Below are 564,293 nucleotides of genomic sequence, written 5' to 3'. Positions count from 1 at the left end.
AGTAGCCATCATTGGCAAAGCATGTACTCTGCTCCTGGCACTGTCCTCGGCAAACTCATACATGATCTCTATTCTTGACAGCAGTGCAACAAGATTCTACCCTCATTTTATGGATGAGTAGAAATTAGTATTCTTCAGTCTCTTTTGTATCTGTCAAAATACAAATATATGAAAGTAAAGAGAAATTTCAGTTACTAACAATGATAGGATCCCACCCCGGGCGCTGTCACTTATTCCCCATGAGACCAGGAAGGAATCACTTGAGTCCCTAATCCTCAACTTCACACTTGAAAACAAAGGGAAAGGTGGTCCTTGGTAATATTCCTACCCTGCCTACATCACAGAGTTGTTTGAAATAATACACATGTGAAAATATTTGACTAAGCACTACTCAAATATACAGTACCAACATTTGGATGGAGATTGTCTTTGGGAATTTGTGAGGATAATCATAGCTGATGGTGATTACATAATAGTTCAAAATACAACAGGTAAAGAAAAACATCAAATTATTCGATTGTTGCCAGACGAATTATTCTTTCCTAATTTGAATGTCCTACCATTGTAGTTTTAAAAGTACAAAAACGTTCTCTAAAAACTTATTATGGGACATGGGCCAAAATCAGATTTTGTTAAATATCATGTACACACACACATTACTCAAATGATCAACACATAAAATCAAAGGAAAGTTTGTGCACAGAGGAGAATTTGCTTGTCTACAAATTACGGCCAGCATGGACACACAGATTGCTAATATTGATGGACACCCTACAGATACACATTTTAAAGTAAGGTATATGGGCAATCAGTACAAGCCTTTCCAGTTTCTTTTATACACTTGGACCCTAAGCCAAGATTGGCAAACTCGCTCTGTAAAAGCCAACATAGCAAATATTTTATGTTCTCCGGACCGTATGATCCCTGTAGGAACTGTATGACTCTGCCCTTGTAGCTGAAAGGAACTAAAAATAATATGGAAACAAATGGGCGCAGTTGTGTCCTAATAAACTATAAAAACAGGAGGCAGCTGGGCAGTCCAGGTGGCTCAGCAGTTTAGCACCACCTTCGGCCCAGGGCGTGATCCTGGAGACCCAGGATCGAGTCTCACGTCAGGTTCCCTTCATGGAGCCTGCTTCTCCCTCTGCCTGTGTCTCTGCCTCTCTCTCTCTCTCTCTCTCTCATGAATAAATAAAATCTTAAAAAAAAAAAAAAAAAAAAAAAAACGGAGGTGGCTTAGACTGGGCCTGCATGACACTTGCCCTAAGACCCTCAGATAAGGTCTGTGGATAAGACCATACCCCCAGATTCTCCAGGACCACCATGTTTTCATCCTTTTCCATATTACATGTCAAAGCTCACATCCCAAATCCTCAATGTATTTTGCAGGCAACACAGAAGTTTGTAAAAGCAAATCATATGTCAAGTTCTACAAAACACTGTGAATTACTCTGTCCTGGAAATCTACTGGGCTTCAATATTGCACAATTATTTTTTTTAAGATTGTATTTATTTATTATTGAGAGGCAGAGACACAGGCAGAGGGAGGAGCAGGTTCCATGCAGAGAGCCCTATGTTGGACTTGATCCCAGGTCTCCAGGATCATGCCCTGGGCCGAAGGCAGGCACTAAACCGCTGAGCCACTCAGGCGTCCCTGCACAATTATTTCTAGCAATAAAAACTGAATACCCATAACTTTTGCTTTCACAGAAACAGCTGAGAAAATTAACCTAGTTCACCATTTTGACTATAATCAGACTTTTACAAGCCATTTGGCAAGGGGACTCTGTCCTCCCTTTCCCTATTTTAAGGGGGAAAATGCATTTAAGAGGTTCTGGGTGGCACAGTTAAGCATTCAACTTTTTTTTTTTTTTAAGATTTTATTTATTCATGAGAGACACAGAGAGAGAGAGAGGTGGAGACACAAGCAGAGGGAGAAGCAGGCTCCATGCAGGGAGCCCAACATGGGACTTGATCCCAGGTCCCCAGGATCACGCCCTGGTCTGAAGGCGGCACTAAACCACTGAGCCACAGGGGCTGCCCAAGCATCCAACTTTTGATTTCAAGTCAGGTCATGATCTCAGGGTCCTAGGATGAAGCCTCGCCTCAGGATCTGGGCTTAGCACGGAGCCTGCTTGAGATTCTCCTCCCTCTGCCCCTCTTGCTCATTCTCTCTTTCTAAAATAAATAAATCGTTTAAAAGAGAGAGAGAAAAAAGAGAGAGAAGAAAAAATCCATTTAACATAGCTTCACTAGAAAATACTACAGACAAACTGCATGGTTCAGTGGTTGGTTCAAAATCTTTGAGTCACAGATCTCTGAAAATCTATTGAACTGCTAACCCTCTAACTGGGAGGTGGGAGAGGAAGCACAAAAAATTGCAGTGAATTTTAAAGGGCTTCTAGACCTCCTTAGGGCCTGTTCATAGACCACCCAAGTATCCAAGGACTACAGGGCTTTCCTCATTCTCTTCCATTTTCTCCTTTTCCTTCTTCCTTCCCAGCCTTGGTTCTCTTTCTACCCCTCATCCTATTTCCCTTCTCAGCTTCTTCCCACAGTAGTGTGGGAAGAAGTCAAAGAGACCTGGGCTTCAATCCAGCTTAATCACTTACTAGTTTTGGTTCCCCTGTTTGCGGGTAGGAGGGAAGATGAACCTCAAAAAAGTTAAGTGTCAGAGAGGAAAGCAGGCCAAGTTCCTGGGTCTTGCTGCCTGAAAGAAAACTAGACTACTTGGGCCTGAGACTATCCCTGGGGTTTATCACTAGGTTGCTGTGAGGGCTCCTAACTGTTTATAGTTACAATAGTTTAGTCATATTAATGATGCATCCCATACTTGCCAGGAATAACCACCATTCCAAAAGTCTGTCCTGTGGTTCCCATAAATACTGCAAAATATACAAGATCATATCTGAGCGTTGGGCGGAAAACACACACACACACTTCAGTGTAAACAGAGTCTATCTTACTGAATATTTTTCTCTTCAGCCTTAATTTCTTTAGGACCAGGGAACAGATTTTTTTTTTCTATTTTATTTTGTCTGTATTCTTCCTTTCTTAATTTTACAAATCTCTGGGAGTGGAAAAAGAGCCAAGCAGAGAAAATGAGATAACCATGTATTCATTCTGCAAATATTGAGCACATGGATGTACCATATACTGTTCTGATGTGAAATATCCCCACTTTCAAGAAGCCTTCATTCTGAGGGGAAGAAAAAAGACAACAAAATAAATACATAACAAATAGAGTATATTAGGTGGTGATAAGAGTTATATAAAAAAAAAAAAAAAAAGATGAAGCACAGACCATGGAGAGAGTGGAGACTGGGAATTTTAAATAGGTCTGACATTTAAGTAAAGACCAGGAGGTAGGAAAGTGTATTAATGTTACTGCTCCACTCAGATCCCCCTCCTTTCTTTTTCCACCATTCCTGTTCCACCCCTTTCTCACTACAGTGTAACATCCAGCACCTGCGGAGGACTGCCTAAGTGATGCAAGGATAGAGCATTTGCCTCAGCAACGTACTTGCCCCACCATAAGCCCAAGTGCAGGGAAGAAACCAGGCTGAAGGAGTGAGACAAGATCAGAGCAAGACAGTACTGGGATCCTTGCTGAAGCTTTCATGTATCTTCGTTAATCTTTTACATGTCTCAGACCCTTTTATATTAAAAAGGCAATTTCAAGTACAGTTGACCCTTGAACAACATGGGTTTGAACTGTGCCGATCCACTTACACGTGGATTTTTTTCAATAAATACACGGGAAAAATTTTTTTGAGATTTGCAACGACTTGAAACAACTTGCAGAGGAACAGCATGGCCTAGAAATGCCCCCTCCCCCCCCCAAAAAAAACGAAAAAAAACCCGTTAAGACAAAGTTAGGTTTACTGTAAGAGTACAATATATAATACATATAAGGCACAAAATACGAGTTAACCATTGCCCATTTATATTATCCGTAAGGCTTCCAATGAAAAGTAGACGGTTAGTAGGTAAGTTATAGCTGGATTATATTTATATTATATTTGTATTATATTATAGTTAATAAAATCAAAAGTTGTAGCTGGATTTTCAACTAGGGAGCATTCCTAACCCACCCCTCTATCCCCCCCACCACTGTCCAGGGTCAACTGTACATTCTCTCAAGTATCACTCAGGCCTATTATCCTTTGACAACCTCTCTTTCAACCTTTCCCTTTAGTTTCACTGACCGCTATTTATGAGTATGAAAATATTGGGAGCAGAAGAATTAGACAAGATGTCTCTCTTGTGGCTGGCTTTGCAGACTTCTGGGGATGCCCTGGTCCCTGCTGGCACACCTAAAAGCCCCCAAGAGCAGCCCAAGAATTCAATCAGTCCCTCTAAATGTCAACAGCGTTTTCAAGCAATTACAGATCCTTGTCCCTCCACAGCGGCCCACGGCATGGGCCAGGTGTTGACATATCCCAGGAAAGGCGCACTAACTGGTAAACCAGCGTAGGTAGGGAAAAGGGCACAGAGTGCAATAAAGTCACCGAAGAACCGTGCGAGTTCAGGGGAAGGACTATTGGGGGGGGGGGGGTTCCAAGAGGGCACCACAGTGAGAGTCAGAGCAGGACCCGGAAGGTCAGGTGAGTTTGAGCCGAAGGTGGGGATGAGCCCAGGCAGCGCCGGGCAGAGAGCCGCGGCAGCCCCCGCGCCGCAGGGGCGCACAGCCTTGGCCGAGGGGGTTGGCATCTCTGCGCCCCGGCGCAGAAACCTGGCGATCACAGCGCCCGCGCGCTGGGGAAAACCGAAAAGGTCCCCGCGCTGCATTCTTGGTCAAGGTTTATCGCCCGGCCGTGGAGGCGGGAAGCCCCGCGGGGCGCGCGTGGGAACGGAAACTCCAGGAACCCGGTGGTCCTCGCCTCCATCCTCGGCTCGCCCGAGTTCGTGCTCTGGCTCCGAAAGCGCGAGCAAGGAAGAACCCGGAAAACACCACCACCACCACCACCACCACCACCACCACCACCTGCGGGAGCGGCCGCGGCGGCTCCGGCGGCGGCCCCGGAGCAACCCCGTTCGTGGAAGCCGAGGCCCGCGACTCCCGCCAAGCCACCTGCAGCCGCTCCGGCCCCGCGCGGCGGCCGCCCAGGCCGCTCCCGCCGCCGGGCCCCTCCGCCCACTTCGCCGTGACGAATCGGCGCCCAGCCCGAAAATGCCCACATTCCGCCGGTTTGGAGGAACGTATGGGGCCTGAAAAAAATCCCTGACTGACGAAGCTTCACCGCATCCTCAACTGGAGGGTGTTTTTGTTTTTTAAAGAGTCGGGTGAGGCCTGGAAGACAATTAAGAAGAGTGTGGAAAGTGCGAGTGGGGACGCTCCGGACGCGAGGGGCGGGGCGTGCGCGGGACAAAGAGAAACGAGGCCGGAGCTGCGGGCGCTTTTTCTGCCCGCGGGTGAGTGTTTCCGACTGGGCCCGAGCGGGTCGGGAGGGTGGCGAGTTGCGGTGTCCCGGCTTGGCTGGACCTCGAGTTCCCGGGGGTTGCTGGGGTTCAGGCGGGGCCGCGGGCCCAGAGCTGGGGGCCGGTTGCGGCCTCCGTGAGGCCTAGCGGAGCGGGGGCCGGGAGGGAGTCCCATCTGGGGCCCCTCCCCGGAGGCAAGATGTGCCTCTTCCACGCACTCCGCGGAATGGGTCACGCCACCCACGCAGTCCCCTCTTCAGTGGAGTTCCTGGTCAAGCGCGTTCTCCACGGCAACCTAGAGGAAACGACCTCCGGGGAAGCCCTAGGGGCGAGCCAAGCCCGTGGTCCAGCCCCCTCCCCTCCCCTCCCCTCCCCTCCCCTCCCCTCCCCCCCCAGGAAGGTGGTTCCCCCCGGTTGGGCAGCGACCCACGGGGTGGCTTCGAGTGGAGTGCGAAAGCTCTGAAACCGTTTGGCCTGGGTTTGAAACCCAGCTCTGGCACTTCCTGCCTGTGCGGCTTGAGACAAGTTACTTAAACTCGCCGAGACTCCCTTTTTTTTTTTTTTTTTCCCACGTGCAAAGTAGGGATGTCCAAACATATCTCACGGTAGGCTGGTTGTGACCATGAACCAAGATAAGCGGTGAGCCTTCCTCGTATATAAGGTGTCCCAACAAGCAGCTAGTATTTATGGCAGGCGCCAGGGACGGGTCCCTGTGGCAGACGAATGTACAAGCCCACTCTTACTTAGAATTTACCGTAGCAGGCGAGGGCAAGGATTGTAAAGTGTTGACAGTAAAGTGTGATGATGTACCAGGGAGCTTTGGCAGTTATTGTCAGGGCTCCCCACAGCAAGGCCTACCGGTTGTTGACAGCACGCTGCCCACCACCCCACCCCACCCCACCCCCAGCCCCCAAACGATAGCAGGAAGGAAATCTGCACCGAAATCCATGGTTTCTGCCCTTTCCTTGAGGAAAGAGGAAGAGACCCAGGTCGGGCCGTTGAAAAAATATTTCTTTCCACACAGTCCTCTTACTCCTCATGCTCCAGGGAGTCCCCTTAAAGTGTAGGAAAGAAGCAAAAGCATCGTGCTTGTTGACATAACGTTCGAAGAAAGTACTCCAGCAGTCATGGAAGTTACTTGCTCTTTTCCTAAAATGAATGTTTGTCTCTTTGTACACATTGTGTGTGATGTATATTGACGTAAGGAGCAATCTCACAAGCTCACACGTGTATGTTATTGTTCTGAGCTGGTAATACTAGGACAAAATGTAAGAATTGAGCTAGGTGCTGGGACTGCAAGAATGAATGAGAGGCCTCTGTTCTACAATCTAGCCGTACTCGCAGGTATAATGCAATATAATGAACAATGTTATAGATTTATGTAAATTGGATAGGAGTACAGAGAAGGAAGCAGTTTGTTCTCCCCAGGTAATTTATCAGGAAAAGTCCCATTGGAGGAGATATATTTTTGAAATGGGCTTTGAGGGGTTAATAAGTTTTTCAGGTAGTTGCTCAAAAGTTATTCCCAGGAAATACAAAGCTGTTTACCACTATAAGAGAATGTAAAGCTCATTATCAACCAGTTACCTTTTGCACTGCTTCCAGGAATAAAATGCTGCCTTGTTTTAATAGAAGTAGAGCTGGGGGAAAAAAAAAAAAAATAGAAGTAGAGCTGCTGTTGATCAGTGAGCTGTTAGTATAGTATCTGGTAGGCCTTGTTGGGGTGGGCCCTGATAATAAATCACATTCTATTGTCATTATATTTTTATCAGTTTGATTAAATGTTTACATGGCATTAGCAAAATGTTTTCCATGCAAGAGGTGGCCTGATATACAAAAAAACTTGGAAGTACATGTCTAATACCACCTTTAGTATCCCGAGTAATTTGTTTTAGTTGTTTAATTCTGATGAACCACATGACTTATAAGAACTAGTAAAATATGCAAAAGATTTGATTACTAGAAGATAGTGTAATTTTACTAAGAAATACCAATTAAACTACCCTATTCTTTAGGAGAACATCTCTTATGCTTGCTGAGTTTTGATTCTCTTTTTTTTTCTTTTTTTTTTCTTTTTTTTATTTTAGTGTCTCAGATTCATTCTTAAGGAACTGAGAACTTAATCTTCCAAAATGTCAAGTAAGTTTCATTTTTTATATTTATCTATTAATAAGAGACTAATGCCCTAGCAAATGGGAATTCCAAAATACTCTCATTTTTTTTCTTCAAAACAGGACCATTGGTAGTTTTGTTGCATAGTATTATATCTCAGTTGTTTACAAGAAGTTATTTATTTTCTTTCAAACAGAAAGACCATCTTATGCCCCACCTCCCACCCCAGCTCCTGCAACAGTAAGTTTTAATTTTCTTGTTAATGTAATAGCCAAGTCTGGCCTTGATACAAAAACCCAGATGTCTTCCAGTGACAGTCACTCAATCATCACAGCAACAGGATGAAAAATTCAGCCAAAAAACAGCACTTCCTACTAAATAAAATAACTCTTTGCATCTTACCTTGAACCAACCCCAACATCTTAAGAAACATATTGCTGAAATTCCAACCTCCTATGCTCAGTTCTTTTTTTAATGGGAAATAAATGATAAGTTTAACACCTCTTTCTAGTTAATCTCTATCAAGAGTTGATACTGAGTGAATGCTCATTCTGGCATTTGTTATTATTTTTAAACCTAACCTTCAACTGGTTATATTTTCTCTCCTTGTTTATATATAATTTTCATATTAAACAATAAAGCTTCCAGTTCTATAATAACACTCATTATAAATTTTTATTTTTCAAGCTGTTTAAGTAAGGATTTCATTATCTGTGGGTCAGATCCTGCCTATTGAGTATGTTTCCAAATTTCTAAATCATACTTGTGAACTAGGTTTATCACCGAGCAAGTTCTGGCCCAGCTTGGACAGCGTGTAAAATAATCGTCCAATCCACAAAACAGATATAACAAACTGTTCAGGCCTTGCTGAAAAGGATTCCTTGTTGTTTTTTGTTTTTTGTCTTTAAGAAAAAAAAAAAAAACACTTAACATTGACCATAGCCTACAAAAGCAGTTCTTTAACAGCTGTTAGCCCTCCTTCCTTACCCCTTATCCCCCAAATTGCAGGCTCGCCTACTAATTAGGTCCTTGTGTAATTTTTTTCTCCACTAGATGACTCTCTTACTAACCCTCAGATGTATGCTTTAGTTTTATTTATCAACAATTTATTTTTCCTTAGTAAAATACTTCTTAAAAGAGATACTGTATCTCAGGTTCTCATTTCAATTTATGTAACATACAGTTTCTAAAGTTACTTCCAGTAGATCTTAAAGTCCTGTGTTTGGTTTGTTTTCTTTCTTAAATCAAAGAACATTTCTTATGACCATCTCCTTGGCACTCTGCTAGTGGCTATACAGGTGGAGTTGAACATTTGAGATTCTGACCTCAAAGAGCTAACCATGTACTTCAATTTTGGAAATGGTATAATTGTAATGTTTTAGTTTTGATTTTTTTTAATTCCCTTACCTAATTTTCTTACATTATTGCCTCATAATGTTGAACAGTGATTCTCATTCTTTATGCAAACTTTGAAGATGTCATTTTGACGTACATACTGCCTCTGACAGTGTATAATCTCTGGAAGACAAACTTGATTTTTGGGGATAATAAAAATAGCTCAAAAACCGAATGTCCCCTTATGACTTCTCGAATGTAGAGAGGGATTTTTTTTTTTTTTTTGGCCTTTCTTTAGTCCTATTTCTGTACCATTGTAATTTCACATTTACACATAAAATAAAGAAGACTAGGGATTAGCACATCCAACAGAATGGATTTTGAATGAATTATCCTCCTTCCTCTTTTTTTTCCATACTTCTGCCATCACCACCACCACCACCACCACCACTACCACCACCACCACCACCACCACCACCACCACCACCACCACCACCACCACCCAAATGTACCACTCTAAGTAATATACACTTCTTTTGTGCCTTTGATACTTCATCTGTGTTTTGCCTACTTAAATATGCTTAATTTGCGTCTTTTATAACTATACAGACTAGAATTGATCAGTTCTCTTCTTCTAAAGAGTTTCAAATGTAGTATCTGCTTGAATATCTTTCTTTGGGACACTAAGGATATGTGCAGCGGCATGTTTTAGAAAATTGTGTTTATAACAGCCACAGCTTAGTTGGGATGTGTTGTGTATTTTACATTCCACAATTGAGGACTAATATTGTTAATTGCATGTTTAAATTAGCTGTTTTGATTGAGTTTCACTAGGTAAAATACCCTACTTTTGGTTTCTCTTTGCTACATCCTTTTTATGCATTATACCTTGATTCTTATGAACATTGGATGTCATTGTATTAACCATGAAGGCACTGCTATATAAGAGCCCATTTGTGATTACATCAACACATAATTCACGAAACCCAAAAATTCCATTGGAGCAATTGTGTTTTGAAAGAGTCAGAGCTATCAAGAAAGTAGATGAAAAAAGAAAGTTCAAGTCTGTCAACTAGAAAAGTAGTTCACATTAAAACTAAGGCAGAAAGTGTTCATGATTGACTATGGAAGATGGATCAAAGAAGAGATGGAAGAGAAAGCCTAAAAAAAAGAATGACTGGGTTTAAAAGATGAGATAGTACCCCCAAATGAAATCCATGCATTTCTTATAAGTCTTTGTTTTGAAATCATGTATGTGACACCCATTGAATTCCACATATGTTCTTTTCTATGGACAACTCTGGCTTCCTGATTTGAGTATCTTTTCATCTCTCACATTATATAGAATGATTTAAAATTGTCTCTGAAAACGATCCATTTCTTGTTTTTGTTTTTAGTAGTTAAATACATTGGCGGCATCTACATAACTGTCAAGTAAATCACGTTTTGTTTTGCATGTAAAGTGTTTTCAGACTTCTAGTTTATCACATTGCAGGCCTTCCTATCTCAGACATATATTGCTAAGTTGCTATATTATTGATCATAAAGTAATCCGGAATGTTTGAGACACTTCAGTGTATTGCTTATTCCAAAAAAACAAGCACACACGTTCACACTAACAAACATGACTGGCCCCCTGCAAAGAGAAAGAAAGGGAAGAAAGAAAAAAAAAACAAAAACACTTGCAGACTGGTTTCTCAATGAAAGAAAAAGAACAATTACAACACATCATTGCTTGTTTAAATTCAGGTTGCTTTTGCATGCCATATGCAGATCATTTTTCATTTCTGTGTTTTCCTCGTTTGAGCTCATTTCTCATTCGTGTTTTTGTCTCATTTGTTTCCATCAGCAAATGCCCAGCACACCAGGGTTTGTGGGATACAATCCATACAGTCATCTCGCCTACAACAACTACAGGCTGGGAGGGAACCCGGGCACCAACAGCCGGGTCACGGTAGGAGAATCAACTATTACAGCATCCGGCAAACAACTGGATTTGACCAGAAATGCCTCCAGAGTTAGGTCCTTTTGAATCATCAGCACAGCCATTTAAAAAAAATTTTTTTTTTTAACCTGGCTTTTTGACTATTTTAAACATTCGTTGTACGATCTTACACTGGAGGAAAAAAAATAGCGAAATCTGGATATGTATATAGAAGAAAAGAAGAATCCATTCTGTTTGGTGGTTGGTAGAGCTAAAGCCCTGGGCACTTAACTGCTTATACTATATGTAGACAAACCTAGAATTTCTTATGGTTAAAATACCCTTTTTGAGATAGAGTATCTTCCATTTAAGGTAATTGGCATGAGTCTCAAGAACTCAGTTTCTTAATAAAAGCCAGGCTTATGGGCCTGAGCTTATTGCCGCTGGCCTACCAGTTTGAACCACTGCACATAATTATTTGTCTTTTGGATTTAATAGTTGATTTTCTGAGATTCATTTCTCTCCAGTTATAAAAAGATTTTTATGTAACTTCAAAGAATTTCAGAATGCATGTTGAATGAAATTAATTTGACATGCCAAACTAGATACCTACAACTAAAAGTGCATTTATCTATAGGACAGGCGGTATAATTTCCAAAACTGAGGATGTTTCATTTAAATGATCAACCTAAAACACCCAAACTGGGTGATAATACTTCAGATTTTTAATTTAGAATCATCTTAAACTATGTTCAAGGAAGCTTAATTAGCAAAGAAATAAATGTAAAAATTATTTGCCAAAGTAAATAAAAATAAATCCAAAAGCCAAATACCTACATATATGTGGCATTGGTGAGAATTTACACAACCCAGAATGGCTGTAAACTTTTTAATACTTGGTTTTTGTTTGCTGTATTCATAAATAATTCAATTAATGTGACTTCAAAAGAGCCCTCTCACCCTGTAGTCAAGCTAGAGCAGAAAACTTGTAACTATCAAACTGTATGTCTATCTTGGTAAGCATACTGCTTAGCTTGATAGGTTTTGTTTGTCTAAATTTTTCATTGTTTCTGCATAATTTGTACTTCATAAGCATATCAAGTTTTATGTGCCATGCATATTTCATGGTATCTGAAAAGAATTTTGACAAAGTGTGTGTATGTATGCATTTCACAATGCATACAATTTTTATGTGCATTGGTACGTGTTTTTCCCTGGCCTAAATGTGTTTCACAAGTATAACAGGTGGCAAGGTTATCCAATGATAAAGAGCATTTTAATTTAAACAAGGAGCAAAATCAATTTTGGATCATTCATGTTAATGCAGAAAATTATTCATGAGGAGGGAAAAGAGAATGATTACATTTTAATAGCTCTATACAGTCAGCTCTTGATTATCTATGTTAATGGAATAGAAATGGTGATAACTATTATAAGCATCATTTGTATTTCAGTTTGTATAAGCGTTTTGTTCCTAACTTGGATATATCTGTGGGAATTCTCTGTTAATAAAGAGAGATCATTCAGTAGGAAAAGGAAAAGTCACCCACTGTCTCAGGACCTGAGTCAGTTATATTTCTCCTCATTTCCTCTGGGAGATGTTAGAACCCAATATTTGGAGTGGGCACTAGCTTTGGGGTAGATTAATACAGGAGGGTTATTGGATGTGGAAGATTTGGTGTTTTAGTTTTTTGTGGTGGTTTTCTTGGTATTATTGTCCTCATAGTACCAAAAAGTGTATGCAACCTAGACTCAACCTGAAGGGGCCTAGAAACTGAAGGCTTTCAGCCTGTTAATCTCAGCCCCTTCAACTTTTAAGGTCACTGAATCACAGTATGAGAAAATTAGTTATGCCTAAAGTTTTACACAACTTTTTTTTATATATCTAACTTAAACTTTGTTAGGACTTAATGGATCTGATTTTGACTATTATCAAAGTGTTTTATTTTAAGATGACCCCCAAGGATGTGTTACCTTTTTTTTCTCGGTTCCTATTTGATATTATCGTTTGCTAATAGCCTTAAGTCACTAATTTGAAGAAATGAGTCTGTGAAGCCCTATCAAGTAAGTAGCTTCCTGTAGGTCTACAGAAATCTGGTTTCCCTCATGATTCTAGTACACTTGAATAGTTTCGAGACTTTTTACAGCCTGCAGAAATTTTTTGGAGTACCTGCAATAGCGATGAGATGGAATTCATTCCTAGTTAGTCCTTTCCAATGTTGGTTAACATTCTCTTTAAGTACAGGTGTGAAAAGTTTGAGACAAAATTTTAAAAATGGCTTATTTCTGTACTGTAATGGAAATTTCATTCTAGAAGAAAACCCTACCAGAGAAAGTGGAGAATTAGAAGAAACAAAATCTCTTGAGTGATCAAAATAAATTTCACAAAATCATGGTTTTTATTCATAGGCAATTCCCAATAATTACTTTTTTTTTAAGATTGTATTTATTCCTGAGAGACACAAAGAGGCAGAGACATGGGCAGAGGGAGAAGCAGGCTCTCTGTGGGGACTTGATCCCAAGACCCCGGGAAGGACCTGAGCTAAAGGCAGATGCTCAACCGCTGAGCCACCCAGGTGTCCTCCAGTAATTACTCTTATATTAGCACAGTTTTAACAAGCATGTTACTTACATTCCCCCAACTCATTTCCAGTTAGAAGCAAAAAATTATAGAGAGGGACATTTCCTACTAGAGGTACCTTTCCTGATAGAAACAAGGAAGGAAACCGCTAAGAAGGGAAACATTCCCTCAAAAGTAAAGGGACCAGCAGCTTTTACTCCTCAAGCCAGAGGAGTACAGGCAGGAAAGCAGGGGTTGTTTCTGATGGACTCTTATCAAAATAAGGTTAAAATGTCTTCAGTTCAAACTGCTTTTTTTTTTTTTAAGGGTAATGTTTAAGACATTGTAGGAAGATGTCTGCTGAGATGGTAAATAAATTAGAGATGTTTAGTGATATACATCTTTAGTGTCCTGAAAACCAGCTAGAATTTAAGTTTGGTTATTGTTTTTGGTTTTGTTTTGCTTTGTTTGTATTTATAAATTGACTAGTCAAATATAGATCATTTCATTCAAATGATGAAAATGTAGCCTTAGTATGTAGACAATTTGGGTACCCCTTCCTTTGGAAGAAAAGAGGAAGAGTAAGCAAATCCATTAATGTTATCAATTGTGGTTCTTTGAAAAGTAATCAGAGCATATATTACTATAATTTGTTTTTAAAGTGTTTTAATTCAATACATTTAAATATAGACATTTTAGAGTTCTTTATCTCTTTAAAGGAAATTTGTTAGGAGTGGTCTACAACTTCAATTATTGGACAATTCCAACTTTATTTGTAACCCACCTTATGGAATTTTGAAAATTTGTGTTGGATACAAATTGGAAATGCTTTCTAATAACTGCATGTATGAAAATTCAGACCTTTGTGAATCTTGCTCTGAACCAGTGATGTAAGGTTAGCCTCATAGGAGTTCCTTTACCCCTCCTTAACAGAGCTACAGACCTTGAAACAGATCTTCTCTTATGGCCTGTTCATACCATTGCTGTTGACAGTGTCTATCCCTGTGGCTCGCTTCACTCCATTGCCCAATACTGACTGAAAAAAAAAAAAGAAAGAAAGAAAGAAACAAGGTCTGTTTGCATGGGCACTGGCATGAGGTGTGGTGTGAATGTATGGGAGAAGTGGAAAGAAAAGAGGAAATACTGCTTCAAAGGTGATATCCTTGCTAACAAGTTCACGTATGAAGAAGCAGAGTTACCGCAAGTAAATAGGGTTGGAGGAAGACCCTCGTCGGAGGAGGAGGAAGCATTGTTTGAAAACAGTGGAATGGGACACACTAATCTCTGAGCCCTCGGATAAAAAATAATCATAATTGGTGTCCCAACTCAAAAAATGAGGAGTTTGTCCAGGTTTTTATCACAGTAGCAGCTGAAGAGCAAGGGAACAAAATGTCACTCATTTAGACTCCTTACAGGGATTCACCAGTCCCTGTCTTTTGATAATGAAGCCAGCACCTCTTCACCCTCGCCCGGCAAGGAGCATCAATATCCATTGTCTCCTAGAAATTGAGAGAAAATAAATGTGATTCAGTCATTATTAATTTATTCTGGGTCCTTAACCAAATGTAGTCATGTATGCTAAGATGAAACTAAGCTCAGAAATAAGTACTTTTGGATTGGAGTTATCTGGGTCACCCACTAGACAGTACCTGGTATCTCTTAGATATTAGCCCATAGAAAGAACCAATTTCTCATCTTTTTCTTGGCCTTTTTCCCCCCCTCTATCCTACCTTTATCTTAACCTTTTTAAGAAATATTTTTCGTCTCCCCTCCGCCTTTTGTTTTTCTTTCTCTCCACAAAGCCAAAAATTTGTAATCAGTATAAGGCCTCAAAAATAATTGGGCCCTGTGTTTGCCATTTCTCTGTTCTTGGTACATTCCTATGTTGTTATTAGGACTAAGGACAAGAAAAGGCATGACTTTATACTTTTGATCCACTTTGTAGAAAGCCACTAGATATGGTCCTAGAACCTTAAGAAAAAATAAAATCTCTAGTCTTGATAAAGGAAAGTTTTTTTGTTTTCCGTCTTGAACCAGAAGGTAGTTTTTGCAGGGGTATTCTTTATGTAGGGGTGCAGTGCATTTCTGAAATAGTACAGGTAGATACAAAGTCCCCCACAGACAGTGTGAGAGTGGTAAGTTCTGAAGGAGCCTAGACTTGGGCAGATAATCAAGTGTTGACTGTATGTAATGGTAAATTAAGCACAGTAAAAGGGTGTTAGGTTATGTCCTAAATGTGGGACATGTGATATGTAAACATATATATTTTTTCGATGTATGGATTATTATGTAATATGTTATTTGTTCACAGCCAGGTTGTCAAACCAGTAGCAAAAAACTGCTAAGTAAAATATTTTAAAATTATGTGCCTAAAGTCATTTTCTTTATTTTCTTTTGATGTGAACATTTCTGAATTTGCAGAGATAGCTATTTTCAGTGGAGAAAATATAAGAATCTTGTATCCATGGACCAGTAGAAGAAAGGCGCATTAGAATTTTTTAAGGGCTCTCTTTTCATTTTGCTGGTTAACTACTTGCAAGTGAATAATGAATGTATTTAACTCTTTTGTAGGCATCCTCTGGTATTACGATTCCAAAACCCCCAAAGCCACCAGATAAGCCGCTGATGCCCTACATGAGGTACAGCAGAAAGGTAGGTGCTAGGTGCCAAAAGGGAATGAGGACTGCTCTTTGCTGCTTTGCTCTATATCAGATTTCATAATGGCTTAGCCAGTGTTTCTGTGCATAGTTAGAGAGAAAGGATAAGGAATTGCAGTTTTTAAAGAACTTAATTCTGATTTCAGAATTCCAGAAGTAAAATCCAGCAAGAAGAACATCATTGAATAAATAGTTTAAATCCATAAGACAATGTTATATAGCCTCTTGGAGAAGTTCAGTGAAATGAGAAAAATCTGAAGTGAAAAAAGGCATACATATGTACCACATGTATTAGACTCTTTATTTTTTATAAAAAGAATAGCAACTCTATGTTTGAATTTTAAAAAAGGCCTAGAATGCAGGGGTTATATCTATACAATAAGCTTATGGTAATTTTCATTTTCTTTACTCTTCTTGAATTTTCCCTTGTGGTTTGGTTTGGCTTGGTTATGAACCTGTGTTCTCTTAAAGTAACAAATAGAGCCAGTATCTTTATTAATAGCAAGAGCATTTAGCTATTTTCACCACTATTTAGAAATTTGTGGTCACAATTGTTACACATATATTTAAAGATATGGTCTGTTGTATTATACAGATTAACCACTTTCCTTCTAAATTCTGTGAACTTTTAGAGAGAGACTATGTTACTGGGTTAGCTCATCTTAACTGTCAACAGTGATTGGAGATATCTTGAGATCTGCCATGGATTAATCCAGCAGAGGAAATGAGATTGGTCAACTATTGAATTTTGTTACAGCAGGCCGATGAGAACATAAGGATTCAATACTATTCCTTCTGTTTTTGTTTATGTTTAAAAGTTTCTATGTTAAAAAATATTTTTAAAGGTCTGTATTGTTAGGCATCCTAAAAATTTCATGTTTCCTTTTTAAGGTCTGGGACCAAGTAAAAGCTTCCAACCCTGACCTAAAGTTGTGGGAGATTGGCAAGATTATTGGTGGCATGTGGCGAGATCTCACTGATGAAGAAAAACAAGAATATTTAAACGAATACGAAGCAGAAAAGGTAGAATGGGGATCACAGTGGGATGGAGACAATATATAAAATGCATAAACATTTGCTTGTTTATAAAAAACAAAAGCTGTAATCAGTTGAGGCTCTACTGTCTCTGCCTTGGTCAAGTCAAATTTCTCTAGGCTTCAGATTCCTTGTCTGTAAAAAGGAGATAATTATGTCTTTTGATAGTCAAATGAGATAAAGTATTTGTATAACCTGCAATATGTTAATTATAAAACTGAAAAACATTTGAATTTCAGATAGAGTACAATGAATCTATGAAGGCCTATCATAATTCCCCCGCATACCTTGCTTACATAAATGCGAAAAGTCGTGCAGAAGCTGCTTTAGAGGAAGAAAGTCGACAGAGACAGTCTCGCATGGAGAAAGGAGAACCTTACATGAGCATTCAGCCTGCTGAAGATCCAGATGGTAAAAAAAAAAAAAAAAAAAGCAATCTCTTACGTTTTTATTTTATTTCCTATCCTAAATGGGAAACAAAGCATATCTAAGTGCCATTTTAATATTTTGAGTAATTATTTTAAGATATATTAATTTCCCACAAGAAAAAGGTATATCCTTGTTAGTGTAGAAGACAGCAAAAACTATTTATAGTTTACCAGATTCTTTATACAGGGAAGGTTTTGGAGTCATAATCAGAATTTTGCCGCAACTGCTTTTAAAAAGCTAAATGTCTTCTATTTATATCTTGTTTTCCTGTTGGTTCCTTAAACTTGCTGAATTAAAGGCACTTAAGGGAGAAAGTTAATGAGTGGATAGAAGTATTTGGAATTTTTCTTTCTATTTAATTCAGAAATCAACATAGCTCATGATAAACATGAGGAAGTGCACACATACAAACTTTATACACACATACAAATAGCAGAGCATCTTGATTGGCATCCCATGACAAGTTTGCAGGTGTACAGATTCTACCCCTGGTCTCTGCAGCCAAGCAGGATCTGAAGCTGCAAGGAACCTCAGAGCTAGCCACCTGCATCTGGGAGCATACTCCTCCATGAATCACACCTGCTGTACAAATAACATTTTCTCATGTGCTGCTATGAGGTAGAAAAGGCCAGAAGCTCTAGCTACAAGCAAAAAAAAAAGAAAAAATCAAGAAAATAAGATCCCATTTCAGAGTAGGGGTAACAGAGGAGGCTTGTAAGAACTTTAAAGATACTGCAGAGAGAGGAAACAGTAATGCCACCTAAAAACATGGATAAACGTATACCTAAAAGGAGAAGGAAAACAATGTTTTTAAAAAGAATGGACTGGGATACTGACAAATATTCTCATAAATAGAATAGAATAGAATAATAATAATAATAAATAATAGAGTAAAATATGGAATAGAAACAGTACCGAGTGTTAAATGGAATCAGCAGTGGTAAGGACACACTAGCAAACACAGAGCAAAATAACTCAAATTGGGACACCTGGGTGGCTCAGTGGTTGAGTATCTGCCTTCAGCTCATGTCATGATTCCCAGAGTCTTGGGATTGAATCCTGCATCGGGCTCCCTATGGGGAGCCTGCTTCTCCCTCTGCCTGTGTCTCTGCCTCTCTCTCTCTATGTCTCTCATGAGTAAATAAAATATTTTTTAAAAAATTACTCAAATTGGATGATTAAGCAAGAAAAACCTGCAGAACTAAAAAGATGATCCAGTCTATGAATAATTAGAAGGATGAGGAATCAGTAGAAGAGTATAAACCAAGACTAGCCACATGGGAGCCACAAGTAGAAGCAATTAACATTTTTTTTTAGGTGAAAGGAGACCGTGTAAGCATTGAGCAGGACTTTAGAGACTCATTCAGGAACAGTCTTTAAAAGATCCTCTTCTCTGTTCCTTCGATTTCAGCCCATTATGTTTTACAAGTTTAAGATAGGAACTTAAAGCTGCTGGTAAGAAAGGACAGGTGGAAATGAAGATGCCAGGAGAAGAGTGACTTTAGACCTTGGATTTTTCACCCCAGAACTGAGCAGAAAAAGGAAGATTTGCAAGGTGGGGATGAGCACCGATCCAAGAGAAGGACAGCCCCCTATGAGCAGCACAGCAGCTGCCAGCTGCTCTTACGGAGAAGGCATATGCACTCCACTCCAAACAGTGAAGGGTTTTTTAAATGGCATTTTAGAGACTGAGGTAAAATAAATAGCTAGTGAATTAGAAAACAACTAGAAAATATAAGCCCACCGCTGCCCCAAGTCAGACAACTCTTAAGTGCAAGGAAAGACAAGCCCAGATTGCTAAGACTTGATTTCCCCTACCAGTGGTCAACACTAGAGCCCTATAAATGAAAGAAGGAAGCATATAATTTAGATAGAGGTAGCATGAATATACCATGTATAATCCAAAGTGCAAATATGAAAGACTTCCCCCAAAAAACCCAGGAAAGTCGTGGATTTTTTGTTTAATTCCTTGAGAGACACAGAGGCAAAGACATAGGCAGAGGGAAAAGCAGGCTCCCCCATGAGGAGCCCAATGCAGGACTCCGTCCTCGGATTCCAGGATCATGCCCTGGAATCTGGATCATGCCCAGGATCTGCCTTTGGCAGAAGCCCAACCACTGAGCCACCCAGGTGTCCCAGTCATGGAATTTTTTTTAATGGTATCCTATATTCCAGTAATTTTCATTTCAGAAGTATGTTTCCTAAAGAAATTACTTGAAAGGAGACAAAATAATTTGCAAAACAGTCTGTGGCCATGGTGTTTATGATGATGAGATTTTGGGAACTACCTAATTACCAAATAATAAAGGAGGTGCTAAACTGTGACAAAGCAGTACAATTTGGACCGCTGGCAAAGGTTCCTAAAGCGTGGTCCCTCCACCTCTGGTGGGAGGCTGAGATAATTAGATAGTCCAGAAAGGAACTTTTATAATAATGTGTATTGCTTAAGAGGAAGCTTTTTTTTTAAAGTGAGTTAATTTAAGTAAGTTAAATGATAGTATGGATTATTAGCAGATATGCCCCAAACCACAATGGTGATAGACAAGGGTTGAGATGAAGGAAACACTGTTGCATAGCCATTGAAAATAAGCATACAAATCAGATCCATGTTGTAAGTATATGAGTTTGAGGGAACGAAACAGTATAATGTCTTTACATGCTGACAACTCTATACATGTGTAGATTGATAAAAATTAAAGGTAAAATTTGGTAGTGAACATTCTTTTCCTATAAAATTACTTTAGGGCTTTAATGGTTTTTTAATTGCATAAGATGTATATGGCAGTCTGAGACACAGTGTTGCTGGAGTTCATGTTTTCTCTGCAAGTGGGCATTTTTCATTTCATTTTTAATACTTCAGTATTAAAGTCATATGGTGACAAAGACGCTGTCCAGCTCCTGTGTTGTCATCACATATAAATGCCCTAAATTACTACTGAAAGAGGAAACCATTCAGCAGCACTGCAGTCCTGCTGTAACACGCAAGCCCTCCCATTGTTGGATTTTCATGCCAGAAGATACATGGTTTTATATCATTTGTGTTTCAGCCAAGTCCTTCTCAGAGACTCATCATCACTTAAAGATTTCAGGAGAATAACCAGTACCCTGACCAATGAACATTATGTAATCCTCCCTATGGTTTTTAATCAAATGACTGCCCCGTTGCTCCTACGATGCCCGTAAGGCCCCGTTGGGTTTGTTTCTGTTTTTTAAAGATTTTTATTTATTTATTTGAGAGAGAGCGAGCAAGCATGAGCAGGGGGAAGGGAGAGGGAGAAGCAGACTCCCTGCTGAGCAAGGAAGCTTCTCCCCTTGTTAGGCCAGTGAGGGCCATGGCTCCTTGGTGATTAGGTGTTCACATTGTTACTCTCTCCTGTTTATGGTTACTAGTGACCTCATTTCCAGACATCTTATTTATTCCAGATTATGATGATGGCTTTTCAATGAAGCATACAGCCACTGCCCGTTTCCAGAGAAACCACCGCCTCATCAGTGAAATCCTTAGTGAGAGTGTGGTGCCAGACGTTCGGTCAGTTGTCACAACAGCTAGAATGCAGGTCCTCAAACGACAGGTCCAGTCCTTAATGGTTCATCAGGTAAAGTCACAAAGCATTTGTTACAATAAACTGGGTGTATGTCACAGAGCCCCAGTGGCATGATTGTATGCCATGCATCAGTGTACAGGCTAAATATTTCTGTGTTCCATCTTACCTGGTCCTCATTCAGGGAAGAGGCTTGAGGAGGTAGAGGTTTCCCAGAGATTTTAATGTTTGTCATCAAAACTGTAACACAGACCCTTGTGATGGAAAGTATGTGTATGGAGAATTTTAAGACATCTTCTCAGATGTTACTGCTTAACTAAATATTTTTTTGAAGACATTGCTCAGGCCTGAAACAATATTCTTTAACATATACTTGTTAATTGTAGTCACTCCTCTGTGCCACATTTTATGTTTTTTAAATCTTAGCTAGACATATTGTACAATAGATGATTTAATTTCAAAATTCAAAACCTTTGCCATGCTGTGAAAAAGCATGGGCCATTGAGAAATATGTTTTATGTTTGCCATTTGCTTTTGAGAAAATAATTCAATAATAATAAAGGCTGATCATGTCTTTCAGCGAAAACTAGAAGCTGAACTTCTTCAGATAGAGGAGCGACACCAGGAAAAGAAGAGGAAGTTCCTAGAAAGCACAGATTCATTTAACAATGAACTTAAAAGGGTATCAATTTAATGTGTTCACTGTACTTTTTATCACTGTGTCTGGTACTTTTTTCTTTTTCTTTTCTCCACAATAGTATTTTTATTAAATGTTATTCACTTTGAAACAGGGTTAACTTTGCTCTAACTGGTAACGTGTTTGCTTTTATGAAGTTATTCCCATTTTCTGGCAAAATTTCAATAGGTTTAAAATATCATATAGTATACACATATGTACTAGGCCTATAGACCCTAGACCCCCGGTGTCTAATTTAAACTCATGCTGTCATGAGTTGTTTCCATTTTATTGAGATTTATTCATTTAATGTAGTTTATGGTGTACATTTTGTACACAAGTAAACCTAGTGTTTGGTATCTTGAAATAGGAAATGGAAGCCTTATATATATATAAGTCCAGTGCTTTCAGCATTGCCTCACCAACTGTCCCATAATACTTGATGTTAAGTGGCCGATAGAGCAACTTTTTTTTCCTATAGACACAAGAGCTTCAAACCACGTCCGTTCCCACCCCCCTCCCAAAATGTATATAGTTCATAGCCAGGAAAACCCACTTTTTGAAATAATTCCTCTGGTTCAGAGGTTATAAGAAAAGAACATTACTAAGAAAGTTGTATTTCTTTCTGACTACTAGTTGTGCGGTTTGAAAGTAGAAGTGGATATGGAAAAGATTGCCGCTGAAATTGCACAGGCAGAAGAACAGGCTCGCAAAAGGCAAGAGGAGAGGGAGAAAGAAGCAGCAGAGCAAGCTGAACGTAGTCAGAGCAGCATGGTTCCCGAGGAAGAGCCAGCTGCTAGTAAGACCCAGGAGAAGAAGGACGACGAAAGCATCCCTATGGAGACAGGTAACCTGCCAGCTGACTGCAAAGTCATGGTCAAGGGCTATTCTCTATATGATCTACACATTTCCTTTCCAAATCCTAATCTCTGTGGTAGATTCACATAAAATCTTGGTGTCAATACAAAAGAGCAGTGGGGCATTGGTCCGTAGTCTGGCTGTTTGAGGTCTTGGCTGTTTGTCTGGATTGAGTCATGCCATTTTCCAGCTCGGGCATATAAAGTAGAATGATACGAATGGTTAAGGTTACTAGCCCTGGAGTCAGACAGATCTGGGTCTAATACTCTTTCACCACTTGCTAGCCTATGACTAGATAAATTATTTAATCTGTTTCCTCACCTGTAAGTACTTTAGTACTGGCCTCTGACAGTGAGTTCTAGAGGACAAATAAGGAAATGTATGTAAAATCACTTAGTATAGGATTTGACACAGTAATGACACTCCATGTTTTAACCTTTATTGCTAAAACATAGTGTGTGGTTGTTACTTTTAAGATCAAGCATCTACCTAAGACAGGGCTGGGCAAGTAAAACCTGCAGGCCAGATCCTGTCCTGCCACCTGTTTTCGTAAAGTTTTGTTGGAACATAGCCTTACCTGTGTGTTAACGTATTATCTGTGGCTGCTTTGGGGCTACCACAGTATAGTTGAGTAGTTGCAGAGGCTGCCTGGCCCACAAAACCCAAAATATTTACTATCTAGTCTTTACGGAAACGGTCTATTGACTTGATCCAAGAGAAGTTCTTACTTCCAGGCATTCTGATTTTCCTGATTAAAAGCATTCCTCAAGGCACAAAATAAGATGTAAAACTCACATAAAATATCAATTAAATTGATTACTAGAAATTTTGAGATCACTTTACCTTCTGGCACTGTTATGACCCTGCCCAGTGCCCTATGTAAACAGGACTAAGTTAAAAGTATGATGGGAGGGGCTCCTGGGTGGCTCAGTCAGTTAAGTGTCTGCCATAAGCTCAGGTCATGATCCCAGGGTCCTGGGATAGAGCCCCACATAGCAGTCTCCTTCTCCCTCTGCCCTTCCCCCTATTCATGATCTCTCTCTCTCTCTCTGTCTCTCTCTCTCAAATAAATAAATAATATCTTTAAAAAGAAGTATTATGGGAGGGACACCTGGATGGCACAGCAGTTGAGTGTCTGCCTCTGTCTCAGGGCATAATCATGGAGTTCTGGGATCGAGTCCCGTATCAGGCTCCCTTCAGTGAGCCTGCTTCTCCCTCTGCCTATGTCTCTGCCTCTCTTTGTGTCTCTCATGAATAAATAAATAAAATCTTAGAAAAAAAAAAAGTATTATGGGAAATACAGCCAAAGGTTCCCTGGACCATCACTGCAATAAGGGGGAGAGACAGTAGTCATACTTGGCATTCAACTGACAATTTCCAATTTGACATCAGGAAAACTATTCTATATAATGGAATATAGATCTCTTTACCAGATGTTATTAAAAATTTAATTCAGATTAGCATTTCAGATAGATTTTAAGTTTAATTATCTGAGCCTTTCTGTTTTTTTGTGAACATATTTTTATCTTAACAAGTTTGGAGCATAAGTACATGTCCGTGATTAAAGCAGGAGCTTGAGAATTAGGGTATGGAGTATGATTCTTTGCTCATTTTGCAACTAGACAAAACACTCTGTGTTTGGCCTCTGTTCTGTCATCTGTGAGTAGAGCATGCCTATGGGGCTTTACTCAGATTTTATCCTTTTAGAGGCTGAAGGAAAAAACAAAATTGAGACTATTTGAGCAAAAACCTCATGCTCTTAATTGCTTACAGAAAACAGCCCAGCATGACATTTTAACAAAGTACCTGAAATACTGCCCTTATGTCATTTCCCACTAATTAAACCCAAAGCAGAGAACAGCATTGTCCAATAGAAATAAAATGTAAGTCGCTGTGTGATTATTAATTTTATAACACTTTTTAAAGTAAAGCAGAACAAATGAATTAATATTGATAATATATTTATTTAACCCAGGATATCTTAATATTTCAAGCAGTTATCAACATTTTTAAGTATCAGTTTTTTTACATTCTTTTTCATAGTAAGTTTTCAAAACCTCGTGTATTTTATACCTGTAGCACATCTAATTTAGAAGCTAAGTTTTCATCAGAAATAATTGTGATCTGTATTTAGCTTTTGTAAATTTACAGCTGAAAAGTAGATTTTTCAAATCCAAATTGTTTTCAAAGGTGCTAACAGTTCCTCAGTCACACTAGTTCATTCAAATGCTTAACATCACCTGTGGTGAGTGGCTACCACGTTGGACAGCATAGCATAATTAGAAGAGTAAATTTTTATCTTGGAACTGACAGTGACAAATGTGTGATTACAGAGGAGACACACCTTGAAGAAGCAACGGAAAGCCAACAGAACGGTGAAGAAGGCACATCTACTCCTGAGGACAAGGAGAGCGGGCAGGAGGGGGTGGACAGTATGGCCGAGGAAGGGACCAGTGATAGTAACACTGGCTCAGAGAGCAACAGTGCAACAGTGGAGGAGCCACCGACAGACCCCACACCAGAAGATGAGAAGAAAGAATAAATGTTGCCTTGTTTTATGTGTTCTAAATACTTTTTTAAATGAAAAAAAAAAAATGTTTTTTGAGTTTTAATGGTGTTATGTGGTTTGTGTATTAATATTTTTCTTGTCCATATCATACCACCAAAGGCTTTTGGACCATTTAGCATCACGAGCCAAATGGCACAGTCACCTTTCTTAAGCCGTTATGAAGTTAGTTCTTTTCTTTGGGTCTTATTTTTAGCCCTCAACTACTGAAAGCCTCAGAATTTAAATTAACTGAGAAAACGCCCACCTCTTTTAGAGAGTTATCCTTTGATGCTGCACAATCTACTCTTAAAAATGCCTTCCTACAGCTCACTGGGGTGCTTACCAAAGCCATAGCTTTAAACCTCCCAGTCCCCATCAACAGCCTCCCTGTATTCTTCCACAAAGAGTAGCTTCTTGAAAAGGTAATCATGTATGAATATGTATTTGTTCACTTACCCTTTTTTATTTTTAATCAATGTGGAGTACCAAGAGTTGTGTTAGGGTGTTGACTACAACTGAGTTTGGGTCTTACTGATCCAGAAATAGCCTCCATAGTTTGAGTAGTTACCAGCTTATGAAGTAGTCATTAAAACGAACATGGAGCATACACATTATGTATACTGCTTTTTGTTATAATTCATACCGGGTGTGTTCTGATAAATTCATCCTTACTGTACAGAAAAAAAAATTACTTTTTTACCAAGTTTTCCAAAGACAGAATAGATCACAAAGCTTAAGGAATTGAATATTGCAGTGGACTAGACAACTTCAAAATGCTTAGACCATTCCAGGAGGAAAACAGCTGGGAATTCAGTTCATTCATTTGAAATTGTTCTACAAGAATCAAAACTCAAAACCTCAAGGCTCAGGATCCCATAGATCAGAGTCTACCTTTTTGATAAACTCTTAGTAAAGTCTTGGAGACTAGAAACAAGATAGTTTGTGACACGTATGCTTCCCAAAAACTAGAATAGATTTTTACTGAATAGTGGTATATCTAATGGTATATGTTTCTTAAAGGTCCAAATGTAATAAATAAGTGGAAAAAATGTCTCTGTGTTTTTATCACTATTTTTATGCAAAGCAAGTGTATCATTTTGTTACTGTGATGCAGTGACAGCAGGGAGTGGGCTCACACAGCCATTATAAATTTGCATCCTCAGGGCCTTGGTCTCCCCTAACGTCTGTAAACTGCAGTATTACGTTCATTTATACAGGACATTTGTGGAGATCTGTTTCCTCACGGTCATATCACATATAAAGGTTGGTCTTTGACTCCAAAGTAAAAGGAAATCTGTTTCTACATTTAAATTATCTTTGAAAAAGTGGGTAAATGAACACAAGCCCTCAGCTTACATGCAGAAAACTTCATACATGCATGACTTCACTTATAGTGACATTTTTTATAAATCACTGCTGTTGAACTTGAGCTGACCGCACTCATCAGCCTCCTGAGAAAGAAGAAGAAAGGAAGCTTGGGTACTGGGTGGAAACAACCCTTAGTCTCTGTTTCTCTAAATAGCACGTGGGATCTTTGTCCTGTTTGTAAATTGAAGAACTAACGGGTCAAATAGATCAGTTTTTGGGTGTCAGACATTGTAGGGCTGAGAACCTGAGCCATCTACCCAACAACTTGGATAAACTTTGTGGGTGCAGGCCATCTCTGTCAAAACTGGGCAAAGAATTTGTTAAATACGTGTGTGGAAAGGAGTGACAGAGCAAAATCGGGTCATTTACCACGTTATTGAAGTCTCCAAGATGATGGAAGTGGGGCCTTTGCCCAGCTGGAAATGGCACTGAAAAACGAGCAGCTCTCCGCCAAGCCTGCCCACACCATACTAGGCAATTGGCTGGAGAATGAATTTAATCAGATGCGATTTGACCGCTTTTTAACCGCCAGGCAGGGAAAATTGAATTAAAATTCCCCTAGTCAGAGTGATCTGATTGGAGAAATCAACAGTGTTGGAGATGTTTCTTAGTTTCTTTGAGAATGTGGGATATAATTGAGGTCTTTGATTTTTTTTTTCCATATCCCCGTAGGCGTTGGGCAAATCAGTTAAACTCAGAGCCTGTTTCAACTGTAAAATAGATTGAACTACTTTGTCTCAGTGCCCTTACTACTCCAAGAAGCCATGACTTTTAGTGGATTTATTTTGAGTATGAATGCGTAGAATTTAAGGGCTTATATTTTGATCAATTTTTAACAAAAAACGGGGAAGGAAATGCCCCATAGTCCCCTAGATTTCTTAGAAGAGTTTCAAATTTCCTATCTTTCCCTGTCAAGCATGTATTTTTAAATGGTTCTCCTGCAGTACATGAATATTATTCTGTAAAACAGAACTTTGGGGGAAAGTCACTAGGAACTATCTCATTTTAACATAATACAAATGTCCTATGGAAAAGATAAAACAGTTTAGTGTGTTTGAAAAGAGAATCTGCCATTTAACTAAGATGCTCTAAATTTTCAGTCTTGGTCCTTCACATTTAGATACCAGTTTGGGGTTTCAGACAGTTGGTGCTGACAGTGTGAAACTCCCACTGCCTGCAGTTAAATTGAAGCTTTGGTTTCTCATGTGAATGGCAAGGAAGCTGGGATTATGCTTTGTTAAATCCTCATTTCCTGAATAGTTGTCCTTTACCCTCAAGCACTACCACACATGGTCTCCCCACTTGGTCTTAGCGTGTGCAGGAGTTTTACCTTGTTTCTCAGCACTGGGCAAACCTTGCTGGAACAACCATTGGCTTCTTAATGATTTGCACATTAGAGGGCTTAACATCTTTGCAAATGAAAAATTCACTGTGCAGTAACAAGTCAAAAGGAACTCAGAGCCTTTTGAGAAGAAATCGTGCTGAACTATAATTTGGCTTACTGTGATAATGTTTCTTTGATCAGTATGCTAAGGAAAATTCTGAGTTTAGTAGAAAATGATATCCAAATGTATTAGAAATTATAAGATTATTTATAAATGTCTTTAGTATTATTAGGTTGAACTATATGAAATTGCCTATGTAATTTTTTGCCTACAAAATGACGAGTTCACCTGGTTCAACGTATTAACTCTACATTTTATAGTCCAAGTAGAAGTTTTCTGAGTGCAAAATGATGGAACTTTCGATTTACCAGACCGGTCTACATACCTCTCTAATAATTACTGCATATTGTTAAACAAAACCCTAATTAAAATGCAAATCCCAAACTATCAAGTATTTAACCACCAGATTTTGAAAATACACTGCAGGAAATAGTTAAACCAGCGGGCTTATGTTCACATTTTCTCATTTAGCACAAAAAAAGTTCATATAATTTTTTGCATAATTTTTTAATCAAAAAAAATGTAATGTGGGGAGGGGACTTTTTTTTAAGATTTTATTTATTTATTCACGAGAAACACAGAGAGGCAGAGACACAGGCAAAGGGAGAAGCAGGCTCCATGCAAGGAGCCCGATGCAGGACCTGATCCCAGGACCCGGCAGACACTCAACCACTGAGCCACCCAGGCGTCCTGATTTAACTGCTTTTTACATAAAACTGAGACAGTTACAGACAATAGTTTCCTATGATAAGCCATTTAAAAGAAAGGAAAGGGGATCCCTGGGTGGCGCAGCGGTTTAGCGCCTGCCTTTGGCCCAGGGCGCGATCCTGGAGACCCAGGATCGAATCCCACGTCGGGCTCCCGGTGCATGGAGCCTGCTTCTCCCTCTGCCTGTGTCTCTGCCTCTCTCTCTCTCACTGTGTGCCTATCATAAATAAAAATTTAGAAAAAAAAATAAAATAAAAGAAAGGAAAGGCTACCCTCAGACTCCTTGACATTCAAGAGTGGCAACGACCTCAGGTCCCATCTGGTCTTTGGACAGAGAGCATCCCCTTCCCCGTGTCCTTGAGGGTTGTCACACAATGCTAACATAAGCACCTCTAGCCTTGGGGAGCCCATCATCTCTGAAGACAGCTAATTCCTTGTTTAGCTAACTCAAAGTCCTGCTTCTACACCTTGAAATCAAATAGAATAAATGTAATCCTCTCCCAAATAAAAGACCTTCAAATATTTCAAGACAAGTGCACTCCGAGATCCTGCCATGGGACACGATTTCTCTCTTCCAGTGTCTCTTAATGAACTGGGGGTAAATGACTATGCCTTTTCTACTCCTCACGTCTGGGCTACTAGAAAGCACTAATGTTTTCTCTGATGGGGAAAGTCATAGTTCCTCCAGCAGGTACTGCACTTAATCAAAGCACATCTCGAGATCTCAGAAACCACCTGTCTAAAATAAGGAGTGTTGTTCTTTGATGACCTTCAGGTCCTGTCCAGCACAAGATTTTTATAACTATAGTATAGATGCAAACTCCACCAAATGAGCGTTAATAGTTTCACATGGAGCAAACTGGGGAGCAGGTGGGTTCAATGCACGAACACAGTACTTCTCAAAACTCAGTCATTTGCATGCACTGCCATGATTTCTACCATTTCTGGGTACCACCTGTACTATTATTACTTAACAGCTTTCTCTGAATCAACTTATTCCACTTACATCATTTATTTTAAAAGGAAACTTTATATCAGCATAAATGTGAAACCATTTTTTTGTCATAAAAAGAAAATACTCTTAAATACAGATATTTTACTGGTGATCTTTATACTTAAGTACTATTTTAAAGAACATTATTTAGAAGATCTGCACATCATCCAAAATCATCTGAAGGATCCTACAGAGTAGTCTGGATAAAGATCTTTGGGGAAAGCTGCAATAAAAGGAAAGTATATTTCCTGCTACGTGGAGATCTAGGAACCTTGTCTTCTCAGAAATGATCCCTGGGCCAAAAGCAGTTTGTAACTCAAGGACAAATTCGTGAAAGCTGATCCTGTGATCACCTAATATTAAAAGCCAACATGTTTTTGAGCAGTTAATATATGCCCAAGTGCTTTTCATACATTTGAGTCTGATTTTCTAATTTCCTGAAGGTCATATTAGAGTAGATCACTTTACCAATGGAATCTATATTTATTATCTTGAGCCAAAGTTAATCAACCCCCACACACCATTTGCCGGGGGGGACATGGAGATAGCCTTAGGCTGTAGCCCAAGATACTAAAATGATATGGAGATTGAAGATGTGTCCTAGGATTTCATCGCTATGGGTTAATAATCTGAAAGACTTAAAGACAAAAGAATCTCCTTGGAGATCAGAGTTCTTCTACTGGGAGATATACGCATAAAAATTATTCCCTTTTGAAGCCTCCTTTTCTTCAGAGTTCTCCATGCCACCAAAACAAGAAAAATGCACAGATTTAAAGCAAATGACATAAGCTTTGAGGATACGAGTTATCATGCTGCGTGGAAAACTGCCCCCACATCTGATAGGGTGTATTATGTTTGCATTTTACCCTTGTCGTGGTTTCCTGTCAGTCTGTGAGCTCTGGGGAAGCTTCTAAAAGAGTTGAGTCTCAGAAATTTCAGGAAGTACCAATATCAGATGGCTGTTGTGCACAGTTACTCTCTAAACTTGACCCACCTCTTCCTGTGTGTGTGCTTTGGATGAGTCTTCCTCCTCCTCAAAAAACACATATCCTGGGACATTAGCTTTCAAATCAAATGTCAGCCACGGTCCAGGTGGACAATTCTCAAATTAATGGGCTCAGCCTTTCCCCCAGGGAGGCTGCCTAGGCTCCACCCAACCGTACTGAATTAGAGCATACCAAGTGGGAGTCTGGGAATCTAGCACATCAAAGCTTTGAGAACCACCAATTTGGTTTAACCATTTCATTTTCCAAAAGGGGGAATCAAAGCCCAAAGAAGAGAACTGAGTGACTCATCTAAGACCCAATGATAGGTGCCAGGCCTAGAATTGTTCTTTACAGCATCTTCTTCAGAGAGCAGGTCCTCGGGACACTTCATACATTCAAGGAACACCTGGATGGCTCAGTCGTTTGAGCCTCTGCTCTTGATCTGGGCTCAGGTCTTGATCTCAGGGTCATGAATTCAAGTTTCGCATCAGGATCCACACTGGCCTGGAACCTACTTAAAAAAAACAAACAAATCCTGCTCAAGTCTAGCTGACCTGAACTTTGCCAAATGTTTGACATCCCTCACTTTTTAGTGTTTCCCATCATGCCAGTTTAGACGAGGATCACTTTTCTTGCAATGAAATCCTGCTTCTCCCCCACTAAACAACAGGGAATAGATAGCACCTTGAGTTGTCGCCAGAAACCCAAAACCATTTGTGACCAGCATCCAGGAACCTAGAATCTGATGTGCTCTCCAAAAGCAAAACTAGCGAAATCCAACCTGTCAAGGGGCAAGATCTGCCACATGAAAAGAGGCGGTGAATAGTGGTGTCAAGAACACAGGCGTTAGTGCAGTTCCGGGTTCAAGTCCAGTGACACCATTTCAGTTCTGTCATCTGCACCATGGGGACACAGTTACTGCAGTATCAATTTCTCGGGGTGCTTGGGAGAAGAGAATGAGAGGTGGATGAAAGGACCTCGACTGATGCCTAGTACATGGTAGACACTCAATAAATGTTAGCTACCAGTGGTGGCAGGGACAGGGCTTGGGGGGAGAGGGGCGGTAAGGATGATGATGATGGCTCAAGACACAGCACCCAGGATGCTTGGGTGGCAGAGTGGTTGAGTGTCTGCTGCCTTTGGCTCAGGTCTTGGTCCCGGAGTCCTGGGATTGAGTCCCACATCAGGCTCCCTGTGGGGAGCCTGCTTCTCCCTCTGCCTGTGTCTCTGCCTCTCTCTGTGTGTCTCTCATAAATAAATAAAAAATAAAATCTTTAGGGACATGTGGGTGGCTCTGTGGTTGAGTATCGGCCTTCAGCCCAGGGCATGATCCTGGAGTCCCGGGATTGAGTCCCGCATCAGGCTCCCTGCATGGAGTCTGCTTCTCCCTCTGCCTATGTCTCTGCCTCTCTGTCTCTCATGAATAAATAAATAAAATCTTAAAAAAAAAAAAAAAAGAGCACCTGGGAAAGCGTGGGAAACAGCCAAACCCACTTAATGAGTATATCGAAATACAAAGAAAGCCTTATTTAACTGGAATACAGTTCAAGCTGATGTGGTATAGGCTTAACTGAATAGGCAGTCGGCTTGGAGGGAAGGTAAAGGGAGACACTTGATTCTTCAACAAAGCACTGTTGAACCCCTGCCAGTCTGTTGGGGTTAAGGGCTCAGGGCACGATGCACATCATCTCATTTAACCCTTACAATAACCTAACGAGGGGATACTCTGAATATCATCTTGGATTTAAAGATGGACACACTGATGTTCAGAGAAGTTAATAACTCATTCAAGGTCACAGGAACCCCCGCCACAGGCATGTCCCTGCCCCAGATTCCTCTGAGTCCAGCACCAAGGGGAATAGATACTGCACCGGTGAAATATGAACTCAGGCTGCCAACTGGCGCTGGCCCGCTCTCTTCTCCAACTCTTTGCAAAAAAGGACCAATGTTTTGTCATAACCCCTCCCGTTCTTGAAATGATTTTTTTAAGAGGGAGGAAGGCTTATAAACAAATACCTTCTCTTTAGCGAGCACTATCAACGACTGGTATCCTCATTGGCATGTCCCAGGTATTTGTGCAGACGGAAACACCCACACTGATGACATGTCAAGTCATAAATGGCAGCTCTGGGTTTTTAAATCATTGTGTTGGTGTTTTCTGCCAGGCCCTCCTTACAAAACAGTTCTCACAGAATACCTGTTGAACTGTAATTATCAGCAAAGTACAAAGCTTAATAACAAAGAGTGAGCAAATACAAGAATTGGTAAAAAGATCCCACCACGATAGCAATTGTTTCTAAACACTTGGTCAGCCAGTTGAGCACATCTACACTTCAATGGTCAGGGTCATGCACCAAAGCAGGGGGCTGATGCATGAAGCACCAGGAAATCTGTGTTCATCAGAACAGCTGACTCGCTGTTGGCCGCAGCCAGGCTAATGCCCAAAGCAGGATCTGCATGGGTCTCTTCTCTTGTAGCAAGATTACCTTACCATTATCACCGCCCCCCCACTGACTTTGAGAGTAAATTTTATGACTTCCCACTTCCCAAGGTAGGTCTATAAACCAGGGACAGGTGAATAGTCGATAGACACACTTTAAAAGAAGCAAGCCAGTTTGTTCTGCTGTGGCTCGAATTGTTCTAGGTCGCACAGCTGGAGGGTCCTGCTGTTGGGGTAGGCAGAGCTGCCGTCAGCTAGAACACACTGGGTAGTTTGATAGCCCGAGACAAAGAGCAATATATTTATACACATGATTTGCTTTCATGGGGCCAAGAAACAGAGGGCTCTGGGCACCAGGATTGTCTGCAAGGTAACACCCTCTTCTGCAACAGGTGTCAGCTCCCTGACGCGGGGTTGGGGGGTGGGGGGAGATGGGCTCTTTTCTGACTCGCTCTGGCGGAGCAGAATCCCTAGTCTGATGGTGTCCAGGTGGTAGGGCCTCACATCTGGGAAGCCAAACAAATGCTCCCTCCACTTGGGCACCTGCCTCCCAGGCTGTGCCTCTAGCGCCCCCTACAGGACACTGTTAAAACTGGGTGCAGGGAGCTGGGACAAAACCCTCGGGTTTACATGTCTCTAACTGGGACTGAATGAGGACCTGCAGAGCTAAAACTCGCAAAGTCCTGGGCAAGCTGAGACAAGTTGGTCCCCCATTGACTAAAAGGGGATCTAAAGCTGGACGTATGGGGGGAGTGGGGACCCTACATTATTAAACCATCATTACTTTATGGTTGAAATCAGGAAACAGGGAGTGGAGAGCATGGACCACAATTCTGAGAAAGGGGCAGGAGCTACCTAAGAGTCAGAAGTAAGCTATTCAGTAAAGAGCCCTTTGCCCTGAGCCAAAGCCCCTTGGCCCTGTAGCAGAGCATTGTGTCAGATTCTACAGCAGACTGGGGAAAGAGCTGGAGTTGGTGACACAGGTTTCCTTGCGGGCTGTGAATCATTCTTTCACCTTTCATCCCCTCAACCACCCCTTGAGCATCTATTATATGCCAAGAACACTCTAAGGCATCAGTAATAAAGATCCAGTATGACCTGGCCCCTGCCTTTCATCTGGTAAGGAGAGGTCTATACACATGGTCAGAGTCCAGTGGGTGAATGCCAGCATGGATGAAAAACTGCACAAATGTGCCCTGGAAATGCCCTTACCCTACTGAGCAGTGAGGAGCTGCTTGTGGACACCTGGGCACAGCAAGAACCGCTTGGCAGGACTCAGGCTCAGGACCTGGGCTGAAGGGAGCACGTGAGGGAGAGCTGGAGTCACATGAACCCTGCCAGACTCCCAAATCTAGACCACCTTCTCTGCCTGGCCCCCAGGGATTGACAGAGCCCAGAAAAGACAAACAGATCTTGTGGTTGGGAGTGTGAAAGAAGAAGTAATCAAATTTCCAACGACAGGAGGTTGATTAAATAAATTATGAAGCTAGAGGTATTTTTTGGGTAATGATGATGAGAAAGGTGATGTAGCCACATGGGACCATGCATGTGCTCCCAGATTAGGTTCTTTCAAAAGGTAAATGTATATTGGGATCATATTATGTATAATTAAATACACATTTGGATGAGGACTGGAAGTGAAACTGGATCGAGTGTGTTTGTGGTAAGATTAGAGGTGATGGCTAATTCTTCCATTTTTCAAAACTCAGTTTATATTTATATAAAGTTCACATGTACTACACGCTAATGAAAAATAAAGCTTAAAAAACCCACACGACTGCTATGAATGAGACCTGTTACGAAGCCAAAGACAGTCCTAGATTAACACATTTGAAGTTACCCAGGAAGAGAAGAAACAAAAGTTTCCACAGAGGAATTAATTGTCCTTTCAACTCATGAGCTTAATAATTTTGTTCATCTTCCCACCCTGCTGGTGCCAGAGCTGGCGTCGGAACACGCAGGCCTGAAGCGAAGACACTGGCTTTGCAGAGCTGCCCCCAGGCAGGCTGGGAGATGTATCAAGAGGCGGGTGTCCTTCCAACAGATGATCTTTGAAGGATAAAAAATTCAAGTTGCCATCAAAATGAAGTGATGGAGGCTCTTTCAACAGCGGGGTTGGGCTGATCAGCATCCTATGGCCTTGGCGTGTGCCCAGATCACAAGGGAGGCCCAGAGGCCACCAGGACAGGTTCTGAGCTGCAGAGGGTCCCGCTCTGGGGATCAGGGGTGGGTCCAGTGCCCACAAGAGGCAGCCATCTATGACCACTCCCTTCTTCAACCCTCACATGCACCCCAGGCTCCCCCCACCCACTCTCAGAAAAGGCTTAGGATTGTTTACGTAAGTTTTAAACAGGAGGCTTCCTGCTCAGCCAGTTTCAAGGCTCCAGGGAAACCAGTAAGGCCCCATTACATTATGGTCTCCACCCAGTGCTCATCCCAGACCCAAGGCCTCCCCCACCCCCAAGGGTGGATCGCGGACAAGGAACTTGGTATTAGCTTGTAGGAAATTTGAGTAGTTGTTGAATAGCAGTTGAGTCAACTCTGTACCAGAGCTTTATTCATTTGCAAACATGGTTCTGGGGTCCAAAGTGGCCACCCTGAGACGTTGCCCAGCATCTTTGCTCCTTATCATTCACCCCACTTGCTGTACCCTAGAAAGACAGAAGAAGCTGGAATCTCCCTGGATAGAATCTTCCCAGACTCACCTGAAAACCAACTGACCTGGCCCTAGCGCAGAGGCCAGGCAAATTCCTGCAATGCCAGGGCCCGGTTTGCAAACATTTCTCCTCTTCCTCCTGTCTCAGACCAGCAAACTGCTCTGTTATCCCCAGTGGTCCTGGCTGGGTGTCCCCTGAGCCTGGATCCTGATCTGGACAGGATTTCAGCTCTCCCAGATCCAGGTGTAAATTTGCTGTGCAATTTTCTTCCCAGCTCTGTCCTTAATCTTTTCCTCAGACATAGACAAAAACAAGCTGCTTCTTCTCCAGAAAAGAATATGGTAAGCAGAGACCCCTCAAGGAGTCAGTGATGAATCTTTTTCACATGTTCATCCAATATTTACTGACAGCTTACTAGACAGCCAGGAGATGGGGTATATTCTGAGAGGACGGGAACCTAAGTACAGGCCAAGGAGATGGAAGCTTGGAGACAGAGGAGAGAGATGGGCTGAATGCCTCCAGCACGGGTCACTTACTTGCCCCCCCACCCCCCCACCAAGTGAGCTCAGAAGAGGGAGACAGCAAACCTTGGAGTGTGGAGCAGAGGGAGGGCCCCTTGTGCAATGATCCTAATGCTTCTCTGTTGAGCACTTTGGTCTGCAGTCCAGTGGAGATGCCCAGTGGCCCTACATTTGATATCTGTCAAACAAAGGAAGGAATAACCCATTCCTTCCCAGCAACCCTGATCCCTCGCCTCTCTTCCACTGCCAAGCTCCCAAACTCCGAACAAGCCAAAACCCTCAGGAGGCAGGAGGCAGGAGGCAGGAGGCAGGAGAGGGCCACCTTAATGTGCCCTCCCCAGCAAATCGCCTGTCCATCCTCCATGTCCCAGGCCCTTACTCTAGGCTCAATGAGCCACACTATGGAGTCTTCCCAAGGAGCCATGGAAATGGAACCATCCAAACTGCAAACACCCTGGCCACCTTGGAGCTTGACACTTGCCCTATTGTGCATTATTGATCCTCAGCACAGAGTACATGGTGCCCAGAACAGGGGCCACTGAGCCGGGATACTCTGCCCTGGGACTTGGCACTGGGATTCCCACACGAGGCTACCTCAAGCACCTCTAGCACTCCATCTCCTTCCCCGCTCCCAACCCTCTATTTAGCCCTTGTATTGAGTTTGTGTCCATCTGTCTGCATTGGAGAACAGGGCCTCATCCATTGGCCTCCATACCCTTCCCATCTTCCCACCGGCCTGTGCTGTATGCCAAGTTGTCAACAAAGTCTCCTAAAGCAGCAAGAGAGTTGGGACATATGCCTACCAGACTCTGGAGAAGTCACCCTTTTATTGGAGGCAGATACTACAGTTAGGAGCTCTCAAAGTCCCTGGGCTTTGGGGTGGGGGATCCCCAGCCTCCAGGAGAGTCCCACAGCTGAGAGCAAGCAGCAGATGGTGCCGGAGTGCTGGGGACCACAGCTCCTCTGTCTTCTGTGGCCAAAGGGCTCCACCCAGAGGATACTCAGCTGGGATCCCTGTTCACACAGACCTTTCTTTGCCAGGTATGGAGGAGCTTTCCGGAAAAGGCTCAGAAACCCCCAGTGCCTTTCTAGAATAGCTCTGAAGAATTACCTCCTTTTTCCCAAATAGCCAGCGCCCAGCCCATGCCTACAGCTCCAGGAGTGCCTCCTGTCTGCAAATAAGAGGAAAAGTGGGGCAGCTCAGAATTCTGCCTCCCGCCTCGGGGAGCTCTGAGAACCAAAGTCTGGATGGGCACAATTTACTAAAAAGTACAAGGCTCTGCCCAAACCTAAAGGGGTTTTCGGTTGTTATCTGTAGGGCAAGAGGTGCTATAAGAAAATTCTCCCCTCCTGTTTTCACTTCCTCTTCTCTCTCTTTACCCTGGGAAGGGGAAAATCCTATAAAGATTTGCAGCTGATGTGTAAAAAGTACCAAAACAAAATTCTAGTTGCATTTTAATGGTCTCTCTCGGTGGCAGCCACGTGACTGGGTTCTGACGTTCCATATTCAAAGCCTGAAAGAATCATGAGATCAGAACAAATGTGTGGGTGGTAATGCCTGCTGATCTAAGGTACCACAATATTGCCCCGTGAAAGCCCCTCCAGCCTGGACCTGGATAACTCCAAATGATCCCATCCTCAGGTGGCCCTGTGAAGGGCACTGTTTCTGTGCTATGCCAGAGTCCATGGGCCTACCACCCAGTAGTCTCCCATGGGGGCCAGGTGGTATTTCAATGACATAGAGATCCCAGGAATGTCCAATCCTAGCCAGCTTGCTCCCCCTCCCACAAGAAGTTCCCAAGAAAGTCAGACCAAGGAACAGCAGCCAAACGAGGGTCACAGTCCCCTAGCCATACCAGCACCAATAACGTCACAAAGCTCTGAGAACTGTTCTTACATTTTACTGGGATTAATAGTAACACATATCTGTGCTGTACATTGACTATGGGGCTGGGCCCTGGGGTGGAAAAGAGCTGGGAAGAGCAACAAAGGACTAGCCAGAGGGAAGGTCATGTTTAGTGGGTTCTGTAGTGGAGAAGTACAAAGTGGGAGGTGTGGCTGGTAGGTGACCCCAACATGCCTTTGAGGAACGGTAGGCCTTGACATGAACTCCCTGAATCCTCTCTTCAGCCCCACCCCAGCCCCATGAATGCTTATCAAACACTGTGGTCCCCCCCGCCCACCGCCCTGAGTCACCATGGTAACCTCAGAGCCCGGCTTGTGATGGGTAGTATATTACAGAAGAGGGGCTGAGGAAATGTTCCTTGAATGAATGAATGAATGAATGAATGAACCAATAAATGCCAAGTGGTTATCAGGCTAGCATCTGGCCAGACCTTATGACAGGCACCCTGCCTTACACCACTTTTGTCCCCATCAGACTTCACAGAGAAGCCTTCATTGGAAGGACTCCCTCACTCAGCATTTCAGAAGCACTCATTGAATAAATATTTACTGGGCTCCTACGATGCCCCAGACTTGGGGATGCTGGGGATTCATCAAGGAATAAAACACAAAACCTTCTGCCCCCAGGAGTTTATATTCAGTGAGGAATGAGACAAACTCTGTTTTTTAGGGCACCTAGGGCTAACTCTTGATTTTGGCTCAGGTCATGATCTCAGAGTCATGAGATCAAGCCCTGGGTCAGGCTCTGAGCTTGCAAGGAGTCTGCTTGAGATTCTCTCTCTCTCTCTCTCTCTCTCTCTCTCTCTCTCTCTCTCTGCCCTATACTTGTGTGTGCCCCCTCTCTCTCTAAAACAAAAAAACAAAACCCCTGTGTCTTCTGTGTCACATACACACTTATCATTTCCCTTTATGCCTTCTCCTTACTCATCTGAGGCCCTAGACTTTAGCCCTTCAAGGCACTAGCGATGCCCTGCTTCCTTCCAGGAGAATATGCACTCCTCGGACAGGATAACAGTCCAGTGACTCATGAAGGGTGACTACAAGAGTAAAATGGGGCCATGTCAATCATCCAGGACAGAGCCAGGGAGGAGACACTATTGCTTCCTAGACCCCAATCTCACTTTGCATCCACTGACAGCGTCTTCTGCCTTGGGGTGGAACTGGCTCTTCTATTTTACTGAAAGTGAATTAGAGTCTGCTTTCATAATTGAGTGATGCAGAACTGTCCCAATGACCACCCTCGCCCTGGGCACCTTGCCGGCATGGGGCCTTTGGAGCATCATTGTCCCTCTTTCCTCCTTAGGCTACCTGGCTTTGGGCAGGAGGTGTGTTAGCCCTGGCACACATTGCCTTGCAGGCATTTGGAGAGGGGTGGCCAGCCCCCGCATGACTGCTGGAATGTGGGCGCTGTTCCTCAGCAGCATTTCCCACTTTCCTGGGTACCACGACTATCTCACCAGGCACTGGACGTGGGTGCGCAGAGACACCAAGAGAACTCGCTTGCACAGAATTGGGGAGCATAGTCTGCCTTAGAGATCTGGCCTATGTGGTTTTCCTCCAGAGCTAGGCACACAGTGCAGTCTCAAAAAAAAAAAAAAAATGACATGGGGGGAGGATATAAAATGCAGAACAACTGTCTATGTGAATTGTTGCAAAGTGGTAAATCCTTTTTTAAACCAAGTCATCTTAATTGAGTTTTCATGATGTGGATTTATTAAAGGTTTGACGTAAACTCCAACCTTCCAGATTTACTTTTCCTATGTGGTCCCCATAGTCGAGGGGCTAATAGCACCTAAAGGTGGAAATCGTCTACATACCCTTTATCATACTCACAGCACTGGAGATGGGTGTAAATCTAATCCCCTGACTTAAAGAAAATCAGAATTCTCATCATTAAAGGGGACCCAAAGGATGGTGCCAGCAAACGAAAACAATCCATGCTCTGCTTCACAGTAAATCAATTCTCTTCATTCTTTCCCATTTCTGCTAGTAAAATTGAGTTTAGCAGGTCTGCTTCTTTCCTTATCATGCCAACTGATGAAATTGCCTCCAAAATGCAAGCCATCAGCATGAACATAAGTCCCTAAGAAGGAACTACGAAAGATGGACTCTCCCCTCCCTCTGCCCTGCACCCTAGTCCCGCCCTGTAGCTAGGGAGAGAGAAGTGCCACTCTTCATCAGAAAACCAATTCAAGGAATCAAGTCTGATAAGGGGTGAGGATGAAGATTTCTACAAGAATATAAATCTTGTTCTCCAGGGCAGTGTGTGGACTGGTGTGAGTATCCATCATTGTTCTTAGCTGGACTTGGTTAGAATAAAGCTGTCCCTGGATGCATTCACTCAACAAAGGTCTGGTAAGGGGGCACCTGGGTGGCTCAGTGGGTTTAGTGTCTGATTCAGCTCAGGTCATGATCTCGTGGGTGGTGGGATACAGTCTCGCACTTAGTGAGGAGTCTGCTTGAGGATTCTCTCTCTGGCCCTCCCCGCATGAGCATGCACACACGCTCACTCGCTCTCTCTCAAATAAACAAATATATTGTTTTTTTTTAAGGGTCTAGTAAGATTCCTAAGACTATAGACGTGGTTCCCATGCCCTGTAAAAAAAAAGAAAGAAAGAAAAGAAAGAAAGAAGCCTCCCAAAATGTCTGTAATTCTGACAGATTTGCTTACTTAAGAATGGGCTGTTATGGGGTGCCTGGGTGGCTCAGAGGTTAAGCGTCCGCCTTCAGCTCAGGGCGTAATTCTGGAGACCCGGGATCAAGTCCCACATTGGGTTCCCTGCATGGAGCCTGCTTCTCCTTCTGCCTGTGACTCTGTCTCTCTCTGTCTCTCTGTCTCTCTCTCTCTCTCATGAATAAATAAATAAAATATTTAAAAAAAAAAAAGAATGGGCTATTATCTAGAAACTGACACCTCTGGGTTTCTATGCTATCCTGTGGGTTTTTCTAGCAAATCACATAAAGAGCCATTCCCATTTCCTCTTCTTCCACTTGCATGACAGAACAAGTGAAACCTAAGATTCTGTGGGCTTTATCACATAATTTGAAAGTCTGAGTTATTGAAATTAACAGGGTTAAGCATTGTCTCTCTTTTGAATGGTCTGTTGGGTTGTTTAAAAACCACCGTGGGTGGGCATCCTGAAGATATGCTCCCTGCCTCCTTTCTCCCCAAGAAGCCCTCCTGGACCAACCTGCACGTCCCTTTTGGATCCTTCAGGGTTTTCAGTGTGAAACAAGACAAACCAATCTTTATTACTAAATCTCTGTCACTTTGCTTTGTGTTACCAGAGACTTCTCTTCATCAGGGATAAACAGTTGGGAGAGGAAGAGGGGAATGAGAGAGAGGGGGAAATAATCATCACCAATCACTAAAAGTTACTCATTGTTTAAAAAAGCAGCATCGCAATTAAAACTAGTAAGTCTTTAAGTTCCATGTCACCCTGTAGAGTCAAATATTGAATTTCAGTTGCCCTGTGGGGTGTCACTGAGATTCTGATGAGTCAGATATAAATTGTACAGCTGGCTCAATTCTCAGGACCACCTCAGGACTTCTTAGAAGAAATAGCACTGTCACATCCACGTCTATCCCCACCAAAAAAAAAAAAAATTACGCATACATGTAAGTGTAATCAACTTGATTCTGGGAACTCTTCTGGCTGGTTCCACTTTGCTAAAGTGTCACCAACACAGTGCTCTTGAAGCTTGTATTATTCCATCCCATAGGGCTACTTCTTGGCTATCAATCTTGGCTAATCAAAATTCTGCCACCCACTGAGTGAACACAGTTAATACATCCTTAGAATGAACCAATATGCAGCCTTTTAAGGGGATGTTGTGGAAGGAGAGTTAATTATAAGGAGGAAAGTTCATGATGTATTTGTCAAGTGAAAATAGGTACAAAACAGCAGGTGCTGTATACCCATTTTGAAAGCCATATATTCTTTTCTTTAAAAAAAAAAAAAAGATTGGGCAGATATGGTCATCTCTTCGTGGTTTATTTCCTTTCCATGCTTCTCAAAATTTCACCACATTTTGTTTTTGTAATTGAGCTAATGTAAGAAGAAAACATCTTACTTGTTAGAGGCTAAATTTTCCCCAGCGCCAAATTAATATGTGGAAGTCCTAAACCAGAGGACCTCAGAATGAATTTGGAGATGGGACCTTTAAAGAGGTAATTAAAGTCAAATTCTGTCACATGGGTCATGCAGGCCCTAACCCAGTGTGACTAGCATCCTTACATGATGAGGAGGTTAGAACATGGGCAACAGACAGAAGGGTGAACGTGTGAGGACACCACGGGAAGACAGCCTTCTGCAAGCCAAAGAGGGAGATCTTAGAAGAAACCAATCCTGCCAACAGCTTGTTCTCAGACTTCAAGCCTTCAGCGCTGTGAGGAAACAAAATTCTGCTGTGTACCCCACCCGGTCTGTGGTGTTTTGTTAGGGCAGCCCGAGCAAACTAACATGCTACTCCTCTTTCAGAGACCAGCTCTGATGCCAGTCCGCCCTTGAAACTTCACTCCCAATCTTCCCCCTCCTTCTGCCCCTCTGCTGCCACCACTTTTGTGTCACCTGGCCTCGTTGAGAATAAGGCTTGTTCACACTTCTCTCTGTAAGCTTCTTGAGGGGGAGGCCCATGCCTTGCACGGGACCTGAGCACTTGCTCAGATGACCTGGAAGAAAGAGCAACTTCCCTAGGACACCAGTAGGGGTCAGGCCGCCCAGAGGTTTCCAGGTGGGGAACTGCCCCTGCTGGTGTGTGTGTGTGTGTGTGTGTGTGTGTGTGTGTGTGTGCCAGTGGGGGGGAGGGTGTGGTGGTTCCACAAGGGTGCCACTTCGTACTAGCTGTGTAATCTTGGGGGCAGTCACACTTCACACCCAAACCTAAAAAGGTTCACAAAGCATTTTCCTATGTAGCTTCTCATTTTGTTGTCATGACAATCCACTTCGATTGCATATTATTTCCTCTGCTTCGCAGGTGAGGTAACCATCCTCAAAGAGGTGGAGAAACAAAACATTTCGTTGTGAAAACTTACAACAATAATAGCTAGAATGTCTTGTGTGCCTGGCAACGCACTAAACACTCCGCACAACCTGTCCCACTTAATCCTCATGACAAGCCTATGAGGGAGGAATTATTACTCAACCTACTTTACAGATAAGGAAACTGAGGCTCAGAGGAATGACTGGAGAGCACACGGCTAGAAAATGGTGGAGCTGGAGTTTAAACACGAGGTTCATGTCCACAGCCCACACTTGCAAGCCATGTGCCACACTGCCCCCTCCCACATAAATTAGCATATGGAGGGGGTGCTAAATGAGGGGAACAGACAGGAGTTGCTCCAAATATCAGAAACTGCGTTCATCTGGAAAGTCTTCTTAAAAATGGTGAGATTTGGGCAGCCCCGGTGGCTCAGTGGTTTAGCGCAGCCTTCACCCCGGGGCCGGATCCTGGAGACCCCGGATCGAGTCCCACGTCGGGCTCCCTGCATGGAGCCTGCTTCCTCCTCTGCCTGTGTCTCTGCCTCTCTCTCCCTCTCTGTCTGTCATAAATAAATAAAATCTTAAAAAAAAATAATGGTGAGATTTGAGGGGCACCTGGGTGGCTCAGCGGCTGAGCGTCTGCCTTTGGCTCAGGTCATGATCCCGGGGTCCTGGATCGAGTCCCACAGGGAGCCTGTTTCTCCCTCTGCCTATGTCTCTGCCTCTCTCTGTGTCTCTCATGAATAGATAAATAAAATCTTTTTTTAAAAATGGTGAGATTTGGGCCAAGCCTTTCGGACACAGTTGAGTGGAGAGGATGGGAGGGGCCAGGTGCCCTCACTTAATGCTGTTTACAACCAAGAGTTTCACAAGTCAGCTTTAACCACCAGATTCAACCCCCCACATCCCTGTTGAGCCCCTGGTCTTGCCACCCACTGGGCTGGAAGGTGCAGGGGAGAGGAAGGTGAAGGAGAGCTCACTCCCTTGGGGAAGGCAGACTGTGTCTAACTAGAAGGACCCAAGAGGACAGGCATCAATTCCATTGCCATAGGTTTTTTTTTTTTTTTTTAAGATTTTATTCATTTATTCATGAGAGACACAGAGAGAGGCAGAGACACAGGCAGAGGGAGAAGCAGGCTCCAAGAAGGGAGCCAACGTGGGACTCGATCCCGGGTCTCCAGGATCGTGCCCTGGGCTGAAGGGCGGCGCTAAACCGCTGAGCCACCCGGGCGGCCCTGCCATAGTTTTAAGGCTCTCTTCGCAGCTTTGAGCGGGGAAGCCCTCGATCCAATTCTAATTCTGATATGAATTTTCTTGTCCTTTCCTTTTTTTTTTTTTTCCTTTGGAGTACCTGGTTTATGTCTGATGCGAGTGATCTCAGGACGGTGTCACTGCCACAGATTTTCTATTGAGATTTTAGGCAAATCTAGCCTGTCTGGTGGCTTCAGCTTCTGCACCTGGAAATAGAGTCACTGAATATGTATTGCAGAACAACTTCCGTAAGCTAACAGCAATCATTTACATGCAATATCCATTCTTTCTCTCTTTTTTTCTTTTGTTAGAAATGTGGGCTTAGAAAAGAAAATCTCAAAAAAGATGAAGTGTGAGCTTAATGTGAAGGAGAGAGGTCAAAACAAAGAAATAGGTTTAAAAGTCAGCAGCATATAGATAAAAGTCATGGGAGCAGATGGATACTCCAGGAGAGATGTTTGTTAAATGAAAGATTAATTAATCCACTCCCCGGGGCCCACCTCATGGTTCCACACAATCAAAAGCTCTAACCCCAGCAATTAAAATACAGAAAAGCAGCTATTGATGGAAGGAGGAGATAGAAATACCTCCAATCACCAGTTTTCATCCCCCTGGACTGGATAATGCTTTCAGAGGAGATGGTGTAAGTGGATTAACCTCACAGCCCACCCACCTCCCAGGAAAGCCAGAGGAAGAGAGTTGGGTCTACAGCAATAATGTGACCCCAAGTGATGCCTGGGTGGCTCAGCAGTTGAGCATCTGCCTTCAGCTCAGGGCATGATCCCGAGAGCCAGGATCGAGTCCCACATCAGGCTCCTTGCAGGGAGCCTGCTTTTTCCTCTGCCTGTGTCTCTGCCTCTTTCTCTCTCCGTGTCTCTCATGAATAAGTAGACAAAATCTTAAAAAATAATAATAATAATGTGACCCCAGCAGGAACATCCACCTGAATCACAGAGGGTCTTGTTTTGGGGCCTCTCCTAACTAATGCCCTTCTTGCTGGACCCACTCCCACCAGAACAGGCACCTTAGCCGTGGGGCCATACCTCTCATTGGCTTATTTCTTGTAAGACTCAAGACATAAGACAGTCTTAACGAGTTAACGCAAGAACATTTTCTTACACAAATTGAATACATGGAGAAGAAACGGGTAGGAAATATCAGAAAGGGAGACAGAACATAAAGACTCCTAACTCTGGGAAACGAACTAGGGGTGGTGGAAGGGGAGGAGGGCGGGGGGTGGGGGTGAATGGGTGACAGGCACTGAGGGGGGCACTTGATGGGATGAGCACTGGGTGTTATTCTGTATGTTGGCAAATTGAACACCAATAAAAAATAAATTTATTATTAAAAAAAATTTGAATACATGGGAACATTTCCCTGACTGGGGTCCAAATGACCAGTGCAAAATCACTTTAGATTCTTGAGCACATTCAATACTTGGGCGTATTTGATTTCTCTCTCTCTCTCTCTCTCTCTTTCTTAATGATGAGAGAAAAGCTATCTGCAGAAGAAAACTCTTCCATGTGGATTAAACCCTCTACCTTTTCATCCCAGATATCCAAACCCAATTTTGTGAATAGGATGACCCCTTCCCCCTTGCCTCCTCTTTGGAAGGTAAAGAAGAGAGGGATCTCGTCACTCCCACAGTCTATAACCCCAGGGCTGCCTAACTAGTGCCAGGCCAGGCATCTCCTGATCGCTCTCAATGTGAGCACTCTACCACATACCCAGCATGTCAAGGAAAACCTCACCTTCCTGATCTGCTGCAGAACCTGAGAAGATGTGGTGAAAGAGAAATATTTCCCAGTAACTGTGCCCACAGGGTTCCGGGGACCTCACAAACTCAATCTGTGCCAGGTGACTATGTTGCCAAGCTGGACGAGCTATCAGTGCTGTTAGTCATTCAGTGCAAGAAGAAAATGTGCCCGAGTCACCTTCCTTCGGGCATAACAAGCATTATGCATCTGTCTGCCCAGCACCATATTCTATGGAATAACAATCATCTCGTATTGGGAATATGAAAGTGAAAAGACAAAGTCCTCATCTCCAGGATCTCAAGCTCTAGTAGGAGAATGAAAACATCTTCATTCTTTCTTTCTCACCTCCTTATCCCACTCTAAGCCCATATCCCTAATATCAGGAAGTAAGAAGCTGGGTTGGGTCAAGTTATGAAAACTATTGGGCTGGGCTGTTGACTACCATATTGGCTAAGAACCCAGTAGAATCTGAGACGTTTAGAGTCTGTAGCAATCTTGGTAGCCTCAGACAAGCTTCTTTGTGGCACTGTTTGGGAGGTGGGGTGGGGGTAAGCCTTGCTCTAGGCTCCTAGACACGCCTACAAAAGGAAGATTAAGATAGTCACAAACCTGGACACACTGCGTGTTCCCCTGGAAAAAAAGAAAATGATACAAGTAGAAAAAAGATGCAGGAAGCAGAGATTGATGCAGGGACAGGCAGCCAAGTGGGGAAAAGTATGAATCCAGGTGCCAAACTCTATGCAAGAACCCGGAAGCCTGGCCCCAGAAGGTAGGGATGGAAAGCTATTACCACTCTTCCTTTTCTGTTTAAGGAGATATGAAAGGTGAGTGGAGAAAGTTGTTTGACTAAACTAAACTCATGCAAACCCCATCCCACCCCTCTTCCTGCCAACAACTTGGTGCCAAGAGGCTTGGTCTGGTTGAGTCTGGTCAGGTCTGATTGGGTCTGGTCAGGTCTGATTGGGTCTGGTCAGGTCCGATTGGGTCTGGTCAGGTCTGGTTAGGTCTGGTTGGGTCTGGTTGGATCTGGTCAGGTCTGGTCAAGTCTGGTTGACTCTGATAGATTCTGGCTGGTCTGGTTAGATCTGGTCAGGTCTGGTCAGGTCTGGTCAGGTCTGGTCAGGTCTGGCCAGGTCTGGTTGAGTCTGGTAGAGTCTGGTTGGTCTGGTTGGATCTGATCAGGTCTGGTTGGATCTGGTCAGGTCTGGCCAGGTCTGGTCAGGTCTGGTTGAGTCTTGTGGAATCTGGTTGGGTCTAGTTGGATCTCATTGGGTCTGGTTAGGTCTGGCCAGGCATGTAGCTCAAATACTAATCCTGCCCTACATGGTCTAGTCAACACAGACACCAGAGTTCAAGTCCCAAACTGCTCCTTGCTTGGAAAAATTTCTGATTCTCTTTAAGCTGGAGCTTTCTCATGTGTAAACATGGGGCATTATTAGTAGTTATCATGAAGTTGTTGTGAGGAGTAAATGAGACAACTTATATAAAGCACTTGAACAGTACCTCACAGAAGTGGGAGCTAAATATCTATTATTATCAGCAATGTGGAGTCTTTCCCACCAGTAAAATGGCCCCTGCCCCACCTGGAACTCACATCATAGTCTGGCTTTATCTTTCATTTTCTACTCTGAAGGGAAATTTGACTCAAACCTATTGAGAAGTCAAGTGACAAGTGAGAATTTAAGTGATTCTTGTGAGGGAGGGAGGGAAAAGAAAGAATTTAGAAGTGATGGTATCTATTGGCAGAAATACACAACCCATGCCAGTTCCAAAAAATAAAACCCAGATTGAGTTGCTGCTAGAGAGAAGTGAATATTAAAGATAGACTTGCTACTACTCCAACTGTGGCCCATGGGCATTCCTTGTGAGCTTATTAGAAATGCAGACCCTCAGGGCACCTGGGTGGCTCAGGTCATGATCCCAGAGTCCCAGGATTGAGCCTTGAATTGGGTTCCCTACTCAGCAGAGAGTCTGCTTCTCCCTCTGCCCTTCACCCAGCTCCTGTTTCTCTCTCGCTCTAACTCTCTCTTGCTCTCTCTCTCTCAAATAAATAAGTAAAATCTCAAAAAAAAAAAAAACAAACAAACAAAAAAACAAAGAAATGCAGACTCTCATACCCTATGCCAGGCCTATAGAATTAGGATCTGAATTTTAGCAAGATGGCTCAAGTATGCTATACCTGAGACATGCTGGATAGACCAAGGGTTCTCAATTGTGGCTACACACTGGGATCATCCAAGGAGCCTTGAAAATCCCCGAGGCCAGGCTGTATCCCAGAACAGTTAGAATCTCATTCCTTTTTACAACTCATCAGGTTATTCCAATATGCAGCCCGGCTTGAGAACCATTGGTGTATGCCAACACTACAATTTACGAGTCAAGAAACTAAAGTCCAAGAAGTAAACCGACCTGCCCAAGGTCACACAGCAAGTGAATGACAGTGCTTGGGACTTAAACCCAAGTCCACCGACTCCAGGCTCCCTTCCCTACACTTCACTGCCCTATAGCAGTTTGGGAAATGGGGGCAGGGAAGGGAGCACCAGGCTTGGTGTCTCTGTGGTTGGCTCCTCATGTCAGATCCTGAAGGAGGGGCTTCCTGGATGTGGGTGGCCTTAGGCCTTGAATTCCACGGTGAACCAGGTCCATGCAGGCCTCTCCCTCCCAGGCAGTAGGCCCCCAAAGCTCAGGGCTAGGGCGGATTCTGCTTCCTAACAGGTGGCCAGTCTCAGGGCTAACATGCTCTTTTACCCAGCCAGCCTGGCCCTGCCATGCCGACACACCTCTGTCTTCCCAGAGCCTTGAGCACTCAGGGACTGTCCCACCTCCCTGGCTGCAAGGTTCTCAGAACTCAGGTAAAGTTTCTGAGCCCCCAAGGCCTCAGCTCCCGGCCCCTCACGGAACCACTGGGACAGGCCCGTTCTCAAGTCAGCAACCGCGACAGTCTCGAAACCATCAGGGCTGCAGGCTCCTCTGTGACTTGTTTTTGCTCTTTTGTCAGGGTTTGGGGGGGGGTGTCTCTCAAACCTCTGATTGCCTCTGCTTTCTGACTTTTTCTGATGTGTTTTGAAGTGGCTTTTTGTTATTCTATCAGCCTCACTTACCTTTCTCAGCAGCCGTGGAAAACACAGCCCTATTCTACTCTCCCCTGAGCCCTTGGATTCCATGTCAACAGCGTGCCTGCTGGCCTGACCAGGCTGAACAGATCAGAAGGTCCTGGGCCTGTCAAGCCCTTGAAAATAAACATGTGGCATAAAGTTTCCCCAAGCTCAAGGTGGAGGATGGGGTAACACACAAGAAAGCAGAAGGAACTTTCTAGGCACAAGATTATTGACGGCCCAGGCAGATCTGTTCTGTAGCCCTGGAGCAGCAAGAAGAGGGACCTTCTCCTTCCACAAGCATCAACCCTGCTACAAGGAGGACTTTCTGGTCTCCCATCCTGCAAATTAAGGGGTAGCTCTACAGTTGTGCTGTCCAGTATAGTAGCCACTAACCACATGTGGCTATTGAGCACTTAAAATGTGGCCAGTGACTAAGGAACTAATTTTTAACTTTTATTTAGTTTTATTTAATTGTAATTAAATTGAAATCACTACACGTGGCTAGTGGCGGCTGTGTTGAGCAATGTGACTCAACAGCAGTTCTCAGAGCTGGCTGCACATCAGAGTCACCTGGGCAGATGTAATACACTCATGCCTGGATCCACCCCAGTGATTCTGATTTATTGGCATAGGATGTAGACTGAGCAACAGAATATTGAAGCATCCATGGGTAACTCAAAACATGCAACCAAGTCTGAGAACCTGGGACGCCTGGGTGGCTCAGTCAGTTAAGCATCTGCCTTTGGCTCAGGTCATGATCTCAAGGTCCTGGGATCAAATCCCATGTCAGGATCCTGGCTCTGAGGGGATCTTGCTTCTCCTTCTCCCTCTGCTGCTCCCCCTGCTTATACTCTCATGTGCTTGTGCTCTGTCTCTGTCAAATAAACAAAATCTTTTTTTAAAAAATGTCTGAGAACTTCTTGGCCCAGAGAACTTCCAACAGTGCCTCTGACCCTAACTGTCTACTTTTAAATTTTGTTTCTGCAGTTTTCAGAATTTGAGAACCAAGGATTTAGAGGATCAATTCAAGACACTTGAAGATGTTTTGCCATGTTCTGAAGGTAATACATGTTCATTGTAGGAAATTGAGAAAATTCAGAAGAATAAAAAGAAGAAAATTAAAATCCCCTAAAATCCCACCACCCATAAAAAGGTAGTGTGATGGATGAAATATTTGGATGTAAACCCTCCCAGACACTTCCCCATGGGTATATCCTTATGTTTTCCTCAAAATTGGGACCATACCATGCTTCCTATTTTGTAATGGGGTTTTGTCACTTTGCTTACTTGATTGATACACACTTATATATCATTGATTGTCATAGCTATCTGGTATTCTCTGATATAAACCACAATTTATTTATCCAGACCCATATTAATACTGGTTCTGTTTTTGCTGTTGTTTAAAACACAGCTAGGAATATAACAACAGCAATATCTTTATGAAAAGCGGTTCACTAATCCCTTAGGAAGGCAGGAGAGGGGGTGGGGAGGGAAGGGAAGAGAAAATAAAAGAAAATGATATGGTCAAAAGGCATACAAATTCTTTTTTTTTAAGGATTTTTCATTTATTTACTCATGTGAGACACAGAGACAGAGACATAGGCAGAGGGAGAAACAGGCTCCCTGCAGAGAGCCCGATGCAGGACTCGATCCTGGAACCCTGGGATAACGCCCTGAGCCAAAGGCAGATGCTCAACCACTGAGCCAATCAGGCATCCCAAAAGGCATACAAATTTAAAGTAATTCAAATTACTGTCCAGAAAAGTTGAACCTGTTTACACTCCTACCAACGGAGCATGAGAGTCCTTATTTTTATATGCATGCTGGCACTGGGGATTGAGTTTTCAAGATTTTTTTTTTTGAGTTTTCAAATTTAATAAAGTTTAAAGAAAAAAACACCAACAGGCAACTCATGGTGAAGTGCAGCATTTCTTTAGTGGGTACTATGTGCCAGGTGCTGCCTTAGATATCGGTAACAAGGATGAATGAGACCCATCCCTGCCCTCTGAGCACTCAGGACAGGGAGGAATTCAGGGGTTTGGCTTAAGGTCAGGGGGAACAAAATGGGTGCTGAATAGAAGTACCAGAGTCACCCTCTGAAGCAGGGAAGAAAAGCTCACCGTCATTCTTCATGGGAATGCTGGGAAGTCCAGTTGGGGGAGTGGGAGGGCATTTGAGCTGGCTCAAGGACGATGAATATAGGCACCAGCAAGTGGTGAGAGGTGCTGGTATTCGGCAAACACCAAAAGGTGCTGGAAGCTCAGGGACTGGAAAGGTGTCACTTCCATCCTGCAGTAGCTCTTACAACCCCCTACAATCAGGAAGCTCCCCCTTGGTTCTATCCCATAAACTCTTACTGACATTTAAATTCCTTCCCTCTGGTTATGTGCAATGGGAACAGGAGGTAATGTGGTTGTCCATTGTCACCTCAGAGAGTTCTAGATCAATGCCATGTCGAGCATGGTATGGCATGTTTTTATTAGGTTACTGACTCCTTTACCAAAAACAAAACAAAACAAAACACTGACAGACAATGTCATTATATCCATTTTTTTTTTAAAAGAGCTGCAAAAAAAAAATAATAAAATAAAAAAAAAAATAAAAAGAGCTGCAGAAGTCAAGGTCACAGGGCAGAAGTCTGGGTAACTTGGATTCCCCAGGTCTCAGGTCCTGAGCCCAACTTGCATACTATTCTTGGGATGGCCAGTGCCAGTCCTGTATAAAGAAGGAGGCAGTCAGTACAAGTCCTGGCTCTCTTAGGACCATGGAGAAATTCACTTCTCTCTGAGACTATAAAACATGGATTGTAGGAAGAGCGAACATTAGATTTGACAGGTAGGAAAGTGTTTTGTTAAAAATAACAATTAGACAAAAAACTGTGACTCCCATCAGTGTGGGCCATGGTCAGCCTCTCACTTTCCCTTTTCATGAGTTTCTGTGACCCACAAGCACACACTTCCACCCAGTTTATTTTTTTTAAGATTTATTTATTTATCTTAGAGAGAAAAAGCATGACGTGTGAGTGGGGGTAAGGGGCAGAGAGAGAAAGAGAGAAGCAGACCCCTCTCTGAGTGCAGAGCCCAATGCCAGGCTTGATCTCACAACTCTGAGATCATTACCTGAGCCAAAACCAAGAGTCAGACACTCAACCCACTGAGCCACACAGGTGCCCCGACACCTACCCACTTTAAGTTTCAGAAATACTGGCATTTCAGGAATAAGGCAAGTCCCCAAAGATTGCCTTTCTTCAGAATCTCACTGAAAAAGAATTAAGGAACTTGCTCAATCGTGACCTGAAGCCAGATGTATGAAGGGCATTATAGCCACAGGACCTTTGAGTGTGAGATCCCCTTTTCCACTCGTTGACCTACACTCCCCCTTCCCCCAAGTCTGTCCTATAACGTCAGGGACAGAATCAAATTTCCCACCTGCTGCACCTTCACCTCCCCCTTCTCCTTAGAGCCCTGTGACACATGTCCCTGGAGAGTCCCACACATCATCACAGAACAAAAACAAAAACAACAAAGAAAAAATACCAAATCTGTGCCCTTACCACCCCCACCTCTCCTCTATGAGTTGCCCACATGATGACAGTTCTTTAACTTGGGTTTCAAATACTAGAAATGGCCTTTTTTTTTCACTTCTGCTATTTACACAGAAGTACTTGTCAGAGACCTCAAGGCTAAACCCACCATAATTCAAGTTTATTTTTAGATTTCTCAGCTGTAGAGATCTACAGAATGCCAAAATGCGCTAGCTGATTCAGTCAACAAGAAGGAGAAGGGTGGACGGAGTGTCAGGGAGGTTCTGCTCCAGGCCAGGTGCCTCACTGATTCTGTCTCGGGTCATCTTCCCAGAGACTCAGAGAAAACTCTGTGAGTGATCGTATTGAAACTGAGGTTCCAAAGTAGTTAACAACTCTGTCAAGATCAGGTCAAACGATCAGCTCATAGTGGGACCTGGATTTGAAATCGGGAATGATGGGGCACCTGGGTGGCTCAGTGGCTGAGCGTCTGCCTTTGGCTCAGGGCGTGAACCCAGGGTCCCAGGATCAAGTCCTGCATTGGGCTGTCCACAAGGAGCCTGTTTCTCCCTCTGCCTATGTCTCTGCCTCTCTCTGTGTGTCTGTCATGAAGAAATAAATAAAATCTTTAAAAACAAATCAGGAATGACTTAAAGCCAAAGGTTTTGTGCAGAAACCTCCACTCCTCCCTTTCTCCACAGCCAGTTCCCATGTACCTCCTTTACCTGTTTGCACTCTCCCTGCCCTAGCAACCTATACCCTGCCCTTTTATGCTTGGGGAAAAAAACAGGGTAAACTCAGTGAAGGTCCTGGAAACATAAGGATTCCCACTACCCTCCCTTGCAAAGCCATGGCGCAGGCCTCTTTCCAATGCATCTAAGTGACTGACTCCTTGCCCTATACAATTCCTGGTGAGAGGGAGGGCAGAAGCAAGTTGCAACTCCCTAGTAGCAACATGGGGCACCTCTTGGTCTGCAGCTCCATAGATCTGGGCTGGAATCCCAGCTTGGACACAGAGGCACTTACACGTCCCTAAGCCTCCCTTTCCTTATCTTAAATTGATGATGATAAACCCACCAGTCAGGGGAGTTGGGCCCCAGTCAAATTCAAGCACATGGTTAACATCTAAAAATGTTTGCTCATTCTCTTCCTCTCTCACCTCCCCAGGAGAAGAGCACCAGGCTACCACCAGGGAGCCTGGCCTGCAGGAAGCTTTAGTAACTATCTCTGAGGAAGCTCAATGCGTTCATTTAGGCCTGCCTCGAACACTTGCGGGGGCCTGGGCAAGAGTACCAACCAATGGAGGCCTACATAGCACATGCCCAGATATTTATGCTATAAATCAAGCTAATAAACTGTTAAATAAGAGAGGTTCTATCCTTTTTGAGGATCTATGTTCCCATAATGAAAAGCATATTTTGTAATAACCTAAAAGGCCATATTCAAAATTAGACTTCTTAAACTCCATGGAGAGCTTCCCTCCAGCCCCCAGCCCAGGCCTGCAGTGCACTCCCCTCCTCCTCCTCCTCCTCTGCCTGCACACCCAAGCCAAGTCCACACCACCACGCCTGCACAATGTTAGTCTTTGGCCACTTCGTAAACTCAGGGGTTTCCAGATCCTGTGACCTGGAGCATGATGCAGAAGTGGGGACACAGACCCACCATGTGCCCTTCATTTGCTTGACAAGGAGTGTGGTCAGAAGGTCAGAGACCTTGTTCTACCTGAATCTGTGGGAAGCTATGCATTTGTTCGAGGTACAGCTTGCCTGTCCAACTAAGCAGGAATTCATGCAATGAGCTAGAACCACAATACTTAACCTCATCCTTCTTCTAGTGTTAAGCCCTAAATCTGACATTTGAAAGATTATACTTTTGACCATTTCAATCTATTTCTAGCAATCTTTGTCTTTCTCTACCCCTAGGACGGGAGCCAAGGCTCTGCATGCATATGTTGATATTTACACAGAGGATCTCTTCAGCTCCATTTTTGTTCTTTGCTTAAAAGGTCTTTGCTTCAGAAACTATAGGGAGCGATGAAACTGTTATATACTGTGTCTTGCTTGGTGGTACTAGTTACACAATTATGTGCATTTATAAAAACCCCTAGATGTGTACACTAAACTAGGTGAACTTTACTATATGTAAATTATATCCCCAAAAATTGTGTAATAAAACTTCTTCCTTCAAACCACATTTTAAGAAAGGAGCAGGATTTGAAAGCAAAATGTATTCGGCATCTAAAGTAACTTCCTTTGGTGTGACATTTAAGGTAAGTCAGTGTCGTGAACATCTGTCAAATTTGTAGATGCCCATCATCTTATAATTGGCCTTTCTGGAGGAAATTCCCTTGTTATGGTCCTGCCTCCCCAAGACGTCAAGAACTCTGACTCCCAGGCTCCCTTGAAGTTAGGACACAAGCATGTGACCTACTCTTCACCAATCAGAAATGGACGTGAAGACTTGGCTTCAGAACTGAGTCATATGGATACCCAGTCTGTAAGGGGCTTCCACTTTTGCTGGTGTATTGGCTTCAGAAACATTCAATTTTGGGACTTTCAGTAGTTGTAAAGTTGGGTTCTGGTTACCAGTTAGTGCTACTTAGGGGAAAGAGGATGGATGGGGGAGTTCCATTCCTTGCTCTCTGCTACTAACTATCCATCCCCTTTGGGAAAGTCCTTAACTTCTCTCAGTTTCTATTTCTTCATCTGTAGAATGGGCATCAGAGTATTTACCTCATAGGATTGTTGGGAAATTAAATGAGGTGATTCCAGGTCTGGCGATATAGCAGAGTCTGAATAAGTATCAGCTTCCTTCCTTTCTCAAACAGTAGGATAAGATCCTTGAAATTGCTGACCAGCCTTATCAGTCTGGAAGCCTTCCCAGAGTACAGACCCCATGAGTTTTACTCAGAAGCCAAAGCTGACATTAAACTTTGAGGAGGGGGAGCAGGTGGCCATGCAGTTAGGTATGGATAGGCCCATTAAGCTTCTCTCCTCTGCCCATCTCCTCCCTAGCTGTACCAAAGAATGGCCACTATTTCATGAGCTCTGGGTGAATCCTGTTTGAGGTCAAATCAACAGAAAATTGCTTTAGTTGATTTAATATCCACTGGTTTGAGCATCAGGAATATGCCAGGTGCTGTGTTAAGCATCTAAGAAATAAATAAGCTGCCACTTAGTTGTAACCTGGTGGAGATGAAAGATGCATACGTGCCTAGGATAAATATTAGATTGAGAGGTGCTATGATAGCACTGTGAACACATGGTGTGGGCATCGGGTGTGAATGGCATACTCTGGGCTTGAGGCACCAGAAATTCTAAAGGAACTGAGGGCTACTAGAGCTGGTTCCTAAATGATGAGCTGGACTCTAACTGAGGAAGAAAGACCCTTCTCTCCTTGAGAGAAGAGCATGTGGAAGAGCTCAGAAGAATGAATATGAACAGTGCTTTGGGAGAACTCAAAGTTGGCCCAGAATGGCATACTCTGGGGACAGGTGGGAGTCAGAGATTGAGGCCAGAGGTGGTGAATGAGCCATGTTGAAAAGGGCTTTGCATGCCATGGAGAAGGTATAAGAGGAGGAGGAAGAAGCAGACATGGTCTCCTTAAACAAATGAGTGGAAAGGATGGTTTCAAGACTCCTCCTGTGTTTTCTTTCTGTCCAAAGCTCTACTAGGGTTTCCTAAATGTGCATAAACTAAGCTTCTCTGAATCTCTCCACCCCTCTTGGAGATGGTCACTGAAATCCCCCAACTCTGAGGCCAGAGAGGGCATCCAAGATCATCTGGTTCAATCCCCAGTGGAGGAAATAAGAGAGGGGCTCCTGGAAACTTGGCTGGCCAAGCTGAGGCTGGAAACCCTACTCTTCCACCACAACAGATGGTCTCAAGCTAAACAAGCATAAAGACTGGGCTTTCTAATAACCAAAGTGTACAAACTCTAAACACTCAACCAGCAGCCCTTGAGTGGGAGATCATGGGCAGCCTCTTGGAAGGCATCACGGAACCTGGGCTGCTGAGTGGCTCTCAGCTCCAAGCCTGAGCCTGCTCACATGCTCCAACTCAGGAGGGTCCTCTTGGATCCAGGTCCTCTTGGATCCAGGACCTGGTTGCATTGAAGACAAATGGGGTGAAGCAGTGGCTTAATGGAGATGTAATTTGGTGCTTAGATAGGAGGGACTTCAGGCTGGTGGAGATGAAGATGCTGCAGGCACCAGAGTCCTTGCCAAGCACTACTGTGACCTGCAAAGAAAGCCCTTATACTCAGCCCTTATCATCTACATGAGCTCTGGTCAATGGCATCCATGGTCTAGGAAGGCCCCAGTGTGGTCTGCTTTTCAAGGGCCATGATAGGATGGACACAGCCTCAGCTGAGGCTGCCCTCACACCATCAAGGAAGATTTCAGCAGGAACATCATCAATGCCAGTGATTCCGGGGGCAGGGGCAGAAGGAGATCCCCTCCTCTGTTTTCAGAGCAGTGAACAGGTGTGTTGGGTAGACAAAGGCCACCAGGGCAACATCCACCCAGCCTGAGCACTCAGGCTACCCTCAGCCACCCCAGCAGCCACTCAGGATCAACTACCTCTGTCAACAAGAACTTGAGCCCACACACCCAGGGACTGCCCCTCTGTCCCAGATCACCTCCCTATATCCACCTTCTGCCCCACCCCAGTCCAGAGGGGATGAGCAACCAAACTTTATGTGCCTTTTAGTATCTTAAGCCAGCAAGAAATTGAACCAAATCCTTTCTGTACCAGAGTGCCAGACAACTGTTGGGGAGTCTCTCAAAATGTATGCTGTGACCTCCCTTCCCCCAAAGCAGTGGGGGACATAAAATTCACTGTGTTATGCATAGGGGTGCATCGCTTATTATAGTACCTGCCATCTCTGAAGTAGAGACACAATTTTATGCAAAGTTGTAAGAGTGTGAGTAGAAATAAAGCTTACCCTCCTACACACATTAATTGATTAAGATTAATTGAGTAAACTTAATTAAACTTAATTAATTAGACTTATTTAAAATTGATTGATTAAACCTAATTAAAATTGATTGATTGATTAAACTTAATTAAAATAAAATGTACAAATTCCATTGTGAATTATGTAGGACTGACCCAGTGGTGAGCTCGGTCTGAGCGGTGGGGCGCAGGCACTCTGGACTTCTCATTCATCACTTGCCCTGAGATCAGCATCACTATTTCCGGCCTTTGCTTTTACCACAGAGGCTATTTCAGTCCAAGTTTCCAGATGCCCTCGCCACCTCACCAAGATAAAGGTCACTGCAAAAGTCATCATGGTGACTCTCACTAAGGAACAAAAAAAGCCAAGGGAATTCTGGGCAACCCTTATGTACACTCAGGGGCTCTGACATGGAGCTGTTGGGACAGCAGGACAACGTGGCCATCTCTTTCCCTGAACTGGCTGAGACTAGAATAGCATGAGCTTTTTCTGAGCAATTCTAGAACAAACTGTTCCCCTGCTTTCTTTTTTTTTTTTTTTTTTTTAATTTATTTATTTATTCAGACTGAGAGAGAGAGGCAGAGACACAGGCAGAGGGAGAAGCAGGCTCCTCGCAGGGAGCCTGATGCGGGACTCGACCCCAGATCCCAGAATCAGGACCTGAGCCAAAAGCAGGTGTCCCACCACTGAGCCACCCAGGCATCCCTCCCCTGCTTTCTTTCTCACCTTTTCCCAGACCCCCATCGTCACCTGCCCCCTCTTGTTCCCTCTCAGAGCTTGGCGACGTGAGAAACACAGACCCATAAACTCTTCCTCTCCGCACTGAACCCAGGTGGCAAAACAGGAAGCATCTTCTTGTTAAGGCAAACCCATCGTGTACTCTGTGCACGCGTGTCCCGACAAGCGGCAGGAAACCACCACCAGGCCGTGGCAACAGGTGTCAGGGTGACCTGAGGCCTCATGCTAGTCTGTGCCTGTCCTTTCTTCCCTTTTCTTCCTCCTAGAGAGCTGCCTCCTTCCCCCTGCAGGCCCACAGCTCCTCACTTCATTCTGTTGCCTTATCCTTTCCTTCATGGTGGCCCAGAGCCTGCTAAAGACCTAAAAGGGGCCCTACGCCCTAAAAAGATTATAGCCTCTCTCCAGATATAATTCTTAATACTGACCAACCGACAAAAAATATACACATACGCTGGAATTAAGAGAGCTTCTTCTTTGGATTTGAAGATTACAAACTTCCAGGGTAAGTTCAAAGCAGAACCTTTCTCAACTTTGGGGTGTCCCTTGCTGGCTGGAACCCTAAATCTATACAAGTTACCCAGCACTGAGGGAGGCCCACTCTCCTTGGCTTCACATGGGAATAGATTGTTCCCAAGTAAAAAAAAACAGGGGTTGGAGATGGAGGGAGGAATAAGAGGTTCCATCCTGGACTGATGGTGTGCTCGGGGTGTGCTTCCTTCTGTTAGATCTTTCCAGATCACACCTTCTCAAGAAGATCTCCATTCTTTCTTGCCCTGCTCAAGATTCACCCTGTTCTTTCTTATGGTAACAGGGTCATGAGTTTATGGTCAGCTAAGTTATTCCTTTTTTTTTTTTTTACAATTTTTCCAGTTTTACTGAGATATAATAGACATCCAGTACTGTATTAAGTTCAAGGTACATAGCATAGTGACTTGATGTAATACATATTAGAAATATGAAATGATTACCACAATTTGTTAACATCTACCGTCTCATAGATACAAAAAATTTTTTTCTGGTGATAAGAACTGTTATGATTTACTCTTAGGAACTTTCAAATATACTATCCATCAGGGTCACATGCAGCGACCATGTCTCCTAGCACACTCCTGCTCAGTGTCCACTGCTCCTGCACTCTGCTCACCTTATTTTGTGATCTGATGTTTCAGTTCATGCGTAAGCTTGACAAAGATAAATGCGCTTTTATTAACGTTTTTGAGAGATTTCAGCCATGAGAGAGGGGAATGTAGACTTTTTTAAAAGATTTTATTTATTTATTTGGCAGAGAAAGAGAGCATGAGCAGAGGGAGAGGGAGAAGCAGGCTCCCCACAGGCTTGACCCCAGGACCCCAGGATCATGACGTGAGCCAAAGGGAGTTGCTTCACTAACTGAGCCACCCAGGAGCCCCAAATTCAGACTTTTTTAAAGATTTTTTTATTTTATTTATTCATGATAGACAGACAGAGAGAGAGAGAGAGAGGGAGAGGTAGAAACACAGGCAGAGGGAGAAGCAGGCTCCATGCCAGGAGCCCGACGCAGGACTCGATCCTGGGACTCCAGGATCGCACCCTGGGCCAAAGGCAGGCGCCAAACCGCTGAGCCATCCAGGGATCCCCCAAATCCAGACTTTTTAATACTGTTTTCTGACATGCCTTTGGTATTTTTTAATTTCTTCTAGATTCTGGATTCAGTCAATATCATACATATATTCTGCATATCTCATTTAATATACACGATAAGACGGGTTCATCTAACCTAGGCCCCTAGAATCTTATCTTGAAGAATCAGTATTGTTCCAGTTTGTTGACAGAATTTGCATATGGGCCCCATTTCACTTGAGAAGACTGGGTGGGTCACATCAGTAAATAGTCCATCGCTCTTTACAAATTCTAGCAGCCTAGGTTCTTAATTGGAAAATGCAACCTAAGCTAATTGATTCAGAAAAAGGAGTTCATTAAAAGGATACAAGGTGGGTCCAAAAATTGGTAAGAAACAGTAAGGCCATGGTCAGGGCTTTACAGACAGAAACAGCTTAACTATGTTATTCTTTACCCTCTAGGCCACCAAGTCGTCACTGTGTGGTTGAACTGAGTAACTAGGAAGGTTTCTTCCAGATCCTCTTCCCTGCTCCTTCTTAGAAACTTTTGTTCATGGGTAGGACTTCCCCAAAAGCAGAGCACACATTCTCAGAGATGAGGTGCGGAAAGCCTTGTCTGAGAGCCTTGTCCCCTTCCAAGCAAGGAGGGGACAACCATGGCCTGAGTCCTTCAGGTCATGCCTGGTGTCAGCCTGGCATGATGCAAAAAGCCCTTTAGCTTGGAGTCAAAGGTCAAGTCACTTCTCTTTGAGATCTCAGTTTCCTCAATCAGAAAATTGAAACCTAGCAAATAGAGAAACCATGAAGGTTACGTGGATAAGATATAAGAATGCACTTAGAAATATGGAAGCCCCATGCAAATGTGGTCACTTCTTATTTCCCACTAGTTGGCATGCTCTGTGATCTGTAGTTGACCATGGCTTATTAGATCTTTAAGTCCTAGCACTTGACCAAATACCTGGCAGAGCAGGAGCTCAGTAAGTGGATGTTGGATGAATGGATGAATAGACAAATAGACAAATAGACTAGTGGGGAACAGTCAACTCTAGGAAATGCTTTGCACACCATCTGTTGACACATCACAACGGCAAAGAGAGATTTGCTCTGAAGACACAGCAAAAGCAAAAGATGTGTGCCAAACACAACCTCCCATTGCTCAGGTAACAAAGGCCAAAAATCTGGCCCACAGGCTACATCTCCCCTGCAAGAAGGCCAGGTTAAACAGTGGGGCTCTCCCAGGGTCCTGAACTCCCAAACTGAGCAATTCTGAGAACATAAGCAGCCTGTTCAAGGTCTGCTGAGCAAAACTTCTGGCCTTGGCACTTGCTACTGACCACTCGTCACGATCCTCCTTTCTTCCCCTGGGTTACTCCTACTGCTCTTAGATGGCACTTTTCTCCCTATGTGCTCCTGTGGCATCTTGGGCTTGCCTCACCCCCACCCATTAGTTCTTACTAAATATTATGAAATATTTAATACATCAAGGTATACAGAATAATACCATGATATTCCTGGATACCTCTGTATTTGTGTCCTCTTCCCTTCTCATATTGAGTTGAATGCATACCTTTTCATGCATGTTTTTATGCTTTTAGTGCTTGTACTTTTAAATTGCCTCTTCATTTTTCCATCTTCCCCACTGCTATGGAACAAATGTTTGTGTCCCTCCGAAATCCATATATGGAAGCCCTAACCCCTAAGATGACAACATTTTGGTGTTGGAGCCTCTAAGGAAGTAATTAAGGTTAAATAAGATCATAAGAGTGGAGCCCTGATCCAATAGGATTAATGTCCTTATAAGAAGAGAGATCAGAGGCCTGACTTTCTCTCTCTCTAACCCCTCCCCTTCCCCCTTTTGCACACTGAGAAAAGGCCATGTGAGGACATAGTGAGAAGGTAGCCATCTTGCAAGCTGAGAAAAGAGGCTGACTCTGTTGGCCCCTGATCTGCAACTCCCAGCCTCCAGAAGTGTGATAAAATAAGTTTCAATTGTTTGAGCCACCCAATGTATGGTATTTTGTCAGCCTGAGCTGACTAATACACCCAATATGCCCTGAGAGAGCTAGGTAATGCTAGGGACCATGGGTGTTCATTGCTGTATAGAGTCCAGAGCCATTCCTGACACATAAGTGCTTGTCAAATATATTTGTAAAGTGAATAAATGAAGTCACTGTAGAACCAAAATAGATGTCCTGGCGCCTATTCCCTGTGACCAAGGTGTTCTCTGCTCTGCCATAATACAGGTCCTATTCAAGCTGCTGCTGAGACCAGCGTCTGTAGTCAACTCAAGAAAGTCAATTTAAAAGGAAAAAAAGACTTCCCAAGAAAGGTGGAGAGAGTGCTTTCATTTTAGGAAAGTCACTTTATTAATCAATTAAATGCTTATTAGGCACCTGCTGATCAGGCATTCAGTGTTGAATGGCCTCCATTTCTGTGAGGCAATCAGTCTCTAAAGGACCAAAGACCTAGAATGGTCGAAAGATATTCTGGATATAAGCAAGCACACTGCTTCTCTTATGGACATATCTTTTGTACGGACACTTTGGAGTATTCATTGCACTCCAAATGGAGAACATAAACTCAAAGAGCTCACCCTCATTTATAAGACTAAGCATCCTTGGCATAGCTTGAACACAATGGAGCCCAATCCCACAAAACCCTAAGTAAGCATCAGTAAGGGACTTCACTTCTGGAAGCAAAGTCCTTGCTTTGACTTTTAAGATTCTCCAGAAGGAAAAAAATCTGGAGAGTGAGCACCTGGGTAACTCAGTCAGTTAAACATCCAACTCTTGATTTCAGCTTAAGTCATGAGCTCAGGGTGGTGAGATCAAGCCCCATGTTGGGCTCTGTGCTCGGCAGGGAGTCTGCTGGAGATTCTCTCTCTCCTTCTGCCCCTCTTCCTGCTCATGTTCTCTCCTTCTCACCTCTCTCTCTCTCTCTCTCAAATATATCTTAAGAAAAAAAAAAGATTCTCATAAGGAAAGAAGCAGCAGTCTCGAGAAGCTGGCTTCTGGTCTCTTGCTAGACATGCAACACATGCTCCATAACAAGTGGGATGATACAGAACATTCCATGATAGAGGACATCAACCACGGGACCCATTATTGAACTATTATTGAACTATACCAAGCTACATTTTAAAATTGATTTTTAAAATCATAGCACTGTTTGAAGCAATGCAAAGATGACCCAGAAAAGTACACAGCACAATTTTGGTTTCAAGAAGCATAAAGTTACTCCAGAATAGAAAATAGTTCACATGCCGTTGCTGCATATGCCAATTTGGGTGTCCCCAGAGTAAACTGCAATGGAAGTTCAGAGAAGAAAGGGCGGTGGAGGTGGGCCATCCTGGGCCTCCATGGATGGGATGGGACCTGGAGCCCAGTTTAGTCAAACTGGACTCCTCCTATACTGTACCATCCATAAAGAAAGTGTTCACAGTGAATAGTCACTAATCACATGCTATCATAAAGAAGGAAAGCTCACAATTAGTGTTGAAAAATACTGGGGAATCCCCATGGTCTTGCTCAGAGACCAGAAACTGAAACCGGAGTCTTCCAGACCACAACATGCAATGTCCACATAGCCAGAGTCAAAGGGGCTGGGCAGGACAGGGATAGGAGTAAAAGTGTTTGGAATGAGCACCACCACTTAGGATCAGGCAGAGGCTGCTAAGGAGACCAGAATGAGCAGCCCCTTATCCCTCTACCCCAACAATGTGCTGCATCTGCCACAAAATTCTCCAGTCCTTCCCAGTATACTTTTGGACCTTCTATGAGGGCCTACATCAGCTAGAGAATCCTTGGGAATAATAAGAAATATCCTGAAAAGAGAGCCTGGACCTTAAGTGGTCCAATCCCATGATTTTCAGTTGGGTGGCCAAGAACTAGAAAGAGAAGTTGACTTGCCCAAAGTTACAGCAGAGGCAAGGCTGGAACACAGGTCTTATGCCTCTCAGTTTTTCTTAGAAGCGTCTGGCACATGGAAAAGGGCTGCAGGAGGAACCTTCTGGAATAATTCCAAATCGAAGTTGCCTGCTCTTCCTTACCAACACCCTGCCCAGATATAACCCCTAAGAGTCCTTTCCACCTAATTCAAGAGATTTCCTATATCCCTGAAAGCAAATGGGCTCCAAATGCCAATGATGAGAGTAGTCAAAACCTTTGGCCTGGAGGGAAGGTTCAATGAGGGCTTCTCATGCTTCCATTTGGGAGATTTGGGATAATGGGAGTGGTTAAGCAATAAGCAGGATGCCACAAGATAAGTCCTGCACTTCAGTCTCAGATGCCAAAGCATAGGTGTCTGCTAGGCAGCCCAATCTCCCCACTTTACACTTGAGAAAAATAAGGCCCAGAGAAGGGAAGCAACTTGCCCACGATCATCCAGGGGACTAAGCTCATGGCACTACACACCAACAGAATGTTCATCAATTTGGGAAGAAGAAATTCCATTCTATGTACATGTCCATCTGCCTTCCTGCGCTATGCAATCTTGGATTTCTTTCCCTTATTTTAGGTAAAGCATCATGTTATGCTTGGTCTTGGTCATAATTGTAAGGAACAGGGGTATAATCTCACCTTAATTTCTTCTGTACCTTAAACTTTTTGGGGAAAAAAACTTTTTGGGGACAGGAAGCATTTTGTATCAGTCAAGGCTGAAGCAAACAAGACTCACTCTAGGTATTCAAAACAAAGCAATTTAATAGAGGGAGCCAGGGCACCTGCGTATTTCAGTGACTATCTGCCTTTGGCTCAGGTCGTGATCTCAGGGTCCTGGGATCGAGTCCCACATTAGGCTCCCCAGAGGGAGCCTGCTTCTCCCTCTGCATATGTCTCTGCCTCTCTCTCTGTGTCTCTCATGAATAAATAAATAAAAGATTTATAAAAAATAATATAGGGAGCCAGTTATGCAGGTGATGGAAAAGCTGAGAAGTCTAACAAAGCATTGTGAAGCCACCAAGAGATTAATAACAGCAGGAAGTTGCCAGTATTCCCTGGAGCTGAAGGGACACAGGGGGAAGATAGTATTACAAGAGCTCAGAAACTAGGGCAGGAGCTGGGGCCAAGGTGGGGATACTTATCTGGTGCTGGTACCACAGAGGTAGGGGCTGGCTGATGGTCTCTAGGATCACAGACAGGTAGCTACCACTGGGGATGCTACCAGGAGCAGAGAAGGAAACATCCCTGTGATGGAAAAAGCTATACCGCCCAAACAACACCCAAAGAGGAGTTTGAAAAACTATACTGATATCAGACAAAATAGACCTTGAGACAAAAATTGATTATAGAGACAAAGAAGAACATTTTATAATGATAAAAAGGTCAATCTGCTATCATAAATAAATAAAACTTTAAAAAAAAAAAAAAGGGATCCCTGGGTGGCGCAGCGGTTTGGCGCCTGCCTTTGGCCCAGGGCGCGATCCTGGAGACCCGGGATCGAATCCCACATCGGGCTTCCGGTGCATGGAGCCTGCTTCTCCCTCTGCCTATGTCTCTGCCTCTCTCTCTCTCTCTCTGTGACTATCATAAATAAATTTTAAAAAAATTTAAACTACAATTATCCCTTATAAATATAGATGCAAAAATATCCTCAACAAAATATTAAGACCCCAATCCAGCAACATATTAAAAAAAAAAAAATCACCATGACCCAGTGATTCATCCCAGGAATTCAAGGTTGGTTCAACATACAAAAATCAATCTACATAATACACCATATTTAATCGAACAAAAGACAAAAAAAAAAAAAGGTAAACTCAAAAGAAACATTTAACAAATTCTAACATACTGAGAATACAAAGGAAAAGATCTAGAAATTAACTTAAAATGGATCAGAGCTAAATGTTAAAGCTGAAAGTACAAAACTCTCAGAAGAAAACAGGAATAAATTAAATCTTCTTGGACTTGAATTAGGTAATGGTTTTGTAGATAGAATGCCAAGAGCACAAGTGATGAAAGAAAATAAGTGAATTGGGCCCTAAAACTTTAAAGTTGTATGCTTCAAAGGACACCATCAAGAAGGTGAAAAGATATTTCACAGAATGAAAGAAAATATTTACAAGTCATATATTCAATAAAGGACTTGTATCTAGAATACATAAGAAATTCTTACAACTGCCAATAAAAAAAAAAAGTTTAAAAGTGGGCAAATGATTTAAACAGACATATCTCCAAAGAAAATACAGAGATGGTCAATAAGGACATGAAAAGCTGCTCAACATAATTAGGATAATGCAAATCAAAACCACAATGAGATACCATCTCATAACCACTAGAAAACTAGAATCAAAAAGACAATAACAGGTTTTGCAAAAGATCCTCTATATATTCAACCCTATATGAAACCTTCATATATTACATACAGGAATGTAAAATCATGAGGCCACTTTGGGAAATAGTTTGTTCTTCAAAATGTTAAACATGAGGGGCACCTGGGTGGCTCAGTTAAGCAACTCTTCACTTCAGTTCAACTCATGATCTCGAGGTCATGAGATAAAGCCTCGTGTCAGGCTCTGCGCTTAGTGTGAAATCTGCTTGAGATCTCTCCCTCTGTCTCTATCCCTCCCTCCTTTGCGCACACACACACACGCACACACACACACTCTTCCTCTGTCAAATAAATAAACAAATCCTTTTTTTTTAAATAAACAAATCCTTAAAAAAAGGGGGGGGACCCCCGAGTGGCTCAGGGTTGAGCATCTGCTTTTGACCTGGGGTCTGATTTGGGGTCTAGGGATTGAGTCCCGTGTCAGGCTCCCTGCAAGGAGCCTGCTTCTCCCTCTGCCTCTGCCTTTCTTTGTGTCTCTCATGAATAAATAAATAAATTCTTTTAAAAACAAACAAACCGTTAAACATGGAATTGCCATATGACCCAGCAATTCCACTCCTAGGTATGTACCCAAGAGAAAATATAAACAAACATTTGTCCACACAAAAACTTATACATGAATGTTCATAGCATTATTTATAAGAGCCAAAAAGTCAAAACAATCCAAATGTTGAACTGGATAAACAAAATGTGGTATATCCATATGATGGAATATTACTGAGCCATAAAAAAGCAAGGAGGATATGAGACATGGATGAACCTTTAAAATACTATGCTAAGTGCAAGAAGCCAGGCATAAAGGCCACATATTATATAAATCTATTTATGTGAAGTGTTTACAAGAGTCAAATCTACAGAGATAGAAAGATTGGTGGCTACTGGAGGCTGGGGGCAAGGTTAGGGTTGGAGGGGAGATAGGGCATCATTGTTGATGAATAGAGGCAAGTAATAAAACAAATGTTCTAAAATTGATGGTGACAATGGTCGCACAACTCTGTGACTATACAGAACTAGTGATTGGTACACTTTAAAAGGGTGAATTTTAAATTTATATGTGAGCTATATCTCAATAAGGCTGCCAGAAACATTCCGACATACCTTCGTCTGCAGTATCTCCCATTGGCCAAACATACCCAAGAGGCTGGAAGGCAGAATAGTTTGAGAAATGTAGTTTTCTGTGACATTGAGCAGGACCAAGGAGGGATGGGGATAATTCCTCACTCACCTCTGAGTCCCTGGCCCATTGTATTCAGGCTATAAACATGCATCAAACCAATAACTGGCCCTTATTCTCTCACCTTGGGCTGGGATCCTTGTCTGCTGGGCTACACAGGGGGCTTTTTGAATATAAATAACCTGATGATTCATGATCCTATGACCAGTGAGTGGGCTGTCACTGTCACCTTCTCATCTTGGTTCTAGAAAGCACTGTAGGCACCCTGGTTTTAAGTTCGGATTGGAGGGAAGAGATGGGGTAGGAGGGGCAGAGAAAAGGGTGGCTCCTCTCACAACTTAAAAGCACTTCCTCCCCAGACAGTGGGAGCTCAAGACTCGGCACAGCCTTCCTGTGTGGTTTCAGCTGCCCAAAGAGTGTCATGGACCTGGGTGAGTGAACCTCCCTATGCGAGAAAGAGCAGTTCTAGGTCATTCTGACATCCAACTGGACTTTGAGGTGGAAGAGGGGGATGGAAGGCATGGGGGAGCTTCCTAGAGAAATTGGGTTCTGCCTTGGTGGGAATCTGTCTGCTTCCAGAGAATGCCACTCTGTTCTCCCAGACACAATGGATGCACCTTTCAGACCTGGGGAAAAGGGTAACCACTGGTACCAGGAAAGAATGGGAGGAGAGTGGCGAGGTTGTGTCTTTCTAGAATAGTAGGGACTGGAGAAGGTTGCAGGGCTGGGGTTGGTGGTGATATGGAGGGTATCTGTTTTCCTTTTTTTTTTTTTTAAGATTTTATTTATTTATTCTTGAGAGACACACAGAGAGAGGCAGAGACATAGGCAGAGGGAGAAACAGGCTCCCGGTGGGGAACCCGATGCCGGACTCAATCCCAGGACTCCGGGATCATGACCTGAGCTGAAGGCAGATGCTCAATCACTGAGCCACCCAGGTGGCCCAAGAGGGTGCCTGTTTTCATCTCAGGTTGGGGTGACGGGTGAGGCTCCCTGGGACCTGTTTCATCAGGGACAAAGTCCTCAGAGGGTTCCAAACCCTCCATTCCTCTTCCTTCCTCTGCTTTCTACCTTTCTCACCTGCTAAGCAGGGATCAGAAGTTCTGTTCCCTTAGGAGCAAATGAAAGGTGACACTTTGTGCCAGCAGGACTAGGTAAGCAGGCCATACATCCCCCTGGCTTTGCTGACGCCTCTCACCAGTTAAAGGGTAGGTGGGCAACAGGAAACAGGACAGCAGTAGGGCATTCACCTCAGAGAAGTCACAGCCCAAGCCTCCAGCATGGTCCCTGCCTCACTTCTTTAGTTTTTCTGCCCTGGCAGATGGCTCTTCCCTTTAAAAAGCCCATCCTCAGTTCTAACCCTTTTAACAAGAGGGATTACAAAAGAAGTTCTGAGAAGGTTCTGAGGTGTACGTCCACCTCTGGACACCCCATTTATAAATCTCAGCTGTGAAATCAGACCCGACTGAGGCTACAAAGGGCCAAGTTCCTGGATGGTTCGTTCTCACCAGCAAGCAAAGCACCACGGCGGCCTCAAAGCCGCAAGAGGTTGGCTTTAAAAAGTGAAGGTTCACTGGTGCGCCCTGTGCTGTCCTCATACTCCTCCCACCACACCACAGCCTCTTGCCTTGATTCTGTCTACCCTCGACCTACCCAGAACTCCGGGTGGGCCCAGCGATCACCTGGAAAGGGGTTAAGGTAGCCACCCAACCTGGGAGGTGGAGACTGATCCTTGCATCTCCATCTCAGATGCTTGGGGGAGGAGGGGGTGGGGTGAGCAGAAAGTTTGTGGAGTGAATGAATGAATGAATAAATGGCATCAAGAACTCAGAGTTGATTTTAGTTTTTAAAAATCGCTCCCAACTGCCTGTCTTCCCAGCGGCCCACTCCCTAATCTCACTCCCCAGACCCCCATCCCACTTAACCACAATCACAGAATGCAGACATCACCCACTGAGGACTGGTTCCTGACCCTCTGTGAGATCTCCATGAAGGAAACCAAGCAGTGTCCCAGTGGTATGCTGGGAAATGTTGGAAAACCTGCTCTCCTAGAAAAGGAGGAAGAGCCCCAATTGCTAGTTCTTGCCAATTTCTATAGTGTAAATTCTTCCCTGCCGTCCTCCCCATACCCCCTCCCCCGGTTGATTTTAAGCTCAGACTATTTCAAGGCATGAAATGACTGAACACGGAGTCAGGGAGGGATGTACACACCAACTGGCTCATGGGCTTCTGAAAACCAGCTCCAGTCTACCCTTGAGGGTCTACCCCCAGACCTGAGTTTGGGGTGCTAGCCTCACAGGCTTTGATGCGGGGAGGGAGGATAACCTCTGGTTTAGGAGAAAGGGATGTTGTCGCCTGCCTCACTCAACCCGAGAGAGAACCCCAACGGCTAAGTCTAAACTACTGGTAGGAAGGGAAGCCACTGAGAGACGCTTTGCTCAGAACGGACTCTGGGCCGTTGGGAGGGCAGGTGGGTCATGAACGATCTGTTTTTCTCTCTTTGTCTGCCCAGCAGGGAGCAAGAGGTGGATGAGGAGGCAGAGTTTCTGTTACACAAAATGAAAACACCAAAGCGGGGCTGAGTTGGTCTCTTTCATGATTTGAATGAGCAGCCCGGAGGCGCCCTCCCCACCTTTGAGAGAGGAGCCTTAAGACCTCAGAATTCTCCAAAATAGAGAAAAGAAAAAGATGAGCCTGTGAGAGACTTACTCTCTCCTAACTTGGCCTGAAATGGTGGCAGAGGGAAGTTAAAGGAACACAGGGCCAAAGCCCCCTGGCCTGGGAGCATGGCTGGGGACGAGAGGAGTCCTGCAGCCTCAGGGAGCTGCTGGGAAAATCTCTGCTCTGAGGTACCTTCTTCCGGTCAACTATCGTTGAGTGCGAAGTTTGGGCATGACCAGTCTTGCAAGAGGAGAGATGCACATGTCAAAAAGCCATTGGATAGAGGGAGATTCAGTGCTGATGGGCTGAGGGGGAGCCACGTGGGAAGCTCAAAGTAAAGTAGTGAACATGGGTCAGAGGGGCATTGAATTTGGGTTTTCAAAGGCGTATAAAAGTTACCCAACCAGACAAGGACGAACGAGGGATGCAGGATGCAGCAGGGATCACAGACTTGATTTCCATCAGAGGCCAACCAGACAAACGAGGGAAGGGGCGTGAGGTGTAGTAAGTGGAGGGGAGCAGAGCAAGCCAGAGGGTGCAAGCCACACCTAAAGTCATTCAAATCCAATGTTTTGAAAATCCAAGGTAGCTGGGGAGCCTGGGTGGCTCAGTGGTTGAGCACCTGCCCTCGGCTCAGGTCGTGATCCCAGGGTACTGGGATCGAGTCCCCAATCGGGCTCCCCGCATAGAGCCTACTTCTCCCTCTGCCAATGTCTCTGCCTCTCTCTGTGTCTCTCATGAATAGATATATAAAATCTTTAAAAGGAAAGAAAGAAAGAAAGAAAGAAAGAAAGAAAGAAAGAAAGAAAGAAAGAAAGAAAGAAAGAAAGAAAAGAAAGATCCAAGGTAGTCAAGCAGAATAGCCTGGGGACTCAGCCTGTGGCCTCCCAGCCAGCCAGCTCTGACCAAAGCTAACAGAAGCAAGGAAGAAGCAAGTTGAGGGGGGTTTGACAACGTGGCCAGGCCAAGGAGAAAGGTAAGAAGGAAGGCTAGAGGGACAGGCAGGACCAGCCTTTAAGATGATGTGTGGTATTGCTGAGGGGTGTGTGCTTCATCCTGAAAGTGATGGGGAGCCAGCAAAGCTTTTTCTTTTTCAGTCAGGTGAGTTAAAGGACACGAGTTGCCTTTCAGAAGGAGCTCTGTGGCAGCAATGGCTGATGTCAGGGCAGAGGTGGGGCCGGCTCTGGGATATTAGGGGTTAGAAGCAACAGAGTTGGATGACCCTCCAGATGTGGGAAAATGAGGATTCCCCATCACACTCACTCCTCGGAGGCCCCTCTACACTGAGGACTCCTCAGAGACGTAATGTGACAGTAGTGAGAGTTCCAGTCAAATCTCAGATTCATCTCTTAGCAGCTGTGTGACCCCAGGCAAGTGCCTTAATCCCTCTGGGCCTCTATTTTCTGGAACATAGCATGAGAATCACAAGGCATCGCTCACAGGACGTTATGAGGGAGAGATACACAAAGATCACGAGGCAGCACAAAAGGCAGGTTAGGAGTATGGTTTCTGGAGACCAAAGGATTTAAAGCCCAGCTCCACTACTGGCCAACTGTGAGACTCTGGGAGACGTGCTAATCTCACTAGGCTTCAGTTTTCTCAGTACTTAGATGGAGATTACAGTCATGCCTACCTCAGGGCTTTTGTGATGATGAAATGATCATACATGGGACAATTTGGTGCAAAGTGAGGGAGAGCTCACTGGATTTGCATTATATCACTGGGTAAGGGAGTTGATATCATAGTGACTACAAGGCTCAACCAGCTGTCCTCCATCTCTGCCTATTATCTGAAAGGGGAGTCCCCCAGGCTTCTCACCTCCAAATCTCCTACAGCTTCCCTGCTTCTTCCCCACTTTCCATTACACTCACCCACCCACCCACCCACCCCCACACACACAAAAAAAGTTGTGACAGGTGAGGAATTCCAGAAAGAAAAAGTCTGGGGTGGCTTTGGGGGCCAGCTAATGTAATGGGCAGCCATGATCCCCTAGAGGCACTGGAAAATGTGGGGATGAATGTTTGAAATTTGGGAGAGCAAATCCACCTGGCAATCCCCTCCTCCCAGATGAGAAGGCAGCTTCCCTTGCTGAGAGCTCAAATTGGAGTTCTAGGGAATTTTTTTTTGTTATGATTATTACTCGAAACTCAAGAACTCAGAAAATACCCAACATATAAGTCATCTACTTCTCAACCCCAAGATTCCCAACTACAGTGGCCTTACCCAAGCTGCTGCCCAAGACCCGTCACTTTATGACTTTGCAACAGACAGGAATGATCTGACTCATGGCTGCTGACCAGGCTCCTGCCACACACCAGAGTTCCCCTAAACTCCCATTTGGTTACCTTTCTTGAAAACGCCCTATTTTGGACTACAAATCCTAATTCATCCTCCACTTCCAACACACCTGGAATAAGAAGTCATCTACACACACACACACACACACACACACACACACAGCACAGGTTGCACCTCCTTTCCCCTCCCCTCCACCAGTGGCAAAGAAATGGGACAGGGCCCAAGAGAAGAGGTTGATAGAGTGAAACAGAAACAGTTCTTACTCCTTGTATCTTACCCGTTGTGACTTATCAAAACTTTGAGGTTTCTCAGTTCTCACTGACAGTCAAAGTAGGCTTTCTCTAGAGTAACGAAAGACTTGTACATGTTTAAAGAGCACTTCACACCAGGATGAATCAGTGGAGGATGAGTGGTGTGTTGAACTCTAACATAGTTAAGGTAGAGATGTGGGACTAAGCAGGGTCTCCCTGGGGTAATTCAGCAAGGAAGGAGGATGGGAGAAGGAAGCTAGAATGTTGCACAACCATTTATTCTAGGACTGCAGATACTCAGGGCCAATAGGACAGTGGGTACCTGTCCTCAGAAAGAGAAGACACAACTAAGAAGGCAGGTGCAAGAGGCAGTGAGGGGCTTGACTGTCATACTGAGCTTCGGGGGCTTCCTCCTTAGGGCTGCAGAGAGAAGTCCTCAGGATTTAGGAGGAGGACTGGTGAGGGTTGGCATCAGAGCTCTGCCTTAGAAAGACGTATCTAGCAGTAGTGTGCAGTATAACTTGATTGCAGTGAAAGAAATGCCTTTTTATTTATGTGGCTTGAAGCCCTTCCTCCTTTGCCCAGGAACCCCTAAGCCCAGAATTCCCCACCTTAGGGGCTCCACCTGGAGCATACTGTGAATTGGGTGTCATGCAGAGAGACTTCCAGCAGGTGGTGCTGTGGCCAAGGACAGAATCACTGGCCACGCTGCTGTTTCCACTGGGGAAGCAGAACACCCTGCTTGCTGAAAGAGGGCTCCCAGCTTCCAGAAGGTGCTTGAAACAGAGTTCCAAACATTACTCTGTCCCTGTTAAGACTGAAGGTGCGACCAGCCTGCAAACTCTACCTTGGCATTCATTTGTGGCATCCCCCGGTTACTGACATGTGGGCCAGGCCCTGGCTGGGAGCTTGAGGGTTAGGTTATACAAAGGTAAGAAAGCACAACTCCTGCCCTCTGGGTACTCCCAAATAGTTAGGTGAGATAAGACTCCTACATAAATTATCTTGTGCACAGTCTTCCCTGCTCAGTCCTCAGAGGAGATAAATTCCCACTCCAGCCCTCAGCTCAGCCTCAAAGGAGAACTGTGAGCAGCCAGGTGCCCGTCCTCTGTCCACAGCACACCAGGCCTCTGCAAACCCAGAGTCTCAACCTGTTGCCTGCTGCTCAGACTCAAGAGAGCCTCCTGACTTCCAGAATGTAGGCCGGGCTGGGTCCCTTTCCGTAGCGGAGTATCTTCCCACATCTCACAAGGCCCTAGATTAGAAACAAGTTGAAGAAAAGGGGATCCCTGGGTGGCTCAGCAGTTTAGCGCCTGCCTTCCACGCAGAGCAGGATCCTGGAGTCCCGGAGTCCAGGGATTGAGTCCCGTATAGGGCTCCCTGTAGGGAGCCTGCTTCTCCCTCTGCCTGTGTCTCTGCCTCTCCATCTCTCTCTCTGTCTCTCACTCTCTGTCTCTCATGAATAAATAAATAAAATCTTAAAAAAAAAAAAACAAGTTAAAGAACAAACATACATACACACTTCAGTGAAGCAAAAAGGGTAGTTACCTCAGAGAACAGTCTCTATTGTATCACACTGTCATAGGACAGCATCCCCTCAGGCCACCCTGATGCTCTCTCTCCTGGAAGAAGGGGAAGCAGGCATTCATTCACTTATTCATTCATTCATTCATTCATCAAGACATAATTCCTGGGTGCCTTTTTTATTCTGGGCCTGCATTGGATAAAAGGGAAGAGGTCCCTGCTCCACAGGCAGGCTGAGGATTAGACCAAGTAAACCACCAGGTGGCCTTAATGAATGTCAGTTGAATGAGGGGTTATGGGGAGCAGATGGGTCCCCAAAGCACTTTCCCATCCTTGAGATGCCAGGAAATAACCACACTCCTCCACCTAGTCCTGTGACATCAGCCTATTTCCTTAGCTGGCCTCCCCTAGAAGACATTCAGGGCAGCAGATGGGGCTGGATGCAGGAAAAATGTTCCTCGATGGCTCCTGGCACAGGAGCAGTGCAGGACACACACATGCACACACACACGCACCCATGCACGCAGGCACACCCTTACCACCACCACCTCAGGGCCTTGCTTCCCACATAACCCAAAGTGGGAGGGGCCCCTCAGACTCAGGAGTCAGGGTCATTTGAAAACTCAGCCTTGAGGAGTGGTGTGGACCAGGGTGGACTTTCTAACTCCAGAGACGCCCTGAAGAGCCAAGAAGGGGGTGGGGAGCGGGGGCTGCCCTGCATTCCAATCCCACTCCTTTGTGGGACCTCAGAGTGGAGGAAGAGGAGGTGAGGGCGGCAAGACTGGGCAGCCAGCCAGGCGCTTCAAGGCACAATCTGGTTCTGATGCCCCAGGCAAGCGTGGTGCCTGGGGCTTGTGATGAAAGTTCCCAACAGTGTTCCTACCCCTCCCTAAGGCTTTCTTTCATAACAAAGAGCTGTCCGCTCCAAGCATTAACTTTCTCCCCTTGTCTCCTGCAGGGAAACCAATGAAAAGCCTGCTGGTGGTGGCTCTCCTTGTCATTTTCCAGGTGAGATCTGTGGCCAAGAAAATCTCTGTTCCCTTCTCCACACACTCCCCCTCCCACCCTCCCCAAGCCCACCCCTCCCCAGCTCCAGGGTCCTGAGGAGGAGGTGGGCACTTGCTGGAAGAAAATAGATCCAGACACAAACACTCTCCACTCCTTAAGCTGATGGCTGCCCATCTCCATCTGCTGAGTGACCCTACAAAGCCATACATGGTCTCTGAATGTCCTCACCTCCATTTAAATGAAAACACAGAGGAAAGTAAGATACCACCACACTTCCACTATCCCCATCCAGGATACAGAAATGCGGGCCCCATCTGAGTTTATGGAGAGAAACTGCACAAAGCAAAGGCTGTGAGGTCACTGGAGTCTGTGCAGACATGTGCACAGCCATGCGTGCAAAACTTCATACATGAGCTGAGGGAAGAAACTTTCATCTGGTGGATGGGTTACTATCCTATCATCCCAAAGCCGTCTCCCTCCTCCAGTGTCCAGCCAAAGCCTCCCCTGGAAGCTCCAGTCCTTTCTGTGAAATAAAGAGGCCCATTTGAGCCCCATTTAGTGGGGAAGGAAGGAAGGATGGGGCCCCAGACCTGGGGGTGGGGGTAGTGCACATACTTTATAAGGGCCCAAACTCTGCAGGAGCAAAGTCCCCCAATTTACAATGTTCTGCTTCTCAATCCCAGGAATGGAGACAGGAAATCTGGCCCCACCAAGTGCCAGAGTTAGAAGAAACTGTAACTCATAGTCTCCTCTCTGCCATTTGTTGGGGGTGGGAGCTCTCTTGGAGGGGGAGGGGGAGGCCAAGGCCAGAGCTGGAGGCAGTCCTTCAGAATTTGGCTCTTCCCCAAGTCTGGAGGCCAGAGGGGCAGCTTTCCAGGAGCTCTGGCCAGAGGCAGGCCCCAAGCTGGGCACTGTTCCCAAAACCCCATCCCAGAGGCCCCCTGGAGCTTGGGCTACAGCCTACAGCCTGGCCCCCTTCCCCATCACCACTCCCTCCCCTCTTTCTTCCCATTTCCAGGACCTGGGAGGGGCTGTATTGCTAGAAGTGGAGGCTGGAAGGTTGGGGAGGTGATGAGGGACAGCTGGGGCTCATTCTTCTCTTTACTTGGGGGGATGGGGTAGCTCAGATGGGGCAGGATGTGGTGCAGCTGTGGGCTGCAGAGGCATCAAGGAGTCCGGAAGTAGTAAAGGGTGGAAAAAGAAGGCAGGACAGGGTGGTACGGAGCACACTTCACAGAGACTGGGTGTACCCCTTTATGTCCAGGGACCCCGGACTTAAAACTGTGAGACTGACCATGGGTGCCAAGAACAGCCAGTGTCTTCAGGACTCCCAGGCTGCGGTCATTCCCAGATGAGGGAAAGAGGGTTACCGCTGACTTTTCTCAAGATAGCAGTGCCCAAAGAAAAGGCTTCTGGATATCATTTTGTCCTCATTCTGTGACTGATAAATTCAGCATTTGGAAGTGGTAAAGACAGAGACAGGATGGGAGGAAGAGACTGGGTTCCACTCTGGCTGTGTGACCTTGAGTGAGGTTCTCCAAAAACCTCCTGTCCTCATCTCTGATGTCCCTCCAGCTCCCCAGTCTTGCATGCAAACCCATCAGGTTGAGCTGCCCAGAGCCCAATTCCCAGAGGAGGGCTCGTGAGCCGTCTTGCAGCCCAGCTGCCAGCCTGCACAGGCTCAGCCTCCACGGTGCACCAGAGGCACAAGGGCCTGTGCCCTCCTTCATTGATAAAATCACAGCAGGCTGCCTGAACCTTCACCTTGCCCTGCAGATGGGCTAAAAAAAGCCCTGAGCAGCTGAGCCCGGCTGATTGGGATCTGCCGGAAGAGACTGCGAGGAAGAAAGAGACAGAGAGGTAGAGGAAGAGGGTGGGAGCAGTGCAGCGGGAGAGTGGGAGACAGCCACACGCTCTTCCTGGGGTGCAGGGAGGACTCCATCACTGCTGAGGAGGCAGTGGCCCAGCGGTGCCTTATCCCCTCCTGTCACAGCTGTGCAGTTCTGTGAGCTTGGGCCCACATTGCCTGAGCCCCTGCTGTGTGCGGGGCATAGTGCCTCGGGCCCCAGGGATCTGTAGAATTCTGCAAGTCACTCACCACCCAATGTCACAGCAGCTCACCCCAAACCAGGGTTTCCAGGCTTCTTAACAGAGCATGTGCCTTCCTCTCTACTGGCTCCAGGCCCTCCTCAACCTTAACTCCGATGTGGATTTTCCCTCAAAAGCTAAAGTATTTTGTAGGCTCCCTGGAAAACTCTTTCTAGCTGATTCTAAAGGAGGCTCAAGATGAATGACACACATTCCTACTCTCCTGGAGTTTCCAGGTGCCAGAACCGAGGTTCCACACCTCACCACAGCCATGGGAGGGAGACAGTAGTCATCTCCATTTCACAGATGAGGCCACTTGAGGCTCAGAGACGAAGTCTGTTTATCTGACCCGAGGCTCATGTGACCCCAAAGCACAGACGCTTTCCAGTCCACCATCGGGGCACGTCATGTCAAGCCTCTCTGAGTTGGCAAGAACAGACCTTGGCTACTTACGAGAAGTGCAGAATCTCAGGTCCCAGCCTATTAAATCAGGACATGCACTTTGACAAGATCTCCAGGTAATTCATGTGAAAATTTGGGAAGCACTGGTTTCAAACCAAAGAACCACCTGGAGAGTTTAGAAAAATAGATTCCAGGGCCCCACCCGTACCCCCAAGATTCTGATTCTGCAGGTCTCAGGTGGGGTCTGAGAATTTGCAGGTGATGGTATGATGCCTATGATAGGTACCACATTTGAAACCAGTGCTCTGGACAATCCCAGGGCAGCAAGATGAGCTGAGCTGAGCTGAGCTAGATCCCACTTAGCTAAGCTGGATCCTGTCGCCCTGTCCCCTCCCCCGCAGGTGTGCTTGTGCCAAGATGAGGTCACGGATGACTACATTGGAGAAAATACCACGGTGGACTATACACTGTATGAGTCTGTATGCTTCAAGAAAGACGTGCGGAACTTCAAAGCCTGGTTCCTGCCAATCATGTACTCCATCATTTGCTTCATGGGCCTGCTGGGCAATGGGCTGGTCGTGCTGACCTACATCTATTTCAAGAGGCTCAAGACCATGACAGATACGTACCTGCTCAACCTGGCCATGGCGGACATCCTCTTCCTCCTGACCCTTCCCTTCTGGGCATACAGCGCGGCCAAGTCCTGGACGTTCGGCGTCCACGTTTGCAAGATCATCTTTGGCATCTACAAGATAAGCTTCTTCAGCGGCATGCTGCTGCTTCTTTGCATCAGCATCGACCGCTACGTGGCCATCGTCCAGGCCGTCTCGGCCCACCGCCACCGTGCCCGCGTCCTTTTCATCAGCAAGCTCTCCTGTGTGGGCATCTGGATGCTGGCCATGGTGCTCTCCACCCCGGAGCTGCTGTACAGCGGCCTCCAGAAGAGCAGCAGTGAGCAAGCACTGCGGTGCTCCCTCAACACCAATCAGGTGGAAGCCTTGATCACCATCCAGGTGGCGCAGATGGTGGTGGGCTTCCTGATCCCCCTGGGGGCCATGAGCTTCTGCTACCTTGTCATCATCCGCACCCTGCTCCAGGCACGCAACTTTGAGCGCAACAAGGCCATCAAGGTCATCATTGCCGTGGTCGTGGTCTTCATAGCCTTCCAGCTGCCCTACAACGGGGTGATCCTGGCCCAGACAGTGGCCAACTTCAACATCACTGGCAGCGGTAGCTGCGAGCTCAGCAAGCAGCTCAACATCGCTTATGACATCACCTACAGCCTGGCGTGCGTCCGCTGCTGCGTCAACCCTTTCTTATACGCCTTCATTGGTGTCAAGTTCAGAAGCGACCTCTTCAAGCTCTTCAAGGACCTCGGCTGCCTGAGCCAGGAGCAGCTCCGGCAGTGGTCTTCCTGCCGCCACACCCGGCGCTCCTCCATGAGCGTGGAGGCCGAGACCACCACCACCTTCTCCCCGTAGGAGGCTCCTCCGCCGGGACTAGTGGGACCTCTCCCAGGGCCCCTGGGCCGGATCCAGGCAGCCCATGACTCAGGCACCAAGAGCTGCAGAGGGAAGAAAGGCCGTCCCGGCTGTGAAGTTTTTAATCTCGTGGGGAAAGCTGGTGCCGCGGCCCAGGCTTCACCCCGGTCCCTAGCTACCTCCACCCGGGTTGCAAAGCATTGTGACCGATGAGCTATACCAAATCCTGCAACACTCTGAAACCACGTGTCTGTTGTCCCCCAGACCAAAAACCAAAAGTGGAAGTCAGGAGACAGTCCACGCTTAGAGTGAAGGGGAGAGAGCTGGTAACGGGTAGACTGATGGAGGGGGCCTGGAGCTTCTGAATGAAGCTCCTTCTAACCTAGAAAGACATCCTCCCTGAGATTCAAGGGCTGGAGCAAGGTCTTCCAGAAAACAGGGCTTTGTTTCGGAGACCAGAGATGCTGGGGAGACTTCCCAACTTGGCTTGGCAGGGGAGAGGGATGCCAATGGGTCAAACTCTCTGAATTCCTCCCTCCATCTCTTTTTCCACTGTCATCTGAGCCAGCAAGAAATGGCAGCCTCCAGGCCTCCCTGAAAGCACACCAGCCCCTCGCCTGCCACCTCTCATCAGGCTGCTGCCCTCCGAGGCCCTCCTCAGGGAGGGGTGGTGTTTCCTGCGGGCCCGGCCAGCCGCCTCTGCCTGGCCAAAGCCACACTCCCAGCCAGGACTCTGGGGCGAGGATGACGTGTGGCCAGCCCTTCTCAGCTCTCAACTCTGCTCGGATGGAGGAGAGGGCAGGGAGGAAGGTTAGGGGCCAGGGGGTGGTGACAGCCCTGGCTGCCTAAGACCAATGAGCTGCTTTTTGTTCTTAGTCGTGAGGATAAAAAAAAAAAACTCTCATCCTGTCCTGCTTTCAGTTCATTAAGACAGCACAGCTTACTCACACACAAATACAAGTTTTCCCTTGAGGGAGCAACAGTTTTAAAAGAAAGGGGGAAATTTTTTGGTAAACGGCCAATGGGTGCGTTCTTGTTTTGCAAACCCCAACTTCCCACCTGACCGCCCCCACTTCTCTCCTTTCCCTGCTCTTCATTTCTCAGAGGTGATCAGAGCTGTGAGGTCTTTCAAGCTGTGTTCTCCAAGCCTGTCCAACAACACAGGCCCAAGAGGCTCGAAAGAGGCAGCGGGAGGGGAAGCCCAGGGTGCCCATCTTGCAAATGCCCTTCCAGAATTTGTGGGAGAGGCCCCAAGCCTGTGCCAGCAGCAGTGACCCAGAGACATGGGTCTGAGCTGAGCTTTGGAAAGAACCAAGTTTTCCCCATAACCTCGATGGCTAGGAGCTCTCCCTGACCTTTAGCAACATACACTCACTGGTCTACTCGTCTGTCCCTGCTCGGTCTGAAACCAGAGCCCCTGATGCTTTGTCATTTCCTTCAAGTTCCCTGGTTGTTTAGAGGGAAGGCCTCCCCCTGGGCACGCAGACCACAGCGTGCTGGATGAAGGAGGCTTGAGATGGCACCCATGTGATAGGCTGCACCTTTTGCTGGAAGCTTGAAAGCCAGGGTCATCCACGACCCACCCTCCTGATCCCTATTGCAGCAGCAGCCCATGTACCCATGGGGATCAAGGAGTGGGGATCAAGGGACAGCCACTACCCCCTGCCCATATCCATGTGCACCCATGTGATAGGCTGCACCTTTTGCTGGAAGCTTGAAAGCCAGGGTCATCCACGACCCACCCTCCTGATCCCTATTGCAGCAGCAGCCCATGTACCCATGGGGATCAAGGAGTGGGGATCAAGGGACAGCCACTACCCCCTGCCCATATCCATGTCCTATCAGGGTGCTCTGATGCCCCCAAGCTAGAGAGGAGGTTAGCCCAGGCTGTGATGCATGAGGAGCTGTCTGAAGGGCCCAGCACAGCAAGAGCTGGGGGCCTGGCAGGGGGAGGTGGGTGGGGACACTCATGCAAAGGTGATTCCATCAATTTTCCAAAGTGAAGAGAGCTTGCCTGGTGATGAAGCCCATTCTCTAATTTCACAATAAGCACATGACACTGCCCTCCTCCACAGGATGCACTGGGCATTATTTGTTAGCCAAGACACCCCGGGGGAAGCGAAGCCAGCACAGGCGCAGCCAGCGTGGAGCAGTGCCTGTTGCAATAGCATCGAATGTTAAAAGGTGCAGTGGTGATTGTGTGTGCACATATGTGGGGTGAGAGGGGTCCCCGAGAGGAGCACAGAAGCACTGGGCCCACTGGTGTACACATCCTAATGCGGTACAGGCAGGAAACCGATCCTCAGCTCCTGAATGGAGGAATTCAAAGGAATGCTCATGAACAGGAAGCCAGGCCAACCGCACAAACACGCCATCTCGGCTTCAAATACATTTTTCTAAAGTAATTGGACATCTCTGAATATTTACAAAGACAGCAAAACCCCAGCAATGTTAATTCCCCAAACTGCTCTATCTCGGCTCCTTGCTGGCCTGGCCACTGCTCCCTTGCCCAGTGCTCTCATGTGTCTCCCCTGAACTTAGGGAGGACCCCTAGGAGGAAGGAACAGACTCACTGGGGAGCCCCCTCACCCAGGGCTTCTCTCTCTCTCTCTCTCTCTCTCTCTCTCTCTGTCTCATCTGTTTCATACAACTGCCCCATCTTCCTGGGCTCATGGCCCCAAAGCTACTCCTCCCCTCTTGCAGCTCCCCCTGTTTCCCATCCCCAGCCTCCCTGGATGCAGCCCCAAGACAAGTCTGTCCTTCCATCCAGAAGCACTGAACCTCAAGAATCGTGGATTCACAGAGCTGCGAGGGACCTCAAAGATTAGCTGGTCCAACCCAATCATTCTCTAGATGGGGAAACTGAGGCCCAGAAGAAGGAACTGACTTGCTTGAAGAGATATTGCAATATAAGGATACTGAATAAACTTGCCTTGGGGGGCCTAAGGATCTGGCAGGATGGATGAGAGGTGGATGAGGGAGAGCAGATGCTCGGAAGCCTGGCTGACTGTGAACCTCATCTCTATTGCTTCCCAGCTGTGTGACCTTCAGCTGTTGCTCAACTGCTCTGAGTCTCAGATTTCTCAACTGCAAAATGGAGAGGATTTGGCAAACGTCTAGCCCGGTGCCTGGAATATTGAATGTGGTGATGAGGAGCACGGGCTCTGCGGCCAGACTGCCTGGTTTGAATTTCAGCTGCGCTACTTGGGCTCCTTACTTAGTCTCTCTGTGTTTCAGTTTCCTAATCTGTGTGATGGGGAAAATCATAGCACCTACCTCCTAGGACTGTTGTGAGGAGCAAATAAATACATATATGTAAAATGCTTAGAAATCCTTATGGAAGTGTTGTGTTGTGGATAATCATTAAGAAATGTTTAATACATGATAGCTAAAAAAAAAAGTTGCTAACCACAAGGAAACCAAATTCAATTACCTAGCCCCTTCCAGCTGAAGGACAGCTGGAAGATTAGTCAGGTCACATTCCACCAGTTGTACAGGTAAGTCAACTGAGGCTCAGAGAGGTAAATTACTCACCTGAGGTCTCTTAGGAGTTCTTGGCCATGATAGAACTTGAACCCAGGTTCCCGAGCTCCATTCAGAGCTCTTCCTAGAGACCTCCTGCACTCTTCTGTATTCCCCTACACGCCCACCCTGGCATATGCTACCCCCATCCCAGACCATCTAGCTCTGCTATGGCAAGCACCATCCCTCCTGTCCTGTGACCAGGTCCTTAAGGAGCATCTCCCCTTGCCCCCATAAATAGTCCCTGTTCTTGCTATTGAGTCCAGGAAAATGAGATACAAAGAAAAGAAATATGGTGGGGTGTCCGGGTGGCTCAGTTGGTTAAGCATCTGCCTTTGGCTCAGGTTGAGCCCCGGGTCCTGGGATCAAGCCCCTCATTAGACTCTCTGCTCAGGGGAGAGTCTGCTCCCTTTCCCTCTGCTATTCCCCTAACTCATGCTTTCTCTCTCTCTCTCTCTCAAATAAAATATTTTTTAAAAAATAAAAGAAATATGGCAGTAGGCCCAAAGGAATTCAGGCAACTGAACTTTTTAAGAAAGAATTCTCTGAGAGTTAGTTTTATTTCTGTTATTGAAGGTAAATAGTTGGAGGGAGAAGAAACAGTCCTACAGGAGCAGGGGTGGGAGTTGAGGCAAATGAGATGGGGAGCCAAGGGGGGCAATTCTGAGTAGGGAGTAGAAGTAGGGGTAGGTGGGGCAGGGATGCATTCTAGGGACTACCCAGCTAGGGGCCGGACCTGGAGAGTATTGTCAGTGGGTGGAAAGGACTCCCCACATACACAACTTTCCTGGGCCTCCCAATCACAGGTGGGGAAAGGGGGCTATATTAGTCTTAGAGACAGGTGGACTTGTGGCCTTCTTTGCCAGGAGGGGGTTGGAAATGTCCCAGTTTCCCTGGTCTGAACCCCTAGAAAAACTGCAGGGAGTAAAAGAGGGGGTGCTTCTCCCTGAAATCAAAACAGCAACCCTGACAGCCCTCCCAGCCTCCACCCTATGAGAGCAGATGTTTGAGAGGCACTGCAGGGAGTAGAAGCCTCATTACACAAACACACGTGCGCACACACACACACACACACACATGTGCATGCATATACACCACCCCCCAGCTCAGTCATTTGTCTTGTTGGGGGCCTAGAAAGAGACACACAGACAAGGGGTCTGCTGCAGAAAATGCTACACAGCCCCTTGCTCTGCCAAAGTAGCTCAAGACTAACGAATCTCAGCTGTTCTCCGAAATCAGAAATGAGCGCCGGTGAATGCTCCCACAGACTCGTGTATGTGTGTGTGTGTGTGTGTGTGTCCCAATTCAGACTGCTCTTCCTCCCCATTCACTGTGAGGATGGATATAATCTTATTTTTGTCTCTTGCTCCCCTAACACCAGGGAATTCACTTGCTGAGTTGTCTCGTGTGTTGTAGGAACCACCGCACTGTGTGGCCTCTGGGTTCTCATCTCTGTGTAAACAAACACGGGCTCGCACGAGCAGAGCAGGATCTCCACTCCCTCCTGCCGCAGTAGGTCCCGAGGTCGGCCGACTGTCCGCTTAGCAAGAGGGCAGGTGAGGACACACGTCTGGCCCCCGAGCCCTCTTGTGCCCATGTCAGAGCCTGCTGAAGGCAGCAGAGTTTATGTTTGCTCCAAGTAAATATCTGACATCGTGAAGTTCAAAGGATGCCACAGATGAAATGCCCCAAATCCTTTCCCGGCGTGTAAAGGAGGCCTGGAAAATGCATGCACATTTATCGTTTACGGTTTATGCAAACTGTACTCGAGTAGCTGAAAACAGGAACATGGTCACATGTGAAGGCGAGTGATGCATTCCTCCCAGGCCCAGGAGATGTTTTCTGTGGCCGAGGCAGGGGCCAGGAGTCGCCCACGGTGGCACCAGCTCTGTCTCTTGCCTGCAAGCTGGGGCTTCCTTCCTCCCCCATAGCTAACTCCCTGGCTGGACACTGGCGTCCTGCCTGCGCTAACACCTCTTCCCACCTGCCTTCTCTGTCCCCCATTTCAGGGACACTCAGCTGCCAAGGGGTGCTGCTGGCAACCTCGGCCTTGGCAGTCCGGGAGAAGGGGAGTAAGAAGAACAACGGGAAGCTCTGAGCCTTGGGGGGTTCAGGGAGAACTCCCCCACCTTCATCTCCATCTTCAGATCAGGACACAGGCCTGGACACCTGGAATCCTTCAGCCCCTGTTAAAGGTAGAACTTGGATTTTTGTCCAGGAATGACACCTACTCTGCCTCCTTCTCAGTTACCCCTCCACCCCCGCCAAGTCTCCCTACCCCCTAACTCGGGGAGACTGTGGGCTGCCTAGAGCTTATGAGATTTCATCGCCAAGAGAGTCAGAGGCTAGGTGACAGCAGGGTGGGGGGCTGTCTCACATTCACCGAGTGCCCATGACGTGCCAGGGACTGGGCTGGGCATACCACCTTCCACTGAATTCTTGGGACAGCAGGTGAAGAACTTGAGGTTTAGGAAGTTTGTGTGACTTCCCTGGGGTGACACAGCTAGAGAGAATAACTATGCCCTTACCACAGTATTATGTACTTTACACTGTATGGAGCAACAAATTTTAACTCATTTCATCCTCACACCAACCCTGCTGGAGTCCCATTTTACAGATGGGAAACTGAGACTCAGAGAGAATAAATAACTATGCCAAAATACACAGCTCCAACATGATACATCTACTAAGTGATTTGGACCAGTTCTAGCTGGCCTCTGAAGCCCGTACTCTTGCCACTCTACTACATGAGCCAACTAAATAGCTGTTCATTCATTACCAAATACACATGGAGCCCCTACTTTGTGCCAGGCAGGCATTGTGCCAACATTCTCAAAATGTACCAGACAACATTTTGCAAAACCTACTAGACACAAAGCTCTGACCTGGGAGGAGGGAAAATCAAATAACAAAGATCCAGCCCCCACCCACCAGAGAGATGAGACCCCAGAGCCCCATAGCAACCAGGTCTTGCTGCTCCTCAAAAGCTTGGTCTTCCCTTCTCTCTTCCAGGCTCTGCATCCCAACCAGCATTCCTCCAGAGGTCAGCCCTACAGAGCTGGAGGCCCCGGGAGGCAAGTGTCTTGGCTGCCACAGACATACTGGGCAAGACGGGTGCCCAACTTTCCCTCTCCAGGCTGCCATTTCCCTAACTGCAAGGTGGGGGAGCTGGACCCAGTGATTTCTACCATTGCTTCCAGCTCTGCTGTACTGCAGACACCTCATCTGGGTGGGGTCAGCCAGGCAGGGCTCCGGGCATGCTGATGCCTGGAAGGGGTACAGAGTGAGTGGGTGAGGGGCTGAGGAAGCCACCCCACCCCCAGCTGTGGTTTCTGGTGGGGCCACCCTGGCAGCAGGTGGAGGGAAGTGTTTGTCACCCTTCCAACAAAGCAGTAAAACAAAAGCCTCCCAAGGCACTATGGGAGCAGGCGGCAAAGGCGCCAAAAAGGCCAAAAATAAAACACACCTTTCCTTTGATAGACACCAGCAGCTGCCGAGGGGCCTGGCCTGGGGGTGGTGAGGAAAAGCTTAGATTTCGTGCCTGAGAGCGCGCCCCAACACACTGACATATACAAGTACACACATATACACATATACAAGTTGCACATACTCATATCCACAACCAGCTTCACCAGCCTGAGACCTGTGCCGTCCCATGGAGCCTGCATTCAGAAAGGACCCACGCTTGATTCAATACTCAGTTGTCTCCATCTTGAACTTCTTAATAACTTTTGAACAAGAGGTTCAACATTTTCATTTTGCACTGGACCCTACAAATTCTGCACCAGCCCCCACCAGTGTACATTCATAAGTACGTACATTCACAATATGCCTAAGACATACACAGCATCTACATGCAAGAGTGTGTATACTGCACACACACACGAAAGTGTACAAAAGTACAAATATGTGCACACACCCCCATCCATGTACAGCAATAGTCCCTTCATCCCACTGCACACTCACTGCACACACACATGACCCAAAGGACCATGAATGCTCACTAGTAGCACTCAGACACCTGCAGTTCACCCACAGTCTGAGGGGTATAGTTTGATTACCTCAACATTGGAAGGCAGCAGAACAAAGCTCTGGGGAAGGAGCATGACAATTTCCTCTGTTCCCTAGAATCCCCAACAGCTAGAGCTGGCTTCTCTCATCAGACTGAGACCAGCAGCTGGGACCAGAAGAAAGGTAGAGCTTGGGAAGTGGAAGGATCAGCAGGAAGAGAGCAGAGCATGGGGTGGAGAAGGAGAGAAACAGCAAGAAAGAATAAGAACAGTAATGAAATCTCCAGACAAGTTAGCCAGAGCAGTGAGTGGTCCCATAAGAATATAAAAGGTCTGGGACACCTGGGTAGCTCAGTGGTTGGGGGCCTGCCTTCAGCTGAGGGCGTGATCCCAGGATCTGGGATCGAGTCCTGCATTGGGCTCCCTGCGAGGAGCCTGCTTCTCCCTCTGTCTATGTCTCTGCCTCTCTCTCTCTCTCTCTCTCTCTCTCTCTTTCTCTGTGTGTGTGTGTCTCTCTCATGAATAAATAAATAAATCTTTTTTAAAAAAAGAATATAAAAGGTCTTGGACTCCAAAAAAGTAATAGCCCTGTCCTCCCCCTTAAAGTACCCCTCACCCCATCCTGGAGAGGCCGTCATGGGAACCCCACTCCCTCTTCTCACTAGCTATGTGGCCTCGGGCAATCCGCTCAACTTTCCCAGCTTTGTCTTCCTTCTCAATACAGGGAAAACAATTGTCCACATTGGAGGGCTATGAAGTTCGTGTGGATACTGCGGCCACGCCTCCTGGATTCTCCCCAGCATTCAACATCTTGTCTTCTTGTCAGGCCTTGCAATCTGATCCGTGGTTCAGAAACTCCAGACCCCTCATCAAAGGCAGATGTTCAGACGTGCTTGTTTCCTGGCTTCTCCTCCCCTCCTTCCCTGGCCAGACACAGACGTGACAGGTAGGCACCGTCCATCGCCCACCATCCCTTCTAGGACTCTCAGCGTCCTGAGGCCCCTTTCAATCCCACTATCCACATGCCCCCAAACCAGGCAGGACCTCAAGGCCTCGAACCTTTTCTTCCTCCTAGCTCCTGCCCCCATTCCTCACCTTCCCTATTAAAAATTGCTCCAGGCTCTGCCACTTTCATAAGGGCCCCACAATCTGTTAGGCGGTACCAGACATTAAGGAGTTAGCCAGGGAACAAATCAGTTCCGTGCAGTGTCTCTTTCTACCTAAGAGATGTAGGAGCAAGCTCCCTTGACACAGGAAAACAGAAATCACTTGCTTTGGTTGCCGAGGGAGGGCAGTGGCCCTATCCCCATTACATGCACCCACATGGAGGAAGGAACAGGCACCTGAGTGGCAACTAACAAGAACCTTGATTTCATTAGAATTCTTATATGGGCGTAGGTCACTCAGATGGCCACAGACACTTCCTTGATTCATGGATAAGGAAACTGAGGCACTGATGAGTAAAATGATGGGGGAGAGGGGCCTGTGGTCTTTCTGCCACGCAGCCCCCATGAGGCGAAATACAAACCATCATTCCCCACCCACTCCAGCTCTCCTGCACACAGCTGGTTCCCATTCCTCAGGCAGGTTGGAGGCCAGCCAGGGGTAGGAGGGGGGGGCCGGGGATGTGGTCTGGTAACCAGGTGCCTCTTGACAGGGAGGAGGCAGCAAAGCAAGGGATCTGGTACCCAATTCCCATTCTGGTTTCACCATGTACCATCTGTGTAATCTTGACAAATGCCTGACCCTCCACAGCCTTGGGTTCTCCCTCTGACGGTGGGCATGGTGTTGTTCCAACAACTTTCCTAGAGCTGTTAGAAGAATTACATTCAATGAGATGGGGGATACAGGAGCCTTTTGTACCAGCACAGTGATGTGAAAATAAAAACTTCTTTATTGGCTTGCTTATTGATCTCTAACTGGGAAATTAATGTAGAACAAGGGCCTCAACCTGGTGGTGATAGACACAAAGCCTCCCTGCCGGGACAACCCCTTTGGGGAAAGCTAACAAAGATGCCCTTCCCATCACAATGACTGGTCCTCTCTCCTGTGGGTACAATGCCTTGACCATTTAGGGGTAATTTTACCCCAAGAGATGTGGGAACCAGCTCCCTTGACCCGTGAGAACAGAAGTCACTTGCTTTGGTTGCAGAACAAGGGCAGTGACATCGGTGAACCTCTGGTGTTCCTGTGTCATGTGGTCCTCAGCGTGCCCCTTTATGACCATAGCTCCTTCCAGAAAGGGAAGCTTTAGCCACCTAACCTAGCAGGTACCAACCAATTCCTAATTGGCTGGCCTAGCTCAGTATCTGGCACAGAATAGGTCAAAAACATTTGTGGAAGAAATGTATGAATGGTGAATTCGGGGTCTTCCCACACCCTTGACTCATAAGGTTAAAATCTGCCCAAAATCCCCTGCACTGCAGAGAGATGCCCAGCTGTTGGGCCCCATCTGTGGGAAAAGCCATTAGTCAAGGCTAAAGGTAAGGGGGCCCTTTCAGACATGCCACACTGGCAGAGTTCCCGCCAGTAAACAGATGACCTTGCCGGCCAGTGCCTGCCCCCTCCCCCACCCCAAGCATAGGGTCCAGGCTCTGACGCAGGCTTCTCTGCAAATAGATGCCGTTTCCATAGGAACTGAAACCCCAGTTTGTTTTTCCCTCCAAGGCACTCTGTAATTTCCAGCACATTTCTGTGCAGCGTCAGCATCGTAAGCTCATAGCAAGCTGCTCTCTTGAGTGTGAGTCCAGAGCAGGGCAGCTGAGCTGACCCAGAGAGATTACAGCGAGGCTCCTCTGCCAGAGGGGTCTCTAGGGGCAGCAGGCGCCTCCAATTGGAGGCCAGGGCCTTCCTCCTCACTGCTCAGCAGTGCCCTGCAGAGGGGTAGAGCCAGAGATGAGTCCTCGGACCTCCCTCTGGGAGGCCGGGGGGCAGTGGGAGGTGGTGGTTGGGGGGCTCATTTCCAGTACGAAGTAGGAGGGATGCACAAGGTCTCCGTCCAGCTGCCTGGGCCCCAGTGATGGGTAACAGATGATTTCTGGCTGTGGGGGATGGGGAGGTTGCGCTCTCAGCGGTTGGATCATCAACCTCTATTGTCTGAGCCTCTGAGGAAATTACCACAAAGCAAAAGCAAAGTGGAGGACCTGGGAGCTGGAGGGGTTGTGATTGGTGGACCAGGCAGTGGTGATCTTAAAGGCCAGGATGAGAAGTGCATGCAGTGGAGGGGTTGCTTGCTGGAAGATGTTCTGCTCTCTGTCCCTTGTCCATTTGGGCTGAGAGCCTGGGTGGCAGGTCCTTCCCAAGTCAAGCCCTGAGATGACCAGAGCCTGGAAAAGACCCAGAGCCAAAGGACTCAGCTAAACCTTCCTGGGTTCCTGGCCCAGGGTGGCTGCGCCTCTGCCTCCTACCCCAGGCCCCTCCCCTGACACTGCAAGGGCAACAGGTGCATGGCCCAAGCACTCTCAGGGGCCCCAGAAAGGGAGTGTGAGGACAGGATGGGAGTTTAGATGCCTTTGAACTAGGTCCTTGACCTCACTCTCTCTCTGCGCACCCTCAGCAACAACCCAGGACATAACAATTGACACCCACTCCTGCCCCTTCCAAAGACATAGTCGTGGGCAAGGTGACGAAGAAGTGTGAAAGTGCTCCGGCCTGGAGCCCTCGTTGCTGCTGTTTTTATTACCTACTGGGGGAGCTCCACGCCACCCTGTTTCAACCCCAGAGCTCTCTACACTGCCCACCCCTCCTGCGGATCCCTGGCCACAAGACAGGGTGACTGACTGCCTCTCTGCCAGCCCAGTTCCCCGATTACTCAGCAACGTCTACCAGGAAGGCTGCAGCCCCGGGCAGGGAGCCCAGGCCCCAAGGAAAGGGGGAGAGATGCTGAAAGGGAATCAGGACGTGGCCAGCCTATCCTCTCCCCAGATTGGCAGCCAGGCCGCTGCTTTCTGGAGACCCTGTGGCCTGGAGAGCCAAGCAGTGGAGGCCTGGTGGCCCCAGACCCCGGCCTCACCCTCCTGCCCTCACATGTCAGCAGTTGGAGGCCAGGGCCGCTCATGCCACCTCCCCACTGCACCGTGTGGTTAACGACAACAGTCAAACCACTGACCTGATTTTCTGTAAAAAGGAAAAGATAATAAGGCACTTCCACGTGGGTGGTGGCACACACGCGTGCACACACACACACATACACTCACTCGCTCAATGGAAACTTTCTCTGTCTCTTTGACAGGAACCCAGCCCTGAGAGAGAAAGGGAGAGACTGAAGACTCTGTACCCAAAGCTTCCTGGAGTACAAAGCTCGGTGTTTACCTGCGGTGAGAGGCCTGAGTTCCCAGAGCCCTCTTGCAGGAGCATGGCCAGTCTGATGTGCCTCCCCTGCAGGAGATAGCACCTCCAACATGATCTGAGTCTCTGTGAGGTGTCCGGACACTAAGCCCAGGCAGGGTGGGGCCATGTGCCATGCCCCCCCTTTGGGTCCCCAGCTCTGGCACTGTGCTAGGGCCTGACAAAGGAACTAATAAGATCCCCAACCCCTAAAAGGGAGTGTAGGGTCCCAGAGGGTCCTCATGGGCAGAGGTCCCAGAGATGCCAGCCCCCCTCACCCATCCCAGAGAGGTCCTGGATGGAAATACTTGTGAAAGAAAAACATGTTTCTGCCCCTGCTCTTTCTCTAAACCCAGAGCCCCAAGGACCCAAACAAAAATGTCTTGGGGCCAGATTTCTGCCACTTAGAAGTGCTGAGATCTCCTGGTAAGTTCTCGGGAGTGGGTAACTCACTATGCTTAATCACTATCAAAGGGCAGCTGCCTTCCCCTGCCTGCCTGGAATGACACACAGAGGAGCAGCTGAATAGGTGAGCTCAGCACTTTGGCTGCCCACCACCATGTGGTCTTAGAGATGTACAGTGTCAGAACGGGAAGGGACACTGGAGGTCATAGGCCAGCACCGTAGGGACATGCCTCAGGCCTGGAGAGTCCCCAGCACCCCGCTTCCAGTTATCTCCCCAATGCTTAAATGTGGTCCTGCGCCAGCAACACCAGCAGCACCTGGAGCTGACAAGGAACGCAGATGCTCAGGCCCAGACCTTTGGAATCAGAATCTACCTTTTGACAAGATCCCTGGTTGACTTCCCAGCCCAGGCCCAGGCTTCCTTGGAATTAGGTCCTGCCCAAGAGAGGCTGCAGCCCAGTCCACCCCAGTCACCACTGCCTCCTTTCCCCCAGAGAAAAGATTCAGATGAGGGCGATGGGGTCATAACCACAGAGGGTCCTAGCTGCCTGTGCTGAAGATGGGCAGGAGAAGCTCCATGCCTTTTCATGCCTCTCGGCCCACCCCTCTCTCCACCTTCCAGACTCTGACTGTCTTGAAGCACGGAGCAGTGGTGGGCAGTGGGTCACACACAGGATCTCACCTGGTCTGACCAAACTGTGAAGTGCTCCTGGCTCAACCGTTCTCTAGCCATCGATGGTCACAAAGGAGACCTAATGCTCCAGCTGTGCTTATCCCTGCAATTTGGTTTGTGTCCCCCCGGTGAGCCCTCTTCTGGACCCCCTCAGTGGGCTCCCTAGCCCCAGACTAGAGCCAAAACTCCACTTCCTGCATGCGATCCGACACTCCAGCTGAGCTCCAGCCAGCAGCATCAGGGAAAGGGGAGAGGAGCTCAGTTGCTTAAGAAGGCAGTTTGGCTGAACCGGAAAGCCCTGAACAGCGATCGAGGCCCCTAGTGTGTGAATATCATCAATTCATGTATTGGTATTAACATCTGAGTGTGAATTAGCTCCTGGAAGAAGTGGGATGGGACATCTGGCCCATGACATTTTAGGAGACCTGGTCTCCAGAAGGGGAAAGTATAGGTCCAGCTGGTTTCCGCTCCTCCCACCCTTCTCCAGCCAGCCACTTCTGCAAGGCCAAGGGATGCAAGAGGAGCCTCCACCCACAGGTCTGTGCCTGGGGTGAAGTCACTAGTTTCCTGTTTGCCCCTCTTTCTTCACCTGGGATTTTGAGGGATTTTATGAGGGGGAGAGCTGCCCCTGTCTATCCACTGGTCTCCTGCCTCAGAGCTCTGCCTTCAAGGCAGCCATCACCTTCCCCAGAAGAAGGAAGGGTGGTAAGAAGGGAAAGAGGAACACTGATGTTTACAGGGCTCCTCACACACGTTGGCCACTGCACTGACTGTGTAACCATGGGCTCCGTCAGTTCTCACAACACTGTGAATTGGTACTGTTCTATTCTCATTTGACAGTCAAGGAAACTGAGGCTGGAAGCAGTTAATAATGTGCACAAGGTCACCCAGCTAATAAGTGGCAGAGCCAGGGTTAGAACCAAGTTCTGTCCAATTTTCTCACTTTCTGCCAGGTCTAACAGGGTGAGGTCATGGGTGCATTGTTCTCATTCTGAGGCCAGCCTCAGGAGGTAGACAGCTCAAACCCGTCCCTCTTCGTGGACAAAAACCAGCAAATGAACCTCTGTGCTGAAGCCCCTTCCCTTCTCTAACACTCCTCCTGGAGCAAGTTTACAAAAGGAGAGATGGTAAGCCAGCCTGAGTAGCACCCGCTGGCTCCCTGGGCCCAGTGGCTGTGCCAGCATGGACACAGAGATCCCAGCGCCCCCACCCCATATTCTCATTCCCAGGAGATCACAAGCCCCTAGTGCTGCAGAGCTCCTGCTGGTCTGATGTCATAATGGCCAGAGGGTGCAGATTCCAGGGCCCTGCCCATCCTATCAGGCAGGAGGGCTGGAAAAAGAGCCACCTCGAGCTGGGAAGGGTGCAGGGCTTCCAGCTGCATACTTCTTTCCCCCCAACCAGGGCAGGCACAGGGTGAAAAGGATCAGGGGTAGTTTCGCCAGGCTGACCTGCCAGCAGCACCCAATAGCTGATCCTCCCCCTCCCCCACCCGAGTCAATCCCAATATTTAGGAAACTAATATTTATTGAAGTAAGTAGTTGTCTTATTGAAGTGGTGGTTGTCTTACTTTACCCATGAGCAATAGGTGCTGTTATGTTCATGTCACTTTGAGGAAACTGAGGCCCAGAGGGGCTTACCAACAGGTCAGAAGTCTCACAGCTGGTGGGTACAGAAGTCAAGAGGTAAGTCCAGGCTTCTTTGCCTCTCTCTCCCCTCAGGGCCAATACATCCCCCAGGACCTCAGTCTTTTTTTTTTTTTAAAGATTTTATTTATTTATTTGAGAGAGAGAGTGAGAGCAAGAAAGAGAGCAGAGGGGAGGGGGCAGAGAGAGAGAGAGACCAGCAGAGTCCCCACTGAGCAGGAAGCCCTACTCAGGGCTTGATCCCAGAATGCTGAGATCATGAACTGAGCCATTTTCAGACACTTAACTGACCGACCCTGCCACCCAGGTGCCCCGGGAACCTCAGTCCTTTTAAAGGTGAGCTGGACTTGATTCTTGACACCGGAAGCAGACTCTCCCACTCCCAAGTCCTTCAGCCCCTCCAGTGTGGTCAGTGGCACTCCAGGCCTGACTTCTGCACTGCCAGTGCAGGCTGCTGGAGTATCTCACCGCAGGCCGAGGGCAGCTAGAAAGGTGCATCCCACATAAGGAGCAGGTCACCTGTTCCTTTGTCATCCTCCCTCTGCTCAGAAACTTTGCAAGGGTCTCATTGCTTCTCAGGAAAATGTAGACTTCACAGGTGAATCCTCCTCCATCTAACCCCACCCTCCTCAGTGTCCCCATGACTCCCCATCACCCCCTTTGTCTCAGCTAAAATGGACTGGTCTGCGTTCCTCCACTAAGGCCTGCATTTCCCTTCCCCTCCTCCTCTGCTGGGGTCTTTCTTCCCCCTGAAATCCCCACCCAGGCACCTTCACCTGTCAGGAGTCTTGTGTCTCCTTCGTGACCCATTACAAATGCCACCTCCTCCAATGCACACATTAATGTGACTCCCCATGGATCTACTTCACCAGGTTTACAGTTCTCTAAAGAATATCTCATCCCCCCAGTCTGTTGTGAGCTCCTAGGCCAAAGCCCTGTCTGGTTTCTTGGTGTGTCTTCCCTGGTGCCCCACGCAGTGCCAGCCACACAGCAGGTGCCTAGCAGGCCTGGGTGGATCAGAATGACCATGGCATCTCTCTAAGAGGCAAGGTCTTGCATTAAGAGGGCTGGGGTGGCTCAAAACGAGACTCGGATTTCCTGGGGTGCAGAATGTTCCTGAGAAAGGCTCTGCCCCATTTTGAGGCTGGTTAGAGGTGCCAGCCCTGTCACTAGGAAGCATGAGAAATCTGGGAACAGCGAGTAGAGCCAAGGAATGTCCCACCCACGACATCTGGAGCCACTTCCTCCCTGGAAGAAGAACAAAGCAGAAAAAGGAGATAAAAACTCCCCCTGCAGGGAGGGCTGGGCCCCAAGTGGGCAGACCTCCAAGAAAGAAGGCTGCCAGGTGACAACCATGGGGGACGTGAGAGGCCCCTGGGAAAAGGATGGGGATCGGTTCAGTCCAAGACCCCTTTGCCTCTGTTCCTTCCAGCCTCTCCTCTGTGGACCCCAGACTTTCCTTTCCCACCTCCTTTGTCTCTCCTTCCTCACCTCCTCCCCCATTGCTCCCTCTTGTCTCCATGACCACCTACTCCCCTGAACTCCACTGCAGAAAGACCATTCATGACTCTGCATTTCCACCCCCTTATCTTGACATTCCAGGCCTTCCTAGTAGGTTGCCAACACACCTCTCCACCCCTTCCCACCACTGACTCTCCCCTCTCTGATCTTTCTTCCCTCTTGACTCTGTTCATATGATTCCCTCTGGCTGCAATGAGCTTTCTCCATCTCCCCCTGTGGCTGTCCTGCGTCTCCTTCCAGACTCCTCAGATTTCACTGCCACACACACATATACACACACATGTCAGAGGTCAGAAGTTAGAATACATCACTCCCTTTGCTAAGCTCCCACTGTGCTTTCACCTCCCATACAATGCTTCCTGCACTCTGCCCTGGGTGGGAATAGCAATAACAGTAATAGAAATTTTTGTTTACCAGAGAATCCTGCCTCCCCGTACACAGAGTCAACACTAGGGAGTGGCTGCCCAGGATTACATTTCCTGACTCCCATAGCATTAAGATGAGGCCACACGACTTACCAACTCATCGAGATAAAATGTGAGAAGTGGCATTCCTGGGCCAACGCCGGTATGAAGCTGATGTGTCTTCTCCACATTCTCTTCCCCACCTGCTCCCTAGATGCCCATGACCAAAGCAACCTTGGAAGCTACACGTTGAAGATGGCAGAGTTGTCAGCACCTGGTGTCCAAATGAGCCCTACTGCCAACCTGGTGTTTCCTGAGACCACTACAGGAGCAAGAACCAAACTTCTATCGTCTCTCAGCCAGTACACATTGTTGGACCTATTTGTTACACCAGTTAGCCTATCCTGACCAATTCAAACAGCTACCAATGTATTGAGCACCTACTATATGCTAGCAACTCTCTAGTGAATGCTCTCGTGTTCATTACCTCAGTTAATCCTCACATCACTCTTAGGAGGGAGCTGCTGGTAAGTCCTCATTTTATAGAGGAGGAAGCTAAAACTTAGAAAGATTAAGTTGGCCAAAGTTACCCAGTTAATAAGTTTCATTCTAACTGGAACGGACGGCAGAGTCACCTACAGTGGGTTTGGTACATGTCCGATACGCACCCCCGCCCCGGTTACTGTCACTGGGAGGTTTAGGGTGTGTTCTAGTCACACCTCAGAGACAAATGTCTGCAGAGACAAGTGTCTGGGCCACACTAGCTATATTTAAATGTATCTGCTTTTTAGTTCCTATTTTCCAAAAGCTCACTAGTTCCTACACAGAGTGGGGGGCACTGCACATATGTCAACTCTGATAGCCCCAGACACCCTGCCGGGTGTGTATGTACATTGCTGATCTGGAAGGAGGCTCTGGGCAGCTAAATGACCCGGGCCAAGTAGAAGGAGCTGTGTCTGTTAGCCCTCACCTCCACTCTACCCCCAGGAGAAAAACTCACCTGCATTCCACCTCTCCCTTGTCAGGTCACTTCTGACCCTCCCGGGGGTTTCTAGCAAGGCAGGGGTAGGAATGGAGGAGCACATGCACATGTCCTACATGGGCATATCAATCTCTATCACTCAGTCTGTTTTTTCATTTCTTTAGGAAAGTAGACAGAAAAGTAGAATGAAAGAGCATTCCTCAGGCTCAGGGAATAAAAGATCAGAAAGCATCAAGGTCAACACTGTAGGTATCATGGCCAACTCACTGGCTTACCCCAGGAGGAAACAGGTCCAAAGAAAAGGACTAGCTCAGTGAGTTGGGAGTTAAAATCTGCACTTCTAAAACCCTGCAAGTGCTCTTTGCACAAACTCCTCTGCCCCAAAGCTGGGGAGAGGCTATAGCACTCACAGTTTCATGGCTCAGCTCAGGTATCGCCTCCTCCAGGCAGTCTTCCTTGGCATCTCTACCAATTTGCTGTACTGCAGTAGTTTACTCATTTGTCTCACTCACTAGACTAGGAGAGGGCAGAAACAAATTCTGTCTCTGTCATTGTTGTGTCTCCAGACCTCGGGAAACCTGGCACATAGTAGGCACTCAGTAAATATCTGTGGAACTGAATGTCCAAATGAGCAAATGGCTAAACTGAGTGATTAGATGTGCTTTTACACATAATAAGGCCTCAAGTCTACACAGTGCCTTCATTTCTCAAACCAGATAGTCTCATATGGGCCCCAACCCTATGAGACCCCTGTGACAAGAAGAGTGGTATCGAGTGTACACACACATGCACATGTATACACATGCAAACCAGCACAAGCAGTTCCCATTCATGTATAAGTATGTAGAGACCAATCCCCTCTTTAGCCAGCGAGAAGGATGTCATGAAGTGCTATTTCCTGTTTTATCTGCAGAAGTGGAGGCCTCCTCGACCCGAGACAGACAGGTAGACAGACAGACAGACAGATACACACACACACACACACACACACACACATCTGGTCCCTCACAGGTGCAGGGCTGGTTTTCCCCTTTAGGGGGAGAGAACAAGAGAAATCCAACTGTCCACAAGGGGGCATCCAGAGACCACTGGACTCAATGCCTCAAAGCCAAGGCGAGACAAGGAGTCTGGTGGGGTCTAGTGCGGAAGCCCAGAGGAAGAGATGGTCAGCCACTAGAGAAACAGGACCCAATGATGAAGATCGAGCCTCAGTCAGGAGATAATAGAAATAGTAGCAATGATAAATATTAAGGACAAATAGTAATATTTATTCAGTGTTTACAGTGTGCTGTCCTGTGTGCTTCACTAATCACTTCACATGTAATAAATCATTTAATCCTCATCTCACTTCTGCGATTCAGTATTGCTGTAATTCCTATTTTATAGGTGACAAATGTCTCAGAAAGACTAAGGAACAAAGTCAGGATTTGAACGCAGGACCTGTTGCCCACAGTTGACACTGTTAACTACTCTGCCCCCTTGGCGTTAGACCTTCAGACCTCCTACTTCTCAGCCCAGGGCCCCACGCAGCACTCCGCTGTCCTTGTCTGTGAGGCCTTTCAGGTAGTGTTTGAAGGTCCTGGAAGATGATTTCCTAGCTTGTTGCCCCAAAGCTACCCCCCCACCCAACCCCTCATATGCTCTAAACCATTGATGTAGGTTGGCATAGTTCCTCTGAGAGCAATAAACCATCTGATAGCAACACCCATAAAGCTGTTTCTCTCCCTTTGACCCAATAGTCTCATTCCTAAGACTTGATTCCAAGGAAATAATTCCAACGGAAGCCCAATGTTATCTACATAAATGTGTGCAGTGGAGTCTTTTCTTAAGGGTCAAAAACTGGGAACCAGAGTAGGAAAGTGGTTTAGTAAACTGGGACGTCAACACAATGGGCAATCAGGCCTGGAAAATTGCAGCTGGGTGGCTGTGACGGGAATGGGGATGCTCCTACCCTACGCTGTGTCACCACTATGCCCCACTCCCAACCCACCCCCCACCCCCTGCTAGCGAATTCAACTAATCATGCTTATCAGAGACACAGAGAGGGAGGGAAATCTCTGCTCGTGTTCAAAATAGTTTCTTAGCCTTCACCATCCCCAAGGAAATAGCAAGAAGCTGAAATGCAGCAGTAAGATCCAGCTAAACGATTCATAGCTTTTGAGTTTCTGAGTTTCCAAGGCCCCAGGGCCTGATGATGTGGAGGGTTTCACAGAGTGATTTTCATGATTGGTTATTGGTGATTTTTCACTTTTCACACTGTGCTGTGATAGAAATAAGTTGTGTGATTCTTCATATTACGTTCCACGAAGGTTAAAATAAGTAAATAAAATAAATTCTGTGAAGGTGACTAATACAGTTTCTGTTTTCTGGCTGGACTCTGGTGGACACATATACAGACCATGAACCCTGATATATGATAGCTCTCCCTTACTGATAAGGGGAAGGGGGAAAAGATTTCAAAATTAGTGTGTCTACCTTGAGTTCAAATTACGTGAACATTGGGACACCTAGATGGCTCAGTGGTTGAGCATCTGCCTTCAGCTCAGGACATGATCCCTGGGGTCCTGGGATCAAGTTCTGCAACAGGTTCCTTGCAGGGAGCCTGCTTCTCTCTCTGCTTATGTTTCTGCCTCTCTCTGTATCTCTGTCCTTTTCTGAATGATACTTGGTATTAGTTACCTACTGCCACAAATTACCCTAAAGCTTAAATGTCTTTAACCAACTTCTATGATCCCACAGCTTTTGAAGGTCATGAATCCAGGTGCAGCTTAGCTGAGTCCTCTGTTTCAGGGTCTCTCTCAGGCTGCCACCAACGTGCTGTCCGGGGCTGAAGTCAGTTCAAAGCTCCACTGGGAAAGGGCCAAGCTCACTCCCGTGGTTGTTGGCTGGATTCAGTTCTTCGTGGGCTGCTGGACCAAAAGCCTTGATTTGCTCACTGCCTGTTGGCGGGAGGGCTCCTCTGCACATGGGCCCCTCCCAGGGCAGCTTCCAGGCTGCAGCTTCAACAGAGCAAATGAGAGAGGGGAGTCACAAAGAGAGAGCTCGAGCAAGATGAAAGCCACAGTCTTTATGAGCCTGATCTCAAAAGTGACATTCTTCTACTTTGGCCATATTTTATTCATTAGTAGCAAGTCACCGGTTTCCAGCCCACACCCGGAGGGAGGGGACTGCACAAGGACGTGTGGTATGCCTACCACATACTTGAACACTTTTAGCATCCTCTCAATAACAAAAACAGGATTTTCAACATCGCTTGTCTAATGTGGAGACTTTCTAAATCTGTTGGCAAGCTCCCAAACCCATTTCTCACAGGCCACAGTCCAATGTCCCCTGCCCCCATGGCACTGATGTCCACAGGGTTGTGGCATCTGATTCCCACCTCACCTAACACAAAGGCCCAGCTGCTGAGTGTGTTCCAGTCTTGCGGAGGGATAGGGTAGCCATGTGAAGACAGGCCAACCAGACCCTTGCAGAAGCCAACAAGGCCTGCCCAGAAGTGGCCTCATCTCTCTCAGGCTCAGCTCTCCTTCCTTCTTAGCCCTCCGCACTCCAGCCACACTGGCCTCTTCCCTGGTTTCAGGGAGGCCAGGTCCTCCCACCTCCTTGTAGGAGCCTGTGCTCTTGCCTCTCCCAGGCTCCTGACCTGCCCCAAAGCTTCACCTACTTAAGCCCTACTGAATCTTCAGCCTCAGCCTGGACATCACCTCCCTGAGGAGGCCTCCCCTGAGCTTCCACCAAGTCTTCTCCCTGGAAATTTCTGATGCTAAGAAGAGCATTCTCTTTACTTTTCTTTACTTTTTTTTTTAAGTATTTTATTTATTTATTCATGAGAGATACACAGAGAGGCAGAGACATAGGCAGAGGGAGAAGTAGGCTCCCTATGGGGAGCCCAATGTGGGACTTGATCCCAGGACCCCGGGATCACAACTTGAGCCGAAGGCAGACCTCAACCACTGAGCCACCCAAGCAGCCCCAGAAGAGCATTTTCTTTTTCTTTTTCTTTTTTTTTTAAGATTTTATTTATTTATTCATGAGAGACACAGAGATAGAGAGAGGCAGAGACACAGGCAGAGGGAGAAGCAGGCTCCATGCAGGGAGCCCGATGTGGGACTCGATCCTGGGACTCCTGGATCACGCCCTGGGCCGAAGGCAGGTGCTAAACCTGCTGAGCCACCCAGGCATCCCAAGAAGAGCATTTTCAACAAGCCCTGGGGAATGTGTTAAGTAATGCAGGTCTGGGAGACCCTGCCCACCGCTGTCATGGGCTCCCACAGCACTTCCTTCTCCCATCTCACTGGGCATACAGGAGACTGATTGTTAGTTCCCTGAGGGCCAGGTCCACATCTGTCTTGTCCAAGCCCAGCGGGGGTGAATGGGGAAGGGAGGAGGCAGGCCAAAGGGAGATTGGACACAACCTACCACTGGAAAGGCGAGGCAAATTGAAGAAACACTGATCTGATCGCTCTGTTGTGGGCAAGAGGGAGGCCAGCTTGGTTCTGGGAGAGGACATCTGGGTTCCACTGAGACCATTCAGGATGCTAGGAGAGAGTCAGAGATCCAAGACAAAGAGAGATCTTCCAGAAATCCTGCAGAAAATCAGGATCTTTGGGTTCCTTCAGGGACAGTGTGGGTTGTCCACAACCCTGATATTTAGGGGTTGCCAGATTCAGCAAATAAAGATATAGATGCCTCGTTAAATTTGAATTTCAGGTAAGCAACAAATAACTCTTCAGAATAGGTATGTCTCAAATAGGACACAAACATGTTGTATTTTATCTGGCAACCCTGCCAACATATGAATTGAGTCGGAGGCATCAAGGCTGGAGTCTATGATTGTTCTGAAGGGTTTCTGGAGAAAAGAACTAATTCTAGGGCTCTCCTCTCCAAACAGACTGGGCCCCAGCCATACTGCTCAGAAAAAGGCGGTAGTCATCTCTTATAACAACACAGCATTTGAAGCAACCTAGATATCTTTTAAGAGGAGTGTATTCGTTTCCTAGGGCCGCTGTAATAAATACCACAAACGGAGTGTCTCAAAATAAGAGGAATTCGTTGCCTCACAATTCCTAAAGCTAGAAGTCCAAAATGAAGGTGTCATCAGGGTTATGCTTCCTCTGGGAATCTGAGCAGAATCCTTCCTTGCTTCTCCCTAGCTTCCAGTGGTGGCCATCAATCCTTAGTACTCTTTGGCTTGTGGCTGCATCATGCCAGTCTCTGTCTCTGTCATCACATGACCTTCTCCCTGCATCTCTGTCTCTTGTCTTCTTATAAGGATACCAGTCTTATTGGATGGGGGCCCACCCTAATCAAGTGTGGCTTCATCTGAACTCAATGGATCTGCAAAGATCCTATTTCCAAATAAGATTCCATTCCCAGGTACTAGGGATTAGAACTTCAACATACCTTTTGGGGGTCACAATTCAATCCATAACAAAGAGAATGGATAAAAATAGGAATTGATGCACAGAAGGAGGTTTATTATAGACTTTTGAGTAAAAAAAAATCAAGGTGGAGAAAAAAAGCATACATGGCATGATCCCCTTTTTGATCTTCCACAAAACCTGTATTTGAGCCTTCATGTGTCATTTTTACTTATGGGTTAACTCATTCAAAAATATGTACTGAGCACCTATCAGGAATACAGCAGTTAAAAAATAAATTTATTTAAAAAAAAAAAAAAAGGAATACAGCAGTGGATAAGGTAGGAACCGTCCCTGCTGTCCTGGAACCTACAATTGGGTGTGTTGGAAGAAAACACATCTACCCATTGTTTCTATTTCCAAGAAGGTTGGAGGGGAGAGGGAAAGTGGTTTTTCTCTTCGATTTATTTTTCTGTGCTGTTTCAATTTTTATAACATGCATGTTACTAATTTGTAACTTTCCAAAAAAAATGCTTAGGCATTTTTTAATCCAAAAGACCGGCCCTTTGGAAGCTTCTCTACTATATCATCCTGAGCACAGTGGTTCTGACACAGTCACAAACCTTGTGGTACCACCAGCCAGAAGGGTTTTCCTTGAGTGTGGGTAAGTGATACCCAGTAGAAAGTTGTATATAATCCAGGCACTCATTTATTAAAATTGTATCGATTAAGAGTGAGATGTTTGCAACTATATATTTACTTATGTGCTTATTTTATATTTGTCTCTCCTACTAGATTCTAAACCCCAAGATGGTAGGGCCATAATTTTTTTTGGTACAATGTGGTATAACCAGCCTCCAACACAATGTTCAATACATATTAATTAGCTACTCAACAAAACTGTGTTGAATGAATGAAAGAATATCAACGCTTGGGTTGACTCCTATCCTTTACCTAGTCTAACCCATCTACTTTATAACTGGCAAAACTGAAGCCCAGAGAAGTCAAGCCACAGAGCAAGTAAGTGGTAGCAAAACCTAGAAGAGGTTTGTTGCTCTCAATCCAGCCTCTCACCTTGAAAAAAAAAAGTGATACACATTTTATAATGAGATCAAAAAACATAACCAATTAAGTGTGGAGAAGCAATGTATAACTCAGTAATAATTATCAAAATTTTAAACCACTGTTTTCATCTAACTGTGGCTTTTCCCACTGGGGCTAAGTATTCAACAGATGTTGGGTATTGCGGGTGCTAGTTAATCACACCCCTCAATTTTCCAAGTTCTGATCCAATTGAGAAATAGTCACAGGAGACAAGTAGGGATTAAAATGTCAGCTTTATTGCTGGTCCAGATGGATTGGAGGATGTGGCTTAGACCCAAGACCCAAATGGGCTTCCTTTTCCTTCTCCCCTGATTTGACCTTACCCACCCACTCACAGCAGAGCAGCTGGACTATTGAAGTCCTCTCAGGCCAGGGCTGGGCCTGCCCTGGTGCTCATCGCCTGGAGGAGGCAGGAGCAGAGAAAGCAACATGCCGCTTAGAGTTAGGTCAGTCCCAGAGTGAGAGCCAGGAACAGGCTGAGCAATGCACACTTGATACCTTTTTCCCTGCACCACCAACCCAAGAAGTCACTCCTCATCTCACATGGAGGAACCAGGAAGGGTTAGCAAGAAAGTCGAAAGGTTTCTTCCCAATACTTCCAAGATGATGGAAGTTCCTATCTTCTAGGCTAATGGGAGAACGGGAAGAAGAGATAATTGTCCTCCTTAATGACAGCCTTCAATTCACTCAATACCTTTTCATAGAACCTCAACACCTCTGTTCCAGAAAGCAGCTCTGAGGTTAAAGACTGTGCTGATTGAAAGGTGAATTTGCTGAGGGGACCGGGGAGCATTAAAAAAAAACAAGCCACAGGGTAGTCTGGGTGGCTCAGCAGTTTAGCACTGCCTTCAGCCCAGGCCCTGATCCTGGAGACCCTGGATCAAGTCCCACATCAGGCTCCCTGCATGGAGCCTGCTTCTCCCTCTGCCTGTATCTCTGCCTCTGTGTGTGTGTGTGTGTATGTGTGTGTGTGTGTGTGTGTCTCATGAATAAATAAATAAAATCCTTTTTAAAAAGCCACAGAAAATTGAACAATTGATACCTTAACTAAAAAGGAATATATTCTTACACAACAGGAAATGCAAAGATGGGCGGTCCTGGGTTGATGTGAAGCTCTATGATGTACCCTGGGCCAGTGTTCATTCTGTCTTTCTGCTGCACTTTCTTAGTAAGTGGCTTTTGTCCTTGTGCTCACAGGATTTCTACTCCATGTCTAGGCATACCATCTACATTTCAGGTGGGAGGGAGAAAGGCAAAGGAACAGGTGAATCTGTCCCTTTTATCAGGAAAACAATAGCTTTCATGGGAAGTCCATTCAGTACATATATGTTTTCACATTGACCCGAACTGTGCCACTTGCCCTACCTCTCTGCAAGGAGACCTATGAAATTTAATTTCTAACTTGGTTAAATTGAGTTCTTTCAAATAAAGGAAGAACAAGAACAAATTCTGGATAGCAGAATGACCTTCACAAAGGTCATAAAACAATGATGAAAGAAACCATAGAAAATACTGTCAAAGAACTGCTTCTTTTAAAAAAAATCTAGGGGGGGCGCTGGCTGGCTGGCTTAGTTGGTGGAGCATGCGACTCTTGATCTCAGAGTCATGACTTTGAGCCCCACACTGCATATAGAGATTGCATGAATGAATGACTAAACTCTATAAAATAAAAATCTAAATGGGTAGGGCTAGGTGGGAAGGGGGGGCAAACATTCGAGAGAGAGATTATCCCCTGTGCAAACATTTTCAGAGCATAAAAAAGATTGGAAAGTTCATTTTACAGAGTTACCATAACCCTGATGCCTAAACCTAACAAAGAGAAAATATACTTAAGAAATTAATTAACTTACTAAATAAAACCACATACCAAGCTAACTTGCAGGCTGATAAGTTCTATGTTTTCCCTTTTCTTGGTTTCCCCTTTTGTTTTACCTTGGCACATCCTCACATACCTCAATAGGAAAGAGCATGAGGCCAGTAAACTTCCTCAGCCCTTATCTATCTCCATATGCCTTTGATTTGCCCTGGTACCTAGTAGACAGTTTAGCTGGGTACTGAATTGTAAAGTGAAAGTCATTTTACTTCTGAAATTTGAAGATATTGTTCCACTGTCTTCTGGCATCCAGCACTGCTGGTGAGAATCTGACACCTTTCTGATTTTCATTCCTTTGTAGATTACTTTTTTCTCTCTCTGGAAAGTTTTAGGAGATGCCTTCTCATTTTCCTAGGTATTCTGAAATTTCAAAATCTTGTGTGTTCTTTACATGGGGGGCTTGATGATCTGTGTTAGTCTCAAGACTTGAATCTTTTTGGCCTGGGTAATTCTGTTCAATTATTTATTTGAAAATTCTCTCCCCAGCTTATTCCCTTCTCCCTAAAATAGTTATTCATCAAATGTGGACTTCCTGCATTGTTTTTTTTTTCTCTGATCTTTTATCTAATACATTTTTTATTATTTTACTTTATGCTTTATTTTCTGGGAGATTACTCTGACTTTAACGTTCAACATTTCTACTGAATATTATAGTTTTCATGTTACAGGACTATTTTGTTCTCTAATTGTTCCTTTTTTTGTAACACTACTCATGTTTTATAAATTCAGTGCTTTCTTGAATTCTCCTTTTAACTTCTACCTATAAATTGTTTTTGATTGCCTCAGAGGTCTTATTTTCAGTTTGTTTATCTTTGTCTTTCTATTTCCTATTTCAAGCTTCCTTAAATAGCTTCTGGCTTGTGGTTGTCCATTCATATTTAAGAATAAAGCGGTAGGAAAGTTTCCTGGAAGCTTTGTGCTAATGGATAAGAAGAGATGAATGGCAGGCTTTGTTTCAGAGTGAGTTGATCTTTATGCTTTGGGGCTTCCAAATAGCCTGAGATATGCTTTACTCAAAGGTGCTACCTTCAAATCCAGCTTTCCTAGTCTTCCTCAGACAATTTCTTTTAAAAAGACTCTCCATTTTATGGGGCAGGAATGATACAGGGGTACAGTGTAGAGCTGAGCATTATGCATGCCTGGCTGAGCACTTTGCATACAAGGGTCAGGGAAGTTTTCAATTAAGCCCCTATCTTCAGCCACATAGCCCCTTGTCATCCTCCATTGCATCCAGCAAATCTAAGTCCTAAGCTTTTTCAGGCTTCTGTGGGCAGGTCAGCCTCCATCTCTGCTGCAGACTCTGTCATGTGCATTCCAGACTGTAGCTTCTTCTATCCTGCTTCCTTGGTCCCCACTCCTCCATCAAACCACTCCTCCAGAAATTTGTTGAGATTTCTCTTGTCCACAGATGCCCTTCCCCTAACCCTTCTCTTTGGAAAGATGTATATGTTTATTATTCTTCTAAGACATTTCTGAAGAAAGAGGAGGCAGTGTGCATTTAGTTGACCATCATGGACTAGAAGTCCCATCTGCCTTGTAATGAAGGGTGGTGGGCATGGGTGTGTGTTGTCTTTTACAATTTTACAGGATGGACCTAAGCAGACTGTGCAGTCTTTCTAATCAATGACACATTTACAAGAAATTCAAAAATATGCACAGAGATGGAAGGAAAACTTTTTTTATTACACAACATTTGAGTGTGTTGATTAAAATATATTTTAAATATGAAACTAAAATCAGACATGTCCCTAAAGCACCTCCTCAGAATCCTGTCTCATAAAATATGCTCAAGAAACCACTGGCCTAGTAAAAAGAACATGATATTTGGATTCAGACAAACTTGATTCAGAACATGGCTCAATCATCTGTTTTCTCCAAATGTTAATTTCCTCATCAATACCTACCTCCTTAATTACTGGGAGGATTAAATGAGATAATACACATGCAAAGCACCTAGTGCAGAACCAGGAGATTAGTATATGCCCAATAAATGCTAATTACTCTTCCTCCTTCCCATCTTATATTGAGCTACTCACCATTCCCAACTGTGTTCGTGCTCTTCCAACTTTCCCCTTCTCCACCTCTTGAGTGCCTGCTCGGTCTTCAAAGTTCAGCTCACACATTCTCACGTTGACAGGGTCTTCTCTGATCCGCCAGAAGATTCATTGTTCACACCTCTGATGTAGCTCCCATCTCTCTGCAGCAGAAAGTGCTGTGCACACACCTGTCCCTCCAGTGAAGGATTCCTTAAAAGCAGCATCCTGATCCTGTTCTTAAGATTCCTCCCTAGCACCCAATATGGTAGCCAGCACATAGTAGGCGTTCAATAAATGTTCGAATAAATAAATAATTGAATTGCAACAAACTAAACTGGATTATGGACAGCCTTAAACAATTGCCAGGCTGAGACACAAAAGCCAAGCCACGACCCAGACAGACAGATTCTAACTTGTCCATGTTGCAAACACCTCGTTCCTTTCTTGCAGGAGTTTCTGAGCTGTTGTCATAATGACATGTGCCTCCAACCCCACCACTATGCCAAACACAAGTAAACATGTTTGACTCCATGAGACAGAATGTTGGTTTGGCTGCAGCCTTGCCCTGCCCCATGAGACAGAGTCAGGAGCACTAGACAGAGCTCACCTGGATTTATGGGAACCACTGGGTGGGGATAGGATTTTTCATTCTCAAGAATGACATGTTTAGCTCTGGGGCTGGGCTGGGGCAGGATGCTTTCTCTGTTATTCTTCTCTTTACCTTCCTGGCCAGCACATGGCAGAAGAAAACATCTTGGGTCTGGACCTCTCCTCTCTTCTTCCGTCTACCTTCACCTCCCAGTCATACAGGGCATGGCCATTAGGGAAAATAGAGATGTGACACAAACTCTAAGCAGGACCCTGGTCTAGGGCCTCACACAGAGCCTGGGGTGTGGAAGAACACTGTCCTCACTGGGAATCGCTGACCTAATGGAGAATGCAGAGTACTTATCTTCAAGGAGTCCCCAGACTAGGGGCACCTGGGTGGCTCATTCAGTTAAGCATCCAACTCTTGATTTTGGCTCAGGTCATGATCTTGGGGCCTTAGGATCAAGTACCACATCAGGTTTGGCACTGGGAGTGGAGGCTGCTTAAGATTCTCTCTCTCTCTCTCTTTCTCCCTGAAGAAGAAGAAGAAGAAGAAGAAGAAGAAGAAGAAGAAGAAGAAGAAGCAGCCGCCTCCAGTCTAACGGGGTGGGAAGACAAAGCATAGCTCCCAGGCTAATATGGTCACACCCACATCCAGGAAACACTCAATCCAATGTGGGAGACAGTGCACATGAACACAAGCATCATCCAAAACTGAGTGGATACAGCACGGGTCGTGGTGCCTACTGTGTCCCTACTGTGTACCAAGCCTTTAACATACGTATCACTTACAAGGTCATCACACAAATGGTCCAGTCTCAAACGGTATTAACATCCATGAAGGCAACCAAAAAACTCATTTCAAAACAACTCAGTTTGTTGATCTGAATACCTCAACCCCAAGAGAAGAGATCTGTGGGTCTCAGCAATGCTGTGTAGATCTTCTTGCTCTTAGAGGCTCTCCTCCCGACACAGTGCAGTTGCCCTTGAATGTCCCTCCTCTCTTAGCCCTGCCTGACTCTCTCTTCCCTCCCAATTCTACATCACATTTGCCCAAGGATTATTCTGACAAGTCAGCACTGTCCTTAGAGGCTGAGGGAGGCAGAGGAACTGGGTAAGCCAAGCCGAATTTGCTCCAACGCACAGGGAGAAGGGAACGCCTGGGAAGGAACATTCATGTGCTAATAATTTCCACCCTGTCACACACATATTATCTCATCTAAGTCTCACAACCACTTTATAAGGTTGGTGCTATCATCTCTATTCTGTAGATGGAAAAAAAACAGAGCTGTTAACACATAACCTGTGACCAGAGGCGTGCCATGGTCAAACAGTAGAACAGGGACTTGAGGGATGCCTGGGTGGCTCAGTGGCTGAGCGTCTGCCTTCGTTTGGCTCTGGTCGTGATCCTGGGGTCCTGGGAGCCCCACATCGGGCTCCCCGCAGGGAGTCTGCTTCTCCCTCTGCCTATGTCTCTGCCTCTCTCTGTGTGTCTCTTGTGAATAAATAAATAAAATCATAAAAAAAAAAAAACAGGGATTTGACCCCACGACGGCTGGCTCCCATGCACAGGGAAACGTGACCACTAAAAGGACAAATACCACTTAGCAGGGCGCCCCAAGTGAAGGGTTGGGTGACTCCGGGAATGCTTTGCGGAAAGTATCCCTCAGGGCGTGGCAAACTCCTCAAGACCTCAGGGTATGTATGTGTTTGTGTCTGTGTGTGTCTGGGAGGGAGGCGAGGTGACCACAGGGAGTTCCCCTCAGCCACGGTCCACTTCTTACAGCTCACGGTGTGGGAGGATGCTCCATGCGGAGCCACTCATCCCGGGGAAGTGCGGGGAGGGCCGTGAGGGCACCTCCCACGCTTGAGAAAGATGTGCAGGGACGCTCACTGAGGGTCAGAGTGGGCCAGGGGACTCCTGGGAGTATAATTCACTAAGGGCCTCTGGCGACAGGAAGGCTGGGGAGGCAGGGAGTGTTGCCACATTTTTACAAGCAAGAAAACTGGGGCCTAGTGAAGTGTCACTGCTGTGGAGGAGTCGGGAGCAGGCTCACGCCCAGATCTTCTGTGACTCCCACCACACCCTGCAGCCCGCCTAGGCTGCCCTGAAGGAGCAGAGAGTTCAACAGCTCACTCCCCAGTCCCCAAACCCACCCCAAAACCGTGTGTCATGTGGGACTTTGACATGTCCCTCTTTTCTTTCTGGGGCCACCGAGGGACTCTGGACTTTGTGGGTTCATTGGGCAGTTCCCTGGTTTCCCACAGGATCTGGCAGGAGAAGGCGCTCAGTGAAGGGAGGGGTGCAGTGACAGCTGATCGTATAAAGGGAAGAGCGCCGGGCAGGAGTCCAGCGGGACCTCTCCCTGCTCTGCCGCAACCCAACACCCAGGACAGCCTTCCTTCACTGCCCAGGGGCAGGGGGGAGTCCATCACGCTGCAGAGAACCCCGGGGGGGATGGGCAGGAGGACCGAGCGGGCCAAAGTTGGGGTGCATATGTCTTTCTTCAATGCCCACCTCCCTTCGACGGTGTGAGCTTTGGCTTCACTGTTTTACTCTACCCCAACTTACTGGCAGGCTCCTGATTGAAGAAAGGGTCTGGCATCCTACCTTCTCACTTAGGAACGCCTTCGTACAGGGTCTGTTGGCGGTCCTTTTCTGTTGTGTGTGTTGCGATCAGGAGTCCCTGTCCACCTCGGAGAGGGTTTCCAAGCGGGGGCCCGAATGGGCCAGGGCACTTGTCTCACCTTCATGGCTCCTGAGTTCCCCACTGTTGATCTCAGAAGTCTTGAAAATACGGCTTCTCTTTGAGGCCTCCTCCACCAAATACCTCCGCCCCCCCTCCCCCTCAGCGTCTGAACCTTCTGAACATCTCTCTTTTTAAAGATTATTTATTTACTTTAGAGGGAAAGAGAGCGTGTGCATGAGTGGGGAGAGGGGCCGGGGGAGAGAGAATCTCAAGCAGACATAAAGCCTGCTGAGTGCGGAGCCCCTCAATCCCACGACCCCACGACCCTGAGATCATGACCTGATCTGAAACCAAGAATCAGATACTCAACCGACTGAGCCATGCAGGGGCCCCTGAATGTCTCTTATGGTCCTGCTCTGACAATTTGGGGTGCTATTCCCAAGATTTTTCCTCAGTCGTTCAAGAAGGGAGTTTGTGTGGGATACTTCTGAGGTCCTCAAAGACATAGGCTGTGCCTGGGCCCTGGGATTGTCTCACAGCCCTTTGTGCCTCCCTGGTCCCACATGATCTTCTTGTGCATTGAAATCTGTAGAGCTATCTCCTGGCCCCTCAAGTTTTAGAAGATTCCAGTAAAACGCTTGTTGGCAATCAATTATCTTTTCCCTTCATCACCTCTGTACAGCTGTTAAACCCACAGCCCTGTTGAAAGTCCCACAACTCCATGATACTCCATCCAAAGATGCAGAGTGCTAGGAAAAGGGGCAGGGGAGAGCAGGTATCCTATTCTCCCAAGCACCCCTCCCTGTGATCTGAGGAGGTTTGATAGACACCCAAAGACAGTAAGACCAGAGCAAGAATTGGAGGGCGCTTCAGTCCACAGCTCACATTGGAGAGAATCTCTCCCCGGCAGGAAGGCAAGGGGCTAGACTGGATGACCTTGAACTCCTAGCGCTGGGGACCAGTGGTGGGGCTGCTCCAAGGCCCTGGTGGTAGTCAGTCCAGAGTCTCTTCTCCCTCTGACCTTCCAGAAGGCTCTTCGTCTCCACATGCAGGTCTGTTTCTTGGTCTATGAAGTAGATCCATGAGGCTGAGCAGGAGGTGGAGGAAGGGGAGGAGGAGGGGGTGCATGCTGTCAGCAACCCAAAGTAGACATAAAGGCCACCCTAAAATCAGAAGCCTGAACACCATGCCATCCTCAGCATGCATCCCATAAATCCTGCTCCATTCTCAGCCACAGCAGGGAGTGGGCCCTGGGGCTTCCTGAATGAAATGGGCAGTGTGGCCCACTTGGAAGCACTTCCAAGCCTACAAATGTTGCCTACAGCCCAGGCCCCCAGCCCTGCTGGAATCTCCCAACTGTCCAGTCCTCAGTGCCCAGAGGATAGTGGAGAGGCAGCAGCTACAGCCCCTCAAACCCATCCCACCATTTGCCATCCAGGCTTTGGGAGGGTGCTTCAGAGTCTTTTGGGGGGCATGGGAATGGTGGAAAGTTATTGGCAACAGGGCCTCAGGAGGGAACAGTCTTCAAGGCCTTGCAGGAGCTCCCATTTCAAGGCAAAGAAACACCTCTGCCCTCAGGGAGCTCCTACTCCAAGGGGGAGACCCAGACCTTCCTTGGGGTAGGAGGTCCAACTTTCTGGCTGAGATACCTCAGGGCTCCTCCACAACTCCTCCTCCAGGGAAGGGCAGGGGTGGGGTGGAGACTCTGAGTAAGCAGCTTTGTGAAGGACTTCCAAGGAAAGTGACTCAGAGGCAGGAAGAGAGTAAGACTTGGGCTGGGCCCTCACCTGGCCTGGTGAGCACAACTGCCCCCCCCCCCCGGCACTTGGGGAGACCGTGTGCACTCAGGGTCTCAGACCCCCTACTCCCAGGGTTCCGCAGGAGTGACGTACCCCCCAGGGATGCCAGGTATATTTCTGGGGTCAAGAGTCCTGCAGATGATGGCAGGGTGGAAAGGAGACCTTATGGATTCCCCTGCCAGAGCCCTGCCTTCTCTCTACCAGAAGCTCGAGGACATTTGCAGAGAGCACCCACTTCAGGTGCCCACTGAAAAAACCAGCGCACTTTGAACTTCCCAGAGCACTTTGTACTTTCAATCTAGCTGAGATGCCTCTAGCTTGTCCACCCAGAAAGATTGTGAGCTACCTGAAGGCAAAGGCCAGCCTGACTCTGGCTCAAGGCACTTCATACAGAGCAGACTCCCAGTAGGTGTTTAAAAGTGTTGAATGAATAAATCACCCACTAAGTACAGTATTTCTTAAGGCCAAGCACGTGCCTGCATCTCCACTCTGTCTCAGAGATGCCACAGCCTCTGAACTGGTCTCACAGCTTCCTCATTTGACCATCACCTCCATCCTTCAGCCGTAGTACAGCCAAAAGACCTTGCAAAACACAGTGTCATTATACTTCTTCAAACACCATTGCTTCCCACTCTTGTTGGGAGAAATCCAAAATCTCTAACCTGGCCCACAGGGGCTGATGCCAGGCTACCTCTCCAGCCTCATCATTGTAAGCCCCTCATTCTTTGTGGCACTGAGTTTCCTTTGAAACTTCAAGGGAACTGCTATCACTCCTACCTCAGGACCTTTGCACTTACGGTCTCCTGCCCTACCAGCTCTTTCTCTCCCTTTTATCCTCTCCACCTGCTTAAATCCTGTCATCCTCAGATCTCAGGTTGTCTTTTTTGTGGGGAAGCCCTTCTGGACCCCCCCATTACATATCTTCCAACAAACCTCAGCTTTTCCTTTGGAGTACTTTTCACAATTTGTAATTATACATTTACTTGATTATTTCATCGATGTCTCTCCACCATACTGTCCCAAAGACTATCAGCAGAATGTGGACCAATGCCCAGCCCAATCCAGGGATACACCTGACCTAGAAATGCCCTGTACCATGGGGGGCTGGAATTCGGGAAGTACTTGAACCAAGAGGTCAGCCCCACCCTGTGCCAAAGGTGTGGAAAGAAGGAACTCAGGGGGGCCATGCATACTCACCCGGAAAGGGAAAGCTGTGGAATATTTAGAGAGGGAGATAAGGTGGCCAAAAAGCAGGAAATGAGCTGTTGGCTGAGGCAGGGCAGTTTAGAATGAAGGCTGCAGATCAAAGCCACAGGAAGTGGGCTGGTTTTTTCAGTAACGGAAGAATCTGATCAAAGCCACACTTTCCTGTCTGGGTGGGGTAGGCAATTCATTCACTTATTCACACGTATTCGTACATTACCACACAGTCACTCAACAAATATTGATGGAGCACCTCTCTCTGTGCCAGGCACTGTGCTATGCCCTGCAAATACAGTGCTGGGTAAAAATGGATCTGGGGGGCACCTGGGTAGCTCCATTGGTTAGGCATCTGACTCTTGGTTTCGGCTCATGTCATGATCTCCCTCTGCCTCTGCTCATGTGCTCTCTCTTGCTCACTCTCTCAAATAAATAAAATATTTAAAATAATTAATTAATTAATTAATTAATTATTAGTTATTAGCTAGGGAGGATGCAGAGATACACAGAGTGCTATGGGTGAACAGAACAGTAGGACCCCACTGGTCTGGGCTGCAGAGGGGTGCTCAGGGGCGTCTTCCCTGGGGCAGAGGGCAGATGGGACAAATGAATAGAGGAGGCAGAGAAAACCACATGTGCCATTTGGAATAAGGAGTGGAGGGGAAGATGGCATGACATAAGGATGGACTCTTGTGCGACTTGTTGAAAAGTTTGCCTCTATTTGAAAAGCAAGGAGAAGACACTGATGGGTTTATCCATTCATACACTCAACAGCTTGCTGACCTTGACCTGGCTGTCCTGGAGGCACAGAAGTGAAAGCACCTGCTAGCCACTTCTAGGCCCACGGAGACTCACGATACCGATAGATAGGAAGCGGTTACTCTGACAGGCAGACTCTCATCCTATTTAAGTAAACTAATGTCTTAGGTTGGGTTTCCCCAGAGGCAGACTCTTAAGACAAGAATGAGTATGCAAGTCATTTACTTGGGAGGTGACCCCAGGAAGTACTGGTAGGAAAATGGAAGTGGCACAGAGCAGAGGAGGAAGGCCCATTAGTAGGGGCTTGAGGTGCAGCCCTGGACAACCAACTCCATCCTCCACCCCACCCAGAACCCCTGGGAGACTAATAGGGGCGCACTTCTAAGGCATGGGACCTGTGGTTTCCATTCTCCTGGGAACACTCCTGGCCTGTCCTACACATAGGCTGGGCCACTCCCGCTGTAGAAAAAGCCATCTGGCAGGGTAGCAGGGTTGAGGTGCCAGAGGGATATGGACAGGGCACTGACCGTTTCTGCCAAAGTCATCCTGTATCCCTTCCAGAGCATTCTGTGGTCCCTTAACTCATCTGCATTTCATTTAGGGATTACCCCCAAAATCTCTAACCCCAGTCTTAACTTTTCCTTTGGTCTCCGAATCTTTATATCAACCAACCATCACCCAAACCTCTCCCTTTGGATGTCCCATGAGCATCTCAAATCATCAAGTCCTAAATTTAATTCATATGAGTCCTCATCCCCATCATCAGCCCTACACCTCCAGTTTCCCTGTTGGAATGAACAGTACCCCAGTTACCCTGTCACTCAAGTCAGAAATATACTCCTCTCTCCCTACTGCCCCCAACCAATAGGCCTTGTCCACGCCACCACTGACCAGCCTGAGGATACCTCCCCCACTTTCACCCAGGTCACATCAGCTCCCTGGCTGCCCTCCTCACCCCCATAGGGCCATCTCCGGGCAGCCTTCCAAAACATAGATTTGAGCCTTTCCCCTAAGATCAGGAACATGACAGGGATGTCCATTCTCACCTCACCACTGTTATTCAACATAGTATAAAAGTCCTAGGGAGAAGGACAATCATTATATGGTTTCACTCATACAGAGAATATAAAAAATAGTGAAAAGGATTATAGGGGAAAGGAGAGAAAATGAGTGGTAAAAATCAGAAAGGGTGACAAAACATGAGAGACTCCTAATTCTGGGAAACGAACAAGGGGTAGTGGAAGGGGAGGTGGGCGGGGAGATGAGGTGACGGGGTGACGGGCACTGAGGGGGGCACTTGATAGGATGAGCACTGGGTGTTATACTATATGTTGGCAAATCAAACTCCAATAAAAAAATATCCATATAAAAAAAAACAACAACAACAACACAGATCTGGTTGTTATCAGCAGCCTGATCGAAATCTTTCATGCCTCCTCACTGCCCTGGGGATCAAGTCCAGACTTATCCATGTAGGATATCACCCTGAACCATCCTAGTGACCCCACACCATCATTACCAGCCCCCCACCTCATCTGCTCCAACTACTCAGATTGTTCCTAATTCCACTTCACACACTCATTCCTCTGCACTTGTACTTCCACTTTCCCAGCCCAGTAACCTTTGCTTTGTCCACCTGGCCAGTGACTCTTCTAGTCTCAGCTCAGGCCTGTGTCCTCTGGAGAGATTTCCCCCACTAAACCTACATGTCCTCCTGCAGAGCAAGGATGTCATGAAATAGTCACTGCTTCACCAGAGATCTGCCTCTCCACTAGACTGTGAGCTGTTTGAGAGCAGGGACATTATTTCATCTTTATATCCCCAGCACTCTGTGTGTAGACTGCTCCCAGAAAACCATCCATAAACATTGGCCAACCAATGAAGTGACCAGGCTCAGGTGACACTGCTGAACAGTGGCTGAGCTGAGGTGACATACATGTAGTACATACATGTCCTATTAGGACAAGACAGCATGGAGTAGGCCTTCCTCTACCAGCACTGCACTCCTGAACCCTGTCAACCAGAACTGAAGTTGTTGTCATGTCAAAGGGGACAGGGTGTACTGAGCCATCCACACTCTCTCAGGATGAGAGGCAGGATCAGACCAACAGGTAGGCTTTGAACTCGGCAGAGCAAAAAGTTTTTGTCCCACTGGATATTACAGACAGCCTTGGCTCCAGGGACACTCCTCTATCCACATGGGCCAGTGGCCAGTGAGCATTGGGCAAGAGATCTGCTATCTGGTGGGTGACTCTGGACCAGTGCCTCTCCCTCTCTGGGTCTCAATTTCCCAATTTGTATAATGGCAACTTGCACCAGTCTATGCTAGTTCAAAAATACTATGATTTTGACTGCAATCCCACCAAGAAACAAGCCTGAGGGCCAAGTCTAGGACTCCCAACACAGTATGGAAAGAACAGTCTCTGGGGATGACTGCCTCTGTCCAGCCCCTGTCCTTGTACCTGTTCCTCTGGGTGAGTCCCTTCACCTTCCTCAGGTTGTTCATCTATAAAAGAGAATCATGGCATCCACATCAAAAGATTGCTGTCAGGAGAAATGCTAAAAATCTGTAAAGTGCCTGGAGTAGTGCTCTACCCATAATTTACGTCATAATCCATATATGTCCTTTCCCCTGATCCTAGAAGGCACCTGTTAGTGCTGGGTGCAGCTCTGCCTCCAGAGCACCAGACTAGAAAAGTCTTCCCTCATTCACCTCCTCCTGTGACGGCCACTCCCCCCACCCCCTTATGCAGCTTCTCTCCCCACCAAGCTCATCTCCCTGCCTCAGCTTGGCCAAGGACCAGCGAGGTGAGCAAGGTTAGCCACAGATGTGACCACCCAAGATCCTAGACCAGAGTGGCAGAGCCTGGGTTCACATGGAGGTCTGGGGGCCCCAAATTCAGAGCTCCCATCAGAAGACAGCAGCCCCCCATGTGACACAGGCCCACAGGCTTGCTGCCCACACACTGTCCAGCCACCCTCCCTCTGTCCCCAGGTGACCCCACTGCATTCCTGTGGCTTGGGGTTTGCAGTTGTGATGGCGGGTGACCAAAGGCTTGGCACCCTCCCACCAGCAAGTGGGGAGGGGGCTCCAGGGGCCAAATTCTTCTTCAAATGAGATTCCCGTGGTTTCCTCAGCTGAGGCGTCTGCGGAGCAGAGAACAAACAATGTGGAATTAAATTTCTCTGGAAAACAGGCTCTGCAAGTGAAGATCTAAGCATCCCTTTGGGCGTGGGGCCGACTTTGTCGGGTGCCAGGCTGGACTCCCACTGCCTTCCAGGCCCCAGCAGTTGAGCAATCCTAGCTCCTGAGGCCACGCACCCCTTACCCCCACCAGCAGCCACCCTACCCTGTGTGACCTCAGAACTGTCACCAGAGAAGGGCTCCAGCTTTTCCTGGACACAGCTGGGGCACCCTGATCAGAGGCAGCTGAGAACCCCAAGGCAGGAGCATCCTCCTGGGACGGGTCCACACCAGCTGTGTCTGATGCTGTTGCCACCATGGAGAGGAATTTCAGGATCAGGTTGCAAAGACTAGAGGACGTGGTGAGACTGGCTGTCTCCCTGGGTCCCCAGGCCCCAGCAGTATATTCTAGAGTGACAGACCCCAAGAGGCGCAGAGGAGAAAAGAACAAAGAAGCAGAGCCACCAGCTGACTTCCCTAATCCTCTACCCAATATCATCTTAGATCCTGGCAAAAAAGGCCCCTGCACATGTGGTGTATTCACACAACAGAACATCATTTGGCCATAATAAGGCATGAAGTACTGACGTGCGTTGCAAGGCGGATGAACCTTGAAATCATTACACTAAGTGAAAGGAGCCAGTCACCAAGGCACATGTTGTAGGATTCCATTTATACCAAATATCCGGAAAAGGTAAATGACTGGAGACAGAATTCAGATCAATGGTTGCCAGGGCCTGGGGGGAGAGGGAATAGGGAGTGGCTGCTTAATGGGTATAGTGTTTCCTTTTAGGGATGATGAAAATGTTCTGGAACTAGGTAGAGAGGGTGGTTGCACAACGTTGTGAGTGTACTAAGTGTGGCTGATGGTAATTTTTTATGTCTACTTTACCACATTAAACAGAAAAAAAGAAAGGCCCTTTCCCTGGGTGCCCTGCTGTGGAGGGATCCTGCTCTAGCCACCCCTGTGGAATGAGAAGTCCAAAGATTCCACCAGAGAGCCATGGCTTCCCTTCGAGACCACGCTTGATGCACTTGATGTATTTCCTTCCTGAACACCCTGAGATTTCTCCACATTCCTTTTCCCAAAGGCAAACCATACCCTGTGCCCAAGGGTCAGGTGTTTGCAGGGGAGTGGGTGGAATTTAGCTGACCTGGCCTGGACCAGATCATCCTCCTGGTACAGGATGGAGCCAGGAATGAAAAGAGAAGAGGGATCAAACCACAGGCCAGGGACTGGGATCCAGGGGCCACCCCTTCCTGGGCAGCTGCCTGCTGGCACCAAATTTAAAGCCATCAGAGAATCATGAATTTGACCTTGGCCTTCAAGGTCATTATGAAGGTATATACACCAAGAGGGGTGGAAAGAACATACTTTGTTAATGGTGTGTAAGCTTGACTTACAGCTTTTGAATATGTAGGCTCATGGTATCTGGGCATCTGTATTTGTCTTCTATCACCGTGTAACAAATGACCACAGACATGGTGGCTTGAAAGAAGACATATTTATTGACTCACAGCTCCATAGGTCAGAAGTCCATATGGACTTGACTGTCCCCACAGGGATGAAACAAAGGGTCAGCCGGGCTGGGCTCTTATCTAGAGGTTATGGGGAAGAATCCACTTGCAGCCTCACTCAGATTGTTGGGAGAACCCAGTTCCATGTGATTTAGGACTGAGGTCCCCATTTCCTTGCTGGTTGTCAACTAAGGCTCACTCGAGTCAAATCCTTCTCTTGCTTCAAATCTCTATTACTTCCCATTCTGCTACCAGATGGGAGAAAACTCTCTTCTTATGAAGGACTCACCCGATTAGGCCAGGCCCATCTAAATCATCTCCATATTTTAAGGCCGACTGACTTGAGACTTTATATCTGCAAAACCCCTTCACAATGTACCTAGATTCATGTTTGATTGAGTAAGAAGAGGATGAGATCTTGGGGTAGGGGCATCTTGGAATTCTGCTTACAACTGTGTCCATTTGTAATCTTTCCCTGGGCCTTGAAAATATTAGGGGGCAACTGCTCCAGCCAGGCAGGTCCAGTTCTCTCCACCTCAGGACTTCTCTCATGGGAACTTTGCTTAACCTAGAGCAACCATGGCCCACCTCTTTGCTCCAAATGCTAACCTTTCTCCTTCAAGGACCTGCTGAAATGCCACCTCCTCCATGAAGCCTTCTGCTTGAGCCTCAGGCAGCATTAATCTCCCTCAGGGACAGCTTTGCTGGTACCCCTCCTCTATGGACCGTCCCAGCCTGCCTTGGGTTAAAGCAGAGAGCTCTCAGTCCCCTCCACCCACTAGGCCAAGAATAATCTGTGGCAGGGGCCACCAGTCATTTGACACTGTACCAGGCCCAGCAGGGATCCAGAGCGTTGAATCAAATGTAGTCCCTGCTCTGGAGGATGCCAAGTCCAGCAGGACCAATGAACCTAATAATAATTACCATTAATAAATGCTTAGTGTGTGGGAATCAGGAATCATTACACATACCTTTCAAATCTCCCAGAAAACTGAGGCTCAGGAACATTAAAGAATATTCCCAGTATCACATAGCCCGTCAACGGGGGAAATTAGGAGTCCAGTTCCAGAGTCTAAACTTCTAACTCCTATACAATGTTGTCTCACAAAATCTTAAAGAATTCAAGCCCCCCAACTTCTCATCTGGGGTCAGACACTGTATGAATCAGGCTACCACTGCTGCACCCACTCCAACATATTCATGGCTTTACATATAAAGATTTCTTCCTCACACAGGTACAGTGAGGGCAGGCTCTGCTCCTCACAGCATTGTGGGGACCAGGACCCTTCCACCTCACTCTAGTGAGGACCTTAACATCCTCCACTGGGTCCTCCACATCCAGCCTTTGGACAGGGAAGAGAGTGAGCCAAGGTGAGTTTTTCCAGGGTCAGACCAGGATAAGACATGGTTGACATTTCTTTGCACACATTCTACTGACCAGAACTCAGTCCACAGCCCTTCTTAAGCTCAGGGGAGGCCAGGAAACATCTCACTATGTGCCCAAGAGGTAAAGGAAATTGATTCTGGGAGACAGACAACATGAGTATTGCCATGGATACCACATTCTCTGTCCACCTGGCTCCAGGGGTGCTGTTGGCAAAGGGCCGTGAGGTGCAATCCATGACAATAAAGCCAAGCTCAAGAAGTGAAGACAAGGGTGGGCATGCTGGCAGGGGTTGGGAGCAGGGAGGTGTGAGAGCATAGTGTGTCCTTTTATTCACCTGCTAGGCTCAGCAGGAAGCTTTGCTCTTCCAATGAGATCACTGTGAGCTTAGGGCTATGCAGGATCACACAGCACCTTCGTCCTTCTTCCAGCTGGCCAGGGATCCCTTTGGGGATTGGTGCTCCCCAAAGCGGGAACCACATTTGATTCATCTCTCTGGATCCCTGCTGGGCCTGGTACAGTGTCAAATGACTGGTGGCCCCTGCCATAGGTTGTTTCTGGCCTAGTGGGTGGAGAGGACTGAGAGCTCTCTGCTCTAACCCAAAGCAGGCTAGGACATTCCATAGGGGAGGGGTACCAGCAAAGCTGTCCCTGAGGGAGATTAATGCTGCCTGAGGCTCAAGCAGAAGGCTTCATGGAGGAGGTGGCATTTCAGCAGGTCCTTGAAGTAAAAAGGCTAGCATTTGGAGCAAAGATGTGGGTCATGGTTGCTCTAGTTAGGCAAAGTTCCCATGAGATAAGTCCCGAGTTTGAGAGAAATGGACCCTCCTGGCTTGGGTCACTGCTGTCCCTGGTCAGGGGTGGGGCATAGGCACCAATGTCCCTAGGAGTGTCCCTCCACCTCTACTGCCCCAGGGAGAATGAGAAGCCCAAGCAAGGCCTGCCTAAGGGTGGCAGTGCCAAGCCCCCAGGCCTGCTTGTTTTTAGATACAGGTGACTGATTTTCTTTTCAGATCTGGTTAACATGTAAGAATCAGCAAATTATGTCTCAAAGCAAAGTACAGATTATTTGCTCCAGAGAGGCCCTTGATCAGAATGATCCAGGCTCATCTCATAAGAAAAGAAGGAGTGGACAAGGCAAAGCATATTCTAACAAGAAGCATGTCCACACCTGTGTTCAGGGCCCACCCAGTGCTGCTCCAGAGAACACAGAGTAGAGAAAATGCCACAAAGTGTCCACTCTGGATCCCAAGAGGGTAGATATTTGTGGAGCCACCAGATCCCTGTGCACTGGGAATGGGGACTCCACAGACCAGCCTTCACTGCTGTTACACGCTTCTGTTACTATCAGAGGTGGGCCCTAGAAGGCAAAGACCTGAGTTTCCGTCTGGCTCTGTCACCACTAACCATGGGCCCTTAAGTCACCCCTCTCCCCACCCCTGCCCCCTCTAAGCCTCAGGGACCCATCAGTCCAGTGAGATCTTACCTTCAAAGTAAAATACATGTACCCCTGGAGTACCATAGAATTATCCACTGGCATGTGGGAAGAATTTTAGCATTCAAGATTTATGTATTTCCATCTAAAAGTAAGAAAGGAATTCAGCTGTAATAGTATTTAACACACAGATACTATGTACCCCTTCTCAGCTAATCATGTCCCCCAAATGAGTCACCTTCTGGAGGGAGGTGCAGGTGCCCCCTCAAGGACAATTTAAGAGTGGCATGCTTATTCTGTTGCTCACTTTGCAACAGATTGTGACATACCGCTGCTTACGTATGCCCAGTTCAGTGGAATTTGCAGATTGTCATGTCTGATTCAAACCAAATTAACCCTCCTGAAAAAAAGACGAGTGGCCTAAAAAGATTTCTACAAAGAAATAGCAAGAAAAGAGCAGTGCTTCCCCACCCCCCGATCCTAGGACATGATTTCATATGACATTTCATAAAGAAAAAACCAAGGGTTGTCTGCTGAATGCTACGGTTGAGAGTTTCAAAAAATGAAACCTCTTTCATCAGGATAAAGGTGAACTTTAAACAGTTGTTGAGAAAGTAACTTTTTTGGAAGGAAAATAATATAGAGAGCATTTAGAAATAAAATTTGAAAGTGTTCCCACTGTTACAAGATTTTGTTGCTGAAAGCCTTGTATGTTCCACAATCTTTCATATCAACCCTTAAAAAAAAAGGAGTTTTTTTACTTGCTTAAAAATCTTCCAAATGAAGAATTTGAGTGGGTTTAAAATCCATTTGCTGAAAGTATTAAAATGCAACATATTCCAATTTCTTTGCAAGAACAACTGATTGACATGAGAGAAAATGGAAATTTGAAAGTCAATTCTGAACAAAATTTTTGCATAATTGGTGGATGGCACTGAAGATTGAAAAATGAATGCCATGACTTAATGAGCTGAGCCCACAAGGCACCTCATTCGTCTGGATCTAGGTGTCTCCATGAGGCCTCCTTCTCAGCTGTGACAGCCTTGAAACCTGAATATAAGTAAACCGAATTTAGTACCAGACATTCAAGTCACTGTTCTACAAAGTGTTAAACCAGGCTTTTCAAAAATAAAGAAGCATATTCAAAGGCGTTGCTCTCACTCTGAGAACAAACAAGGAATTTTATACCATGATTCAATGAAAGGCCCTAAAAATTACTTTAAAACATGGTTTTTATTTATCTTTATTCCTATTTATGTAGTTATACAATGTATATATCATAATATGCATGTATCAAATTTGTACATATATGGATAATGTACATGCTGCATTTTGTAATGCACGTGTATTTATGTGATGTATATACTAACATATATTAGTGTATATAGTTTGTGTATATAAAGTTCTATGTATATAATTTATAAATGTAATAGGTACCAGGGTGTCTGCTCAACATTTTTTACTGATAAGACATATGAACAATGAGGTTTGAGTTCAACTATGTCTGCAGTGCCAGGGACCCCTCCTCCAGCTCTGGCATGAGAAACTGCATGGGGCACCCTCTCTTCTGAGTAGGGGTATTCATAACAAAGATGTGCCTGGATTGGGCCTCACCTGGCCTGCAGGTGGAGTCTCAGGCATACATATTTTGTAGCTAAAGAGCCAGAGGTGCAGAAGAATAAGATCCGAGCCCACTCCCTCTACTGAGGGCATCTCCTTTATAAAGACCAGAACCAGGGATCCCTGGGTGGCTCAGCAGTTTGGCGCCTGCCTTTGGCCCAGGGCGCGATCCTGGAGACCTGGGATCAAATCCCATGTTGGGCTCCCGGTGCATGGAGCCTGCTTCTCCCTCTGCCTGTGTCTCTGCCTCTCTCTCTCTCTCTGTGTGACTATCATAAATAAATAAAAAAGAAAAATTTTTTTAAAATTTATAAAGACCAGCACCCTCTCCCTTGCATAAAAAGGACCTCATTCTTCTCCTCCTCACCCCTCCCACTGTAATTGGGGAAGGAAAACAAAACTTTCCTACTGCTCAAAGGGAATCAAGAGGCCCTGAGAGGGTAACTATCTTTCCTGGAACATCACAGCAAATTGACAATGGAGACTAGGTGTAAATTCAGGCATTCAGAGTGCTAGGTCTAGCCTTTTACCGGCTTTGCTCTCTTGGACCTTGATGCAGAATCTGGTTTTTAGTTACCCAAATCCTCACTATCACCTCTGTGGGGAAGCAGAATTAATTTTAGTCTTGCCTGCTAGACTGAAGCCTAGGATGTTCAGGATATCAACTACCCAGGTCAGTTTTCTGCCCCTCTATAGCATAGAATGTCCCTCCCCATCATCTTTTCGCATCTGTCTGAACCCCAGAGAAGAGAGAGTTCCAGAGAAAAATAAGCCGTGCATCTCTGCTATGCTTTCAGGGGGCCCAGCACCTCCCTGAAGCAAAGATTTTTCTATAGCACAAATATGTTCATGTTATTCCTTCCCTGGTCCTACTCTGCTTAAAAACATCCCCTGCATCCCCACTGCCCACAAGAGAAAAGCCAGGCTGCTTAGGCCAACCCACACACTCTTTCCCTACCCCACCCTCCCTGCCTAGTGTCACTCACTGGCAGGGAACCTATCTGGGGCTGCTGCCTTCTAGCATCCAAAGTCTAGCTTTGTGGGAGTGAAGACGTTCTTGCTGAAACCGTTTCCTGATCCTGAATCAGTTAGGTGATGGTTCTTGAGGTCAGATCCCCGGTATCTCCACAGCCGTGCTGACTAGCAGCAACAAAGCCAGGTTCCCCAGACCACGTGACTGACAAAACCTGTTGCCTAAGCAGGACTCCAGAGGCAAGAGAGTGTGAAAAATGCAGAAAAATGCATCTTCTGCCTTTTTGAAAATCAATTAACATACTCCATCTCATCCATAAGCTAAAGAAGAAAAATCACACAATCATATCCATAGATGCAGAAAGAATTGTGGTCCCACCCCTTGGGGAGACTGATCCTGTCAGGGGGAAGGAGAGGAAGGAGAGGAGCAGAGAGAGGTTGGGAGAGAGGCAGGGTGGCATGGGGATGGGTAGGCAAGGTCTGTAAGGCAGCAGAGCCTAGAATCAGCATTCCTAGGATTGGCTTGAGGTGTAGGAAGTGGCCAAATGTAAACCAAAAAAGCAACATCTTCTAAGAAAGACTATGACCTCGGGCACAGGGTCATAAGACTGGGGACCTCCCGGGCCTGAAGAACCACTAACAAAGGATGTCCCCTGTGCTAGCCCACAGGGAGGTAATCAGGGTTAACGCCAGAACCACCATAGTCCTGGCCCAACGCAACCACCTCCCTGTGACCTGCCCCTTCCCCTGCAGATACTCAGCAGCTGCCCCTCTGTACTTCCCCACCCACTCCCCACCCCAGTCCCTCCATCGTGAGCCAGAGCCGCGTGGGTAGGGCCACTGTGTACAGTGCACTCTGGCTTGTAGCTTGCAGCTTGCAACCACCCCACTTTCTTCATTCAAAGACACAACTGCTCACCAAGCTATATGTCCACTGGGCTGCACAGATATCCAGAGATGACTTTCAACATGGCCATCAGGAGAGAGCACCTTTTTATAACTTTGCACAGCTTTGCTCCCTGGCCTCTCGTGACCCTGGTTCATCAAGCCTCCACAAAGCCACAGGGCAGCAAAAACTTTAAGGCCAGGGCACCGGGACGGCTCAGTTGGCTAAGTGTCTGACTCTTAGTTTCAGCTCAGATCAAGTCCTCTATTGGGTTCTGACTCAGGGGGAGTCTGCTTGGGATTCTTTCCCTCTTCCTCTCCCCCCTCTCTACCTCTCTCTCACTTTCCTCGCTCACATGCTCATCTGCATGGCTCTCTCTCAAATAAATAAATAAATAAATTTTCTTTAAACACACACACACACACACACACACACACAACTTTAAGGCCCAAAGCCTTTCCATTGAGTATAATGGGAGCACTGAGCAGCCTACCCATCCATCCCTGAGATTAGCCAATGCTGGGATCACCACAAGTGTCTGAGCTAGAGACTTTGCCGGCTCCTTCACTTCAGACCAACCTGCCCGGACCTGGCTCAGCTCTGCCACCAGTGCCCTCCCCTACTGTGACTGGATGCCCCCTCACAACACCCTGGGACCCCAGCACAGAACAATGACAGAGTTGGGGCCAGGATGAGGAGACACTTAGACATCTGATCTTTCTGCCATCGCCCCTGCACGGAACTTCCACCCTGGGGCTCAGACCAGATCATGCAAAAGGAAAGCCCATGGGTGAATGAACGAAGTGAAGTAAGGCTACAAGCCCCTTCTGAAAGTCCTCCAGACACTCAGAGCCTCCTCCCCTTGATCAGAAGTTCCATTCCCAGATTAAGAAGGAAAAGAAAAAAAAGAAAATGTAAGATCTCCGTCCAGTCTTAGTTCCAGGGGGCCCCTACTCTGTGCCTGCCACAGTGTATCCTACCTCAGACAGTATAGGAAAAGGGGCGTGGGGAGGGTCTCCTGCCCACTAGCATCCTGCTTTCCTAGGCCAAGGCCTTTACTTTCTGCTAGCTCTGCCAAACCATGGTCCCTTCCCTGGCGAGTACATGGTAGGAGGAATGCCCACAGCACTCCTTAGCCCTAACAAGACCCTGGCCCTAAGGCAGAACTTGTCCCTAACAAGCAGGGCTCCACAGACCATGGACCCCTCTCCCCCCTCTGCAAGAGGCAGTTAGGACGGGGAGCAGGGAAGGCAAGCAAGGAGCCTGGGAAACACACATGCGCACACACACACAGCTCCAGCAAACGCCAGGCCAGGGCCAGTGCCAGCCCCACCTGAGCTCATCACGACACCGGAGGGGTGGGGCCTGCAGGCTATCAGCCACGTGTAGGGCCTGGAGGAGAAGAGGGAGGGAGGCAGGGAGGAAGGACTGCCTGCTCTTAAGGCGGGTCTGGAGGTGAACCACACCTCCGCTTAGTCCTCACCTGGACTTTGAGGAGTCTTGGTCTCAGGAGCCAGGAGGGAACACAGCGGTCTGCCTGCCCTGGTTACCAGGTACGTGCCTTTATTCTCTAAAGAGAAGAGAGGGAGATTCAGCACCTTTGCCAGCCTGACTCATTGAACCTTTTGTCCTCAGCTTTTCCACCTGTCCTGGGGGCTGGAAGTAAAAGCAGAGAGAAATGAGAGAAGTAGTCTCAGGACAACAGACCCCAGAATTCAGCACTTTAAGAGAATGAAATCTGCACCCACTCTTCAGTATATAGATGAGAGAACCAAGGTCCCGAAGCAGGGAGGGTGGGTGGAGAAGGCTCTTGCCCGAGGTCACAGACTTGGGAAGGGAATGGACACAGAACCCAGGCCTCCTGCCTCCCAGCCCAGAGCACAAGGCCTGGCCCTGAGCCCCGGTGCTGGGCTCTTCAGAGGCTGCCAGGAGTCCAGGGGTGGGGGCCATGGCCAGGTTCTGCTTCACTGGATCTGGGTGGAGGGGATGTAATAACCAGAAGCCACTCTTCAAAGATGGGGGTGGAGTGTGAGGGTGGGCTATTAAGGCAAAATGTTTTGTTTTTTTTTTTAATTGTAAGGACTGATAAGCCTTTATTGTTTGGTTTGTTATTTTGCTTGGCATTTATTTATACTGTGATTTGAACAAAGGCCCAGTAGTTAGAAAACCTTGTTCTTCCATGAATAACAGAAGGTATTCAGTGTCCATTATATTGATGTTAGCAATAATAGTAAAAATAACGTAAATGGCACACTGGAAAAGATGGAATAATAATGCCTCGCCAAGTTGGGGAAATAATTTAAGATCTCATGAAATAGGCATTCCATTTGTGGGGGTTTTTTATTGTTTAATTTTTTAACATTTTTTTATTTAAATTCAATTTGCCAACATATAGTATAACAAAATGCTTTTGAGGAGGCTCGGGCTTCATCTTCTGTCACCTTCTCCCTTCACTGACCTGGGCTTATAGTGGGAGGGAGAGAGTAAGTCAATGAAGTGGGAGCAGGGATTTGCTGAGGTTTCAGGATCCCCCTGCCTCCGGAGCCCTTGGAAACAAAGAAAGATATATGAGGTCAACTCTGAAGGGGGAATATATGGAAGGGACCTATGAGTAGGGCAGTGCTGGCTGGAGCCCTCTCTACCCACTACACACCCCCAACATGTATACAAGCAAACACACAACACACACACGCACACACACACACACACACACACACACCAGAGTCTGGAGCCCCAGAGCCCTCCCCTCCACCTTAGAGCAGGAAAAAAGGAGTGAGAGAAGTGGGCTGGTGAGGGTGTCCAGAAATAAAGGAGTGAGACCCAGCCCCTGCCCTGTGGGTTCTGGTGATGAGTCAGGGAGTATTCAAAGTGAGAAGAGTTTGAACAAGAGCCTGAAGGGATGCCTTTTGCCTTTTGCTTAACCCCAGGCCTGTCCCACTGGGCTCCAGAATCCCAGACGGGCCAGACATGAAAAGTGTCTTAAATCTATGAAGCAGTGACATAGGGTTAAGAGTTTGGGACTGTGGAGCCAAGACCACCCAGGCTCAAAGCCACTGGGTTCAAACCCCAGTGCCACCAGTGGGTGGGTTCTGCAGGCTCTATGACCTTAGTCAAATCCTTGAATCTCTCCAGATCCACCGTAAGAGAAGATGAAACAAGTAAACTTTAAGTTCTGTTACTATTATATCCCCATAATATAGATGGGACAACTGAGGGGAAAGGGTAGCACAAAAGCAGTTTCTAAGCAGTAAGCAGACATCCTAGGTTTTGGTCCTGAGTGATGATCCAGGCCCCCAGTGTGTTCTGCAATGTCAGTAACCCCACCCTCCTCTGCGGGGCCCAGCAAAAAACATTGTAGGATGCACCGAGATCCTGCCCCAACAAATCCAGGCCACTTTGAGCATGTGAAGAAAGAGCCACAGCTCCATGTCTTCAGCCGCTCCCAGGAAGGAGCTCAGAGGCTTATTTCCTTCCACTGCCATTTATAGACACACTTCCCAGGCCTGAGATGTACCGTCCCCTTCAGGCCCTGGCCAAGGAAAGGTCTGGCAACAGAGCCTACAGGAGCCATGGGGGACAAGGGAGCCTGGCTTTTTTCATTAACTTACTGTGCAACCTTGGGCAAATCATATGTCCTCTCTAGACGTCAGATATCCCTCTGCATAAGGAGTTAAGAATTGAAGTCCCTCCCTGACCTCTGCACTGTACCTACAAATTCTCCTCTGCTTTGCCTCTTCCTTGGTAACACTGTTTATAATTGCTCATCAGCTTGTCTGTTTCACTAACTGGTCACAAGTGGCAGCAACTAAATGCAGGGTTCCTGGCATCAGACAGCCTGCGGTCCAGTCCTGCCCTGACACTTGTTGGCAGTATGATGCTTGGGCAAGTTACTGACCTCTCTGTCTCTCCATTCACACATCATAAAATGGAAAATAATAGTATCTACCTCATAGCATTATTAGGAGGAGCTTAAAAGGCTTTATGTATAATATATGTGCATAGTAATTACTCAATAAATATTAGCTGGTATTTATTTAATAAAGGCGGCTGTGAGGCACCCGGGTGGCACAGTCAGTTAAATGTCTGCCTTTAGCTCATGTCACGATCCCAGGGTCCTGGGATGGAGTCCCATATCAGGCTCCCTGCTCAGCGAGGAGTCTGCTTCTGCTTCTCCCTCTGCCCCTTCCCCTGCCTATGCTCTCTCTCTCTCTCTCTAATAAATAAATAAAATTTTAAAAAAAGGCTGTGACATAGTAGATATTCAGTAACTTCTATTGAAATGGTTTTATATGACAATCACCTGCATAATGCTGATTCCATGCCATGCACCTGTTCTAAGCATGCTATAAATCTTAATGTGTTTTATAGTTAAGGAAAACTGAGGCACAGAGAAGTTAATTAACTTGCCCAATATTGTACAGCTAGTAAGTGGTAGAGCCGAGATACAAACCCAAGGAGTCTGGTTCTGGTATGCTTTTAACGAATGAATAAATATGCCTTTACTTGAGAGGAGGAGTGGCAGGCATTTCATCTACCAAAATTATTCAGTCCCCAACCCTGGCCTCTTTCAGGTCCCGGACATTCCTGGTTGGCAAGTGACTTCTCTGGGGTGTAAGTGAGGCTGGTTTGAAGCTAGAGGTAAACCAAAGGTCACTGTCTTCACCATGTCACAAGTGATGTCCAGTCCCCTGCTGGCAGGAGGCCATGCAGTTGGCTTGACTCCCTGTGAAGAACCCAGGAGGGCCCTGCATCCAGCACCCAGCCCCAGCCTACCACCCCAGTGTCCTTACTATACCACAGAAGGCTGGGGAGCCCAGGCCCTGATGGCTCCTACGCCTTACAAGGGACCACCCAGCAGGTGCCAGCAGGGCCCACAGCCTGGAGCCAAAGCCAGCTGCCTCTTACAGTCCCCTGGTGAGCAGGCCTCGGGGACCCTGGAGGACCTTGACTCCTACATCGACTTCTCACTGGAGAGCCTCAACCAGATGATTCTAGAACTGGACCCCACCTTCCAGCTGCTCCCCTCAGGAGCTGGTAGCCCCTGGGCTGAGCCCACCAAGAACACTACCTCGAGGATAAAGAAAGACGAGCCTGAAGCCTTGGGTAAGGACCTGGGGCACAGTGCCAGGAGGGGGTACTTGGGGACCACACCTCATGAAGAAGGACTTTTCTATCAAATCAGAGGAGCAGAGGACAATGTCCTTTTGGGAGGTGCTCTGCAGCCTTAAACAAGTTACTTAACCTCTCTGTTTTCTCTCCTATGTAAAAGATATATACAAGTTTCCCTCACTATCCAATTCTATTTTGTTACTGAGTTTGGAAAAGTGATGGATACCCGCTTTATGTGATTTTTTCAGAGACTTTAAATAAGCTAATATATATATAAGAATTTCATACAATGCCATACATATAATTAAGAGCTTGATAATTGAACCTGAGCCTCACTGCTCTATGATACATCTCTTTAGGTCCTAACCTGGGTCCCCTGAAGCTTTTATAGGTTTAGGGGAGTATCTCTCTGGGAACACCCAAGCTGGAAGTAGTAGGGTTGGAAAGACACAGAATTCAGTCTATTTAGGGCGGGCCCCTGCTGTGTTTAAGCAGTGGTGTACTGGTAAATGTTTAACAACTAGTTCTATAATGGGGTGAGAGAGAGCCCTGATTTAAAACATCTGCCAAATTTCATGTATACATTCTCCTACCATGGCCAACTTCAAGCTACCAACATGATGTCACCGAATGTAGCATTGAAAGACATGCCTATAGAAGGCCATTACAGTACACATACTATTTCTACCATACCAATACAATAGATAGAAATAACATCAAGAGGGGGGATCCCTGGGTGGCTCAGCAGTTGAGCATCTGCCTTTGGCCCAGGGCGTGATCCTGGAGTCCCGGGATCGAGTCCCACATCAGGTTCCCTGCACGGAGCCTGCTTCTCCCTCTGCCTGTGTCTCTGCCTCTCTCTCCATGTGCCTCTCATGAATAAATAAATAAACTTTTTAAAAAAAAAAAGAAAGAAAGAACCTCAAGAGTATAGATAATAGGCACCTGATTGGCTCAGTCAGAAAAGCATGCAACTTGTTATCTCAGGATCATGAGTTCAAGCTTCGAGCCCCATGCTGGATATAGAGATTACTTAAATAAATAAAACTTTATTTTTTTCCAGATTTTATAAATAAATAAAATATTATAAATAAAATATAAATAAATTTATTTTTTGAGAGACAGCTCGAGAGCATGCAAGTGGGGGAAGGAGCAGAGGGAGAGAGAGAAAGAGAGAGAGAGAGGGAAAGAATCTCAAGCAGTCTCCATGCTGAGTACAGAGCCTGACACAGGGCCCTATCTCATGACCCTGAGATCATAACCTGAGTGGAAACCAAGAGTCCGATGGTCAGCCAACTGAGTCATCCAGGTGCTCCTAAATAAATAAAACTTTTTTTTAAAAAAGAGTCTAGATAATAGAAAAATTTAGTAAAATAATGGGGATATGATAAATTGTATTTATCACTTTTGTTTTTTATTGTAAGTTTATATTATATAATTTAATTTTTAATAACGTCTGAGTTTAGAAGTCAGCTGGACAAAATCCTAAAAATTTAACAATCAGCTCTTGCAAACTTGTACAAGCCATCTTCAATACACCACATCCAAGGGAATCTAGAAATTCCTACATCTGGTGTCAGTTTCCCAAATAAAGAGTTTCAAGTATACTTTGAGGGTCAAGGAGCAGCCCTATTAGGCTAGACAACTGAGGTCTCCAGGGGTTTAAAGAATCAGCATAAGTAAAGGGGTACAATTAGGATTAGAGATAGGAAAAAAAAGGATTAGAGATAGGGTCCATGAGAATTATCTAATTATATCTATAATATAACTTATTATATCTAGGCTCTGTGCCAAGTACCTTACAGGAGAACATTTAATCCTCCCAATCTATCATGGAATATCTTGTCACCATTTTACAGATGAAAAAACTGAGGCTGATAGACTTCAGCCAGTCTAGCCTAATCACTGGAGTCGGGCAAACATTACACGAGCTATTGACTTCCCTTCTTTGTCTCATATTCCTCATCTGTAAAATAGAAATGAGTTCTTAGCTCAAAGGGGGTTGCAGGGTTTAAAAGAAATAACACTTGTTAGTTGTTTATCAGAAATCCTGGCATGGTGTTAGTCATTATAAACGGTATCTGTTTTAATTAAACATGAGGTTTGCATTTAGGACTTGCCCCAGGATAGACAGAGGGTCTGGGGTGAAGGTGAGGCTGGCACCCAGGTTCTCTGGCGCCCCAGTTCCAAGTCTCCAGCCTGCCTCCTGCCCCTCCCATCGAGCATTGCCTGCCAGGGCTGTTAAAAGAACCACCTCTATCTCCCAAGATCTTCCTGCCTCTTGAGGCCAGTCATAGGCATGTCTCTGCAGGGAACTGGTTGAGTCTAATTACCATTGGCAGGAGCAAGCCCAGGGCTTTAATGTTCATGCCCCAAGGCAGGGGTTCCACACACTCAAGGCCCACTGGGGCAAGACCAGTCTCTGTGGAATGTCCATATGTATGGGGTGAGGACATTGACAACATCCCCTTCCCCCATCAGGCAATGGTCAGTAGTCTGTGTTCTCAAATGCCCTGGGCTCAACCTGCCGTCGTGGGGATGTGTCCACCTGACTCTACGTGGCAGAGGGGTTTCAGGGGATGAGTGGGCAGCCAACAATGGTCAGAGATTTCTGATGAAGACACCTAGTTCTGCCTAGTATCTTCTGATGGAAAAAGAAAATCCTTTCCTCTAACCTCTATCTGAATGGCAGTGATGCCTGGGAGCTCATGACCTCCTGAGACAGACGGCATAGTCAGTTTCCTGTTAGAAAGTTCTTCCCTGTGATCACTGTGATCACTAACAGTATATCACTGTGATGGCTGGCACCTACCTGTCTCTTGCATCTCAACCTACCAAACCCCCCCCCCTCAGACCACCACTACTGGTGACAGAGCACTTGCCAGCCTGTGGCAGCGTAACTGGCTCTGTCTCCGTGGTGAGTTTTCATTGGTCCCAAACTTATCCAAATGTGTGGGATGCCCTCCCTTTGCCTCTCATCCTTCCTTTTCTTGGGGTGTCGGAGGGAAGATGTTCTATAATTGTAGTGCTAGCAGATGTTCACTGTTTCTCTTTGTCCTCGCTTGGCAAAATTAAAAATTAAGCATCGACGATCCTGTTTCTCCCTCCCCTAAATATAGATGGATAGATTTTGTAGTGCATGATCTCAGCATCTACCCCCTGAAAGAAACAGTGGTAGCCTCATTTGACAGATGAGAAAGCAAGGCTCAGAGAGACGTAATGACCCATGATCACACAGCCAGTGCGTTGTAGTGCCCCTGCCTCAAAGCCTGGGCTTCTGGCCCCCAGAGTCTGTGTTCTTAATTCTCTCTGTGTGTGTGTGTGTGTGTCTCTCTCTCTTCCCTCCCTCTCTCCCTCCCTCCCTCCCTCCCTCTCTTCTTTGGAGCTAGTTTCCTGCTCTCTGGAGCTTCAAAGAACAAACGTGTTTGGAGGCAGCCTTCAGGCTCCTCTTCTGGGCTCCACCTCTCGCAGTGCTCACAAATCTCCTCCAGCTTCCCTGCCCCTGCCTCTTGCTTACCTGCCTTCAGACTTACCCTGGGGGGCCCCCATCTCACAGGGAGCATGACTATTCCAAGCAAACACCATATCCATCTCCGCCATTCCTCCCCATCTTTGGACTAGGCACCCACATTTCATTTTCCAGCAATTTCAGCCAGGCAAGGCTGTTTGCCAATCCCAAGTGAAGGGTGTCTAATAACTGTCTCTCTGCCCCCCACCCACGTGCCCCCTTCTACCAGCCTGGCCTGGCGCCTACATCCACCCAGCACTGCTCAGACTTGCCCCACGGGCCTGTAAACAGTGGCTGCACCCAGGTGAGGGTGTGGGGGGCCTCTACCTTCCCTAGCCACATGCACCTCAGGGCAGTAGCAAGGGGTGACTCACAGCTCCAGGACTTCTTCCTTCCTCCCTTCCCACCCTCCTCTGCTTGCTCAGTCCCTGGAGCAAGCCCTTTGCGATGTTTGGATGACCCAGTGAGCAGGAATACCAGAGCTTCACCTGGTCAGGAGACCCTCCCCAAAGCAGCCATGTACCTTCTCACAGGGCAGGACCTTGGGAAAGGGTCATGAGGAGTCCCTCCTCCTGGAAGAGGCAACCCCCCCCCCCAACACCACAACAGATCACAGAAGCAGAAGTCAGATTCTTCCACTCTCTGGCTATGTGGCTTTGGATAACTCACTTAGCCTTTCTGAGCCTTGATTTCTCATTAATTATATGGAATTCATAATATTTTCTACTTCAATACTTCATGAGGATTAAATGAGCGAATACAGGTAGCATGATTGCAACAGCACTGGCACACAGCACTCAATAAATATCAGCCCTTATTAAAAATTATGCAACAAATGCCAGCTCCATTGCCACACTTTTCTGAGCCTCAGTTTCCTCCTCTGTAAAAGCAATGCCTGCTGCTATAAACACTATAAAGTCCTATAAAAATAGAAGTTGTGCTTGACAACCTTCCAGAAGAATTCACCCCATTCCAAGACCTCTATTCTTTCAGAACCCACAAGACATTGTGCCAGATAGTCTTCTCTTGCTTTCAGCAGTGGGACTCCCACCATAGCTGGACAATGTCAGCCATCTGGCCAATACTGGCCTCAAAAAGCAGACAGGCTAGAGAAGTTCTCTAATGCTCACCAAGAGCCAGGCTTCTGGCACCATTCATCAGTGTCTTTGATCCTTACCACAACCTCAGGAGGTTGGTTTTAGATTCCCACTTTGCAGATAAGGAAACTGAGGCCTATGGTGATTAGGAGAGCCTGATGCCTCCTAGCAGGAAAGTGGCAAAAACAGGACTCATGCCTGGGTTTGTCTGCCAGCAAAGCCAGGCCTGTTCCTATAGCCCTTGGGACAGCATGCCCAGGTCAATCTGCCAGCGGCCCCCTCATCTGAGTAATCCTGCACCCCCACCCTAGGCTAAGCAGACTCAGACAAAGGCAGTAACCGCAAGGAAGCTCAGAGGTCCTCCCCTGGAGCGGGCCAGGGCAGGCAGGGATTCCACAGTCAGAGTGGGCGGGCATTGGTACCTATGCCAAAGCCCAAGGGGGTGGGAAGCTGGCAGACAGGAGCCATAGGTGCGGTTTCCCGCCGACTCTGCCCCAGTTCCCAACCTGGGAATCCAGAGGCAGGACCTAACAGGCCTCTGAGAGGGAGCAGCTAGGTAGCCCCCCACCTTCCACCATCTTTGCTAGAATAGCAGCCAGAACAATTCCCCTCCCCCAGGCCAGGAGGAGGGGTGTCCATGCTCACCATGAGGAAAACCACTGGATGCCCCGTTCCAGGGAGGAGCAAGTCCTCAGAACAAGAGTCCTGGGTGTCCCCCACTGGGGAATGGAAAGAGCATTGGAGTGAGTCACCACCCTGGGGCATGTTGAATAAACAACAATTGTGTACCAGCTAAAAGCGTGGCCTGGGAGGTCCACAGCTTGATCTTGTAGCCAGGCCCCTGGGATCTCCTGCTCTTAAAGCAGAGTTCTCAAACTCTAAAGTGTTCTCAAACTCTAACTCAGATTCCAGGGAGTCCTGCTAAAATGCAGATTCTGATTCAGCAGGTCTGGGGTGGAAACCAAGATTCTGCGCATTTGACCAGCTCCCAGGTGAAGTAGCACTGCTGGGCTGGGGGCCACGGTGGTGTGGCTTGGTGCACACTGGAATCAGCAGGGGAACTAAACAAACTGAGATCTGGGTTCACCCTGGAGATTCTGATCTATTGGCACAGGGTGTAGCCTAGGCATTAGGACTCTTAAAAGATGTTAATGTGCAACCAGAAATGAGAACCCCTGCCTTCATTGTAGGCACAGATGTAGAAACAGCCTTCACATGCCCTGAGCAATGGAGGCATCAGAAATAGAGTGTGACTGGCACACTCTATTAAGCAGTCATTTTAACCTGGGAGGGAGACATTCACTCAGGAGAGGATTTCCTAGTTTTAAAGGATTTACTATGTGCCAGGAACAGTGCTATGCCACCTACATTCATCTCATCTTATCTTTACTGTAACACCAAGAGACTGCATATAGTCACCCCATTTCACAGGTATGGAAACTGAGGCTCTAGTTGGTGAAGTCGTTTGGCCAGGTGCTCTGATAGTAAATGGCAGAGCCAGATCTGAAATGTAGGTCTATCTGACTCCAAGGTCCATGTTCATCCCACTGCATCTCCCCACCAAAGGAAGAAATCACAGGGAGGCTGACTTTGGAACTGCACCTAGGAGGTGGAGCTGGATGCTAATCCTAATCCAGCAAACTTCTCTCTAAGCCTTGGTTTCTTCATCTGTCTAAAAGTGGAGAGACCAGATGGTCTTGAGGACTCTTCCAGCACTCTTATTCTGTGAGTCTAGGCTCCCAGGCTTCACCAATGCTCTGCTCTCTCCCCAGACATAAAGTACATCGAGGTGACCTCCACCAGATCAAGGTGTCACGATGGCCCCCAGTGCTGTTCCAGCCCATCTGTCACCCCACCTTTTGGCTCCCCACGCAGTGGTGGCCTCCTCCTTTCCAGAGACATCCCCCGAGAGACTCGAAGCAGCAGCGAGAGCCTCATCTTCTCTGGGAGCCAGGGCAGGGGGCACCAGCGCCCCCCTCCCTCTTCTGGGGCTCCCTCCTCTCATCCCTCACCCTCTCCCAGTATCTCCATCCCCTGCATGGGGAATAAGGCCTCAGGCCCCCAAGGCTTGGGCTCCCCACTGGCAGTTTCTCCAGGCTTGGAGAAGGGGTTGGGTGGCCTGGCCCCACAGCGGGGCAGCAGAGTGTCTGTGTTGTCAGCCAGCCCAGCATCTGATGTCAGCTACGTGTTTGGAAGGTAAGTTGCTCCCACTATAGTTTCTGATATTGCCTCCACAACACACACACACCCTAAAATCATAGAGGAGGCACCCTGCTCTATCTGACCAAAATCAGAGTGCACACCAAAAACGAAAGAGTGAATATTCTCTTTTATGCCATCACAGTCATTTGGACCTCAAGCTTTCCTCAAGTATTTAGAATATATGTAACTCAATATACAAAAATTTTGAGTTATGTCTACCTCTTGGGAAAAGAACTGATACATTCATGGGGCTCACCTGATCCTTTCCAGCACACATACAATCCATCTCTAGGAAGGGATTTTTTTAAACCTCAAAACATACGGATGTAAATAAAATTGGGGGGCCTAGGATAAAGCATTTACAAAAGAAAAGCCTTCTTATTCTTTGTTGCTAGCAAAGCCTAGCAGGACAGAGTTGCCCAGCCCAGTTTGCTGGCTTCATAGTAAAGCTGCACACACACTCATCCTGCCCAGGAGAACCAAACCACAGGACCTCTGTTCCCTACACCGACTCCAAAGTCGATGTGCCAAGGCAGACCTTGGCAAGAAGGCTGGGATTCCACAGCCATGGCCGTTGGCATGGGCCTCTGAGTTCAGAGAGAAGTCTGGCTGGATGCAGAGCTGGCCTCCTCCTCTTCCTCCAGCTGGGGAGTTCCCTCTGCATCTGTCATGGACATGGTCCAGCCTGCATGCAGGGCTCTTGGGAATATGGGGCACTTGTGTGATAACTCGGTCAGACCTGCCGGGCTGAGAAGACAGAGGGGATCCAGTCCAGCCTAAGCCCACATGACCTGCAGGGGATCAGCTCATTGGCTACTTTAAATGGCCAAGACTCTGCAGTGCAGGGACATTTCTGTATCCTTCGGCATCCCTTGGGAATCCAGGTGGATATGTACTTTGCTCTGGGCTGTGGGGGATGGAGTATGCAATACACTATTTAACCAGAGCTTTGGGTACCCCAGATCAGTAGATTGTGGAGCCTGGCTCTGGCCCCTGTGTGTCCGCTCTGACATCCTAACACCCTGCCTATCTGGTGCCCCTCTCTGCAGCAGCCAGTCCCTCCTCCATTCCAGTATGTCCAGCCATCAATCATCTTCTAGATCCTTGGAAAGCCCAGCCAGCTCTTCTTCCAGCCTCCACAGCCTTGGCCAAGTGTCCCTGTGTACAAGAGCCAGTGACTTCCAAGCCCCCAGCAACCCCACCCCAAATATGGGCCAGCCCAGAGCAACCCACTCCTCACCACTGGCCAAAGAACATGCCAGCAGCTGCCCACCATCTATCACCAACTCCATGGTGGACATACCCATTGTGCTGATCAACGGCTACCCAGAACCAGGGTCTCCCCCATCCCAGCAGATTCTAGGACGCCAGGACTTTGTCCGACCTGGGGCCACTTCTTCCAGCAATTCTTGTCCAGCCACCAGGAGCCATAGCCAGACCCTGCCAGATGCCCCTCTCACCACATCCTCGGAGGGTAAGTTGTAAACCAATACTTCAAATGTTGTAAGGTTTGGTTTGGGGAAATAGACAAAACATCAGTGGGAGTTTCTTTTTTTTTTTTTAATTTTTATTTATTTATGATAGTCACAGAGAGAGAGAGAGAGAGAGAGGCAGAGACATAGGCAGAGGGAGAAGCAGGCTCCATGCACCGGGAGCCTGATGTGGGATTCGATCCCAGGTCTCCAGAATCGCGCCCTGGGCCAAAGGCAGGCGCCAAACTGCTGCACCACCCAGGGATCCCATCAGTGGGAGTTTCTGCAATAGCAGTTCAACACACTTGAATACCTAATGTGTGCTAAGCACTTTGCCATATAGTAGAGACAAAGAGACAGATACAGTTTAGAAAGAGAGACAAAAACCAAGGATCACTATAGAGTAGAATAAACACAGAAGTAAAGAGATGTCCTAAGTCTTTTGGGACCACAAAGGAAGGGATGCTCCTTTTGGTCTGAAAAACTGGGAAAGCTCCTCAGAGGAAGTGACATCTGAGCTGGATCTGGAAAGTGGATCAAAAGTCTGGAGCCATAGTGAAAGGGATTATAAAGGAAAAGAGGGACCTGAGTGGGGAAAAATTAGAGAGGGAGACAAACCATGAGAGAGTCCTAACTCTGGGAAACAAACAAAGGGTTGCAGAAGGGGAGATGGGTGGAGGGATGGGGTAACCGGGTGATGGGCACTAAGGAGGGCACTTGATGGGATGAGCACTGGGCGTTATACTATATGTTGGCAAATTGAATTTAAATAAAAAAAAATTTAAAGAAGTATTCAGCCAGAGCAGGTGAGGAGGGGCATTCCTAGCAGAGGGAACAATGAGTCCACGGTCATGAAGGTGTAGAAGCACATGCATGTTTAAGAAATGACTGGAGTGTTGGGTGTGGGGCACAGTAATTGAGTAATCTGGGGCAAGATTGAGAAGTCTTGAATACCACACTAAAGAGTGGATTCCATCTGCTAGGCCATGGGGTACTAGCAGAGAGGCTCACACAGAAAAGTTTTGGGATCAGAGGTACACATTCAATAGTTCACTCTGGCAGCTAGCTACATGACAGCTGAATTGCAGGGCCCAGCCTGGGCAGGGAGAGCAGTTTTGTTTTGGTTTTCATCACTGAAGTGGTCCGGACAAGCTGTGACGGGGGCCTGCACCAGGGCAGGGCAGAGGAGAGAGGACAGAGCCAGGAGACCCTCGGGATATGAAAACAGCAGGCTTGATGACTAACCCAAGAGAGGGAGAAGGAGACAGAGTCAGCCCTACCTCTGACGTTCGCAGATGACGAGCACACAGAGAGCCGGCGGAGACAATGCATTCCAATTCAGACAGCTAAAAACCACAAGACGCAAACACCCTCCTTCCCGTAGTCTGTGACTACAATCGTCCAAAAAGAACAAAACCAACCAGAGCCCAAAGCAGTAAACACAGAGGTTCAGGCTTAGCACCCACATGGTGCACCTCTCCAGAGTAGAGCTCCTGCAGAGCCCCAGGGTCACTCCCTACTGCCCCCTCACTCAGCCACAAGCATCAGGGTGACTCCTGGGGTGGGGGATGATGTTCACTCTGGCCCACGCCGCCATTCAGGAAGCCATGTCAGCATAAACAAAAGAAAATGGCATGACAGGTGTGCCTGTGAATCTGCTCTGATCATTTTCCCAGGACAAATCATTTGCAGACTTTAGTACATTTTTTAAATAATGAGTTACCCTCAACTGGCCACAGCACACCTTTTCAAGATGCCAAAATTGAGAACCACTGTTCTCTGCCTTATGGACCTGGGAAAATAGCCATTTTGTTATCACAAAGAGCACATGTACTTAATCTGGTGATATTCCCATCCTGGTTTGGTGACACCCCAGGATATCACTAATTATACCCTGGAGTCTAATCAAATTCTGCAAACCATTCTCAAAACAAAATCCATGCTAACTGGGATCCCTGGGTGGCGCAGTGGTTTGGCGCCTGCCTTTGGCCCAGGGCGAGATCCTGGAGACCCGGGATCGAATCCCACATTGGGCTCCCAGTGCATAGAGCCTGCTTCTCCCTCTGCCTGTGTCTCTGCCTCTCTCTCTCTCTCTGTGACTATCATAAATAAATAAAAAATTAAGAAAAAAATCCATGCTAACTGCCCAGGCTATTGGTGTGTCAAAGACCCTCAGAGACTGTTTAGTACACTTGGTCCTCTCTGGGCTTCAGGAGCAAGACATTTGTCCCAAATCAGAGTCAGGAATCCTATCTCCTGACTTCTTCAGGGGTTTGTCTCCCCAGATCTGCTGCCTTCCTTTCCTCAAACTTTTAGTTCATCTTCTTTTCCAAACTGTTATATGACCCCCAAGACACTTGTAGGATTCTAAGGGGGAAGAATGGGTAAAATCAAACACATGATGCATCTTAGATCCCATATTTATCCCTTCTTTCAGTCCACACCAGACAACACTAGATTTGAGAAACTGTTTCTCATTAAACTGAGATTTTATCTGTTTATGACTCATTACCAAGGATACAAGGGAGACTCCTAGGTCCTAGATGTGCCAAACCCTGGAATTCTGTTAGATTTTGCCTCTTATAGGCAGTTGGAGATACAACAGGGTTCGGGTAGGGTAGGGTGGGTTGAATAGGACTAATGAGAGGGTCCCCCACTCCCCTCTGTCCAGCCTAAAGGGTCCCCCTATCTGTCTCCAGGTCCTACCAGGGACATGCAGCCCACCATGAAGTTTGTGATGGACACATCTAAATACTGGTTTAAGCCAAGCATCACCCGGGAACAAGGTAAAAGGAAGCATTGTGTTTCGAGGGATGAGTGATCCAGGAGTCAAGTCTGGGTCTTGCACTTTGCATCAGGCAAATGGGGCCCTGGGTCATGGTAGGGAAGGGAATGGCAAATTGTAAGTCCAGGGAAGGGGGGTATCGTGTGAACCTCATGTCCCAAGAAAATGGAGGACTGCAGCAGGAAGGGTGAGGATTAGACAATAGGAAGGACTTCTCGGGAACACAAGGTGATTCTGTAATGTCTGCTCTATGAAGACCCTATGGGGCTGGGAGACAGAGGGTGTCCAGGTCAGGGGGGTAACTGTCTTTGACCCAAGGATTGTTCCAGCAATCGAGCTGCTGAGGAAGGAGGAGCCAGGGGCTTTCGTCGTGAGGGACAGTTCTTCCTACCGAGGCTCCTTCGGCCTTGCCTTGAAGGTACAGGAGGCCCCTGCACCTAGCCCAAACCGATCAGGTATGCACTCATCTCTATCGCCACTCAAGGCCTCACAGAGGCAAGGAGGTATGGTGGGTTCTAGGCCAAGCTCCTCCGCTACCTCGCAGCCCGCCGCCCGTAAGGACTCCTAGGAGGAAGGGCCACCTCAGCGCTCTCCCAGCTGCCTTCTTCCACCGAGGCTCTGTAAAGAGCCCTTTCCATGGCAAACCTGAGCTGCCTCTGCCTCCTGGAGTCCCCAGGGTCTCTGCTCTGCTCTCCTGGAAGGGAAGAGGAGGAAGTTCCCAGCCCCTCTCCAGGAAGCTCCCCTCTGGGTGCCCCCCTCTGTCCAGACCAGCTCTATTGTGAAGGAACTTAATGTGTGTGCCCTAGCTTATCATGTATGTGTGACAGCTTATCATGCATGATTTTTATCACATGTGGGCCCTGGCCTATCACATGTGCGTGATAGTTTGTCACATATGTGCTAGTTTATCACACATGTGATAGCTTATCATATGCTTTCCTGGGGTCTCACACACGCAACACACTTCTGTGGGGCACCCACCCTGCACTAGGGTACCTCACTGGGAAGAGAGAGAAAAATAGATCATTATGGTACAAGGTACTTCAGTAACAGCCCCTCCCCAAGCTCCAGAAGTGTAGCTCTCATGTAACAAATGGATGAGGTAAATGAGGCTCCAAGAGTTAGTTAATGACCTCCCAGAGCTGGGATGAAAACCCCAACTTCATGCTCTCCACACTATATGCCGCTCTGCCTAAATAAGAAAGTGACCTCTGGGGCAGTGTTGGTTATCACTGTGCCAACAAGCACAGAAAGGAGGACGGCTGGTGGAGAAGACGCAAAGGAGCATTGGGCACCCTCCAGGGCCAGCCTAGCTCCAGCAGGGACCATCTAGTGCAGAATAATAACCCCTGGGAAGGAGTCAGTGGGGGAGAGAGAAATCAGGCTGAAGAATTAAGATCTGATCTCAGCAGGCATTGGAACCATCCACCATCCCTGGTAGCTCTTGAGACCAAGAGGAAGATCTCCAGAGAAGAGAATTACTGGACGCAGAAGCCTTTGAGCAAACACATCGGCACCTCCTTTGCAGGAGGCCTTGACAATAGGGTTCCTACTGGCAGTCCCACCCAGAGGCTGGGGGATGAACAAGTTACTGTCCAGATGGACCAGGAGGAAGCTAGTCAGAGAATGAGTTGGTTGGTGTTTGGCCAACACTGGACTCTAGAACTCCCATCCATCCACACTGTCTTCTGCCTTTGTCCAGGTGAGGACAACAGTGACCTCATCCGCCACTTCCTCATCGAGTCTTCCGCCAAAGGGGTGCATCTCAAAGGAGCAGATGAAGAACCCTACTTTGGTGAGCCTCTCCAGCCTACAGGCCGCTAGGTGGGCGCCACCTTTCCAGGCTGGGAGACTGGTCCTGGGAAGGGCTTCTCACACAGGATGGCCTGTTTCCTTGCAGGGAGCCTCTCTGCCTTTGTGTGCCAGCATTCCATCATGGCCCTGGCCCTGCCCTGCAAACTTACCATCCCACAGAAAGGTAGGTCTGGGCCCCAAAAAGGCAACACCAGGGCACTAGGCCTCTCTATTCTTACTAGAAAGGCTCCTAGTGGTCACGTCTCACTTTATTTATGTATTAGTATCATGGTTAAAAGTGCTTTGTCTGGAATCCATCAGTATCTCCTGATTGAGAATTTGAGAATGTCCAACCTCTCTGAGCCTCTGTTTCCTCCTCTATGAAATGGGGACAGCTGTCATCATATCTCCTTACAGGATTAGTTGGGGGTTAAATGATTGGGTCCAGATGAGGCTCTTATCACTGAGTACATGTTTGATAAATAGGAGCTTTCTTTCATAGGATGGAAGGAGCATAAATCAGCTGGTTTGGAAAGGTTTCGGGTATTTTTTTCTTCCAGGTCCAACCTTTATTGGGCACTCCCTTGTTACTCATCCCTCACCACAACTGTGTCAAATAGGTGTTATCTCCTATTTCACAGATGAGAAAAGGAGGGCTCGAGGGGCTGAATAAATTGCCCAAAGGCACACAGATAAGACCTGGAACCAAGATCAGAAAGCTGCAAGACTAGCCAGAGTAGATGATCTCAGGATGTGCAGGAGGAGCAGCAAAAGGATCTGGGAGTGGAGTCAGGGCAGGGAGAGCCCCGGTGTGGTGATGGGGAGCCTCCCTACTTTCTGCAAAGAAAGGCCTGTGTTTGGGATGGGGTCCGAAAGAAGGAAGGAGGTCAGAGGCTTCTGAGGACCAGGTAACTGCAGTAGTCCAGAGGCTAGGGGAGTGAGGAGGGGAAGGAGGGATCAAAAGGCTTACAAGTGAGGCATCTGGGTTGCTGCAAGTGGCCCTGTTTGTCTAATTACGGTAATCACATCAGTTTTCTCAAGGGCTTGCTTCCTGGAGGTGGGGGCAGAGGTGGGACATGTTCAAAGGGATTTATGTTCCTATAAGAAGAGTCCTGTTCACTCTGCCCCCACCCCCTCTGGGGCCTGTTCCTTTGCTTTGGCTCAGAATTGGGAGGTGGAGATTCCTCAGACCCCACTACAGACAGCCGAGCCTCCTGCCTGAAGAAATCTGCAGGTGAGTGGCATGGGGGCGGCTCCAGGCTTGGCTGTGCCTCTGGAGAGTACTTCCCGGCCCCACGCACACACATGCCCATGCGAGTCTACACATGTTCCCATTACAGCTTTGTTTTTTCATCCTTAATAAGGTGCCCTACAGTCCTCCCCATCCCTATAAACTAGAGGTGGAAGGCTGCAGTCTGGAGTGGGGGGGTGCAGGGGGGATGGGGGAGTGGCAGGAGAGAAGGAGGTTAGTAAGGCTTATACCCTGTCCTGCACACACATGCACACATGTGGATGTGCTGGGGTCTCTCTGGTTCTGAGATACCTGCCCTAGAGGTGATCTCTAGGATTGGGGTTCTCTGTGGAGTGTCATGTCCAAGTCTTGGGAGTCTCTACAGGGGAAAAGTTGCTCCTGTTCCATCCAGAGGCGAGGCACAGATCAGTACTTGTCTGAGTGACAGCTCCTACAATGGGCCCCCTCCCCATTCTTGTCTTCACCTTCTCTTGACAATGAACAACCAAGGCTCCAGGGTAGGTAGAGGTGGAGGCAGTGCCAACCATGCTTCTAGACAGAAGGAAAGTTTGCCTGGACATCCCTACACATAGGACAACAGCCCCTCCTTTACTCTACCCTAGAAGGCCAGAGGCCAGAGCAAGGCAAAGCAACAGATGCTTCTAAAGTCCTCTGGGGTTGGCCTCAAATTGCAGTCACCTACACACCCGTGCCTGCCTGCCTTCTGCCTGCCTCATGGCTCAGAGGAACCCCACTGGGTCCATGAAGAAGGAAGAGCCCTGACACCTGGCTCTGGGTAGAGGGAGGACCAGGGTGTGGGTGACCCCACCTACCCCTGCACGGTGGATCCTGGCAAGGCCCAAACACAGCATTTACATCCCACAGGCTGCCATGCCCTGTACCTGATCTCCGTGAGTGTAGAGAGCCTGAGTGGAGCCCTGGCCGTGAGGAAAGCCATCTCAACCACCTTTGAGAGAGACGTCCTCCCCACACCCACCGTGGTCCACTTCAAAGTCACTGAGCAAGGCATCACGCTGACTGATGTCCAGAGGAAGTAAGGGACTTCCCTTGCCCTGGGGCTGCTGGGCTGGGCAGGGGGATCTGAATGGGATGGCTGAGATGGCTGTGGATCAGTAATGACGGTAGGATTCAGGATCCTGGACCCAATGTGGTCAGTGACCTGCTAAGTGACTCCAGACAAGTTCTCCACTTTCTCTGGGCCTCACACCAATGACCTCCTACCAAAGTCTCCCTTCCCTGTGACCAGTGGAGTTGAAATTAACCAGTATGCATTGGGCACTGGTTAAGTCTGCATCCACTGATGGAACAGCTACAGGAGGCCAGACTCTGGCTGCCCACTGGGACACAATGGATGAGATCACTCCTTCCCCTGCTCAGGCTCAGGGCTTCACAGTATAGCAGGAGCCCTAGAGCAGGTTCCTCTAGGAACAAGATAAGCAAGATGTCATTCCCATCCTCAAGCAGTCGAATAACATAGTGGGCGGGGAGCAGGGAGACGATAGAAAACCTGAAGATTCGGGACACAAGGCAGATTCATTCCAAGAAAAGAGAAGTGCAAACATGTGCCCCATGGCCCAGCAGTGGGAACAGTCACAGGAGGCTTTAAGGGGTCTGAGAGGCTTCTTGGAGAGCAGAGCATCTGACCTTTGGGAGAGCTGAAGAGGATGGAGGTAAAATGTGGCACCAGGACAGGCTCCCATCAGCTATCCTTCTCCCCCTGCCCCTTCCAGGGTGTTTTTCCGGCGCCATTACCCCCTCGCCACCCTCCGCTTCTGTGGCATGGACCCTGAGCAACGGAAGTAAGTTCAAGGCTGGGCCAAACTCAGCCATGTGGGACCTAGCTGCCCACTGAGGTTTCTTGCTGACTCTGGGACTGGGATCACAGATAAAGCCTGTGACCCTTGAGGGGCCAGGACCAACAGGATGAGGGGAGGGCGGGACCTGGTGGGGTGTGGACACAGCTGGCCATTGTCTCCTGCTGCTCAGCCAGAGTTCTGTGAAATGCAGAGAAGCCTCAGTACTCATCACTGTCCATCTCTTTTTCCCCCAGGTGGCAAAAGTACTGCAAGCCCTCCTGGTAAGGCCTTCATGTGCACTGTCAGCCACCTTACAAGTTTCCCTGGGCCATAGCCTGGGACCCAGCAAGGGGAGGAACTTAAGGAAGGAGGGAGGCCATGTCCTGACCTTAAGACAGCCCATGGTTTTGATGGGGGTGGCACAGGCCCCAGTCCTCAGAAAGCCTCCAGTCTGAAGAAGGAGACATGAGCCTGGGAGCCCTTGGTCTTATGTAGGAGGCACAGGTTCTGACCACAGGGAGTCTTATCTATGAGGATGCCCCAGTCTGATGGCCAAGACACATCCTTGCCCTCAGAAAGCTTCCACTCTGATGAGGAATTCACAGGTCCTATCCTCAGAGAGCCCTCATTCAAAAGGAGGGAAAACTAGATCTTGAACTCCGAAATCACCCAGTCTGACAGAAGAGACATATCTGACCCTCAGAGAGCTGAGCAAGGGACAGGGAGGAGCACTATATTAGTGGAGATCACCTCTGCCAGTCTCTCTGGGTCATCTCACTCAGGCTATTCTCTCTCACCAGGATCTTCGGGTTTGTGGCCAAGAGCCAGACAGAGTCACAGGAGAATGTGTGCCACCTGTTCGCGGAGTACGACACGGTCCAGCCAGCCTCCCAGGTCATCAGCCTGGTGGGTACTCTGCTGCAGGACACAGAAAGGATGTAGAGGGAGGGAGCTTCCTGTGCACCTTCCTAGACATCCCAAGGGGCTGGAACCCCTGAATGGGAGCCGTGGCCACACTAATGAGCCAATTTATTGGACTGGAGGAGAATGATACCAAGTGGAAACCCTATGACCTTCAGCAGTGACCTTCATCCAGACCAAACTGTGTCTAAGTTTCCTCAACCATAAAAAGAGGCCAATAGACAAGAGCAGCTATTCTTCTCAGACTTTGACAGGCATCTAAACAAGCTTCTTGTGATTCTGAAGCACACCCACATCTGAGGACCCCTGACTCCATCAACTTGGACACTACCAGCACAGCAGCCTGAGTTAGAGACCTGGACTCTGTCATGGCAAATAGCAAGTGCTGGATCAGGACCCATGGGCTCCTAGTCCACGGCTGACCTGAGAGAGATGACGTGCAAGGATTGACAAAGGAGGGGTGGACAGACTCAACTTCCCTCCATATCTGTTCCTTTCCCTGCTTCTGTAATGGCTTCTTGGGCAGCTGTTCCCAGGACAAAGCAGGATTGGCCCAACCTGGATTCTTAGGCCAATGTGGCCATAGTTGTCAGGGTAGCTTAGAAAGGGGGAACTGGTCCCCAAGGTCAGAGACCACCCAGCTACCCTCACATTCTTGATGTCTAGCCTTTGCCATTGCAAATGAGTATCAGCCCCATCTTTTCTTTCAATTTTTTGGTAAGTAAGGGTCCTCCAGCTGGTGTCACAACTGCCCTCATGTTACTTTTGTAACCCACAGGAGGGAGGTGGGGGCAGGGAGACCTCCTGCTCTCTAGAGCAGACACAAGGGTCAGCTTTCTCTGGTTCTGTCTCAGCTCCAGCCTTGCTGAGTGCCCCCTGCTCCCCAAAACACACACATAGACACATAGACAGGCACAGCAGTAGGGCGTCTACTGGCCTCACAACCACACAGGGGCAGCAGAGAGTCATGAATACAAACAGGCAGTCAACTCAAGAGGTTTGGAGAATCTGGGCGGTCTTTTCCCCACCCCCACTTCCATCAAGACTCCCAAGAAGCTGGAATAGTTTGTCTAACAGGCCTGGGGTCCTAAGAAAATCACACCATGAGGATGGAAGAGGAGGCTCAGAGAAGAGGCCCACTTTTGTTCTATAAGGAGCAAGTGCCCGCCCCCTCCCAGCTGTAGGCCCTGCCACAGCATCATTGTCATTATCTTTGGCCATAGTTGGGTCTGACAGATTATATGATTTCAACCCAGGAAGCCAAACCGTACTGAAGCTGCCCTAGAGCAGCCCACTCAGGCTGTGCTAGAGAGTACAGCACACTAGACAAGTTCCCAAGGTCATATTCAGGAAGGAGAGCCCCCCCTCCTTGTACCCATGAGTGCCTGTGTAGTTCCCATGGAAAATAAAGTGTCTGTCTTGGCATCACAGTTGATTCTAAGGCATTCAGGACTGCCCACTCAGAGGTAGAGACCTGAACAGAGAGGAGCCCTGAGTTGGCAGGTGGTGGCATATCTTAAAGAAGACTGCATATGCCACACTCCCTCCTAAACCCCTGCCACAGCAGTACGGCCTCCATGGGCTTCCCTTCATAAACCATCTCAAACCATTCCATGTACCCCACATGGCCCGCACATGCGGTTTTCTCCTTTGTAACTCCTCGCCTGCCATTCTGCTAGGAAGACAGAGATCTGAGCTCTCACCTGTGTCCCAGGGCTGAAGGGGAGTCTATGTGGCCCCCCTGACAGGTTCCAAGGTTTCACTCAGGCTCCATGAGGAACGAGGAGAGGCAGGTGAAACATTGGCAGGAGTCGGGAAGAGTCTCTGAACCCAGATGAGCCCTGAGCTACCAGTCCAGCCCTAGAGAACCAGACAGTGGCTTCATCATCCCACCCTGAGCCTGAGTGGTAGTTCTACCACTAGCTTCTGCCAGCCGGCCATCCAAGTCGTGCCAAGTGGTATAGGAGGGGCCTCAAGAAATCCACTTTCCTAAGGAGCCTTAGGAAGGGGAGCTGCTGCTTCTGTTGAGGCCCAGCTCTGTGACCCAGTGGTAGGAGCTGCTGCTTCTGTTGAGGCCCAGCTCTGTGACCCAGTGGCAGGAGCTGCTCTGCCTGGAGGGCCTGCAAAGAGACCCTCCTAATGGCTTTAAATCGCTGTTGAGGAGCCCCACCACCCCACCCACTACCAAACTTTGATTCCAGCCTCCCACCCCAACCCCCCTCGACCTGGCTGTGGACCAAGTCACTGGACTCATAACACTCTGCTGCATTTACCACAGCTCATCTTTCCTCCAGGAAGATTTAACAAAGAACTTGACTTAGACTTTTGCTGATGGGCAGAGCAGCCAGCCCAACAAGGATAAATGGGGTGGGGAGCAGAGGGGAGGAAGGACAGCCCAGAGGGGTGGGGCCTTCACACCCCAAGTTCTGGAGGTCCTGGGCCTTACAGCCCTTGGTCTAAAGACTCCCTCACCAGTACTTTCCAGTGTCATCCCTCCCAACTTTCCATCCCTCCTCATCCTGCAGTCTACACACACACCCTAAACAACCCGCCACCCCTTTTCCCCTTCCTCCCACCCCCAGGTTCTCCTCTCCTTCCTCACCTTTCTCCAACTCATTCTTTCTTGACCCACCTGCCCTCAAAACCATCCTCTCCCTCTTTCCAGAAAACCCTTCCTCTCTCTCAGTCTTGTCCCATGTAATTTCTTTCCCCACATCCTTTTGGCCCCAGGTGGCTACACCCACAGCAAAGCCCAGCTTGAGTAGATGGGAAGTGAGAGAGTAAGCCGCCTGCACTGCCAACCACTTTTCAAGTCTCAGATTGCCATCCTCTCTGAGTCCTGCCTCCTTTCTGGCTACAGAGCCACCTCCCCTGAAGGCTGAAGCACCCTCCCCACCCCTGCCACCTCCCCCACACTCATCTGTCTGCTTACCTCAGCCTCAACCTCCTGTCCTTAACTCTCAAGCTCTCCAACAGGCTGAGGGATTAGAACCAGGACAGGACTGGAAGGTGAAGGGCTCTCAACCCAGAGATCGGTGCCTTGCTTCATGCAGCAAGGGTTTTCTGGCTGGATGCTTTGCTCGTGTGAGCCAGGAAAACAGATCAGTGCAACAGCATTCTAACAGAGGTTGGTGAGTGCCATGTAGGGCTGGCAGCAAAAGTAGAAACAGGGAATGTAAATGTTACCCATGTGGAGGGAATGAGGGCAATGTTGCCAAGGAGGTAACATTTGGGTTGCATCTTCAAGAATGAAAAGGAGTTTAGGATGCAAAGAAGTGGAGAAACCAACTTTTAGTGGGAGGCTCTTATGCGCTCAGTGCAATGTGAGGCACATTAAGTATGTCTAATCCCATTTCACTGATGCCCATATTCTCCTAGCTGGGAAATGGCAGGGAAATAGGATTCAAAATCTGGGCCCATTCTGCCTCAGCATTCTCAAACAAGCAGATAAGATGAATTTGTGCATCAAGCACACCAGTATGTGACGGCACCATGTTCAGTGTGGCTAAAGGATATGTGAGGGGAATAAGTGAGAGGGGATGCAAAGGAGAATCAGGAGCCGGACTATCCAGAACCTTGGGTGCCAAGCTGAGAACGTCTAGGGAATGAATACCTGTTACATGAATGGAGGAGTGAATGAATGAATGAGGCTGGACTCAAGACCCTTTGTGTACATTTGTGCACAATCCTACATGGCAACCTACTTGGATTTCATCCTGTAGGCAATGGGGAGACATCAGAGGCTTTTCAGCCAAGGAGTAAGTGACCAGATTTGTGCTTTAGAAATAAGGGTGTTTGGGCAGCCCCGGTGGCTCAGTGGTTTAGTGCTGCCTTCAGCCCGGGGTGTGATCCTGAAGACCCGGGATTGAGTCCCACATCAGGATCCCTGCGTAGAGCCTTCTTCTCCCTCTGCTGTGTCTCTGCCTCTCTCTCTGTCTTTCTGTGTCTCTCATGAATAAATAAATAAAATCTTAAAAAAAAAAAGGGGGGGTGTTTAGGGGCAGGAGACAGGATCTGAGGACTGGGTTGGGGAGAAATATGATCGGAAGAGGAAGCTGTGAGAACTTGGACTTCAGGCCAGGAAAGGGAAAAGAGCCTAAGGAGCCAGGCTGGGGTGGGATCCTACTTGATGTAGGCCTGGGTCCTGGGTTCCTCTGACTTGAAGGGCCATGTGGGATAGAGCAGGAGCAGGGCCTCCCCGTTCCCCTTGTGTCAGTCTCCTTGGGCCTCCATCATACAACACTGGGTGGCTTAAATAACAGACATTTATTCTGTCACAGTTCTGAAGCCTAAAGTGCCAGCATGGCTGGGTTCTGATGAGACCTCTCTTGGCTTGCAGATGGCCACCTTCTAGTTGTTTGCACACATGGCCTTTCTTCAGTGTGTGCTCCTGGGAAAGGAAATCTCTCTTTTCTTAATAAGGCCACCAAGCCTATAGGATTAGGACCCCACCCTTCTGATCTCCACTAACCTTAATTAACTCCTAAAAATCCTATTTCCAGATACAGTCATACTGGAGGGTTAGGACTGGTGAATTTGGAGGAACACAATTCAATTCTGCCCCAGCCATGTTCCTTGCTCCCACAGTCCCCTGTGCTAGCCTGGCTGGGGCTCTCTTCCTCCTGACCCTGGCCCTCAGAAGCAGCCAAGGACTTATTTTGTAAGTCTCTGCTTCCTAGAAGGCATCTCAGCGTCTACCTCCCTGCAATTGAGTCTTGTGGAGGGAGTCACACGGAGCTTGACTTGCAGCAGGCCAGGAACGCAAGCCAGGAGGAGGGAACCAGAGAACATGAGGGAAAGAAGGGAGAACACCACTCACTTATTCATTCATTCATTCACCAAACATATGCTGAGCTCCTGTGTGAACAGTGCAGCCTTAGGCATACTGGGGCTGGGCAGGGTATGTGCCCCAGGAGAGATGTTCTGTTCTCCACAGCATTAGATGTGACACTGAATACTGAGATGGGATATATCGTTTGTCCCGTTCATACCACTCTCACCTACACACACACAGCTTCCCTCTTCTGCATCAAGAATTAGAAGTCTAGGTGGTCAGACAGATGTTGGTGGCAGGTCCCCTCAGCCATTGACTAGCTTCATGATTTATCAAGAGTCAGGTGCACAACAGATTGAGCCATCCAGGCACCCCTATCTCATTTAATCTTGATAGTAATACTATGTAATTACTATTATTTATTCTCATTTGATGGATATAGAACTGTGGAGGAGGAGACTAAGTCAGTCTCCCAGGGTCCAACCATAATAAGGAGCGGAGTGAGATTTGAACCCAAGCAATCTGGACCCAAACCCATGGTGCCAATGACAATACTAATGACATTTGGAGCTTATTGAACCCAAGGTCATCAAGTCCAATCCCCTCCACATACACCAGGATAGGGCTGTCTGCCTCTCCTCTGGAGTCTCTGCCAAACCCCTCTTCTCCCATCAGGGATTAGGTCTCCAGGCTGCTGGTGGATGTTGATAAAGTCACCCCTCCCTTTTCCTCCCTGGAATGTGGCACTTTTCCCTCTATGATCTCCCACCCAGAATCCCAGATTCTTCCCTCAGGACCTCCTACCTCCTACCTTCCTCCTCAACTGGAGCCCATACTTAGCATCCCCTTTCTGGTGCCTGGAGAGTCCTTACCTATGGAAAGGGTAGGTGCCCAAACATCCCCCTGGACTCACTGGGAGATGGTACAAATGGAATATTGTCCTGAGTTCTTATCCATTTCTGCCACCAGCTCCTTTATGCCTTCAGACAAGCAAGTCACAGACTCCAGTAGACTCCAGTAATGAGTGAGCTGGGTAAAAACTTAAAGACTGCTCCCAGCCCTGGTCTTCTTGATAGTGACCTTTCTTAGCCACCAGGCCAGTGCCATTCTCTCTCCGCCAACATGCAACCCTCTCCAGGGAGATACCACTCGGCTCTCCCCAAAGCTTCCTGTGTGGTCTTCCCCAACACTACCTCTCACCCAAAACTGTAGGATCTGCCTATGGGCAGCTTCTGTTCTCCCCCCACTCCAGATCTGCCCTCTAAGTTGGATTGCACTGATCCTACTTTCCTCTGCCAGGGCCCAGCATCCCCTACAAGGCCACCATCTGCAGAGAGCACAAACTGGAGGCTAGCCTTTCCCCAGCCTGTGGGCCAGCTCCCCTCCATTAGACCCCCAAGAACATCCCCAATGCAGGGATTTACAAAGTCTCTTTGCATTTTAAAGGCAAACTTTCCCACCCCTCTCCTAAAAAAGAAAACTTGTCAAAACTTTTAAGGCCCCAGTTTATATTTCAACATAAACCCCTCTGGGCCTACTGCCCAGGATTTAGGACTCACCCACCCCTAAATTCTGAAATCTCTTTTGGGGAGGGTTCTTGCTTTTACCACAGCCCCTCCTTCATTGCATGGGGCAGAGCCTGCCCAGGGCTTTTAGAAGTGGGGGTGGTCACAGTTCCGGGCTGGCCTGGCCTGACCCCTCACACAGCCAGCAATCAGGCCAGGGTCACTGAGCAGTCACATGTCACTTTGAATGGGAAGCCTTGAAATGAGGCTGAGAAATGAAGTTGGGAAAGAGCTCAGCCAAAGGCAATTGGACTTTTTTTTTTTTACTTATGTTTTTTTGGGGAAAAAAACTCTATTGTCCGACTAACCTTCCATGATGCTGGAAAATTGAATTTATTTCCTGAGAAGTCTGGTCCAATTTCCCCTGGGTGGGGACAAGACTAGGTTTCCCTCCCTGCTATTCCAATTTAGAAGCTCTGGCTCTACTCAAAGACCAGGACCCAGGAGGGAGGTAGGGAACCTGAGTCCTGGCCCTGCTAGTCAGTGGCCCCCACCCCCACCCCCTGGCTCTGCTGCCTCACAATTCTTCCCCAGGAAGCCCTCATTCCAGCCCCCCAAGGTGGGGAAGCTTTTCCCCAAAATCTCAGGGCCCCGGTATTCATTGCCATTCTCACTTTCCCAACATCCTGGGTTTGCTGGGCAGCTGTCCTGGTCTGTCTCATACCCACCCCAGCAATCCATGTGTGCCCCTCTATATCCCCCCAGCTTCCTGCCTCTGTCTCCAACCTCTTCGGGGCAAGCCGATAGAGGTACAGCTGTAAAGCATTTGTGCTGGCCGCCAGGCTGGCGGGGGAGCCATCTGCAGCCGGGTAGCTGCCAGGCCTGCAATGACGGGAACCCTGGGCCCCAGCGCTTCCACCCCAACCCCCAGCACAGGAACCTCTCTGTCTACCAAGGCCCAGGAGACCAAGGGGAAGGGGAATGACCTTGAGGCCACTGCAGGAGACAGTATACAGACCTAGTCAGCCCCTACTTGGCAACCTGCAGCTGAGTTTTGCTGCAGAGATGGGGGAGGGGGTGCTGCTCCCAAAGGAGGCTGACAAGTGGTCAGGGGCTGCCCACCCAAGCCTCAGTGACAAATTTGTCCTCAGCTGGCCAGTACTCCACTGCCACCCTTCCTGGGCTAATAGAAAAGTTCTCATTAGTGGGCAAAGTAGGAAAGAGGGAAAGGATTCTCTCTCTCCCAGCCCCAACACATAAACCCCCCCACCCAGATCCCCACTTTCCCTTAATGTACATCCACCTCCCCTCCTAGGGGAAGAGGGGGTGCATTGAGTGAATGGACTTCTGAGATGTCTCCAGCCGCAGCAGGCCCATCTAGTTCCAATCAGAGCAGGTTCCCAGATCATAGAGGGCTCACAGGAGAGGGAGGTTGTGCACACAACCCCCCCCCCATCAGCCCCTCCCCAGAGTGCTGTCCTTGTCCTGTTTGATCTCCTTTCACCTCCCAGGTGGGTCTCACACAGCCACTGGAAGACTAGGAAAGGCAGGCAAATCCTAGGGCCAGTAGTATGGACTCCAGACCTCTGTCCATGTTAGAAAAGCAGGCTGCAGAGAAGAGTGAGACACTGAAGGGAAGAGGGACCTGGGAGGAGGAGAAAGGGCTACAAATAGGGTCAGCGCAAGTGAAGGTCCTGGAAACCACTAGATCCCAACTGGATCTTAGCACAAATAGGGAAGCAGAGTTCCTGAAAAGGAAGTCTAATAAAAGCCCTTACTGAACTTGCCCCTAAGCCCTGTTTGTGCATTCTACCCACCCGTCTTAACCAGGAATTAGGATCCACCTTCAACAGATGGGAAAACTGTGGCTCATAGGAATTAAAGGTCCCACCTGCCCAACCTCACCCAGGTGGTAAGCAACCAGAGCCACCATTCCACCTTCCCTGCCATCTCTTAGACTTGGATCAGGTGGGAGCTCAGTTCTGGATAAATCTACCCTCCCCAGCTGGGACCTGCTCTGGTTCCCCAACCCCCACCTCCCCAATCCCAACTCCTGTCTCCAGGGGCAGGATGAAAGAGACATGCCTGAAGAAAAAAAAAAATTGTGGTCACGGCTTGGTGCCAGGGTTCTAATCCTGGCTCAGATGAGTTTACAATGGAGTCTCAACTTCCCCAACGTTAAACTGGACCAGTATTATCTAAAACTGGGTTGGACAGTGATACTGTGATTCCCCAACCCTCCAGTTCTATCATCCTAAACAAACCTAGAGGTTTCCTTGGCTTGGGTGGTCTTTAGGAAGAAGGTTTATCCCAATTTCAGAATTTAGAGCTGGCAAGGGAGCCAGCTCTAAAGAGAAAGAGGGGACCCAGCCAGCCATGGAAGCCGCTAATCTCCATCTCTCCCTGGGGGGACTTCACAGCCGCCTCCACTGAAAGCAATTTGTCATGCCCTGAATTAAGTGATTCCAACAAGGGTTTAATTTCAGTTTAATGGCTCTGTTTTTATGTGTAATTAAATACCATCGCATGGCGAAAATATGTTGTTTGCACTTTAGAGACTATGTAAGGGCCCAGGAAGCCAATCCCACCGGGTTTCTACTCCCAGGCTCCACCAGCCCCTCCCCTAGTCTGGCTGGAATTGTCCAGGTCATGAAGAAGGGGATTGGGGACCTGGGGAAGAGGGGAGGGGCCAAGGAGAGAAATGGTCCTGGTGGCGCCTGCTCACTCAGTAGAGCATGTTTCTAATTATCCTCAGCACCCCCACTTCTACTCCCTGACCCTAACTCTCCCCAGCCCCTGGGGCCTCAGACATAGAGGGGACAGTGAAGATGTAATTAGACCCTTGGCTGGCTGTAGTGGTGTCTACTCCCCCATGGGTGTGTGTAAATGTCTGCCCCATTGTCTCTCCTCCACTTACTGTTCCCATTAACTCCCTCCTCCCCCATGAATATGCCTCCTCCCCATTGACCCTCTCCCCTGACTCACCAACCGCTTTTCCTCCCCTCTTCCCTAAGGCGACCCCAGGACCCAACAACGGACCCAACACATTGTGTCATAGGTGCCAGCCTGCTTCCTAGTTCCATCCAACCACATCATCTAGACTTTCTCTTTCTAGGTCAGAGGTGACATTGCCATACGGGTCTGGAATGCAGGGGCTTTCTCTGGCTGGGGATCTTTCAGGGTCATTGACTACATAGTCATATCCCCCCCAGGAAGGGGGTCAAGCAGGCACCCCAAGTCCTGCATGCCTCATAACATTCCTGGAGCAGCTTGGTATGGCTAAATCTGGCCCAGAGGGCAGAGGGGTTGGGACAAGCAGTCTTTTTCCTGGAAGGAGCTAAAGGGATTGCAGTAGCTGAAACCTAGGGGCCTTCTAGGAGGAGGGACCAGGAAGCTTGGCCTACTCTCCAGAGATGCCCTTGCCTGAATCGAATACTGGAGTCAGCCCAAGTCTCCCCATTTTTCTCCCTACTCCCACCCTGCTGGCTTGCCAGTGGAAAACCCTGCCCCCAACCCTCAGCGACAGCAGGGCTTCAATCTCCGCTAATGAGCTGGGAAATGGAAACCAAATGCCTGATGTAGATCAGCACCAATGGGCTAAGGGGCCCTGGTGGGGTGCCTCCCACCCCCCTGCTCCAAGCCAGGAGGGGAATAACTTTTCTTGGGGAGGCAGGGCAGAGTACTCAAGGACTTCAGTTTTAAGTTTATGTGGGTAAATCCCAGCAGGACACAAGAAATTTCCTTGTCACCTTCTCCCTTCCACCTCTGCCAAACATGCTGATGTCCCATGGCTACTAGAATGAAAATCCAAGGGTATTTGGAGGCTATAGTGGGGCAGGGAGGGGGCAGGGCTAAGTGCAAACTAGACCAGCAATTCCTCTCTGGAGCCTAGTTCTCCCCACTATGACACTGCCCAGGATGATTTATTTCGTCTGGCCTGGCAGTGGTGGAGGGTGTCCACATTGACAAAGAGCTGCTTTTATTTCCTTCTTTTTGGACACCTGGGACCTGGCTCCCAGATCTTGGAGGCAAGCATGTATTTGGGGGGAGGCAGTGGGCAGGGGAGAGGGCAGTGTTTTGTGGGATGTGTAATTCCCTCTCCCCAAGTGTGTATCCTCTATCCTTTGGTGCTTGAGCTCCCCACAAATCCTACAGTGGGAACATGTAATGAGTGAGGGCCATTCATTCACAGCCTGAAGGGAAGTATGTACATATTCTGTGAATTTCTATTCCCTCTTGCCTCACATCACATACATACTCACACGCAGAGTCACACAGCCCACATAGACACACCCCTTGAATTAGCATCTCCTCTACACATACCCAGACCCGGTACACATGCATTCACTTCTCACTTTGTATATTCAAAAGTATCACTTTGCTATATTTACACACATGCGTGCACACACACACAAACCCATACACACATACCACAAATATGCAGACATGACACAAAGGCACATCCCAGGCCATATATGCAGCTACCTCCCAAGCAAATCCAGCTTTTCTTAAAGGCCCATGGGAGGAAAAGGACCTCTTAGTATCCACTGCCAGGGTAGAGCATTGAGAAGGGGAGCTGGAGAAAAAGGAGGAATTTAAAGAGGTGCTTTAGGGAAAAAGATACTTTTCCCTACATTTATTTGGTTTAAGGACCTAAAACTTAATTGTCAGCCTGCACTTGCCTCCTGCCCCAACATCCCTTGGCTTCAGCCCAAGTAGGGGGCTCTGTGAAGGGTGGTCAGAGGGCCAAGGTCACTTTGTTCTTTAATCTCCTACTGCTGGCAGTGGCCTGTGATGCCTTAGGGAGACCAGATGGCTGCAAGATGCTGCCACCGAGGCAGAGCTAGAGAGATGAGGATTGCAGGCTCAGATTCAAGATGCAGATAGCCCAGAGGTCAGCTCATCAGGAGCCAGCTCATCAGAAGCCAGTGAATTAAAAGGCCAGGTAGTGCCTCTGGAACTGAGGAGGGGCTAGGAATCCAGAAGACAACCAACAGCAGCCAATTCCCCCAGAGTGCAGCAGACTTGGTTCACAGGGTCTTCAGCTGCCCAGGACCTCCTAAGAAGCCTCCCACCCACCCAGGAGATTAGTGTACACACACACAGAGCACAGAGATGGGGGAGAAGGATGTTGGGAGATGACCAGAAATCCAATTATACCACTTGGGCACAGATTCTGGGTCTCGCACCAAGAGACCACAGCCTGCTGAGCTCAGGACAGCAAGATCAAAGATGCCCCTACTCCCAGCCTCTCAGAACCAAATCTTGACACAACTACCCCATTAAGGAATCTAGGCAGTCAGAGCTATGGACTGTATTGGAGTTTACCCTCTTTCTCCAACTTCAGGGAAGTGCCTCCTCCACCAAATATATCAAGTTCAGATGTAAATCCAATCTGCCTGATGCCCTAGGAGATACCCCAGCTTCACACACCAGATGATCCCAGGAATAACTCTGGACCAGCAGGACTGTCCTTGCTTGCCTTCCTTCAGAAGCCATTATTTGAACACAAACAGTACACTTTGGGGACAAGGAAGCCCCCTAGGAAGAGGCTGCTGGGAAGGGGAGGGTGAATTGGTTGACTCTTTGCAATGCTCTTACCGTGTAGGACAGTTCTGAGGACCACATGATGACCCCCCTTTTCCACCCCTGGTGCATCCCTGTCTCTAATTATAAATAAATCAACAAAACACAATTGTCTAGGTTTTTTTGTTTTGTTTTGTTCTGTTTTGTTAAAAAAAAAAAAAAAAAAGACAAGACATCATGGCCAACTGGTAGGTCCCTAAGTCTCCTTCTATCCAGTCAAACCAGAAATGCCTGGAGGGTAGTAGGGAGGTATAGGAAGGGAGGCAAAGCCACAGGCGGTGAACCACTGGAAGGATGGAGTCATCCTGATGACTTTGTGGCTATGACCACAAACAGGGAAGGATGCAGGACCCCAGGCAAATCCTTTACCCCCCAGCATGTGTGTCCTCTTCTCCATCAGGCACATGCAGTCCAACTGTGCATTCTTTCTTCCTATTCAGAGATGGGCCCCTGCTCCCCAGCCCTCTGTCCTGTATGACTTCTTCTAGCCCTCTTCCCTCCCCCACACCAGGGCCTGGGCTGCCAGGCAACCAAGCAGATGGCACACCAGACCCAAAGGTGGGCTGTCTCTATAGGTCCTTCCCACTGGAGGGACCTAGAGAAGAGAAGAAGGGGAGCCTGGCAGGCTTGAGTTTGGGAGTGAGTCTGGGACTCCTGCCCATTGAATCATCTGCCACTCCACACTTTCCCTATGGCCTCCACCCTCTGACTAAATTGAGGGGAATGACAATGGTACAAGGTACAACAGTCAAGGTACATGACTACTTTCCTCCTCTGATTCTGGAAAAGAGACTTCTCTTCCCCAAACTTGTGCTCAGCTTATAAGAAATGACCCCAGATGCCCAAATCAGAGAAAGTCAGAATAAGAGCCCCCAGGGCTAAAAAAACCAGAGCTGGCATGTAGTATGTTGTCAATAAATGTTTTAGAACGGCTGGATGAATGGATGAATGAATGAATGAATGAATGAGTCCACGATCAATTTGGAAACATACCAGGGCTCCCCATTGCCACTCTCAGACGTCTCAGGCTATCTAAGACCAAAGAAGACACCCCTAGGCTTTGGCTCACCCCAAGGGCACACCCATGCGTGCGTGCACACACACATACACACACACATACCACAGAAAGGGAAACTTCTAGGCCAGAGACAGAGCCAGGACTCAGACCCAGGCTCCAGGTCAGCTCTGTAGCCTCTAGGGGATGGGGACGGCAGGGGGCATTGAGCCCCCTGCCTCCTGGCAGGGCTCACTCGCGGAAGCTGTCAGCCAACTGGTGGCAGTCCAGCTCCCCTTTTGGCTCCAGGCCCCCTGGAAGCTTCACTCCTGTTTTCCGGTCCACACACCAGCACTTGCCGCGCTGCCCATCTAAGGCCGGGTGACACTGCCAAGACAAGGGTGTGAGAGGTCAGTTCCCAAGCAGCCTGCCCCAATCCCAGCCCAGCCCACGTCAGATAGTTGATTCAAGATGGCCTGTGAGGGCAGAGGCTCTTTCATGAGCACAGACCCTCTGAGCTCATGGAATAGAGAGATCTTGGCCAAAAAGTAAAGGTTGTCTCAGAGGTCAGCATTGGTCTAGTGATAAAGGGCTCAAGTGTCAGAACTTTCAGTGGGATAAAAATTGAAGGAAGAAAACACATAGACCTGTACAACACAAAGAGTGAACCCTAATATAAACTGTGGACTTTAGTTAATAATGTATCACTATTAGTTCTTTAATTTGTAGTACCATATGTACCATGCTAATGCAAGATGTTAACATGGAAACCTAGGGGTGAGGAAGTAGATGTGAATCCTGTACTTTCTACTCAACTTTTCTGTAAATCTAAAACTGCTCTAGAACATAAAATCTATTAAATTTTTTAATGAGTAAAAAAGTGTTTTTAAAGGATTTTATTTATTTATTTGACAGAGAGAGAGAGCACAAGCAGGGGTAACAGCAGAGGGAGAAGGAGAAGCAGACTCCTCACTGAGCAGGGAGCCTGATGTAGGGCTCCATCTCAGGACCCTGGGATCATGACCTGAGGCTAAGGCAGATGTTTAACTGACTAAGCCACTCAGGTACTCCAGGAAAAAAGTTTTTAAGAATTAGAACAAGAAAAAAAAAATTTTTTTAAATTAAAAAAAAAATTAGAACAAGAATGGGTACCTGCGTGGCTCAGTTGGCTGAGCACCCAACTCATGGTTTTGGCTCAGGTGATGATCTCAGAGTTGTGAGATCCATTGAGCCCTACATGCGGCTCCCCGCTCAGCAGGGAGTCTGCTTGAGATTCTCTCTCCTTCCTCCTCTACCCCTCCCCAGCTCACTGCACTCACTCTCTCTCTCTGTCTCTCAAATAAATAAATAAAATCTTTTTTAAATAGGACAAGGATGAAATTGGTGTTGGGATAAAGCTTGCAGGTATGTTTGGCACTGGTTTGGGGGGCCCTTTCTGGTCCTCCACTCATTGCACACCACCCATAACCTCTCATGCCATCCTGGGATTTGCAGACTTGGGGGCAGCCCTTCTCCTATCAAGGCCTCTACTGGTCGAGTGGCAGCCCACTTTGTGGATCTGTCAGTAGAGCACGGAGTGGGAGAATATATGTGTCTATGCCCACCAGGAGCTGGAGAAAGACCCAAGCCAGGACTCCCCAGGCCACACCCAGCACAAGTCTCTGCCCAGATGTGCCACTCCTCCAAGTGAGCCCTCCCCTCATGGGTCAGAGATGGTCTGAGGCAGGCCAACCTTGCTGAACATCCTAGCCTCCTGGGGGGCTTATCAGAGGAACCCACGTTGCATGAAGGAGTATGGAAGCTTCTGCATTCACGTTTTCTCTCCTACTCCACTCCTTCTTCTGCTTCCATCCAGAGCTCCCATCCCAAGCTCCCATCCCCAGCTGTCAGATCTGACTTCACCTCCATCCTGGCTGTACCCCACGTGGTTTGGTTACTCAGCTTGGTGGAAGGGCCAGGCTGAGTTTCCTCCTTGACCCTTTATGACTTAGACCCTTTATCTCCAAATGAAACTAGAAACATTCTATGGCAAAGAACTACTCATAGGATGGAGTACAGTACAGGGAATGAGAGAGTGCTGGGAGGTAGAGAGGTTAGCAGGAGTGCTAAATGGTGAATCCAGAGGTGATGGAAATAGCCCTGGATAGGGAGGCAGGATAGCTGGTCTGCCATTAACTCACTCTTTGGGCCTCAGTTTCCTCATCTCCAAAATGAGTGTGGTGGGCAAAATAAACTGAGGCTTTAAGTCTGGGGGAGGGTTCCAGGGGTTAGGTTTGGGTTGAGAGGTCTCTCCTCTACTTGAGATCTCCATCCTGGACTACCCTATGGAGAGACAAGTAATGCCCCAAGAGCTAAGGCCAGGACAGGCAGGGATGAAGACCCACCTGCTTCGGGTGGAAGTTGCCATTGCGGTCGCAGTTGGGGATGGGGATGATGTAGAGGTCCTCGTGGGTGCGGCTCTGTGAGGCAGCCAGACGCTCCAGGGCCCGGTGCAGCTCACTCTGGCAGGAGCCCTGGGGCTGGAGGAAGGGAGAATGAAAATGCTTAGCAGAAAGGAGAGAAGCAGGAAGACCAAAGCTAGGGGTCGAGTCAAGACTGAAAGCCGAGAGGCTGGGCAGGCCCCAGTAGATTCAGGGGACCCTGGTGGGCAGAGCAAGACATTGCAGAGAGAATATTGGGCCAAAGAGCTTCCAAAAAGGAGGGGTGTGAATGGAAGGGACTTTGTGGGGGAAAGAGGTTGTGGAAACCTATGGAGATGGTTGGGAATGGAGTGACTTCCAAGCTGAAGGGATAGCTGACATCATAAAATTAATTTATGGAACCCAGGCGGGATCCATTAGAACCGCAGATCCATTAGAACCATCCATCAGAAAGGACATTAGCCAGATGCTGGGGCAGGGTCTCCAGGCCCCCTACTGCGGCCAGCATTAACCCTTTAGTTACTGAAAGACTCTGCATGGAGAAGCCAAGAGAAGGGCTAAGAAACACCAGGTGGCTTGGTGTTTACTATTTACAAACGAGTACAGAAATATTTCAGTACTTAACAATCACTTCAACTATATCAGTGTATATGACTGATGACCAGGAAAGGAATATCAAGGAAAGGAATGAGGATTCTCTGGGTCCTGGGGATGTATACCAGGTATGTCTTGCACACAGTAGGCATCCAAAGAATGTCTGCTGAATGATCATAGTCCAGATCTAGTGTGGGGAGGGTGGGTTGTGACTGTGCACAGGTGCATTTGTAGGTCAGAAGTCCTCACCACGGGCCGAGCTTCCTCCCGAGGCACCCCGATGACCTTCATCTTCCCCCCACTGGTGCTGCGGTCTCGAATTTTGGCAAAGTGCTTCTGCAGGCACCTGCGGTCGTGGGCGCTACAGGGACTGAAGCTGTTGTTGGGGTGGTCACCCTCATCCTTGTCTGCAGTCAGGCCGAGATGGGAGAGAGGTCAGCACTGGGAAAAGACAGGGCAACATACCAACCCAGCCTCCCCACCTGCTTTCTTCTTGGGGATTCTCTCTACCCTGGCTCTGGGAGAGAACAGGGTACCTTAGGGTGGGGGGGGTGAAAGCAACACCCTCCTCTCCTCCCCACTCTCCTGAGATTTCCTCAGGAGAATATTCCTCTTAAAGTCTTCGCCTTGTCCCTCACCCCACCCAGTCCAGCCCTCAGATGAGTCATCAGCTGCAGCTGCGCAGACAGCAGGAGAGTCCCCTGGGCCCTGCAGGGAGGTCTAAGGCAGGCAGGGGCCTCCCCACCAGATCTCGCACCCTCCTCCATTCAGGTCCTCCTACCATCCCCACTCCATCTGCTCTCTCTTCCTGTCTCCTTTCCTGCTCTTTTCAGCATCTGGCTGAGCCAACCAGGGGATCCCCAGATCTGTTGGCTCTGCCGCCCCTCTTCCACATGGCCAAAATCAGAGTTTCCATGAGTGATGAGAAATCTGGCCCAAAAGGCTCTCCCCATTAGCTGAACAGGAGAGAAGGAGTGGGAGTGGGTGTGTATGCATGCATGCAGGCATCCGTAGTGTGTGTGTGTGTGTGTGTGTGTGTGTGTGTGTGTGTGTAACACACTGTGTGGCCACAGAACTGAAAATATCCTCACACCTCCCTTCAATTCCCCCACCTCAACATCTCCCATCCTTGGATCTTAGACCCCATTCAAAGTCCATGTCTATTGTCCAGCGCCAGGGCACTGGGGAACTGGAGATGGGGGTAGTGAGGCTGGACTTGTGCACTCTCCCTGGGATTTCCTGAAGATTATATCTGAACTCAAGAACAACCCAAACTAGAAGTCCCAGAATTGTAACCACTGCTCCAAACCTTCAGGCAGCAAAAACTAGAATACAGGATTGAGCTGGAGAAAGAGATTGCAAGACCTCTCTGCAGATCAGAGTCACCTCTAAAATGCTTGGGTTTGGCAGCTCCCTGCCGGCCTGAATGCAAAGCCCCTGCCAGCATTCCAGATGTTGGCAGCCAGACAGAAGGTTACATCTGGTTTGCGTCAGGATTTTTTTTTCCTGAGGAGTTAGCAGGTTCCTCCATGCATGGCAGCAGTCCCAGAGCTGCCTCTGGGTCAAATGGTATTTTTCCGTCTAGCCAAAGTTAGTTGGGGGGTTAGTTCTCTTTTTATTCTCCTAGTTCTGGTGGTGTGGGGGGAAGCAAGTAGATACAGGAAAACCAGGCAAGGAGAAATCTAGACTTTCAGAAAGTCTTTGTCAAGATTCCATGCCAAAGGTTATTTATAAAATTGAGTCACCAAGGATGGGAAGAAGGTGTTGTCATGAGTAGAGGGCTGGTTTAGAAAGAAGAACCAAAGGTAAGGAATAAATGGAGCAGATAGATATAATCTATCCTTTTGCATATTTAACATCCCAAGAAGGACAGTCTGGAGGGTACTCCAGTCTCATTGACAACATCAAGTTCTTACAGGTCAATAAAGGAGAAAGCACTATAGCAAGACCTCCTAATCCTGTGACAAAAGATGTGAGTAAATTTCAGAAGACTAGGATTGTCATGGTGACCATAAGAAGAAGGGCCAGGGGCACCTGGGTGGCTCAGTGGCTGAGCATCTGCCTTTGGCTCAGGGAGTGATCCTGGGGTCCTGGGATTCAGTCCTGCATCAGGCTCCCCGTGGGAGCCTGCTTTTCCCCCTGCCTATGTCCCCATCTCTCTCTCTCTCTCTCTCTCTCTCTCTCTCTGTGTGTCTCGTGAATAAATAAATAAAATCTTAAAAAAAAAATATGGACCCCAAACCCTCAGTCTGAACCAGAGAAAATATCTAGGATCCAGGCTTTTCCCTGTAGACTCTTCCAAGGAACCTTTCTGGCCAAAAGGCCCAAACTGGCCAGTGACCTCTGCCCCTGCATCCACCTTGCACAATACCATAAGACTTTTGGATGAGGTCACAGGGTTGCAGGGGTGTAGGCTGGAGGTAGATAATGGAGAGGAAGAGGAAATGGAAGACCTAAAGGAATTAGAGCTAAATCCTGGAACAACAGAGGCTAAGCTGGAACATGAACAAAAGCATCAACATTCTACCCAGAAAAGACTGGAAGGGATCAAAAGGACTCATTTGCCACAGCCCATGATGCTAATTTGAGGGGCACTCTTGAAACCTGAGAAAAATTTTGGTCTTTCCTTTGAGTTTGCTTTTCCTTTCACAACCATAAAGGGAAGCACTACTTCTCCCAGTGACACTTGTTCCTTTGGTAAGTTGGCAGAATGTTCTTAGGTTTGAGAAAGATGAGCTTTCTAACAATCGGAAGTAGAGAACCTCCCATCCTGGAAGTGTGACCCAGCAGGGTGGTAAAGGGCTCAAGAACCTAGAGAGACCTGGAGTAGAAATTTAACTGCAACTAGGCTTTCCAACCTTGAGTTTCTAAGAGTTGAAGTTCACAAATGACTAACACTTGGGGGTTTATTAATGGATATATAGAATGTTTATCTCTTAATTCAGGAGTATCATTAAGGAGGACAAGGAGAGGGTGCCTGGGTAGCTCAGTTGGTTGAATGTCCAGCTTTTGGTTTTGGCTCAGGTTATGATCTCAGGGTTGTGAGATCAAGCCCCAAGTCAGGCTCTGCGCTGAGCACATAGTCTGCTTGGGGTTCTCTCTCTCCCTCTCCCTCTTCTTCTGCTTGCATGCACATTCTCTTTCTCTCTCTCTTATTAAATAAATAAAATATTAAAAAAAAAAAAAAAGGACAACTGGGTTGGCTCACTGAAACCTGGAGCTGCATGGGCCACAGGGCAAGGCTGGAAGCATAGTTTATACTCTTGTGTGGGTAGGGCCCCATGACACACTGAGGGGATTATCTGGGGAAAGCTAAGCAGGCAGCATGCCCGGCCTCCCCCTCCTTGGTTTCCCCACTTTTTTTGTTGTTGTTAGGCAAGCTTCCTTTTTTATTTTTTGAAGAACTGAAGAATCCTACAAGCCTCCAAAACACACATATTTGAGTCCAGATACTCATCAATGCCATACTTGGACCCCTCTTGCCTGAGGCCAGACTGCTTCACCCCACCAAAAGGGCACTCCACGGAAGAGTTCGATCCTTCATTAACACCAAGCATGCCAACTCCCAGCTGCTCTGCCACTCTCCAGATCTGGTCCCGGTCTGTCCCTGACTCGTGTCTAAGCTTTCGAGAAGAATACACCAGATAGAGAGAATAGCTGCTTACTTACTCTCATGGAGACATAGGTACACAGACTATACCCATATCTGCCCACTCAGACACAGGCCAGGACTCAAGAACCACAAACATATACAAACAATCACGTGTCCAAGCACACACTGGTCCCCACATGCACACCCACATGCACTCAGGCACTCTGACCCTGCCCCAGGGAGAGACACAGACCCAGGGCAGGGCACACTGCCTGCACCATAACTTGTTGACTTTCCATTTAATCTGTAACTTTTCCTTGCCCAGCCTTGCTTAACAGGCCGACTAAGGATCCACCCAGGATCCACCCCCAGGCTCTGGGTTTGGGAGGGTGAGGGTCGCAGCTTTGGGCCTCTGAAAATGTTAACCTACCCATCTCCAAAACTGGCTAAATACTTGCTACTTCCCTGCTTACTCAGGAATTCCAGCCACCTGGTACTGCTCACCCAGGGGGGTGCCTCTGGAAAGACCCCAGTCCCTCTGGGTCCCCCCAGAGTCATACCTAGCCCCTGAAAGATCTGGCTTTCTGACTTCCAAAAGGCTTATTTAGGGGGTGGGGCTTCCACATAAGCCAGATCATCTCCTCCAGCCCCTGCTCCGAGTTGGGCCAACAATATGCAGCTAAAGGCAAACCCTGGTCTTTGCTCTAGCAACTGAGGGTAAGGTGCCCAGAGAAAGAAAAGCACCACTGGCTGAAAAGTTCATGGTCAAAGCTAGAGGATTTCCTCTTTCTGGCAGCCTGATTTCAACCCCATGATTCCTCCTCAACCCCAGTCCCCTTCAAGACACCTCAGGTGAAGCTGTAAGGTGGGTGGTCCCAGCCACCCAGACACAGGTGTTTCAGCCACAATTTGGAGGCTCATCCCCCTACCCTACAAGAAAGGCCTTTTCTTTCTTTCTTCCCCTGGACTCTGCCTAGAGAAACAAAGATCACTCATGCCAGGTACCCAGGCCGTTCTTTAAGGTCTGGGTCACAGGACATCCCCCTCACCATTGTGCCATGCTGCCAGCCTCAGACTGAAGGAAAGCTGGCCTGTCCTTTCCATGTTTATAAGAGCAAGAAGCACTGAGTTCCTCCCTACCCCTCTCAACTCCCTTGAATGTTCCCCCTACTTTGCTCAGTTGCCCTAATGCCCCTCAAAGTCCCAACATCAGAGGAGGATTTAAGCGTCAACTGAAATCTCCTCAGCTTCTTCATCACCCTCCTCATGATGGCTCCAACTGACAGAGCTCTTACTCCATGCCAGACACCCCAAGTCTGTGAGGCAAGTCCCGTTGTCATCTCCATTACATAGATGAGAAAATGCCAGTAGACTGGGTGGAGGGGAAGGAGGACAGACTTATCCCTGCAGCTCCTATGTCTTTAAATGGAAAGACTCCTGATACCCGAGGCACCAATAATTCTGGCTTTGCCAATACTAAAGAAAAAATGTTAAGCAGCCATGCTCCTCCCCCCCGCCTCCCCCAAGGCACAGAATTTCTGGGAAGGCCTTGTTCCCATGACATGACTGGATTCCCAGTACTGAAGTAAAGGGGACAATATTTGCTGCGTTGACTAAAAATTAACCCAGTCTGTCTGTTCCCTAACCCTGTCCCAGAGAGACCCAAGAGCACAGTTTAGGAGCTCCCCAGTCCAAACACTGATCTTCCCACTGTCCACTCCCCCAGATTCCAAGAGTCAAGGGTCAGTCCACTGATGCAGAATTGTGGACTTCTGACGCATGTGTCCCACCCCACCCCCACCTCTGGGGGCCTGAGCAGTGTTAATCCACAACCTTTTCTGGCTCAGAAAGCTGGGACAGCAGGGGTATGGGAAGGTTAGGGGGGCAGAGGCTTAATATGGAAGGAGGAAACCCCTCAGTAGGCAGCTGGACATAGCAAGGCCAAGGGAAGGGGCATGCCAATTGGCTGCCCTCCCCCAGTCACCTGCTGAAGTTTAGCTATAAGAGGAAAAGGCAGAAAGAGAAGCCGGATACCCTCTGCCAAACTATTCCCAAGGCAAGAGGAGTCTAAGCCTTGGGACCAGGAGGGACAGTGGAAGGCTAGAAAGAATAGCAGGGATAAGCCCTGACCTCTGGCCATCTTGTCTCACCAGAGACCCTGCAGGGCTGTTGTACAATTCTAGGGGGCACCTTTCACATGGTGTGGGGGATGCTTCTGTGATGACTAGGAGATGAGAAGGCATGGACACAGCTTGCCGAGTAGGTACCTAGTTTCCCCAGGATTCTGCAGGCTTGCCCTTTCCCTCTGCATACCCTGCATGGGTGGAGGACAGGCAAGGAGGGAGAGGTGGGTGTTAGAGATATGGACCCTGTAATCCCAAGAGGATATAAAGGCCGATTTACATGATGTACACGGGACAATCACAAACTTCATACCATTTCCCCCAAAGCCCCTAGGGGATTAGATTTTTCTCCACTATAGGATGATGTGCTCCTACCCATCCAGGGAGGAAGGGGTGCTTAAGACCCTCTGAGGGCTCTTCTGCCCCAAGTTCATATACTGGGAGAGGAGAAGGCTAGCACTCATCCTAATCTGATACCGGATACATACCCATTGGCCGGTGGAGGATGGAGATACGAAGGGAAAGAGGTCCCATTATACTCAGGGAGCCCAAGGGCTCAGCCCTCACTCCCAATCTGGTCTGGTACCAGTGCTCCTCCCCTCCCACAGGCACTGGCATCTGTGCCCCAGGATCAAGGCCTTACTCCCTCAAGATGCCCTCTCCTCCAGCCCCCCTGATTCCCAGATGTGCCGGGTGCCAGACTGGCATTTCTCCTAGAATGTTTTCTGCTGACCCATCTCTCACTGCCTAGGGACAGGAAGGGCAGAGAGGCCTGAGGCCCAGACCCCTGGGGTCCACGTCCTTCCTGTTTTCCCTGCATCCTGCTTTCCTCCGCTAACAAGCTGCAGAGGATTGAGGAAGTGGAACGGTCTGGGACCCAGGGCAGGAAGCTTGGGGCCAGAGTCCCAGCATCCGGACTGCAACAATGGAAGCTTCAAGCCCCAGGAAAAGAGACAGACACAGACAGAGGCACAGGGAGAGCAAAACAGAGTCAGAGAGGGAACAAGAAACAGAGGCAGAGATGCAGAAAGGCTGACAGAGAGAGAGATTCCAAAAGTAACAGAGAAAGACAGGAACAAAGGCAGAAAGAGAAACAATGACAGAGACGTGGAGAAAAAGAGCCACAGAAAGGGGCTGAAGAGAAAGTGAGAGAAGTGGGACCACAAAAGCAGAAAGGGAACAAGAGAAAGAGAAACTGATAACAGGCCAAAGACACTGAGGAAAGGAGAGCTCCGGAATGCTGGTAGTGAAACTAGAGATTGAGAGACACAGCAGGAAATAACAAAAGAATAAGAAAGTATGAAAGACTGAGAGCGATTCTAAGGAGAATCTGAGAGGCTCACTGAGAAATGGAAAAAGAGAAAGTGTAAGAATGAGTTTAGGGCAAAGGGCCTTCTAAACCTCTCCCTCTTCCTCTCTCTCTCCCTCTCCCTCTCCCTCTCCCTCGTCTCTCCCCCGCCCCTTCTCCCGCCTCCCCCTCTTCCTCTCTCTCCTTTCTTTACTCCCTATCCCACACCCGTTAGGTTTCTATAGCGCTGGGCCAGGAGCCAAGACTTGCTTCTCTTCTGCCACCTCAGACGACACCTGCCAGGAAAGAGGAACGGGGTGCCCGTGTACCAGGGCAGGATGAGGCGCCCAGGCCTGACAGAGAGACCTCTGTCTCCCCAGTGCCTCTCAAACAGCAAGGTGAGCTACCCAGGGGCTTTGGGGAGGGGCAGTGTCGATGCTCCTCACCACCAAAGCCCCTCTGATCGGCATGTCCCACTCCACCCCACCTCAATGTCAAAAGGCCAAGTCCTGGCTTCTTAAACCCCTGGGGTTTCACCTGTGGCCAGGATGAGGGGAGTTCCAGGATCAAGAACAGAAAGCCACCACCACCACCATCCCCATCCTCTAGTTATCTGACCCTAAGCGGCTCACTTGCAGGCTGCTGGCTGGACCAGGTCAGGTAGTGTTCCACTCGTGCACCATCAGCCGGGGCTACCATTGAGCCCTCTCTTCCCAAATAGGCACCTCTGGGAGGTTTGAGATGGAAGGCTGGGACAAAATCTTCCTTGCTGGTGGCAACAGGCTGCTAGGGACTCAATAGCAGTTTCAGTGGGTGAGCCTGTCCCATGCCAGTCCACCCTGCCAGGTACCTGCCTTCTCTTTAATTCACGGGAGATTTTCAAGGGCTTTCCCAGACAGCCTGAATGGGGAAGGGGCTTCTAGGAGGAGAGAACACTAGAGAGGGCATGCAAGGACAGGGGCACCTTACCAGAGGGCTGCAGGCTCTCCTGGATGGCCTCGATCTCCGACAGCTCCATGCACACGCCTTGCCCGTGCATCAGCGTGTGCAGGGGCTTCTCCACCCCCCGGGGCGGGTAGCAGCGCAGGCCCGAGCCGCAGCGAGGGGTATACACCCCGCAGGGCATCCCCTTGCCCAGGGCGCAAGTGGCGCAACAGCCGCAGCCCGGCTCCCGCACCAGCTCCTCGCAGCCCACGGGGGGGCGGCAGCGCGCCAGCTTCTCCTCGGAGCAGGACGGGCAGTGGATGGCTTCGTCGCCCAGGCTCGGCCCGGGCCCGGCGGCCAGCAGCAGCGCGGCCACGAGGCAGAGGGGCAGCATGACCGAGCTAGGACGGGGCGCGGGCGCGGGCGCGGACGCGGGCGCGGGCGCGGGCGCGGGGCGCGGGAGCGGAGAGGGAGAGGGAGAGCCCGCGCTCAGACTGGCGGCAGGGACACGCGGCGACAGCGCCCGGCGCTCCTGGAGGACTCGACCCGGAGGGCGCGGGGAGACGGGGCGGCCCCGCTGGCGGACAGGGACCGAGCCAGGGAAGTTAGCAAGCGGGCTGGAGGGGAGCGAGCCTGGCCGCCGAGGCGCTGCGCCGCATCCTCGGCCCGGCCCTGGCGGCGGGCGGCGGGGGGGCAGGGGGCTGAGCGGCTGCCCGGGACCGGCTCCCCCGGACTTTATACCGGCCCCTGGCCACACCCCCAGCGCCTTCCCAGAGGTGGGGGAGCGGGGGCGCCGGGGGGGAGAGGGAGAGGCGGCCGTTAGGGGGAGGGGGCGCTGTCCTGAGTCGCCGCCGCCGCCGCCGCCGCCGCCGCTATAACATCTGAAAGTCCTTTTCTGCCGCAGAAGGAAGCGGCGCAGTTTGGAAGCCGTGGCAGGCGCCGAAAGCGCCTCTGAACCGGAGCCTGGGAGGGGAGGGAAAGGAAGAGGAGACGCCAAGGGGCTGTTCTTTGGCCCCCTCCCCCGACCTTGGAGGATTCCTTCCCTACCCCGCCGGGGCGGCTGCAGCCCCGCCCCCACCCCACCCCCAAGAACGCGACCTCCTAGCCGGGACTGCTAGTTCGGCGGATTCAGTCTCCCTGGCCCGAGTCCTTTCCACCCTCCTTCGTGCTTCCAGTCCCAACCACTGGAGACCAAGTCGAGTGAAGTGGGGAAAGGGAAGCAAGCACCTATCGAGGGACCCAGAAGGGCCTGATGGCCCTAAGAAGTTAGGTTCTCTTCCCACTTGCCCTTCCAACTCCTTCCCCCAGCCACCCACCCGCGAAGCACGCGCCCTGGCTCCTCAGGGCTCATCTGGGTCCTGGTCCATTCTGCCTTCCTGAAAACTGAATCAACTGAGCTGGAGAAGGAGGTGCCCAGCCTCTTCTTCCTACCTGGATGTTTGCCTCTACTGCCCGACTCCCTCCCAGAGGAGGATTGGCTAGGGAGATTGTCACTCTCAGTGTGCAAACTGTGCATCGCACAACTCCAGGGGGCACCATTTCTCTTGTAGTCATGGTAGGTTTGTGTAGCTGTTATGACAGTTTTCCAGCAGATGGCAGTCAAGCATTTCGAGGTAGGGATGCCTTTTTCTAATTCAGCCAGCCGTTGCTATTTGGGCTAGTATGTCGGCTGGCTAGGCCCTCTGTGAGATCCTATTGGTTGGTACCTGTTTACCCCACTCTTGCCTCAGTCCTGCTGGGATCCAGAGGGACCCTAGAGTAACATTTGAGCAGGGATCCATCTCCTAGGATCTCTCTCTGGTCCCCCAGGTACTCATCATCCTTCCCCACAAAGGTTTCTCTGTCCTGGAGCTGGTTTCAGGGTAAGAGTGCCTGTCAGGGCACAATCCGTGACCCACTGTGGATTTTTTTTTTTTTTTTCTTTTGGCTTGACTTGGCTTGGCTTGGCTTGGCTTAGCCTAGAAAGCAGCAAGGCAGCCAAGCAAAAGTGCAGATCAGAGACCGTTTTCCTCCTTCCAGCTTCCTCTCCCAGGGCAGCAGTCTTTCAGTCTCACAGTAATTAGGCCCTTTCCTACTTTCTCCAAGTGTAGACTTGTCCAGGTGAGAGGAGGAAGAGCAGAGCAGCTAGCTGAACTTGTAGGGACAGAACCAAAAAGTTGCAAACTGACGGCACCTACTGGCAATCATCGAGACTGCAGAAGGTCTGGAGAGTTCTGACCAGTGACAAGATTCTGGGATTCTCTCCCTGCTGTCTCAGAGACGTACTGGGGTCTCTCCATCTTGGAGTAGGGCAAACAGAGCCAGAACCAGATTCCTCATATCCCTGTGGAAAGCCCAGCCTGTTCCTGATTCAGAAAACTTCCCCCAGCCCTATCCCCCTCTATCATCACTGAACCCAGTTCTGCCATCAGCTTATTGTATGAACTTGGACGCCGCTCCTTGGAGCTTGAATGTCCTGAACCATAAAATAGAGGTAGGTCATCTCTGTCTATCCTGCCTCTTGAAGCTCTTGTGAGAGTAAAACGGGACCAGAAAGGATGATTCTGATACCAATGCCAGACTTGCCTCATAGACAGCAAACCTAGGAGAGCTACAGGTGCTGAGACATGGAGGAAGGAGTGCCAGGAGAGGTTGGGCTGAAGACAAAGAACCTGGAGCCGGAGCATGAGTGCAGGTGAGTGTGGGAAATTCGGGAAAGGTTCCAGGTAAGACAGGTACCCAGACCTCTACCCCAGTATCCTTCATCCATCTGCTGGTGCCCATCTGTCCCCCAACATCACTGTCTCAATGAAGCAGGAAAACAGAAATAAGTAGGCCATCCAAGCACCCCACCATCCATGCAACACATATTTACTGGACACTGATTGTATGCAGGCTTTGTGCTACATACTAAGGACACAGAGAGGGCCAAGATCACTCTCTGTCTTCAAGAAGCTCACTGCCTACTGAGGGGAAAGAGGCATACAAAAAAAATGAATCTAAGAAGTGTGCAGGTGCCCTGGGAGGTGCCATATAGGGCATTGTGGGGACCCAGAGGCACAAGTAATCAGTTCTACATCCAAGGCATGGGAAGACTTCATGGGGAAGGTGACTCATGAACCAATCATCTTCCATGCTTAGAGGAAAAAGCACAGGTACTAGCATCAGGTCCACCTGGATGCTAATCCCACCTTTGCCACTGGACTCACTGGGGAACCTGAAACAAGTTTCTCTGAGCTTCACTCTCTTTACCTGGAAAATGGGGCTTTGTGATAAAGAAAGAAGGTGAGAAGGGGAGAAAGAAAGTAGCTTGTGCAAATCCCCCAGCCTACAGTGGGCACTTAGCATTTATTCCTTCCTACCCTACCCTGTTGGAAAATATAATTCTCCGCAGAGCTGGAGAGCTCCCAGTGCCAGGACCTCTGTTCCCCCCCAGCAGACTGGAGACCCTCAGAGGACCGAGTTTAGTGTCCTGCCTGGGCATACTGGTGTCCAGGAGAGGCTACATAAAAGGCATAGGATTTGGAGTCGACCTGGGTTCAAGTTGCAGCACAGCCTCTTAAGAGCTGTGCTTGGATACCCACTTAATGTCTTGAAAGGTCATTTCATCCTCTATTTTAAAAAGGAGGAAAAAAAACACCAAAATTCTGAATTCAGTTCTTCAGTGGTTTTTACATGCTCTTGAAACAAAGATATGACTTTAAAAATTTAACCCTGAAAGCATATAATAATTTTTTTAATTTTTTAAAGAGTTTATTTATTCATTCATCAGAGACACAGAGAGAGAGAGAGAGAGAGGCAGAGACACAGGTAGGGAGAGAAGCAGGCTTCCCACAGGGAGCCCAATGTGGGGCTCGATCCTGGGACTCCAGGATCATGCCCTGGGCTGAAGGCAGATGCTCAACCAGAGCTACCCAGGCATCCCTAAAAATAAAATTTTAAAAGAGAGTGATTCCACCCATGGAATCACTTTCTCATTGGATTACCCCACAGGATGACTGCAAGAGAAAATGAGATAATGGATAAGAAAGGATTCTGGAACTGGAGAAATTGGATGCAGATGATGCTCATTGGTTTTCTTCACCTGATCGCTGCCCCCTTGAGGACTGAGAGCACCTCCTGGAGTCCCCAGGGGCAGAAACATGGCCCTCCCCCCCACTCATCTTTTCCAGCCCAGGGCTCTACCAGAAAAGGAACCTCTGTGGGGCACCAGGCTGGCTCAATGTGATCAAGATGTGACTCTTGATCTCGGGGTTGGGAGTTCCAGCCCCACGCTGGGTTACTAAAAAATCAACTTTAAAAAAAAGAAAAAGGGAAAGAATCTCTACCTCCCCCTGGCACCCTTGTCTGTCCCTAAGCCCCTGGGCACCCAGGACGCCAGGAAGATGCTCCTGATGGAGAAGTGAGAAAAGTCTCCACTCCCCAGCCGCTTCTTCCAGCCCACACCCTCGTGGGCTTGTTGCTTAGAGTCTAATTAGCTCCCTTGTTGATCCAGTTTTAAACCTCTATTGGGGGGCAGCCCCGGTGGCACAGCAGTTTGGCGCCGCCTGCAGCCTGGGGTGTGATCCTGGAGACCTGGGATGGGGTCCCGCGTCGGGCTTCCTGCGTGGAGCCTGCTTCTCCCTCTGCCTGTGTCTCTGCCTCTCTCTGTGTCTATGAATAAATAAATAAAATATTTTAAAAAATAAAAAATAAATAAACCTCTACTGGGTTCAGTCTGGGCTTCTTAGAGAATTGATAGTCCTGCCCTTGTGGGCTTGCCCTAAAAACTCTTGTCTGACAGAGTAGGCAAAATACACATAATAAGGAAAGTTAACACTTAATGAGCACGGGCCATATGCTGGATGGATACAGTCCTAAGTGCTTCACTCGTGTACTTCACAACAATCTCATGAGGACTATCCCTGGACTTCCCACTATGCCTGCATTGAGTAGGGGGGCTCAACCACCCTCCATGTCTGCTGATGCCTGGACCCCAAGTAGAGTATCCTCCATAGTGGCTCCAGGTGTGGGCTGAGAAATGGCACATCAATATAGCTGCCTCCTTGTGCACCAGGGCCCCATACTTGGAGAGAACAGATCAGGAGAGATAGGATCTCCTTAGAGACCCCACAGTGCAAAGGGAAGTCTGGCTCAGAGGCTAGAGCTGGATCCTTCCATCAGGACATGTGGCACCAGAAATGAACACCCAGACAGAGGATGCAGAGAGGAGAGGAGAGCCCATCTGCAGTTGGGCTGGCTGGGATCCAGTTTCATATCTCCAGTCCAACCAGCTCTGCTACTTGCCAGCTTTGTGGTCACTTCCCCTTCCTTGGCTTCAATTTTACTATCTGTAAATGGGGGGGGGGGGACTCATTGAATTGTGAACCCCCTTCCAGCTTGGGCAGTCTGGGAATCTAGAACCTTTGAAAGTTTTCTGCATGGTCCTAAACCCATGCCAGCATGGCTCCCAACACTCCAGAGTTTGCACTGTTTCTAAGCCAATTGGCACCCATGGAATCTCTTTCTCATTGGCCAAAGCCTGTGTAGGAGACAAGCCAAGTGAATGATGTTAGGTCCTCTGAGAGTTCTGTCACTGCCTAGAAAGGTGACAAGGTTCACTCAAGGCCATACAGCTAGTTAACTAATAGAGCCAAGACTTTAGCTAAATATATTTACTACCTGCTACAGACTTATGCCCTGAGCCATGCTGCCTCTGCTGCCAGAGCATTACCAGTGAGCAATGAGCTAAGGGCTCAAGGAAGGTGGGGGTGGGAGAAGGAAGTACACCCTGGGAGAATCTATGCAGATGACACTTGCAAAAGTACAGATGCAGAGGGGAGTCTGGGAGGAGAGTGACAAATGTTAGGAAGGGGAAATTATTTGCCCTGCCTCCCCTAACAGTTGTTGAGTCCAAGAGCAGGGTACCTGCTTGCCAGGATACCTCTTGGCCTGATAGATAAAAAGCCCAGAATCAGAGTAGACCCCATGTTCTTCACCCACATTCCCTGGAGGACCTCTAGGGCCTGTCTCCTACTCCCCCAACCCTGGAGAACAGAGTACTACTTACCTTTAGAAAATTCCAAAGATAGGACGCCTGGGTGGCTCAGCAGTTGAGTGTCTGCCTTTGGCTCAGGGAGTGATCCCAGAGTTCCGGGATCGAGTCCCACGTCAGGCTTCCTGCATGGCACCTGCTTCTCCCTGTGCCTGTGTCTCTGTCTCTCTCTGTGTGTCTCTCATGAAAGAAAGAAAGAAAGAAAGAAAGAAAGAAAGAAAGAAAGAAAGAAAGAAAGAAAGAAAGAAAGAAAGAAAGAAAGAAAGAAAAAGAAAGAAAGAAAGAAAGTTAGATCCAAAGAGACTCTACCAAGGGACTGCTAACCCACCCTAAAAATGGCTCTAAGCTTAGAAAGGCCCCACAGAGGAATCCTCAGACTTAGCAAAACCCAAGAAAGAGGCCCTGGGGTCCAGAGAAACCCCCAACATCCAGATACATGTGGTCTCTTATTCCCTGGCTACACAGCTTCTCTTTCCACACCAGCATTAGGAGTTCACAAATTTCCCCAGTCATGCCTCCTCTATATTCCGAGACCTCTCTTCCAGCCCCCTCATCCCATGCCAAGAGCCAGAATCTCCTCACTCCAATCTTTCTGTCTCATCCTTTCTGTCCTCCTCACCCCTGTCCACTTCAGCCAAGCCTTCCTCTTTTCCTTACCCAGGAGAACATCCTGGTCGGAGGGGCCTCCCAAACTTGGTGGTAACCAGGCATCCCAACCCCACTGAGGAAAAGTGGGGAAGGGGCCTCCAGGAAAGGTGAGTGGATTGCAAGAGAGGAAAGAGAAAAGGAGCAACTGTGACCTCCATTCCTCGTCTGCAAAATGGGAATGATACCACACCTACCTCAAAGGGTTGTGATGACAAGTTTACAGAGTGCTTGCTTTTACCTCATTTAACAAATAGATATGGAAAAACATTCTGAGATATCACTTTATGTCCACCAGATTGATAAAAAATTTAAATACTGGGCACCTGGGTGGCTCAGTGGTTGAGCGTCTGCCTTCAGCTCGGGGTCATGATCCCAGGGTCCTGGGATCGTGTCCTGCATCGGGCTCCCTGTGGGGAACCTCCTTCTCTCTCTATCTCTATATTTCTCATGAATAGATAAATAAAATCTTCTTTTAAAAAGTTTAAATACTGGTAGTGCTAAGTGTGGAGTAAGGGGACTTTCATATAATGCCTGTAAGAAAACAAATTTGTGCAACTGCTTGGAAACAACCAACAATTCCACCCTGAGATATATACCCATTAGAAATGTGTGTGTGTGTGCATGTGTGTATTCCAAAACACATATATGAGTGTTCATAGCAGCATTATTCAGAATAGCCAAACACTGGGATCAATAGTAGAATTAATAAACCTATAGTTTAATAAATATTGCTATACCAACAACATAGAGAAATTATAGGGCAGCCCTGGTGGCGCAGCGGTTTAGCGCTGCCTGCAGCCTGGGGTGTGATCCTGGAGACCCAGGATCGAGTCCCACATCAGGCTTCCTGCATGGAGCCTGCTTCTCCCTCTGCCTGTCTCTGCCTCTCTCTTCGCTCTCTCTGAATGAATAAATAAATAAGTCTTTAAAAAAAAAAAGAAATTATAGATTGAGCAAAAGATTACTATTGTAGGATTCCATTTACATAGAATTCAAAAACAGGCAAAACTAATCTATGGTTTTAGAAATCAGGATAGAGTTACTTTTGGGATGAGTGGTGGAAGTAGTCACTTAGAAAGGGCCTCATGGGGTATAGGTGATGTTTTTATTTAGTTACATGGTATATTTACCATATGAACATTCATTGAGCTAAACATTTCTTTTTTCTGCACCATTCTGTATGTACTTTACTTTTATTACTTTAACTTTTTTTTTTAAGATTTTATTTATTTATTCACGAGAGACAGAGAGACAGACAGAGAGACATAGGCAGAGGGAGAAGCAGGCTCCATGCAGGGATCCTGACGTGGGACTGGTTCCTGGGTCTCCAGGATCAGGCCCTGGGCTGAAGGCGGCGCTAAACCGCTGAGCCACCCAGGCTGCCCTACTTTAACTTTTTTAAGAAAAAACTTTTTTTTATTTTTTTAAAGAATGCTGGCTCTCAAGTAGCCTGGCTGGACTGGATTCTTGGCAGTAGGTTTAGGATAAGTTAGCACACCTCTCTATGCCTCAGTATCCTCATCTTTCACATTAAGTGACCATTATACAGAGTGGCTATAAAGATTACATGAATGAATCTGTGTAAAAAACTTGCATTGATGCCTGCTACATAGTAAGTGCCCAGGGTTGGTCATTAGTCATGACCAGCCAAGTGAGTGAGATTAAGAACCTGGAGCCAGGGATGCCTAGGTGGCTCAGTAGATGAGCATCTGCCTTCAGTTCAGGGTATGACCCTGAAATCGAGGTCCTGGAATTGAGTCCCACATCAGGCTACCCACAGGGATCTTGCTTCTCCCTCTGACTGTCTCTGCCTCTCTCTGTGTGTCTCATGAATAAATAAATAAATAAAATCTTTTTAAAAATAATCTGGAACCAAAATGCCTACACTAAAACCTGGATTTGACATTTACTAGCTCTGTGACTTTGGCCAAGTGACATCCTCCCTCTTATCCTTAAATACCCTCAGTTGTAAAGGAGGGCTAATGGCAGCCCAGCCTAATAGGGCTGTATGAGAACCTACAGAGAGAACTTCTCTGTATGCAGAGAGGCACTTAGCACAGTGCCTGCCACAGAGTAAGGCTCAACCATGCCAGGCTTTATTATTATTATCACCATGGTAACCCTATAAATCCATTGTATAGATGGTGCTCCAGGTAGTAAAAAGACTGACTTAAGGTCATATGCAACTAAATGTGATTTAAACCCATTTGTGTGATGATGGAGCCCAGACTCCAACTGGAACCCCACACAATCTCCAGAGGCACCATAGCCTTGAAGAGCTTTGCCCAAACCCAGATAGCACCTCTTCTTCCTGCCAGGTTGCCCTGCTGCGGCTGAAGCTCCTGTCTTCTTGACTCTGGTTGTCAGGGTTCTGTGTGCCCAGAAGCTGTTGTGCCTTCCCTGCCTGCCCAATTTTAGCACCAATCTGATCATTCTGGTACCCTCAGCTGGGGTGCTGGGGATGCAACCCAGAACTCAGGTCTAACCCCAGCTGTGGGAAGAGAGGGTCTCAGAAAGAAGCCATATTGCCCACCAAGCCTTCCATGCCAGAGGCCTCTTCTACAGCAGTCTTTGATTTTCCTTGTCCTAAGAGAGATAAGGATAGCCCTAAAGATGGCTGATGAGAGCTGGAGAGAACTTGGGGGCAAAGGGATAAGGCTGAGGGCCTAGGAAGAAGGGCCATCCTGCCTGGAGCCTCTGATCCACACAGCCCCCACCTTCTCCTCTCCTGAAACCTGGATTCCTCCACCCTCACCCCCTCAGTCCTCACTGTTGCCAGAGGCTTGATGTTTGGAGCCAGTAATCCTCAAGATCTGTGCAGTCTGTTCCTCACCCCCACCCAGTCTTAATGATCTAAAAAGCAGGAGAAGTTGGGCCCTAAGCCAGGGGAAAGCCAGATGGCCTACAATGGAGAATTTTGCCCTCAGGTTGGAGTACACCAGCTGTGAGGCAGAAAGCCCTAGTCCTCTAGTCAAAGCTAAGGGTTCAAATCCCAGCTCCTTCCTGATAAGCCATGTGCCATGGGCTTTTCTCTTTATCATGATGATCCTCAATTTCTTCATCTGTAAAATAGGGATGTCAGTCCCTACTTCACTCCAAAAGGCTGTTAAGGAGGATCAGATGAGGCTACCTATGTAAGTGTAAGGATACATATATATCTGAAAGCAGGTTAACAATTAATGGTGTCATTATTGTGACCTTTTTTGATTCTATGATGCTTTGAGGTGGAAGGATAGAAAGAAGAGGAGAGAGTACTAACAAGCAGAAGGCCAAGAGAGGGAGGTTACTGAATAAGAAGTAGATGGAAGGCAGAGAAAAATGAATAGATATGATGAAATGAAGAACCTGGAGCGAGGGGATAGATTTACAAATAGATACGAAACCAAAGATTCCAGTCTAGACTCCCCCTCTCCAGTCATTCCATTCATTCACTCATTCATTTTTCAGATGAAAGAATGGGGCAGGAGCCTCCAGGCTGGACCAGGTGTTAAAGCCTGCATCTAGCCAGAGGCCTTCTGCCAGCAGCACCCAAAGGCTCTCGGAGGGCAATAGGCTGGATGGGGTTATCTCTGCAACTCCAGGTAACCTCTTCCTCAGATCAGACCTCTGGGGTTCACAAACCAAAGCCAGAGGTAAGGGAGCAGCTAGATCCTAGGAATACCTGTCCCCTCCCCTACATTCACCCTGACTCTTGTTAAGGAATAAGACAGGAACCCAAAAGGACAGGGTTCAGAGAACTAGTTGTTTGATGGTGTTGGAAAACCCACACATCAGAATTGGTGTCAGAGTCACAGGCAGCATTAGGGTAGGGCCCAGAAAGAAAAGAGGAACTCCATCCTTTATGGGGGCTTTATTACAGAAGCAAGATTAATTAAATTATTGGCCACTGGTGATTGAACTTAATCTCCAGCACCTCTCTCCACCTCAGAGGTGGGGGTTGGAACAGTTCCCACTCTCTGATAACAGAGGTGGCTCCCAGGCAACCAGCCCCCATCTTCAGGTTACCCAGGGGCTTTCTGAAAGTCACTTCATTTTCATAACAAAAAACACCTTTAGAGCTTCAGGCTTAGGAAATTCCAAGAGTTTTAGCTCTGTGCCAGGATCAAAGAAAGACCAAATATGTATTTCTTATCACAACATCACACCTCTCAAGAAATTGGGATTTCTGCCAATTTCAGAACTGGGTAGAAAATGACAGGTCTAGGTGACCTCATTCCCTACCAAATTAGGAGTCATATTGGCATTCTCACCACATCCTCCAGGCCAGCTTGCTGTCCCATTGCTGTCACCTGCAGTTATAGCTCTCTCTGGGCCTCAGCTTCCCCATTTGTACATGAGGAGGTTGAACCTGGTAATCTAAGAGCCAGCCTTGTTTTAATCTATGTTCCAAGGAGATCCAACCCTGCTCCTGTCACACCTGCTAAGTGTGTCTGTCCTGTTGGGTCCCCTGAATGTCAGGTAATTCCCCTGCCTGTCTGGGTGGGAATTTCAGGAACTTTGGGACCTTCTGGGATGGCAGGGGGCAGGGGGCAGGGGGAAATAGGGGAAGAGAAGGAAGATTGAGGAGCTGGAGTGAAATAGAAAAGCTACTCTGGGGATGCCTGGGCTGCTCAGTAGTTGAATGTTTGCCTTCAGCTTGGGGGGGTGGGGGTGGGTGGTGATCCTGGGGTCTGAAGATCAAGTCCCACATCCAGCTCCTTGAATGAAGCCTGCTTCTCCCTCTGCCTATGTCTCTGCCTCCCTGTCTCTCTCTCTCTCTCTCATGAATAAATAAATAAAATCTTTAAAAAAGAAAAGAAAAGCCACTCTGTCATCCCCACTTCCACCTCTACCACATGCCCTTCTGTCCCAACAGGGAGAGCAAGGAGAGAAGAGTACCCCAGCACTGGACTCCTGGCTTTCCTGGTGAAAGGGGCCTATGGGGAGCCAGGGACTCCTAGTCCTCCAGGGTCCCCAGCAATCACTGCCCTTACCTTTGAAAGGAGAAGTCAGAAGTAAGGGGTGAATGGTATATGGGTGGGGGGAGGTGAGTGGTAAGTAGACAGTGGGTGGAAAAATGGGTAGATGGTGAGTGGGTGGGAGGGTTTAAGTGGTGGATGGGACTGGCTGGATGGTAGGTGGATGGAGTGAGTAATGGATAAGTGGTAGATGAATGAGAAATGATAGTGATCTTTGGGCAGAAGCCTAATTGAGGGTCCTTGGAATCATGGGGTAGGGTAAAGTTGGCAACAGGAATCTCAAACTGTGAACCCAGATTCCTCCTAAGACAATCTCTATATATGTACCCAAGTACTAGAATCGGCCCTTGAACCCAGAATTAATGATTTTATGGGTGACACAATTAATGTCCCGTTCCCAGGATATCTCAAATTTCCCTAAATAATCTGAGGGCCATGGGCACTTTCCCATGCACACATTCTACTCCCATCACAGCTTCTGGCTTGGCCCCATTGTCTTTCCCCTACAAGAGTCCCCGACCCCCAAAATATACACTGCCAGCTCTGTGGTTCACCTCCACCCCTCTTGCCTCTCCTCCCAAGTGTAGGATGGAATTGGACCTCCTGGTTCCCCTGGTTGCCAAGGGTTTCCAGAACCCCTGGGACCTCAGGACTACCCTAACCATGAAGACTCCCAGGACCAGCCTGGATATGTAAGGACTGGGACTGATGGGCTCCCAAGAACCTTGGGGACACCAGACCTTCCTGGACGCAGGACTACCCTGGTTCTTCAAGGCTATCAGGCCCAGATGGGCTCCCATGGAGCTCAGGGACGAATGGGGTCCCACGAGCAAGAGTCTCCTCCAGTGGGCACTTGGGTAGTTCAACCAGGCATCTGACTCAATTTCAGCTCAGGTCATGATCTCAGGGTCATGAGATTGAGCTTCACGTCAGGCTCCACAAGCTCTGGGAGTGGAGCCTGCCTAAGGTTCTCCCTCTCCCTCTCCCTCTGCTTCTCCTGCCACCTCGTGTGCACACATATTCTCTCGCTCTCTCTCTCTCTCTCAAAGAAAGAGTCTCCTCCAGGCCAACCAAGCCAGCCTGGTCCATCAAGGGGCACCTGGCTGGCTCAGTCAGTAGAACATATGATTCTTGACCTCAGGATTGTGAGTTCAAGCCCCACATTGAGTGTGGAGCCTACTTATAAAAAAAAAAAAAATTTAATTCACCCACCTTAGAATCCCCTCTCCCTTATAAAAAAGAAGAAGAAGATACCCACCCTAGCCCAACTCCTTTATCCCAGGTTCTCCTACAATCTCCATAACATTCTTTTTAAGTTCTGGGAACTGCTCACTTGTCACTGAGCTTTTTTAGCCAATTGTCCTTTTGCTATAGCTAGAATGTGAGTTACTAAACATCAACAATTATGTCTTTCTTTCCTCTTCTTCTCTTTCTTTCTTCACTCCCTCCTTCCTTTTCTTTAGTGACCTCTCCTCCATTCTTCCCTACATCCTTTCCTACAATAAATGTGCTCACATGTAAAACAGTGTCCACACATCCTGTATGGTCTTGGGCTGATACATAATATATGCTCAGTAACATGTGTTGATTCACTCACCATCTACCTCACCTCCATTGGGATCTGTCTCCCCTTGGGGGTCTTCCCCTGGGGCTGAATCATTTGTCTCATCCTGTGTCCTTCCCTCCTCCTCGGTACAGAACTAAAAGTGAGAGAGAGGTACAATAAGTGTCCCAGTTTTGCCTGGAGAAAGAGGCTTGCAGGGACCTCCTAGAGCCCCGGGTCCAAATGGAAAGATGACTATGTTTAGATGGCTCTCCCTGAGAGAATAAGCCAGAGCATCCCTCTTTCGTGTCTGTTCTCCCTCTTTCTCTTCTACCTCCTCTTCCTCCCTGAAGGGATATCCTCATAAATGCCTCTCAATCTCACCTTCCATCAGTAATTCCTTTAGCTTCGAGGAGGTAGTGCATATAGAACTGGGAATTGAAAAAAAAAAAAGAACTGGGAATTTTATGTAATCTTGGACATGTCACTTCTTACATGTCAGTGAAGCCTATGAAAATATTTTCATTTTCTTTGGATAAATGATTCCAGATGCCTCCCTTACCTTTTCTTTTCTCATCTGTTTGCTCAGTATTTAAGATTTAAGTCATCGGCAATACCCTGCCATTCTCTCATTCCTTCACCTATTCCACCTCTCTCAAAGTGCTCGGACATGAGTGGATGCTCTTCCCTCCCCTTCCCTTCTGCCTCCAGGACCACCGTCACTACTGCCCAAGACATACCTTCTGCCTCCTCATAGAACCAAGTAATAGAAGTAGGAGAGTATCTACAGAGACCCTTTGTGACTCCTCTGTCTGTACTTCAGACAGAGCTTTAAGTCGATCTACACCTCTCTGCTGAGCTCAGGTAAGACACACCTATGTAGAAGCACCTCACCTGTCCCCAGCCCTAGCTTACCCTACCCTTGAAAGTGATATGGGAAGAGCAGAACATCTAAGAGAAGGGTTGGAGGCAAGGGGCTTGTGAATGAGGTTGCCTGGGCTTTCTCTTTACCCACTCGTTAGGAGCAAGGTTAATTCACCCTAGTGCAGAATTTTCCTCCTCCCCTTTCACCTCATGGGGATACAGCCTTATTCCAGAAAAATCTCCTTTAGTAGGACTCTTGCAGTTGACCCCTTCTTCCCCTTCTGGGTTTTCATTCCATCAGCTCCCTCACTGAGTCTTTGAGCTCAAAGGTGCAAAAGCCCTGGGACAGCCCCAGCATCCCCAAGGGCAGCCCAGCCAATGTCATCAATGGGTACTGAGTCTTCAACTGAATCCCAAGGGGATGAAGCAAAATGTTGGCACAGTGGATCCTGGCTTCCAGGGAGTAGTAAACAGGCATGTGTGGACCTTTCCTTTCACTTTGGGGTTTGATTTTAGTGGCTGTCCTTCCATAGTTGAAAACTCCTGCATAAGGGGGCTGTTGCTGGGTATGCTGCCCCCAGGTGGACAGTGATATTACAGATAGCATTCACAGAGGGTCTTCTGGGGAGTGGGCATTGTACTAGGTGCTGAGGTTTCCAAAGGCAAATCCCTACCTTGGGAAGAGCTTGTGGTCTGAAGAGGGAACTTGCAGGTAAACACACCGTGATCAGTGTTATGTAACAAAGAGAAATGTACTGGATGCCAAGAAAGCAGAGAGGAGCCTGGAGGACATGGTGGTTAGGGAGAACTTCAAAGGGAAGTGATGTTGGATCTGTGTCTTGAAAGATAAGTAGAATTTTACAATCTTGAGGAAATTACCTAACCCCTCTAATCCTCAGTTTCCTTAGTATAAAGAGTTGGTAAAAAGATTAGGGGGGAAATTACGTAAAGTGCTTATTACCGTGTCTAGTACATAATTGGCACTCAGAAATTTATATGTAATGTGATTTATTTTTATGAATTGGCTCTGATAGGGGGGTCCAGCAGGTCTGCAGTCAGTAGAAGATTCTTGTGAGATTTCTGTACCAGGCCTGAGACAGAATTCTTTCTTTTCTGAGAAACCTCCATATTTTTTTTTCTCCTACAACCTTCAACTGATTGGAGGAAGCCCACCAGCATTACTCAGGCATTATAGAGGCATTACAAGCCTTTTTTTCTTAAAGTCAGCTGATTTTAAGTGCCAATTACATCTACAAAATACCTTCACCACAACATCTAGATTACTGTTTGGCCAAACTACCAGATACCATGACACAACCAAGCTGACACAGAAAATTAACCATCATAGAAGTCATTCCAAGCAGAGGCTACTCCAGACAGGGACTATGTTACATTTTTCTGCTTGGTTATGCTTTCTGAAAAATCACACTTTGTTAAACTACTAAAATACTAGTGTTAAATAGGACTATATTTGAATATGATAAACAATTTAGAGTACATTTACAGAAACATAAACTCCTAGGTAAAATCTTAAAGTCAGAAGGGATCTTTTTTTTTTAAGATTTTGTTTATTTCCTCATAGAGAGAGAGAGAGAGAGAGAGAGAGAGAGGCACAGGCAGAAGAAGAAGCAGGCTCCATGCAGGAAGCCCGACGTGGGACTCAATTCCGGGTCTCCAGGATCACAACCCAAGCTGCAGGAGGCGCTAAACCGCTGTGCCACTAGGGCTGCCCCAGAAGGGATCTTATAGCTTATTGAGTCCAACCCTCACTGTGGAGAGATCTCTCTTACAACATACCTAGAAAATGGTCATCTAGACTCTTCAACATTCCAGTGGTAGAAGTCCCTATGTCCTAGGTATGTCCATTCTTGAACAGCTCTACTTGGAAACTCTTGTCTTTACCTGGCACTTTCTCACATCAGCACATGTACTATTAATTGATCCCTTTTGGGATCCCTGGGTGGCGCAGCGGTTTAGCGCCTGCCTTTGGCCCAGGGCGCGATCCTGAAGACCTGGGATTGAATCCCAAGTCGGGCTCCCGGTGCATGGAGCCTGCTTCCCCCTCTGCCTGTGTCTCTGCCCCTCTCTCTCTCTCTCATTCTCTCTCTCTCTCTCTCTCTCTGTGACTATCATAAATAAATAAAAATTTTTAAAAAATTGTTCCTTTTTACTTATTAAAGACAAATCTTAACCTAGATGTTTCCCATCCTTGAATAAAATATATCCTTACTTGCCCTAAATGTTTATCAGATCAAAATTCTTTCTTTTTTAATCTGTTAATTTTTGAATTTCAGATAATTAATGTACAGTGTTATATTAGTTTCAAGTATACAATATAGGGATTCAATAATTCTACACAATACTCAATGCTCATCACAATAAGTGTACTCTTAATCCCCTTCACCTATTTCACACATCCTCTCTCCTTTCCCCTCTGATAACCACCAGTTTGTTCTCTATAGTTAAAAATCTGATTTTTGGGGGATGCCTGGGTGGCTCAGCAGTTGAGCATCTACCTTCAGCTCAGGGTGGGATCCTGGTCCAGGGATCAAGTCCCACATTGGGCTCTCTGCAAGGAGCCTGCTTCTCCCTCTGTCTATGTCTCTGCCTCTCTGTGTGTGTTTCTCATGAATAAATAAATAAAATCTTTTTTTAAAATCCAATTTTTTGTTCATCTCTTTTTTCTTTAAGTTATTTTGTTTCTTAAATTCCACATATGAGTGAAATCATAAGGTATTTCTTTTTCTGACTGACTTACTTCACTTAGCATTATACCCTCTAGATCCATCCATGTTGTTGTAAATGGCAAGATTTCCTTCTTTTTATGCCTGAGTAATATTCCTCTGTGTGTGTGTGTGTGTGTGTGTGTGTGTGTGTACTACATTTTCTTTATCCATTCATCTATAGATAGGACACTTGAGTTGCTTCCATATTTTGTTTATTGTAAATAATGCTACAAGAGACACAGGGCACATATATCTTTTCAAATTAGTGTTTTTGTATTCTTTGGGTAAATACTCAGTAATGGAATTCCTGAATCATATAGTAATTCTATTTTCAATTTTTTGAGGAAACTCCATACTGTTTTCCACAGTCGCTGCTTCAGTTTGCATTCTCACTAACAGTGCATGAAGGTTCCTTTTCCTTCACATCCTCACCAAAACTTGTTGGTTTCTTGTGTTTTCAATTTTAGCCATTCTGACAGTTGTAAGAAGATATCTCATTGTGGTATTGATTTGCATTTCCTTGATGATTAGTGATGTTGAGCTTCTTTTCATGTGTATGTTGGCCATCTGTACGTCTTTTTTGGAGAAATGTTTTTTCATGTCTTCTGCCCATTTTAATTAGATTATTCAGGGTTTTTTGGTGTTCGGTTGTATAAGTTCTTTATATATTTTGGATACTAACCCTATATCAGATATATCATTTGCAAATATCTTCTCCCACTCAGTAGGTTGTCTTTTTGGGTTTTTAGTTGTTGTTGTTGTTGTTGTTGTTGTTGTTGTTGTTGATTCCTTTGCTGTGCTCTTGTAGGATCTTTTTCTTGTATAAGCTTTTTTTTTTTTTTATGTTGTCCTGATAGTTTATTTTTGCTTTTGTTTCCCTTTCCTTAGGAGACATACCTAGAAAAATGTTGCTATGGCCAATGTCAGAGAAATTACTATCTGTGCTCTCTTCTAGGATTTTTATATATAAGGTCTTATATTTAGGTCTTTAATCCATTTTGAGTTTACCATATATGGTGTGGGAAAGTGGTCCAATTTCATTCTTTTGCATGTTGTTGGTCCAGTTTTCCCAACACCATTTGTTGAAGAAACTCTTTTTCCCATTGCATATTCTTGTCTCCTTTGTCATAGATTAATTGAGCATATAGTCATAAGTTTATTTCTGGGCTTTCTATTCTGTTCCATTTATCTACATGTCTATTTTTTTTAAGATTTATTTTTGAAAAAAAATAAGATTTATTTTTGAGAGAGAGCATGAGCACAAGTGGAGCGAGAGGCAAGAGAGAATCTTCTCACAGACTCCCCACTGAGCATGAAGCCTGATGCAGGGCTTAATGACCAATGAGATCATGACCTAAACCCAAACGAAGAGTCAGATGCTTAACCAACCAAGTCCCCAGGAGCCTCATCTATATGTCTATTTTTATGCTATTTTGGTTATTACAGCTTTGTAGTATATCTTGAAACCTGGGATTGTGATACCAAAATTTATTTCTTAAACATTCAAAGTGGCTCAGTGGTTGAGAGTCTGACTTTGGCTCAGAGCATGATCTTGGGATCCTGGATGGAGTACCGCATCGGACTCCCTATATGGGGACCCTGCTTCTCCTCTACCTATGTCTCTGCCCCTCTCTCTCTGTGTGTCTCTCATGAATGAATAAATAAATTTTTTAAAAAATATATTCAAAGGGCTTCAAAACAGCTTAATTTCAAAAGCCCTTTGAAATGTAGGCTTTCTCCTATTGCAGTCTCTAGTTCTTCTAGTAAGAAAATGACTAACTACCTCCTCCAACTGACAGTCTTCTCTGTACTCTGTAAAATTCCCATATTTCTGCTTCCGTAGCTTCTTGCTTTTCATTATCAAGAGGGAAGAGAGAGAAATGTGTAATCAGCCTTTAATTGCAGGTCTTTGAGAAATACCATGATTTTATTCAATCCCAAACAGAAGGGTACAGCTTTCTATTTTCTTCAAGTAAGTAATGTTCTACCTCTACTCCACCCCCTTCCAACTCACATGGTCTCTCAGATCCCCTGTGAAGGGAGCTCTGTAGACCCAAACCTGGCCTTGGTGGCTTTGGAGTATCAGTAGAAGGGACAGCTGTCAGATTAGCGTCAGACAGAAGACATTTCAGAAATGTACTTTTTTTATTCCTCTTCCTAGGTGGAGGAGTCTGACACAGATCTTCAGTGATGACCTTCTGTGCTCCAGAGTGACCAAGTAAACTGTGAAAATTCAGGTTGCCTGACTATCAAGAGATTTGGTCTGCCTCCCCTTCTTGGTGTGAGAACCCAAGAGAATAGAGAGGCCCAGTCCTGGCCTCTGTTGTCAGATCAGAGGGCCTCCCTGGCATGTTCCTTTTACCACTACTATTCTGTGGGGTATAGAGGAAGGATGTGGGGAGCTGGAAAGTGGGGATAAGGGAGTAGGGAGGGGCTCATGGCTGTGTTTGCCCAGGTTTTATTGACCAAGCCTCCAGCAGGCATAGACACCAAGTATAAGCTGCAACTCCAGCAGCTGCCATTAGCAGCCACTGATGCTAGGGAGAAGCTAGGGAGTCTTGCGGCACTGGCAGAAATCTAAAGTCAGATCAGCCATGCTGCTAGGCCAGGAAAGAGGGTTGAAGGATGTCACATAAAGAGCAGAAATAATCAGAGATCATTCTCCTCCTCCCCAGACACCATGGCCCAGCCCCTAGTGGGCTTAAGCTTCTATATGGCCTTGAGCTGGGTACTGGTGAGGAATGAAGCCAAATGATTCAAACCAACTCAATGCACGAAAGTCATATTTGGAATTACACAGTGTTAGAACTAGAAGTGCCCTTAACAATAATTTGCCCAGGCTTTGTTTGTTTGTTTGTTTGTTTAATGTAAGTAGTCAATGATGATTTTCAAATGAAATCTTACACAGAACAAAACTCTTACATAGAACATAAAAAGACAAAAGTGGAGCTGCTCTGGATTGGAGAACCCTGGTGTCACCTCCTCAAACTGCCTCCCCCACACCCACGATCACCTCTCTAATACTCTGCGGAAGGCATTTTGCTGGGCTACCTAGACTTCAGTTTACAGGTAGAGAAACAGTCCTATAGAGAGGAAGGGATTTACTCAAGGCCATGCAACTAGTAACAAAAGAGTTGGGCTACAACTTCCCACCATAACACACTGTCCCTCAATTTGGCCCAAAGACTGTGTTTCTTTATAGAGAGTCTTGCCACTGGATTCACTTAAACTGCAATTTCCCTAGTTATTGAAAAATCTATATCTATGAAACTTACATTCTCACACAAATTTGTACAGACAAGTAAGCTTTGCCTTTAGTGCAGTGGGGAAAAGGGACAGGGGTGAGAAGGGCAGAGGGCATGGAAGAAAACAAATACTTAGTCACATAGAAAAAGGTAATGAACACACAGAATTATCAAGATCCACAATTACTGAGGGAAATCTTTTAAATTGTGTTTATTTAAGCTCACTTCTTACACTATAAAAATAAATGTCTATAATTTCTAATTTTCAAATAAGATAGAAGGGAAAATATGAAGTTTTCCTCCCTTTCCACTATTTACAATTTCTTCCAGAGTTGTTCAATGCATACATAAATATTTACCCAGATTGTTCTACACACTATTCTTCACCTCAGTTTTTTATTTTTATTTATTTATTTATTTATTTTTCACCTCACTTTTTTAAAGCTAAATATATCTTAGTGATATTTCTCTATCAATACCCCTAGACCAACTTCATTATCTTTAATAGCTGCATATTATTAACCTTAAAAATAAAACTGTCAGTTATTTTACCAGCAGAAAAGTTTATTCAGGAATAGCAGAGAACTGCAATTTAGGACAAGCAAGTCCAAAGAACAAAGTAGAGGATTGCTCCTTTATAGAGGGAGGATCATTAGAAACAAAAAGTCCATTGGAGCAAAATGGGGTTCCTAACAGCTTTTCTTTGACTGAATTCTGAATCTCTCATTGACTAGGCTGTTGTTACTGGAAGGGGAGAAAATCTTTCTTCCTCCAACTGGGGTAGTAAAGAAGTAGCTATAGTATGGATTTGCAAGGTACCTCTCTTCCTGTTGGGGTCTGCAACTGATGAGGAAAGGTAGGATGTGAGAGCTCCCCCTTCTGGCTTCCTAACTCCATTTTAGTGAATTTCCCTTTACTAATTTTCACAATATCGTTCCACTCCAGCTACCAGTTCTTTTCTTTCTTTCTTTCTTTTTTTTACCAGTTCTTTTCTAACAAAAACAATATTGCAATAATTTTATATACACACACAATTGCGGGAGTGTATCAGTATTCCTAGATGTTGTTACTGAGTCCAAAGGTGTGTGCACTTTTAAAATGTTGATAGATACTGGACTGCCAGACTGCTGAGGGAAACCCCTGAGCGGACTTACTGGGGACTAATCTCTGGTCTTTTTTTTTTTTTTTTTTTTAAGTATTTTTATTTATTTATTTTTATTTTTTTAAAGATTTATTTATTTATTTATTTATTCACAGAGAGCGAGAGAGAGGCAGAGACACAGGCAGAGGGAGAAGCAGGCTCCACGCAGGAAGCCCGACGTGGGACTCGATTCCGGGACTCCAGGATCACACCTCCGGCTTCAGGCGGCGCTAAACCGCTGCGCCACCGGGGCTGCCCAAGTATTTTTTATTTAAATTTAACTTGCCAACATATAGTATAACACCCAGTGCTAATCTCTAGTCTTGAGTTCATCCTCACTGTAACCTCCTTTGCTTACCTCCCAGCTCTGTTTGGTGACCCTCACTGTCCCTTTGCCTGGGGCCATTAATGATCCAAGAAACACACCTGCAGTGCCACCAAGAGGGAGAAGCTGAGCTCCATGGGACATTTCGGGCTTTCCTGGCCTCCTCCAACCCAAAGCTGGTATCCCTGGTAAAAAGAACTCATGGGACCATACCCCAGACCCTGGACCAGCCCAGCTCATATAGGAACTCCCAGTGAGCTCCAGCCTAACCAGCTCTATCCCCCAAAATTTAGAGCCACACTGTCAGCCCAGCTCCCTTCACTCAGTCAGCCAGCTAGAGGGAAGAAATAATCCACTTTCAAAAGGAACTCCTACGTGAAGGATGGAGACACAGCTCCTTTAGGACCTCCTCCCCCTGTTGCCCATTGGAGAGACAGAAAACACAAATACCCTTCTTTGGGACGCCTGGGTGGCTCAGTGGTTTAGCGCCTGCCTTCAGCCCAGGGCATGATCCTGAAGTTCCAGGATCGAGTCCCCATTGGGCTCCCGGCAAGGAGCCTGCTTCTCCCTCTGTGTCTCTGCCTCTCTTCTCTGTGTGTGTGTGTGTGTGTGTGTGTGTGTCTCATGAATAAATAAAATCTTTTTAAAAAAATGCCCAAAGAAAACCAAAAAATATTTATCAAAGGAACTCATCCGCATTTGCAAATATACTCCAAACAACTGGAAGAAGCCTTGAAAAAAAGGGTCTAAAAAGACTCCCTAAACAGGGGAATTTTGAATTGGTTTTGGAGGAGATGACTTGGAGAATCAACAACAGAAGTAGTTGTTGGGGAAGATCTTGAAAAGGAGTAGAGGTAGTAACTGCTAACATGTTTCAAGTATTTATTATTTGCCAAGCAATCCACTAAGCACTTTACACGTGTTATCTCCCCTATGCGGAGGTACTCTCATTATCCCCATTTTAGGTAAAGAAATGGAGACACCCTGAAACTAAGTGACTTGCCAAGGTCATACACTCAGCCAAGTACTGTGGCCAGGAGTATGAATCTAGTACTTAGATACTAGGGATAGGGATGAGGACAAGGCACAGAGTAGCTGGTTTGGACCCCCTATAAAGTTGGGGTGGTGGTAATGAGGATGTGGTAGCTTCCCCCTGGCCCACCGAAGCCCCTGGAACTGACTCCCAACCCCCTGTTGCCTCCCAGGAGTAGTAGCTAGCAGGCACCTGCAATTCGCTCTGTGGACAATGCCTCCCAGGCCCACCCGTCTCAGACTTCCCTGTAGGAATCCCTGGGTGGTGCAGCAGTTTAGTGCCTGCCTTTGGCCCAGGGCGCGATCCTGGAGACCCGGGATCGAGTCCCACGTCGGGCTCCCGGTGCATGGAGCCTGTTTCTCCCTCTGCCTATGTCTCTGCCTCTCTTTCTCTCTCTGTGTGACTATCATAAATAATAAATAAATAAATAAATAAATAAATAAATAAATAAATAAATAAATAAATTAGACTTCCCTGTAGAACATCCTGTGATGGGCTCTGAAAAGGAGAGGGGTTGACAAAGAAACAGCTTGTGTCCTAAAGAGAAGCCCCACCCCCAACCGCACTCCCACAAGACCATCCTGCTAGAGGGCAGGATGTCCATACTGTCCTAAGCGCTTTCATATCTCATTTAACCCTCTGTACTTTTAATAAAGGATGATGACATGGGGAAACTGAGGCTCAGGAAGGTTTGTTTTGTTTCTTTCTGTTTTTTGGGGGTTGTTTTGTTTCGTTTTGCTTTTTACTCAAGCATTTGTGACTCCAGAATCTTTTTGACTCCACAGTTCTGCTTCTGGGTTTTTGGAACAGAGCCTTACACAATCAGGGTCAAGCTAAACTGCAGGATCCCAGAAAATAGGACTGGAGCTGTTTATTAAATTCCTGTTGCCTCATCCCCAAGCATGGGGATGTACCCCAGGATGAGCTACAGGGTAGAAGCCAAGAAAGGCAGAGACTAGGCTCCCATCCTACCCCTACCATGTGGGATCTCTGTGTTCCAGGAGGTGGAAGGCAGAATGGCTGGTCTCTGTCAGGACCATCTTTCTGTTCTGAGGAGACTTGAGAATGAGAGCTGCCCTGGAGCCCAGGGCCTGGTCAGCCTTTTGGATGGGCAGAAGCTACTGGATTGGGTAGGCTTCCCTACAATTACTCTGAGACCCGGAGTGATCCTGTGCATTGGAGGTTGCCTATCCATTTCAACAGATGCGGTGAGGAGAATGGAATGAAACACTTGGAATTACTGGAGGCCAGGTGAAAAAAACCACCCTAGCCCACAGGCTACCTCCATCCTCCACCTCCTGTAACATCACCCCGAACCCCCCACCCCACCTCCACACTACCCTTTCTTGGGGCTTTGCTGGCAGAGTAGGCATTGGATATGCTGGGGTGATTTAACAATTGGTTGACGTCTGCTAAGAAATTAAATAGAAGGTGTAAGTAAATGTGCATTTACTTATACTATAGGTAATTATTTGCTACTTGGTTTTTTTTTTTAAGATTTTTTATTTATGTATTCACGAGAGACACAAAGAGAGAGACATAGGCAGAGGGAGAAGCAGGCTCCACGAAGGGAGCCCACTGTGGGACTTGATCCTAGGACCCCAGGATCACGCCCTAAACCGAAGGTAGATGCTCAACTGCTGAGCCACCAGGCATCCTGCTGTTTAATGTTTAAATGATAAACTTTCTTAGCTTACATTATGTGGGTAAACGCTTTAATTGTTCCAGAAATTATATAGAATACCCCAAATTTTAATATATCCTAGTATACAACATCATCTCTTAAAATTCTATTAAAATGTTGCATGTCACAAAAAAATTTTTTTTTTTTTTAATAGGGCATCTGAGTGGCTCAGTGGTTGAGTGTCTGCCTTTGGCTCAAGTTGTGATTCCAGGGCCTGCTTCTCCCTCTGCTTATGTCTCTGCCTCTCTGTGTGAGTCTCTCATGAATAAATGAAAATAAGGTCTTTTAAAAATAAACAATTTGTTAACCTCTTTTAGATTTCTTTTAGAAGGGGGAAAAAAAAGATAGTCACCAATTGTCACACCAGGCTACGGGAGATTCCTGCTTCCTGATTCTGATGCTATTAGCCCACTATTTTAAACGCCTTACATTTATCCCAGGTAATCCTCACACAACTCTAAGGTACTAGTATCATTTTTATCCTCTTTTTTCAGTGGAAAAAACAAGCGCCAAGCGCCTGCCTCCATCAAGACCACATGACTGGCAAATTGTCCAGCGGGGATAGAAACTCAGGTTATAACGATTGGAAGGAGGTGGCTCAGAGGACAAAAATAGCAGTCATTCAAATTGTGCAGTTATTTTTTCAAGCAGTTTGGGGCGGGTGGGGAGGAACACATTCTTTTGTCATTTTAACATTGTGGATTAACAAGGACAGAATAAACCCGCTTAAACATTTACGGGGCAGAATTAAAAAAAAAAAAAACAAAAAAACCCACCACCCAACTTCGGTCTTTGGAATGTTCTCGTCAGATGTGAACACCTTTTCCTGGATAGCAGAATTCAGGGAATTTAACAGACGGAAGCAAAAGTAACAGGCAGCAGGACATCCCACCGGCTTTCGGAAGGAAAAATTTCCTAGACTAATGGCCCCTAAACCCCCATTCTCCGCTCCTGAGGTGATAACTACAAACTACTCTTCTTGACTGACCGGCTTGCAGCCCAACGCCGCTCCACTGGGGCATTTGAATGCTGCTCTCCATTTTGTGCGGCCTCTCTTCTATTATACCCCAAAACCACAAAGGTAGCACTCTAGTTTCTTCGAAAACAAATTCTTGGGAGGGGAGGTTGAGGCAGGCGCCAGCATCTGTCCGAGTTACCAAGTCGCCAGGCTGCCTGTCCAGAAAGCCGGCGCTCAGTTTCCCCAGGAAAAAGAAGCTCGGATTCCCCTTCCTCTCGCTAAAAACCCTCAGGACGGAAGACGCTTTATAGAGTTCAGGAATCTGAAAGAAGTTAGCAGGGCCTGAGGAATGCTTCCCCTTCTTCCTTCTCCCCGAGCCCGCACCTCAGAAACCCCTCCCCGCTTGCATCCGGAGTCTCTTCAAAGTTGCAGGCTCTGAGGGAACAAGTAAGCCCCCCGCCATTGGCCAGTGTCCCTGTCAATCTCTACGCTACGCCTCCGAGCGGTGCCTTTTGGAACCGCTCTAGTCCCGCCCCCCTGCCTAATTGGTTTGTTCAAACAGGCCCCCGCCCAACTCAAGCGCTCATTGGTGAAAATAAAAAGTCAGCTGCGATTGGTTCCTCGGGACGGAGTCGGTGAGAGCGAGTCAGTGATTGGCTTATCTGGTTTGGGCGGGCTACAGGGAGGTTCAAACGCGACTGGAGGAGCTCTTCTAACCGACGGGAGTCTGTGGAGAAGAGGCTCGCTCCGTGGTGGTCTCGGGGGTCCTGCCGGTTTAGTCGCTTGCAGGGTTCTCGAGCTCCTTCACGACCGTCACCATGGAGGTGTCACCACTGCAGGTACAGCTCGCGGAAGGGGCAGGTCGTGGATCCTCAGCGCGGCCCGGCATCTCTCTGGCTGCCCGCGAAGGGTTCGGCTCCCGGGCTGTGTGCGGTCCGAGTGCCGCCCGCTTGGAGCCGGCCTTGCGCGTCGTCCGCGGTCTGCTGGGCCCGGCGTGATCGTGAAGAGGATAGCTTTCCTTTATGGTGCTAGTAGTGAAATATTACCGGCTACACTGGCTTCTCTGGAGTGTAGGGTTCTGTTTTACTGTTTCTGGGGCGGGTGTTCAACTCTCCTGTATTATAATAATAGTCCGCGTGTGGCCCTAAGCTGCACAGATGCTTTGCTCTCCTACCCTCGAGTGGAAAAAAGAGATTGAATGCCCCTGACCTTGGGAAGGTGCAGGGCCGGGCACGATGTTCCCCAGTGAGGAGCCGGCTCAAAATATGTCCTTCCTGTGTTCAAAACGTTAAGGTAGCCAAACGATTGAATCGATGGGCTCCCAAACTGCGGCTGACCAGAATCTGTTGTGTGCCTGGGACGTAGCAGGCACTCGGTAAATATTTGCGGAAGGTCTGAAAGAAGCGGGTGTGTTTTATTGATGACCTCTAAAACCTTCAAGGGGAAAAAAATTAAAAATAAATGAATAAAACCTTCAAGGGAAATATTTCCATGTCACAACGCACTTGATGAGATAGGTTTGTTCAAACTGAACCCTGGGAACTTGGCTGCAGTTAACTCAAACTGCTGTGTGGGTACAAAACGATAGAAACTCCACCAATACCTAGTAAAATGATGGTGGTTTGTCATCGTGGGTAAATCATTACGGTGGGTGTTTTGTTTGCGGTTCTTAATAAACCTCTCATTGAAAAATTCCCCCTTCTACAATTTTCTGAAATTGCTAGCCGGTAAATGAAAACATGCAAATCAGCAAAACAAAGAAAAATGAAGATGCTAAGAAAAGACTGTCTATTGAAAGGATCTATCAAAAGAAAACCCAACTGGAACATATTTTGCTCCGCCCGGACACCTACATTGGCTCTGTGGAATTAGTGACCCAGGTAAAACCAAGTAATTTAATGTGGTTATGAAGTAGTTAAAATGTGTACTTTTCCAGGTTAATTTTCTATGTATTCCACGTACTTTGTGTGTCACTAGACCTGGCCTAAGCTATCATATATATGTTGTAGTATTTAATCCAGATATAATAATGATGATAAAACAATAAATATAGGGTAAAAAAGAAAAGTAACTATATTTCCTTGCCTTATTTCTAGCAAATGTGGGTTTACGATGAAGATATTGGCATGAACTATAGGGAAGTCACCTTTGTCCCTGGGTTGTACAAAATCTTTGATGAGATTCTGGGTGAGTAAATTCTTTCATATAAATATCTACTGGTCAAATCCTTCCTAAGTATCCTTCTTAGCAAACCCTCCATAACCAGAGCTCCTGTCATTTCAAACAATAGCTGGCAAGGTGAAGAAGATTACTGGAGTCTGGCAAGTTTAATTCTTTCCTAGAAACAGTGCTATGAATAAATGTTAAATTAACACCTAGTTAATACTGCTTTTTTCTTTCTATATCTTAATTTTTTTAAATACTTCAGTTTCTTACGAATGTGTATTTTCTTTCAGTCAATGCTGCAGACAACAAACAAAGGGACCCAAAAATGTCTTGTATTAGAGTCACAATTGACCCGTAAGTCTCTTGCATGATCTTTTGGTTTGTTATAGCTCGTGGTTACTGTTAGTTGCATTTACTTTGATTTATACTAACACTGACCTTTTTATTAAATGAAATTCTGCAAAAGCACAGAAAAGCGGAATGCTACAATGAACAATCTTTGATACCTACACCTAGATCCAACAGTTATCAGCGCTTTGCCATTTTTGCTCCATCCATACTTTTTCAGTTATTTCAAAATAAATTACAGACATTATGACACTTCATCCCTAAATTTTTCAGTAAGCATCTCCAATAATTGCTCTAAGCATTCTGGAGTCCAGAGCTTTCACTTTTTCTCATGATGCTATTCATTTTTTTTTTTTCGATTAATAACTTCTTTATTCTGGAAAAGCAAATGAAAGTCATATTCATATAAACACTGACATTACAAAGTACAGGGAAAAGGGGAAGGGAGAAGGAAACACAAACTTCTACAAATCCTGCTAATACTGTCTCACCAAACAAGACCATAATGCTTCGTCCAATATTCAATCACTTATATAATAAACCACAAATAAAATCTTCTCTGGAAGATACATTGCTCTTCTTTGAGACGTCAGGGAAAAGGGACTGGAAGTTGGGGTAGGAGGCTTTATTCTTTTGGCAGATCCTCTCAGTCATTATAGATATTGCTGCACTGTTAATAAAAAATATATGCTTCTCTGTAAAGCATTAAAAAAAAAAATCCAAGGATGAGATGGCTGAGGTCTCAGCTCAAGTATCTCCAAATACACTGTTGTCCATCCCCTGACCTTTCCGTGTGTTATTTCTTGGTTGTTTTCCGGATCAATGCCATTCTCTGTTTGTGGGCCTCTGTGGTGCAAGCCTTTTTGTAGGGTCGGATTTCTTCAGAGCCAAATCCTGGGATCCACATGTTCCACTGGCGTTCTAGATGCAGCTGGACATCTTTCACCTCCAGGGTGCTGGACTTGCGATGCCGAGCAAGCTGGCAGGCTGCTGTCACCACACTCTCAATAAAATCATCAGCAATCTGCAGCAGCATCTCCTCCACATCTTCATCCAATTGCTCATTAGGATCCACTTCTCTTACTAAGTCTTGTAATTTCTTCTTGGTCAATACCTGATTGTTCTCAGGACTGAGACGCCCTCCTGTCCCAGGAGTGCCTGGTATCTTTACCACTGTAGTGCTATTGGCCATGGAGCCTTGTGGAGGGGTGCTGGCTGGTTCCGGTTTTATGGATGAGAAATTGGAGAGGTTGATTAGGGCTGAGGGGCCAAACTGGTTCATAATCTGCCGAGCTTTGGACTTCAGCTCATAGAGCTTATCGAGATCCTCTTTCTTTTTGGAGCTGTGAGGACCAAGGCCAATCAAAGGCAGCAGCGTCTATCTCCCCATGATATGCAGACTCATGATGCTATTCAAATAGGAAACCAGCAGGTGGTGATAGAGAATAATTGGATCTACTATTTCTGGTTATAAATGCTGGGTATCCCTTTGTGGGTACTCAAGGTGCTTGTTTCACCTTTTTATTAGCCTGATCTGTTATGGCATAAACTGCTTTAGGTTCTCTGGGGGGAAGTGTGTTAATGAGGTACTTGAATGTTCCTTAAGGGCTTGATATCCTAGTCTTTAAAAAAATGTTGAGCTAGTTTTAGTCTTTTTTGTAGATAATACTAAGCATAACTTGGAATAAGATCTGTGGTGTTAATCTGGTTATAACTGAGCTACTATCTTATGAGAATTAACTTAAAAAAAAACAAGAGAGGGGCAGCCCCAGTGGCTCAGCAGTTTAGCACCACCTTCAGCCCAGAGTGTGATCCTGGAGACTCGGAAATTGAGTCCCATGGAAATTGAGTCCCACGTCGGGCTCCTGGCATGGAGCCTGTTCCTCCCTCTGCCTGTGTCTCTGCCTCTCTCTCTCTCTCTCTTTCTCTCATGAATAAATAAATATAAATAAAATCTTAAAAAAAATAAGAGAGAAATAACTCCAAATAAATTTTTAGCTTTTTTTTTTTTTTTTTTTTTTTGGCCAGCAGAGCAATTTACAATTGGTAATGTTTTGCCCTTTCATATTTGTTTTGCGCTGTGCTTTGTTGGATGGGAAAGCTAAGGTTGCTAGGCAGTACAGATAGATGATCCTCTTAAAAGCAACATAATAGGGGCACCTGGGTGGCTCAGTCGGTTAAGTGTCAGACTCTTGATTTCAGGTCATGTCATGATTTCAGGATCCTGGGATCCAGCCCCAAGTAGGGCTCTGCCCACCAAGGAGTCTGCTTTAGGGTTTTTCTCTCCCTTTCTCTCCCCATCTCAAACATTCTCTCTCTCTCTCTCTCTCTCTCAAATAAATAAATCTTTTAAAAAACAAAAAAGAAAACAGTTTAATGATATTGTTTCCAAATTTTGTCCTTTCCATTGAGCATAAATCATTTCCCTTTGTTTATCCTAACATTTTAAAACTTCATATTTTTTCAGCATTATCAGTATCTGCCCAGGTGTTGGAAGGGATTAATTTTTTTTTCCTCTTGGCTCCTATTTCAGGAAGGTCAGGAACTAAACATGGTGGGAAAAGTACTTCATGCTGAATTTCAGAATATATGTATGAAAAAGAGTCATAGAGGGGGCAGCCCGGGTGGCTCAGCGGTTTAGCGCTGCCTTCGGCCCAGGGCGTGATCCTAGAGACGCAGGATCAAGTCCCACGTCAGACTCCGTGCATGGAGCCTGCTTCTCCCTCTGCCTGTGTCTCTGTCTCTCTCTCTCTCTTTCTCTCTCTGTGTCTCTCATGAATAAATAAAGTCTTAAAAAAAGTCATAGAAATTGAGACTTGAGAATTTCTATATTTTAAGAATAACATTTAAGTATAAAAAATATTAAGCACTAGTTTACCTTTTATTTTATTTATTTATTCATGAGAGACAGAGACGCAGGCAGAGGGAGAAGCAGGCTCCATTCAGGGAGCCCGACATGGGACTCGATCCTGTGTCTCCAGGATCCCGCCCTGGGCTGAAGGTGGCACTAAACCACTGAGCCACCGGGGCTGCCCTTAACCATGTATTTTACAATAAAAGTTTCATTCTTCCTTTCTTAGGGAAAACAATTTAATTAGTATATGGAATAATGGGAAAGGTATTCCTGTTGTTGAACACAAAGTTGAGAAGATGTATGTCCCAGCACTCATCTTTGGACAGCTCCTAACTTCTAGTAACTATGATGATGATGAAAAGAAAGTAACAGGTAGAGTATGGAGGAAAATAACATACTTTTTGCTGATAAAGCACACTTTTAAGTGACTGTGGCATAAATTCCAATATTTTAATAATAATAAATCTCTATAATTGATTTGCATTGCCAGTGATAACAAAGTCTTTTACATTTATTTGCTCAGGTGGTCGAAATGGCTATGGGGCCAAATTGTGTAACATATTCAGTACCAAGTTTACTGTGGAAACAGCCAGTAGAGAATACAAGAAAATGTTCAAACAGGCAAGTAAATAAGTATCCTGTGTCTCAATTATAAATTGTACTTTAGCAATTTATAACAGCATTAATGGCTGGTTTAATGTAATGTAATTTATAAGCTATTAAATCATGGAAAATTATTCACGAACATATATTAAGTTATTTTTTAGCACTTCTAAATTTGTTTTTCTAGTTTGTTGTGAAAAGACTTGAATTTTTTATCTTCCTATTTTTTACTTTCACAGACGTGGATGGATAACATGGGAAGGGCTGGTGAGATGGAACTCAGGCCATTTAATGGGGAAGATTATACCTGTATTACCTTCCAGCCTGACTTGTCCAAGTTTAAAATGCAAAGCCTAGATAAAGACATTGTTGCACTGATGGTTAGAAGAGCATACGATATTGCTGGATCCACTAAAGATGTCAAAGTCTTTCTCAATGGAAATAAACTACCAGTAAGCATTTTCTGGGGTGTTGTTAAGAGCAGTGAGGGACTTTATATAAAGATCATCATTAGAGGAAAAATTGATTTTTTTTCCTCCCATATTTTTTTTTACCACTTCTAGGATACGTTCCTGAAAAGATAACAGTATGCTACATTTTTTTACTTAGCTCTTTCAGACTCACTAAAAGAACTGTTTTTCTCAGTCTCCTAAACAAATCCTATTATACCCCTTAATGACAATTCTCTTATGCCCATCATTGAACATCATTAGTTTTGAAAAATCCTCATGGTCTATCATTGGATACTTTTTATAACTTTTTTCTAATACCATAACTTTCAATTCCTGTACAGGTAAAAGGATTCCGTAGCTACGTAGATATGTATCTGAAGGATAAGGTAGATGAAACTGGCAATCCATTGAAAATTATCCATGAACAAGTAAACCCCAGGTGGGAAGTATGTTTAACAATGAGTGAAAAAGGCTTTCAGCAAATTAGCTTCGTCAACAGCATTGCTACCTCCAAGGTAATTTCACTTTTGTATTAATCATGATTTATCTTTACATTTTTAATGAATAAAATGAACTCGGATATTTGGCTGCCTTGGCATAAAGCTAAGTTAGATTTTTAAAAATAATTGGTCATTATCATAATTTTGAGGATGGTGAGCTTTACAGTTTGGTTTATTTCCCCATTAGGGTGGCAGACATGTTGATTATATAGCTGATCAGATTGTGACTAAACTTGTTGATGTTGTGAAGAAGAAGAACAAGGGTGGTGTTGCAGTAAAAGCACATCAGGTATGATATTTTAGCAGTTTTTCTAAAGTCAAGTAAGAAGAGAAAGGCTATAAATAAAGCATAAGTTTATAGTGATGTAATATCAACTTTTCCTGCAGGTGAAAAATCACATGTGGATTTTTGTGAATGCCTTGATTGAAAACCCAACCTTTGACTCTCAGACGAAAGAAAACATGACTTTACAAGTCAAGAGCTTTGGATCGACATGCCAATTAAGTGAAAAATTCATCAAAGCTGTGAGTATCTACAGGGAAATAAGAAATAGAAGCACCTTGCTTTATTTCCATTGCCCTTCTCTGCTCTGCAAAAACCAAGATTCTTCCCATATGTCTTCTGCCTCTGAAAAAAGGTAAAAATTGCTTTCACCTCACTGGTCTTATTACAGCCTTAATTATCATCTATATGCCTATATATTTCCCATTACATTATCACTGTTCAATTTATTCTTTAGATTTTTATTTATTCATTCATTCATGAGAGAGAGAGAGAGAGAGAGGCAGAGACACAGGCAGAGGGAGAAGCAAGCCCCATGCAGAGCCTGATGTGGGATTCGATCCCAGGTCTCCAGGATCAGGCCCTGGGCTGAAGGCAGCGCTAAACCGCTGAGCCACCAGGGCTGCCCCACTGTTCAATTTAGATCACTTTTGAACTCAGCCCATTTAACTGCTTACCAAACAGCTTTGAATGCCTAAAGTTGACTCTCAGTCAACACATCCAAAACTGTGTTTTGGTTCTTTCCGTACTCACTGGATCTCTATACGAGGAACTTCCCCACCCCCAAAAAACGAAACTATTTCCTATCTTAATAAAAGTCCCTAACCAACCACTAGGTTGCATAAACAAAGCTGAGAGCCTTCTCTTTACCCCCCTGCCTCCTCTGTAATCCAATCAGTAAGACTCATCTTTTGGATACTTCAGTAGCCTCTCACTATCATCTCTTTTCTGTATTACTGTAATGATTCTTAATGTTCGTAACAGTTCAGTCCTTCTTTTTCAATGCCCTTGAGTAATCTTTTTGTCTTAAAGCACACGTTTTTGTCTTCATTCTCTTGAAGTCTTTTGGTAACTTCCACCCTTAGAAAAAGTCTAGGGGCGCCTTCCTGACTTAGTGGAGTATGTGACTCTTGATCTCGGGTTAGAAGTTTGAGCCCCACATTGGGTATAGAGATTACTTAAAATGTTTAAAAAAAGAAATGGGTGGCCCCTGGGTGGCTCAGTAGATTAAGTGTCTGACTCGTGATTTTGGCTCAGGTCCTAATCTCATGAGTTGTGAGATGGAGCTGCACATTGAACTCCGTGCTCAGGTGGGGAGTCTGCTTAGGATTCTCTATCCCTCTGCTACTCCTCCCACTTGCATGTACTCATTCTCTCTATCTTTCTCAAATAAATAAATCTTTAAAAATTAAAAAAAAAAATCTTTTTAAGACCAAATTCTTTAATGTGGCCTATAAGACTGCCATCTCCAACCTCATCTCAGTATCACTTTTTCCTGTGTTATCTAAGTTTCAGTCCTACTGTCTTCAAATTACTCAGTAGCATTAGTACTCTTGCCCCCCTCCTCAGAGCTTTTCCACATGGTAATCCTTCTGCCTGAAATGCTTCCTGGATGTAGCACACTTTTATCCATAACACTCATCACACTTGTAATTTCTCATTTTATTTCCATTTTACTGTTGTATCTTAAAGTCCATGAAGACAAGGACCTGACCAATTTGTTTTAACCACTAAATCTCCAACATGGACTCAGTGCTTAGCACAACATAAATATGTAGTCAGTAAGTATTTATTGAACGAATGAACCAAAGGAACCAGTTCCCTCAGTTATGATAACCTAAGACAGGAAGACGTAGCCTCTGTCTGAATTTTTTTTTTTTTTTTTTTTGCCTCTTTGCAAACTTTGGATTATTTTTATTTTTATAGGAACTCATTTGTATTCTAGATTTCTAACCAAACTCTTCTTCCCAAATGTGAATCTTCTCATTTTCAGGCAACTGGCTGTGGTATTGTGGAAAGCATTCTAAACTGGGTAAAGTTTAAGGCCCAAATCCAATTAAACAAGAAGTGTTCAGCTGTAAAGCATAACAGAATCAAGGGAATTCCCAAACTTGATGATGCCAATGACGCAGGTACACATTTAATAATGCTTCCAAACATTAAATCATGTGATTTGATTATTTGTTTTATTCATTAAGAGCATACCATCAATACTTTCCCCTCAACATGTAATATTCAACAGAGTATTTTTCCATGGGTAAAAATCAGCCAATTCCATGTTATTGAATGTTGAGATCGTTTCTAATTTTTGACTGTTACATTAATGTTGAGATGACTATTAAGAGTATAAAATAAGAATTTGTAGTGATCTGGGGTGCCTGGGTAGCTTAGTCAGTTAGGCGTCTAACTCACAATCTTGGCTTAGGTCTTGATCTTGAGTCATGAGTTCAGGCCCTGCCTTGGACTCTGCACTGAATGTGGAGCCTGCTTAAAAATATATATATAGTGATCTATTATCTAATGTAGGGTAGGTAAAAATTTTCCTCAAACCTCTTAGGTCCTGTCCGGATCTGAAAAAACAAATTTTTTTTTTTAAGATTTTATTTATTTGTTTGTTTGTTTGTTTGTTTGTTTATGAGAGACCCAGACAGAGAGGCAGAGAAATAGGCAGAGGGAGAAGCAGGCTCCCTGCAGGGAGCCTGATGAGGGATTTGATCCCAGGACCCCGGGATCATGACCTGAGCAAAAGGCAGATGCTCAACCACTGAGCCACCAAGGAGTCCCACTGTATCTAAAAATTAAACTGACAAAGACAGGTTAACTGATGAAAAACATACAAATTTATTTAAATAAATTTTACTTGACACAGGAGCTTTCATAGGGAAATGCCGCCCCAAAGAGAGGGTTAAACCTGAGTGTTTTTGTTAGATTTGAGGAAAAGTAGAAAGATATGATAAGAGCAGAGTATGAACTAAGTATAGTAAACGGGGGGAAGCTCAGTGAGGCCTACTCATTCAGATTCTTTTCAGTGTCTCTCTGGGAGATAAGAACATTCCCTTCCTCTGTGGTATATGGAGGGCACCTCTTACATTAGGGTCTCATGACCTGCTTCAGGGTAGAAGGTTGGGGGATGAGATCAGACTGACCTTGCTTTTAACATTTTCTCAAGCTCTTTCAGCTTAAAATATTTAGTATGCAAGTGCCCTATTTTGGGGGGGTTCTAAACCCCATCACTAACAAATATTTTTAACATAACATGATCAAATGAATGTCTAGCAATAGTGTAACTATCACGAGAAATTAGCATAAGAGAGGCACCTGGCTGGCTCTGTTGTTGTAGTATGTGACTCTTGGTCTCATGGTTGTGACTTCAGGCTCCATGTTGGGTAGGTAAGGAGATTACTTAAAATCATTTAGAGGTGCCTGGGTGGCTCAGTCAGTTAAGTATCTGCCTTCAGCTCAGGTTATGATCCCAGGGTCCTGAGATTGAGCCCTGCATCAGGCTCCCTTTGCTTGCTACTCCACATGTTTGTGCATACTTTCTCAACTCTTTCCCTCTTTCTCTCTGTCAAATGGATAAATAAAATCTTTTTAAAAAATAAAATATTTTTCAGAAAATTCAGAAAAAAATCATCTGAGAAACTAGGATTTTTTTTTTACTATGAACATTAGTTCTAATATATATCTAATTACTACTGTTTTATCACAAAACTGTTAATAGCATGTCTGAGTTAGTATATTTGAGGTTTGAACTAAATGTTCCAATATTAATTTGTGTATTTTTATTTTAGGGGGTCGAAACTCCAATGAGTGTACACTTATCCTGACTGAAGGAGACTCAGCTAAAACTTTGGCTGTTTCAGGCCTTGGTGTGGTTGGGAGAGACAAATATGGAGTTTTCCCACTTAGAGGAAAAATACTCAATGTTCGAGAAGCTTCTCATAAACAGGTAGAACCATCTTTAGAATCTAAATCTAGTTGTATAATGCAGGACTTCATGCTTATATTTCATTCCCTCACTGGGCATTTTGAAACCTATTTTAGATAGTTAATTGTTATTATTGTTATTTTTTTAATTTTTATTTATTTATGATAGTCACAGAGAGAGAAAGAGAGGCAGAGACACAGGCAGAGGGAGAAGCAGGCTCCATGCACCGGGAGCCCGATGGGAATCGATCCCGGGTCTCCAGGATCGCGCCCTGGGCCAAAGGCAGGCGCCAAACCGCTGCGCCACCCAGGGATCCCTTGTTATTATTTTTAAGACATTGAGTATATTGTAGCATATCTTAACAGATCTTTCTGACTAAAGTATAAGCTAATAATTGAAAATAGTGGAACTTAAGAAAATCCAAACAACATATACCGTCCTATTTTATTTTCAGATTTATAAGCAAAACATTACCTTTTATATCCATTTTAGATCATGGAAAATGCTGAAATTAATAATATCATCAAGATCGTGGGTCTTCAGTACAAGAAAAACTATGACGATGAAGATTCATTGAAGACTCTTCGTTATGGGAAGATAATGATTATGACAGATCAGGTCAGATTTGCTTTCAAATATATTAGATTATTACACTAAATTAACATGTCTTAACTGTTGCATTGCTTTCCTGCTATGGAAGGAAATTATTTAACCTGGAGCTTTATTCATCACATATATGTTATACATACAGGTTAAGTGCTTAGATTTGAATAGCCTTTTTTTTTTTTTAATCCCCATAGAAAAATTTTAGAGAAATTACCAGTAGGTCAAGCATAATTGTTTTTAGTTTTGAAATAATTATTTTGTGTTTTTCTTTCCAAATATTTCTAGGACCAAGATGGTTCCCATATCAAAGGCTTGCTGATTAATTTTATCCATCATAACTGGCCCTCTCTTCTACGGCATCGTTTTCTGGAGGAATTTATCACTCCGATTGTAAAGGTATGTTAACTTCTAAATTACCATAATGGATATTTTAAGGCCCTACTCAACACTTTATACACATTTTTACCCCATGATGTACAGTATACAGGGGACTCGAGTCAAAACCACAGCAATGTGTTCTTTACCACAGGTGTCTAAAAACAAACAAGAAATGGCATTCTATAGCCTTCCTGAATTTGAAGAATGGAAGAGTTCTACTCCAAATCATAAAAAATGGAAAGTCAAGTACTACAAAGGTTTGTAAGGAAACCCACATAGAATTTCTCATTTTGTTTTAAACCATTATACAAGATTATATGGAGTAACTTAGTATTCTTGGTTGCATAGGTTTGGGTACCAGCACATCAAAAGAAGCTAAAGAATACTTTGCAAATATGAAAAGACATCGTATTCAGTTCAAATACTCCGGTCCTGAAGATGATGCTGCCATCAGCTTGGTCAGTTTGAATTCTGTTTCATACATTCTAGTTTTGTAAATCACTACTTTTAACTAGTTAATTGAAACATAAATATTTATATAGTAGAATGTTTTATAGGGGTGCCTGGGTAATTCAGTTGATTAAGTGTCTGCCTTTGGCTCGGGTCATGATCCCAGAGTCCTGGGATCAGGCACTGAGTCGGGCTCCCTGCTCCATGGAGAGCCTGCTTCTCCCTCTTCCTCTGCCTGCCACTCCACTCCCCCTGCTTATGCTTTCTACCTCTGTCAAGTGAATAAATAAAATCTTTTAAAAAAAATGTTTTATAGAATATAGAATGTTTTTAGTAAACATATCCTAGAGAAAGGGACCATATGTTTTAGGAAACTGAGTAAGACTGTTCGTACCAGTGACCTGTTATTTTTATCTCTAATTTGTAGGCCTTTAGCAAGAAACAGATAGATGATCGAAAGGAATGGTTAACTCATTTCATGGAAGATAGAAGACAACGGAAGTTACTTGGCCTTCCTGAGGTAAAAACTGTATATATTCAGGCACCTGAATGACTCATTTGGTTTGGCTCTTCATTTTGGCTCAGGTTGTGATTTCAGGGTCATGAAATTGAGCCCCATATGGGGCTTTGTGCTGGGAGCCTGTTTGGGATTCTCACAATCTCAATAGCCCTGCATGTGCTCAATCTTAAAAAAAAAAAATCCTACAACACAATGACTAATAGCTTCAGTAAAAAATTTAATAATAGGCAACTATATGAATGTGCTTATTTAGACTGCTGCATAAGTGTATGGAGCCTCAAAAATTAAAAAGGTAGGGCAGCCCAGGTGGCTCAGCAGTTTAGCGCTACCTTCCGCACAGAGTGTGATCCTGGAAACCCAGGATCAAGTCCCACATCAGGCTCCCTGCATAGAGCCTGCTTCTCCCTCTGCTTGTGTCTCTGCTTCTATCTCTCTCTGTGTCTGTCATGAATAAATAAAATATTAAAAAAAAAAAATTAAAGGGCAATGTAGGGATCCCTGAGTGGCTCAGCGGACTTAGCGCCTGCCTTTGGCCCAGGGCATGATCCTGGAGTCCCAGGATTAAGTCCCACATCAGACTCCCTGCATGGAGCCTGCTTCTCCCTCTGCCTGTGTCTCTGCCTCACTCATACTCTCTGTGTGTGTGTCTCTCATGAATAAATAAATCTTTAAAAACTAAAAAGGCAGTGCAGTTTTTCTTAATTGTGCAACAATTAAATTTGCTTTATCTTTGTTTTTTTGTTTTGTTTTGTTTTTAATTTGCTTTATCTTTGAAACAGTAAAATACTTCTATAAAATTCTGTATCTTTGAGGGATTTAAGAATTATCACAGAAATGATATGATGAAAGATTTCTGTTTTATTTGTTTGTTTCAAGCATTATTAAAGTCAATGATCTTTTTTTATTTTAAACTAGATCATGTAATACTCTCTTTGATCCCTCAGGATTACTTGTATGGGCAAACTACCACATATCTGACATACAATGACTTTATAAATAAGGAACTTATCCTGTTCTCAAATTCTGATAACGAGAGATCTATCCCATCTATGGTGGATGGTGAGTTCCAATTTGTTAGCCTGTTTTTGTCCTACATAGAAATCAATGTCCAAAAATAGTTAAGTTGAGGATACTAATATTTGTACTTCTTTTATTTTAAAGGCTTGAAACCAGGTCAAAGAAAGGTTTTGTTTACCTGTTTCAAACGGAATGACAAGCGAGAGGTGAAGGTTGCCCAGTTGGCTGGGTCAGTGGCTGAGATGTCCTCTTATCATCATGGTGAGGTAAACACACAATCCATAATGTTTCCAGAAAGCATTATAGCGGTAATACCTGCAAAATCATTTTCCAAACACTTAGAGTACTTGATGAGATGAACACTTGTTTATCCATAATAGAAGATGCCTCCAAGGTTGAATAGGACTTGATAGAAATTATTGGAAAGCAAGAGCCCTGAATTTGGTGAAATCTGTCAAACTGTAAATGTGCTTATCCTTTGACCTAACAAATCAATTTCTAAAAATAATCTTGGGCAGCCCGGTGGCTCAGCGGTTTAGGGCTGCCTTCAGCCCAGGGCATGATTTTGGAGACCCTGTGCACTTGGCAGCCATAACGTGGGCTGAGAAAGGCCAGAGCTAGGCTTGCGGGAGTAGGGGCCAGCTCAGTCTCGCCAAACAAAACCTTAACAGGAGGGGCACCTGGGGGTTGAGCGTCTGCCTTCGGCTCAGGACATGATGCTGGAGTCCCCGGATCGAGTCCCACGTCAGGCTCCCTGCATGGAGCCTGCTTCTCCCTCTGCCTGTTGCGCTCTCTCTCTCTCTCTTTCTCTGTGTGTTTCTCATGAATAAATACATAAAATCTTTTAAAAAATAATAATAATAACGTTCTGGTAAGGGGACTCATAAATCTACAAGTATCTATGTTCAAAGATATTTAGTGATGTTTAATATACCTTTGTGAGGCTAAAATTTAGACATTGAAAATGTCCATCAATTGGAAAGTTGTTGTAGATTGTGACACTTCCATGCCTGGAATCCATTATATAACCGAAGTAAATCTGTGTGTACTAACATTGAGAATATCCACAGTCCATTGTTAGTGAGGAGAAAGAGAGCCAGAACAATACTTAAAGCAAAATACCTAGAAGGGTATGCTCCAGGTTGTTAACTTTGGTTATCCCTGTCAATTGAAAAAGACAACTTTCTAATTTTTATATTTCTGAATTGCTTAACTTTATACAAATATATTCCCTTTATCTTTTGTGATTATAGTTTTTTGCATTCATTATATTTTAAAGAACTAAGTTGCCTATAGGTTTCTAGAACTTTAAACGTAATGATTATGTTGCTTGTTGCTTTCAGTTAAAATATTGTTAGCATTTGGTAAATGTTCACATATTTGTCAAATGCTTACCCTGCAGCAAGGGTAGGGTAAAAAAAATCAAATATTTTCCTTACTTCAGGGTATAATCACAATATAAATAGAAGGCCAACACACACACACGCACACACAACTATAGATTAAAGTGATGCATGCTAGCATAGAAAAAGAGCAAAGTGTTGTAACACAAACAAGGATATACTTCATTCTGCTAAAGGTGAAGAGAAGACCTATGCCCCCAAGGTTGAATAGGACTTGATAGAAACTATTAGAAGGCAAGAGCCCTGACCTTGGAGCCAGAAGTCTTGGGTTTATGTACATCTGCCATGTATTTATCTGGGAAGAGTCAATAAACATCTACACCTCATAAAACCCTACAGGATTATAGTGAGGCTTAGTCATAATGGATATGTATTAAAAGCCTCCAGATCTGATTAACGAATCTCTTTTCCACCTCTAGATGTCACTAATGATGACCATTATAAATTTGGCTCAGAATTTTGTGGGTAGCAATAATCTGAACCTCTTGCAGCCCATTGGTCAGTTTGGTACTAGGCTGCACGGTGGCAAGGATTCTGCTAGTCCTCGATACATCTTCACAATGCTCAGGTGGGTATGCTTTCAATTTCTAGTGAATTGCCATTTCTAATTTTCAAATGAATTTAGTTGACCAAAAATAAAAATTCAATTAATCAGAAAACGTAATTTTGATACACTTAGAATATTCTTTTTTTTTTTTTAACTAGTTCATTTAAGTTTAATTATGCTACTCTTTACAATAAACAAATTCAGGACGCCTGGGTGGCTTAGTGGTTGAGAACCTGCCTTTGGCGAAGGGTGTGATCCCAGCATTCTGGGATTGAGTCCCGCATTGGGCTCCTCACAGGGAATCTGCTTCTGTGTCTGCCTATGTCTCTGCCTCTACTCATGAATAAATAAATAAAATTCTTTAAAAAGAACAATAAACAATCTAAATTCTAATTCAGTTTGATAGCCATGCCTTTGAATTTCTTAGAAGTATTGTTTCCTTACCAACCTAATGTTTTTACTTCCATTTCTTATATTTTCTTTTCTTTCATTGTATAGAGCAGTGGTTCTCAACCAGGGTAGATTTTGCACTACCACCCCATCTCCCAGGAAACATAATGTAATGTCTGGAGACATTTTTGATAGTCATGACTAGGGGAGCTGTGCTACATCTAGTGGGCAGCAGCCAGAGATACTGCTAAATACACTATAGTGCATAGGATAGCCCCCCATAACAAGGAATTATCTGATCCAAAGTGTCAAAGCTGCCCAGGTTGAGAAACCCTGCTGTAGACTTGGGATCAGAGTAAAGAAGAGCTTAATTTTTCCTAAATATCATAGTTGAAATTTTACTTCCTTTATAAGTACGGAAAGTACATTATGAATAGTTTTCCGCTGTCATCCTATTCAATCGCTCAGCAGCATTGGATAATCACTTTATCCTCCTAGAAATTCTTTATTTGGCCTCTAAGACATCAAACTGTTGGCTTTCTTCCTTATTTGTCTTCTTTGCTGGGTCTTTCTCATCTTTCTAACCTAGAAGTACTGGCCTGCCCTGAAATTCCTTCATTAGCTCTCTTTCCACTAGCTACACTCACTTCCCATCCATGGATGATAATCCATCCATCTAGTCTCAATAGTTCCAACTCTGAATCTCTTACAGCTGTCTCTCAATATTTACCACTCAGATGTCTAATAAGTATCTCAAACCTAAGTCTGAAACAAAATTCTTAGTCTTCCTGTCTCAGTAAATGGGATGCCATCATCCTAATCCTCAGACTAAAAACCATGAAGTCACCTTTTTTCACAATGGTATCCAATCCATCACCAAATCCTACGGGCTTTGCATTAGACAAATATTAAGGCATCCCATTTATCTAAAGTAATATAGTCTACCATTCTTTCTTATGGCAGCCAACTAATTTCTTTTTTTTTTAAGTAGATCACTCTGGTTCAGAACCTTCTAACTGCTTCATTTAGAGTAAAATCTAAAGGACTTTACATGATCTATGTGTCCACTCCCCATATCTTTTGACTCCCATCTCATAATCTCCCTTCCAAACACAACTGGCCTCTGCCTATAATCAAACATGCCAAGCACACTCTTCAGGGCTTTTTACTTATTGATCCCTCTGCTTACAATAATCTTCAAATAAGCATATGATGGCTCATTCTCTCAATTTATTCTTTAGTATTATCCTTTCAGAAAGTGTTACCATTCCTCGGAACCTTCAATCACTCAGTCACTTTTACCTACTTTTTCTTTCTTAGCATTTACCCTACCACCTGACAAAATGCATGTCCATTGCCTTTCTCCCTGTAGTAGAATGTGATACTTTCTAGATACTTTATATTTGTGGTGTCTGGCACATACGAAGTGCTCAATAAATACTGTTAAATGATTATTCATCAGCAAATAAAGCCAAAGTAATTTTCATGCATAGATATGAGATAAACATATATCCTTCTTACAAGTTAAATATCAAAGCCAATATTTTTGTAAAATAATATTCTTTGTTTTCTTTAGCCCTTTGGCTCGGTTATTGTTTCCACCAAAAGATGATCAGACTTTAAAGTTTTTATATGATGACAATCAACGTGTTGAACCTGAATGGTACATTCCCATTATACCCATGGTGCTGATAAATGGTGCTGAAGGAATTGGTACTGGGTGGTCCTGCAAAATCCCCAACTTTGATATTCGTGAAGTTGTAAATAATATCAGGCGTTTGATGGATGGAGAAGAACCTTTGCCAATGGTAACTATTCTGTGTGTATCAGAATCCTTCATTTCCTTTTGGTCTCAATTCAGTAGATTATATGGTTAAAGAGGACACATATAAAATTTGTTTTGCCCTTTCATGTTCATTAGATTTAATGCTATTGGGATTTCTGTTTTTAGTGTCACATTTAGAAAACCTATTTTTCTTTAAAATACCAATTTAGCTTCCAAGTTACAAGAACTTCAGGGGTACTATTGAAGAGCTGGCTCCAAATCAGTATGTGATTAGTGGTGAAGTGGCTATACTTAATTCCACAACCATTGAAATCTCAGAGCTTCCTGTCAGAACATGGACCCAGGTAAGTAATTGTGGATTTCCTCTTTGATTTTTGTGATCGGAGAAACACTTTGCACTACTGCTTGTTGAATACTCCTAAGCCTGTATTTAAGACACTTACAAGGGGATTATGCCTTTCTTTAGACCTATAAAGAACAGGTTCTAGAACCCATGTTGAATGGCACTGAGAAGACACCACCTCTCATAACAGATTATAGGGAGTACCATACAGACACCACTGTGAAGTTTGTTGTGAAGATGACTGAAGAGAAACTGGCAGAGGCAGAGAGAGTGGGGCTACACAAAGTCTTCAAACTCCAAACTAGTCTCACATGCAACTCCATGGTATGTTTTAGAGGTACCCATGTTTGATTTATATTAAAGTTTAATATCAATTTTAAAAGAATATCCTAGAATACTTTTATATTTTTGAAGAATAAAGTCATTTTCCTAAAACCATTAAAGTTTAGCCAATTTACCTCTTCTTGGCTCTAATCCTATGTTTATTTTCTAGGTGCTTTTTGACCATGTAGGTTGTTTAAAGAAATATGACACAGTGTTGGATATTCTAAGAGACTTCTTTGAACTAAGGCTTAAATATTATGGATTAAGAAAAGAATGGCTTCTAGGAATGCTTGGCGCTGAATCTGCTAAACTGAACAATCAGGCTCGCTTTATCTTAGAGAAAATAGATGGCAAAATAATTATTGGTATGTTTTCAGATTAATAACTATCTGAAAAAAAAAATAACTATCTGCACTAAAACTACAATAATGCCTAACTTTAAACATTTGGAGGGAGAGCAAAATCCTTTAGTTCAGCTGGTTACTTCTACAAGAATTTCTTTCAAATACCTAGGCATTTATAGCTTGAAAAAGATAGCTTTTCTTAGATTGAATATCTTGAGAAATCAAGATTTGGTTGACATTTAGACAGAGAATAGACAGAAAGATACCTATGTAAAGTGATCAAGAGAAGAAATGTTAAGTCTGAGAGAGGAGGGGCAGCCCCGGTGGCCCAGCAGTTTAGCTTCTGCCTTTGGCCCAGGGCATGATCCTGGAGACCCTGGGATCGAGTCCCACGTCAGGCTCCCTACATGGAGCCTGCTTCTCACTCTGCCTGTGTCTCTGCCTCTCTTCCTCTCTCTCTCTCTCTCTCTCTCTGTGTGCCTCTCATGAATAAATAAATAAATAAAATAAAATCTTTAAAAAGAAAGTCTGAGAGAGGAGAAAAAGGCTGGAACAAAGATTACAAATGGCTTATATTACAAGTAAATTGCATACTGAAGACTAAAAGAGCTATTTCCCAGGAAATGTTTTTTTAAAAAGATATTCTAGAAGCAACTAAGGGTTTAAGTGAGCAGGAAGAAAACAATTTTTATAAAAGCTGGAGTGTTAGTAAGGTTAGAAAAAATAGCCCCACCCTGGCCAGGACTAACTGGGAAAGCTAGGCAACTAACTTGTAGATTATAGTAGCAAGTCCCCAAAACATGGCAACATGAGTCCCTGGTGATCACAGAATAATTTTCTATTTTTAAAACTAATAACACTAGCATGTCCGGCCCCTGATTTCATAGAACTATTGTTTAAGACAAGGCTAAAATGAGTGATGTTGGACATGATTCAAAGAAAACAAAAGTAAAGATTGTATCTTGTTGACCGGAATTTAGGAAATAAGGGACTATCCAGTCTTCCTGAGTATAAAAGTGTAGAGAGTCTAAACATGTAATCTATATCAAGTTAATTGGTAAACGATAGTGCTCAGAAATTCATTCTGAAATACCTTATAGCTAGTAACTCAGTATCTCTCAAAGTGTAATAAATTGACTGCAGTCATTATTAGAAGAAAGGCACTCTAGAAAACAGGAATGGATGCAGCATGCAGAAATCAGTGATTGGGTTGGTGGCACTAAAATCTTGTCCAATCAAATATTAAAAATCTTAAAAGAGAATATAATTGAGGTAGATACTTATCAGAAATAAAGTTTTTATTGTCTTCTGTTCTTTTAGTGTTAACAATCAGGTCAACAATCTCATATGTGATTTGACTGTCCCCCTTGTGGTAATTTACATTTGTCGGTTTAGGAAAAAGACCTCTCTATACCACGATGTATAAATTAATGCAAAACAAAGACAGCTTAATTGTTAGTTTTAATCTTTTTGAATTAATATGGTAAAACCATATTCCTATCCTAAAATATTGCTCAAAACAATTACTTGTTTACATTTTTTTTAATAGAAAATAAGCCTAAGAAAGAATTAATTAAAGTTCTGATTCAGAGGGGATATGATTCGGATCCTGTGAAGGCTTGGAAAGAAGCTCAGCAAAAGGTAATTTCTCAATTAGCATTTTCTATGTTATTAAAAACTACGTATAATCTAATGTCTCTGTTTCACATTTCCTGTTAAAGCTACATTTTAATTCTTCCTCTAGGTACCAGATGAAGAAGAGAATGAAGAGAGTGACAATGAAAATGAAGCTGAAAAGAGTGACTCTGTAAGAGATTCTGGACCAACCTTCAACTACCTTCTTGATATGCCTCTTTGGTATCTCACCAAGGAGAAGAAGGATGAACTGTGCAAGCTGAGAAATGAAAAAGTGAGTTGTTAATGGAGGGTACATGTTATTCATTTCTAATGGTTAAAGTAAAAACTGTGTGCTTCATGAAATTAATTCTTAATTTTCTGACTGTCTTATGAAGGAGCAAGAACTAGAAACATTAAAGAGAAAGAGTCCAACAGATTTGTGGAAAGAAGACTTGGCTACTTTTGTTGAAGAGCTAGAGGTGTGTAGTTCATAATGCCCATATTAGAGTTTTTTGTTTTTGTTTTTTTAATTTATTTATGATAGTCACACAGAGAGAGAGAGAGAGGCAGAGACACAGGCAGAGGGAGAAGCAGGCTCCATGCACCAGGGGCCCAACGTGGGATTCGATCCCGGGTCTCCAGGATCGCGCCCTGGGCCAAAGGCAGGCGCCAAACCTCTGCGCCACCCAGGGATCCCCTCATGTTAGAGTTTTAATGAAATAGAACATTCTAGCAATATACCTCTTTGTCAAGAAATTTCATAATTGGCAAGACAAAGAATATAAGAGGCATAAGAAAACATTCCAAGATAACACATTAAAAAAAAAAAAAAAAACGATCGTTAGAATAAAGTAAATGATGCCCGGAAACATGCTACCTAGAAGTTTTTGGACAAAGAAGAAAAGGTAGGAGTTGATTTCTGACTGACTGTGACTGAGAACATAAAGATAATTTAAATATGGAAAAAGACCAATCCAATCTCCCAAGTCAACAGAAAAGGACAAAGATGTTTACCTTCTGGGCTAGCTAATCAGTAGATTCAGAAGATACTTTGTTATCTAAATCTCCCTAATTTGCTTTGTTTTCCTATACTATTTTAAGATAAGAAAAAGCATTTCATAAATTAAGCTAGAACACTTAACATACAGTTTTATATTGTCATACTTCCGTATGGATATACAAGTGGAATCCCATCCTTTCACTTCTTATTTGAGTTTACAAATATGTTTATATGTATCTATGTATTTTGTCCCTAACACAGTGTCCCTTTTTTATCTTCAGAAGGCTTAAATGGTAGAATCAAGAGTAGAACCCAGTCTTTTGTCTCAACACTTGTCAAATGGGCCTTAATGATATCTATCTCACCACTATTATTGGTGGTATTACTTAGTTGTGGCACAGCTTATCACAAATTTACTTTTAAGTCGAGGGATGCCTAGCCGGCTCAATTGGAAGAGCATGTGACTCTTGATCTCAGGGTCATGAGTTCAAGCCCCACATTGGGTGTAGAGATAGCACACATAAATTTTTAAAAATTTATCTTAAGATGTAACAAATTGAAATCAGTTTAACTGTTGCCTTTTATTCTGTTTCTATAAAGTAGCCTGATCTTTGTAGTGTCTTTGTTGACTTATAAACTTGCTTTCTTTTATCTCTTTTGTAGGCTGTTGAAACAAAGGAAAAACAAGAAGAACAAATAGGACTTCCAGGGAAAGGAGGGAAAGGAAAGGGGAAAAAAACACAAATGGCTGAAGTTTTGCCTTCTCCTTGCGGAAAAAGAGTCATCCCCCGAGTGACCATAGAGATGAAAGCAGAGGCAGAAAAGAAAAATAAAAAGAAAATTAAGGTAGGGTGCCTGGGTGGCTGTCAGTTAAGCTTTGCCTTTGACTCAGGTCATGATCCCGAGGTCCTGGGGTAGAATCTCACATCAGGCTCCCTGCTCAGTGGGGAGTCGGCTTCTCCCTGTCCCTCCCCCCACTTGTGTTCTCTCTCTCTCTCTCTTTCTCTCTCTCTCTGTCTCTCTCAAATAAAACCTTTTTCAAAAAACATAAAACTAAGGTACTACTCTTGAAAAGTTATAGATAAAACTTTTTTCAGTTTAAAACTGAACAAATGATATAAAATTTCTAATCCCATAGTTTGCAATTAATCCTATATTTAATCATAACTTTGCTTTCCTGTGAGCCTCATTTTTTTGACGGTTAAGTATCTTGGAAAAGTTATATCCGTACCTTTATTCAGAGCTCTTAACCAAAACTTAAAGAAAAAATCACTCTTTGACCAGATATATATTTGTATATTTGACCTTACATTTTTCCGAATAAGTTGGCAGAGCTTGACCATCTTTGTCTTGCTCTCTTTTAGAATGAAAACACTGAAGGGAGCCCTCAAGAAGAGAGTATCGAAATAGAAGGTCTGAAACAAAGGTTGGAGAAGAAACAGAAAAGAGAACCAGGTATTAAAATATTTTAGTAAAATGGTATAGAGTTGAGATTAAATTGTGTCTGATACCTAGTACATTCCGCATGGATGTTTAGAAAGCCCTTACTGAGTAATATGAGGGAGGGCTATGTCTGGAGTTTACTTGAATCTCCCTAATACTGTCCTTGGATATGATTTATTTTAGAAAGGAATTTTAAATAGTTTGTTAATTCAGCAACTTGAATTCCTTAGTTGAGATCTAAAGAAAATACTCTCAGTTTATTAAATTCCACTTTCTAGCCAATTATAAGGCTGTAATATATATTAATATATAAAACTACTTGAGAACAATGAGCACATCTTAGCCATGTTTATATTATCCCTCTAGTTGAACACCACGCCTGGGATGTAAGTAGCACTCAGTAAATTAAATAGAATTAAGAATTCTACTAACATTTGATTATACCTTTACTGAATATCTACCTTTTTTTAACTTCTAAAGATATTCACATATTAAAATTCATCAATTTAAAGTGTACCATTCAATCATTTTAGTATACTCAACAGTTTTAAAAGTTTTTTGCACCAAAAAGAAACACTCTACCCGTTAATGGTCACTTCCCATTTCCTACCAATTTCCCCTATCGTAGGCAACCATTAATCTACTTTCTGTTTCTAGATTTACTTATTCTGGACATTTCCTATAAATAAAATCCTACAACATCTGGTCTTTTGTCCCCAGCATTTTTCACTTAGCATGTTTTTGGTGGTCATCTATGTAGTAACATGTATCAATACTTCATTCTTTTTTATTGCCAAATAGTGTGTTTCATAGTATGGATATAACACATTTTATTTATTTATCCATCAGTTGATTAGTGTTTGGCTTATATCCACTTTTTAGCTGTTATGAACACTGCTATGAGTACTTGTATATAAGTTTTTATGTGGACTTAAGGTTTTTATTTCTTTTGGGTAGATCCTGGGAGTGGAATTTTACTGGGTCATATTTTTCTATGTTTAACCTTTGGAGGAACTGCCATACTGTTCTTCAGAGCAGCTGCCCCATTTTACATTCCCTCCAGCAGCGTAGGAGGGCTCCAATTCTCCACATCCTCACCAACACAGTTAATTCCTTGTCACTCTTTTTTGTTCTAGCCATCCTAGTGGATATGAAGTGGTATCTCATGGTTTGGGTTTGCATTTCCCTATTGGCTAATTATTTTGAGTATCTTATGTGCCTAAAGGTCATTTATATTTCTTTGGAAAAATGTCTATTCAGACCCTTTGCCCATTTTTCTAAGTAGGTTATTTATCTTTTGTTGTTGTTGAGTTAGTTGTAAGATATCTTTATGTATTCTAACTTTTTTTTTTTAAGATTTTTGTTTTATTTAGAGTGAGCACGGGTGCATGAGTCCAGGAGGGGAGGGGAAAAAGAGACGGAATCTGAAAGACTACCCTGAGCACAGAGCCCCACATGGGGCTTGATCTCAGGTCCCTGAGATCATGACCTGAGCCAGAATCAAGAGTCAGAGGCTTGGGGGCACCTGGGTGGCTCAGTGGTTGAGCGTCTACCTTTGGCTCAGGTCATGATCCCAGGGTCCTGGAATAGAGCCCCACATAGGGCTCCCTGCTCTCACCCCCCCTTGCCCTTCCCCCTCAGCTCATTCTCTTTCTCACATTCTCTCTCAAAGTGTTTTTAAAAAAATAAAAATAGGGCAGCCCGGGTGGCTCAGCGGTTTAGTGCCTGCCTTCAGCCCAGGGGTGACCCTGGAGACCCCAGTTCGAGTCCCACGTGGGGCTTCCTGCATGGAGCCTGCTTCTCCCTCTGCCTGTGCCTCTGCCTCTCTCTCTGTCTTCTCTCTGTGTATTCTCATGAATAAATAAATAAATAAATAATAATAAATAATAAATAAATAAACAAATAAAAATTGTCTTCACCCTTGTCAAAAATTAATTGGCCATAAATATTAAGGTTTATTTATGGATTCTCTATTCCATTGATTAATCTATAAGTCTAATTTTGAGTATCTACTTTTTTTTAATAGATAATGTGTACTCAGCTCTGTGGGGAATACAAGATGAATAAAACATATGGAAACATCTTATTATTAAACTAAAGAAATAATAAAAGTATGCCATACTGCATACTGCACAAAATTATATATTGACTATCTAATGCATGCAGCACACTTTTAACTTTAAACCTAGCTAGCGATCTTTTAGCATATAAAACCAAAGAATCAGTTGAGTATTTTGAGCACTCATGTTCCCGTGAGTTTTATTACTCTTAAATAATATGAGGACACAAGAAGTGGGAGAGCATGGCATTTACCTTCAAGAGGTTTATTAAGAACAAGAGTTAAAGCAGTATATACTAGCCATTGTAGGAACTGAAAGGCGAGATCAGTGTGGGTGCATGTACATTGTAGAGGCTTTATGGGAGAGGTAAAACTTAGGTTAAAGTCTTGAAGAGTAGATAAGATTTAGGTATTCTAGATTGGGTAAAGAAAAATGGGCACATAATACACATGGGACAATGAAAAGTCCCCCTTAACAGAGTGAAAGGGAACTTTATATTGGGAAATAGTAAAAAATAGTTTAACCAGATTACAGACAGTTAAAAAAACCATTGTTGGAGGATGCTGGATAAGATTACATTAAACTAGGATATATGAAGTAGACAGGTATATTGATAAGAATATGAAGGAGGAAAAAAAAAAAGAATATGAAGGAGGCTGCTCTTGTAATCTTTGGGTCCGGACTAGTGAGTCAGCCATTAAACACGCCTCAAGGTATAGTCCTAGCCATTGTTTTCTCTTTGAATTCTCTTCCTTGCCTTGACTTCCAACAACCTTCTGCTGATCTCTTTACATCTATTCTTGCCCCCTTCCAATCTCTACCTTGCAGCTTGGGAGAATTTTTTTTAATGCAAATCTAGTCATAATGGTTCCCTGTTTAAACAAAATCCTTAGGGCTCCTGGTTGGCTCAGTGGGTAGAGCATAGAACTCTTGACCTTGTCAAGGTCATGGGTTCAAGCCACAAGTTAAGTATAGAGCTTACTTAAATCAGTAAAAATTTTAAAGTAAAACAAAATCCTTAACAAGACGAGCCACTGTCTCCCAACTTCTGCTTTCTAGCCATATGGATTTCTTTTCTTTTCTTTTCTTTTTTTAAGATTTTATTTATTTATTCATGAGAGACAGAGAGAGAGAGAGAAAAGATACAGGCAGAGGGAGAAGCAGGCTCCATGTAGGGAGCCTGATGTGGGACGTGATCCCAGGACTCCAAGGATCATGCCCTGGGCTGAAGGCAGGCGCTAAACCACTGAGCCACCCAGGGATCCCCCTGGATTTCTTTCAGTTTCCTAAATGTACCATTTTTCCCCCCCAGGGCCTTTGTATATGCTATTTTCTGTGCTAGAATGTTTCATCACCCACCTGCCTTCAACTAGTTAACTCTAATTTAAACTTCAGATCTCAGCTCAAGCATTTCTTGGAGCAGCCTCATATTAAAACACATATACTTAGACACGTTGTATTTCTTTTTTTTTTTTTGACACATTGTATTTCTTTACGGGATTAGATGACCAAACTCTAAGCTCCAGGAAGAGGGACTATGTCCATCTCTGTTCACCGTTGTATTCTCAATACCAGCACAGAGCTCAATAAATATTTGAAAGATGGATGAATTATAGATGGAGAAAAGTGAGTCGAAGAACATGTAAAGGGTGTTAATTCCTATCTCCCTTCTAGGTACCAAGACAAAGAAGCAAACTACATTGCCGTTTAAACCCATCAAAAAAGGAAAGAAGAGAAACCCCTGGTCTGATTCAGAATCAGATATGAGCAGTAATGAAAGTAACTTTGATGTCCCTCCACGAGAGGTAGAGCCACGGAGAGCAGCAAGTAAGGAAAAGTGAACAACATGCTAGATGTGCTGAAAGATCTGAATGGCCAGGAATTGTTATAGAGCAGTGATTATTAAGTTTTTGAAAAACGAAAGCATCTTTTAGAAGATGAAAGCTTAAATCTTCATGAAATGTTCTATCTGTAGATTAAATACTTCTGTAAACCCTCATTTATTCTTTGTCTATGTATGTTTTTTATAGCAAAAACCAAATTCACAGTGGATTTGGATTTAGACGACAGTTTCTCAGATTTTGAAGAAAGAATTCAAGATGAGGATTCTGTTCCATCAGATGTCAGCCCACATAAGGCCAAAGCTTCCCCAAAGTATGTTCTCTAATATGAATTTTATCATGATTGTTGTCAGTAGCCAATGATATATTCTTTGTTGCTTGACACAGTTAGAATTGGTTGTCAGAATGTTGGTTTTTATTTTGTTTTGTTTTTTTTTAATTCTAGACGTACTGCCAAAGAACTGAAGCCACAGAAAAGTGCCCCCCCAGGTATGTATTTAAGTAAAAATAGTGAGATGTCTTGCTTTACTGGGGCACTCAGATCCAGCTGGGTTCTAACCAGACTGCATTATCTAAGTCCGGCCTTGGAAAATAAATGTGGGTTCTTAGTAGCATTACATTGATGTTCATTAGGATTAGTTTTGCTCAGAAAGAGGTTCTACACTTGATATACTGAACGTAAGCATGTGCTTGCCATTTACTGTGCTAGACGCTAAAGGTACAAAAAACACCTGCCCATGAAGAATCCAGAAATTAGATAAAAGTTTATAAGCGTGTGTTTTAAATATTCAAGAAAAGTCTCAGACTTGGTTTTTAAATGGGGATTCAGAGCAGGAAACAGATTTTGTTGTGTTGCTTATGTGTACTATTTTCCTTTCCATTTGAAGTAATGGACCTTGATGCTGATGATGCCAAGGACAGTGTACCACTTTCTCCAGGTTCTACTGCTGATTTCTTGGCTGAAACTGAAATTGTAAACCCCCTTCCTAAAAAGAAGGTGGCCGTGAAGAAGATAGCACCAAAAAGTGAGCTTCAGTCTTTCAGATGGGTTAATATTGGGATTAAGTAACTGGCTGCCACAAGTCAATTTCAATTTTTTATACCCAAAAGTTACTCGTAATGAAATTAAACCTTTTCCAAATGGAAGCAACTATTTAGATCTTCATAATCAAAACTGGTGATCAAAAGGTTTAAAATCAGCATGTTTCTCAAAATGCCAGGCATTATCTAGCTCATTTATATGACAGGGACAGAGTTTATAAATAGTATAAAAGTTTACTGTAATACATAAACCTATAAAAAAAATAGATGCTGGGCAACCCCAGTGGTGTAGTGGTTTAGCACCACCTGCAGCCTGGGGTGTGATCCTGGAGATCCGGGATCGAGTCCCATGTCGGGCTCCCTGCATGGAGCCTGTTTCTCACTGCCTTTGTCTCGGTCTCTCTCTGAATGAATTAAAAAAAAAAAAAAAAAAAAGAGTGCTTTCTTATTAAAAAAAAAAAAGATGCTTAAAAATACTTTGGTTCTGTAATGTATTTTCAGCTCTGTGAGATTTTTTTCTTATGTTAAATATAAGTAATCAACAGCTTGCTAAAGAAAGTTCACAGAACAGTTTATCTAAGAGTGGGCACATGATGAATGCCTGTGTTGATTTGCAGGTCAGTCTTCCACCTCCACTACAGGTGCAAAAAAAAGGGCTGCACCAAAAGGAACCAAAAAGGATCCAGGCTTAAATTCTGATGTCTCTCAAAAGCCTGATCCCCCAAAAACCAAAAATCACCGCAAAAGGAAGCCATCCACTTCTGATGATTCCGACTCTAATTTTGAGAAGATGATTTCTAAAGCAGCCACAAACAAGGTGAGTATTTATCCTAGTCAGTCCATTTGTTCTAGGTGTTTTAAAAACCAAGATTGCTTTTAGTAATCTGACACTTTTTTTAATCTGACACATTTTTAAGGAAATAAATGTGGGGTGCCTGGGTGGCTCAGTTGGTTAAGCATCTACCTTCAGCCAGGTCCTGATCTCAGGATTCTGGGATTGAGCCCCATGTCAGGCTCCCTGCTCAGTGGGGAGCCTTCTTCTCCCTCTACCTCTGCCTTCCCCACCCCTGCCCTCACCACTTGTACTCTCTCTCTCTCTCTCTCTCTCTCTCAAATAAATAAATGTTTTTAAAAAAATGTAAATCTCATAATCCATTTAGCTTTTACTAGTTATGACAAAGTTACATTTAAAAATATGCCACTTAGTCAATGAGAGTTGCCTTACTTAGTTCTGTTTCTAACTAATTAGAAGAAAGGAAACTCCTTGAATTGTAGTCCGTTGATGTATTTTAATTATTTGGACTTCCTCTTATAGAAATCCAAGGGGGAGAGTGAAGACTTCCATCTGGACCTAGACTCAGGTGTGGCTCCTCGGGCCAAATCTGGACGTGCAAGGAAACCTATAAAGTACCTTGAAGAATCAGATGAAGATGATCTGTTCTAAAATGTGATTATTTTAAGTAACGGTCTTATCGAGCCCAAGACAGGTTTTAGAATTACCTGAATCCTTTAATTTCCTCCCCTCTGAATTTTTTTGGGGGGAGATAGTTTTAATTCAGAACCATCAAAGTGAAGTGTGTAGAGTACAAGTATCTATTACCCTTTTATAATACTGTCCGAATAATGGCCACCTCCTGGGCATTGTTTTCTTCTCTGCTTTGTCTTTGTTTGGAGTGTCTCTTGTCTTTAGAATCTGATTTTAAGTTCTTCTGGACTTTGAAGATGGTTGTATGTTCGCTTCGTCATAATATAGCTTATTGACTACTCATTAAGCTAAAATTGTAAAAGTGTCTAGTCTACCTCTTTTCCTACTTTCAGTAAATATGAGATACCACATGATTAATTCTGTTTTACCTTAGTTTTATAGGTAATTTTCCATCAGATAGAATTTTATAGTTCTAGTACAAATACTCCCCACTCAGCCTTTCGTGTGCGGAATTTCTGCTCAAGCATTGAGAAATTTATCCATTTGAATGTTAGCAGAGGCTGAAGAGAAACAGCCTGGCTATGTTTGTATAGCCTCAACACAGTCAATAGGGTGAAGAAAATTAGGCCATAAGTTATGGGACTATCTCAATTCTTGACTTGTCACCTCGACCTGTCTCCCAAGTTTGAATCTCCCAAACAACAAATATCTAGGGAGCACTGGATTGCAGAAAAGTGGGGGGACGGAGAGATCTTATACCAATGCCATCAATACTCAGCAGTGAGTGGTTATATCCATTTTGGAGAATCTCCATAATTTGCAACTTAGAAGTTTTTTTAAGGCATTTCTGTGTGTGACTTGATTGGTGTTATCAATGTTTTTGTAAATATTTACTATGTTTTTCTATTTCACTTAATTCTAACAGTATTTTACTTTAATAAAATGTTCTAAACATTGCAATCCATTGGTTGCCTTTTTTTCCCTTGCATTATACCTTTTTCTTTACTCTAAAATATACCCCTCTTCACTTCCCCTACCGAGAACTATTGCTGGTGTACCTACCTAACAGCTCCTGGCCATAGTAATAGGTCTAAGAGATAGGCATCCTGACCTAATCAAGGCCAATCAGATATTTCCCTAGGTTTCTATACATGGGTACAAAGCTCTTCATCTCCTTCATACTCTGAAGGCCTTGGCCCTCCATGTGCAAGTAGTTTCAAATATGCATGGTTGGTTTTTGGGGGTTTTTTTAAAGATTTTTATTTATTCATGAGAGATGGAGAGAGGCAGAGGAAGAAGCAGGCTCTCTGCAGGAGCCTGATGTGGGATCGAATCCCCAGCCCCAGGATCACGCCCTGAGCCAAAGGCAGACACTCAAACCGCTGAGCCACCCAGGCATCCCATTTTTTTTTGGGGGGGGGGTGGAGTTTTTTAATCGCTTTAACAACTATTTTGATAATCAGGAGATAATTCTTGATGATCTCAGTAAATTACATTACAGCAACTAGCTAATCATTTAGAAGATAAAGAAATGATAAATCCAATCCCTTCCTCACATCTTATACCAAAGTTAAGTTCAAACAGACAATATTTAAATGTCAAAAACAAAACCATTTAAAAATGTACCAGAAGAGGATGCCCGGGTGGCTCAGCAGTTGAGCACCTGCCTTTGGCCCAGGGCATGATCCTGGAGTCGCGGGATCAAGTCTCACATCAGGCTCCCTGCATGGAGCCTGCTTCTCCCTCTGCCTATATCTCTGCCTCTCTCTCTCTGGGTGTCTCATGAATAAATAAATAATTTTTTAAACGTGCCAGAAGAGGGGATCCCTGGGTGGCACAGCAGTTTAGCGCCTGCCTTTGGCCCAGGGTGCGATCCTGGAGACCCGGGATCGAATCTCACATCAGGCTCCTGGTGCATGGAGCCTGCTTCTCCCTCTGCCTGTGTCTCTGCCTCTCTCTCTCTCTCTCTCTCTGTGACTATCATAAATAAATAAAAATTAAAAAAAAATTTTTTTAATAAAAATAAAAATAAATGTGCCAGAAGAAAAGTAATCTCAAGTTACAGGGGCCTAAACCTAGCCCCAACGGTCGGGTTGATGAAGATCTGGAAAAATGAGCCATTTCATCAGAATCCGGGCCAAAAGGTCAAACTGTCCTAGCAATTCTCATTTTAAGAAATGTAGTTCAGAATAAAAATTGGAACATGGGGCGCCTGGGTGTCAGTTGGTTAAGCGTCTGATCTAATTTCACCACAGGTCATGAGACAGCCCATCCTCAGACTGCAGTGGGTGTGGAGCCTGCTTAAGATTCTCTCCCTCTGCACCCCCACATTGTCTCCCTCTCTCAAAAAGAAAAAGAATTGGGACATGTGCCTAATTGAATTTAAGTTTAAAAAAAGAGGACATGCAAAAAGCCATGAAACACAGAAACACAGGAAATCTCTCGTAGTTACATAATTTGGCAAAATGCTACCATGAGGGGAAAATGGGGCAAAATGTACAAGGGATTTCTTGTTTCTCAAAATTACACGTAAATCTACAATTATCTCAAGAAAAGCCACATACAAAGATGCTTATTGAAGTTGATAATAAAATTGAAAGGAACAATGTCCAACAATAGGAGACCTCAGTCAGATAATTAGCTTAAACAAATTATGGTACAATGAGAAATACCAGGTACTTCTTAGGAATGATCATATATATTACTGACTGACATGAAAAGATACCCAGGACCTTATAGAGTGAAGAAGCCTGGTTACAAATTAGAGGTGAAGTGGCTCAGTCAGTTAAGTGTCTGCCTTCAGCTCAGGTCTTGATCCCAGGCTTCTGGGATCAATTTCTGCATCCAGCTCCCTGCTTGGTGGGGAGTCTGCTTCTCCCTCTATGCACTCCCACTTGTGATCTCACATGCTCTCTCTCAAATAAAATCTTTAAAAAAACAACAAATCAGTTCCCATCTAAGTATGCATTTGTTTATAGAAGGAAAGCACATAAACCCTCTTTAGGAAAAAAAAAAAAGTCTAAAACATTTACCTTGTATAAGTAGAAGCATCCAATTCCTGATTTCAGCTCAGGTCATGATCTCAGGATCTTGAGATTGAGCCCCACGTCAGGCTCCACATTCAGCATGGAGTCTGCTTGTCCCTCTTCCCCTGCTCTCCCTCTCTCTCTCAAATAAATAAAATCTTGTTTTAAAAGTAGAAATTTGCTCCTGATCCGCAATGTACTTGCTAAGATTCCAAGTGAATATATCTCTTGACTTCATTCCTTAAGCCAATTGACATTCTAGAAGATAAAAATTCTAGTGGTAATAAACCTGGTTATATATACATTTAGACCCTTAATAGAATAGTTATTTTCTACACATGAAACATTGCTTAGATAAATACAGGCCACATCCATTAGAATTGCAAAAGAATAGTTAGAAAATAAGGGATTCGGGCAGCCCTGGCAGCTCAGCGGATTAGTGCCACCTTCGGCCCGGGGCCGGATCCTGGAGACCCGGAATCAAGTCCCGCATCGGGCTCCCGGTGTGGAGCCTGCTTCTGCCTCTGCCTGTGTCTCTGCCTCTCTCTCTGTGTGTCCTATGAGTAAATAAATAAAATCTTTAAAAAAAAAAAAGAAAGAAGAAAGAAGAAAAAAAAGAAAGAAAGAAAGAAGAAAGAAAGAAAGAAAGAAAGAAAGAAAGAAAGAAAGAAAGAAGAAAGAAAGAAAGAAAGAAAGAAAGAAAGAAAGAAAGAAAGAAAGAAAGAAAGAAAGAAGAAAGAAAAGAAAGGATTCAAAACTTGCATTAGTTGATAAATAATACAATAAGCTTACTAAGCCTTTTCTTTTAAAACACATTGTAACCCACTGTTCCTGCTGCAAGAGAATTTTTTAAGTGATTTCTGGCCATATTTTCCTAAAACCCAAAGACAAAAATTTTTTAATTCATTAACTGGCTTCTAGAGTGATAGATATCTGTTCTGACCCGCCCAGTGTCCCTCTCCTGTGTAATTCCACTTTTGGAAAATTATTCTGAAGTCCAGAAAACAAAAGGTTTGTGTCCAAAAGCATTCATGGTAGCTATTTACACTAGTGAAAAATTGGGAATAGAATAAGTGTCCTACAATGGAAGAATGGTTAAACTGGTACACCCTTACCATGTATTACAGAGTCATTAAAAATCATATTTTCCCAGAACATTTAACAGCACAGGAAAGTCATTGTATTGGGTATCAGGGAAAAAGGATACAAAAACTATCCATATACCAAAACTCATTGAATTATATTATAAAATGGTGTGTTTTACTGTGTAAATAGTGCAATAAAAAGCTAAGTTTTAGGGGCACCTGGGTGGCTCAGTTGGTTAAGCATCATCCTTTAGCTCAGGTCATGATCCCAGGGTCCTGGAATTTGCCGTGTCAGCCTCCCTGCTCAGGGGGAGTCTGCTTCTCCCTCTCCCTCTGCTCCTCCCCCTGCTCATGCTCTCTACCTCACTTACCCTCTCTCTCTCTCTCTCAAATAAAATCTTTACAAATACAATAAATTTTAAAAAGCTGTTAGTGTGAGTCTCAAACATAAACCAGTGCTTCTCAAACTTGTACTTAACAAATCCATTAGAGATCTTGTTGAACTGCAACTTCTGACTCAGTAGGTCTGGAGTGGGGTCTGAAGAGGCATTATCAACAATTTCCCAAGTGATGCCAGTGCTGCTGTTTGGAGACGCAACTTGGAAAAGCCAAGGTGTAAACCACACACCAGTGTTCCTTTATGTGTGGTCCCTAGACCAGCAGCATTAGCATGACCTGAGAGCTTGTTAGAAATTTAAATGATCAGGTCCATGATCATGGACTTAAAAGTACTAGTTTTAAGAAGTGCCCCAGTTAGGGGCAACTGGATGGCTTAGTTGGTGAAGTCTGGCTCTTAATCTCCACTCACGCCTTGATCTCAGGGTTGTGAGTTCAAGCCCTATGTTGGGCTCCATGCTGGAAGTGGAGCCTACTTTTAAAAAAGAAAGAAAGAGGGACGCCTGGGTGGCTTAGCGGTTTAGCGCCTGCCTTCCACCCAGGGTGTGATCCTGGAGTCCAGGGGTCAAGTCCCACATTGGGCTCCCTTCACGGATTCTGCTTCTTCCTCTGCCTCTCTCTTTGTCTCTCATGAATAAATAAACAAAATCTTAAAGAAAGAAGAAAGAAAGAAAGAAGAAAAAGAAAGAAAGAAAGAAAGAAAGAAAGAAAGAAAGAAAGAAAGAAAGAAAAGAAAAGAAAGAACCATTCCAGTTAATTCTGATGCAATCTGAAATTTAAGTATGCTATTGTGCATTGAAAGGCCAACTGCAGGTGGGCTCCCCTGGGTGGCTCAGAGGTTGAGCGCCTGCCTTCTGCACAGGGCGTGATCCTGGAGTTCTGGGATCCCCACATCCGGCTCCCTGCAAGGAGCCTGCTTCTCCCTCTGCCTTTGTCTCTGCCTCTCTCTCTCTCTCTCTCTCTCTCTCTCTCTCTCTCTCGTGTGTGTGTGTGTGTGTGTGTGTGTGTGTGTGTCATGCATAAATAAATAAATAAATAAATAAATAAAGTCTTTTAAAAAAGAAAGAAAGGCCAACTGCAGGGACACCTGGGTAGCTCAGTGGTTGAGCATCTGCCTTTGGCTCAGGGTATGATCCCGGATTCCGGGATGGAGTCCCATACTGGGCTCCCCACAGGGAGCCTGCCTCTCTCTGTGTGTCTCTCATGAATAAATAAATAAAATTCTTAAAAAAAAAAAAAAAAAAACGAAAAGAAAGAAAGGCCAACTGCAAGTTGCAGCAAAATGTCATGTTTTCCTTTGGATAATGAAATTTGGGTGATTTATGTTTTCTTCTTTGCATCTTCCTATAGTTTACAAATATAATAAATGTTACATGTCTTCTTTCCAGCTGAAAATAACCATAATTTTTTTCAGATTATAAAAGTAATATATGGATTCTAGTTCTAATATGATGCTGAACCTGTACAGCCAGGAATCCTTCTCAGGTGCCTGTTACTCATGTGTGGCACCACTGCAAAATCTGAGGGTGTCTGCAAGCTATGTTGAAAACCATGTAATGGTTAATTGTATGTGTCAACTTGACTGGGTTAAGGGATGCCCAGAGAGCTGAGTGTCTCTTAGGACGTCTCCGGAAGAAATTAGCGTTTGAATCTGTAGACTGAGTAAAGATCACCGCTGAGTGAAGATCAACGCGGCTGGGCATCACCTAATCCGCTGAGAACCTGAATAGAATTATTCAGTTGGGGGATGGCGCAGCGGTTTTGCGCCTGCCTTTGGCCCAGGGCGCGATCCTGGAGACCCGGGATCGAATCCCACGTCGGGCTCCCGGTGCATGGAGGCTGCTTCTCCCTCTGCCTATGTCTCTGCCTCTCTCTCACTCTCTCTCTGTGACTATCATAAATTTAAAAAAAAAGAAGAAGAACAAGAATTATTCAGTTGGTAGGGGCCGACTTGAGGGAACTGAGTTTCTCTGAATCACCACCTAAGCGGAGAGGGCCAGTAACAGGAGCAGATCTGTGACGGGGAGGGTGAAATTCCCCTTCTTGCGCGCGAGGCCACCTGGAGGGGGGAAAGACTACATTTCCCAGCCTTCCTTGCGGAAGGATATCCTGACCAATGATATGCGAGCAGTCGGTCACGGGGGCAGCTTCTGGGAGAGACCGCGGTGCGCTTATTTCTCCAGCCTTCGTCCCGACTCCGTGCCCTGCGTGCAGTGCTGCTGACCTGACCGTGGAGAACGAGGGCCATAGCCAGGGAGGGGTTTGCAAGGAGCCTGCTCCCCCAGGACTTTGGGGCGCAGAGCTCCCTGCCATCGATGAACAGCCCACCACCCTCCTTTTATGTAAGAGGAACAGGGATGCCTCGTGGCTCAGCGGTTGAGCAGGATCCTGGGACCGAGTCCCACGTCGGGCTCCCTGCATGGAGCCTGCTTCTGCCTCTGCCTGTGTCTCTGCCTTTCTCTCTGTGTCTCTCATGAATAAATAAATAAAATATCTTAAAAGAGGCGGGGGGGGGGGGTGGGAACCAGCTTCTCTGTTTAAGCCACTGTCTACTAGTTTTGCTGTTACCTCCGAACCTGGTGTTAAGTAATTGTAGAGCCAAGGGAGAGGTCAGGCAGGTCCGGTGTGTGAGGCAACCACGGAGCCGGCGGGGGGTATTGGGAGCCGCAGGCTGAAGCCCCCCGGAGAGGACAGGGAGCCTTGAGGGCCTGGGGACAGAAGGTCGCCTGTCCGGAGGATCTTCAGGCCTGGAAAGAGTTTGAAGGGTCAGACACGATGCAGCGGGACGGGTGGGGGTGTTATGGAGGTGCTGCAGGGCAACCAGGAAACCAGGCGCCCACCCTTTGGGGCCCGCGCCTTCCCCACCCTGGCCAAGCTGGGAAGGAAGACAAGAGAGGAATTTTACCACTAACCCGTCTTGGAGTTTTCATTTCTACCCAGGACCGGACATTATGATTACTGATCTCAGACCAAATTGGCCATTTAAGTGATCACAAGCTTTAGAGGTGATCAGAGTGAGCAACTGAGGCATGTGCCCCACCCCCGTTCTCAGGGTCTTGGGGGGAGATGAGCTGCAGCCTCTGCGACCCTCCCACCCCACTTCATTCATCCACCTGACAAATATTTACTGAGCATCTACCATGTGCCAGAAGCTGTTCCGGGTGCTAACACGGGACAGTGAACAAGGCACCAAAACTCTGCCCTCATGGAGCTTACGTGCTAAGGGAGATGGGTGCTACGTGGGATAAAAAATAAAAAGTACCAAGTATGTTATATAGTGATCGGTGCAAAAGAAATAAAATTGAGAAAGAGGACAAGGAGTAGAAGGTTAATTCTAGTCAGGGCCGCTAAGGAAAGCCTCACTAAAAGGCACAATTTATTTATTTTTTTTTTTAAGATTTTATTTATTCATGAGAGACAATGAGAGAGAGGCAGAGACACAGGCAGAGGGAGAAGCGGGCTCCTTGGGTGGAGCCCGATGTGGGACTTGATCCTGGGACCCAGGGATCACGCCCCGAGCCAAAGACAGACGCTCAATCACTGAGTCACCCAGGCGCCCCAAGGCAGCATTTCTATAAAGACTAAAAAACATTAGAGTAGCAGAGGGAGGAGACAATACCATCGTGCCCTGATGATATCACTTACTGGGTACAACCATGCGGTGCCTGCATATGTGTGTCCCCGTGTCACAGAATGGCTCCACAGCCTCACAGGCTAGGGTGAAGTGTCTGGGACAGAGATTGACTGTGAACCTGGGCAGGATGGGCCTCTCAGCCCAGCTCCAGATATTAAGTATGGCCAAGAATGGGGCCATGTGTCGCCAGCCCTGGATAGCATCAGTGACACCTCCTCTCAGGCTGGACAGCGCTATCTGGGAAGGACGATGGGCCCCAGAGATTGAAGTCTCCCCTGTCTGGCCCTGTGGCACCAGGGCTGGGGACACTGCAGTGTGACCATGCGCCTGCCTCACCCGAGCCCACCAGCTCTGCCATTTCCCACTTCTGACAGGCAGACAACCTGATGGGTTTTTTCCAGGCTGGGACAGTGGCCTGACCCAGCAGGGACCATGAGTACAGGGGCAGGGACCATTGGACAGGCAGGAGAGATGATGAGGTGTGTCCCTGAGCCCCCATGGCTGGGGCTGGGGGTCGGGGGTCGGGGAGCAGCTTTGCCAGAAGCAGGCAGAGGTCAGGGTTGGGAAGGTCAGCCATGCCCCCACCCCACATCCTGTTTTTGGAATGTGGGGCCCCAGCCTGTGCTTTCCTTTGGACTTTGTCCAAGGCAGTGTCTCCCCACCCAGGCCCACTCCCAAGGGAACTCTGCCTGACGGTGGGAGGGTTCCCCAGCACATCCATCATTAACCTAGGGTTTTTCCAGGTTGGGCTGGGCCGCTGAGCCAGTGTGGGTGAAGGGCACATTTCCCACCCCTTCCTGAAATTGGGCCAGGGGGTCTCTGTCAACACATGGAAAATTATACAGGCCCCCGTGGCTAAAGGAAAGAGGAAATGTCATGGAGGAGGAGAGTCTTGGCCTCCCCATTCAGAGAGGGACAGTCATGGTCCACTTGCAGAGTCTGGGTCCACCAGAGCCCCCAGAAGCCCTGGGGATTGTCAGACCCTGGGCAACCCAAGCTAGAAGGAGGACAGTTCCATGACGGGCTTAAGCACATGGGCTCCCAGCCAGTCAGGCCAGGCCTGAGACAGCGACCAGCTACATACTTGCTGTGTGACTGTGGGCAAGTTGCTGAGACCCTCTGAGTCCCAGCTTCCCTCCTGCCAGGGTCGTCAAGAGGATTAAATGAGCTAATTTGTGTGAAGGGCTCAGCACAGGGCCTGGTTGAGAGCAGGTGTGCAGGTGAAGGAGGGGAATGGTGTGCAGGTTGGGCAGATTCCTAGAAAGGCCTACAGGGGATGAACAGAATGTCTCAACCTCAGGGATCCCTTCCCTGGCCACTCTGGTCACCATGACTCATCCTGACTCTTTCTCTAAGGGACAGCTTTTCCTGCCACCTAGAGCCAGAGGATGTGATTCAGAGCCTTATAGGGGAAGAGAAGTCTATTTATTTTTCCCATTATAAAATAACATGCTTATTATAATAAATCTGGAGATTACAGAAAAGTGGGAAGAAAGCAAAAGCTTTTTTTTTTTTTAATTTTATTTATTTATTCATGAGAGACACAAGCAGAGGGAGAAGAAGCAGGCTCCACGCCGGGAGCCCGACGCAGGACTCGATCCCAGGATCACTCCCTGGGCTGACAGTGACGCTAAACCGCTGAGCCACCCAGGCTGCCCCAAGCAAAAGCTTTTTAACCACCAATGCCGACCACTCTTGATGCCTTCATGGTTTCCATATGGGATCTTTTTCTGGGCCCAGGTTTTCTTTGTTCTCCTTAATATGACTGGGACCTTAGCATTAAGACATAGAACTGGAAGGAAACCTGGAGGTCAGATGGCCCAGTGTCCTCAGTTAACACACCAGGAGACTGGCCCGAAGAGCTCAGTGACTGTGCTGCTGCCCCCAACTCAGCACCAAACCTCTCTCCAGCCCGGAAGTTGCCAGTCAGTTAATAGTGGGTCTAGACCTTCCAGTTTGGGGGCATCTGTAAGGTGGGCTTCCATAACCCACATCCCGCACCCCCTGTCAAAAGCAGTTGGTTCTGATTAACCCCCTCCCCCATTCCCAGAAGGAGACACAGCAGTGGGATGGGGGTAGGGGTAGGGGTGGCTTAGGGATCGAAAGGGAGGGCTGGCAAAGGCCAGCAAGGGGCATGGCCCTGTGTCTGTTCCCAAGGGTGGAGCCAGCCAACAGGGCCACCCTGTCCCTTTAAGAGAAGGGGGAGAGCAAGCCCCTCTCGGCCATTCTGTCCTGTCATCCATCCTGGCCAAATCCAAAAGGGAAAATGAAAAGGAGCCTAGGAGAAACAAGTCCCAGCCATCTCCCAGGATCCCTCCCTCAGCTCTAACACCTCAGCTGCAGCCACAGGGTGAGTGGGGTCAGGTGAGGGTCTGGGGGCACCAGGGGCCTGTGGGACCTGGGTGAGTGTGTGTGTGTGTGTGTGTGTGTGCGTGCACGCCCTTGGAGGAGGTTCTCAAGAGATGTGGGAGGCTGGAAGTAGAGGGACACCAGGGAGGAGATGGGAGAGGGCTGGGCCTGTACCCTGCCACTCCGGGGTGGGATGGTGGGGGACACCTCCAACAAAGGATACTACTGATAGAGTTATGGAAGTGGGACTACTTTTGTGTCCACCCCCCAATTCTGAAAGAAGTTCAGTGGGATGAGAGGGGCGAGAGAAGTGACAGGCAGAGAAAGGAGGTGAGGCGGCTCCGGGTCTGCTGGCTCCCACCTCTCCCAGGGGGGATCTGGAGTCGGGGGTTGGAGGCACCATGGTCGCCCATGGAAAGCATCTTCGAGCACATAAGGGCGCCGCTGGGTCTCCGCTTCCACGGTGCAGCGGGTGGCCGCGCCTCCTTGATGTCCATGTTCACTCCCTACAGATCTGGACTCTGGAGCACCAGGGTGGGGCTCCTCCCCAGCCCCTGTGGTCCCGGGGAGAAGGGCACCCACAGGGGCGCACCTCCTAACCCCTCCTGCCCTCCACCCCACCCCACCCCCGCGTCCCCTAGATACCACAATAGCCCAGCTGAACCCAGGCCTAACGGAGCCCTTGCCTCGCCCCAAGGTCAGAGGAGGGCTAGCTGACCCCCCCGGGGGCTGGGGGGGACGCTGGTCGGCGGCCTCTGACCCCCCCCCCCCCCCCCCGCGTCCCCAGCGCCATGGGGGAGTGGGCGTTCCTGGGCTCGCTGCTGGACGCCGTGCAGCTGCAGTCGCCGCTCGTGGGCCGCCTGTGGCTGGTGGTCATGCTCATCTTCCGCATCCTGGTGCTGGCCACCGTGGGCGGCGCCGTGTTCGAGGACGAGCAGGAGGAGTTCGTGTGCAACACGCTGCAGCCGGGCTGCCGCCAGACGTGCTACGACCGCGCCTTCCCCGTCTCGCACTACCGCTTCTGGCTCTTCCACATCCTGCTGCTGTCGGCGCCGCCCGTGCTCTTCGTCATCTACGCGGTGCACCGGGCGGGCAAGGGCGCGGGCGCGGGCGCGGGCGCGGAGGCGGAGGCGGAGGCGGACGCGGGCCCCGGGCCGTCCCCGCGCCGCCGCTGCTACCTGCTGAGCGTGGCGCTGCGCCTGCTGGCCGAGCTGGCCTTCCTGGCGGCCCAGGCGCTGCTCTACGGCTTCCGCGTGGCCCCGCACTTCGCGTGCGCCGGCGCGCCCTGCCCGCACACCGTGGACTGCTTCGTGAGCCGGCCCACCGAGAAGACCGTCTTCGTGCTCTTCTACTTCGCCGTCGGGCTGCTCTCGGCGCTGCTCAGCGTGGCCGAGCTGGGCCACCTGCTCTGGAAGGGCCGCCCGCGCGCCGGCCGCCGCCACCGCGCGCACGAGGGGGCGCAGCTGCTCCCGCCGCCGCCGCCGCCGCCGCCGCCGCGCCCCGCCCCCTGCGGCCCGCCCGCCTATGCGCACCCCGCGCCCGCCCGCGACAAGGCGTCCCTGGCCACCGCCCGCCAGGACCTGGCCATCTAGGGGCGGGCCGCAGGGGCTCCCGCCGGGCTGTCCCCGCGACCTTGGCCGCCCGGGCGCTTCCCGGCGCTCGCGGTGGCGGTGGCGGTGGCGGTGGCGTGGGGCCGGAGGCTGAGCTGCGGCAGGTCGCGATGCCAGCCTCATCCACGTGGCAGGGAAAGGGACGGGGGCCGCTGGGGAGAGCGCGTAAGAGGACACAGCAGGGCGCAAAACGGAGGTTCCGGTGGTGCCCAGGAAACAGAATCGTGACACCAGCTTCCCAAGGGCCTCCCCTTGTTCACGCTGGGTGGCCGCCCTAGGTGTGTGCTCACATGTACACTAGGTATGGCGTGAGCTGTGTGTGCATATGCACATGTAAGACCCGTGTGAGCTGTGTGTGCGCGTGCATGCATGTGTCCTGAGTGAGCTGTGTGTGTGCATTGGGTGTGCACAGCTACATCCTACGCGGGCTCTCCGTGTGTGTGTGTATACCTTGTGTGTGTGAGTCCTGTGCATGTGTGCATCTGTATGTCCTGTGTGAGTGTGTATGTCTATGTGTGGCTGTGAGGGAGAATGAGAGAGGGAGATCTCTGGCAAGGTGCCAACAACAGCCACAGTGGCACTGCAGAAGCTCTCCGCTCTTAATGGAGCCCACACAGGGAGGAGAGAGGTGCCCCTTCCCCCTGGGCAGGCCCCAGAGCTGTAGGGCTTGTGGGCACCATCCACACGCTCGACTGTGTCGCCAGACCAGGGTGGCCAAACCCTCCCTTTGATGGAAGCACAGTGGGGGTGGGCAGTAGGGTCAGCAGGATTCTTTTCTGTCTTCACTTCCTCACCTGGCTGCTGTTCCCCAAGTTCATAAACATGGCCAAGTTCCTTCCATCCTCAAAAGAAATATGCCCTAAAACGTGCTCCGGGCCCTGCATTTCCCTGCAGCCACCACCATCTTCCCTCCTGGGGGGATACTTGGCTGCCTCTTGTCCCCCTCCTGTATCTTCTCTGCCCCATCTGTCTTCCTCCCTTGTACCCCAGCGGTGCTGATCTCCATAAGCTCACCCAGGACCTAAGTGACATCCAGCGGCCCCATCTGACCACGCCCTGGGCCTTATCCAACCCTGCTGAGCAGGCCACCACCACCCACTCTACCGTCTTTTCTCCTACGTCCCTGGTCCCCCCCTCTTTGTCCTGGACTCTCCGGCCCGTACTGCACACAGCGGGCAGAGGGGTCTTTCTAAATGGTCCTCCTGCTTACTCTCTCGGGGGCTCCCTGTCATCAGGATAAGTCCAGTGCCTGGATGAAGCTTCTGAAATCCCAACCCTGTCCCCGCTGGCCCCAGCCCCACTGCATGGGCTTCCTATGGTTTCTGCACTCAAAGCATAGAGTTTTTCCTCTTCTTACCAGGCATAGTGACCAATCTCCTTCTAGATGTTACAACGTGCTGTTTCTTGGCCTGGAGCAGCCTGCCTGTCTGCAGCACTCCCACCTCACCTAGCTAATTCCTGCCTACCTTTTGGTCTCATTAGGGAAGAAATAGATGCCTTCCCTCACAGCGCCCACACCCAAGTCAGAACTAGGTGCCCCATAGCACCCATGCCTCTGCAGGCAGAGCACATCTGCTGGATGGCATTGCTTGCTCCTCCACACTGGCCCATAGTAGGTGCTTAGTAAATTTGTGTTGATGAGGAACTGAAGGTGTCTCTGGGGCCCAAAGGCTTATCCATGCTCATGGCAGGCAGCAACATCTCTCTGATGACAGTCAGTTATGTGTGCAAAGCCTGGACCTCCAACAAATTCAGATGGGGATATCCAGCTGTTTTCCAGATGTGTTCATTCAAGAAATATTTGTTGAGCACATACTATACGCCAGGCAATGTTCAAGATCAGCACTGTGCAAGAGAAATAGGATGTGAGCCACATGTGTAATTTTAAATTTTCCATTAGCTACATTAAAAAGTAAAAGGAAACAGATGAAAGTAATTTTAATAACATATTTTCTTTAACCCAGTATATCCAGAATGTTATTTCAACACATCATCGATATAAAGAAGTCTTAAGGAGATATTTTACATTCTTTTTTTTTGTACTAAGTCTTTGAAATCTGGTGTGTGTTTTATGCTTAGAGCACATCTCAGTTTGGACCAGCCACATTTTGAAGGCCCAGTCACCACACTTGGCTAGTGACAACTGTATCGAACAGAGCAAACTTGACGTTGGGCTTCAATAGTGAACAAAACCTGCCTTCGTGAAGCTTACATTCTGGTGGGAAGGAGGGCAGTAGAATATACCACCAGGTATTGCTCAAAATAAGGCGAGACAGTGACTATCCCTGAGGTGTGACCCTGGAACAGAATGTAGCAAAGAGCTAGCCCTGAAGCTGGCTCCAGGAAGGGCATTCCAGGTGGAGGGAATGGTGAGTGCAAAGGCCCTGAGGCAGGAATACGTTGGGGGTATTTGAGGGCAGCAAGAAGGCCATGTGGCTGGAATAGAGTAAGGGATGGGAGTGGGGGTCACCAGCACCTCAAATGCAACCCCAACTGCCTTAGTTTCCCATCTCAATGTTGATGTCTCCATCCACCCAGGCCACCTCCACCAACTACTGCCAAAGCCTGTCTTCTGCCCGCCTCCCATGTCCTGTCAATCACCTGGTCTTCCCATTTTGCCACTTAAGCATTCTTCCCCTCATGCACTCTCACCCCTTCAGAGTCTGCCCAGGGCCAGCCCTGTCACCGGTGGCCTGGAGAGCTCCCACGGCTTCCACTCTGCTCCCTGCAATTCCCATCTGAACAGCTAGCTCACTGGCTTGAAATCCTTCACTCCCATCACTCTCAGGGTCAAGTCCGGCTCCTGGACCAGCCCTGGCCTGTGCCCATCCCTGCCCCTCCAACTTACTTCTTCCAGCATTCCAACGGAAATGGTTAAAGCACAGAGCTGGTGATGGTTTGTGATCACATGAAGCTATTTATCACCTCTGTGCCCCTGCTTGCTGACTCTTCCCCTTAGACCTTCAGCTGGGAGGGGGCACCTCTTCCACGAAGCCTTCTGATATTTGCCCCAGGCCTGGTTAAATGCCCCGTGGGAGGCCAGAGATACTGCTAAACATCCCCCCATGCACAGGACGGCCCCCCACCCCAACAAAGAATCCCTAAGCCCAAAATGTCACTTGTGTGGTGGTTGAGAAACCACTCAGCAGCGATGGACTGTGAGCCATGGAAAGCAGCCTCAAGCTCCAGCCAAAGGTACTACTGGGGCAGGGGGCACTTTGTAAAGGTGGGGCTGCTGCTTTAGTCGCCACAGTGAGGGCAACCCTCTTGGCATTTGGTAGGGAGAGGCCAGAAATGCCATGATGCCCTCCTACAGTACAGAGTTGTCACATGTGGGGTCACCCGTGGCTCAGTCGGTAGAGCATGTGACTCTTGATCTTGGGGTCATGAGTTTGAGCTCCAGGTCAGGTTCAGGGCTTACTTTAAAAAAGAAAGAAAGAAAGAAAGAAAGGAAAGAAAGAAAGAAAGAAAGAAAGAAAGAAAGAAAGAAAGAAAGAAAGAAAGAAAGAAAGAAAGAAAGAAAGAAAGAGAGCAGCCCGGGTGGCTCAGCGGTTTAGGGCCGCCTTCAGCCCAGGGCGTGATCCTGGAGACTCAGGATCGAGTCCCACAGTCCCATGTCGGGCTCCCTGCATGGAGCCTGCTTCTCCCTCTGCCTGTGTCTCTGCCTCTCTGTGTGTGTGTGTGTCTCTCATGAATAAATAAATAAAATCTTAAGAAAGGTCACACATGACTTTAGGATGTCCCACGGGACAGTCACACAATGTCACACAAACCTCTCTATAATTGCCTGAGCCCAAAGCCTGATCTGTTTTACATGTAAGACATTATTAGGGTTTTGTTTGGGGACTTTTTTCTTTTTTTTTGGTACGGTTATTATTATATATTGCCAGCTTTTATTTGAACATTCACCCATACTCCTTAAGTTTCCTGGGCTTCTTGTACTGAATGGCTTCCAACCTTCTCACATCTTTTAAATCCCAATGTATTAATTAAAAGCAGAAGCAATCATAGGATGATGTCATCATGGGCAAAAACACACTGAAATTCATAATCCTTTTCCTTTGTTTCTCCTTTACGCTACAGGGTGATAGCATAGTGATTTTTGTAAAGCACGTGGGCAGGTATGTTATGTTAAATTTCTGTCCTAGTCAAAGTGTCAGAAAAAATTTGCTGGAGGACGAGAACCCCTGTCCCCACACGCACGCTGGCCCGCCGGACGGCGAGATAAGTGAGGCGCTGCCGCCACCCGGTGGCCGAAATGGAAATGGCAGGCACCCCACCCCCATGGAAGGAGCTCGCCCTGCCCAGGCGCCCTGCTAACCGCCCCCAGACACAGCCTACACTGCCACCCCCCAGGACCCTCAGACCTCAGTGCTTGCCGCTTCACTGGGGACATCAGGGCTCCAGGAAAGATCTCTGGCTGAGGCGTGGGAGTCCTGAGTACTGGTCCCCCATCTGCGATGAATTCACTGTGTGACCCTGGGCAAGGACACTGCCCTCACTGGGCCTTGACGTGTAGTGTGGAGGGTGGACAAAATTGCTCTTTTTTTTTTTTTTTTTTTTTAAGATTTTATTTATTTATTCATGAGAGACACACAGAGAAAGAGAGAGAGGCAGAGACACAGGCAGAGGGAGAAGCAGGCTCCATGCAGGGAGCCCGACGTGGCACTGGATCCCGAGTCTCCAGGATCACGCCCTGGGCTGAAGGCGGCGCTAAACCGCTGACCCACTGGGGCTGCCCCAAAATTGGTCTTTGATGCCACTACCTGCCTGTCACAACTGATCCTCTCAACCAGGAGCAACCAGGTTCCCCTGCAACCTGTCTTCTGTGCCTCCTGCCCACAGAGTGACTTCAAGGGCAGGCAGGGGAGGGTAGGACAGTCCTTCTTGGTGGCACCGGGATGGATGGGCTGGCCTTCTAAGCTTCCCCCCAATCCTATGTTCCTGTTAGGTTACCAAGGGCTCCTGACCCAGGTACCCATGCCAACTACCACTCCTCAAGGTCGAGTCCAAAATAGAACTCCTCTGCCACTTAGTGACCCCCCAGACCCAAGCCCTGACTTCCAAGGGCTGGGGACTCTCCGAAGGCAGGGGCTGGCTTCCTCCCTCGGACTGGGGACTCTCTGAAGGTCGGAACAGTTCCTCCTGTCCCCTCCCCACCTCCAGACTGGAACTCCCTGACATGGGCTGTGTAGACCCCTAGACCAGGCCTAGCTTATTCCACCAGAGACCCCAGCACAGCCAGGCAGGCGACTTGTCCCCCCTGCTCATACCCAACCCCCCATCCCCAGCTCCCTGCCCACACCGTGAGAGAAGGCAGCTAGGCAGTGAGGCTCTGAGGCACGTGTAGAATAAATATAACTTTATTCTTTATCCAGTAGATCTCAGTGGAAAGTCCAACAGTAACAGGCGCACCAGCGGGCTCTGAGGGGAGGAGACCCCAACCCCGGGGCAAGGAGGGCAGGGCAGAGCCAGCTCCCCCAGCCTGGGGGTGCAGGGGGTGAGGGGAGGGGACCCCCTGGAGGCCCGTCCTGCGGGGCAAGGAGGGGGTACAGGTATGGAGTGAGGGGCGGGGGGCAGGCTAGGGAAATGGGAGGAACTCAGGCCAAGTGTGTCTGTTGGCCCATCTGTGCAGGTGTGTGTGTGTGTATGTGTGTGTGTGTGTGTCTAGGGGCCCTGTGGGCAGTGCTGGTGGCTGTGAGGCTGGGGGACAGGTGCAGCTTGAACTCCTTGGCCAGCCCCTTCACGGTGGGGGCTGGAGGGCTTGGATGACGTGAGCCCTGCTGGACAGGCAGCTCTGCCGAGGCCACGGGGCTGAGAAACACACGGGTATGTTGAGGCCCCCCCTTGCTGGGCCCCTGCCCTCTCTCGTGGGAAGCCTCCTCATTCTGGGGGCTGCCTGAAACTGTCCACACCCAGTGGTTAGGCAGAGGGAGTAGGGGAGGGCAGACCTCGGAAAGTTAGTACTTCACAGTTTTAAAGAGAAAACTTAGGAGGAAAAGGCTGGGGAGGAGGGCTAGGGGGTGTGGGAACATGGAGAGAGAGTGGGAGCCCCTTCCGGGCCACTCCCCCCTCCCAGGCCCACCCCCCTCCAGCTCTGGATCCAGCTCCCCCCAATACACAGCACAGATTCCTTCAGTATAAATGTGCTTAAAATGAAAATTCTTATTAAAAAAAATCAAAACCAAAAAAAAAAAATTAAAATAAAAACAAAAACCAGCGAGAATTAATACCTGGGGGTTGGTATGGCAGGGTATGTACAGGGGGAACCCCCCACCCCTCTGGCCCACCCCCTCTGTCACCAACCAAGGCAGGGGGGGGTTCCCGACCGGGGGGGCAATGGCTTGCGGGTTCTGAGTATGGGGGAGCCAGGTCCTGGCATTTGCTGGTGATGAAGATGTGGCGAGGGGGGCAGAGGGCTGTCTTGATGAACACAAGGCCCCCAGGCTCCATCCTGAGGCCCAGGACCAGCGGTCCACACGCAGTTCACGACCTTGCCCGTGATGTCAGCCCAGGCTGCAGGAGCAGGCAGTCCTTCCTGCCCAGGCCTCCATCTGAAGAGTCACGGCCTCCTCCCTCCTGTCCCCGAGGAAAGGGAGGACAGGTTTGGGGGGTAGGGCCGGCAGGGGTCTCATGGTTGGTAGAAAGGCAGAGAAAAGCCAGGGCGTGGGGTGAGGGCTGTGTCCACCGGGCACGGGCAGTCACGGGGAGTGGGTGGCCGGGCTGCTTCTGTTTGAGCTGGGGCTGAGGCTAGGGCTACAGCTGCCGGGTGGGGGGGCCAGGCCGCCCCCATCCCGCCCCCCGCCCCCCGGTTGTCCACTCAGAGTGTCCAGGCCCTCGGAGTTCTCCAGCATTTCCTGGATGAGAGGTGGCATGGAGCCCGGGATCTCCATCTTCAGCGTGATCACCCGCTCAGCCCCTGCAGGAGAGGAGGAGCTGAGGTCAGCATACCGGTCTGGCCTCACAAAGCTCCAGGAGGGAGGGGGCACGGGTGGGAGGGCCGGTTCCACCAACATGGACATCCACTATGGACCGAACTCGGGCCTCAGTTCTTCGACGGAAGCCAACTCTCTTGAGCCGCCAAGTCTAGGGGCAGCAGCTGTCTCAAGCTCAGGCCCTGACATCAGACTGCCTAGGGCTCCTGTGTGCTGTGTTTATGGATTCTCCTACAGACCCCTCAAGAACAGCTGTGAACACCACCATCATCCCCATTCCTCAGATGGGAAGGTGAGGCTCAGAGCTGCTGGGTGACCTGCTCAGTGCACACCCATACGCTCTGGTGGCAAAGCCATGCCCTCAACTACCGTGCAAAGGTGACAATGCCAGCTTCGAGCTCACAAGCAGGTCATGTGGACCCGGTGAAGTCCAGATGAGTTTGGGCATCGTCGTGGGCACAAAAGCATAGGGCATCAGCTCACATGTAGGGGGCCTGACTCTGGGCATGGGCAGGGGGTCCCGGGCAGGGTGTTGGGAGTCCAGCTCTCGCGGACACACAGGGCATGAGCCTCACCCTTTGCACTGATGCTTCGCAGGTCTGTGATCTTCATCAGCATCTTGGGGAACATGTGGGGGCGGCTGGGCCTCCGTTTCCGCACATAGACCTTCAGCGCCTCCAGCAGCGGCTCTTGAAGCATGTCCACCCTGTCTGGCTGCTCCAGGTCCTGCCGGTCTGAGGAAGCAGACGCCCCCTGAGCAGCGGCCGGGACAAGCAAGGCACACAGCCGCGCTCCCAGCCTCGGCCACTGGGGGGCACGCTGGCCCAGGCCACAGGCTGAGGATCTCTGCTCCCGGGACCTCCCCACACAGAGCAGTGGACAGGTCTGTGTGCTGTGAGAAACGCCCTGAGAGGCTCTTAAGTGTGAGCAGAGGGCATCTGGGGTTGGTGTTGCCCACACTGTCCTTTCGGACAGCTCAATTCATAGGGATGGGAGCCCGAACACAGGCTGTGTCTTTCTCAGGCAAAGGGAGGATGACCAGGTAGGTCTCACACCCACCCATTACCATGGATACCAGCACAATGTCAAAACTCTCATTAACAATCAAATAATAACTGCAGCCAACATTTACTGAGCCTTACTGGAGACAAACTGTGTCTTATTTATTACGCTCTTAATCGCCCCCCATCAACCTTATGAGGCGGAGACCATTATTGCCCCATTTTAAAGGAACGGGGGCTCAGTGAAGTTCAGCAACCTGCTGAAAGTCATAAGCTGGCCAGGATTTGAACCTGGGTGGTCTGACCCTCAAGCCCTCACTCTTAAGCCCCCTAGAAAGGGCATGGCCTGCAAATGGCAAACGAGATGTCAAGTCTCCAGCTCCACTCCTTTACTGTGTGGCCACAGACCCGCCCCAGCCCCTCTGGGTTCTTGGTTCAGCCCTCTGAGAAGGGCCTGACAAAGGCCGAGGTCCCCTGCTGATCTGAGCCCGGGCTGCTGCCTGGAAGGGACTCTGGGGGCTGCCCCACCACCCTGAACCTGGCTCCCCAGCCCCAGGCTCCCTGCCCACCTCCACAGATGAGACAAATGGCACTGAGAAGACCAGTCTCAGCATCATCCATCTCCAGGGGCAGCAGCTGGTTGGCGAAGGCGAAGACCAGGTCTGTGAGGGGGCCAAAGCCGGCATTGTGCATCTGGGTCCGGTTCAAGGTCAGCCCATCTGAGAAGGTCATGGTGTCCTGCTCGGGCGTGTACCGCGTGCAGATCCGCAGGATCTGGGTGCAGAGGATGCACGAGCTCAGGGACTTGACCCATCTCCCCAGCACTTCCAGTACCAGCATCCCCACACAACCACCTGGCGGGCAGCCAAACCAGTGCCGTCCGATAGTCCGATAGAACCTTCGTCCGATAGAACCTTCCGCAATGATGTGAAATGTTCTATGTCTGTACCACGCAAATAGTAGCCACTGGGCACTTGAAATGTGGTTAGTGTAACTGAGGAACTGAATGGAATCTAATCTTAATTTAAAGAGCTACACACAGCAAGCAGCTACTGCACAGTGCAGATCTAGATCACCTGGTCTCCATGAAGAGAATCTAGACAGCAACTAGAATTTTTAGGAGGCAAGGACCTAGCAGGTTTAGGTCTACAGTTCCCAGGATTGGGTTCACAGCAGAATTCCATGAATGTGTATCAGCTTCAACCATTTCAAACCCTGATCCAGGTTTGAAACTCTTGCATCTGGGGCAGTTGACTACCCAGAAATGCCACATTCTGCTCCTCCCACCCCATCCCTACCAGGAAGCTTCAGCCTTGTCACCTCCCAGGTTCCCCACCCTGGAAGTGGCCAAGAGGGGACAGGTGGGCCAAGCCCATTAAGGAAGTCAAGGAGGAGAGTCCTCTAGCCTTGACTATGACATTCCCTACCATGCACATCCTGCTTCTAGCCTGGCCACCCTCTGCCCCGCCAAATGCCCTGCATTCCCCTGAATCCAGCTGGTCTCACCCCGTTGGTCCTCTCACACCCTGTTTTTAAATTAGGGCCCTCCCATGTGCCCCTTCTGTACAACCCGAGATGCTCCCTCCTCTGTTGACACCTTCCCTGCCCCCCGCCCCCCTGCAGCTGGCTCTCTCTCCCTCAGGGAAGGGACAGCCCTCCCCATCTCCAGCCAGTGCTCAGCACAGTTTGGTAACCTCTGTTTATGTATCTGCTGCCTCTACCCACAGAAGGTTCTCAAGAGAGGGGCCAATGTTGTGTCCACTTCCATTCCTAACACCCAGCTCAAGGCCTGGCCACACAGGGTCCTAGGTGAATCTTTATTAGACTGAAGATGGGCAGATGTGCAGTGGGGTGAAAGGTTCAGCGGAAAGATGGGGTGAACGTGGATGGGTGCGTGTGTGGGTACATGGGTGAAGCAGTGTACATCCAGATGCCAAGGGGCTAAGTGAACAGGTGGACACGTTGGGGAAAGGAAGGGTAGACATTTGGGTAGGAGGCGCTTGGACAGATCGATTCCAGATGTGTTTGGGGAAGGTGGTTATCTGAATGGCAGGACCTCCTCCAAGGACTCAGGGGCAGTACCCGGGTGGGCAGGGTGCAGACCCTCACCAGGATGTCCAGGCAGGCAGCCTTGAGGAGGGTGATCTGGTCAGCAATGGTGAGGGTGGTGAAGCCGGGCAGTTGCTTGGCGAACTCCACAGTCTTAATGATGCACTTGGTTGAGAGTTCACTGAACTTGTCCCAGAGGTCAATGTCCAGAGAGACACGTTGCTCTGAGCTGTTGTTCTGAGAGGACGGGGGAGAGTGAGGGCCTTCTCCTCATGTACCCCTTCTCGGCCTGACTCTGCCGCCCCCACAGGCCTGCCCTCCACCCACTTCACTTCCTGAGATCTCCTTGATCAGGAAGCAGTAGGAGGAAGAAGAGGGGAAGGGACAACACGGAAGCCCGGGCAGGAGTGAGGAGGGGCAAGATGGGCCCTGTGGCCCCGGGCACACCCCACCCTGCCAGGATGGGGGAAACCATACCGTAGTGTATTTGCCCAGCTGGCAGAGTGCAGGGAAGGTTTCCTGGTGTGCTTTGCGCACCTTCTCGATGAGCTCCCCCACCTCGGGCGTCAGCGTGTAGCTCTCAGAGCACTCGGGCTTGGGCGCCTCCTTCTTCTTCTTGTTTCTGTCGTTCCTCACAGCTGTGGAGGGCAGAGGCCAGGGTTACAGCAGGTGTAGGCAGGGGCCCATCCCCGCCCGAGCTCCTCCCCACACAGAGCCGCTGGCTGCCAAGGAAGTCACCCGGCCAGGCCTGGCGCACGCGCACAGAAGTGCACATGCAGGAGTGCACGTGTGAATGCGCACATACAGGTGCACAGGCGGGTAAGGTGTCAACACACGGCCCGCCCCTCCATGCCCACCTGACCCACAGGCCAAGGCCTGTCCCGGCACGTGACCGCAGCACACACACTCCTTGGCCAGCCCATGGCCCCTGTGCTCCCACCTCCCACACACCTACGCCAGCCCACACGCCAGGTGTGCAGGTGTCCGGGGCTGAGGGCAAGTGTGCAGAGGGTCCCACCTTCGTGCTCTGCCCCCCACTCCCTCTGCTGCCTCCTGCCTCCACTGGCCCCCAGCCCTCCTGGGCAGCAGTCTCCCTGGGGGTCCCTGGAATGGGCTCTGAACAGCCCCCCAGCCTGAAAGTGGGGGCCTGGGCGGGAGAATCTCTCGGCCCATTAGCCGGGGGAGCTGACAAATCACCAGGGGCGCTGAGCCGCACACACCACTCGGCTTTAAAGAAGCGATGGGGTCGTTACCAGCCGATTATCCCAGACACACAATCACTCACAGGGCCAGTGGTGGCGGCTGCTGACGATGGAGGAAGAGAGGGTGGGGGTGGGGGGGCCCGGGGAGGGGACCGGCGGGTGGGGGTGGGGGGAGCTGGCATAATTTGGAGATCACTCATGTCGATTCTGCAAATTCAATAAAGTGCAAGGGAGAGGAGGGAGAGGGAGAGGGAGAGTGGGGGGGATAATTTGGGAAGAGAAAATTGCAGCTGTGACAAGACGTTTATCATTCGGAAGCTTTAATTCTATTGAAATGGCAGCTGCTCAGCTCGGGGGCACAGAGCAGGCGGGAAGGGGGGGAAAGGGGGAGCTGGCGGTGGGAGGGAGGGGGGTCCCCACCCTGGTCCTTCTGTGCTGAAAAGCTCTGGGAGTGGAAGGCAGCAGAAGCGACGGGAGGCGGCGGTGATGGGCCCTGAAGGGAAGGGTCCCAAGTTGTCACCCACTCTGCAGCGCAGAGCTGCCACTTCCCAGGCACCAGACCACACGTCCTCTGCCTCCGGTGGTGGGAGGTGGCAGGCCCCGCTGCAGGGGCCCCTCTGCTCCCACCTGGGGCTCCTCCAGTCCCCCCTACATCCCCTCCCCACTTCCCTCTTCTGCTGCCCTCCCCACAGAGGGCTGGGGGGGGGTCCCCGTGGTCCCCCTCCCCCACCCCCTCCCCCAAGGCTCAGGCTCCATGGCAACGGCCACGCAGACAAGGAGGCGTCTGTCAGCGTCATTTATCTCTGACATCATCAATCACCGGTCACCACGGCAACACCCATGATTCAACACAAGAGGGTCTCCCTGTCCAGCCCTCCCCTCCCTCCCTACTTCCCTCCCTCCCTCCGGCCTCAGCTGAGCCCAGACTGGAAACCCCCAGCTCCTCTGGGATCTGAGAAGTCCCAATTCTCTCTTCCAACTAGAAGCCCCTGGCTCCACCAGACAATGGCCTGTAGATCCCTGTGCCAGCCGTATGCCTCTACCAACACACACAAATACCAACCAGCACCCCCGCTGCAAGCCCTCCCCTATGATGCATAATCCGGAGGGCCTCAGGTAGGCCCTGAGCCCGCCCCAGAGCCAGCAGGGCCTGGAAGCAGACGCACATGCACACGTTGTGTGAGCACACACAGCCAGCCACGTGCAAACAGGGATGGCTGCCCACACACGGGCACACAGCTGGCGGGACGCACGGACAGACAGGTCCTCGGAGTTATATACAAACCATCCTTAACCGCAAGCCCACACACCACGCAACAGGCACGCACATTCACACACACACACACACATACACATCCACACGTTCCTACTCCCATAGTCATTAGGAGGCTCTGCCTAATGCACAGCCGGCCCCTGGCACCATGGCACTCACACTCCTTGGACATGCCCACTTCAAAGCACTTCTGCAGCCGGCAGTACTGGCAGCGGTTCCGGGTCACCTTATTGATGATACAGTTCTTGTCCCGGTGACACGTGTACACCATGTTCTTCTGGATGCTGCGGCGGAAGAAGCCCTGGGTATGGATGAAAAGGAGTCAGGTCAGCCACACCCATGGTGGGAGCAGTGCCAGCCTGCGGCCTCCAGCCTCAGGGACAGAGGGGCCAGTCCAAGGGCTGCCCCAGGTCTTTGGCCATCACCTACCTGGGCAGGAGAAGGTAATGAAAAGGTGAAGAAAACAGTCCACCTCCAAGGACACCCCCCAGAAGGATCCCAGTACCTGCCTCAACATTGCAGGTGGGCAGCGGTCTTCCCACAACCTAGACCTACAGTTCTGGCTTCCTCCCTCCTGGGGAAAAGGACCTCAGGGCCACTAGTAAGTCAGGAAAGGGGGCAGATGGGACCAGATGGGAGAGAGGCAGAGCTCTGGAACCCACAGCCCTTGGCTCAGAGCACAGGAAGAGGAGGCCATAGAGAGACACACACAGGCTGGCCGGAGAGATGAAGATGCACGCACGATCAGGAGTATGGCAGCACGACACGTGTTCACCGGCCAGGCAGATGTGCATGATCCTATCTGTGTACATGACCCGGCTGGCCAGGGGCTGCACAAAGGCTGACCAGACAAGCAGATCAGAGGCAAACTGGGAACAACCGGACAGGACAGGCAGACACAGAGTGTCCAAAGCCCTGTGCTTTGCCTTGCTCTTTGCCCCACACCTGGGGATAGCCACTCTGTGCTGAGGGGCAGCCCAGTGCCTCAAGCCTTAAAGCTGAGCAGCTTCTGCACCCCAATCCCAATACACAGGTTCGGGCACTGGGGAGACTGGGGGAAGAAGCCAGGCCGACAGCTGCTGGGACGGTGGCAGCCACGTCTGTGCTCTAGAGCCCAATGTGGGCATGGGGAAATCCGGTCAGACACCAGGGATGCCACAGCTTGGACACCTAAAGGAGAGGCCAAGGCAGGGCGCCCGCTCCTAACTGCCTCCTGCCAGGCTGCCATGGTGAGGTTCGGGCAGGGCCATTGGGGGCAGGCCTCCTGGGTCCCTAGCCAAGAGCCAGTTGGCAGCCAGCTCGCTATGACAACCTGGGCAGCAAGCAGTAGCAGGGCGGGTGTATGCCCTGCCGGCTGGAGGATGGAGATGGAGAAAGGGGTTCAGGAAGGAGGGTGAACCTCTGGTTTGGGGGTTCCTGATCATTTACAGGAGGGCTCGAATGCAGCTTTCTCTCCAAAGTTCTGTCACCTTTGGCATGGTATCAAGAGCAGCAATTTCAGAGACAGCCCCCCGACCCTGCAACAACAGCATGCTCCAGGACTAGGCAGTGGGGACACCCCATTTATCTAATCAGAACTGTCCTTCTCAGTGACCCCCTCAACTCACCTTGCAGCCCTCACAGGCGCTGACCCCATAGTGGTAGCCTGAAGATTTGTCTTGACAGACAAAGCAAGGCTTGTAGATGCGGGGGAGGGGGGGTGGCGAGGGAGGACTGGGCACTATCTCTTCGGAACTGCTGCTCTGGGTCTCAATGGCTAGAAAGAGAAGAGGGGAGAGGTGGTTAGAGACACAGGTCACCATCTCTGATACCATGCTCACTCTGCCTCAGTATCTCCCCCAGGAGCCTCTCCTAGCCTCCCCACTGCCACCAGGACTCTCACTCTGGGGCAGGGACAGTCTCAGGAAAGCTGGGACTTCTCAGCCAGGCTTGGACAATGAGCCTGCCAATGAAGCTTCTAGCGCCCCATCACTCCTGCCTACTCTCCCAGGACCCTACCTTCAAAATCAGAAATATCAGAGGATAAACTATCAGATTTGTATGTAGACAGAGCTATACCTGGGGGGTGGGGCCAGGAGTCAGCCTGGCTCTCAAGCCCTGGTCCCAGGGCAGCCTGGCCCCATCTCCCCCAAGTTAGGAAGGAGTTAAGGCCTGATGAGGAGGGAGGGAAGAGGACACAAGCTGGGGGCAGAGGAAACTGGGGTCAACAGGATATTCAAAGCGGCCACTCCCCCACCCCCCTCTGCTTCCGCTCCCTCCCCGCCCCCCCACTGCCAGTAGCCACAACCCCTCCCCCACTTAAACAATCCTCTGGCCAGGGACCCAAGGCAGGGTGTGCAAAGAAGAGTCACAAATGTTGGAGCAGAGCAGGTAGGGATTCCCTGAGATAAGCAGAGGGACCCCTGGAGACAAGGAGGAGAGTCCCTCTGGGCCCCGGAAGCCCACTGCTCTGGGTGCCCTGTCTGGGGGAAGCAGCATGACAAAGGGGGGTCTGTTCCCATCAATGCTCTGTCTGTCTGCCCTCAATACTATGTCCGGGTTACTACCCTCCTCCCCTCCAGTTATTCAGCTCCAAGAGAGGGGGGCGGGCGGGCGGGCGGGTGTGTGTGTGTGTGTGTGTGACCCAGCCAACAGGGGCAGCCCCCACTAGCCAAATCCTCCCCAGTGCCTGGCCCCCTGCCCATCACCCCAGGCAGAACAGGGCTGGGCTGGGTGGGAGCTGTCTGTGCTGGGCTGGGTGGGAGCTGTCTGGTTGGGCAGCTGGAGGTGTATCGTGCTGGATGACCGAGGCAATCCCAGATTCCCAAGGTACCACTGGGCATCCGCCAGAGCCTTTGCCAAGTCTACTTGTCCAGGGCCAAGGAGGGGCAAAGATGTCTCTCTGAGGAGGTAGATTCAGACCCCCTCCTACACCCCAGAATCCTACCTAGTCTCACCCTAAACCCCAGCACACAAGGTTATGGAATTCAGAGAGTCCCAGAGCTCTTGGTCCAAGCACCTTACAAGCCATGAATCACGTGGCCCCAAAGTCCAGGCACAGAGAAAAGCAGCAGCCGGACATTGGGGGCTGGCTGCACATGACCACCCTCCCCCTTACCTGCAGACACCCCAGGGACTGCCAGGCGCTGATGACAGGGAACCAGGCCAATGGCCTTGGCAGGGCTTTCCTGGCTCTTAGTAGGGCCTGGGCACCACTTCCCCGGTCAGCCTGGCTGACCAGCACCGCTGTGGCCCTGGGCCCCTGTCCCTGCCCAGAAGACCAGCCTACAGCAGAGGAACAGTGGATGCCCATACCCCTACCAATCCACAGCCTCTTCAATGACCTTCCCTGGCCCTCTGCTTCTTACCCCAACACTAAACTTGCCCTGGCCTGGTTTTCCCCCCACCTCCCCCTCCCTGAGGCCAGACAAGCAAATCAGACAGGCGAGAGGCCTGAGAACAGCTGCTGGGGGGGTGGGGTGGGTTGGGGGGCCTGGGTGAGGCCAGGAGGCAGAGGGGTGAGCGACAAAGGAGCCCTTTGTTGTGCTAACTTTTTCCAAGACGTAAAAGGAGTAACAATAGACAATCCAGACTGGTGGTGGTGAGGGGGTGTCAAGGACAAGGGGGTGTGGGGGGACCATGGCCTAGAATCCCAGCCAGCGTTCCAATAAGCAGAGGATGGAGGCACTGACCTCCCCCCTCTGCCCTCCCCATCCACCCTTTGCCCCAGGCCTACCCACCCAAGGCCCCACCTCTAAAATAGGCCAGGCAGGAGGGGGAGAATGGACAGACGGAGCTTTGAGGTACGCTGAGAGAGGGGAGGGCATAGGGAGACACACAGGATACTGGGAGGAGGGACAGACAGCTCTAGGGCCAGAGACTGACGAAAGGGGCAAAGACCCAGAGACATTTGGAGCTAAGGCAAAGTCCAGGGGGTGTTTATAGAACTTTGAGCGTGCTTTTGAAAATTGTTTTTTGGCAGGATTGAGGGAGATGAGCTGAGGTGGGAGCTAGTTTGGGCTGATGAGGCCTCCTTTTGGCCCACCCCGCTGAAGCTAGCTGCCTCTGAAGCTCTGGCATGCCCTGCACCCCCACCCCTGCACATCCCCACCTGTCACCCAGGTAACTGCTCCGAGGTGTCTCACTGTGCCCTTTGAACCCAGAGCCCTGGCCCAGTCCCCACCTCCCCAGGCCTCCAGCCAGCAGCCTAGGGCACTCAGCCACCCGCCCCCCAGCCTCCACAGTAGTGAGGACAGCCTTAACTCAGCACACCCAACCTCTGGGGGAAGGACTACCGGGGGGCCGGCCCCTCCCTGCTCACCTCCCTCCCAGAGAGGCCCCAGCCCACAAAGCTCTCGCTTCCTGCAGAAGGAGGAGGCTGCAGGAGCACCACACCTTCCCGGCTCCAAGTCCCAGCGCTCCACGGAGGGCTGGAGCCCAGGAAGCCAGGTGTTCCCTCCCGCCGGCGCTGCCAGGTTCCCCTCCCCAGGACGGGGACGGGGGCAGGGGACAGGGGGCAGCAGGCACATCGCTCTGGATTCCCCACGCCCCAAAGCCGTTCGCAGGCTCGCACAAGGGGCCGGTTTCCTGGAGGAGATCAGCAGGAAATAAGCCGGGCCCCTGGCCAGCGGCTCCCCTCCCAATCCAGCTGGCGCCCGCTCCTCCACAGCTCCCCTCACAGCTCCCCCAGGGGGGAGGCGGCGGAGGGGGCGCAGGACCCCCCCTCCGTACCGCCCTTCCTCCCCTCCAGGGGTGTGGGTGGGATAGTTCTGGGTGTAGCTGGCGGAAGCAGGCCCCTAGCCCAGCGCCCCCGATAAGCATCTCTCCCCCTCCCCCCAACACGGGCATCCACGTGCTTCACATTCTTGGACGTCTGGGAGCGGGTGGAGGCGAGAGCGGTGAGACTGGTGGGGGACAGACGGGGAGCCACATCCTGTGGACCCCTGGTCCTCCAGTGCCCCTAAACGGGGGCCATGAGGAGGGAGGCAAGGTCCCTGAGGCCCTGCAGGATTGAAAGGGTCTCTTCCCACCTTTGGTGCAGGTGGCAGGAGGCAGTGGAGGAGGAATGTCACCATAGGACCTCTACACACACCGTGGGGTTCCTCACAAGGCAGTGGTACACCAGACAGGGTCAAGTCACCGCCCCTCCCCCCAGCAGGCTCTGGGTCTTTCTTGTGTCTCAAAACAACTCCCACACCCACCACTCCCAGCCCACAGCTTGGGGTTGAGCCCACTGGCACCCCAGCTGACATGTCCACACACTTATACAGGGACTGTGGGAAGAGGGGAGCAAAGGCCTCTAGCTCTACCCAATCCCAGAGTATGTGGGAAACAGGCCTCCACTTCCCCTTCACTAGCCTCACCAAACCCAAGACTTGGACTCCATGCTCTGCCTCCCCCACCAGTGTGGGTCCAGGGAACCAGGAGGTGCCCCCTAGTAATAAAGGAAGAGATGGGGTTGAAGCTCAAGGTCTGATCCCAGCTTCCCAGTCCTCTGGCAAAGCGGCCAACGTGGTGGAGGGAGTGACCAGGGCAGCTCTGCCCCAATTATCCCCCTGGGGAGAAAACACCTTCCTCCACCTCTGGAGGGTGGGAAGAAGGGTCCTGGTGTCACACCTCTTACTTCTCCCCTTTGACCAAAGTCAGCCGACACTCGACACTCGCACCCTCCCAGCCCTCCCACAGTTGGAAGCCTGCAGCCTGCAGCCACCCAGCCACTTGTCCCCAGAGGCAAAGGTCAGGGGGCTGGACAATAGGAAAGGCTAGGGGTGAGGTGGTTCTGGGAAGGGCAGAGGTGCGATGTCTCTCCACTTCAGGTCTCTCTCTTCCTAGAGCCAAGGAGCTGGGGGGCTACCCTTCAACCTTCTCCAGTCTGCCAGGCCTCCAGGGACCCATTCCACCCCTCCTCCCTGGCAGCCGGTCGGGAGGGTGAGAGAAGCTCCAGGGAAGAGTGGAGCCCAGAGCAGGGAAAGGGAAGAAACCCGACCCAGGTAACAATAGCCCCCAGGCGCCGGCTCGCTCCCACCCAGGTACACTACCTCACCGCTGGGTACAAACACGCCCAGGTGTGCACCCCAGGCACTCACAGCTCCCAAGGGTGCACCGAGCCCCTCCCTTCCAGAGGGGCCCCAACCCAGATGGAGGACAGTGGGAAGGTGAGCAGGCCACCAGGACTCTAGGGTTCTCATCGGCACCCCTCTTAGGGACAAGCCTAGCCTAATGCAAGCCCCAACCCTAAATGTAAACAAGGTAACAAAAGGACACAGCTGGATTGGCAGGGGATGCATCCCTCATTTCCAGGGCAGCCCCAGACCCACAAAAACCAAACTCATCTCCCAGAGAACAAGCCAGATTCAGATTAGGAGGGAAGATTCTTCCTACCAGAGCCGCCTCTCCCCCACTCCCCACCCCCATTCCTGGGACGGAAACCTCAAAGATGCCAGCCAAGTGTCCAGGGCCAGAACGACCATCATATGGACAGGTGCCCCTCCCCAAGACGCAAGGGTTGGTTAGGATCGCAGACGGGTGTCAGATGAAGTTGCCCCTTCCTGCCACACCCCACTGCCAACACCAAAGACATGGAGCGGTCCCCTGACACCAACTCTAATGACACAAGGGCAAGGGCTGGGGGCAGCAGCTGTTGCACAAGAGGGGGGCTCTCCCCTAGGTTTTGACGGGTGGGATCTGGGAAAGAGGCCCCTCCTCCTCAGAGCAGATTAGACAGGACCTGCACCCCACCCTCCCGGGTGGGAGAAAGAACCACTCTGCTGAGAAGCTACCATGTTCCAAGAGGAAGATATAAACTGGGGGCCAAAGGGCTTCGCTTCCCCTGCCTCAACTGGCAGGACAGATGAACAAACGTTTCCTGAAGGGAGAAAGCCCCAAAGTTCCTCAGCCCTGATGTAACAGAAATAGCACCCCGGGCTTCTCGGGAGAGTCCAATCGTCCAGCAAGGGCACCCCAGCGTCGAGCCTCGGCGAGTGAGGAGTAGGGACCCGACCCCACGACGCGCCAGGCCCGCACCCCCGGGGGACGGGGAGCGCCGCCGCCCCCCCTGGCCCAGCTCCTACAACAGGAGGGGGAGGCCGGTACCTACAGTGGTTTGAGCCATTCCAAAGCGGAGTCCGGAGCGGGGTGGAGTAGGGGCCAGGGGCGGGGAGCCCCTTCTCCGGGAGCAAACAGGCCCGGTTCTGGTTATAAAAATCCACCACAAGGAAGGGACTGGGGGTGGGGGTGAGCCCCCCCACTTCCACACTCTCGTACATCCTCCCCGCGAAGACAAGAGGTCGGGGCGGGGACGTCCTGCGCGCGGCCTCCCTCACTCCGCCGGCGGCGCCATCCGCGGAGAGCAGCTGGGGGGCGAGGGCCACGTACCCGCCCCAGCCCCGGCCGCCACCGGAGCCGGGGCCGCCCGTCGCCCGGAGTCCCGCGTCTACGCGGCCGGCCGCGCCGCCGGTCCCAGGTGGAGAGCCGGGAAGTTGTGCGTGGGGGAGGGGTCCCTCGGCTCCCCCCGCCGGGAACGCCCGGCCGCGGCCCGGGAACTCAGCGGCCCCACCTCGAGGGGGGCCCCGTCGCGAGTCGCATGCTGTCCGAGGCCGAGTCCCGCGGGCCCCAAGCGCGCCGGCCGGGGGCGGGATCGGCGCGGGCCGCGGCGGGCGGGGAGGTGGGGGGGCGCCGGGCGCTTCCTCCTCCCCGCCGGGGCTCCCGGGCTTCTCCGGGGCGAGGATTCCGGGTGGAGGTGGGGCCCCCGCGGGCTCCGCCTCCGCCTCCGCCAGGCCCGGGGCGGCCCGCCGACGCAGGAGCTCCGAGGTGCGGGCCGCGGCCCCCGCCCCCGCCCCGCCCCGCCCGGCGGCCCCGCCCCCGTCCCTCCGCCCGTCCCGTCCAGGCGCCGCCCCTGGCTTAACCCTTGCCCGGCGGGTCCGGCTGCCGCGGGCCAAACGCAGGGAGCCGACAGCGAGAGGAGGGCTGTGGCGGGCGAGCGGGGAGCCCGGGGAGGGGGAGGAGACAAGGGGGGACGCACGGCGGGGAGGCCCCGGAGGCGGCGGCGGAGGACGGGCGGACGCCGGGGGCGCGCAGCGGCGGGGGCTGCTCGCGGAGGCGGCTGCTCGCGGAGGCGGGGGCGGAAGGGGGCGGGCGTCTCCCGCGTCCCGGTGCCGGCCCCCAGCGTCCCCCGTGGTTTGGTCAGTCCCCGGCCCGGCGCCGGGGGAGGCGAGGGGACGGGGCGGGGAGCAGGGGGTGGTCCCGGTGTCCTCCCCCAACACACCCCCCACCCGGCCCGGGCCTCATTTGCCTAATGCCATGCGGCTGAACTCTCGCTGAACTCGCCCGGCGGCGCCTCACCTCCGGGTGACCCACCCACCGCTGCCCGTGACATCACCCGCTCGCCAGCCCGCCCGCGGGGCTCGCCCTCCGGCCCCCGGCCCGCCCGCGCCGGGCGACAGCCCCGGGAGACAGCCCCGGGAGACGCGGAGGGCGGCGGCGGGAGGCGGAGGGCGGCCGCGCGCCTGGCCGGGCGTTCGCGCCACGAACGCGGCGCGCCAGGTGTCCCGGGTGTGACATTGTGCGGCTCGGGCGCCGAGTCGGGTGAGACGCCGGCTTGTGTCATTGTCTGTGACATCATGTGTGACTCCGGCGCCCGCCCGCCCGCCCGCCCGCCGGAACCCGACGCGCAGCGCGGAGGCTGGGGCACCAGCGCGTGCCGAGGGGGCTCTCCTCCCCGAGCTCCGCGCGCTTCCGGCGAGCAGAGCCCCGCCCAGGGGTCTCCCAGCGGCTGAACCGGCCCGGGCCCCCAGCGCGCGGTCCAGCCACGAAGGGCTGAGAGGAGGGGCTGGGGCCTTCCAGCTGACCACTTCCTCCCGGAAGCCCTCGGGATGCCTGTTTCGGTGGAAGAAAGGCCCAAGAAGGCGGGGATGTCCCTCTAGGGACAGGGTAACAGGGTATCCCGTGACTCCCACTGACCCTGCAGCAGAACTCCCTCCCTCTAAAAGGAGAGAGGAATTGACAGGCTTCCCAAGGACATCCGTCCCTCTAGAAGCCAGGTTCTTAACCTACGTTGTCACTGACTCCTCAAGCAGCTTCCAAGAAATAAGTGGGCATTATTCCTATTTTACATGTACAGAAACTGAGGTCTCAGCAAAGCTAGCTGGGTTGTCCAAGTTCACAGTGCTAATAAAGGGCAAGTGAGTATTTGAACTTTCTGCTGCCAAAGCCCGTATTTCCACCCTGCCAGGCTGATTCAAGAAAAAGTATTTTCTGAGCACCTCCTATGTGGATACTGTGGTAAGCCTGTTCTTGCAGACCTTATGGGGCAACGGCCATTAAGCAAACAATCGCTAGTTCGTATATGTATATATACACACATATATATGTAATTGCAAACTGAGGTAATTGGTATTATGAAACAAGTATAGTATGCTTTGAAGAATTAACACAGGTACCTAATTTACGTTGAAGAGTCAGGGAGGACCTCAAGGCAGAGACCTAAAGAAAGTTTAGAAGTTAGGCAAAGAGTAGGAAAGAATGTGGTCCCAGTAAAGGAAAGAGCCTGTGCAAAGGTCCTGGGGTTAGGGACTTGGGGGGGGTATGCTTTGTTCACGGCCCTGATAGAAGACTAGGAAGACAGACACAAGACCAGGCTGGAGAGGTGGGCTGGGGCAGATCAGGTGGGCTTGTTGGCCTCAATATGACTTTTTTTTTAAGAGAAGGTGTTTTTTTTTTAATTATTTATTTATTCATGAGAGACACACACACAGAATGAGGCAGAAACACAGGCAGAGGGAGAAGCAGGCTCCATGCAGGGAGCCCGACATAGGACTCGATCCCGGGTCTCCAGGATCAGGCCCTGGGGTGAAGGCAGCACTAAACCGCTGAGCTACCCAGGCTGCCCTGAATTTTATCCTAAATGCAAGAAGAAAGCTTCAGATTTACAGTGGTATAAGATCCTTCAAGCAGCTGTATGAAGAATGGATTGTAGGAGGGCAAGACAGACCAGTTAGTAGTTGCCACAACAGTCCAGGCAGCACAAACAGAGCAGGAGGAGGTAACAAAGAGGACTCTGGTGTGTGGCTTGTGCAACAGCGAAGTTCCCAAGACTGCAAGTACAGACGTCTACTGGCCTGGTGGACAGGTGGCTGTGGGGTGCCAAAGTGAGGTCCCACCTAAGTGAAGTCTGGGCTGCAGATGGAGTGCTGAGGTCTGGGGCACATATGCAAGCCTTGGGCAGTGGATGAGTGCCGGGCAAGAGGGCAGACTGCTTCCACAGGCCTTGGTCTCTTTCCTCCCAAATGACATAGCTCCTGGGCACCAGCTATGTGCTAGGCTCTGTGGTCACTGCTGTGAGGTACTAAGGGATCTGAAACTGTCCCTGCCATCAAAGACCTGGTAACTGGGGGAAAGATCTCCCAAATGATTATAGCTCACGCAGGAATGGGGGGTGGGGTGAGAGAAGTCATTTCATGATAGAGAGATGAGTGTTGGGAGAAAAAAAGATAAGGACCCACAGGCATTTAAAGGTGTGAGAGTATCATGAGGAAGGGGGAACATCTGTGAAAATTTCTGGAAAGAGATAGTGTTCAGGATGTTCCTTAAAGGATGGAGAGGATTTCTGGAGCTGGAGAAAGAGAGAGGTCCAGGGGGAGATACCTGTTGTCTGGGGGCAACAGCAAGGTCATGGGGCAGGTCAGAGAAGCACACAGTGTCCTGGGCAGAAGACAGGGAAAGGAAGGGACAGCTGCCTGCAGGCCTGAGACCCATCGTCCTCTGCTGCTCCTTTGTCACAGTCCCCATAGTTCCTCCAGGGCTGAGTGCTTAGCAGGCCCTCAGCAGGTGTGGGCTGAACTGAAATGGCCCCACCTGTGCCAGGCCCCTTCCTGTCCCCAACCCCATCTGGAGGGGATAACAAACCAGAAACCATGCGGCCTGGAGCCAGACAGACATTGGGTTCCAGTACAGGGTGGCTAGCCCCCAAGACACTGCCGAGCTCCATCCGCCTCGTCATTGCTACTCTTGCAGGGTACTTGAAGCTCACCCAGGCTCTCATCAGCCAGCAGGTCACCGTGGCCTCAGAGCAACTCATCCAGCCAGGAACGCATTAAGAGTCTTGCTTTAAAGAGGAGGCTACAGACTCAGAGGACGGGTGACCTGCCCAAGGCCACACGGGAACAGCTGTCCTTTTTAAGCCTTCTGCCCATGGGGCCTTGGTCTGTGGGCTGCTTGAGGTTCCCGGCAACCCAGAAATCCAAATGGGGTGGGGAGGGCCTCTATATCTGATTCAGCAGACAGAGGCTGATCTAGCTGGTCCCGCCTGGGAGACCCAGCTCCATTGGCTGTGCCTGACTCCATGGAGGAGGAGGGGGAAGAAGGTAGTGTGGGCACCGCCCCAGAGTGATCTGGAGAAGGGAAACACTTCCTCTTTCCATAGATGCTACTACCCCCATGGGCAGGCATGGCCTGCACTGGTACATCCCCATGGGCACGTGGCCCACAGCAGGAGGTGGACCTGATGTCTCAGGTCCAAGAGGACAGGCTTCCTTCCCAGAGTCCTGCCAGAGGGAACCCTTGCATTATCAGTGCTACATATAAAAGGTGAGGAGCCCCATTCCCATTCAAAATCCCATTCAAGAGTCTTTCGGCTGACTCTGCATCCTTGACCCCAAGAAAGGCATTGCTGGCAATACCCTCTCTCCCTGAGCTGTCCCTCTTTCCGTCCAAGGAAAGAGTGGAGAGAAGGGAGGGACGGAAGACAGAGTCTAAGGGAAGGGAGGGGCAGAGGAGAGGAAGAGGGGGCACACCCCCGCTTGTCTCCCCAGTTTCCGCACTGCAAGTATCTGGGCAGAAAAGGGTCTCCTCTACTGATTGCTTCCAACTTCCCTGCCCCCACCCCACAAATTGAAACAAAATAATAACTGGCTTTTACACTCTGTTCCTACAGTGTCAGGGGGAGGGCGCCTCCTGAGCTCTGCAAACTCCCAGGGGCTGAAGCGGGCTGATTCGGGGGGTGGAGATGGGTGTGAACAGATTGTATCTGCAATTTCCAGGACAGGATGGAGCTCTGGCCCAGGCCTCTTAGCCTCTTTTCCCTCCAGCCTTCAGAATCCAAAACACAGAAGAGGGGGCGTGGCTTGGCTGCCTTCCCGACGCCCCCTACCGGGGGAAGGCAGGAGGTCCTCCGGCAGGAGTGGGCCTCAGCCACGCGGGAGGGGGGCTCGACATTGGCACAGTCCCTCCCCAAGGGTGCCCCCACTCAGGAGTGCCCCTCACAATACCCTCCTGCAGCTGCTATCTGGATAGTGGACAACGGGTTGGCTTTACCACTCACTTAACCCGGTCATTTCGCCTCCACCCTCATGCCACTTCCTCATGTGCAAATGGGGATAAAGACCCTCTCCCAGCATCACAGGGATTAAGGTTTGTAAAACAGAGAGAAAGTCGGGGCACACAGTAGGTGCTCCACAGATGTTAGCATCCCGTCCTCATTCTCACCAACCCCTACCTAGAAGGGGCCTGGGTCCCTCTTCGCTGTGGTAACGGACAGCACAGAATGAGACAGGAATGATGCAACAAGCAAAGGGTAGAGCTGAGGGCATTACGTTGGCGATATTGCCTAATCTCAGCCTCTGCAGGAGGTTCTGGTCATATCCTTATTTTACAGACTAGGAAATGCACTCAGAGAGGTGATCCTCTGTAGTAGTGGCAAAGCCGGAACCCCAGCTACACCTGCCTGGAATTCCTGGAGTAAAGCAACCAAAAAGGCAGGCCGGTTTCCTCTTCAGCGCAGCCTGGCAGTAAGAATGAGAGACCCTGGCCTCCCCAAACACAGCACAATCCACACACCTCTCCCCTTTAAAGACTCTCTCTGCCCTAAGTCACAGCCCCCACCAGCACACAAACAGACACCCCCTCCCTGGCTCTGGATTTGATTCTCCCAAAACACACTCGACCCTCTGACCTCCTCACCCCCAACATACAAACCATTAACCCCCTTCCCAACACACACTCAGCCTTGACCCCCCCCCCCCAAACACTCCTAAAACACACACAACCCTGACCCTCCTCACAATGCACACAGAATCCCAACCCTTCATAGTAAATAGCAGTCCTCAGATATCAAGCCCCAGGGGCTCTAAGGAGGTGGGCAGGGAATCCTGTACTATCTCTCTGGGCCTCCCGTTCTGGCTCCCTGACCCGAGGAAGACTAACACCCACCCCTACCCACAGTGACCTGGACCTGTCACTCCACAGACTACTGCATCTCTGAAGGGGACACCCAAGACATCCAAGGGCCAGCCTCCTCCTCATGTGGGAAGAGGGATGGGAAAGGGAGGGGGGATTATCCAAACACCTTTATTGGTAGAAAGTGGGAGGAAGGATCCTCATCTGTGAGGTTTCCTATGAAAAGGGTGACCGTTGCACCCTGCAGGAATGGGGGCCGCCAAGGTCTACCTCTCCTAGTAGCTGCCTGACCCTGGGCACCAGCCCCAAGGGGAGAGCAGGGAAATGAAGCTGCCTCCATTTCCAACACATGGGAATTTTGATCTGTCATGCTTCGCTATCCAGGACTGAGGAGCTTGGGTCACCAGGCCACCCGGCCCTGCACCAGAAGGAGAGAGATGCCTGGCTCCCTGAGGCCCGTGGCTACACCTCTGGTCACAGAAGAGAAGGTCAGGGAGAAGCTCAGAAGCTAGGGGCCTGGGGAGGAAGAGAAGTTGTTTACTAGGAAGAGGGGAGGGCAGGGAAACCCACACACTCACAGGGGGCGGGAGCAGGAAAGGGGCATTGCCTAACCTGGGTGGGGAAAGCCAGAGAAGGCTCCACTTGCCTGAAATGTGGGCACCCCACCCTGAGGGGAGAAGGTTACCAGGGTGGGAAGTGGGGGACCCGGAAACCCTCCCCACCTCTAAGAAAGAGGAAGAAGCTTGCAACACTGAGAGGAGGGCATGGCATTTGCTCGCCTGACACAGAGTAGGCAAGAACCCAGGCCAGGCCCCAGGCCCTTCCAACTCTGAGCAGTGTCTGGGGCTCTGTTCCCATCACCGGAGGAAGGACAAGTTATCCCCAGGTACCAGGTTCTGAGCCTCTGTCTTCTCCCTCCCTAAAAATCCCACCCTGGCAGGAAGTAGATGCTCCAGTTTCACCCCAGCCAAGAATACAAAGTCCAGTCCCTGTAGACACAAGGAACCACAGACATGCGCACCCAAACCCCCGCAACCTCTGAACCCAGAGACTGGCCTCCTTATTCGCCTAGCACAGACTGGAAGACTAGACCAAATCAGAGTTCCCTGACTCCCAGCTCACGGTGCCACCCGCCACTGCTGTGCAAGGATGGAAGAGAGGAAGGAAACAGAAGATGGAGTGTGAATGGCCTGGCATGGAAACATGCAGTACCTGCCTGCCCCCTCGTCCCAGGCCACGAGGCGGGGGAGCCTCTGGGAGCACAGATGGGAGGCCCCTGCTCCAGCAGCCGGTGGGGCCTGGGAGGGAGGGGCTGTGGCGGAGCCAGAGGAGGAGGTCCAGGAAGCGGTGGTGGCGGTGGGCAGACGGCCAGTGCGGGCAGCGAGGCGCCCAGCCAGGGCCTGCCCCAGGGACAAAGAGACTCCCTGGCTCCGGGGAGAGAGCGCTGCCCCCACACTGAGAAGGGGACACTGACCCAGCCCAGCCAGGCACACAGGGCAGTGGTGCCAGGCGGCTTGCCAGTGGCCATGGGAGGGGCAGTGGGTGCCCGGGGCAGGGTGTTCAGTCCCTGCCCGCCAGGAGAGGTGGGACACGTTTCCCAGGTCAGCAGCTGACCAGCTAGCCGGCTGTCCGTGGCCATTCTGCTGCTTCCAACCCCTCCCGCCCCAGGCCAGGCCCCAGCTCCCTCCTCCCCCTCCCCACCAGCCCTGGCCTGGTGCCCAGCTGGGCCCTGGGGGCCAGAGTTACTGTAAGCGGCCTGGCAGGCCCGAGGCCTGGACTCTGCCAGCTGGCCATAGCTGCTGCCACCTCCCACTACCTGGCTCAGCCAGCCGGGGAAGGGTACTGAGACCCCTGTCCAGCCAACAGGCGACCCCCATGGCAGAGGGTGGAGTCACAGAGAAAACACAGGCCCTGCCAAGAGCATGCATGTGTGCACAGCCAGAGTCCAGGCTGAGCGCCACCTCCTGGGACACTGGCCCCAGCCACCAGGCAACCGTGGGCGGAGCTGGCCGGCAGAGGGGGGGTCCAGCCGCCCTGGCAGTCTGCTCCTTCAAGCCTTTTCCCTCAGAGGCACTGGCTGGGGTGGGGCGGAGGTGGGGTGCCACTCTCACTGGAGTTGCCATTTCCACCAAATGTCGAGAGGTTTGTTTACCCGCCTCCAGCCTCTGTGTCCAGTCCCTGGAGCTATTTATAAGGCCCTCAACGGCACAGCACAGGAGAGGGCGCCAGGAGCCCTGAGGAACAGCACTGTTGCATCTCTCTCTCTCTCTCTGCTGCCCCCCCCCCACATCAAACATGACCCCTGTGATCAGCCTACAAGCCTTTCATCCTTGGGTACTGCCCCCATCCCCAAATGATGGTTCCCCCCCATCTAGAGTAGATGTGGCCTGCAGAGGAACAGATGTGCCCAGAGGCCTGCCACCCCTCCACGCAGTCCCCTCCCCCCGAGCCTCCTGCCACCCCACTTACTGGCTGGGGATGGTGTGCTATAGCCGCTGACTGGGAGCTGGTGCTGGAGAGTGGTCAGCGCGCCTGGCGGTGAGAGTCCACCCAGCATAGGTGGGAAGAAGAAGGCGTAGGGGGGCACCGGGTAGCCATTGAGGTGCCCTCCCCCAGGTGTCGGGCAGGAGCTGCTGTTGCTGGCCATGCCAAGCAGCCACAGTCAGAAGGGCAGGCAGACAGTCTAGCAGAGGAGGCTCTGGCGGGCTTCAGGCCGCCCCTCCTCGGGGCATGGGGCCTGGGCCCAGAGGGGGGTTGGGGTGGTCAGCCCACCCCCCCTTCTGTCCCGCCGCTGTCGTCCAAGGCCAGCAGGCTAATCTCAGCCTCCTGGATCCCCCACTCTAGCTGGGGGCTGGGTATGGGGGGATGTCCCAAGAGCTGGTCCTTTGGTCAAGCAGTTCCGTGAGGCTGGCACTTTTCTGGGAAGGTCCAGAGCTGGCCTTCAGGACACCGAAGTCGATGCCTCTCCTAGATGGGCCCTGGCTAGGCAGCTGGGGGGGCCATGTCCTGGGGCACTGCAGAAAAAGGAAAGACAGGTGAGTGGGCACTGAGGAGCAGGGACACGGGCATTCCCCGTGGAGCTCCCCGACCTGGGCGGCCGGAGATTTTCCCGTGGCACCCGGCTGAGTAGACAGCTGGCACCACGCCTGGCTGGCAGAGACAGCCCGGGAGCAGGGCCCAGACACTGCTGGGGATGGCAGGCTAGCACAGCCAGGCTGGGGAGACGAGGACAGGGCCCAGAGCCACAAAGGGCCTCTCACCCACAGTCCTGAGGGGAAAGGTCAGGGTCTGCCACCCCAGAGGATCCTTGTAGCAGAGGCAGGCAGCTGGGCCTCCCCCCCTCAGCGTGGGTTACCTGAGGTCAAGATGCAAAGAACCCGTGTGCTTGAGGGGAGGGGAGGAGGAAAAGCCGCTTCCCTAAAGCATTGGCACTTCTCAGAAAAATGACTCCTGGGCCAGCGGGACCTCTTACACCACTTCCCCCCAAAATCCAAGCCCCAGCACCCCAGATGGGTCTGTCCCACAGGCCCAGGGAGGAGGCCCACTGCCATACACACAAATGGGGAAATGGGAACCCAGGACTCCTGGGTGTCACCTCTGATGCTTACCAGCATGATGGGCCACCGGTGGGCAGTGCATCAGAAGGGCAGGGACTGCCCAGGGTGGAAGCCCCTACCCCCCAGAGAAGGAAGGGGTAGGGGGGACTAGCGAACTCAAAGTTCACCTACACGCTCTGTGTGCGGAAGCCACATCCCCGGATGGGGTGGGAGGTGGGCACAAGATGAAGGACCGGGTACCCCCGGCCCCGACAGCCTGGACACAGATCCATACCCTGTTTGAACAGCTGAGACCAGAGGACATCACATGCTAACACCACGGAGCAGAGAGAGAAAGAGCTGAACCCCAAGATGCCATGACACAGACAGAGAGGCAGCAAGCAGAGCATAGAGAGATGGAAAAAGAAAAGCATCCATAAGAAGATGCTTCAAATCAAATCCACTTGGGGTATAGGATATACACAAATACATGTGCATGGATATATTTATTTATACACGAATACCTATACATGTATACATGACATATATATGACATTATATATATGAGAAAAAAAAAGAGAGAGAGCGAGAGAGAGAAAGACAAAAACATAGCCATTTAAAACCACAATGAGGGCAGCCGGGTGGCTCAGCGGTTTAGCACCGCCTTCAGCCCATGGCCTGATCCTGGAGACCCGGGATCGTCCCATGTCTGGCTCCCTGCATGGAGCAGGCTTCTCCCTCTGCTTGTGTGTCTCTGCCTCTCTCTCTCTGTCTCTCATGAATAAATAAATAAAATCTTTAAAAAAAAAAAAAAGACTAGTAAGTGTTGGCGAGGATGTGGAGAAACTGGAACCCTCATCCATGGCTGGAGGGAATAATAAAATAGGAGATTGCTTTCTTTCTTTTTAAAGATTTTACTTATCTATTTATGATAGAGAGAGAGAGAGAGAGAGAGGCAGAGACACAGGCAGAGGGAGAAGCAGGCTTCATGCCAGGAGCCCGACATGGGACTCGATCCTAGAACTCCAGGATCACGCCCTGGGCCAAAGGCAGGCGCTGAACCACTGAGCCACCCAGGGATCCCCAGGAGATTGCTTTAGAAAACGGTGTGGCAGTTCCTAAAATGTTAAACAGTTATATTATGACCCAGCCATTCCCTTCCTAGGTATCTATTCGAGAGATAGGAAAACCTAAGTTCACACGAAAACTTGTACATGGATGTCCATACCAGTAGTACTCATAATGGCCAAAGAGTAGAACCAACCCAAATGTCCATCAAGTAATGGACACATGTGGCATCAATGGCACAAAATGTTGTGCCCCCATATGGAAACTTATTCTGTCATAGAAAGGAATGACGTACTGATACAACATGGACACACCTCAAAAACCTTACACTAGTTCTAGAAGGCCATATACTGACGAGTCCATTTATCTGAAATGTCCACAGAGCAGACCTCTATAGACAGAAAGTAGGCTGCAGTTACCAGGGGCTAGGATATGGGTCTAAGGGAAATGGGAGGTGACTGCTGATAGCTATGAGGGCGCTTTTTGGAGTGATGACAATTTTCTAAAATTGATTGTGGTGACAGTTGTGCAATCTGTGAGTATACAAAAACCACTGAATTGTACACTTTAATAGGTGAATTTTATGGCATATGAATTACATCTCAATAGAGCTGTTAAGAAAGAAGGGAATGCCTGGCTGGCTCAGTCGGTAGAGCATGCAACTCTTGGTGTTGGGGCCGTAAGTTTGAGTCTCATGTTGGGGGTAGGGTTTACTTAAAAATAAAAAATATTTTTAAAAAAAGAAGAAGAAAGGAAGGGAAAAAAGAGAAGAGAGGAAAAAATGAAAGAAACAGGGCCCCAGAGACCCAAACTAAGGACTGCCTCTGTGCCCAACCCCTCATCCTCCACCCCCACCCCCACCCCTCAGCCCAAGCTCAGGCCATCCCAGGTTCTAAGCACCAGGCTCCAAGCTCAGACCTGGAGTCCAGAGGACATGCACACGGCCAGCGTTTGGCCACGCACCATGCCTGGGATGGAGGAGTTCCTGCCAAGGCCACTGTGGACAAGGCCAGACTTCTGGGCCCAGCTGGCCCAGGCTGAGGGAGGGGGAGGCAGGGACAGGTACTTGCTAGGGAGGGGGCAGCTCCCTCAGGAGTGAAATCTGGACCTTGTTAATGACCATGATTTTTACTGGTACTAATTATGACAACCATAAGGCCTCTCTCCTTACTCCTGGATGAGGTGCCCCCTTCCCTCCCCCAGGCCCCTGCCTGATTCCCTCCCAGGCTGAGAAGGCTGACGTCAGAGGAACAGGGGCCCCACCCATCGGGCCAGCTGCCACTCCAGCCCCCCCACACCCCTGTGGGGCCCCACACAACGGGAACTCTCAAGCTGAGGGAGCCAGGCAAGGGAAGGAGGGGTTGGCTGAGCCTCATCAGCGTTGACAGTCAATCTCTCTCTCTCTCTCTCTCTCTCTCTCTCTCTCTCTCCTCTCTCGCAGAAACTCACTCACGCAGGCCTATGGAAAGCATGTCTGGGTGGGCAAGAGCATGCTTGCACGCCCTAGCCTGTGTGTGTGCGGGCACGCACGTGAGGGAACCCAGAGATATCATCTCTCCACACCTGGGCCTCACCACACAATGAACACGGTTCGGGGCTTGAGTGCACGGAGCCAGGACACAGCTCCCGGCAGACACACAAGTACAGCCCCACGGTTGCCCACTCTGCGCATTCCCGGGCCCTCCCACGGCCCAGCTGGCCTTTGTACCTGCCTCCCTGCACCAGGCCCCAACACACACACTGAGGCGCACCCTCTGACAAACACTCAGGTGGGTCCAGGTCCATACGGGGGCCCGCCTCCCTGAGGTAAGGCTTGGGAAGCCAAGGCCCAAAAAGCCATTCACTCCAGAACCTAGGCATCCCGACCCAGCTTCTGGGGCAGGGAGGGGAGATTCAGTCAATCCAGTTTAGACCCTCTGCATCCCACCCTGGCCCCCAGAGGAGAAATAAATATAGCCACCTCCATGCCTCAACTCTGCCCGTGAGGAGTGTGAGGAGTTTGACATGGAGTTTGACACCCAGCTTGGAAGCCCCGCCCCACCAAACTCACACCCCAGGGAGAGACCGAAAGGCCTACCCAACCCCATCAGAGCCTTACTATCCCTAACCCAGCACAGCCTGCAAACTCTGGTACACAGTTACTCAGCTCCCCGGGGAGGGCCTTGGGCCATGGGAGGAGGTAAAGGTCACAGAAATGGGCCAAGAGCCAGGCTAGCCAGGGAACAGGGATGGGCGAGGGCAGGGATGATGGGGGCAGGGGCAAAGAGCACAGGCCCTGCCTCATCCCTCTGGAGCCATGACCCTTGGGGAGGCATCTGAGCCCCAGCTCCCTGCACCCAGGGGTAGAGAAGACACGGTCAGAGAACTGAAACCAGCACCAAAGAAAGGGAAAACAAACTACCCACATCCAACCCCCCCATACCAGCTCCACTGCCCGTGTGCACCCTCCCTCAAGGGAGAGAAAACCACAGGCCCACACCTCCAGTAGATTGAGCCTGGTCTGGGTACTGTAGAAGGGAGGGCCCTCACTCCCCAAAGGCGCCAGGATCCCTCACCCACTGTCAGGCATCCCCAGCTGTCCCCAGACTCACACCTAGGAAAAGGCAAGAGCTGGCTGAGCCATAAAGATGGGAGAGAGAACAAGAGATCTGAAAAGTCAAATCTCAGCTCTGCCACTCTGGGTGACCTTGGGCAAGTCACTTAACCTCTCTGAGCATCTGTTTACCGGCTTGGGAGCTGCCACCCTCAGCAACTGGGGGTGTGGTTTCAGACAGTCTGGAAAGCATGTAGCACAGCCCTAGGCGCACAAGAGGTGCTGGGCAGCAAGGCCCCTCTCCACCCACCTCTCACCACACCCTGTGCCTCCCTGGCCCGTGTGTCTGCTCCCCCTTCCTGCTCCCTGAGCAGTGTGGTAGACAGGCCCCGGAGAGAGAGTTACCCACTTCCCAGGGTCTGCTTCCCCCCAGACTTGAGCAGAGGGATGTGGGTGAGGGGTATTCAGCTGTGGTGGAGGCCCAACCACAACCCTTTCCCAAATTCCCTTTCATCTTACAAACCAAAAAAAGGGAAACCTTTGGATTTGGGGAGGGGAAGAGACTGTTTCCTTTCCTAGCCCCAGAGAAGAGGAGCCAGGGGTCCCAGACCCTGCTGGGCCAGCCTCCCTTCTTCATACGCTCCCTCCTCTCAGTTCCCCAGGCTCCCCTGCCACAACAGCTTCCAAGGAACAGGAGTCAGGCGGTCCCGGAGTGGGGAGAGACCAGGACCTGGGGAGCTCAAAAGAAGGGGAGACAGGGGCTTTCCTAAGCATTCTAGACAGTCCATGAATCATAGGCAAATGGCACCCAAAGCTCAGCTCAACTTGGGTCGGGGGCAGAGGGCCACACAGAACACAAGCCCTGGTAGAAACAAAGACCTGCCCCTCTGAACCCCCTACCCTACCAGGAGCTGGCAGGGCAGGGCGGGTCATTGCCCATTTCAAACCAGAACAGTGGGCTGGAACTATTTATAAACTTTCCAGGAAAACACACACACACACACACACACACACACACACACACACACACACAAGCCACAATCCTCCCCTCCTCTAAGTTCTTCAGATCTTCAGGAGGGTTTAGAGAGTAGTGATGACACTGTTCCTCTTTCCCTCTTCACCTTTCTCCCTCCTGACAAATCTACAATCCGGCCACTCTGGTCATTTGTTCACCTTTTGCTCAGCAGGGTCCCAGCTGCAGGGAGCCAGCCAGGCCAGCCCCACTTGGAGAAAGAGATCACTATCCCCGGGCAGGGCCTGACAGGGACCACCTGGACTGTGCTGAGATTGGGACAGGTGCAGGGCACTTCTTCTCTGCCAGACACTTGGAGCCCCAGACCTGCCTCACTGGAGCTAGGACTTGGTTGAAAACCTGCCCCAAACATGTGCAGGCCCTGAGCACATCCTCAGAGGGGGCTGGGAGGGAGGCTGAAGTCTAGCACCACCCTCTAGATGCTACCACTGCCCAACTGCCTCAAGATGCAGCACTCAGTCCCAGAAGAGTGGGTGCGATGTGTCCTCCATCTGTGCCCCACCTGGCCCAAGGTTCTGCCCCAGTGACACAGGACCACCTGACACCCACGTGCCACCGGCTCAGCAGCGACTGAGCACCAAGTAGAAAGGGCAAGTGGACAAGCCCACACCCAGGACAGGCCAGGTTCTGGGAGGAGGAAATGGTGGTCTCTGAGGGCACAACGGTGCCTCTGACTCCTGTACCCTAGAGGCCCCTGGGAGACATGCTTGGGACCTCCGAAGCTCGGAGTGCCTAAGGGGCCACCCAGAACCCACGGGGTCTTCTTTTGGAACAGAGAGTAGGTGAAAGGGCAGGGGCCAGCCCAGGCCCCCAGGAGAGGGAGCACCCTACAAGGAAGGAAGAAAACAGGAAGAGGAAGAGATGAGCCTGCTGAAGCCACAGCCAGACCACAGGAGTGTGTGGACCAAACAAAGGCACCTCTGTCTGGATGGGGGACCAAAGGGGCACAGACAAAGGGGACCCCCCAGCTTGGAAACCACCGTTCTCATTCCCAGCCTGGCATGGGGCTTTCCCCACCCTCACCTTGGCAAGTGCCCCCTCACCACTCGTCTGCCCACTCCACCATGCAGGAAGCACAGCTCTCTCACAATGGGAGCACACAACAAGGGTGTGGGTGTGCGTGTGCATGCGCGCGCGCACGTGTGTGTGTGTGTGTGTGTGTACAACATTCTCCTCCCTCCTGCCCATCCCCTTAGCTCTGCCCTAAAGCTGAGACTGCCAGATTCCAAATCCTAAGGCAGATAGTCAGCAGGACACGGCACTACCAGCCCCCTCCCAGTACCCCTCCCCGGGGACCCAGACTGCAGGGAAGCTGGAAACGCCCCCCCTCCTGCCTCAGGATATCCTTTTGGCTCTGACCCCAGACTAGGCCTGAGTCAGACTGTACCCCGCCCCATACTCCCCCATCCATCGACCCCCCAGGAACTTCCTATGCTACACTGGCCTACCAGCTGGGGGTTAGAACTAGGGGGAATCTCTTCTCTTCTCCATCCCTGGCTGAAGAGGGAAACCCACAAGGGGGTGGGAAGAATGGGTCACAAAGTCTCATGGCCTTCCCCTTAGAGCACAGGGCCTGCACACTCAGGGAGAAGCTGTGTGCAGGGGGGAGGATGGTCTGCAGATCACCACCTCCCCACCGCCGGACTCACACACAACCTGCCCAGAGCCTCTTCCCACTCCAGCCTGTACCCCCAAGAAATCAGAGGAGCTCTCTGGGGAAGGTAGTTTCCATGAGAACGCAAGATGGAAGGGGGTCCCAAAGGTAAAAGGAGATAGGGAGCAGAGGTTCCACGAAGCTCTGTGATGATGCATCTTTAAGGCAGCACCACCCAGGCTGGAGGACACAGGGTCTGCAAAATCCGGTCAGACACAGTCAAGCACAGCTAGACACGGTCACACTCCCCCCAACATTTGGTCTAAGTAGGTGGCTATGACTCCTTCCCACAGACAGAAGTCTGGGGGGGCCCTGGGGCTCCGGGGCATCAGAGACCACACACACTCAGCCCGAAATAGCCCCCAAGGCAGGTCTCCCAAGTGCCCCCCCAACAACTGTGGGCCTGAGGGGGAGGGGCAGCTCCTTCCCCACAAGAACCAGGGTAGTGCCCACGGCAGCCATCTCCATGGCAACCAACAACAAACATCCCAGGAACCACAGTGGGACAGGAAGTGACAGGCACGTGACAGGAAGGCATTTTTTTCAGCGTGGGGGGGGGACGGTGATGATGATTGTTAGGGGCCCCGGAGAATCAGCTGTCCTCTAAGTTTCCTCCACTGGGCCTGGAGGGCCGGGGGCCAGCGGGAGGGGTCACCCCTCCAGTGCCAGCGCGGGATGCGAGGCTGGTGGCGGGCCTGCCGCGCCCTCCCTCCCGGCCACCGCTCACGGTCCCCCCTGCCCCCGCCCCTCCGCTTCCTGCCGTGACTAGAGATCAGAGAACTCCCCACCGCAGCTTCCCCTTCTCAAGTCTCGATTCCTGGGCTGGAGGTTTCACCGTGGGCCGAGGGACAGAAGGAAGGAGGGCTGGGGATCTGCGGTAGGACCCGGGGGACAGAGGCTCCGGGGGAGGGGCCGGGAGGGAGCCACTCCTAGGTAGGTGTGTACACACAGGCACACAGCGAGTGGGTCACAGTGACACACGGCCGGGGCACCGTGACATGCGACATGCGGAGACTGCCTGACCTCAAGCAGCTCGGGGGAGGGGAGCGGAGCCATTGGATCCAGTCCGGGCGCCCCAGTCCAGCCCTGTCCTGAGCCTCCGGGTTCATCCGAGGCAGCTCCCCGCCGCCAGACGGGCGAGATCCCAACTGTACCCAGCCCCCGCCGCCTCTCCCCTGCCTTTTGTGCTGAGGAATCCCCCCTCCCTGCTCCAAGGTGCCCGCCCAGACGAGGGCACCTTGGCGGAAGGTGGGGGGAATGGAACCTCCCTCCACCCCCCTCCCCTTCTCTGCAGATGTCCCAGACTATATTTAGCCCAAACCGGGCGGCCAGCCAGACCCAGACTCCCCACTGGTCGGGAGCTGAGCTCCCAGTTTTTATGCAATTAAAACATTAACAGAGAACCACCCCCATCCACAACCCCCATGCCCCCCAGCCCTCCCAGAGCAGCAGAGCTCAGTTAACTTAAACAAGGCCAGGCCAGCTCTGCAGCCAGTGAAGGGGGCGGGGGTGGGAGGGGGGCTGTCACTGGGCAAACAGTAATAAACTCATTCCATTGCCTATCTCCCAAGGCCCTGCCCCCACAGGCAGGATTGGGACATCATCCATGAGATCAGGTTGACACTTGGGGGGGGGACAGGCTTTCCTTGTTCCGGCCGGAAGGGAAAAGCATATCCAGTGGGGGTGGGGGGTTGCCTGGTTGCAGAAATTCCACCTGTCATTTTGTAGCCCCCTCCATGGCCGGCTCCAGTTACAGGGCTGGGGGTTGGCAACAGGTGCTGGCCAGGCTGGCAGCAGTCTAATCCCCCACCCGCTCCCCAGGCCGACAGTGGTGCCTGGAGGTCCCGGCAGGGGCTGAGCAGACAGGATGCTGGGTAAAAGAAGGAGCCATCACTGCCAGGCAGGTGGAGGTGGGGGGCAGCCCGAGGCCCTTCTGTAAGACCTGGCTCCCTGGACTCGGTGACGAGTGTCAGAGGGTCTGGAGAAGGCAGGGAAACCTGAGTTCTCCAGCACCTAGTTCATTTCCCCAGGATGCCAGGCGGGCGGGCTAGAGTGTGGGAGGTCTGCCTGCCTGCCTCTTCCTCCTCCTCCTCTCCAAATTCCAGGAACAGGCAAGGGAGGCTCCAGTTGCGGAGAGAGAGGGAGAGCAAGCAGGCGGTCCCAGCTTGGGGGGGAAGGGGGGCGGGGACTGGAGCGGCAGGCCAGATCCAGACGAGCAAGAGACACCCACACCCGAGCCAGACTGGGGACAGACACACCGACGCTGACACATTCACACACTCTGGGCCTGGTCCCTGCACGCCGCCCACCCTGCAGGGACACCCAGACACTCTCAGCCAATCCTGCCAATCCCCGGAACACTCCCTGGACACACACGGAGATCCAGGCCCTCGCCCCCACCCTCTATCCCCCTACAAACCGTGTGGGCTCTAGACAGCGCCAGAGGGTGGAGAGGGAAACAGAGGGAAGAAAGACAGCAGGCATCAGAGGAGATGTGCAGCCAAAGCCCTGGGAGCTGGGGTATCAGTTGCCACACTCCTTTCCCAAAACCCAGTAAGTCAAGACAACCCTGGTCGTCTTGCCAGGGACCCTGCCAGCTTCCCACACTCCCGAAAACCACTGCCACCAGAAAGGGGTGTGGGGCGCCGGGCAAATGGAGATGTTCATTAGTCACAGGGATAGGATTACCTTCCCCAGATGCCCACCACCCTAGATCCCAGATACTGCTCCTAAACAGACCCCCAGAAAGGCCCAAACACATCTACCCCTCAGCCCAGCCCAGGTCCCGCCCTGCCCTGCCCCAGACCATGCTGCCCAAACAAATGAGAGGGAACTGGGCACTGAGGTTTTATATTTTGGAGCAGGCCCCACCCTCATGTCACACAGTTCTGAGAACTAGAGAACCTAGAGTCTGAGCAAGAAGTAGGTTGGGGGAAAGGTCCCAGAGGACAGAGCCAGCTTCTAAGACCAAAGTATTTAGGGAAGGGAAGCTGATTAATTGGGATCTGGGTCAATGCCCCCAAAACAGACTTGAAGGGCCACTCAGACCATGTCCTCTCCCCCACACCATATGGGGTGGCAGGAACCACGTCATGGCACATGTGGGTGACTATGCCCAGCGGGGGAGGCACAGGGGTGATCAGGATGGGGCTGCCCACAGCTAGCTTCCTGCCAGGCTGCCACATGGTTGGGAGTAGGAGGTGGACCAGAGAAGTGTCCCAGAATGGTAGCAGGGGCATTTAGGGTCAAACGAAGGATGGAGATTTGGGGGTTATAGGAGAAGGTGGCCAAGATGAAGCCATTCCAAGCCATTCCAAGGGTCTTCTCAGAACTGCCGCTTCATCTGCAGTGCCCTCACTAGTCTCGTAGGGAAATTCCTGCGGTGACCATTTTGTGCACGTTCACTCACACCCTCAAAGTCCAAAGCTAAGAGCCTCAGCTCCCAGGGGCCTACTGCAGTCTGACCCTAGTGACCGTTCCTGTCTCAGGACCAACGCGGCCCAGCCTCCCAAGCAAAATGACTTCTTAGCCCCTCCCAGTGCACTAACATCTTTTCATAGCCACAACCTCCCTGACCACCCCCCTTCCTCCAGCTCCAAATACTCTTTCTCTTGTTCTTCCCCCAGACTCATCCCCACCCCCCACGGGGGAAGCCCCAAGGTGCTAAGCCACCTCCACTCCAATGTGGGGCTTCCCCGGCCCAGCCACTCCACCGAGAGCACACGGCCCTGGAGGAGAGTTTGGGGCTTGAGCCCACTTTGCAGCAAGACCTGGTGCCCTTACCGAACTACTTCCCCAGAACGACCCTGCCCTGTGACCACTGCAGCCAGGGACGCGGACAAGAGACATCCCTGAATCTCCCACCCAGGGAGCTGGAGAAGGGACAGTGGTCAGGAGCAAAAGCGAGGGGGAGTTTGCAGCAGAAGGTGGGGGAGTGTTCTCAGGAACAAGTCCCTCTAAGAACATATACATACACATGTGCACACAGCCCACAGGCAGAAGGCAATCTGGTAAAAGAAGAGGAAGCTGGCACCAGGTGAGTGGGGAGGGTACCCCACCACGCCAGCTCACGGGCATCCTATCCAAGAGAGGATGGACAGAGGCAGGGAAATATCTCCCAAGGCTGTGGGGCTTTTGCTGCCTGACTTCCAGAGGGGTTGGTCCCCATACCCAGCCTAGCACACTGGTGGCCTGCCCCCCTTCCCACCGAGCAGCCTGACAATAGGGCAGTGCCCAGAGAAGAGAGGGGGCATAGCCAAGCCGATTTTCCAGCGCCCCCCCCCTTCCACATACACATCTGGCTAGCAGCTTCCCCTCCTCGTGGGTGGCACCAAGTCCCAGGCATCCTCAGCAGAGCAAAGACAACCAGCCCATCCCGCCCTCCCCTCGCCCCAGAAAGCTTCCACAACCCCGGGGTGGCACCAGACCCCAGAGAGCTGCCTCCCCTGCCGGCTGGGCACTGACTCCCGAACCCGAGCCCGGCGGCTCCCCTCGCTCCACGGGGGACACCAGCTGAGCGGGCCCCGCCCCCCAGCCGGCGGCTCCGGTGGGGGTGGGCCTCGGGGCCGATTCTCCCCAAACCACAGGGCAGCTCAGATAACAGCAGGGAAAGGAGGGGGCTCGTCCGTTGGGCATCCGATCTCTCCCCAAACAGGTTTGAAAGTCTTTTTTGTTTTGTTTGTTTTTGAAGAGAAAGGGGAGAGGGAGTGGGAGCTCCCGGCGCCGGGACACGCGCGGAGACAGCCCCAGAGCCTCCCGGCTGCGCGCGAACCCTCGGGCGCAACCGGCGCGCACACCGGGCTCCCCCACCCCGGGCTCGGCGGCGGCGGGCTGGGAGCCCAGGAAACCCCGGGCTCCCGTCGGAAGCCGCCCGGCACCGCGTCGCCGCCCGCCGCTCCCGTCCGGGGCAGGCCGCGGGGCCCCGATGCCCGCGGGAGCCGGGGGCTCTCCGAAATCCCCGGGGCAGAGGTTACCTCGCAGCGGGAGGAAGCAGTCCGTCCGGGGCGCCCGCGGGCTCGGCGTCTGCCCTGACCCTGCGCCTCGGGGCTGCTAAGCGTCAGGGGCGCGGGGTCCCGGGAGAGGAGCCGTCTGGGGGGCCGCGGCTCAGGGGCGCGGGGCGAAGGCAGCGGCCATGGCGAGTCACGTGCGGAGGCTGAAACTTTACCCGGAGCCCCAGACTGGGGGGGGGGGGCGGAGGGTACCGAGCGGGAGGGGAGGCCCTCTCCCCCCCGACCCGCCTCCGCCCGCCCACTGACCTATCACCAGCCAGGGGCGGGCCCTCAGGATCACGCCCCCCCTCCTTAGCCGACCCGGGGAAGGGCGAGTCTTAAAGGAGACGTGCCCAACGGAGGGCTGGACCGTGGGAATCCGGGAGAATTCCCTCCCTCTGCCCCAAAAGGAGAGATTCGGAGCGAGGAGGAGGAGAAGTTCTGCGCAAAGAATGGGACGAGGGCTCCGTAGAGAAAGGACAGCAGCCTGTGGTACGGCGCTGCTTTGCCCCCAACCACACCCACACTGGCAGGGGCACGGATCACACACACACGCCCCACACACCTTCACCGGGGAAGAGGGCGTGATGTGGAAGTGAATACAGGGACTCTGGCCCTAGCCTTCAGGCCCCTGACTCCTACACTTATAATCCTCCAGGGGTCAATCGGACCTGAGAGCTGTGCGACCTTGAATTAAGTCGCTTCCTTTCTCTGAATCTTAATTTTCTCATCTGCAAAAAAAAAAAAAAAAAAAAAAAAAAAGGAAGTGCAAGAGTAGGGAGACCTCCCTCGAGTAATGACTCTTCTGCTCTTCCTCCAAACACCTCTTCAGCTCGAGCGGGTCGGAGGAAGTCGGGCCCAGCCCAACCCGTCACGGCGTCCCCTCGCCAAGCCCCCTTTCCCTCCAAAGGGCAGTGGCCCTTGGATCTCCCAAGAGGCTAGCAGGGGGCGCTCAGGAGCACCCGTCCATGCTTGAGGGCTCTCGGACCCCCGCTGCTCTCTCCTGGCCCAGGCTGGAGGAGCCAGGAAAGCTCACGTTCTGGTTCTAGCGAGGGGGGTGGGGGGTCAGATCTGAACCACTGTGCATCTGCAGAGACCCCAGTCCCCCAACACAGCCACAGGCCGCTCCGTTTGGACGGCTCCCGTCCCCACCTCTAGCAGCCTACTGGGGGATGAAAGAACAATCACAGAGGAACAACACTCCCCCCCCCCCGCCCCCCGCGCCCCGTCAGAGAAGTGGCCACAAGTGCCCCCACAGGACTTCCCACTGGAAGGGGAAGTGTCACACTCCCAGGCCTCCACCCCAGCGAGGAAGAGACTCTCAGCCTGACCGGGCTGGCCGAGCCCTCCAAGCCACCGGCCCGACAGGCCCCCCGCTTTACAGACTAGGAATTGGAGGTCGGGAGCGGACACGGGGTTCTGTCCCCCATGGCCCTGGCTTCCCAGCGGGGTGGAGGGCCGAGGGATCTGATTGCCTCCCTCCAGCTTTACGTGCCCCACGCCACCCAGCCCTGCGAAGGCGAAGGTAGGACAGGCCGGTCGGCGGGACCGCGGCCCTGAGGTCCGCGACTGGGACTGGGGAAGGGTGCTCGGGCCGCGCTTCCCGGGCCCCTTCCCGCCCTCCAGGCCCCGCTGTCTCTCGCTCTCGTCTGGATTTCCGTCCACCGGTGCGAACCGCCCGCCCAGCCCCTCCCGTCCTGTCCCGTCCAGATCCATCCGCAAACATGCGCTCAGCGGGCAGGAATGCGCCAATGGCTCCCAGATGTGGACTCCGACGCTTAACCCCTTCTCCCCCAGCGCTCCCCCCACCCCCGGGCCTTGCAACCTGGGTCTAACCGGCAGCAGGGGGCGTCACCCCGGTGAGAGACCAGCCTGGGGTGGGGGCTCTGCGCCAGGCACCCCTCGCCGGCACAGGTTCTTCCTGCCCCAGATTCTACCGGTATCCCCTCCAGCTAAGGCTAAAGGGGAAAGACCTTGAACACAAAAATGCAAGTATGCACAAACACAGGTACGCTGCCTCCCATCAAGGGCGGCCTTCGCATATACCTGCCAGCACATAGGGTCATGCACGCTGGCGCATATCGAGATTCAGATGTGTAAATGCATACACAGGGCACCCGTATATGCACACCCGTGTGCATGTTCACAGCACACAGGTGTGCACCCCCACGTGCACACACAGGGCACACATGTATCCACACCCTTGAGTAGAATCCAGCAAGCTCACGTAAGACACACAAGGTCATGGAGCAGAGTGTGGGGCACACTCCCAAACAGACCTAGCAGTAGGCCCATGTGCAGATGAAGGATGAGATTCATACACCCACACACCCATTCCCCACAGGGGGCCAGACACTCATACACCCCTATGTATAAGCACACAGCCCACAAGGCCTCTGGGGTACGTCCTCCCTGCTCAGGGCATCCAGTCCCACAGGGCTAGTGTCTGGCCCCACCTAGACTTGACTCCAGGAAACCGGAGAGGTCCCCATGGGAGGCCAGGACTCTTCAGTCTGCAACAGCTGAACTCCAGCTATGCTGGACCCACAGCAGGGTTCCCATCCCCCAACCTGCAGAGACCCTCACTCAGAAGGGAGAAAAGTGCAGGAGGCAGCAGGAGACTGGTACATGGAGAAGAGCCACAGGCCCAGGGGCTCCTTGCTCTTTAGGAAAGACACTCTTGGGGCCCGCCCTTGCCCTGTTGCACAAAAAAGGCACTGGGCTGGGGAAGGAGCCTGAGCCACTGTTTTCCCAAGGCAGGGATCCCTCTCCAAACTAGGCGGAACCCAAGAGAGCCCCCAGCAGCCAAAGGAGATACAAAATAGCCCTGAGAGCCCCCAGGAGGGCCCACGCTTCCAGCAAAACAAGGCCTCCCTCTCACAGCCTGTGGGCAGCTCCTACCCAATAGCACCACTGGTAGTGTGGGGAGCAGATGGGAAGCTTTGCCCTCCAGGACCACCTGGATGAAGGCAGGGTGGGAGATGTGTGCTGGAACCTGCCCAACCCCTGACTCCTCTTCCCCTCCTGCATCCCAGAGGGAGCTCCTCCCACAAGCACACTAGGCCCCATTCCATCTGATGAACACAGTCCCTGAAGGGTCATCTGGGGCAGGGATCCTGCTGCCACTGTGCAGATGAGGAGACTGAGGTGCAGAAAGGAAACTGCCTTGCCCAAGGTCACGCAACTTGCCAGAAGAAGCGGCGGCAGAACTAAGATTCTGGCCCACAGTCTCCTCAACTGCCCCCCCTTCACCCCGAACCAAACACTGACTCACAGTACCCCGCTGCCTCCTGCTTCATCCTTTACCCCCTCCACAGAGCCCATGGGACAAACACCATCCTTGCACGGTGCTGCAGGGTTGTGGGTGGGGCCAGGACACACCAGAGGCAGATCAGAGAAGGCACCGGGGGCTACACACACGGTCCCCCCCAACCCCACCCCAAGCATGGTGCCCACCTGCCCAGCAGGCACAGCCGGGTGACTCAGCTGCATCCGGGGGAGATGCCAGGGCAGTGACTCACCTACCGAGAAGAGCTGAGCCTGGCATCTTGCCAGCCCCAGGACAGAAGTGACTTAGTCACCAAGACTGAGATGCCCAGCAGGCACAGCCCAGGCACTGGGGACAGGGGTAGGCTGTGTCTGTCCTCCATGGTTACATGCGCCCCCTGGCGAAGAACAGGCATCCTAGGGCAAGCTGTGGCTGTCCCGCCCCAACCCCTCATCGCTGCCCACCCTGGCTCGCCAAGTCCTGTTCCAGTGCAGACAAGTTTTGTGAGACCCCTAGCCTGCCCTGCCCCACCCCGCCCCCTGCCCCCTGCCCATCACTCACCACCCACTTCCCCACCAGCCCCACCTCCTCCTGCCACCCAAGTCGTACCCTGGCTGCGCGGCTCCTTTAACATGTCCTGGCAGCACCTCCTGCCCCCACAGCCCCTCTCCACCCCCGGCGCACACACATGCACTCACACACACTCCTGCCAGCCCTGCTCCTGCCAGCAGCTGCTGAAGCTGTTGAACAGTTGAACAGGAGGGGAATCAGGAGGGTGGGGTGCAGGGATTGGGTTACCAGAGGCTGATGGGGTGGGCTGTCACCCAATCCCTCCCCAGCTAGTCCTCCCTGGGCACCGTCTCCCTCACCCACCTGCTTCCCCTCACCTCTGGCTGGCAGCCTACTGTCCTTTAAACCCCTCCACCCCCACTCCACCCAACCTAGAAAATAAATGTTCAAGAGCATTTGTCATGTAAGACCAGCCCAGTATAGGAGAGAAAGAGAATGAGAGGGACAGAGACAGAGACGGACAGAAAGAGTGATTCCTGCGCTCAGCGCTCCAGCTGCAACCACTAGGTGTGTATATCTCTTCCTCCGTGGAGCTGGAAAGGGACTGAGTAACTCGCCAAGTCCCCGGAGAGTTGGGGGGGGGGCCCAAGGGGAGTCGACAGGCTGAACAACCTCAATCCATTTGCACTATTGATTTCTCACACACTGCAGCAGGCCTGATGGGGGGGCATGATAAATCAGCCCCCCAGAGACCTAGAGACTGAGTGGAGAGAGGGGGATGGGCTCCTGTGCCACAATTTGTGGCGCATTGTGCCGGGCTTGGTGGGGAGGGGGTGGCAACAGAGGAATAGGAGCAGTGGCAGGAGGCAGGGTGGAGGAGGGCACATTGGATTCAAGCCCACCTGGAACACCTCCTTCAGGTTGGATCCAATGCTGATTGGAAGAAGGAAGTGGGGCGGGACAGAAGCACCCCATTTGGCTCCAAACGCAGGGCCCTGAACAACTCCAGGCGGCGCTACTCACAGCATAGTCTTTGTGCAGTACGGCAGGCCCCAGGGATGAGGCTGAGGCGGGAGGCTGAATTCTCAGGGACCATGATCCTCCCAAAGTTCAACCAGCTGCCCCTGCCCCCCAGGCCTTGGGAGGAGGGTTCACTTGTGTCTGGAAGCCTGTGGTAATCCACCCACTCTTCTGCCTGCTTCCCTCCTTTGTCGGTGGCATTGGCAAACAACCAGAAAGACCTAGGCACCTAGGCGGGGGCAGGATGGGGGCTCTGGAGAGCCTGCAAGACTATATCCTAGTCGTTGGTCTGTCCTCAGCTCATCCCAGGACTGTGGACAAATCCAGGCCCTCTCTGGGTCTCTAAGATGGAATGAGACCTGTTGCCCCTTCCCTAAGGCGTCTCCAAGCCCAGGCTCATCAGCCTCTGAGCCTGTTGGAAGAGGCCCAGCACCTCGATTCACACCAGTGGCCACAGGCCACCTAAACAAACCCCAACCCTGACCTCCTTCCAGCCTGGACACAGGCTCTCTCCACATGATGGAGATTTATAAACAAACCAAGCTGGGGTTTACCGGAGACCCTGCATAAACAAGCAGAGAGGGAAGCAGACCAGGTCCTCCTTTTTGCAGTAGGGCAGGGAGTCACAACCCACCAGATGCACCGAGGGACCCTGATGAGAGAAACTTGGTACGAGGGGTCTGGGATGGGACCGATGCAGCCCGATGACTGGTTGGGTGTCTTAGAGCAAGTGACATTCTCCCCACCCCCGTCCAAGGAGGCCTGTTTGCCCCTCTGTAAGGGTGAGGGATTGCCTAGGTGGTCTCACAAGCCCCTTCCAGTTCTAAGTCTAGAACAGAGAGCCCTGAGGGGTCCCCAGGGTTCCCACGCCCCACCCCACCCCACCCATCTACCTGGGTCAGGACCCTGTGTGCAAGGCCCTGCCCTAGCCCCAACGCACCTCTCCACCCTATCTGCTGCCCCTCTGGCTCTTCCTCACTCCTCCGCCTGCCTGCTTACCCTCACCTTGCCCAGCCCCTCTGCTGCCCCGTGCTTTTCTGCACGTCCCTCCTGCCAGGGGACAGACCAACTAAAAATAGTCCCTGCAGCCTTTCTCGCCCACAGCTGCCCAAAGAGCAGGAAACGAGGGGGGCAGGGAGGCCCGTGTCCTGCTCTCCCCCACAAACTCCCAGCTCCAAACCAAGTCCAGCGCTCCAGCCTGGGGCTGGTGCCAACTTGGCCATCTCAGGGGCATCCCACACCCCTTCCCAAGGGGGACGCCTGCCCATAAGTGCCTACAATCCTAGAGCTGTCCCTGCCCTCCAAGAGGAGGAGAGAGGAGGCAAGCAGTCTAGAGGGAAACCTTCCCAATTTCTGACAAATCAGTGCCAACCACATTGTGGGCACCGAGAGGGCAGGGCCTGGCTCCACTGACTGGTCTTTTGAGGGCAGAGGGAATTGGCATGGGGAAGTTTGTGCTGGTTTCCTTCATCCTGGCCCAGCTGGAGAGAAGACGGAATAGTGCCCCAGCCTCAATTATGCTAATCCCCTGCTCCCCCAAATGTGGGGGTATGGACATAGAGGTTTCAATGGCCACCCCCAGATACCATGGGAAAAAAAGCTAAAAAGGATAGCAGTAGATCCTGGCTGCCCACATGTAAAGATGGAAGCCTGGAGGCGAGAACAGGCCATGCCTGCCAGGCAGGGCATGTGCTGCCCCCAAGCTGAGTCAGAGGCTAGAAGGGAGGAGTCGGGGGACTGTGGTGCCCCCACCCCTATCCCACCTGGGATTCTTGACACCTCCCAGCCCAGGGAGAATGCCCTCCCCACACAGGGAGGCAGGAAACCAGCTTAGCGACTCTCTGGAGGCCTGCAGAGCAACCCTGCACCAGAGTCAGGCGGGAAACCCAGGAGTCCTGGCGCCCAGCCCAGAGAGTGAGTGAGAGAAATACCTTCCAGGGGAGGAAACAACCCAGAGTGAGGCAGACACATGCTGCCCCCAGCAGCTCCCAGATGTGACCCACAGGGGGGAACTGGCCAAAGGGGCTGGATGGGGAAAGTGCACATATTTCCCAACAAGAAGAGAGAAGAAAGAGGGGCCATGGGGATGGTGGGAGGAAAGGCAGGGCAAGCCTGGCTCTCACCTGCTGTCCTCTCCTCCAGGTCAGTCAGAGATGGTGACATTAAGGCCACCAAAGATCAAAGAAGTCCTGGGGTCCTGGGCAGGTCTCTCCCTCCCCAGGTCTTCATTCCTAGCTTCCTCTGGCACCCCTTCCCCGGGGCCAAGCCAAGTCAGGAGTCCGCAGGCCCACGGTGGTGCCTGGGAGGCCTGGACAGTGCCAGGGGCAGCCCTCATACCATCCTCCCACTGGCTTACCCCCCACCCCCCGCCTGCTCTCAGCCGTCACACAGATCTCAGCTGTCCAATCCGATTAGGGCCCCTGTCCAGTGAGCCGGACAAGGAGGCCACTGGGCAGGGGAGAGACAGGGACAAGGACGCTGAGCAGGAATGGCAGAAGGAAGGTGGAGAAGGTGTGGAGCCCCAGAGGAAGAAAAGCCTGGTGGAGAGATCTGTCCTCTCTGACCACAGGCTCTCTGGCCACAGCTACCACCTGCATTAGGGTAATTCCACAGCCCTGGGGGCAATGGCCTGCCTGGTTCTGCCATCCCGCAGATGGGCAAGGATGGGGGTGGGGGAGCCAAGGCAGAGAGGGTGACCTAGATTTAGGAAGAGAATCCTGTCTGAGAACCCCCATCCCCCACCCCAGCCATAACTACTATTTGCACCAGGCTGCCCAGCACACTATCCTCTGGGGTCTTTATAGAGGTGTCCCTCTCAAGCGAGTGGGGCTTGCTACCGATAGCCATTTTTTACAAATGAAGAAACTAAGTCGGCTGTCTTCCTGGTGTTGGCCTCACTGAAATAAATGCTCCTGTCTCACCAAAACAACAATAAAAAAAAAAAAAAAGAAGAAGAAGAAGAAAAGAAAGAAACTGAGCCTTCAGTATAAATGCATAGACATGCTCACACTCAGAATCTCTGCTTCCTGAGTCTAGAGCAGAACTAAGTCTGAAGTCACTCCATTATCCACCCTTTCCTCCAAAACCAAACCTTCCGGGAGCCAGGGAGTCACGGAGAAATGCAAAGCATACCCCACACCTCGATAGAGTTACCAGATGGGGACACGCCACCCACTCCACCCCACAGAGAGCTACAGGGCTTCCCCCAAAGTGTGACCAGCCTTTCCTATCATTCTTCCCCAGTCGGCTACGCTCAGAGGCAGTACACACACACATTCACAGTTACTCAGACAAGTCATACATCCCTCCTGCAAACCCACTAAGCCAGAATGAGATGCCCTAGATCTTCAGAGAGCAGGCTTTGTCAGCCCCCAACTAGAGGGAAAAATAAGCCACTGTAAACAGTAGGTGCCATTCAGCCCTTTCCCAGGGAGCCTGTAGGAGGGGAGAAGCCTGGGGGTAACACCAGGAGCCTGAGGCTCTGAAAGCCGAGAAACCCAGGGAGCTGGCATGGCTGGGTGGCCTCCCTGATCTGGTCCACACCCCCTTCCCCAGCCATCTGGGCTGAGTCTGTGCTGGCCTGGGCCACACTCTGGGATCTCTCCCTGTCGTCGATGCACACAGCCACCTTTATCAGAAGCTTATAGATCTTAAAACCACAAGGTCTACACACACACACACACACACACACACACACACACACACACACGGGGGTGGGGGGGTGTTTCTTGCAATAGGTGCCAAGGTGTTGGCAGAGATGGGGGCTCCAAGCTGAAAGAACTTTCCCTAGAGGAACAGGTCACCAAAACGCACTCACAACCTCCACTACCCTCCAGCAAAGCCTTTAGCACCCAAGTGTGAGATGAGCCCGGAAAGGGGCATCGGGTCCCCTAGAAGGTGAGTAGGGAGCTGGGGGATGCCCAAGTCCCAAGCTCTTGGGGCGGGGAGGCCGGGAGGAAGCCGGAGAGAAATCCCCCGGAGGCTCCCGTCCCTCTCCCGCTCCCTCCGCTATCCGCCCGTCACCGCCAATTCTCCCGTCGAGGTGAGGTGGGGGAAGGGGGATTAAGCAATACTGCAAAGGAGGGTGCAAGGGCGTGGGGCCTGGGCAGACCTCCCCCTTCCACTTTCCATTCTTAGCCTGAGATCGGGCAGCGCCGAGACGGGGGGGCGGGGGGGCAGCGCAGGAAGGGCGCTGTAGGGTGCGAGGGCTCCGAGCTCTCAGACACCCCACTGTTCCCAGGCTCCCACCTCCCAGGACCACAGTGAGCAGTGGGGGAGGAGGGATGGGGAAAGCCTGAACTGGCGAGAGGGAAACGACCCCATCAGCAGCTGGGAAGCCCGGCGGAAGGCGGCCGAGGGGGAATTGGGAAGGGGTGCGCACGGTCCTACCTGCTCAGGTGCGTGCTGGCAGGGGGGCGATGGGGTTCCCAGGAGAACCGGGGAAGCCCTCTCAGCTCGATTCAGGATTCCCCCCTGCTTCTGGGTTAGGCTGCTGCAAGAGGCTCGGGTTCCCGTTGGGTCCTAAAGCCCACTCTCCAAACAGGAGGCTCTCCCGCCCTCTTCCCCCAGCCCTGCCTGGGTCAGCGGGTGCAGAGCTGACTGATGGGGCTGAAGGAACTCACTGGGAGAAAGGCGGCGATCTGAGTCATGGGCTGGGGACCGGAACAGTGCTCAGTCTCAAATGCACAGCACAGGCATAAGGGTAGGATAATATTTGACAAGAGGAAAAAGACATGTCTTCCTGCCTGTCCCCAGCAGATGATTTGGGCTTTGATGCTGAAGATGGGGGTTAAGATTTCCTTCCTTATCACTCCTGCTAAGCCACTGAGCCATTGAGAATTTGGGGATAGAGGCATTCACCCCATGACCCTCATAGGGCACGTCCAGGGACCCCTCCCCACTATTCCCAAATACCTAGGAGGCCCCCAGGGGAGGAGGGGGCGATCCCCACACCACCCTGTGCCGCGGAAGTAACAGGGTGGCAGTTGGAAGCTGATAGAGTTTCATACCCCGGTGGCAGCGCCAGTTGTGTGTACCCGGGGGTGTGTCAAAGTGGGCAGACATGTACATACAGGTGAGAGCGTGAGCAAGTGGGGCTGGGGGACTTTGGGTTACAACCCTCACCAGAAATGGCAATTGTCAGTGGAAGAATGAATGAGATGCAGAACCGAGAGGTCACCTGATGCCACTACCCAGCCCTTAATAGGATCTCCTGAAACTTTACCAGAATGAATACGGTAAAGAAAGAGAATATTTATCACAGGTACCATGGGGGATAAATATAGGGGGCAGAGGGGCCTCTTAGCACAATTAGATCAACTTCAAGGTTACGGATCCAATTTAGAATAGGTGATCTTCTCAGTGGCTCAAAACGAGGCATTGGGATTTGGGGTTGGTGGGCCAGGGAAAGGTGGATGGGAGCTGCAGAGGGCTGGAGCGAGACTATTTTGCAAGGAGAGTTGCACAGATCTCCAGCAGCAGCAGAGCAGGCAAAGTGTCATGGGGTGAAGGGCCGGGGGAAGTCAGGGACATATTCGAGGGCAGGGAGAAAGCATGGCCTCTTCCTAGAAGGGGAGAGGGCAGCAATGTTGCATCTACCTCCTTCTCTGTCTTACAGGAAGGACTGAGCAAGGGAGCTAGACGGAATGGATGGAGGCCCCAGGGTGGAGTCCATGGGGTGAGCTCAGGTCAAGCCTTTCTCCCTAACGTGCCTCAGTTCCCTCCCAGCTGTTAACCAGGGCTCTTGGTTCTTCCCAGGCAGTTAATGAGTGTTTACAAAAGAACTTGGAGATCCTCAGATCTCAGCTGGGCCGCCACTCCAGTTATAAAGCCCAATAAGGGCTGAGTGTTATTTGGAGAGGGGAGGAGTAGGGCATCAGGGAAACAGACTACCCTCTTACAAACTAAGGATAAACCGAGCTCAGAGAGGCGCAGAAGCCTCTGCTGCCACAGGATATCCTGGTGCCCAGGGATGGAGGTCACGTACCCCAGTACCTCCAACCACCACCAAAGGCTGGCCTCCGACTAACTGCAGGCAGAACCCAGACTAGCAGCTGGTCTTCATTAACTCTAGCTTTTTCTCACCCCCCACCGTGAACCCACGGCTGGCTTCTCCGGGCCTAGGCTAGAGGGGGCTGCCCTAGCCCGACCTTGCAGCTGACTGGGGGGAGGGGGGCCACACCACACCAGAGGCCAAGTTACCAGCTGAAAATAAAGTTGGAAGCAAGATTCCCTGTCCCCACCGGGAGCAAAGAAAGAGGAAAGCAAAGAGTGTGGGGGTGAGAGGGTGGAGGTGGGGGAATTTAGGGCAAACAGCAGGCAGTGAAGTCAGCTGGATAGAGGCCCAGAAACCCCCACACCCTGGGGCCAAGTCTTACTCCAGCTTTGCTTTCAGCTTGAGTCTTGGCTAGGCCCCAAACTAGGGAAGGCCCTGGCTGCCCCTTCCCGCCTCCCTACCCCCACCTTTATTAAATACACATTTTATCTCTCAGCATCTTCATTATCTTAAGCGAAGGAGACAAGCAGTGGATGGCTCGGCGGCAGAGAGCGGCGGGGAGGGGGCGGTGTGGGGAGCAGACGCACCCTTGTTATAAAGTGCTGATCTAGCTCTTTCAGGCAGTGTGGGAAACAGAGGAGGGATCAAAGAGAGGGAGGCTGATTCAGAACTCAATTAGAGCTTTTTAAAAAAGGAGCTGGCTCTCTCCTTTCGCCAGTCTTCAGACAGCCTCTGCCCAGGCCCCTTGCACCCAATTAGCTTCTACTGCCAGTGCCTTGGGGCTGGGGTTGAAAATCACGGGAGGCCAGAGGGCACACCTCCTCCCCCCCACCACGGGGGCGGGGGCAGAATGCACTTCCGAGAAATGGGAGACCTACACTGTTTGCCACTTACAAGACTCCGTGTCAGAGGGCACCCTACATCTTCAGTTGGAACCCGAGATCTTAACTTTCCTCAAGAGTTGAAAAGTGGGACACCAGAGGTGTGTTCCTCCCTGATCCCTTGCCAGCTAGAGACACAGCTTCTGGCCCATCCCTAGGGACACTAGGAACATCCAGGCAGGCACCCATCTTATCTTCCCAGCCCATAGGTAGGGCGTGCTCTCTCTCTCCAAACCCGAGGCTTCCTGGGAGCAACATGGAAGTTGCCTCAAGCAAAATGCCACTACATCAGAGGGAGAGATTGGTACGCATCTGCGAGGCCAATAGAGGCCAATAAACGCTCCACAATGTGTCAAGACACATCTTGTTAAGATGGAGCACCCTTCTTTTACAGGCGCCTACTCCACCTCCATGAAGAAACACGGGCAATGTTTACCTCCGGAAGGCAGCGTCTTCCTTGGTTCATTTGTCTGTTCATTCGACAACTGTTTACTGAATACCTACCAGGTCCCGGACATTGTACTATGTGCTGGGGACAGACACAAATGTAACATCTCAAACTTGGCTCTTTCTTTTGGTCTCCCTCAGTAGTCAAGGCAACACCTCTCAATGGATATTTTTGAGAATCCCCAAGATGTATCTCCATCCTCCCTCCCAGGTCTCATTAGTAGATCTTAAAAGGGCACTTAATGATGGCAGGGAGCAATGGATGGGGTTGGGGGGTGGGCAGCAAATAGAGCTCCGTCAAGATTTTTGATCTCTGGGTAGCTTGGACCTCACACATTCTTGCCAGTTATCTCACCACAGGCAAGTCTTTGCTGAGCCAGAAAGGTCAGTGGCAGCTCTGGGGTTGAAACTCACACCAATTTTATTGTGTCTATGTTCTTTCCATGGCAATACCCACTAACACTCTATGGAACTATATCTGCTTCTTTGAAGAAAAATAAATCGGGATGTAGACACACACCCCACCACCTTCAAGAGGAAGAATGTGGGTCAGCATCTTTGCCTCTACTCCATGTGAAACAGGGAACGATCCTGGCAGAAACTAGTAACCACAAGCCCAGCCCATCCCTCTAAAAATCCCACTACCTTCCCATAGCTCTCAGCTCCAGTGAGAAAAGCCAGCAAGAAAAGGACTTTCTTCCTCTTCTCAGTCTGCTCCCCGGCTGTCTGAATTACACTTAAGACTTCACTGACAAACATACATCAGCTTTTGCTCCCACAAGGGCAGCGGAAGCCAAGCAGGGACTCTAAGTCTGCTTCACGCATCATTGACAGAACCAACCCTGTTCCAATTGCTGAAGTCTTAAGAGCAGCAATGACCTAGAAATTGACAGTGGGGGGAGAACTGAAAGAAAGGAAACTAACAACCCAGTACAGAGAAAACCCTATTTCCAAATACCAGGGGAAAGGGAGAGAGAAGAGGTAGAGGGGAAAGAAATTTGGCCCCTTTGAATCTGCAAATACGATCTTGGCTCTGAGCCATGGAGGATACATAGCAGCCCCACTGCGAGTCAAGCCATGTTCCTGACTCAAGCCCTACAGTTAAGAGGAAGGCGCCAAGCCTCAAACACAACGAGGTGGGGAGGCCGCTCCTTTCTGGGCAGGATCCTACTGTGGACACAGAACAGACAGCAGCTGCCCACAGTGTGGAAACAAACTGTAAAGCAGTCACGTCTCTTAAGGCTGCAGCATCCAATAAAATGTAATTTAAATCAAGCCTCGCATCTGTTCTCAATCCCATTCAGGCTCTGCTTTCCATCAGCCTTCGGACAATCTTTGCAATTATGCTTGTTAACCCTTGTAGCCCCAGACGCTCTCGGGCTTCTAGGTATGAAACCATTTTCCACTCACAAGTGACCCTCAGAGGGAGTGAGTGCTATAGGAAAGGTGAGAGGGCGAGAAGGACACTCAGACTAGTCTGCAGACCCTGCTCTGCCACACCCGCGGCTGGCTGGTGTTCATTTCAGAGGGCTGTGTGTCCTTCTTCTATCCCATACCATCTGCTGTAGCCCAGATCACATTGCAAGGATACAGTGGGCAGCATGAATGAAACAGTGGCCAACAGATCATTTGTACAATATCAAGTTCCTAAATTCAAGTCATGTCAGAAGCAAAAGAGCTGGGAGAAGCATAGACTTGGTCACGGGCTCTCAGACCATTCCTATCACACATGGCTGGCATTCCAGGCATCTGCTTGAGTTATGAAAGTATAGCCATCTCCTCAAAAGAGCAAACTTAGGTTTTCCCCCCCTCCCCTCTAAACTACCCCAGCCTCATGCCTGCACTTTTAAGGCAGCCAGTGTGTTATAATAGTGCCCTCTGGTGTCCCCCTCACAAGTTACCATCGAATGCCTTTGGAAATCAAACCCAGGAAAGGGAAGATTTGAGTGGCCATATGGATTAATTTATCTAATAAGACTGGAAAATTCTGAGGTTTAGATGAAAATCCAAACCCAAATAAAGGACTCTGGAAACAAGTGGCTTCATCTGAGGGCAGCTAAGACTATGCAACAGTTTGGGGAGAAATTTTTACATTGTCTGCTGAAAAGTCTGAGGTCTCTTGAAATGTGAATGCTTAAAAAGACAAAGAATGCAACTTGGAAATAAATATATTCACAGTCCATAGTTACATTCCTTTTACCACCCCCACAACCTTGGCAGTGTCCAAGAAACTCAATGAGTCTTTAAAACATCACAATGTGGATGTGCAACGTGAACACAGTATACTCCAAAAAGAAAAAAAGTCTTTGAGCAAAGTGTCCTCCAGATCTCCATGTAGACTTGCTTATTTTCCTGGAACATCCTTTTTCATTCTTTTTACTCTAGCCCCAAAGTTCTTTAAAATACACCAATGTTTGAAGAAACTAAGAGGTAAGTACAGGCAACATTCCACAGCATAAATCCTGACTATATACTGTAACACAAGCATATTGATTAGAGACATACAGGAGGTGGAGGTAGTGAATATAATTAAAAAGAATCTACTTGGTAATTTTTAATGCATTAAAATAAGGCCCAAAATCATTGTTCTGTGCTAATATTCATGAATCAATAGATTAAAATTTATCAGTTTCACATTTAAAAAGCTAGTATTTCGGGGCACCTGGCAGGCTCAGTCAGAAGAGCATGCCACTTTCGTTAGAGCCCCATGTTGGGTGTACAGATTACTTAAAATGAAATAAAATCTTAAAAAAAAAAAAAGTCATATTTGTTTTCAGACCTGCAGACTTGAATGCATAAAGTACTAAAATGAAGACTCCAGAGCTCTTTAAATGCCAGCTGGATACTTTCAGGTAGCATATTAGTATAAAAAAAGAATTTAAGGCAATCCAGTAGCTAAGATATTTCCAATTAAAGCTTTGTCTTTTAGGGCATGCTCTACTTCCTTCTCTTCAATCTTCAAAGACACCTGGAGGAAGAGAAAAGGACTTTTCATGGTGGAGAACTCACAAAAGCCAAGTTTTTATTACATAAACTTCTATCACGTTGAACTTTTGTCCCAAGAGGCAGGCAAGTTAAACACAGCTTTGTCAATGGTCTGCAGAAAATACCTCATTCATACCAAGTCCCATCCTCCCAGATCTTCAACACTACCTACCAAAAAAAAAAAAAAAAAAAGTTTACCTAACTGTGGTCATATTTAAATCTTTACTTTAGCAAAAAAAGATAAGCTCCAAAACAGGACAATTAAAAGCATTATCACAAAGAAGCGGTTAGGGGCAGCCCAGGTGGCTCAGCAGTTTAGTGCCTGCCGTCGGCCGGGGTGGTGATCCTGGAGACCCAGAATCGAGTCCCATGTCCCATGAAGACTCCCTGCATGGGGCCTGCTTCTCCTGCTTGTGTCTCTGCCTTTTTCTCTGCATCTCTCTGTGTCTCTCATGGATAAATAAATATAATCTTAAAAAAAAAAAAAAAAAAAAAAAAGAAGAAGAAGCAGTTAGTTGTACCTTTGTGAAGCGGGTTTCCTTGTTTTTCTTTAATCCTAAAATGCCCCTGGCCTCCAAGAGTCCTGAAAGTGACAAACACTCGGACTGGTCCACAGCTGCCACCTGCTGTTTGCGACAGACGTTACTATAGGCTTCGTATAACTGGAAGGAAGAAGGGAGAACAAACGTTGTTGAAAAGTTCTACCTCTTGTAACCTTATAATTTTGTTTAAAAGTGTGAATTTGCGGGCAGCCCTGGTGGTGCAGTGGTTTAGCGCTGCCTGCAGCCCGGGGCATGATCCTGGAGACCCTGGATGGAGTCCCATGTCGGGCTCTCTGCATGGAGCCTGCTGTTCCCTCGGCCTGTGTCTCTGCCTTTCTCTCTCTCTGTGTCTCTATGAATAAATAAATAAAATCTTAAAAAAAAAAAAAGGTGTGAATTTGCATTTATAAGTTATCCGAAAACCCTAATTTTCCCTCTTTTTAAAAATTTTTAAAAGATTTTACTTATTTATTCATGAGAGACTGAGAGAGAGAGAGAAAGAGAGAGAGAGGCAGAGAGACAGGTAGAGGGAGAAGCAGGCTCCTTGTAGTGAGCCCAATGTGGGACTTGATCCCCAGATCAGGATCACACCCTGACCTGAAGGCAGACGCTCAACCGCTGAGCCACCCAAGCATCCCCTTCTTTTCAATAAAATCCTTGAACAGGGGGTGCCTGAGTGGCTCAGTGGTTGAACATCTGCCTTGGGCTCAGGATGTGATCCTGGGGTCCTGGGACCATGTCCCACATTGGGCTCCCTACAGGGAGCCTGCTTCTCCCTCTACCAATGTCTCTGCCTCTCTCTCTATGTCTCTCATCGATAAATAAATAAAATCTTAAAAAAAAAAAAAAAAAAGATCCTTGAACAGGCTTTTTGTAGATATTGCCAAAACCTCTACTGGAAAGCAGGAGCAGGAGCTGTATATACTTTATAGGGAGAGGGAGAAATGAAGGGGAGGAGATGAATGGAAAATTCTTAACCACAACCCAAGGGAAATAAAGTCAGTTGCCTTTTATATGGGACCAGTATTTGTTCTTACTGTTAAAAACCCATTCTTAATTCCTATCAGCTAAAGCATAATAGGCCATTTGGACAATATTTGCTCTGCAAAGCATTCTCATCCACTCCAGTTCCATCTGCTGAGATTCTCCACTCACCTTCCCCAGAGTGACCTCTTTGATTTTCAGCTGCCGGATCAAGAGGAGCAAAGAGCAGACCAAGATCTTCTGCTGAAGAGGGAAGGAATCTTGTGCTCCTTCTTTGCTCAAAGTCATTCTGTTACCATCAACTTCTGAGATGACTTGGGAAATGTGAATAAGACCAACCCGCTTGGGAACCAGTGACTCAGAGGGTGATGTGCCTAAAAAGTAAATAAATCAAGCTTCATTAGATTTTTAAAATATCATACATATTGAGACAGATGATACTAAATTTTAGTTGGAGGAAATTCAAGTGCTGTCATGAGGTAGCAAAGCAGAGGTTCCAATTCTATAACTCTAAGTCAAAGGATGAAAGTGCTATCTTCAGAAAGATGATGGCTTGGAAAACAGGGTTATCCTTTTTCTGCACAGAATGATGGGCTGTTTTGTCCTATAGAATGCCATTTAATGTCAGAGAGACAAAATCCACCTCATGAAAGAATAAGGACTAGACAGAGAACTACTGTATTCTGCCTCAGAAATTCTCAGTATCTTGAAGATGAAAAAGAAGAGAACCTTGAAGTAAAGAGGATTGTGCCTAGTAATTAAGAAAGGTAAAAAAGTTGTAAGAATTACCTAATACTTTCAAATGAGTGGCTAAATGTGGACAATAAAGTGAATCCTACATAAGTCCTCTAGATAGCTTCCCCAAATGACCTTTGAGGTTTGGTTCACTTGCCTAAGACGATCTACAATAGAGCAACACTTGAGAAAATGTCATTGGATATCTTAGCAGATAGCACCATCTGAGAGGCCGGAGGTTGGGGAGCTGCCAACAAGATGCCTAGTACTATGGCCTCATTGTTTGGAGATGCATGAATTGCAAGACAGAGGAGGGATTTGCTGTAACAACCTTTGCCTAAATTACTTCCTCAGACCATGTGCAGTTGCCCCAAAGAAATTTACTTCTATTTCATTACCATAACCAGGATGCTAACGGTAGTGGAAAAACTAGAGATCACTGATTAAGTAGCAGAATCTTAAAAGCTGAAAGGAATTTAGAGGTCTCTTCTTGCTCCCTACCCCAACAATTTCAACTAGTGGCCATCTATCCAGTTTTTGTTTGAATATTTTTTTAAGATTTTATTAATTTATTCATGAGAGACAGAAAGAGAGAGAGAGGCAGAGAGAGAGAGAGAGGCAGAGAGAAGTAGGCTCCATGCAGGGAGCCTGACGTGGGACTCCCTGGGTCTCCAGGATCAGGCCCTGGGCTGAAGGTGGCGCTAGACCACTGAGACACCAGGCTGCCCTGTTTGAATACTTTCAAAGCTAGGGAACCCACCTACACGTCAAAGAAGCCCAGTAAGCACTTTTTATTAGAAAGTGCCAGTCTTGGGGTGCCTGAGTGGCTCATTTGGTTAAGCATAGACTCTTGATTTTGGCTCAGGTCATGATCTCAGGATCATGAGATTGAGCCCCCCCCCCAGCATGGAGCCTGCTTAAAATTCTCTCTCCCTCTGCCCCTCCCCACTTGTAGGCTCCCACGAAAAGAAAGAAAGAAAGAAAAAGAAAGAAAGAAAGAAAGAAGAAAGAAAGAAAGAAAGAAAGAAAGAAAGAAAGAAAGAAAGAAAGAGAGAGAGAAAGAAAGAAAGAAAGAAAAGAAGAAGAAAGAAGAAAGAAAGAAAGAAGAAAGAAAAGAAGAAGAAGAAAGAAGAAAGAAAGAAGAAAAAGAAAAAGAAAGAAAGAAAGAAAGAAAGAAAGAAAGAAAAAAAAAAAAAAGAGCCTTTTTATATTTAGTTGAAGTAAGCCTCCGTATAGCTTTCTAGAACCATCAAAAGCTAATCACACATACCAGAGGTCAAAGACAGGTATTAGGTTAGTCTAATAATTTATGCCAGAAACTTACAACCTCCTTTAGCTACGTGTGTGCCAGTGGTGCTCACAAGGGTACTGACAAGCCTAAATGTCATTGGTAGGGGACAAAGGAATAATTTGAAAAGTTAAAGAGAAAGCAGTATCTCATCTATATCTGTATCACCTGCCATCAGCCTAAGCACTGAAATATTTTTATTAATTATTTTTCAACAAATTGATGAGAAAGAAAAGAAGAAAGAAAAGGAAATAAAAAAGAAAAGAATAGAAAGAAGGAAAGATGTTTTCTGTGGAACTATAATGTTAGAAACAATTTTTGATAACTCTCAACCAGTGCAGGAGTGAAAGAGGAAAGAAACAATCAAATCAGACTGTCCTGTTTCTAAAGATTAACACTGAATATTAAATACCAACAAGATATGTAGTTCATGGCCATTTTACTTCTGCCATGACTAAAAGAACAGGCTAACAGAAAGGAAAATTAATTTCATTTTATTTTTTTTAAAAGAATTTATTTATTTATTCATGACAGACAGAGAGAGAGAGAGACAGAGACACAGGCAGAGGCAGAAGCAGGCTCCATGCAGGGAGTCCGACGTGGGACTGGATCCCAGGTCTCCAGGATCACGCCCCGGGCCAAAGCCATCGCCAAACCACTGGGCCACCTGGGCTGCCCAGGAAAATTAATTTTATCATTTTTATAACTGCCCACTGTAGCAATATCATCTTTGTACCTCCACCTTCCTAGACTTGTCTAAAGGCTTGAGATATCACATGTTGAACTGGATTCTTTCACTGTCTGACTGACTTACTTTCCTCTCACCTATATCAAGACCTAAAGTGAGTGTGCTAGCTTCGGCAGCACATATACTAAAAATTGGAATGATACAGAGAAGATTAGCATGGCCTCTGTGCAAGGATGACATGCAAATGCGTGAAGCATTCCATATTTTTTAAAATTTTATTTATTTATTCATGAGAGACACACAGAGAGAGGCACAGACACAGGCAGAGGGAGAAGCAGGCTCCATTCCATGCAGGGAGCCTGACATGGGACTCGATCCCAGGTCTCCAGGACCACACCCGAGACTGAAGGTGGCGTTAAGCCACTGAGCCACCTGGGCTGCCCGCATTCCATATTTTTGGGTAACTGAGGAGGGCACTTGATGGCATGAGCATTGGGTGTTATATTATATGTTGGCAAATCAAACTTCAATAAAAACAAAACAAAACAAAAAGACCTAAAGTGAACGCCATACAAGAACCCAGAGGGAAACTGATCAAGCCTTACTGCCTACAATTTTCATTTCCAGAGCTCAGAAAGAAAACTTGGGACACCTGGGTGGCTCAGTGGTTGAGCAACTGCCTTGGGCCCAGGGCGTGATCCTGGGGTCCCGGGATCAAGTCCCACATCGGGCTCCCTGCATGGAGCCTGCTTCTCTCTGTCTGTTGTCTCTGCCTCTCTCTGTGTGTGTCTCTCATGAATAAATAAATAAAATATTAAAAAAAAAAAAGAAAACTTATCATGACCTAACCATTTATGTAATACACTAGGGAACTCGTTTTCACCAATGCATGGACTATAGCACAGACAGGCCAGATTGAAGTAAAGTAGATGAAACTGACAAAAAAGACAGACAAATAGAAAAGGGTAAGTGTGGATTTAACTATGTTCATTTCATCTTTCTACCTCTTTTCTCAGAAAAGTTAAGCTTCCAATTATAAAGGAAGATGGGAAAGAGATAAACTACTTACATTCAGACAGCGGTTTGAGGACAGTCTGGCTTTTGACATCCGACTCTACAATTTCAATAGCTCTCCTATACAAAAAATTTCTGAAATTAATTTAGGCTGAGCCAAACCAAACACCACACCAAACCACCAAGCTCAAAAACAGACACATGTTTTATAATTTTAAAGACCCCAAACAAAACTTGGTTATGTCTCAGCTAAAGGGGACTTAGTTGCCTTGAAATAATTCATGGACTAGGGAATCCGAGAAACTTTCAACACTATATAGTTTCCTCTTATAGATGCCAAGTAGGTCATCATACATTAAGCCAATAATAACATTTTGAAAGAGGAAAAAATGTCATGGATAGGAGAGAGGATATGTGGGTGGGTGACTGCCTACAGAGAGTCAGTACCACCCATACACACTGGACCTAAAAAGGAGTCCTCAGTTCTATATACATATATGTGTAGGCTAAACCACACCAGCCTACATGACTATTGCTCATAGCTGCAGTCTTTACTCAAGTAGTTTGCTGACTAGGGGAAACTTTGAAATCCAGGATCATGCCATCTAGCAATAGGAAGAGCTTACTCTCCCACTGCTGTCTCCAAAGCACTGTGCCCACAGGAAGCCATAAGCCAGACCTGGATCTTTTGCATGGCAGGCAGTAGGGGGAGGTTAGACCAGCGGGCCTGCACAGCAAGTATCATTTTAATGGACCCAGTGTCCCTACTGGGAAGGAAGAAATTTCATCAGTCAGCACAGAGGCTTTCCCCAGCAGGAGAGGCAGAGGATGGGAAGGGAGAGAGGTCTGGAGTACAAGTGTGGGGGACCACCAACTGGAGGAAGGGGTGCTCACAAAAGCAAAGGAAGGGAAAAAAGTCTAAAGGCAAAGATGGTTCAGGTCCATAAATAAACCTGCTTGAGACCAGCTAATGGAAAAGTAAACTGGAGTCTTTTTTAATACAAATGTAATTAACCAATCTATAATCACCACAGGGAGTGCCAGCAACATCTCATTTGTTTCTCCCTCTGTAGGTAATGGACTGATAATGTTTCAGACATTAACACGGTGGAAATGCAGAGCTCCCCACTGAGAAACAAGTCCTCCTTTCTGAGTGTAAAAAGTGGCAGAATGCAGCCTCTTAAGCCACATTCACTTGAGTTACATGAGACAATTAACAGCATTTCTTTTTTTAATAAAAGCAGCCAACAGTGCCATAACTCACCTGCAAACATCTAGCGCTTTTCGAACGTCTCCTGAAAGAGCAGAGACTTTTCGGGCACAGAACTGAATGGCAGCATTATCCAGAACCTGAGCTCTAGATACCTTTGGACAAGACATAGAAGATGACAGCATAAACTATATATGAGACTCCCCTTCTCTGTAATTTAGGTCCCAGACATAAATATTTTCACATTAAGTCTAAACTTGACTGGCCATCCTTTAGGGTCCAAGAGAGAAAAATTTATGCATTTATACATTTTGTAGGCATGTGGTAGAAGCTCAGGAATGGGGGGGGGGGGGAGAGCAACCAGAAATTAGCAAAATGAATAAAATAAAATCTATTTGGTCATTTTCAAAAGAAAGTTTTCTCAAAGGCCCCATTTTTACAGGCCATTATAAAACTATTGAGAGGTGCCTCGCTGGCAGTCGGAAGAGCATGCGAGTCTTGATCTTGGGGTAATGAGCTTGAGCCTCACATTGGGCGTAGAGATTACTAAAAAATGGGAGGCCTGTGTGGCTCAGCGGCTGAGCATCTGCCTTTGGCCCAGGGCGTGATCCCAGAGTTCTGGAATCGAGTCCCACATTGGGCTCCCTGTGGGGAGCCTGCTTCTTCCTCTGACTAAGCCTCTGCCTCTCTCTGTGTCTCTCATGAATAAAGAACATCTTTAAAAAAAGAGAGAGAGAGAGAGAGAGATTGCTAAAAGCAAATAAACTTAAAAAGTGTCCATACAAAAGCAGGGAGAGGGAAGGAGCAGGGGGAAGAGCAGAGGGAGAATCAGACTCTACACTGAGTGTGCAACCCAATACAGAGCCCAGCATGGGGCTTGAACTCACAACCCTGAGATCAAGATCTGAGCTGAGGGATGCCTGGGTGGCTCAGTGGTTGAGCATCTGTCTTTGGCTCACGTCTTCATCCTGGGGTCCCCGCACTGGGCTCACCACAGGGAGCCTGCTTCTCCCTCTGCCTATGTCTCTGCCTCTCTGTGTCTCTCATGAATAAATAAATAAAATCCTAAAAAAAAAAAAAAAACCAAACCCCAAGCTGAAATCAATAGTGGGATGCTTAACTGACTGAGCAACCAAGGCCTCTCTGATTTTTGTTCCAACAGTGAGGCATCCAATAAATGGAGCCTTGAGTGGAAATTCATATAAAAATGTTCTCAATATTGGGGGATCCCTGGGTGGTTCGGCGGTTTGGTGCCTGCCTTCAGCCCAGGGCGTGATCCTGGAGTCCCGGGATTGAGTCCCGCGTCCGACTCCCTGCATGGAGCCAGCTTCTCCCTCTGCCTGTATCTCTGCCTCTCTCTGTGTTTCTCATGAATGGATAAATAAAATCTTTGGGGGAAAAAAAAATGTTCTCACTATGGCCCACAGTAACTCCCTGCTGAGGAAAGCAATCTAAGCAAAAAATAAAAAATTTTAAGTAAGCTCCACACCCATTGTGGAGCCCAGTGTGGGGCTTGAACTCACACCCCTAAGACTGAGATCTGAGCTGAGATCAAGAGTCAGATCCTCAACTGACTGAGCCACCCAGGCGCCCCTCTAAGCAAAAATATTTTAGGACTGTTAGGTTTCCCCACCAGAGGTGATCCAAGGGACACATAATGTGGTACAATGGGGGGCACTTACCAGATCAAGCCGCTCCTGCAAGATAGTAGCTATCTGATTTTTGGTATAAGGTGGGAAGTTCAACAGCTGCGGCTTACATTTTTCTCTAGCTTGAAGCCTCGGCAGAATTCTGTCCGTGAGATCTAGAGTGTTAGCAATACCTAAGGAGGAGATAAATACTACCAATCATCACAGTCAAATCATCTCAAAGGAAAACTAAACCCTTTGAAAGCTGAACACAACTTCCAATTATAAGCCAGCATTCTGTCACTTATCACCCCACCCCCACCCCAATACTTATTAGGTAAGATAGACACAGTCATTTTAGAATGTTCTTTCCTTTTTTTTTTTTTTTTTTTTTTTTTGGTGGGAATGTTCTTTTCAAGTTAGGTTTAGAACTGTTCACTGATAAGCAGGACCAGATACTCCAAAAGTCAACTTTTTCTGAAATGAAGTGTTACTTCATTTCTATTCAAATTTAACAAAACTGATTTTAGGTTAAAACTACTATTATTTTATAGTAACTTTTTCTTGTTTTTAAAAAGATTTTATTTATTTATTCATGAGAGATACACAGAGAGCCTGATGTGGGACTCAATCCCAGGACTCCAGGATCCCAGGACTCCAGGATCACACCCTGAGCCGAAGGCAGACCTCAACTGCTGTGTCACCCAGGTGTCCCAGTAACTTTTTCATCTTGATAAGAAAGCAGAAAGCTTAAGATGAAATAGGTGATAAGACGAAGAGATTAAAAAAAGAATTCTTTAGACCCATCCTGTAACAGCAACTGAGTACTAACCAATCAGCACCAATCGAGAATTGCTTAGCCAGGGCCATTCAAACAGTGTGTACAATACATCCTGCCCTTTGCTGTCCAGCTGATCCACCTCATCCAACACCAACACACTAGGTATAGAGAGAAACAATTAGCATCCATGTTCACCTTTCTAACTCTCCAATCTGTTAGATCTGGGCTGACTCCAGCTCATATTCCTACAACTGACACCAGTTTGAAGGTCATTATCTGTCCTTTCTCCAGTCCCTGTTACAATGATACCCCCACCATCGCACAAAAGTAATATACAGGTTTTTCAAACAATTAGTTTCAGAACATTTTTTTTTCCAATTTAAAATTAGGAGATGTATTTTTCCTCTTTCTTTCCTTTTAAGCATATGTAACCACCTCTTGTACAGCAAATATAGGAAATGTTCTTTTCTTGTACAAACTGATAAATTCAAGAGACTAGATTGTGAGTCTGTGGGCAGCAGACTTCGCAGATTTTCACAGAACATGCAGCAGAGCAGTACTTACATCATGGGGCCCTTCTCTGCAGTCATATGGTTTTCCAGTTTCTTCATCATGTCCCTCCCAGCTGGCCTGGATACTTCTTCCTGACAAATCTCCTGAGCAATAGCTGGGAATACAGCCTGGGCATTCCTTAAGGACATGCAATTCAGCATGATAGTTTTAAAGTCTTTCAGTTCCTTCTAGAAAAATGCAAACATGAGAGATATTTAGCCCTCAGATAAAAGTTTTGATAGGACCTGAAAATGTCGTTGAGGAGTTAACATTATATAAAAGAATAATCTGCTCTCCTTTTGTTTGGAAAGATTTAGACAATAAAACTAAAAACATCTTATTTGAGGGAAGACTGAAATCCCCTAAGCACATCTACCTTTCTTAACCCTTAATAACCAAGTGTCATTTTAGCAAGACCATCATATTTCAGACTCTCCGTGTACCTCAAGGTCTTGCAGAATTCGGCTTAAGCAGGCAGTTTTTCCAGTTCCAGGAGCACCAGAAAGATAAAGACTTCCGGCTTTTTCCCCACAGATGTGCTCCCTCAGGAAATTCCTGATGACATTCATCTCCTTTTCCCTGGCAGGCAGCCGATCCGGGACAGCTGTATGGAGGACCAGCTTTGCTTGCTGGTAGCAAGTGCCTGTGTCAGACGTGAAAAGACAATTAGAGACAACAGAGGTGACTGAGAAGATCCACCGGGTTTCGTTTGGAGTCACCAGCCTTGTTGACCAGGCTGCGCTAAAAGTTGCCATGTAAGAACGAACCTTCTTGTTTGAACAGTCTCACACATGCAGGTTCTTTCTCCAGTGGACATCTCTGTTCAGGATTTGTTGTGACCTCTTGATCTTTTCGAACCGAGGAGTGGGTTTTGTTTTGGTGAGCTCTGGCTTGTTCTCTTTTGCTAGGAGACTTAATTGTCAGCTGATTGTCAAATACCAATCTGCGTCCCTTAGGTGAACCAGAGCAAGGGGGGCCATTCTCTTTCTTGCCTTGCTTTGGTGGAGAACAGGGTGGTAAATGAGGAGTGTTGCACAGATTGTCATCACCTGAAATATAGTAAAATCAAAATATGATCATCCATAGTAGTGGATACTAAAAGGACTTGCAAAGATCTCTGCTTTTCCCAGAAAGAGGCAAATTTCTATAGTCAAAACCACCAAAACAGAACCTCTCAGCTAGAAGCACATATTGGCCACCAGATGGCACTACTGAACGTAACAACCATTTGGTAGAAAGCAAAGGGGTTTAGTGGAATGAAAATTGTTCTAAAACAAGGTTTCCCATCTTGGCACCATTGAGATTGTGGACCAAATAATTCTTACGGAGGGCTGTCCTGTGCATTGTAGAATGTTTAGCAGATCCCTGGCCTTTATCCACTATACCAGTAGCACTCCCTCAGTTGTGACATCCAAAAATGTCTCCAGATACTGCCACATCACCCTTTATTTTGTTTAAAAACAAATGATCTGGGGATCCCTGGGTGGCTCAGCGGTTTAGCGCCTGCCTTTGGCCCGGGGTGTGATCCTGGAGTCCCGGGATCGAGTCCCACATCATGCTCCCTGCATAGAGCCTGCTTCTGCTTCTGAAAGTGTCTCTCATGAATAAATAAATAAAATCTTAAACAAACAAACAAAAAACAAATGATCTGAAACAAAAAAGGACTACCAACCAGTGTTCTAAAACAAGAAAAATAAAATAAAAAAAATAAAACAAGAATATCACTGCTTCTATTAATTTCACCACCAATGAGATGAGAGCTTCAGAATAGCTAACTGCCAAGTCATTTAAAACAATGACAGAACTAAGTTCAAAATTAAGGAATTGAAGATCAGAACTGTGAAACAGTGGCTTCACTCTGAAGTTCAGTAAATGAACTCGACATCCATTCTGAAAATAACCAAAGTGCACAATGTGGTCTTAACTGAACTTTGGAAGCTGCTTCAAAGAATGAGGCATCAGAGGTCAACAACTACAGGTCGAAATGTTGTACTTAAATGATGGATAGCTTACCCAAACGTTTTCTGGGGCTGAGAGGCAAAATTTTTACACAAGAACGGCGTGTGGCCTGGACATTGGTCAGTTCTAGTTTGGTGTCATCAGAGTTTTTAGCTTTGTTCAATGTCTGAGACTGCTTCTTTTTTGGAAATCTGATGGTAGCCTGTGACTGGGATCGGGTTTGAGGCATGATGGCAACACAGCTGGGTACAAAAAAAGATAATGGGACAGCCAGTCAATATGTAAAAGTCAAGGAAAATAGCTAACATGGAATTTATATCGATGAGCAACATTCCAATAAATTATAACAAGATTTTAGCATTTAGTTCTGCTTCACAGCCAAATCTGAGCAATAATAACACTTGCTGTCTACCTACTAGGTGTAACACCTACTAGGTGTTGTTATAAGCATTTTAGTTTTATTCTTTTTTTAAAAAAGGAATCTCTACACCCAATGTGGGGCTGGAACTGGGGACCCTGAGATCCTGAGTCCCATGCTCTACCGACTGAGCCAGCCCAGGGCCCCTTCCTTAGGCACTCACTAAGCACTCTTATTATCCTTATTTTACAGATGAGAAAACTCAGAGGCACAGAGGCCCAAAGCCATAGCAAACCAGGCATTCTGGCTCCAGAGCCCAAGTTCTTCACCACTTGAGTGATGCAATAAGAAGTTGATCTTAACAGATATGTGCAGTACTTTGAATTCCCTCCCTCACGGGGTGTGGCGTTATCACCAGCTTAGTCCAGCACCCTGCCACATTTGCAGTCCTCCCTCCGCCCGGCACTCGGTCCCCACTCCACACCCTAGCAATCCCACCCTGGGACGTCTCCCTCCTACAACAGTCAGCCCCTTTACTCCACGCACGACTGCCAGCCGACTCCCTTCCCTCACCCGACATCAGATCTCCAACCTCCGGCGACCTGAGCTCTTTTCCCCTCATTTCACCTCGGGCCTCAAGGAAGGCAGCGGCCCTCGCCATAGCCCCTCTCCCAATTCCGCTGCCTCCCAGACCCTAGGCCTCCCCGAGGAATCCTCTCCTCTCCACCTGACAAGGCTGAGTCACCTCAGTGCCGGCTCTTCCTCACGTCTCTCGCACACGGTTTCAAGGATTCTTCAGGTCAAGCTTCCGAATGAACTACACACCAGCAGCAGAAATGGCCCAGTCGCGCTCGCGCCAAATCTGCAGAGACGCAGCTTTGCCGCCTCCCGCCAAAGGCCGGCCAGGCTTCTGATTGGTTGTCGCTAGAGCGCCGCGCGCCTTGCCAACGCCCCCTCCTTCGCGTCCGGTCCAGCCGGAAAGACCACAAACCAATAAGAGAGCCCCAGGTCTCCGAGCTACCTTGAGGCCACGCCCACCGAGCTGGGAACGGGCGGGGCGGGGGGACTCTACATCCGGGGCTTCCGCGGGAAGACGCAAGGTTACGGAGGGAGAGATTCTGGGTAAAGGCGAACCAGAATCGCCGCAAGGAGTGGCGGGAGTCGTAGTCTAAGCTGCAGGCGACTCTGTTTCCACGCCCTTCTTTCCACGGTAGGTACGGAGATGTGGTTGCCCCTGGTCACTGTCAAACCAATCCATTTTCATTACCCTAATGGGATACATTTTCAGAGAGCTACCACTTAACACCTATGATTTGGGGGGCGGCTCTGGCTGTCAAGCAGGATACTAGGCGCTTATTTATCTCATGTTCAACCCTGCAAAACACAAATCGAACGTGTGGAGGGTTAATTAGAGGTCATAGCATCTTGGCAGTGAAAAGCCTGGGACCTAGATTTCCTGATACTCAATTTTTTTTTTTTGTCAAGTTCTATATACATAAAGAAATGCACTACACTTCATCTCAGCATCCCCCTGATTTATGTTTCAAAAGTAAGAAATAGGACCAGGTCTTTGCTTTTGTTAAAAATAAAAATAATTTTCTGTGCACCTTCTCCTTAATTCCATTAATCCACACATTGTGGGTTGAGAGAATTATGGCCTTTTAATTTTAAAACCTTGTTTTATGGCTAAACACTAGGGTTTCAAGGCCAGAGAAGACCGCTATAGAAGAGGCAAGCTGAGCTTTTAATGAAAAATATAAATTAGAGCAGTAATTTACAGGCCAGCTTCCAAAGCTAATAACCTAGCTAAACCTCAGGTTACCTTGAAGGCCAAAACCCAATTCTAGATGATGCCAAGCATTTATCTTTCATCCTTCCGTTTCAAATGAAATAGAACAATGAAGCTGAGAAATAGGAAAACAATGCTATTACAATCGTCAGTTAATTGTAGTTAGCTCATACAGGAGATAAGAGCAAATCCTGAGTGTTCAAGTATGCCAGGGACTGAGCTCAAGTATTTTACCTATACAACCTTATTCTCACAAGCACTGCATTAAGTTGGTATTATTTTCATTTTGCAAAGGAGGAAACTGAAATGGGTTGAGTAAATTTGCCCAAGGTCACACAACCAGTAAATGGAAGAGCTGGCATTTGAACTCAGGAAGTCTGACAGGAGCTCAAACACTTGACCACTTAAACATAGGAAGAGGTATTAGACAGATGCAGGTCCTAAACAGGAAGCCTTCTGTGTACTTCTAAATTGGAAGAGATGTGAAAATATAAAATAAAATAATAAAATAAATAAAATAAAATAAAAATAAATTGGGAGATGGGGGCTCCTGGCTGGCTCAGTAGGAGAAACAGGCAACTCTTGATCTTGGCGTTATGAGTTTGAGCCTTACTGGGGTGTAAAGATCACTTAAAGCTTTAAAAATAACAGGAAGAGATGGTGAGGGAGCACATTTTGGGAAGACTCTCTAGGAGCTGAAAACTACAACATAGTTTAGCTGCCTTGAATGAGAAAAGTGTTACCATAGAACAGAGGCTTTTCAACCAGATGGTATGTCTGATCTCTTAATGGAGCAACAGATCCCAGGAAGCTCATATATTTTGATAACCTGGGCGACTAAAAACCATCCTTACTAACCTGAAATGGTATCTGACCAGCTTTATGGGATAGTAAAAACCTCCCTCAGTTACAGTGGCTAGAGGGAGCCCAGGAAGCAATGGGTACTTCATATGCATCCTGGAGCCTAAGAAAACACTCACCAGGGGATCCCTAGGTGGCTCAGCGGTTTAGCGCCTGCCTTTAGCCCAGGGAATGATCCTGGAATCCCGGGATCAAGTCCCACGTGAAGCTCCCTGCATGGGGCCTGCTTCTCCCTCTGCCTGTGTATCTGCCTCTCTGTCTCTCATGAATAAATAAATAAAATCCAGAAAGAAAACAAAGAAAAGAAAAGAAAAAAGAAAGAAAACACTCACCAGGAAGAAAAATACTGGTCCAGTATAAGCCTACAAGAATAAATGACCACTGTGGAAGCAGGCAGAAAATCCTAGAAGGTCCGGGTTGAAAGGTCTCTACCTGGTTACTGACATGAAACTCTCCCTTTCCAATATTACAGAAGTTTCTTGCTTCTGGACCTCTGACCTTGCTATTTCCTGTTGGGAATGCCACACGCCATCCGCCTTCCCTAAAGCCTTTTAATAACTTACATAGGTTTCTCTTGGTAGTAGCTACCCTGAAGTGTTCTGCTAGACTCTGAGCTCCTTGGAGGCAGAGACCAGTCTAGCCATCTTTATATCACAGGTGCCTGGCATAAAGTATGCAATAAATGCTTGCTGCAGGAATGGAAAGGACATTCCTGCCAAGTGGATTTCCACCTTTTTCTTTTTTTTTTTAGATTTTTTAAAGATTTTATTTATTTATTCATGAGAGACAGAGAGAGAGGCAGAGATACAGGCAGAGGGAGCAGGCCCCACGCAGGGAACCTGATGTGGGACTCGATCTTGGGACTCCAGGATTACGCCCTGGGCCGAAGGCAGGCGCTAAACCGCTGAGCCACCCAGGGATCCCGATTTCCACCTTTTTCATGAATATTTTTTGCAGCTGGATAGCATATAGTCCTTTATTTTATTTTATTTATTTTATTTATTTTTTTAGCATATAGTCCTTTAAATCTCACACTAGGAGATTAAACCTAGGAGAAAATGAATCCAATTACGTGTAAAAGTGATCCAGACTGGGCTCCAGTGATGTCAGACACAAAGCAGTTCTCTGTAGTTATCCTCTCAGGTGGTTAGGATCCTGAGGTTGATATTTTAGTTCTCTTACCTCTGTCTGCAGAGTAATGGGAAGTCAGAGACGGGCAGCATCTTTGCAGCAAGTCACAGTTTGTGGCTGGGCTGGGCCAGGAAATACTTAAACAGGCACATTCACAGTAAGCAGCTGTGTCTCACTAATAGTGAGAGTTGACAAACTGCTGTCCTTATCACCTGCTAACTGATACACAGTATCATGAGGGAAGGAATCAAATCACACTGGAAGGACCTGCTCAACATCCTTTTGTGTACGCACACACAAACTAGCAATACCACCCCAATAGGATAGAGACACCTTACAGGTTTAGGAAGTTGAGGGTCATTCAGGCAAGCTCCGTTTGAGGGCTATTTAAAGTCACAGGAGGAACAATTAAATCAATAAATAGGTAGTTTATTAATCATATTAATAACAATGATGGATCAAATAATCAGGGATTCAGCCAATCTGGCAAGTATGGATGAAAATGAAAGGAGGCCTTTCCCCCCCCTCCCTCTCATAGGTTTTTATATCTAAATTATGTGAAAGTGATTCATATACACACACCCATTATGAATCAGTATGGGAAAGAATTTCAAGCCTGATGATGAAAGTGCAAGGTGAGCTCATTAAGTCTTAGTGGTGACTATGTCAGCTGACCACAGTAAGCAGAGAATGTCTGGTTCAGTTCTTACACCCCAAGTCAAAGTTCAAGAAAGCCAGCCAAGATTGCAACTGCAACATAAAAAGCAGGGGAGAAAAAAAGCCAACACCCACAATAAAAATAGACACATTGTCTATTCTACCCCCACCTCTTCTTCCATACTCAGTGGGAGAATCTGCCATGCAACACAGAAAGAATCCTAAGACATGTAAGGAGAGGACACAAGGCCAGAGCATCCTGAGTCCCCTGAAATCATGGGCAATGATAAGGTAGGTGGCAAACATAAATGATGACCAAAGCTATCGTATCAGAATCACCCAGATGAGCATGGTTAATGGGAACTGTGATATACAAAATATGGCAGGAGGGAGGAGGGAAGACCTCTGATCCCTGGGAGGCTGCAGATGCTTCTGCCCAAGTCAGTGTAACTACCTTCTTAGAGGTTCTAAAGTCACTATACTCCCCAGAAGCAACAAATTTTCTCCCCTCTCTATGCCACCACTGGAGGCAGTGTTCCAGACAAGAGTACACAGTTTTCAGGTTTTTGTTTTTGTTTTTAAAGCAAGGTTTAATTAAACTGCACAGCATCCAGAAGAAAGAAATGTACCAAAGAATCCAACCTGAGACCAGATTATACATTGTAGAGAGGTGTTGGGGGAGGGGGGAATCACTGCTTATTGGGAGAGGGAGCACTGTAATTGGAATATAACTCCAAAATAAATCATACAATAAATTATTTTTTTAAAGAAAATAAACTGACCCACATGCAAAGATGGACGGACAGACGGACACACACACACACACGCACGCACACTGCACACATCATTCTAGTCTTTTATTCAGTGTTGACTAGGACATCCATGCTGGTCCCCGTGGGAAAAGACAAGGTTAGACATGAGAAAAGAAGGCTTGGCTCCTCTGCCACCAGTGGAATGAGATTTAAGACAATTAGAAAACCCACTAAGTTGTGAGAAACAAGAGTAGAAAGAAGGAAACAGTTATCAAGGAAGATTTTAATTGCTTCAAAGAGAGAGGAAGAGAGCACAGAAATCTAACACAAGTAAAGGCACAATGACCGTGGAGTTGAATGGAACCAAATCCTTCCTTCAGTTAAACAGTTATCCTTCTTTTTGTATGTTTTGAAGGTGACTGTAGTTTTGTTTTATTTAGCTTTTAAGAGATGAGTCTTGAAGGCAGAGTTGTAACACCTTCCATTCCCTAAATCAAGGTGGCTTACAGAAAGCCACCTTGACCACATTGCCAGGGACTGAGATTCTGTAGGGAAAGAAAGGCTACAACTGGAATGTGAAGAATTGGATTTGCAGTTGATTGTAGGTTGGGTTTCCAGAAGGACAGACAGCTCAATGTAGTGCCATCAAAGGGCCTTAGATGCCCTATACTCCACCCGCAGAGTTTTGCAGAAGGAAAGGACCCTGGAGTCACATTTTCCCCCACTCCCATAAGCACTCAGCCTACAGATTATTTCAAGTGATCAGGAGAATTAAAACACACCCCAACCCTGAGTTGCTCTGTAGCAAGTCTATTTACAAATTTTTCTCACCTCTCCCTGGAGGTAAATCTGGATTTCAAGTTGGGAAGCTGTGGGGTGAAGGGATGCCCCCAGTGCAACGGTTAGTGGCTAGTCTTGCCTTGGCCAGCATCCTAGTGGCTGGGATGCATTTCTGGAGACAGCAGCCTCACATCCATCAGGTGGGGTAGCCCTAAGTACCCTCACTCTGGGCTATGAGGATGATGGGGCTCTGCAGCTGGAGAAAATCCCCACAAAAGAAAAACCCACACCTGGAATATCAAAGTGATTTGATCCAGGTTTGATGACCGAAGAAAGGGGGGGGGGAGGGGTTATCTAGCTCATTTAAAAACCTGGAAGCCACTGTTATGCTTCCTAGAAAGGGTGGAAAAAACCATTAAGTTTTTCCCACTAGAGAAAAACATCATAAAACCAAACACACACAAGGGCTTCTAACACAGCTTCCTGATGCTTAGTTGGGCAATGTCTCTTCCTTCTGGGAGGGAATAAGGGGGCTAATGGGACTGGGTAAGAGTCTCAACATGAGACCACCCAATCTTCCACCGAAGAGACGACATTCCCACAAGCAGATAAAATGAGCAGTTTAAAAGGTGAGAAGTTTTAGTGCTCTTGCAGGCAGCCCACCTTAAATCTATATTACAAGCTTTTTACAACATACAAAATAGATCAATAACTATAAGGATCACATTCCCATTCTTCAATAGTAAATATACACGATATTAAATCTGTTATTAACAGAGGGACCAAATAATGTATAAGGCAAAGACATTTAAAGAGGTACTGTGCCATCAATATGCTCTCAAGAAGAAAATCCCTCTGATTAGATCTAGGCCCAGGCCTTTTTTCATGAGGCCAAGAAAATGAGAATACAACCAATACCCATGTGACACAGTCCAAAATGCTGGGGAGTACGAAGGGCAGCAGGTCACAGAGGAGGAAGGTATCAGCCCCAATGAAAAGCTGGGGTTTGGCTTTTACTTGTGATACTTGTTTTGATGCTCTATGTTGGAGTAAAGGGGGGGGGGAGATATACTTTGATAATATTGTACAAAAGGCATCAACTCCCATTTCAAAAATAAATGGGAAGACTTCACAGTCCAAGTTCAGAAACTGGTCAGCATCTCCCCTGGAACTCTGCTGCAGGATTAACTCTTGTACTCTCTCTTTCCCTTCACTCATGCGTGGTCTTAGCACTACTGACTTCAGGATGCTGGGGATACTGCTGAGAGATAACTGCTAACAGATTTGAAAATAAAAACAATGAAGAAAATGATCAGAAAAGGTTTGGTGACAGACCTCATCATGGTTTGTCCCAAGAGTCGATGTTATCCAGGGGATGGCAAAGAATAGCAAGGATAGCATACCCTGTACAAACAACCCAAGTCCAGAGCTCTCCCATCTTGCACGGGAAGACTTGGGTTTCACTGGGCACCATGCACAGATCCTTGGTCTGTGACCCAACAGACTGGAGAGGTCCCTAAGGCAATTTAAGCCTGTGATGTACCTGGTGAAAATTTTTAATTGACTTCCCCATTCATTTTGAGGAAAAGCCCTGGCTCCTCCTCTGCTCTCACTCCAAAGCTTTGAGCAGTCTCTGCACTTGGCAAGAGTTGTAGCAAACTGAACATCCCATCTGTAGAGCCCAGGAGCCATTCTGCTGTTGGAGAATGGTGAAGTCCCCCATCCCACCATCCAAGCTCAGTTCCAACCTAGACTGGAACCCTCTGTGCCCTTCAACTATGACCTGGAAGACAAAGAAACATATTGCTGGCTACCAAGGAAGAACAACTGGACTGAGGCACACCTTACCAAAGCCTTTGTGCTTCCTGGCACAGAGGAATTTTTGACTATCCCCATAAGCTTCCTCACCCTTCTCTATTCTGCTGTGTTAACCCCTGCAGTCTCACAAAGGAAAGACTAGTGGAAGAAGGAACATGAAGAACCTGCTCAGTCAGATGGGCCATGAACTTTGGAACAAGCAGGCCTTAAAGTCCTTCACAGCCCACAGGGCTGACCCCTTCCACGAGGTGCTTCACTCTTCCCTTATCATCCTGGGGCACCCATCAGGGGCTGAAGTCTCTAAGCAGGACTAAAAAGGCCAATGGCCTTCACGGCTAGTCAGAAAAGACTAAGTGGTGTCAAGGCCATTGCCCTATCTTTCCATCTCCCACTGCAGGTTTCTGGAGTTTGTCAATCTATAATGAATGAAAGTGACTTTTCACTTGCAGGGATAGGCAGTGCAGAGAGGAAAAAACAGCCCTCAGCCTCACTACCCTGAGGAAACAGGCAAATGGGCAGGGAGTCCCAGAGGACACAAATGGCTCCTGGTCCCTTTGCTGCAGAGAAACTCACTAGCTCTAAAAGGGTCCCCAGTTTATTTCACCCTCTCTTTTTATTAGATGTTTAGTTCAACTGATTAGTATTTAGTGTTTCTAGTATCCAACTTCTCCCTGGGGTGATGGCATGGGGTGGGGTGAGAGCAAAACCAAAATACCCTTAAGAAGAAAACAGACCCATTTCTTTGCCCTTTCTTCAAACTTGACCTTTAAAACAGATCACTTCTCTGCAAATTCCTTTCCTGTTTCGCTAAAAATGTCCACTCTCTAGAAGTCCTGGCTGTGCCAGCCTCCTAAATGAGGAAATATAATATTCCTGCCATGCTTCCCCCACAGTGGGTAGGAGAAAGTAGGAGTACCATTCTCCACCCTGCCCCAACAATAAGTTCATTCATCACAAGGCACCTTTCCCCAAGAGGAAAGCAGGAGACATGGAAGCTTTTTCCTCATCTGGCTAGCAGGACTTGCAAGAAGACGGATGGATACAGGGTTTGAGACCCTACTGTCAATACAAAGAGTCCAATCACCAAGTCTAGAGACGAGATGCATAGATGGAGGTGAGTGGGGAGGACGCTTGGTGTCTAGAGGTGGGTTGCACTGGAGAAACACGTCAGGAGCTCTCATGCAGGTTTCAGGGGAATGGGAGGGACCATCTGAGCAGAGGAGAGGGTCCATCCTTTTCCTGAGGAACAGGACCAAGCCAGGCTTCACCTGAGAATGGGTGGCAGAGGTGGGGCTCCACGGGCAGCTGAAAAATATAAAAATAAAATCCACATACATGAGGTCAATGATCAAACCCTGAATAACCCAAACATTCCTGAAATGAGAGGCTCCTTAAGCTAACCTTTAGATTTTAGGAACTGATTTTGTTGTCTCCTTGTTTTTTTAAGAAAACACAGATGAGGGACACCTGAGTGGCTCAGTGGTTGAGCATCTGTCTTCAGCTCAGGTCATGATCCTGGAGTCCTGGGATCAAGTCCCACATCGGGCTCCCTGTGAGGAGCCTGCTTCTCCCTCTGCCTATGTCTCTGCCTCTCTGTCTCTCTCATGAATAAATAAATAAAATCTTAATTATTTTTTTAAAACGCAGATGAGGAAAAGCAAATTTTAATCTAAGAAAAATACACCAATTCTACTTTCTATGGAATTATGGAAAAACTTTCATAGACTACTCTTCTCACCTCGGTTTGTTTTGCTGGGATATATTCTCTGAAAGTGTTTATACTCTTCTGGAGCAGGAAAGTCTTCTACTGGATGAAAAGAATACTTTGACTCAAAATCATCTAGGAAAGGAACAGAATATTAAGTCACATCACCCTTCCTTGTGCTCTCACATACCCTGTACCACTTCTGCCCCTCCCCTTGCTAATCTCCCTCACATTCTGATGGACCACAAGGACCTCCCTGGCCCACTAACCCAGGGTTCCTGAGGCCAGTAACAGGATCTTTCAATGCACCTTACACACACAGAGGATGTGCTCAGAGGCTCTTACATTAAGGAATGAGTCTTTGGGATCCCTGGGTGGCGCAGCGGTTTGGCGCCTGCCTTTGGCCCAGGGCGCGATCCTGGAGACCCGGGATCGAATCCCACATCGGGCTCCCGGTGCATGGAGCCTGCTTCTCCCTCTGCCTGAGTCTCTGCCTCTCTCTCTCTCTCTCTCTCTCTCTCTCTCTCTGTGACTATCATAAATAAATAAAAAAAAAAATTAAAAAAAAAAAAAAAAAAAGGAATGAGTCTTTGAATTGGTTCTTCAAATCTTTCCACCAAAAATCAGGCACTTAACAGGAAAGGAGACCAGCTGTTTGTTCTGTTTCAGTTAAAGTCATTTTAGAGACTGTCACCATGGGAAACCAACTGACCTGAATCCCCAGATTGGTAGACGGTAACCTAAAATGGAAATTTCTGTCACCAGCTAGTGAGAGATCTGACCAGATAATTCCCCTCTGGGCCACGTTACCCTCATTTAGCTCTACAATATAGTCGGGGACAGCCAACTTATGGCCTCCACTCCCACTTTCCATGGCCCCTCTACAGGAAGGCTCAGATTTTCTAATGGTGTGGCTCAAACACATTCCAAATACCCTGGTCCCCCAATGAGGAACAGACCAGACTGCGAGTGGTAACCATTAAAAAGAATTCAGAGTGTCAGGATTGAAGGAGACTGTACAGATCTTTCCAGGGGTCTTCAACAGAGGGTCTGAGGAAACCCTATGGACAACCTTTGCTTGGGGGCTCCATCCTAGACTCAATGAATTAGAATCTCTTAGGTGGGGCCTAAAACTCATTTATAACCTTAAAAAAGTCAAATCTGATACACTCTTATCTCATCAACCTCCTGATTTCACAGATGAGGGAAGTGAGGCCCACAGAAGTGAAGTGACTTCCTCAAAGTAACACAGCTAGGTTGTGGCTCTATATTACTAGAATAATGTTGTGTATGATAGGTTTTTGTTGCTGCTGCTGCTTTTTAAGGCCCTCTCCTTCCTAGGAAGATACATCATCCCTGTCTAAATAATCCTGAAAGGGATAAAGTCTCTGACCTAAAAGCCAACCACAAATAATCCTTGGGGAGCAAGACAGCAGCTTCAGAGTTATTAGCACAACACCTACTGCTTTTACTTCAATCTCTTCTAAAGCAATCACTGTCTTCTAGAATTCGTAGAAGGCGAGGGATGCCAATGGTGGGGGCCCAGAGATCTGAGGTTAAGTCAGGAGAGGATCTGCTGTGAACAAAGGATACTCTAGAGTGGCCACTGGAATTAGCGAAGTCACCACAGGAACTATGAGACTAAAACAGCTAGCTACTCACCCAAGAAAGATCGGACAGTGGTAATAGAATCTCTATGGCCGTTCCTCAGGGGTGGTGGTGGAGGAGGAGGTGGCCCAGCTGGCGTCCTTGAGGGAGGAGGTGGGGGCTTTCCTCGGCTCAGGGGTTCTGACCCATGCATTCGGTACGGTGGGGGAGGAGGTGGAGCATCCCTGGCACCATTTCGGATCATGGGTGGCGGGGGTGGAGGAGCTGCAAGGAAAATCCAAAGCAGTTAGGATAGGATGCAGAGATGGTGAGGGGTGGGGGAATTTGAGAGATATGTGCTAAGAGTGCCTTGGTGCCTTCCCAAAGAGCCGGGCTCCAGGAGCTTCTGGGCAGCATGTCAAATAGCAGACTCACTCTCCTCTCATCCCTACTTAACAGTGAGAACATTCTTCCAGACCCCAAAGTCCAAAATAAATGTGTGACCCTTTTCATTTCCTATTTCAAGTCAGTCAAGAACTCTGCCTACTCTTGATGATCTTTTCCCTGCCTTTCCATGCCTTCCTCCACAATTCTAATTCAAGGCTCTCTCGTATTTAGCCTGTTCTACTGCAAAAAGCTTCCCAAATGTTCTCCTTGCTTCTCATCTCTTACCATTCCAATCTATTCTGCATAATTCACTAATCTCCCCCAAAACACTTGCTCAAACTTTTCTAAGGACTGTGTATCTCCTCTATCAAGAAGTTCCAAATCCTGGGATGCCTGGGTGGCTCAGTGGTTGAGCGTCTACCTTCGGTTCGGGATGTGATCCCAGGATCCGGACTGAGTCCCACATTGGGCTCTCTGCAGGGAGCCTACTTCTCCCTCTGCCTGTGTCTCTGTCTCCCATGAATAAATAAATAAATCTTAAAAAAAAAAAAAAAAAGAATAGGAGGAAGAAGAAATTTCAAATCCTTAGTTTCAACCCCAACTGAGTCTCACCCCATCATCCTTCTTTTTTACACAGCAACTTACCATGCGAGGCAGGCAGCCTGGTATCACCTTCTCCTCTTCCTTGCTTGATTCCTAGGCTGGGACTCCCACTGTCACCTCTGTATCTCTCTACTACACCATTATATTATATCATAATTGTTCATTTTATGTGCCTCTTCCGCAGCACACTAAGTCAGGGCAGTGTCCATTCATCTGAGTTTCCAAGCTCAGACAAATGTATAGCGCACAGTATGTTCACAATCAACATGTGGTGACTAAACCAAACCACATATGCTTTGCTCTTGTGACTCCCCCAAAAGGTGTGGAAATGCCATCCCCCTTCCCTTACGACCAAACCCAACCTCTCCTTTAAGATTAGATTCAAGCCCCATCTTCTACAGGCTTTCCCAAAGCAATGCACTCTACTCTAATCCCCTCCCTTCTTTGTTCTCCCATAGCATTTATAGGCTATGTCACTTACTCTAGCACTTAGTAGTATGGAATAAAATGAGTGATTCTCAAAAATGTATAATAGGTTCATCTGCAGAAAGTGCATATCTCCAGTGATTGTCTCATTGCTCAAAAAAAACTGGGAATGCCTCTTTGCGAACTCCCTCCAAACCCAGTTTCTAATTAGACATATCCATAAATATATGATGTTCATATCTCATTTTTTAAAAGATTTTATTTACCTATTTTAGAGAGAGAGAGTGCATGCACACATGCGGTAGCTTGGGGGAGGAGCAGAGGGAGAGGGACGAGCAGGCTCTGTGCTAAGTGCAGAGCCCAACGTGGGGCTCAATCTCACAAGCCCGAGATCATGACCTGAGCTGAAACCAAGAGTCAGACAATGAACTGACTGAGCTACCCTGGTGCCCCTCATATCTCATTGCTGAGTTTGTACAACCATCAAGAAAAATATTCATACCTATGTCTGATTTCGCTTTTCAAAAATCAAATTCACTCTTAAAAGACAAAAATGTGCCACCAAGTAGAAAGTAACATCAAAAACACATCTGAAGGGCAGCCCAGGTGGCTCAGCAGTTTAGCGTCTGCCTTCATTCAGCCCCGGGTATGATCCTGGAGTCCCAATATCGAGTCCCACATTGGGCTCCCTGCATGGAGTTCGCTTCTTCCTCTGCCTGTGTCTCTGCCTCTCTTTCTCTCTGTGTCTCTCATAAATAAAATAAAATCTTAAAAAAAAAAATACACACATACATCTGAAGACATGTCAACATCACTAGAATAGATTCTTTTTTTAAAAAGATTTTATTTATTAATGAGAGAGAGAGAGGCAGAGAGAGAGAAGCAGGCTCCATGCAGGGAGCCCAACGTGGGACTCAATCCCGGGTCTCCAGGATTACGCCCTGGGCCGAAGGCAGGCGCCAAACTGTTGAGATACCCAGGCGTCCCAACTAGAATAGATTCTAAGTAAGGTCTTTATGTTATATTATTCTATTCTTTCCATTAACTAACAAAAATAGCAGCTATCATTTATTTGGTTTCTGTTATATTCCAGGTACTGCCCCAAGTATTTTATATGCATTAAATCTTTTTTTTAAGATTTTATTTATTTATTCATGAGAGACACAGAGAGAGAGAGAGAGAGACAAAGAGAGAGAAAGGCAGAGACACAGGCAGAGGGAGAAGTGGGCTCCACGCAGGGAGCCTGCTTTGGGACTCAATCCTGGACTCCAGGATCACACCCTGGGCTGAAGGCAGGCACTAAACCACTGAGCCACCAGAGGATCCCCTATGTATTATATCTTTAAAAATTATTTAGCCACTCCTGCAAAGTATGTGGTATTATCCCCATTTCACAAATGAAACTGGGATTCAGGTTGTTTGTCTGAGGCCACAGATCTAATAAGACTCAGCATACATTTGCTCTTTCCACTATGCCCACACTGCTTTTCATAACTACCACAGTTCTATATTATCTGCCCCCAAAACATATAACCCACTGAGATGGAAGTGTATCTTTTAGGGGTGCCTGGGTGGCTCAGTTAAGTGTCTGCCTTCGCCTCAGGTCATGATCCTGGGATCCTGGGATTGAGTCTGGCATCAGGCTCCCTGCTGAGGAAGCCTGCTTCTTCCTCTCCCTCTGTTGTTCCCCCTGCTTGTGTTCTCTGGCTCAATCAGTGTCAAATAAATAAATACAATCTTTTAAAAAAGAAAAAAAAAAAAAAAAAGGAAGTGTATGTTTTGGTACCAACACCATGTCCTGTTATCTAAATAATACATGGAGAGACTACTCGGCTTAACAGACAACACTGATAAAGGGTGTATCATCTTTTTTTTAAGTATGCTCTATACTCAATGTGGGGATTGAATGCATGACCCTGAGATCAAAAGTTGTATCTTCTGAGTGAGCCAGTCAGGTGCCCAAGAGCATATCTTCTTATTCCTCCTCTATTATTGTTGGAATTTCTGTAGAGTGACTGCAGTTAAGCATGAAAGAGTAATGGAATGATGTGTGCAGACAGGGGGTCCAGCACTGTAGGCCAAATAATGCCACTTTTCATCCCCTAAGATGTACTCTGAATGTCTACCTCACTCTTTTCAAGGTGTAAGTATAGACAGGTGCTATTAGAAGCAGTAACTAAAAAGAAGTCTCCTTAACACCACCTAGCAGATATCTGAACCTTAATTTCATTCTAAATCTGCCCAAATCAAAGCTGTTTCAGGTCACTTTCAAAATATTTCCCTAAAACTCAGATTTCTCAGGGCCCTGAGAGTCTGTGACTACTCTAGGGGAGGGCCAGGGAGTATAAGGCAGGGTTAGCTTGGATCAAAAGGACACCAGCTACACACTGGGAAGGTGGCAGTGATTAGAGCCAACCCAGACTGGCCAATGGAGTAGGACAAAGAGCACTCTCCTTGCTCCCTTGGCACTCACCCTCAGGGACGGTCATCCCCTCTGGGTTCTGCCATCTCTCCAGTAAGTTTCTGGGCTCTTTGTCACATCCAGTTTTTTTTTTTTTTTTTTTGAAGATGTTATTTATTTATTCATGAGAGACACAGAGAGAGACAAGCAGACACAGGCAGAGGGAGAAGCAGGCTCCATGCAGGGAGCCTGACAGGGGACTCAATCCCAAGACACCAGGACCACGCCCTGACCCAAAGGCAGACGCTCAACCACTGAGCCACCCAGGCGTACCTATCACATCGGTTTTAAAACTGTCTCAAAAAAAAAAAACAAAAAACAAAAAACAAAACAACCCTGTTTCAAGAGAGGGCACTGGAACCCAAGAACTGTAAGAAAGAAGCAGTTTGTAAAATAAACCTGGGGGTGGGAGATCACCTTTTGTAAACCTCGATAAACTCAATTTTGAGGAGGGCATGATGGTATTGATTCTTTAAAAAAAAGTCCCTTAAAAATAGTGTCAAAAAAAAAAAAAAAATAGTGTCTTACTCCACAAAGAAAAAATTCAGAAACCAATACCACTGATCCCTGAGCACCCTGGGAAGACAAAAGACTCCATACTTTTTCAAATGTAAATAATTCACAGAGAAACAAAAGCATATTATCACATAATACTGTCATAATATGATTTAATAATAAAGATAAATCCATGGGATGCCTGGGTGGCTCAGAAGTTGAACGTCTGCCTTTGGCTCAAGGGCATGATCCCGGAGTCCTGGGATCGAGTCCCACATCAGGCTTCCTGCATGTAGCCTGCTTCTCCCTCTGCCTATGTCTCTGCCTCTCTCTCGAATAAATAAATAAAATCTTTTTTTTCATTTCTAAGATTTTATTTATTTATTCATGAGAGACACAGATAGAGAGGCAGAAAGATAGGCAGAAAGAGAACCAGGTTCAATGCAGGGAGCCCAACATGGGACTCAATCCCGGGTCTCCAGAATCATACCCTGGGCCAAAGGCAGGTGCCAAACCACTGGGCCACCCAGGCATCCCTAAATAAATAAAATCTTAAAAAAAAAGAGAGAGAGAAATCCAAGAACTACCTGGAAATCCTTGCATAAAACCACTAACAGTCATCAGCATACTATGATTTACAAAGCACTTCCATACATTTATTTACAACTACCCGTGAAGATACTATGAAGACATGAAGGAACAAACTCAGAGAATGAGAGCTATCTGCCCAACGTCACACAATAAAGATAACTACATACTCAGAAGATCTCTGACTAAAATATCTCAATTTTCTCTCAGTGTTACCACTCTAAGAACTACTGCTCTGGTTATAGAGATGGAAAGCTGGCTGAGGCCTCCATCAGGCCTCAAAGTTGGTGATGGTTAAGCGACAGAAGAAAAAGGCTCATAACTTCACATTTTTTAAAGAAACCACAAAGAACGAACAGAAAAGTGGGAAGCAAGAATTCTGCAGACATTTAAAACTACTCAAATTCAGGGTGCCTGGCTGGCTCAAGTCAGTAGAGCAAGACTCTTGAGTTCAAACCCCACATTAGGCCTACAGCTTTGTTTAAAAAAATAATTTAATTAAAAAACTAAAACTATTTAGTTAAACCCACAGAAATTACATTTTCCCCCACTTCTATTCCTGGATAGGATTAGAAAGATATGGGCTCAGCAGCCCGGGTGGCTCAGTGGTTTAGTGCCGCCTTCAGCCCAAGGCCTGATCCTGGGGACACAGGATCAAGTCCCATGTCGGGCTCCCTGCATGGAGCCTGCTTCTCCCTCTGCCTGTGTCTCTGCGCCCCCCGCTCCCCGTGTCTCTCATGAATAAATAAATAAAATCTTAAAAAAAAAAAAAAAAGATATGGGCTCTACTTTGATAAAGGGTCTTAAAAAAATCCCTAAATTAAAAAATACTTTTTTCTAAAGATTTATTCATTCATGAGAGACAGAGAGAGAGAGAGGCAGAGACACAGACAGAGGGAGAAGCAGGCTCTTCGCTGGAGCCTGATGCGGGACTTGATCCCAGATCCCAGCCTAAGCCGAAGGCAACCACCCAACTGCTGAGCCACCCAGGCGTCCCTTAAAAAATAATTTTTAACCTAAACTTTATAGAATCAAAGGCTATCATAAGATTGGAATTCTTATGGCTAAAGCCAGGGAGATACACAGTCAGGAATGTACCAGATTACTATATGACTGTCTTAGGTTAGACTGCCAGCTCCTAAAATACAAATCTCTTATGTGCTTCGCCAACCAGCAGCATAGGTTAATGGGCTTTCAGTATGTGCTTCCTGATGAGTTAATTTCTTAATCAATGATCCAAACCTGCAAGGACTGTTTAAAAGCTCAAAGGCTTTGTGGAGGATGTGGCTCAAAGTCCAATGATATAAGAGGCCATGGGAGGCAGAATTCCCAAGTCTAAGGTCCCAGGGAGCTTCACGGTCTCCCTAACTCTCTACTTTCAGTCATGCTATTTTGTAAAAAGATTATACAACCTCTTCTACCTTTTCCAGAGCTCCTTATCTCCTCCTCATCCAGTTTAGGCTCATGGTCCATTGTTACAATCACTCCCTGACCTATACCCTTAGCTTCCCGGCTCCACTCTCCCTTGGTGCCATACATGCCTAAAATAGCTAACCCTGGTTAAATGCCACTACTCAGTACCTGCATACGCACAGCTGAACACACACTGTGCCAATCTCACTCTGAGTGTATGGCTCCTAATCCTGAGTGGGCTTCCGTGCTGCTTCTCCCAGGACACCCCTGCCACTGCCCCCTTTATTCTCCCATACTCCCAGAGCACCACCTCATGCCCTCTCTCTCCTTCCCTCCCCTCACATCAATAGATGTCCTATTTCACCAATAAGAAACAAACTAGAAGGGATCCCTGGGTGGCGCAGAGGTTTGGCGCCTGCCTTTGGCCCGGGGCGTGATCCTGGAGACCCGGGATCGAATCCCACATCGGGCTCCCGGTGTATGGAGCCTGCTTCTCCCTCTGCCTAAGTCTCTGTTTCTCTCTCTCTCTCTCTCTGTGACTATCATAAATAAATTAAAAAAAAAAATTAAAAAAAAAAAAAAAAAAGAAACAAACTAGAAGAAAATTTGCACATGCTTCTACCATGATGCCCACCTGCCCACTTGCATCTATGCCTATGCACTCTGCCTTCCCTCTTGTTACCATGGAAGAATGATCTATGTTCTTATCTAAGGTCAACCCCTTACCTATGGATCAGATTCCATTCCTTTTAGCCTTCTTGGAGACATTACTTTGACAATTTCCCCATTCTCCTGTATCATTTCATCAGTATCCAAATGGATACGGAAATATCTTCCATCTTGGAGAGGAGGAGTCTCAACCCTCAATTCTCCTCCAGCAAGTATTCTATTTATCTGCACCCCCACTCTCGCTCCCCTGTAAGGAAACTGAGATTTCTACTTTGCTATCTCTAATTCCTTTCCTCCTATTCGTGAGTTCCCAAACACATCCCAGTTAGACTTTCATTCTCATCCTCACCACTTCACTGAAACTACTCAAAAGGGTACCATGTGGGATGCCTGGGTGGCTCAGCGGTTGAATGTGTGTCTTCAGCTCAGAATGTGATCCTCAGTCTGGGGATCAAGTCCCGCATCGGAATGCAGGGAGCCTGCTTCTCCCTCTGCCTATGTCTCTGCCTCTCTAAATAAATTAAATCCTTAAAAAAAAAGGGGGGGGGGATATCACGTTGTTTGGGGGTCACCCCAAAGGACTCCATATTGCTAAGACCAGTGTCATTCTATTTTCAGTCCTGGACACAGCTGATCACTCCATCTTCGCATCCTTCCAGCATCCTCTTGTTTTCTTCCTTCCTCACCAGGGGCTCTTTCTCAGTTTCCTCTCTTGCTACTCTCCATCTCTCTGACTTCTAATATAAAGGCCTCAACCTCTTCTCTATCTAGACTGACTCCCTAAGTGAGCTCACCCAGCATGTGGTTTTCAGTATCATTCAAATTTGGGGTGCCTCAGTTGGTTAAGCTTCTGCCTTCAGCTCAAGTTGTGATCCCAGGGTCCTAAGACTAAGCCCCGATTTGCTGAGCAGAGAGCCTGCTTCTCCCTCTCCCTCTGCCTGCTGCTCCACCTGCTTGTGCTCACTCTCCCTCCGTCAAATAAATAAATAAAATCCTTAAAAATATGTATCATTCAAATTTCTCTAGCCCAGACCTTTCTCCCGAACTTCAGAATCTCACAGATATCTAAGAGAAAATAATGAATTGGTGTTTGGCTGACAGGCATCTCAAACTTGACTTGTCCAAAAGTGAACACCTGGGCAGCCCCGGTGGCTTAGCGGTTTGGCGCTGCCTTTGGCCCAGGGTGTGATCCTGGAGACCCAGGATCGAGTCCCATGTCGGGCTCCCTGCATGGAGCCTGCTTCTCCCTCTGTCTCTCTCTCTCTCTAATAAATAAATAAATAATCTTAAAAAAAAAAAAAGTGAATACCTGTCTTCTTCCCCCAAACCTGTTGTGGTCCTACCTATCTGCTAGTTTACTCCAACAGCCTCCTAAGCAGTCCCCCTTGTCACCTTTGTCCTCCTGCTGTTTGCATCACACAAGTTTGTCATCATTTTAAAAGCTAAAGCAGAGCTGCCCGGGTGGCTCAGCAGTTTAGCGCCGCCTTCGGCCCAGGGCGTGATCCTGGAGATCCAGGATTGAGTTCCACTTTGGGCTCCCTGCACGAAGCCTGCTTCTCCCTCTACCTGTGCCTCTGCCTCTCTCTCTCTCCCTCTCTCTCTCTGTGTGTGTGTGTGTGTCTCTCATTAATAAATAACATCTTTAAAAAAATTAAAAAATTAAAAAGTTAAAAGCTAAAGCAGGGGTGTCTAGGTGGCTCAGGTCATGGCCCCAAGGTCCTGGAATCGAGCCCCACGTCAGGCTTCCTGCTCAGCCTTCTGCCCCTCCTTCTCCTTCTGCCCCTCCACAACGCTCCTCCTTCGGCCCCTCCACAACGCTCATGCTCTAAGTAAATGAATAAAATCTTAAAAAAAAAAAAAAAAAAGATAAAGCAATGTTTCTCCTTTGTTCCAGTGCTCAGCAATTCACCAAGTAAATCCCAGTCTCAACAAAGTCCTACAGTGTTCTCCTGTGGAAATTTAGCTTCCTGAACTCCATGTCCTGCCACAATGGCCTCCCTGCTGTTCTCAGTCTCATGGCCTTTGTATCTGCTGTTCCCAATGCCTGCAATAACTATTCTCTCAGATAACCGGTTAGCTTACTCTGTCACTCTCTGCCAGATTGTTACTTTATCAGTAAAACTTTCCCGACCCCTACCTACTCTCACCCCACTTCTGCAATAAAAAATATTACCACTACCCTCCACCCCATATTCCTATTCCCCTTCTCTGCTTTGTATTTCTGTAAAATATTTACATACCGTGTGTGTGTGTGTGTGTGTGTGTGTGTATATATATATATATACATACATATATATTTTACTAATTTATTTGCTTGACTGTCCAGAGAACAGGACTCTTCTATTGATTGCTATTTCCCTAACAACAGAGTCTGATATAGAAAAAGGCATTCAGTAAACCTGTTGAATGAGTAAGTGAATTCTTTTTCTTTTCAATCGCTAAAAGACAGCTTTGGAGAAAAGGGTAAAAAGACAAACTCAGTTCTCCAAGGGATAGGAAAAAAAAGTGCTTCCAAGTACTTACCTGCCCCCCGACTGGGAGGGTCCCGAGCTGGGGGAGGTGGTCTATTACTCTGTAGTGAGGGAGAGGCTGAGGTGGGTGGAGGAGGCGCTAGGCCTCTGACAGGCCCTGGTGTCTTCCTATGCAAAGAATTGTGTCTCTGGGGCAGCTCTGGGGCTGACTCATTAGTGGGACTGGAGGGTCCATTGGGGACCCCGGGAGGCTGGCGGTAAGGCGGTGGAGGAGGAGCCAGAGACTGGCCACTTGGTCCCGTTCTGATATTCACAGGGGAAGGAGGTGGTTTGACTGGGGGTGGAGCAGGAGGTCCCTCTCGACCAGGGTGCAGCCTTTGTCCAGGTGTAGGTGGCAAGGGTTTCTCTCTGTTGTAGGCTGGGGCTTTGCTGCTGTGCATAGGCAGAGGTGTAGGGGGTGCATTGGCACGCCGCCCTGGGGGTGGTGGAGGAGGGGCAGAGGAGCTGTGCTTCATGCCTGTACTGCTGGTGGTATTAGGTCGAGAGAGGTCCGGTAACGAGGGTCTCTGCATCCTGGGCAGTTCTGGGAGTGAGGCTCGGTTGCTGTCTGTATCATCTTGAGGGCGCCCACCAGCTGTAGATACCGGTGGCCTTGGGGCAGCAGCTCGAGAACTGGGGACTTGCAGGGCTGGCTTACCAGCTAGGTTCTCTACAAATAAAGCAGATAGCACTCGATCAACAGAGTTAGATACACGCTGGTCGGTATCTCTACTTCACTCAGCCTCCTTAGTGTAACCTGCATGGTAGCAGGGTAAATGCCTGTATAATTCTGGGTCTTAATCTGGTTTCAGGCTCAGGGCCCACCAACAAATACTGCTGATAACAAGTTAAACACATTTTTATTTAATCCCTCAGCTTTAGTTTTATTCTGCTCTGTAACTCCTCCCCTGCTCCCACTTCTCCTTCCTCCCACCTCTACAACAACAGTCCTTGACCCTAGAAGACCCACTTGGGACTAGTCAGAAATTAATGCACTTGGGAAATACCCTAAGAAACTTTCTGATCAGATACCTGAAACGTCCTTGGCTCCCACAGGTCGGAGTTTCGGCACTCCCCCTTGGAAGAGACCTCCCTTGGGCTGCAGGGCAGCTGCTCCAGAGCCATAACCACCACTGCTTCCTTTGGGTTCTGGAAAGCATACCATTAGGGTTTTCACTTCACATGCCCAGAGCTGGTGACCAAGTCAATCCTGAGGAGAAATGCCTCCTTTATTTGGGCTTTAATTTGAAAACAAATCAATCTTGCTTTTGACTTTGCATTAAAAAAAAAAAAAATGCAAAGCCTCTCAGCTCCAGTTTCATGTGGAAATAAAACTCTTCACCGTGATGAAAGAGAAAGAACAAAAGAAACAAGGAGCCAAACTTCCCTATTTAGGAAAGGCAGAGGGAAAACCAGGATCAAGACACATTCAGCAAAATTCTCTGGGCTCTCCTCTCCAAGTCTCAGATTATATGGGGGCCTGTGACTTAAGGATCCAGGTGTGAGCAAACTCTCCAGAGGCCTTTCAGAATGGACACTTCTGGGAATTATAAAATTGTTAGCTTCAGCTTGGCAGTTTTTAGTAACATGGTGGTCTCCTCAGAGAATAGCCAAGAATGTGCCCTAGTGAGCACTAGTCACAGAAGATGGAGTCCTACCCAGAGAATGCTTCCCAAAGGTCAAAGAGAAACTTCTAAGGTATTCAAATGAACAGATGCGAAGACAGCCCAAGAGCATTCAAAGAAAACTCTCCTAAAGGACAAAATGTTCCCATTCAAGGCCCAACAATAAAATGACAGGCCAACCAAGTCTCCAAGTCAAATCCTGGAATCCTGGTGGCTCACTAGGAAATAAAGATTAGACTCACTCTCAAGGATGGGAGCACTCCGATCGTTAATGTTGGTCACCTTCTTCAGCTTGGTCCCTTTGCAGATGTCCTGTAAGAGGGCACCTCGATTCCGCTGCTCATCTCTACTCAGCTTGGGCTGCTCTGTGTTTGCCTGGAGGAAGAGGAGAAAATTTAACTATTCATCCTAAATAGTTCCCTGTACCATGAGCTTGGGATAAATACCATAAGCCAAGCTGGTTTCATGAATGCCCCTCCAACCTAATCAGATCCCTGCATCAAATAACAGTTCCAATGTGTACTCTCAGCCTTCCTAGTCCATCTTCTGTTGTGCCTTCTGTGAAGTACAGGTCTCCCTCCTATCAGAAGCTTCTGCAAGGAAGACTTATCAGGGGCGCCTGGAGGGCTTAGTCAGTTAAGTGACTCTTGATTTCGGCTCAGGTCGTGATCTCGGGGTAATGAGATCGAACCCCATGTCAGGCCCTGGGTGTGCAGCCTGCTTGCAATTCTCTCTCTCTCTTAAGAAAGAAAAAAAAGGAGGCCTTAACTAATGCTTGCAGAGTACCTGTGTGCTGGGTTTGTACGTTAGATGCTTTATATGTATGAAAGCAATCATTGAGTCTCTACTATGCCTTAGGCTAAGCATGTTACTTCCAATATCTCATTTATATCTTGAAATATTTTTATGAAATAGGTATTATTATCATTATCCATTTGGAAAGTAAAAATAGCTAAAAAGTTTCCTGAGGCCACGCATCCAGTAAATAGTAAAACAAGAATCCAAAGCAGTTGACTCTAAAATGCCTATCTTGGGATGTGTGGGTGGCTCTGAGGTTGAGCGCCTGCCTTTGGCTCAGGGCGTGATCCTAGAGTCTTGTGATCCTAGAGTCTCTGTGTCTTTCACAAATAATAAAATCTTAAAAAAAAAAAAAAAAGCCTATCTTATCTCAACTAATAGATTTTATTGCTTCCTTATTACTTTATCTTCTAAACAATGTTATAAAATAGACCACATTGGGGCACCTGGGTGGCTCAGTCGGATAGATGTCCAAGTCTTGGTTTTGGTTCAGGTTAAGATCTCGGGGCCATGAGATCGAGCGCCATGGTAGGCTCCGTGGAGTCTGCTTGTCCCTCTCCCCTGCTCCTCTCTCTCCCCTGCTCCTCTCTGCTCGCATGTACTCTCTCTCAAATAAATAAATAAAATTTTAATAAAATAACACAGGCCATATTATTCCCATTCCAGAGATGAAGAAATGAAGTAGTTTAGACAAGTCAATATCACATGGAGAATAAATGCAGAGCTGGTCTGATTATGTCAAAGCCCGTGCCTTTCCTCCTTTCCCTACAGCTGCCCCCCACCCTCCACCTTTTCTTTTCTTTCTTTCTTTTTTTTTTAATACTTTATTTATTTATTCATGAGAGACACATACAGAGAGAGGCAGAGACACAGGCAGAGAGAGAAGCAGGCTCCGTGCAGGGAACTCGATGCAGGACTCAATCCCGGGACTGGAGGATCATGTCCTGGGCCAAAGGCAGACACTCAACCGCTGAGCCATCCAGGCGTCCCCTTTTTTAAAGATTTTGTTTATTTACCTTGCCAGAGACAGAGAGAGTAAAAGTAAGGGGAGAGGCAGGCAGAGGGAGAGGGAGAAGCAGGGTTGGATGCAGGGCTGGATCCCAAGACCCTGAGATCAAGACCAGAGCCAAAGGCAGACACTTAACTGACTGGAGCCACCCAGGCATACCCCTACAGTTTTTCCCAACATTGTTATTTCTTCTCAAGTTCTTCACCCTCCACCTACCTCTTAAATGCCTTTCAGAGTCCTATCCTCAGCCTCTATCTAAATCTCCCCAAGCAAGCTCATCCAGTCCCAGGGTATGAATACCACTGAAAAGCCCAAGTATCTCAAATCTTTATATTTCATCACCACTCCTGGCCCTGAACTTCATACCCATATGTGCTAGTGTCTACAGGACATCTCCAAATGAATATCCCACATATACTTAAAATCCAACATGTGGTACCATGTTCCTTACACAATTTTCAAATGTAGAGAGCTTTTTAAAGTAACCACAGTGGAATTTTTGGAAACCACTAAAAAATGATTCTAAAATCTACCTAGAAGATTAAGTATAGGAAAAAACTAAGAAAATGGGACTAGTGGAGCACCTGGGCTCCGTGGTCGAGCATCTGCTTTTGGCTCAGGTCTTGATCCCGGTGTCCTGGGATCGAGTCTTGGATCAGGCTCTCTGCTCAGAGCCTGCTTCTCCCTCTGCCTAGGTCTCTGCCTCTCTCTCGGTGTCTCTTATGAATACGTAAAATCTTAAAAAAAAAAAAAAAAGAAAGAAGAAAAGAAAGAAAAGAAAAGAAAAGAAAAGAAAAGAAAAGGAAATGGGACTAGCACCACCAAAAGCTAGGACCAACTACAACAGGAGCACAGGGACTGACAGCTAAAGGAACAAAACAGAAAAGTCCATAAACAAACCTATGTCTGTACAAGAAATAATAAAAGTGAGGGGCACCTGGGTGGCTCAGTCAGTTAAGCATCTGCCTTCAGCTCAGGTTGTGATCCTGGGGTCCTGAGATTGAGCCCCATATCCACCCCCTGCTCAGTGGGGAGTCTGCTTCTCCCTCTCTCTCTGTCCCTCCCCCTTGGCTCATGTTCTCAGGAGCACAGAGCTCTCTTTTTCTCGACTGAATTAAAAAAAAAAACTTAAAAAAAAGGAAAAGAAATAATAAAAGTATATTTTAGCAGTACAGAAAGCACCGATTATGAAATATAAGCTACTAATAGTAACTGGCTAATTTTGGGGGAAAAAAATAATCAAGTTAAATCCCTACCTGATAGCTTATTCTCAAACAAATTCTAGTTGAGTTATAAAATGTAATGTAAAAAAATCCATAGATGTACTATATGAAAAAAAATTGGTAAGGGGAAGGACATGACAACCAAAATACAAGGAAAGACTGAAAGATTTATTTATTATAAATTATTTACTAGGAATATAATAAGCAGATGATAGACTGGAAGGACAAATCACCTGTGACATACAAAGGCATTATCCTAAATCTATACAGCAGTGGGATCCCTGGGTGGCGCAGCGGTTTGGCGCCTGCCTTTGGCCCAGGGCGCGATCCTGGAGACCCGGGATCGAATCCCACGTCGGGCTCCCGGTGCATGGAGCCTGCTTCTCCCTCTGCCTGTGTCTCTGCCTGTGTCTCTGCCTCTCTCTCTCTCTCTCTCTCTGTGTGTGACTATCATAAATAAATTAAAAAAAAAATTACCCTCTGAGGTAGGTTCTGCTATTATTCCTGTTTTATAGAAGAGAAAGTTAATTCTATTAAATATTTTGTTTTATAATATTTTTACTTGATTGTATCAAACCTTTACTGCTGTGTAATAAGAGCTTAACAATCATTCCCTTCTATATTTATGCCATCAGTGTGCAGGCTCCATGCACCGGGAGCCCGATGTGGGATTCGATCCCAGATCTCCAGGATCGCGCCCTGGGCCAAAGGCAGGCGCCAAACCGCTGCACCACCCAGGGATCCCCTAATTTTGAAAATAAAATAACACTTTTCAAGAGCTTAGCATAGTGCCTGATATATAATAAGAGCTCAATAAGCAGTAGCTAAGGTTGTATTGAAAGAAAAAGAGATACATACATGTAGAACATTTCCAGAATGATATATACTAATACCAATAGAGTCAATTTTGGTAATTAATTAATTGGGTAATAATTCTTTATATTTATGTGCATTTTCTAGTTTTCTTTTAGATTTGATCTATTTATTAGAGAGAGAGAGAGCACAAGCAGGTGGGAGAGAGAAAGAATCTTTTTTTTTTTTTAAGATTTTATTTATTTGTTCATGAGAGACAGAGACAGGCAGAGGGAGAAGCAGGCTCCATGCAGGGAGCCCAACGTGGGACTTGACCCCAGGTTTCCAGGATCAGGCCCTGGACTGAAGGTGGCGCTAAACGGCTGAGCCACCCAGGGTGCCCGAGAGAAAGAATCTGAAGCAGACTCCTTGTTGACCACAAAGTCCGATGAGGGACTGGATCCCATGACCATGAGATCATGACCTGAGCCAAAACCAAAAGTCGGACTCCTAAGTGAGCCACCTAGGTGCCCCAAATTTTCTAGTTTTTCTATAATAAATATGTAAAACATATAAATTGTTAACAAAGATTAATTATTAATAGCTTAATATTTTCTATTTTTATTGGCATTCTCTAATTTTTACCAAACTTTTAGTACTGTAAAAAAAAATTTTAATGACATAACTAACCATTTAATGATGTGAGAAGCCATTCACGATGTATTAATAAGAGCAGATTAGAACTCAATATGCATAGCAGTGTGGGGGAGAGGGAGGGAGAAAAAGAAAACAAAAGAAATCAGTAGGTATACAACACACTCCTTTTTTAAAAAGTGGGATAAAAGGGAGGAAGGTGGGGAAGGATATACACAAAACTATTATGACTCATTGGATTATGGATAACTGCTCCTTTATGCTTACCCATAGTTCATAAAGCTTTCTTTTTTTAAAAAAAAAGTAAATTCTATGCCGACTCTGTGGCTCAAACTCACAACTCTGAGATCAAGAGTCCCATGCTCTACCAAATGAGCCAGCCAGGCACCCCAGCCACAGTTCATCAATTTCTTGAATATCTTACTTTTATAAAGAGAAAAGTATTAAAACACTACTCAATATATCTAAAACTGAGTTCAAAAAAATAATAATAAAAAAAATAAAACTGAGTTCATATCCTCCTCCAGAAACCTGTTTTGCTTTGTAAACAGCACCATCATTCAATTCCCCAAACTAGAGTTGTTTCAACCTCTTCCCTCTTTCTCAGGCTTGTATCAGTCACCAACTCTAAGATTTTACTTTTTAAGTGTTTCTCATTGTTATCTCTTCCATCTTCCCAGCTTCAGTGCAAACTCAATTTTCAACTGTAACAGGCTTCTGTCTCCAAGTCTTGACTTCCCTGTCCCCAGTCTCAACCCCAAACCACTGTGTACACTGTGAAGGTGACTCCTGCTGGTGAAAATACACTACCTCCCCATTGCTGCCTGGAGAAAAAAAACAACCCTCAGCCTTTGCCTCTGGCTTCATCTCCTACCAGGCCCCTCAAGCAATGATTCAAACCTGGGTGTGCATTCCCACTAATCAGCACCCTTCCATTCTACTTCCTCAATATCAGGTGCCAGCTCTCCCTCTTCTCTTTCTGGCTAAATAATACTCATCTTTTTAAAAATCTGCAAAAGTATCACCTAGAAGCCTTCTCTGACTGCCTTCACTCCCCCAAGTCAGTATGTGAAGCATGTTTTTCTTGTGGCCTCATTTTTCTCTGCATAGAATGGAATCTGCCTGCTGACTTGCCTATCTCACCCATCGTGCTGGCAAGCTTTGAAGGCAGAAATTGTCTCATTTCTGAGCGATATTACAGATTATTTTTATTTGCTTTTTTTTCTTATCCGCATATTTTCCATTTCTTTTAATTATACAAACAAATCTTTGAGAAAGAGTCAAGCAATATAGAAGTATAGAGTGAAGGGCAGCCCCGGTGGCACAGCGGTTTAGTGCCGCCTGCAGCCCAGGGCATGATCCTGGAGACCCTGGATCGAGTCCCATGTCAGGCTCTCTGCATGGAGCCTGCTTCTGCCTCTGCCTGTGTCTCTGCCTCTCATTCTCTCTCTGTGTCTCTATGAATAAATAAATAAATAAATAATCTTAAAAAAAAAAAAAAAGAAGTATAGAGTGAAGTTATTTGGATTTTCCAAGTCATATGCCTAGCCAAGTCTCTGATACTCAGCCCCCAACAAAATCCTATTGAGTAAATGACTAAGACAGTATGATGCAGGGCAATAATCCAAGAGGTTAGAGAGATCCAAGGATATACTTTGGTCCTTGAATCCCACTATAACCAGAGCAGTTCTGCTTTTATCTACTTCACTTATTGGGCTTTCATTTAAAGTTTCATCCAAATAGGGGGTTCATATATATCCTCAAACAAAATGTCTAAAAACCAGAACTTATGGGAAAAAACAAGTTGGCAGACCTGAACTCTAGTTCTAGTTCTAAAATAAATTAGCTAGGCAAGTTAATTTTCCTCTTTAAAGTAGTACTTATCATCTGTTAAATACCTAACATACACATACACCAACACTTTAGGGCACTATTTCTCATCTGTTAAATAATACACACGCACCCCAAGATATTCATTCCCTTAAGTTCCTTTATAAGGCTTCTAAATTTTACAAAACTGAGATTGAAGTAGAGGCACCTGGTTGGCTCACTCATCCTGCAACTCGATCTCAGGATTGTGAGCTTGAGCCCCACACTGGGTGTAGATATTACTTAAAAATAAAATCTTAGGGCAGCCCCAGTGGCACCGCCTGCAGCCTGGGGTGTGATCCTGGAGACCCAGGATCGAGTCCCACATCGGGCTCCCTGCATGGAGCCTGTGTCTCCCTCTCCCTCTGCCTGTGTGTCGCCTCTCTCTGTGTGTCTATGAATAAATAAATAAAATCTTTAAAAAATAAAATAAAAATAAAATAAAATAAAATCTTAGGGGGCAAGGCTAGGTGGCTCAGTGGTTGAGTATCTGTCTTTGGCTCAGGTCGTGATCCTGGGGTCTTGGGATGATCCTGCATCTCCCTCTGCCTATGTCTCTCATGAATAAATAAAATTTAAAATAAAATAGAATCGTAGGGGTGCCTGAGTGGCTCAGTCAGTTAAGCATCTGACTCTTGATTTCGGTTCAGGACATGATCTCTGGGTTGTGAGACTGAACCCCACATTGGGGCTCTGTGCTCACTGTAGAGTCTGCCGAATATTCTCACTCTCCCTCTGCCCCTCCCTCCAACTCTCTCTCGAAATAAATAAATACAATCTTTTTAAAAATGTAAAAATAAAATAAAGTCTTAAAAAACGAGATAAAGCACTCATGCTTTCTTTCTCATGTGACACCAGATATTACAATCCACATATAGTAAAAGTAGTTGCCTCCTTGGTTCAAAAGCCACACTACTTTTTTCCCTACCATTATCAAACCTTTAAGTCTTTTTTTTTTTTAAGATATTATTTATTTATTCATGAGAGACAGAGAGAGAGAGAGAGAGAGAGAGAGAGAGAGAGAGAGGCAGACACACAGGCAGATGGAGAAGCAGGCTCCCTGCAAGGAGCCCAATGTAGGACTCGATCCTATACCCTAGGATCATGCCATGAGCCAAAGGCAGATGCTCAACTGCTAAGCCACCCGGGTGTCCCCCTTTGAGTCTTCTTAATAATATTTTTCAGAAACTCCTTTTTTTGATGGGCTGGCAGACCTGATGGACTTTGCTTTAGGATGAACTGCTTTGGAGGAGAAGAAGGAGAGATAAAATAGCAAGAAAACCACTAGGAGTTGCCATCCCTTTTCTCAATGATGCCAGAGAAATGCTGTACTGACCCTTACAGAAAAAATAGTTTTAGGGGCAAAAGACTCGTTCTTACTCTGATGCAACCTGTCCAAATCTTCATTTAGACTGAACCAGGACAAGAAAACAAGACAAGCCATTAAAGTCCTAAGAAGACCTCTCAGAAATCAGAGCTAGTTAATGAAGACAGATTTACTTATTCTCTTTCTACACCATATATCTTCGAGTGCACTATGTCTTACAACAGGAAGCCCTAAGTATTCATTAAGGTTTTGAGGTAGCCAGGTGGAAAGATTACTTACCTGATTAAAAGTGGGAGGTGGAGGAGGACCAGGGGGTGGTGGAGGGGGTGGAGGAATTGGCATCCTTGCCCTGCTCGCAGTTGGCACTGCTTTCTCTCCGTTTTAATTTGCAGCTTTAGGTCACTCATATACCTGCAAATGAAATGGAAATTCAATGAGAATAACTCTGCCATCAGAGACAAAGGGTACCCAGGGGAATTAGGGGACTGGGCATGACACAAGAGAGAAACTAAACACCTCATCCCCCAGTTCCTCTGTGATAGAGTTCAGGGCTTGGTAAACTTTTTTTTTTTTTTTTTTTGGTAAAAGGCCAGATAAGAAATACTAATACTGGGGGGCCTGGGTGACTGAGTTGGTTAAGCATCCAACTCTGGATTTTGGTTCAGATCATGATCTCAGGGTCATGAGATCAAGCCCCACATCAGGCTCTGCTCTGGGTATGGAGCCTGCTTAAGATTCTCTCTCTCCTTCTGCCCTCTCCCTTCCCCACTTTTTCTATCCCCCTAAATAATAAAAATAATACTATTATTTTAGGCTTTACAGACCACATATGGTCTCTGTCACATTTTATTCTTTGATCTATTTTGACATTTTTTAAATAATAAGCTTTATTTCTTAGAGTAGTTTTAGGTTCACAGTAAAACTGAGCAGTAAAGTACAGAGTACCCATATAGTCCTGTTCCTCCAGCTCCCACACACACAAGCACAGCCCCCTTCACTACATCTTGCAGTTGGACATTTGATACAATTAACATTTCATTACCACCCCAAGTCCATAGTTTACATTAGGGCTTACTCTTGGTGACCTATGTTTTATGTGTTTGGACAAATGCATGACAACTACACATACTGTAACATCATACAAAACAGTTTCACTGCCCTAAAAATCTGTGCTCTGCCTATTTATCCTTCAACCCCCAATCACTGGTCCTTTTTACTGTCTCCATAGTTTTGTCTTTTCCAGAATGTCATATAGTTGGAATGATGTAATATGTAACCTTTTTTGGATTGTTCTTTCAATTAGTAATACACATTTAAGTTTCCTCCATGCCTTTTCATGGCTTGATAGCTCATTTCTTTTTAGTGCTGAATAATATTCCATTATCTGGATGCACAAGTTTATCAACTCACCTACTGAAGGACATCTTGGTTGCCTCCAGGTTTTAACAATTATGAATAAAGATGCTATAAATATTCTGTAGGTTTTCGTGGGGACATAGATTTTGGCTCATTTGAGTAAATACCATTGACTGTGATTGCCAGATCATATGGTAAGAGTTACATTATATAATGAACTGCCAAATTGTCTTCCTAGTGATTATAATCATTTTGCATTCCCACTAGCAGTAAATGAGAGTTCCTGCTGCTCCACATCCTTGCCAATATTTGGTGCTGTGTTTTAGATTTTGGCCATTCTAATGGTGCACAGTAGTGCAATCTCACTGTTTTAATTTTTCAATTCCCTGATGACATATGAAGCTGAACCTTTCTTCATATATTTACTTCCTATCTTTTTTTTTTTTTTTTAAAGATTTTATTTATTTACTAATGACAGACCCACAGAGAGAGAGGGGTCAGAGACACAGGCAGAGGGAGAAGCAGGCTCCATGCAGGGAGCCTAACGTGGGACTCGATCCCGGGTCTCCAGGATCACGCCCTGGGCCAAAGGCAGGCGCCGCCAAACCGCTGAGCCACCCAGGGATCCCCCATATACTTACTTCCCATCTGCATATTTTTTTAGGTGAGGTGTCTGCTTAGGTCTTTCGCACAGTTTTTAATAGGGTTCTTTTCTTATTGTTGATCTTTTTAAAGATTTTATTTATTTATTCAGGAGAGATGCAGAGAGAGAGAGAGAGAGGCAGAGACATAGGCAGAGGGAGAAGCAGACTCCCTGCAGGGAGCCCGATGTGGGACTCGATCCCAGGACCCCAAGATCATGCCCTGAGCTGAAGGCAGACGCTCAACCACTGAGCCACCCAGGTGCCCCTTATTGTTGAATTTTAAGAATTCTTTGTCTGTTTTGGATAAGTCCTTCATCAGATGGGTCTTTTGCAAATATTTTCTCCCAGTGTGTGGCATGTCTTCTCATTCTCTTGATCTTTACATTCTAAAACTACATTTTTACTTTTCTTTTTAAGATTTTATTTATTTATTCATGAGAGACACAGAGAGAGAGAGAGAGGCAGAGACACAGGCAGAAGGAGATGCAGGCTCCCCACAGGGAGCCCAACGTGGGACTCGATCCCAGATCCCAGGACCACGCCCTGGGCTGAAGGCAGGCGTTCAACCGCTGAGTGACCCAGGCATCCCAACATTTTTACATTTTTTTTAAATTTTTTTAAAATTTTTATTTATTTATGATAGTCACAGAGAGAGAGAGAGAGAGAGAGAGAGAGAGAGGCAGAGACACAGGCAGAGGGAGAAGCAGGTTCCATGCACCGGGAGCCCGACGTGGGATTCAATCCTGGGTCTCCAGGATCGCGCCCTGGGCCAAAGGCAGGTGCCAAACCGCTGCGTCACCCAGGGATCCCCATTTTTACATTTTAAAAATGTAAAAACCAGGGGCAGCCCCGGTGGCGCAGCGGTTTAGTGCCTCCTGCAGCCCGGGGTGTGATCCTGGAGACCCGGGATCAAGCCCCACATCGGGCTTCCTGCATGGAGCCTGCTTCTCCCTCTGCCTGTGTCTCTGCCTCTCTCTCTCTCTCTCTCAATAAATAAATAAATCTTAAAAAAAAAAAAAGGTAAAAACCATTCTTAGTCCATGGGCATTATAAAAAAGACCATGGGGACGCCTCGGTGGCTCAGCAATTGAGTGTCTGCCTTCAGCTCAGGGCACGATCCTGGGATCCAGGATCAAATCCCACACTGGGCTCCCTCTGGGAGCCTTCATCTCCTTCTGCCTGTGTCTCTGCCTCTCTATGTGTCTCTCATGAATAAATAAAATCTTAAAAAAAAAAAAAAAAAAAAAAAAAAACAGACCATGAACCAGATCTGACTTGTGGGCCATAGTTTACCGATCTCCAGTATCCTTAGAATCTGACAAAAGGAAAGGGCGAATATTCCAAAGGTTCTAAAAAATCAAGAGCCTTTAGAGGCAGGCAGAATTTGATTAGAAACATGACTGTGAAGGTCTTCAAAATCCCAACCCTTTCAATAATGCCACTACAGGCTGGATGCCCAACAGAGCTTTTTGCTCCAATCACAAGAACTGGACAGTACTTGGGCGAGATGGTTCCCATGGGGAATGGTATCCGAGCTCACTTCAAGAATTGAGCAGCTGACCATTCTTCCAGGGAAACACCTTCTGATTTCTGGTTTTAAAGCTAAGTCTAGGGGATCCCTGGTGGCTCAGCAGTTTGGCGCCTGCCTTTGGCCCAGGGCATGGTCCTGGAACCCCGGGATCGAGTCCCATGTCGGGCTCCCGGCATGGAGCCTGCCTATCCCTCTGCCTGTGTGTCTCTGCCTCTCTCTCTCTACATCTATCATAAATGAATAAAATCTTAAGAGAAAAAAAAAAATAAAGCTAAGTCTAGTTTTTCTTTGCCAGGGATCTAACATACTTGACTTTAAAAATTGATCAAAATAGTAAATCCTCATGATCTATCTATTAGAGGGGGGCGTGCAAATTTAAAATAAAAGGATATAGAGAAAAATAAAAAACCTTCTTCTATTTGAAGTCTCTGGGTTCACTCTGACAGTTACCCCAAAGCATTCTTTTAAAAAGCTAGCAGAGGGGGATCTGGGTAGCTCAGTACGTCAAGCATCTGACTTTGGCTCAGGTAATGATCTCAAGGTCATGGGATCGAGCCCTGTGTTGGGCTCCACACTCAGTAGGGAGTTTGGTTGTCCCTCTCCCTCTGCCCCTTCCCTACTGCTTGTGTGCTTACTCTAATAAATAAAATCCTTAAAAATAAATAAAAAATAAAAAGGTAGCATAAAACAATAGGAAAAAATAATCAAGCTGTATTTCAAAAAATAATAATAATAATCTATTCAGAAACAAACTATTCAACTAATTCCAGTCACTTCAGTTCCTGCCTTTTCTGAGTTTCCAGTTCTACCTATCTTTGCCATTGCCATGACTGAAACTCCTAGAATGACTTGGAAAAGAGATTCAGACAAGTCCCTAATTCTTTTCATAATTCATGGATGATCCAACCTGCATGCTACAAAGTAAAAAATCACCAAGGGAAACCACCTTATGCCTGACAGCAAGCAAGCACTGTTTATAAGGCAAAACAGTAGTCTCTAGCAAGGCAAATCTTTTTCTAAGAAATCTACTGGAAAAGACCACTAATATATTACACAGTTACAAATGCCTTCTTAAAATAGGCTCAATTCAAACTCCTAATTTCAAAATAAATCCATTAAAATAATAAAAAAAAAACACCTTCATCAAGTGACAGCCTTTCATACTGACATCCAGCAGTGCTTCTCAACCTTTCTTCTGCCTCTACAAAGACTGCATGCATGACATGCTCCTACAATTGACATTGAATATGCAATGATACACTATGGTAGAGTATCACTGCTTCCTGTTTTACAGGTAAGGACACTAAAGATCCAGAGATGGGTGGAATCTCATGTGTGCACACTACAGAGAAAGACTGATCTAAGGGCAACCACACAAGATCATTCTGGAGTAAACTGCAGAATTAGGACTCAAATTTAGATCTTCTGATCCCCTGCTATTTCACTAATCACCACAAAAAAACATGGGTGATGGAAATTGGTTTGGTTTAGCAATTTCCTACTATTTTTGCCAAATGAAAATTCAACCCACCCCAAATTTCTATTTTATTAATAGAATACAAGCAGCTCTGTTTCCCAAGAGCAGCCCAATGTAAGTAAATTTACATTAATACAACATTCTTTCCCCTGAAAATCCCCAAAAGCTTTATTCAAACCAATTTGATATTGATACAATCACTAATCCAAAGCAGAGGGTCTGCTTTGAGAACTGCTTTTAGTTAAAAATAAGTGAACCTGGGATCCCTGGGTGGCACAGCGGTTTGGCGCTTGCCTTTGGCCCAGGGCGTGATCCTGGACACCCGGGATCAAATCCCACGTCAGGCTCCCGGTGCATGGAGCCTGCTTCTCCCTCTGCCTATGTCTCTGCCTCTCTCTCTCTCTCTGTGACTATCATAAAAAAAAATAAAAATAAAAGTTAAAAAAAAAATAAGTGAACCAAAAACAGTTCATAAAGTTTTATAACAGAATGACAATTTTTTTTCAAGTAGGCCCCATGCCCAGCATGGAGTCCAATGCAGGGCTTGAAGTCACAACCCTGAGATCAAAACCCAAGGTGATATAAAGAAAGGGACACATAACCAAATAAGCCATGCAGGCGCTCCAACAGAATGACAAATTTTAGTGACCAACTACTTTTAATCAAAGGACAAATTCAGGCCTTCTGGGAGCAATCTTTTTTTTTTTCTGGGAGCAATCTTAAAAAACTCTGGGGAACGTGGGTGGTTTCAGCTCGGGTCATGACTCCAGGATCCTGGGACTGAGTCCCATATCAGGCTTCCTGCTTAGTATGGAAGCAGGAAGCCTGATATGATCCCTATGACCCTCCTTCTGTTTGTGCTCTCTCTCACTCTCTTTCTCTCAAATAAATAAAATCTTAAAAAAAAAAAAAAAAAAACCAACACTAAAAACTAACATTTCTGAGGCTAGATCAGTTAAGCATCACCTTCAGCTCAGGTCATGATCTGAAGGTTCTGAGATCAAGTCCCAAGTCAGTTTCCATGCTCTGCAGGGTGTCTGCTTCTCCCTCTGCCCCTCCCTCCACTCGTTCTTTACCCCTTCCCTCATTCTCTTTCAAATACATAAAATCTAAAAAAACAAAACAAAACTAATATTTCTGAGATTTAATCTAAGAAGAAAAAAGAGGGTTCTTTACATAATGTTAAATCTTTCCTTTCTGATCTTTTAAATTAGAACTACAAACCTCACCATCTGTGTTCTTCAGAGACCTTGATTTTCAGAAATATAGTGAGACTGCCTCCAGTTCAACAATAAACCAATTTTCATTCCCTTCTTAAGCCCTTCTACCTTAAAAACCATGACAGAATAAGCTTTTCACATCCTCAGGAGTCAGTTTCTTTGAAGTCAAGATCAGAGAGCATTATTTCAAATCTTCTTGATGTCAAATTTATCACAGAATTCTGAGGTAAGTCTTCATAAAATTCAAGCAATACACTTGTAAAAAGCACTCTCTCCTATTCCTCAGAAGACAAAACCCTATTTTTCTATTCAATTTCCTAATGTTTTGTTCCAAATACATATTCCTACATTTTAAGAGCAGGACACTTCCTGGGTACAAAGATGTTGACCTTTCACATTTGATAAATGAAGAATCCAATTTAGTTGCTGTATTTTTCATATATTTAAAATTATCTCGTAAGTATTCTAGTTACCACTACCATTTCGGGCCTTTACTCAAATGGTATTATTCTCCTATTTTAAACTCAAGTTTCAACCCAAGTTATTTTTAAAAGAAAAAATATATTTTTAAAATATTTTATTTATTTATTCATGAGAGACACACAGAGAGAAGCAGACACACAGGCAGAGGCAAAAGCAGGTTCCACGCAGGAAGCCCAAAGCAGTACTTGATCTCGGGACCCTAGAATCATGCCCTGAGCCAAAGGCAGACGCTCAACCACTGAGCCACCAGGGGTCCCAGGAAAAAAAAAAACTTTTAATTCTAAATCTTTTTTTTTTTTTAAGATTTTATTTATTTATTTATTTTTATTTTTATTTTTTTAATTCATAGAAACACAGAGAGAGAATGAGAGGCAGAGACACAGGCAGAGGGAGAAACAGGCTCCATGCAGAGAGCCTGACGTGGGACTTGATCCAAGATCTCCAGGATCATGCCCTGGGCTACAGGCGGCGCTAAATCGCTGCGCCACCGGGGATGCCCTCTAAATATAAATGCTATCTACTTTTATGCTGAAAGACCATCCTTTCTAAGCTTTGATTACTGAGTAAATTACAGTTTTTGTATTGAAGTACCCAACAAAATCCCATGGGGGAAAAATTGACCTTAAAAAGTACGCTCCCCAGCAGCCCGGGTGGCTCAGAGGTTTAGCGCCGCCTTCAGTCCAGGGCCTGATCCTGCAGACCCAGGATCAAGTCCCACTTCAGGCTCCCTGCATGGAGCCTGCTTCTCCCTCTGCCTGTGTCTCTGTCCCTCTCTCTCTCTCTCTCTCTCTCTGCTCCCTCTGCCTGTGTCTCTGCCTCTCTCTCTCCTCTCTCTCTCTCTCCCTCTCTCTCTCTCTCTGTCTCTCATGAATAAGTAAATAAAATCTTAAAAAAAGTACGCTCCCTCCCTCAGAAAAGTCTCAAGGGCCTTAGTTCTGTCTTACAAGAAACAGTTATATGGAATATCGATAAGAAAATTCTTTTTAAGTACTCTCTATACTCAACATGGGGCTCAAACTCATGACCCCAAGATCAAGAGTCACATGCTCTACCAACTGAGCCAGCTAAGTACCCCTCCTCTCTCTCCTTTCTTAAATATAAGTTCTTTATTTTTTTTAAGATTTTAAGTAATCTCTATACTCAACGTGGGGCTTGAACTCACAACCCTGACATCAAGAGATGCAGGCTCCACCAACTAAGCCAGCCAGATCCCCCCATGTTCAAGTCTTTAATATTCTATTAAACCTCTCCCCAACATAAACAGAGAGGGGGCACCTGGCTGGCTCAGCTGGTTAAGCATTTGCCTTGGGCTCAGGTCATGATCCTGGAGTCCCGGGATCCAGCCAAGTGTTAGGCTCCCTGCTCAGTAGGGAGGCTGCTTCTTCCTCTCCCTCTCCCCACCACCCCCACTGGTCTGCACTCTCTCTGGCAGGTCCTCTCTATCAAATAAATAAATCTAAAGAAACAAAAAGAGAGGGCAGCCCCGGTGGCTCTGCGGTTTAGCAACACCTTCAGCCCAGGGTGTGATCCTGGAGACCCGGGATCAAGTCCCACGTCGGGCTCCCTGCATGAAGCCTGCTCCTCCCTCTGCCTGTGTCTCTGCCTCTCTCTCTCTCTGTCTCTCTCGTGAATAAATAAAATCTTAAAAAAAAAAAAAAAAGAGAGAGAGAGATGAAAGAGACATTTCAAGATCCTCTCTGAAAGACCAATAACTCTACCTATTCTTGTCTCCAGAAAATCAACAGAGAGGTGTGTCTGTAAGAGGAAAGGTTCTAGACATTCCCCTCAATGGAATCAAAATAAATCAAATCAAAATAAATCTAATAGTATCAGAGATGGAACATAAATGTTTAGCAGAAATAGAAAATCAGTTGCTCTGAGACAAAGAAAGTCACATAATGCAGAATGGGTTGTTTTTTTTTAAAGATTTATTCATTCATTCATGATGAGACACAGAGAGAGAGAGAGAGAGGCAGAGACACAGGCAGAGAGAGAAGCAGGCTCCATGCCGGGAGCCCGATGCGGGACTCGATCCCGGGACTCCAGGACTGCGCCCTGGGCCAAAGGCAGGCGCTAATCCGCTGAGCCACCCAGGGATCCCCAGAATGGGGTTTTTGTTTGGTGTACTTCAATTCCAGCCAAAAGGAACTACAACCTTGCCTAATGTGGCTTCAATAACCCAAGTAGCTGAAGTGGCAAAACTTTCCAAGCATAGACATTAAAAGCCATTAATGAATCAAATGTTCATAACCATACAACAAACCCTAGAAACAGTCACATCAAACAAGTTCAAAATGAGTAACTCCATTTTGTATATTCTTTTTTTTTTTTTTTTTTTTTAAGATTTTAAGATTTTGTTTACTTGAGAGAGAGCACAAGCAGGGGGAGCCACAGAGGGAGAAGGAGGCTCCTCCCTGAGCAGGGAGCCTGATGAGGGGCTCAACCCCAGGATCCCCAAGGATCATGACCTGAGCCAAAAGCAAATGCTTAATTGACTGAGCCACCCAGGCGCCCCTCCATTTTGTAGATTTCTCAACCAGGTTTAAGACAAAATGAAAGAAACCAAGGGTAACTGCAACAAATAAAAGTAAGTAAAAAGTGAATGAATAGATTTTTGTTAAAACTAGATTTCAAATTCATGAGAAATTTCACCCCATTCTGAATGATGAGCACTTAACTACTGACTCAAATAACCTATGTTGGCCCATTAGCACCACTGGAGACATTACCTTGAAGTAGGAGTTAAATTTGAGAACAGTATTTCATAAATATGCCATCTATTTAATCCAGTAAACCGGGTTTTTTTCACTGCTTTTTTTTTTTAATAAAGATTTTATTTTGGGGATGCCTGAGTGGCTCAGTTGGTGAGGCATCCAACTCTTGATCTCAGCTCAGGTCTTGATCTCAGGGTCTTGATTTCAAGCCCCATGATGGGTTCCACACTGGGAGTAGAACCTACTTTAAAAAAAAAAAAAAAAAAAAAAGATTTTATTTTTAAGTAATATCTACACCCAAAGTGGGGCTTCAACCCCAAGCCCTGAGATCAAGAGTCAACGTGCCTTTAACCCAATGAGCTCTTAAGCACAGATAGCACTGTATCTTTCTATAGTTTTTTCTTTTATTTTACAGCACAAAGTGCTCAATAGTTACATGTTCATCTGAACAAAAATAAATTTAAGAGTAGCACTGTCTGAAAGGGCAAGCAAACCTAAGTGGAATAAAAAAATAAGTGAAGGGTAGACAATGTGCCAGAAACAGAAAAAAAAATGGTATCTATGAAAAGAGGAAAGGAAGAAATATGAGGCTATGTGCATAGTTTAGTGCTCCAAAAATTTTTAACTTGTTGAATTCGTTCATTCATGAATTCATCTATCATCCAGTGAATATTTACTGACCAGCCATCACTTAATCCATTCAATAAATATCTGTTCTATCTATAACAATGGTTCTAAGGGGAAGGATATTGTCCCCCAAAAGACATGTGGTAACGTCTAGAGACATTTTTGATTGTCATGATAAAGGGTTACTACTGGCATCTCGTGAATAGAAAACACTCTCTAATGCACACAAGAGGCCCCCACAACCAAGAATCATCTAGTCCAAAATGTCAAAAATGCTGAGGCTGATAAACCCAGTTCTAGTGGCTGAACAAGTTTCTCCAATCTTGGGGCTTACATTCTAGTGAAAGAGATAAACAAGGAAACAAAATCTCAGTTACTGAAAAAAAGAATGAAAAAAGAGAAATAGGGATGCCTGGGTGGCTCAGCAGTTGGGCATCTGCCTCTGGCTCAGGTCATGATCCCGGGGTCCTGGGATCAAGTCCCGCGTTAGGCTCCTGCAGGAAGCCTGCTTCTCCCCTTGTCTGTGTCTCTGCCTCTCTATGTCTCTCATGAATAAATAAAATCTTTTTTTTTTTTTTTAACTTTTTATTTATTTATGATAGGCACACAGTGAGAGAGAGTGAGGCAGAAACACAGGCAGAGGGAGAAGCTGGCTCCATGCACCGGGAGCCTGACGTGGGATTCGATCCTGGATATCCAGGACCCGCCCTGGGCCAAAGGCAGGCGCCAAACCGCTGCGCCACCCAGGGATCCCTAAATAAAATCTTTAAAAGAAAAAAAGAAAAAGAATCATTAGGGGTGAAAGTAGGAATATAGGGAAGTGTTCTCTTTGACAGGGTTGCAGGGAAGGAGGCTGGCTCTCCACAAAGAAGTCTCTCCATGAGCAGAGCAAACCCTATGAACATCTGGGGGAAAGAGCCCTGCAAGAATTAAAGAATAGCAAGTAAAAAGCCCGAGATGGGAACCAGCTTGACATGTCACAGAATAAGTAAGAAAGCCAGGGTAGGGCATCCCAGGTGGCTTAGCGGTTTAGCGCCGCCTTCAGCCCAGGGCATGATCCTGGGGACCCAGGATCAAGTCCCACGTCAGGCTCCCTGCATGGAGCCTGCTTCTCCCTCTGCCTCTGTCTATGCCTCTCTCTCTCTCTGTGTGTTTCTCATGAATAAATAAATAAAAATCTTAAAAAAAAAAAAAAGCCAGGGTAGCTAGAATAATATAGACAAGAGTGGTAAAAGATGAAATCTGAGGCCTTACAGACCATTCTCCAAATCCCTTAAAAGTAGTATCCTTCTCCATCCAATATGTCCATACCAAACAAGTTTAAATCAACTAACAGTTCCATGCCCAAAGTAAACAAGTTTAATCAGTTATCTTATTAAACCCACAGCTTGGTTTAAGCACAGCTAAGGGACCTAGATACTAACTGGAAGCCTTCCAGGGTTAAAAATCACCTGACAATAATGTCTGCCTGTCCACCTGCCCTTCAGTTTTGCTCCTGAAAAGCAGTACAGTATGGCAAGGTAGGAGTTCATTACTACAGTAAACACAATGGCATCCAGTTCCCAAACCAAAGAACTCACACATGGGAGAAGCGCCAGGAGCTACCTAAGAGTATTCACATGCCACTCCTGGAGACTAACAAACAGTAGAAGCCAAACAGGTTCCTATAATTACATAGGAACTGATGTCAACCCAGAATTATGAATACACCTTCGTGTGTTCTAGGACAGAGTATAGTGGAAGGTTTCCACTAAAGCATTTTGGTTTCTCTAAAATAAAAAGAAACAGACTAGAATAACTTTTTATAGATATCTTATCATCCTCCCCCTGACCCGTGCCAAAAAAGCTTGATATAGTTTGTATACACACACACACACACACACACACACACACACACACATACAGTTTAAAAATAATCCACAGCCCTCTTCTCTCAATGGAGAAGGTGCTACCTTCCCCTTGAAATTCAATTCAGTCAAATCTCTGGCGAAACAAATTTCTGTCATGTATAGAGATGGAATTAATTAAAACTCTAAGGTTACTCCATGAAAGGAGAAAAATCATTTTTCCAACTGCAGGCATTTTCCATCATGGAAATTCAACTATGCAGCAAATCTGATCCAAAACAAGTAATAATAATAATAAAAAATCACATATGCACCATGAATATTTAAACTGAAAATCCTACAACTCCTACAACTAAACCTGGATGTTCTACTCTCCACATCAATGATCTTTCACTGTTACGAGCAGCACGCAACCCTGAAAGAGAAAAGGAGAAGGGTAGAATAAAAGTATGTAACCATATGATGAAATCCTTTTGATATAATTTCTATAATGAAAAATGTAAGTACACACCCCCAACGATGCAGCTTTCCTTCCAAATAGGACACTTGTCATATTGTTTTGTCCTAGATTTGTTTAAAGTCCTAAAAACATAAACTCTGAAATCTACTTATTCACATACTAATTGATGTAGTAAATATTAGATACCACAGGTTATCCCCAGATACAAGGCAACCCGGGAGCCAAGTCCTCTTATCTAAAATGATGACAAATCAATGAGAAGTCTACTCTTATGTTCAATTAAATACCACAGCTGCAAAGAATGGCTTCATAAAAAAAGATGGCTAGAGATTAATTAATGCAAGAACTGTAAATTAAATGTCTGAAAATCATCCTCAACAGGGAATGAACTCACCGAATGTCACCAGCCCTTACTACACCCCTCGAAGCAAAGAGAAAATCCTGTTGATCTAAAAACACTAAAGTATTGGAAAGGTGGGGGAAGGTGTACAGAAAAAAGTCAACTGCAGTAGATCAGTAACAGTTCAAAGTAGTACCTTATAACATAGCAAGTGATCGATAATCTATGAGATAGTAACACTTCAGATTTTGCACTTTTTGTGACATCATTCACCAAAATTTTCAAAGCAAGTTCCAAAAACTTATTAGAGCTGTTTCTAAGGAGCTGTTCATCTTAGGATGTAAATAGGTTCTATGTCAAAGCCAACATGACTTCCTTGGGCTGTATTTTAGATACCAACAGCCACAAGATTTCCAAGAACTAAGGACTAGAATCCTTAGTTCTTTTCAACATTAAAAGACATGTACTATTTGGCTCCTGACTGCCAAGCAATTCACAGCAACCAAGGAGCAGCTGCATAACACCTTATTTCCAGATGCTTTACAGACTGGTAGTAAAAGGTACAGCCATTTTTCTTTTCTAGGCCTTTGGGATCCATAATACAAAAAGAAGAATGTGCCCTTTCATATTATAAAAGTTAAAAACAAACTTCTTTAAAAAAAAAAAAAAAAACTTCAAATCACAGCCTTTAATATCTCCAAAAATGATGCTGCATAAATCCAAGACAGATACTTAGTACATCTGTTTCCAAAGCCTGAGTCAATTTTCCACTTCACAAAAAAAAAAAAAAAAACAGATTCTTGGATTTGTACAGTGAAATGATGCAGAGTAGCTCAATGTTCATAACTAATACTTCCTCTCCACCCACACAGGCCAGGAACCAATGGATCTAGAAGTGCTGGCTAAAAAAAAAAAAAAAAAAAGTGGGAGTCACACAAGGCCAAAGTTATTGCCATCAGCCAGCATTTAACCAGAGGAGAGGAGTTAATCAGATGAAGGACACACACTCTAATTTAGAAATCCGGACCAAAGCCAGACAGACTAAAACACAGTCTGAATACAAAAGCAATAATAGGTGGATCCTGAGGAGTTTGCCTCAGAGACTTGGGAGCAATAAATGGTTTAGAAGACTCTTCTGAAATAGTTTCCAAACTGATCTGAAGATAAGACACATCTGGGTCCTTGAGTGGTTCAGTCAGTTAAGCATCTGCATTTGGCTCAGGTGCAGGGGTTCTGGGATCGAGCCCCCGCATTGGCTTGGGCTCCCTGCTTAGTGGGGAATCCGCTCCTCCCTCTTCTCCCTGCTTATGCTCTCCTGTCTCTTTCTTTCTCTCAAGTAAATAAATAAAATCTTTAAAGAGAAAAAAGATAAGACACATGTTAGGGTGTTTGTTGAAAACACACGTGTGCCCAGGCTCTAATCCAAACCTACTAAAATCAGAAATCTTCCAACAGAAAAATCTGGTGAACTGTATATTCAACCACCTCCTTAAGTAATTCTCATTGTTAGGGAAGTCTGAAAAATACTGTTCTGCAGGAGTATCAGTACTCAATTACACCAACACTATCGTGACTGAATGGAGAGCAGCAAGGAAAGGCCGATGAATAATCTGGTTAAACATAAATGTGTGGCAGGCATTTATCAATGTTCTCTCAGAAAACACCTTGAAAATGACAGCAAAGGGATATTTTTAAAGGCATAAACCTTAAAAACAGAGAGAGAGAGAGAGAGAGAATGGGAAAGGATGCAACTGTAGAGACATGTCAACAAAATTTTAGGAGCTGGAAAGCACATGCACTACTGACAAGTAACTTCAAAGAAAGGAAAAAGTTAAATGCTTGCAGCAGAAAGTAAATCCTCACTACAAAAATCCAGAAAAAGCTCAGAAACTAAAAGCACCTGGTACCTCTGGACAAAGGGGTTTCAGAGGAGCTAAAACAGGAGAACCGACTGGAAGTCTGTATAAGAAAGGGATCCTCTCTTTCCCTTGCCCATGCTGCCAGGTAGAGGGACTCTGAATCAAGTAAGCAGTGACAGCCTAGGGCAGGAGTACCAAACTGAAAATAGATTGAGTGAACGTTTTATTTACTCAATGATGAGACCTCTCTCCCTCCCCAGTTCTCTTCTCTCACTTGGTTCCAAAACACATGCTGCTGGGCTTGTGTTCTCTAGGCAGGAGACTGGAGGAGTCCTCTCTAAGGAAAATGACAAGCTGCCAATACATCCCACAGCGATGCCTACCACTGGATGAGCCAGGGCTCCACACTCAGAGCTTGTAAGTACCTCATTCTCAAAAATAAACAGACATTTGAAGAAAATCTCTAACAGGAAAGACAGGAATCAAAGTAAACAAAACAAAACAAAAAAAAGTAAACAAAACAATTCCTGACAATGTGTAGAAATACTTACATATAAAGTTCTGAGAACAAAAAGAACTCCTGGAAATTTAAAACACTGATACCAAATATTAAAAATACAATAGAAGAGCTGGAAGAAAAAGCTCAGAGTATCTAAAAACTTAATGAGGAAAAAAAAAAAACTTAATGAGGGGGAGAAAAAAAAAGACAAAATCACAAGAGGAAAAAAAAAGGATCAGTGTTGGAATTTCACCATCTGCATAATAGGGATTCCCAGAAAGACAGAAAACTATCAAAGAATACATTATTAAAAATATAGGGGTGCGCCTGGGTGGTTCAGTCGGTAGAGCATCTGCCTTTAGCTCGGGTCATGATCCCCGGGGTCCTGGGGTCAAGCCCCATGTGAGGCTCTCAGCTCGGCGAGGAACCTGCTTCTCCATCTCCCTCTGCCTGCCACTCCTGCTTGTATTCTCTTTCTCTGTCAAAGAAATAAAATCTTAAAAAAAAAAAAAAAAAAAAAAGAAAAGAAAAGGGGGACGCCTGGGTGGCTCAGTGGTTGAGCAACTGCCTTCGGCTCAGGTTGTGATCCTGGAGACTGGGGATCGAGTCCCACGTCGGGCTCCCTGCATGGAGCCTGCTTCTCCCTCTGCCTCTCTCCCTCTGTGTCTCTTATGAGTAAATAAATAAAATTAAAGAGAGAGAGAGAGAGAGAGAAGAGAAAAAAAAATTTCCCAGGACAGATCAAAATAAGCTTTAAGACTGAAAAGGCCCACTGAATGCCAAGCATGATGAATTTTAGAATAGTTACACCATTGTATTTCACATACCTGTGGTTAAGATAGCACCCTAAAATCTTTCAGAGAAAAAACAAATTCCACATGAAAAATTCAGAATCAGAATAACATCAACAATACTATTAAAAGTTAGAAGACCACAAAATGAGGCTTAAAATTTCCAAAGAAAAGCCATCTCCAACATAGCATTTTGTATCTCGTCAAACTCCCAACCATTGTGCAGGCAGAAACATGCAAGGCCCCCCAAAATGCACCCCTCCAATGGAATCCTTTTTCATAAAGCCTCTGGAAGAGGCTCCACTAAAGTATTTGTACTGGGGGCCTGGGTGGCTCAGTGGTTGAGTGTCTGCCTTCGGCTCAGGTCCTGATCCTGGGGTGCAGGATCCCTGAGGGGAGCCTGCTTCTCCCTCTGCCTATGTCTCTCATAAATAAACAAATAAAATCTTTAAAATAAATGAAGGATTTGTACTGAAAAGAGATTTATACTTTCATCAGAGTTTAGGGATGAATTAGCGATTGATGCTCAATGAATCAAGCAGAAGGGAGAAAAAAAGAAAAATGAAAGAATGGTGATTATTATATTAAAGGGAAAATACACGGGCAGCCCAGGTGGATCAGCAGTTTAGTGCCTGCCTTTGGCCCTGGGGCGTGATCCTGGAGTCTCAGGATCGAGTCCTACGTCGGGCTCCTTGCATGGGGCCTGCTTCTCCCTCTGCGTGTGTCTCTGCCTCTCTCTCTGTTTCTCATGAATGAATAAATAAAATCTTAAAAAAAAAAATAAAGGGAAAATATATAAGGAAATACAGTATAATCATAGTACAGACAGTCATACTGGACGTTAATTTTTCTTCTTTAGGCTACATTTACCTCTATCCCCTTTCTGGTCCATGGGGGATGGAAGGGGAGCCTGAAAACATTGGAACTACATTTCCTAGAATGCTCTGTCAATGGGGTTGTGGTTTAAATTCCACCAGTACAGAGTCATTCATTCAAGACCTAAAAGATATAAGTATATGCCATTGTTGTTCTTCTAGTAGCAATGAGTAAGTGTGTGTGGCCTCCAACAGATGACATACATGTGGTTTTATAGGTTTCCAATATTCTACAAATTGCCTGCTTTGGTGTTTAAGATAGCGAAGATTATTAACAGCGCAGTTTTTCTGGAATCTCTGCAAGGTGACATTCCTATGACCTTCCAATGATTTTGTAAGCATCTAATATCCTCTGAAATATCAAGAATGGTTTGTCTTTCTGATTGAACCCTGATACATAATATAAAAACATACAAAATACTGACTTAACCACAACTGTGACAGATCTGTATTAGGAGGATTAGCAGGAAGGGTTGAGGGTAGTTAGCAGTATAGGAATGCAAAATCAGGGGCACCTGGCTAGCTCAGTCAGTAGAGCATGTGATTCTTGATCCTAGGGTTGAGTTTGAGCCTCACACTGGGTGTAGAGATTACTTAAAAAAATTGGGGGGGGGGGGGCAGCTGGGTGGCTCAGCGGTTTAGCAACGCCTTCAGCCTAGGGCATGATCCTGGAGACCCGGGATCGAGTCCCACGTCAGGCTCCCTGCATGGAGCCTGCTCCTCCCTCTGCCTCTCTCTCTCTCTCTCTCTCTCATGAATAAATAAAATCTTAAAAATAAAAATTGGGGGGCACGTGGGGTGGCTCAGTCAGGCATCCCACTCTTGATTTCAGTTTGGGTCATGATCTCAGAGTTATGGAGTCAAGCCCTATGTTGAGCTCCGTGCTTGGTGGGGAGTCTACTTCCCCACTCTCCCTCTGCCATTCCCCTGCTTGCACATGAGTGCACCTATGCTCTCACTATATATAAATTTATAAATCTTTTTAAAAATGCAAAATAATCTTCCATAGTAGAAATTCAAAATATCTAAGGCCAAAAAAAAACAAGCAATAACAGTATAAGCATACTGTATAAGCATAGTATGAGCACACCATGTAAAAATATGGAAAGAAAAAAATAAATAAAAATATGGAAAGAACATGCATCAGAAAAAAACACACTGAAAGTACTAAAAGTGATTGAAGACAAATAAAGAAAGATGGAGCAGCTGTTCTTTTCATTATAAATCTTCTAGTACTATTATTATCTGTTTAAACTATGTATTCTTACTATGTCAATTACAAAATTCCAAAGATTTAATTACTAAAAACCAAAAAATCCTAACACTGTATAAGCAAAACCAAACTTCAGACTGACCAAAATTTCAAAACATCAGGTCTGTACTGATGGATCTGTTACCAATGTAATTAAGAACAGCAGACAATCCCAAACCAACCAAAATAATTAAAAGGCCATTATGCTTAATTCTAGAACCTGCATCTCAAATTCAACTCTAATGAAAGCAGGCTGCCTACTGTGACCTCAATCTCTGCCACAACCTGGGTATCACCTAACAATGTTCATCACTGCAGAGTTTACTCTACCACATGTCAGATATATGAGGAACTTCCAGGCCACTGTAAGAAATCAGGACCAAAATTAATTTCAAAGGTAAGCACAAAAACAGAGGGACAGATCTTACCTTAGCTCTTTTTTTAGGGTTTTCGATTTAACACAACTGAAAAACAAAAACATCCAACATCTGTGGTCAAAACATCTTTAGAAGTTCTTAAAAAACTGTTTTAAAGAAACTGTTAATTAGATTAAAAGGTTGCTTACAAGGCAGGCTGAAACCTAGTCACTGATGAGATGGCTCTTCTCACTGTAGACTAGCAGTGTCTCATGTGACCAGGCCTCAGCTTCCATGTGCCAGCCTGCATTCCACACTCCCCTCACAAACAGACAAGTAGAAAAGCCTACCCAGAGAACAGTCAGAAGTAAGGCAAATCCAGTGATGACAGCCTCCATTAGAAAAAGCCTGAAAGAAAACTTAAACAGATGCTCCATAAAATGTTGATCCAGACTTCACATGGAGAGAAGTGTCATGCCTCATTTCAAAGATAATATATTAAGTCCCAACTCACCACAGATAATCTAATAACAAAGCTGTCACTTTCATTGTTGAGGAGTCTCTTCTCTCGCTCTAATGCCCCTAAGCCAACAGATACACAGACGCTTCTTGCTGAAATGCTAGAAAAATTTGCACATTTTCATTCCTTGCTCGCTAGTGTTGGGCTGCTAAACCAAGATTCTACTTTAAGTTACGAAAACAGGGCAAGCTGATCCAATTACACAAGAAAGGTACTAAATCAAACAGGACCATCTGGGCTTTGAGCAAGAGTACTGTGATTTCTGAACAAAAGTCAATATACTTGCAGATAAAAATGCTTTCATATATTCAGAATTATAATGGCCCTTGGGCTACTATTCATTTGCACGTCCTACAAGAGTTATACATCATGTTAAGACATATGGCCTAGATGATGGGTACGACAATGTATTATATTCACCAGTTTATAATGAGAACATCTGTGCTCTCTTTCTAGCCCTATGAGGCTTACAAAAAAGTCAATATTCTCTAGAAGTAAGTTTTCTTTCCTAAATAGCAGGTCTGGCAAACTAGCCATTTCATCATCCCCATAATCTGACAAGATTGAGTTCAGGGTAGTATGGCCAAAGACTCGTCATCCCCCATAATCTCAGAATGGTTCCCTAAGTAATCACTAACTTCCAAACCAATTTCCAAGATCCTAAAATTTTAAGACCTAACCCAGCCATACAAGTTTAATTTGTTGGACAGAAAAGAAATCAAGGCTAAAAGAGTAGCCTTTATCCAGAAAAGTTCTTACAGAAAACATGTTCCATCGTACAAGCATCAGATTTCTTCATGATATCGATGATTTCAGCATCAACTCTAGTAAATTAATACCTGTGAAAAGAATTGACCAAAAAAAAAAAAAAAAAAAACCCAAAAAACAAAACAAAACAAAACCTTCTCCTGTAAAGCCTGGGCTCAAAATTCACTATTGTGGGGTGCCTGGGTGGCTCAGTTAGTTAAGTATCTGCCTTCGTTCAGGTCATGATCTGAGGTCTGAGGTTCCAGCCCACATCGGGCTCCTGGCTCAGCGGGAGTCTGCTTCTCCCTCTGCTTGTTCTCCCTGCTTGTGAGTGCTTGCACGCGCACATGTGTGCTTACTCTTTCTCTGTGTTAAATAAATAAATATATAAAATCTTTTTTAAAAGTTCACTACTGTTTATGTGGTTTTTCTGGAGACCTCACACTCCCTGAAGCCTTACCTCTTTGCTTCTCTCTCCCTAAACTCCCAAAAACACTGGAACTTACTTCCTTCAAATCTTCAAAATAGCCATGTTCTTTCCATTCTTTCTGTCCTGAGGACTTCCACCTATGCCATTCTCTCCATCTACAACAGTCTTTGGTCTGCCCTTCATCCTTTAGGTTTCAGCTTTAAAAATTCCTTAGTAACATTTCCTCACTGCCCTGTTTCTCAATCAACCTGGTTAGGCTTCCTATTAGCTGTTTCCACAGTATTTACGGCAGCAGTAATTAATTATGGTTTAATGGACGTCTTCCCCACCAGACCATACAGCCGCACCAGTGCAAGGACTGAATCAGTTGTGTTCACTGACGAAGCACAGTACTTGTCACACAGTAGGAGCTCAAAAATTCTTAGCAAATAAATGAGTAACAGGGCTAAAAACACACCAGCTTTGGCAATTTTACTTATAATTTACCCCACAGATACAGTCATACATGCTAAAGGCCAAATGTATATGGTTATTCACTGGAGCATAATTGGTAATAGCATTAAGACTAGAAATATTTAAAATGTCTACCAATATGGAGCAGATGCCAAATCTTTTTACTACTTATACAGAATGATTGCCAAAGTAAGTTTTTAAAAACGCAGATAGTACTAACAGCATCCTACGTTTGTTTATGAGAAAAAGCAAAAAAAAAAAAAAAAAAATACACACACACACACACACATGCATGTTTTATATGTACATATTTTCTCTGGAAAGAATCTTAAGAAACTGAACACATTAGCTGCCCCTGGGAAGATGAACTGGATTGAAGAATACAAAAGCAGAGAAGAGAGACCATTCAGTGTACACTTTTTAACTTTCAAATTTTTAACCATGTGAATGTATTATCTACTTAAAAAATAAAATTTGGGGGATCCCTGTGTGGCTCAGCGGTTTAGCGCCTGCCTTTGGCCCAGGGCGCGGTCCTGGAGTCCCGGGATCGAGTCCCGCGTTGGGCTCCCGGCATGGAGCCTGCTTCTCCCTCCTCCTGTGTCTCTGCCTCTCATTCTCTCTCTCTCTATGTCTATCATGAATAAACGAATAAATAAATCTTTTAAAAAAAAAAGAAAATCAGATGTTTAAAAAAAAATAAATTAAAAATAAATAAAAAATAAAATTTGTTAGGGGCACCTGGCTGACTGAGTTGGAAGAGCATGCAACTCCTGATCTCAATGTTGTGAATTCAAACCCACAGTGGGTGTAGAGATTACTAAAAATAAAATTAAACTTTTTATTTGTATTTTTTAAAGATTTTATTTATTTGAGAGAGTGCACGTGCATGCACAAGACAGCACAAGCAGTAGAGAGGGAGAAGCAGGCTGCCCAAAGAGCAGGGAGCCCAACATAGGGCGCAATCCTAGAACCCCAGGATCACAACCTGAGCCAAAGGCAGATGCTTAACCAACTGAGCCATCCAGGTACTGCAAATTAAACTTTTTAAAACAATAAATAAATAAAATTTTACTAAATTGCTTACTATCCTTATTTTCTAAGACAGTGATGGAGTTTAAATGACTTTGTGATCCTGCCTACTAGCTGAGGACTGGGAGAGGGATGTGGACAGAAGGAAAACTCACAGGGCACCTGGGTGGCCGAGCAGTTGAGCGTCTGCCTTCGGTTCAGGTGGTGCTCCTGGGGTCTTGGACTGAGTCCCTCACCGGGCTCCCTATGTGGAGCCTGCTTCTCCCTCTGCGCATGTCTCTGCCTCTCTCTCTGTGTCTCTCATGAATAAATAAATTAAATCCTTAAAAAAAAAAAATAAAGTGGTACAATCTACTATGGGATAGGCTATCTGAGATTTGTGGATAAATGAGTTTTCCCTCTTTTTTTTTTTAAGATTTAATTTATTCATGAGAGACACAGAGAGAGAGGCAGAGACATGCGCAGAGGGAGAAGCAGGCTCCACATAGGGAGCCCGATGAGGGACTCAGTCCCAAGACCCCAGGAGCACCACCTGAACCGAAGGCAGACGCTCAACTGCTCGGCCACCCAGGCATCCCTTAGATTGTACCACACTAGAAGAAAATCTCCATCTTTTTTTTTTTTTTTTAACAAATAATTGTCCCAATCTGTACATATGAGAATGTTTTCATAGTCAGAAGGGATTATTGGGAGGAAAAAAAGGGATTATTGAAGTCAGCATTTTTATAAGCTTAGAAAGTAGGTCAATGAATTTCTACTGAAGAAATATCATAAATACTAAAACTACATTATTTTCACCAGAGGGCCTCAAAATCTAAAAGGAGCTTAATCTAAATGCACAAAGTTCAAAAACCTAAAAAATTTTCTGAAAACTAATTATAAGGTGAGGAAACTATACACATTCCTTAGACATACAGATTTGCCAAACTTCAAGACATTCTTCAGTAAAGAAATATCTGAGACAAGATTAAACACAACTCCAATAATCCTGTTTGTTACCAAATCAAAGCCCTGGATCAGAGTCAAAACCTTTGGATCTGAACCTGTTAGTCTCCCAAACCTACGTACCGGGAACAGAATACTCTGGGCTAACAATGGCAGGAGGAAGCTGAATCCAGAGCGACCAAAGAGAGGATTTGTTTCCGGGTTAGCTCCAATGTTACAAGGGCCACTGCCATGGACTGCAAGAAATGATCATAATCCACTCCAAGACCTATTGGAGACAAAGTTATCTTCAACTAATTATCCCCTAAAAAACAAAAGGATGTTTACTAAGTAGAACACACTGAAAAGGTATTTACTAAGTAGTACTGAGGACAGCCATTCTAAATTGTTATAACTTTGCCATGTTATATAGCAAATCAGAAGCCACTTCCTGGCCCTCCATTTGATAACTTACTTGCCTCGAAATGGTCTTTCTGCATGTTCAGTCAAAATCTTAAGAGATCTAAGACTAATACAGACACTGGCAAATGTATCACCTGTTTTCCCTACTAATATTATTTATCTCCATAAAGTTTTTTTTTTTTTTTCTTTAAAGTAGGCTCTACACTCAGCATAGAGCCCAATGCAGGCCTGCAACTGACAACCTTAAGATCAAGACTTGGACAGACACTCACCCAATTGAGCCACCCAGGCACCCCTCTCCATAAAGTTCTATTCAGCATTTTAAAATACTCCTCTACAGGGGAGCCTGGGTGGCTCAGCCAATTAAGCATTCTGTTCTTGATTTTGGCTCAGGTCATGATCTCAGGGTTATGAGATGGAGCCCCACATTGTATTCTGCAATGGGCATGGAGCCTGCTTAAGATTCTCTCCCCCTCCCCACTTGTGTGTGTGCGCTCACATTCTCTCTCAAATACAAAATTAAATTAAATACTCCTCTATAATAATACCAAGAAGTGCTCATGAGTTTAGACTGTGGCTCCCTAAGCTAAAGGCTTGGGAATGAGAGTGTAGCAAAAAAATGTGGGAAATTCTCTCTCTCTTCCTCAATGCCTTGGACTTTGAAAGCTGGGCAGAGGCAATGATTCTGCATTTAATCAGCAGATGAATAAGAAACAGGTCTGAATTTAGAAAAAGCATAAAGGAGCACAAGAACATTCAGAAAAAAGTACTGCCTCTTATTTCCTTGCAGAGAAGCTCTCAGCATCTGCCAATGAACCTCATTTTGACATGGAGCACCCCATCTACTCTAATCCGGGGCATATCCCTCAAGAGACTGTCCGTCAACCGGAACTCTGCCAACTTCTGCTTGGGAATTGTGTGGAGAATAGTAGCAACAAGAGCCTACTTTGAGAAGGAGCTCAACAATCACACTCAAGAAGAAAAGAAGTTATTTGGCAAAGGGAAGCTTGTTGCCAAAACGTTAGTCACAGCTTAAGGTCCCAGTTTGTGTGTCTGCAACTATTCTTTGCTCTGACAGAATCTATTCTCCGGCCCAGAAAATCCGGCTCAGCTTCTGTCACCCTCTTCATCTGAAGCAGTCAAGAATCCTTTTATTTTGAAGGTATCAAACTGTGACACAGACAACATGCCCACCAGAGACTAAAAAGGAGGGGGGCAAAATGTGTAATTTGCCATTTTCCACCTAGGAATGGCTCAAGTACAGCAAAGGAAAAATGTGACAGAAGGAAAAATGGAAAATCATATGCTAAAGAAGGAGGCTATACCAAAAGCCTGCCCAGAGCTCTGAGCCCCCGTAACTTATTTCCAAACCCTCTGAAAAACAGAGATCCTGGGGTTGAAATAACAGCAAAATATTAAGCAGGTTTTTTACCCTCAAATAAGTGTATAGTATATACTTTATAGCCTGAAGCTCTTCCTGCTCTTGCTGGGGTTAGTAAGAACAGTATGGTGTGCTGAAACAGCGTGAACCAGCGGCCCATGATTTTCACAATCACTTTAGAGGAATAGGAAAACAGACTCAAGTACACTAGGTTACTCTACCACTCAAAGAAGAGGTCAAGAAAGAACTGACAATTTGCTCTTCAACAGGAACAGGACTTCTCTCCCTTCTCAAAAGCCATTAGTAAAACCGGAAAAACTCCACTGTTCTCACCACCTTCCACCTTCCTCTGCATTTCACCTTTGTGCTGACATCACATAACTAATCAGTACGAACTAAAGTAAATACTACTCTGATATCAAGTATGAGGTAGAATTGGAAACTGCCCCCCCCCCCCTTAAGCAAATCACGTCAGACCTCAGAAATGCCAAGACTTTCAGGAACAGTTCTTCTAAGCTAAATTAAATAAGTTTACCTATGGGCAAAGTGTTTAGAATATCATGCCCAAAGAAAAAGTTGGAATAGTCAAAATTTCAAAGTATTAACAATAAAGAAGCTAAAGCTGTCCACAAGCACACTGCTGCCCAACAACTGGCAATGGGGCCAAAGTCCTTGGGCCAAAGCAAAAGACTCAACTGTCTAAAATACTATTTTTCAATGAATTCCCAGGGTTTCTGAGGAAAGTCAATCTTTGTCAAAAAGTAAAATAAAACACTGCATTCTCTGATTCTTCATCAACCAACCTCATTCAGCCTCAGCTCTAACTTCCCTATCTCCAGCTGGATGATAGTCAATACAATGTAACACAATAATATGAAAATTTTGGGCTACTAAAAGTTGACTTTGAAAAAAGTCAAAAAATCGGACATGTATCAAATCAAAACCAACCATTCCCTGGCACAACAAATACAGCAAGGCTGAGAGGAAGAAACCTAGAAACAAGTCTTCTAAACATCAATACCTCAATCATGTTTTCAGAGATCACTTCTTTGCAACCACTTTATTTATTTACTTACTTATTTATTTATTATTGAAGTTTGATTTGCCAATAGTATAACGCCCAGTGCTTATCCCATCAAGTGCCCCCCTCACTGCCCGTCACCCAAGTCACCCAAGTCACCCCATCCCCCTGCCTGCCTCCCCATTTGCAACCACTTTAAAGATCCCATTCAGTTAACACCATCTTTTAAAGGAAGAGAGGAGGGGATCCCTGGGTGGCGCAGCGGTTTGGCGCCTGCCTTTGGCCCAGGGCGCGATCCTGGAGACCGGGGATCGAATCCCACATCAGGCTCCCGGTGCATGGAGCCTGCTTCTCCCTCTGCCTATGCCTCTGCCTCTCTCTCTCTCTGTGACTATCATAAATAAATAAAAATTAAAAAAAAAATAAAGGAAGAGAGGAGCCAAACCTGTCTTTCAAAGGGGAAAAAAAAAATGAGGCAGTTTAATAACTTGCCTCAAAGTTACTTAGTAAATCCATACGTACACTAGAACAGTCCTTATTCAATGAGGTTACAGGAGACGAAAAACAGACACTAAAAACATCGGGGGTGGGGAGTGGGGCAAAGCAGTAACAGATTATTCAAATCCCTTAAAAAAAAATATGAATGCCAGTACACACCAGCTTCTTCCAACTCCTCACCCGAGTGTCCTAAGAATTTTCCTTCTTGATCACTCAACACCACACCGCACACGGCCCACGTCTAAGAGTTTAGGATTTCCGTCTTCCCTCACTTCACACCACTCCAATCTGAACCCTCAACTCTAGGCTGCTCTCATGCGCAACTCACCACTTCTCAATCCAACCTTTAACTCAATTCTGATTCCTTCTCAACCAACGCTCCCTAGATTCCCTCTAGTGGAAGCAGTTTCCCAAATCATCCTCTGAGCCATTGGTTTTCACTACACTCAATCCCCAAAATGTCACAGTGGCCTCCTCACTCAGAGCATCCTGTTAGTTACCTGATCACAACAGGTCCTCCCTCCCCATCTCCCTTTTTGCGCACGGTGACTTGTCCCTCACGCCGAGCTGCCGTCTTACTCACCTTACCCAACCCTTCAGGATCCCTTATTTCCTGCCTCTCAATAACCTTCTTTCCCATCTTCAGTCAGAGCTCGCCCCACACATTCCCGACCACTCCTCCCTGCTTAGATCCCCACGCCCCACTCCAGACCCTGCCACCCACCACGTTCCATTCACCCCTCAGACCCCGCCCCCAGGATCCCTCTCTCCTCAGGCCCCTCCCCCAGTGGCCCCTCTCCAAGCCCCGCCCCAATTCCCCCCTCCCCCGGCTCGCCCTCCCACTCAGGTCCGCAGGTCATCTCAGCGACGTACCCAGCCTCCTCTGCCTCTTTCCGACCTGGCCGCAGCTGCCCCGGGAGCGAATCCTCCGCCACCTCCGCCCCGGCTTCGTCCCGTCCTGCTCGCTCCCCGGCAAGCTCCCTCTCTCGCCGCCGCCGCCCCTTTTGCCAACCCGGAAATGGATCTGCTCCCACCGTCCCCAGCGTCCGCGAACAAAATGGAGGCGGGGGAAAGAGGAGGAGGGAGCAGGGAGCGAAGGGACACTACACGCATGCGCTCCTGGAAAGCCCGCCCCCTGCTGGCGATCATAAGGGCGGAAGCCGTAGGGTAGCCGCCATCTTGGGAAGGTCTCGAGAATTTCCCCTCTTCCTTCTAAAAGCAGGGTTTGCAACTTTGGCTGCAATTGGAGTCGTCAGCGAAGACTTAAGCAGATAGCGAAGCCCAGAGATTCTGATTTAATTGGTCTGGGGTATGGCCTAGGCATCGAGATTTTTTTAATTGCGCAGGTGAAAAAATAAAATTGTGCAGGTGAAGCTAACATGTTGCCGAGGCGGAGAATCACTGAGCTAGAGTCTTGAATATACCCTCTCCATCTTCATTTTACCGCGCGCGCGCGCACACCCACACACGGACCCCATAAATGTCTTTCACTAATTTCGAGTCAACGAAAGGATCCGCCTCAGTCAACCTTGCAAGGCCCAGTAGTCAAGCTCCTGTTGTCATAGCAACAGAGAGGCAGGCCCTTGCTAACAAGTCATCCTTAACGTCATCTTAGCCACCTGACCCTAATGCCCGTCTTTTTCGCGGGGCGTGGGGGCCGTGGGGGGGGGGTCCCTAGTTTCCAGGGCTGGGGAACAGTGCTGCGGACACCTCCAGCTCCTTGAGGTCCGAGGAGGAATCCTGTGCCCTCCCTGGTGGGGCTGCTGTCAACTCGTTCCCAACTGAGTAAGGATCCCTCCCTAGTCCACTCACAAAAGCTCTTTCCCACCTTAGCAAACCCCATTACCTTCTATCTTCAAAATGCTGTTTGTGTCTCTCCTTGAGTTGAATCCAAAGTAAGGGGACGGGATTGGGACTTAGTTTCCACTACTCACTAGTTGTGTGCTCTTGGGCTTTAGCTACCCTGTCTGTTCAATGGGGCTAATAGTGCCTGCCTGTCTCCACTGTTTCATGGGGTTGTTGGGGGGCTCAAATCAAGTAATGAATGGAAAAACATGTGATAAACCATAAGTTGTTTTATTTTTGTTTTCCTTCTGTTCTGCCATGAGTAGTGCTAGGCAGCACCCACTAGTCAGTGTCACAGTGTTCACTGAGAACCTGCTGTGGGCTAGGCACCACAAGATGGTTACAGAGGTGACTAACAGCCTCTGTTCTCAGGGAACTCACTGTGTGGTGGGTAGAGTGGATGTAAACAGCTAGCTGAGATGCGAGTCAGCATGTAATTAGTGCCATGGGGATGTATGTGCTGAGAGAGGTCAAACAGGGAGGGATTAACTCCTGCTGAAGAATGGGAGAACGTTTCATAAATGGAACTGGGCCTTGAAGGACGAATAGAATTTTATTACCAGTCAGAGAAGGCAGGGAATGCATTCCAGGCATAGGGATCAGTGGGTGCAAAGGTAAAAATGTTCAGGTATGTAGTCCAGCATGTCTGAAGGTAGGGTGATTGAATCAGAGAGATGGTAGCCCCAAACTCCCAGTTCTTCAACTTCATGTCCATCCTGTCTCCTTCTTCACCGTATACCGTGTGGACCTGCTTTCTATCACTGAAACACAGTAAATACATGGCTTCTCAAGACTTTTGTGCTAGCTCTACTATGCCCCTTCCTCATTCTTCAAGACTTAGTTCAAATGGCCCCTCTTCAGAGGCATTCCCTGCCCACTGTAGCTAATATAAGTATCCCCCTCCCCCATTCTCTATAATATCGTTCTATGATAAGATAGAACGTGCCTGCCTTCAGCCCAGGGCGTGATCCTGGAGACCCAGGATCAAATCCCACGTCAGGCTCACTGCATGGAGCCTGCTTCTCCCTCTGCCTGTGTCTCTGCCTCTCTCTCTCTCTCTCTCTCTCTCTCTCTCATGAATAAATAAATAAAATCTTAAAAAAAAAAATAGCGAACTGTCTCCAGAGTCTGTGCTATTAATGCCCATACCAAGTAGTCCTGTGTTGTCATTTGTAATGTGATTTTCCAAAATGGTGAAAGACTCTTGGTAAAGTTCTGAACAACACAAAGCAACCCAGTAATTTTATTCATAAAAAGGACAGGTTAGGGACACCTGGGTGGCTCAGTGGTTGAGCATCTGCCTTTGGCTCAGAGCGTGATCCCGGAGTTACCAGGATCAAGTCCCACATCGGGCCTCCTGCATGGAGCCTGCTTCTCTCTCTGCCTATGTCTCTGCCTCTCTCCCTCTTCCTCTCTCTCTCTCTCTCTCTCTCTCTCTGTGTGTGTCTCTCATGAATAAATATTTTTTTTAAAAAAGGACAGATTATATTAAGTTTGTGCAGAAATAATCCATGCTTGTACTCCCCTTTTTTTGATAATGTGACAGGCCAAGTACCTGGGAGACCTTCTCCCCCAAAACAACAAAAGAATAATATTGAAAAATATCTTAAGGGATCCCTGGGTGGCTCAGACGTTTAGCACCTGCCTTCGGCCCAGGGCGTGATCCTGGAGTCCTGGGATCGAGTCCCGCTTCGGGCTCCCTGCATGGAGCCTGCTTCTCCCTCTGCCTGTCTCTGCCTCTCTCTTTCTCTCTCTCTCTCTCTCTCTCTCTCTGTCTATCATGAATAAATAAATAAAATCTAAAAATGTAAGGAATTCAAAACAAAGTAAGCAAAGGCAGGGTTTCTAGAAAGAGGTAAGTAGAACACTGAGGCAGGTTTTTGCTCTAGGGACATTTGCCTAACTGTGTGAACCTGAGCTTTTGCCAGTGGCTCATGGAAAAAGGAAACACCTCAGAACCTCCTCAACAGGGTATTTTTAACAAAATGTTTTCCTTCACAAAAATGAGACCCCCCAAAGAAGTACAGGGCTCTATTTCTGGTAAGGGTGAATCATAAATAAGCCTGTCTCCTCCTCCCTTGGGTATAGAGTTAATGGATATAGGTTATAGGCTTAGATAGGGTTGTTTTTTTTTTAATAAATGGAATTTTCACATGGAATGTCCAATCATGAGCCATGAGGAGCCCAGGATAATTCTTAGTTGTGTGGATGCGTCCCTTGCATTGCAGCATTCTAGCATCCCTGACCCCTGCCTACCAAATACCTATACCACATCCTTATCATTGTGATAAGCAAAAAAGCCTCCACAAATTTCCAAAATGCCCCCGTGGAAAACCACTGCCCCAGAGTACACTGTCAGGTTGACAGGAGCCAATCTATGAAGGACTTTATTATCTGTTATGAAAAGTTAGATTTTTTCTTCTGGGTGAGAGAGAAACCAATTAAAGGTTTAAGTGGGGTAGTGCCATGACCCCTTTTGCCTTCCAGAAAAATCTCTCTGACCGTAGGATGGAGGATAGATTAGATGGGGCCAGATCAGAGGCAGAAACACCTGTGGACAAGAGGCTGCTGTGGACATCTAAGAGAGAAGCAATGGTTGCCTACGCTGAGTGCCAGCTGGCACCAGCTGGACACAAAGACTTGGGAGGCAAGGCTGCCTGTCTCCAGAGCCAAAGGGCTCAAGTTCCAGTTCTCCCCACTACTGAATGGGGTGAGACTTTGAGCAATTTATTCAACCTCTACCACCCTCAGGCTTCTCATCTACAAAATGAAGATAAGACTGTGGAATGTGTCCAAAGTGTGTTCACACTTGGAAAGCACCCACTAATCTTAGCTATGATCATTATTAGGTATGAGCAATAGAGATGGAGAGAAGTAATTCTAGAGATATTTAAGAAGTGGAATGTGAGGGCCAAGGATAGGGAGAAGCCAAAGATGACTCCCAAGCTTCTGGCTAAACTCCTGTGTGTACGTGATACCAACACTTAGCTTAGAGAGGCCAGGGCTGTGAATGAACCTGAGGAGCCTGGTGAGGAAGGAGGCAAGAGAGGTCCAGTGGACAACTGCACATTTGGATCTGGAACTTAGAAGAGCAATCCTGGCCATTTGGGACTCCTAACCTATGGTACCTACTTTCCAAAGATGGCCCCTATCAACCCTCGTATTCATCAAATCTGGGCTGACTTGTGACAACCTTTATTTACTGCAGCAGAAGTCATGCTGTACCAGGTACAGGACTAAGCTTTAAGAAGACCTGGCAGCTTACAATCTTGCCTTTGGGACCCGTAAGCTCTCACATGATAAATCAACTACTCTGCCACAGAGATCATCTGGAGAGAGAAGCTTGGACATGGAGAAAGAGAGTTCCAGCCATCCCAGTATTCCAGTGGTGCTACTAGAGTATGAGACAAGCAAACCAGCCATCTTGGATGTTCTAGCTGCCATTAGACTTCTAACTGCAGCCATATGAGACCCCCCAAGTAAGACAGCAGAACTGTCCAGCCAAGCTACTGACAAGCTGGTGGATCACGAGAAGTTATAAAACAGTGGTTGTGGGCAGCCTGGGTGGCTCAGCGGTTTAGTGCAGCCTTCAGCCCAGGGCCTGATCCTGGAGACCCGGAATCAAGTCCCGTGTCAGGTTTCCTGCATGGAGCCTGCTTCTCCCTCTGTCTGTGTCTCTGCCTCTCTCTCTCTCTCTCTCTCTCTCTCTCATAAATAAATAAAATCTTTAAAAAAATAAAAAATAAAACCGTGGTTGTTTTAAGCCACTAAGTTTAGAATAGTTGGTTATGCAGCAATAGATCCCTACACAGAATGAAATTGATGAAATCTAAGCCCAGGTGTATAGCGAGAAGAGAAGAAGGCTTAACACAGAGCCAAGGCACCCCACATGCAAGGACCAAGCTGAGGGAGAAGGCTTATAACGGAGGCTGAGATAAATAGGATGGAGGGAAATCCTGAGAGCGTAGTGTCCTGGAAGTGGTGATAAGTGCTCAGGAAGGAAGAATGGTCAGAAATATCAAATGCCAGTGAAAGAACAGTTAGATAAGTGTCCCTTGGATGCAGTAACATGGGAATCAGTAACCTTGACAAGAACAGTTTCAGTGAATCCTGAGGGTGGACACCAGATGCAGTGGGTTGAAGAATGAAAAAGCAACAAAACCAAACAAACTGGAGTTATGGTTTGGGTTCTGTTTTTTTTAGAATTACTTCTATTGACCTGGGTGAATCTCACAAGCATGATGCTGAGAGGGTAAAGTTGCTGAACACTATACCTGGGAGGACAGTATTTATAAAAACTTTTAAAACATGGGAATATTAAAAACCTTTAAAACTCAATAATAAAAAGACAATCCAATTAAGCACTGTGAAAAGGACCTTGAAGTGAATTGAACAGTGTCCCGCCCCCCCCACCCTCAATTCACGCTCGCCTGGAGCCTCAGAATTTGACCTTATTTGGAAGTAAGGTCTTTGCAGATAAAATTAGTTAAGTTGAAGTCAAGCGGATCAAAATGAGGTGAAGTGGATTAGAGTGGGCCCTAAATCCAATGACTAATGTCTTTAGAAGAAGAAGAGAGGACTCAGACACACACAGGGAAGAATGTCATGTGAAGACAGAGGCAGAGATTGGAGTGATGAGTGTACAAGTCAAGCCAATAAAGTTCACACAACCAGAAACCATCTTAATAACTTTAAAATGAACAGTTGAGTGGGTTTCAGTATATTCTCGATATTGTGCAACCACAACCACTAATTCTGGCATGTTTTCATCACCCCAAAAAGAAACCCTATACCCATTAATGGCCTCTCCCAATTCTCCTTTCCTCCCATCTCCTGCTAATTGCTAATCCACTCTCTGTCCCCTGGCAACCACTAATCTACTCTCTATCTTTGTGCCTCTGCTTATGCTGGACATTTCCTATAAATGAGAATCATACAATATTTAGGCTTTTGTTCTTGGCTTCTTCTACTTAGCATAATGTTTTCAAGGTACTTCTCTGTTGTACCATGTATCAGGACCTCATTCCTTTTTCTGACCAAATAACATTTCGTTTTATGGATATACCACATTCTAGTTTATCCACTCATCAGTTTGAGTTGTTTCCACTTTTTGTCTGTTACAAATAATGCTGCTATAGAATACTCTTGTACAATTTCTTTTTGAGGTGATGAACAAGTTCTAAATTTGATTATGGCAATGGCCACACAACTCTGGTTATGCTAAAAGCCATGGAACTACACTTTACTGTATGTGAAGTATATCTCAATAAAATGGTTACTCCCCAATGCAAAAAAAAAAAAACCTATATTGTTTTGAGATTATATGAACACAGTAAAAGTTTATGGAAACATGGAAATGACACCACACTCATGAAACTGGTTGTCTCTGGGGAGAAAGGAAGGGGATGTGACAGGGGATGGGTACCAGGGACCTCATCTGCAGGGCATGGTTTTATTTCTTAAGCTGGATGGTGGAGACATGGGTGTGCATTATATTAGTCTTTAAACTTTTTGCACGATTGAAAAATTATACAACACATTTAAAAATGACTTTTTAACACGAATGAATGATTGGGATAAACAGGATATTTGCAAGATGCAAAAATCACCAAATACTAACAACCAAGAGAGAAAAAAAAATGTATCTTTTTCATGGAGAGATCTAGCAATCCCTCCTTGACAAACTCTACCATCACTGATGTGAGCCAACCTGGCATTATTTGCCACCTGGTATAATGTTATTAACAACATCACCTATATTCTCCTCTAGAATATTTAAGCTCCAGAAAACCACTAGAATAAACTATGCTGTCCAATTTCAGAGCCACTAGCTACATGTACCTATTGAATAATTAAAATGTGGCTAGTCTGAATTAACATATGTTGCAAGTATAACATGAACACCAGGTTTCAAAGACTTATTACTAAAAAAGGTAAAATCTCTCATTAGTATTTTTATATCAATTACATGTTGAAATAACATTATTTAATATATATTAAGTTAAAGAAAATATATTATTGGGATCCCTGGGTGGCGCAGCGGTTTGGCGCCTGCCTTTGGCCCAGGGCGCGATCCTGGAGCCTGCTTCTCCTTCTGCCTGTGTCTCTGCCTCTCTCTCTCTCTCTCTGTGTGACTATCATAAATAAATAAAAATTTTTTTTAAAAAAGTCAATGTCATTGGAAAAAAAAAGAGAAGAAAAGGAGCTAGTCTATATTAAAAGAGACCAATGGATATAAGAACCCAATGCAATGAATGGGCCCTGATTGGATCAGGATTTTTTTTAAGATTTATTTATTTTTTTATTTTTTTAATTTTCTTATTTATTTATGATAGTCACACAGAGAGAGAGAGGCAGAGACACAGGCAGAGGGAGAAGCAGGCTCCATGCACCGGGAGCCCGACGTGGGATTCGATCCCCGGTCTCCAGGATCGCGCCCTGGGCCAAAGGCAGGCGCCAAACCGCTGCGCCACCCAGGGATCCCAAGATTTATTTTTTTTTAAGTAATCTTTAGCCCCATCGTGGGGCTTGAACTCAAGACCTCAAGATCAAAAGCAAGAGTCATGCTCTACTGACTGAGCCAGCCAGGTACTCCTCTCTCTTTTTTTTTTTTTTTTTAAGTTTTTAAAAAGATATTTTTGAGACAACTTGGGAAAATCAAACAGAGACTAGATATTAGGTGATGTTGTAGAACTACTACTGACTTTCTTAGGCGTGATAATGCTGTGGTGGATATGTAGGAAATTGTCCTTATTCCTAGGAGGTTCCTGCTGAGGCTTTTAGTAGTGAAATGATATTATTCGCAACTTACCTTCAAATAGCTTGGCAAAAGAAAAAGTGTGTGTGTGTGTATGTGTGTAAAGAGAGAAGAGGGAGAAAAAGTGGGAAAGAGATAACAAAAGCAAATTTAGCAACATGATAATTATAGAATATAGGAGGTTTTAAGGATATTCACTGTACTAATCTTTAAGATTCCTGTGTTTGAGTTAATTTGAGATGAAAAGTTGGGGGAGGGGCACCTGGGTGGCTCAGTGGTTGAGTGTCTGCCTTTGGCTCAGGTTGTGATCCCAGGGTCCTGGGATTGAGTCCCACACAGGCTCTCCACAGGGAGCCTGCTTCTCGCTCTGCCTGTGACTGCCTCTCTCTGTGTGTCTTCATGAGTAAATAAATAAATAAATAAATAAAATAAAATCTTTAAAAAAAAAGAAAGAAATGTTGGGGGAAATAAAAAAGAAATGAATGAGAGATGAGGATGTGGAGACAATCCTTTCCAGAAGTTTGGCCTTGAACTGGAAGTGACAGAGGGGACGGTAGCTGGAAAAGGCCTGCAGGGTCAAGGGAAGTGTTTTTAAAAATAGGGAGTTGAGAAGGTTTAAATGCTAAATGGGAAAGAGTCACCAGAAAGAGAAGAATGGAAGATACAAGCTATTCTGGTCAAACTTCTGACTCATGCCTGGGGATAGACCGTATGAGAGATGCAATATTCCCCTGAGAAATATTCTACCCTCCTCCCTGTCCCCAAGTGTAGAGAAAGTAATCTTGGTGGTGACACCTAGTGGATTCAAAGGGCACTACTTACGTTCTTCACTCTCCTATACACCTGATCAGGAGGGCAGCATATTGTGCTGGTCCTCTGACCACTCCAGATCATTTTCACCCTTTTGTTCATTGCTAGACTAGCCTTGGTTGTACAATGCTACTAAGTGAGTTCGTCTTCTCCCCACACAGCCCATAGAGCCCTTGATCACATCTCATGTCTCGACCACTCTCCGCACAGCGAGACAGAACTCAGGCAGAGTGGAGAAAGGGACCAGAAAGGATAGTCTCTCCACCCCCTACCTATAGTCAAGTGGCCACTGCAGCCTGGTGAGTGCAAGATGGACATTTCTCAGTTATTCAAGCTCTGGGGATTGTTGTAGATAAACAGTGGGTTCTGGAGTCAGAATAACAGTTCAAATTCTTGCTAGCTGTGAGACTTGGTCTCTTTGTACCTCTGATGAGAAATTTCTCATGATCTCAGTTCTCATCTGGAAATTGAGACTGGTAGAACCAACCTCTTTGTTGGAAATTAAATGAGAGAACCTACATAGAGCCAAGCATAGTGGGTTGGGCGAAGGACACGCTTCCAAATGTCAGTCCTCATCATCACTCCTGAAAGGGAGCAGATGACGGAGGGGTCTGAAGATGGCGAAGATGGGGACAAGGAAAATAACCCATACCACTTTCTCTGTCCTCCCTGGGGTAGAGAAATGGGGACAGAAAGAATTGGCCCCTAGAATCCTGCCCCAGGGCATGGAGTCCTTCAGGGTGGGATCAGAACCCTTTGAGGAGGCCAGAACCTGTGCAGCCCTCACACATCTGGATCCCCTGGGGACCAGTCCAGAAGGGAAGCACTGACCAGTCTGCTTGACTGGAGTGGTCATTGATGAGCAGTGCCTCCCAATGCCTCTTACCCGACTTTCCACTTCCACTCTTTGGCCATCAAACCTGTTTTAGGGGAACCTGGGTGGTTCAGTGGTTAAGCATCTGCCCTTGGCTCAGGTTGTGATGCCAGGGTCCTGGGATCGAGTTCCTCATGCAACAGGCTCCCGTGGGGAGCCTGCTTCTTTCTCTGCCTGTGTCTCTGCCTCTCTCTCTCTCTGTCTCTCATGAATAAATAAAACCTTAAAAAAACAAACAACAACAACAAAAAACAACCCTGCTTTAAGTCCTAGGTCATGTCTTTCAAGAAGCTTTCTTTTATGATCCCCCACCCCGTCCCCAGACCAATAGTGAATCTCTTTGGCTCAATCCCATCTTGTGTCTTGCCCACTCATACAGATACTATTTCAACCAACCTAATTTATTCATTCAGCAAATACGTATTGAATGCCTTCTCTGTGCCAGGTACCATTCTAGGCTCTGGAGAGCAAACAAGACATTCATGGAGCTAAGAGCTGACATTCTTGTAGGACAGTAGGCATGAAGAAAATACACAAAGAAGTAAATATGATGTCAGGGAGTGATGAGTACCTTGAAGAAAATACAGGGGGGTAGGGGAAAGAGAGGGAGGGGTGGGTGAGATGGGATCTGCATGATCAGGAAAGCTCAGGAAAGAGCAAAGGTGATTCCCTTAGACAGGATTGGGTGTTAGTTTAGGAACAGTAAAGCAGTCAATGTAGCTGTTGTGGGGTGAGTGAGAGGAGAGGGGGTAAGTGATGGGGTCAGAGAGGAAGGATTTTGATTTTTTTTAAAGATCTTATTTAAAAAAAATAAAGATCTTATTATTTATTCATGAGAGAGAGAAAGGCAGAGACACAGGCAGAGGGAGAAGCAGGCTCCATGCAGGGAGCCCGACATGGGACTCGGTCCTGGATCTCCAGGATCAGGCCCTGAACTGAAGGCAGTGCTAAACCGCTGAGCCACTCAGGCTGCCTGGATTTTGATTTTTAATGTGTCATCAGCAAGAGATTTTAATTTGTAATGATCTGAATGGTTTTAGTTGAAATATCTACAGTGAAATGTATAAATCTCACACCTTAGTGAATACATACACACATAACTACCCCAGGTCAAGACACAAAACATTTTTGGGGGGCCTGGGTGGCTCAGTCGGTTTAACGTCTGCCTTTGGCACAGGTCATGGTCCCAGAGTCCTGGGGTCGAGTCCCACAATGGGCTCCCTACTCACCGGGGAGTTTGCTTCTCCCTCTGCCTGCTTCTCCCTTCTTCCTCTGCCTGCTGCTCCCTCTGCTTGTGCTCTCTCCCTCACTGTCAAATAAATAAATAAATAATTTTTAAGAAAAAGATATAGAACATTTTTATCACTACAGAGGGCTTCTTCATGCCCTTTCTGTCAACATTCTCCCATTCCCATCAAGTAACCTCTATTTTTACTTCTATCCCCATAGGTTAATTTTGCCTGCTCTTGAACTTCTCTTAAATAGAATCCCACAATTTGTAGCCTTATGTGTCTGGCTTTTTTACTCAATATAATGTTTGTGAGATTCATTCATGCAGGTAGTAGTTGTCTGTTCTTTGTTATTGCTATGCAGTATTCCATGGTAAGAATATACCACACTTGATTTATCCATTCACTTGTTGAAGGCCATTTAAGCTTTTTCCAGTTTCAGTGTCATTAATAAAACTACAATCACTAGGGCAGCCCGGGTGGCTCAGCGATTTAGTGCCACCTTCAGCCCAGGGTGTGATCTTGGGGTGCCGGGATCGAGTCCCGCGTCGGGCTCCCTGCATGGAGCCTGCTTCTCGCTCTGCCTCTCTCTCTCTCTTTCTCATGAATAAATAAATAAAATCTTAAAAAAAAAAAAACTATGATCACTATTGTCCATGTCTTTCGGCAGACATAAGCACTGATTTCTCTGGGAAGTGGAAATTCTGGGTCATAGGTTAGGTGTACATCTAGTTTTAGTAGACACTGCCAAGCAGGTTTCCAAAGTGGCTGTACCAATTTATACTCTCGCCAATGGTGTATAAAGATTCCAGTTGCTCCGCATCCTTACTGATACTGGTATTGCCAAGTTTTGTTTTGTTTTTACGATTTTATTTATTTATTCATGAGAGACACAGGAAGAGAGGCAGAGACATAGGCAGAGGGAGAAGCAGGCTCCCCATGGGAAGCCTGATGTGGGACTCGATCCCAGGATGCCAGGATCGCAACCTAAGCCAAAGGCAAATGCTTAACCGCTGAGCCACACAGGTGTCCCTGCCTCTGCTTTTAATTTTAGCCATTCATGATCTGCTTTAGGTTTTTCACAGAGCAATCTGGCTACAGTGTGAGAACCAAGTGGTTGGATCAGGGTTGGGCTGGGCAGAGGAAGCCGAGACACCAGGTAGGAGGCTGATGTGGTCATCCAGTGGAGGTTGGTGAGTAGTCTGCACTAGGTAGTAATAGAAGAGTGATAGAGAAGTGGACCAGCCATGTTCTGGAATTGGAGCTGGCAGGACTGACTGATGAGATGAGGGAGGGATGAGAAGGAAGCCTCAAGGCCAAGTCCTGCATTCTTGCCTTGAAAACCTGGGTGGGTAGATGAGAGGACCATGTTCTGAGATGTAGAAGACAGCAAATAAGAGATGTGTGACAAGGGGAAGATTAAGGGCTTCTGTGTAGCTTTTTGAATATATGTCATCTCCTAGAGCTTAAGCTCTCTTTAGAGCCAAACTGTAGGCTCTAGAAGCCCCCCATCTTAGCATAAGTGGTAGATGTTGGTTGTGTGAATGATGCACCCTGTCTGGGTAGTGGCTGGTGGGTGTGTATGGTGGGTGTCCCCTGCAGGGACAGACCACCATTAGGGGGCCCAGTACTCCCCCCTCACTCGCCTGTAACTTGACCTTCCACTAGGACTTCCCAGCTACCATCTTCCACCTTCTGGTGTTAGAATTTAATGAGGTCACACGTCTATGGCACCTAGAACATGGAAGGACTCAAACTTCCACTTCCAGTCAGTATGTGACAAGTCTCATGAGGTTGGCACCGTTCCCTCTCATGCACATGTTGAGTTAGTCCAGAACAGCCCGGCTGATGGGCCCAGTGCACTGAGTGGGGGTTCCCCCCTCTTCCCTCCCTCACCTTTTCCCCAGCTTCAGAGAAACAGAATGGAGAACGGCAAGCAGCTTGATTCATAGACTTTATCAGCTTCTTCTCCACCCAGCGGTTTCTGCAGACAACCTAGCCTGTACAGGACACACGGTTCACTCTGGCCAAGCTGGGGAGCAGTGGGTCAGGCATCAAGGTTAGGGGTGGGCAGCAGCTGAGACCGGACCAGTGGAGCCCAGTGCTTGAGGAGGGAAATGGGAGCTGTGTGAGAAGGCTGCCACGCAGAACCAGGAGGGAAGGATGGCCATAGGGAGAGAAAGGTGCAGGACAGCTGCAGGGAGGGCACAGGGAGTGGGAGGGGGCCCTATGGTCACTGCCTAAGGGATGGAGGAGGTGAGACAGGGTGCCTGTGCAGGTGGGGATGAGGGTGGGGAGAGTCCATACACATTTTCTGTGGCAGGAACAAGACAGACCACTGTATAAAAGGGACTGTACAACGTAACCTATGATACAATGTTTACATATGATACAAGGCTCTTCCCCTCTTTGAATTTTAAAAAATAAATTTACAATTCCAGAGCTTTTGGTAAAAAATATATACACCCCCAGAGCAGGAGCAGCAGCTGCTTTGGCTGCTGCTGCCACTGCCTCTTCGGAAAGGAGAGAGGTGGGCCAGAGAGAAGAGGGATGAGGCTGTGCCAGGAAACCTCACCCAGTAGCTGCCAGGAGCCCTGTGCCCCTCGGCCCTGGAGGCCCATGCAGGAGACAGTGGGAAGACAGAGAGGTATTAAAGGCATCACCACAGTCCAGTTTTGCCTTTATGGTCTTGGCCATTCACTCCCCTCACTTCTGGGGGCTGCCTGCCCAAGTACAGGGGTCCACCCCCTCCCAGCTCGGATGGGGAAGACCCAGGAGGAGTCAAGACAGGGGGAAGGATAGAGACCATGTTGTGGGTGTCCCACAGAAGGGCCAGAAGGGGGTTGATTGCTCCCCTCTGAGCAGTAGACACTCCAAAAGCAGGAGTGTGGGCAGCAGACACCCCCAACTCCTGATACCGCCACATTCCACCCTGCAATGCAGAAGGAGTGTCCTGCAGGCAGCTTAGGCCTGTGTTTCCCTGAGCATCTTTTACCCTCTTATTGGACCCCACCCAGACACCTGGGGAAGCCTGAGTTGGGGACTCACAAGGGCTGACGGGTAACCCCTCCCACCTGCTGCTGCCCCCTGCCCCGCGAACAGCTTCACCCACAGGCTTGGGCATGCAGGGCAGCAAAAGGAGCTGAGCAGGGAGTGGTGGGGGTGGGGAAAGCACCCCACACCATCACAGGGCAGAGTAGACCAGGGTAGCACCAAACCCTACACACATCACCCTCTCTCAATTACCAGATGCATTCCTGCTTCTTAAAGGGGACAGGCATACACACACACAGACACAAGGGCAATATAATATTCCAGGGGGGTACATCCAGGGCTCCCAGCCCTGACCAGGGAGAAGGCGGACAGGGGTGGAAAAGACAGCTGCCAATTCCCTCCCACAATTCCACTCTGTGAGACAGGAGGGTGGGCAGCTTTCCTGTCTGCTAGGGAGGAGATTGGAAACTCCATCTCTAGAACGGACCTCAATGGGAGAAGACAGAGGAAGGAGCACAGTGCCCCCCTTCCCTGCGAGGGCAGGAACCAGCAGAATGTGGTTTTGGCTTGAAGGAGCAAAGGGGAGAGGACTTCAGCAGGATGAACAGGCTTATGAGTCCAGGGGTAAGTCCATCCGACTCTTTCCTAAGGGGCAGGAAGTTGCTCCAGCAGAAAGATGTCAGAGTTGGTTTGGGACATCGTGCAAAGTGCTTGAGTGCCAGGTGCCCGAGGACCTTGGTGAGGCGCCAACCAGAACCTCTGTTCTTACTGACTATTAGCCTCCAGCTTGTAGGAGAGCTCAAAGAGGAGGTTCTGGTTGTCGATGACCTGGAACTGGCGCACATAGGCCTTGGTCTGCAGGTGATGGGGGGACGCCTCCATATCCAGGCCTGGGTGCATGACAAGAGAGAAGTGTTCAGGCTCCCAGCCTCCCTTCTTGCTCTACATGCATACCAGCCAGAGGACAGTGGTGTGGATTGGGACAGGTGTTGGGCATAAGGGCCCCTGGGGAGGCCAAGGAGAGGCTGGAGAGCTGACAAGTTTAAGGAGATAAAGAACTGAGTAGGGACTCCTCCCAGAACCCTCCCAACTCAGAGCTCTGCCTGCAAAGCTCTCAGAAGCCAGGGTACTCACAAAGGGGCCGACTCCGGTATTTGCGGATTGTCCTCACTTTTTCAGCCACTGAATGCTGGGAGATGACAAGGAATGAGCCCTAAAAAGGGTATGGAAAGATGCTCCCCCCTCTAACGCTCCCCCTGCTCCATTCTCCAACTCTGCTGGTTTTACCCTACTCCCTCCAGGGTCAAATTCTGGAGGGTCTCTGAAGAACCAAAGGAGGGGTGTAATGGGCAGGAGGAGAGGTAGTGTTGCGCACCTCCCCCCCATCCCTGTCCCAGCCCCAGCTGCCTGTCAGCTTTGCCACCCTGTGGGCGGGTTGCCACAGCAATGCCACCAGGGACAGTCAGGAGTCTGTCAGGCAAGCTGGGCACCGAAGAGGAAGGCTGCTGTCTTTAGGGGGCTGCCAGGAGAAGGGGAGGGATGCCAGCCCCCACTCCTGGGTCAGGGCCGGCAGGCCACTCACCAGCTTCTCAATGTTCACCAAACCATCGACAAGGGTCTTACTCCCCTCGTGCAGGAAAGTCAAGTCTAGAGGATAGAAGAGAAGCATATGTGAGAAAGAAAAGAGGAGGTCCAAAGGGCCCTCCCTCTCCCCCACATCCCTCACTAGGGGTCTCCTGTTCAGGTAGGCACTCTGAGCTGAGTGACAGGGGGCCAGAGCCAGAAGTGAGGCATGGAGAATGTGGCTAGAAGAGCACAAGAGTGACTCTCACCTTTGAGGATCAGAGGCACGAAGGGAATCACAGGAGGCTTCATCTTGGAGATCACTTCTCGGTAGCTTTTGTGGTTCCGGCAGGGGTCCTGATATTCCAGGGAAGAGAAGTAAAGGGACGGATAGTTCCCATGGACCTTAAAGATGTCCTGTACTCCTCCCTCATCCCCCTGCTTTAGATCCATCTCTGATCAGAGAGGGGTATGCACGGGTGTCTAGCTGGGGGTGAGGTAGAGAGGGGCTTGACTGTTCTCCTCCCTCCTCCATGGAAAACTGGTTAGCAATCCTCCCCCACCTCCCCTCCCAGCATGGGGTGGGGGCAGTCTCAGGCGCTGAAAACCTTGAAGGGAAGTTTGAGGAAGAAGGTTTATGGGAACAGGGGGTTTTTGGGGTGCAAGTCCAGGAGCAGATAAAAGAGCTGAACCCACTCACTGTCAGGTTCTCAAATTTGCGGAACAAGTTTTTGAATTTCCCTGGCAGCTTCTGCAGAGGTTGAAGGAAGGAGAAAGAATGTCAGAGCAGAGCTCCTTGGGCTTCATGGCATCTCTGGCTAATCCTCAGGTGTCAGAGGGGGAAAGGGCCTGGCTCTCTTGCATGGGGCTGGCCAGCTGGTAGGTGGGGAAATAAAGCCAGCCCTTGGTACCGTCTAGGGAGCTGGAAGCTGCCTAGAGGAATGAAATTCCGAAGAATTGGAGCCTCTCTGCTCAGGCATTGGCCATGAACTAGGGGCCTCACTGAGTGTTGGGTGAAATCCAGTTATCCAAGTCTGTGACCTGGCCTGGGCTGCCTACCCCCCTCCCACGGGGATTCTAGCTTTTTACTAATTTGCCCAAGGACAGGGTCCATTAGCCAAGCTACATGCCCTGGGGCTGGACCTGCCAGAAGGGGGAGCCTCCTTCTGTCCAGGCACCTCTAGAGGCTCCCTGGTGGCCAGCAGAGGATGCAGGGGCAGGGGCGCAGGGGACGCACTGGGGTGAACCCAGGAGGCCAAGATCCCGAGCAGGGCCAGCACAGGCGGTGGGGGGAGGAGAGGGCAGCGGTGTCATCACCTCCCAGGTGAGCCGCAGGCGGCTGACCGCAGCATTGTCCAGCCCCATGACCACAGCATAGAAGGACAGCAGGTCCTGGTTCTGCTTGCAGCTGCGGGGGCGTGGGGGAGGGGTTCGGGGGTCAGTGCGCGCTCAGGGGCCTCCACCCCCCAACCCCTCCACTCCCCCCCCACTCCCCCACCCCCAGCCGGCTGGCCACACTCACATGGCCGCGATCTTGAGGAACTTCTTGAGCAGCTGTGCGCGCTTGCCTGGGGCCTCGCAGAGTAGCACCTCAGTGGCCACCCAGTGCGTGACCTCGCTGCAGCGCTGCAGCAGCAGCTCCAGGTTGGCTGTCTCTCGGCGGCCGCGCTCCCCATGGAACACGTAGTCCACGAATTCCAGCTGCGGCCATGGTGGCAGCGGGGCGGGGGGGGGGGGGGGGTGGTGGCAGGCAGGTGGCAGGTGTCGGTGCGTACCCACGGAGGGAAGGGCCAGAGGGTGGCAGAGGGAGGGGTTGCAAAGAGAAAGAAACGGGGACAAGCCGGGTTGCAACAGAGACAGGGGTGGGGGGGGGGGAAGCAACATTAATAATACACCACTCTATTGAGAACTTACTAGGTGCCAGGTCCTTGAACCATCTGATAGACATTATTGTAACTGCCTTATATTCTTTCTTTAATAGAGAATAGTTTAAAAATACTAACCATGGATCAGGTTCTATGTAAGACCCACCTTACTAAGGTGGGGGGGGGCTTGTCTCCCTCTTTGCTCTTGTTTTTTTTCCTCCCAGATCAGGGATATAAAGCTTAGATGATCTAGGGTGAGTTGGGGTGAATTGCCCCAGGATACCCTGGCAGCCAACCTTCTAATCCCGAGGTTCAGCTGCACACATTGCCCATCTCCAGACCACCCATGTTGGCATGTTTCTCCCTCCAGGTCCCCAGCCCAGCACTAGCTACAGTCCCCACCTCGTGCACACATCGGAACAGCTCCCAGTGGAAGGCAGTAAGGTGATTGGCAACGTCCTCAGGCTCCACTCGGTGGATCTCTGTGTCTCCCGGGGAGACCTGGATCTCCTCAGGGAGGGGCATCTGGTGGCAGGCAGGGCCACAGGGGCTGGACTCCACTCTGGGCTTGTGAGTTTCTGCCCATAGCCCCTCTGGGCCCTCGCTCCCAGCCCAGGCCTTGTGGCAGAGTTCTTACCAGGGCCTCATAGCTGTCACGGGTGCAGGCAAACAGATGGCTGTTGATGCCCAGTGTGGTGAAGACACAATCTTCAGTCGGCTGGAGAAGGACCTTCTCTGCAGGAGAATGAGCTGCTCTGCCTCAGCCCCGGCCACCTGCACCCTCCCACACTCCAGCCACTGTCTCCATCCCTTCTGGAAACTCTTAACCCTGCACGAACATGTTCTAGACTCATGGGATTCGTGTTATCACCAGTTTATGCCATATTTATCTGAACTTTTTCAAATAATGATTTCTCTTGTGTTCGTAACCTCCTTTTTACTCCCAACATTCTTCCACAGCTGTTCCCTCACTGTATCATCCCCATGACACTGGAACATTTTTTTCCTTGCCTCAGAAGAAAAGGGCTCTGGCTACATTGCAGGCTTTCTGCCTTTCCACAGGGATTGGAGGCCCACTGCATGTGTTTTAGCCTCAAAACCATAGCATCCTCAGATGCTCTGTGAGGTTAAAGAACCAGATCCCAAGATGAGTACAGAGGCAAGAACCTAGATCAGAATCCAAGTGTTTTGGACCAGTGTTTCCCAAACCTTAGTATGCACAGGAATCACCTGGAAACTTTGTTAAAATGCTTACTCTGAATGGGCAGGTCTGAAGTAGGGTCTGAGGGATTGCAGTTTAAAAAAAAATTTTTTTTATTTATTTATGATAGTCAGAGAGAGAGAGAGAGAGGCAGAGACACAGGCAGAGGGAGAAGCAGGCTCCATGCACCGGAAGCCCGATGTGGGATTCGATCCCAGGTCTCCAGGATCGCGCCCTGGGCCAAAGGCAGGCGCCAAACCGCTGTGCCACCCAGGGATCCCAGGGATTGCAGTTTTAATAAGTTCCCAGGTGATGCTCAATGTGGCTGGTCCCAGGACCGCACTTTGAGGAGCCAGGGCCCAGAATTCCTCTTTGCCCCTGCCCCAGGGCTTGAGTTTCTCCTCTCCTGCCCCCCCCCCCCCCCCCCCGACTCCACTACCCACCCCAGCTCTTTCTGAGCCTCACCTCCGGAGGAGGCCACAGCTACCAGGATGAGGGAGTCCTCACGCCCTGCAGGTTCCTCTGAGTACTGCAATTTTTCTGTCACAGAGCCCAGAATGTCCTGCACAGATGCGGAGAGGCGGCTGCGTATGGTCACGTAAGAGTGGTCAGGCATGTACACCCGGCAGAAGACTGGGCAGAGACAGGAAGTGGCTTCTCATTAGAAAGCAGAATGGCAGCACTGGCACAGCCCCCTCCAGAGCACATTAGTCTCCCACCCCATCTCACCCCTAGCCCTAAAATGGTTGGCTTCTGAAAAGAGACTGTGAAAAGGACAGGTTCTACTACACAAGGAGACTGCACTGAGGGTGCCCAAGACCCAGAGACCCCAAGGGGCCCTCAGAGCCACTCTGGAAGCTCTGCCCATCTTAATGTACACACTCACTCTCATCGGAGCCCCGGAAGGCCACTCGGGTCTGCAGACAGGAGTCAATCCGACGGAAGTGACGGAAGAGTGGCTTCACTTGCTTGCTGGGAGCCTGGCTTTCCTCTGGGATCCTGCCATGGACACAGCTGGGCGTCAGAAAGTCCTGCCACGCATATGGAGTGCCAGGCAGGCAACCGTCAAGCAGGGATTATCAGAACTGAATCAAGGATGAACCAGCACCAAGTTCAGAAAGTGGTGAAGGAAGTCAGAAGAGAGACAATGGCCAGCATGGAACAACTGTCAAAGTGACTCAAATCAGATGCCACCTCTTCCATGATTTCTCTGATCCACCCCACCCACCAGGAAAGGTCACTTTTTGGCCTCAACTGCTGTAGGACACTGGGCTAATATTTGTTTATGTGCGTATCTTATCTCTTTTGCAAGACTAAGAGCTTTTGAGGGCTGGGCTTAGTTCTTCCTGAATTTTTTTTTCACCCTCCAGGCCTAGCACACTACTTGGCACATGGTAGGTGTAGGTCATCTGCTTGTTTGCTGAATTTTGCCGACAAGGACTTCACAGCCTGGGAGGGAGACAGACGTGTATGCCGTTAGAAGTAGCGACTTCTAACACGAGGCTGGAGGTGTTGGGTGATATAACAAAGGTACAAGGAGAGTTTTGTTGACACGAGGGAGGGGAAACTTTCATCGGGAAGACAGCATTGACCTGGGCCTTGAAAGACAACAGAAAGAGAAGTGGGTGCAGGGTGGTCCTTCGGGAGTGGACCATATACATGACAGCAAGAAATTGGGATTGGGAATGCCCAGGATTCAGGGAATGGTAGGGTGTGTAGGGAGTGTCATGGGGGCTGAGGGACGTGGGACATGAGGCAGGAGTGTTGAATGCTGTGCAAGGGTGTTGCAATTTTGTCTTGTGGGCAATAGAGAGCCCTGGATGGTTTTGGAATAGGAGCATGATGTCGTCAAATGGGAAGGAACTCTCTGGTGTCAGCATAAGAAGGGAGAGGATGCAAGACCATGAGCTGAAGCCCTGGGCAAGAGGCTGTGGCAATAATCCAGGTGAGAGCTAATGAGGTCTGAATGAGGGTTGTGATGGTGGAAATGGAGTGGGGGGAGACTGAAATGGCCAGAGGGATGGACGGACAGACTGACACAATGGGGTCCTGAAGCTGGCTCACAGTGGCTCATGAGAACAGATTATGAAATTTGGCGATATTCTGCCTATGGGTCCTTTTTTTTAAAATTTTTTAATTTATTTATGATAGTCACACACACAGAGAGAGAGGCAGAGGGAGAAGCAGGCTCCATGCACCAGGAGCCCGACGTGGGATTCGATCCCAGGTCTCCAGGATCGCGCCCTGGGCCAAAGGCAGGCGCTAAACTGCTGTGCCACCCAGGGATCCCTGCCTATGGGTCTTTAAATAGCCATTAATAAAAAAATGTCCTATAAACTTCTAGCCAAATTATTACCACAGAAGGTAGTATTCTGTTTTACCATATTTTGCTATTATCTATCGTCTTGGAGTTATTTACCTCTCTGGTATTTGGTGAAAATACTAGATAACGGCCTACTACTACACATTTCTTCCCAACTTCACATTCAGTGACGTCATGTTGCTAGCTGGAAATCAGCCAATGGGAGAATTTACATCATGGGAATCAGCAAAAGCTACAAATTGGGACTTTTTTTTCCCCCTGAAGTGCTGGTTGTTAAATATGTACCAGTACACAGTTGGATTAACAAATAAATGGATGGGAAACGTGACTGGAAGCCATGCTCTGTGCTACACTCTAGCAAGAGAAAGGGGCTAAAATAAAACTGAATTGGAGTCAAAAGGCCAGAGGCAGTCCCCGTAACAGGGGAATATGGGGGACTTCTGTCCTAGCCCCTTCCCCAACCCATCCCCCTCACTTTAGCTCCACTGTTTCCACAAGCTGGTGCAGTCTCAGTGTGTCCTCTCGGAGGTCCTGGTAAAGGGACTCATCCTTCATAATCAGCAGGTACAGATCCTGGGGAACAAAGGAGAGAGAAGGTAAAGGCAGGGATCTCATCCCAAGCATTGCTATTAGCAAGGGCCAGGGCAGGGTCTCCATGTCTTAGAACATAGAGGAGCCATATAGACTGAGGTCCACTGGCATCTTCTCCTTCCAGGTACCCAGCTTAAGGAGTATGGCTCCTTCAAAGGACCCCCCCTTCCAGAGCTAATAGCCTGTTCACCCACCTTCTCTTCCCAGGCCCACCTTGATGATGCGGCCGGCCCCCTCTTCCTCCTGCAGCAGCCCCTGGTAGGTGTCCAGGAAATGAAGGAGCATGGCCAGACAAGCCTGCTTCCGGCCCAGCCCCTCCGGGCCCTCCATACCTCCTGCCCAAACAAAACTGACCCCTTAGTTAAGAAAAAGCCCTGGGCAGGCAGACCCGAGGAAACTGGGAAGGGAGATGAGAAGCAGTGGGAGGTTTAACCCTCCCAAATAGCCTTGAGGTCTGGGGCCAGGGAGAAGGGTGGTACAGGGGTCCTTGGAGCCAAAACCGCCTCATGCCTCAGCCTGGGCTTTTGCTCAAAGTAGGTAGGGATGGCGCCCAGTTGACCACACCCATCTGACTATATCCTGCCTATTAGAATTTCACTTGAAGATGCCCTGCCTGGACCCACCCAAGCTCTGATCAGCCCATAACCTGAGGTCAATGATGCTTACCACAAACCTGACCATACCTCAGTGTAAGGCCTGGTGTTTTCTAAGAGAGCCTATGGTATTCTACTCATTTACAATTAGATCCTAGAATAACTCAGCGAGAGGTCCTATGCTTACATGAGACCCTACGAATAGCCTGGCCAGTGGCCTGTCTCTAGCATCTCTAGCAGACCCCACTAAAGCACAGCCAGTGACCTGATGTTTACATAGGACCCTATAATAACCCACTGGGCAACCAGATGTTTAGAGCAACAATTCAGTGGGGAGAGAAGCACCCTTAATAGAATAATAACACCTTACATTTGCACAGGGCTCTGCTGTGTCTCCAAAGCACTCCCACATCTCTATCAGATTGATCTCCACAGCAGCCACATAGGTAGGCAGCACAGGTGTTATTTACCTCCATTTTACAGAAGAGGAAACTGAGGCCCCAGGAGATTAGGTGGTCTGCCCAAGGTCAAACAGCTGTGAGTAAAACCCTTGGAATTGAAACCCAGGAGTGTGTCCTAGGGAAGCACTGAGCTTCTGATGTCACATGGGCAGGGAGAGTGGCTTCCTCCTGACCTCCCCTATTGCAAGCTCCATAAAAGGATATTACTGGTGTAGCTCCTGCAGAAATTTCTCCGTGGGGAGGAAGAGAGAATGGGTGAGGACGATGTCATCCAGCAGGATATCTGTAGAGATCAATTGGCGCCACTGATGTCAGGCAGGCACTTCCAGAACCCGACCGGACACTCACTACCCCCTTCTCTTGCCTCCTAGAGTGAGTTCTCCTTAGCCAGCCTGGAGCCCGAGCCACCTGCCCTGTCATGCTCTACACAAGTACGCGCGTGCGTGCGCGTGCACACACGTGTGAAGGTTCTGGGCAGCCGCTGCGGGGGTGGGGTTGGCAGCTGCCAAGGCAGCTGGAGGGAAGGAGGGGGCGCCCTTTGATGGCCACGCCCACTACTCTTCAATGTGCGTGGGAAGCTGGTCAGATAATACAGCAAGCTTGAGATCTGCCCCAAAACAGAGAGAGATCACAGAAGTGTCTCTAGACAAAGAACTTACAAACACAGAGGTTAGGGTCAGTGGTGTGTGTGTGTGTGTGTGTGTGTGTGTGTGTATTCCTCCTCCCTTCCCTACTCCCTACCTAACAGCTTTGAGTTCCAACTAAGCAGGTGAAACCAGCTCCATTAAAAGGGAGAGGGAGTGACTGCCATCTCTTTGATCCCCAAAGCCCTTAAATAGAAGCCCTGTGTCCTCTGGATGCCCAGAGATGGAAGGGTTAATAATGGAAGGGTGGAGGGGAGTGGCTCTCACCACCTTTTTCCCCTCCACTCCCCCATCTGGGCCTGGCTCAGCCAGTCAGCCAGGTACAAGGTCGCCCTGACTTGCAGCCAGCCCTGGGGTGGGGCAGGGCAGCCTGGCACACAGAGACACGCAGGGAGCAGGGAGGGAGCCAGGTGTCCTCACCAGGACAGGTTAGGGCCAGGTCCCCAGGCACTACCCCAGGACAAAACCGAGGCTTCTGAGATCCTTTGGCTTACCATCCCCTGGCCTCTGATTCTAGCCATGAAGGTAGAGGAGGAGAACCAACACAAGATCCTCTACTTCAACTGTTGCACTTCACAAATGAGAAACCGAGGCCCAGAGCTGGGAGGGACTTGCCTGGGGCTTGAGTAGGAACCCAGACTCCTGAGTCTTTGTTCTTTGCTCAGTATGCCTGAGGCAAGCAGCTTGTCAGGGTAGAGCACAGTGGTTAGATAGGGCTGCTCAGATGTTTGCGAGTTTTTGACTGGTTTGAGGGTAACTTCTGTAAGTCCTCCCTCCCACACAACCTGGGAGGAAGCCAAGATGGCTTGACAACACTGGTTGTACTGGAGAGTATCAGAGTAGCAGGTTAAGCTGATTTTCATTTACCCTGGGACTGGTTTGAGGTTCCTCAAACCAGTTACGCTGGAGATCTAGCTTGCCAGCCCATATAATAAGGTGACAATCAATTCAAAAGTTTTTCCCCATGGGAGACCAGGTAGAGTGTGTGGCACCAGGTCCCCGTGGAAGGGGAAAGATAGAGCCTCCCTTTCCCTTTTTGCCTAGCTAGCCTGCTAGTTTCTTAAAGTGAGTCTGAGAGCCCCAGCCGTGGGCAACAAGGAGTAGGGATGCCCAACACCCTTCCTATCTCATGGGAGCGCGAAGCCAGAGTAAATGAAGAAGAACATGGGGCAGAGTGGGGGAGATGCTGCTATGGGGGCTACAGTTTAGCTTCTGTCTCTTCCAAGCCAGGCTCTGGTCCAATGCACAGCCTCCCTAGGAAATGTGTCATAGAGACACAGGGTGTGTGGTGTAGGCGGGAAGTTATGGTTAGGAGAGCTGTGTGTGTCTGATATTTTTCTAATTAAATCCAAAAGGTGTCAGCTCCCCAGGGCAACGACAGCTGAGCCAAGGAGAGGACCCAGGTCTTGAGAAAAATCTGGGGGAGTGGTGTCCTAGTCCACATGCCAAGGTCCAGGCTCCCTGCAGAGTTCTAAGAGCAAAGTGTGAAACCCCCATCTTTAGGCCCTCAACCAGGTCTCCCATCCTCAGACCCTACTGGGCTTAGGGAAATGCTGAGAGGCAGACCTAAAGACCCATCGGTCTTCTACCTCCACCACTAACCAGTAGCTTGGGGCCTCAGTTTCCTCAAAGTCCCCTTGTTAGGGGAGCTGGTCGGGAGTGGTGAAATAGCATATCATTTAGGGAATAAGCTTCTCAGGGTGTGGCTATTATTTTTTAAAGAGGCCATGTGCTGACGCCTGCCTTGGGAAGGGCAGGAGTCGGAGGGGCTCAGAACCCCCTGGGTGCTGCAGGGTCCTGATGTCTGTCTGCCCAGCCACCTCTCCCCCAGCAAACATCTTCTGAGTCAGCCCCCAACTAGAACACCTCCTTCCCCCAAAGCTGCTAAGGACAATGCATCCCTTTGCCGGAGCCGGAAAGGCTGCTTCGGCCCCCTGTGCCTATTGGGCATTGCCCCACTGATGGGCCAGCCCTGAGCTCTGGGGCTTCTAGACAGAAGCAGGGACTCCTAGAAGGTCCCTAAGGTCTTGGAAAGCACCTCTTGGGGTGGGGGTGGGGGCATGGGACACCATCAGCTCTGGGCAGCTTCCATCTTAGTGTGTCAGGCCTTAACTTGGGGCCCCAGGAGGAGGTAGTCAACATCAGGCACCCATGAGAATCTGTGGGTAAAACGTCCAGGAGAAAGGAAGGGTGGCTTAAGGAGAGAATAAGGTTCAGCGTCTCCAGCCGGTGGGTGAGGCTGCTACAGGGAGGAAGGTGGCACTGCCGCTTCCCGCACAAGGGTCTCCGTTCCTCTCCTAGGCCGCTGCCCCACTTCAGGTGACCGCTCAACCCCACACCGAGGCTGCCGGCAGAGCGCCACCCCCACGGTCCAAGGGCAAGGAAGAGGAACCAGGTAACAACCCCCTACCCCAGGATGGATGAGCCTTACCTGAGGCGGCGCTGTCCCTGGTGGCCCCTCCGGCGAGCCGCTCCAGCACCCGGTTCAGAAGATGCTCCGGCCGCTCGGGGGCGCCCAGGGGGGCCCAGGGCGGGGAAGTCAGGGGCTCGCCCGGGGACAGCTCGTCAGAGGAGTACGAGGAAGGGGAGCGCAGGGGCCCCCCTCCCCCGAGTGGCCCAGGCCCCGGCACCTCCTCGAGCTGGAGCCAACAGGGCCCCCCGCCGCCGAGCTCCTCCGCGACCCCCGCCGGCTCTCCCCCTTCCTCTTCAGGGGGCGGCTCCAGCCCCGGCTCGGCGGGGGGCTCCCGGAGGAAAGCTGGGAGCAGCAGGCGAGACACGCTCTGACGCCGCTGCAGCGGCCGCAGTCCCCCGGCTGGACCGCCGCCCCCGCCAGGTCCCCCGCCCCCGCCAGGCCCGCCGCAGCTCCCCGGAGCCCCGCCGGGACCTCCCGCCACCGTTCGCCCCGCCAGCTGCGACGTCTGCTTCTTCAAAAATTTCTCCAACGGCTTCATGCCCCCCCCCGCCCCTCTCCTCGGGGCCGCCGGGGGACCCAGGTGTCCCAGGCGCGGGCGGGGGGGGCGGGGACACGATGCTCAGAGCCGGAGGGGCAGAGCGGAGGGCTGTGCCAGGCGCCGGACTGGGGGCCAGAGGTGCCCGAGGCTCGCTGGCCGGGGTCCAGGGGCCAGTGGCCCGGGGGGGTGCCAAAGGGAGAGAGTGCTCGCTCTCAGTGGCCCCCCATGTCGGTTGCAGCCGCCACGCAGCCCGGAGGGCGGGTAAGCTGCGGGGCCAGTGCCCCGGGCTCTGCGCTCCTGGGCCGGGCTGCGGCGGCAGAGACAGCAGGCGGAGCGCAAGGCTGAGAGGACGCGGCGGCGGCGGCGGCGGCGGCTGCGCTCCTGGCCGGGGGGAAGGTGGCAGAACTGAGACCGCGCCCCCTCCCCCAGTCCCCGCCCAGTCCCCGCCCCCGTCCTTCCTGGGCCCGCCCCCTGGGCCGCGCGAGGCTTGAACTTGGGCGCTGGGGCTGGCCTCGAGGCAAAGCGGGAAATCAAGAAATCCAGAGGGGCTGAATAGGATTGGCGTCGGAGCAGACGCAGAAATTACGGGCAAAGGTGATGGAGTGATTTACTAATGGAGAGTGATTCCTGGCTTGGGGGGGGGGGTGGTTTGCAGGGGCTTTTTATCATTTCAGAGTAGGGCAGGTGTGTGGCCTGCAACTTGGACTTACCTGTACTCAGGTGAGACCTAAAAGATTGCTGATTGGGTGTCCATCACTCTCAACCCCGACAGTATGGTCTGTTGCCATATTTGTGGTCTTTATCTTCCTTCTATAGGAACGGCTGGAAAGGCCTGGGGTGGATTGGCATTGGCACTGGGGGCGGTGCCCATCTGCCCTTTCTGGTAGGGCACAATAGGTGGTGAGGACCTGGCTTGTGAGAGGCAGGTACTGGCAGGCAGGGAGCAGCAGGTTGTGGCAGGTCTAGTTGAGGTGAGAAGAGACAGGAGGCAGGGGGGAGGAGATGAGGAGCACCAGGGCACCTGACCCAGCTGGCAGCAGGAGAAAGCAGGGCCACAGAGATGTGACAAGCTCCAGAACTGCCAAACAATGTCCTTAGGCATAGAGAGCCCCTCCAGAGTTGACATGGCCATGAAGCAGGGACAGTAGTGCTAGTTTGCACTCTAAATGATCTTTATTCTTGATGCCTGTGCCAGGAGCATTCTGTCCCTAAGGATACACTGCCCCAGAAGGAGGAGTTGGGTGTAGAGACACACTCAGTGTAAACACATCAAGGTTAAAGTAACAAGGTGGGGGGAGTGGCACCAGGTTCCGGAGGGACTGAAGCTCCTTGGATAATGCCCCACCCCTGTTTACTGTGCGGGGACCAGGCAGGGACAGGAATGCTAAAGACTGGGAGTGGTGGTTGAACTGAGTAGGGTGTGGACTACACACATGTCACCGTGTGTGCCTATCTGGTCCTATGTGTGCTAGAGCATGTGTTCACAGAAATCAAGCTTTGCACACCCATCTGTTTGTGGATTTGGAAAGGAACAGTAAAACGGAGAGCACAGTTCTGGCTAAGAAGCTGGAATAGAGATCTGTGTATCAGCTTGCTGGGCTCCCTTTATTGGATGCCCCACTATCCCTGGGGTTAAGAGGAGAAACTGGCTGGAGTGGCTAGGAGCTCCCCAGGCATTTTGTGAACCAAATAAAAAGAGAGGGCTCCACTCCCAGCACATGCCACAGTTACCAGATTAAGCTGGTTGCCTTGGTAACCTCCTCTCTGGGCAGGATTTGGGATTGTCGGTTAGGAAGGGGGAAGAATTGGGGAGTGTGGAGGGTGTGGGGGCTGGAAATAAAACAGGCAGAGACACTTCTGGAAACTGAAAGCTTGGGGAGTAGGACCCCAACACCCCTGCAACTGTTCAAGGATATTGGGCAGAGACTAAGTTCAAGGACTTGAATCAGGAAGGAAAGCCAGCATTGAGCCATGGCCCTCCTAGAACCAAGGTTCTTGCCTCAAGTGCATATTGGAATCCAGGGGAATTTCTCAAAAATATTGATGTCTAGGCCACATTCTAAATCAATTAAATCTTTGAAGCGAGGGGACGCCTGGGTGGCTCAGCGGTTTGGCATCTGCCTTTGGCCCAGGGCATGTTCCTGAGCTCCCAGGATCAAGTCCCTCATTGGGCTCCCTGCATGGAGCCTGCTTCTCCCTCTGCTTGGGTCTCTGCCTCTCTCTGATGAATAAATAAGTAAAATATTAAAAAAAAAAATCTTTGAGGTGAGGCCAAGGTTTCTGAAATTGTTTAAAAAAATCCCCAAGTGGGGGATGCTTGGGTGGCTGAGCCGTTGAGCATCTGCATTCAGCTCAGGACATGATCTGGGGGGTTCCGGGATCGAGTCCCGCATCTGGCTCCTTGCATGGAGCCTGCTTCTCCCCCTGCCTGTCTCTCTGCCTCTCTATGTCTCTCATGAATAAATAAATGAAATCTTAAAAAAAAAAAAAAAATCCCCAAGTGGTACTCGCTTTGGTAGCATATATACTAAAATTGGAACTATACAGAGATTAGCACGGGCCCTGTGCAAAGATGACACGTAAAAGATCCCCAAGTGATTCAAACAGTCAGGGTTGAGAATCCCTGCCCTAGAGGGACAACCCAACCCAAGTGGGCTGCCTATGCTGGGCATCAACTTCAGGATTTGAAGCTCTTCTGTTCTGGGTCATCCACAAGGTAGCAGGCCAGTGTGTTGACCCCAGAGGTGAGGTGGGGATGGCATGGAAGAAATGGAGGGAGAATGGTAGGAGGACATGGTAGCCAAAAAACTTTGAGCTTAGCCTCTAGAAGGGGATGGAGCAAGGCTACCTAAGGCTGATCTCTTTGCTCTTTATATTCCTCTTCTGTCCACTGAGAGGCAGACTGGCAGGGCAGACAACCTGGGGGCTTTGCTGAGCTTGAGTTTTTTCTCACTGAGTTCGTTACCAGGGCAACAGAGAGCAATGGGATCTAACTGCAGGACTGGGGAAATCAAGAGGCAGGGGCGAGGGGGAAGCATCTCCACATCGTCATTCCTCCTGCCATAACCTTCCCCAAAGACTGGCTGGCATTCTTTGCATGACCCTGGAGATCAGGCCCGTAGTTACCCATCACCCTGTGGGGGAGGAGGAAAGCAAATGGACATTAAGAGGATTAGGGATAAGGGTTAAGAGAGTCATGGCCCATGGCTCAAGCAGCAGCACCAGGGGATGTAGGGGGAGTCCCAACTGTTTTAAGGTATACCATGAAGTCCATGTCCCCAGTGTACAAGGATTTGTGGTACCCAAGAACAGATGCCACCAGCTCCACATTAAATTCAATTGCTCCCCCACACCAGGATCAACCTCTATCATAAACTTCCACCCTATCCAGGATCTGAAAGAAAAGTCACTTCAAAGCTAGGAACTGGCCTGGGCACATCAGAGACCCAGTGGCCTAGGTATCTGGCAAAATAAGCCACAGCTGGTGGTCTCAACTGCTCTTTACGTTTACGAAGACTGAGAAGCCTCCCACTTAGGCTGTGGTTCTTGGCACTTTAGTGCCAGTGTGTCTTTACTTTTCAAGAAAGCTAGCTACCTAATGCCTCCCCCTCATCTAGGACCTGGTACAGTTGTATTAACACTGGGTACATTACCCTGGGAAACTCTCCTGCCAAACACTATCAAAGGCAAAAAGGAGAGCTACCTTTCATTAGTTTTTCTGTCCATGACACTTCCAATCTAAGGGATTGCACGGTATCCTAACATGTAGTTAGGAAAAGATAACTAATGGGAGTACAGACATACCTATGGGCTCATCTCTCAGGAGTTCCATTTCACAAGTCTTGAGTTGGCTTGAGTTGTGACTGTGGCTCTAGGGGAATCAGCAAGTCCTCTCCTATCCCTCCCAAATCAAGACTCATGCAAAACACTGGCAAAGGAGCCAAGTTTACAGTCTAAATTTTATTATCTCGAAGTCACAATGCTGATCACAAATGTGCACCCTTTAAAATAGTAACAAACAATAACAACACACATGGAGAAATTCTTGCAACAAAACACAGTGGACCAACAGAGACAACTGTCACAGTGTCTTAAGGTCTGGGAATCTGGGCATGCTGCCCACAGGCTTGAGGAGACATCTTCAGGTTTAAGGCAAAGGGGACAGCCTACAAAAGGCACAACCACCAGCCACTCCTGGAAGAATCTCTTAGTTATTTCCTCCTTGGGGCTTACAGCTTGAGTGCCTCTCCCCACTCCCCACCCCACACCTGTGACTCAAGAGTGGTTAGATCAGCTGCTGGAGAGAAGGAATAGAAACAGTGACATTACTTGGGAGAGACAGAGCCACCACCATCTCCCTCAGGTTCTGTAGGACAGGGACAGTGGCCAAGTTACCCCTGGCAGACACAAGTGTTGCAGCAATAGGAATCTCTTCTGCAGAGGCAGTGCCATGGATAGGGAGGAAAAGAGGGGAGGAGCCCCTGCCCTGAAAGTGACTGGTTTCCTTAGGCCTGAAGCCCAAATGTGGTATCTTCTGTTTTCAGGGACAGGAGCAGAACTTGGGGGAAATCAGGTAGTAACATCTAAAACACTTGTAGCAGGAAAGACATGGAGAAGACCAACTGCAAAGTATTGGGTAGACTGTTTGCTGGACAGTGTCTGCCTCTAGAGAGATGCATTGGTCCACTGCAACTGGAAAGGGGACATGATAGGAGGAATAGAAAGAGAAGCAGGGCCCCCTAATTCCACTTACCTCAAAGATTGAGCCCTGAGGACTATGTGAACACAGACCCCTAAGGTGCAAAGGCTTACTCCACTTTCCCTTTTTCACAAAAGCATCTGGTTTGCCATCTCTCCCCACTGTACAGACTTTGCCCTCAAGTAGAGGACTGACGCCTACCACAGTACAGGGACTGATGGAGGCTCAGATTCTGGAAAACTGAAGTCAAGAAGAAGGGTTCCTACCACACACTTTGAGCTTTTCTCCACACAATGAGATACTCTGTGGACGGCTCTGCTTCCATAGGGTTAGAGGAATTAAGAAAATCCAAGTATACAATAACAAAGGCCAGCCAAAACCAAAAGGCCACCTCTTTGCAGACTTGGTGCAGGAAAACTGGCTGGTAAAATATCAATTATCTGGGATGCAGGGAAAAACCAAAGGAGAAACCAGAGGAGCTAACAAATAGAAGGATGAACTCGTCTCATTTAAAGGCAGAGAAGAAAGAAACTAAAAGAATATTAATTTAAGAATAGCAAGCTAGGCTTTAAAAACAAACATCTTAGGAAACAAAATAAACAGGAAGGAAACTTCCCTGGGAGAAGACACTTGAATTTCCCAGGAAAAAGTGAAGAGTAAAAAAAAAAAAAAAAAAAAAAAAGGGGCGGGGGGGGGCGGGGCTTCTAATCTACAGACCCAGAAGCCTGAGCTCACTGGATCTCTGCTCCTCTGAGCACAGCCAACTCAAGTAGAGTGGAGATGGGAGGAAGTCCACTTGTTTGTCCCTGTCTCCAACAGAACCTATCCTCAGAGGAGGGCAGGGGTCCTCCTCCTTCAGCTGCTTGCTGGTAGGAGCCACCCTATATCTTTGAAGCCCTCCTGGTAGTAAACAGCCAGTTGTATTTCTCTTCTTTCCTGGGTTCTCTGACAGGGGTGGGGAAAAGGGAAGAATCATCAAAGTATTAATGGATCTTCTGGGCATTTACAAGCTGTTTTCAAAAAGCCACATTTCTAAATATTTGTGTTTTAAAGTCCCTAACAAAACAACAATAAAATCCCCATGGTCTTTCTCCATATCCTTTTAAACTGGCTTTGCTGCAAAGACGTCAAATTGATATTTCCCCTTTCCCTAAAACAAAATACCCTCCTGCATTTTTTCCTTGCAGCTTCCCAAACAAAATTCTGTCAATTTAACAATGGTTTCTGCTTCAATCCTGCTCAGTGCATTCACAAAACAAAGCAGCTGGCAAATTTTGAGACTCATGTAAACCTCCCCATAAGGTATCTCGGGATTACAACTTAAATCATTAATTAGGGAATTGTTATGCAAGTAAGCATAAGCATTAGTTTCAAAAATTTGCAAGAATCATAGTATATTATATACTTACTTTTATATGTTGTTTGATTTAAAATATTTAGAAACTCATATTAACTGGAACCCCTGCTTACAACCTGAAATAACAAAGTTAGAATTTGTTACCAGTTATTTAAAAAAAAAAAAAAAAAAAAAAAAGACTATGGAGACACATCCAGAAAAGGAGAGAAATCTTCTAGGGAAAAGGAAAGCCCACTGAGGCTGGAAGCAGCTCTCATACCTCAGGTGGTGGGGGCTTGATGGTGACTGGCTGGGGAGTCCTCCGGGGTGGGGAGGGCTTTGGCTGCACCTGCTGCTGGGCGGGGTTATAGTAGGTCACTCCTCCATATACCTGTGATGGGGCCTGGGACCCCAATAAGGCAGAAGAAAAAGTTAGTGATAAATTCACCTAAACTATGATGAACAGGAAACATCATTCAGGCACAAAAATAAAAGAGCTGAGGAACTTTATAAATCTCTAAGCTGCCCCCCTTTAAAATAAGTGATTATTCATTTCTGCCTTACTATATCCTAATTATGTTATGGTTCCTACTTCTTCAAAGTACTACTTAGTTTTCTCTAATTCCTACCATCAACTGAAAAATGGAAGAGGCTGAGCTCAGTGGTGACACCTCACATACCAGATGGTGTCAACCTGTTTGGAATTAAGAAGTACATGGAGGAGGCAGCCCCAGTGGTACAGTGGTTTAGCACCACCTGCAGCCCGGGGCGTGATCCTAGAGACCCGGGATCGAGTCCCTTGTCGGGCTCCCTGCATGGAGCCTGCTTCTCCCTCTGCCTGCTGCCTGTGTCTCTGCCTCTCTCTCTCTCTGTGTGTGTCTCTATGAATAAATAAAGTCTTAAAAAAAAAAGTACAGGGAGGGGTAAGAATAATATATCTTCTTTATTCAACACTTTATTTTTTTTTTAATTTTTATTTATTTATGATAGTCACACAGAGAGAGAGGCAGAGACATAGGCAGAGGGAGAAGCAGGCTCCATGTACCAGGAGCCCGACGTGGGATTCGATCCCGGGTCTCCAGGATCACGCCCTGGGCCAAAGGCAGGCACTAAACCGCTGCACCACCCAGGGATCCCTATTCAACACTTTAATGAAACATCATTAAAGAAACAGAAGAGAAGAGATGATGGGCATTACATAAGCTGCATTTCTAGCTCCTGACCACCAAGAGGTGTCCTGGCGCCACATGCAAAATCAGTGGCACTGAAATGTTCTCTCAAATTCTTTAACCATTCTCCCCATACCACATCCTTGTCTGATTTATAGGATGTGTACCTAGGAAAATCTGCTCATTAGCCATCTTACCTGTGTATTAGGATACAGATGAGGAGGCGGTGGGGGAGGCAGTGCCCCTGGAGCATAAGGGTAGCTGGGATTACCAAAGTTCATGACGCCTGGAGCAGAAAAGTAAGTAGGAGCAAGCAACTGCTGAGGTGGTGGCTGTCCTGGAGACATGGACACTGGTGGGGGATAGAGGCCTGGATTGGGCAGAGGTGCCGGTGTCTGGTGGGGATGTAAACCTAGACAAGAAGAGAAGACAAAAACGGAAATAGAAGATGACACAATTTCCCTAGGATGGTCTGGCTGCCCTGCTCAGCACAGACAGACTCAGGACGGAAGTCCTCAGGATGGACCCAAGAGGAGTTTGCTGCCCAAGCAACCAGAGCGGCCAACCCTGTGAGCAAGCAGTACAGAACTCAGGAGGATGGAGTTTGTGAAGCCCCCAACACATATCCTCATGTACTGGAAGCATACAAGCAGAGGTGCAAAGCTTACCTGGGTGGGGAAGGTGCATTTCTGGCTGCACAATCATGCCCTGAGGAGGCAGTGGGGCAGGGCTGTCACCATGGGTATAGATTGGTCCCTGGAACTGCACTGTAAGATATCACATTGGGACTCTCATAAACTCTCACTCTTCATATCACATGGACCAATCTCCTTGTCCCCCAAACCCTTTAAAAGATGGTCTCAATTTTCCATGTGAAGAAAACAGCAGCCAGAAAATGTTTGATAATCACTGTGAGAAGTCAGAAGGGAAATTCAGGAGGCAAGAAGCTGGTTTCTTAGTTCACTTCATCCTACTAAGAAAGGTGCCTGAACAACAAGAAAAAACTCACGTGGATCATAGTAATGGCCTTCCATGATACTGATGTGCACAGGAGGAGCAGGGGGCTCTGGAACAGGTCTTTGCCGCTGAGAGGAATAGCGTTTGGCTCGCCCACCCTGGACACCCTGAAATAAAGAGGTCTGAGCAGAAAGACTCCCAGAGGGCTGGCTCTCATATCAGGTCCCCCTTCCTTTAAAGGTAAACACACACTTGGTACATGGAACATGTTTAAACAGTATTTGCAAAATGAGGGACTCCTGACTGACTCAGTCAGAAGAGCATGCAACTCTTGATCTTGGGTCTTTTGAGCCCCAGTGGGATGCAGAAATTAAATATAGAAAAAAAAAAAAAAAAAAACAACGTAAAAAACAAAAAGAATAGGGGTGCCTGGGTACGTCAGCCAGTTAAGCATCTGACTCAATATCAGCTCAGGTCACAATCTCAAGGTCATGAGACCAAGCCCCATGGTTGGGTTCCACTGTGGAGAATTGCTTAGGATTCTCTTTCTCCCTTTCCCTCTGCACTTACTGCCTTGCCCCCTGCCCTGTACTTTCTTTCTCTTGAAGAAAAATAAAGGAGTATTTGCAAAATGAATTGAAAAACCAACAATATACATCAGGATCTGAACGAAGACCTTGCTACCCTTTCTGGAGAGCCAAATTAAATATGGGTAAATCAATGGAAAACGGACTCCAAGACCTTATCTTGGTTTAAACAGTGAACAAATGATGCATGCAACAACCCCCCTCCCCCAACTACTGCTTTCCCTTTCTGTACCATTTCTTCCATCCGGTTAAACTGAGGTGGAGGTCCTGCTCCCATGTGTATATGGTTGGGCATACCTGTGATACACCAAAAAAAGTCATGGCTACAGAGAAAATAGGTATGAGTGGGACTAAAGAGAACATCAAGAAAATGGAAAGTTTAAGAATCCAACATAGAAAAATGCTTTCTTCTTTAAAACTAACAAAATTCCTTTTAAAGTAGCTCTGCTTCCTGTCAACACCAGCATTTGGAAATTTGCCCCCACAGACTGCAACCTTAACACATCAATAACGCCTTTGAATGTGAAAAGAAAAAAAGACTTCAATGAGAAAATGCAAGTTCAAATTTTTCCCACCAAATCCTTCCCTGTATAGAATCTCTAGGAGGTTAAAATTACACAGAATATTATCAAACATATTGAAAAATCTCAGCCCTTCTGTGCAACAACTGGACATTCTGTGAATTTGCTCGATTATCCCTGACCACAGAGTTCTGGGCTAGACGTTCAGGAAGATACCCACCTCTGGCTGAAAATGACTCAGGATAAAAAAAAAAAAAAACAAAGGATATTTTAGAGACTGTCTTCCAATGGTAATAAAATACCAGTAGAAGGATATACTCCTCCACCCAAAGATCAACTCCAGGTCCAATTTAGGCTACACTGGTTTTTGGTATTTAAAAATCATGCACATTGGGATGCCTGGGGGCTCAGCAGTTGAGCATCTGCCTTCAGCTCCGGTCGTGATTCTGGAGTTCCGGGATCAAGTCCCGCATCTGGCTCCTTGCATGGAGCCTGCTTCTCCCCCTGCCTGTGTCTCTGCCTCTCTCTATGTGTCTCTCTGAATAAATAAATAAAATCATTTAAATAAATAAATACATACATACAAATTTAAAAAAATAAATAAAAATTATGAACACCAGAGAAGGATGCTGAAACTCCCAGTCCAAATGAGGATTTACAAACTTTAAGTTCAAATCAGATTTCAGAAACTAGGGACTCTTGGGTGGCTCAGTGATTGAGCAGATGTCTGCCTTTGGCTCAGGTCATGATCCTGGGGTCCTGGGATCGAGTCCTGCATTGGGCTCCCTGCAGGGAGCCTTCTCGCTCTGTCTATATTTCTACCTCTCTCTGTGTCTCTCATGAAAAAATGAATAAAATATAAAAAAAAAAAATTTCAGAAACTAAGGAAAAGATCCTCTGATCTACCTGATTGGAGGGAGACAAAAATAGATGAGCAAGAGCGGTGGTAGATAGGTCCTAGTTTCTAGAACTATGCAGTCCAATGTGATATCCAGTAGCCACATGTGGTTATTTAAATTTCAGTTTATTAAAATTAAAAGTTCAGTTCCTCAGTCACTCTGGCCAAATTAGAAGTAGTCAAAAACTTCTTATACTATAGAACATTCTATGGTGCAGCCTAGCTCTACATTAAGGAAATTAGGCTTTCCTTTCAAAGAGATTAGAATATTCTCATCCAAATGGTCAAAAGTGTAAGTTTCTGCCTTCAAATTTATTTTATTCTATTATTATTTTTTAAGATGTTATTTATTTATTCATCAGAGACAAAGAGAGGCAGACACAGGCAGAGGGAGTAGCAGGCTCCATGCAGGGAGCCTCATGTGGGACTCGATCCTGGGATCTGGGATCACGCCCTGGGGTAAAGGAAGATGCTCAACTGCTGAGCCACTCAGGCATCCCTGCCTTCAAATATTTAACCATTAGCTCATATAATAAGAACACTGCCACCTTCTTCCAACTTTTCCTACAGAGAATGGGTAAAAGAGTCTGCATGCAGGAGCTCAATACTAATGACTGGTCTGGTAATAGGAGGCAAAGTAGTGGGGGGTAGTCTTAGGTAACAGATAAAAACTCTCTGAGGTCTTTGGATGAAAATACCTGTGAATCCATCCATTTCTTTCAGTTAATGAAAACAAAGATATCTGTCAGACCCCATTTCTCTGCATGGGGGGGTCTAAATCCCATGCCCCCAAACTCAGTGATGTATAGGGAAAAAAGCTAGTCAAACCCTAAGGTACCTACTTCGAAGCTCACGTGGTTGCAGGAACGAAGGTTGCCCTGGACTCCAGTTCTGTTCTGTTATGTTTAGTTGTGCCACATCTTGCTCAAGTCCACTTGTAGTAGAATCCACTGAAGCCTCCCAGTTTCCAGTCTTAGCAGGTGGAGGAGGGGTCGTTTCTGGGACTGGAGGTGCTGGGTTCAGCCCTTCAGGTGGAGGGGGCACCTCCTCTGCAACCTTGACTGCATCTCCAGCTTTGATTCTGGTTCTTCTTGCCCGGGAGTAGGATTTCTTCTCAACAGGCCTGTCAGGGGCTGGTGGTGCAGTATCAGGGGCAGCAGCTGGTATCTCTGAGACCGCCTCTTCCTTCTCGGGACTGCCGAGCACTTCAGCATCAGCTTCTGGAGATGGGTCCCTCACAGGAGTCTGCTCTAGGCGCCGTGATCGGTAACTGCTTTCATGTTTAACAGTCTCACCAGATCGGCCACCGTGCTGCCCACCAGCTTCCACAGGCCTAAAACCAGCACGACCTTCCTTGAAGCCCCCAGATCGAGAGTAATTCCTGGGAGCAGACATTCGGCCAGTACCTGCAGCGTTCCTGTTGATAAATGTCCTTGGTGGTAGGGTACCCCCAGGACCCTGGTGGCGATGGGACTTGTTTGGCCGCTCAACAATCCAGTTTGGATCTCTTTGTGGAGGACTCCCAAACCTGAATAAATGGAATGGCAAACGTCTTAAGAAAAGAAATAACAAAAGAGGCCACTAGAGGATTGCCTTGGTGGCTTAGTTGGTTAGACATCTCCCTTCAGCTCGTCATGATCCCAGGGTCCTAGGATGGAGTCCCATGTTGGGCTCCCTGCTTAGCAGGGAGCCTGCTTCTCCCTCTCCCTGCCACTCTTGTGTTCTGTCAAATAAATGAAATTTTGAAGAAAAGAAAAGAAAAGAAAAGAAAAGAAAAGAAAAGAAAAGAAAAGAAAAGAAAAGAAAGGAAGAAAGAAGGAAAGAAAGAAAAGAAAAGAAAAGAAAGAAAAAAGAAAAAGAAAAAGAAAAAGAAAAAAAGAAAAGAAAAGAGAAAAGAAAAGAAAAGAAAAGAAACGAGACCACTACAGATATAAACTGAGGGTTAGGGAGACTTCCCATATCCCTCCAACCACTAAGTTATAAGTTGGAATGGCACTTTGAAAAGCAGAGTGTTGGGGTACCTGGTGGCTCAGTCAGTAAAGCGGCTGCCTTCAGCTCAGGTCATGATTCCAGGGTCCTAGGATCAAGCTCCACATCTGGCTCCCTGCTCATCAGGGAGCCTGCTTCTCCCTCTCCCTGCCCCCAGCTCATGCTCTCTCCTGCTATCTCGCTTTCTCAAATTAATAAATAAAAATTTTTTAAATTTTTAAATTAAATTAAAATTCAGAAAATAAAAAGAGTTCTTTCTACAAATATAACTCCAAATTTTCTCACCTGGGTTTCCGGATTCTTCGGGGTTTGATGTCATCAGGATTGTGAGCTGAGCGTATGTCATAGCCATAAAGAGCAATGAGCTCCTGTCGGGACTTTGGAGCTTGTTCATCTTCTCGAAACTTGTCGTGTTCCCAGCGACCTTCATCCTTCCATAGCTTTCGCTGACGCCCCTTGGGTCTGGATAAAACCAGGGAAAAGTGTCTGAGGTTGGCAGACTCTGCCAAATAAAGATGTTCATGAAAAAAAAAGAGGGTTGGGGAGGGAAACGGTAGAACACTTCAAGGGTCTCCCCATCTTCCCAGATGGATTATATAAAACCAAGAGAAAATCACGGCACCTTAGGGCCTGCTGGGCTCAAACAGAACAGGGAGAGAAATGAGGAAAGACTTTACTTTAAAGTGCTGGGTGGGCACCTTGGAAACATCTCTCACCTATACAGCAACCTACACATGTACTTCATGTCCCAGAGGCTTGAGCCTCAGATTAAGGAGGGCAGTGGAAGTGTGGGTCCAGATCCCAGCTCCTCCACCAAGAATTACCAAAAAACTTAAGCCTCACTTTCCTCATTTGTACAAAAGGGATAATCATAATAACCTGAAAGTACTGTGAGCAGTAAATCAGCAAAGTGCCTGGCCTATAAATAGAGCAGCAACAAGTGGCTCTTACCTGACTTCCTCCTCCTGAGTTTGCCCTCGAAGATCATGCTCAAAGAAGAGTCCTTTCCGGGGTATGTATGCTGGGTTCTTTCGATCTTCATCATCATCCAAATGCTTAGGGCCTTTTTTACCCACTTTGTTCTCCACAGGTTCTGTGCTCTCCTGGAGGACAGATAAAGGGCTTCTTATTCTCTCCAAGGTTAAGAGCCCTTATTCTGACCCCCAAAATGGAGGCCTCTGGTGGATACTGACCTGCCCATCCCCACTCTGCCTCTCTCCAGTCACAGTGCCTTTGGTGTCAGGCTTTTCTTCTCCCTTCTCTTCTTTGGCTGAAGAGTTAGCAGCATCATTGGCTTCTGATTTCAGCTCTACTTTGGAGTTTTCCTCTTCACTATACTCCCCTTCTTCACCCTGAAAAAAGTTTCCTTGTCAATTGGAAATGGTGCATTTTTAAATTTTCCATTCTTTAGGTTATTTTCTAATGAACTTTTACTATAATTAAGAATTAAAAGCAAACAGGGAAGCCCGGGTGGCTCAGCAGTTTAGCACCACCTTCAGCCCAGAGTGTGATCCTGGAGACCCGGGATCAGGTCCCGCGTGGGGCTCCCTGCATGGAGCTTGCTTCTCCCTCTCCCTGTGTCTCTGCCTCCCTCTCTCTCTTCTCTGTGTATTCTCATGAATAAATAAAATCTTAAAAAAAAAAAAAAGAATTAAAAGCAAACACATCAATACTCTTACTAAAATTTCTAGAGAACGGGGCACCAAAAAAAAAAAAAAAAGAGCACAATAAAAAAATACATATAATATATACACACATTTATACAGATGCACATAAGCTTCCCAAGAAGATATTCAAGGAAATGTTAACAGTGGTAGCCTCTGGGGAAGAATCCTAGGAGATACGAAAAGGAGGCTTTTTTTTTTTTTAAAGATTGTTATTTATTTTTCAGAGAGAAGCAGAGGCAGAGGGAGAAGCAGGCTCCCTGTGGGGTGCCCAACGCAGGACTCAATCCCAGGACCCCACAATCACAACCTGAGCCAAAGGCAGATGCTCAACCACTGAGCCACCCATGTGCCCCTGAAAAGGAGGCTTTAACTGTCTAGCATACAGAAAGAGATTAATCTTTGATAATTTACCTCCATCTTCATGAATTGTTTCTTAAACACGCAGGACCTAAAAACTACACTCTAACTCAAGTTGTGAATTCTCTCATCTCAAAATGGCTTAGGGCAGATTCTCAACCTTTTAGATTGTGTGGACCTCTTTTATGCCCTAAAATTTTCATGGATCTCCACAGACAAGAGCTTAATATAATATCCACTGACTGAAAAAAAAAAGTATGATGAAAAACTCCTATATATTCAGTAATATTCCAAAATAAACTTATATTGTATTAATTTATATATTCAAAAACAGTAGTCCATAAAGGTGGAAAATGTATAATTTAGTCTATAAATAACATTAACTGAACTAGTGAATTTGCAAACTCTTCATAATAATCCTATGATTTCTCAGGCACTATTTACCTTCAAATTGGGAAACAGTGGCTTACATTTTTTGTATCCTGATAGGAATACTCAACTTTCTGTAGCATGAGATCCTCCTAGCCAACAATTCTGTCCAGAATGATATAATTATAAAATTCTGACTTAGAAAATTTCAGAAAACTTGTGTGACCATTCACATTTTCTTTTTTTTAGAGATTCTATTTATTTGACAGAGAGAGAGAGAGAGAGAGAGAGCATAAGCAGGGAAAAGAAGGAGAGGGAGTAGACTCCCGGCTGAGCAGAGAGCCTGATGCAGGGCTTGATCAAAGGATGCCAGGATCGTGACTTGAGCCAAAGGCAGATGCTGAATGAACTGAGCCGCCCAGATGCCCCTATTTTTTTTTTTTTAAACAGCACAAACTATTTTTGTCTTGCCTTTTTTTTTAAGGATTTATTTATTTGTTTATGATAGACACACAGAAAGAGAGAGAGAGAGAGGCAGAGACACAGGAGGAGGGAGAAGCAGGCTCCATGCCGGGAGCCCAACATGGGACTTGATCCCGGGACTCCAGGATTGCGCCCTGGGCCAAAGGCAGGCACTGAACCACTGAGCCACCCAGGGATCCTATTTTTTTTTTTTTTTTTAAGATTTTATTTTGAGAGTGGGCAAACAGGAACAAGGGGAGGGGCAGAGGGGGAGAGAGAACTCCTCACTGAGCAAAGCAGGGAGCCTGATGCGAGGCTCAGTCTCAGGACCCCAGGATCCTGACCTGAGCCAAAGGCAGATGCCCAACCAACTGAACCACCCAAGTGCCCCTGACTATTGCATTTTAGAAATGAAAACCAAGCCTGTGTGCTCTCTCACCTCTCTACTATTCCTTCCCTCTCCTGCCACATCAATATTAGACAATCCTGCTTGTGATGGAGAAACTGCTGGGTCTGTTCATACAGAGGAGCGCCCTTAGGCCATCTTCTAAATAGGGGCCACCAGAAAGGGTCAGGTAAGAGAGGTGTGGCTAGTTCTAGGCAGGGAAAAGGAGCAACTAAAGCTCATGCTGAGGGAACTGGCTTTAGAATACTCTCATTTCACAGACTTGTCAGGATTTGGACCTCCAGAGGCACAGCTATAGGCTAGGGTGGGCAGTATGTTTAGAAACCCGAAAAGACACAAAGAAATGGGTTCAGGGGAAGGTGGGCTAGTCCCCATTGTTGGGTTAACAGGTCATAGTGCCAATTATCCCTCTGCCACCTGGTAGATATGTGCACATTGGTCTTATTCTCCTACTGGGTCTGATACCTGACCTGCACCAGACCCTCTCAGAACTCCAGACCCAGACTAAATCAGAAATGTGATCCAAGGGGATTCCTGGGTGGCGCAGCAGTTTGGCGCCTGCCTTTGGCCCAGGGCGCGATCCTGGAGACCCGGGATCGAATCCCACATCGGGCTCCCGGTGCATGGAGCCTGCTTCTCCCTCTGCCTATGTCTCTGCCTCTCTCCCTCTCTCACTGTGTGCTTATCATAAATAAATAAAATAAAATAAATTAAAAAAAAAAAAAGAAATGTGATCCAAGAGTCCCACTGTAAGATTCCTGATGAAGCAAGAAGCTCTCGAGCTCTAAGTTTCTGCCGTTTCCTTAGATAGAGTGAAGTCTGTCCAACTGGCCCAGAGAAACCAATTAACTCCTTTTCCCTGCTCAGCATTCAGGTATCTCAGCCTCTACATGTTCTGGGTGAGGATTCCCAAAGAGGTGATACTGTTGTGAAACCCACAATTTGAAGGAGACCCCACACCAACCCTACAAGGATTAAGCCTTTACCGATAGCTTTTTAATAACCAAGTACCCTTAATTTTTCTCATTTCCCCTCAGTCACAAGAGGTTACCTTCCTTTTGAGATGGGGAAGGGTGGGTGGTAATCATTCAGTTATTTCCCTGATCCTAAGTTCCCTGTATGTTCTGATGCAGAAATCCCAAGAGTCTCGTTTAATATGTATATGGACCTTAATTTATCAGTCCCCACCAAACACACATACACACACACAGACTAAATTCAAACATCTCAAAATAGTATTGGAATGATTAATGAGAGAACTTTGTTTTATGCTCTACCCTCTCTAGGCCATGGTGGAATGTCAAATGAGGCAACTCTTTTATTCCAAATGAAAACACTAATTTTGTTTCCAGAGCAGGACAGAAAGATACAAACATTGTAATGCTGAGGAGACTCCAAATTAGAGTCAAAATCTGGTCTAATGAAGCCAAAAAGTGGCTATCCTTGGACCACACTGCTTTTGCTAAGGGTGGACATCAAAATCCTTTTCCAGAGACAAACTCTCCTACTGCTAATTGTACCTTCAATGGACACTCTTCCCAACTCTGAAGCCTAGCTCTCCCCTAAAGCAACTGCTTCCCTGGGAGCATTCTCACACAGAGTTTTAGCACATTCTTTCGTGCCCTATATATATCAGACTATGACGTGGAGTTTGTATCTTCCTCATTCTCAAAGTCTTTTCCAGATCTAAGTTCTCCAGCCTCATTTTTTAATTTAATTTTATTTTTTTTGTTCCAGCCTCATTTTAAACTCCTACACCCCTGAGGCTCCTGTCACCTAACTATAACTCTATGCCCTGGGTCAGCCCACCCTGCCACTGACTTGGAAGACCAGCAAGGTGCTCAGTCTTCATCTCTGCTACAGGCATTTGTTTCCATGGCCACACTCCAGACAAGTCTTATCTAGAACTCCTATACGTTTTTAAAGTAGGCTCCATATCCAGCATGGGGCTTGAACTCATGACCCTGAGATCAAGAGTCACATGTTCCGCTGACTGAACCAACCAGGAGCCCTTCCCACACATTTTATTTACTTATTTAGATTTATTTGAGAGAGAGAGAGAGAGAGAGAGAGAGAGAGAATGCATACATATAAGAGGAGGGGCAGGGAAAGTGAGAGAAAATCTCAAGCAGACTCCATGCTGAGCAGAGAGCCTGATTTGGGGCTCCATCTCACAATCACTCGAGCCAAAAACAAGAGTTGGGACACCACTCTTGTGCCATCCAGGCGCTCCTATACATTTCACTTTTATGCCATATATATATTTTTTTAAAGTGCCATCCAGGGATCCCTGGGTGGCGCAGCGGTTTGGCGCCTGCCTTTGGCCCAGGGCGCGATCCTAGAGACCCAGGATCGAATCCCACGTCGGGCTCCCGGTGCATGGAGCCTGCTTCTCCCTCTGCCTGTGTCTCTGCCTCTCTCTCGCTCTCTGTGACTATCATAAATAAATAAATAAATAAATAAATGTGCCATCCAGGCGCTCCTATACATTTCACTTTTATGCCATATATATATATATATATATATATATAAAAGTAAACCTGCTCCTCTTTAAAAGCTCTTAAGTACTCCTTTGATCAAAACTGCCACATGCAAAAAATGGGAAGTTAGACCCTTACCTCACCCTGTATACAAAAATTAACTCAAAAAATGGTGGTATAGCCTGTTAAGTGCCCAACTCTTGGTTTTGGCTCAAATGGTGATCTCTGGGTAGCGAGACCAAGACCCCCATCAGGCTCTCAGCTAAGTGAGGAGTCTGCTTTAAGACTCCCTCTCTCCCTCTACCCCTTCCCTCTGCTTGCTCTCTAATAAATAAATATAAAAAAAATAAATAAATAAAAAAAATAATAATAATAAATAAATATAAATTTAAAAAAAATTAGGGACACCTGGGTGGCTCAGTTAAGGTCTGCCTTCAGCTTAGGTCATGACCCAGGGTTCTGAGATCTAGCTGCACATCAGGTTCCCTGCTCAGTGGGAAGTCCGCTTCTCTCTCTCCCTCTGCCCCTCCCCCCAATCATGCTCTCCTTCTCTCGCTCTCAAATAAATAAAATATTTTAAAAAATTAACTCAAAATGGATTAAAAACCTAAATATAAGAGTTAAAACTATAGAACTCTTAAAAGAAAATGTAGGAGTTAATCTTCAGGATTCTGGTTTTGGCATGGATTCAGCAAACCCTCCTAGATATGACATCAAAAGCAGAAGCAAGGGGTATCTGGGTGGCTCAGACGGTTAAGTGTCTGTCTTTGGCTAGGGCTATGATCTCAGGGTACTGGGATCAAGCCCTGCATCGGGCTCCCTGCTCAGCAGGCAGTCAGTCTGCTTCTCCCTTTCCCTTTGCCCTGCTTGTGCTCGGTCTCTCTCTCTCTCTCAAATGGGGGGTGGGGGGGGGAAGCACAAGCAAAAAGAAAAAACAGATATATTGGACTTCATCAAAATTGAAACCTGATGTTATCAAAAAAAAGAAAACCGGGCAGCCCCGGTGGCGCAGCGGTTTAGCGCCGCCTGCAGCCTGGGGTGTGATCCTGGGGACCCTGGATCGAGTCCCACGTCAGGCTCCCTGCATGGAGCCTGCTTCTCCCTCTGGCTGTGCCTCTGCCTCCTCTGCTGCCCCTCTCTTTCTGTCTCTACGAATAAATAAATAAAATCTTTAAATAAAAAAAATAAAAATAAAAATAAAAATAAAAATAAAAATAAAAATAAAAATAAAAATAAATGAAAACCGACAGAATGGGAAAAAAAGATTTGCAAATCCTATATCTGATAAGGAATTATATCTAGAATATTTTACAAAGAACTCTTACAACTCAATAGATAGACAACCCAATTAAAAAGTAACTGAATAGGTATTCTTTTTTTTTTTTTTCTGAATAGGTATTCTTTCCAAGGAAGATACACAAATGGTCAATAAGCACAAGGAAAAATTGCTCAATATCATTAGTCACCAGGGAAATACAAATCAAAATGAGGCACCATTTTACACCTACTAGGATGGCTAGAATGAAAAAGTCAAGGCACGACCATTACATCCTGGCGAGTATTTGAAGAAATTTGGAATTTCCATATATTGCTGTTGGGAATGTAAAATGGTCCAGCTGCTTTGGAAAATAGTTGGACAGTTCCTCATTCAATTAAACATAGTTACTATGAGGCACCTAGGTGGCTCAGTCAATTGGGCATCTGACTTTAGCTCAGGTTGTGATCCTGGGTTCAGGCCCTGCTTCAGGATCCCTACTCAGTGGAGTCTCTTTATCCCTCTACCCATCCCTTTCCCTGCTGGTGCTTGCATGCACGTGTGCTCTCTCTTTCTCATATAAATAAAAAGGAATCTTTGAGAAAAAAACAAAAAGACTAAAAAAAAAAAGCCCACACAGTTACCATATGACTCAGCAACTCCATTCCTAGATACAGAACCAAGAGAAATGAAAGCATAAATCCAAAGAAAAAATTGTACACTGATGTTAATAGCAACATTATTCATAACAAAAAAAAAGGAAACTCAAATGCCTATCAATGAATGAATGGATAAACAAAATGTGGTATATCCAAACAATGGTACACCACACACCACAATGTTACTGAGCCATCATAAAAAGGAATTAAGTACTGATACATGTTACAACATGGATAATAATTGTGAAAACATAATGCTAAATGAAAGAAGCCAGTCACAAAAGTCCATATGTTATGATTCCATTCAAATGAAAGGCCAGAATAGGAAAATTCCTAGAAACAAAAAGTAGATGTGTGATTGGGGGATCCTTGGGTGGCTCAGCAGTTTGGTGCCTGCCTTCGGCCCAGGGCGTGATCCTAGAGTCCTGGGATCGAGTCCCATGTCAGGCTCCCTGCATGGAGCCTGCTTGTCTTCTGTGTCTCTGCCTCTCTCCCTCTCTGTGTCTCTCATGAATAAATAAAATCTTTTTTTTTTTTTAAAGATTTTATTTATTTATTCATGAGAGATGGGGGGGCGGGGCAGCAGAGGAGAAGCAGGCTTCATGCAGGAAGCTCGATGTGGCACTCGATCCCGGGACTCCAGGATCACGCTCTGGGCCGAAGGCAGGCACCAAACCACTGAGACACCCAGGGATTCCTAAGTAAAATCTTAAAAAAAAAAAAAGTAGATGTGTGATTGCTTATGGACCAAAGGATGAGGATGGAAAAACTAGGGGGCGGGGAGAAACAAACGCTAAAGGCAACAAGGTTTTTTCCAAGGTGATGAAAATGCTCTGAAACTAATATTGTAATAGTTGCATATATCTACATATATACTAAAAACCACAAAATTGTACACCTTAAATGGATAAATTATAAGGTATGTAAATTATATCTCAATAAAGCTGGGTTTGTTTGTTTTTTTAAGATTTTATTCATTTATTTGAGAGAGAGCAAGAGTGAGAGTACATAAGCAGACCTAGGCAGAGGGAGAAGCAGGCCCCACGCAGGGAGCCAGACGTGGGACCCGATCCCGGGACCCCAAGACCACGCCCTGGGCCAAAGGCAGGCGCCAAACCGCCAAGCCACCCAGGGATACCATTTTTATGCCTATTCTTACTTAGTTATTCCTTTACCCTCTCATCTCCAACCTAAGACAACCACTTCTTTAACCCTCCCACCTTCTCCCTATCCATCCATCTTCTTCCACATTCACCTTCCTCTCTCTTTAGTTTCCACAGCCCACTTATTTCAATCACTACTAGATTCCAATCACCAAGTCCCCTGCCACTCCCTTGTGCCCAAGACTGGATCAACTAAAATGTCTGCCTTTTCTAGGTCTTCAGTCAGACCATTAAACATCAACAAAGAGGTTTAAAAAAAAAAAAAAAGGGATCCCTGGGTGGCGCAGCGGTTTGGCGCCTGTCTTTGGCCCGGGGCGTGATCCTGGAGACCCGGGATCGAATCCCACGTCGGGCTCCCAGTGCATGGAGCCTGCTTCTCCCTCTGCCTATGTCTCTGCTTCTCTCTCTCTCTCTCTGTGTGACTATCATAAATAAATAAAAAATATTAAAAAAAAAAATTCCTATAACTTCATACATCAGTGCCACCTGCAACCTCAACCACTCAAACCTCCTGGAGTCTGACAATCCCTCCCCTTCCCTCCAATAAATTCCCGATTCAATGTTTTTCCTTCTACTTCATGAGGAAAACAAAATGAAGAAGAAAACATCTCCCTCTGCCTAGGTCTCCACCTCTCTCTCTCTCTCTCTCTGTGTCTCTCATGAATAAATAAATAAATCTTTAAAAAAAAGAAAAAGAAAAAGAAGAAGAAAACAACAGTTTCCTCCCCCATACATCTTTCCTTCCCACCTCTCTCTAATTACAATGGAAGATGTTTCCCTTGACTGGTTCTTATTTCCTCTCACATTGTCAATCAAGGACACCAGTACACTTACTATCTACTCTCTCTCTTTTCTTTCCCTTTCTACTTCTTCCTTCAATTTTGAACCATACTGGATTCTCCAACTTGAAAAAATAACCACCAAAACCTCTCTTGACCTCACAGTCTTCCTTCCAGCTACCATCTCTCTAGCCTTCTTTTCACAGTCAACTTTCTTTAAAAAATTCTCTTGGAGGATTCTGGAAAACGGCAGCAGCATAGTTTTTGATCCCTTCAAATCTCCACATGAAATTATGGCTTCTAGGCAGCAAAATCAAAGTCCTAATTTAAACCCTCTGAACAACATTCACAACAAAGTAATAATAAAGGAATAAAGGAATAAAGCACCAACAGCCATAAGACCTGCATCAGACTACTGTCCTTAGAGCACAGAATTGAGAACAGGAGAATCCTAAACTAATCAAACCAACATTTAATAGAAAGCTAGGGATCCCTGGGTGGCGCAGCGGTTTGGCGCCTGCCTTTGGCCCGGGGCGCGATCCTGGAGGCCTGGGATCGAATCCCACATCGGGCTCCCTGCATGGAGCCTGCTTCTCCCTCTGCCTGTGTCTCTGCCTCTCTGTCTCTCTCTGTGTAACTATCATGAATAAATAAATACAATCTTAAAAAAAATAAATAAATAATAGAAAGCTAATCTGAGAACAACAGTTCCAACTAAGAGGGATTTGACTATCTCCAATAGCATTTGAACGTGAGGGTCCTGCAGTAAAATGCACTGAAAGGGTTGGAGCTAACACCTCTGAAATCTTGCAACTAACCTAGCTGCCAGGGCTCCCTTCTAGAATAGGGCCCCATACCAAAGAAAAACTTGAGAATCAAACTGAGCAGGAAAGGGGCAAAAGAAATGAAGAGAAGCTATAAAACAAGTTAGGGAAGGGAACAAGAGCAAAAAATCTCAGAAAGCAAGCCACCATGGTTCGTTCGTTCGTTCTTTCTCTCTCTCTCTCTTTTCTTTTTTCTTTAAATTTAAAAAATTTTTTTAAAAATTTTTAAAAATTAAAAAAAATTTTTTTTTAAAAAATCAGCAACACAAAAATAGAGATGTCAAATTCCATATAAACTTATTACGAGGAAGAAATAAGTAGAAGAGCATTCCTAAAAGAAAATATGCCAGAAAGACAGGCTCATATCATATCAAAATTCTAACTTCTATTTCAAAATGAGCTAAAAAGACATTAAGAAGCTTATGTAAGGCATGAAAGAACATCAATCAAAATTAGAAAAACTCAAAGATTAAACCAAAGAACTAGGAAGGTATTACAAAGTCTAAAACTAGAAGGAACACAAGAGTGAATAACCACAGTAATAACACCTTAAGTAAAAATAAAAAGTGCTACCTCATTAAACCTCTCATCTCCCTTTTACTCTTTGCAGGTAACTTTATCACTGACTTTAAAATATTTAAAAATATTTTGAAAAATCAGAGATGAAGAAAAAAAGGATGAGAGAGAAAGGGTCAAATACTGAAGACTGCCATGGATAGGGGTTCCATGACACAGAGTAGAGTACATCTCATATCTGTGAACACTGATCCAGAAAAACCACCACCAAGACAAATCTTTTTTTTTTTTTTGACAAATTCTAACATAATTATCAGACCTTAAAGAAAATATACTGGGAATATCTAGACAAAAACAGCAAGTGACCTCTAAGGGAAAGAAACTGATTGTCAGTTTTGTTCAAGATAAAACAAACTCAGGGAGTGATCCTAGAGTTCCAGGATCGAGTCCTTCATCAGGCTCCCAGCACTGAGCCTGCTTCTCCCTCTGCCTAAGTCTGCCTCTCTCTGTCTCTCATGAATAAATAAATAAATAAAATCTTTAAAAAATTTTAAAAAAGAAATGGGATGAAAAACTAACCTGCAGACTAAGAGACATCAATTTTTTTAAATTGTGAAAGGAGTTATTTATTAAAGATTTTATTTGTTTATTTATGAGAGACACAGAGAGGGAGAGGCAGAGACAGGTAGAGGGAGAAGCAGGCTCAACGCAGGGAGCCAGATGTGGGACTCGATCCCAGCACTCCCGGATCACGCCCTGAGCTGAAGGCAGACACTCAACCGCTAAGCAGCTCAGGCGTTCCGAGACAGATCAAATTTTAATAGGCAAAACTGAACTGTAGTGTCTAGGTATACATTTAGTAACCAAAAAAAAAAAAAGCAAGCAAGTAATGCATTACTATGAAGTCAGGACACCAGATCTTTTTTCTGAATCTAAACTAGTACCGTCCGATACAATTCTAGAATGACGGAAATCTTTTTATCTATGCTGTCCAATATAGCAGCCACTGGCCACACATGTCTATTAAGTACTTAAAATGTGGCTTTGCAACTGAAGAACTGAAGTTTTAAGTTTAACTATAGAGCCACATCTGGCTGGTGACTATTGTATTGGACAGAGTAGAACTAGGCTTTCTTCTCAATTGTTAGGCCATATTACTATATATTGCCATTTCAAAGTCCCACAGGCCTCAATTTCAAAACATCCAAAACTTCACCCATCAATGTCCTCCATGAAATCTCCTGGGTCTCATTCTTAGGGAATAACATCATTCATCAATTTGGGCATCCTTTTGACTCCTTAATTCAAGCTCCTTAGTCAATCAATCAAGAAGTTCTGTTAGTACCACCTAAACATCTCTCAAATCTGAGTCCCACTGCCATGTCTCTTCTTTAGGGCACCATGATGTTCTTTGGCTTATCCTAACAATCTCTTAACGGTTCTCCATGTCCCAAGTCTTGCTTCATTCCCCATAATGAGACCTTCAGTAGCCTTCTTTCTCATTATTAGGATAACAACCAAACTCATTTACATACAGAATAGTGAGATGCTATAAATTCACAATCACCAAACCTCACTGAACACTCCATACCGCCTGACAATGTTTCCAGGGTTTCCATTCTCTAGTGACTACTGCAAACATTCCTCACCCCAAAACTTCTCATCTCCCTTTTACTCATTGCAGATAACTTCATCACTGACTTCAGAGAAAATAAGGCATCTCATTAATCACCACATTCTGGGAATTCCATAACCTAAATAACTTTCAATTCTGTCCACTTCTACTTTCACTGCTACTACTCCACTCCAGTCCATGCTTACTGCTTCCTAGACTTCCATAATAGCTTTTTTTTTAAAAAATTATTTTATTTTGGGGATCCTTGGGTGGCTCAGTGGTTTGGCGCCTGCCTTCGGCCCAGGGCGTAATCCTAGAGTCCCGGGATTGGGTCGGGCTCCTTGCATGGGGCCTGCCTTCTGCCTATGTCTTTGCCTCTCCCTCTCTCTGTGTCTCTCATGAATAAATGAATAAAATCTTTATAAATAAATACATACATATTTTATTTAAATTCACTTTGCCAAGGCACCTGGGTGGCTCAGTGGTTGAGTGTCTGCCTTTGGATCAAGTAGTGATCCCGGGGTCCTGGGATCCAGTCCTGCATCAGGCTCTCCGCAAGGAGCCTGCTTCTCCCTCTGCCTATGTCTGTCTCTCATGAATAAATGAATAAAATCTTTTAAGTAAACAAATACAATTTGCCAATATACAGTATACACTCAGTGTCCACAATAGCTTTAACTAGCTTTCCTGCCTCCGATCTTGCTCCCCTCAGATCAACTATCATTGCAAACAAAATAATTGTTATAATAATTCTCAATGTTATTGTGCATAAGCATCAATCCAGGATTTGTTAACATAAATGCCGGAGTCTTCCCTCCCTCTGCAAGATTTTGTTTCAGTAGAACTGGCCAACTGAAAAAAAAAAAAAAAGAACTGGCCAACTGGATTTTCTTTTTTCTTTTTTTTTCTTTTTTTTTTTTTTTCCAACTGGATTTTCTGATGCAGGAGTTCCTTAGTTCTGAAAAACACTTCTTTAAAATTTAAGTCTAATCCATATCACACTTGTTTAAAACCTTGTTATGCTTTCTTACTTCCTTAGAATAAAATCCAAATACATTCTAATCAGGCTTACAAGGTATTTTAAGATTTGGACTCAGACTCATCATTTAGCCCCAGTCACACTAAACTTTTCATATTCTCCAATTTGTCATGCAGTCCATCCCTTCTAGACCTTCTTCCCAAACAGTGTTCCCTCTGCTTAGAATACTGCCTGGCTCACTCCTACTCACCCTTCAAGTCTCTATTTCAACATCCCATCCTCTAAGCGTTTCCAAACAATTCATTGCCCCTGCCATGTGCTTCCAAAGCGCCCTGTGCTTCTGATATCACGACACCAAACATTACTGTAATTACTTGCTTAAAGTTGTCTATTTTTCCCCAGAATGTAAATTCCAGGAGAGCAGAACTATGTTTGTCTTTTATTCTAGTGCCTTGTACAACTCCTGGCATACAGCAGGTGCATAATGAAGAAAAGGAACAAGTAAACCCCTTCATGATCTGATCCCTGTTCACTAATTAGCCTTTATTTCTGGTATCCATCCTAACAATATTCCAGCCACACCAAACTACTTCCAAGTTTCCAAATATTCAGTTTTCTCTCCTGTGTCTGGATTTTCACAGCTGTTGTTCCCTCTGCCTAAAACATGGCCTAACTCCAACTTATTCTCGACGGCCTAAGATGGAGTCAGTACTCAGCCATTAACACCCTGCTTAAGCTTAAGCCTATCCCCAGCAGTTGTCACCAACTCGTAGGACTGCCTGCATGTTTATCTGACTTCCTAAGTCATTCCTAAAGACAGAAATTTTAGTATAGTGTTTGCTGTTGCATCTCCAGGATGTAATGGAAATCTAATATGTAGTAACAGTTCTACAAAACTTACAGAATGAACCTTTGATCCACAATCCAATTCCTCCTGCCCATAACCTCATGACCCAAATTCCAGAAATTAGGACTTTATTCAACCCCAGGAAACAAATAGCATCTCTAGTAGTTCACCTAACCAAAACAAATAAAGTCACAAAAGCTTGGCTTATGGATATTTTCTCCTGAATTTAAGGAGGGAGAAAGCTCCCTAGAAACAGGGATATTTCTGATACAAACAACTCAGGATCCTCTCCTTTTAAGGTCTTCACATACACTTGGAAAAAAAAAAAAATTCAATTAGCTGGTTTCACTTCCTAGCATAAAAGGAACTCTTATTCTGTGAAGGGCTTCAGGATGTTCTCATTCTCTTATTTAGAAACTTATTTTCTTCAGACAGGGTGAAAAGCCAACTACTAACAGTACTAACACATGAAACCTGATGTGGAATGCACCAAACTTCTCTCACTCTAAATAAACAAGACCTTTAATAACAGTTTTTGAGAAGCATAAATGAAGAATGCACAAGAGAAATAACAAGGAGGTCATGGTACTTTTGAGTATACACGTTCTTAAAATACATCAAAAAATTTCCAACCCATATACCATAGGGAAAAAAAAAAGCCTATCACACTCACTTCAGAGTCTTCTGCACTTTCATAATCCGACAGAACAGCTGAAAGGAAACAGAAATATGTAAAGAAAAAAGTTATTACTCACTGCTTTTTGAGTCAAGCTAAGACCCTCGTTCAATTCTGACATCAATCTATCAGAGAGAGAAAATCATAATTCCCAGTTACAAATGGGAAACAGGCTCAATGAGTGATTTGCCCAAGATCATACTGCTAAAACGTAAGCTTGTAGGCATTGTGTTACAAAGAGCCACTCAGTGGTACCCGCCCCCAAATCCTTAACGGTCTGAGAGGATGTCAACTGGTGGAAATAGGTGATGTGAGTTGACGGGCAAAATACTTGTCATGATGTTACTCACCATCGCCCTCGATGCCATCTTCACTCTCCTGAAGGAAAAAAGATGACATGATTTAGTTCCTTGATACCCAGAGGGTGGGGAACTGAAAACTCAACACAAAATGGTTGAAAAGGGAGATGAGAAAAGGTACATCTTTAACAAGTAGCAAACGAGGGAGGTCCGGTCTCTTCACTTCCAGCCCCAATTTCTGAATAAAGATCCTCTTTTCACGTGCAGCGGGTCTGCCCTTCCCCCAGAAACCCCAACACCACCTCCTCCCTCGGGGCTCCGGATGCACACTGCACTGGGATAGCTCTCTTCTCTAACACAATACGCCCCAGCATCTACCATCAACTCCCAGCGTCCCTTCACCACCTACACCCCGCCCCCCGGCCCGGCCCACCCGCGCGCACTCACACATTCCGACTCCTCAGCGCTCTTGGCCCCCCCGCTCTCCACCCGCCGCAGATGAAGGGCTCCAGCTCGGCCTCCGCGCTGGGAAGGCAGAGAGCCGCTGCCACCGCCTCCTGCGCTACCGCTGCAGCTCCCGCCGCCCCGCGCCGGGGAGCCGCCGCTGTCTGAGCCCGAAGCACCAGACTCCTCGTCCTCCGTGTCCTGCGAAGCGCGCTGCCGCCGCCGATCCGCCATCTTACGGAGAACGGCCGTCGCCGGCCAGCTCCTTACGTACCGCGCCCGTCGCAGGGGCTGCCGGGAGGCTCGAGAGCTAATCCCAGCATGCTTCACGTGCGACACGGGCCACCGCGCTTTTCAGGGGGAGGGGCTAGGGGCGGGGCTGCCGCCCTGCGGCACATTTGCAGGCGAGTGGGATTACGTAATCGGTGACGTACCGGGGGCGTTCCGCGACCCCGTCTTCCCTCGAGTAGGCCCCGGGCGTGGGGAGCTGAGCTCCGGGCAGCCGCCTCCGGTTCCTCGCCCAGCCATCTTGGGCCTTCCGAGTGGAGGGCGCCCACCTGCTACAGCTTCGCTGCGGCATTGGAGCTGTTTCATAGTTTTCTATTTCCGTTTCTCATTTCTACCTACGTTTGAAGCAGATCATTTTACTGCATTCGTTTGCTCGGTAAAATCAGTCAAGGTAAACCTCTAAAGCTGTTGTGATGTATCAGATTTGCCACAGCAGCCCATTTGAAGCTAAAAGGTGAAGGAGAAAGCAATTGTTTGCAGTGAAGCTCGAGGACTTAGTGTTGCATCACTACCATGTTTTTGTTTTCTCATTTCCTCATCTTGTATCTTCCCACCCCAGCTATCACCTCTTCCAAAGTGCAGGCTGGTATGATGCCAGACTCAGCCAAGATTTTGGAACTGATTCTAAAAGAGATGATGATGGGAACAAGCGTTGGTTCAGTATCTTGACATGATTTCCTTCTTAAAGGTTACCAGACCGGTAGATGAGAGGAATGCTTGGGTTTTGGCAAGACATGGTCAACAATGAAAAAAAAAAGTCTTAATTTCTTTGGACCATAATAAATATACTCAAGATGCATAAGCTAAGTGATTAGCATACCTACAGGAGTGCACGTTATTGATATGTATCAAACAGAGAAAGGTCACTATGGCAAAGCACAGGATTCTGTCCTCTGTAGTATTTCTTAAAAACTACATGGCTAAAGATCTGATATTTACCAAATTTATAGACAATATGAAACTAGAAGCCAATCTGAATGCCTTCATAGATAGATTCAGGATCTAAAAGGATCTCAACTAGTTAAACAAGGGGCCAAATGTGACAACTTGTAAATCCAGCTCCAAAACCCAGCTGCCAGAGTTCAAATGGAGGATGTATGATTTAATAAGTGTTGGAAAGAAAGGAAGATCTGGAGGATCTTTTCTATCATAAGGTAAATTGATGCAAATGAAGCTGCCAAGTTTAGTGTCTAAATAAGGAAAGCGATAACCTGCCACTTTACCTTTCAGTTGTTTGGTCTGGGTTCAATTTTTAAATGAATACAAGCAATTTGTTCACTTAGAGGGAACTGAAAAATTCAAAATCCTTACTTTTGAGGAATAAATATAAGCTCTGTGAATGTTTACCATGAAGAAAAGATTTGACAGCCACAGCAATCTAACTATTCAAGAGACTATGAGGAACAGGAAGAATTGATTCTTTTTCATCACCCTGGAAGGCAAACCAAGAACCAATGGGTTGGAGTTACAAGTTAGATTTTACCAGTGAGGAAGGATTTTCTAACATTTAGGAAAAAATGCATAGAAAAAAATGAAATGTTGAAGCAGAAGCTGGACTTCATTTGTCTGGAATGCTGTCAAGGGGAAAATCATGCGTTATGGGTCAGACTAGATGACCTCTAAGGTCTTTTCAATTAGGAGGCTTTATTCATTTAGACACCAGGCACCAAGTATCCTGTCCTAGAATCTTGTTTTTAAAGTTGCCACTCACCATAGGTGTAAAGGAGAACACAGAACAAAGGGATGAAAAACATGTTGTGTTCATACACAAATAAAAGAGAAAATGATGTATTTTTCTATTTTGCAAAAATAGATTTCTATTTTTAATCTTTCAATATCTACCAGAACCGTTTAATGCTTCCCAATATATCTAATAAATTGAAGCGGAAGTTCAAAAATTAACAGCCACAATAGTTTATTTACAATTGAACTCTTTATAAGATATTTACAAGACAACCAATTTTACACATCAGAAATGGTATCAAAAGTATGAATTACAACACAGACAACAATATGAAATGGGCATAAAACAAAGCTGAAGTGGACAGACAAGCAATTTTTCTTTTTAATTTATTAACACTAGCTTAAACTTTGTTAAAGAAAGAAACAAAGAACTATGTTTTAGGAGAATTGCAGGGCCTTTGTTGAAGATTGAATTTCACAGTGTTGTATCCCATGTAGGGAAAAAATAAGACTAATTTTCCCCCCACACTCTAACACACTGTAATTTCGCTCTTGGGACTTTGCTAATCTACTCTCCAACCTCCTCAAAAAACCTCAATGCATCCAAATCAAAGGAGAACTGATCTAGAAGAGGGGACAATAAAATGAGCGGTCCTAGGTAGAGGGAGAACCAAGGAAATAGAATCCACTTATGTCTGGCCAGATAGCACCTCATGGATTCCTCTTAGTCTAGCTCAAGTTCAGAATCTGGGGAGTCTCCTGGATAGGGCACAAACACAAAGATTTAATTTGCTAACCCATATCCAAATTAGGAATCCGACAAATGCTGAAAACCAAGAAGAAACCGAGGAATCAAGGAACAACGTAAAGAGACACTGATTGGTCTTTTTTCTTCTTGGGCACATTATAAAGGAACATAACATAGGTCAGAGTAGGAAAGCCAAACAGCTTACCATATTAAAATGATGGAGAACAAAGAAAATCTGGCCCAGTTTTTCTAGAAATCTCTTTCCTCCCCTTAAGGTGTGAGATGAGAGCCCCTAGTGGAATAAGTCCTATTTCTCTCTACACTCTTGCTGCGATGAAGTTCACAGCAGGTTCCCTTGTGGAGAGCCCACTCTCCTAAGCAGATGGAGTTACAAATGAAAACCCATAGCCACACACACACACACACACACACACACACACACACACAAAAGGAGAAATAAAAGCAGCAAGATCATCCAAGAATACTACATGTGCTGCCGGAATAATTCCTTTAAAAGTCAAACCCAGGGAGCACAGATCAACATGTCACAAAAATCTTTAGCAGTGGGAGGCCCCTGAGGAACTTTTCTTTTCTTCCCACAATGGTATCCCCATTTTCTCATGCTCCATTGATGGGCCGGCCACACACCCTACATACCTTGGCTTCTCCTCTAAAAGTGCTAATAATCTGGGGACATATTCTCTTCAAGGATAAAAGCCCCTACCTTCTAGGAGATTAGACCCCTACTTGTTTTCACACCATAGTCATAAAGACTAAACAAAGGCATTTCCTATATATTTAAGACCAGAGGTCTTGGCTCTATTTTCCTTCCAGATAGTTACAGGGATCTTACACTGAGACCAAAGTGGCCTGGAGTGCTGTCCTGAATTTTTTTTTAACAAAATGGGGGGAAAGGAGACCAAGATGATACACATACAAATCTATTTTTACAAAGTGAATGGAGAAGCTCATTAGGTACATCTGTTTGTTTCCAAGATGTAGACATTTGCCAGCCAAAGGAAGCACATATTTCCACATACACTCCCCCCACCTTCCCTAAATCTCTATCCCACCACCAAGAGCTCAGCTAAAAGAATAGAGCCCAACTAAGGAATACTTGAGAAGTGATGTGACACAAGAACATCTATACAGGCTCTGACATGCCATCCTCAAATGTCAACTGCTTTTGTTTAGAGTCATAACTTGCCCAAAACTAACCATCCCCATTCTCTTAAGGAGTAGGGGAAGAAATTCAGTTACCCATTAACTAAGAAAATAATCACAGCCAAACACCACTTCCCACACGGCTGTATTACAGAATAGTTTTAAGAGAACATCTGCCAACTTTTTAATCTCTTTTCTACCCTGTGAAGATGACTTGCTTCATCACTTCACTTGTTATTCCTCATCTGGTCCTTAAGCTCATGGTGAGGTTTTTTTGTTTGTTTTGTTTTAGGGTAAACACCACTATACTCAATCTATAAGGAAGGGTATACCAGGGTGAGAAGAGTGCCATGCAGGCACAGCTCTAAAGGCAGGGGTTGCTTCATCTTCCACAAGTCTAACGAAGACAGCCCTTTTACCCCTTTAACATAGGCAAATGTATAGAAGCAGACACTTGAGGCTTCTGAATCTGCCATCCTACAGATTTAGCTTGAGAGCTCATTTCCCCAAAAAAGGAAAAGAAATCCCAATCACCCTCCATAATTCACAATTAGCCCAATGAAAGAGTTTTTGTGAAATCAGAGTGATGAAAACAAAACCAAGATCAAGGGAGTATGGAAGGGCATTATCAGCGAATGATAACATACATGAGGACATAGGTCACATATACAGGTCTCTGCCATTCTCTGGGAATGGCATGCTACAACTATCTGAAGACAGAAGGTTCTTGCCAGTCCAGCTATTTCCTACACGTCCGGTGAGGTGTTTGCTTCTTCTGGATCTCCAGCCTGCATCGGCTACGCTCATCCAACCAGGGCAGCTCAAAATTCCTGGCAAAAAAAAAAAAAAAAAAAAAAAGGGTAAGGAAATCAACTTGGAAGACTAGAAGGGATTCAGTGTGGACAAAAGATTAACTCTTAAAAAAGATATTATGCCCCTCACCACCCCTAACCCTGACTCCCAAGTTCCAAATTTGAAATGTCCTTCTTGTCTCAAAGCCAGAGAAACAGTGTGCTATTAAAGTGACTAAATAGGGATTCCTGGGTGGCGCAGCGGTTTGGCGCCTGCCTTTGGCCCAGGGCGCGATCCTGGAGACCCGGGATCGAATCCCACGTCAGGCTCCCAGTGCATGGAGCCTGCTTCTCCCTCTGCCTGTGTCTCTGCCTCTCTCTCTATCATAAATAAATAAAAAATTAAAAAAATAAAAAATAAAAAATAAAGTGACTAAATAATCTATTTCTAACTCAAAAAGCAATCCTTTTAATTATTTTATCACTACAAGAGCCAGTTGCTCAGATAGCTTCACTTCTGTCCAAGAGCCATGGCCTAAGCTACCTGTTCCACCTTATATCTAGGCTTTCATGAGGTTAAAGTACAGGCCAGGGCAGCCTGGGTGGCTCAGCGGTTTGGCGCTGCCTTCAGTCCAGGGCATGATCCTGGAGTCCCGGGAACGAGTCCCACGTTGGGCTCCCTGCATGGAGCCTGCTTCTCCCTCTGCCTGTGTCTCTGCCCCCTGCCCCCCCCGTGTCTCTCATGAATAAATAAATAAAATCTTAAAAAAAAAAAAAATACAGGCTACCTGAGACAGAAGAGAGGGGAAAAAAACACCTTTATACTTACTGTGGAGTTAATTTGGGTAATGGTCGTCCAAATGCTACAACAGGCAAGAAGGGGGTAATCATCAAACTTTCAACTATGGAAAAAAGCCAAATGGGACTTTATTAGTAACACAGAGGGGAACTGTCTAGCAACTACACCTGCTCCAAAATGCTGTTCACTCATTCAGAGCAGGTTGTACCCTGGGGGGGCCTTGCACCCTTTTTCTTCTTCGAAAAACCTACTCTCTAAGATAGACAAAACTTACCATCATCTGGCTCAGGGAAAAATGAGGTAACCTCAGGCTCAGATTCCTGAATTCCTTTCTTTTTATACATTCTGAGCTGCAGTCGTTGTAAAATTCTTTGTTCCCTGATCCTCTGAATATCCCATCTAGGAAAAATAAACCAGACAAACAAAACAAAACAAACAAACCCAGTATTACTGAAAACTTGCTCTATAAAAGCAACTAACACAATCCAGACACTAGGGAGACCTGTGCTGACTCTTTTCAATGGGGTGGGGAGGTCGGGGATGGTAAAGTGAACGGTCTGCCTGGTCAGGAAAGAGCTGTTTAGGTCTAGCAGTCCAAATCATGTGCTGATGTTCCACAGACAGTGGAAATGAAGAAGACCATACACAAAGAAAAAAAAGCCAAACATTTTTACTTACAACTACCAATTCAAACTAAGCTACTCAACCAATTGGGATGGCAGTAATTTAAGAGTGTATAGCGCTCCAGGACTTTTCACAGCATAGGCGAGAGAGGTCAGGGTCCTAGGGCTCAGTTGTTCCAGGATGGTTTCTCTAGCCTCACCTTTTCCTTCTCTTCTCATCCAGCTCCAGTTTTGCATGCCGCTTCGAAAACACACTGTCATCCAGGTTCTGCGTAAAGAACAGCAGCTGATAAACTATTTATTACCACGTGACACATGTATATACGAACTCATTTCCAGCTTCCAGGAATGTAAAATCTTTTCCCTGTAGATCCCACCTGAGTCTGTGAGTTCTATAGATGTCATGGGAACCTCCTGGTAACAGAATCAACAAAACACACATATTCTTCTTCCCACACCCACCCTTGTAGACTGTCCAAATTTTAAAATTATTTCCTTAAGTTTCCAACGTGAAAATCATGTCAAACTGAAACAACCCCTAAAAATGCCATAAACCCTCCCTACCTCCATGCTTTGCCAGAGTCTCAATTTTAAGAGTCAAATGAGTTTGGAATATATAATTTTGCTGCTGAGTAGCACATGCTAACTTTTTTACTTAGCAGGAAATCTCATTTTGTTTTGAACGCTCCCTATTTCTTTTTGAACAGACCATTTAGCCACTCTGAAACTCAGTTTTCTCTTCTATATAAACAAAAGAGTTGGGCTAGGTAATTGTTCAAGTTCCCTTCTGGCTTTAGAGTTATTTAACTCATCCATCCAATTACTATGACACATTCAAGTTAAACCTCCATTTCTACTCTGTCCATCACTCCCCTCTACTGACAGGTCTTGGGTACCTACCTCCAAAAGGTCTGAAGGATTTGGGTCCCTTAGAGGCTCTACTGAGTGGTCCCTCCAAGAAGGAACTGAAAAAAAAAAAAAGAAAGAAAAAGAAAGGGAGGAGGGGTGGAACCACCCTTAAATCCAAAGTCACACAACCCTCCTATAATTCACTAGGACAAGAGGTCTCTCCCCAGATAGGACAAAGTTACCAAGTGATAGGAATCCATTCTATGGCCTCGCCTGAAGCCATATTCAGTGTCCTCGCTATGGTATAAAAGAACCTAAAATGCCATTGCAGTCTGCCAGACACAGGATCAAAAAAACCCTAAGCCAATACCTGACAATTCATATAATGGATGCTATTGCAGTTCCTGAAAAACAACTGAAATTTGTAGTCATTTGGAAGTCTATAGTGTAATCATACACCGAGGAATCTCACTCTCCCACATCCAACTGATGGGGAATGCAGCTCCCAACCATCCACCATCCCACCAACCCCCACCCCAGGCCCAGCCAGCACAATTCCTATTCTACTCACCAGCCAAGACTGAAGTTTCTCCTGCAACACTTGATGGCATCAGACACCCTAAATAATGCAGGAAAGAAGAATCATCTCAGTGTAAAAAGAAAAAAAGCCCATACCCAAAATGGAGGAAAGGATCATCACTGAAGTTCTCACTAGGAAGCCATTTTGGTTTTTTTGAGTTGTTCTTTTGAGAATTTCTCTCTGGGGGAGGGGAAGAGGGAACAACAGACAAAAGAAAAGAAAATAAGCCCACCACTTTTTTTTTTACACTGAGACGACTTCTTTTCTTCATTATTTAGGGTGGTTTCCCTGCAACAGTTGATGGCCAAGGATATCAAACCTTAAACTCAGAACATGGCAGGTGAGTAAAAGTTGACCCTATTTTTCAAATAAAAGATCAGTGTTCTCAAAACTTACATATGTAGTCTTCTTAAACAGCTCCCTCCTCCCTCCAAACAAACTACCTTGCTGGTCCAGCCTGAACAACATGCACAAAGACTTTGGCTTCCTTAGAACAAGCCATTGAGCTTCCTCTTGAGATAGGATAAGGATTCACACATTTATTCACAACTCAGGCTCCTCAAAGGGCCGGGATCCCCCCAATCAGACTCTTTCTGTACTGCTATGCCCCCACAATCTCAGAGGTGTTTGAAATTTTCTGTACTAGGGCAGAGAGGGTTTTCAAAACAGCCAGTCAAACAGAACAGCTCTGGACCAAGCCATTTCCCAATCCCGGATGGGAAGTTGCTTCATGGTTTCTCTTAAGTTGTTACACAGCATTGCCATGGCAGCAAGAAGGTTAACCATTAAGGATGAACCTGTTCAACTGACTGAACCAACAAAAAACCTGAACCTAGATCAGGATCCTGGTCTAGCTCATGTACTCAAGTGTGAGGCCTAATGAATTTTAGATAGTTAAGAAGAGTAATCTATCTTCCCCACTTAATTTTTTCACCAGAACAGCCAAACAAAGCCTGGAGAATGCTCTTGTCTTATTGGGATGGATTCCCATCCCCATTCCTGCTAGGGCAAGACACAGTGGTAGAAACTCGGGGCTGTGGCTCTATTCAAGAAGGCTTCCCCCACCATCACCCCGGAGTACCCGCAGTGACCGTCACCGACTAACATTACACAATTGAAGGCACATTGCAGTTACTGGTTGATGTAGGAGATAGGGGAGCATCTCTGTGTGGAAGCCATGAAGAAAAAAAAGGGAATGAAGACCAAGGTCCCACATCCCACACCCTCCCCAAGCAGCTCAGATATCCCAAGATAGTCCTTATTGTTTGAAAAATAGTTTGTAGACCATTTTATTTAAATATATGAACAACCAATGGGCTACTGCAATCCAAGTAAACTCTTCACATTTAGAACCTTTGTGAAGTATAGTGAGATAAAGTAAGACTGTTGGGTCTTTGGCAGATTCCTCCTGCCCCCCAGACCGGGACATAGAGATACAGATAAATGTTTATATAGTTAAAGAGCGGAGGCCCAGGTGAAATTCCCCACCCCAAGCTGGCTCCCCAACCGAAAAATTACCATTGGCCCCTGAGAACACCCAAAGACCACCCTCCCAGGTTTCACACAATATCAATTGCAGGAACAGTCGTGCATGGCAAAGTATAAGTTCTATGCATTTCACAGCACAGAAAACCCTTCTTTCAGAGGGCATGCAAGTTGCCGGAGATTACACCCCCAAGTCTGGTGCTCTTGTGATGAGCAACTTACTGGCAAACACATCTCCCAGTGGTGTAAGCAGGCAAATACATTGAGCACATTTTGCTGTAATTCCATCTATTTGCAATGCCTGCACAGTGTCTGTCTCTGGCTGTTAACTTACTCATTCTTGACAGAACTCTGCTTTATTGATTGCACTTTTTTAAAAATGCCAAGGGCATTTTCACACTTGTTAGCTTGACCGCCACCACTAGGGTATAAGAGCAAGTGTTCTCTATGCCTTACTTGCTACAGTCTCCTCCTTCTTTGGAGAGGATTCCCGTAATGGTAACGGTGATGGGGGAGGCTGGTGCCAACGACACAAATACATTTCTGTGGTGGAAAGGTACGGCAAATCTTCTATCTCACTTGAGAAGGCTTTCTCCTTGGGGTGGGTGCTGGGTCCCTTCTGGGGAGTGGAGAGTCTTGGCGGGGTGTCCACTGAAGACCGGGGCTTTTCTGGAGTTTCTTGGCTCCTCAATTCACGTTTACAAACAGTTTCAGATAAGGAACCACAGGGTTCCTCTTTAATGGGAGAGTGCTTAGGAGTTTTTGTTTTGACTTTTGAAAATTCAGGAGCCAGCTTTTTAACAGGAATCTTTCTTTCTGTACTTCCAAATGGGGATTTCCTATTAGATAGGGAAGAAAACATTATAAAATGTATTGACTCTTGAATAAAATCTAATTTGATTACATTTGGGAGCAAGAGAATAAACACGTTCAGGTATCTAAATATCTCAACATCTGGCTCAGTTGGCAGTCACAAGCAAGAACAATCTCATGCTTACCAGTATAACAGGCTCTCAGTTAAGTGTTTGTTGAACAAGTGAGTTTCCATGGTTAAGAATCTCTAATAGTATCTTATTGTCTACTAAATCTAAAAAGGTTCCTATTTTATTCAAGACCCTTTAGCTAACATGAGGTGCCACTACTCTGTGGCCTATGTCATTCCTCTCAACCAGAGCCCAGTCTCTTATTTTTTTCCCCAATTCTAAACCATGTTAATTATAATCTCTACTTCTTTTTTCTTGCTACCTGCTGGCTTTCCTTCTCCCACCAATCTCCTCCCCCAACTCCCATTCCTAGAATGCCACCTCCTTTCCTTTTTACCAACCTAAATTCTAAACTTCTTTTTCAAGATCCATCTCCTCCTTAAAAGCTTTACTAGTCTACCTCAGAATAATCTTTAATGTATCTGAATCTTGTAAAACTTAATTTATATCACTGTTGTCTACGTTTGTATGTTTTATTGCAGTCGAATTCCAAGTTTGCAAAATTTATGCCACCTTTATAGCTATAGACTGACTAATATCTTTGGGTCCAAGGACAGTTAGATCTCACTTCTTTGTCCAATACTACTTAACACAATGAAGGAATTTAACACTTCCTAACTTGACGTGAACTGCTATAGTTTTCTTTAAGAAGCTCAGCTGTCACATTTGCTGCCCATTCTCTTTATGATGTGATGTACTCTACATTCTGTAATGACCACAATGTTCCTAACAGATTTTTATAACCTACAAGAACATTTCAAGATAGTTTCTCAGCATGGGAGACCTCATAATTCAGGATATGGCTGTATTAAAACTAATTCATAAATCCCAATCCCCTACTCTCAGTCACTGGAAACACATGTCCTCATCATGTCCAGACAGCATAACAAAGTTATTAGCACACCTTTTGTGTCCCTTTCCACTCCGCCCACAAGAGAAAGGCTTGGAAGGCAGAGTCTGGGATGTCTCGGAAAGCTCCGGCTGGCACTCCAGTTTAATTTTCTCGGATAGCTCCGTTTCCTCTCTTTCTTCAGTTTCATAGCCCTGAAACAGCTTGTGCCTTTCTTTCTCGTTATCCTTCTTTACCAGCTGCATCCGCCTTTCCATACGTTCAATCCGAGCAAGGAGCTAAAAGAGAGAGTGCCAAAATGCAGACTTAAAACACAAAAAATTACACCCAGGTACTTAGCCCCATTTAGGCATTAGTATGGTCTTCTGCCTCTTTCCATGGACCACAGCAATTCAATTTCTTTCTAATAGACAGCCATCCATCTGAATAGTTTTCCTTAAACGTAATAGAGAAAGCAAGGTACTCTGCTTAATTTTAGGGCTAAACTAGTTGAGGAGGAACATGGGAGAATTTGTAGTTCATTCTTTTGAAAGAAGATTCTCTTCTCTGGGAGGGGCTACAACATGCCTTTCAAATGGCATGGTCTCTGCTACTGCTAACCATGTGGCTCCAAGTCAGTTTGGGAGTTTCCAGAATTAACCTTATGTTCTTTTAGCAGGCCCTAAGTTTCTCTAACTCCTATCCTCTCTTTCACTCCAAAATGCTATACACGGGGGCAAAGTCCAAACAGTATATTGAGAAGGAATTAAAAGCTCACAGTCACAGTGCCACAAGGGATTGCAGTCTTATTTGAAAGGGGTGTGCAGGGCATTTAAAAAATGAACACTCAATTTGGAAGAATTGTAACAGTAACCAGTACCCATAATCCCATTGATCGAGAAATATGCAAATTCCTTTGCATTTAAGAAAACGAGAAAAATCTACTTTTATCTAAATATTAATTCATAGTCTTTTAACTTTAATTAAAGGAGAACTACATAATCAAACAGAAAATGGACGTCTATTATCAATGAAAACTCCACATTAAAACGTTCTGAGAAAAGGTGCCAACTACACCAAGTAAAACAATGTAGTAAGAATTTCATTTGGATAGATAGCAACATCAACGTTGTCTTCATTATATCTACTCAGCTGCAGAGATTTCAGTAGAGGCCAAACAACAACTGGAATAAGAGAAACAAGCTTAAGCAACGCTAAGACTGCAATACACAACAAAACAGTGAATGCCAAGTTCGGACTGATACTCTATCCTTATCTCACCCCACTTTTCCTCCCTAGGAAAGTCTGCAAAGGGGCCATTACCTTAGGAACTGAGCATAAACCTCCACAATCAGCAGAGAGCCCCCCCTGTCAGCCATACTCTCATTTCATCTTCTGTTTTGATTCACAGCCTTAACAATACTTAACCATGGTTTGTGGGTTACATTTCCTTGATTTCTTCTCCTCCACTGGTCCTTCTCTTCCCGCCTCCCCCCCCCCCATGTATGGATATGATGTGTTGTAATTACAGTACCATCACACCCCTAGACTGCAGTACAGTAGCTGAGCAGTGCCACCACCATGTTGAGTAACTTCCACAAATCAACACCATGAGATATTTTGATGAGACCTGCCCCAGCTCCCATTCCACCTTGCAGAATGCATTCTCCAATAAAACAGCCGATGCCTGATGTGATTCATTTGTAAAGCAAACAAAATGAATAGCCCTCTGCTCCGTTGCTCAGCCCTTGGCGCACACAACGCCAGAGAGAGAGAGAGAGAGAGAGAAAGAGAGAGAGACAGAGACTGCTGCAGCCTGAACACAATTGTAGAAACCATGTTTATTTTTAGGCAGCTGTAAGGTATGCTAGCACAGTAATACCCCCCACACACACACATATACACACACACAGCTTTCCTGATATCTGAAAGAGTATGTTTTAATGCATAAGGTGCTCTTGGCTAATGCTGCAGTAACGAGCCTATACAGTCATGTTCCTCAGAAGTACAAAGAAATAAGAAATTACTGCCCTATTTCAAGATCCTAAAATAGGGATTTTTTGGGGGGAGGGGGGTGTATTTGATACATTTAATTAACTTTCCCCTGATGCCTTCAAATCTACAAGTCCTTATACAGCACGCTTATATACAAGGGAGCTGGTCAGTGGGTCATGTTTTATAACTCAGATTCTTATTAAAAACTGTCTGGAATCCAAAGCAGTGATTCTCTTCATATCATTTAAGAAAACTAAAATAGGATTCCACTGTGAATCACCTCTACCTCTCTGCCAATTAAAAGGCCTACTTGCCCTATCTAAAGATGCTAGAGCAGTGCAACAGCTGCTCTGTCCCTCTCCTCTAAGAATGCATTTCTAACGCAAAAGCTCTTCCATTTAACCCCTTCCATAAAGCCACCACATATGCATCCCACCTTTGCATAGTCAACCCTTCACAAATCAGGTCTTTTCCCACTCTCAACGTCTTTCCCACAAGTCTAGGGCTGTCATTTTAAATTAACCCCTTGGCACCCGAAACCTCCCCTCCCCCTCCCCCTAGGAGGCTGCCCTTTAACCCTTCCCTCCAACCCAACGTGTCTGTGAGCCTGGTTCCCAAGGACCCGACACTTAAGATACTCTTTGCTGGTGGCCAATCTCCTTACCCCTAACCAAGGGATACCTTAACCTCCTACAGCCCCCTTCCCCCGAGCATGCGCACAACTCGTTCTTCGTCCCGAACGCAGATTAACCCCTCCCGTACCGTGTCTCTCTCCGACTTCAGCTCCTCGATCTCCTTTTCCTTGGCCTGCAGCTGCTGCTGCTGCTGTTCGATGAGGTCCAATTGCAGCAGAAGGATCTGCTTGAGGCAGGCGGCCTGACTGGAGGCTCCCGAGCCGCCGCCACCCCCGAGAGGGCTCTTCCTCATACTCTTCCATCTGCCCTCGCTGGCCGCCAGGGTCCCGGCGGCGGCGGTGGGCGCGAGGGGTGGCGGCCCCGGCAGAGGTAGTGGTGGGGGTCCCGCCGGGTCCGAGGCGGTGGCAGCTGGGGGAGCCGCCCCACCCTTGTCCCCAGCCCAGGGCGTAGGCTCTTTGGCCGCCGCCACGAGAGAGCCCGTCTGAATGGGCAGCACCGCCTGATACTTGGGTCGGGGACTGCAGCCGGCGCCCGCGGCCGCTGGCTCCCCCCCAACGCCGGCTTGTTTGGTGGCCGGGGGCGGACAAGGCAAGGGCACCGAGCCGCCCCAGCTCTCTTCCTGCTGCCCGGGGGCCGCCCCGGCCGGGAGCAACAAGCCGCGGCCCTTGCCGCCGCAGCCGGCCGGGGAGGGCGCGGGGCTCCCGCCCTGGGAGGAGGCCAGCGGGGGCCCCGGCTCCTTGAGCTTACGGTGCCGGGGGAGGAAGTGGGCTTCGGCCGCCCCGGGCTCGTCCTCAGGCCCGCCCAGCGCCGCAGCCCGCTCGTAGTCCAGTCGCTGCTCAGGGTTGCCGCCGGCAGGGGCCGCGGCCGCCTTGAACACTGCGGATCTCATGGTCATAGTGGTCCGGAGCGGCGCCGGGGACCGAGACGGAGGAGGGGGTGGGGAAGGGGCGAGGTGCGGGGGGTCGAGGACGGAGGAGGGGGAGGGGAGTTTGGCGGGCTCGCCTCAGCAGCGCGGCAGCAGGCCTCGGCTAGCGCGGCTCCTCCGGGGCCCGGGCGCCATCCCGCCGGCGTGCGGACAAGTGGAGGCCGCGGCTGAGGCCCGCCGCCGGCCCATGGGGGCCTCGCCGCCGCCTCTGCTGCCGCCGCCGCCGCCTTCGCCTCAGAGGCAGGAGCTCGCACCCAGCCGCCCCCGAGCTCATCCCCGGAGCTCGCTTCGGCCCCCCCTGGCCCGGCCGGGCCCGCCTCGTCTCCCCACCCCACACCCCCCCTTCCCCGCCCCGGCCCCCCGCCCCGGAGCTCGCCTCAGCCGCCCCGAGCCTCCATTTTCCCCCCGCTCCTCCTCCGGAGGGGGTGGGAGGGATGGGTCCGCCCAAAGCCCTCCTACTCCGGGAGGGGGTCTGTCGCCTCCCCCGGGGGGTCTCCGCGGCTCGGGGGCCCCCTCCCCCACAGGCACCCCCGGCGCCTCAGCGTTTCCCTTTAAAAAAACGGAGCCGCTCGCAGCCGCCACCGCCGCAGCCGCCACCGACCGGAGGGCGCATGCGCTGGGCGGGGAGCGGGCGGGAGCGAACCGGGAGCGGAGAGGAGGGAGGCGGGCCGCGCTATTGTGAAAGGGGCCGCCGCCGCCGCCTCGAGGGGGGCGGGGAGGGGGCCGCGGGGCCGCCGAGGGGAGGCCGGGGCTGAGGGGCGAGGACCGGGAAGCCCGCCGAGGAGCGGGGTGAAGGTGGGCTGCCGAGGGAGGGGGAGCCGGGGGAGGGTCCGGAGGAGGGAAGAAAGGGCGAGGGCGGCGGCGGGCCGGCGGGGGAATGCGGAGGCTCGCGGCGGGAAGGGAGCGCGGCGGGATGGAGCGCCGAGGAGGGCAGGGGGTCCGGAAGGCGGCGCGCCCTTGGCGGCGGGGACCGAGCGCTCCTCGGCCCGGGCCTGCGCGGGGCGGCCCCTTCCCCCGGCACCTTGGCCGCCGGCCCGCCCGGCCCTCGCCGGAGGGGCCCCGCGGCCCCGCAAACCTCCTGGACCGGAGTCAGGACTCGGGCTCCTGTCGGAGCCTGTGGGTGTTTCCTGGGGGTAGGATCCTAGCCCCTCCACCCCCTCCCGTCCGCAGCAGCCCCACTCTGGCCTGGGAGAGAATGAGGTTCTTTGTCTATAAGGGATCCAGACCAGAAACGGAGGGACCTCTGGTTCCCAGAGGGAGGAAAACCCATGATGTCTGCTGCCTTAGGGAGTTCTTGCCGCAAGCTCCCTGGAATGAAGCATTGCCAACTACCAACAGTTCCTTTTCCCAACGGCCACCTCCCCAGCCTTCTTAAGTCACTTCTAGCATCTGCTGGAGGTCCATGAAGGGTTGAAGAGAAAAAGAAAATCTCGGGAGGGACTTTTATTTTTATTTGTTTAAAGTTTATTTTTTCGTAATCTCTACACCCAACCTGGGGCTCGAACTCACGATCCCCCCCCCCCCCCCCCCCCCCCGAGATCAAGCGTCACCTGTGCCTCCACCGAATTCAGCCAGGCCCTCCGGGGATTTTTATCTTTACCGGGAATAGGAATATTTTAGGGTATTCTCTTATGTGGAGCATTTCTTCCTGTCTCACAATGTTCATGGTCTGTGTATACGTCTCAATTTATTTTTTTTTTAAGATTTTATTTATTTATTCATGAGAGACACAGAGAGAGAGGGAGGCAGAGACACAGGCAGAGGGAGAAGCAGGCTCTATGCAGGGAGCCCGACGTGGGACTCCATCTGGGGACTCCAGGATCACGCCCTGGGCCAAAGGCAGGCTCCAAACGGCTGAGCCACCCAGGGATCCCCAGCACTGGAAATTTTAAACAAGTGGGTGTCAATGTGTTAATCCAAGAGAACCCCATCCCTCTTTCCACCAGACCTATGGCCTAAGATCTGCAAGGGAAGTATCTGGGTTAGGGATACCAATAAAGGGGGTGGTGGGGGTGGTGGGAGGCCCAAGGAATATGGTAGTCTCTTTCAGTACCAAGACTTTTGATACCCTCTCTACACTGACAGCTCCCAAATTTATATCTTCATCACCTCATCACCTAATTCCAAAATTGTATATATCCAGTTGCCTAGGAGACATATCCACTTGGATGTCTAATCAGCATTTCAAACTAACATCTAAAATCACACTCCTGGGACGCCTGGGTGCCTCAGCCGTTTAGCGCTGCCTTCAGCCCAGGGCGCGATCCTGGGGACCCGGGTCTCACATCGGACTCCCTGCATGGAGCCTGCTTCTCCCTCTGCCTGTGTCTCTGCCTCCCTCTGTGTGTCTCTCATGAATAAACAAAATCCTTAAATAGATGATAGATAGATTAGATAGATAGATAGATAGATAGATAGATAGATAGATACCTAGGTGGCTCAGGGGTTGAGTGTCTGCCTTTGGTTCAGGGCGTGATCCCGGAGTCCTGAGATGGAGTCCCCCATCAGGCTCCCTGCATGGAGCCTGCTTCTTCCTCTGCCTATGTCTCTGCCTCTCTCTCTCTCTCTCTCTCTCTCATGAATAAATAAATAAAATTTAAAAAATAAAATCACACTCCTGAATTTCCCTCACCCAAACTCTGCTTCTACAACTTTCCTCTCTTTCTCTCTCACCCATATCCAGTCAATTTCCAGTCACATTGCCCTTTAAAGTGTATATCCAGAATCCACACCTTCACACACCTCCACAACTTCCACCTTGGTCTAAGTCATAGTCCTATTGCACTTTTTTTTATTGCTGTAACCTTGTAATTAGTCTCTCAGTTTCAACCTTTGCCTTCCTCCACTTAAGTTTGTTCTCAACATAGCAGCCATAGTGATCCTGATAAGATGTGAGTGAGATCATGGTCTTTCTCTATTCAAAACTGTCTTGTGGCTTCCTATCTTACTTGGTGGAAAAACAAAATCATTATTATGGCCTATAGGATCTGGCTCCCTGGCAGTGCTCTTTTACTTTGACTGCTACTCTTCTCCCCCTTATTCACTACCCTCCTTGCCACACTTGCCTCTTTGCTGTCCTCCCAATACATCTTGTATGTGTTGCTCAGGCCCTTTCGCTTGCTATTCCCTCTACTTGGATCACTCTTCTTTCTGATATCCACATGCCCTTCTCTCTCACTTCAGTTCTTTACTGAATATCATCTTTTCATCAGACGTTCTCTGGTCGCCTATGTAAACTCCCACCCTCCTCCAAACTCCCTCTCCTCCTTTTTTTTTTTTTTTAAGATTTTATTTATTGATTTGAGACAGAGACAGAGAGCACAAGCAGGGGGAGAGGCAGAGGGAAAAATAGACTCCTTGCTGAGCAAGGAGCCCGATACGGGGTGCGGGATTCAACCCCAGGACCCTGGGATCATGACCTGGGCTGAAGGCAGACACCCAACCAACTGAGCCACCCAGGCACCCTCCTCTCCTCCTTTCCTGTTTTATTTTTCTTCTTAGTACTTATTATCTTCTAATAATTTACTTTGTTTTCTCCCACTAGAATATAAGCTTCGTGTTTTGTTTACTGCTGTACCATCAGCACCTAGACCCATACCTGCACAAAGTTGACACTTAATATTCATTGAATGAATAAATGATCTATGTAGATATACTAAGAGAAAACCTCCTCCCTTGACCTTTAGCTTGGTTGAGAGTGATAGTCATAATGACATTAATACAATGTAAAAGGTAGTGAAACCTAGGGAAAAATAAAGTTGTCTTGGAGTACAGAGAAGATAGAATATACTGTCTAGAAGGAGTTGAGGAAGCGGCAACTGAGGTCTCAAAGGTTGAGACCATAGGAAGACATTTCAGATAGAAATGAGAACATAACAAAGGTGTGGGATAAAAGGACAGGTTGGAGTAAGTGAGAGAAGTTGGCTGAAGTTTAGCGTCAGCCAGAGTACAGGATAGTGGAGAGTATAGGGGATAAAGCAGATAAGGTGGGTTGAGAACAGATTATGAAAGTCCAGCTAAGAAATGTATAATTTATTATTATTAGCCAAAGTGAAACATCAAAGGATTTCCAGCAAAGCATAAAATGACCAGATTTGTTTTAGAAAGCTAATTTCAATATTTGTATCTATGCACTAAAGGCAGAAGGCCAATTTAAGGCTTTTAGTCCAAGGGTGAAAGGACAAGTGGTTAATCTAAGGTGCTTGTAGTATGTGGTCCTGCATCATCAGCACCACTGAGAGTTTGTTGGAAATGCAAATTCTTGGGCCTTACTCTAGACCTGATGAATCAAAAACATTGGGTGAGACTCAGCAGTTCATGTTTTAATTTTTTTAAGACTTTATTCATGAGAGAGAGCACAAGTAGAGGAGGAGGAAGAGGGAAAGGGAGAAGCAGGCTCTCTGCTCCCTGCTATGGAGCAGGGAGCCTGATGTGGAGCTCAATTCCACAACCCCGGGATTACAACACAAAGTGAAGACACTTAACTGACTGAGCCACCCAGTCGCCCCAGCAGTCCATGTTTTAACAAGCCCTCCAGGTGATTCTGATGCCCCTCAAGTTTGAAAACTTTTGGCCAACCTATTTTTTAAGACTCTTTTTTAAAGATTCATTTATTTTAGAGAGAATGGGGGTGGGGGGTGGGGAGAGAATCTCAAGCACACTTCCTCGCTGTGCATGGAGCCCAACATAGGGCTCCATCTCACAACCTGAAATCATAACCTGAGCGGAAACCTACAGTTTGACACTCAACCCAATTGCGGTACACAGGCGCCCCATGTTGTTGTTGTTGTCGTTTTTTTTTTAAAGTAATCTCTATACCCAACATGGAACTTGAACTCACAACTCTGAAATATCAAGAGTTGCATGCTCCAGACTGGGACTGCCAGGTGCCAACCTATTCTTAAAGGGCTACATAGTAAATATTTTTAGCTTCGACAACCATAGGGTCTCTTGCACTATTCAAGTCTGCTATTGCAGTGCAAGACAATATGTGAATGAAGGTGGCTTATTTATTTATTTATTTATTTATTTATTTATTTATTTATTGTGGCTTATGATGAGTTTCCTTTTGTTTTTAAGTAGGCTCCACGCTTAGCCTGGAGCAAACTTGGGGCCTGAACTCATGACCCTGAGATGAAGACCTGAGCTGAGATCGAGTCAGATGCTTAACTGACTGAGCCACCCAGGTGCTCCATGATGAGTGTTAATCTACGGTACCAGAGTTCTGGATATACAGAGGGAACGACAAGTGGGAGGCTCAATGATTAAAAACAAAGGCTCTGGCATGAGATTGCAAGTAATAATTACAGTTCCACCATTCAGTACAATTTTCTTTAGGGACACTGAAATTTGAATGTTATATCATTTTCATGTGTCATGAAATATTTTAGATTTTTCAACTACTTAAAATTTTTTAGCTTAGGGGCCCCTGGCTGGCTCATGCTCAGCTGGTAGAACATGTGACTCTTGATCTTGGGGTCGTGAGTTCAAGCCCCACCTTGCACGTAGGGCTTACTTAAAAAGGTAAAATTAAAAAAAAATTCTTAGCTTATTAGCTTGTGGCAAAATACAAAAAGAGGCATTGGGCTGGATTTAGCACTCGGGCTGCAGTTTGCTACTACCATTCATCTAGAGACCATCTAGAGATCTAAATGAAGCTAGAACCAATCTACAACAACAACAAAGACGACTGACTATATAGTACCTATGTAAATCAATACAGAGTGGCTTAGAACTGTTATTTGCTCTGAGATTATGTGCTTCCTATTTTGTATATGTTAAAATTACTTTCTTTTGTGAAATGGTGATAGTAAAGAGCAATCGGTGGTAGTAGTCTTTTAATGTCCTTACTTGGCAAAATAGAATGCTGGCAATTCTACATCTGTCCCCTACGTTTTGTTTTTGTTTTTGTTTTTTTGTTTTTTGTTTTGTTTTTTGTTTTTTTTTTTTTTCTGGAAACTTTACAGCTCTGAAATCCAAAGTCTAAGATTTCACTACTCCAGACTAAGTAAACATGCTTTTCTCCCCCAAGCCAAAGAGCTGGAATTTTTGGATTTAGAGGTCTGATCTTCTTGATCTCAAGTCACAGGATGCGGTAGATAAACCAGAAAATGGAGCCCTGGGAAAAGAAACTCTTCTAAGAAGGGAAGAGAATTCCTTATAAACCGTTAGGTTTTTAAACTGAACTAAGGTCATTCCTGAACTAAGACACATAAGGGCCCACAATATCAAAGACTAAAGACCAAGAGGGATAAAGTGAAGTGCTCCCTTTTGAGGGCAAGTAGGAAAATCTTAGGACCCATTAATTAAGTCCCTAAGTAATAATCTGCCTATGTTATCCTTAATGGGATAAGGACCATTCCCTTTTGCCCTCTGGCTGATCATATGGATGGAGTTAGAGCCAAGGCTACCACTACTCTACGTATTCAGGATGGCAAATTCCATTTCTATAACCTACATTCTTTAAAGGGAGTGCCTACGGTGTGCGAAGAACAAGCCCTTCTACCTGTCTGCGTCTTGGTTTTCCTATACCAAAAAGAAAATTGAAGTAGATCATCTCTAAGGCCCCTTCCCTCTTAAAGACTGTACGAAGCTGTGTTTTTCTGCTAACTGTGGGGCAGAACTAGGTAAAAGTAAAAGAGGCTTATTTTGGCTTCTCCCCAAGGAGAAAGGATTCATCTGGGCGGCTTCCTGAGGCTCTTGGAAAGGTAAATAAAGACTGGGGTTGCGATGCTGGCATTAGCCCAGCCCCACAATGGCACCGAAATGAGATCAAGGGGGAGAGGCCACCTTTCCTTCCTCCCGGAGGATGGGGAATGGGGAACCAGCATGGGTCCACGGAGGTTTCCGGCTCCGAAGCCCCATAGGGCTCAGAGATGTTTCTGGCAGAAACAGAACTGCCCTGCGTCCCTGGCCTCCGCGAGCAGGAGGCTCGTGTGCTGCTCCTCTTTTCCCCTTTGCAGCGGCCCCTCCGAGGGCAAGACACACCCTCTCTGCTGCCTTTTTTTTTTTTTTTTTAAATCACAACTCAAATTTGGGTATTTTTCGCCCACTGCCAGCCCCGCCAAAACTTTCAGCGGACTCCGCCCACTCCACGTGTACCTCCCTTCCCGGTCCCAGCAGCCCCTGCGAGAACCGCCCCCCCAAACACGTGACCAATTGTTATGTTTCCTTCCTGGGGCTCCCTTGTCTCTGGCACCAACGACTGAACAAAAGTGCCCCCTTCAGGGTGAATGTGGGGCAGCAGCCTGGGAGGAGAGGAAGGTTGAGGTGTGCAGTGCAATATGGGAACGTGGCTGTGTCTACTTAAATAATGATTTCATGCCGCATAGCTCCCCCATTAATAACCTTAAGGATCACATAGTTTAAAAGACGAGGCAAATTCAAGAGGAGATATCATCAAAGAAAACGGCCAGGGGTGGAGTTGGGTAAAGTTTTAATCCCTCACTGCACAGTTGGTTACCTCTACTCCAACTCCCATTTCTCCCAGAGTTCTTCATTGTTGTTGGCAGAGCTCTCTGAAATCCACAGATAGCAGACAAGAACCAGGAGTTCTTTAATTACATGGCCTCTCCTATAGCAAGTGTTCTGCTTCTTGCCTCCTTCATCACCTCCCCTTCCCCAGCCCACACTGGAAGCAGTTCTCCCTCTATGGGCTGGTATTCCTCCAGAGCTGACATAAATTTTATTTCCAAAGCGGAGTTTTTTGTCTCAGCGTTAAGGACATCTGCCCTAGATGGGAAGAGCACAGGGGATCATGTTGGAGGGAGAGGTGGGCAGGACAGCAAAATTAGTCCAGTGGGAAGGCTTGATGCATGGATCAAGAGGACTAATCAGGGAAGGCTAGAATATAGGTCAAATGAAATCAAGCAGGGAACCAGCTTTCTTTGGAAAAAAAAAAATTCTCACCTGGCTTTGTCCATTCATCCCCACTCCCTTTCCCCACATGGGATGTGAGGTTGGGAGATTGCGTTGGGAATTGGGGTGATGGAAGGCATATGTTAGGAGGTTGACTAGGAGAAAGAGTTATCTATCAGGCAGTGCTTAGAGAAGGAAGGGTAGGGAAGGGTAAATTTAAAATCAGAATGAGGGATCCCTGGGTGGCGCAGTGGTTTAGCGCCTGCCTTTGGCCCGGGGCGCGATCCGGTGCATGGAGCCTGCTTCTCCCTCTGCCTGTGTCTCTGCCTCTCCCTCTCTCTGTGTGACTACCATAAATAAATAAAAAAATAAAAAAAATAAAAAAAAGATTTAAAAAATCAGAATGATCACAGGGCCATTTGTCATTCACAGTCATAGAGGTCATGAATAGCAGTCGAAGAGCTACAGGTCCAGGGGCCCCAAAAAGGGGGACCTTAGTGTAACCAAGTAGCAGGCTCTCCGTGTGCATGTTAAGGAGCAATGTGTGGAAGGGAATGGGACGAGTCCAAGGGCACCTATTTTCAAGGGAAACAGCCGAAAAGCGAGTAAGCTAGGACATTAAAGACTAGGGACACTTGCTCTCCTATAACTCAACATCTGTCAGCGCTCCCATTACCAGGTGCTATTTCCAGAGTCCCGGGCCTAGAGGAGGAAAAGGAGGGGCCCGGGTGGAGAGACAGTGGGAGACCCATTGGGCTCCTCCCCCAGCCCAGCTGCAGTTCCAGACTTTCGCCACTGCGGGGCTCCAGAGCTCAACCACAGCCCCAGAGTAAGGGACGAAGAGAGAACCTCCCGACTGCGTGAGACGTCAGTGACAACCGGGCGCAGAGAGGTGACCTGGAGGTCATCTGCTCTGAAGCTCCAGACCCTTCACAGGGCCGTTGGGAAGGCATCCAGCCTCAACTCTTCTGTCTAAAAGGGACTTGTGGCACTGGGAACTAGCTCTCCATCTCTTACCCTTACCCTCTTCTCTGTGGTCATTTCCTCCCCCGCGTGTTTCTTTACCCTCTCCCCAAACTCAGGGTGGGAGCACCACCACCATTCCCCCAGCCCCCAGCCTGTCAGAGTCCTGAGGAATGCTCTCACTCTGGCTGGGTGCCAGGCTGTGGACTTCCTGGGCTTTGGGGGTGGGGCTTGGCGGAGGGGAAGCCCTTTGGAGAGAAGAGCCATCCAGTCCTGCACTGGCTGTGTGCTCTCCCCCTCAGGAGTTTGAGCAATCTCCCCCCCCCCCATCCCCACCCACCCCCACCCCGTAAGTAAACGGCTCATCTATCATTCTCTGTCACCACCACCTAATTTCTTCCCCTACAATAGCATTTCCTTACCAGGACAAAAAAAATCCACAATCTGGAGGTAGCGGGCATCCTAAACACTGGTTTATAGTGAGAGAGAGGGAAAACACCTATTTCGAACCTGCCTTCCAGTTCCAGAAGCCTATAGCTGGAAGGAGAGGTTCATCTGCCAGGGTCCTGAGGTAAGGGAGTTATAAATGGTAATTCAGTTATAGGGCTTCTTTTGAATCCTGCTCAGAACCTCAGATCCAAGGAAGCACATGGGTCTCTATATAGTAAAGCTTGGGAGTGGATTTCTGCATATCTGACCACCTCTACTCAGCCTTCATATCCCTGAAATAAATCAGCCGAAATCTGAACTCACTGATCCACATCAAGCCAAGGAAATCTTTCCAGCCTCTGCAGGCTGGGGTGGGTTCAACAAGAATGGGGAGCAAGCGGGCAGAAACCACTTCCAAATCTAGTGAATAGAGACCAGGGCCTGTAAGAGACCTCTGCCTCTGATCCAAGGGGTCCTCTGCTCAGAAATGTTTTCATATTTGAGGTTTGGATTGTCTTCTGATGTTGTCCACCAACGACAAACTGAGAATGCAGTCCTGCAGTATCCCCTGCCTGTGGTGCCTCAGTGCCACTTTTGCAGCCTCTCTCCCTGACGTCATCTGCAGACCTGTGCCAGATTCCCAAGTTCCTATCTTGAAACCTCAGCCCCCACACCCAGGGCCTAGGGGAGAGCCAATGTAGGTCACTGCAGCTGAGCCTGCAGGCTGTCTGCTCCTTGAGCCCACAGCCTTTCAGGCACAGAGAGGAACCCTTGCAGAGAGAAGTGAGAGAAATGGCTCTGTGAGAACCAGAGGAAAGCATATTCCTCAAAAAATGAAGCAGGAAGAGGCCAGGAGTCAATCTGTCACACCTGAGACAATAATAGGACCTCTCCTCCTGAGAAGCTACATGGTGATGCAGGAGAAAAGACCAGAGGAGACTGGCTGAGCATGGCTCCCGTCTCTGCTCTCCACCAACCCCACCCCCACCCCACCCTGCCCCATGCCTCATCCTTGTTCTGTTTGCTTGTGAAAGGGAACCCTTCTTTTTTTTTTTTTTTTTTTAAGATTTTATCTATTTATTTGAGAAAGAAAGATAGCTAGAAAGAGCACACGCAGGGAGAGAGGGAGAGGGAGAAGAACCAGGCAGGAAGCCCAATGTGGGGCCAGTACCAGGACCCTGGGATCATGACCTGAGCCAAAGGCAGACACTTAACCAACTGAGCCACCCAGGCACCCTGAAAGGGAACCCTTCTGATCTGATGTCCATTCCCCTACTTCCCTACTCGCTTTGCTTTCCAGGTTCGGGTTTCATTCTCAGGAGCCTTTGTGATTTGCTTCAGAGACCCTCTGCTTCCTCTGGTTGCAGTTTCTGGGGCTTAGGAAGCTAGAATAGGCCAGAGTTGTCCCCACCCTCCCCCATTGAAAGACTTTTCCTGCTTGTTATCTGTTAAACTCATTTTGCCTGGGGTACTTCCAACCCTCTGGGATCTCATTCCTTTTCTTGGCTGTACCTGCCCATCTCCGAGATCCCAAGGAGGGTGTGTGTGCGTGTGTGTGCATGTGCCTATATGACAGTGCTCATATTCTCTTAGTTATGCATGAGGAGTCAAGGAACTATGGCTCTAACTAGCTTGTGGTTCCCATGGTCAGCAAAAATAGACAAGGAACCAGTTTCTATCTCCAGCCTCAAAACAATTTAAGCCACAACCAACTGTTCTAGTAGAAGCCTCAGGAGAGGACAAAGAGTAGGTAAGATGGAAAAAGGACAAATTATTACAACCCTAACCCTCGCTTCCTTTATCCCTCTCACCCAGTACCTTTCCTGCCCTTTTCAGTTCTGTCACTCATCCTCCCAATACTTTTCTGCTCTCGTTTCCAGAATCCTTGCACACAGTAGGCACTTGATAAATGCTTTTTACACTGAGTCAAACTGAATCCAGTTGTGCTCTCTGGCTAAACTTAGCTGAAGCAGCACGAAAGGGGAAAGTGGACATTCCACAGATCTTGGGCTGGATCCTGCAGGACTGATTGCTGGGGAACAAAACCTCAGAGCAGTGGTGCTCACCTCAGCGTGCATCTGAATCCCCTGCAGGGCTAGGCCCTACTGCCAGAGTTTCTGATTCAGTAGGCCTGGAATGGGACCAGAGAATTTGTATTTCTAATAGGGGCTCAGGGTATGCTTGGGTGGCTCAGTGGTTGAGCCTTTGGCTCAGGTTATGATCCCAGGAACCTGGGATAGAGTCCTGCATTGGGTTCCCCACAGGAAGCCTGTTTCTCCCTCTGCCTGTATCTCTGCCTCTGTGTGTATGTCTCTCATGAATAAATAAATAAAATCCTTAAAAAATAAACATAAAGGGCAGCCTGGGTGGCTCAGCGGTTGAGCGCCGCCTTCAGCCCAGGGCATGATCCTGGAGACCAGAAATTGAGTCCCACATCCGCTCCCAGCATGGAGCCTGCTTCTCCCTCTGCCTGTGTCTCTTCCTTTCTCTCTCTCTCTCTCTCTGTCTCTCTGCCTCTCATGAATAAATAAATAAAACCTTAAAAAAAACATAAAAAGAATAGGTGCCTAGGTGATATTGACCCCACTACTAATCCTGGGATCACCAGTGGATCCTGAGAACTACTGTGTTTGGGAAGCATAGTCCCTGACCCCAGTGCTCACCATGGGGACCTGACTGGTTCCAATATTATATAGTTTAAGAGGAAAAGACAGGTGAGAATTGGAAATGTGAAACGTGATTCCTGCTCAGCCCTCCACCCCAACGTGTATAGGGATCTAAGAAAGATAGGGCAAGGGCAGCAGAAGTTGGTGTCGGGCTGATTATCTCTTCTACGTCGTTTAAAATAGCCCATGGACTTGATCCTGGTTGAAAGTCACTTCCCAAAAACATGTTTTGCAGCAGCAGCAAAGGAGCACTAGGAATTTCCTGTGGCGAGGCAGCGCCAGCGTGGGGAGGGGAGAGGCAGTGCTGAGCGAGAGCCTTCCCTTGGCTCGGGCAGGGCCACGTGCCCCACCCCCTCGCTTGCACATGTCTCCGCCACCACCGCCGCAGCAGCCGGGCTGTTTATGAGCGAGTTGTTGTGGTAGAAATGGAGCAGGCTGCACATGCCCAGGCCATGTGACCTGGGCAGCCCGCGTGAGCCTCGGCCGGCGCAAACACCCTCGGCCCTGTCCTCCACGGGCCAGAGAACCAGGAGGAAAGATGGGGAAGGAGCAAAAGGGCACTAGGCTTGCTTCTCCCTGCCTCCTGGCTCTTTATCCTGCTTCTGTCTCCTTTTGTCTCTCCTGAACCACTGGGGGAGCAAATACCCGGGTAGGAAACATGGTTTCTCCAGGCATATTCTCCTCCCAGGCAACCCCTTGGCGTTTATACTACCCAAAGCCTTAGACCCCACATGAACAAAGGGCCTTCCCAAGCCAAGAGCACAGAGTGGCCCCCCCAGCCCTGGAGTTGATGTGCCAATGTCAGCCCGGAGCCAAGACTTGGTTTCCCTGAAGCCTGGGCTCCCCAAATCAGGCTGCCTGGCCCCCTCTTTCTAGGAAGAAAGATGCCACACAGAGATGCAGCAAATGCCCATTCCAGGATTAGAACAAGGAGAGTTCGGGAATTTGTGGGGTCAGGGATGGGAAGACAGGGTTCTTTCTGCAGCAGTGGTCTATGGGACAGGAAAAGGAAAGTCCTTCTGCCAATCGGGGATAGGGAGGAGCTGAGGGTGGGGTGGGGGGTGGGGGATCTGGAGGAACTTCACACTAACGTCGGTCCAGCTGGAGAACAAACGCTAGTGCTAAAGACAAGCTCAGCCTCCATCCCTCATGGAAGCGTCCCCTCCCATCCACCTGGCCCTCCCAGCCCCATAGAGTCCTTCTCTCAGTACTTAACCCCAGACCCCCACTTCAGCCCTCTGCTCAGGGCCCCCTGCCCCGTGACCCCGTTTTTGAGCAGCAGTGCCTCTTGCTGGGATGTGAGACCGCGCTGGAGTCAGGCGGACAGTAGGTTAGCAGGAACAAGCAAACGAAACGAGCACGACCCACATTTCCTCATCGCACCAAAACTTCGCAGATCCTGCATTGCAGAGCTAGCGCTTTTTTTTTTTTTTTTTAATCTCCGCTGGGCCCCTACACACGTCTGCATTTTTGCAACCAGCACAGATTTTTTTTTCAGGGTGCAAACTGTGCATTCTAATGAGCCAAAGCTCCTTCCTGTGGCATTGAAAATCTCTTTGGCAAATTGCTTCTCCCCCTTTCACCCCCCCAATTTAGAAGAAGGGGGGGATCCCAAATTTGCAAAGTCGCATTCTCTCTCTCCCTCCTTCTCCTGCCCCCCCCCCCTCAAGATACTGCAGTCTTTCCGGGCCCAACTCACAGCTGCAGACCAGGGGAGAGGGATGGGAGGACGAAAATGAGCTTCTTTCCTTCTTTCCATGCAGGCTGAACTAGAGGGGCCAAAGCTGCTTTTTTTCCTGGGCAGCCCATTGCACCCTTCTTTTCCCTCCCCATCCTAGCCAGTGTTTATGTAGGCCTCCCAGAAGCTATGCACAGCCCCTAATGTCTGCCCAGGCCGTCACTCCTCCGAAGGTCCATTCTGCTCACCAGGACTGTCATGAGCCTCTGGCCTCCCCAAGCAGCTAGGAGAAGATCCATTCCAAGGTATGGGAATAAGGAGAGGGTTTGACCTAGAGCTTGTGGTAAGAGGTGGAATCAGAGGCAGGCACACAGGTACCCCTCCACTCCCCCTCTCACTCCCCTGTATCTCAGTCCTACAGAGGCTCAAGGACAGACAATAGGCTTTTGCCAGACCTGGAATAAAGAAACACCAGTAGGCTCCAGAAGCAGCATAGCTTCTGGTTGGACAGGATGGCCTTAGCATAGCATGTGCTGGATGGCACCATTCCCCAACCCAGGAGAAGGAACCCCATGCCAAAAAGAGGGTAATCTGAGACTTAAGTCTTTCGCTGCCAAGGCCAGTCATGTACCTCCTGGATCCTGGGATGTGAGTTGGATCCTGGGCTCTGAAAGGGGGACCCTCCTTCCAGTTCCCCAAAGCATCTGATGAAGCATGGCCTAGGATGGTGGAAGGCTTTAGGAGGGGCACATTGTTCAAGCAGGTAAATGGGGAAGTGGGAATTGTTTCATTAGGGCTTTGTACACAATTATTTAGGGGGCCTTCTCTTTTTTAAAAAATACTTTTTTCTTTATTTATTTATGATAGTCACACACAGAGAGAGAGAGAGAGGCAGAGACACAGGCAGAGGGAGAAGCAGGCTCCATGCACCGGGAGCCTGATGTGGGATTCGATCCCGGGTCTCCAGGATCGCGTCCTGGGCCAAAGGCAGGCGCTAAACCACTGCGCCACCCAGGGATCCCACAAATTTTTATTTTACTATTATTTTTTTACAACATAGTGATTCAACATACCTATACATTACAAAATGCTCACCATGGTGAGCATAGCTACCATCTGTCACCATGCAAAGTCATATGAACCAATCCGTTCTTAATTTTTTTTTTTTAAGATTTATTGACTTATGATAGACATAGAGAGAGAGAGGCAGAGACACAGGCAGAGGGAGAAGCAGGCTCCATGCACCGGGAGCCCGACGTGGGATTCGATCCCGGGTCCCCAGGATCGCGCCCTGGGCCAAAGGCAGGCGCCAAACCACTGCGCCACCCAGGGATCCCCGAACCAATCCGTTCTTAATACATCCACTGAAGGAAGCACAGTGGTGCTTTAAAGGGCCCTGACCTACCTGCCCCCTCCACCTGCTGTGGATCCCAAAGTCAGAGGGAGACAAGAGGGTTCAGGTGTCTGCTTCAATGACTCATCTGTGAAGCAGTCACTGTGGTCATTTGTTTGCTTTGTTTGTTGTACCCTATTCTGGCCCCTGTCTACCTTTACAATCATGCAAGGAGAATGTGGGAGGGAGACAGGGGAGAGGATGAGGAAAAAGGAAATGGCTCTGGGAAGGTGAGGTACTTGTGGGACAGGGGTTAGGGTGCTTCAGGCTTCTCTTCTTGTTGACACCTCACGTTAGGAAACACCAGGATGAGATGGCTGCTCAGACGTTTCAGTGTTTGAGTCGAAGTGATCACTTTCTCCAGGAAGGGCAGTCTTGCTAGTGGAAATAGTTGCACCCTCATACTTGAGGTCAGATTCCCAACACCCCTGAGTCTTCACTGTGACACTGGCAGTGGTAGTTCTAAGAGATAGCTGAGGGAGCTTCAGCCTCTCCAAAATTCTCTATCGACTCCACCACTATTTGATGTGACATCTTCTCTTTGGTTTTCTTTAAAAAAAAAAAAAAAAGATTTGTTTATTTACTTGAGAGAGAGAGAGCATGAGCAGGGGTAAGGGCAGAGGGAGAAGGAGAAGCAGGCTCCCTGCTGAGCAGGGAGCCCAATGTGGGGCTCGAGCCAGGAACCTGAAATCATGACCTGAGCTGAAGGGAGACACCCAACCGACTGAACCCCCCAGGCACCCCTGATGTGACATCTTCTCAATTCTCAGTGCTTCACTTCAAGTAGAGCTTCAAGGCAAATCGCCTAGCCTCTACTGCATCTCAGGCAAGCTAACAAACATCTCAAAGTCTCGGGTTCCCTCTCTCTAAAATAAGAATGAGACCTTCATCATAGTGTTGTTATGGATATTAAATGAGATAATATGTGTAAAACACAACACAGTGCCTGGCATACAGTTGGTACTTAATGTGTGCTTATTATTTCCTTTCCTTGGAGAAAGGAGTAGTAGCGAGGTGAGGATAGAATCTGAGGCAAAACATATCCATGGAACTCAACCCTAGACTATGCTTCACCTTCTCTTTCTCCAGTTCCCCCAAAGAACAAATCAGCTCAGATTTAAGCCCTCCTGTGGCATGTTGTTGAAATTCTCCCCAAGAGTAGGTAGGTGAAGGAAAGCCACCTAGCCCTTTAGAGACTAGGAAAAGAACGTAGGAGGGCAAGGCAGGAGTCTTTCCCAGGCACATGGCTGCTTCCCTGATTCTGGGAATCCCCGGGGTTTCTGACCCAGGTTTGCATCACCTGGGCAGGGAGGTTACTCCCCTGGGCCATAGTTTGCTTGGTGAGAAAGGAGAGGGAAGGGAAGGCACCTACTGAAGCCTGACCTGGTTTCTAGAAAGGATCCACCCTCAGACAGTCAGTCAAGCAGTCAGCCCAAGATTTAGGCCACCCAGGATTTGTACGGGGCGTTGCCCTGTTACCCAGAACAACACACTGGCAAGGAGCATAGATCCTGGATCGAACACACGCATCCCTGCACACTCATACCATTCACACACACTCACACATGCAGTTTTTCACTCATAAACAATTGCATGCATACTTCGGGTAGAGTTTGGAGCTCTTGATCCCTCTCCTTCCACTGCTTTATCTGTGCTGTCCACTCCCCTAACCCCCAGTCCAAAGAAATCCAGGAGAATTGAAGACATATTTGGAACACACACACACACACACACACACACACACACACACACACGATCCAACCCTGCCCCCAAATGGTGAGATCAGTCCCTAAATCCCAGACTCTGAGAAATCTAAGTAGAAGTATGTGCAACATGGAGCCAGGGCTTGCCTTGCTGTGTCAGGTCTTGGATACGTATCCTTCCACACGGTTCTAATCTGAGTACTGTTTATTAAGAACCCAGTTACTTCTTGAGCTGAATTTGGCTATAGGAGGAATGGTTGTGTGTGTGTGTGTGTGTGTGTGTGTGTGTAGTGTAGAAGTGAACTGGAATGTCCAGCTGGCAGGAGAGGTGGGAGGCTGTGTTGAATTGCACCTGTTGTCTTAAGGTCAAGGTTGAGGTTAAAGAGAGGCCAAAGCTAGATTCTATTCCAGGTCCCCAAAGGCAAGACAACTCAGCCTTTTCTCCCTCCCTTTGGTGGCTCTGGGTTCCATGGGCCTCTGTACTTCTGCCAGTTGCTGCTGGCAGTAGAAGGAACAGGGCGGATAGACTAGAAGCTTCTGGAGCCAAAGAAGAGTCCTGCCTCTTCATTCTTCTGTATCCTTCCCTCCAATTGTAGAAGGAAGATCCCAAAGTTACCTCTTTGTCAGGGAAAAAAAGAAAGTGGGGCCCTATTAGAAGCGCTGCAGAGTAAGGAGGCAGCAGAGGTAACCCCCCTCCTTTACTTTCTTCCTCCCAGCCTCCGCTTTCATACCTCACTCAGACTGCAAAACAACCCAAGTCCTTGCCAAGAGTTAGGCTGACTGAATTTCAGTGCTCCCTGCTTCTGCTTCCTCTTCCCTCTCCCTGGCTGCAAACGCAGGGAGTCTTGACCCCTGGCCCTTTCCCCATAGGGAAAAAGACCAACAAGCAGAACAGGGGGTGGACAGGATCATGAGCAATGAACAGAGCTCTGGGCCTCAGGGAGGGTCCAGGACAAGCAAGGGGAGTGTGCTGGTGTTGTTGGTGGAACTGGTGGAGTACTAGAGCTCATGCCAAGGGCCCTGATTTTGAATCTAGCCCTGGCCCTGGCTGTGAGGAAGAGGCAGGGAGAACACAGAGGGCATGCAATACTGGACATGGCAGCTCATCTCCCAGCATTCCCTCCAGAGCCGGGCAGGAGGGGGAGGGGAGAAGGCTGAGGTCAGAACCAAATTTTCCTGAAAAGCCTCTTTCCGTGTTTGTCCTAGCCCCTCCCAGGCCCTCCCACGCTCTGCCACAGCTTCCCAGCTCTAGGCTAGAGGACCAGGGCAGGCCAGGGAAGAGCTCACTGTCTGCTCTCTCCCACATTTCCTGGGGTCGAGGGGGGTGGGGTGGATAAGGCTGAAACCCAGGGTATTCAAAGGAATCCATTTTAGACAGCACATCTCCTGGGAGTCAGAGGGTCAGTGGTCAAGGCAGCTATTCAGTCACCTCCTCTCAACCTCATGGTCCACTCGGTTCGCTGGTTTCCTCACTACCCAGGTCCCTCCTTCCTTAGTGCCCACACTCCTTTTCTCTACCTCTCTGGTTACTGTCATGTTTCCAGGGACCTCTCAGTGCTGCCCCAGGAGCTGTCTGTGAACAAGTGGGGAAGGGCTTCCTGTGCAGAACAAAACCCTCCCTAGAAACCCTGGGACAGGAAGGAACTAGTAGGAAGCAGCAGGTGGCTCAGGCTCCCTTGGTTGCTTGAAGAGGCCCCATCTCTCCCCACAGTCCAAATCCTCAAGCGGGAGGGGACCCATTTTCACCAGTGGGGCAATTGCTGCTCTGAAGGGAGATGCTGGCCATCTCTAACCCCTCTGGGCAGTGTTTCCCTTGCAGGTCTGTCCATCTCCCTGCTATTTAGGGTGGGCAGAGGGAACTAGGAATGAATGTCTGACCTTGGGCCACTCACTTCTAAGCTTCATTTTCTTCTTACCAAGGAAAGGATGCTAAGGAAAGGGGAAGGAGTTAAGATGATCTTTGGGTTCCCTTCTGTGGGATCTACATGCTGCATTCAAGCACCAGGTGTTGGGGGTGGGAATGGGTCACTCTGCCCCCAGACCCCTGCCTCACGTTTTGCCCCATTACTTTAGGACCTCAAAGCACTTTCACCATAAAGTTCCCCTCCCTGGTCTTTTTTATTTCCCAGACAAAGGGAAGTGACTCACCCCAAAGTCACCTCGAATGAATGGGGTGGTGTCATACAAGCAAACAGGGAGTCCCTAGGGACAACCTCACCCCCATAGCAACTCCTTTTCCTAAAGATGTTCTCCCTAAGGAGAGTGGAGGGAAAAGGGGTCACATTTCCTTTTGGTCTCAGGACTTGGTTCTGCAGCAGAAATTCAGCTTAAGTTCCTGACTCTGGGAATATCTCCCTTCCCTACTTGTCATCTCTCCCTGTGTCACCAGTAACCTCAAGGCGCAGTCCTGCAATCACGTGAAGCCCTCACGTTTGCAAGGTTTGCAGAAAGAGCCTGTTAGTTTTGATCTGCCAGGGAGCAGCCAAGCTTGCCAGTCCCTCCCCAGGAATTCACATGCCTCTGCCATACAAGCTTTCCAAACACGCCACCCTGACTTTTCAGTGTACCCCACCCCATTCGGCTCTTAGCTCCTCCCGCGTCCCAGTAGCCGCTTCTTGCAAGGCAGAAAGGGGGAAATAGACGCAGTCCGCCCCCTTTGCCAGTGGACTACAAATCCCGACAGGCTTGGCGTTACGCAGGCGCACGGAGCTCAACGTGCCTGCTGCTGGAAAAGTGTGTCACTGGGGCACGAGGCGCTCCCTGGGATCACATGGTACCTGCTCCAGTGCCGCGTGCGGCCCGGGAACCCTGGGTTGCTGGCGCCTGCGCAGAGCCCTCTGTCCCAGGGAAAAAGGCTGGGGCAAAAGGCGGCTGAGATTGGCAGAGTGAAATATTGCTGCCGAGGGAACGTAGCAGGGCACACGTCTCGCTTCTTTGCGCCTGGGTGCCCCGTTTCTCCCCATCACCTACTTACTTCCTGACTGCAACCTCTCTCCCTCTGGGACTTTGGCACCGGGAGCTCCAGATTCGCTACCCTGCAGCGCTGTGAAGCCGTCAGGCAGTGGCACCCCGTGCACTGCAGAGACCCGACTCTCCTAGCTACCTTCCAGCCAGAACTACAGCAGGCTGATTCCCCCTCCCCCACACCCTGCTCTTCCCATGCAAAGCAGACCTCCGTTGCCTCTGCGTCCTACCCTTCTGCAGGGCTGCAGTCCGGCCACCCCGAGACCTTGCTGCAGCGTGCCTCGGATCCTGCTTGTGATCCGCGGGGTCCATTCCCCGCCCTCAATCAGTGCCCAGGGGGAGACAGCGGCAATTGCAACCTCCAGCCTGTGTCAAGGTCCGGTTTGAATGACCGCTCTCGGCCAGTGAAGACATGACGACCCTGGACTCCAACAATAACACAGGTACTGAGATTCCTTTACCGTCATCATCCTTTGTAGTTGTCTCCTCACTTTCATATATGCCTTAGAACAGGAGGAACTTTGTAAGGCACTGGGGACTCCCTCGGCCCGGGGATTTGCTGGCATAATGGGGACCATAGGCTGGGATTTCCTGAGCGAGTTGTTCGTTCTGGGAAAGAGCCCGGAGGCGCCCCACCACCTCTCAGAGTCCCAAAGCTCCTTTTAGCCTGAAGGACTCGGATCCCGGGCAGGAGGAAAAGGAGAGCGGGTACGTGTGGTAAGATGCACAGTTTTGAGGGACTGGGAGCCTTGGAGCAGTGCCCCAAACACCCCTATCTCCCCTCCCCCCTCGCCTGCAGCTGTGGCATGCCTGGCCTTCTCAGAAAGGGGACCCCCTCCTCCCTCTCTTCCTCTTCCCCTAGTTCCTGCAAGCTCAAGGGAACCTGAGAAGCAGTGGGGCGATAGGGGCTCGGGGCAGGAGGGGCTGAGGGAATGGGTCGGATCTCACTGGGGAATCCTCAGTGACAATAGGGAGCGGCCCTGAAGGAGCCAGCAGAGTAGTTGGTGCTCTGCCCCGGGGAGGACACCCACAACGCCCGGGAGGCCAGGAGGGCTCACATGGCTGCGGAGTCCGGCCCACGTGCTGCGTTTGTTTTCATTCAGCAGAAGCCGTGGCCGCCACCCCATTGGTCGTTGCCTTCCGGCCCCGTTACATAATGAGCTCCGCCCCCCGGTCGCCCCGGCAACGCGTGTTCCCTTCCCTCCTTCCCTCAGTTGCCCCGGCCGGGCTGGCGTTTGGGGCCCAGCCCAGGACCCGGAGGCCCGGGAGGGGCGGGACGGGGGCGGGGCCGCCGCTCCCGATTGACGGGAAGCGGAGAGGGCGGGGCCTCGGGTTCCGGGGTTCCTCGTTGGGGAGCCACGTGCAGGAGGCACACGTGGAGTGGGGACGTGAGGCCGGCTGAGGGCTCGGCTCCCGCCCCGCCCCTCCAAGATCTGGGTGAAGCCGGGCTGACTCACCGCCCCCGCCTGCCTCTTTTCCTGTCCGCCTGCCTGGGGCCCCCCTTCTCCCCATCATCGAAGCAGAGTAAGATGGAGACATCCCTGACCTCTCGTGGCCTCATGTTTACTCTCCTCAATGGTACCTCCTGTCTAGCTGACCTTCGCCTCTTTCCTTTCCTCTCACTTTAATGCCTTTAGACTCGGTGTTACCATGGTCCAAATTCCTTCTGTTCCTGGAGCATCTCTTTCCTTAGTTCCGCAAACACTGTCTCATTCCCCATCCCCACCAAGCAAGCAGCAGTTGTCATGAAGGACTTTCCCAGAATCATAACTGAAGGTCTCCTTCACCTTTCCCCCCCCTCCCTTCCTCACAGAAAGGAAAACTGACACCCAGAGAGTGGAGTTAATTTCCTCTAGGTCACAAATCAAGTTGGTTGTGATAGATCTAGATCTAGACTAGACCCTTTTGGGCATGCCCCTTACTTCCAGGTAGGATTATCTTTGGATGAAGGTCTTATTCCCCTTTGGGGGGATGGGTGAACTAGGTCAAATTCATTTACCACTCAGTAATATCCCATCCCCCTCCATCTCTGATGGGATATTCAGTTCCAACCCTGAAACTGTAGGAGCTGATCTATTGTGCAACTACTTTTACTGGGAGCTAGGTTCACCCTGACCAACCTTGAGCTATTTTAGGGTTGCCCTGCCCAGCTCAGTGTGTGTCAGTGGGTGAGCAAGACATGTGCTCTGGATACACGGTGACATGGCTTGTGTTGGCTCACACGTGTCCTAGGATCCTCCCTTCTCCCACCCGCCTGTGGCAGGCCAGGCTAGGTGCCTGGCAAAGGTGTGGCAAGCAGGTCACCTTTTCTCCTAATACCACGGGAACACAGCCACCTGGTTGGGCCAAAGTTCCTGAATGGCCAGAGAGCCAAGGTCGTTGTCACCAGGCTGAGAGATCTAGAAGGGGATTTCCAAAGCCCTATGCTGGACAATTTGTTTTTCATGTCCACCTCCTGCAATGTGCACTGCTAAGTCTTTCCTGGACTCAGAGGGAGAGTCCACTCTGACTCTTGCTCTTGGAGCCCAGGGCAACCAGCCTGGGCATGTTCAGTACCCTCAGTATCTTCGGAGAATATGTCTTCCAGTTTTGGGGGAATGTGACTGGTTACTCTTGTAAGACCTCTACTCTCCTCAGTGTTGGCTAGCTGGCCTTCCATAGTCTCATCCCTGGAATGCATCAGCCACGGGTTTTTTTGTTTTTTTTGGTGAGGGGAGGGGAAACTGGGCATGCTGAATGGGTCTCAGTGGCTCATCCATCCTCAGGTCTGCCACTGACCACTAGGTCATCAGCTGCAGTCCATAGTCCCAAGGACAGCGTTCAGGGCAGAGGGGATACATACGTGAGATGCCTGCAGAGGTCCCGCCTCTAGGGAGGCACCTCACACCCAAGGCAGAAGCTGAATGTACCCTGCAAAGGGTCTTAGGGTATTGGTTGGCCATGTTATGTCTGATATGTGTTGGGGAATTGCTCACTGCAGCTCTTCCTGGGACTCCCAAGATTAAAGGTTCCACACGGTTAAGTTCTGAGCATCCAGCAGTATTTGGAGGAGGGAGGTGGGGGGATGAGCAAAGTGGTACCCTGGGACCAAAGATGTGTGACGGCTGACATCCCTTCCCTTGTGTTTTCCTGCCAGGTGGTGTCATCACCTACATTGGCTCCAGCAGCTCCTCCCCAAGCCGCACCAGCCCTGAGTCTCTCTACAGCGACAGCTCCAATGGCAGCTTCCAGTCCCTGACTCAAGGCTGCCCTGCCTACTTCCCACCGTCACCCACTGGCTCCCTCACTCAGGACCCAGCTCGCTCCTTTGGGAGCATTCCACCCAGCTTGAGTGATGATGGCTCCCCTTCTTCATCTTCCTCATCGTCATCCTCCTCCTTCTATAATGGGAGCCCCCCAGGGGGTCTACAAGTGGCCCTGGAAGATAGTAGCCGAGTGTCCCCCAGCAAGAGCACCAGCAACATCACCAGTGCGTAAATTTCCAGCTGATTTGGGGAAAGGCGGACAGGCCTAGGTTGGGACATGGTGTTCACATGATACAGTTATTCCCAGGGCCTTCCCTGGCCTCAGGGATTTCTCCTAGAGTTGCACCAACTGCTGTCCAGCCCAGAAAACCTCCACGTCTCTGGCCATTCAGATGGCCCTCCTGCTCACCCGCTGCCTCTTTCTCCCCACAGAGCTGAATGGCATGGTGCTACTGTGTAAAGTGTGTGGGGATGTTGCCTCAGGCTTCCACTATGGCGTGCATGCCTGTGAGGGCTGCAAGGTGAGGCAGGATGGGGGTAAGGGCAGAGGCATGTGACCTCATCCTTCCGGACACATAGGCCTGGCCTGGATGGAGTGGCTCACTAGCTGCCCCTGTCCTTCCAGGGCTTTTTCCGTCGGAGCATCCAGCAGAATATCCAGTACAAGAGGTGTCTGAAAAATGAAAATTGTTCCATTGTCCGCATCAACCGGAACCGCTGCCAGCAGTGTCGCTTCAAGAAGTGTCTCTCCGTGGGCATGTCTCGAGATGGTAAGGCAGCACCGTTGCCCCACAATGTCCCCTCCCTTCCTTCCACCCAAAGTTTCTGAGCTAATCCCTCCCTTTAAAAAGTCCCAACGGAGACCCGTCACACTGGGAGTCTCCTTTGCACAGGGGACACCCATCTTTCATAAAGATAAACGCGCTTCTTTCCTGTTAGTTCCTCTGGCCACCTCCTAAGCAATCCCTACTTGGAAAACCCCCCTCAGTGGGCGTGGCTGTGGTTCTGGTTTTGATGTGAAACCCCAAGCGTTCAGGGCCTTGCCCTTTCAGGAGGAAGGAAGGAAGAGAAGCATGTGAGTGTGTGTGAGAACTTCCTGACGCTGCTCTCATCCTGTCACAGCTGTGCGTTTTGGGCGCATCCCCAAACGAGAGAAGCAGCGGATGCTTGCCGAGATGCAGAGCGCCATGAACCTGGCCAACAACCAAATGAGCAGCCAGTGTCCATTGGAAACCTCACCCACCCAGCATCCAGCCCCAGGCCCCATGGGCCCCTCACCACCTCCCGCTCCGGCTCCCTCACCCTTGGTGGGCTTCTCCCAATTTCCACAACAACTGACGCCTCCCCGATCCCCAAGTCCTGAGCCCACAGTGGAGGATGTGATATCCCAGGTGGCTCGGGCCCACCGAGAAATCTTCACCTATGCGCATGACAAGCTGGGCACCTCACCTGGCAACTTCAATGCCAACCATGCATCAGGCAGCCCTCCAGCCACCACCCCACACTGCTGGGAAGGTCAGGGCTGCCCTCCTGTCCCCAATGACAACAATGTCATGGCTGCCCAGCGTCATAATGAAGCCCTGAATGGTTTACGCCAGGCTTCCTCCTCCTACCCTCCTGCCTGGACCCCAGGCCCTGCCCACCACAGCTGCCAGCAGCCCAACAGCAATGGGCACCGTCTATGCCCCACCCATGTGTACACAGCCCCAGAAGGCGAAGCACCTGCCAACAGTCCACGGCAAGGCAACTCCAAGAACGTTTTGCTGGTGAGGGCACTGGGGGTGAAGTGGGCAGGGGGCCTGGGAGACTGGATTTAGCATAAGGCAGCTGGGTGTGCCTGTATGCTAATGCAGGAATATCCTCTTGTCAGGGGAGGATGCTCAGCCCTGCCGTAAGGGCTCTGTCGGTGAATCCCTGATCTCCACCTGGCACCTGATTGCTACTTTACCTAAAAGACTCATCCTCAGGGCCACAGTCCCTAACCCAGGCAGAAGCTGGGGTCCAGCCCTGCTGGGGGAACCCATCTGAACCAACCTAGCTGATATTCCCCTCCCCAAATCCATTCCTTCTCCAGGCATGTCCCATGAACATGTACCCACATGGACGCAGTGGGAGAACCGTGCAAGAGATCTGGGAGGATTTCTCCATGAGCTTCACACCTGCTGTGCGGGAGGTGGTAGAGTTTGCCAAGCACATCCCCGGCTTTCGCGATCTTTCTCAACATGACCAGGTCACCTTGCTTAAGGCTGGCACCTTTGAGGTGAGTGACCCTTTGTGATCCCTGTTCTTGACCCGGGGAAGGATCCAGCGTTGGGTATCTGCGATAGGCAGGGGTTCTGCAAGGCTTTGGAACCCCCAGTATCTTTGTCCTGGCAGATTCTGACTGCTGAGGGAGGGGACAGGATTCCTCTCCATCCTGCCTTGGTATGGCTGGGTCTTCTGTCTTCTCAGCTGGGGTCAAATAACATTCCAATACCTTAAAATAACATCTTAGGGCACATTGCTACCCCCACTCCAGGCATGAGCAAACTCACCTTGGTGAGCTTTTGTGACCTTGCCCAAGGTCACGGGTAGTGACAAAGTTAAGACTCAGATTCAGGCCTGTTGGATTCCAAAGCCAGGGTGATGTTCTCCATCCTTCCATTTCTCTCCCACTCCTACCCACCTACCCATTCAGAAACCACCCCCACTCTTTACTGAGAAATCTAAGGCAGCACCAGTAAACCCCCTGGAAAACTTGCGGGGCAATTTAGCAAGTGCTCCCCCACCCCACCCCCAAGGATAACCATCTCTGCCCCCCACTCCCCCCCGCCAGGTGTTGATGGTGCGCTTTGCATCGCTGTTCAACGTGAAGGACCAGACAGTGATGTTCTTGAGCCGCACCACCTATAGCCTGCAGGAACTCGGAGCCATGGGCATGGGGGACCTGCTCAATGCCATGTTCGACTTCAGTGAGAAGCTCAACTCCCTGGCGCTTACCGAGGAGGAGCTGGGCCTCTTCACCGCGGTGGTGCTTGTTTCTGCAGGTAGGTCAAGCTCTCGCCTGAGCCTGACCCCGGGGGAGGAGGCGGACGCAGTTCAATTCAACACACCTTTTATGGAGTACCTACTCTATGCCAGGCCCTGCACCGGGCACTGGGGATACAGACATGATTCAGACACAGTCTAGCTGGGGAGACAGACTCATGCCCGACTAATTATAAAACAGTGAGATAAGTGTCACAGTAGAAGCATGAACCAAGGGCTTTGGAAGCACAGACAACTATTTCTGCCTGGGGGAGCTGGGAAAGGAGGTGACACTTGAGTGGGGCCTCACAGGACAAATAAGATATTGCCAGGCAGAGAGGGGGAAGGGCATCCCAGGCAGCAGGAACTACAGAGCAAAGAGCAAGGGAGCCTGGACGTGTGTGGCCTGTTCGGGGAAGGAGAATGGCCCTGTGGGATGGGAGGTGACCAGCCCTGTGGAGACCATGCTCCTGGCTCTCTCCACCGCTTCCTGCTCTCGGGGCAGAGGTCTGGGGGAAGCAGTCACGCTCCCCTCCTCCTCCTTCCCCGTGGGCCCTCCGAGGGGCTTCAGGGAGAGGCTGCTCCGGCAGCAGCACCAGCAGCAGCCGTGTTCTCCTCCTCCTCCTCCTCCTCCTGGCGGACTTCCTGGCAGACCTCCTCACAGACCTCCTCCGGTTCCTCCTCAGAGGAGCTCAGGGAGCCTGCCTCACTGCTGTCGTCTTCCCCACAGACCGCTCGGGCATGGAGAACTCCGCTTCGGTGGAGCAGCTCCAGGAGACGCTGCTGCGGGCTCTTCGGGCTCTGGTGCTGAAGAACCGGCCCTCGGAGACTTCCCGCTTCACCAAGCTGCTGCTCAAGCTGCCGGACCTGCGGACCCTGAACAACATGCATTCCGAGAAGCTGCTGTCCTTCCGGGTGGACGCCCAGTGACCCGCCCGGCCGGCCTTCTGCCGCTGCCCCCTTGTACAGAATCGAACTCTGCACTTCTCTCTCCTTTACGAGACGAAAAGGAAAAGCAAACCAGAATCTTATTTATATTGTTATAAAATATTCCAAGATGAGCCTCCGGCCCCCCGAGCCTTCTTGTAAATAACTGCCTCCCTCCCCCATCACTGACCCTCCCATCCTCCCCTATTTAAATCACTCTCCCCCCTCCCTCATTCGCTAGCCCCCTGATTTGTTCTATTCCTGTCTCAAATCCAATAGTTCACAGCTGAGCTGGCTTCTGTGGTGTGTGCTCGTTTTGGGGGTGGGGTGGGGTAGAAATACTGCCAAGGCTGGGGCACACCTCTCCATCTGGTCAGTTTGTGGGGTGGGTACTCTGCCAGCAGATGGGAGGATACAGGGAAACAGCACACAAGTCTAAGGGGGGTGCCCAAGGGGGTTATTTTCATCATATATTTATTACATAAATATATAGTAAAATAGACGAGCAACAATTACCATAAAAATATCTTTCTTTAAAATCCTGACCCAAAACACAACGGGGTGAAAAATCGCACGTAACAGACATACTGATTGTCAATGTGGGGCAGGAGTAGGAGCCCCCCAAGTCACCCCTACCGGTTCCCCCTCCCTGGGGAAGGGGACCTACCTCCTTCCCTGTTTCTGGCCACACACCCCCTCCCCCCACCCCAGCACCAGCTTCTCATACATTCAGTAGCGCCTCCAGGGAAGTGTCTCCTCCCCCCACCCAGGAGTTCCTGGGGCAGGAATTTCTGTGCCCCTATGGACGGTGTCTGTGTCACACGCCCTGCCCTCTCCCAGCCCTGTAGACCCGCCACCAGGGGAAGGGGTAGGGGCTCCTCCACCCCCACCCTCCCCAAGGCTGAGCAGGGAGGAGGCTGGATGAGGTATGTGTGTTCTGAGTGATGGGGGGGATACTGAGATGGAGAGGCGGGTGGTGGGCACGGGGGAGTGGTCATGGCTCTGGCACCCCCTTGTCCTGGCCTGGCCCATTCCCAGCAGTCCCTCCTCCCACCAATACTGCACCTGCTGCCCGGCCCCGCCTGCCCTAGTGCCCCGGGCCAATACTGGGGGAGGCATGCTAAGCACCCACATCAAGGCCATCCCCCTCATTAGCACCAATGGCCCCCAGGAGAGGGCCCTGTCCCCCACTTCCAAAGCAGGGACTGGGACAGCTGCCTCTCTAGAGCAGGTGCGTGGCGCTCCTGAGTCCCCTGGCTCCTGCCCCACCCACATGTACTTGCTCACACATTCACGCAGAGAAACGCACACATACACCCCACATCACCTAGAGTGAGGGGGGAGGGGTCAGAGGTGGGGGAAGGAGTAAGGGATCACAGCTCTTATGATTGGGGAGGGGCAGGGGAGGGTTCCCAAGTGCCTGTAAGAGGCCAAGCCCCTTCAAGGCCTTTTCTCCACCATATCCATGGCTGAGAATGGGGATGCAGGGGTGGAGGTTGGGATGGAAGGATGGGGAGACAGCAGACAGGTCAGGAATTCCACTGGGCCCCCAGGGGTGGTGTCCCCCCAGAGGAGGGTACAAGAGGGCTTACCCATAGGACTGGAGTAATACAGGAATCAGTACCCCAGGAGAGAGAGAGGATAGAGACAAAGACAGCAGGGGCAGCCCACTAGCCCGAGGGGGGAGGCGGGGGGGGCAGGGCAGGCACATGCACAGGTGACAGCAGATGCTCTTCCAGGCCCTCCACCCCTGTGAGAACACCTGGACAGTGGGGGAAGGGCATGCCCTAATGGGCAGCATAGCATTGCCTTCCCGTGTGTATGTGTGTGTGCGTGTGTGTGTGCGCGTGCGTGTGTGTGTGTGTGTGTGTGTGTGTGTGTAGGGGGCTGTGGCAGGCTGAGGGTCAGGGTGGGGTGGCAGGTTCCCCACTGCTTAAGACATTTTGCCCCAATAGTGCAAAGCGCAGGAAGCCCTGGCACCCCTCCCCCTGCCCCTGCCCCATTCCCCATGGCTTCCGGGGGCATCTGTGTCCACCCATCCATCCCTGCCGACGTGCAGCCCTGAGCCCGGGGCCCTCTGGTCTGCTCTGTCCCTCCCCATCCTCCTCCCCACACCCACGGGAGGGCTACCTCCTCCCTCCCTCTCTTCCCTGTGGAGTGGGCAGTGGGCGAGAGCCAAAACGAAGAGGAGGGCAGCTCACCCAAGTGCAGACCAACAGAGCACTCCTCACCACGAGGGTGGGAGGTGGCTCAAGCCAAAGTCCCTGAATTAGAGAAAAGAAGAGGGGAAAGGGGTCCCAGGGGCAGAGGGGCGGCTGGCCTAAAGAGCTTCAAAGGAAAAAGGAGGAGCACCAACCGCCCCCTCTCCTAGGGCCCCAGCTAAGTGCCATTTGTCTAGGCAACCCCATTCTGGTGCCTGCCTGCCCAGAGTCTAGGTTAGTGCATTGAGTGGGAGTGGGGAAGGAAAAGGGCAGAGGTTAGAGAGAGCCCAGAAGACAGATGGGGACAGGGTCCTAAGGGGGTAGGCTCTGGGAGAAGCTCACGCATACCGCCCCACTACCCCCCCGCCCCCCAGTGCAGCAGCATCTGGATTGTATCCAATACTGCAGGTGTGAGGAGGGCAGGAGTTTGAGCCACAGTTTTCCCTGTGTGGGTGCCAAGGTGTGGAAGGAGTGGGGGTGGGGGTGGGGAGAGGCCCCTGGGGCTGGGCACTTGAAAGGGGAGCTGTGTGGGCAGCAGGGCAGGCTGGTGAGGGGCCAGCTGGCATCCAGCGTGAGAGGTAGATGGAACTCAGCGGGCACGAGTGGCAGAGAGCAGAGGGAGCACTGGGTAGAGGGTGGGGTAGGAGTGGAGGGCGGGGGTGCCGAAGGGGCACAGAGGGGCAAGGCGAGGAGGGATGGCCAGGACCCTGTTGTGGTAACTCACAGCTCTGATCGGCAGCCCTACCCTTGGGGACCTGGTATGGGGGGGCAGTTCTCTCTGATTTGGGGGGAGGAGGGGCAGCTCTCAAAGTGCTTAGGGGTGGTAGGGGGCCAGCCTCGGTTAATAACTTAATATCATCTCTCTCTCTCTCTCATCAGTCGCTCACTCTCTCTTTTTTCTTTTTCTCTCTGTCTAGTTTTTCTTCATTTATCTTCTCCCCTTGCCTGGTTTCCAAAGTGCAGTTAGAATGACTAATTTTTAACCTCCAGGGGGAGGAGCCAAGCCAAGCCTTTCTTTGCACCCAGGCATCTGGGGAAGCGGAGAGGCCCTTAGCCTGGAGGGGGGGAACCTCAGTCAAGGGACTGGGCCAGGGGGCTCTCTCTTGTGTGTGTGTAGGGGCTGAGTCGAGGGCATCCCCCCCACACCCCACATTCCTCTATCCCCTACGGTCAAGATGGCTTGTCCCCTCTTGGTTGTCCCTCCCTCCCCCTACCTTCTTAGAGGACAGGGTCCTGGGAAGTGCAGGACACGGCCCCCCAACCTCCCACACTGTCCTTTTCATAGCAAGTTCATGTGTTTGCCCTGTCCCAGGGCTGGAGGTTCTGAGGAGGGATGGGCAGTGCGGGGAGGGGGGTGTGTGGGAGAGGAAGGAGAGAGGAGGGGTGGGGGGCCTCCCGCAGCCCCCCAGCTCTGCCCTTTCTCTCCACGCTCCTCCCCACCAGCTCCGCACACCCTCTGGCCGCCTGAGGCTTTAGACTTCCTGATCCTCAAAGACCTCGAGGAAGAGTGGGGGGAACAGTTCGGTGGGGCACTCGACTTTCATGTGGAGGAAGCGGCTGGCGTGGCAGGCCCCGATCATGCGGAGGTCAGTCACCTTCATCAGCAGCTTGGGCCAGAAGTGCGGAATGTTGTGTTTGCGGTGGTTGACGTAGTGCTCAAACGCCAGCAGGTATGCCTCCTGACTCTTCTCGATCTTGTCCACACACAGCAGGCCCGAGCGATCTGTGGGGAAGGAGGGACGTGCAGGGGGAGGGGGGGGTTGAGCCAGCGAAGGGAGACTGAGGCAGAGGAGCCAGGGTGGGGGAGGGGTGAGAAACCCGCTGTAGTACATGCACTGGAGCTGGAGCCAGAGGCCCAGCTGAGGAGGAGGCTGGGGTGCTGGGGGCTTGAAGAGGTAAGGAATAAAGACCACAGAGGGGCTGAGAGGTGGGAAGGGAGGGGAAACCTGGAGACAGGGCTGGTGGGAGGAAGTGCAGAGGGGAGGAGGCACAGGGAGAGGGGACTGGGCACTGAGGAGGGATGAGGGATAGAAGGTGGCTGGGGGTGGGGAACAAAGGCGAATCCAGGCAACAGAACGGATGGGGGGGGGCGGCAGAGAGAAAGAACGGGGTAAACATGGGACGAGGAGCAGAGGAGGCATGGGCAGGCAACAGATGGGCCTGGACATCAGAACCCAGGGGGTATTGGTGACAGAGCAGAGCACAGGGGACAGAGAATGGGCTCAGTGACAAAGGGAAGCAGAGAAAAACTATAGGGGTCAGGGAAGAAGAGTGTGATGTGCCCAGGGCCCACCCAACCTCTGGGCCCCTGGAAGCTTCTGAGCCCTCCCAGCTGGTAGGCAGGTACCTGTTGACATTAGCAGCACAGCCTGCAGCAGAGCCACTTCTGTATCATCCAGGTTAAAGGCAGAAAGTGACTTGCCCAGTTCAAAGATGGCGTCAGAGACCACGCCCAGGCCGCCATTCTTGAGCTGCTCCCGCTTGACGGCCATCTCCCCGCTCAGCGTCAGGGTGTCGCTCTCTGGGTCATAGCGGACAGCCGCCCGCAGGGACATGATCTCCATGCAGCACCCCTTCAGGAGGATGATCTGGTCTTCGCAAGGCAGCTGCAGAGTGGCAGGGCCACAGGAACACTCAGCATGCCCCTCCTGTCTCCTGTGGGTGCCCTTTGGGAGCCAGGAGGTCACCACTGGCCTCAGCCAGTAAGGTGTACTCCAAGCGGCTAACCTTGCTCTGGGGCCATGGGCATGGCCTAAGCCATTAAACCTCACAATTATGCCTATGTGAGTTACCTCCCATCATTAGCTCCATCCCACTGCCAAGGAGGAAAATGAGGTCCGTGGGTAGGTAACATGGCCAAGATCCCACAGCTAGGAGGGCAGTCTGTGCCCAGAGGTGGTGCTCACGCTGCTATAGCCAGGATGGCTATGTAGATGTGGGGGGAGAGGGGTAGGGAAGGGTTGGCGAGGCTGGGGACTTGGAGCCTTTGGTTCCTTAGGCATGGGCTGTGTGTGTGTGTGTGTGTGTGTGTGTGTGTTATAGGCACTGGGTATGTGTGTGTGTTAGCTGTGTGCTGACCTACAGGAATCGCTCCCTGTCCAGAGAACCTCAGATGAGCATGTGCTGACACCAAGTGACCTAGGGAGCAGCCCCAGGTTTTCTTCCAGTGTGGCACCATGCCTCTTCCCATCAGCTACTCACCTCGGAGAACATGGGCAGTTTTTTGGCAAAGTCCACCACACGGGTGATGGCCGGGGTGATGATCTTGGTAAACTCGCTGAAGGCCTCTAGGTCCACCTTGTCTCCATCCGGCATGGAGACGATGGGTGACTGGCCGATGTCATCCGGCTAAAGAAGAAGAAGGGGTCAGCTGGGGCTGCAGACCCCTTTCAACCTCTCACTGAGGCTGCCTGCCCACCAGGGGGAGCTCCAAGGCAGGTTGGGGAAGAGGGGCCACCAGTATGTGGGGAAGGCCCCATCCAGGACCTAAGGCTTCTCCTTCACCTTGGGGCAGGAAACAGAGCAGAGCCAGAGCTCCAAGTCGGCTAATAATAACAATGATCATAACAGTAGTAGAAATAATAACATAATAATAGAAGCTATGTTTACTGAATATTTAATACAGGAGACACTAGGCTATGTTTTATATATCTCATTTAACCTTATGAGGAGGATGTTCTACTTGCCACCATTTCACAGATGAGAAAACTGAGGCATAGTGTAGCTAAGTAATAAGCCCAAGTAATAAGCCAAGTAATAAGCACATGACTAGTAAGTGGCAGAACCAGGATTAAAACTCAGGCAGTCTGACTCCTGACCATTATACACACATATGCTTGGTCTTGCAGCCTGTGCTCTGAACAGTGTACTGTTCCACCCACTGGCACACTCCACCGGGAACCAGACACCAGTTTTCTGCCTTTACTCACCATATACAACCAACTGTCCATCTCTTCCCTAACTGACCATTCACTGAGCACTCTGTTTTGCCAGGGCCTAACGCAATGCCTGGCACCCATCAGGGGCCCCGAAATGCTGTTACATAACTGAGTCTTCACCCTCTCTTCTCAGTCACTGTGGGCAGGGAAAAGAGCAGCAGCTACCCATGCTCTCTGGAAATTCAAGGAGGAAGGCCAGGTCCTGTCCTCATGGAGCCCCCCAGTCTGATGAAATAGGCCATGCTCAGACAGCAGCAACATATACTCAGGTGTATGAGTCAGGATTGCCAAATTGTAGAGAGCATCAGCTTTGGGTCAGATTAAACTAAGAAGGCTTCCTGAAGGAGGCAAGACTCTGAACTCACTCTCCCTCCTGGTCACCTGGCTGCAGCTCTTGGGGGGGGGCGGGGAGGCCTCTCTCCTTACCAGGAATTTCCGCCTCTGCTTCCAGTGGCTACCCTGGGCATTCGTGCTGCGATGGGCCTCTGTGGCAACATGGATCAGGTCCCACTCTTCGGGAGTGGGCTCTGGTCGCTGCTGCAGTGATCGGATCATTTCCTCCTTCCGTCGTCTCTCCCGGTTCTGCTCAATCAGCTTGCGCTTGGCCACCCGCTTTGAGTCATCTAGAACCACTATCAACAGCAGAGAGACACGATGCCCTTTGCATGGCACTCTCCACAACCTGTTCAGAAACTACTCCTCCCAATGTACAGGTTGGGAAACTGAGGGCCAGAAAGGTTAAGTGACTTCCCAAATCACCTAGCAGTTGGGTGGCGCAGTCTGGGATCATGAGAATCAGTGCGACCACATCAATGCTAATTTGAGCTGATCCAGGTGACTCGCATATCCTGGTCTAAAGGGTTCCAATAAGTGGTTACTAGAAGACCCTGCTATTTGATCTCTAGCCGATGAGGTGCAAGATGCCCTCTCTCACCCAGAAGTGGGGTACCTTCTCTTATAGTCGAGAACCCTGTGCTAGGGTGGGATGCTCAGGACTCCTTTCTACCTGACAACTCTCTCTAAAGCCCTGGAGTGCTGAAAGGCAGGTAGGCACTGGGGCCCACATGTAGGGCTCAAAGAGAGATCCTGTTTCCTTTTCCTCAGGGCAGCAGGGACCAAGATCCCGAACATTCATTCCACTATCAGCCTGAGGTGGACTGTCACTCTGCCTTGAGTGTCCTGAGGATTCCCTGGCAGGAAGCAGTCATACCTGAAATCACCCCCACCCGCAGCCATCTGGCTCAACTCTGCCCCCTGCAACCCCTTACAGTCCATGGCCATGCCCACGGCGATGCACTTCTTGAAGCGACAGAGCTGGCACTGGTTGCGGGTGATCTTGTCGATGACACAGCAGCTGTCATATTTGCAGGAGTAGGTGGGATGGAGGTTCTTCTGGATTGTGCGGCGAAAGAAGCCCTGGGGTGGAGGGAGATGAAGCATGGAGTGATCGTGATTTCCCCTTCCCTAACCAACCATGCAGTCCACTGGGGTGTGGGGGGATTAGTGAAGGAGCCTGGCATCCTCCTGACACCAGCAAGCCCAAGATCACTTGGCTGGGTCAAAGGACCATAGAAACATGTGCCCTCAGCTCCTAGGCTGCTGAGGGGCAGGGGCAAGTGGGTAGTGGTGGTGGCAGGGGTAGGGATGAGGACCACAGTACAGAGACATGAGCCTGGGATGGTGTCAGGTGCTATGACGCCTGAAGGAAGAGCAGCTTTGGAAGTCCAACTGATATCTCATTTTCCATCTTGCTAACCAACTCTGAAAATAAAACTGACCTCCCCAAACCGTTCCTATACATGGTGCCTGCTGCTCATGCAGGTGGAATTCTTGAAATGGGGCAGGGGGTAAAAAAAAAAAAAATCAAGAAAATGCACTGTGTATGTGGACCCTACCAGCTTTAAAAGAAAATGTTTAATTCTATATATAGGGTTTCATCTTTGCTTTAAAGGAAAAACCTGGGCAGCTCGGGTGGTTCAGTGGTTTAGTGCCGCCTTCAGCCCAGGGTGTGATCCTGGACACCTGGGATCAAGTCCCATGTCGGGCGTCCTGCATGGAGCCTGCTTCTCCCTCTGCCTGTGTTTCTGCCTCTCTCTCTCTCTCTCTCTCTCTCTCTCTCTGTGTGTGTCTTTCATGAATAAATAAAATTAAAAAAAAATAAAGGAAAAACCTCAAGAATCAAGATGGCAGTAATAATACCAAGAATTAACATGTGCTGAATGCTATGAGGCACTTAAAAGCATTTTTTTGTTTATTTTTTAAAGCATTTGTGGGGTTTTTTGTTTTGTTTTGCTTTGTTTTTTGGTGCATCATCATATTTGATGCTGTGTCAACCCCATGAGGTAGGAACCCATTTTGAGACTAGGAATCTGAAGTTTGGAGAGAGTAAGCAATCTGCCCAAAGTAATACTGGCTAGATGGGCAGGAGAGCCAGAACTGGACCTGACGTATGGGACACAAGGTCCGAGTTCACAGATTCTGCAGTGCATTGAAATCATCTAATGCACTTATGAAAAAATACCAATTCCTGGGTCTCACTCTAGACTTACAACATCAGACTCTCTTGGGGTAGGGCCAAGGCATTTCTGTCTTTCTGGGATGCTCCTCTAGGACTTTGCTGTCCTTGAGGGTGAGGATCCTTGCTCTATGTTACGCTATTTGTATTGCTTCCATGAACAATGCTACAGGATGCTAAACCCCGGGTGCTCTTGGCTTGGTTGATACTAAGAAAGAGAGAAACTGGAAGCCTTAACATATTTTTAAATACTTTTGTTTCTTGGAAGGTCTTACATTTTCACGAGGTGATGATCCTGGAAAACCCTAGCAGGTTAAAATGAGCAAAGTGAGATCTAATTAAGGCTCCCCAAGTCTATGACCTTGTCCCGTCTGCCCAGGGACACTCTGTCATCTTCTCCCACTCTGGGCCCCACCATGCCCCGACCCCCAACACTGGTTCTCAACCTTCTAGATGCAGGGGAAGCAACCAGGGAACCAGTTTCAAGGCAGAGTCCACGAGGCTTCACCACAAAGAGGTCTGACTGAGTGGGGCTGGAATGGGACCTGGGGCTCTGCACTGAACCCATGAACCACATTTTGAAAAATGATGTTTGTTTCTAGTGTACCTCTCTTGGGTAGGCCATGAGCAGCCCAAGGGCAGGGCACATATTACATCCCTCATAGCTGATACACCAAATGGATGGACAATAGCTGGGATTTTTATTGAGCGCTTCTTATGTGCTTGGCACTGTTATTAAATACTCTCCATGACTTAGCTCATTTAATTCTCCCAACAGCTCTCTGAAGTAGTAGGTAGGACGGTTATGCTCATTTTATAGATGAAGAAATTGAGGCCCAGAGAAATTAGGCATCTTACATATGAGTGGCAGAGCAGAGATTGTGCATGAACAAATGAATGAGAGAGAGCAATGGTGGAGCAACAGGTGGGCTTTAGGTGACATGTTCATAGGGCTGGCCTTGCCAGGTGCTGAGGGCCTTAAGGTGGGTGAGATGGGGGCTCAGGTGGCAGGGGAGGGGCAGGAGCTGGCTGGTCCATACCTTGCAGCCCTCACAAGTGATGCAGCGGTAGTGATAACCGGTTGCCTTGTCCCCACACACGACACACTGCTCGTCTTTGTCCAGGTAACTAGGGATATACCCTGGGAGGGAGGAAGGGAGGCAGGCAGGCAGGCATGGCTTGGGCCCCCAGCAGAGAGGCTCCTACACTTTCTTCTTCCCCCAACTTTTTCCTTCCTGGCCCATCCCCTAGCCCAGCCTCCTTGAAGGGTTTTGTGTCCAGGTAGAATCCTGGAGACACGTCAGAGGTCATCTTGTCCATCCCCTTCCCTAAGAATATGGAGAATCCCAGTTCTTCCGACTGCCCAGTTGGGGATTTTCTCTTGCTGCATCTGAGGGGCAGGGAGGGGGAATGCAGGAGAAGCACATGTCAGCAGCTAATCTCTGGAAAATATAGTCCCTTGGCTCCTTAGCCCAGACTCTGATTCCAGGGTGCAGGGGGGTAGGGCTCAGGCAAGGGGGTTGCCGGAGAAGGGAAGAGGCCCTTCTTGACCTAATCCATCCTCAAAGGCCGGGGCATGCCCTCTTCACCCCTCTAACCTTCAGACAAGTCGGTCCCAAGCCCTCTAGGAAGCTCTCCCCAAGGGACACAGGAGCTGCTGGTCCATGCTCAGGCCCCGAAAGAGCCCTGGCCTGGTTTAGTGGGGTTGTGGGTGGGGAGGAAAGGCACACACAGCCTGGCTCACCTGACATGCTGGTTTTCAGGGAACATTGGCCGTTCTTTCTTTTTCGCTTTCCATCTGGTGACCTGGCACTGGATGGGGGCAAAGTGGGCAGAATCACAGAGCAGTCTCTTTGGGCAGCCCCCTTCTCATCCACTAGGTTTATATAATCCCCCAGGCCCCACTCCCTCCATCTTGTGTCCTCATTCTACTTCCACCCCTAGGTCAGGTGACAAAACTGAGGAGGGTCCGGCTATCTAGAAGCTTTGAGGAGAGACATAAAGGGCTTGGCTGGGACGCAGGCACGTTCTAGGGCCCAAACACACATTACATGCACATGCATACACATGCACACACGCGCATTATAGATCCTTGAACACCCATAATCCACAAGATATCCATATGTTTAAGCCTTCAATACATGACACCTATGCAGAAAGAATCTTCAGGACACGCTTAAAGCTATATAACCTTTAGAGCACCCAGATATACGTAACATAAGACCAGCACATCTGAATGACTAAGCCTTCAGTATAAACCTAAGCATAGTAAATAAGCAACAAAATCTATATATCTATGAAATTTTCTGGGCATTCTCAAATGCATTATATGACCTCTAGGATATGCCCGTCTGTTACACAACCCTCTGGAGAGACACTTAATAATACCATCTCCCTCCCCCCAGTGAACATGTTGCTTGATTTCCAGGTCATGCACACATGGTGAATAACCATAGTATTGAAAACATATAGTGCCTAGCAACTAGAACCTAGAACCTGGAATATGAGAATAAGAAGAGACTTCCAGAGTCACCCTGTTCATGGCCTCCATTTAACAGAGCAACAAACCAAAGCCCCACTGTGGCCTGGTGACACTGGGCACTGGAGTCAGAGCCAGGACAAGGACTCTGGACCCCTCCATGCAAGGTATCAGCAACCCTCAGCCACTGCACATATATGTCACTGGCCTCTGCCCATATGTGTTACATAACATCAGCACACACAGGTTATATAAGCCTCTACATGCATGCTCGGATTGTATAACCTCCCACACCCACCCTGCATGTGGCATACTGCAGGGCTCCTCCCCCCAGAGCCTGATGCGGCTCCCAACACACTGACACAGTGACCTTGGCCAGGGTCACAGTCACAGACAAGTCTGTGTTCTAGGCCCCCAGGGGATTACCCCTGTCTGATTTCTACAACCACTGGAGACTCAGATCTCCCTCCTGCCTCCAGTAGGAGTAGGTGTGGGAGAACTCCAGGCCTTCCAGCCCCTAGTTGAGCTGGCGGTTTTCAGCAATTATGGCTCACAGCCTCTGGGTGCAGTCCCAGGGACAGCCACAAGGTGGCGCACGGACATGGGGGGAGGGGAGGAAGATGGGGGAAGGAGGGTAGTGCTGGGGACCAGGAACCTGCGTTCTTACTTTTCTCTGAATTAGGAGCAGACTCTCCCAGACTCACATAAGTCTGAGCAGGGAGGTACAGAGGCTGCAAGTGAGAGGTATGCAGTGACAGGCCAGATCTTTTTTTCAGAGGCCCTCTGGGGTGAGGCTTTGGGAGGGATACCTGAGGTGTCCTATACAACTGCCAGCTTCATCCACTTCCTCCATCCCTCCAGGGACCTAGACTTGGGCCCCAAGGCTTTGCCTGGCCAAGCCTCTGGCCTCTTGGCTCAAGATCTGGTCTCCAAGGCAACGGCCACACTCCTCCCCAGAGCACCCTCACCCCCAACCTCTCCCTGGCCATAGGCACAGGCTGTACCCAGCTCTTGGGGCATCATGCCAACTGGGACAGAGCTCTGTGCTACTTAGGGCTGATGGGAGAAGTGGAGACCCTCTGGGCTCTTCAAGGGCAATGCAGATAATAGGTAACCCATCCCTAGTTGTGTGTACAGGGCTGATTCCTCCTCCACGTGTTGAGTAAAACCTTCAGAGCTGGCATTCACTTCCACTTCCTGGGAGGAGCCGCACAGCAGTGCTCGCTCCTGCCCATGAACAAGGAAGAGCTTGTGGGGCTCCCAATAGGTTCCAAATATAAGCATGGGCCGTGACCAACAGTCACTGGTGCATGTGCCCTGAAATGTCATGTCCCATGCACCATGGGTTCTGGACCACACAGTAGTCTGGTAGGAAGAATAGGAAAACGGCAAGGCTGTATGCATTCCACGTGCTCAGGTGAGAGCTGCCGAGGGACACTGGGAGGGCATGTGAGATTTCCTAGCACTGTCAAGAGAAGAACCACATGCCTGCTGCTGTAATCGCTCTGCATCACCTCCCCCCTCCAAAATGGACATCTCTCAATCCAGGTGCCTAATTCCCTGCCACATGTGGCCATGACCTCACCTCCTGGGCAAAGGTAGGCAGCAGATATGCTGGTCTCATGCCCATCCCTCCAAAGGTGCTTAAAAAGCCCAAGCTCAGTTCTCGTTTGCCCAGCCAGGTGAACATGCCTGTTGCCTAGGAATTGGCATGACCTGGCTGCCAGACCCATTACCTGTTCTCCTCTGGGTCTGACCCACACTCCACCTTGCTTGGCTTCTGTTCCATTCACTTCAATTCCATCCAGGATGCCCTCCAGCACGCCAAGAGACTGGGGTGGGCACAATGGCCCCCCCGGCACACCCACAGGCCACCCACCCCCTGCCACCCAGGCCCTAGGGCACAGCACCCATGGTGCCTGCCTCAGCACTTGGCCTTTCACACCATGCCCTGTGCCCCAAGGGGGGCGGGCGGTGAGAGGGGCCAGGGAGTGGCAGGTGGTAGGGCTGAGGGCAAGGTGGGTGTGGGTCCGAGGAGGGGTCTTGGACTGGGGGAGTAGCTTTAGAGTCTTGTTCTGTCCAGAAGTCCCTGCAAAGAGAGGAGAGAAGCAGGGATAAGGCAGGGCCATGGTAGGAGTAGGTAGATAGGATTCCTTTGGTGGCAACATTTTGGGCTCTCGGGGGCTCATAAAAAGATGGTGGGGGGCATGGAGGGCAAGCACAGGGAGGGGATCGGGACAATCTGTTAGATCAACAGGTGCAGCAGGCAAGACTGGAGATACCCGTTCTAAGCCCCAGACCCGGGAAGGTATGGAGGAAAAGAATGAGGTGATCATGTACCATGTCTCAATCCTTTTTTTTTTTATTTTAAGATTTTATTTATTTATCATGAGAGACAGAGAGAGAGAGAGAGAGAGGCAGAGACACAGGCAGAGGAAGAAGCAGGCTCCAGGCACCGGGAGCCCAATGTGGGACTCGATCGCAGGATCCCGGGACCACGACCTGAGCCAAAGGCTCAGCCACTGAGCAACCCAGGTGCCCTCCCATGTCTCAATCCTGATGTTCAATCAAGCACCTGGCCCTTGACAAAGCACCCATTAATCGTTAGCTATTGCTACCACCCCTCTCGTCGAGTTTTTGTAAGACTTATCAGTATTACAGGGCAAGAGGAGACCCAAAATGAGCAGTTTTCAGCCCAGGTGCGGGGGGGTACTCAAGAAGGAAGCGTGGGGTGTGGGGGCAACATCCAGCGATCATGAACCCCCACCTGAGTGCCTTTATGGAGAGAGATGTTGAAAATAATGGGGAGCTGACATCCCCCCCTGCTGCTGACCAAATTATGACTCCCCAGTCCCAGTCCCCCAAGGACTCCAGAACTTCCTGTCCAAGGTCCCAAATCACACTTCCCAGCCTGAGGATCAGACTTCCCAGTTGGCTTAAGTGTGCTGCCACCCACCAGGACAGCAAGGGAAAGGGGAAAGGAAACCAACATGTGCCACCTGAATACATAATATATGCCCCCTCCGGGGTGGGCATCAGAACTCTACAGATGAATTTGCAGGCTGGATCATTCATTCCCATGCATGTAGCTAGGAAGCAGGTGACTCCGGGATTAGAACCTCACAGCCTGTCTCAACGCTAGTGTTGGTCCACTAGCTGGGGTCCAGGGCAGTGCCAGCCCAGGGCCCACCGTTCTGTCCACACCGCCCCTCTGACCACAGGTGACAGACCTGAGGCATACTGCAGCCTGTGCACACACAGGCAGGTGTGGGCATGTGAGTGGGGGACAAAGGGTACAGTTCCCCACACACAGCCTCCATCACGTGGCTGCAGTTGCAGACACCTCACTCCTGGGCCCCCCGCCCCACCCCCAGGAACTGATAAGGAGCCAGGGTGGGAGGGGAGACAGAGATAAGTCAGGTCACTGGGCAGGGCAGGGCAACAGGACAGGGCCTCTGCACCCCACCGAGCCCCCAGCTGGAAGAACATGGCAGGAGCACAGAAGGGTGGCTCATGGTGCCTCTGCTACCCCCACAGACCAGGACTGGGCACTGGGGGCTGGACAGGAGACTGAGGGGGGGGGCAATGAGCGGGGAGTCTTAGCCCAGGGAGCCGTCAAGAAAGTAGGTCAAGTTTTTCTTGGCTTGTGAAGAAATTCCTGTTATAAATTTATAATGGCGTAGCCAGCCCTAAGGGGTAGAGGTAGGGGGAGGAGAAGGAGTGGGTGGGGATGCCCAGGGACTGGGCACTGGGGCCTGCTACTTGAGAGGTAGGGGGCCAGGGAAGTCATAGGGGTGCGACTGCACAAGTGAGGGCTATTTTGCGTCACCTCTGTTTCCACTTCTATCTGCGCCCCAGCGAGGCTTCCTTTGGTCGTCTGTCTGCATTTGAATGTGTGTGTGTGTGTGTGTGTGTATGTGTCTGTCTGTCTCTCTCTCTCTCTGGGTCTGGGTGTCTCCCTGTCTCCCCCCTGAGGCTGTGCCTCGGTGCTTGGCACACCCTGGCTGCGGTGCTGCCCTCGCCTGTCTCCTGCCCACCTGGCACGCTGCCACCACTTGTTTACAGAAGCTGGAAAAATCCACTCGCCAGCCGGAGGCCCAAGCGCCCCCAGGGATGGGAGGAGGCAAGCACAGGAGTGGGCATGCTGAGAGAAGGGCAGCCCCCAGGAGCAGGCCCTGGGGGCAGGCCCAGAGGACCAGGGTATATGGGAATGGGTATTAGCAGCTGGGGGCCAGGCCAGGCGGGCAACACTAGCAGCAGCCACAGGGCCCGGACAGCTCCTACCTGGGGCCATAGCTCCAAAGGACCCCCTCCTCCTGCTCCCTGCCACTGCCAGTTGCTACAGGGCACACCTGGGGTAGTGCCAACCTAAGCCACCATGTTTATTTTCCCTTCCTCCTCCCCAGCCCAGCCTTCACTCCAAATGTGTCTGGGCACTGCCAAGGGCTTGCACGTGCCTGCTGGGGGGAGGGTCAAGCTCTCTCTCTGCCCCACCTCTGTGCTGAGCTGAATGGTGCTCTGGTGCCCTGGCCATGCTGACCCTTGTCAAGGGGCAGAGGAGCAAGGTGCTGCCCTCATGCTCAGGGCACCCTCACGTGGCACCCAGCAAGAGCCTGGAGAACCCCGGGGGACCCCTGGGCTCTAGGGACATACCTGGACCTCTGAGACATCATAAGAGCAAACAGAGGGTCCAGCATGCAGGGAGGTGGATAGCATGTGAGCCTGGGTTAGTTGTGGGAATGAAAAGCTCAGCCGGGAAGAGGGGGTGAGGTAGGGATGTCCACCCTGCAGGGCAGCCTCTATTCCCTCTTCCTGGAGTCTAGCTTAATTCCCCAAGCTCCTTCCTGGCACTCGGCCTGCAGAGGTGGAGGCTCAGCCTGAGGAAGGGGAGGTGGAGCTGTGGGGTTCTGAGACTAGACTGGACTGCCGGATGGCAAGACCCACCTGTCAGGTGGGCTGGCCACCCACTCCCTCTTTGTCGGATAAGAGCTGTTGGGTGGCAGTATGGGCAAGGTGCCCGCGGAGGGGGAAGCATTTCATTAAGCTTAAGTGCTTTTGCAACGGGGTGTGGAGGGGGACAGAGACAAGAGGCCAATGCAGCATCCATGGGCACCATGCCAGGTTCCCACTGCTGGGCTGCCCCACTCTGTAGTCCTGTGGGCCCAAGGGGCCTCTCTGGCCCCAAATTCTACACACACGACTCCTCTGAGTGTCTGCTCTTGGCTTTGGCCCCATCTGTGTGGGGCCCTCGGACTTTGTCCTTAATGCTCTAGAGAAAGCCCAGCCCTCCTCCTTGCCAACCATGAAGGAAGAGACACACATGTATAGAGGGGGCTGAGAAAAGTGGAGAGAGAGGAGGAGGAGAGGGGCAAAAGGGATGATGGAGGAAGAGGGGGAGAAAGATGAGGAGAGGCAAGAACAAAGAGATGGGCAGGGGTGGGGGGGTCGAGCTGGGATGACAATGAAGTAGAGGGAAAGGCAGCAATGAGATGGGGGATGGGGGACAGAAGGGGTGAGGTAGGGAGGAGAGACAAATGAAGGAGAGGGGAGACAAAGAGAGAAAGGTAACAAAGAAAGATGGGTGGGGGGTGCTTCATGCCCCGCCTAAGTCCCACCCCACAGAGGCTGGGGGAGGGGGGAAGTAGAAATGGTTTCCACGGTGACAGCTGGTTCTTGGTGGCCTGGCATGTGGGTTATTAATAGTGCTGTGGGTAGGTTCACGCCTCCCTTTCCCCTTCCCCTTTGCCTGATGCTAGGGTGGGGGGCAGTACTCCCCCCCCCATAGCCTGGCATCAATACCCTGACTCCACACTATGGGTGCCAAGAAGGGTGATGCTAAGGGGCCCAGGTGGCCACTGTAGCCCAAATATACACAGGGGCATGCACAGGCAAACACAGGCATCTGTGTGCACACAACCACTGTGCCAACGTGGGCTCCCACGGGCAGCCACAAACACCAATAGCCCCAGGGAAGTCTGGTGAGAGTGAAGGCTACAGCACAACACAGGCCCCCGTGTGGAAGGGTAGGTAGGCACCTCTTAGGGTTAGGACCCTCTTTCTACTTTCCCAGGTCACCCTATTTTATTCTCAGGTATGGACTGAGTAGGACTGCCCCACCCAACTCACTGTTAGACTTGTGCCAGGAAAGAGAAGAGAGTGAAGGCGGGAAGAAAGGTACTATTTGGCAGGAATGAGATGGCAGAGGAATACACAGACCAGCTTGGCAAGCAGGAGGGAAGAGAAGAGGGAGGCAGCACTCCTTGGTGGGCTCTCACTGGCCCCCTGAGATGGGATTCTGGAACTTAAGAGCAGTGACCCTTAAGCCTGCTCTCCTAGCTCACCAAGGGGCCCTGGAGGCTAGAGAATGAGAGATGGGGGTAGGGGATATGACATGGGGGGCGAATGGTTACTTAAACAAAAGATCCTCTCCCCCCAAAGAATATAACAGGAAACTCCCCCCTGCAGATCAGAGACAGAAAGACATAAACAGCAGCCTTGACTTGGGCCAGATGCCCAGTATTAACATCAAAGACTGGAAAGATTGTGTGCATCCTACCCCCCCACCCCCATAACCTTAACCACCTGCTGCTCTCCTCTCCCCCTTCCCACCCCAGGCCAGCTCCAGTCAGGTATCAAGGTGGGTGCCCAAGGTCTAGAGGTCAACTCCATTCCCCACGCCCACAGCCACGCTCCAGAGCTTAGCCTCTTCCCTGCCAACCCACAGAACTTCTTGCCTCTGTCCCAGTTCCCCTCCGGAACGGGAAGGGAAGCAGGAGATCCAAGTAGCCAAGAAGGCAGTTAGGAGCACCCCCAAGCTGGGCATGGCATATTCTCCCCCCTCCCCGCCCCCCCCCACCCCCAGCAGCCAGCCGGGGAGGGTAATCGGAGCTGGGAGCTAGGGCAGCTGAATGCTAGAGGCATGAATGTCACGGGGCCAAGGCACTCGCTGCAGATGGCACCATGGGCACAGAGCTTGGGGTCCTCCCTTCCCCACTCTCTTCTTCCCAGGAGGCCATAGAGTTGTCTGCAAGCCCTGGGGAGCATCGCCCAGGAGGGAAGGGAACCGTGGAGGCGCAAAGACAGGCAGGGATGTTCTCCCAGGCACCCCAGGGACGCGGGACTTAGCCCCCACCCAGGCAGAACTGGCAGAGGCAGAGAGAGGGGGCGGGGAGAGGGAGGGAGAGTGAAAAAGGGAGAGAGGGAGGGAGGGAGAGGGAGGGAGGGAGGGAGAGAGGGAGGGGGGGAGAGAGAAAGAGACGGCGCGAGCGCTAGAGAAGGGGGAGAAGGGGAGGGAGGGAAGGGGAGAGAGAGATTGAAAATTGTGTGTGTGTGAGTACGTGTGCGCGCGCGAAAGAGACAGCAGGAGAGAGCGAGAGAGCGCGCGAGCAAGTGAATGCAGCTGAGTCTCCGGCACACACACAGACACGTGCAGACACACACACTCACCCCGCATGCGCAGAGCCCGGCGCCCGGTTCCAGCAGATATTCAGAGCCCTCCCCAGCCCACACATGCATAAAACACGCACACATGGATGCGCGCACCACACACCCACTCACTGATGTGTACAAAAACGCCGATAGCCACCAATAGCCGATAGCCTCGGGTCCGCGTTCCCCTTCCCCCGCCCACGCGCCTGGGTAAAAGAGAAAATGAAACAGCTTAGGCTCTGGAAGCCAAGAACTCATCTCTTCCTTACAAGAGGAAGACCGGAGGAAGGAGGGGAGGTGGGCTGGGGCTGCTCCTTGCCACTGCTGGGGGTGAGGCTGTGCCTCTGGCCCTAACTTCTAACCTGAGTCCCCTGTCCCCAGACTGAGGGCTCACCCTCAGAGCAGGGACGAAACCATAGTATTTCCTGGGCACCAGTGAGTTCCACCTTGCTTTCCTTGTCTTCCGGGGGAACTTCTGTCCCCTCCCTCTGGACCACTTCATACAAAGGCATGCTAGAAGGAGGCCCCCTTTGTTACCTCAACCTTGGCCTACCAGGGAGGAGGGCAGGCAACCCACTATGCCCGAAAACCGAAAACCATATGCCTCCACCGCCACCACCATCACCACCACACACTGGCCCCAGATGCCTCTGTGAGAGATTGGGAACGATCTCTGGTTCCAGGGGGCAGGTGGATCCCCACCCTGGAGCATGCAGCCCCCAGAAGAACAGGAGAACCCATGGGCATTGCTTATCAAGCCAGGACGTGACAGGGTTTGACCACAGGTGTCAGGCCACATTATGTTATTTATCCTCGCTTGGAGTGAGGGGGCATCATTGTCTCCAGATGAGGAAAACTCAGGCCAAAGTCAGCAACTGGTGAATGGCAAAAACCCAGCCTCCCAACTCCCAGCCAGTGCTCTTTCCACTATAAGCATGCTTGCCTCCCTCCCCAAGAGGCACAAGTCCCCTTTGCAACCGTGAGAACTGGAGTTGAGATTAACTTCCCAACCTTGAAGCTCCCCAGTGACCCACCACAGGGCATCCCTGTACGGTCTTTGCTTGCACCTGCAAGAGGAAGTGCTGAAGAAAAGGGATTTGGGGGAGAGAGGAATCTCATCACCAGACTCACCACAGTAGAGAGGCAACTCAGGACAGACCCTGGCCCTCAAGGTGCCACACCCACCCGCTGGTCTTTACTCAGTGCCACCACCCTTCACATAAATGCCCCCTTGGTGCAGGGATGGGGACTCTGGTATCTATCAGCTGGTGCTAGATCCTGGGTGACTAACTAATGGTTAGGTAGCTGGACGCTGGGTCTCCAGCAGAGAGGTAGGGTGTTGTACTCTACATGCCAGAGGTAGAGGGGCTCCAGCTTGCAAAAACTTGTAGGGGAGAGAGATGTGATATGAAGGCGGAGGAGGCTGGAGATTAGGAACTCACTATCCTCCCCAACCCCCACCCCATTCCTATGAAGTCTGGAGATCCAATTCTCTACCCAGCTTCCCCAAGAAATCCAGGGGATCCCAGACCCACAGGCTTCCTCATTATTTTTTTTTTAATTTTTATTTATTTATGATAGTCACAGAGAGAGAGAGAGAGAGAGAGGCAGAGACATAGGCAGAGGGAGAAGCAGGCTCCATGCACCGGGAGCCTGATGTGGGATTCGATCCTGGGTCTCCAGGATCGCGCCCTGGGCCAAAGGCAGGCGCCAAACCGCTGCGCCACCCAGGGATCCCAGGCTTCCTCATTATAACAGCTAACACATACAATGCTTTTATGCACCAAGCACTTTTACAAGCATTTTATATATTCTAACTCCTCTCATCCTCAAAAAGCTGAATGAGATAGGTATTACCATTCTCAATGTACAGATAAGGCAAGGGAGAGGTTAAATTGATTGCCCAAGGTTATACAACCAGCAAGTGGCAGAGCTGGGCCTGCCAACCCAGGCACTCCAGCTCCCAAAAAAGAAGAAGAAAAAAATCCCTTCTCTTAAGCATTTTATTATCTGCTAAAGGAACAATACCTTGTTCTTTGATCCAGCTGTCTCCCCTGTGACTGAGCCTCAACTTCCCCTTCTGTAGTGGCCAATGGATTATCTAATGTAGAACCACTACCAATGCCACCTTATCCAAATAGGTCATGGCTAGAGGGGAGCATGGCTAGAAATGCTTGGTGCCCCCTGGGTTCTGGGCTCCCTGCTCCAGTACCTCCTGCCCCAATTCCCACTCTGGGCTGGAGCCTACACTCATGAGACAGGGCCTCACTCAGCCCCCCACATAATCTGGGCAGCTGTACCCTCAGGACCAGGCTCTGAGGCTGGGCAAAGGGCACAGCTGTTGGGCATCTCTGAGGTGGATCTCAGCTGCCAGGGGTGTGGAGAAAGGCCATTGTGAGTACTGCCACTGACCCTGCTCAGTTGAGCCCTGCCAACTCCCGCCACTGCCCATGGGGGTGACTGTTTCCAGTGGGTCAATGTGGTGGGGAGCCTCCTCACTGGCTCTCTTAGGAGCTAGCTGGCTGTAGGCCGCATACCAGGGGCTTCCACTCCACTGGTGTGCCCTGGCTGAGCATGCCAGCCTAAGAGGTCAGTGTGTGCTGTCACTGACCCCTGTCCCCCCCTTCTCAGACCCTAAAACTTGCTGCTGCAGCTGCAGTGCTGAGGAAGCGCAGGATGTCCTGAGCAGCCAGCTGAGCCCCCCACACCCCCCCACCCGAAACCTCTTGGTGACCCCAGAGGCAGGGCAGGCGGGGCGAGGGGCGGGGTTTGAGGATTAACAACTGGAAAAGTATGAGACTCATCACTGCCAGTTCCCAGCTCTGAGAAAGGAGGCTGTGGCAGAGACAAGAACATGGGTAGACAGGGGGCAGCGACCGGGTGAGAGAGAGTTCCAGACTGTCAGAGAAACAAGGAGAGGGGAAAATCAGACACAGCAAGACAGGGCAAAGAAAGACAGCGCGTTAGAGAGAAATTCCAAGTCAAAAATACACATCGCTCACCCAGACACTCACCAGCATACGGCCTCCTAAGGAAGGCTTCCAAGTTTAGACAGGAGGGCAGAGGTGGGAAGAGGGGCCAGACTCATGGTGGGAGGCAGGAACTCCGCTGGGGGCAAGTCAATGGCCCCAGGAAAGGCTCAGGGAAAGGCTCAGATAAACGACCCTGGCAGAAGCCGCTAGATCCCACATTTGCTTTTAAGGTGGCGATAGGGACCGCTCCCTAGGAGCTGGCTCTCCCCAACTCCACCCCCTCCCCCCCAGCAGCTAGGATAATCTCAGCTGCTGGAAGCCATTGGACATTGCTTCAGCCCCATGACTCGGCCCTCTGGAACCCCCCTGACCCTGCTCTCATTGCTCTTGTTTCTCTGTCCCTCAAAAAAAAAAAAAAAAAAAAAAAAAAAAGGCTGAGAATGGAGGAAGACAGGAGGAAGCTCAAGAGAAAAAAAAATCTACAACTGTGTGTGCATCTAGGGGTGCGCCTGACTGCATGGCTACAGTGTACAGTGTGCACGTCTGGGGGTTGTCTGGACACAGCTGTGGGCGTGGACCTGTGACTGCATAGACCTGAGCCTTGTGAATGCCTACTGCACCTGAGTCCCTGAGACTGTGTGCAAATGAGCACACCTGTGTCTGGAGTTCCCAGTCAATCAATTAACAAGTATTTACAGAGCACTTCCTGTGCTAGGCTCTGGGTGGGATCCAGAGCTCCTGGAGTGATTCTCTGAGGTCTTAAGGAGCTCACCACCTAAGCAGTGGGGGGATGACAAGTGATAGAGACTGATAATATTATCGTGAATGCATGTGTTGCACCATTATGCAGGAGGACTCTTTTCACAGAGATGAATTTGATTTTCCTTGGAGTAGAGGTTTTGTTGTATCCAGAACCTTAGAGATCCACAGTAAGAGTCCAGGAAAATACTTGTTGCTAAGTTGTATACACATGTGTTGATGTGTAACTGTGTTTGCTTTTTACTGAGTGACAGGCACTGTCAAGGCAGGCAATGATGCCTGTGTGACTGGGCTCATGCTAGCACGTGTGTGCCTGTGAGTGACAGGGTCTTTTGTAATGTGCGGCTGTGTGCAATTGCTCTGTGTTCATGCATGCATTCGATAGTGACTTTTTCTGTGTGGGTGACAGCAACTCCTCCTTGCCCCTGTGTGTGACAGCATCTCCGTGTGACCCTGTGCGTGGGTATGTGCATAGGTTGGTCTCCCCACTCTTGGTCTCCCGTGGGTGTGTCCCACCCCTGTGAGCTCTCCCCAGCAGCGGCAGCCTGCCTCTTCCCTTGTCCCCATGTGGGTGTGTCCAACAGCTCCTGTCCTTGAGTCTGCCTGGGTGTCCCTGGGTGTGCATGCATGTGGCTGTCTGTGTGGGCATATCTCTGTGCCTGCATGTCACATTTGCTTCCCCTCCCTCATGGAGGACAACAGCCCCCTTCATCCCTTCCCCTTCCCGGGGCCAGAGCCAGCATTGAGGGGCAGGCTCCTATCCCACTGGCTTTCCTTCTGCGACCTCCACCCCTGTAAACGGTGGCTCTCTCCTTTGGCCCTATCATCCCTGTCCCCCGCCCCAGGCCTTTCTTTCACACCGGACAAGGGAGGGCCCCAGGCACAGAAGGGGCACCAGAGACACGTTGCAAGGGGAGGGAAACAGGGGGGGCAGACTACACAGGTCCCTTCCTCCCTCTCTTCCCCAACCATACTAGCTTGCAACTCTCTTGATCATCTAGGGACCCTCAAATACACTCCCCCCTACATACACACTCCCTCCCCTCCAAGCAGCGTTTTTGCAATTAGGAGTGTTGCAACCAGAGAGCCATGCTCAATTGGGGAGGCGGGTGGAATGGGGGGGGAGGCTTCCCTCTCCCGGGGCCTGTGCAAGCCCACCCCCACCCCACTCAAACAGCCATCCGCAGCTGCAGGCGCCTTTGCAAAGGCCACTCAGCCTCGGCCACGGCCTCGGCCTCTGCCTGGGAGGCTAGGGGTGGGGGCTGGCGCGGGGGGGGGGGCAGGCCTCCGGCGCACCGTAAACAAACCGCGGCGGGCGGGGGAGCTCCGGCGGCCGGCAGCGGGGCCGGGCCCGGGAGTGCGCAGCAGACGGGCCGGACAGAGGCCGGGCGGGCCCTCGAGGGGGAGGCCTGGACGCCATCTCTGCCGGCGAACCCCGGGGCCCACCGACCTCCCAGCAACACCTCCCTTCCCCAGGGTGTAAGTTGCGAGCTCCCGGACTGTGACAGGGTGACCGGGACGCCGGGGAGAGCCGAGGCTGGCAGCAGGTACCCCCGGCGCCCCCAGCCCGCCGGGGAGCTGGCCCCAGAGCCCCACGGCTTTGCATAATCAATTGCGAGGCATTTGCATATTAATGCCCCCTCGCTCCCTCCCTCTTACCTCGGCGTGGCGCGCTGGACAGGGCTGGGCAGCGACGCAGGGTCTCAGCGCCCCGTGCCGGGGGCGTCCATGGGGGGCCGGTGGGGCCCGGGCCGCCCGCCTCCAGCGCCCGGGTGTGAGTGCGAGTGAGCGCGGGGGGGGGCGGGGGGCGAGTGTGGCGGCCCCGCGGCTCCTCCGGCAGAGGCGGCGGCCGCTCTTGGCTCCTCCCTCCCCCGCCCCGCTCCGGCTGGGGCTCGGGCTCGGCGCGCCCGGCCGGCTCGCGGCTGCTCCCTGCAGGCCGCCGCGCCGCCGCCGGCCCCCGCCCCCCGCCCCCCGCCCCCCGCCGCGCCCCGGGACCCCGGCCAGCCGCCCCGCCGCCCCTCGGCCGCCTCTGCCCCCGCCCCGCTCGCACTCGCCCGCCCCACTCCCGGCGCCGCCGGCAGGAGTGGTGCTCGGTGACATATTTTAAAAAATAGCTTTGGCTTGCTGGAAGAATCGGAGGTTTTTGGGTTTGCACCACGGGGATGGAGAAGGGAATATAGACGGGCCGCCTGCACCTTCTAAGTCGGGGAGAAAGTCTAAATACCAAGCCCTAGGAGCTTTAGAATTTGTTTCTGAGTTCAGGGGCCCTTCTTTGCCAGTTACTCACTGTGTGACCTTGAGCAAATCACCACCGCTCTCGGGACGGAGCTTCCTCAACCTTAAAATGTTAGGGCTGGGCAAGTGACCCCTGAGGTCCTTTCTCCCTCAATCATCCCACGTTTTTAATCCTTTTGGAGGTTTACTCCCTATTACCCCCTCCCCTTCTCATTTCTAACATTATTACCTGATCCACTGCCTCCTCTTTCAAATGTCACCCTCTTTCAATATAGGCTTTCTATTCACTGCCACCAGCTATTTCCTCAACAACTGGTCCCCTTGGTGAGCTGGGGAGGGGGCAAGGCCTGCCCTACCTCCTCAACTCTCAGCCCTACAGTGGTGGTATTTCCTCTTGTGTTTGCCCCCACCCAAATCCAAATGGTACTAGGGCCAAACTAAAGAGGAGGGCAGGCTGCAAAAAAAGGATCTTCTTCCCCAAAGGAGAGGTCTCCGCCATTCCAGCTCCACCTCCCATGTGCGTGCACACACACACACACACACACACACACACACCTGCATTCATGGATATAAAACCATCTCAGTGACGCCAGAGCCCCTTTCATCTCAGGATCTCCCAGCGCCAGGCAGAACCCTAATTACCCCAGCACCCCCCTGGTCCCGCCGGTTCCCCCACTATCATTAGCCCAGTTTTACCAGCGGGGGCCACAGCCTTCCCTTGGCTCCCAGGGCGGAGCCCAGTCTCTATAGTCTGCTCTTGGGAAGGTGTGTGTGTATGTGTGTGTGTGTGTGTGTGTGTGTGTGTGTGTGTGTGTGTTAAGGGGAGCTGCTCTACCAATTGCCCAGTTTATAATGGGCAGAATCACTTGCCAAGTGGGGCTCTAAGTCTATCTGAGTCAGGCTGCCCTTGTTCATATTATCCTCAGGCTCTTGCCTCCTCAGCTCTGTTGGAGCGACTCCTCTTGGGGGGAGAGCATAATTGGGGTCTGCAATGCATAGAGGAGGGGAGAGGAGGGTGCCTCTCTTGGGACCCCTTGGAATCCTGGGGATGAGAGGGGCAGCTGGGATGAAACCCACAGGATGCAGAGTGGGTGGTGATGAGGACTATACAGTGGGTGAAGGGAGCCTGCAGGGTGCAGAGTCAGCATGCAATAAGTGAACCTGTGGGTTCAGCCTGGGCTTGCAGTGGACATGCACCAGCTCAGTGTGGGGCAGTAGGCTGCATCGTGCAGCATCAGGGCAGTGTGCAGTGCGAAGTGACTGTCTTCGGGTCAATGCCACGTCCTCGATGATCATGTTTGGCTGAAACCCGGGGGAGCAAGGCTGTAATGTGCAATGCTTAGGGTGCATGCTCTCTCCTGTATGGAAATAGTCTCTTGGGATTAGCCTGCCCAGGGAGTTGAGATGGAATCCCTGTGCATGGGATACATTTATGAGATGAGCTGCATTTATACTCTGCACCCGTCAGGCAGAACCAGGAGGCAATGGGGAAGTTTGGCACTAATCTGGATTAGGACAGGGTGACGGAGTCCAGAGCGGGAATACGAAGTGCTATGGTTTTGTCTCCCTTCCACTATGGCTTCCCCCACATCTCTGACGAAAGGCCCTAAAGATATCTAGTGAGGGAGACTTTTTGAAATCCTAGACCCAAAGCCATAGAAAATGAAGTGCTTCCTGATCCATCTCCCTACCTCCCCCAGGGGCAGAATGGGGCAGCTTGAACTCAAAGACCAAAGTTTACCATTCCCATCTTCTCCTTACCTCTCTTCCTTGGCTCCCAATATGGGCTGGTAACAGACCTGGGCAAGGGCAAAGTCAAGGGCACACTGCCTCCAAAGCAGGCATCCCGCCAGATGCCGGGATCCAGCCCAGGTCTGGAGTTATAGCCCCTGCCTGTTATTGCATCAGCCCCCTTCCCACCCCACTCATCCTGCCTACCCCCATTTCTTGAAGCTTCTAGCTCCTCTCAGAGTCATTTCAGCCCCAGCTTTTGTTGTCTCCTTGCCAGGAAACCCCCACCCGGGGCCGCAGTCTCCTCTCATCCCCCCCACCTCTGCTTTAGGGCCCAATCCCTGGGGATAGTAGGGGGGTGGGGCACAAGTAAGGATGGATAAAGACCCTCTGAGGGGGATCTGCCTGAAGGCCCCCTCCCTCTTAGATTTTGGTTGCCAAGGAGGCAGCAGGAACAGCCTGTTCTCTGGGCTCCCATCGGAGCAGCTATGCCTGGGCCCCGCCTTCTCTCCTTTCCTCCTTCCTTTCCTCTCAGACTGTTGCTAGGAAGCACCCCAAGATTTCTCAGGGTCCCCCCTAGAAGCCAGAGGATCCAAATATCTTTCTGAAGAGCTTCCCCAAAAGCCTGGAAGCTAAGACCCCACACAGTATCCTCTACCCCTGCCAAGAAGCCACAAACAGTTGGGGGTGAGGGAAACAAGGGACAGGCCCTGGACCAACCTGCCCTGGAACTACTGCCAGGGCCCAAGCCTCAGTAACCCCACCTCTCCCCCATTTCCAGCTCCTGCACTCTGGGTGATGTCAGCAAGTGATGAGGTGTCCAGCGGATACCCCTTGACTCTGCAGACACAGCCCCACTTATTGGGGAGTTCTGGAAAAGCAGCAGGGGAAACCAGCTAAGAGAACCCAACCCCCAGATGTTTCTCCCCCTTAGAGATCTTTCAATCGAGAAAAGGTAGTGGAAATGGAGAAAAGAAAGAGGTTTGAGCCTTACCACACTGCAGCCCTCCCCCTCCAATGAAAGGAGATGGGACAAGCTGGTGTGGAGGCCAGGAGCACACAGTGGTTCTCAGGGCCTGAAGGGAGGGGTGGTGGTGCAAAGGAAATGGCAAGCGGGCTTCCTTTCCCTGCCACTGTCCAGGCCTCAGGATCACAGGACGTCTCTTCTCTGAGCTAGGAAGGAGTGTGGAAAGGGGAGGCATCCTTCAGGGTGTTGGAGAGGAAGCTACTTCAATAATTAGTTCAAATTCTGCCTTTCATTGTCCTGGCTGGTCTCTTTCTGGACCTCTGTAGGGCAGGGGAAATCCAGGAACTATTTTAAAGTGGGTCCACATTGTAGGCTTCTCCCCCATCCTCTTCTCTCCCAGATAGAAAGAAAGTGGAGATTTTAATGTGGGACCTGTCGGAGAAGGGAATTGGTTTGGAACCAGCTGTGTATGAGTGTGTGGGAACAACTCTTCATGCCTCTGCTGCCAATTAACTCCCCAGAGCAGGGGGACTCAGGCAAGCTTCCAAAGAAAATGTTCCAGCTAGGGGAGGGGAATGACTCAGTTTCCCTGTGGAGAGAAGGGGAGCTGAAACCCTTTGTACCTTGTATGCTTACCAAGTATTTCAATGTTTCTGGGTCTAGACTCTTGCCACTTTTCCTTATATTTATTTTTCACCTAGAATGTCCCCATCCCTTTGGGCACCAAAACCCCTATTCCCTACAGCCTCTTATCTAACCCTAAGCCCCCACTCTGGCCTTTTTCTGCCTCTGTTCAGTGTTGCCATGTAACTCTACCTGGCTGGTTTCCATCTGCCCCACTTCTCCAGGTAGACCCCTTCCCCAGCCAGACCAGCCAATAAGATGAAGAGGTTGGAGCTTGGAACTAAGAGAGCAGAGGTGGGAGCTAAGCCTTTATCAGTGCTCAGGGGGGAAGAAACGGACAGCAAGAGAAAGTGGGGTAAGAAGGATTTTTGAGAGGGGCTGTATGGAAGGGCAGTTTTCCTCTATATCCAAAGAGGATGCTGATAACTTTTCTCTTACCCACAGGAGGATTTTCATAGAGTCCTATCCTTGGGGAAAGAGGATCCAGCCAGAGAGCCTGTGGGTCATAGGAAGCTAATGTGGTATGGAGGGAGGAAGTTTGTGGAGGTACCTGGGTGGCTCAGTGGGTTGAGTGTCTGCCTTCGGCTCTGGTCCTGATCCCAGGGTCCTGGGATCGAGTTCCGCATCCGGGCTCCCTGCTTAGCAGGGAGTCTGCTTCTCTCTCTCCTTCCACTCTTCTCCATGCTCATACTCTCTCTTTCTCTCTCTCTTTCGCTTACTCTCTCTTTCAAATAAATAAATACAATCTTTTAAAAGAAAGAAAAATTGTCTCTGATATTTACAGACTAGAGAAGCCAGACATTAAAAGCAGAGAAATTGAAGATGGCCCAAGTCCAGAGCTAAGGGGGTCCTTGTAGTCCCTTAGGAGTCCAGTCCTTGGGGGAACCCTGCCAAGCCTAGGAAAGGAGCTGCTGGTGAGAGGTGGGGGGACAAGGAAGGCAGATGGCCTGACTACAAAAGCCGCCTCCCTGCCTCTGTGAAGTGGGAAGAAGGTACCCCAGAGATCTGCCAGGCTTCCTGCCAGAGAGGGATGGTTGAAGCTCAGAATATCACTATCCTCAGGGCCCAGATAGTCCCCCAAATGTACCCAACACCCACTAACTCAGTCAGGAGCAGTCTCAAAGTTGACAGCTTCTCTCTAAGAGTGGCAGGCTGGGTGATGAGGGATGGGAGAGGAACTGTAGGATCTAAGGATGGCTCAGGGTCGGGGGCCCTGGGGCACTATAACCAGAAAGGAAGGAGAGGAAGGAGCAGACAAAGGGAAAGTGGGGATCTGGGAAAAAGGAGGGAGACCAGGTACATGTGAGGCCACACAGGAACAGGGTTTGTGGTCATCTCGAGTTTGAGTGTGTGTGTGTGGCTGGGGCAATTCGGAAGTTAAGTGTGGGGAGTCTGGGTTCTCCCCCCTTCCTGTTTTGGAAGCTTTAGCTCCTCATATTTGGCAGCTGTTTTGCAGAAGTACTCTTTCTTGGTGGTGTCACTTGAGTAGGCACAAAAGGGAGCAGAATGGAGGTGGTGTGGATGGGTCTATGGGGAGGGAGAAAGGCCATAGGCAGTGACCTCAGAGGGATGTGATCTGGCCCTCCTTCAGCAGCACTCGAACCCTCAGAACAGGAGTCCTTGTCTCTGTATTGTGATTTTGCTCCAATACCTGGGATCCTGTTATTATCTGTCACAAGGGCCACAAGTTTGCTTCCAGACCCTGAACACAGTGCTCTCCCAGATTCATTCCCCTGATGACTGATTTTGCCAGTGAAAGGGTTGCCAGAATGGTTGCTGGGGAATACGGATGGAACTTGGCCTCATGGACCGGGATATCAGGCTTAGGGTATCGGATGGGGGAGCTGAAAATGGGCGGTGGTGGAACTGGCTGGGGCCTCCATGCTTACTTTTGTCCTAGGTTATAAATGTTAGGGATGCTCTGCTCACAGGCCAGGGCAAAGGATAAGGGCTGTCTATAGGAAAGCTCAGACATTGGAGTCAGAGGGGAATAGTATTTGCTTCTGAGCTTCCTACTGGAGGGGGAAAAAAGAGCTAATGTCTAAAGGCCTAAATATAATTATGCACAATATGGTTCCATAGGATAAGCAAGACATCATATTGTTTTGTTTTAAATATTTTATTTATTTATTTGTCAGAGAGAGAGAGAGAGAGAGAGCGCTCACAAGCAAGGGGAGCAGCAGGCAGAGGGAGAAGCAGGCTCCCTGCTGAGCAAAGAGCCTGGTGTGGGACTCAATCCCAGGACCCTGGGATCATGACCTGACCAGAAGACACACTCTTAACTGACTGAACCACCCAGGCATCCCTATCATAGTATTTTTAATAAACTTAAAAAAATGGGTTTAGGGATCCCTGGGTGGCTCAGTGGTTTAGTGCCCGCCTTCTTTTTTTTTTTTTTTTTTTAGTGCCCGCCTTCTGCCCAGGGACTGATCCTGGAGACCCAGGATCGAATCCCACATCGAGCTCCCTGCATGGAGCCTGCTTCTCCCTCTGCCTGTGTCTCTGCCTCTCTCTCTCTGTCTCTCATGAATGAATAAATAAAATCTTTTTTAAAAATGGGTTTAGGGATCCCTGGGTGGCGCAGCGGTTTGGCACCTGCCTTTGGCCCAGGGCGCAATCCTGGAGACCAGGGATCGAATCCCACATCGGGCTCCCGGTGCATGGAGCCTGCTTCTCCCTCTGCCTGTGTCTCTGCCTCTCTCTCTCTCTCTCTCTGTGACTATCATAAATAAATTAAAAATAAATAAATAAATAAATAAAAATAAAAATGGGTTTAGATATACAGGAAAAGATATAGTAGGGAGCCCCCATCTACCCCATACCCAATTTCTCCTTTTATTTAGCCTCTTATGTTAGTATGGTATTTTTTTTACAATGAATGAACTACTATTGGTATGTTATTATTAACTGATATCTATGCTTTTCTCGTATTTCTTAGTTTTCACCTAATGTTCTTCTTCTGTTCCAGGACAACATCTGGGAGGGATACCAAGTTACATTTAATAATTATGTCTCCTTGGGGATCCCTGGGTGGCTCAGCAGTTTAGTGTCTGCCTTTGGCCCAGGGCGGGGTTCTGGAGTCCCGGGATCGGGTCCCACATCGGGCTCCCTGCATGGAGCCTGGTTCTCCCTCTGCTTGTGTCTCTGCCTCTCTCTCTCTGTGTGTGTGTCTCTCATGAATAAATAAATTTTAAAAAATTATGTCTCCTTAAGTTCTCTTGGCTATGACAGTTTCTTAGACTTTCCTTAATTTTAATAACCTTACCCCTATTTTCCTCCTTAGTTCTCCCCATATTCAAGCAGTATGCGGGGCCAGGAGATTCTGGGAGGACTGCCAAATCTGGGGGTTAAATGGTGATGTATGTGCAACTGATCAAGCCCCAATGTCGCCTTTGGAATACGAGAACTCTGGTATATGCAGAGGTGTAGGAGCACCAACTAATTAATTAATTAATTGATTGATTTAAAAAAAAAAAAGGCCAGAGAAGAGAAAAACGTATTACTGAACAAAAACCACACCCCTACTGTGCCTACTAGCATATAACGAAAGAGTGTCAGAATATCATTTAAATGCCTGGTCAACAGTGACGTCTTTGGGCGACGCCTGTTTACGAGCAGTCTTTTGAGAGCTCTCCCCGTCTTCGCTCCCGGAGTCTCTGTGATGCTTCAGCTCCTGCCTGTCCTTTTCCAAAGCAGAGAAACAATGCAGGCTGACTAGCTTAGTCCCTTGGGTTCTCACTAGCCCAGGCCAAGGAACTACAATTCCCAGAAGACATCGTGGAGTGACCTGTCTCTTGCCGCATTCTTATTGGCTCATGTTTGTTACTCCCAGCCAATAGAAGTTAAGCTCTTTGATAAGTGCCAAGATGGCGACACCTAGGATGTAGAACTAGCTTGTACGGTAGGCTTAAAATTGGGGAGGTGGTGGATGAAAAGGAAATAGGGAATTATAGTTTCAAGGTTGGGGGAGGTGGAGGAAATGGAGGAAAAACTGTGGGTTTGGGGTGGTAGGGGCTGAGGGACGCAGCCAGAGCTGAGGGCGTAATTAGGCATTCGTATTGGCTTAACCCCTTGCCACCCTCTTTACTCTTTATATTAAGTCCCTTTGACACCCTTTTCTTAGTGCTCCAGTTTAAGGAAGGATGATTCAGGAGGGAGGAACCTGACAGAATCTCTTCCTTGTCCTCTTCCCCATTTTTTCTTTGTAGTTCCTCTGCCTCCCTTAAATCTTCCCGTATCCGTTTCATTCAACCTGGCCCTTCTCTGTTCTTTCCTTCAGAATCTCCTCTCCCCTTCTCTTAGCTCAGTTTCTCCCACCTCAAAGCTGACTGCCATCGGCCCCTTCTCCGAGTGAAATCATGAAGGTAGTGAACTTGAAGCAAGCCATTTTGCAAGCCTGGAAAGAGCGATGGAGTGACTACCAGTGGGCAATCAACATGAAGAAATTCTTTCCCAAAGGAGCCACCTGGGACATCCTCAACCTAGCAGGTCTCAAGTGGAGTAGGAAGGAAGGATGGGAGGGCTAAACCCATAAAAATTATAACCACTCAGTCTTGCTTTGTTATTCCCCTTGCAGAAGCACTACTGGAGCAGGCCATGATTGGACCTTCCCCCAATCCTCTCATCCTGTCCTACCTGAAGTATGCCATTAGTTCCCAGGTAAACTGCCCCACCTATTCCAGAGAGTGAGGATTTGAAGGTAAAAGACTTGGAGTACAATCGTCAGCTCTCGCTTTCTAGGTGGATTTGTTTCAACACAACACTTCTCTGAGCCTCAGTTTTCTTGTGAAAATAATAATACTTCATTGGTTGTGATGAATGTTACATGAATTTATTCTATCAATAAATATTCATAAGTGTGTCAGATAGTGGTATAGGCCCTGGGGATATAGCTGTGAACAAGACCTGATCCCAGTACACAAGGAATTTAGTGAGTAATAACAGACATAAGCAGTCACAGGATGGGTTTATTTATTTATTTATTTATTTTTTATTATTATTATTTTTTTATTTATTTATTTTTTTTATTTATTTATGATAGTCACAGAGAGAGAGAGAGGCAGAGACACAGGCAGAGGGAGAAGCAGGCTCCATGCACCGGGAGCCTGATGTGGGATTCGATCCCGGGTCTCCAGGATCGCGCCCTGGGCCAAAGGCAGGCGCCAAACCGCTGCGCCACCCAGGGATCCCACAGGATGGGTTTATGACGAAGGTTAAGACAGTACTAGGGGAGTATGTGCGAGAGGCATGGAATTCAGCTAGGCAATCAGGAAAGGCTTTCTGGAGAAAGTGATGTTTAAACCAAGATCGTATTGTTAATAGGAGTTAGCCAGGCATATTGGTGAGAGTGTACTAAGCAGAAAGAAAAGCATATTTAGAGGCTGGGAGGCAAAAATCACATGTTGTTTAGGAACCGAAAAAAATTTATATGGGTAGAGCAGTAGTTTTGGTCTCAGGACCCTTTTATTTTCTTAAAAACTGTTGAGACTCCCACAAAGCTTTTGTTTATATGTATTACGTCTATCCATATTTACCGTTTTAGAAATGAAAACTGAGAAATTTAAAGAATAATTATGAACTTATTTAAAAGTAATAAAAAGTAAAGTCTGTTAAATAAAGCCTGTTATATTACACATTAATATAAATAACATTTTAATGGAAACCATATTTCCCAAAACAAAAAAGCTAGTGAGGAAAGTGTCATTGTTTTACGTTTTTGCAAATCTCTTTAATGGTTTAATAGAAGACAGCTGAATTTTCATATCTGCTTCTGCATTCAATTGTTGCAATAGGCTATTTTGGTTGAAGTTTATGAAGAAAATCTGGCCTTACACATCAGACATTTAGTTTGAAAAGGGCAGAGAATTTTTTTTTTTAAGATTTTATTTATTTATTCATGAGACACAGAGAGAGAGAGAGAGGCAGAGACACAGGCAGAGGGAGAAGCAAGCTCCATGCAGGGAGCCCGACGTGGGACCCGATTTCAGGTCTCCAGGATCACACCCCGGCTGCAGGCGGTGCTAAACCGCTGCGCCACCAGGGCTGCCCAGGGCAGAGAATGTTAAGCTTTTCAAATAACTGGATATTCATTGACACCAAAAATTCAACAGGTGATGTGAAACCACATAAATGAACTTAAAAATAAGTTAATTATTTTTTAAGTAAGCTCTTCATCCAATGTGGGGCTTGAACTCACTCACTACTCTGAGATCAAGAGTCTCATGCTCTGGCTCAGTTGGAGCCAGGCTCCACTCAATGAACTTTTTATACTCTGTTACATTGAAATCCATTGGTCTCTCTCTTGCATTTTGAACAGATCTTTTACTCATGCATGATTTTATAATATCACGAAGTGGTCATGTGGAAAATATCTGTTACTGGGTTACACAGATATTCCAATTGTTGACACATTTAATTATATGATTCACATGTCATGGAGCCTTTGGGATGTTCCACATACAGTTGTGGGAGAATGAGAGTAGAAAAGGCAAATAACATCTTAGCAATACTTTTTTTTTTAAAGATTTATTTATTCATAGAGACACACAGAGAGAGAGGCAGGCAGAGACACAGGCAGAGGGAGAAGCAGGCTCCTAGCGGGGAGCCTGATGCAGGACTCCATCCCTGGACCCTGGGATCATGCCCTAAGCTGAAGGCAGATGCTCAACCACTGAGCCACCCAGGGATCCCCAATCTTAGCAATATTTAAAAAATAGTTTTAACTTCACAGATTCCCGGGGTTCCTGGACCATATTTTGAGAATTGCTGGGCTAGCATGTCAGGAAGAAGATGGATTGGGATCCCTCGGTGGCTTGGCGGCTTGGAGTAATCTTGGAGTCCTGGGATCGATTCCCACATTGGGCTCCCTGCATGGAGCCTGCTTCTCCCTCTGCCTGTGTCTCTGCCTGCCTCTCTCTCTCTCTCTCTCTCTCTCTCTCTGTGTCTCTCATGAATGAATAAATAAAATCTTTAAAAAAAAAAAGGAAAAGGAAGGAGATGGATTTAGAGAGAGATAAGGGAAAGCATAAAGGACCTGTGGGTGATGCTGAAGAGTTTGGACTTTATCCAAGGGTACCGAGTAGTCATTTAAAGAGTTTAAAGTTGGGCAGCCCGGATGGCTCAGCCATTTAGCGCCGCCGTCAGCCCGGGGTGTGATACTGGAGAGCATGGATCAAGTCCCACATCGGGCTCCCTGCATGGAGCCTGCTTCTCCCTCTGCCTGTGTCTGTCTGTCTCTCTCTCCCTCCCCCGTGTCTCTCACGAATAAATAAATAAAATCTTAAAAAAACAAAACAAAACCCAAAACCTTAGGGCCACTTTCCAGGCCCAGGTAGGGTTTAAAAAAAAAGAGTTTAAAGTGGAGGAATGGTGTGATAGGATTTGTGTATGTGTGTGTATGTATAGATATTTTATTTTATTTTATTAAGATTTTATTTATTTATGAGGAACAGAGAGGTAGAGACAGAGGCAGAGGGAGAAGCAGGCTTTCCGCAGGGAGCCCGACGTGGGACTCAATCCCAGGTCTCTAGAATCATGCCCTGGGCCGAAGGCAGCGCTAAACCACTGAGCTAACCAGGCTGCCTTATATAGATGTTTTATAGCAATAAAATGCACAGATCTTAAGATGAATTCAGTGAATTTTAGCAACTGTATATACCCATGTTACTAATGTTCAAAATAAGATACAGAACATTTCCATTTTCCCAGAAAGCTCCCTTGTGCCCCTTTCTGGCCTGTCCTCCTACAACCACTAACTGTTTTCTGTCACTGTAGATTAGTTTTGTCTATACTTGGATTTCATAGAAATAGAATCATATAGCAAACACTATATACTCTGTCTTCTTTTGTTTAACATAAATGTTTTTAAGGGGTGCCTGGGTGGCGCAGTTGGTTAGGCATCTGACTCTTGGTTTCTGCCCAGGTTGTGATGTCATGGTGGTGAGATGGAGCCCTGTGTGGGCTCTGTGCTCGGTGGGGAGTCTGCTTGGGATTCGGGATTCTCTCTCCCTCTGCCCCTCCCCTGTATGCTCTTGTTCTCTCTCTTTCTAAATAAGTCTTTTAGAAGAAAATAAATGTTTTTGAGTTTTTTTTTTTAAGATTTTATTTATTTATTCATGAGAGACACAGAGAGAGAGAGAGAGGCAGAGACACAGGCAGAGGGAAAAGCAGGCTCCATGCAGGGAGCCTGACGTGGGACTCGATCCCAGGTGTCCAGGATCACAACCTGGGCTGCAGGCGGCGCTAAACCGCTGCACTACCAGGGCTGCCCATGTATTTGAGATTTATCTATGTGGCTGTGTATGTCAGCAGATCATTCTCTTTAAATTGCTGAGTAGGGGATCCCTGGGTGGCTCAGCAGTTTAGCGCCTGCCTTCAGTCCAGGGCATGATCCTGGAGTCCTGGGATCGAGTTCCACATCGGGCTCCCTGCGTGGAGCCTGCTTCTCCCTCTGCCTGTGTCTCTGCCTCTCTCTCTTTCTCTCTCTCTCTCTCTCTGTGTGTGTGTGTGTCTCTGTGTCTCTCATGGATAAATAAATAAAATCTTAAAAAAAAAAATTGAGTAGTATCCCTCAGGTGGCATGTAGTTCTTGTACTCCTTTTTCTTCTTGGCTTATGTCTGCTTTCCATGTGAGCACATATTCATCTACCTTATTCTTTTTATTTGCTGCAAAATGTTCTATATGTACTGTAATACAGGTTTCTAATTTTTTACTGTTATAGTCAATGTTTCATTGAACTTTCTTTAAAAAAATTATTGGAGAGAGTGTGCAAGAGCATAAGCAGGAGGAGAGGCAGAGGGACAAGTACACTCCCTGCAGAGCGGGGAGCCTGATGTGGGATTCATTTCCAGGACCCTGAGATCATGACCTGAGCCGAAGTCAGATAGATACTTAACCAACTGAGCCACCCAGGCATCCTTCATTAAATAATCTTATACTTGTCTGCACTACTAGGAATGTTTCCCTAGGATAGATACCTAGAAATGGAATTGCTAGTTTAAAGAATTCCCACATATTCAGGGTGCCTGGGTGGGTCTGTCCATGCCCAGCACAGAACCTGCTTACAATTCTCTTTCCCTCCCCAACCCCTCCACTTTCTCTAAAATAAATGAAGGAAGGAAGGAAGGAAGGAAGGAAGGAAGGAAGGAAGGAAGGAAGGAAGGAAAAAAGAAGAAAGAAAGAAGAAAGAAAGAAAGAAAGAAAGAAAGAAAGAAAGAAAGAAAGAAAGAAAGAAAGAAAAAAGAAAGAAAGAAAGAGAAAGAAAGAAAAGGAAAGAGAAGAGAAGAGAAGAGAAGAAATTCCCACATATTCAATTGCAGTAGATCCTGCAAATTACCCTCCAGAAAGGATGGTTATTAATTTACACCCCTTGCATAGTGTTTGAAAGTGTTTCCCAACACCTTTCTGATGCTGAATGGAATTTTTAAAAATTCCTTTCTAGAAAACAAAAATTACATCACATTATAATTTGTGTTTCTGTAATTGTGATTTTGAACTTTTTTTTTATGTTTATTGGCTCTTTGTATATCTTTTGGGAATTGCTTATACATATCGTTTGCCCTTTTTTTTGTTTTTTTATTGTAAAAGCTTTATTGAGATATAAATCACATACTATACAATTTACCCTCTTAAAGTATACAATTTACTGAATTATAGTGTATTCAGAGTTGTGCAACCACTACCACAGAACCCCAAGAAAAATTCTTACTGATTTTTAAGTGTCTTAATATAATTGATCTGTAATCCTTATCTGTTATTTATGTTTTTTTTTTTTTTAAGATTTTATTTATTTATTCATGAGAGACACAGAGAGAGAGGCAGAGACACAGGCAGAGGGAGAAGCAGGCTCCATGCAGGGAGCCCAACGTGGAACTGTATCCCAGGTCTCCAGGATCAGACCCTGGGCTGAAGGCAGCGCTAAACCGCTGAGCCACTGGGGCTGCCCTGTTATTTATGTTTGGCATTTACTATCGCTCTTTTTTTTTTTTTTTTTTTTTTTTTTTTACTTTTTGGTTTTATTTTATTAGTATGCAGAAGTTTTTAATGTTTTTGTTGTCAGATTTAACCATTTTTTTCCTCTATGGCTTTTGTCTTGCTTAAGGGCTTCTCTGCTCCAAGGACCAAAATATATTCTTCTCCAATTTCTGCCAACACTTCACTTTCACTTTTATGTTTTGTATTTATTTTGTTTAATCCATTTAGAATTTATTGTGGTGTGAGGAAAAGATCCAAATTTATTTATTTTTCCAAATAGATGAGCTGTTGGCTCAACTGCCTTTATTGAATAGGCAATTTATTGTCATATCCTAAATTCTCTTACAGACAAACGTCTCTTTCTTGATAGTTTAGTTCATTGATATATTTGTTTTTTCTTGTAATAGGACTTTACTCTTTTTTTTTTTACTTTACTGTTTTAATTACTATACTTTTCTAGTATGTTTGATGCATGGTTAGACAAGTCTTCCCTTAGTTGTTTTATTTTTCAAAAATTTCTTGGCTGTTTTCAGGCATTTTCTTTTCCAGGTTTTAAAATCAACTTGTTAAACTCTTTTAAAAAAAAAATCTGATTGTATTTTGATAGGGATTTCCTTGACTTTGTGGATTTGGGGAATTTGTGGATTAATTTTAGAAGGATCACTCTGGTTGTAGTTTTAGTTAGAAGGAGGTAGGAGACCATTTAGTTAGATATATATTTTTTTAAATTGTATGTATTTATTTATGTATTTATATAAAGTCTACACCCAACTTGGGGCTCAAACTCACGATCCTGAGATGAAGAGTTACATACTCTTCCATTGAGCCAACCTGGCGTCCAGGCTTTTTTTTTTTTTTTTGGCAAGGACCAGATAGTAAGTACTTTCCACTTTGCAGGCCATGTGGTCTCTGTCACCATTATTCTATCATTATAGCTTGAAAGCAGATATAGATGGTATATAAGTAAATGGACATGCCTGTGTTCTGATGAAACTTTATATACAAAAAGATGATAAGTCTGTTTTGGCTTGTGAGCCATGGTTTTCCAACTCCTGATTTAGGGTATTGCAGTAATACAGGTAAGAGATGATGTTAGCATAAGCATGGGAAGTGGCAGCAGAGATGATGAGTTCAAGAACCATTTAGGAGGTGGCAAATGAGAAGGTTCAGTAATTACCTGAATGAGGGCATGAGAGAGAGGAAGAAATCATGGCTAGTACCTAGGTTTCTGGGTTGGACAACTAGATGGTTGATGGGATCATAAGGAGACAGTGAGAGTAGAGTAGGGCCATTGTTAGGGTTGTGGTGCTGCTGAGGGGTGGAGAAGACATGGATTTTGGGCTTTTTTTTTTTTTAAGATTTATTATTTTAAAAAAAAAGATTTATTATTTGAGAGAGAGAGAACAAGCATAGTGGGGAGGGGCAGAGGGAGAAGGGGTTCTAAGTCGACTCTGTGCCAAAAGCAGAGCCTGACACAGGCAGGGCTCAATTTTATGACCCTGAGATCATGACCTCAGCTGAAACCAAGAGTTGGACACTCAACCAACTGTGCCACCCAGGTGCCCTGGGCCTTCTTTTTAAAAAATATATATGTATTTTTAAAGAGTTATTTATTTATTTTAGAGACAGACCTAGAGCATGAGCAGGGGGAGGGGCAGACGGAGAGGGAGGGAGAAAATCTCAAGCAGACTCCTCACTGAGCTTGATGCAGGGTCTGATTCCATGACCATGAGATCATGACCTGAGCTGAAATCAGGAGTCAGATGCTCAACCAATAGAGCCACCCAGGTGCCCTCGATTTTGGCCTTGTTAAGTAAGGTGCCTGTGTGGGGTATCAAATATAGGCAGTTGAGCATTGGTGGTATAGTGGTTAGCATAGCTGCCTTCCAAATATAGGCAGTTGAACATCCATTTCCAGAACTTAAGAGAAGTAGCCTAGACTGGCACTGTTGATTTTGGAGTTGTCAACTGTAGATGGTAATTAATTGAAGCTGTGGGCATGGATGACAGTTCCCAGAGAGGGTAGAGAGTGAGCAAAAAAAAAGTGACCCAAAGGTAGCCCCGGTGGCCCAGAGGTTTAGCGCCATGTTCGGCCCAGGGCGTGATCCTGGAGAGCCGGGATTGAGTCTCACGTCAGGCTCCCTGCATGGAGCCTACTTCTCCCTCTGCCTGTGTCTCTGCCTCTCTCTCTGTGTGTCTCTCATGAATAAATAAATACAATCTTAAAAAGAAAAAAAAGTGACCCAAGCCAAATTCCCAAGGAACCAATGGAATATACATAGGAAAAAGATTCCTCATAAGAGTCTGAAAAGAAGATGCCAGTGAGGAGGGAAAAAAAGCAAGAAAGGGGGGATCCCTGGGTGGCTCAGCGGTTTAGCGCCTGCCTTTGGCCCAGGGCGTGATCCTGGAGTCCCAGGATCGAGTCCCGCGTCGGACTCCTGGCATGGAGCCTGCTTCTCCCTCTGCCTGTGTCTCTGCCCCTCTCTCTCCCTCTCTCTCTCTTTCTCTCTCTCTCTCTCTATCATGAATAAATAAATAAATCTTAAAAAAAAAAAAAGAAAGAAAGAAAAGCAAGAGAGTGGTATCGAGAACAGCCAAGGGAGGAGAGGACTGAAAAGTGAGAAAGTGTTTCCTGGTGTTGGGTGCTGCTGAGAGAGGTCCGTGAGATAGGAACTGAGAATCTCACAGAGCTCTCATGGGGTTTAACAACCAGTTTGTTGATGAGCTTACTGAGGAGATTCCTGCAGTGGTCAGGACACAAGTGATGGGAGTGGGTTGAATTAAGCACGGAAGATGGGGAGGTAGAGAGTGAGTACACAGGATGCATGTCTGTGGAGAGCAGGAGAGAGAGTGTGGTGGTTAATTGGAAATGGGGGGTCTGCAGGAAGTTCTCTTAAAGATAGAAGAATCTCGAGTTGTGTAAACACTACTGAGAAAGCAAGAGAGAGAGCAAGTAACAGAAATAAATGCATATGCAGGAGCTTCAGTACTTGTAAAGTGCTATTAGTCATTGATTCTTCCTTCAGAGTCTAGAGGCTTTTCAGTCCAGTCTGTGCACATGGAGGACACTTAGGAGTAGTTGGGGGTGTTGAATATGGAAAACAGAGGAGAAAAAAAAGAAAAGGAAAAAAAGAAAACAGAGGAGAGGAGAGAGCAGCTGCAGGTCCATCCAGGCTAGCCAGGTGTGCAGTGGGCCACATAGAGGGTCCCCAACCTCAGGGGCTTGGTAGCTTAGAACTTCTAGATTGGTAGATAAATCTAGAGTGGAATAGGTTAAATCCTGCTATGAAAACTAGTTCGTCTTGTGGAAAGTATTTTTAGGTCTCAAGAGTAGCATTGCTTTATTGATACTGTTAGCAGAAACTTACTGGACAGAATTCTGAATTTGGAGACCATAAATACATTGGAACATACATCACCCCTCTGAACATACAGAATTAGAGGGATTTCTCTTCTGGTAATTTGGGGTCAGTTTCAGTGGGAACATCCAGCTCCCCCTTCAGGTTGGTATCCAACAAGGTTCAGTTCTCTGCCAAGCTCTTGCTATGGGGACATCAGTTATAAATAAACAAACACTCGCCTGGAACGTTATGGTCATCCTGCCCAGGCAGGCTCCCAACTTTCTGATCACCATCAGACACCAGCTATGGCTTCACAGAACATCTTGCTGAGAGTGGCGCTAAACACTAATTGTGTATTTAAGTCCTCTGTGTGTTTTGCTCTTGTTTATTCAAGAATACTAGTTAGAGGTGTCCGAACAGAGAGCATTCTGTTCACATGCTGGAGAAATTATACACAGAAGGCATTACCATGCATGTAAAATCCATCATACTAAGGCCATTGAGGCTCACTTCACTTTCTTCTTAAATCTTTGGAAATTTTGATTTCTCTAGGAAAGACAACTCATGAGGCAGGTGATTATCCTAACAGTTTCTATCATTGTATTCTGCTTTTTTATTTTGGTATATTTTGCTATTGATTTTGAGTATATAATTGTCACTACTTTCTAAAGTATTATTCATATTTTATCAGCATGCTGTAATTATTTTTTTAATATGATAACTTAAAAGACTTTCTGTAGATTTTCATCTCCTTCAGGATATGTTAGTTATTTCTTTTGAATTACATCTCCAGTCTTATGGTGATGAACAGGTTTTACTAATAGAGATTTACTTTATAATTTTTTCAGAATGCTCAATCCTAGAATTCATCAATCCAAAGCAATAAACACTATTTTATTAATTAATTAATTTATTTTTAAAATATTTATTTATTTATGAGAGACACACAGAGAGAGGCAGAGGGAGAAGCAGGCTCCATGCAGGGAGCCCGATGTGGGACTCGATCCCAGGACTCCAAGATCATGCCCTGGGCCTAAGGCGCTAAACTGCTGAGCCACCCAGGGATCCCCAAACTTTTTTTTTTTTTTAAGATTTTATTTATTCATGAGAGACAGAGAGAAAGAGAGGCAGAGATATAGGCAGAGGGAGAAGCAGGCTCCATACAGGGAGCCCAATATGGGACTCGATCCAGGGACTTCAGGATCACACCCTGGGCCAAAGGCAGGCGCCCAACTGTTGAGCCATCCAGGCATCCCAAAAGCAATAAAAACTTAATGAGGACCTACTATGTCCTAGGCCCCGGCTAGGTTCAGATATAAATTCACCAGCATTTCTTTTCTTAGGGAGCTCACAGTTTAGGGAGGATTTCCCTCACTCAAATAAGCTTTTTGTTTCCATTTATCTTAAAGGTTCTCAATGCATATAAACATATTATGATTCAGAGATACCCTATAATGAAGAAAGTTCTTTATTCCAGGGTTTCTCAAATTCCTATCACACAGAAGCTCTCTCTTTGTGTGTGTGTATGTGTGTAAAATTTCTTAACAACTTGGCGAATCTTTGGAATATCATATAATAGAAATTGCTGCAATGACAGAAATGATCTATTTCTGTGCCGTCCAGTACAGTAGCCACCAACCACATGTGGCTGTTGAGTGCTTGCAATGTAGCTAGTCTGATAAGGACCTGAATTGTTAATTTTACCTAATTTATTTTTTTTATTTTTATTTTTATTTTTTTTAAAGATTTTATTTATTTATGATAGTCACAGAGAGAGAGAGAGAGGCAGAGACACTGGCAGAGGGAGAAGCAGGCTCCATGCAGGGAGCCCGATGTGGGATTCGATCCCGGGTCTCCAGGATCGCGCCCTGGGCCAAAGGCAGGCGCCAAACCGCTGCGCCACCCAGGGATCCCAATTTTACCTAATTTAAATTTAAACAGCCACGTGTGGCTAGTGGCTTCCCTATGGGACAGTGCAACCTTGGAAGTGACTGTGAGAAATGCTCATCCAGGGGTGTGTTTTTACTTCCTCATTCTGCAAACATTCTCTGTGAGTTCATGGTGATCCCTGAGTAAAAGCATCCTTGACCTCAAGGAGCCCCTAGTTTTGTGGGGGCAACAGGCACCCACTGTGTCGTAATGGGTACATAAGGGAATTACTTGGAGCACACAGGGAAGAATTTTAGCTTTGGCAGGAGGTTGGGGTTGATCAAAGGTGTCCTGGAGGAGTCCTGGGGAGTAAGTCCTAGAAATTTAGTAAGAATTGTATGTAATGAAATTTCCTACTTGTTTCAAGGTGCAAGTGCTACCTGTTCATTGCAGGGAATGTTTGTTCATCTCCAGTTCTTGTGCAAATAAAAGTGCTCTTTATAGAAGCTGTAGGAGTAAAGTAACATAACCTCATTCCTGTCCATTCTTCTGTCTCCCAGCAGTCATTTTAACCTTGTACATAGTGGACAATGAGTAGCACGTGAACATGGAGCATGGCACCTTTGAACGCCCACCCTCATCTTCTCAGTGGGCATATGCTGATGATGTCATTTACGGTGATCTGATAGACGCAGGAATGGGGACAATGCCTCTTCTTTTAATGGTTGAAGAAGGCCTCTTGAGAGGGTTGAGGTTTTTGGAGAGCTGGAGAAACGCGAAGTGTCAGTATTAGGTCCTGTCCAGCTGTGTGACACTAGTTGTCTGAACTTTGTCTTTTCTTCTTTCCCTCCAGATGGTGTCCTACTCCTCTGTCCTCACGGCAATCAGTAAGGTATGACCAGAGCCATAAAACAAGCTAGGTGGAGGGCAGGGGGTTAGGGAGATGTTAGTGACGGATGGGGCCTGACCTCCTCAACTGCTCTGATCATAGGAACTCTGAGGCTGGACAGGCAGCACATAATGCCTGTAGCTGGCCTTGCTGTGTTCCATTGGAAGGAGGGAGGATCCTGGGAAGTGGGGGGATGGCAATTAGGAGCCAATTTTCAGTGTTGAAAGAATGCCGGGTCTGAAACCTGAGGTAGGAGGAAAGAAGAGCAGGCATCCTGAATATGCCATCTGCCTCACATGTGAGACCAGCGGTCGACTGGGATGTTCCGTAGCATCATTACTGTTCTTTCCACAGTTTGATGACTTTTCCCGGGACTTGTGTGTCCAGGCTTTGCTGGATATCATGGACATGTTTTGTGACCGACTGAGGTAATGGCAGGGCTCATAAGCTTCCAGCATTATCTTAGTGTAAAAGAGAAGCTCCTTAGCCCATAGACTGACACCAACCCAGTGGGTTCCTGCACTACTTCTTCCCATCTGCTCTTCTGCACCCACCCATCCCCATCCTTCTCTACTTAGTCCCTTAGGACAAAAGGCCTCTTCTCTTTGGAGTGGCTCATTTGAAATCGTGTCTGGTGGAAGTCGACGGGGCTGTCTTCCCTAGGACTTTGCTAGCTTCCCAGCTCTCTTCCCTAGTAGGGGTGTGCCAGGCACTCTGGGGAACATTGATGTGGGTAATATTTCAGCCCTTGGAGCCAAGACAGATTTTGCATCCTTTCCCGGTAGCTGTCATGGCAAAGCAGAGGAGTGCATCGGGCTGTGCCGGGCCCTTCTCAGCGCCCTCCACTGGCTGCTGCGCTGCACTGCAGCCTCTGCGGAGCGGCTCCGGGAGGGGCTGGAGGCCGGCACTCCAGCAGCTGGGGAGAAGCAGCTTGCCATGTGCCTGCTACGCCTGGAGAAGACCCTCAGCAGCACCAAGAACCGGGCCCTGCTCCACATCGCCAAACTAGAGGAGGCCTGTATGTCCCCTGGTTCCCCTGAGCCCCACCTGCCACTGTTCCCATAGCCGGTTCTTTAATTGAGAGGGGAGAGGCAGGATGCCATCCCACTTCTTTCCAGGAGGATCTGAAATCATCCCACTTCCTTTTTTTTCTCCCCATAAGCATTGCATACATCCCAGGGACTTGGGCAGGGTGGCACCCGAGCCAATCAACCAACAGGTATTTACTGAGCATTATTGTATGCCCAGCACTGTGCCAGGTGCTGGGGGCGGGGGGTGGGGGGCTACCAAAGGAGCATGTGGCAGGGTCCCTGCCCTCAAAAAGCATACATGCTAGTGGGGAGCAAGACCAGTATGTAATATACATGGAAGAAATTAGAGGACAAGAGAAGCACACCATCCATCCTTGTGTTTGTCTCCACACTACTCATCTGAAAACAAATGCCTCTTGTTGTTTGAGTGTTGCCTAACATGTCCCTTTAAACATGGTACCTGTCTGCTATCAGGCCTGTTGTATCATACACCTCTTGACTCAGGTGCAGATGTTAAATATTGGAACTCTCCAGAGTCTGAGAGGAGACAGATAGGAGGGGAAACTCTAGTGTTTCTGGACATGGGGCCCAAGGCCACAGTCGTGTAGTAGCTTGAGGCCACCTAAGGTTCTCTTACTCTCCAGCAGCAAGAATGCTAGAATGGATTACACCCAGGTCTTCAGGACCTGTTTGGAGAATTTATTATAGGATTTGTATATTTGTTACTTCTTAAAGTATGTTTTGTTACCTGTCAAAAGTCCAGAGAGATGATCCCTCCATAAAAATGGACTATGTTGATAGTGTCTTACCTATCTTGAGCCCTTGACAAAGGTTTTAGTGGCTGAAAAGTGAATGAATATTTACCTTAATTTTAATGGATCTTAGGTCTTACCTTTTTGTTTTTTTCCCCATGCCACATGGAGGTTAACAGGCTAGTTGGTACCAGTATTCATCATTTGACCCTCTGGAGTTGTAACTAGGATAAGTGACTCTTAATTAAGTGCAAAATAATGCGGTATAGACCGTGAAACAAGCATTTAGGAGGAGAGGTCAGTGGGTTGGACCAGTTGGGTGAGTTGTGGAAGGAAGGATCTGGGCTTGAACAAAGGCTTGAGGAGAGTGAGTTTGTGAGGTGGTGATGAGTGTGGGCACCTGCAAAGAGGGAGGGCAGTGAGAGCAGAGGCCTCAACAGGGCAAGGCAGGGGTGAACCCGGGAGGCTGGTTGGGAATCTAACTTAGCCCTATATAGTGGTGGCCGCTTGCAAGGCTGGCTGCTTCTAAGGCGATTTGTGGCTGCCTCCCTGTTCTAGCTGCTGGACTCCAGCCCCGCTGTGCCTCTCCCTGCCACTGCCCATGTTAAGCCATATCTGTGTTAGGCTCTAAAGTCAGCTACGTGCAACCCTAGGAGGCAGGCCTCTGGGGATAGTTTCTAGGGCCTTCACTGTTGGTGCTCACCTCCCCATCCCCCTTCTAGAAACCGTGCATGCTGCCCTCAGGCCCCTGGCCTCCATGTCATCCTCAGGGGAAACCTCCATGTGTGTGTTTGAGGGCCCAGAGAGGCCAGTTGAGGAGCTCAGGGCCAGTGTCTTCCTCTCTGTTTGCCATCGTATGTCTGCATGTCCTTTTCTCCACCAGCCTCCTGGACTGCCATTGAGCATTCTCTCTTGAAGCTCGGGGAGATCCTGGCCAGTCTCAGCAACCCCCAGCTCCGGAGCCAGGCTGAGCAGTGTGGCACGCTCATTAGGAGGTACTGGGCCCCAGGCTGATTGGGGTGGAGGGAGAGAGGAAAGGCCCTGGGTGTGGGTGGGGAGATGTGGCTCCTGGCCTCCACTCACCTGCTCTCACCTGCCCCCTCGCTGTGTACCCGTTCCCTTCAGCATCCCCACAATGCTGGCTGTACACTCGGAGCAGCTGCACAAGACCGGCTACCCCACAGTTCATGCCGTGGTCCTGCTCGAGGGCACCATGAACCTGACAGGCGAGACCCAGCCCCTGGTGGAACAGTTGATGATGGTGAAGCGCATGCAGGTGGGGGGCCCAGGGCTGCTTCTCCATCAACATGGTGGCCTGGCCACTTGGGGCAGTGGGGAGGATTCTTCTGGTACTTCTTGGGAGGAAGGGGATTTCTCCTGATCCCATGGTGGCAATCAGATCCCTGTCGTGCACGGTGGTGCCATTTCACCTGTTCTCACATTGGAGTCGTGAAGCACCTGTCCTGCACAGTCTCTGAGCTTGCCTGACCGGCCCCTACCATCCCCCCAAACCCTGGGACCTTCAGAAGATGAAGGGGGATGGACACCCTCTTAGTCTTCACTTTCGGATCATCCTACAGCATATTCCCACCCCACTTTTTGTCCTGGAGATCTGGAAAGCTTGCTTTGTGGGGCTCATCGAGTCTCCCGAGGGTACGGAGGAGCTCAAGTGGACAGCATTCACCTTCCTTAAGGTACCTGGCACATGGGAGCAACAGAGCCAAGTCTAGAAATGGTTCTCAGGAAAAGCAGCAACACCTAGGATCTTTGTCCAGCATTTCTCCCTGCTGGTGTTGGCTGCAGCTTGCCAGGTCCTCCGGTGCAAGTTCCCATCGAGTCTTTTCTCTGAAAGTCCTGGGGCTATATTTAGCCTACTTGGCAGGCGTGTGCCATCTCTTAGCACACAGGTGCCGTTTAGCTCAGTCATCAGCAAGATTGGCGCGGGGCAGTTATAGGAGCCAGAGCAGTGGCCCCGGTCCTTGAATCAGGATTCCCTTTGCTTATGGCAATTCCTTGTGGAGACAGCAGAAGTGAGGGGTCTCTGTGTCCTGTAGGCATTGGGCACTAAGCACTTAGATGCCTGCCAATTTTCTAATTTGGCCCTAAGAGTGCTTTCATTTCCAAGGTGGAAGGGATCCTGCGTCTGTTCAGAACAAGGAGATGGAAGGGATGCCTTTAGTTCTGGGGGAAAGAGAGAAGAAATTGATCTTCATGTTTTTCTCTTGCCTCACTCTCTAGATTCCACAGGTTTTGGTGAAGTTAAAGAAATACTGTCATGGGGACAAGGTAAGTTGAAGAAATGAGATTAGGGGAAAGGTGGTCATGGGAATTCGTGAATCCTTGTTTCCACAAGGGCAAAGGAGAAATGGGCAAGGGAGGGGTCAGTCTTGCATTCTTGCACCTGGGGGCAGGTTGGAAAGGTAAGTGCGCATGCTTGTGTGCATGCCCATTCTCCAGATAGAGGTGGCCAGGCCACACGAGATGCAGAGGTGACCAGGGCCAGTGTAGAGATTGGTCCTCTACACTCCTCCCTGTCATGTCACTGGAAGCCAGTGGTGGGCATGGCCAACTTTTTGGTGTTTATGTCCAATGGGGTGTCCTCGTAAACCTGCATCACAAGCTATGGGTGGAGTAGAGGACCCAGAAGGCAGATGGCAGCTTCTGGCTCTTTGTAGGACTTTACCGAGGATGTCAGTTGTGCTTTTGAGTTCCTGCTGAAGCTCACACCCTTGCTGGACAAAGCTGACCAGCGCTGCAAGTACGAACTCCCCTAGCTCACCCCTGCTCTACCTTCTAGAAGGTGTTCTGGCTCTTCCCCAGCTCCTTTGTGCCAGGCCAATCTCAGGGGACTGTCACCTGGTTCGTACCCCTGAGCAGGGGCAGGAGGCCCCAGCCCCGTAGTTGCTGGGTGCCAGAGCCCATCTGCCATCCTGAAGGAGGGAGGAAACGAGGCAGAGGCCTACTGTCCCCATCCCTCAGTCATCCCTGCTGTGTGCCCAGGCCCCTCATGATCTTTTTCCCTCACAGCTGTGACTGTACAAAATTCCTCCTCCAAGAATGTAGCAAGCAGGGGCTTCTGTCCGAAGCCAGTGTGACCAACCTTCTGGCCAAGCGGTAAGCATGAGTTCCCCCCGGCCTGGCTGACGTGCCGCTTGCCCCCCTTTCCTCCTGTCCAGGCTGGACTGCTGGGTGCCTCTCCCCTTCCCGTGCAGGTGCCTGGGGCCATGCCTAGGCTTACCAGGAGTGGCAGACACGGGTTTCTGTGCACTAGGCTTCTGCACCCTTGGGTGCTGCACTTGAATTCTCACCCTCTGTGAACACAATAAAAATCCTAAATCTTCCTTTAATCTCAAGTGAACTTTCAGAGTTGAGGTAATGATCAGTGACAAACTGAAGCAGTCACACCAGTGGACATGCATGCATGAACATCACCCCAACCGCAGAGGTTCTTCTATGCTCCCCACCTTCTCTGGGCCTCTGCTTCTGGCGCTGGACCAGGGAGCACATCAGGAACTTCTTTCTTTTCCCTTCTCTTGGCCAATGGCTTATGGCCACAGCGCAGCAGACCGGGAACATGCACCCCAGCTGAAATCAGGAGAAAATGCCAACATCCAGCCCAATCCTGGGCTGATCCTCCGGGCAGAACCCACTGTCACAAATATCCTCAAGGTGAGTATGCCCTTCCCTTGTCTCCAGGGTCATCTCTTCCTGTTTTCCACTTTTGCCTCTGCTTCCAGATAAAGGAAATTGAGGCTGTAGACCTCTTTGTCTTCTGGCTTTTATATGTAGTTACTTTGGAAGTAGAGAAGCAGGCAAGGCAGGGAAGCTGCCAATGAAAACTAGCATTTGTTGGGCACTGCTTGGAAGATAGGCACTGTGGTAGATGCTTCCACCTGCTCCTGCAGAAGCAGTGGGGACTCTCACACACACACACACCCACACCCCTACCGCCATGATCCCAGTTTAGTTGAGAGGAATGGATCAGAGAGCAGATGGATTTGGGGAGTGATTTTCCAGATTGGAGTCAGAAAGATATAGGTTGGATTTCAGGCTGTGGTATGCCACTTGATGGAGACGTGCAGAGCAGGAAGCTCTGGTTGATTAGGCTGTATCTGGTGGTCGTGGGAGGTCTTTGGGTTTTCTTCAGGACTTGATTTCCTGTTGTGTCCCTAGACGATGGATGCAGACCACTCCAAGTCCCCAGAGGGGCTGCTAGGAGTCCTGGGCCACATGCTCTCTGGGAAGAGTCTGGATCTTCTGCTGGCCGCCGCTGCTGCCACTGGGAAGCTTAAATCCTTTGCCCGGAAATTCATCAAGTAAGGAATGGTGAGCCCCTAACCGAGTTGGGAAGGCGTGTCCAAAGGAAGAGGTAGCAGAGTAGGGGCAAGACCCCAGGGTCTAGGTCTCCCTGGAGATGCCTAGGGCAAGCCAGAGCATCCCAGTTGAAGACACTGAGCGAAGGGCCAGGTCTCTGGATGTCAAGTGCTCTTTTCTCTGCTGCTGAGCATGAAGTAGAGGTGTTTGATGAGATGAGAGGCACTAAATGGTGGAGTGAAGGGATTCGGGTGCGCCCAGTTGTTACTAAGGGGCTCTCAAACACTGTTGACTCTTTGGTTGACATGGAATTTGATACATAGAACTTTGTTCCATCCGGTGAGCTGTTCTCTGGGCCTTGGATTTTTTTTTTCTTAAGATTTTTATTTTTAAAGATTTTGTTTGACACAGAGCATGCGTGCACCTGCATAAGCAGGTAGAGGGAGAAGCAGGCTTCCTGTTGAGGGGGTAGCCCAATGCGGGGCTCGATCCTGGGACCATGGGATCATGACCTGCGCTCAAGGCAGATGCTCAACCATTGAACCACCCAGGTGCCCCAAGATTTTTATTTATTTTTATTATTTTTTTTATTTTTAAAGATTTATTTATTCATGAGAAACACACACAGAGAGAGAGGCAGAGACATAGGCAGAGGGAGAAGCAGGCTCCATGCAGGGACCCCAACATGGGACTCGATCCTGGGTCTCCAGGATCACGCCCTGAGCTGAAGACGGCGCTAAACCGCTGAGCCACCGGGCTGCCCAAGATTTTTATTTTTTTTATTTTTTTATTTTTTTTTAATTTTTATTTATTCATGATAGGCACACAGTGAGAGAGAGAGAGGCAGAGACACAGGCAGAGGGAGAAGCAGGCTCCATGCACCGGGAGCCTGACGTGGGATTCGATCCTGGATCTCCAGGATCGCGCCCTGGGCCAAAGGCAGGCGCCAAACCGCTGCGCCACCCAGGGATCCCAAGATTTTTATTTTTAAATGATCTCTACATCTGTTTTGGAACTCAAACTCAAAGCCCTGAGATCAAGAGTTACATGCTCTAATGATCAATCCAGCCAGGCATGCTGCCTTGGAAATCTTTTAAAAACAAAGAGTTCTTTTTGTAGTGGTAGTGTTCATTTTAAGTTTCACCCTTAATTCAGACTTTAGTGACTGCCTTTCTGGACAGGCGTAGCCCCCTGAACCCTTGCCCTGCTTGCTGTGACCTATCTCTGTTCCTCCCCCAGTTTGAATGAATTCACGACACATGGCAATGAAGAACTCGGTAAGTCAGCTCTGTGCCCCCCGGACCCAGCACTGTGGAAGGGTCGGGGGAGAGAACAGGGGAGGACAGAGGGCCCGTTGCTCCTCCTGGGGAGGCTCTTTTCTCCCCTGAGCAATGACTGACTGAAGCTTTTGGGGAGCCTTGAAAGGGGAATGCTGGGCAAAGAATTCTTCCAAAACCACCTCTGTCTATTGCCCTCCCTCTTTATGATTTGGTTGGGTGCTGGGAAGGAGGAGGGTATCAGGAGTCTTGGATTCCAAGGAAGGGATGATGTTCCAATTGAGACTCAAGAAAAGGATTCTGAGCCTCAGAGCTTTGAAGGAGCCACTTGATCACTGACCTTCCTTGAGGCAAATCCTGACCCCCCCCTTCCGATCCAGACGAGGGTTCTGGGCCCTGCTCAAGGCTGTGGAGTCAGGCTTTTTGTTCCCCGTAGCCAAAGCAGCCTCAGTTCGAGCCTTGCTCTTCGACATCTCCTTCCTCATGTTGTGCCACGTGGCCCAGACCTATGGTTCAGAGGTGAGTGAGAGGAGAGCAGTCAAGATTAGGGGCACCAAGTGGGCAGGGAGAGGGGGAAGGAAATGACCAGTAACTTGGCCGCCCCTCCCCACCCCGCAAGCTACTTAGTTCTGCTGGGTGCAGAATGAAGGTGCCCCTGGGCCCATAGACGCCCCCTTTGGTTACTCCGGAATCCTTCAGTGCCACACCCACACCCACCACTAGGTGGCAGCGTAGCCCCTGTCTTTCTCCCTGAGACCAGTGCATCTTTAGTTCTTCAGGCTGGAAAGAAGCAGCAGTGGGGCAGGAAACTGAGGCACAGAGCACTGGCTGCTGACCCTCCCTCCCTCCCTTCCTTCCCTAGGTGATTCTGTCCGAGTCAAGCACAGGAGCACAGGTGCCCTTCTTTGAGACGTGGATGCAGACTTGCATGCCCGAAGAGGGCAAAATCCTGAACCCTGACCACCCATGCTTCTGGCCTGACTCTACCAAAGTGGAGTCCTTGGTGGCCTTGCTCAACAACTCCTCGGAGATGAAGCTGGTGTCAGTGGCCGGGTGCCTGCCCCAAGAGTGGTGGTGGGGGCAGGCCATGACCCTCTCCCTCAGCCCATCCCACACTCCCCCGTGGTGATTGTTCTCCCCCCTACATCTCGTAGGCAGATGAAGTGGCACGAAGCCTGTCTCAGCATCTCAGCGGCCATCTTGGAGATCCTCAATGCCTGGGAGAATGGGGTACTGGCCTTCGAGTCCATCCAGGTAGCCCCACCTTTCCAGCAACCTTTTCTCTTCCCTGAGACACAGAGCCCGTGTTTGATAGCTTGTTACACTTTATAAGAACAAAAAGACCCTTAATCCAGGAGCTCATGTTTGGATGTTGATTTTACTTGTAATCATAGGCTTAGCCACTCCCTCCCACCCAGGTAACTTTGGGAAAGGCATATTTGTGGTGAAAAGAGGTGGGGGATGCAGTCCAAGACTCCACCTGCTGCACTTAGCTGCCCACAGAGGCCAGGGAAAGTGACAGGGCGGGGAAGAAAGCGGCCTCAGTCACCCTTTCCTTCCCCAGAAAATCACAGATAATATCAAGGGGAAAGTGTGCAGTCTGGCAGTATGTGCTGTGGCTTGGCTTGTGGCCCACGTGCGGATGCTGGGGCTGGATGAGCGTGAGAAGTCGCTGCAGATGATCCGCCAGCTGGCAGGGCCGCTGTACAGTGAGAACACCCTGCAGTTCTACAATGAGAGGTCAGTAACCCATCCCCTCCCCTCTGGAACTCTATAGGCCTGTTGTGAGAAGTTGGCACCTCCAGTAACTAGTATCCCCCTCTTCTCTTACTTTCCCAAACATGCTGCTCACTTGCTCACTCACATTCTTATTTACGTGTTCATGCACTGACTCAGCAACATTTAGAGTGTGTCTCTGAGCCAGGAGTGTTTACGATCCAGCCCCTGCTGTGTCCCAGAAACGCAGACCCTGAATAGCTGTGATTCTGGTCTTCAGAGAGCTCAAGTTCTGAAGAACTAGCTTACCAGCAGAACAGAGTAGTTTATTAGCTGTAGCTAATAACCTGGAACCCATCTGTAGAACTATGAACCTTGGGCCTGCGCACCCTCGTTATCCTCCCAACTGCCTATCTTTTGTGACATTTTCCTGCCATGGCTTTTCAGAGCTGAGGGGGACCTCCCTGGCAGCTTCCATCTGTGTTGAGTTCAGTGGTTTTGGGTCATTCCCCTATCTAATAACTTTCTTTTTTAAATTCTAGTAAGATAGGGACGCCTGAGTAGTCCAGCGGTTTAGCACCTGCCTTTGGCCCAGGGTGTGATCCTGGGGTCCCGGGATCGAGTCCCGCATCGGGCTCCCTGCATGGAGCCTGCTTCTCCCTCTGCCTGTGTCTCTGCCTCTCTCCCTCTGTCTCTCATGAATAAATAAATAAAATCTTAAAAAAAAAAAAAACATAAAATTGGCTGTCTTAACTGCTTTTAAGTATGTAATTTAGCAACATGAGATACTCACATTGTTGTGAAACAGACATCCAGAATCCTTTCTTCTTGTAAATCTGAAACTTTGTACCCATTAACAACTCACCCCTTTTCCCCTCCATATCTTCTGGTAACCACCAATTCTACCTTCTCTTTCTATGAATTTGACTACTTTAGGTACCCCATGTAGCTGGAATCCTACAGTGTTTGTCTTTTTGTGCCTGGCTTATTTCACTTAGCATAATGTCCCCAAGGTTCATCCATGTCATAGCCTGTGTCAAAATTCCCTTCAAAATAGTATTCCATCATATGTATGTGCCACATTTTGTTTACCCAATCATCGGTCAGTGGACACTTGGGTAGCTTCTACCTCTCAGCTATTGCAAATGGTGCTGCTATGAAGTGAGCATGCACGACCGGTAAGCTAGGAGAGAGGGCTCACCAAGTAGCTGTCAGGGTGCCTTAGAGTGGAGAAGTGGAAACACTGTGCCTAGATATGGTTGGTGAGGGCCTGTAAGGTCACATCTTTTTCCTCACCTCCTTCTCTGTTCTTCTTCCCTCACATCCTTCCTTCACAAGTAATGGAGAATTTGCTCTGACATAATCCATGCTAAGCACCCTGACTCCTCTCTGGGTGAGAAATAGTGGGAAATCTGTGGATACATTATGCAGGTGGAAAGAAGTGGCTCTGAGAATCATAGCAACGTTCCAAGAGCCATCCAGCATTCCAGGAACAGTTAGCACTCAGACCTGGGTAACTCACTGGGTAACTCACCGGGTAACTCATGGGGGTCTGAGTGCTAACTCAGTCAAAGACTGTTAGAAAATTCCTGGACATATGCTTCTGTTTGCCCAGCTAACAGAGGCCGGGAAGAGTCTTGTGGGGCAGCCCTTGGGCCCCTGTCCTGGAAGTAACAGTTTACTTTGGGAGGAGGCCAAGGCTGGGCGGGGACCCCCCCCACCAGCACTCAGCCCAGAGGGAAGTGATTGTATTTATTTATGTCCAGGGATTGGCAGGGCTCAGGTTTGAGGGATGGGGGAAGTTGGAGACAGAAAAAGAGAAAATATGAATATGTCACTGGAATAACCTGGGGGAGGAGAGCAAACTTGCCCCCCACCTTAGGCTTTGTGCCCAGCAGGTGAGAGACCTGCCAGGAGCAGGACCAGTAGGGTCAGGTCTGCTAGGAGATTGTGACTTCCTCTTGTCTCCTCCCTCAGCACAGAATGGGGTTCATTCCCCAGGAATATTTCCGTAACTCAAGTCCTGGGATAAGTTTGGCCTGGGTGTTTGTTCTGCTCTTAAACCTGGTGTTGCCTGAACCTGAACCTGAGGTCCTCTCCCTGTCCCCCAGGGTGGTGATCATGAGCTCAATTCTGGAGCACATGTGTGCTGACGTGCTGCAGCAGACAGCCACCCAGATCAAGTTCCCATCCACGGGTGTGGACACAATGCCCTACTGGAATCTGCTGCCCCCCAAGCGACCCATCAAGGAGGTGCTGACGGACATATTTGCCAAGGTGCTGGAGAAAGGATGGGTGGACAGTCGCTCCATCCACATTTTTGACACCCTGCTGCACATGGGAGGTGTCTACTGGTTCTGCAACAACCTGATTAAGGTACCAAGGGCATGGCAATTAGGGGGCCAGATGCTCACCCAGTCCTTGGCTGGGGGAGCAAGTACCCTCAGACTGGGAGAGAGCTGAGAAAATACCAACCAGGACCAGAGTCCTATATGTAGCCTGGTTGGCGGGGCTTCTCTGAGAGGCTGCATCAGTCCTGTGAGAAGATTCCTCAAAATACAGAGGCAGGGCTTGGTCTCGGGGCTCCTGGGCTCTGAGGGGAGCCAGCTTCTCAGGAGCAGTGGCCAGAGGCTGGTGTGGCTGCCCCTGTGTGCCCTCCTAGAGAACCCTGTGTCGGGAGCCCTTGGCTCCAAACCCTTCCCTGTTCATCCAGGAGCTGTTGAAGGAGACACGGAAGGAGCACACTCTGCGGGCCGTGGAGCTGCTCTACTCCATCTTCTGTCTGGACATGCAGCAAGTGACCCTGGTCCTGCTGGGCCACATCCTGCCTGGCCTGCTCACCGATTCCTCCAAGTGGCACAGCCTCATGGACCCCCCTGGCACTGCTCTGGCCAAGTAGGATTCTCTTTGAACCCCAAGTCCCCACAGCAGTGCCGAGTGCCCCTTGCCTGGGGCTGCCCAGGGAGGCTGGGCTGTGGGGAAGCCCTGTCAGCTGGGGCACAGGCACAGAAACCCGCTCTGGGGCCCTCTGACTTTACCCTCTTCTCCTGGAACCCTTTGCCAGGCTAGCTGTCTGGTGTGCCCTGAGTTCCTATTCCTCCCATAAGGGACAGGCATCCTCCCGCCAAAAAAAGAGACATCGTGAAGACATCGAGGTAGGGGACCCCTCTGTTCACTTGTTCATGTGCTCAGCAGACATTTACTGAGGCTTTTGGGGTAGGAGGCACGGGTCCTGCCCCTGGGTGGCTGTGTCAGGGCTTGGCTGGCCAAGCATCTGCAGGGGTGTCCGTGTGAGGGTGTCTCTCATTAGGACTGTGGGAGGGTGAGGGAGGCTGGCCCTACTGAGATGCCGGCAGAGGCCTATGGGGAGCTGAGTCTTCCTCACTCCTGTATGAGCCGCAACTCTTTTCCCTGATAACGGAAACCTTGGGGGCCCAGGGTGGCTAATAGTGACCCTTCCACCCTCCAGGATTATGTCAGTCTCTTCCCCTTGGATGACATGCAGCCCTCAAAGCTGATGCGCCTGCTGAGCTCCAATGAGGAAGATGCCAACATCCTCTCGAGTCCCAGTGAGTGTTCAGATGGGGCTGGGCAGGCTCCTCCTTTTCCTGGGAACTCACTCCTGACTGGGAAAGCTGCGTGGCGTAGTACCTGGCCGCCAGCATCTTTGCTTGTCAGAGAATGTGTGGGGGGTTGTCCCATTCTGCTCCCCACTGCTGCTCTGCTTTCTGCCTACGGAGAGACCAGAGGTTGCTGGGGACTCTCTGGAAGACTGAAGCTCTTCTGCCCAGACCCCAGCCCAGCCCCGGACATACCACCGTCCCTTCCCTACCCTTTACTCATCACAAGTGAGCTCATTACCTCAGGCACAGTCTATACCATTGACTCACGAGCTCTGGTCTTCCTTCCCTTGAAACAGGCCCTGAGGCCTGGGCTGGGACTGGGGCTGCTCCCCACTCTTCCTGCCTGAAGAGCACCCCTCCCCTACCAGCTCCCCTTGATGTCATTACCGCTCCCTGCCAAGGGCTGCTTCTGTGGCATTTAATTTTTCTTATTTCCAGAAATTTCTCTTGAGTCTAGGAAGTTTCTCTAAGGCCTTTTAGGTATTAGGGCACCAACTGTGCACTTGGGCAGAGGAAGGGTGCTATGTCTGCCACCCACAAACCTTATGACCTTTGGCTGGTTACTCAGCAAATCTGAGTCTTAGTGTCTTTTTTTTTTTTTTTTTTAATTTTTTAAATTTATGATAGAGAAAGAGGCAGAGACACAGGCAGAGGGAGAAGCAGGCTCCATGCACCGGGAGCCTGACGTGTGACTCGATCCCAGGTCTCCCAAGACCGCGCCCTGGGCCAAAGGCAGGCGCTAAACCGCTGTGCCACACAGGGATCCCTGAGTCTTAGTGTCTTTATTTGTGAAGTGAGGGTGTGAGGATGAGGTGGGCTGATCTGTGTGCAGCCAGCAGATTGGCACCTGGCGGTGCTCACCAAATGTTCTCTCTCATCTCCCTCTGAGATCTCTGTATTTAGGGCCCCTCTGTGACTCTGGATCTGGGGACTTCCCCACGCCTTCCTCCACGCCTGATGGGTGAGGGCATCCCCTGGGAAGGGGGGTTTTGAAAGGTTAGGGGGCCTCTGCCTCAGGCTCCCTCCACTTGGCCCCACAGCTGACCGCTCCATGAGCAGCTCCCTGTCAGCCTCTCAGCTGCACACAGTTAACATGAGAGACCCGCTGAATCGAGTCCTGGGTGAGTCCTTCCACTGCGCTCTGGCTGGGGAATGGGGGTGCTGAGGCCTCACTAGCTGGAGGGGGGGGGTCTCCTGGTGCCCCTTCACCCCTGTTATGTGTTCCCATCTCGTTCCTCCATCTCCCCAGCTGCTGGCTCTCCTGTCACCCCCAGGCTCCCATCCAGTCCCACGATTTCCTTTCACACTTCCTCTTTCTGACGCCCCCATTTGGGGGGCACTCTGAGCACTTCTTTCTTTTTGTTTTTCAGTGCCACTACCTCCCAGTCTCTCCTCTTCTCAGATCCCCCCTCACAGAGTGTTTCCCTCTTCCTTCTGCACAGCCAATCTGTTCCTGCTCATTTCCTCCATCCTGGGGTCACGCACCGCTGGTCCGCACACTCAGTTTGTGCAGTGGTTCATGGAGGAGTGTGTGGACTGCCTGGAGCAGGGCAGCCGAGGCAGCATCCTGCAGTTCATGCCCTTCACCACCGTGAGTGCTTTGCCCCAGGCCCGGCCCGGCCTGGCCCGGCCCCACCTTGGTGCTCAGATGGGGGCAGCAAGTCTTAACGCAGATGGGGTTCAAGTACAGCCCTCAGAGTAGGAGGGCTACCCCCGGGACCAGAGCAGCCTCAGTGAGTGGCCATTTGTCTGGCAGGTATCAGAGCTGGTGAAGGTATCAGCCATGTCCAGCCCCAAGGTGGTTCTGGCCATCACGGACCTCAGCCTGTCTCTGGGTCGCCAGGTGGCCGCCAAGGCCATTGCTGCACTCTGAGGGGCTTGGAGTGGCCGCGGGGGGCCATCTGGGGGAACGCAGCCCCAGGCGCCTCAGAAGGGAACAGTGAAGGAAGATGAGACATCATTGCTCATATCCATGTGATGTAAGAGCCCTATGTCATTTCCAGATTATTCCCCTATCCTGATATCTGACCTCTAAGACGTCTCCCAGTTTCTTTCTTTCATAATTTCCTCTGCTCACTGCCAGCACCTGAAGAATGTGTGCAGCCTGGCTCTTAGCCCAGGCCCTCAGCACCCCGCACCCCTGCTTGCCCTCTTCCAGCAGTACGTGTACCTCTGAGGAACTTTGTAGGTGCAAAGTTGTGTGTGTGTGTGTCTGTTTGTTTTTTTGTAACACATGAGGGAAGTTCACTCAATTCATTTGTAAATAAAGACTTTTGTGGGTCCCTGTGTGATTCTAAGTGATGTCAGTGTCTGTGTCCCACTGAGGCAGGGAACAGCATCTTCTCCTTAGAATCCCATGTGTTGTGCCCAGGAAGAGGCCCAGTCCTTGGCTGAGGAGAGCAGGAGAGGTGTGCAGAGGAGGGCTGGGCAGGCTTGGGTTCCTGTGTTTGTCCGCTCAGGAGGGGCAGGACTTCCCTTCCTCCTACCGGCACCAGGCAGTAAGGAGTCAACACACGCCCGCTGCTTACCCTCACACCCCAAAGTCAGACTGAACTCTGAGAAGGGAGAGGTTTTGGCTAAAGGCCCTGCTGGTGCTGGGGTAGGGTGTCCTGTCCTTCTGACGCTCTCCCAGGAGACCCAACCCCACCCCGAGTCTGACTGGCTCCAGTTTGATCTGCCCCTCTCCAGAGGAGGACTAGGGGCTGAGGGGCTGGATCTGTTTAACCCTTGCTCTTCTTGTACACACATCTCCCAAGTCCTGGTTTCTTCAGGAGCAAGTGGAGAAGGAGGGCTCTGAGCCATGCAGCTGGGGGTTCTGGCCCTGCTCAGCCAGCCCTTCCTTTCTGAGGACCCAGATTGGGAAGGGAAGTGGGAGGTGCCACGGGCAGCCCGGTGGCTCCGGGGTTTAGCGCTGCCTTCAGCCCGGGGCCTGATCCTGGAGACCCACGTCAGGTTCCCTGCGTGAAGCCTGCTTCTCCCTCTGCCTCCCTCTCTCTCGCTGTCTCATAAATAAATAAAATCTTAAAAAAAAAAAAAAAAAGGAAGTGGGAGGTGCCTGAAGAGCCAAGGGGAAGCCTCGAGACGGGGACCTGGGGACCAGCTGGCAGTCTGGACTTCACAGGTCTGGTGGAAGCACCGTGGGACCACAGGTGCATCCTCGGCTGGGGACACAGGAGTGCATCTGACCTGTGGTGTGAAGCAGCCCCTCCAATCTCTGCATCTCCCTCACATGCACCTGCCCAGCTGCCCTGTGAGCTCAGGCTCGGCAGCCCCTGAGGCTGAGAGCAGCAGGAAGATGGTGGCTGGCATGAGGTTGCTCCCTTGCCCGTCAGAGGCAGAGCTTGAGGGAGAGGAGTGCAGGGCTCAGATCAGCTTGAGTTCTGACCCAAGTTGAAACCTTGATCTCAGATCCTAATCTCTAAACGGCACTTCTCATTCTACCTTTGTGGACACCTGTGAGCGTGGATGGGCTGGAGTTTATGGAAGATGACAAATATTAAATCCTCCCTTGCTCAGTGTCTGTGTCTGGACCATTAAGTTTCCCCTTTCCCCACCCCAACCCCACGTTCCCCTCTGCCTGTGTGGTGACCCATCTGCGTCCTGTCCTCCCACTAGGCTGTGTCTCTGTGAGGGCAGGAGCCATGCCTGCCTGGTCTGCTGCCACATCCCTAGCACTTAGCCTGGCACCTGCCCAGCGTCCCTACAAGAGAAATCCCTGCTAAAAGCATGAACGTTGATGAGCTAGAGGATGGCCTCCTGCACCCCCTCTTTCCCTCCCTCTTGGCTTCCACCACCATTCAACTCCCCGCCTCCCAGCCTCTGGCTGGGCACCAGCTGGACCCAAGAAGGAGGAAGGACATTTACTGGAGACAAACAAAATACTTTATTATCACCAAGTTTGGCTACAGTGAGAAGGTACGGGCAGAGGTGGAGGATGAAGAGCTGCGTGTTCCTCTCACGTGTCACATAACCCCCCCCATCTTTCCCTCCCCACTTCCAGTCCCCCTCAGTAGGGCCAACACATGACCCGCTGGCCAGCCCTTGAAGGGTCAGAATCCTGACCCTGGTGAGAGTGGGGCAGGTGTCAGGATCTTGTCATTGTTGCCATAGGGCATCGAGAAAGAGGAGAGAGTGATGCCGAGGCTCCCCATAACTGGAAGTCAAAATATTCCCGAAAACGTCTTAAAAACTAGATTCCCCAGCACATTCGTGGGACCCCAGGGTCAAGCCTCCCCACTTTGGCTGCCTCTGCCGGGTTTGATGCCTGTGGGGAAGGGGACGTGAGGAGAAGCGAGACAGCCCACCTGGCACGTGCAAGCCAAGCTGGTGAGGCCAGAGTGGGGGGGCACCCAGTAGGGGAACACTGCTGTTTAAATATTAAACAGGGTTGTTTTGTCTCCCACCTGGAAGACTTCCTGATGCTTCCATGGGCCTCAAGGTGGGTACCCTTGGGGTAAGGGGGTCACTGGGATTCTACCCAGTGCCCACCACAGAGCCAGGCCAGGGAGCAGTCACAGGAATCAATACTTGGTATTTACCTATCTACCTCCCCGTCCAGGGGACAGGAAGACAGGGGCTTTTCTCCCTGCAAAAGCAGGACAATGAAACTCAGAGACGGCAGGAAGGACCCAAGAGTGCAGGGCTCCTTTCTGTTTGTCCTCATCTTTAAATATTAGATTTAAATAAACATAAATATTAAATAAAGATAAATACACTGGCTGGGGAGGGTTTTGCTCAGGGTTTGGCAAAGTGGCGCAGAGCGCGATATGCCAGCTCCAGGAAGCTCTGCAGGTTGGAGGCCACCAGGACACCTCCTGCCCGGCGCTGGAAGGCCGAGGTGAAGGCTGGCATGGTGCCCTGGGTAGGTGGCACGGCGGGGGCCATTCCTAGATCTTCCATCTGTGGGGGGAAAGATGAGATCTGCAATCAGGCCCTGCTGAGTGGGCATTTTTGAATAAGGAAATGCAAAGGGGTGACAGGCCATGGAAGGTGACACCACGCAGTTAATGGTGGAGTCAGGCCTTGAACCCAGGTCTGTTTCAGGGTCCAGTGACCTGGTTCCTGCCCTCATCCAGGGAGAGCGGGGAAGGGCCAGCAGCAAGAGGGGCCTGGGATGGAGTGGTAGCTCCCGACACACACCCTGGGAATGCTCTCACCCTGGCCCTAAAGAACCGGGATCCCAGGCTTGCAGCCTGATCTTTGGGGACCGGCTCCATCCAGGCCCCTAAGGCTTGCCACTTCCCATGAGGCTCACCTGCTGCCAGATGTTGATGGCAAAGTCGGTGGTGTCCAGCTGCAGTGTGTCCAAGGTGGGCGCTAACTCGGGGGATATCCCTGCCAGGGCCTGCAGGAGGCCCTGGTAGAGGAAGAGGCCGCTGTGGAGTTGACGCAGGCAGCCCATCTGGGGGATGGAGTAGAGGAGTCAGGACGTGCTGCCTGGGACGCTCCTCTCAGGGCCCCACATTGGAGCCTGGGGGTCCAGGGAGACTTCCAGACCATCCTTCCCTCTCCTTGTTGCCCTCCTCCCCTCCAGAAACTCACCAGCTGCAGGGCCTGGCTGGAGCAGCTGCTCAGGGGAGGCTGGGGGATGCCCAGAGCGTGCCCGAGCAGCACCAACTCCTCAGGATGGCACAGCTGGTGGGTGGCACACTGGGGACAGTAAGGATGCTGAGTGAGGGGCACCTGACAGGGCCACGGCTGCTCCTGTTTCCTAACCTTCCCCGTCTCTCCCAGGTCTTCCCCTCTCTCCCAGCTCTCCCAGGCCGCTGCCAGGCTGCTCAGCCCCATCCTGCCCTCCACAGCGATCCTGGCAGGCCGGCCCGCCAGCCAGCAGCTGCTCTGAGCCCTGTCCCTGAGCACTCTGTTCCCCGGTTCCTAGCCAGGCTTCCATGGCTCCACCTCTGAGTTTCTTCCCTTTCCCTTGGGTCTCTCCTCTCCCACGTCCCTCCCTGATCATATCTTCTCTCCATTCCCTTTCCCACCCTCAGCTCTTCCCCCCTGTGCCTGCCCTCAGCTGTCCGCTCTGGGTCCCCCTTCCCAGCCCCGAGGTCCCCTCCGGTGCTCTCCCTCACCAGCGTCTCCTGCAGCGCCGTGCCATCAGCCTGGACCTTCCTCATTTGCTCTAGGCACTTGAGCAGGAAGCTCTGGGGCAGGGGGCCGGTAGGGCCCAGGGGGGCGGCTTCTTGCACCATCCAGAGTGCGCTGTGCCACAGCAGCAGCTGCAGGGCTGAGAGCAGATGGGGTGGGGGGCTCAGGAGCCCTGCGGTCCACTGCAGGGCCCGGGGGCCCTCCCAGCCCTCTGCCACTCCAGCCTCCCTCCCTGGGGCCAGGACACTCACCGGTCAGCTTCATGGGGCTCTGGGCTGCAGGCTTAGCCGAAGGTCTGGGTGGGTCTGCAGGCTCTGGGCTCTGGCAGGGACGGGCTCCAGAGGGCCTTTATAGAGGAGCCCATGGAGGCCCGGGAGGAAATTACCTGGTGCCACGACCAGGGCTTAGTAATAATTTCCTAGGATTTATGCAAATTTGGTGTCAGGACAATGTAGGGGGGCACTGGGACAAAAAGCTGTTTGCGAAAGTTTTGTGAAATTGTGGAATCTCTGATCGTTCTTTGACGTCTGATCCCCCTCACACTCTTCCTCCCCTCAGCCCCGCCCAGGCCGAATTGCCCCAGGGTGTTTGATCTGAAGCACTGAACTAAGTGAGCTTGAGCCACAGATAAGAGCCAAGGAGCCTGGAGGCCAGTCAGGCCCACACTGCCCAGGCAGGCCAGGGACAGCCCCTTCCTCCCTCCCTCCCTCCCTCCCTCCCTCCCTCTTTCCCTCCCTCCCTCTCTCCCTCCCTCCCTCCCTCCCCTGCCTGATCTGCGGGAGTAGCCCCCTGGCGCTACCCCCCTTGGGATCCCCGAGCTACCTGTTCCCTAGACTCTAGAGTCTAGAGTTGGAGGGAAGAAGCTAGTTGCCCCCCTTTCTACCCCTCAAACTCCCAAGAGGCTGCTTTCCTGAGTCCCCCTCCTGAGAGGCCAGGGGCCTGAGATGGGGCCGTTGGGATCTAGCCTCCTGTCTCCACCCCATACTTTGATGGGCACCATCCCAGGTCCCTATCTTGAACTGGTTAGCTGGGAACCCCCCACTCCCCCCCATGACTCATTCCTCCAAGCCCCCGGAATCCTGGCAGAAACCAAAGGAAACCGGATGTCTGTCCCAAATGAAGCAAGACCCTTGAGGTTCTGGGGCTCTGGGTTCACCTGACCTTGCCCTTCCTCCTCCTCCTGCGCTCCCCCTCCCTCCAGTGGTGTCCCAGCACTTGGGAGCTGGGGGAAGGTCCCTGACGTGGCTTCCCGGTCACTGCCTGCCAGAGTGTGCGCTGCCCTGAGGCGGAGAACGGCTGGGGGGCAGAGAGAAGAAATTGCCCTAGCCCCAAACCCCAGAACCGCGCCAGTCTCTGATTCGGTTCTAAACCCCATGAACTGGGCCGGAGAGGGAAGGGCCTAGCCTAAGGTCAAGGAGAGCCGATTCCGACTCAGGGTTGCAGCCTGGGCCTCAGATCAGACTTGAAGGTTTCCCACGGCCACGGGCCGGCCTAGCTGGCTGCCCTGCCACGCCCAAGGCTGTCACTTTCTGTCTCAATTTACCCCAGCACCAGCCAAGGAAGGACACCTTTTGATGAGGAGTGGGTGTGTCTGTCTGGGTGAGGGCATCTCTGGGGCGGGGGTGCCCCCTGGTGGCCACAGCTGGCAGGGCCTTCACCTGTTGACTCGCATCCTGCCTCTAGTCCCCTGTCCTCCCAGGGCCTCAGGGTGCTCCCCACTTCCACCTCCCGCTGGGTAGCTGGTCACCATGCGCTGATTGGGGCCAGCTCTGTGCCCAGCTCTGCGGCAGCAGAGGGGTGGGTTTGGAACTGGGGGGCAGGAAATTCACTTCCACAAACGTGTCCCTTCATCCTCCCCCAAAGAACCTCCAGAGGACTCATCTGACTCCACAAGGCCCCTAACCTTGTGCTGAGCCCTCTCCACACAAGGAGAGCAGTATGCCTTTCTTTTTTTTTTTTAACATTTATTTATTTTTTATGATAGACATAGAGAGAGAGGCAGAGACACAGGAGGAGGGAGAAGCAGGCTCCATGCCAGGAGCCTGATGCGGGACTCGATCCCGGGACTCCAGGATCGGGCCCTGGGCCAAAGGCAGGTGCTAAACCACTGAGCCACCCAGGGATCCCCAGGTATGCCTTTCAATAAGCCTATGAGAAAGATACTAGAACCATTTCCCCTTTTACAGAAGAGTAATCTAACCTCAAAGAGGTTAAGTAACTTGGCCAAGTGGCAGAATCAAGGTCTGCTCTCTGCCACAGTCTTAAATTCTTTTGTTTTAAGATTTATTTATTTTATTTTAGAAGTGGGGGAGGAGGGGCAGAGGGGGAGGGCGAGAGAATCCCAAGCAGGCTCCCCATGAGCACAGAGCCAACACGGGGCCTGATTCCACCACCCTGAGATCAGGACCTGAGCTGCACTCAAGAGTTGGATGCTCAACCGACCGAGCCACCCAAGAGCTCCTTAACCATCGGATCTCTTAACCAGTGTTTGGCCTTCCTCACCAGTGGCTGGGCAGCCCCAGGCCCAGACTCTTATCTTCACCTATAGTCCAAGTGTGTAGGATGTTTGATTGAGAGAACACGTTAATTCTAACGAGGGGGGCCAGAAGGGTGAAAGGACTCAAGATCCCACTTGAAGAAAGCAGGCTGTGTTGACCAGGGGAAGGGAAGGAGGGGGTTTGTTGCCGGGTCTCCAGGGCTGGAAGTGGCCCAGGGAGTGGAAGCCACAGCCGGCGAGTTTTCAGCTCCACAGAGGGAAAGAGCTTTCCAATGATCAGAAGTGTTAGAAGATGGAGTGGGCAGCATCCAGGGGAAAGTGAACTGCTCATCCCGGGAAGTGTTCTGACATCCATTCCATAGGGAGAAAATCCAAATGTTGGCTGACACTTATTTGACACCTCTTGTACATCAAGCACCTTCCATTACACTCTTGTCATTTCATCCTACAAACCTAGTAAAAGGATGTGGGTTACTCCCACTATAGACAAGGGACAGCCTCAGAGAAGCGAAGGGTCTTGCCCAGATCACAGAACGAGTCATGGCAGAGCAGACAGGATGTGACACCAGGCTTCTCCAGCTCGCATCCTCCCCATTACACTACCTTCCTGTTCAGATAGCTGTATTGGAGAATGGCTCAATCCAGACTTAAGCCTTACCCGAGGGACAATAAAGGCCAAGTAGAGAGCCAGGGCTTGTTAGAAGCCATGATGCACTGGCAAAGGCACTGGCTCCAGAGACCCCTACTGGTCATTCCACCGTCCAGCCTCCTAAAGGCTTTCCCAGGTGTTTCTCAAAGGCCAGAACCGGTGGCGACTTCCCCTCATGCTTCCTGTTTTCATCTGGTCCTGGACTTGGAGCCTCTTTCTAAGGCCTCTGGAGTGACTCATTTGTTGCAGACTTGGCCTGTGAGCCAAGATCTGTACACCTCGAGCTAAGAATGGGTTTCACATTTTTAAATGGTTGGGGGAAAAAATCAAAAGAATATTTCATAACATGTAAACATCCTATGAAATTCAAACCCCAGGGTTGTTAAATAATTTTGTTTATATATTGTTTATAGCCGCTTTCAAGAAGTGCAGCACTGAAATGAAGAGTTGTGACAGACCATATGGCTCAGAAACCTAAAAAATGTGCGATCCGGCCCTTTAAGAGGTTTGCACACCATGTACACAGTCCCCTGTAGCAGGAGACTCCCGGAGCTGTCCTCAGTGGCATCCTATGTCCGAGCAAACCAACGCGCCCCAGTCGGGGAAGGGCTAAATAAATCGTGGTCCGTTCATACCACATGCGTCTCCCCCACCAAGTCGTCACAGGATGAAAACTCCTTGAGGAATTTGCGGTTTCGCAGTGCCTAGGACAGTGCTGAGCCTGGTCTCACCACCACTAATCTCAAAACCAAGACTGAGTGGAGAGCAAGTTACATTCATGTGATATATCATTTAAAAGGGCAAGACACTACTTTAATGTAACAAAATGTATTAAAGCATAAACTGGAAAGCTGCCCAACTGAATTCATCAGAGTGGCTGCCTCTAGAAGGTAGGCAAGGGTCTGGGAAAGGAACAAGAGCGGCTTCCTCAACAGTTTGTCTTGGTTGAGGAAACTTGCATGATAACCAGTGTCACCATTTATTAAACTTGGGTGGAAAGCACATGGATATTTGTTATTCTTCCTGCTTCTCTATTTTTTTAATAGTAGTTTTCTATTTTTTTAATAAAGATTTTATTTATTTATTCATGAAAGGCACAGAGAGAGGCATAGACACAGGCAGGGGGAGAAGCAGGCTCCATGCAGGGAGCCCGACGTGGGATTCGATTCCGGGACCCGGGATCGTGCCCTGAGCCAAAGGCAGACACCAGGTGCCCTTCTGTAGTTCTCTAATTAAAACACCACCACCACCCAGAAAGTGGAGAACACGGTGAGCTCTCCAAGCATAAAAAGGGCAATAAGCTTCTCCGGGAAGAGAAAACCAAGCTCACGGGAATGAATTACAAGAAACTTCCAGACAGCAAGCAGACAGAAAAAGAGTCCATAGACTCAAGGTGGGTGAGAACCAGGGAATCACAGCAAGTCATGAAACCCTTCAAAAAAAAAAAGTCATAAAACAAAACAAACAATTGCACCATCCAGAGTGCGCTGGACCAGGGTGACACACTCTCTGGACCATCTGTTACCAACCAGGAGAGGGTCTGAGGGACTAAGGGCTTGGTGCTAGGATTTATAACCTTGGGGGTTCAGTTGGTAGAGCACGTGACACTTGATCTTGGGGTTGTAGGTTCATGCCCTACATTAGAAAGAGAGATCACTTAAAAATTGTTTTTTCTTAGAGTGCATGAGTGACCACAGGGGAGGGGGCTGGGAGGGGAAGAGGAAGAAGGCAAGAATCTTAAGCAGGCTCCACGTCCAGTGCAGAGCCCGATGCAGGGCTTGATCTCACAACCGAGATCATGACCTGAGCCAAAACCAATAATTGGTGGCTTAACCGACTAAGCCAGCCAGTTGCCCCCAAAATAACTTTTTTTTTGAAGGGTTTCATTATATGGCAGGGGGCAATTTTTTCTTTTAAAGGAAGTGGCCAATGCCAGATCACTGTGACCATGGCTGGGATGGGAGGAGGAACAAAAGCAAGGCTAGTCTAAAACATGCCTTTAATGGAAATTAGGGTTATTGGGGGATGAAAATCTTCAGTTGTGATGGAGAGTGTACCTCCTCTAACAAACAAGACTTCATTGAACCCAGTGTGCCACGCACTGGGCAAAGCCCAGGGAGGATACAAATGCCTCATGCTCTCTAAGAACCTACAAACTAGTTAGGAAGGTTAAGACTTTCACACCATCTCCTATAAGTATCTGATCTCAAGTGAGTGTTCCAGAAACCAGGGGGATAAATCACTGTGAGGCAGGAAGCCTGGAGGAGGTGTAGAAATCCAGGAGGTGGAGAGCCAGAGCACCACAGGGGAGGGAAGACAGTTAAGTAGAGGCAGAAACCCACAAGGCTGTGTTCAGGTAACAGAGCGCTTGGCAGGAGCAGAGAACGTAGCAATAATTCAATGGCCCAAGATGGGGAGTTACCACTGTTAGTGGCCAGGAGACTTCAAGACCTAGGCAGACACATTTCCTCACCATCCGCAGCTAGTGTCAGTGGGCAGGGGCCACAGGGCCCCCCTCCTGCCTGACCCCACTCGGCTCTCAGGGAGGAGCCCGTCTTCCGTATTTAAGGGCCAACTGGGGAAAGCCCTGCTCTCCTCCAACTGCAGCAGACTTATGAGAGCCCCTTCTCTCCTCTGCAAACCTCACCTGAGGGCTAGACTCCCAGTTTTTCTTTGATCATCTAGAGGTCTAGATTTTTTTTTTAAGATTTTATTTATTTATTCATGAGAGACATAGAGAGAGAGAGAGGCAGAGACACAGGCAGAGGGAGAAGCAGGCTCCATGTACCGGGAGCCTGACGTGGGACGCGATCCCGGGTCTCCAGGTTCACGCCCTGGGCTGAAGGCGGCGCTAAACCGCTGAGCCACCCGGGCTGCCCAAGAGGTCTAGATTTCTAACTTTAGGGCCAGGTCACTGAGTCTAGTCCTTTATTGGACAGATGTGGGGAAGGAGACTGAGAGGTTTAGTGACTTGCCCAATACTGGCTAGCCAGTTAGATAGGAGAGGCCCTTCTGGTGACAGATCACCTCTTCACCCTGTCTTTGGCATCATCCTCAACCAGTCATACTGGATGATTACATTGGGCCATTCCCCCCAAGAGCAAGAAAAATCTGGGTCTGTCAATACCCATAGGTGTGAAAGTGAAGCAGTGTCATTAAATGATGCACAAAGAACTCTGGAGAACTTTTTATTGTTTAAAAATCATAATTGAAGCTTCAAAAAACATACAACCCAACCCATGTCCCAATTCCAGTCCCCAGCTCTCTGGAGAGCACAGGGCTCTCCCCTCCCATCCTGCTGCCCGTATCAGTAGCCAGGACCCTGCCCTGGGGAGGCCACCTGCCCACCTCCTGCCCACCGTGTGCTGTCACCGGCTGGGGAGGGGTCCTGGGGTGAAGGTGGGGGTGGCTAGCTCCCTGCACCCTTCACCCCCTGCACATGCGCAGTCTGTGAGACATGTACAGGAGAGGGGCCGGTTCCCTGGGCAGGGGACCCTGAGGGGGAAGATAAAGAGCCAGTCCCCACTCACCACCCCCCCCCCTCAGTCCCTAGTTCAAGGGAAGCTGTCGTCATCGTCCTCTGCCATCTCCTTGGCAAACTCCAAATCTTGCTGCTCTCGCTCACGCCGTTCCTGGGGCAAGAGGTGGGGAGAGGGCTGGGCTGCTGGGGGCCAGCAGGGCTCTCACAGTGTTTCACCCAGCCACCCCAAGGCAGGGACCACAAAGCTTCAGAGCAGCTCCAAGCCCTTCCAGAAACTGCCTCCCTCTTCCCTCTCTGGAGGAAAGCTTGACCTTTCGGTCTTGTCCAAAGCAAAAGGCACCTTACCTCTGCAGACTCCAAGTCCTTGTTGTACGATTTGGGAGGAAACCTCATGGCCTGAAGCACAGTAGAGAGAGGAGTAAGATGAAGAGAAGGCACTCATTTAACATACGTTTATTGTGCTGCTTCTGTGTACCGGGCACCACGACAGGAATAAGGTCATTCGCTCTCCAGTTTGGTCTAGTGGGGAGCGAGGCATGCAGGCAAATTACTACTATAGCATGCTAAATGAGGAGGAGGGGGAGGGAGGGAACACACTGGTGGGGGAAAGGGGGAACGGCATTCCAGGCAGAGGTTTCAATGTGTGAAAACGCCTGGCCTGAGCTCAGTGGGGCCAGCTGGGGGGTGGGGGGAGAAAGAAAAGCAAGGAGGGGGAGGAGAGAGGAGGGTTCACCAGGCAGAAGTAAGGCTACAGACACAGGGGACCAAGTTGCAAAGGGCCTTTTGTCTCTCTGAGCGCGGCATTTACCTGATTTTAAGCAAAGCAACAACATCCCCAGTTTCTTGGGGCAAGAAGAGACCAGGAAATACTTGGCACACAGTACCAGCACCCAAGTCAGTGTCTGCCACTGGATAAGGGCTTCATAGCCTTTTGTGGAACTAGATACCCATCCTGGCTTCCCCACAGTTTAGGCTTCACTAGGTGCCTGGAGACAGTGACTGCATTTAATGTCATCAGCCCTGAAGCAGGCAGGGCAGGTAATCTCACCATCAGCTTCACGGATGGAGAAACCGAGGCTCAGAGAAAGTGAGTGACTCAAATTTGGAAGCAAATCTAGAACCCTGCTCCCTGAATCCATCCAGTCCTCCCTGGCAACCATACCCTCAGAAGCTGTTGAAGGTCTTACAGGCTCACGAGTTCTTTGCTCCCTCTGGGGCCCCCTGCCCTGCCATTTAGTGACTTTACAGAGATGGGTCAGGAACTAGGCTAATCTCCTCTGGGGAGTCCTTGGATGCTGCCAAAACCCCCTCTGCAGCCCCGGCTTCTCACCTTGACAGACATGTTGTGGATATCTAGGCAGAAGGAGATGCGCTGGTGGAAGGCCAGCTGGGGCTCACGGGTAGAATAGATATCAATCATCTCCTTGGACTGGACGTAGCCCTTCTCATGGTTGATGCTGGCCTCAATGACGCCATCCCGGATGGCCTGCAGGTCCCCAAAGGGATACAAAGTCACCAGAAAGCCCATCTTCTAAATCCAAGAACACCCTGTCCTGTCCCTTTCCTCCTTACACTCTCACACACTCACTCATGTACACATTCTCTCTGGCAACTTCCTGGCTTCACACTGTAAGACCGGCACTCTCTGAAAAGACCATGCCCTCCCCCTTGGTCAATCTCCTTCCATTCCCATCCCCTGAAATGTGGCAGCAACGTGGCAATTGCCCTCTCCGAATCAGCTCCACCTTGGCAACAATGAACTCTGCGTCCTCTGGGCTATCCAGCTGCAGTTTCTGGGCAATATCGGCCAGGGAGATTCGGGAATAGGAGAGGCTGATCATGCGCACACCTGGGGGAGGAAGCAGCACTGGGGTGGGCAGGGTAGACACAGCCCCTTCACCCACCCAAGGATATCTCTAGGGTTGCCCATTCCTTGCAGAAGCCTCATCTGGGTCCTGCTCTTCCAGTGGCCCCTCAGACTCTGATCCACACCTGTCTTAATGACGTTGTGCCGCAGTCGGATGATTAAGGTATAGGTCCCATCTGCTTGAAACTTCTCCCCAAACTGGTCCAGGACCTGGTTGAACTTGGCTAGGTTTCCGGTCCTGACAGCTGGAGGGGGAGAGGAGTGGATCAGATGACACAAATGGGCAAACGCACTGAAGAGGCCACAGCGTCAGACCTTGGCAAGCTCTGTGAGCGGGACCAGCCTTACCTTGGGTCAGAAGGAAGTAGGGCATGAGCGAGCGCTTGAGGGAAGGCTGACGGAACTGTAGCCGATCTGGGATCTCCCCGAGCAGCAGCTCCACCACAATCAGGAGCTTGTGCACCTGGTGGTGTGCGACACAGGAACACAAAGGGCAGGGAGCCCCAGCAGGAGGGAGGAGAGAGAGAAACGGGGCTTCAGTGCAGTCTGACACACTGCGAGATGGGGAAGATGGTACTGCAATCAGGCCCACGTAGAGCTGGGCATGCCCCCGGGAGCCAGGTACTGGGAATAGTGGCAGCTAGGTCAAAGTTGCCCCTCTGACCATGCCGAGCCCTAAGCTCCATCTCAACTGCCACTCCACTCGCACGCTACTCTGCAATGGCAATGCTCTGAGGTACAGGCCAGAGGGGAGGGTCCTGTGGCTCTGAAACACTGGGGGAGCAGGGCCCAGAGGCTAGAGAATGGGACAGGAGTTGGCCCACGGTGCTGGTCGCTGGAGGAGAGGAGGTGAACGTGTAGAGGCAGAAGCACAGGAGGAGACTGGGAGAACCTCAGTGAATGGGCCGCAGCCGGGTAGGGTACAGGAGGCTGGTGGGAAAACCCGGCCCTTCTTTCTCCACAGAACTGTGAGGGATTTCTAGATGCTCCCTACTGTGGATTTAGCACCAAGCGAGGAAAACCACAATGGGGGAGGTGATGCCAGCAATGAAGGAGCTGCCCACTAAGCAGGATGGACAGGACCACAGACGAAGCAAGAGTCATGATGGAAGCAAGAGGTTATAAGATCGTGCCCACACTCACCCCCACACACCTACGATGCTGCCCTGTTCCCTGGAGTAACCTAGGAGTGACGGGAAACCCAGGGAAAAGGCAGAAGTTAACACATGCTGTACACATGCTGTAAGGATTCAGATGAAGCAGGGGGAGGAGGGAGGATGTTTTAGTCAAAGGAACAGACCGGACAAGTGTAGCACATGTCTCAAGGAAGTCTGGAAGGTTATGGGGGATGCTGGGCCAGCCTAGGGATGTGCGGTTTTGAATGCCAGGCTGAGTTCAGAGTTTGGAGACAGAATGCTAGTCTTCACTCACTAGCTAGGAAAAGCAGAGCAACCAAGCCCTCAATTTCCCAGTCCCTAAAATGGGTGGCAGTGGCGGCAGCAGCGGCAGTGGTAGCAGTAGTGTCCTCATAACCCCCAGCCTGACTACCTCACAAAACTTGTCATCCCTATTGGGGAGATAATGGGGAGCAATGCAAGCTTCCTGGACAAGGCAGAGCGCTCTGGTTAGTCAGGCAGGTGTGTGAAAGCTGGGTTCGTAAAGGGGAAGACGACGACCAGGGATGCTACTGGCTCAAACAAGGGCGCCAGTGATACCAGAAAGGAGACAAATACAAAAGACATGGAGGCAAATCAACAGACAACTGGGTGATGGGGAAGGAGGAGTGGGGCGGGGTGGAGGAGTCTGGGGTCATTCCAAAGCTCCTATCTTTATCGGGAGAGCAGGAGGAAGGACTGGTAAGGGGCACCCAGAGGGGTCTATTTTTGATAAGCTAAGTGTGAGGAGTATCTATACAGACGTGTGGTGGGAAGCTAGATTCGTAGGTCTGGTGTTCATTAAGAGGGGTCAGAATTAGTATCACAGGCTGAACTGTGAAACCCCAAATTTCTATGTTGAAGTGCTAACCCCTCAGTACCTCAGAGATAATCATGGGCTGTGTTCCAGACCACCACAATAGAGCGAATACCACACTAAAGCTAGTCACGGGACTTTCTGGTTTCCCAGGGCACCTAAAAATTAGGTTTATGCCATACCGTACTCTACTGAGTGTGCAACAGCATTACCTAAAAAAAATAATTTAATGTACATACCTTAATTTAAAAATACTTTTTTTTTTTAATTTTTTTTTATTTATTTATGATAGGCACACAATGAGAGAGAGAGAGGCAGAGACACAGGCAGAGGGAGAAGCAGGCTCCATGCACCGGGAGCCCGATGTGGGATTCGATCCCGGGTCTCCAGGATCGCGCCCTGGGCCAAAGGCAGGCGCCAAACCGCTGCGCCACCCAGGGATCCCTAAAAATACTTTCTTAAAAAACACTATCATCTCGTCCTTCAACAAATCATGTAACCAGTGATTGCAGGTCACCATAACTGATATAATAATGAAAAAGTTTGAAATGTTGCAAGAATAACCAAAATGTGACACAGAGACACTTGCTCAATGCAGGGTCACCACTAACCTTCAATTTATAAAAAATATAGTATGTGTAAAAAGCGCAGTAAAACAAGCTATGTCTGCATTTGGAGACAGAGCTTTTAAAGAGATTAAGGAAAATGAGGTCATATGAGTGGTCCTAATCCAATGACTGGTGTCCTTACAAGAGATTAAGATACAGTCATGCACAGAGGGAAGACAGTTTCAAGAGAATAAAAGATGACGCCCGTCTACGAGTGAGACCCTTAGGAGAAACCAGCCATGCTGACACCCTGATGCTGGACTTTTGGCTTCCCCAACTATAAGGAAATAGATTGCTGTTGCTTAAGCCACCCAGCTGGTGGTAGCTTGTTATGATGGCCCCAGCAGACTAAGACAGTTAGAAATAGACTTTGGTGAAGCACCAGGAGGTCAGCGTTGAGCTGAGATCACCCAAGGCGAGAATGTGGGTTTTACTATGGATGGATAAGCTTTCAAAGTGTTCTGTTGTGGACTCCACTTCAAAGCTGAGGCCTCTTTTTACACATTCTCCGCCTCCCTGCTTTTAGCTCAAGTCAGCTTCTCTACCTGTGTTCTTTAACCCTTCCCTTCTTTAGCTCCTCCAAGGCCTTGGCCTATCACTATTTGCTTAAGTCTCTGTGGGTGGAAGTTCCCCCAACTCTTCTTCCTCTCTCAAGCAACCATTCCATCTCTTTTCTGGCTTCCTCGTCAATAGTCTGCTGGCCAAAGATCTCACTTCTGCTCTCTCTGTTCCTCCCACCTGGCTCCACCACAGAAATCCCAGAAACCTTATCCATCTATAGTAAAGTCTGATTTGAGAACTCTGATTTACCCCACACCTCTTTCCAGACACTGCACAGTTTATACGTTGATTACGTGTATTTTTAGGAACTTTAGTGTATGTCATATATTGTAAGCAATCTAATAATCTGCACATGTATCATGATATGTCTGAAAAGCCATTCCCTTCTGTGAAAATTCTACCTTCAAAAACCAGATTAAATTTAACTTTTTCTTTAAGGTATCTTTAATTATTTGACCAAAACCAAACCTTTCTTTCAACTTCTGAACTTGACTATACTGACCTAGTCATTCTTAGTCATCTTCATCTTGTTCTTTTTTTTTTTTAATTAAAAAAAAATTTTTTTTTTTAATTTATTTATGATAGTCACAGAGAGAGAGAGAGAGAGAGAGAGAGATAGAGAGAGGCAGAGACATAGGCAGAGGGAGAAGCAGGCTCCATGCACCGGGAGCCCGACGTGGGATTCGATCCCGGGTCTCCAGGATCGCGCCCTGGGCCAAAGGCAGGCACCAAACTGCTGCGCCACCCAGGGATCCCATCTTGTTCTCTTTCAAGGGCATTAGGAGGTAGAGGTCAAGTTGAGGTGGAAATAGGTGTTCATGGTTGGGAAAGCAGGGTCCAAATTCTGGCTACCAGGCTCTGTGACTTTACACAGGCCCTCAAGCCTTTCTGAGTAACAATCTTTTGCAATCTCACAGTGCTCAACACCAAGGTCAGCACTCAGAAAAAGCCTTGGTGACTGACAGCTCTAGGTGACCAAGACTTATCCACACCTGAATCAGTCAGCCTCATGGGGATTTTCTGGGTTCCCGGGCCACAGAAAACATTGCTCTCAAATGGGCATGTGAGGGACCAGTAAAGAGCCTGGGGTTTCTCAACGCAATCCAGGCCCATGCCTGGAATGACTGTAAGGAGTGCTGGGGAATCAGGAATATTCTAATCCCATCTACGAAGGAGAGTCCTCTGAACATAAACCACTGGAGGTGCAGGGAGGGTCTGCTTAATGTGTTCTGATCAATGTTATACACAAATGGACATGCAATTTAACCTCTGGATCATGAAGGTTGAGGATGCCTCCCCTGGCCCCGAAGTAGGGAAAGAGAACTAAAGCATTATCAGATGAGTAAGCAGTGAAGGGATGAGAGCTGCTGCTCACCGTCTGTTTGAAGCCGACAGCTGTGTGCTGAGGGGCCTTGCGAAGGGCATTGGTCATTGTTCTCCGGGCCTCTGAGTACTCCAACTGAATGGCTTTGATTCGCCCTGAGTGTGGAAAAGAGAGTGGATCAAAGAATGGTGTCATCCAAAGCCCCCTACAAACCAGAGTGCCAAAATGGGCCCCTCAGGCACCAAGTACACTAAATTTTCAGGAAATTTGCATCACGTGAACCTGAGACACACTCCCTGACTTGAGGGGTGGGACCCCTTGCTCACCTGTGTAGTAGAGGTACCTGGCCCACTCATTGTTGTTGGCCTGCTCAGGGAACACGGACTTGGATACCAGCTTCTCAGCCTGGTCGTACAAGCTATAGTGGAGGTAGTTCCGCAGCAGGAGGTTCAGCAGGGTGGCCTGCCCGTCTGCGTCATGCCGAAGGGTGGCTGTCCGGAGCCGGGCATGCAAGAAGCTTCAAGAAGGAAAATAAAAAGACGTCAAACACCTCAAATAACTCTTTGAATGGCTTTGACTTCTCTATTGTCTCTCAATTCCAAAAAGAGTGACACAAATTGCCTTTCTGGTTATTCATTGAACATTTAACTATCAAGTGCTTGTGGTGTGAAGCGCTATTCTGGGTGTACAAAAAGGACACAACTAACTCTACATTCAAATAGGTGAGACAGTTGTGATAAATAAGTGCCTTAGGGAGCATGACAGAAGATCGGGGCTATGCAGAAACCAGGGTAAGTGTGATGAGGAACATAGGAGGCGAGAAGGATGGGGTGGCCATTTGAAATACCTTGGTCAGAGTAGGATTCACTGAGAATTTAACAATTAAACAAAGGCTTGAAGGAGGGAGAAGGTCATTGTGAGCAGAGGGAAGAGCGTGTCTGGCTGGCTCCAAGAAAAGCAGGGAGGTCAGTGTGGCTGAGAAGTGAGTCAGGGAGCAGTGAGAGGTAGAGTCAAGCAGGCAGTGAGCAGGGGCTAGACCTCGTCGGGACTCACATGCAATCATGAAGACTTCAGCGTTTCCCTGAGGAAAATGGGGAGCCACCACAAGTTTTAAACAGAGGAGTGAAGTGTTTTCCAGCCCATCCTCCTACGCTTGATTAGTCCTCCCTTGATTGGAGTATAGGGAAGAGCCTGGGGGACAGTTCTTAACCTTGGGTCAGACCTTGGCCACCTGTACCTGCGCACCACGTCCAGCTTATCCAGAAACTCATAGACCCGGGCGTGATAGTAGTAACACTTTGCGGCCACAAGGTCCAGAGCCCGGCGGTTCTGAGTGCTGATCTTCTGCATCAGGTCGTCAGAGATCTTCTGTGCCTGGGGAGGCAGCCAAAAGAGAATCAAGTGGCAATTCCTCAAAAAGTTAAACAAGGAGCTATCATATGAGCCAGCAACTCCCCTCCTAGGCATAAATCCAGGAGAATTGGAAACGTATGTTCACATAGAAGTCTGTACACAAATGTTCACAGCAGCATTACTGAGAATTACTAAAAAGTGGAAACAATCAACCCAAGTGTCTATCACCCAGCGGATGGAGAAGTTAAATGCAGCATATCCATACAACAGAATATTATCCATCCATTACAAGGGCTGAATACACACTACAACATGGACAAACCTAGAAAACATTATGCTAAGTCAGAGAAGCCAGGCATGAAAGGCCATGTGTTACATAATTCCATTTATAGGAAAATCCATGAGCCAGAAAATGTAGATGAGTCGTTGCCAGAGGCTGGGGTGAGGGGAGAATAGGGAGCAACTACTAACAGCAATGGGGTTTCTTTTTGGGGTGATGAAATTATTCTGGAATTAGACAGTGATGATGGCTGTACAACTTGTGAACATACCAAAACCCACTGAGCCCTACACTTTTAAAAAATGCATCCAATCAAATTAATTATTTTAAGTAATCTTTGCAGCCAATGTTGGGCTCGAACTCACTACCCAGAGATCAAGAGTTGGATGCTCTACTGAAAGCCAGCCAGGTGCCCCTGAATCGCACACTTTAAAGGGGGTGAATTATGTCTAAAAACACACAAAAATCAACTTGTGGCAAGGCAAGGAGAAAACAAAACAGGATGGAGCAGAGGGAACTGTCACTTCTTTCTTTTTAAAAAAGATTTACTTATTCTAGAGAGCACGTGCGCAGGTGGGTACGTGCATACACTAAAGAGCAGAATGGGGGTGAAGGAAAGGTGAGAATTTCAGGTAGATGCTCCCCCTACCCTCCAGCTGAGCGTAGAGCCCAATGTGGGGCTTGATCCAACAACCCTGAGATCATGACCTGAGCCGAAATTAAGAGTCAGTTGCTTAACTGACTAAGCCACCCGTGCATCCTGGACCTTGGACGTCATTTCTTGAGTGTGGTTTCTGGATAGTGGCTATGACTGACAAAGAAGTTGGCCCCAACTGGAGGAAGCAGTGGCAGTACAGTATCCATGGAGTTGTTCAGTCCCATGAAAAGAACTGCCAATTACTGAAATACTGTGAAAGCTTACTATATGAAGATCATTGTGGTAGTACTTTATTTAATGTCAATGGTGATGCTGTGAGTTGGGCATTGTTTTTCCCATCTGATATAAAGCCAGGAGAAATTAATTTGTCCAAGATACAGCTAGGATTTGAAGTCAAATTTCTGTCTCCAAATCTCCTTTTCCAAACAGAATCCACTGCACTGTGCCACAGATAAGCACAGAATGGCGGCTGCCAGCCCCTTCCCATGGTATCTGAACAGGAGCTAAGGGGGTATCCCTGGATGTGGGGTTAGGTATGTTTCTACATGGGGGAAGAGTCTAGGGGGACGATTAAGAACTCAGTGACTCTCTTCAATTCTTCACCAGAGACATTCTCTCCCACCAACCCCATGCACTGCTTGGGGCATGTTATTCTCGCTCACTGGTCCCGGATACCTCTTTGTAGCGCTTGCTGTTCATCAGAAAGATGACCATGAGGAGTTGTAGGTAGGCTTCCACTTCAGGTAGAAGGGGTGCTGATGCAGCTTTTCCTGTTCGGGGACGGAACTGTAAATCAGCTTCGGTGTCCATGGGCTAGGAGAAACCATGAATTACTGTGGAAAAGCTCAGTCAGATCAACCAAGCAAGAATGTATTTCACTCACGATGCATTTCAACAAATATTCACTGAGTGTCTACTATATGCAAGATTTTTCTAGGTGCTGGGATATAAAAATAAAGATGGCATAGTCTCCTTCCAAAGGAAGTCAAGGAGGCTGGCAGTAGAAACAAAAAAAGGCTTAGAGAAGTAAAACAGACATCTTCATAGAACATAATGGGGATGGAAAGGATGATGTAAGGACCCCTCAAAGAGCCTACAATCTAAGTAGAGAAATTAAACCACCACACTTGGAACCACTGCAAATTTTATCAAAGAGAATTTAATAAAGTAATATAATTCTAGAGATGAGATCAAGAATAATGAGATCCAATTTTTTGGGGGTAGGAACAAAGGAAATTTGGGGGTAACTGACATATATGTCATACTTATTTTAAGATCTAGTCACCAAAACTGGAATAATGTGCAACAGTTCAAAAGGGAAACATGTGGGGTGTATTTAGAAATATACAGGTTAGGGATGCCTAGGTGGCTCAACAGTTAAGCATCTGCCTTCGGCCCAGGGCGTGAACCTGGAGACTCGGGATCGAGTCCTGCGTCAGGCTCCCTGCATGGAGCTGGCTTCTCTCTCTGCCTGTATCTCTGCCTCTCCGTCTCTGTTTCTCTCATGAATAAATAAATAAAATCTTGAAAAGAAAAGAAATATACAGGTTAAAATTTTTTTTCCCAGATGATGTTGGGGAAGAGTGCTTTTCCCTTTTCCCAGACAATAAATTCTTCACCATTCCACCTCAAGGGATTTTTTTTGAGTCTCTTCTATGGAATAGCTCATGTCCATGATGGCTTTACGGAGATAGCTGAAGGGACACTTAGGTTTGAGAAGGGGCAGGACCTGGACATAACGGGTATTGTATAGCTACACAGAAAAGGAGAAGTCTTTCTTGACACAGAGTCCGCTGCCAGCACCAAACAAACTTCATCAGCATTTACTATGTGCCAGGTACGGTTCTAAGAGCTTTACACATGTTCCTTTCCACCTCTTTGTCCCCCAAATCTGTTTGCCACATTTAGCAAAGGAAGAAAATGAAACATAAGGAGGTTAGCTCACTTGTCCAAGTCCCACAGGTACCAAATGGTAGAGCTGGGATTCAAATTCAACTCTACCTCCAGAGCCTGTGTTGTTGTTGTTTAAAATTTTATTTATTCATGAGAGATATCGAGAGAGAGGCAGAGGGAGAAGCCGGCTCCATGCAGGAAGCCTGATGTGGGACTTGATCCTGGGACCCCGGGATCACACCCTGAGCCAAAGGCAGATGCTCAACCACTGAGCCACCCAGGCGTCCCCAGAGCCTGTGCTCTTAGTCACTATTTTATATGTTCTCCATGGTGAGGCTTCAGAGGCAGAGAGGTGGTGGTACCTTCTCTTAGGACAATGGAGACACCACTCAACTGGAGGAGAGTATTCTGCTGGGGAGCAGTGGGAACTGAGTTTGGTTGGAAGGGTCCTGATTCCCAGCTCTTTTCCCCTGATTCAGAAGAATGACACTACAAGGCAGAAGGATGGTTCCCTTGTTAGTGGACAAATGACTATTAAAACGGCCTGCTTTTTGCTTCACTACTCAGCTATAGCAGGTAATAAGTCAGGTCTTTAGGATGGGAAACAATTACATTGAGGGCTGGGGGGGGCGGGTGGTTGACTCACTTACCTCTTCCAGGAAGGGTAGCAAGAAGTCTCGAGTAGCGTTATTTGAGGTGAAGAAGCCATGCACAGCCTTATACAAAACATAGTGGTTGAGGCGGCGTGATGTGGAAGGCAGCATCCGCAGGGCCCTCAGCACAAATCGAGGCTCCTTGCCCGATACTGCCTTCTCCAGCTGTTTCACGTGCTCCTTTATGTCTATGGAAGACCACAGAAGAGAAAAATGTTACTTCTAACTCTTCCTATTCCTCCCACCACTCTAGGCAAGTGGTCTAGGGAACCTCTTATAAAAGGGCGAGATGTAGCCAGTCACTTCTTTTGCCTAATATGGTTAAACAATACTTACAAGATGCCTACAATGATTTTAAGACAAAACCAAGAGACAAAGAAAAAAAAAGCTGGGGTAAGGAAAAGGGTAGAGGGTGACAAAAAGAAGAAAGGAAAAGCAACCATAAGAAATAAAAAAACAAGACAAACACGTGGAGATTTATTTTCTAAGTGTAAACAATATGGAGAAATCTCTCTCTCTCTCTCTCACACACACACACACACACGAATGATGGGCTCTACTCTGCAAAAAAAATCTGAGTATCTGTGTAAACAAAAGAAAAATATTTGCAGCAACTGTGATCAGAGAGTCATACTCCTTACAGAGTTTGCATAAATTAGGATAAGTAAAAACAAACACAAATAGACAATACAAAAAGACAGCTAACAGACATGAAAATATATTTCAGTAGCATCTGAATAATTGCAAATGGAAATGTTTTCAACTACCAAACTGGTAATATTTAAAAAATCATAACATGGGTGGATGTGCCTGGGTGGTGCAGTCAGTGTCCAACTCTTGGTTTCAGCTCAGGTCATGCTCTCAGGGTCCTAGGATGGAGCCTGTGTCAGATTCCATGCTCAGCATGGAGTCTGCTTGAAATTCTCTCTCCCTCTCCCTCCACCCCTCCTGCTTGTGCGTTTGTACATTCTCTATGATAGATAAATTTCAAAAAAAAAAAAAAAAAAAAGAAAAAGAAAAAATCCTAACATAGAGTCAGGGTGAACACAACATTTCTGTTAGTAATATTGTAAATCAGTACAGTTTCTCTGGACACTACCTATTCAAAACTCTAAAAGAGATCTACTCTCTCAACTCAGGCATATTGAGAATCTATACCAAAAAAATAATCATAAAGATAGGTTAAAAACTTGGGCCACAAAGACGTTGCAAAGCTATTTATGATGTAAAAAACTGACACAACTGAAGTGTCCAGGAGTAAGGGAATACTCTGAATCGGTAGTTTCTTAGTTACCTTTGTATACATAGTATAGGGTGCCTGGGTCCCCTTAATGGCACAATAATGATAACTGCTAACATTACAAAGGGCTTAATTTACTATGTGTTCATCATGTGCTGGGCACATGTTCTAAGCATCTTAATCTTTACATCAACCCAGTGAAGTAGGTACTATACTTTCATTTATAGAGATGAAGAAACTAATTCCAGAGTTTGTATGCTTAGCCACTACATCAGGTAGTCAATAAATGTTTCTGGAAAAAATTGAATGCTATGTTTATGGATATGTTAGATGAAAGCACACAAAACCATCTGTATTTGGTTAGGCCTTCTTCCAAACTGTCTGTATAGCTTGATCTCAATTGCATGAGAACAGCTCAAAAATTCTTAGGAAAAAATGTTAACCATGGTTCATGTTACTCCCTGCTTCTGATATTTTCCAAAATTTCTACAAGGAAACATGAATTCCTTCCTAACAACAAAATGAAGTGTTTATAAGAAACATATGTATGTGCCCAGTAGCACCTTTGCCACCGGGTATCATCATTTTAGGTAAGAGGATCTTGATTAGAAACTGAGCCTGTTGCCCAACTTTCGACAGGGGCAGATGCAGTCAACATTACATCCTCAAACACATCACCCAGGAGGATAACTTGGCTTATCTCAATGCTTTTGAGCAAAGTTCTCATGCAATTAGAGAGAAAACACCATAAACAGTCTGGGCCCGCTTGAGCCAGAGCTGGGAAAACAGCACCAGGTTCACAGTGGGAAGCTCTCATTCTGCTCACTCCAAATGCCCACAGGACGCTCTGAGAAAAGTGAACCGTGAATTTGGAGGAACAATCCTAGGGAATGAGCACCTAGGAGAAAAGAAATGGGAGGTGGGGGGGACTTACATAGTTCAGGATGAATGTATTAGGAACTCAAGGATAACACCCAAAGTCTGTAATGTGTTTTTAAACTCTTTAGGAACAGAAAAAAGGGCTTGAAGGGAGAGAAAGAGCAACGGCACCTTAATTACAGAAAAGAGTAGAAAAGCTTCTTTCTCTCAAGGGAGTTTGCCAGGCGTAGATAAGACAACAGAAAACTTTTGTAAAGTCTTAAAATTCATGGGCATCACCCTGACCCCCTTCACGCCATAAATACAAACACTGGTTTGTTTCTAGAGGGACCAATCACATGTGGGGGTGTTAGAATAGGATGTGAATAGAGTAGGTCAGAGGGGCCTTAAAAGACGGAGGGAGACCACCGGCCCAGCGGGACCTACTAGATTCAACGCAGGTAGGGGGAGAAGAGGTGTGTTAAGGGAGGAGCCCGGAGCCCGGAGAGGAGGTTACTAGGGCCGGGGTCAGGAGTGTCAGGGTGGTGGGGGGCGGGCAGCGGGCAGCGGGGGTGATCCTAAGGAATCGGGGGTGGCGGAAGCTGCGCTGGGGTCCCGAGGACAGGCTGGATCACCGGGGCGCTGTCATCCGTGAACACGGCACGTCCCCGGCCCGGGCTCTCGTACCCTCCAAGGTGACGGTATCCAGCTCTCGCTGGGAGTGCTCCGCCGCCGCCGCCGCCGCTTTGCTGTCAGGCTCCCCTGCTGACCCGCCACCCGCAGCCGCCTCCTCTTTCATCTCCACGTCCTGGGGGGTCGGGGGCGGCGGTGGTTCTTGTTCCCCTCCACCCGGCGGCGGCTTCGCCTTGTCCGCACCGCGGCGCCGCGCCGAGCCCTCCTGTTTCATGGCGCCCGGGGTCGCGGCCTAGTCCGGGGACCGAGACCGGGGCCTCGCGTGAATCCTCCCACCAGAGACCAGGAACCGAGCCGGGCCTGCACCCAAGCGCGGGCTCGCGACGGGCCGCACGATGACGGAGCAGCTGCAAACCTCTTCCCGGCGCTGGGCCTTCTGGGAAACGCCAGGCCCGACAGGCCGAAGGCCGAGTCCACAAAAGCGAAAGAAATCAACGGCCGAGGTGCAGGATGGAGGCGGATCTTCGAGGAAGGAGCAGGGAGGAGCCTGTATGGGTTTGCCCCTTGTTCTTTGGAGTGCTTCAGCGTGTGGAGTTTCTTCTACGTTCCTCCGGAGTGCATTTCCGTGCGTGTCCACCAGATGGCCCCTCAGGCTCCAGTCTGGATCACATCAGACTCCTAAGAGCATTCTAACCAGCGTGGAGCGGGTGCGGCCTATAGCCACGCAGGGCGTAATGACGTCATGAGTTGCTGTGCGGTTTCTTGCCCCAAGTCGCTCAGTCTGAGCCACCGCCTGCCTCCCGGCCCCCAGCTTGGGGTCTGGGTCTCGGTTCGCGAGGCTGGTACTCAACCGCCGCCCAGTGTGTCCGGCGCGAGGGAGGAAGCTGCAAAAAAGAGGGATGTGAGCGCCGAACTGGGATTCAGACTTCCTTGTCAGATTTTTGCAAATGCTGTGAATCAGGCATAAAATCCCTGCAGCCTGGGAGTGCGGATGGGGGGGGGGGGGGGAGTCGCCTGTGGACAATCAGTCCAGTATAAAATATACGGGTCCGCTCTTTGTACGGCCCAGGCTAGCGCGTTCGGGGCGCGGAGTTGTTAAAAACAGCTTCAGAATGTAGCCTGCTGGAGGCCCCCCTGCTCTGCCCTGTATTGTGAGGAAAGCAGGTGGAAGTTCCTATTGGCAGAGGCTTAGGGGCGCCTGTTTGCATCCAAACACACCGTAGTGCAATGGGGAGCAGAGTAATAGTGCACCTAAAGAGAATCTAAGAATCCCCAGGGGAAGGAAATTGGACCAGAAACTCTGTCCACTTATTTTTCAAAGGAATTCTCCAGTGATTCTGCAGGAGGAAGATGGAGGTTCCAAACTCTTGAGACACAAAATAAAAACTCCCTATCTTTAAACTTTTCTCTCTCCTGTAGCTGAAGTCCTAAGGTGTTTTTTTTTTTTTTTTTTAAGATTTTATTTATTTATTCATGAGAGACACACAGAGAGAGGCAAAGACACAGGCAGAAGGAGAAGCAGGCTCCATGTAGGGAGCCCAATGCGGGACTGGATTCCGGGGCCGCGGGATCACGCCCTGAGCCAAAGGCAGATGCCCAACCGCTGAGCCACCCAGGCGTCCCAGAAGTCCTACATTTCAAACCAGGTCAGACCCTACAAGACAATCTAGCTCTGCTATAAGGGTATAAAGGACAGAGAATATGTTTTGATCATATTCTTTATATTCATATATAGAGAGGGTGTTCCTTGTCTCCCCTTTGTCATTCTATTGCAGCAAATAGCTCCTTGCACTAAACAACTGCTTGCTGAAGGGAAAAATGTTTTCTCCAGTTTTAGGGAACGTGTCTTGACCAATTCTTCCCTGTCTCTCTTCCCCCTTGGGCTGTGGGATGGATAACAGGACTTTTGAATCATTGCTGGAATCAACTCGTTAAAGCCTCTTCTTCATAACGCCAATCTAACTGAAGGTGGGCGAGAAGGGTAAAGGAAGAAAACAGAAAACAGATGAGCTTTGTTGTTCATCCTTACGAAGTTACCCTTCTGGATAGTTAAGGTGTTAGCTCACCTCTTTATTAAGTATACATCACAAGAGAAAAACAACCAAGTCAGCAGATAATTACTCAGGATGTCTTTGAGCAATGTAGTGAGGCATTGGAAGATGCCCCAGAATGGGGGAGGATGGCTTAACACAAAGCTTTTGGCAGTTGATCATGAATTCTTGTTGAGTGAGGGAACTAGCCGGGGGAGGGGGTGGCTAAGAATGGGGAGAGTCTGAGTCCTGAGGCCAAAAACCTTGGAGAAATTATTCTTCTCATAAAACTACTTTGAAAGAAATTAGTGAAAGATGTTAAAACCCAGCTTTAGGCAGAGGAGGATGGTATGAACCCACTGGTTTTATAAGATTGCAATATTCATATTTGCAGGTCCATATGGCAAGCCCACATTACTTCCTCCCACAACCACCCTGAAATGAGGGCAGAGAAGGGAAAGGTGAAATAAGATACTATCACAATTTCTTTTTAAAAGTTATGGGTCAGTCTTATTCTTGGGTACTATTTTTTTTAACTTATCTGCATTTCTTTTCTTTTTTTAAAATATTTATTTATTCATGAGAGACACAGAGCATGAAAGAGAGAGACAGAGACACAGGCAGAGGGAGAAGCAGGCTCCCCATAGGGAGCCTGATGTGGGACTCGATCCTGGGTCTCCAGGATCACAACCCAGGCTGAAGGTGGCGCTAAACCACTGAGCCACCAGGGCTGCCCCTCTTTTTTTTTTTTTTTCTTTTTTTTAAGATTTTATTTATTTGTTCATGAGAGACACACACACAGAGAGAGGCAGAGACACAGGCAGAGGAGAAGCAGTATCCATGCAAGGAGCCTGATGTGGGACTGGATCCGAGGGCTCCAGGATCATGCCCTGGGCCAAAGGCAGGCACTCAACCGCTGAGCCACCTAGGCATCCCACTTATCTGCATTTCTTTTTGATATACTTGAAAGTTGTCTTATTCTTGTTTTGGGTTTGTACCATAAATAAGTCTGTCCCAGTCCCTCAACTCGAGTCCAGAGCACCCTAAACCCTCCTCTTTGAAGATAAGCTGCTTTTATGATCTTCTCACTTTAGAATCTAGATTCTAAATTCTACACCCTTGTAGTTCTCTCGGCATTTTCCAGCTGGCCCGTGAACAGTATAATAGTATTTATGTACACATGATCTATATGTAGTATGATAATGTCTATTTTTTTCTTGGCAGAAGTTAAGAAAAACACCAAAAGACATTTCATCCAAAGTGAAATAATATTTTCCATTAATTCCAGTAAAACTTGATTTGTAAAAGCATAAGTAGGAGGAATTGGAACAAGAAATTAATTATTTGTGGTTTTGCTGAAATGGTTCATAGTTTTAAAATTTTGAAATTTTCTACTTTTAAAGGATTTAAGCATTAGTAGATGGGTTGCGGAGCTGAAGGGATAGGGGGAGAGGTAGAGCTGGATAGGTAGAAATTGCTTATCTTGGGTGATTAGGGTTTCCATCATCTTCGGCCTGATGGCTCTAACATACCCTTGGGTATTAAGGACATGGCACAGTGAGGTAGGGAAGGCATTAGGAGGCAGGAAGCAGGTGGAAAAAGGCAAATTAGGAGGCCTTGGTCAGCAGCTGCAGGAGGGAGAGGCCAGCGTAAAGGGCACAGAGTCTAGGGAGGGTGTCTGGGTCCCACGTGTACTGGGGGCCCGATCTCTGCACTTCGAGGCCACTCAGCCCCACTAGGGCCTCTGTGAGGGTCAGTTCCTCTTCCCCAAGGGAGGAGAGCAGGTCAGGCTGCAGGGGGAAAACACCCTCTTTATCCTGTAGGAAACTGTGTTCCATTGTGCTCTCCACCTGCAAGGAACCAAAATAGCATGAAAAGAAAGAACTGGAAACCTGTCTTCCTTTCTCTTAACTCATAAAAACCATGGAGAGGGCTACCTTTCTCTTATTATAACTCCCTTCCTTGCATTACAACTCCTTGTGAGCCTTTTAACAATCCTGTACGGTGGGCAGCACTTTTCTTTTTAGCCTTATTTACAGAGGAATGAATTGAGACAGATTCAGAGACATGAAGAAATTTTCTCACATCACTGGGCTGTGGATAAGCTAAGCCAGGGTTTTCTGTCTTCTCAAACTGAAAAACCCAGATAACTGCCCAGAAATTCACTCTTCTGGTTGCGAAATAGCAAACAAGGGAGAGCATGGAGAAAAGTGAGCAGTGGGCATGAGCCCCTGCCCTATGACAGAGGCCCTCCAGGACAGTCTTTCATTAGGTTAAGTCTCTCTTTCCATTGGTTCTAGCTGACTCCCTCCCAAACTCTCCCCAGCACCTGTTCTTTTTTCTCACCAGCTTTAGCTGCACGGATAGGATCTTTTTCTCCATCGATTTTATCAGTAGCTTCTGTTGGGCTTCACTTAGCTCTGGAGGAAAAAAAAAATCAGAGAAATAAATGTGTGGTGCTGGTACAAAGGGGACTCCAGACTCCAGAGTGGTACACTTCAGAATTTCAGCATTAATTAATCCACACATTTATTCAAGGTTGAATGCTGCTCTATGCAAGGCACCTTTGCTGGGGGTATCAGGCAAGAAATCATACCTCTTCACTCAGAGAACTTGCAGGCTAGTGGAGAAGACAAAGCCATGTGCAGGGACAATATAGGGTTTTAAGGGAGTGATAGCTGAAGAGTCTACTTTGGTCTTGACATTTGACGTTTTTTAAGGGGACAAACATTGCAGCTTACTCCTAAAGGACCCAAGAGTTTTTCTAAGTGGGGCAATGTTTCATGCAGAAGGAAGAAGAGAATTCAGGGTAAGATAGAAGGTGTTACTCTCTGAAATTAAAGCTAACAAATTTCTATAAAAGAGATATGAGTTTAGCTATATGTAGAAATTTTAAATATGTAGCTGGTAAAACTAAGCTTACTTCCCAACTTCTATTAGCAAGACTAGGCCACTTTCTCAGATGATCCAAGGTGCCCAGATGAATCCTTAGAAAGGTAAATAATTTTTAAATTTATTTTATTTTATTTTATTTTATTTATTTTATTTTATTTATTAAGGCAATCTTTATTCCCAACATGGGGCTCTAACTCATGACCCCCAAGATCAAGAGTCACATGCTCTACCAGCTGAGCCAGCCAGGCAGCCCTATAACCAATTTCTTTAAATGTAGATGTAAACTACTTTGTGGTATAATTTGCTTGGCATTTATTCATTCATTCATTCATTCATTCATTCATTCATCCATTCATTCATATATCTGAGAATTCACCTAGGGATTCATTCCTATCACCGAAAAGGTATATAAATGAAGACCTTATTCTCTATTTACCTGTTAGGGCTCCAAGGAAATAGAGGATGCCACCCATAGCCTCCTTTGATACCAAGACATCTTTTGGGAGTGCCTCCAGGGTCACTTCATGTCCTTTGTCTAGAGCCCCTTCAAGCTGTGGGAAAAGGTGGGTGACTATTTAAGATAACACAGGTAAGAGGCCCAGCACAGTGTTTGGCACGTCACAGTCCCTTGAGATGTGTTAACCATCTCTCACGTCCTTTCTTTTCTTTCTTTCTTTCTTTCTTTCTTTCTTTCTTTCTTTCTTTCTTTCTTTCTTTCTTTCTTTCTTTCTTTTTCTTTCTCTCTCTCTTTCTTTCTTTTTTAAAGATTTAATTTATTCATGAAAGGCACAGAGGAAGGCAGAGACATAGGCAGAGGGAGAAGCAGGCTCCCTGGGGGGAGCCTGATGTAGCACTCTATCCCAGGATCCCGGGATCATTGCCTGAGCCAAAGGCAGATGCTCAGTCACTGAGCCACCCAGGTGCCCCTCATGTCCCTGTTTCTTATTTCAAGGTATCAAGTCCTGAAAAGTACCAGACTCCTAGATTCCTTGGTCCTTGAGCCTTGAGCTCTGGGAAGGAAAGGTTCCTTCCCATCCCCTTTCCAAGAAAGGGCCCCGCTGGCCTTGCTGCCTACCCTCTGTCTGTCGGCAAGGAGCACATGCTTTCAGGGAATCTGCACTGTTTGCTCTTTTCCAGGGGCACGAGGGGAGCAGTGGCAGCCAGGCAGGCTGGGGGTACTTGGCCAGCCTCTAGGAAGACATCCACTATCAATTCTCCAGGCCCACTGACCACCTTCTGTCACATCAGATCCCCTGTGAGTTACAACACCCACACACGCTCCCACTGGCAATCTTCCTCTGGGAACTCACCGTGAGCTCCAAGTCTTGTAGCTCCTTTTTCTTCCCAAGAAGTTTACTGAGGGAGGTGAGCAGGGATCTTTGCCCTACCCTGCTCAGCTTCTCCACTTCTTGGATCTCTCTTTGAACTTCTTCTTTTAGGGTTTTGAAGTTTTCATGTTCCTCCCCTATTGAGATAATAAATATGGTAGACAAAGTGCCCTCCATTTGGCAGCCTTCCCACCCAGCCCCCTTAGGGCCCTGTGCTCTGCTCCCCGGCTGAGCCTGGCCTCTCTTCTTGACCAGGGAACATGATTATGAAGTTTCCACGAGCCCTGACTTGAGGTGTTGTTGGGGATGATCTGGGGCAAGGAGGTGGACCAGGACCCATATTATTATCTAAGCGAGCATTGATTCTCCCTAGGCTCCAAAGCTCTATCAAGTGTCAGTAGACAGTTGACTTCCCTTCCTCTAAGACTCCACATAAAGTTGAGAAGGAAAGTCTATTTCCCCTTCTTATGAGCTATTCGACAAAGAACGACTTTGGTGACTGAGTGAAGGCTAGGATGGGTGAGTCTTTATCTGGGGATGTGTGTGGATCAGGGGTAAATTGAATCTTGGCCTGACCCTCTAGTGGCCTGGCATCCGAAGAATATGTCCAGGAGAGTAACTTCCTGGGAGCGGCTCCAATCGCCACTGAGACTCAAGTGCTGGGACTCAGCACTTGTCTTTCATTCCTTCCACCCCACTGCCTTCATGCCAAAGTCTTGGGAGAAATTAAAAAAATTCCTTACCAGCATCAGATGCCAGGATGACTGAGGGGAGAAAAGAAAAGACAAGAATGTACTCCAAAACAGTATCCATACCAGGGGATGAAACATTAATGGGGGTTAGGAAATATATCTTGTCTCCTGGGATATCTCAGCCATATTAAGGCTATACTTGCTCCATTGATGGGAGGCAGAAATGGGGTGGGAGAGAAGCTAATGTGATGTGAAATAGGGATCCTGGATTGATTGAGTTGGCATCACTGTGAGTCAGTGACTCATCCTTCCTGGAACCTGGGCAGCAGAGCAACAGATGTGCGTGGGACAGGTTATAGCTAAGGAGGCCCTCGAGGACAGAGGTCTGAGGCATCAGAGACGACCTGGGTACCTTGTCCAAAGAGATCCCCCATCCACCACTTTTCCCTAAGCTATTGGAATTTCTGCCATGTTTTGGGACAGTTGTTTGCTGAGATCTGCTCTGCCATGTTCCCTGTCAGTCTTTCTGAGAAGAGAAGAAAAAGATTGTGGAGTTTTAAAATTCTACGTCAAGGTGTGCCTGGGTGGCTCAGGCGGTTAAGTCAACTCTTGGTTTTAATCACGATCTCAGGGTCACAGGATGGAGTTCTGTGTTGGGCTCTGCGCTCAACTCAGAGAATGGTTGAGATTCTCTCTCCCCCTCCCTGCCCCTCTCACTTGTGCTCTCTCTAAAATAAATACATCTTTAAAAAAAAGAAAGAAACGAGAGGAAACACTTACAGGTGAATTTCTCCTCTGGCTTTTCTGAAGACAGAAACAATGCACATATGTCAGCATAAAACCTATTTGTACCTTTTTATCTAGAGCGGATGTCAAGGCAGCTTTATCAGTGATCATTATAAAAACACACGGAGATTATGTTAGCTCCCCCCCCCCCATTTGGGAACACACAATATCTCTGAGTCTTATTTCTGCTTCTGATGGTGCCCTCCGGTCTCTTTATCTTTCTCTGTCTCTCTAGGGCAGTATTTATGTGCTTCTGTCTTTCCTAAAGAGGATAGATATTGATGATAGATATCTTTATAAAGGGACTTGTAAAAGAAAATGAGGGTCTTCTTGAGGGATTATGATATATGCTATTAGAGGGTGCAGGATTTTAGCAGATAATGTCAGGGCTGGGCAAAAGATAGGGTAGGCAATGTCACTTACCTTCGGGAGGGAAGGTTTGCATGCTATCATTGCAGATATGTGGAATATCTGTAAGGGCAAGAGAGGGGAGAGCAGGAGGACACTTAACAGCTGCCCATCTTTCCTTCTTTCTTCCCAAGTCCATGGACTCTGCTAAGGATTAGGTCTCTGTCCCCAGATGCCTCAGCCAATCCCCTGCTCTACCTCTGTTGCTCTGTAAATCCTTTCCTATGACCACACTATTTTCTGCCTTGCATCCTGGTGCTGGTATCTGTGTTTGTTTCCTCCACTGGCCACAGACTTCCTGAGAGCAAGGCTGTGCTTGCTCATCTCTCTGCCTCCTGCCCCCAGCTAGCACCCAGGAGGTGCTCAGAACCCAGGGTGTTCCTTCCCTCCCTCTCCAGAGCCACTCCTGCACTTCTGCGCCTGGCAGTCGGGCCATGTACAGTATGTTCCTGCACTCATTCCCTGGCTTGCCACAAGAGGGGACCAGGACACCTTAGTACTAATGTTGGTAATGCTCATCTTGGGAGGAGAACATGCCAGTGTCTGCTCACCCCACTCTTCTTTGCCTTTGACCATGAGTTGTCTCACTCGAAAGGCCAGGATGCAGCCCTTGGGGATGGTTACGGCCTCCTTGTGGTCTATGGATCCCTAGGATCAGACAATGAGGATTTAGGAACCTGCAGAGATTGAGACATGGGGTTGGGGAGGGGAAGGCCTGAGTGCCTCTGGGGAGATGAGAAGTTGAAAACCCTTCATTTGTGCCCTTGAACGCCTTTCTACCCAGTCTGAACTTGGCATGCACTTCAGAGCCCTTCTGCATCATCCCTCTAACGATTTGTATCTCTCTTCCTGGTTCAGACACAGGAAGGAACTGGGCAGACCTGCTTCATCACCTGCCTGTGCATCTCCATCCCACCTGAGAGTTTCCACAAGCTCTGTTCCTTCTTCCTCTTTGCCATCTCATCCATGCCCATCTCCTCCAGGAAGCCTTCCATGACTAACCCTCCTCTCAGTTCCAACTCACCCCTTGAATATTTATACAAACTAGATTTAGGTATGTAGAGCATTGCTTATTTACATCAAGTTTTCCGAAGCTGTGTTCTTGGGGCTTTCACCTGCATGTCTCCTCCACGAGACCGAGAACTTTCTGAGAGCAAGGACATCTCTCTGGTATACTGGGAGCACCATGAGGAATAATCCATGACTATGAGGTTTTCCCTTTCCTGATAGCTCCCTGTGGCACCTGACATGGGGATCTGCTCACACAGAGCACCCTGGACCAGATTGAGGATCTGTGTTTGGCCCAATTGGGCCTGGATCTTGAAAAGCAGAAAGGAGTGTGTCCTTTCCAGGATCCTAGGTTGGCACTGATCAGGCAAAGTCAATGTGTTAATGCGGCCTTTGAGGAGAGGCTAAATGTGTGTGTGAACCAAACCTGTAGCCCCAAAGGAGCGAAGAACGGGAGGGAGAAGCAGCCCTCCGCCTTGCTGGCTCGCTCCAGGGTGACCTCCTGCACGGTCTCCACCACCTCCATCACCACATACAGGTTTTCCCCTCGGTTTCTCATCTCCTTCAGGAATGGGTGCTCAGCCGACAGCTTCCTGTGGCAGGAGAAACAGTAAGGTGCCACTTGCTTCTCTTCAGTCATTCCCGGGAGCTAGCCGGGTCGCCTTAGGGGAAGGGTGAGGACTCTGAGTCAGAGATGGAGGCTGAACCCCAGCTCTCCCACTGTAGAAGGGCAGCTACTCTGAGTCCGGGGAGCCTCATCTATAAAATGAGGATAATGACACCTCTCTCCAGAGAGCCTGAGAGGAAAACTAGGAAATCATCTGGCACTGCTCCTGGTAGGGAACCCAGTGGACCCTGATGGAGCCCAATGGAGCCTGATTCCAGGACTCTGGGATCATGACCTGAGCCCAAGGCAGTGGTTTAACTGAGCCACCCAGGTGTCCCCTCCCCTCTCCCCTCGTGAGATTAACACCAGTTCCTCCTCCCCACTTGCTTGCATACCGAAACAAGTCCTTTGATCTTGCCTCTCCCTCAAATTACCATTCTGTTTCTTTCCTTCTCTTCATTGCTAAGTATCTCAAAAGATGAGCCCCTACACACTGTCTTTACTTTCTCCTTGTCCACTCCTAAATTCTGTATAATTTGGCTTCTATTTCCACTCCTCAACTGAAATCCCAAGGACCTTGCACCCACCAAATTCAAAGATTTTCCCTAACTCTGCACAACACTGACTCTGCTAGCCAAAGCCTCCCTGAGACTTGGTCTTCTCTTGGCTTCCAGTCCCACTGTGCCACTCTGCTTCTGCTCCTACCTTCAGGCTTCTAATTCACATCCATTCTGTCTGCATCTCCTGTGCTAGTTTCTTTGGTTCCTTAAAATTTTATGTTCTCTAAGATTCTGTTCTCAGTTCTCTGCTGTCTGGATTTCTTTGAACATCCCCTCCCTGATCCCCACTCCTATAGTTTTCCAATATTTATATGGCCGACCACCCCATAGGGAACTTCACCTTGGCTTCTCTCCTGACCTCTGGGCCCTCATTTCCAACTACCTTAAAATGTTTCTTTTAAAATGAGATATAGGGGCACCTGGGTGGCTCAATTGGTTTAGCATCTGCCTTAGGCTCAGGTCATGATTCCAGGACCCTGGAATCAAGCCCCTCATCTGTCTCACTGCTCTGTGGGGAGCCTGCTTCTCCTTATCCCTCTGCCTGCTGCTCCCCCTGCTTGTGCTCTCTCTGTCAAATAAATAAATAACATTTAAAGAATATAAAATGAGATATAATTGGGGCACCTGGATGGCTCAGTCTGTTGAGCATCTGGCTCTTGGTTTTGCCTTAGGTCGTGATCTTGGGGTTGTGGGATCCGACCCCACGTTGGGTTCCAGGCTCAGCAGGGAGGTGGAGTTCTGCTTGGGATTCTCCCTCTCTCTCTCCCTCTGCCCCTCCACCTACTAACACGCTCTATCTCTAAATAAATAAATGAATAAAATCTTAAAAAATAAAATAGGGATCCCTGGGTGGCGCAGCGGTTTAACGTCTGCCTTTGGCCCAGGGCGCGATCCTGGAGACCCGAGATCGAATCCCACATCGGGCTCCCGGTGCATGGAGCCTGCTTCTCCCTCTGCCTATGTCTCTGCCTCTCTCTCTCTCACTATGTGCTTATCATAAATTTTAAAAAAAAATTAAAAAAAAAATAAAATGAGATATAATTGACATATAACATCATATTAGTTTTAGATGTACAACATATGCAATGCAGTGTTGTTAACTGTGGTCACTCAGCTAATGTCTCACTGCACCCCCGAACTCAAAATGTCCAAAAGGCATCCAGAGTCTTTCTTTCCAAAAACGCTTCTAAAGTCTGTCTTCTTGTTTCTGTTAATGTCATCACTTAGGGCAAATCTCAGCATAATCTTTTTAACATTCTCATATGTTTAATGATTTATTTTAATAAAAGCTGTGTATACTTAAGGTGTATAACACTTTTTTAAGTTTATTTAGTTATTTATTTTTTAGTAATCTCTGTACCCAACATGGGGCTTGAACTTACAACCCCAAGATCAAGAGTCACATGCTCTTCCAACTGAGCCAGCCAGGTGCCCCACAGCATGTTTTGATCTAAGCTATCCATAGAGAAATGATTACTATAGTTACACTAGTTAACATATCTAGCTCCTCACATAATTACCATTTTGTGCATGTGTGGTGAGAGCACCTAAAATCTACTCTTTTTTTTTTTTTTAAGATTTTACTTCTTTTTTTTTTTTTTTATTTTTTATTTTTTTTTTTTTTTTTTAATTTTTTATTTATTTATGATAGGCACACAGTGAGAGAGAGAGAGGCAGAGACACAGGCAGAGGGAGAAGCAGGCTCCATGCACCGGGAGCCCGACGTGGGATTCGATCCCGGGTCTCCAGGATCGCGCCCTGGGCCAAAGGCAGGCGCCAAACCGCTGCGCCACCCAGGGATCCCTTTTTTTTTTTTTTAAAGATTTTATTTATTCATGGGAAACACACACAGAGAGAGGCAGAGACATAGGCAGAGGGAGGAGCAGGCTCCATGCAGGAAGCCTGATGTGGGACTCGATCCCAGGACTCCAGGATCATGCCCTGAGCCAAAGGCAGATGCTCAACCACTGAGCCACCCAGGCGTCCCTAAAATCTACTCTTTTAGCAAATTTCAGTGTACAGTATAGAATTATTGACTGTAGTCATCACACTGTACATTGGATCTCCATCAGTGTAATCTCTGACCAATCTGGCCTGCGGTCAGCTGCCAAGTCCAGTCTATTCTTTTTTTTTTTTTTTTTAAGATTTTATTTATTTATTCACAAGAGATAGAGAGGCAGAGACACAGACAGAGGAGGAGCAGGCTCCATGCAGGAAGCCTGATGTGGAACTCGATCCCGAGACTCCAGGATCACGCCCTGGGCCAAAGACAGGCGCCAAACCGCTGAGCCATCCAGGGATTCCCAAGTCCAGTCTATTCTGTAACCCAGAGGTTCCCCAGCCCTGACAGCTTCTCCTTCTTTATTCTGACTGCTCTTCCCAGTTCACATCCTCATTTTTATCTCCGATGGACAGTGCAACAGTGTCTTGCCTGTCTGCCTGCTTCAAACCCCAGTTTCTCATCCTCTAGCTGCCATACTTCATTGTCTGGCCAGATTAATCATGACACACATCAAGGCATCATCAGGGTCCCCCTGAAGCCTACAGAATAGTTTCACATCCTTGACCAGGCACCTGGGCCTTCCGTCCACCTCCCACTTGCTCCACTCCTGCGTTGTCTGCTCCTGCACAACCAGATGTTCATGTTCCCTAGAGGTTTTGAGGTTTCACACCCATTTGCCTTTGTAATGTCCTTTTCTAAACCTGCACGTTCAATTTCTACTCATCTTTCAAGGTCTAGATCATGAGCTGCCTCCTCCGTGAAGTCCTTCTTCATTTCCCCAGCCAGAAGTCTCTCTCTGGCCTGCCACAAAACTCAGGCAAAGTCTTCCTATGGTACTCCTTGCCTTGGATTATATAGTTACATATCTTTTTTCACAACTCCTAGATTGCAAGGTTCTTGGACAAAGATGTTTCAGTGTACCTGGGCACCTAGTGGGGTGTTTTACACTTTGTTGAGGATATATAAATGTTTACCGGGTGACTTGCCAAGATCCCAGCTCTTACTTCCTGCCTCCCTTCTTTCAACCACTACTTAACTAATTAGGAATCAGTTCCCCTGGCAAGCCAAACATCTGAGGCACTCAGCATCAACATGGCATCTGCCACACCCCTTGTGCTTCTAGAATAGCATTCTTGAGAGCTACCTGGTGTATGGACAGGACCGGGCAGATGGCTTGATTTAGGGGAGCAGAAACTTCAGTAGGGAGCAGAAAAGACCCTTTCCCTTTTATAGAGTCATAGTTTAGGAAGGAACTCTAGAGATTTTCTTGGAACCCCATCATTTTTTAGGAAAGAAAACTGAGGTCCTGAGAGGAGAAGTGACTTTTCCAAGGTCACACAGCAAGTTAATGTCAATATGCTCATCCTCGTGTGTGTGTGTGTGTGTGTGTGTGTGTGTGTGTGTGTGTGAGAGAGAGCGAGCAGGGGGGTGGTGGAAGGATGAGAGGAGTGGTTAGGGGATGGCCCAGATGCACATATGGGCCAGAATGGTCATCTTTAAGAGCTCCCTTGTGCTGGCCCCATAGTCAGTGGTCACCACAGGAGTGAAGGTCAGTGTGAGGGCCTTTTAACTCGGGACCCAAGCACCCTTTCCATGCACCACCCACCCCATCCCGGTAGCCCCCCAGCCCTGGCCCTCTCACCTCTCATGGTGCAAGGTCTCCAGAGCTTTAGGAGCCACACTGAGTGTCTGGACCTCCAGGGTACTGCTCCTGGACAGCCCTGCAGTCCCCGTCACTTTGACTGTCTTTGGCACATCCACCTCTCCCTCCACTCGGGCATCCAGCATGTTCTTAAAGCTAAAGTTCCCAGAGTCTGTTGGATCTGCAGGAGAGAGAAGATGAAAGGGCCTAGGCTGAGAGGCATCCCTCTTCCTCTGCCTCCTGGGAGAACGTTGGGCTACATGACACCAAACCACATCTGGGCAGAGGGAGTTTCAGGCTTCTCCTGGTAAGCCAACCCCTAGCCCCCATCGTTCAGTACCCAACACCATACTCAAACTGACCTGAGGGTGAGCTGCCAGGTTCAAGCACATCCAGGAGGGTGTAGTCAGTGCGGACATAGCGGGCACCCCAGAAGAGAGTGCTCTTCCTCTTCCTCAGCACCAGGCAGAAGGGATGGAAGCGCTTGAAGTCTATGAGGCTGTCAAGGGGTGTCAGGTCCCCTCGAGGGTTTAGTTGTCTGGCCAAGGCCCGGGTGACATTTTCAAATATGGTCATTTTCTCTGTGGAGGTGGGGGAAGATAGGAGGTGACAAGCTGAGAGACCAGGAGATGGTAAGGCCCCTGCAGAGAGAGAGATCACCTGGCTCTGGGGGAGAGGGTGCCTTTAAAGAAGCCTAGACTCTAGGAGTGTTGGAATTGAAAGGAACCAAAGGAGTTCCTCCATTTATGATGAGGAAACAGCCCTGAGAGCTGAGACTACCTGCCCGGAAGTCACATGGCTGGTTAAAGAAGCCAAGGGCTTCTGTCAAGGGCTCTTTGCTTATCCCTCGTTCATGTTCCTCATGGAGTTGGAGCCTGGCTGGAACATCTCATTAGTGATGGAAGTAAAGCTCCTCTCATACAACTATGCCCACCTTGTCTTCCCCAGAGAACTCTGATGTCTGAGTCCTAGGGTTCCAAGGAGGGGGGCAGCCACCACTGGTGCCGAGGGCCTGAGGGGGCGGATGCGGTTCACCTGGCCCAGTTGCCCTTTCTTTGGGTGGGGGTCACTTCCCTGTACCCTGTGCTTCCCTTGTGCCACCTCCTGCTCCTGGCTGTGAGTAGACCCACTTCCTTCCAGGTGCCATCCATATACCCAGGCATTTCAATCTTTGCCTTTGCTCCCCCTGCTTGTACTACACTCCCTCCCAATGAATCCCCATTCATCCTTTAAGATTCAATTTGGGTCACCTTTTTCATGACTCTCTTCTCGCTCCCCTACAGGCAGCTAGTCACTCTATCCTGTGTCCCCAAAGCACTTTATATGTGCCCTTCAGAAACACCTGCAACCTCACGTTGTTACGATCTGTTCACCTGACTCTCGCCTACTCGACTGTGGCCTCCCAGAGGGCAGGAAATGAGTCTTAGTCATCTCTGTAGTGTCAGCACCAAGCACAGTGCCTGGTGCAGGCCTGGAGCCTTTCAAATGTTGTGGAAAGAATGAATGAAGAAATGAATGAATGAATGTGGCCCTGGGAGACGTATATTGGGGCAAGAGGGTCCTGGAGATGTGGGTTCTGCAAGAGCCTGAAACTTCATAGTCTCAGGTCCCTGTCTTTGAGGTTCAAGTCTAGGTGCTTTGGGTGGGTGGCCAGCTGGCACAGCCGTGGGTGGAAGAGGACACAACCAGCTAGCCCAGAACTGCCTCACCACCCCCGTGGGCACCTCACAGAGTCAGAGAAGCAGGAGGCACACACATAGGTGCACGGGGCCACCTGCCAACCGCATAGGTTCCAATGTGTCTTTTTCACCCCTCATTCCTAGGTGGGCCAGGATGGGACAGGACAACCTCCAGGGGTTGGCCAGATGCCCCTGGGAAGGCACCAGAAGACTTCTGTCTCTTCCCTACCAGAGAGGTGCTCACAGGACCACTTCTCACATCTCTCTCCAAAGCCTATGAAGATACCTACATCCCCCCTTCCCGGGCTCTAAGGGACTTCTAGGCTCTCCTCTTCCCACCCATGTTCTTGTTCATCCCCAGAACACTCCCCACCTCCCCTGATGTCATCAAGTGCTTACCAGAGAGCAGTTCTAGGTCTTGTCCAGCAGCTGCACCTGGGACAAGAGCCCAGGACTCTGCAGGTGAAGAGAGCTACTGGTCCTCACCAGGACGGGCTATAGCTTTATGCCTCTCTGGAGTCAAGGATGTAGGCTTCCAGGGACCCCGCCTGCCCTAGTGACCCCACCCCTCTCCTGCTCTACTTCCAGGAGAACAGCATCAACCTGTTCCACGTGCCCTGCCCCAGGCCCTGGGCCCTGGCCTCCTGAGGGCTGAGGGGGTGGGGAGCTGCCAAGCAGGTGCCAGTGTGGGTGGAGGGAGCCAGACCACAGAAAGGTGGCTACTGAAAGTTGATTTGATGGGCTGAGAGGAGAGGAAAGAGGGCACCTTTGGAAGAGGGGCAACAGAGAGGCAGTGGGAGTTGGGTGTGTGTGCGCGTGCACATTAGTGCACGTGTGATGAGGAAAGACATCTCTGTTCTGTCATCATCATGGTCATCAGGAAGTATCTAGGATTCATGATGAGACCTTGTGGATGTGATAAGGGGATAAGAAATCTTGTGTGTCTACAGATTCCAGCAGAAAGCAGAGAGCCTGAAAAGTTGTCCTCCATCTCTCTGCAGGTCTGTTGTCTATCACTCTCTCCCTCCCTTTGTTTTAGCTACATATACATATCAATGGCACTGCTAGCCACCTCTGTCTGTGTAGGCAGAGATGGAGAGAGACCAAGTGGTTTTCTGTTGTTTTGTGTTCATTGTGTAGGCTCCTCTTGGAGTGTTGTACCCACACATACTAGCACAAACATAGGCAGAGGCAGAGCAGAATTAGTGGCAAGGCTAAGGGGCATCTGTCTTGGGAGTTGTTCTAAAGTTCATGCCTGATAGGAATTTTATTTTATTTTTAAAAATATTTTATTTATTTATTTATTTATTTATTTATTTATTTATTTAAATATTTAATTTATTTATTCATAGAGACAGAGAGAGAGAGAGGCAGAGACACAGGCAGAGGGAGAAGCAGGCTCCATGCACAGAGCCTGACATGGGACTTGATCCAGGGTCTCCAGGATCACGCCCTGGGCTGCAGGCGGCGCTAAACCGCTGCGCCACCGGGGCTACCCCTAAAAATATTTTATTTATTTATTTGACACAGAGAGAGAGAGAGAGAGAGAGAGAGAGAGAGGGAGAGAGAGGCAGAGACAGAAGCAGACTCCATGCAGTGAGCCTGACGTGGGACTCGATCCCGGGTCTCCAGGATCAGGCCCTGGGCTGAAGGCAGCGCTAAACTGCTGAGCCACCCAGGCTGCCCCCACATAAGAATTTTAAAGGGCACTTTACACACATGGTTGGGTTTCTAGATGACAAATCAAGATATTTCCAAGCAAGACTCCTATAGTGTTGGATATGTGTCTATGTCTGTATGTATATATAACCTGAATACAACTGAACCTGGATTCATGTTCTAACTTTGGGGCTCTCCTCGGTTCCACTCATTAAAAAGGAAAAGCTGCCTTGAAAACCATGAAAAGGGGCATCTGGGTAGCTCTGTTGGTTAAGGGTCCGACTCTCGATTTAAGCTGGGTTCGTGATCTTATGGTGGTGAGATCGAGCCTGGCATTGGGCTTTGAGGTGGGCGGAGGGCCTGCCTAGGATTCTCCCCTTCTCTCTCCCCCTGCCCTCCCCTCCCCTTTCCCCCATTGAGCTCTCATTCTTTCTCTCTCTCTCTTTCTAAAAAAAAAGAAAAGAGAAAGTCATGAGATAAAGAGAAGTTAGGTCTTTACTGGAAGGTTATTTTTATTTTTATTTTTATTCATGAGAGACAGAGAGAGAGAGACAGACAGACAGACAGACAGACACAGACAGAGGGCAGAGGGAGAAGCAGGCTCCATGCAGGGAGCCTGATGTGGTAGGACTTGATCCAAGGACCCCAGGATCACACCCTGAGCCAAAGGCAGATGCTCAACCACTGAACCACCCAGGCATCCCCCCTACTGGAAGTTTTCTTGAGGGGCTGGTGGTGAATACCAAGAGCAGACCACACCACGCTTGGCAAAACTCCCTAAAACCCGAATTATACCTCTGTCCCCAAAGTGTCATTCAACATGACAGATGCTCCCAAATCTCTCTTCTCTGTGTCATAAAATAAAACCTCTGGGTCTCTGGTCCCTGCCCTCTATCTTTGGGCTTACCTTCCTTCCTATACCCTAGCCCCTTCTTGTGTGGCTATCTAGCATTCCTCCTTCAATGGCTCCCACCAAGGGCTTGGATGTGTAGGAAGGCTGTCATTAGTCATTTGATCCTGTCACATGGGCGCACATATGCAGAAATAGGTGTATGTGCTATATTCATTCCATCTCTACCAGTTTCCTATCTCTTCCCTTCTGTATCTCTTAATCAGTGTGTTGATGTGATGCCACTGTAATCAGCACAGTCCTGGGCTGTGCAGTCTCTCATCTTTAATCACCTCTGGAGAAGGTGGCCCCACTCCCCACCCTCTCACTGGCCCACCATTGCCCCTGTAAGACTTTTGGGAGTTTCCCACTGGTGTCTACCTTCTTTCCACTGGCTGCAGGTTGAAGTTTCCTGTCCAAGTCATCCTCCAAAGATCTGGAGAACAGTGATTTTTAGAAGTCACATGTGTATCTGCTCTCTCTGAGAATCTCAAGAGTCCATGTCACCAGCTTTCTTTCCTCTGACCTGGATGTCTTGCTCCTTTCATATCTCTCGCCCTCCTTCATTTGCTCTGGACCCAACCAGGCCTGTCCTCGTTCTCCTTATGCCACCCCCCATCCCACCTCTGTCCCATCGCACCATTCTCCAAACTGCCTAATGGTGTTCTGAGAAGGCGGCTCTGAGGTTATAAGGCAAAGAAGAAGTAAGGGCTTGGCGCCAGGCAAGTTGAAGATCTTTTGCTTTTGTTGGGCTTATCCCAGTGCTGTTCCTCCCACCTATCCAGGATACCCTGTCCTTTTTTTACTTCTCCAGCCCCCTTCCTTGTAGTCTTACGGATAGGCTGCTGAATCCTCCCCCCGCCCTTTTTAAAAGATTTTATTTATTTATTCATGAGAGAGAGAGAGAGACAGAGACAGAGACACAGGTAGAGGGAGAAGCAGGCTCCTAGCAGGGAGCCTGATGCAGGACTCCATCCCTGGACCCTGGAATCATGCCCTAAGCTGAAGGCAGGTGCTCAACCACTGAGCCCCCCAGGCGTCCCTGCAGAATCCCTTTAGAGTCCAGAGGCTCCTTCTCCTCAGAGTCTGGGTTTATCATCAGGGGAATCTGGGATATAATTTAAATTGTGCTGCAAGAGAATTAATTTAGACTAATTCGTAAGAGCTGTTAGGTCAATTAAAAGTGACTTACTGAAAACAGGAGGCTGGGTGGTGCTTGGTGTTGTAGGTGGCAGGCTCTGCTCTCTATCTCCCTCTGGTGGTCACTCAGGGGAGGTAATGGCCATGATCACCTCTAATGTGGGCACCAAGCTAGGGATTCCTGTGTAGTTGCTGGAAAATGGGGCTCAGGGAAGGGAGCTGACCTAGGGGAAGAAGCCACCTGTTCTCTGGGAACCTGAATATCTCTCTGCCCCATAGAGTGCACTGCAGACGCAGACATTGGGACGGGCTGTTATTTCCTTACCCATTTTTCCTTTTATTATTATTATTTTTTTAAAAAATATTTTATTTATTTATTCATGAGAGATAGAGAGAGAGGCAGAGACACAGGCAGAGGGAGAAGCAGGCCCCATGCAGGGAACCTGACATGGGACTCGGTTCCGGGTCTCCAGGATCACACCCTGGGCTGAAGGCAGCACTAAACCGCTGAGCCACCCGGGCTGCCCCCCCCCCCTTTTTTTTAAAGATTTTATTTATTTATTAATGAGAGACACACACAGAGAGAAGCAGAGACACAGGCAGAGACACAGGCAGAGGGAGAAGCAGGCTCCATGCAGGGAGCCTTTATTATTTTTTATTTTCTCCCTAGGAAGTGGCCAAAGAGGACAGAGAGGGTCTAGGCAGTGGAGTTCAGAGGGTGGAAGGTACTGATCCTGGCAAGAATGGGAAGCAGCTAGCACAGACATAATGCCAGATCTTCTCTGAGCAAAAAGAGGTGAGCTGGCTATGGAGGAAGACAGGCTGGAATGGAGGCGTGACTGTCTGGTAGAGGGGCAGGAAGAGCCTGCCCCAGGGGCCTTGCATTTTATATTTCCTATGAGAGGTTGGAAGTTTTGGAGTGCAGGTTGCAGACTGTGAACTATAGTTCTATACATTCTTCTTTCTGAGCAAAGTTAAACTTCTGGAATCCTTTCTTATCCCTAAAATACCTTGGGGTCTGTTCCCAAATTCCCAGGTTAGCTTTGGAGCCCAAGACAACTCCAAAGTCCTGGCTGAGTAGACACAGTTCAAGGTCTTGTGATACTTGTTCAACTTGCAGTTTGTGCTGAAGAACTAAAGAAGTGTGTCAAACTTCAAGGTGTCAGTCCCCGCTGCCCACAGCCCTCCACTGCCAATCTCTTGACCCGTGCATCCAGGGATGCCTCCTCTGTCAGTTGATCCCCCTCAGAACCCTAGCTCTTCCTGAGCCTGTGAAGATGCAGCTATAATGGGTGTTGGAGCTCTGTCCACTTCATGGTTTGTTTGTTTGTTTAAGGATTTTATTTATTTATTCATGAGAGACACAGAGAGAGAGGCAGAGACATAGGCAGACGGAGAAGCAGGCTCCATGCAGGGAGCCCAATGTGGGATTTGATCCTGGGACCACGGGACCATGCCCTGAGCTGAAGGCAGACGCTTAACCACTGAGCCACCCAGGCGCCCCTGTCCACTTCATGGTTGATGAAAGAGAAGCTTTCCTCCTCAGCTGTGATTGATAGGCCCCTCCTGATGGGACAGAGCCCCTAGATCCTTATAAAAGATTCCAGGTCCCAGGTGCCTGGGTGGCTCAGTTGGTTAAGTTATCTGCCTTCCACTCAGGTCATAAGCTCAGGGACCTGGGATTGAGCCCTGCATTGGAGCTCCTTGCTCCGTGGGGAGCTTGCTTCTCCCTCTCCCTCTGCTGCTCCCCCTGCTTGTATGCTCTCTCTCTCTGTCAAATAAATAAATCTTTTAAAAAAAACATGATGCTGGGCCCCAGATGGACGCTTGAAAGTTTGCCTCCAAGAGAACTTGGAACCCAAGTGCCTCCCCGTTTCATTGGCAACCCTGGGTCTATGCAAAGGCCCATTCTGCTTTCCCTAGTCCTGGTCAGGGAAAGCCAGGTGTTCTTGGCCAGCACCTGAAGGATGGATGGGTGGCATAGAGGGCAGGGTGGTGACAGGGCATTGTGCTCCCTGGTATAGAGGGGTCCATCCCCTGGTATGGCAAGGCTGCAGAGGCCTGCCAGGGCCTGTGTCACTTTTAGCTCCGACCTGAAAGTCCCTGAGCAGCTTGAAGTGAAGACAGAAGAGGCCTACCTCCCCCTCGATGAAATTCTAGTCCAAGGAGGTCTCCATCTGCACAACAGAGAATAAATATCATGAGATATTTGCATTTGGGGAACTGCCAGCTTCAGGGGTATTCTGCAGCAAAATTTAAAATTTCAGCACCTGCCACCACCCCTCTGCTCATTAGTGTCAGAGTTGAGCAGAAATGGGCACAGGTTAAGTGTCTGGAAATCTGAATTCTATAGAGCTCTGTTGGAGCCTGCAGTGTGGCTCTGGAGAAGTACCTTCCTCTCTCTGGGCCAGAAAAGTCATCTGAGGGGGTGGAGCTGCATGAGCTTTTGCACCCCTTCTAGTGCTCAAACTCCATTTTACCCTAGTTGTCATTCCCCACACCTGTCCTGTGACCCCCAGGCCCCTCACCGACTGGGTCAGGAAGGAACTCTTTCTGCATGGACACAGCCAGCAGCTGCTGGTGCTCCTTGCTCAGCTCTGAAGAGGGTAAAGGAGAGGAGATGGTGTGAGAGATGCAGCCATATTACAATCTCTTGCCCACCAGGAGAGGGAGAGAGAACATGCTCCTGTGTGTGTGTGTGTGTGTGTGTGTGTGTGTGTGTGTGTGTGTAGAGGCTAGGTGGGCTTGCTGCCTTTTCCCTGCAGAAAGAGACGACAGAGTTTGGACCCTAATTCACTCTGCTTGTAGTTTGGTGCCAGAGGGCGTGCAACCTGCGAAGGCACACAGGACTCCATGCTTGGTTTAATGCTCTGCTGTTTCCACTTGGAAAAATAATTCTTAAAAGTTTTAAGAACTCCTGTAGTTTTCATTTTGCACTGAGACCATACGTTATGTCGCAGGTCTGGCTCGGTACCACTGGGTCTAAGCCAGGAGACCCGCCAGTCACATCAGCCCCGCCCTCTACCAGAGCATCTCCACCCCCGCCCCGGATCTCCTCTGTCACCCCACCCCCGGCCCGAGGGAGCCAGCTCGGCCCGGCCCGGCCCGCCCCGCCGCGTCCCCGAGCTCCCGCGGCATCCCCGGCCCAGCTGGGCGGCTGCGCTTCCCGGGTCAGGCGGCTCAGCGCCAGGCGCTTCCTTCCGCTCCACCGCAGCCCGCAGCTCCTGAAACTCCGTGCGCTCCCGGCTCAGGCCCGATTGAGCTTTGGGTTCAGGACAGTGGTGACCAGGATCCTACCCCGCTTCACCCGCCGCGACACGACTTTATTCAGCGGGTCCCCCATCCCCTGGCCTAGAGGCCCCGTTCTGGGCCGTGGTGTCCTGTACCCTCCCTCAGATACCCCTCCCCAAGGGGAAGATGATCAGGGCAGGTTCTGCTCCTTACAGTAGTTTCCAGTGGGCACTGAGGATCCTGCAGGGGGCAAAGGGACACACCCCGTCACCATGAGTGGCAGCGATAGAGGAGCAGGAGAGCCCCACGGGGACCCGGGAGGGAAAGCTCAGCTGAGACTCCCCGGAACCTGGATGAGCCATTGGACCTTTCCAATGCAATCTAACCCGCCTCACAGGAGTCAAATTGAGACAATAGACAGAAATGTCCTCAAAGAGAAGAGGGGGGCAGCCCCGGTGGCGCAGCGGTTTAGCCCTTGCCTGCAGCCCCCTGCAGCCCGGGGCGTGATCCTGGAGACCCTGGATCGAGTCCCACGTCAGGGTCTCAGTGTGGAGCCTGTTTCTCCCTCTGCCTTTGTCTCTGCCTCTCTCTCTCTCTCTCTGCATCTCTATGAATAAATAAATAAAATCTTAAAAAAAAAAGAAAGAGAAGAGGGGAATTGTAAAAGATGAAGGTGCTATTAGGGGAACTGAATGAGAGGCAGGTATGGAGGAGAGAGGTCAGGTTGCCCTAATGGTGGGCAGGGATGCAGGGGAAAGTCCAGGGCTGTGGGAGGGGAGGAGATGGGCAAGTGTGTGTGAGCACAGCGGTGGGGCAGAGGAAGCATTTGGAAATTCCCAGCTGTGAACCCCACAGCAGTAAGGGGGAGATGGAATGTCCGCTCCGGCCTTGCCTGCCTCCTCCAGGGTGGCTTCCTCCAGCGTCTCCACAGCCTCAGTCACCAGAACATACAGGTTCCCTCATGCTGCCAAAGCTTCTTCAGCTCCTGTGGTGGGTGGAGTGGGGCTGGCTCTGAGTGGGTGGGGCGCTCTTCCTATCCCCCTCCAGTTCTCTTCCTTGCATCCCTGGGTCCACCTTTGTTTCTCCCTATCCATCCCTGGTCTCTTTTCCTTAGAAGGGTCTATGTGTGTGTGTCCCAGAGGGACAGGGCCCCTGTAGGTCCTAGTCCCAGTTCTTCCCTGACTTCCTGTATAATCTTGGACTACTCACTGCCCCTCTCTGGGCCTTTTTGTAAAATAAATATCTCTGCCAGCTCTGACAGCCTGTGCTGCTCTGGTAGGGACACAGCCCTCGGTGCCAGCCCTTCTTACCCAGCCTGGAACCCTCCACCTGCTCCCCTACCTCACCTCGCAGTATTTTCTTGGTTCTAGAGGACAGATATGCCCTTGTGCTTGTTCCCATACATCCCTTGCAGGAAACTCCACCAACATGATAAATTGCCCCTGACCCCAGAAGAAGAATTGAGGGCTGACTTCAGACACTCAGTCAAAAGACTGGAGTTTTTTTTTTTTTTTTCGGTGTTCTAAAAGAGGGAGATAGTGATGGCCCTACAGGCAGAAATGAGTATTGCGACTGGGAGCAGGTAAGATAGATTCCAGGGACCTGGAGGTGGTGGTAGTGGTGGTGGCAGTAGGGGACAAGAGCTGAGAGGCACTATGATGTGCTCATTCCCGATACTGGAGATTCTAGAGCCATCTTCACCCATCCAAAGAGAATTGGGCTTGAACCTTAGCATTTGCTTTCAGTGCCCCTCTGGGCTCACATGGCCCCGGTGCATGCCTCTGTCAGGGGAGCTGGCATCACTACCCTGTCAGGTCCCCACCAATGACTGCACTGAACAGGGTGCCCGATGCGGCCTGAATCCCAGGACCTGGAGATCATGACCTGAGCTGAA

The 564,293-nt window shown here is 48.2% G+C and overlaps 19 protein-coding genes, 7 long non-coding RNA genes, 2 other non-coding genes and 1 pseudogene across 63 annotated transcripts; 15 read left to right on the top strand and 14 right to left on the bottom strand.

Annotated features, from left to right (window-relative positions):
- Positions 1-5,117: 5,117 nt before the first annotated feature.
- Positions 5,118-25,161, top strand: SMARCE1 (SWI/SNF related BAF chromatin remodeling complex subunit E1). Of its 5 annotated transcripts, none has more exons than XM_072780470.1 (11): positions 5,118-5,415; positions 7,509-7,560; positions 7,730-7,773; positions 10,718-10,885; positions 15,924-16,004; positions 16,901-17,032; positions 17,284-17,455; positions 20,897-21,069; positions 21,596-21,697; positions 22,328-22,538; positions 24,883-25,161. In XM_072780470.1, exons 2-11 carry the CDS (start codon positions 7,554-7,556, stop codon positions 25,089-25,091), a joined length of 1,299 nt encoding a protein of 432 aa, XP_072636571.1. In that variant the 5' UTR covers positions 5,118-5,415; positions 7,509-7,553; the 3' UTR covers positions 25,092-25,161. The 5 variants fall into 5 exon arrangements, with proteins under 5 accessions (XP_072636571.1, XP_072636572.1, XP_072636573.1 ...); XM_072780472.1 differs by having other exon boundaries at positions 5,123-5,415; positions 10,718-10,822; XM_072780471.1 differs by lacking the exon at positions 7,509-7,560 and having other exon boundaries at positions 5,122-5,415.
- A 33,454-nt stretch (positions 25,162-58,615) lies between these two features.
- On the top strand, positions 58,616-82,578 carry CCR7 (C-C motif chemokine receptor 7). Of its 2 annotated transcripts, XM_072780475.1 has the most exons (4): positions 58,620-58,931; positions 67,888-67,959; positions 75,221-75,270; positions 78,162-82,578. In XM_072780475.1, the coding sequence occupies exons 2-4, from the start codon at positions 67,950-67,952 to the stop codon at positions 79,239-79,241; spliced, it is 1,140 nt and encodes a 379-aa protein (XP_072636576.1). In that variant the 5' UTR covers positions 58,620-58,931; positions 67,888-67,949; the 3' UTR covers positions 79,242-82,578. The 2 variants fall into 2 exon arrangements, with proteins under 2 accessions (XP_072636577.1, XP_072636576.1); XM_072780476.1 differs by lacking the exon at positions 67,888-67,959 and having other exon boundaries at positions 58,616-58,931.
- A 10,772-nt stretch (positions 82,579-93,350) lies between these two features.
- Positions 93,351-98,328, top strand: LOC140606703 (uncharacterized). 2 transcript variants are annotated; one of them, XR_012009007.1, is made up of 3 exons: positions 93,467-93,862; positions 95,963-96,275; positions 98,117-98,328. It is a non-coding gene; the product is annotated as an uncharacterized lncRNA (long non-coding RNA). The 2 variants fall into 2 exon arrangements; XR_012009006.1 differs by lacking the exon at positions 98,117-98,328 and having other exon boundaries at positions 93,351-93,862; positions 95,963-96,217.
- A 28,204-nt stretch (positions 98,329-126,532) lies between these two features.
- Positions 126,533-148,504, top strand: TNS4 (tensin 4). The gene is made up of 13 exons (XM_072780466.1): positions 126,533-126,691; positions 129,710-130,241; positions 136,625-137,048; positions 138,104-138,528; positions 141,226-141,312; positions 141,641-141,766; positions 143,014-143,106; positions 143,212-143,289; positions 144,271-144,339; positions 145,222-145,390; positions 146,088-146,156; positions 146,408-146,434; positions 146,954-148,504. Exons 2-13 carry the CDS (start codon positions 129,803-129,805, stop codon positions 147,093-147,095), a joined length of 2,148 nt encoding a protein of 715 aa, XP_072636567.1. The 5' UTR covers positions 126,533-126,691; positions 129,710-129,802; the 3' UTR covers positions 147,096-148,504.
- Positions 148,505-159,048: 10,544 nt separating this feature from the next.
- IGFBP4 (insulin like growth factor binding protein 4) lies at positions 159,049-171,592 on the bottom strand. The gene is made up of 4 exons (XM_072780467.1): positions 170,920-171,592; positions 163,197-163,354; positions 162,318-162,452; positions 159,049-160,320 (listed from the first exon to the last, which is right to left on the bottom strand). The coding sequence occupies exons 1-4, from the start codon at positions 171,266-171,268 to the stop codon at positions 160,186-160,188; spliced, it is 777 nt and encodes a 258-aa protein (XP_072636568.1). The 5' UTR covers positions 171,269-171,592; the 3' UTR covers positions 159,049-160,185.
- LOC140606702 (uncharacterized) lies at positions 168,402-175,559 on the top strand. Of its 3 annotated transcripts, XR_012009005.1 has the most exons (5): positions 168,402-168,798; positions 170,186-170,348; positions 172,965-173,347; positions 173,447-173,548; positions 174,847-175,559. It is a non-coding gene; the product is annotated as an uncharacterized lncRNA (long non-coding RNA). The 3 variants fall into 3 exon arrangements; XR_012009003.1 differs by lacking the exon at positions 168,402-168,798 and having other exon boundaries at positions 169,417-170,348; XR_012009004.1 differs by lacking the exons at positions 168,402-168,798; positions 172,965-173,347 and having other exon boundaries at positions 169,395-170,348; positions 173,381-173,548.
- LOC140606701 (uncharacterized) lies at positions 174,428-196,954 on the bottom strand. 2 transcript variants are annotated; one of them, XR_012009001.1, is made up of 4 exons: positions 196,043-196,954; positions 184,091-184,193; positions 176,903-177,057; positions 174,428-175,506 (listed from the first exon to the last, which is right to left on the bottom strand). It is a non-coding gene; the product is annotated as an uncharacterized lncRNA (long non-coding RNA). The 2 variants fall into 2 exon arrangements; XR_012009002.1 differs by having other exon boundaries at positions 174,433-175,506; positions 196,397-196,555.
- Positions 196,690-226,642, top strand: TOP2A (DNA topoisomerase II alpha). Its single transcript, XM_072780465.1, has 35 exons — positions 196,690-196,851; positions 197,737-197,892; positions 198,109-198,199; positions 198,469-198,532; positions 201,607-201,752; positions 201,904-202,001; positions 202,223-202,435; positions 202,777-202,950; positions 203,123-203,224; positions 203,323-203,460; positions 205,212-205,350; positions 207,010-207,167; positions 207,639-207,764; positions 208,038-208,148; positions 208,282-208,387; positions 208,479-208,588; positions 209,008-209,100; positions 210,045-210,159; positions 210,262-210,383; positions 211,940-212,088; positions 214,034-214,265; positions 214,453-214,587; positions 214,710-214,910; positions 215,080-215,275; positions 216,804-216,895; positions 216,999-217,163; positions 217,267-217,350; positions 218,535-218,717; positions 219,236-219,326; positions 223,049-223,201; positions 223,405-223,528; positions 223,661-223,704; positions 224,103-224,240; positions 224,874-225,073; positions 225,572-226,642. Exons 1-35 carry the CDS (start codon positions 196,831-196,833, stop codon positions 225,698-225,700), a joined length of 4,599 nt encoding a protein of 1,532 aa, XP_072636566.1. The 5' UTR covers positions 196,690-196,830; the 3' UTR covers positions 225,701-226,642.
- Positions 198,871-199,920, bottom strand: LOC140606700 (transcription initiation factor TFIID subunit 12). The gene has a single exon (XM_072780468.1). It carries the CDS (start codon positions 199,806-199,808, stop codon positions 199,323-199,325), a length of 486 nt encoding a protein of 161 aa, XP_072636569.1. The 5' UTR covers positions 199,809-199,920; the 3' UTR covers positions 198,871-199,322.
- Positions 226,643-236,009: 9,367 nt separating the features above from the next.
- On the top strand, positions 236,010-237,764 carry GJD3 (gap junction protein delta 3). The gene is made up of 2 exons (XM_072782138.1): positions 236,010-236,173; positions 236,960-237,764. The coding sequence occupies exon 2, from the start codon at positions 236,964-236,966 to the stop codon at positions 237,762-237,764; it is 801 nt and encodes a 266-aa protein (XP_072638239.1). The 5' UTR covers positions 236,010-236,173; positions 236,960-236,963.
- A 5,365-nt stretch (positions 237,765-243,129) lies between these two features.
- On the bottom strand, positions 243,130-287,545 carry RARA (retinoic acid receptor alpha). Of its 5 annotated transcripts, none has more exons than XM_072780460.1 (9): positions 287,391-287,545; positions 265,861-266,405; positions 251,850-251,998; positions 250,402-250,543; positions 248,245-248,405; positions 247,828-248,004; positions 246,288-246,492; positions 245,293-245,451; positions 243,130-244,701 (listed from the first exon to the last, which is right to left on the bottom strand). In XM_072780460.1, the coding sequence occupies exons 2-9, from the start codon at positions 266,036-266,038 to the stop codon at positions 244,484-244,486; spliced, it is 1,389 nt and encodes a 462-aa protein (XP_072636561.1). In that variant the 5' UTR covers positions 266,039-266,405; positions 287,391-287,545; the 3' UTR covers positions 243,130-244,483. The 5 variants fall into 5 exon arrangements, with proteins under 5 accessions (XP_072636561.1, XP_072636560.1, XP_072636563.1 ...); XM_072780459.1 differs by lacking the exon at positions 287,391-287,545 and adding an exon at positions 278,189-278,389; XM_072780462.1 differs by lacking the exons at positions 265,861-266,405; positions 287,391-287,545 and adding an exon at positions 258,562-258,681.
- LOC140606696 (uncharacterized) lies at positions 249,810-267,338 on the top strand. 5 transcript variants are annotated; one of them, XR_012008997.1, is made up of 6 exons: positions 249,810-251,471; positions 256,054-256,211; positions 261,641-261,804; positions 262,871-263,003; positions 263,776-263,879; positions 264,332-267,338. It is a non-coding gene; the product is annotated as an uncharacterized lncRNA (long non-coding RNA). The 5 variants fall into 5 exon arrangements; XR_012009000.1 differs by lacking the exon at positions 261,641-261,804 and adding an exon at positions 263,437-263,517 and having other exon boundaries at positions 249,811-251,471; XR_012008998.1 differs by lacking the exon at positions 256,054-256,211 and having other exon boundaries at positions 249,811-251,471.
- A 4,929-nt stretch (positions 287,546-292,474) lies between the features above and the next one.
- CDC6 (cell division cycle 6) lies at positions 292,475-305,978 on the bottom strand. 3 transcript variants are annotated; one of them, XM_072780449.1, is made up of 12 exons: positions 305,776-305,977; positions 304,745-304,932; positions 303,499-303,780; positions 303,175-303,374; positions 302,744-302,919; positions 302,231-302,337; positions 301,453-301,592; positions 299,825-299,925; positions 298,616-298,680; positions 295,007-295,209; positions 293,831-293,971; positions 292,475-293,292 (listed from the first exon to the last, which is right to left on the bottom strand). In XM_072780449.1, exons 2-12 carry the CDS (start codon positions 304,917-304,919, stop codon positions 293,203-293,205), a joined length of 1,680 nt encoding a protein of 559 aa, XP_072636550.1. In that variant the 5' UTR covers positions 304,920-304,932; positions 305,776-305,977; the 3' UTR covers positions 292,475-293,202. The 3 variants fall into 3 exon arrangements, with proteins under 3 accessions (XP_072636550.1, XP_072636548.1, XP_072636551.1); XM_072780447.1 differs by having other exon boundaries at positions 305,794-305,974; XM_072780450.1 differs by lacking the exon at positions 292,475-293,292 and adding an exon at positions 293,330-293,477 and having other exon boundaries at positions 305,794-305,978.
- LOC140607596 (U6 spliceosomal RNA) lies at positions 297,707-297,814 on the top strand. The gene has a single exon (XR_012009564.1). It is a non-coding gene; the product is annotated as a U6 spliceosomal RNA (small nuclear RNA).
- A 3,259-nt stretch (positions 305,979-309,237) lies between the features above and the next one.
- On the bottom strand, positions 309,238-373,983 carry WIPF2 (WAS/WASL interacting protein family member 2). 7 transcript variants are annotated; one of them, XM_072780452.1, is made up of 10 exons: positions 361,608-361,799; positions 353,518-353,654; positions 353,381-353,416; positions 335,257-335,388; positions 327,548-327,680; positions 326,713-326,829; positions 325,694-326,350; positions 316,204-316,413; positions 314,575-314,676; positions 309,238-314,141 (listed from the first exon to the last, which is right to left on the bottom strand). In XM_072780452.1, the coding sequence occupies exons 4-10, from the start codon at positions 335,317-335,319 to the stop codon at positions 314,101-314,103; spliced, it is 1,323 nt and encodes a 440-aa protein (XP_072636553.1). In that variant the 5' UTR covers positions 335,320-335,388; positions 353,381-353,416; positions 353,518-353,654; positions 361,608-361,799; the 3' UTR covers positions 309,238-314,100. The 7 variants fall into 7 exon arrangements, with proteins under 7 accessions (XP_072636553.1, XP_072636554.1, XP_072636556.1 ...); XM_072780453.1 differs by lacking the exons at positions 353,381-353,416; positions 353,518-353,654; positions 361,608-361,799 and adding exons at positions 372,250-372,329; positions 373,896-373,983; XM_072780455.1 differs by lacking the exons at positions 353,381-353,416; positions 353,518-353,654 and adding an exon at positions 357,556-357,700.
- RAPGEFL1 (Rap guanine nucleotide exchange factor like 1) lies at positions 363,114-387,816 on the bottom strand. 5 transcript variants are annotated; one of them, XM_072780442.1, is made up of 15 exons: positions 386,916-387,816; positions 384,045-384,123; positions 383,000-383,135; positions 382,671-382,768; positions 380,759-380,871; positions 380,338-380,505; positions 379,309-379,406; positions 379,074-379,196; positions 378,329-378,507; positions 378,124-378,214; positions 377,507-377,557; positions 377,076-377,163; positions 376,826-376,890; positions 376,378-376,456; positions 363,114-363,340 (listed from the first exon to the last, which is right to left on the bottom strand). In XM_072780442.1, the coding sequence occupies exons 1-15, from the start codon at positions 387,433-387,435 to the stop codon at positions 363,285-363,287; spliced, it is 1,944 nt and encodes a 647-aa protein (XP_072636543.1). In that variant the 5' UTR covers positions 387,436-387,816; the 3' UTR covers positions 363,114-363,284. The 5 variants fall into 5 exon arrangements, with proteins under 5 accessions (XP_072636543.1, XP_072636545.1, XP_072636540.1 ...); XM_072780444.1 differs by having other exon boundaries at positions 376,378-376,432; XM_072780439.1 differs by lacking the exon at positions 363,114-363,340 and adding an exon at positions 374,191-376,133.
- Positions 374,023-382,209, top strand: LOC140606694 (uncharacterized). The gene is made up of 5 exons (XR_012008995.1): positions 374,023-374,308; positions 379,042-379,115; positions 381,243-381,402; positions 381,683-381,817; positions 382,024-382,209. It is a non-coding gene; the product is annotated as an uncharacterized lncRNA (long non-coding RNA).
- Positions 387,817-389,938: 2,122 nt separating the features above from the next.
- LOC140607619 (U6 spliceosomal RNA) lies at positions 389,939-390,035 on the top strand (annotated as a pseudogene).
- Positions 390,036-391,376: 1,341 nt separating this feature from the next.
- On the bottom strand, positions 391,377-415,706 carry CASC3 (CASC3 exon junction complex subunit). Its single transcript, XM_072780437.1, has 14 exons — positions 415,392-415,706; positions 414,996-415,023; positions 414,643-414,680; positions 400,785-400,943; positions 400,543-400,694; positions 399,877-400,053; positions 398,445-399,130; positions 396,416-396,480; positions 395,649-395,763; positions 395,308-395,406; positions 394,837-395,051; positions 393,751-393,873; positions 393,544-393,607; positions 391,377-393,079 (listed from the first exon to the last, which is right to left on the bottom strand). Exons 1-13 carry the CDS (start codon positions 415,620-415,622, stop codon positions 393,584-393,586), a joined length of 2,112 nt encoding a protein of 703 aa, XP_072636538.1. The 5' UTR covers positions 415,623-415,706; the 3' UTR covers positions 391,377-393,079; positions 393,544-393,583.
- Positions 415,707-417,574: 1,868 nt separating this feature from the next.
- Positions 417,575-430,094, bottom strand: MSL1 (MSL complex subunit 1). Of its 3 annotated transcripts, XM_072780445.1 has the most exons (9): positions 428,968-430,092; positions 426,286-426,509; positions 424,855-425,237; positions 422,905-422,952; positions 422,385-422,449; positions 421,685-421,752; positions 421,136-421,260; positions 420,892-420,964; positions 417,575-420,101 (listed from the first exon to the last, which is right to left on the bottom strand). In XM_072780445.1, the coding sequence occupies exons 1-9, from the start codon at positions 429,733-429,735 to the stop codon at positions 420,011-420,013; spliced, it is 1,845 nt and encodes a 614-aa protein (XP_072636546.1). In that variant the 5' UTR covers positions 429,736-430,092; the 3' UTR covers positions 417,575-420,010. The 3 variants fall into 3 exon arrangements, 2 of the variants coding, with proteins under 2 accessions (XP_072636546.1, XP_072636547.1); XM_072780446.1 differs by lacking the exon at positions 422,905-422,952 and having other exon boundaries at positions 428,968-430,093; XR_012008994.1 differs by lacking the exon at positions 421,136-421,260 and having other exon boundaries at positions 420,049-420,101; positions 428,968-430,094.
- Positions 430,095-444,385: 14,291 nt separating this feature from the next.
- On the bottom strand, positions 444,386-450,719 carry LOC140606688 (uncharacterized). Its single transcript, XR_012008993.1, has 2 exons — positions 450,367-450,719; positions 444,386-445,300 (listed from the first exon to the last, which is right to left on the bottom strand). It is a non-coding gene; the product is annotated as an uncharacterized lncRNA (long non-coding RNA).
- Positions 449,215-456,886, top strand: NR1D1 (nuclear receptor subfamily 1 group D member 1). 2 transcript variants are annotated; one of them, XM_072780433.1, is made up of 8 exons: positions 449,215-449,861; positions 452,555-452,887; positions 453,096-453,184; positions 453,289-453,433; positions 453,786-454,429; positions 454,738-454,923; positions 455,479-455,689; positions 456,400-456,886. In XM_072780433.1, the coding sequence occupies exons 1-8, from the start codon at positions 449,831-449,833 to the stop codon at positions 456,597-456,599; spliced, it is 1,839 nt and encodes a 612-aa protein (XP_072636534.1). In that variant the 5' UTR covers positions 449,215-449,830; the 3' UTR covers positions 456,600-456,886. The 2 variants fall into 2 exon arrangements, with proteins under 2 accessions (XP_072636534.1, XP_072636535.1); XM_072780434.1 differs by lacking the exon at positions 449,215-449,861 and adding an exon at positions 450,676-450,996.
- Positions 455,741-480,796, bottom strand: THRA (thyroid hormone receptor alpha). Its single transcript, XM_072780435.1, has 9 exons — positions 480,548-480,796; positions 469,466-469,818; positions 466,995-467,062; positions 466,291-466,391; positions 464,004-464,151; positions 463,162-463,367; positions 461,999-462,145; positions 461,145-461,403; positions 455,741-460,520 (listed from the first exon to the last, which is right to left on the bottom strand). Exons 2-9 carry the CDS (start codon positions 469,516-469,518, stop codon positions 460,270-460,272), a joined length of 1,233 nt encoding a protein of 410 aa, XP_072636536.1. The 5' UTR covers positions 469,519-469,818; positions 480,548-480,796; the 3' UTR covers positions 455,741-460,269.
- Positions 480,797-488,187: 7,391 nt separating this feature from the next.
- Positions 488,188-515,527, top strand: MED24 (mediator complex subunit 24). Of its 4 annotated transcripts, none has more exons than XM_072780428.1 (27): positions 488,188-488,346; positions 488,725-488,933; positions 489,022-489,104; positions 500,482-500,520; positions 500,872-500,945; positions 501,303-501,535; positions 501,680-501,736; positions 503,184-503,295; positions 503,426-503,576; positions 503,881-503,994; positions 504,539-504,586; positions 504,976-505,058; positions 505,328-505,414; positions 505,858-505,969; positions 506,474-506,616; positions 507,854-507,891; positions 508,328-508,410; positions 508,754-508,932; positions 509,046-509,145; positions 509,456-509,631; positions 511,719-511,983; positions 512,321-512,502; positions 512,672-512,762; positions 513,077-513,176; positions 514,271-514,351; positions 514,673-514,821; positions 514,987-515,527. In XM_072780428.1, the coding sequence occupies exons 2-27, from the start codon at positions 488,804-488,806 to the stop codon at positions 515,101-515,103; spliced, it is 3,027 nt and encodes a 1,008-aa protein (XP_072636529.1). In that variant the 5' UTR covers positions 488,188-488,346; positions 488,725-488,803; the 3' UTR covers positions 515,104-515,527. The 4 variants fall into 4 exon arrangements, with proteins under 4 accessions (XP_072636529.1, XP_072636532.1, XP_072636530.1 ...); XM_072780429.1 differs by having other exon boundaries at positions 488,198-488,346; positions 488,748-488,933; XM_072780431.1 differs by lacking the exon at positions 501,680-501,736.
- Positions 508,143-508,246, top strand: LOC140607666 (small nucleolar RNA SNORD124). The gene has a single exon (XR_012009626.1). It is a non-coding gene; the product is annotated as a small nucleolar RNA SNORD124 (small nucleolar RNA).
- A 1,567-nt stretch (positions 515,528-517,094) lies between the features above and the next one.
- CSF3 (colony stimulating factor 3) lies at positions 517,095-519,964 on the bottom strand. The gene is made up of 5 exons (XM_072780436.1): positions 519,569-519,964; positions 519,302-519,456; positions 518,772-518,879; positions 518,485-518,631; positions 517,095-518,129 (listed from the first exon to the last, which is right to left on the bottom strand). The coding sequence occupies exons 1-5, from the start codon at positions 519,579-519,581 to the stop codon at positions 517,965-517,967; spliced, it is 588 nt and encodes a 195-aa protein (XP_072636537.1). The 5' UTR covers positions 519,582-519,964; the 3' UTR covers positions 517,095-517,964.
- Positions 519,965-525,638: 5,674 nt separating this feature from the next.
- Positions 525,639-540,495, bottom strand: PSMD3 (proteasome 26S subunit, non-ATPase 3). Its single transcript, XM_072780426.1, has 12 exons — positions 539,898-540,495; positions 537,110-537,300; positions 535,242-535,379; positions 533,513-533,649; positions 532,602-532,792; positions 532,327-532,430; positions 528,160-528,274; positions 527,937-528,056; positions 527,690-527,793; positions 527,275-527,430; positions 526,290-526,340; positions 525,639-526,095 (listed from the first exon to the last, which is right to left on the bottom strand). Exons 1-12 carry the CDS (start codon positions 540,115-540,117, stop codon positions 526,018-526,020), a joined length of 1,605 nt encoding a protein of 534 aa, XP_072636527.1. The 5' UTR covers positions 540,118-540,495; the 3' UTR covers positions 525,639-526,017.
- Positions 539,774-546,257, top strand: LOC140606683 (uncharacterized). The gene is made up of 3 exons (XR_012008992.1): positions 539,774-541,489; positions 545,212-545,331; positions 545,906-546,257. It is a non-coding gene; the product is annotated as an uncharacterized lncRNA (long non-coding RNA).
- GSDMA (gasdermin A) lies at positions 543,123-556,038 on the bottom strand. The gene is made up of 12 exons (XM_072780427.1): positions 555,880-556,038; positions 554,164-554,382; positions 553,802-553,982; positions 549,418-549,583; positions 548,534-548,630; positions 547,998-548,045; positions 547,569-547,592; positions 546,840-546,860; positions 546,079-546,233; positions 545,205-545,319; positions 544,220-544,293; positions 543,123-543,723 (listed from the first exon to the last, which is right to left on the bottom strand). Exons 2-12 carry the CDS (start codon positions 554,375-554,377, stop codon positions 543,481-543,483), a joined length of 1,338 nt encoding a protein of 445 aa, XP_072636528.1. The 5' UTR covers positions 554,378-554,382; positions 555,880-556,038; the 3' UTR covers positions 543,123-543,480.
- Between the last annotated feature and the right edge of the window lie 8,255 nt (positions 556,039-564,293).

This window comes from Canis lupus, chromosome 16, assembly GCF_048164855.1.
Source record: "Canis lupus baileyi chromosome 16, mCanLup2.hap1, whole genome shotgun sequence".
Lineage (NCBI taxonomy): Eukaryota > Metazoa > Chordata > Mammalia > Carnivora > Canidae > Canis > Canis lupus.
Note: the sequence above shows the minus strand (reverse complement) of the source record. Positions and strands in the feature narration are given on the sequence as shown.

Coding starts and splice junctions, on each gene's coding strand:
- SMARCE1 (XM_072780470.1), top strand. Junction 21,698..22,327: donor TTAACAATGAACTTAAAAGG/GTATCAATTTAA, acceptor TCTGACTACTAG/TTGTGCGGTTTGAAAGTAGA. Junction 22,539..24,882: donor AAGCATCCCTATGGAGACAG/GTAACCTGCCAG, acceptor GTGTGATTACAG/AGGAGACACACCTTGAAGAA.
- CCR7 (XM_072780475.1), top strand. Junction 75,271..78,161: donor CTCTCCTTGTCATTTTCCAG/GTGAGATCTGTG, acceptor CCTCCCCCGCAG/GTGTGCTTGTGCCAAGATGA.
- TNS4 (XM_072780466.1), top strand. CDS start 129,803: ATGTCACAAGTGATGTCCAGTCCCCTGCTGGCAGGAGGCCATGCAGTT. Junction 138,529..141,225: donor TCTCACCACATCCTCGGAGG/GTAAGTTGTAAA, acceptor ATCTGTCTCCAG/GTCCTACCAGGGACATGCAG. Junction 146,435..146,953: donor AAGTACTGCAAGCCCTCCTG/GTAAGGCCTTCA, acceptor CTCTCTCACCAG/GATCTTCGGGTTTGTGGCCA.
- IGFBP4 (XM_072780467.1), bottom strand. CDS start 171,268: ATGCTGCCCCTCTGCCTCGTGGCCGCGCTGCTGCTGGCCGCCGGGCCC. Junction 163,355..170,919: donor GGAGAGCCTGCAGCCCTCTG/GTAAGGTGCCCC, acceptor GCCTGACTGCAG/ACAAGGATGAGGGTGACCAC. Junction 162,453..163,196: donor GGGAGGAAGCTCGGCCCGTG/GTGAGGACTTCT, acceptor CCCTTCCTCCAG/CCCCAGGGCTCCTGCCAGAG.
- TOP2A (XM_072780465.1), top strand. CDS start 196,831: ATGGAGGTGTCACCACTGCAG. Junction 198,533..201,606: donor ATTAGAGTCACAATTGACCC/GTAAGTCTCTTG, acceptor TTCCTTTCTTAG/GGAAAACAATTTAATTAGTA. Junction 207,765..208,037: donor TAATGATTATGACAGATCAG/GTCAGATTTGCT, acceptor AAATATTTCTAG/GACCAAGATGGTTCCCATAT.
- LOC140606700 (XM_072780468.1), bottom strand. CDS start 199,808: ATGAACCAGTTTGGCCCCTCAGCCCTAATCAACCTCTCCAATTTCTCA.
- GJD3 (XM_072782138.1), top strand. CDS start 236,964: ATGGGGGAGTGGGCGTTCCTGGGCTCGCTGCTGGACGCCGTGCAGCTG.
- RARA (XM_072780460.1), bottom strand. CDS start 266,038: ATGGCCAGCAACAGCAGCTCCTGCCCGACACCTGGGGGAGGGCACCTC. Junction 251,999..265,860: donor TAGCACACCATCCCCAGCCA/GTAAGTGGGGTG, acceptor TTCTCTTTCTAG/CCATTGAGACCCAGAGCAGC. Junction 250,544..251,849: donor GCGCCTGTGAGGGCTGCAAG/GTGAGTTGAGGG, acceptor ATCCATACCCAG/GGCTTCTTCCGCCGCAGCAT.
- CDC6 (XM_072780449.1), bottom strand. CDS start 304,919: ATGCCTCAAACCCGATCCCAGTCACAGGCTACCATCAGATTTCCAAAA. Junction 303,375..303,498: donor GAGACTGTTCAAACAAGAAG/GTTCGTTCTTAC, acceptor CGTCTGACACAG/GCACTTGCTACCAGCAAGCA. Junction 295,210..298,615: donor CCTCAAACCGCTGTCTGAAT/GTAAGTAGTTTA, acceptor TTTACTTTTTAG/GCACATCACCCTCTGAGTCA.
- WIPF2 (XM_072780453.1), bottom strand. CDS start 335,319: ATGCCAATTCCTCCACCCCCTCCACCACCCCCTGGTCCTCCTCCACCT. Junction 326,830..327,547: donor GAGTGCTCCCATCCTTGAGA/GTGAGTCTAATC, acceptor TATGCTTTCCAG/AACCCAAAGGAAGCAGTGGT. Junction 314,142..314,574: donor TCCCAGCAAAACAAACCGAG/GTGAGAAGAGTA, acceptor TATATTTTTCAG/CTGCCCGTGGAGCCCCACCT.
- RAPGEFL1 (XM_072780439.1), bottom strand. CDS start 387,435: ATGAAGCCGTTGGAGAAATTTTTGAAGAAGCAGACGTCGCAGCTGGCG. Junction 377,558..378,123: donor GCCTGCGGCTCACCTGGGAG/GTGATGACACCG, acceptor CAACCTCTGCAG/AAGCTGCCAGGGAAATTCAA. Junction 376,457..376,825: donor TGGTGAACATTGAGAAGCTG/GTGAGTGGCCTG, acceptor TACCCTTTTTAG/GGCTCATTCCTTGTCATCTC.
- CASC3 (XM_072780437.1), bottom strand. CDS start 415,622: ATGGCGGATCGGCGGCGGCAGCGCGCTTCGCAGGACACGGAGGACGAG. Junction 400,944..414,642: donor AAAGTGCAGAAGACTCTGAA/GTGAGTGTGATA, acceptor AACTTTTTTCAG/GGTGAAGAAGGGGAGTATAG. Junction 395,764..396,415: donor TTAACCGGATGGAAGAAATG/GTACAGAAAGGG, acceptor TCTTTATTTCAG/GGTGTCCAGGGTGGGCGAGC.
- MSL1 (XM_072780445.1), bottom strand. CDS start 429,735: ATGACCATGAGATCCGCAGTGTTCAAGGCGGCCGCGGCCCCTGCCGGC. Junction 421,261..421,684: donor GATGAGAAGAGAAGGAAAAG/GTGAGGCTAGAG, acceptor TATTTTTCCTAG/ATGGGATATTCAGAGGATCA. Junction 420,102..420,891: donor TTACCCAAATTAACTCCACA/GTAAGTATAAAG, acceptor TTTTTTTGCCAG/GAATTTTGAGCTGCCCTGGT.
- NR1D1 (XM_072780434.1), top strand. CDS start 450,948: ATGGAGACATCCCTGACCTCTCGTGGCCTCATGTTTACTCTCCTCAAT. Junction 454,430..454,737: donor ACTCCAAGAACGTTTTGCTG/GTGAGGGCACTG, acceptor TTCCTTCTCCAG/GCATGTCCCATGAACATGTA. Junction 454,924..455,478: donor TTAAGGCTGGCACCTTTGAG/GTGAGTGACCCT, acceptor CCCCCCCGCCAG/GTGTTGATGGTGCGCTTTGC.
- THRA (XM_072780435.1), bottom strand. CDS start 469,518: ATGGAACAGAAGCCAAGCAAGGTGGAGTGTGGGTCAGACCCAGAGGAG. Junction 464,152..466,290: donor TCACTTGTGAGGGCTGCAAG/GTATGGACCAGC, acceptor CCTCCACCCCAG/GGCTTCTTTCGCCGCACAAT. Junction 462,146..463,161: donor AGCAGAGGCGGAAATTCCTG/GTAAGGAGAGAG, acceptor CTTCTTCTTTAG/CCGGATGACATCGGCCAGTC.
- MED24 (XM_072780428.1), top strand. CDS start 488,804: ATGAAGGTAGTGAACTTGAAGCAAGCCATTTTGCAAGCCTGGAAAGAG. Junction 504,587..504,975: donor AATACTGTCATGGGGACAAG/GTAAGTTGAAGA, acceptor GGCTCTTTGTAG/GACTTTACCGAGGATGTCAG. Junction 514,352..514,672: donor CCCGCTGAATCGAGTCCTGG/GTGAGTCCTTCC, acceptor CCTTCTGCACAG/CCAATCTGTTCCTGCTCATT.
- CSF3 (XM_072780436.1), bottom strand. Junction 518,880..519,301: donor CGGCGCTGCAGGAGACGCTG/GTGAGGGAGAGC, acceptor TACTGTCCCCAG/TGTGCCACCCACCAGCTGTG. Junction 518,130..518,484: donor CCATCAACATCTGGCAGCAG/GTGAGCCTCATG, acceptor TTCCCCCCACAG/ATGGAAGATCTAGGAATGGC.
- PSMD3 (XM_072780426.1), bottom strand. CDS start 540,117: ATGAAACAGGAGGGCTCGGCGCGGCGCCGCGGTGCGGACAAGGCGAAG. Junction 528,275..532,326: donor CTGTCGGCTTCAAACAGACG/GTGAGCAGCAGC, acceptor GCACACCACCAG/GTGCACAAGCTCCTGATTGT. Junction 528,057..528,159: donor CTACTTCCTTCTGACCCAAG/GTAAGGCTGGTC, acceptor CTCCCCCTCCAG/CTGTCAGGACCGGAAACCTA.
- GSDMA (XM_072780427.1), bottom strand. CDS start 554,377: ATGACCATATTTGAAAATGTCACCCGGGCCTTGGCCAGACAACTAAAC. Junction 553,983..554,163: donor ACCTGGCAGCTCACCCTCAG/GTCAGTTTGAGT, acceptor TCTCTCCTGCAG/ATCCAACAGACTCTGGGAAC. Junction 543,724..544,219: donor TATCCGTGCAGCTAAAGCTG/GTGAGAAAAAAG, acceptor GGTTCCTTGCAG/GTGGAGAGCACAATGGAACA.